Source organism: Calonectris borealis, chromosome 8 (assembly GCF_964195595.1).
Source record: "Calonectris borealis chromosome 8, bCalBor7.hap1.2, whole genome shotgun sequence".
NCBI classification, from domain to species: domain Eukaryota; kingdom Metazoa; phylum Chordata; class Aves; order Procellariiformes; family Procellariidae; genus Calonectris; species Calonectris borealis.
The window spans coordinates 29,213,022-29,779,846 of NC_134319.1; the positions used below are offsets into that span (position 1 = coordinate 29,213,022).

Consider the following 566,825-nt stretch of genomic DNA (forward strand, 5'->3'; position numbering starts at 1 on the left):
CACATGCTCAAGACATGTTCGTATCCTGAAGATGGGGATCACAGCAGATCCCATCACTGTTGGCTCTTGTAGGCTCTCCTAGAAAAGTATTGACTAAAAAGCACATTTACAGGAAAAAAAAAAACAACCAACCAGACGCTCGCCAGCTAGAGAGGACTGTCATGCCAGGGCTTGCCCTTCTGCAGTGATCCCTTTCTCCTTCTAACACTGTTGCCAATGTTTATTTTAAGTTAAAGGTGTCTTTAAGCCTCTTGATGGATCAAGAAAAACAGAAGAGATGCAGGGTCCCGTTTCTATAAGTGTATCAAAACCTTTCCTCCTCCTCCCAGCCAAAATCTGCTGGAAGATTTTATTCTTGGTCCTCCCAGAAATCCCCCAGGCTCGCACAGCTCCCATGCCACTACTCTGCACGCCAGCACAGCAGTGCCCCTGCCATCGTTTGAGCAGGTTCCCTGCCCCCTCCTCCTCCACGGCCCTACCTCCTGCCTCGGCGGTGGAAAGCAGCTCCACCGTGATGCAAACTGACCATCCGAAAGAGAGTCACAGGTTTCCCAAGGTCTGGCTTGTGTAACTATCGCACCGAGAGCCAGAGCCCGCAGCAGAGCTGGCACGGGCTCCGAATTTCCATTTCAAAGGAAATTTCAGCATGTATTTTGCTTTACAACTCTCCAGTAGTGTCCCGGTTACAGCCCACCTCCCACAGCAGGAATGCCAGGTTCGGAATTGTTAGTTTTGGTCATGCTTTGCTTTTTTTCACACTATTTCAACAGTGCTGTTACAGACAGCACGCTGCCTTCATGTTACAGCATCAAAAGCAGAGATCACAAGGAGCTGCTACTGACAAGATGGTAAAATGCAAAATGCAAAGTAAAAAGCCCCAAAATTCCAAAGTTAACAAAAAAAAAAAATCTGTAACAAAAACATTTTGTCATAAAGTATTGTAGGAATGTTTGGATTTGTGTTTTGTTTTTAAAAGACTTTCCTGACCAGCTCCCTGCTACTTTTAAGCCTGTAAAATCGTAAGCATCATAGCGAGTCTGGAGGCCAGCATGCTCCATCCACGCGAGCATGGAGCACAGCCTTCTCCACGGGATCAGAGCTGAGCCTGTGACATGTCTGCTCCCACGCCTGCAAGGCAGAAGAGCAAGCGAAGGATGGGGACGCCAGGGACACACGGCTAAGGGAAAATATCCAAATGCATGTGGCAAAACTTACTACGGACTAGAGACATGCGTGGTAGAAATGACCTGCTCCGGGCAGGCAAGCACTTCCAAACGCCAGGCTCCGCACCGTGGAGCTAACGCGCCCGAACGCCAGCCCCGCGTCTCTCACTGCGACTCACATCAGAATTTGTCCCCTACAATCTCAAGGGCTCTTTAGGAGGTGGAAGTAGGGGTTGCAGAGGACAATGAAAATTAGAACCTCTTTTTTTACAAGGCTCTGCAGCAGGAGGGGGAATAAACAAAGGCAATCCCTGCAGCAACAGCGCATCAGCACGTGAATGTGAATACAGTTTTCAGCAGAAGGAAGAGAGGTTGGTGTAGGAGAGGGTTAGTGACAGCAGCCAGCTTAAGAGAGTGACAGCTCAGGCTTAGAGAGGTGAGTGGTGGGACCTACCATTCACCCTGCGCTTCCTGAGAGCCAGTATTTTCCTTTGGTTGCTAAAGGTATCTTCCAAACCCCCCTTCCCAAGCTGGTACAAACATAAGCCAGTGAAACACAAGGGAGTGAAGTCTGCTACCGCACACCGAAAAACGGCATCCATATTAAAGGACACGCAAGGGATCCCTCAAAGTCAGGGCAGCACGGGACATTCTCTCTTCTTGCCTGGATTCGTTCCCAGAGCAATCTCTGGAGCTGCTCCAAGAAAGCTTTTAAGCTGCTGGAAACTGCAGGGCTGGCACCCCCAAGTGGTTACTCCGAGCTCTTCGGGCAGCCTCAACAGCTTCCCTCAAGTCCCGTCAATAGTTCATCCACCAAAGCGCACCGTCCCCAGCACGCAGGGATTTCAGAGTTCCCGCAACACCGTGCCAGAGTACGGCCCTCTGCCACAGCTGAGGCAGCGGCTCCGAATCCCTCTGCACAGGGGCTGAAGCCAATTCGGACACAGATTTTTCAAAGTGATCTCTTCAGATTTCGTTTTGCAACAGGAAGGAATCCCTGTGAGACCTTTCCCTCACAGAGAAAAATCAAGTGTTCCAAAACCTTTCTGCAGTCGGCAATATTTCTTATGTACATAGGGATAATCCTACAGATTGATGGAGGCAAAGTAAAACTGCCGATGGTCTTTGGTGCAGTCCTGCACTGTTGCACGCAGCCTGGAGGCTTTCTATCTAGTAAGCTTGGTGCCCTTCATCCGTAGCATATCCTTCGGGAACGGCTGTGCCCTCCTGCTTTTAAGTTATGGCTAGGAAAACGTGACCACCAGTATACAATAAACTTACAACATCTGCCAAGTTGCACAGCTACTCACAGTCACAGAGTAAATCTTACCACTGCCAAGCAGCAAATGAAACCAAACGTTGAGCCCGCTTTGCTTATCCCAGTAAGGAGCAAACGTAGAATGAAATAGTACTTAAATGTCAGCGGGTTGGGTTGCTGACCCCCGGGGATTTCACTCTGCCACATGCCAGAGTCACGCCACGGATCAGCAAGACGCATGAGCCACCACGGACAAAAGGCTCATTCAGAGCTCCAGCGTTGCATCTGCTGCTGCGTTTAAAAGGAGGAGGGAGGGAGTCACAGCCTGAAGTGTTAGAAATATTTAAACTGCATATGAGGGGAATCAAACTATGAATGACTCTTGCCCTGTCCAACGTAACGGCACTGGCAGCGCAGGGACGCGCTCAGTTATGCAAACACTCGAGAGCAGAACACAGCTCCGGGATGTGAAGGAAGGAGCGCAGAGGCGTGCGTGCCAGCCAGACGGCACCCTGAGCAAGGGTCTTGGCAGCTATTCCAGAAGAGACAAAAAGCAGATGTTTCACAAAAGCTCACTTTCCAGGTTTATTAAGTAAAGTTAACTGAATTGTTTTCATTTTGTGGGGATTCCTTTCCGTCTAACCCGGTGGGTTAGCAGAGTTGCACAGAATCACGGTTGGACTGTGATAACCCAAATACAACTTTGGCTCATCTCACCGCTGACACATATGGAATGACTTGGGGGTTATTACATGCTGTGTCTGCTTGAGGCAGGTACATGTACAGATCAGCACAAGTTGCAAATGATAGTTTACATCCTTTCAAAACAGAGCAGGGCATTCAGCAAATGCACTGCAATGAGAAGACATATGAAAAAGAAATTATACAGACTTGCAAATACATAAGAAGTTCAAGAGATGCAAGAAACCTCAAACACAAGAAATGTCAAGGGGGGAAAAAAACACTTAATTTCAGACACAATGTGTTCAAATAAAACCCAGCTGTAATTTAAATTCCCTTCAAAATGGGAAACATACAGTAACGCAATTAAAGAGAAACCAGGTCTTGTCCTGGGAAAGATGTGTCCAAAAACACTGATGCACAAACAGGTTCAGAGTTCTAAGCAAAATGTCCCTGGGCATTGGTGTACTTGACTCTTGGAGCCAGAGCAAAGCAATTCATTACACTTGCTGGACTGCTGGGCCTACTGCTGGGTCTTGGTGGTATAACAGCAGGTAGGGTTCCAGATGTCAGAGAAAGGCAGCACGCAAACTGCTGGTTACTGGGAGAAATGCCACAGGCCAGATCTCCCAGGGATTGACTATAGAGTAAGGACACCTAATTCTGGTAGCCTGGCCTCCACTGCACACAACGTTAGTGTAATGTTCTGCAAGGTTCTTCAGTTCTTAGCTCACTCCTTTCTCAGCCTGAGTTGTTTCTGTCTTGTGCATGAGCACAACTGGCTGTGCAAAATGATCCAAAAAACATAAGGGACAGGACCAAAGAAAACTGGCTGAACCTGGGGCTGGCTTTCAGCTCCTATTTCCAAATATCAGTTAAAGGTTGGAAATTTATCTACAAAAGAAATAATATAAATGAAATAAAAAATGGCACCGTCCACAAAATTAAAAAAAAAAAAAAAAGAAAGAAAAATCTTACAACACAGCCTCGTAAAAACGGCTTTGCAACGAGAGCTCAGTCACAAAATGAAGGGTTCTAGCTCTTCGTACATTGGAAGAGGAAACAAAGCTAAAAAGTACTAGTCCACATTCTCTTAATAAGTTAAACTTACTTTCCCTCCCCCTGTCTACAAAAGGGGTAGAAGCAAAGGGGAAAAGAGGCTACCAAAAATTAAAAAAAAAAAAAAAAAAAAAAAAAAGGAAAAAAAAAAGAAAGGAGAGAAGGAGAGAGCGCGCGCGAGAGAGAGAGCAGTCTGTGGTCAGAGGCTCAGAGCAGGGCTGAGTTCCTTTTAAGGGTTTAAAAGATGCAAAACAGTTCCTCAGAAGTTCCCTCTCTTCAACAGTTAGTTCAATGCTGTAGCCATAGAAACTCAAGTATATATTGGAGGAGAGATTCTTTCAGGCAGATCCACCGTCATCCGGAGAGCTGCTCAGCGTGTGTTAATCCTCAATGATTATGGGTTCGTCATTCATGGGCTGGCGTAGCTGCACTGCCTGGATGGGCCGGAGGATAATAGGCTTGTAAGGGCGTCTGGCGGCTCGCTTGGCTTCGGAGGAGGAAAGCAGCTTGCGGATTTTCCTGCAGACAGTAAGGAAGAAAGGAACCGATTACAGAGACCGGACACTAAGGCACTAAAGGTTTCTCAATTTCTCCAAGTGAAACCAGGCCTGCACACGTAGACGCTGCTCACTAACGGAATGGGCTGACACTATTTATTTCAGCAATGTCTTCCCCGGGGAACTTTTAAAAGTTCCCCACCAATATAAAAAAAAACCACCAATGAAGAGGAAATTGCATTCCCTGTTCCAGAATCCTTCCCCTGCAGAGCAGAAGGCATTCTGGTCCAGCCTCATAGGACCAGGGTCTACTGCTGTAAATAAAACAAGTGAAGTAGTTATGACAGCCAGTTTCCATACCACTAATTTATTTTGATGCATGCAGACACATCAGTTGGACGTGCTGCAGGCAGCTTTGTGGGAATTTACAAAGCCAAGTTACAATCAAACCTCTTCTGGCAATGTTGGTCACTTCCCCGCCTGTTAATCCATCTCTCGCAGAGCTCTCCGACATTCCCCAGCCCCAAGCAGGTGCACACAGCTGCCTCTTCAAAAGAAACCCGTCACAGCACAAGCCAGCAACATTTGGTCTCCCATGGAGCTACGCCTCGAGGCTGAGCTGCTGCAGGGGAGCTCCACGATGGCCACTAACCAGCGAACCAATACTGGAGCCTTCCCCCCCCTCCACTGGGAACACTAACAGGGTGTCTCCCCCGCTTGCTTCTCCTACATCGCATGTACCCAACCTAGAAATGGGCAATGTTCACGTCTTGCACTTGTCAAGAGTTTCGCTATATGTTACAAGACTAGCAACAAGTCTTACAGACACAGGAAGCTGTTTTCCATATGGAGAGAAAGTAAAAGAGAGAGAGAATGGAGAGAGGACACACTGAACTTCTAAAATTAGCAAAATAAGGTAGAAAGAGACAATACAGAATGATTACTCGTTTCTTTTTGTCAATACCAGGCTTAGAGCGAAAGGAAGTATCCCCCCTGCCGTGCCCCGCGCCCCCCCCCCCAAAAAAAAAAAAAAAGAAAAAACCAGCAACAACGAAAAATGTGCTATGCAATTAAAATGAGGAATTCATTTCCAGAGGACATTGTGGTGGTCAAATGCATATAGAGATTAGAAAGGAAAGTGATAAATATTCACAAGACTAGTCTACCAGTACCCATTATACACAGCCTTCAGTTCAGGAACCGGGGCAACAAGGAGGGTCTGATAAGGAAGCACTGCCTACCCTTATAGGCTCCTACCTTAACGATTTTTTAACTTACCGTGAGAGACACAATACTGCACTAGAGGAAGGGCAGCCATGTGGGGCTATACAGTCCACAACTCAACCATCTATCTCCCAAAGATAATTTTTACATTTTTGGTTACTCAACATTGTTGGGGAGAAATTTTTCATTTAAAAAAGAAAAGAAAAAAAAAACAAAACACGACAAGACACATTCATAGGAGAAACTGGTTAAAATACTCCCCCCCCCCCGCCAAAAAATTTACCCTTCCCACTACCAGCACTGACAAATCAACAACTTCAGCTGAAGATTTTCAATCAGCTCTGGTGAGATCTGGTCATCTCTTCACTTGTTTTTTTTGCCCACTGAGCAGAACAAGTCTGCTACATAGAGCTCACACACACAGAGACACATCTTTTGTTTGCTCAGTGTCCCCATTTCTCCAGCGCCTTCTCAAGTTGAAAGGCCACAGGGTGGGGAGAGGAGAGAACAGGGTGAAAAAGTGGTGGTGGGAAGGGAAAAATAAAATCTTGATGTGATGATTTTTCCAAGACTCACTTAGCTGAAGTTGATCTACTTTTAGCCAGCAGAGCTTCTTACAGTATCCGCATGTGCTCAATTAGACACGCTGCCGTCAGAAACACGTCCCGTAGCAGTTCTAGATTCTGATCAGGTCACTTGCTGCCTCTGCTTGCATAAATTATAAATGCCGAGTTCCTTACTGTGAGGCTTGAATTCAAAAATTTATTCCTTTCAATCGACCAACTTTTCAAACTGCTCCCTCAAAGCTGTCCAGTTTTCTAGCACCGTTCTCAACAGTGCCACACAAAAGGGGAAGGAGGAGGGGTGTAAAACTTTAGGAAAACCTGCTTTCTGTGACTGAAAACACAGCCTGACCCTCAGCTGGAGGATGATATGCAGATATTGCTGCTAGATTGATTGCTACGGAGCCACACAAAGCTCAAATTGTTTCAGAGCTCACAAACAAGTCTTACATTCTTGACACTGGAATGCAGCAGATGGTTCAGGGAAAAGTTAGAGGTGAAATGCCCGACAGAAAACCCGTGCCGCTTACAATGCTACATCGCTCAGGCTTCCCTGCTTTTCAGCAGGCTGCCAAACATCTCTTTTCAGCTCTCATCAGTCAGCTAAGCAGCAAGGCTGTCAGACAAAGAAGCCCGTTCTTTCTTTTTTTTTTTAAAATGGAAGAGATAAGGTCTTATTGAGCTGATGTCTATCACTGCACTACGATTTCTGCATTAGAGATGTGCCGGTTGCTGCAGGACTATCTTTCCTGCCTCAGTCAGTGGTTTTGTACGAGCAGATGATTCTGTGCCCTTACAGTAAATTGTTCTCACGACCAACATCGCACTTGATGAATATTCTCACTGTTATGTACAGATCAAAGGGCAGGACCTTGTAGTAGTACTGAGACATTACTACCACGGACCTGCAGTATTTCTTGTGGGTTGGATGATAAAGATGTCAAGTGTTTTGTAGATGCAGGATTATGAAATAAGCCTTGAGCATCTAAGGACTGAATTAGAGACTGTATACCCTGCATCCGCAATGGCACACGAATTTACCAGAGCTGAAGATCTGTAACAGGATCCCAGTACCTCTTTACCACTTCCCTCGAAAATAACATACTTCTCCCACTTTAGTTTCAATTATATAAGGGATCCCACTGCTTACTTTCACAGCATCTCGCAGGAACAGAAAAGGAGAAGGGAAAGACAAGGTAAAGATGTAAGCTGGTGTGAAATGCAGTTGCATTAAAGGTGTCCATAGGAACAAGTCTGACAAGGAAATTAATTTAATGTTTCTTTTGAGTTCTGTTCTTCTGAGGGGGTGTTTCCTGCACTGAAATCTGAAGATCCAACAGATCAGCGGTTAGCAACTTGAACGCTACCAGTGTCAGTTTGTCTATGAAGCCCATCTTTGATACTAGGCCGACAGAATAGTCACCTAACACGTGTAAGGCTTTGTAGGCTGAGGAGGAGGTTGGGGGTGTTACGACTGACTATGCACTTCTTGCTGCACAAATGAATACTCAGAGTAGCACCAAGTTTAGTAGCACCAGAAGGGATAAAGTACTCAAAACTCCTGACCTCCTTGGTCACTTTTAAGGGCTCAGACATCCAGCAGTTCACATGTCCGTCTCTGCTAGGTACTGGAAGGAAAAGCGAGTGCTTCTCTGCCTGTTGGGCACTGATACTGAAAGTGTGGATGACTCCAGGCTTCAGATACAGACAAAAGCCAGAGAGCACCTCTTGCAGAGAGGGCTGAAAAGCAGGGCTTTGCTCTGACCTTCTTCGAGGTTACCCAGGAGAGAGGCATCAGGTTCTTGGGAGGAAACCACACAAGCTTATGCCTCTACCTTTCTGACAACACCCAGGAGCAGTCCACCCTTCCTCGGAGTAACACAGTACTGGGAACACGCACGCAAAAGCTTTGCTTTAGGGATCAGGCCACACAGCTTCTATCACTCTGTCAGCAGCCTGTAAACAGAGTTTCAAGTGAAACTCACGCAAGGAAAGTTTCTTTTACTATTTTTATCCTGTGGGCAGACTAACAAGAAGGACTAGCATAAGCAGTACCACCAAAGGAGGAAGATGGACACTGCAGGGCTACATCTCACCACTACTGGTGGCAGGTATAAACCACCAAAGAAATGAGGCAACTCAGCCCCCGGAAACCCTCGGTGTCACTTGCAGGTTTCAGTACTCAGACACACGAGGAGACGTTCTGAGAGGTAATACAAGAGACTTCAGCACGCAAGAGGGCATGCAGAGCTCTATGTGTAGGAGGCTCTGTTCCTCAGCATCACCCGTGTGCCAGAAGGCCCCTATCCTATTACTGAGACACTGCGGTGGGACCTTCAAAGGCATTTATGGGTCTGAACCAGGTGAACTCGCCACCACAGTCTTCCTCCCCTTATCCTTATTGCCCATCTCTTACAGGAACTGCTCTGGAAGACAAAAAATCTGCTTTCTCTGGAATGCGAGTGCATGATTAGGCACATCAGAGACGATTAGATACGTCACAGCTTTTATCCACCTAAACACCAGCAGTGCTGTCTGCATTCCATTTGCAGCAACAGATCTGCTGAAGAGATCCTTGTCTAACCACAAAATCAGCTGCAGCACCCACAGGGAACACAAACCAAAAGACCTCCCCTTAAACCCTCTGAAAAGACCAAATTTCCTACCTGGTTTCTTCAGTGGCCATGTAAAAAACATCGTCTGGCGCATCAATCCAGTTCATCCTCCTCCTTTTCACTGGAGGCATGGATCCACCACGAATTAATCGGACTTTTGTTGGGTATGATTTCCCATTGAGCAGCAAGTTTCGGCTTGGTCCCTAACGTGATACATAAAAAAGTACAATTATGGACTGTAACAAACCTGCAGTAGCATGTGATAAGCACTCAAAGGAAAAGAGAATTAAAGTTTTCGTATCAGCTCTTCAGAGTTTCTGGTAAATACATCCCCTCCTGCCCGTGACTGAACACAGAATTCACATAAAAGCCATTGTCCACAAGCAGTAGAAGTTAGGCACCTTCAATATACAATAGGACAGCAATACTCCAGCGACACGACAGATAATAAATAGAAGGCATTATCAATAACCTGTTGCTTGTGTCTGAAAGATGACATCAAGTTTGAAAGATTGAGCATAAGACTTAGATTTCAGCTGCTACCATAGATCTAGAGCAACTCTATTGATTTCAGGGAAGGAAATCTAGCTACACAGCAAATCAAATATAAAAATCAGAATTTACAGTTATTCTGGGGTACCAAACTTACCCATATCCTTTTTGTTCTAGGAAGGTTAATATTTAATGACATATTAAATATGTTGTTGAAAACAAATCTAGGACTACAAAGCTTAGCAAATTCATCATAAAATCCTTTTAGCATTTAACACCACAGATTTCCCATATATAATACATTTGCTTTGCGAATCACACAGGTATAATTTTGCAGACCCACAGTAGCCCCCTTCCATTCAACTGGGAAAACATGAGCTGTTATTAAGAGAGGTGCAAATGCAAGGGAACAAAGGATTAAGCTTCTCAAATGCAGCTGTCCTTGATCATTTGAAGTCCAGTTCTGCTGACCCTCTTCCTGCTGATTAGCACAATGAGAAATCCCACTGAAGTCAGTAACACTGGACAAGTCAGGAGAGATGCAAAATAAGGGCCCAGAAAATTTCATATGAATAAATTAAAGCTGGTCAGAAAACAACCCAGTAGAAATTTAATTCTGGTATTTCACAGGCCATCCTCTGAGGTCAGACCATCTCCCCAGATGCGCCCAGGCTTCCCCTTCTGCCCACGAAATGGGAAACTGAGTGTGTACGTGAGGGAAGTCTGGCCTGGGAGATCCACCTCAAAAGGAAAGGTAGGGACATGAGGTACTCAAGTCCTTAAGTGTCAGGTTATGGCAAAAGCTCAACCAAATTTTAACACTTTGACTTAGAAAGGGAAGACTTCAGTCTGTCAACCAAGGGAAAAAACCAACAAAACCCTGCATTTATCTCATTTGTATCTGAGAAGAAAACAAAAAATGATCGATGACTTTTTTTTTTTTGACCAGCCTTAATCAACTGTGCTAGCAAGATCTGCTTCTTGTAGAAAATCAGGGCTTTAGAGCTAAACAAACAAAATCCCACCTTTTAAAATCCTAAGCTCTTTAAAGGTGTTATATGTAAGTGCAATAACGATTTAATTTCTTTGTTGCCCAGCTCCATGTTATACAAGACAACTTCGGCACCACAGCAGACCACTGAAATACTTCAAGAATTGCTTTTATATTTGAGGCTTATTAAGGAAAAGGTTTCAAATAAAAAGCTTTTCTGTTGTTTTTTTTTACCCTCTCCAGATTTCTCCAAGAAAATCCTTTCATTAATTTTGCGAAGGGTATTTTCCCTGCACGTGCTACATATGCAGGAGAACAACTCCAGAGCAAGTTCTTGGAAATACTTAGAAGGGGCACCCCTGTGCTTCCAGGTTGCCTTTTCTCTACCCGCACAGAGCAATCTGTTTCAAATGGTACATCCTGAAAGGTGGACCTTTAACTTTCAGTTCAGTAGCACACTTTATCAAGCAAACAGAAATCAAGGCAGTTCAGGGGTTTCACCCTAAAACACCTAAAAAGTGTTAGGTCATCACAGATTTCTCCCACTGTACTGAGTTGGTTTATTCAGCAGACACAAACAAGTAGCCAGTCTCCTCAGTGACAAGAAATGAAGCTGAATTCAAGGACGAATACAATTTACCACTTCGTATCAGATGCTGAAGTAACAAACCAAATGAATGCTTCGTTATTACAAGCAGACTAGCATGCTCAAGTTATGGCCTACCCTCATGATACTGCACACTATCCGAGAGCATTATTAGATTTAATAATGCTTGTGATCACCATTCAGTGACCATCAGTCATACCTGCTGCTGACTGACCCATGTCAGAGTGACTCTACCGACACTAATACATCGTGGCAGTTCACCTAATGAGGCAAGCTCCACTTTATCAACACCAGAAGATCATTTTTGGGGGGGGGGGGGGGGAAGCTTGAAGTTCTCTCCCATGAGTCTCCCATAAGCCATGCGTAAGGGGGGAAAGTGACGCACAGCCTTTGCGCTGGCCCCTTCACACCGAAGTGAATTTCATGAGAAAGCATTTTGCCAGAGACGCATCAATCAGACTGGCTATTTGCTTCTGTCCTTTGATAAAACTCAGCATAATGGATGAAAGGCTAGGAATCATTTTTACTCAAAAAAAAAAAAAAAAAAAGGAACATAAAAACCAAGCATTCTCAGCAGACAACTTGCACACCAACTTCCTAAAAAAAAAAAAACAAAACTGTTTTCCAAACAAACCCTTCCATCAGTTAAGCTTTCCTCCTTCAGTGAAACACATTCCACCTAGAAACACATCCCAGAACTTTGCTATAAACAGCCACTCAGTTTCTGTATGAGCAGAAACAAAATGTTCCATTCAAAACAGAATCTCATTTATATATAGATAGAGATAGATAGATTTGAGGTTTAAATTGTATTTAACCATTTCAATGTTTCATATACCCCAAAATAATAATTTTTTAAAAACTTTTCAATTAATTGGGAAGTATGACCAGCTGCAAACAGCAAAGACGGAAGTGAAACACTAGGGTTTAATGGGGTGTTCTATCTAGCACGGGTTAATAATTCTTCTTTTCCCTGTTTTGGTTAAATGAACATTCTCTTACCATTTGTCTGGTTTGTCCGTGGTTAGGCAGACCTAACAAACAGGAAAGAGAATAGAGCTGGTAAGACCATTGCTTTTCCAAGACAGAAAAAAGTACAAAATCAAAACACACGCAGCTATGATTGCAACTGTGTTGTTTTGCTAAAACAAGAGTTGTCTACCAAACTAACTTCTCCCCTCCTTGAAAGGTAACTGAGAAAAGAGCTTCCTTAACAACATGGTTTGAAGAGCAGAGCCCCCAAGTTAAAAACACGTTCCATTTGCTCAGTCTTTTCTCCATTTACGCACACCTTTCTTCAAACTACCGCTAAAAGTACACCGCCTCTTTCAGATCTGAGGTTTTCCTCGAGTCTTGGGAAAAATCTGGTGTTCTGTTTTAGTTTTGGAGGAATTTACTGACATCAAGAAGGAGAAAGTGGAAGGTATTATACACTGTCAAGACAGCAACAAATAAAATCTTTCCTATCATCCTTAGATCCCCAGGGAACTCTTCAGCTCAGACGTTAGCTACAAGCTGTTAGCAAACAGCTTGTATCTGCTGAACCTACCACAAGTAAACACTTCCATGGGCATAGCTCCATCAGTCACAGAGCACAGCGACTCCAGCTACCACACAAAGCCCTTCCCCAGTTACACAAACAGCACCGTAAAGCACCAAGCACAATGGCTTGATTTTACCAGTTTATTTGCTATACTGATACCCTATCATGTTGCCATAGCGTATGTACTGAACTGTACATATATGAGACCCTGCAGGACACACAAAGGTCTTGGGATATAAGAGAATGATGTGTTGCTATAAGGCAGTAGGGTATGGCACGGACTGGACCGGGAGACCTAATAAACCTCTTTGTTAGCACCGTTTAATTTTCTAAGATGCGTGCTCCCAGAAAACACCATTTCTTTAACATCAGTGCACCAAACCGTCTCTCTCAGCCCCTTTTGGCTGAGAACCAAAACGTCAAATCCAACAGGTACTACAGGACAGGCATCAGCAAATGCTGTCGCTGGCTGCAGAAGTAATCAGTATGAACTCTGCTTTCACATTTATAGCAAGCTTCCCAGCTTCACTTCTGAAACTTCCTATTGCTAGTGGGTTAAGCTGTGATGAAACAGCAAAGCTTTTTAAAGAATCCAGCAAAAATGAACTTTTACAGCTCATGGTCCGCACTCAGCAGATTCCTTGAGATTCTCCTTGGTAAAACCAAACACAATGTTCTCACAGCAAGTATGCCAGGAAACACATGGCACAGCAACATAGCGGGAGGGAGGAAGGCGGAACGGGGGACATTTTCTGAGCATTGAGTATCACGATACCACATTAAAATCAACAGTTTATATCAAGTGTATTTTCCATTTTGTGTAGACGTATGCTGTTCGCTACTTCAAACATGAAGACACATAGTTTCAATTTCTGCAGCACTTTTGTGCCTAAGTATCCACAGAGATGAAGAAATGGCTGCCAGAAAGATTTCCATCAAATCTGTAGAACAGATGTACCAGGCACCGAGCAAGAAGACCAGTAACAACCTTTGGATGTTGACAAAGGCAATGTAGGCGCCAGATAATCACTCCTTTTTACATGGGAGCAGCAATCGCATCCAAAACACAGCTGTGAGCAGCCGTTTGAGATGGATGGACAAAGAGCTCCACGGATGCTGGGAAACAGCACAGCCAGCAGGATGCAACCTGAATCTGTTGGCTTCAGAGCTAAGCTCTAGCACTTGTTTTTTCTTCCCCCTTCCCTAACAGAAAGATAACATTTTCTCCATTTACAGGAGCTCCGAGAGATGTAAATCAACTGATGCTAGTCCCTGGATTGAAGCCACACATTTCATTCTAACCACACTCCAGATCAGCTCTTTTCTTGTGCTAAGAAGATTCTTGATGCCAGAAAAGACTAGCCTACAGGAGCAGCCGATACATGGCTGCTGCAATGACTATGGCTGGATGTAAACCAGAGAGTGGTGCTATTCCTAAACTATTCCTAATTCTGGTATTATTCCTCAGCACCAGAATTAACCCAGAATATTCCACGGTGAGAAAAGATGTTGAGACTGACACAAACTGGGCAAAGGCTGAGCAGAACTGCTACTTACTCTGAGCCCCAAAGCTTCAAAACAGCAAAGCAGCAGTGGTTACAACAGGGACACATCTCACCCCCTAAGCTGTAACTTCTAGGATAAAGCTGACCATGACAACTTTTTGCTCCAGTAAAAACAAAATTACAGTTTCAATACAATTTATACTCCTGCTATCATAGTAATAAGGTATCAATTAGCATACTAATCTTAGCTATCTGTGAATTTTCCCTTTAGTCACATTTTGATAACTGGAGTTTGAAAGAATAAATATAAAAACAGACACTAAAAAGAGTAGCTTCAGTTTGCAATAAAAAAAAATCACACTAAAAGCATATGCAGCTGAAGCACTGCTATTAAATGAGCAACTTTTATCTGCAATGGTCACCAAAGAGATGCGGAGAGACAGCATAATATCTGTAAACCGTTGGAGAATAGCTGTCAAGTCAACAGGATGCACCTGTACTGGAAACAATGGATTCTCACCCAAAAGTTTTTGGTGGCTTCTATGCAAGGGATGAGGTCTGCGAATCAGGCACCTCTAAGAACTAAACAAATCCTCCGTCTCTGGGTAAGGAGCGGTACAGACATGTAACTCACCATATGAAACTTAGTCCCTTCCAAGGTGCTTGTCCATTTTCACAGATCAAGGTTTGAGAGAGACTTCTCATGCACATGCATCCACAAACAGGTTAAAAAAGTAGGACAGCATATGACTACAAACCAGGAGCAAAATCCAGCAAGGTTCTGGCAGCTCCTCTACCAGAAAAAAAAAAACCTGTCTTTAACTTTATTTTATGGAGGGGTGTCTAGAAAAGCCACAGGGTAGAAAGCGTTACTATTCCTTTCAACGATATCTAAGGTCCAAGTGCTTGAATTTACATAGCTCCACATCAGAAACAACACTAAACTCCTCCAAATAAGGAAAAAAACCCAACAAACAAAAAAAGGTGACCAAACCTTTAAAACCATAAAGTGTAAAGGTCTACAATGATGAATCTAAGCAGATCTTCCACTCTTCTGCAGCCAAAGAAATTGAAATATATTCTGAAAACTCAAGATTAAATGTTTTTTTCCATAGCACTGAAAAAACCCAAAGCCCTAGAAAACGTCCTCCCATTCAATTCCTCCTGCCAAAGTCTTCTCTATACACTGAAATAAAGAGGAAGTCCCAGATAAAACGTAGACAAGGTAAACTGAAGGTATGTCTGCAGATAAGCATAGATGTCCTTTGCCAGAGACGATTCTACATTGTTACTGAAATGGCAATAAAACAACTGATCACAGTACAGAGATTAATCGACACCCTCAGAGCATGCCTCCTCCACTCCCCACAACTTAGTGACAAAGACTTCAGAACTGTTCCTCAAGCATAAGCACAATTACTGAGATTTTGGCTCCAAACCAGACAGAGCAGGTTACCATGCCCCAATGGATCCTTTCATTCCTCAAGTATCAAAGCTGCAGATGAGTATACTTTCACCCAAGAAAAAGGCAGGTGGGGAAGGACTATCACAAACAGCAAACGTAAGTCTGCTACTGCTGTTACTTTGCAGCTTTATCTTTTGGGGATGGGGGGAACCACCTCTCAAGTCAACCAACCTGTTTCTTTTCCAACAATCTCGTATCATTTGAATCTAATGCTTTCAGATTTGTTAAATTTAAAATGAGAAAATACCCAAACTTCCTGCAGCAACTAGAGGCCCACCCCAAGAGCATGCTGTGGGAGTAGGGAATAGCTGGCACCCGACAACACAGAGTGGAGCGGGGGAATTTAATTTCCCGATGGGAAGTAAACCAGCACATCTGGTCCCACTGGAAGCCTAGAGTAGACGTGCATACTCTTTGCTGACCCAGTCCCATTCCCCGCGAGTCCAGTGAGAGGACCTCAGCATCTGAATGGCAGCATTCAAAAATTACTCCCACCGCACAATTTTTTTGCCAACTCCACATAATACACAACTGCCATTTCGAGAAGCAGGAGAGCCTAAACCCTCAGCAGTGTGCCCAGCTCAGACTGGAGTGCAGGGGTATTTCCACAAAGTTACTACAGCAAGCATCAAAAAGCTGCAGAATAATCACCAACCATGGACACTTTTCTACTTGGGTAGAAATCTTCCAGTGCTTTTCCATGCCTGAACATACACACTATTACCTGTGTATTTACAGACCATTTCATAGTTTGGCACAAGAAGTCTGTGCAGAGCTGACCCTAGTACCAAGGAGGAAGAGTAGCCCAGCTTCCAGCCACTGGATATAACTTGGAGTTGTTAAATTTGTATTTACTCAAACTTACTAACTCCAATCTTCAGCATATCCACACAAAAATATGGGTCCTTCATCTCATGTTAACATAATTCATCTTTTCTTTTCTTTCTTGTTTGTTTTTTTTTTTTTTTTTTTTTTTTAAACCAATCAGGACATCAAGCAATTAAGTCACAGATGGCATTTTGTTTTTAACTTCTGTTTACCGAAGAGAAGTATCATGCAGAACATGCAATATGCAGTAACATTCATAAGTACATCTTCAGTCACAATTTAACACACACTTTCACAACCAGCAAGTTTAGTTTACTATACTAAAATACATTGCTTTCAAAAATCCATACAGTCTTCATATGCATTTTCCTTTTCCAAAAGTAATCCTCCTCCTGGGATTCCATCCTTCCCAGCAGTAACAAAAACATCAACAGTACCACAAGCAAGCTAGAAAAAAAATATAAAAATTCATGCATGAATGAGGCTTGATGAACAAGGATTTCACTTCCAAGTTACTGGTTCACTTGAAGTAGTCTCTGTGTGTTGACATATACACACATACAGTTTTTGCAAGCTTAGAAGAATGCTTTAGTACCCCTCTCTCTCTTAAACTGCCAAGTGTGTGTTACTGCTGTGAGCAGATTGAGTGTCCACCTTCTAACAATCAAAGGTTATAAACTTTCAGGAATGCAAGTGCAAAAAGCAGAACAGAGCATAAATTTTACCAAACACCACCTAGACTACGTTTTCTTAAAATTCTGTTGGACATAAAAACAATGTTAAAATTGCAATTTACTTACCTAAGTAAGTTCCTACCAAGATTGGCAAAGGAAAAGGAAAAAAAAGATTTAAGGTTAAAAAAAGGAAAGATTCACATAGTTTAGAATACAGTAGCCCAGCCCCATGCAACAAATACAGAAACACAGACTGTTTTGGTTGTAATGAAACACAGAAGTGATCACAGTTCTCTGTTGGACAGATAAACCTAAGACAACATTAAACAAACAGTAACTCCAAATCAGAGATTCCACAAAGAAGAGCTTTAATTTTGGATGAGTAAGTAGCGGTTTGTTACCCATCTCCTTCCACTAACCCCTGCACATGAACCTCGTTGGATTTGGACAGTACTTCCCAAAATGCTTGGTCTAACAGTTCACATTAATTTGCTTCACAGTACCTCACAGACGATGTGTTTGTTAATGCAAAGCTGTACCTTCTGCCAAGGGTACTTCAAGGACCCTGCTAATACTTTCTGGGCAGTGACATCCAACTACAATGAGTCAGTAGCTACCCTTGAACAAGTATGTTGAGAATGGAGGGCCGCTATCCATCCTGGTGTTGGGTCAATCAATACTATCCACCACATTCCTAAAAGAGCATCACGGTATATTCTGTCTGGCTGCAACACACTAAGTGGTTAAAAAAAGAGGCAACAAAACCATGCACCTCACTGTTTTAGGATTTGCTGATGCAAGCTATGTAAACTAGAAACGACTGAATTATTCACTGTTCTTAGAATTGGGAGTATTACACATCATATATGTATATGTGTGTGTGTATATATATATGATATGTATCACAAATGTAGATGCCACTTAATTACAAGTTCAGGCTTTATACCATCAGAGGCATTTGCAATTCTGCCCTTGCATTGTTATGCATCCATTTCCTCTCATATTAATTACACCTGTTCCCTACCATGCCTTGGGATATGCACTCTCCTCTCACTCACATCAACATTTACATCTTACTCCATGCCATCCCTCATAAATGAAATGGTTTCCACTAGCTGATCCATAGAGCATGATGCCCATCTCCTGATTGCACTTCCAGATCTTTGTCCATAACACCAAAAGAAACTAATCACAGTATCACGGCTAAGCAGAAGGCAAGTGAAAAAAGTTTCACTTAACATCTGAATACAAAATCCTAAGTACAATTCTCAAAATAATCTGTACTTTTGGCATATAATCTAAAGCAAGGAAGTTGCACAGGCACACGGTTCTTGGGGTCTCCAAAAAGCATTTCAAGCAACTTGTCATTCTTACCAGCTGTGCTGCTGCTGGCAAGAAATAGTCATTCCTTTATGAAGCACTGAACATTTTCTCTCTTGACACTAGTCAGCATTACTCTGGTCCGGATATCAACAGCTAAAGCCAGGACTTTTACCCAGTACTCCATGTATCACATTATTCATTAAAGGGACAATACTTCCTGCTATTTACAGTCATTCCTGGATGGGCAGTTCCCTTTGGCTGGTTATCCTCGACTTTGGAAGGGCAGCCAGGGCCACTGTTGATAAAGGCAGAATTTTAATGCAACTTACGCATACAGGTTAAATCCAAATTTTCTGCAAGGTCTAAGTCAGCCAGAAAAAAACTTTGAGATAAGTCTGGTCACCTCCATAGCTGATGCTAGGGAACTTCCTTATACTCCCACCTCGATAGATGTTTTTGATCAAGAACAGTATTTCCACTTTCATGCTCATCTCTTGATAATTAAACTAATGCCATGCTAGGCTGATGAATGCTTCCAGTTCTAGGAGTTCATTCACATTTCCCCAAAAGGAGGTGAGAAACAATGAACCAGAACACATTAAAACATTCCATTTTGGTTTAGAAATCCCCAGCAGCAGAAGCAAGGTATTCCAACAGTTAATTAACCTCACTCAAAAATTTGCAGCTTGTTTCCAGCCAAAGTTTTTCTGCTGTACCTTCTGGCTACTGCAGCTCATTATTCCACTCCTGGCTAGACTAAAAAGCCCTCTATTATTACACTTCTGCTGCTCCTGTCAGCAGAGACAAACATCTACAACTTCCACTTTGATAAAAGCATTTTCCATTATACAGTGCGTTTTCCAGTCCCTTCACCGTTTTCATGGCTCTTCTATAAACCCTCTCCAATTTTCAGCATATGATCTGCTACCATTTTATCAATGCAAGTTTGTTGCTGGGAAAAGCCTTCCCTTTATTTCAGCTACCCATTCATGTTCTCTCTCTTTCTGCCAATTTTAGAGTGCATGTGATGACCCTGAAAAACAAATTTGATTAGATGAAAGCTAACATGGTGTAAAAGAGAGAGGGAAAGAAAAAAAAAAAATCTAACAATGCTCCCTCCCTTCCCCCAGTAGGAATTTGCATAGACAAGAATCACACAGACCCCATAGTGGATAACCGTAAGGAAAAAAGTAAACAGGGTCCAGAACATAAAACATCCTCTGTACGTCTCTAGAGGAAGTTTCATGGCAAATATTGTCAGCCAAGCTCCAGATCATTAATGAAAAAGCAATAAACTAATAAATTTTTAACATCTCACTGTATTCGACAGCTTATGAGACTCCATGTACTTTTCATGCTCCAAAAATAGGAATCTGCAGGAGTTTATCCATGCCAACTTAATGCTGAAGGAGAGCTGGGAAGGCCACTATGCCTAATGACGCCTCCAATGCGATTTAAAGGAGAAGAGGAAAACAAAACAGATGAAAGGACTACACCCTTCTTATGAAATAGAGTGGAGGGAGAGAAGAGAGATGAGATTAAAAATATTTTCCTGTTCTTGGAATTCAAGCACCAGTTGAAACTCTAGGTGCCTGGCCAGACAAATCATATTCAAAGCTTGAAAAAGTTCAGCTCTCCAGGGTTAAGCAGGGTTGATTCAGAAAAATAAAAGTTAAAGATACTTAGCTGGAGTTACAGTAGCAAGAGAAAAAACAAACAAGTAAACAACAAAATTCCAAAGGAAAAATCTGAAGTACTCTTACGAGGTTCAGCAATTTCTAACATTTCCATAATTAGTTTTAACTACTTCTGGCCACAGCCCGCTAACAACAGTCTCCTTTCTTTTTCCTCCTTGATATCTCACCGCCAAGGTTCCCCTTTTCCCAGCCTTTCCTTGCTTCCCATTACTACCTCTCTTCACACAGTTCAACCTGACCAACCCACATCCACACATAGACTAGGTGGTCTTCCATCTCCAACCGCCCCACCCTCACTCATCATTCGGGCACATTTAGGAGCGGTGTTTGCACTTACCAGGAACTTCATTGATTAACTTTCCTGAGGGCTGAATTCTAGCTACCAACCACCCATCGTCCCAAATACCAAGGGGTAGTAGAGCCCCAGACGAAAATCTTCCAGCAGTGCTGCCTTAAGGAACACCCAAAAACCTACACGAACCGTTCAATTTTCAGCAATGTTAAACAGCCCAATGCTAAATGAAGGCAAGTGCCATGGGAATTTAAATGCCTTAGAAACCTGGCCACCGACACATACATGTATAAACATGGATCTTAATGCTTTACACTAAGCAAAAATACTAGCTGCTAATTGGCTCATTCCCTGCAAAGCAATCTCTTGATTTTATATTGCTTTAAGATCTGGCCGTGAAGAAAGCCTTACAAACTCATCACATGCTATCAGCTCACCAACCAGCCATTATTTACGGCATACGTACTTCCCCCACAAGTTTGGAAGTAATAGCCCAGCACCAAAAAGACTTTCATCACCAGCAAAGAGACCTCAGATAAAGCCCACCATACTAGCCGTCCACTGTCATATATCAGAGACTTTGACACAGTCACCTGTCCAAACCATACGATATCTTCCAGGTGCCACCAACACAGCACATGAGCAGGAAACAAAAATCCCTGGATAATTCATATAACATTGCAGTAAGTTAACATCTTCTTGAAAACTATTTCAACATAGGTGGACAAAGTGTCTCCCTGCACTTAAATTTGTGCAGAAAGAGTATTTCCAGTCTCCTCGTTCAGTTGTCTTAACACCAGCTTTTCTTTGCAGTATACTCCTACAATGACCTAAACCAGCCAGTATGCCGCCACGTATCACTAAGGGGAGAGGAAAAACATAAAAATAACAACCCCCCCCCCACCACAATTTCCGATAATATCTATAGGAGCTATGTAAATGAAGCATCTGACTGGTTACAACAATTCAGTTTTACTCTCATTAATCTTTTTCTTCTATTTTAGGTCAGTTATACTAAAAAAAAAAAATCAGTCACTCTGGATAGATGGGTTTATTTCAGTCCTTTCATACTAACTCATTGGCTCCTAAATTCTGGTCACAAGGCTTCATCACTCTCGCTGCCATTCACCCCTTCTTCACAACGGTTCCAACTTGTGCTCTTCCTCTCCTCTGATGTCCTCCTCTCCCTTCCCACCAGCAGCCCCCCAAACTAGTAAGCCTGTATGACGCCATCCAGAGCCAAGAAGAAGACTCAAAACTATGTTCCCAGTTCTGGCACGGCACAGGAAACCAGCATTAGCCATACCCAGAGCCAGCAAAGCTTACCAGCTCACACGCAAGGCAACTGGGAACCTGTGCTAACTGGCACTGGCACACAAACTGGCTCCAGGCCAGAAATAGATCCACTGAACTTCCACCATCTGTTTCCCGGTGCCCAGCAGATCTTGATCCAAATTCTTTAAACCTTGTTTCCTTACAGGTGGTTCCCTTCCCTCTCTGTCTCAGCAAAGCTTCCAGCAACCCAGGGTCAGAAAATATTCCAAATGTCAAAACTGCAGCATGACAAACATCTTCCATTCACAAATAAATCTCAACCAACAAGTTTAAGCTGAACAGCTCACAAGAATATCCAGTTAACACTCACTACCCCAGCAGGTAAACAGATTCTGGGACTGATTTGTACTCTGCTACCCGGCAAATACTACAAATACTACCCCAAGTATTTCAGTGGCTGGCTGAGAACAGACCGAGCAGATAAAGCAGCAAGTGCTCGGTGAGAGCCGGCCCCTGCACAACTACACACATATGCTTCAGAGAAACACATATTCTGAGCAGCCGAACAGGTACTTCACCAAAATCTTCTTTTGGCAAACCGCTCCAGCAACAGTTATGACTGAAATGTATCTAATCAAATATGTATACCAGCAGACAGATGTTTTAAAACACTAAAACAAGAATCCTCCATTTCCAGTAAGTAAACCATCTGAAGTTATCAAATCCAGTGCTCTACGCAGAAAGAGCCTGAGGGAAGGGTCAGTTGTTCTTCCACTTCCCTCCTTTGGGCCACAACATCTCAGAGCTTCAGAATCGTGTCATCTGCTGAGTGACTCAGCAGTCCCCTTTGCTGATGAGGACATTTAGAAGGGAGCAGCAGACATGCCCATAATCAGGTCGTCACTAGGAGCTGTGGAAATTCAGTGAGCTACTCCGCATCTCCATCCCTCATTACTGGACAAAGCTTCCAAGGAAGCCAAACTGACCAAGGCAGCAGGATTTTGTTATTCTTCCCAAAACACAGAAGTTAAAAAGCACATTAAAAACTCAGCAACCCAACATCAAGGTATAAATTCCCAAAGAGAGCAAGACAGTAGAACGACCACTGTCCTCATTCTTATTGTATTCTCCACATGCACTTATATATGCATGCATATAAATATTTGTAACAGTCGTCCACTGTCTCAGCCATTAAACACAAAGCTTAACATCAGGGCATGCAGTGTGGGCCATTTCATGGTAATATGTAAGCTTAAGTTTTTGTGTTTGCCTGTCTCACGATGATATTTGTATATCCTAACTATTCAAAATTGGTCTGTTCTATTGAATTTGGTTAAGTGACATTGTATGTACGTTTCCTGCATTATCACAAACTAAAACTTCTGAGGTCTATTCAGTAGTCAGAACAGATTAATTTTTAACCTGTGGAAATTTTGAAAACCAGTTATACTGTAAATAGAGAAAACACAGTCTCTCACTGGGGAGACTGTCCACTCACAGTGGAAAATATAGAGGCTTGAATTTGGGACTCGATGTGAATACCGTCTTCCATTTCTTTTGGTCGATGTGAATTTAAAGTAGTTCAGGACGCATGAAACTTGGATTTCTTAAAAGTCAAACAGTGAAACAACACCTAGTTTCAAACCAACCATCACAGCTTTCAGCAGCTTCACAAAACTGCTAGAAAACTGTCCTGTCAACTTGAGGAATTGGTAATCAATTCTGAACATAGCACTTCATGTCTTCAGTACGGTTGTACGACTTGTCATCTGCATGTGAAAAGCCTGGAAGGTGAGCAGCACAACCATGGGTGGAAATGGTTACCCAAGGAACACTTAGACATCAACACAGAAGGTGCACACAGACTCATTAGCCACAAAGCAGACAAGCCAGCAGATGAAACTAAAAATCACTCTCCTAGCATAAGCTGAGCGCAGCTTCAAGGTCTTACCCCTGCTAGGCATCAACAGGCGCTTCTTCATGTTGCCTGATAGAGCACAAGTGAACAGAAAAGAGAAAAACATGACATCAGCAACCTGAACAGCAGCAGTTTAAAAAGTTCTTAATGTTAAAACACAAACAGTAAGATATCAAATTTTTGTGATTATATTTTAGTTAAGCCACATATAAAGTTAAAATAAAGGTAAAAGTGAGAAAGATTCTCTGTATCTCCCTCCCTGCTCAGAGTCACCATTAAAACAGCTGTTCCTTTCTCCTGTTAAGAAGAGCTACCCTCCATGTTCTTACTCCCGTTAAGACCATTTGAACAGACCTTTTTATCCTCATCTGAGAAAAAGACTGCACTTTCTCTTCCCCGACACTCTCAGGCAAGAGCAACTCTTCAGAACAAGAGCCCTGGAGTCCGTGCCAGGAACATCCTACATCTATCTCCCACTTCAAACACCTTCCCCTTGCCTTTCATTCTTGAGGAGATGAAGCCCAAACTCCACTGCACAGAGGTGCTCAGTGACAGGGCCAACAAAAGCGAATGCTCTGGTTCTGCGCAAGGCAGGAGCAGGTTTATGCCACGCCAGATCTGGCACATCTGCCTCCCTCAGCTAAGCAGCAGCCTGCCTCTCTCAGTGGCAGGCAGCCTCTGGTAGCTTTGCGGAAAGCCAGGTGATCCACACGTTACAAAGTCACCTGGGAACCGCACAGCTACTACCTACAGGTTAAAAAAGCTGTAAACCTCAAAAGAAAAAGGAAACATCACTGGAAAAAGCTATTAAGGTTTTTTTCATACTACTCATTTAAAAATTGAAAGGAAGTTTCTCCTTCACTACCCTATTTGCAAGGTTGGTCAAGCTAGGCTGAGTTCCACTAGCACAGTAGCTTTATGTGCGTGCACCACCCAGGCAGTACACATCGTGTGTCTCACCCAGAAGGAGAAATGGGACAAGCGACTTCTACAAAAGGAAAAAATTAACCTCCCTCAAGAATAAGAAACTTGGAATTTATATAAAGGACTACAGTTTTCATAATCTCCTTGTATACTGAAAGGACAGAAGAAAAAAACCTATATCGACAATATACATTTTGCAGAAAAATATTTACCATCCATTCCATTGTGTTGTTCATAACTTCTTTTTCCCAGGATAGTTGGGGACCCATTATTAATGACAGGCGTAAACTTAGCAGGAGTCAGATTGTTGAGAGAACTGGACAAGCTCTTTGCAGGATCTGGTTTCGGAGGACAGGGATGAGACTCTGTTGTAAAACAGCAAGGTGGGGTTTTCTTTTATTAGTGAAGATACTGGAATTATAAATCTGAAAACAGCCTGCAAACTTCCAAGGTGACCAAGTATACCTCCCCTTATACACAAACTATCTCAGTCAATAATTTTGACTGGAGATTGCTTTTTATATAAAGCATTTTAAGTACGTTTAGGAATTCACCTCTACTGAAGATGTTAAAACCAATGTCATAATATTATCCTAAAATAAGAATTGATAACAAAAGCTACACTCCAACAATCTGGGATCATTTTCGGGGTGGTCTATAGTAAAAGCCATCTTTGGGCAGTCATGCAACACCCCTAAACTCTGCGGAAATTACAACTTTGCCAGTTTTGCAAGGTTTGTAAAAAATACAATTTCTAAGCTGGCCAAACAAGTGAGGATTCAAAGCACCACCATAAAGAACACACAGAGCCTGAATTCAAACTTTTGGCCACAGCAGAGATCAAGCACACGCTGTTCAACTGAAAAGATTTTGAGAAAGTTACAAGCAACAGCAAATGGGAGCTTCAACCAAGTTTTTCTCTCACAGCCCCAACGGCCAAGTTACATACAACTTAAAGCATATTGAGCACGACACCTCCAAAAATACATTCTCGCCAGTCCATCAGCCTCTCTCCATTTCTTTCACTCCCTTCTCCCAGCTCAACAGTCAAATGGAGACCCTGACACAGCACTAATGAAATCTCAAAATCTACTGCTACATTCTGTACAACTATTAAAAGCAGGATTTTATCCAACAGCAAAACTTCTCCCTTTCTCTCCCTTCTCTCCAAAGGTTTCTCAATCTGTGTATCTCATCAATATACAGCAGAAGTGCAACACTCAACAGAGAAGCAGTAAATATTTAATAAACCCTGAGCCTTACAATATTTAATTAACAAAAACAAAGAAACACAAAATCAACTCCAGTGTTTCTTACCAGAGTAAAAAGGCAATCAATTTCCTTGTTAACGTGGAAGCCTTCAAAGTACCACTGTCCAAGCTAGCTTTCTGTGGTTAGACCCACATTAGACTGCTGTAACAACCTGAGACATGTCTTCAGGGTATCTCTAGCAACTGGCAGCACTAGGGAAAATGATTTTGCATTCATTTGGAGTCAGAGCTGGCATGTCACGTAGCTGGCCTCTTCCAGCACCTAAAACTTACACCAAGGTCTTGGACAGAGCTACTCAGTAGCCCCACAGATCAGCTGATGAGGCCCAAGTCCTTAAGAAAACCGTAAAAAAAAACCCCGAAAAAAAAAAGAAGAAAGTAAAGAATGGAAATACAGTCTCCTTGTCTAGCTCCAGCACACAACAGCCAGCAATGGATTCACAATCTGTGGGACACAGTGCTGTCCTAAACCCGAGAGGCTTCTTGGAGGACGCAACTGTAGGAACTGCCTCCAGACAGCTCAAAAATTGGAACAACGGGACTGACCAATTGTTCCAAAACATTATGTTTGTGCCTCCATCAGCAGATGATAACTTGTCCCCACATACATCAGAGGCCACAGCAAACACATCCCTCGCTTCACTTGAAAAAGTTTCTGATACAGCTCAGTGAGCCCACAGTGGACTGCTGAGCCACTAGATCTGCCAAATTAAATAGGAAAAGGAAAAAGAACAAGTTCATGGGAGGGTTTTCATGTTTTGTTTTTTAATCCAGAACCAGCATCTAAATGCAGAACTAAATGGAAAAAGAAATGGTTAGCAGAATTAGCTAGTAGGGTTTTTTTGTTTGGTTGAGGGTTTTTGTGTTTGGTGGTGTGTTTTTTTGGTGTGGTGTTTTGTTTTTTTTTTTTTTTTTTTTTTTTTTAATTAATACCTAAATACCGGAGTACTGCTTCTAAAGGCTTTCGAACCACTTGCTTTAATAGCAATGGGTTTTCTGATGCCTCAGGTAAACGTGCTGTGCCTGTAAAACAAAGAAGAATAATTAGAGGGTAAAGACATCTAGATATTATAGTAAAACTAAATGAATAACTCAAGTGTCCCAAAAGAGCTTTCCAATCAAAAGGAATTTTATAGGTTGCAAAAGCATGTCTTGGCAACAGGACACAAATGCAGAAGAATGCTAAATGTAATAGCAAACATGAACATTTTAAAACAAACAACAACTCATGAATTTAAGTTATTTGTCTAGCCTGCGATCAGTTAGAACACTCTGCAAGTATAGCCAGATTTTGTGAAACCACTAGCTACGAGCAAGAGAGCGTCTCAAGAAGTTGCAACTCAAACTTTACAAGAAAGGAATCTCAAAGGGCTCCTTTGCAAGTAGGTGCCCAGCTTCATCACTCACTCACATTCTGCTTTGATTGCTGCGCTGTTAATAGGCAGATAGGGATGTCTCGCAGCATGCCAAGGGCGCAAGATATCTCGACATAAACGTCTGGCAATTCTTGTCAGTTTTGTTGTATGGAGATAGAAAGCTTGTCGTGTCTTCATAGCAAACTTGGGACTCCCACTGTTTCGTACTGGCACACCATGAGGACTCTAGAAAGAAAGGAAAAGAAATATGGTTTCTCAAAAATAATTGTTAGAAAGTATGGTTTTAAACAAGAGAAAGAATATCATATAAAATCACTTTCAACTACTGATTCACAGACATAAGAACAGAAACAGTATTACAGATGAAAATATTTTCAGCCCAGCTATTCCCCTTTTCCCACACCTTACCCATCAACATTTGGAATTTTCTTCCAAAATAGCTTAAAGGATAAAACAAAGATAAACATTTTCTCTTCACAGGGAAGTACTTATTTCTGTGCTATCCCAAGTTTTAAAGCAGGGATCAAAAAGCCAGACCTAAAGAATTTACCTGATGCTATCACATGATTTAGTGCTTACAGAGCCAACAGAAAGACTCTCAAACTTTGGGTGCTTAAAGTTGCTCTGGATATACAATGCAAACACCTTATAAAAAAGCATTTGTAAGAGGGAGACGAAAATCAGAAAGTAACTGTATGGCTAAAATATACATCATAAACTCACTTCCCAAAGCAAACTTAGAGCATGCAACAATGTTTTTGTCTCAAAAGTTGCAAGAATTTGTTTTCATTCTTACTCGGAACTCAATGAATGCATTTTTTACAGAGTTGTCAAGTATTCACTGCATGTAATAAAGAATAATACTGAAAGACGTTTCTCTACTACAGAGAGCAAAAGCAGTATTTCTTCATGAAAAGCAATTACATCAACCAATAAAATAATGAAAGTAGTAGTATCTTGTTATCTCAAACCTGCCCACAGTTGGAAAATAGGAGGAAATTTCAGTTTGGGGAGAACAAGATTTTCCCCTCTCTGACTATTTACATACTTTTTAATTAACAAGAGGCATAAGGCTGATAAAACCTGGCAGTTTTCTCAGCAATTAGGTAGCTTCAGAGGGTAAACAGAAGCCTGAAAAGGACAGAGGTTAAACGAAAGAAATAGAATAGAAAGGGAACAATAGCAAAGACTAGGAGAGAGGAAAGGAATTAATCTAAGACGAACATTCAGTGTGCACTATCCTTCTGTCCATGTTATGCAGCTACTTTTTCCAATCGGCTCAACATACGATGCTTCCAGACTGAACTTCCACCAAATTCAGAAAAATTCTGAGAATTTTGGTTTTTAAGTAAAAGGGGAAAAATTCAACAGAAGCAGCTCATACAATGCTTACTCAAAACCTATCCAAAAGGAAGGAGGATTAAATAGGATGAAGTAGAAAACCAAGATAAGGGATCTCTAAAAAGCCACTAGCTATTTGGGGTATCTAATTTTGAATGTGCCTTGGGAAAGGGAACAGTTTCAGTAAATAATTCCTTTATGGAAAAAAAAGTCCTCTTTCCCCTACAGCAAAAATCATGGAAACCGAATACCAGAAACACTGGCTGGCATTTCAGTTTTTTCCATCTTCATTAAGTTATCCCATGCATCTGATGGCTAGTTTGCTAAACAAATCATGTTTTTTTTTCTCAGGGCAATACTTGGCAACAAATTACTTATAGCTGAAGTTAACATGCCAACTTTTGCAAGACATGAAATACCAAACCCAAGGACAACAATGGAGGCTAAAGGCATTCTTTTTGTTGTTAAATATTTAAGAACAGTGAACAATTAGTTAGATACCATGGCACCTAGCTTTCCAGGCAACAGCACCGAGCAGACTGCTTTGCAGATACCTACCAAATTATTGCGGTTTGGTCCTGGTCTCTCCCCATCTAACCGTGTTGGCATTTTCAAGCCACCGTATTTCTTCCAGTACGTCCAACAGGATGCACAGAGGCGACACTGCATGTTAGGGGGACCCCAAGAATACCACTGGTAAGACTGTGTGGCTAGAGATAACAAAGGTGGAAATTATATATACCCTTAAACAGGATCACTTTTCAGAGCTTATTCTTTTCAGAACCATTACAAAAGAAAACCCACACAAAGACAGTGCAAAGCTCAAACAGACCTTAAAAACCTGATGATGGCTTCACTGTCATCACCACTGTTAAATGTACTTGTGATTTCAGCAGAAATAATTATACATATAAATCCCTTTTAAAACATGAACAGAAAAAAACAACTAGCAGGATGGGAGAATTTCCTGCCAATGAAACTGAAAGCTCTCATTTAGCAAGATTGGTAGACAACAATTTCTGCAGAACATGGGAGAGAGAGAGAGGGAAGATTGTCTTCAGGAACTCCCCATACGTTAATTTTACTAAAAAACGTAAGAAATCTGTGACTTGACTTCTTGTATAGTCCTACATTCCAGCATCTCTAAAGGCTCCCCATAAAGGAGCACAATCATTAGAACTCAGTATATTAATATCAGGCAGCAGACCAAATACAATGATATCACATATTTTGAAATCTACTAAAAAATTACAAAAAAATTGTCAAGTTCACACCTTGGTGATTTAAGTCTTTGCTCTACAGCTACCTGCAATTATGTAGGACATTTACTACCTCCCCCTCTAGGACTTCATAATTTTATTTACAAATATAACACCAGTAACCCAAAAAACCCCTTTGCTTAAATGCTGCTATGTCAAATTCTGTCTCCCCACCCTTCCAAAGCCTTCTCTCCCACCCCCCACCACAACACAGCTTTTACTTTACTGTTTGCAACACAGCATTCACGCTCTCTAAGCACAACTGCCATACTAGCATGTCACTTACTATAACAGCTTTCACAGGCCCGTCCTGCTCCCGTGTTCTGTGCCTGTACTCCAGTACCATTTACCACTCCTGGTTTGACATTATTTACATTGATCTGGTTGGGGTTTGGCTTGTTACTTAAAACACAAAGCAAAAAGGAGGACAAACATTAATTAAGGCACGCAATTTCCGATGTGACTTAAAAAAATACGGCCCAAAATGTTTGAAGATTTAAATTTCGTTCATCATGTGGCTTCCAGAACAAGCTGTACTTACCAGCAATCTGACCTCCATGAACACACTGATTCCAATAATATTTAAATAGTGCGGATAATAAAAATAACTGTAATAATAGTCAGATGCCATAGTCAAGAGTCCAAAACATTTAAAAACAATAAACCAGTGAGGCCAGGTAGGTATCTTCTTCACTATCCCAGACATTCTAATCTAGGTGACAAAAAGATCTTATCTACAGATCTCTCTCAGTCCTCAACATGAGCGGTATTTTACTTAAATCTCCAAAAAGAAGCCTGGGGGAAGGAGCAGAAGAGGTACATGGAGAAAGGTCAACTCCTGCCTTATTCACGGAAAGATAACCCTAGACTGCAGGCACAAAGATTTCCACGCTGTCTCACTGCAAAGGTTTGCATCACGTAGCCACAATTCGCACAAGCACACCCAACTCATGGAACAAAATCTTTGGACATAGCGTCTGCACAGATATTCATGAATATGAGCCTTCTGGCAAGTCTTAAACTATGGTCTGCGCTTCTGCTAAAAAGCATTTAGGTTTCCACTTAATGGAAAAAGTCTGAAAGCTTAACATCCGCAGAGCAAGAAATGCATTGATGGCTGTCACTAATACATTCTAATATAACAACGTCTGAATCACCTCAGCTCATCCCTATACTCTCTTAAAAATGTTGACTCAGGGAAAAAAAAAAGCTACTGGCAGGAGCTGAGAATGGAAGGGCAAACAAAACCTTGGCGTAGAGAGCAGTATGGAATAGTACAAAATCTCTGCAGAGGAAGAGGTGTCAGAGTGGGAAAAGGACACATTCAAAAAAATCCTTGGCATGGGAGGGAACAAGAAGGACAGAGAATCGGTATTGCAGGGACAGGACTTCTGGAGAACGGTGGAAGATGGGAGAAGACACACAAGAAAGTTTCAGAGAAGAATACACAAGGAGCTTATAAAACACGCAAGGACTCCTAGGTGCTGTTAGGAACTCAGCTTATAGAAGCAACAAAAAGCAGGCAGCCTTTGGGGTCAACTTCTGAACATGAGCCCAAATTGTAGTGCCGATTACATTTCCCTCATGTTCTCTTACCTGAATACTGAAGGCAGTGGGCATATTCCTTTTATTTCCAACTAATAAACGCATGATTTGGAATCTACTTATTCAAGCAGAAATATCTTAAAATGGCTTTCTGAAAACACATTTTCTTACACATCAGTTGCACATTGACACAGGAGTCTCAGTGATTTCAGTGACTTTTCACCCTGGGTGGCGCTGCAAAAACAGCATTGTGGGAATATGGCCAAATTAATTTCTTTCTAGTGGGTCATCAATATTAGGTTTCACGTTCTCAGCAATGACCCCTGAAAGCAAAGGAGTTCCAAGTGACTCAATTCTGAAGACAACTGGCCCTTGCAGCTCCAGAACAAACCCAAATGCTACTGGAAAGCTCACACTGCCCTGGAAGCCAGAAGGTCATCCTTCTCCTCATTTGAAAATGTCTGATCAGGCATCGAGAGACAGAGCTCGGTAAAGCCCTATTTCTACAGCGACAAAATGGATTCTGCTGTGAATGGCCTACAAGGACCCCCCCCACGTCACATAAGGAGGTAAGAGAGTATTTGCCCAATCCAAGAAAAACTTCAGATAGCATTCTGATGGTGCTCCTCGCTGTAAAGTTCAGGGCCTTTCTGCAGAAGAGAAAGCTTAGGAGGCTAAGCAGCACAGAAATACTCTAAGTAGTTTGTTCCTTCAGTACACTGAGCAGCCCATATAGAGCCCAAAAGAAGCAGAGAAGAGAAAAAAAATAAAGACATTCAGATTAAGAAGCCTGATTAGGTTTTCTTCTCCTTTTGCTTATTAATTTGCCCGGCTCTTACAAGGATTAAAGTGTTTCGGGGTGCTTATTAGAATGGCACGAATTTCTGATACCACAGATGGCAGGAGATCTGCAGACCCATTTAACAAAGGAAAGTTGAAAGAGGGTACATTCACGCTACCCAGCATTTTGCTCTGGGATGTCACTACAGTAACCTGCTGCAAAAGAACTTTTGCCAATGATTTGCTAGCAGACTCCATGTGCAAACATTACCAAGATGCTGTAAAACACTCCTCACAGATGCACAGTTACAAGCAGTGTTGCTCAATAGACAGAGCAAAAGAACTGAAGTAAAGAAAACGAAGGTTCCACTCCAGGTCTTATGGCTCCACATAAGACATGTTATTTCCCTTCTATACATTTATTTATCCTCTGAAAAATGCAGTAAAGGAGTCTTAAATCTATCAGTAAAGCACACAAAAAGGTTTTGAGTTTTCTGAGCAGCATGCCGGGCAGCCCTGATGTGTCTGGTTGTAAACAATAAGTTGAGAACAAGACTGCATGCGTTGCATGTACATCCAAAATGCTAAGATCACGTGCAGAAAGGAGGGTGATGGCCTGACTCCGTCATCCTCTCTACAACCCTTCCCAAAACTGTATTTCAAATGCAAGTGAAAGGGATGCAGGGGTGAAAGCTGATCACCAAATCAAGCTGATCACAAAATTGTCACGCTGTAGTTGTGACAGTAACTTCACTTCAGGATTTTGGAACAGTACAATTAATGTGGCTGCAGCAAGCACCAGGAAGCGTCCTGCTCCAAAGCTGAGGTCAAGTTTCACAGTGGCAGTAACAAAATTTAGGCAGCTAATGTCTTCATCATATGAGAAGCAAAAAGCTCTTAACTGTTGATGATGTGTTAATTAAACTTGTTTGGTATCACCAAAGCCTGCTACAGCTTTTAACAAGAGAATTAGGTGAATAACTGGATGAATCATTAGGCAATTAATGAAGCTGAAGTGAAAGATGCAAATAAGGTACTGAGAATACTGATGGTGCAGTAAACTATCATTTCCAGTTCTTACATCAAGAATGGAAGTCTTTTAAATGGGTTTCAATTGCGCTGGAGCAGTCAGTTATGCTAGAACAGGGATCACAAGGTGCAGACTTCTGGGCTGTATTCTGTGGGAGATCAGTCTCAACTAAAGAGATTGAGGTGATAAAGCACATGCAGAAAGAAGGTACTGGAAGCCAGCCATCATGGACTGAAGCCCCTGCCCAAAAAACCCAACCTGAAGATAACCCTGAGCCACGCAGAACACTGAAATCCCTTCACTATATGACTGGCTAGCATTTCACCCACAGCACAGTGATAAAATTTGAGTTATTAAAAATAACTATAAACTTAACACAATCAATGAATGTTTCCTGTTATTCAGGAAACCATAGTGGTGCTAAATGCAACAGAACAATTAAGAAATTAAGCCTCAGAAATAAGAACAATTTTTAAATCTCTGTAAGGAACATTTATGCCATTTACCTCTAGGTGTATAACACAAGTGTCTGGATTCCTTATCCAGACAACAGAGAGGTGAGCTCTCATCACAGGCTACCGTAAATACCCACTTCTAAGAACAGGTCTAATGACTGCTAAACAATGCTTTTTGAAAATAAGAAGCTTTCTCCGATAAAATGTTGAAGATTGCCATTTCAACTAGCACAGCTACAAAAGAAAGGACAGCATTACACCTTTGCGTTTTCCATGCTACAGCGGACCTCTGCACAATTAAACAGGGAAGGAAAAAGGTCTTGCTCCTCAGGCAGAGGACAACCAACCAACAGACAAAGAAATTATCTTCAGCTTGTTAAGCAGTTGCCCCTTGTAGTCATCCAAAGCTTTGACCTATTCCTCCAGTTTCCCTATTCGCTTAAAAGAAGAGGCAGGGCAGGGAGAATAGTATTTCCCTACTTTACAAGTATTTGCAAGGCAGCCTTTGCAGCTTATCAAAGTGCTTTGAGATTCTCAGATAAAGTACTGTAATTAGAATGTATTAATTTACATTTACAGATGTAAATTTAAAATTTACATTTTACATCAATACATTTTAGAGACTGGGCATTGTATGGTGCACTTCATTCTTTCCTTTCTGTTCTTACCCCTTGTGATATCACTTCAATCAAAGCAAAAGAGACAAAAACCACACAAAATTGTATGTCTTGGCCTTCATGATTTGCAGATGTCCTAATCCCAAAAAGCACCAGCTACAGAACCAGACCGTCATCAAAAAGAAGCAAGTAATTAGTACATACTAAGCCCGTAAGATTAGTAAAACCAGAATACGACTTCCACCACAGCCTGAAGAATATGTTTGAGTACACACTAGAAGGAGAAAGAGACTGAGACTACATCTGCAAGAAGAAAGCTCTCCAAGCGCCGCATTCACGCTGGTGGATACAGGATGAAGCGTGTAAGAACATGGAATCTCTTTGTGCATTCAGGCTTCTGCTACTCCTTTATTTAACACCACTCCCACTGACAGAGAAATTGCTACAGAAAACAACTAAAAGATTTTTTTCAGTATTTCCTGAATGCAGAATTCAACTGCTTTTATACTTTTTCCTTTCACCAGGACAGCACATTAGTGCTTTTCAACCTAAGGGATGCATTACAAAGCCATGCACACAAACATTGGGTTCAGTCACATCAACTACAGATGTCGGTCCCAAAACCAGGGCTGTTCCTGGAAGGAGCACAGAAATGTTTGTCCAATATCTAGGACAGAAATGTTTTTCCAAAATGTAGGACGTTGGTTTAGGACTTGATAACCTCACATCAATTACCTGTATGACCCTCCATGCTTTAGTTACCCACATTATAAATCTGGGGCACAGTCTCATGTTAAAAATATCAACCCTAAAGCTTCACATAGAGCTGTTATTTCTCACTGTATAATATGTATGTGACATGAGAAATAACCTTTGAAGACAGCTTCTATTGTTTTTCTTATTATTTTCCTCCCCTCCCTAGATTTTCCTATTAACATCACAGGAACAAATGAGAGTCCTATCCGTGGAAGATAGCCAGAAACAAACAAACAAACAAACAAAAAAAATTGTTTGAATCTGATATCCTCTGGGGTCTCTCTTTGCAAACAATTTTACACCAGTTGTTGTTAGAATAGGTTTCACTCAATCAGCTGATATGCTTCTGCATAGGTCTTGTGACAGCCTACATCAAGTAATTTATTTTCGAGGTGACAAGTGGATCATTATGGTTCAAGCCTCAAAACAGGAATGGGCTCAGTAACACGATAAGGACAAATCAATAACATTGATATTTAGATCCCTACACCATGTATTGCTATTACAAGCCAAGAATGTAATTTTCTTCTAGGTCACAAGATAATGTAGATGCAATACATACCCTATGTGCCAGACCTTGTACTGAAACTTGAGAAGAAATAATCAAAAAATCTTAGAAATACTTGATTGTTGCCGCATTTGGAGGTATTAATAAAAAAAAAAAAAAACAGCAGACGCATTCATGTGGGATTAAATAAGTCATGCAGGCAATTGCTACTTTTCCTGATACACATGAAAGGATATTGAAGGAGGAGGAAAATTTGACACCCATTTTATCAATTAAACAACATGTAAGTTAAGGCATAACGCTCACAAAATCAACTGTGACTGGACATCAAAGCCAGAGACAAAAATAACAACCACACTGGTAGACAGAAGTCTTTTCCTGAAGTAGAGAGGTTAAGTTGCTGATTTGATTATATTCTCTAGATAGCAACAAGAATTATCTTGCTGAGATACAGTGTTCAGAGATAAGATACCACTCCCGACAGCCATTATCAAATGAGCACCATAACCTTTCAAATACAAAGCCCCACCTACATACATTATAATCCAAGAGCAACAGCAAGGCTCTCTCGTCTGCAATATCCTTTCCCATCCGCAGTCTAAATTACATTGGCTTTTGCTTTACAAGCTTATCACATTGTGAATTCATGTTTAGTTTGATGTCCAGTGTCCCCCTGCAGAGTAATACCATCCACAAAAAGCAACATTAGACCTCATTTGTATTAAATTCACCTGAGAGATACCGCCATATTTCAAAGCAAAAAAAAGAAATCAGGGATCCTCTATTTTCACAAGAAATAAGGGACTGTCTTGCAAGCTAAATATGTAAAACTTAGTTTTGCCGTAAGTAACAGAACACGATAGAAGTTCATAAATATTTGAAAGGAGATAGCATAAAAGAGTAAAGGAGTTATTTGAGATAATACACATGGGAACATACTTGGAAGTGAAAGTTGAAAAGAGAAAGGACGGGAGATTTAGAGTTTCAGACTATAACAACTGTTGACTGGGTTATGCAGAGGAAATGCAAGAGAAGGAACACGTTTTACTAAGAATTTATATTTATATATATACACACATATTATATATCATTATATGTTAATTTTAATATAGTTCTATATATAAATTTTTATATATATAAACTACATTAGGAAACAACCACACATTGGTGATCCACTGATGACAAAAATTAATAAAAACAGATATATTATTGAGTAGTTAATTAGCTACCCTTTTGTTCATGACCCTGCTGACCTCCTACCAAGTCCCCAACTCCCAGTCCATATAAAAATAAAAATTAGAAGATAAGTAACAGTTGCTTCTGGATGGGAACATTATACAGGATGAAGGAAATGAGCAACATGACAGCACAGCATCCTAACCAGGAAAGCCCCAAAGGGAAAGTCCTCAGCTGCCCATGGAGGAAATACCCTGTGTTCCAGAAGTAGAAGGTCAGCGTGTGGGAACAGCTTTGTCTTTTACACACTCATAACCAGCAGCATAAGCATACTGGGAGGACTGCTGCTTTGTTCTAGACAGCTTTGAAATACCAGAGCTATCGTATTTTCTTCCACAGGGCTCCTAGCTGTTCATTAGCAACAGGGTGGTTAGCATTAACTCAGCTAAAATACAAAGGAATTTAAGCCTATTCAAGCATCAGCAGAAGGTTCGTTATATTGGTAACGTAATTTAATAGTTCTCTGACATGTTTGTTCAACTATGTCTCTCATTATGTAATTAAAGCAAATACATAATACTGGCAGGCCATAGAAACTGCTACACCAGACCCTCTACAATGAAATAGAAAACAAAAGAATACAAAAAGATACTTACTAGTTGGGTATATACACTTGTTTTAGCTTGCTTTCTGCTTCTGCTGCTTTCAATCGTTTCTTTAAAAAGAAAAGAAAAAAGAAAAACGTTAGAATAGAAAGAAAATAAGGACTATTTTACCTGCGAGTCAAGTAACACACCTGTAAAAACTTTAGCGCTTATTAACAAATAATGGAGTTTTCCTTTCACTGAGCAGCTACCACAAAATCCTTTTCCAACAGGAAAATACCCACTGAAAACAATTGCGGGCATCAAATGACTACGTACACAGCTTTTCAAAAAAGTCAAAGAGATGACAATCTACTATTTGTAAGGACAAACATTTCATTCCCATTCACTTCAACAAAAATTCATGCATTGTTCCTCCCACAACCCTTTTTTTTTTCATGCAGAGGAAGATCTGACATACCAGTCTGTGTCCATTCTCCATGATAATATTCACCAATTGAATGATAACAGGTATAGTAATGCACCCTCTCCGTCATATTTCCTCAACAGCTGAACCAATTCAAAGAGTTTGAACGAAGATTTTTTTGTTGATAGTCCTCATTTTTGAAGACTGAGTGACATGGGAGACCTTTTTTAGAAGTTAAAAAGGCCAAGAGCTCAACTCAGAACCGATGCAGAATTACCCAATAGATTTTTTAATTATGGTATGTCATCACTTCTGACTAAACATCAGCCATGGGCAACCTGTACATTCACACCTTCTAAAGGTAAGCAGCTCTAGGTACACAAACACTATGCATTTTTCCACCTTTCAGACAAAAAGGAAATAAACCCCAGGCATATGTGCGAATCTCAGGGGACAGGTAGCAAAGAACAAGGGGGTAGAAAGGGGAGAAGCTAACTAGACCAAACCACCAGCCCCTAATGAAAAAGACCATTGCCAGGAGATATTAAGGAACATAACAGAGATGAGTTTAAGGGAAAACACATACAAGAAGCAGACTTCCAGAGCATGGGGACACATGTTTAGAAGTACACACCATTTGTCTCTTTACATAGCCCTACTTCAGTAAAACCATCCATTAACTTCTGTCCACATTTCTGGAGTAAATGGATTACAGGATCCTTTCAATGGGATGTACGGAGTAAATTCCCCCAGAATAGCACTGTTCCTTTTTTTTTTCAGCTACAGTTGTGAACTTGCTGATAGCCCACAAGAACATGGCAGAGGTAGGCAATTAGCATGAGCTTTACTAACTGGCCAAGAATTCCCTTTATAACTCAAACCTTCACACCATTTAAAAAGTAAAAGAGACATTCTGAGGTTCAAGTTTTCTCTTTATTACATAAGCTAAATTAATTTAGGGTGAACCTCTGGAGGCCTCTAGTCCAACCTCCTGCTCAAAGCCGGGCCCACGCCAACATCCATGCCGGTAAGAGCGGCCTGCATAAAGCCGCAACCATGTTTTCCAGGCAAACCAGCAGCATGGTGATAGAGACAAACAGATTAGCTTAACATTTTCTATGCAGCAGCCTCAAGGCACAGTCTATGAAAATAATTGTAAAGGTAAAGTCAGTATCTTCATAGACACAGGAAGCACCAGAAAAGGTGATAAAATTGAAGAGAGTGTAACTGAGGAACTGGACAAACATAAAAATCCTTTTCACAGGGACACGATGGACACACGTAGAAACAGTGAAGTAAAAGTTGCCCATAAGCATAAAGCTTGCTTTGATCAGAGGGACAGTCTTAAGCAACAGTTTTTCATTTGACAGCCTGACAGTTCCTCACCAAAGCTCTCTAGACTCCTAAAGAATTCCCCTCTTACCTTTTCCTGCAAATAAAAGTCAACCTATCTTAGAAATCAAAGAATGAAGTTGTCAGACAAGAGAACAAGGATTGAGAAAACAGAACTTCTAAAATTTATCCAGACTACGGATACACCTTCACAGAGCTGCATCCAAAAGCCGACTTCTTTCTGCTGATGTAGGCAAGTTTCCCAAATGGCTTCTGTTAAATCTCATCTAGGACAAGGACAGCTACCTGAAAATTGTCTTCAAGAAAACCCAAATGAAGATTTTGTGGAGACGATCCTTATCAATCCCACAGACTTGGGGGAATCAATAACACACATTGTACTGGCAATCGGTGACGGAACTAAAAAGGTTTTCCCTCTGAATACAAACCACAAATTCAAAGTTGAACATTTTCCAAACCCCCTGCTCAAGTCCTTTTATGTTAAGAAACCAAAGCATCCACGATAAGCCTCAAAAAGTGCTGTGACAATGGTTCTCCAACAGCATCAGAAACCCTCCTCTATCTTCCAGAGAGACGCTACCCAAAAAAAAAAAAAAATCATCCTTCAACAAAATCCACTCTCTCAGGTACATTTCTGCTCCTGAACTGAAAGTTGTTCCACCCACAGCCTGGACTGAAAAACAGATCTTCTCTCCCCAGGCACACACTACCACGGGCAGTTAGGCCAGCAGACGAACAGCCACAGAGTCATACTCTCCCCAGGAATTACAAGGAAGTCCAACATCAGATACTGATAAACAGCTTAAAATACTGCTTGATGAACTTTGTACAGGAATCGTATTTCCTTGGGATCCATGCAGGAAATTCAGGGAACTTCCACTGGTAGAGAACTGCTGTGTTTTTCGGGTTTGTTTTGGTTTTCTTTTTCAATTTCCAGTAGATTTCTAGGTTATGGGGGGGAAAAGCTGCAGTTTTCTTGACAAAAGCTCCCAAGGGGACTATCTAGAGTCATTACGTTATGACAGTTTTGGAAATCTATGAATGGAAAAAGCTTCACGCAAGCACAATGCATTACATTACCAGCAGCTGAAATATTCTACTATACACGATGTAAAGTCATTTGCCTTGGAGACATGGTTAATTTAGGGCATTAAGCAACATTTTAGTAAACTGGTGATGAATGTTAACCTCACACCACAGATTTTCCTTGTGATTGATGACCACGGTGTGAGCTCTGAGCTAACAACTGCTCTAATTCATCTGGACCTAGCAATATCCTCCTCTCCTACAGCTAGCTGCCTGGGGATCAGCACAGAGCATGACGTACAGCATACACCTTTATTACAAACTAGTATACCAGGAAAATTGAAGGTTTTTAGAAGGTACCACAATGTACTGACTAAGAGGAGGCTGGTTTTGCACTAAGTACTTGCGGCTGTGGACAATCAATAGACCAGATATGATGAGGTTCCTATGTTCTGACAGTGACTGATACCAGAAGGTACAAAAGAAAGGTGCCTGAAATGTAGTCATGCACAATTCTGGAATAATCCCTTCACAGAGAAAGTGCTTTGCTAGGTCCTTTGCCAGTTATTAATTGATTTGTGCCTGAAGCGTATTTACGCTATAAATTCTTAATGTTGTCTGATGTAGTTACGAATGTCCTCATCCACAAAAAAACCCTGAACATTTGTAACTTTTTCTAGTAGTTTGGCCTAAATGCAATCTTTTGACGTTGAGTTATTTATATATGCACATCTTAAGTATATCCTCTTATTTACCTCATCATATTTTCCCCATCTATAAAAGGGAGATATTACCAACTTGTCTATCCCAGAGGGACCAAAGGATTAAATTACTAAGCACTGTACATTTGAGTTGGTGCAAACATCTGTCCTTTATATATCCTCTCCCTAGATTTAACATCTTTCATTCTACCCACTGAGCTTGAAAGAGTTTTATAATATGTGACGTATGAGAGCAAATGTTTGTGGTCATTTTCTAAGGCGTGAACATTTATGAAGAGGAAATAACAGAAGAAATCCAGGAATGCAGAGGATATTTCAAGGTCCTCAACACAAGAGTCAGGTTGGTAGACTTGGTGTTTGGGCACGCCTCAAACATCCTCAAATATTAAGCCTTTATTAGTTGATGATGAGGAAGATAGTCTCTAAATCGCATTTTCTGGATTTAGAGAACTTTCACACTGCTTATTCTTTTTCAAAACTCTGAACAACACAAGTGCTGCTGGGAGGCATGAGAGATGGGACAGAAAAGGTAATTAGTCCATGGTGCATTTGGGAGAAGTGTTTCCAGCTGCTTGTGCTCCAGCAACACATCTCAGCACTGATGTGTGGCACCTACGGTCTCTGTCACTTGCTTGCCAGAACTGCCATAGTTCCATGTTATGTAGGCTTAAGAGGAGGTGTTTGGGGATAAAACGTCCTACGTATGCAGAAAAACATTTCTTTGATGTTATTTCTATTTTGCTAGCACACAGTACTTTATGAAGGCTAGTACATTAAGATGTCACTCTCAGCTCTTGGCTAGGTACAAAGAAGGTTTGCTTTCCTTAATAAAGATGTCTTCTATCTACATCAAGATTTACCCAGAGCTCCCTCTTTTAAGGTCCCTACCTCATGTAGTCAGATACAATGGCCCTTCCACTTTCTCTGGTATCTTCTCAACACTATGCATACCTTAAAACTGATTTTCTCTGTCTCTTCCTCCTACACTTTTCTAATGGCACTGCCACATAACAAACAGAACAGTACAAATTCATAATATTTGATCTTCCTCTTGAAGTTACATGCTCCTCAAGCACAAACAAAAATGCAAGAAATAAATTAAAGCCTTCAACTTTCAGAAAGCACATGACTAATTCAGTCATCTGCTACTGCCACGTCCTGAGCTCTTCTCAGCTGCATCTCAACAGCTGGAAAGTGTTATGTTTTAAAGTTTCCTGGACTTCCCCTCATGATATGCAAAACAGCAGAAGCATTTAAAGATCTTTAAAAAGATAATTACCCTGGAATTCACAACTACCTAAGAACTCAACCTTTACTTTGAATGAAAATGTAGGCATACCCAAACATCATATGAACTCTTGAAGACTGGGGGAAGCCACCAAACAGCAGTTACTCAGTGGATGCCATTTCAAACCCTTCTGAATCAGAAATATATGCTCTTAAAATTGACAGAGGAAATCTCTCTCAAGAAAAGGATGCATTCAAAGGAGACACGAGATAGTGAATTTGGAATGCATCTCCCTCTTTTTCTTCAGGACAGCTCTGAAAGGGTGTCTTTGACAGGAAAATTCTTGGGACCACTTTGGACAGACATTCAGGAGCCTACATCAGACCACAAATTTTGTGTTGAAATTGCAGTAGAATTACTCCTTCTAGCAGTTCTGTTCTTGGAGGGTCAACCCTTCCCTTGAAATGATTGAACTCCTAATTACGCTGGTAACCTTCAAAAGCATGGTATAGCTGAAGCCAAATAAAATTACTGGATAAGGGAACCAAGTGCATGCTCCAAAACAAGCCAATTTGTATGTATCTTAATCACAATATGCTACTCACAAGACAAGGAAGTGCCATATTAAGCCTTTCCATCTTAGGTATACCAAGCATAAGTATACCTTATTGTTCAGTTCTGAGAAAGGGTCTTCTCTTGAAGTCAACTCAAAATTTAGCTTCCTCAATGGCAAGAAAGAGATGAATTCTGCTTCAGGATTATGACAGTGCTTTCTCCCTCCAAGAAAATCTCCAAGGAAATACAGAAGGATGTAAACAGTTCCCAACTAACTGTTTTTCATCAAAGCAGGCAATTGGCTGATGACAAAGAACTTCATTACTATGTTGTGTAACTCACAGAAATAGACAGTTTAAATGGACGTTTTCATGTTCATTCAGCCAAAGATTCTACAAGAATGAGCAACTTATCAATATTTTTTAAAGATAATAACATACAGCCTTGGAATATAGTTTAATCATCCTCTCAGAAGGAGGGCCAGTGAAAGTGAAACAACTCGGGATACACACTTTTCATATCCTTACTTAGCACATTTTCAATATCTTATGTACAAAAATGCTGTTAGCCCCAGAACCATTTTGTGGTATTAGATTAAGGGAAGAATCTACACAGACAAAACACAATGAAGAAACAGATGGAAAAAAGTGTTGAGGGATGTACTTTGCCAAAGACTTTGCACACATCAAGTAAAATATAAATGTAATACACCATTATTTCAACTACTCGTGGTTATATATAGGTACCTCTCCCAGGCTTTTTATAAATGTTTAATAGTATTATTTGCTTGTACAAGCTGGAAACTTGAGATGAGGTCTTCAGCTCAGTTCAGACTTAATTGATGTGATATCTCTGTACTGCAATTTCTACCTGTTCGGCTTATACTCATACTGTCTCCTAAGTGCAGAGCCTCTAATTGGAAGTTTCCCCCAAATCCCACTCCCTGGTACACTGCTGGGCAGCACATGTAAGGTAAAGTATAATCATAATAGAAAACCCACTGCATAGGAACATAGCAAAACAGTATGAGAAACTGTAAGTTTGTTGGGTTTTTTAATTGCTGCAAGAACAAATAATCAGTGTCTTTCACACCACTATCCCCTCTGCCATTTTGTCTATGTAATAAGAAAGTTCAGGAAAGTGGAAAAAGCAAAAGAACTTAACCACTTCCTAATGAAGGCACAGTTTCTCCAGTTGTTTTGCCTTCCCAGCACGTAGGCCTGGAAGCAAACACCTGGGACACTATACTAATCTGTCTCCTACGGTATCCCAGAGTGAACACCAAAGAAACTGCTCCCTATCCCTTATTCTCACCACCACCATTGTTACATACCTCAAGATGGGCAGAAACAGAACTTTGCCGTTGCAAATGTATCGTGGACTTTCTGAGCAGTATAGAGATGCTTCTTCGTTTAATCTTTCCCAAGAATTCCTACTATTGTTTACTGTTCTGACTGAACAAGGGTGACATTTTCATGCAACAGCCTAAGATTCTAGTTTTCACTGACTGATAAAAATAACTTTCCTCACTTTTTCTGATACCTACCATATTGCTAGATGAATTTTTATCACTAAAAGAAGTGAGGTGAGATAAAAGATGCAGTGAGGAAGATAAATGGATTCCTCTCAGTGCAAATATTGAGCATAGTACAGGCTGAGTACACTCAGCTATCATCTCCTAAACAGCTGTAGTCAGACAGTATAGCAGCATTCACTATATCAACGATACACATAGTTCAATGGGGAAGGAAAGACGATGACCTCATTTCTCCAGCACCTTTTTTCCCCACCATGCCAGCTTCCACCACCATCCCACCTTCCTACCACCCATTTCCTTACCGGAAAGAAAAGTTTCAATCAAAGAATGAACTTGGGGAAATAATGGAATGAGGATGCAGTTAGTCTTTTTTTAAAAAGTAATACAGAATTGATGCAAAAAAGAGTTCTCATTTGTCCTGAGGATCCCTCTGTAATTTAAACAGCATTCAGATCAGAAAGAAAATGTGCCCAAATATAGCACATGCCAAATATTGGTCAATGCTTCAGGCATCTAGTCTTTATCCCAGGCTGAATTTCCAATGAAGCAAGTTAAAGCAGGACATTTTTATAACTCCACTTTTTCTAATACTTCAAATAGATGCCTAAACATAATACTGATAATTATAATGAAAAATCCATTATATATTTCTCCCTTCTTTTAATTAATTTTCCCATTAAATATTATAAGTAGTTTTCAGCAACTGACACTCTACAACATTTTGCATGCTGCTTGCATTGTGCTTTCTTTATTTAAGGGACCAAGCAGCCTTCCTATTTAAACAAGTAGAGATAAAAATGATTGTAAACACTAGTCAAAGTTGACTCTCAAGTATAACGAGTCTGGGAATTTGAGCCACCAACGCTTCCCAGACAAACATTTTACTCGCAGTGCTTACGTGGGGGAGCCTCCGTGCATCTGCAAAGTCGCGGGCAGGCAGAGGTGGAGAATTAGCATGGGTGTCTGTTGTACAGCAACTGCCCACCCCCCATAAAAAGTCAAAACTGAAGTTAATGCTGGCCTTGAACTCTACAGGCAGAAATTAACTGTATTCCCTTCCTCAAACTGCTGAATTCCAAAACAGACATTTGAAAGCTCCAAACAAATAAAGCAGCAGCAAACATGAAAAGAAAGCACAAATGCCAATGCTACATGTTTTTATCTACAGAACGGCTGATGAGTTTAGTGACAAACCATTGTTCGGTGCTTCAAATCATTACAGAACCCACCTATTGGAAAGGCTGGACCCCAAGAGAGAGAATAAAGCAACAATGCCTGGTTTCAAAAGCAAGAAAAACATCTTCTGTTAGAATGAAAGAGGCGATTCTGACTTTCTTACCTGCTGAACGTATCTGTCTGTAGTTTTCCACATATAGTAATATTCTATTATGCTTGTTAAGGACTTCCATGGGAGCTAGGGACATAAAGGAAAAGCAGCAGTCATTGCAGGGAGCTGGCACACAGCCTCACTGAAATTCACAGGATTCTTTGACAGTTTATAGCAGAGTCTTGCAACTACTAACGCTCCTAACAAAAAAAGACAGTCAGTGTCTGAATCTCCTAAGGGCATTAGATGCACACGGGAGCCATGTTAAATTAAATGCCCTTTCAAAAAATAGTGCTTTCCGTGTAGAAGTAGAGCAGGTTACAGGTAAATCTTCATGCTGCATTGGCTCCACAATAAACCATTCAAGAGAGGCACAATGTGGAAGGGAGCCCACTGGCTCAGACTCTCTCTGCTTCAGCAGCAAAGACTCGAGCAAGAGCCACAACTACAGTATCACAGTTCTGATTTGCTTGGCTTTTATGGAGCTGACCCATTTAAAAAAAAAAGTAATAACTACTAACAGAATTGTGCCCTGCCAGCTCTGTTCTCTGCATGAGAAGCACGAGGATTTCAGCAGGACCACAGAGAGTGTTGTGCTGTTTCCAAGACCCTCTGTCTAAAAAATTAGAGCACAGGACAAGCAACACTGAAACTACTTGTTTTGTTCCAGAGGACTCGAACAGCGATACAGTGAAACTTGGCTCACTTTACAGTGCTCCATTCAATCTGCAGGCTGAGCACCTAGGGTGGAGCTTTGGCCAAACTACAGGACGCTTCCCCTGGATGTCCAAGATTCCTTTTTAAAACTTTCAAAAAGCCCTTTCTGAAATCGCATTATAAAAGGGACTAAATTTTCATGTTTCAGAAGGCCCAGTACTTATTCTCCTTCAAACACCAATTAATCTACAGCAGCTAGGCTGTCACAACACTTTCCTAAATCCTCCCTCAGCTGAAGTGGAGCAGATGATTTTAAATTAACGTCTCTAAAGGAAAAGATATCATCTGTGATTTAAAATTCTGACTGTACAACAGGCTGTCATCAGTACGAGGTCTGCCCTTCCCCAGTTTACAGCAAGACACATGCTCCAGTTCAAAGCCCTCTTCTTCAACACAACAACACTACAGTTCAGACAAGCTGTAAACCAGCTCTGTCACTGATCGGAACTGGTCACCATGTGGGCCCTCATTTTATATACTTACAAAATCTTGCTGAATGTCAGTGAAATCTTTTCCATATTTTTCTAGTGCTTCCTCAAAGAGGTTTGCCTCTGAAGCAGACCACTCCTCCATCTCATCTCTGCACAGGACTGGCCCACCTTGTGGCACAAGCGCAGAGATTGCCTTGGAAATGTCATAGACATTTTTGTGCAAAGTGTCCATAGCATGGAACTAGATGGTTGTAAAAGAGAAAGATAGATGTAAGGAGAAGCATCTAGGGGGAAAAAATGCTGAACAGTGAAACAGCAATAACAAAAATTCTGCACCGAGATTTGAGGGTGCAGTATTCTATACCTAACACAAGGTCAGTAAAAACTTGTTCCAGCCTCAGACTCACTGTAATTGTCAGTGTACAAGTCTAACGTTCACAACAATAGTAGGGTTTGTGGAACAGGACCCCTTGCATGTCAATAATTCCTACTTAGCTACTCACCAGCACCACCACTGTAGCACTATTATTAAGAAAATGCACAGGATAGAGACCCACTCACCCCAGGACTGAGCAGCCCTGTTAGGTACCATCCACAGATGGGGCATGAAGGTAGAGGTCCGAGGGCATATTTTCTAATAAACTTAGCCATGCACTTTCTTTGTCAAATAATCCACAAAAATTGCATGTAAGAAAAATACTTAAGAAGAGCGACACACATACACTCCCTCCAAAGGCCACAAATCCCAAAAAGATTCAAGTCAAGTCACATATCATAGCTGAGTAGGAAAAAAGAATTACTCCCAAGAGCAATTACTCCTCAGAAAGCTGAGCTACGACTGTCTGCAACTTGTGATTTACAAGGGCTGAGAACACATTGTGAGGGAGGAATTGGTATTAGTAACTGAAAGCTTGGCTTTATTTCCTAGTTTCTGTAGTTTTATTCAGGATGTTATTTGCCTTTCATCATACCAGTTTTGTGCACGTGCATAATTAATTTACAGTATTTTATCCTAGAATTTGTTCTATGTATGACTTCACATTATTCCAGTTATGATGTGAGGCTTTGATAATAGTTCTCTGGAGACTTCATAAATTTTATTCAAATTTTCATTAAACTTCCTCTAGCACAGAAGTTCAAGTTTTCCCTTTCCTCTACCTACTCAGAATCATTTATGATTACAAAATATTAACAATGTCACCACTCCTCAGGTACTCTAAAATGGAGCTTGTCAAAGAGAAGAACTGGATCAACCGAAATTTCTTATCTGACCACAAGCTTTCTCCCCAGACAATCTTGCCCAAGGATGCCAGTGACAGTCCGGTGTTGGGGAAGTGATGAGAAGTGGCATTCTGGCATTATAACATTGCAGACAGGCAGATAATCACTTGCATTCTTTTCAAGACAGCACTAAGCCCGTGCAAGAGATGGGCTGTGAAGCATGTCATCAAAACATTTTAGTAAAACAAAACAAAAAAAATTATCTCATAGAATTATCCATGATGGATCATAGGAGGCACACGGCCAGAAAAAGTTACTTCATATGTAAATAAAGGGTTCCTTTACAAAGACAGGATCTGCTTCACAGCAGGCCACAATTACAATCCATCTGCCCCTCTCTCTTTGCCAACTGTTATTGCTGAGGTGAATATTTTGCATCTCAAAAACTTAAGGTCCTCTTAAAAATCTTACCAGTGTGATGTCCCTAGAGGCTGCTGCAGCACTCATGTGCAAACTGGGCTGTCTGACAGAACTACTGCAATCTAGTGCTCGGGCAAACGTACCAACAGACCTGAAAGAAATTAAACAGAGCATTAACTTTGCATGCAAAACAAGCATAAACATAAACACCCAAGCAACACTTTTTGAGATCAGCAGACTCCATTTCTCAGTAACAAGATTACATGGTTTGGCGCTAGTTCTGAGCCAGAGATTGGTCTCTTCAGATGTGGTTTGTTATTATAAATGCTTTACTCTACTTAGTTCATATGACCAAAGAGGCTCAGGCGTAGGACGGAAAACAGTGAAAGACTCAAGGATCACAAACGGGGAGTTTTGAACTACTCTCTTATCCCCTATCACTCAACAGAATTAAGCTTTAATAGAAACTGAGCACAAGCAAGCTTTATGAATGGCAAAAATCTCTTCCACAATGGCAAGAGCAGCACTGCATTGTCCAAAGGTAAAGAGACAGATGACAAGACCAGAGAGAAAAAAAATGCAGTAATGCAAGCATTTCTTCTAAAAATTCAGGAAAATTAAAATCAATCTTTATTTTACAACACAATATAGTGTAACACAATATATATATTATATAACCTGTATGAGAATATAGCAATTCTCAAATAATTCCCAATGACAGCCATGCCTGCTTGTGAGACACAATCCCCATGCTCCTCATTTTATCCCTAAAGAAATTGGTTGGAGAAACCTTTAAACAGGAACATCGGTTCTAGTTATTCCTACTCTCCTTGCTACTTGCTACACCGCATGGGTGAAACACTTGTGCTCCTGCACAGTGAACTGGAGCTGAATTCCTCTGAACAACTACAACAACAAAAAAAGGTGGGTTTTTTTTTCCCCCTCCACTCAGATCACTTTCCCAAACTAGTTGATCACACAGAAGAACAGCCTAGTGCCAAGCAGTGCAGGAGTAGGAAAGGTAAATGCTTAAGCAGTAGTTGTCATCAAATACCTAATTTTTGCCAAAATCCAAACCAGCCTTCCCCACTCAAGCGTCTGTGGCGATTCACACTTCGCCCTCTCCCCAGCCTCCCCAGTCACTATCCCCACCCCTGCTTCACAATTCCCCTGTCCCCAGCTTTAGCTGAACTGATACCTTTTTCCCCATGTGTGGCGTCTAATTATAAACTCACTTGGCTGATTCCAGGCTGAAGCGATTTTTATACCCATCTTTTCAGTGATTCTCGTTGCAGCACACACGCCCAAGCGGCTATATCAGCAAACGCAGTGGGCAGCATGAACAGCCAGAAAGCATTACTAAAACCAACTTCGCTACCAAAAGCCTACGCAAGGTGGAAACCCCCATTACAAAGCAGCTCTACGGTCACTCTAAACCAACCCATGTGCAAACCTCCACCCTCTGGGGCACTTCTACCCTCTCGCTTCCTGCTGGGTCTTCCTGACACCGACCCCAGAGCACTGTGTGGCAGAGTGGCAATTTGAATCAATCCTGCTGAAAATTAACCCAGAAAAAGTTCTTGGCTTTTCGGTGGTGTCCTGTACTTCACTTGATTAGAAGCAACTGTGAAACCGCAGCCTTGTCAAGAAGGGTCCCATGAGAACCAGGAATACCCTTTGCTTGAGAGATCCCAGCTCTCCCCATCGCTCTTCATCTGTTTGTTCTGCATCGCTGGTGGAGTCTATCCTCTACCCACTTTCATCCATCTCCCTATGTCCATTTGATCAAGTAGAATTAGTCTGTTGCACATAAATCACTTAGTTCAGCCAGTTTGACTTTACTGTTGGCACAGGTCAAGGGAAACAGCAATATATCGTGTAAGCAGCACAGTGAAACTTCCAAGAGCCTAAATTTTATAGTGATCCTTTAGTGTAGCCAGAACACTATGAACTTTATGAACTTTAAAAAAGTCTATACCACAAAAAGCACATGTTTAACCAAAGGCAAAAATGTATTAATGGATTCTGAACTGTGAGATTTTCTTTAATCTGGACTGCAGTTAACATTTTTGATCTTAACCAACCTAGTTTCACTCTTGGCTCCCTGTTACTGGACTTGCACATAAGGCCCAAGCAGCCATGCAAAGTTTTTCAAGTGCTGCAATTCGGATTAGCCATTTTTAAAAATTTTGGCCAAAGTTCATAACAATGGCAAGGGTCCACATCTATCGGACACCACAGCCAACGAGCAGAACTCTCAAGACTAGCAAAACAGATGCTACTAGCAGCTTGTAACTCTACACACCCCTTTCCTAACCATATCCAATGACGACTTGCGCCACTGATGAAAAACATCAAAAGGTCCAACTATCCATCTACTCACACCACTTTCCTCCCACACAGTCCTACAAACTTACCTAAGAGACACAGAATTTGGAGAGTGTTACCTTTTTTCTTCCCCCCCCCATTATTCAGTCACCAGTTGCTATGAGAGTCTAAAATTTACTATAGGCTTCTGTTCATATAAGTGCATACCAATGAAGAACATTTTAAAAAGGAGAAGTTCATCAACAAAGATTGCTTTGGGCGTAAATAAAAGCACACATTTCACCAGCTGTACAGATTGCAGGGTTTCCATCCATGCTCCATCAAAAACACTATCAGACTTCTTAGCAAACTATTAATGGATGTTAAAATGTCACTAGATTTGAAGAAGGGAGAAAATGGACAGAGTAATGAACTGTCAAGAATTTAGTTCAGTAAGCCTTCTGCATGCTGGCCACAGTATTTGAAAAACCTCACCAATTACAGGATAGTTTTTATATGCCATTTGCTTTTCTTTTATGAAAGTGATTAAGTAAGTTGTAAATCTGAGTAGCTGTTCCTGAAGTCATGCAATTCCCAGGAAGGCATGTAAAATGTCCATCATTTCAAAATGGAGCAAATGAATCAAGCAACCAAAACCAGCAGTCATACTAGCAAAGCAAAAAGAACATAAAAAGTGCTTGGAAGAGTTATTAACATTTACTTATTCAAGGAGAGGTAAAATGCTCTTACCGTGCTACCACCAGGAACTGGTCTATCTGCTTGTCTACTAGCGGGTTAAAGGCTTCCCAAACTTTTGTTTCAAGTTTTGACTGATCTCTTCCATCATCCTCGCCTGGTTGAAAAACAAATCAGAAATGCTTGGTACAGTTGTTTTAAAATAAAAGTACTTTCTGGATTTTTTTTATCTCACAATAATTTAACTGCTAACCCATCTCAGTTACTCTGCCTAACAGGCCACCGTGAAAATTTCATTCACCTATTTGTCTGTGACAATTTCAGCTTGACAGACACAGCAACACAGCTTGTCTGAATCAGGCAATCAGATTTTGGTTTCAAAGGACACGTGTAATGAGAAACAGAGTACATCCTTCTCCCAACTAGACCATCTCTCTTCAGCCCCTCTCCCCAGCTCCTCTCTTTTTCTCCTTTATCTTGCAGCAGTTCCAGGAAAACAGACACACTCCCAGCTGCTCTGAGCAGGCAAAGAGTAGCTGGTTCAACCTGCATCAGCTGCTTTCTAAGGGGGAAATCATGGCATCAGACTCTCTTGCTTTTATTTTCCTGACTCTACACATACCAGAACACCCTGGAAAAATACAGGAGCTACTGAGACTTTTGGGGTTTTTTTGCTCCCTTTAAAACATCTGGAGGTTATCCTTCTCTGAAGCCCTGTGTTGGCCCGCTGAGGGAAGAGAATGCCTTTCAAATTAGTTCATCCTCACTTAGGAGGCTTGCCCAGCTGCTGAATAAATACCGGTTTCATAGACAAATTAAACAAGAGTCCTGACCAATTTGTTTGCCTGTTCTAATATGAGGCTAACAGTATCAGCAAAGTTCCTAAGCGAAAACAGAGGCGTCTCATTGCTTTCACACCTCTGCCCATACAGTCTGGAGAAGGTCCTTCCAACACGGGTCACAAGCCCTGCTCCCTTAGGAGAAGCATACCGACAGACCTTTCCCCGTGCATTACATGGGTCTCAGAAAGGAGCAATTAGGTGCCAGTATTCCCCATTCCTCTCTGTTTTTCCACCCACTTTTGGATCTGTAGAGTAGCGCAAAGACAAATCTAAAGTCAATTACTATTTGGTCACTAGTATCGGTTACTGCTACTGCTCCCTTTTCCTTGGGCCAGGGTCCTCGTGGTCCCACCGCTCCATGACACAGTGGGAGCAGGCTGAGGTCTCACAACACATTCAGGCCAGCAAATTCTTCCTCCTGCCTGTTGCACAGGTGAGAAGTCTAGGCTGGCAGCCAACACTTGGGATGGGGAGAGGGCTCTGAGGAAAAGGCACCGAGCAATAATGGGCAAATTGACGAGGGAAGACAGCATTTAATTGGCAGTAATTTGGGAGGGGTTCTTATAGGGAAGTGAGGCTTGACTAAAAACACAAAAGGCTTTACAGCTGTGATGGAAATTTGTGTTTCCCATGGAAATTCTGAAATCTCTTAATAAAAAGAGTGCAGGCTCTGAGAAAGCCAATTAATTGAATTTGTTTCAACAACTTTTATGATTTGGACAAATGCCCACTTAAAAACCAGTTTGAGACATAACTAACTGTGCTCAGTGGGCAACAGCTTCAGTCACCAAACCAGGCCATTGCTGTACGCGTGACCTGGCAGGGGAAACCTCCACCTCCCACACATATACAGGCTGCACACATAAAAGTGGCCACATTCAACATGGCCTCTGGACAATTTAAATAAATTATGGAAATTACCTTCTTTTAGTAAGTCTGTTATATCTGCCTGGTATCTGTTTCCGACTCGAATCTCTCCTTTATCTGCGAGTAGGGTCTTTTGTTGAGGATCGTATACTAGTGAATAAAAGAAGAAATCCTAAAAATAAAACAAGAGCAAAAAAGTAAACAGTATTATTAGCTTTTACTTTCAGCTTTGCATACATACTAGCAAGCTTTTACGTTTTAAGTTTGGTTTTATCACCTATATATAGATTTTAAAATTGGGTGAACAAACAATAAATGAACCACCAGTTTTAAAACCCTACGTTAAATGCTGCCACTTTCTTCTATATTATAAGTGTAACAGCTCTCCTAAAAAGTAGCCGTTCCCTTAATATACAGTCTTTGAAGGTGAAGTGAACAAAGTTCCTCTTGAACAAACGAGGCTCAGAAGGGCCAGGAGATAATTTTTAGTAATATCAGCTGTTTCAGAACACAAAATTGCACTTTCCCATATACCAAAATAGCAGTACTAGATGCTAGTGACTTATCCGCACAGAAATATTGGTACAACTAAAGCGTAACTTCAGAGTGTTACAGCCATACCACGAAACACCCCATTGAGACATGAAGCCCCAGACAACCTCTGTGGCCTCTGCTGGACTTGCTCCAGTATGTCAATGTCTCTCTTGTGCTGGGAGGCCCAAAGTTGGACACAGCACTCCAGAAGTGGTCTCAGAAGTGATGAACTGAGAGGATGAATCCCTTCCCTCCACCTGCTCACTACGCTCCTGCTAATATAGACCAGGATGTGCTTGACTTTCCTTGTCACAGGGATGATGCACTGCTGACCAACTTCTTGTCCGCCACCATCTAAGCTTATATCGTCATGTTTCCTTCTGCTCGTTATTGGAAGATGGGTAGCAGATTTGGCAGCAGCAGTAATTAGTTGCAGGTGGCTATACATTAATTTGTTGCTTTTGTTCAAGCAGATGAGAAAAAGGCTAAAAAAGCTGCTTGGCTTCTGTTACCTGGGTATGTAAAATTAAGGCAAGAAGTCATACCAGAATAAGAATGTCGTGCCAGGGTGGAGAAAGAAAACAGCCAAAATTTTAACTACTTAAAACTGCACAGTATAAGTAATTAAACTTTTCTGCATGGATAAGTACTTAGCTGTAGCTAAGATTGAGTGACACATCAGAGACCAGATATGCTCCATCAAAGTGTAGTGTGGGATATGGGACAAGAAGAGAGCTCCGGTAGGACATGAAATAACAGACCTTTCGTAACCTCCGTCCACAGCAACGCAATCACCAGGAAAGAGAAGTGTTTCTGAACAGAAACACAGGATGCACAATGCAGCGTTTTTCACATCTCAGGTTTCTGGCTCATTTTCCCTTTCCCCATATTTCTGTGTCAATGGCAGGCATCCTGTTTAAATACATCTCATTTCATGCTCACCTCATTTTCCCTTTCCCTATATTTGTATGTGTCAACAGCAGGCAACAAAAATTAGGACAAAACCAGCATCAGTTTCAAGCCCTGTTCATCTTCCTGAAGAGGTGGCAAGGGAAAAAGAGTCTCCCAATCTGTCATACAAAGCCCGAAAAAGGAAGAATCACTGCGAGTTTCCCCAGTAACACAGCAAAAATTCTGTGGGCTGGGTATTCAAAGGTACATACTAGTTTTGTTCCCCAGCCCTGCACATTACACATATTAATCCAAGACTGATGCCATAGAGGTAAGGTCTCCTGTGTTTTCTTTACATATGTAATGCATCCAGCATCCAATTACAGAATTTAAGAGCGTTAAACATGGTAACTCTATATTTTCTGCTCCAATTTTAATAAAAACCAGCATTTTTCCAGGAAGAAATCAACATCTATGGAAGGGAGGAAAAAAGCCAGATAAGAGCCAAGCAAGCCAGCCAAAGCTGCTTTGCTACCTGAAAAAGCTACTGCACAAAAAGGTATCACCTACACAGCACAGCACACGAGGCAAGACAGGAATTCACACCAATCTCCTCCAGCAGAAAACACGCCATTTCCCCACCGTGAAAGCATGAACTCCAAGGGCAAGAACAATCTCATGTTATGTCATGATAATAGGATAAAAGTCATAGCTAACACTTGGCAAAATGCTGTTCCAACACCCAGCCAAGTCAACTGGAAGGGTTCTCTGTGGTTGGGTTTGGGGTGGGGGGATTCGGTTGCATCCTAAATGAATGACATTTTTGACAGAATTGATTCCTACTCCCACAGGCACCAAGGTCAAATTACATCAACATACCGACAGAAGGGAGCTTCAGAGTATATGAAAACTCATTTATATTATAGCTGTGTAAAGAAATCTGGGTCTCTTGCTCCCTGACATACACAAAGTTCAAGAAACTACAATATTTTGAGAACGTATTCTTGCATAAATAAAATGTAGGAAAAGCTTTTGTCTTGCAAGCTTCCATGTTATAAATACAGTGTTTTGTTTGTTCCAGCTCCAAAATACCTAACTGTGGGACAAAGTATATGCAGTGCAACATTAATGCTTTTCAGGCACATTGCCCAGCAAATACACAAACCAAACACTGTAGTATAATAACACAGTGGGCCCCAAGGAAGGCCAATTCTACAGGCGATTTCTTAACACAGTCTTTCTTGGCCAGGGAAAGCCATTCATTGTGGAGGGGTTTTCTCCCATGGTATTTGTCTGTTAGATGCCCTATTGCTTCTCTTTTATTGATTATCACTATGAATTTTCTCTACAAAATAAAACCCATCCTTCTGTACCAGTCTCAGGTCATCTTTTTATATCTTGTCCAGTTTTGTTTCGAATCTAGCAGGTTCAGCGAAAGAATTAAAAGCCTCTGGGCTCTTCTCCCCAACCAGAGCCTCCCCAACAGAGAAAAGATGGAAGTTTAGGGGCTCAAGGGTGAATACAAGACAGACTGTAATCCCCAGACGTAATGCAATACCACTACCACCTTCCCCCATAGAAGCATGAAATTCAGCTCATGCAAACTGAGTGGGATTTCTGAAAACATTAATAAATGTCAGTTTAGTGCCAATGCAAACTATAGTCTAAGGAACAAAGCAGATCCTTGTGTAGTCTAAAGCACGTGTGAACTCTTGATCACCACTACGTGATAAGAACAATTTTTCAGAAGGGTTTCACAAGTGATGTTCACAACAAAACAACATGGCTCTTTCAAAATTCTCCATGCTCATTTTAGCTGTCAAAACTGTGTATGCTGAGTTTGCAGCAGTGAAGAAAAAGAAGGGTTTTCTCTTTTAATTTCAGATCCCAGAAAACACCCAGCATGTTTGGAAAATTAAAATGACCTGCCAAGAGTTAAAATTAAACCATGACTTTCTACTTCTCCAAAGTGTTACACAGACACATATGCTCAGAGCTTCCCTACCCAAGCCCCTAAGCTACCCGTAGCTATAGCCAAGAACCAAAGCCACTAAAAAACTGCAGAACTGGAAAAAGAAAATGGGCTCAAAGTGAAAGTACAGTACAGAAATAGTGATTACTTCATTACACCTTGCAAACTTACTTTCATGAAGTCAGTTTGGGTGAAGGGCGGGAATATATTTTAACTGTACAGCATTTTATTTTTAGGGGGATACCAAAAGGTACCAAAATGCCAGACATCTACCCAGCAGGCAAATTTCACACAAGCCTCTGGATATATTCTAACAGAGCAGTAAAATAGATGGTACATATAAAATAGTTTCCTGCAGAATAGGTAAATCTAATACTTTTGCCATAACTGGCTATGTCCTTCTCTTGATCTCCCTGGGAGTTCAGTATCTACAGGAAATCCAGGTTTTCCAGTTGCCTTTTTCCTCCTATTCCTCATTCCTGCTACAAACCCAATTTTGCCAGGCACAGTAAAAAAGTCACTGCTACTCCCCCTTCAATCCATCTCCAAATGTAACAGAACGATCTTCCTGAGGAAGATGACAGAGAGGGTGGAAGGAGGAAAACAGAGATAACACAAATGTAATTTTGCTATGCTTACTATCTCCCTAAAAATTTCTGTCTGCATGTTTAACCTCCTTTTGAGACAGACAGCCTTGGGCTGAAAATCTACTTTTAGTGGTCATAACATACAAGAAATCAAATGACAGACTCCCTAGAACTGCTTAGGCTTTATTGACAGAAGCCATGAAAAAAAAAAAAAACCTAAAACATGTTGAAAGCAAAGAATTGATTAAGAACAGGAAGGAAAAAAAGAAGCAGCAGTTCAAAACAGTACCACTCAGTGCTATGAATTCACCAGGCAACAACTATCTCCTTTTCTTAATCTCTTTACCCTCCTCCCAAGCACATTTGTGTTCCTGAGCTTTTAATTTCTTTACCATCTGTCCAAGTTAGTTTGCACCACAGCAAAATACCGTGCTAAGTGACAGGACACATTCAGAGAACTCTCTCATTCTGTGAAATCTCTAAGTGCCTGCTCAGTTTTAAAAATAACCTGCATCACTCATCTTGCATTTTGAGTTCAAAAGGATGAAAAAGAGAAATCTCTTTCTGTTCCTACATCTGCAACTGAGCTGTTGCATGATCAGAGAAAGCCAGTTCCCTTCTCTGTCTCCATGTACCTACCTGTAACATTAGTGATAATAAAAAAACGTGGGGAGCAATCAAGAACGAATACTACTTAAAAGTTGGGTACTAGTAAATCTAAATTAATTTCAGTTTTGATTAATTTCTGCTTTCAAATTGGCATATCCTAGGCTGCTAGCTGGTAACAAGCATTTCTGAATACAACGGCCCTTGTTTGATGCGCTGCCATTTGGCAGCCCTGAGCAGACTCGACATGTTTTTGGTTTCACATTCCAAAGCGAAACTCAACTATTTAATCCCTGTGCTTTGTTTGAAATTCTCTTAAACTAGAGTATCAGATTAAAATTAATCTTACATTTAAATACATACTAAAGAAAGCTAAAAAAAGCATTTAAAAAGAAAGCCCAACTTTGAGACAGACTACAGTATGCTCCTTGCAATAAATGACCTGTTTTCTCCTTGTTTCTTAAAGGCCGGTAATGACCATTACCCTACTGTTTTTAATTACAAGATTTAGTCTCTTGTACAACATTTTAATTTTTTCAAATGCAAATGTAATGCTTGCAGATGTATTCAAATATAACAGAGTGAAATTGTTTGCTAATCTCCCAAAGTAAAGCTCCCAGATTGTCAAATTCCAAGACTGTCTAACCCAGCTGGCAGCCAGAGGTCGAGCCACAATTAAAGGTACATAAATATATTTTAAAGAATTACAATTGTCATTTTTCAAATCCCAAAATACCTGAAAAAGTAAAACCCAAGATTTATATTCTGAATAGTGATTAACAGTGCAACACAATTGCATTTCAAGTGTTTGGTTTGAGGTACCTTTAAATAGCCAGATTGTGAAAATTTCTGCAGGACTCAGAAGTTTACTGACAAGTAGTTTTTCAAGGACCTAAGTGTCTGTGGTGGCGTAGGAAGACTACAGGTAAACAATACTGAACTCAAAAAAATAGGGAACTAAGCTCCTCAGAAATCTGAGGTGAGATCAAGTTTAAACCATATTAACATAAATCTGTAAGATTTCAGGATAAAGCAAATATATAGAAATACAGCTTGCTGGCTTGCTCCCTCTTCACATTTACTCCGTCTCCCACCCCGTCTTGTCTGGGGCATGACCCTCCAAGTTTGAACTTTCAGACTGCCAGGCTGATGAGCAAGTAGGGCTCTCTGTATAGAAGGAGAGGCAGCTTACTGTCACACAAGGATGTAAACAGCTGCTCTGGCGTCTAGATCCACCAAGTTTTATATCAGAATGCAAATTGTGTGGAGCCTAAAGCTTCCCACTGTCAATGCCTATACAGTACATGCAGAAATGAAAGAACCACCTCCTTTTCAGAAAACTTGTGAAAAGCCACCAATCCTAAATTGTGCCAGAATAAACTGCTCAAGCTTGACAATTCACAAAATGGTTCATACCTCCCGTTCCAGATATGACTTAAGGGATTCTGTCTCATTTAACAGAGTAACGCTGCATTTGCCTCTAAAAAAAGAGAAACACATTTTATGAAAAGACATCTTAAACGCTCATGTGATTCACAAGATGGTATTACTGAAGTTGTACACATTTAATCTTACATTGAAGAATACTTGAATAATAATAATGCCATTTGGTTTTTGAATAAAAAGCACTGGAAGAAAACAGTCATTACCTAATGTGTGTGGCTGGCAGAGATTCCAGCTGTCGTGAGAGAAACAACTCACGATGTCGTAGCTGATGCTTCTGTTTCTCGGGTAAATCAACCATTTCGGGATTTTCCATCTCTTCTTCCATTTCTCCTAGATACAAAGAGACAAAACTGATCATCAAGAACAGTGCAAGTATTGATTCTGAGCCAATCAGGATAAGCTGCTCCAAACCCTTTGCTAAATAATACACATTATTTAGATTAAATCTAACTTCATCTGAATCCTCACATTTCAGCCAACTGAACAATTAGACAATTAGTATAGAACCTTTAAATGATGCCTGTGAAGAATTGTATTTATTCACCACTGGGATCAAAGCACTCCAGGTACACACAGGTCACACTGGCTCACCAAGCTGAAAGTCACACAAATCCGCTACCAACAGACAAGCTCTGAAGAGAGCTGCTCTTGGAGACCATCACTGCACCGTTAGATTCATCAGGAAGAAGCTGACGCAAGATCAGTGAGGCAGTAAAAGTGCCTCTTTGCCAGGCATCAGCTATCTTAGACCCAACTCCTCTTTCAGGATATCACAGTCTGTCCCATCCTGACTTCAACAGCTTTTGCAGGAAATGCCCACTGAAAAGGTTAGTTTGTTTATTTAGTGTATTTTATTGTCTTCACACCACTGCCAATAGATCACAGTCACAAGATTAACTGGAATCTAACCAAGTGCCTAAAGCCAGTCTTGCAAGCCGCCCTACCCTATGTCACCACACCCATTCGACAGCAATACTCCTGCATTTCAAAAGCCAGCATCTCTGGCTTTGAGCTATCCAGTCTCCATCCAACCAGTTTTTAAATGAATGCCAAAGTAAATATATGAAATCACATCCACACTGATACACAACTCATCCAAAACATCTCTAGGCACCTTTCTTGTAAGAAATAAATTATTAGTATGTTTTATGTTTATTAGCAAGCATCCTGTCAACTACGCAAGACAAAGCTGTAGAAGGCAAAATACTCCAAGAAAGCTGCAAAGTTTCTCCATGATGAAGGACTGTGAAAGGAAACATCAGACTTTTTCCTACGAAATTAAGGCAGTTACTGCTTTTTCCAAAATCACAGGAAAAGTTTCCCAGACTATAGTAGAATGAGCTCATACATGAGTAGTAAAACTAATTTTACGGCAGCAGTAGTCTTTTAAAGAGCAGACTTACGCCTGCAGCTTAATTCAACAATTGTTGCCAAGAAACATTTCTAGTCAGAAACACATACAGGCACAGTTATGATTGATATACCCTTAAGATTAGTTAACTATAATCCTCATAGTTATCTTGAAAGCAAACAGAAAGGAGACATCTCCATTGTATAAAATGCTAAAATTGCGTTTAGTTTTAAATAGGCCACCACTATGCCAAAGGGGGTGACAAAAAATTATGTACCCTTCAGGTTCCCCACAATTTATCACTGTTTTACTGTCCTGGAAAAAGACTTGTGGTTTATACGCCCCTCAGGTAAGCTGCTCCAGCAAAGAAGGAAAAAAATAGTAGCATAATTAAACAGAATGCAACATACAATAGCTCTTACACCACATGAGCTGTTAAGCATACAGCAGCATGCACTTACATTTCAATATTTTCCTAGGAACTACAACACCAAATTTACATCTGTGCCACAGGTTCATGGTTCTGCAATTTATTTACTGGAGTGGATTCTCTTTTAGTTGAAAATTAATATTGTGGCTGCTGACCTACACTATAAATATACCAGCAGTAATCCACAAACAAGTCAGCAAGTTCCAAGGTAGCTTGCCTAAAAACCGAAGGATGCACAAATGAAAAAGCATTCATGCCTGCACTTAAAACAGTTTTTGGAGAATGAGAGTAGTGCACTGTGTAATGCAGGAAAAATACTATAAGGAGCAACCTAAAATACTTAATATCTTCAGTGTATTTAATAGCCTAGAGCTTTTAAAAAGTACATTTTTAAAAAAAAAAAAATATTAACCACTATGTGCCAATCAAATCTACAATCAAAGCACCCAGCACAACCAAGCTAATCTCAGGAACCACATCCCTTCAGCTAGTTTCGTCTTCTAACTACTGTTTTATTTATGTGTCTAGCTTTTGTAATAAAATAAGGAAGGTGGGAAGCACATATTTTCTTCTTATGCCAGCTCTGCTATGCACAGCCTTTCAAAATAAAAAAGCTTTTTTTTTGTTTTTAAAAAAAGACAGACGTTTCTACAGGTAACAAACAACTCCCCCCTCACACAGACATAGAATTGTCATAGTTCCTGAAGACAGAGGTAGGAATATTCCAGGAAATAACAAACAAACAAATCTACACAAGCATCTTCCCTCCTTTTCTACAGCCATGATTTAGCACTGAAAAGAATAAACCTGGCAAATGCATTCGAAACCAAGGGAAGGAGGAGAGAATCCAGAGCTGGATCCAGCACAGGAACCTCTCTGTCTCCCTGAAGTCATGCAAAAGTAACAAAAACCGTAACTAATACCACCTCACCACCTTTGCGCAGACGGCAAAGGCTTAAGTCAGAGTGTAAACCACAACAGGGGCTGGCCCAGCCTCAGGTTCCAGGACAAGCCTGTCTGACACATCTGCGTTTAGCCCTCCTATAGCTCAAGCACTCAAGCTCTAACCGAAGCAGACTTCGTCCTGGAGAATGGTGGCCCCCGAGAAATAAGGACCATAGTCTTTAAAAAAAAAAAAAACCACAACCCAAAAAAACGTATGTTTTTAGATATATATAAAAATATAAAAATCTTTTCAGAAAGACTAGCCTGCACTTATGACAGTACTATAGAATAAGTGGTACGGGAATACAGTAGGCGCAGTACATTGGGACTTCAATGCTCTCATAAAGCCTTACTTCAAAATTAATCTCTCGGCTTGATAGATGTGCTTGTGCAGATTTAAAACTAAACATTTAGTCTTAATACAAACAGTAATATATCAGCTATGCAGAAGTAGCCAGTGGAATGCTGCAAGGAGTGTATTAGATTAAGTATTATTTGATATTTGATGACAGAATCATTAATAACAGATTAACAAAGCTTGAAGACGACTTATATTGGGAACAAGAGACAGGCAGATTGGACTCAAACAGCAAGACTCATGTGAAAGCTAACATATATGGGGAAAAATAATTAGAAAGAGTAAACTTTGAGTTGGCAGGAGAAACCCAAGAGGCAGTAATTGTAATTTAAAATGACTGGGTGTGTGAGATGCAAAATTAAACATCAATATTTGCTAAACACTAGAAAGAATAGCAATTTGCTACAGATCAGATTGGGCTCTGTACAACATCAGAGGTAGAAAGAACCCGCCCTTTCTCTGCATTCTGGGTGTCGTACAAGTAGCTACATGGCAGAATTTGGAAATGCACAAAGGCAAACAAGATACTGGAATTAGCTTAGAGAGCACACTAGGATGTCCAGCTTGGGAGACAGTCTGCAGTAACAGAAGAATTAGAATCATAGAAGAGTTGGGGTTGGAAGGCACCTTTAAAGGTCATCTAGCCCATGGGCAGAGACATCTTCAACTAGATCAGGTTGCTCAGAGCCCCATCCAACCTGACCTTGAATGTTCCCAGGGATGGGGCATCTACCACCTCTCTGGGCAACCTGTGCCAGTGTTTCACCACCCTCATCGTAAAAAATTTCTTCCTTGTATCTAGTCTAAATCTACCCTCTTTTAGTTTAAAACCATTACCCCTTCTCCTATCACTACAGACCCCACTAAAAAGTCTGTCCCCATCTTCCTTATAAGCCTCCTTTAAGTATTGAAAGGCTGCAACAAGATCTCCCCGGAGCCTTCTCTTCTCCAGGCTGAACAACCCCAACTCTCTCAGCCTTTCTTCATAGGAGAGGTGTTCCATCCCTCTGATAATTTTTGTGGCCCTCCTCTGGACTCACTCCAACAGTTCCATGCTGTTCCTGAACTGAGGACCCCAGAACTGGACCCCGTACTCCCCGTACCCAGTACTGAGGTCTCACCAGAGTGGAGTAGAGGGGCAGAATTACCTCCCTCGACCTGCTGGCCACACTTCTTTTGATGCAGTCCAGGACACGGTTGGCCTTCTGGGCTGCGAGCACACATTGCCGGCTTATGTCCACCAGTACCCCCAAGTCCTTCTCGGCAGGGCTGCTCTCAATCCTTCATCCCCACAGCCTGTATTGATACTGGGGGTTGCCCCGACCCACGTGCAGGACCTTGCACTTGGCCCTGTTGAACCTCATGAGGTTCACGTGGGCCCACTTCTCGAGCTTGTGCAGGTCCCTCTGGATGGCATCCCATCCCTCAGGCATGTCAACTACTATTACAATTAGTTAGCATGGTATCGCTAACAACAAAATGTAAAAAAAAAGGAAAAAAATGGGGTCAAAACATTGGAAAACACAGTAAAGCCAGTGCTATTGACAATTGTACAACAGTCAATTGATTATTGACTATTGCACAGCAGTTCCTTCAGTAGTGAAGGAAGCTTAAACTCTTGGTACTTTAACAGCTCAACTAAGCAGCTTGGAAGGACATTATAGAAGTGTTGCATCTGAAGAAATGAACAATACAACACCACATTCCTTCTCCCAGGTCCAGTTTCAAATGGTCTATATTAGCATCAGCCTCATTCATTTTCCCTGTACCAAAAACCAGATATTGATTCATAGCTATAGAAAATATGGTGAAAGTTTTAACAAAAAGAAATCCTTATACCTTGACACTTCAGGAGTTTGCCTTATCAAGACATCTCACTACGATCCCTTCCAAAACTTCTTGTGATTATCTTTTGCAGACATGGCCACTATTACAGGTAGCATACAGAGCAAACAGACACTATTTTGGACACTTAGCTTATCTTTCCTCACTGTACCTCCCCCAGAAGAGAAAAATCACAGCCTCCTCCACTCAGTAACAACAGAGCAAAAAGTGTCATTAGGGGATTAATGAATTCGACTCCTCTTAAATCTGCATGTGTGGTGTTGGGAGAAAATGGAGGAGAAGAGGAATAAAATGGAAGAAATAAATAAAAATAAAAAGAACTCATCTGTGAAGCTATTGTCAAACTGTATTTAGACTGGTGTTACCTATAATTAAAAAAAAAAAAACAAACTTAATAGACCCCCTACCTGTTTAGGCACACAGGTCTCATGCAACTCATGGACTGATTGAGTAATGACACCTCACCGCTGCAAGACATTTATTTTTAGAAGTTTTGGCACTTACAAAACCATGCTGCCATGAGTGCCTGGCACCCAAACATCAGCTGCTGAAGGCTAACCATAAACCTGCCAAACCGGCTGGCGCTAACTACTCTGTCCTCCAACCCCTACCAACTAGTCACCTCATTGTTTTACAGATCAGCATAGATGTTTTTAATGAAGCAAAAACTATGGTCATCAGACAGATCACAAGTAACTGGAGGTGGCTGGGGGTGGAGGGTTAGAAGCGGGGACAGGTTGTATTCCTGCTGTTGGAAATATTTACTTAATTATATAAGAAACTGTATAAGACATTATATAGAAACTACATAGGAAGAAAATATATAGTCACCGCATCCAACAATAGCTTGAAGAGTAAATTATCTTTCTCACTTCTCTTCCATCAAGTTCTGCCTGCAATCTTGTTTGCATACAATATTCTATCTTAAACCACTACAAAGTCTCTGGGCAAGAACATTAAATAGTCTCCTACTGGTGAAGCAGGTTCATTTCAGAAACAGGTGGAGAAATTCCCTAGAATAATTTGTGAGGTGATTAAAGAGGCTTATGAATAAAAAGTGCTAACAATGTATGGAAGCCATTATAAGGCTGAAAGATTTATAGGACAGCCCAGACAAGCTTTATATCATATGATAAAAATAGTAAGATCACAGATCAAATCCAAGAATCAGGTTGCGTACATCAGGTACTAATTTACAGTCACCAACTACAGAATAAGGTGCTTCCAACTCATTTCTCTTTACAAAGAGTTATGAGAAGAGACAACATATCTCAGACCTCAGGCTTGTCTGTTTCAGATATCTGATGGATTATACAAGCTAAAACGTAAGCACTTTTTTTTTTTTTAAACTTTGCAACATTCATTTCACGATCACATTTTTTCCTTCCTTTATTGGAAGAGAAAAAATATTACAAAATACACATATACTTTTTCCATTCATGTTCTGGCCATATCTTCCCATTATTCGGTTCTCTCACTGCATTGATCTCAACAGTAGGTCTAAAATACAGACATCTTAAACAGAAGACTCTGTGAATCCAGAAATGTCTGCAGTCAGAAAGCTCCATTAATCAGCTGAACAAAGGCAGTTAAAAGATCAGCGATGCAGATACGTACATCTACTGCAAATGCATCAAAATGAGGCAACAGGAGACTTTATGGAAATGAACTCAAAGTCAGTGACAGTGTTGAGTATCTGTACTAGGATCTTAACATCCACAAAATTTAATTTCATTATACCATGCAGGATGTAGATTTTATTTTTTCAGGGTAAAGACCGAACGGCTGTCCAAAAGCTTAATTTTACTCTCTTCTCCCTCCCTAAGAAGAATGGAAGCCCCACAACAGCACATCTATCTAAATCTAATTGATTTAGTAGCAATTTTATTCTGCACCAGAAAGAAACATACTGGAAAAATGCTAGTTACTAATGAAATTTACACTAAGAGACAGCCTCAGTTGTCTCTGGTGGCTCTGTTAATAGAAGTGTATAGAAGAATTTTCCTGTCTTTCAAACACATATTCATATGAACAATGAATTCTTTGTTTGCATTAAAAAAAAATCTTGAATTTCTTATCACAAAAAGAAATCAGCCTTTGCAGGTTCAAAGAGCATTTATATGGGTTCAAATATTTTTAATTTCCAGCCTCAGACATGCGTTTCTTTGAATCATTCCTACCTGCTTCCTTTACTAAATCTAGTGAAGTGAGACACACATGAAGGAATCAATAGTCACGTTGTTTATGGTGAAGCTCCTATTAAGCTTCAGTATTCTCGGATAAAACGAGTACTGCTGCACTGAAGAGAGATCAAAAAAGCTTTGCCTGCTACCACAATTCTGCAACACAGCCAAATCTCATCTCAATGCCATAAGACCTTTTTTCCAAGGTACGGTTGCAATGGAGGGACTGACTTGGACTTGAATCTACAACAGAAAATATTCAGACTTATCAATAAGGGGCTAGTTTTGCTGCATGTTTTCCCCAATGGCACTACAGCACTGAGAACACAGCAAGACATTATATTCATTGTTAAAACTGAATATCTGATTTAATCAATCACCATGCAGTACACAACTATGTACATCTGTCTTACATATACATCACAGTCTATTCACACATATACCAAGAAGCACATTAGAAGACAATGATGCTTGGCAGCTAAATCATAATTTTGACATGCCCAGATCTGATTGCTTCTTTTTCATTTATGTATGTGCCTACAGGAAAGCCTTGAATTACAAGGATTGATATGGCTGTCCATGCTGTTTGCTAAATTTTAAGCAATCTGAACAGCTACATCTCACATACTCCATTGTTTGTAAGCAAAAACAGTTTAGTAACTCCACCTGCTTACTCTTTTTCTCCCTTTTGACATGTCTTTTTTGGTAACTGTCTGTTTTGTTAGTACTGTGTCCATCACCTCGCAAGGATGGGATGAGAGGGATGCTGAACTGGCAGAGGAAGGTGTAATGAACCCAAATCTAATCCTCGCTGGCAACTAGAATGGAGTCAAACAGGCTAGAAGCACCCCAGATAAAGTACCCAACGACATGTGATACGTTGCACTATTTCTCCCCCAGAGATGGATACTCCCCTTGAGAGCCAGCTAGTGCACTGTGCTCACCTCCTTCTAAGTTTAGAATGCACAGATCTACAGCAGCTTCCCAGCTATTTTGTGTTGTTTTTTTTTTTTTTTAAATTATCTGAGGTTTTTTTGCAATACCTTGCCTTACAGACTTATAAAGGCAAACATCTAATCTATACTGACACATAACTATTTTTTGTATGCACTTTTTAGAATTTTAACACTGTTTCTATAATTGAAAGAGAATTGTAACACTAAATTTTTGTTTAGAAATAATCTTCCATCTCTACTCAGCTAGGTATCTCACATGCCTCTGACCTCCTTGGCAGAGGAGTACATGCCAAGATAAGTTAACATTCTGAAAATAATAAAAATCAATAAATTACTTACGCAATGCATACACGCAAAGGAGGACAAAGTAAGGTAGCATGAACAACCCCCTAAATTTTATGATAGTTTAGCTTCATGGTTTTTTTTTTAAATTAGAAAGTACAGTACTAAAAAAAAAAAGATTATACTTTTCAAGTCTCCTCTCAGCCTAGACATTTTTTTTTTCCTAACAAAAGGACTTAAGTATTCAAAATAGTGATAGAATGTTCTAAAATTCAGTGCTTTTAAAATGTATTTACTGAGCACGTTCAGACAAAAGCTATGTCACTACGAAAAATATCACTAATATTGAAACATAAAGAGAATTCCTGTTAGCCAAGTTTCAAGCTGGCCATATTTCAAGTCGGTTTCCTATGATCAGACTATTTGATTTACTCACAAAGAAAGTTTGAGGTTTGTTTTTTTTTAATCTGCTAACCAAACCAAATCATTCATGAGAAGTAATACATAAGATAGGGAGAATACTTTCCCTCATCCCCAAAATTAAGAAATTGAAATATGAAGCAAATAAGACGCCTTTACTCAGCCCTAACTGAAAACTTCTGTCCTGTCCCTACCATGATAACCAAACCATACACCAAATGAGGTTTTAAAAGGTTTAAGGGGTGAGCAAGAGAGAGAAAGAGAGAAAAGTCACCCAAACAAGTAATGCAATTTGCTGAAGATGAGTACAGGAAAAGGACATTTAAAAATAATAATATTAATACTTGTAACTGCAATATCAAAGTTCTATCCAAGTTTGGCAATTTTGTGTAGAAGCAATTTGAACACAAACAAGCTTACTTGCATGTTTGTCTGCCAATACAATAAGTGTACTTGATATGTCTCTTCTTCGGTAGAAACACACCACCTTTGCTTCCACATTTCCATTGGCAGTCTGAAACAGGAAAAAAGAAAAAAAGTGAGCACAGATCAAGAACTGAACTGTATGCGCCAAACTAGAGAACTTCATAAATAATTTGGAATTTTGCACAAGAGCTACATAGCATCACCTTTTAGCACCCTCCAGCTGCACGTTATCTAACACAAACTCCGGCGTGATCCATTCCAGGGTAGGGGAACAGAGTTTGGCCTGTTTCCCTAATTGTTTCTGCGGGATCACTGTTTTCAGCAGTTACAGATGTTGCAAGGGGTGAGAAAAAACACTTACCTGCAGTTACAACATATTAACAAGCCACTTTGCTACTTTTCAGGTGATGCCTACAGTTAGTAGAATTCAAAAGCATCTTTAAAATCCTAGTAAAAATAACTGTGAAATACAGCAACAGAATTCAGGTTTCAGCTGTTCTCCAAACTCTGTAGGACAGTAGGAAAGCAAGAAGAACCCAGCCATTATTACTTTCACAAAAGGAATCACATAAGGTTTTCTTTCTCTGACAGCACTGAGCTGAACAATGACTAACACAAAAAAATCATTCCAAAAGGAGAACCAAGGAAGCTGCACCAGGCAATAAACTCTACACCAGTGGCAACATACAAAAAAGTCTGAATTTCTGAGAAGTTTGGGATTTTTTTCTTAAAACTCTTAAAATGAGATAGGTGAGGAATCTCTTATAAGATGGTACCTGCCAAATTATGAAACCAGCTTTATACAAACTCTAGGGGAGATACACGAACTGGTTTGTAACAGCCTCAGCCAATCTACTGTCTCTAAAATAAATTCACAAATAATGAAAATGTAACGGAAAAGAGTTGTATCCTACTACTGCAGAGTCCTTAAAAGCATAATGATGGCACACAGTTTAAGAAACTATAAGACTAAGACAAAAATTCTCCTCCAGGAAGTCTGCAAAAAAAGCTAGTGGACCACCAATCTGTCCACAAGGAAACAAAATAAAAACTGCTATACATGCTTGTTGCCAATATATGAATGGAGGAAAAGTTTCATCTTTTATAATACCAGTTTTCCTAACACAAAGAAAAAAAAATCAGGCAATACATACACGCACAAATATTTCCCCTTGCAGCCTAGCAGTTTTTGGTAGGGAGCCTGCAGAATTTCTATCCTTTTCTGTTAAATAATTCAGAGGAACTATTTTTTGAGGAACTAAAATACAAAGGCAGGAGCCACTTTGTTAAAACACAGACAGCTACAATGTAGAATTACCTATTTCATTTAATTGCCCAGGCTTCATTTACACTCAGTGAAAAAAAGGCAGCACAAGATATATGATTCATTTCAACCTGAAAGACCCATTTCAAAGAGTAGGTCAGAGAAATAACAGCTCAAGCAAGAGTTCCAATAAGATGAGAGATCCAGGCTGAAAGTTCTTTTTTCAAAGCAGGGGTAGAATGAAGAGGGGAAAACAACACTTTCCTAGAAAGTGATCACAAATGTGCACCCTGTAACTGATGGAATACAGCTATTGATACCGCATGGCTATGGACCCACCGGGAATATTTTAGGAACTCACTCTCGCTTCCTTAATGGAAGAGAGACCAAGTATTTCTGCAAAAGACCTCCACTAAAAAGCAGGAGTTACAAGGATGATCTAGCCTTCACCGATTCTTTATTTGTCATTATATTGATAAATTTTCTCTTCCAAGTAATTGTTTTAGAAAGACATGTTTTTCCATTACTGAAGAAAAAGACCTAATTTTAGTCAGTTAATTTAAATTCAAATCCAAAACAGCAATGTTACATTCCTTCTGTATGGGCTGCAGTGGACACGCTGGTATTAAACCTGAGAAAGTGGCACGTTTAGGACACAGCTAACGGCTTCAGAACAGTCCTTCCTCTTTAACTAGGTAAAATTTCAGCATCGAGGACTTCAGCTGGCTTCCCACATGCAAGGTATCTCGCTTCCCTTTTAGATCCAATGAAGGGGAAATTTGGCAGATGAAATAACACACTGGCCCAAAAGACAACCAGCAAGGACAAAGTCTGACGAAGCAGATGAAAGCTCCAAACCTTCCTGTTGCGCAAGAGTCTCCCCCAAGAAAGACCAAATTACAAAGCTCTCCATCCTCTAGGCAAACTGTTATATTTTCTTCGTATCTCACGATCCCGGCATGGAATTGAAGAACTGCAGAAATCTCCTGCCCTACAGGTGGGCATAATCACCCTGAGAATGACCTACCCTTGACAGTCAGTCCTTTCATACCAAAGGAGAACAATCTAGCAGGTCTCAAAGCATTCCAAAAAAGTATCAGAACAAAAGTATTTTCAGCTTCTAATTACCAGAGAACTGCTAAAGAATTGTTTTGATTTTAATCAAATCAAACAGATCATAAATTCAATTAACTTCCAAGACTTGATGGAAAAACTGTTTACCTTATTGAGCTCTTCTATTCTTCGTATCAAATATGGGTTACTTGAAGAATTTTCGAAGTAGACATAATCTGACAAAAAGAAAAAAAGACTTTAAAAGACGAACTGCTAAAAATCAAATCAAAACCTCACATGTGTACCTGTTAAAGGTATACCAAATTCATTTCTTGGCACAAGCAGTATTTCGAAATACCAAAGTCATTTCTTGACACAAGCAGTATTTCAAATGTCCCTACTAAAACCAGGATTTTAAACAAGGAAATACAAAATCCATGCCAGTATAAGGAACATGTATTAGTGCAATCTGAAGGCCATAAACTTTCGGAAAAAAAATGGAGCTCTACTGTCAGCCTGGAAAGCAAAGCATATGATCTTCCTTCCCTCTCTGATCAGGTTATTTCCACTTTGATCACACTGTTTTCTTTACTTGCTTCCTCTTTTTTTTTAATCAAAATCCAGCCACTTCTCACCAGCAATATACGATCTTTCCTCTTCCCCTCCAGCTCAGCTTCAAGGTACTGCCCATTTACTTAGAATACAAATAGTTTCATTCTTTCTTTCTCTCTTATCTTTTTCTCTACTTCCTGGTCTTTTATGCCTATATTATCCTAGAATACCCTCAACAAAACTTTATATAGTAAGCCAAACAGGTCAGTAATACTTATATTTCCAAGCAGGATAAACATCTTAAGTGACAGGAAAAAAGGTTCTGTATCCAAGGTAGCGCCTTCAAAAAAAAAAAATCAGAGAGGCATCAAGGAGTGCCACATAAATAATTTGGTATTACTGAGCTCCATGCTTAAATACTCCTTTTTATAGGTAAGGAAACAGAAGCTCAAGAGTCTTGAATGGACTTGGTCTTTATCTCCCAATACTCCGGAAGCCAAATCCTAAACCTTAAGCGAGGCAAACAGAGGGCTGAATTCACCTCCCGGCCGCAGCCACCCGCTCTCGGGGCTGACCTTGCATGTTACAGATTTCTCTTACGCCCAGATCTAACAACGATTCCTTCCAAGACTATCTACTGAATTTAAGCCGATTTCCCTCCAGATTTCCCAGCTCGTTTGTGTTTGGAGCAAAACACCCATAGCCCCTGGGCACGACTCAGGTAATCTGCAGTGAACACATTAGCATGACGCTCCACCACTGAATGGGGCTGGCCTTTTGTAAATGGGGACCACTACAGAGGCTGTTAGCCTCAATCTCCCTGAAATGCTCGTCAAAAGGGCAGTCAGTATCAGAGACACCGTCACCTCCTCCCCAGCCCGGAGGAAGGAAGACACCCCCCAGGGCCTCTGCTCCTCAAAAGCTGCACCATGAGGGTTAACGACTCCCCTCTTATCTCCAGGGTGGCCAGGGAGACACCAGAGCGTTCACCCATCACGTCCTACAGCGTCCCTTCCAAATCCCCGTGTAACGCTACTCAAGCTCCAGACACAGATTTTTTCAGACTACTGCTTACAGCTCACGTTATCCGCAGGTCTCCCTGGCGTTAACAGCCCAGCGGGAGGCACAAGAGCACAGCAGCGAGCGCTGGGCAAATGGCCCAGCAGGACCTGCAGCCCTCGCTAACTGCAAACAGCCCGAGTGCCCTCACGTCCCTTCAACAGGGCTGAGCTGCCTTAGGAGAGCGGTCACAAATCGAGAATCCCAGGGATTACAATCCCAAGAGCGGAAATTTCCCCAAGGTCTTGTCTTTCCAAAAAAATGGATCATATGCCATGAGTTGCAAAGACACCTTGACAATGAGGTCTCAACACGGTCGTGGTTGAAGTAATGTGTGATGAGGTTGCAATGCCAATACTCAAACAGTGCACATCTTGGGTTATTCAACCATACATAGTGTAACCAGGGCTAATAAAGCATAGAAATACTACACCCATTTTTTTATATTTTTGTGCATTCTGCGCTCCAGACCTCTCAGACTTATCATCAGCTATCTTCACACACACTAACACGCATCTGAGCGACTTCAAAACTTTCTTCCTGAGTGCAAGAGTCGGTTCCTCTTAAATGTCACTCCCCTGCAGGCTTTAGACTGAAGAATGATCTCATCTAAGGAATTCAGACTGGAAATCTGGTTTGTAGGAAAACTAAGTTCCCAGAAATGGTTAAAACACCCAAGTAACCAGATCCTAAATTTCCACTCCCAAGCACCCGCTCTGTGCGGCACAGCAAACGGGAAACAACAGGCTCAACATTACTATGACCAACTCTACCAGAAGTCACAAAACCAAACAGATATTTGGCAGCTTCAGCAATAACAACAGCTGACTGAAAATACAATGACAGGCATTAAGCAATTTACAGATCAGCAGAGTAAAGAGAAATCTTTTCTCCCACAGCAGAACCACCCATGCCTTGCAAGGGTGCTGCAGTGGAGGATGTGGAAGCTTCGAGGTGCCTCCAAGCTCAATGGCCACCTCTCCCCTCAAGGCTCCATCACCTGAAGAAAGGATGAGTTCTTTCCCCCCACCCCTCTCATTACTCCCAACCCCTCACTTCAGGTACTTTGGCTGAGACCGTTGCAAAAATCTTACATTTGTGAACACTGTGACTGAAAATTAAAAATGAAAACTAAAGGAAATGTCAATCTCTGTCTTGAAAATATAACGTTGTCTTTAATTCCATGGATTTCAGGTGACCATTACAAATCCTCATAGTTCACATAATTTTTCTAACCGCTTTTTTGTGTGCACATACGTGCATATATTCTCACACACACATTTTCTACCTCAAGTGAGCATTAACTCAATTTTTCATGTAACTACAGTTTATTGATTGTAAAATCTGGCATGGATTTAAAGAAAGTTTATCACAGATGAATGGTTTACCAAAGAAGAGCTCATGGTGATAACCAACAGTTTTGAATAATAAAACCCCAGAAACATTGTTTTGCTCAGGAGCAGGAACATCCCCAAACCCACACTCCGTGATCAGTAACTGCAAACGACCCTCACACAAAATAGCCAACTGCACACTGCTGGCAGAAAGGCAGAACCGAAGCTGTCCCAGGGGATGCTTCAAGAGCTGACACATGACACAGTGTAGAGGTGCATATTTAGACCAGTGCTTGATGACTTCATCGCGTCACAAATGCACAGCTCAGTACATCTCAATCCATGTTTTAGACTAATCCCACAACTATGTTAAGCATTTCACCAGTAGCTATGCAACTAATGGAGACCTATTTCCCATTACTCAAATTACCTGGAAAAGGGTTTCTTCCTCTCTGCAAGTAATGCAGAGCGCACTGCAAATCACATAAAACAGAATGTGAGCAGATCAGAGGGGAATAATTTGCATTTTTCACAGAGATCTTAAATACTTTAACTAAAATTAAAATGCTATCCTGCACAGAGAAATGCTCGAGTTACTCACTGTTCCACACGTACAACAGAAATTTTAAGTTCAACAAACTACTCTCCAAACTGATGCTTTAGCAGATGAGAGCACTCCTCTTAAATTGTTCCATAAGCAACAAACCAGTGAAGGCTGTTTCCTACACACCAGTTTAAAGGAGGTACAGCACCACGCTCCGTTGACCCCTACACTCCAAAACACCTCCTTGCCCCTTGAGCAGCACTTCCCCTTCATCTCCTGCTTCCTCCCATGCCATGGAAGTGCATCCTTCACATACTGCCTACCCAACTAATACTATTCCCAGTTTGCTTTCAGGACGGTAGCTACAACCGCACACAAACACACACATCGGATAACAGAAACCCTCTACAGGCTCCCAACAATCCAGTTGTCAATGGGAGACATCCTGTATGTGCACAATTGCCAGAGTGTCTGTGCCCTGGGCTGAAAGAGAGGATGGGGAAAGAGACAAAATTAACAAACCTCTAAATAACAGGAAGATAGGCATCTCAGCTCCTGCTGCAGAACCGGAAGGAAAGAGCAGGCTACAACAAAAAATAAAGTCTAGGGACAGAAAAGTAGAGCCTGATAGCAAGCAAAACAAGTCAGACTCTTCAAACACAACAGACTGTCTATCCTTGCTAATTTATTGGCTTTCCTACCTACACGACTGAAGAAAAAGGACTAGCCTATCTGCTCTGCACCCCACAAGCACAGCTCGTCTCCTTATCAACAGTAACCATCATAAATACACAAAGGTTGGAGACTCAATCCCATACCTTCATAACAGCTTGCAGCTTAAATTCACAATCCCTGAATTAATCAGCCATGCATCCACATCGCGACCATAATTAACAGCATCACTTGTGCACATCACGGAATTCCCTATGATCAGGCTAAAGCAATGACTGAGGAGTGTGGCCATCATGCATATCACCACCTTCTGGCACAAACTCAAGATTTATTTCTTCCTCTTGCTTGTACTGTAACAGAGCAGAAGTACCCACATATGTGAATCTACCCAAAAAGCCTTTCTATCCTATAACATTTTTTTTCTGAAGCTGAGAATATACACAGCTTACTAGAAGGCAATGCTATATGACACAGGTACTGAACTGCTGTAACACACAGAGATAAGCATACTTGCAACAATACAGCAGCTAAAACTAGAATGACTACAGACCACAGAAGATGGAAATTTTCCACAAAGGTAGTAAAATAATTGTTCTCAATTATCAATAAACATAACAGACTTTCTTTTTTGCTTTCATATACTTCTAAGACATTATCGCAAAATAGCTTCTTCCTCTACCCTCTTTGTGTCAGCTGTTGATTAAGTCTACATCAGTCCATGGAAAAGAAAATCAGGAGGGAGTACCGCAAAAGAAAGCACACACACTGTCTAGAAGTCCTATATTTATAAGATTAAACATGTCTGAGCTACCTAATAACCTTATGGGTTTTTAGGTGATCAAGTTGCAAGAATGCCCAAAAGTATTTTTATCCTTCCCAACTTACATTTGCCTTTCAAGCTACAAGTGCTTTCTGAGGACTGACCTCGCTGAATACTCCCTACCTTACCTCCAGAAAGTCTTACGCACTGCGTACTGCCTTAGCCTACAGATGTACTCAGGACACAGGGAGGCTGAAGCCTTCCTCTTCCCACACTCACTACTGCTGTTGGGTACAATATGCATTTCCAGACATGTGATAAAGAAGTAACTTCACAGTTGCAAATATTTCCCCTGCCCAATCCACAAAGCTGCTGCCCTGAATTAAAGATGAGCACCAAGAGAGTGCATAAACTTACGATGACCTGCTTACTTTATGACATATCTTACAGGAGATATATGCCTCCTCATACTCTGGATTTCCAATTCAATTTTGGGCCAGTTTCTTTCGGTAAGCTCCAGTTTTCAAATTATTCAGCAGCTTGGTCCTGAAACTGTCAATCACTTTACATTTTGGATAATACAATCCCTCTTGGTCTACATTCTCGTGACAAAGGAAGCTGGAGAGGCTAACACTGCTTTCAGCCTAAAAGTCAAGCAATCTCACCTGGCAGAGTCCAGGTCCCATTGCCTTCTGGCTGTTCAAAAAACAGCATCACTCACAGCAGCTGTCACCTGATGAAACGTTTAGTTACAGAACAGATAGAGTTGCAACAGAGAAAGCCTTACCAGCACAATATTTTCATTACTAGAAATGCAAAACTGAAACAGTTGTTTCTGTTGCTAAAAGAATTATGATGTCCAATACACCTTGCAGTATACATGAACCAGGTATTTACAATTAATGGCTTTCACGGATTGACAAAGGTATTAAAGATATACTGTCAACACAAGTTTAATTCATATTTACTGGACAGCAGTATTTGTGGCTACTGCACACACAGGATACTTGCTGTTTTGTCCTCAGCTTGCTGCATTATTGGCAACACCACTACTACTACTCAATTCCTTAAAAAAGGAGTGGAAATGCAGCAACAACCCAAGCACACAAGCATCTGAAATACCTATAGTCATTTAGTGAAGGACATGGCAAAAGCAAGCACCATCTCCTGCAGAAATCTCCACTCCATACAGTTAATAGCAAAGCATCACTAAATTTAGTAAGGATGCGTTGAGGCACCCCAGTTAAATCAAGCTAACTTTGCTCTTCTGAGCAAGTGACCAAGTCAAAAGGCTCATGAAGATATCAAAATAAATAACCCTTGACTGAAATCTTTAACCAAGATACACATCTCAAAAGGGACCATGCTGGTGAGAAGAATCCACTGCTCACAACGCGTGCTCCTAAGACTAGCTGCCTGGTCTCAATGAAAAGGCTTAGCCACAACAAAACAGGGGAAAATTACCTAAGCGACAAGTTCTCACTGCTAAAGCAGAAAGCCTGGTTTTCACCAACGGATCAAGATTAACACACCACTGCACCACTTCCTTAAGCCCAAAGCCTGCAGTAAACTTCCTAGATATAAATTAGCAATGACAGCTCAACTCTGCGCGTGCACGTCCATCCAGAACAATGACTACCCTATCTCTAAACACACAGTGAAAACAGTCCAAAGTCGGGTAAAAACAGACAAGGCTTCCTTCAGAAAGGAAGGCTGCCATCCTCAAGAGCTACCGGTCACAGGACCCAGAAGGCTCTGGCAGTCGGTCAAATGTTTTAGGTCACCATCAGGTCTCAGACATCGCAAACTCCGTGCAAGGAAGGTGGGATGGCTCCACACATAAGCAAAGCGATCCACAGCCAAATTCTCCTGATGTATTTGCAGCTTCTCAGACTGGAGCCAGAAAACACTCTTAAAGGAACTGTTGCAGCCCTTCCCTTCCCTTTATGATTTCCTACTTCAGCCTGGCAGTTAATAGTCTTCACTTAGGAGTTTCTACAGCATGACTCCTCTGCTAGCTCCCATAGCTTTCCGGGTTCAGTAGATGTTGAGAGTTGACCTACGCAGGGAGTTATATGAGCACACTCCCTCCAAAACAGCAGTTATGACTAGTTAATTACACGCTGAAATTATATGTATAGAAAATCTTAATTTACAATGCTGTTTTGTAATTATGTAAAATATTTGTTTCTCCTACAAGACCAGCCCTTACAATGGAAAGTTGCTTTTACCCTCCTGGAGGGCGTGCAGACAGCATAACGAGGGTGCCTGTACAATCCTGAGCCTATAGGGATATACTGAGAAGACAACATCCTAGATATTAAAAAGGAAATGCATCACCATAACACCCATGTGCTAAGCATTTTAGTGGTGAGCAAGCATACAGCCTCTCCAGATTCTATCAGCTCGTATAATATACTGTAAAACCTCTAAAAAAAAAAAGAATGTATAGATGTACGTATACAAGGATATGCAGTATGTTCAGCTCAACTTCCCCTTTCCACCCCTTCTCCAAAAAAAACAACAGGACTTGAAAGAACCCTGGAGCTGTAAAGTGAAGCGTCCGGATATGCGCAAGGAAAGGACAACTCAGTTTCATTTAATAAACTAAAGCCTCTATAATGACAATCAAATTCCAAGCATGCATCTACACACATACGCATGCAGAAGCACCGCTCAAGATTGCTTTGTACTAAAGGAAGTTCAGCCTCACGTATTCAAAACGCATGGCAGAAGTCCATGTTCTCAGTTTCATACCAGCTTCTACTCTTATTTTCAAGAAGGAAACATAGAACAAGATGACATTCCGGCCCCCAGCAGCGAGAAGGGAAAAAAAGTGGCAAATTCATAAATATACAAGTGAGAAACCCATGTACTTTTTGCCAAGTCCCCATGAAACACGCACCTGTACGAAAATGCGTAGAAGCTGATAATCAGTGCAAATGTCAATACCTTGTTTTATCATACTTCAATATCATACTTTAACTCAGAGTCAGCATGCTTGTAAGAAACAGGTAGTCGATTTTCTTGAGTTTGTTAATTCACCACTTTTTCTAATGGCTAAACTCTTATTTCTAAAGGTGGGTTGCCCTGGAGAATGTGATCAAAGCCATGAACATAAAGAAGCAGGAATAGGCTTTTATCTCCTCACCTTAAAAATTCCCAAACTGTAAAATGCTCAAGAAACAAGGATTATCTACACATTCATGTGGTAAACAAAATGTTCACATTAAATTTTCTTCCAAATGTGCAGAACTTGTATCTAGAAAGGGACAGCCAAAATAACTTGGCTGTTTTGAGATGAAACCTATGCAGCAGGTTTTCTGACTTGCCTCCAAAAATCCAGGTTCAATATTCCCCAAACTGTAACCCTAAAGTAGAAGCAATTCATGGCAAGGTCCACGTAACAGGACTACGGATTATGAAGACCTATAAAAAAGCTGATACAAACTTTTATCAGTGCAAGCTCTTCTCATATAGTAAGAGAGTATAAAAAAAAAACAAAATAAACCCAAAATGAAACCTCTGAAGGACCTGTAATGGTAACAAACAAAACCTCAAATATCTACCACACAGAACTCTACTCAAGCTAAGAAATATCTTCTACCTTTTTGGAGCAAAAAAACCATCTAAGTTAATGACATGCAACTTGCTTGGACACAGTTGCTTGATCCAGTTTAAACTCTGAAACATTAAGGGATTCGGAACTTCCCAAAGGTCTTCTGTTCTTTGTTTTCTATCATGTCAAAGGGGGGAAAAAAAACTCCTGTCCAGCTACCTCATATCATTTTTTTGCCTGATTCTTAGTGAAACAAGGTTTATGCAACTCCATTATCTATGCATTAGTTCTTCCCTATTAACTCCTGAACCCTTTGTTTGATTTAAAACATTTCACAGAGGAACAGAAGTCTCAAAGATAATTAAGTTCTAATCACTGTTCCCTATCTTAAAAACATAGATACTAAAACTACAGGAGAAAGTGAGAAAGGTAAGACAGACAATTAGAGATATGAAATGCTTCCCATTTCAGAAACAATTAATAGACTAGGTTTTAAAGCAAATCACTGGAGATTCTGCAGGTTTGGGGGAATTATCAAAAGTGCTTGCTTTCTTATGCACCTCCCAACACCTCTATTGTCAGTGCTGTTCAAGGCAGGTCCTTGAGTCGATTAACTTCTGATCCGATTCATTATGACCAAGTGTGTTCCCAAACGTTTACCCTCTCTGCCAGGGAAGAAGGCAGATATTCTGCCTAGCAGCAACAATCTAGAGACTCAAGATCTCAGCTCTGGACGAGGCACAGAGTTCACACATAAGGTACCTTTCCCAGTAAAAGTGCAAAATTACAAAGGAGTCGGAGCAGAAGAAGGCGAAGAACCACCTCACAGAAGAAAGAACACAAATTTTAGAGTCAGCGTCTTTATTTCTGTTCCTTACAGCACTGTTGGCTGTTTTCAGTTGCAGATCATCTGTGCAAAAAACCGAAGGACAGCAATCTGCTGGTACTTGTGAAAAAGAGGTTATGGGTGTCAGCTGTGCTTCATGGGTCACTCTTCTTATCTAAGAAGTATGCCACGCTGAAATAACTGTTACTAGGGATGCCACCTTAAAGGTAAGGTAGGGAGACTGTGTACAAACAGGACTTGAAAAAAGAATTTGTGAGAATCCTGGAAATAAAATTAAGCTTCCAAAGTACTACCCTGAGGATAAAGAAGCAATTCTGCTGCTAGAAATCAATTATATGGCAGTACAAGGAAACCCATTTCAATTAATCCACTCCCAATATCCCAGCTATAACTGAGGCACATTTGCATGTGGCACTGACCCTTTAGGTTCACTAAGTCAACTCCCTCCAGCTTCCTGCATACACTAAATATTCATGGAGAACCACTTTTTATTCTCTGCTTTACATGAGATATCCAAGCATGAGTCGAAGTCCTCTGGACACAAAGCCTGTTCTGTATTACCTCTTCTACCACTTCAGTTCCCAAGGATGTAGCTATACAAACATTTTCTGCAGTAGCAAAGTTGTGAGCCTACATCATTTCAGCTGTACCAGTACAACTCTTTGTGGGGCAATACCATGAACCAGCTCATAGAAATAGTCCAGGATTAAAAAAAGAAAAACCCTTCCACAAAGGTGGGTTGTAAGGGAAGACCAGGATGGTCTAATTTACAGAAGAGAGAGAGAAACACTGGAGCAGATGGAGAAACTAGTAAGAAGAGAACTCCTTAAATCATGGGGGAGTATTTGGGGGGGGGGGCGGGCATGGGAGAGGAGTATCCTTAAACTGCATCCTAACCACCAGCTTCTCTAGCAGCCAAGGGAACAGCCTGTTCCATTGCAATTCTCATTGCTAAGGACAGATAAGAAAAACATTATTTTCCAAAAGATATTTAAGCAGCACAGAAGATGACAAGAAATCAGCTTCATATTCCCTGCAAGTATCTCAAGAGTTGCAAAACAAGAACCTCTGAAGTACTCAGACACCAAGCTTGGTATCACCCTCAAGAAACAAACAAAACAACAGAAGTTGTGGGTTTTTGTTTGGGTTTGTTTGTTTGTTTAAAGGCAATGTTGGACTTCAGTTAGTCAACCTGAATTAACTGCTTAGGCCATGGTATGACAGTATATTAAGTCCAGTAGTAGGGGTTTCAGTGCCAGATCAAAACCATCCTGGCTTCACAATGTAAAACACAGATGAAGTATAAACTCCTGCCATAGTTTTGCAGATGTTTCTTCAAACAAGAGTGCCAGTGAAGCTGATTCATCCCCCGCCCTCTCATACCACCCCCTCAAGTTGTGACAGCTTCTCCTTGGATGGGAGGAGGCAGGCACGCACGTGGTAAACCTGATTAGGAACTCACCAGGGTCAAAAAATTGTCTCCCAACCAAACCAATTCCCTGTCCTGCTTCGCTGCACAGGCACACTGAGCTGTGTAAATCCAGCTAAGGAAGCAACGCGAGAACAGTAACAAGTGTCTGCAAGCAGGGGCTGCTTAAATCGACACCAAAAGAAACATCCACAGAAACTGTCTCACTTGGCTCGTTCAAATTTCATCAGATGTTGACAACTTAACTCTGTAAGGACAAGCTCTGTGCTAAATCAGGAATCATCTGCTCACACCACACTAACTTTATGCTTGGTCAAGTATCGTCTGTCCTCCTACATCTTGCATAAGCGTAAAGTCCCTGAATTAACCAGAGCACATCATGTGCAATTTAACAGAAACATCACCATGGGCCACATCTGACACAGTTCATGACTGGTGATCTGGCAATGCACAGAACCAGAGCTGTGAAATCCCAGGCGCCACGAAGACTAAACAGCTTGCGAGTAACACACATGTAAAAGACTGGAGAAGCCTAAATTTTTTCTTTCGCTTGCAAACTCACTTTAAAGCTGCCAACTAACTTCTTTGCTTTACTTCATTCATCAATGTCAAGTAAAAATTATCTCAGGAACACTCCTCCTTCCTAAAGACGATCCAGCCAAAGAGCTGGAAAAGGAGACCATGTGCATGGTTCCTTCTGAGTTGGGCTACACAGCCCGAAAGCTTCACTGGTACTTCACAGGTCCTTCCCCTGAAAGCGATTCACCTGCCTCCTTACTTACTTCAGCAAGCAGAAACTGAGGTTTGGTTAGCAGTGATATACCAAAAACAAACAGATGTTTAATTCTGCACAAGACCATGAAGGAAACCTCATTCTTCAAGATTTAAGCCTTCCCTTACAGCTTAACAAATTGAGGAAGTCTTCACTTTTCTCACAAGACACGCTACTCACTCGCATCCCACAGGCAATGGAGATGTACATAAAGGACAAGTCCCCGCACTGGCAGTAAACTGATCAACCAAGATTCGGATTAAGGAGCTTTGCTTGAGGGGGCTCCTCTGTTCAGTCAGGCCTAGGTCTCGTCCAACCATCAGAGCTTATAAAAGTAAACACAAACATTTTTCATGGAGGTCAAGCTGAAATTTCAAGGTTTTTTTGTGAAGCAAACAAGTAAATCAAAAGTACACAGTTTTTATGGGCTGAATTCTTCGCTGAGGTAAGAATGGTTTCCATGCACCTTGAGGCATCAAATAGTGTTTAATCCACTAAGAATCTTCCAAATAAGACTGGTGTGCAAGAAGTGCAGGAGCAGCATGGGAGAGAAGACAAGGCATTTCCTAAACCTTCCAAAAAGAACACCTTCTTCCTTAAATTCATCTTAGGCTTTACTGTATATTTAAAGAAAATTTATGAAATATATGAACATAAAAGGGTTGCCAAATATATTTAAAGCTTGAATTTTTTATGTTTGAATATCCAGCACCAACTCTGAGGACCTCGCAATGTATTAACCTCCAGAAACAGCTGTATCCCATATCCTACTGGACATGAGAAACTTGCCATCTGCAATGGAGAATAAATTAAATTATTCATCTAAGCACCAGGGTTCAACCCCCTTTGAACTGTGGCATAACAAAGTTCTTTTTAAAAGAAGGTTGTGTCTTTTTTAATGTGAAAAATTCCTCGATGTCTTTCCCTACTGAAATGCTTTCTTATGCATTAAATAATTACAGCAGAAACTCATTAGTTCTTGTTAACAACAGACAGTCCAACAGACCAAATTTGGTTTTACAAGTAAAGAGGAGAGGAGAGGAGGAATCATACCAGACTTTTAAAAAAGACTTTGAAGCAGGGCCTCTTTGTATATTATATCCACGGCAGTGAGCTCCGAGATACTAAAGACCTAGAACCGTAATATCTTACAAGAGCACCTTTCCCAACAGTTCCATTTATCTAAACCTCACGGGAAACTCCGGCAAAGCAGCTGAAGGGCTTGGTCAGTTACCTGTTTGGGGATTTTAAAAAATAATGATCTTGCAAAGCAATAAGATACAGTGTAAAAACTCCTTACTTGGTGCAGAAGTAACACTGACTTAACAGATTACTTGTTGCCAGAAGATGTGCAGAACTACGAGGAGGTGACCTCCAGCAGTTCATACCCATGCTTTCAAGCGACCCCAAACTGCTCAGGAGTAGTTTATAAATCGAAATGAAAACAGCAACAGCAATCACCTTATTCTCTTCTCATCCTATTGGGGAGAGATTAAGTACTCTCTATTTATTTAAAGTTAGGATGTTTAAACATCAAAAGTTGCTTAAAAAACAACAACTAGATGCAAGTGAAAGGAAAATCTCTTGCATTCACCCAAAATCTCACTAGTTAAACAAAAGGAGATGAGTTTAAAAGTCTCTTTTCCTCAATTTCTTATCAAGTGTCTTTTATTCACCACCACTGAAAGGGAAAACACACAAACAATATCGAAGGGCTCTGACAGCCACCAAGGAGTAAAACGGCGTGCGGGCACTGCCGAGGTGCGGCTCGGCCGCCCACCGAACCACTGCCAGGCCGCGCCGCAGGCAGGCGGTGTCCCCCCGCCCCAGCCCTCCCGGCAGGCCCCAGCCGCCCACGCACCAGCCCGGCAACTCCTTAAACTCACTAACCCGGCAGAAAACCGTCTCCGTCGGTATGCTGACTTTCTAACGGGCCAGCGACACCAACCTGGCCAAAGAGGCAGCCAAGAAAACCGAGAAGAGGCAGTAGGTGAGCACCAGCCTGCTGGGGACAAGGAGGGGGGAAGCCAGATTCCCCCCTTTGGCAGAAGCAAGCTTAGTGCTTTCACTCCATTTTGCCAGCTGCAAACAGTTTTACAGCTATTACAAATCCGCGGAGCGTGTATTGACACAACTGTCATAGGTCTAGCTCCCAAACACACCTAAGCTGGCTGACAACACACTCCCCACCACGCAACGTTCCCCAATTAAAGGGTAATGAAGACTGAGGCAGTCTGATATAGGGGAGAGGGGGAAGGAAAGGAAGACTGCAGAACACAAGAAGATAAACTTGTAGAACTAGAAACAATGAAAGGAAAAGATGAAGGAACCCACTGCCTGGCTGTTGCTGAAAGGTGATAAGCTAGAAGCCGTCCTATATTTATTAGGGCCAATGACCGCAGAAACCTATTAGTAAGTTGCAAGAATAAACTCTCATTTTTATTATCTTTACTGGTTATTTAATACCTCTCTCCACTAAACCACCGTCAGCTCAGGTTACCTTCAAATACTCCATGTTAGCTAAAAGTTAATAAAGAAAAAACAAAAAAAACCACCAAAAAAACAACACACACAACCAAAACAAAAATATCCCACAGTAACCCCTCCTGCAATCCAAAATACGCACACACTGATAACAAAGCAAGGGGACAGGAGAGGTTTACACATGCCCCTGCAGTTAAATTATCTGAATTACACGCTCCAGATCCAGACTCAACAATATGCTTCTATGCAAGCTTTCCTTAATAGCTCTGTACCTCAGTTCTTTAGCAGGAAAAGCACAGAAAATTATTCTTGACATCATTGTGATGTCAAGAGGACCAACGCACCCATCTGCTTGCAGCTCTCTGGCAGCAGTATGGATGTCAGGAGTCACACACTGCCAGGCGAGTCTGGATGCCAAACGGGGGTATGTAACAGGGTGGGGGGCAGGTCAAACCGCGGTCCCCAGCCACGCATTAATAACACCCTATAATAACAGAGAGATGATGTCATGCTGCCATTCTTAAAAACTTTGGGGATGGCTACACTGAAATGGTAAGTATGACTGCAGCACAGACAGGCACACCAACACCAGGTCTAATATAGCGAGTGAAAATAACACCACCAATGAAGTTGTGGAGCTTCAGTCTCCAGCACACTGGAATAAAGCTGCTGGGAATTAGGTGACCATGCCAGGCACTGTGGGGTCATAATTTCACTCACTTTAATCGTGTTAGATACGGCTAGCACATATGCGCTTGACTGACCTGTGATTGTATCTTCCAATGCCATTTAAACACACCTTAAATGTACCACAGACTCAAAAGCAGTGATAATTTTGTAGCCTACTACACTCCCAAACAAGAGGGTCACTCTTAAAAGTCAAGAACACATAAAAAAGCTTCCCATCTAAAAGCATAAACTGACATTTATCTCAGCAAAAGTGTTAGCTTGCTTCAGCAGTTCTTCCTCCATCCTTCCTCTCCTTTCTTTCCTCTTCCCCTTGTTCCCAGCCCTCCCACTGAGCCCATTCAGCTGTTCACACAGTCCCACAGTGAACCAGATCGGGTAGCTGATTCAGATTAAAAATAATCCAGGAAAAAACAAAGAATGAGGAGGAGGGAAGGTGGAAAAATTTTACGTTCCTGAAATCAGTGCAAGATGGAAACGCAAAAATCATTGTTTCACTGCATCAAGGGAATGCCACAGGGGCATAAACCTGCAGTGGGGCTCAACCAATTACCGCCACTAAAGAAATGCTTGTCGTACTACAGTTAAACTCTCCCGGAGAAGGTGGAGACAGAATAGCTGTTGGAAAGTCTCTTGATACCGAGATGACCTGTTCTCTTCCAGGCAGCTGACACAGCACTCTCCTGGCACTAGCTAGAACAATGAACATCTCTCTCCCACATGCATTTTTTCATCAGAGGCCCCAAATTCCAGCTCAGAGGTCCCAAGCTTCTCAGATCTGGTGTTTATCCAACATTCCCATACGGTCTGTGATCGTGCAGACTGCCACTCCATGAAGCAGCAGGCCAGCCCACCACGACTCCTTCCAAGTAAAAGCAGCCCATTCTAATCATGCTGCCATTTATTTCATGGCTGTACGGCAGCTGTTAGGAAAATCTTCACCTCTGCTACACTGGAGGCAGGCAGTTCCAGGACTTCCTTCTGGACAACGAGTAAGATCCCATACTTCATTTTGCAATTTGATACCCGGCATCTTCCCTACACATATAAAAGTTTCACATCCCCCATGAACCGTGTTAGCTTGTGAAAGTCCCATTTGTATTGGCAACCGACCCCCACCTCCATCAGAAATGTACCAGTAGGAACTTGGCAAGAACCAGGAGAACCAGTTGCTTTCTCTACGCAACTTGACGCCACCAGTCAACTTACCCACAGAGTCTTAGAAGTGGCAGCTCCTAACCCCCCACATGCTCACTCTGCTACACAACACCGAGGAGAGGACTTGCATGTCACCATCAGTCCTCGTAGTGCAAGCTCCTCAGCTCCTCTGTACAGGAACTACCATTTGCCAACGTTAAAAGACAGCAAGATACTTCACGGCCTCTGGAAGAGCTGTCAACTATGCGTTTAAAATCAGTCTTCATCAGAGAAGTGCAATCCACCTATTGGTTTCTGAAAACAAAAATTCACGGCGTTTCATGATTAGGTCAAAAGCGATCACCATCCTCTCTGAGTCAACGTATACTTCTCGGAACACTATTGGTCTATAGCGAACAAGCTGCTTTTGGTAGCTGTTAGGTCTGGAGTTCGTACAACAATTCAGTAGCCACAAGAATAATAACAGATTATCTGCTGAACGTTTGTCTTCTAGTGGGAAGTATATGAAATGACTATGCACAAATCCCATTCAGGATTTAATCCTGCCCTGGAGTTCACACTCAACTTCAGTGCACAAAATCATTAATGGGAGATACCAGCACCAGAGGTCAGAAACAATTCAATCATACAAACTCCTCTGGCTCAGGCTGAACAGAGCGCTCATACAGAAACAGCTGCATCCATCCATATGTTGATCTTGGTAATATGTCAAATCAAGACTTCATCCATATGTACAATAACGGAGCACTGTAACCTTGGCCATCAGCCAGCTGCCTTGCCCTCCACCCAGAAAGGTTACGGAACAAATCCTGGACACCACTTCCAAGCACAGGAAGGACAAGAAGGTGACTGAGACCAGCCAAAATGGATATACCAAAAGGCAAAACACGCCTGACTAACCCGACTCCCCTCTGGGACGAAAAGACTGGCTCTGCGGCTGAGGGGAGAGCAGGGGGTGTTGGACACCTTGACTTTGTGTCAAAGGCCACGCTAAGTCTCCCACAGCATCCTTCAGACCAAAGTGCTGAGATGTGGCCTGGATAACGGGACAATAAAAGTGGGAGGAAAACTGTCTGGAACGCCAGTCTCAAAGGATTGTGATCAGCAGTACAACCTTCACCCGGCTGCTGGTTACTAATGGCATCCCTCAAGGATCCACACCGGGGCCAGCCCTGCTTAGTTTTTTAATGACCTGGGTAGGGACTAGAGTACGCTCCGTAAAAGTTGGGGGACTTGGGAAAAGCATACCACATGCTGGAGGGCAGGGCTGCTATTCAGAAGGACTTCAACAAGCTGGGAAATGGGTTGACAAGAACCTCAGAAAGTTCAACCACGGCTAGAGCAAAGCCCCACCTCTGGGGTGGGCTAACTCCCTGCAGTGGTACAGGCTGTCAGCATAGCACCTCTGCAGGAAGGCTCCTGGTAAAACAACGAATCGCCCAGGAGCCAGCAGTGCACCCTTGCAGCAAGGGCGGCCGTGTTAGCAGGACTGCAGCCGGCAGGGCGAGGGGATGGATCCTGCCCCTCTCCTAAGCACTCGTAAGACCATTTGGAGAGCTGGGTCCAACTTGGGCTCCCCAGCACAAGGGTGGTGACATACAGGAAGGAGTCCAGCGGAGGCCACCGAGGTGGTCAGTGCTGGAGCATGGGATGTACAAAGAAAGGCAGAGAGGGGCGGGTTAGGTCAGCCTGGGAAGGAGAAGGCTCAGGGGAGATGTTACTGCTGTCTGCAACTACCGAGTGGGAGGTGTTGTACAGACGGGGCCAGGCTCTTCCCAGAGACGCACAGGGACAGGACGAGGGATGAGGGACAAGGGATACCAGCTGGAACACGAGAAAATCCAGCCAGGCACACAGAAACAAATATTTGCCATAAGCATGTTCAAACACTGGACAGGGCCTAAAGTAAGGGCAGCATCACCATCTTTAGAGATACTCAGAACCGGGCTGGACACAGCCCCGAGCACCCTGGTCTAATGAGACAGCTTCTAGCAGGAGGTCGGCCTAGAGATCTCCAGAGGTCCCCTCCCACCACCCGTGGGGTGCACAGTACAGATTTTGCCATACAAAATACTAGAGATGACATTCCACACAAGACTGGCGCCTGTTACATTAAATGACAAACAATAATTTCCAGGAAATTTCCTTCGCAAGTCACAGCAGGAACTGAGTTGTAAATTTCCACAACTCATCCTGCCCTTCATCTTTCTACTCTCAGCATCTCCAAACCGACATAACGCTACACGCACACTATCAGCTTGTAGCAACCCAAGAAACAAAGCCAGGACAGCCAAGAGGCACACCTTATCCCTCTACGAAACCAAGTGCAAACAGAAAAAAAGTATGAACATGACAAAAGAAGTGACAATTTTCAGAGCACAAAGTAAGGGTAGGCCAGAAAAGCGGAAAGAACGGAAAGTAGTTGTTGATGGAGAGCAGCCAGACAGGATGGCTTGGCCACCTTCGCTATATTTTTTCCCTTGTTTACTTTACTCTGGTTTTACAGAACTCCACAAGAAACAGGGCATTTTGAAAAGGAGGGAACCCCACAAAAACATCTTCCCGCATGTTCTATAGTCCTGGGGAGAAGGAAGCTCCACAAAACAGCTTTTATGAAGGAAAATGGCTGAGCACAAATTCATGCCAGACTACCCTCGGTTTATATTCCATAAAATGCAGTCCCAAGCCCTGTTGCCTCTCCTTTCTCTTCACGTGAGTCAAAACAAAGGACAATCAGACAGGAGCGCAACCCTGAATAGAAGACTAATGGGAAAGCATACAACAAAACAGCAAGAGTGGAAGGGGAGGCCAAGACCAGCAGGACATGCCTCATGCGAGTCCCCCCCATCTACCAGCAGTCTCTACCCATCTTTGTGCTCCTTCTTATCTCAGTAACTCCTCCTCGGTCCCCATCCCTACAACCTCGCATGACCCCCATCTAAGCAGCCACCCGTTCACTCCACCCCAGGCCCCATCCCCGGGCCCATCCCGGCGCTGCTTCCCCACGGCCTCTCCGCTCTCGCTTTCCACGCTGCCCCAGCCCCGCTAGCCCATCTCACCCCGCCCGTGCCCCAGTCCCGGGTCTGCCCTCTGCTTCCCCCTGCCCAAGCCCCCCGAGCACCCACAGCCCCGCACCTCACACGTCCCATCTCCCTGCGCCCTCGAGCCCTCTATGGCCGTTCTTCACCCCTTGCCCCTCAAGCGAAGCCTTCCCCGCTGCGCCCCACCTCTGCCCCACATCCCCGGCTCACATCACCCCGTCTCGCCCCGCTCCTTGCCCTTACGGCCCGCCGAAGGGCTCCCCCGCCGCAGCCCTTCACCCCGTTTGACCCCACGCCGCCCCCTCACCCACCGCCGCCCCCTCCCCACAGCTCACCAGGCCCCTGTCCCGCTCCCGCCCCGGCCTCCGGCCGCCCCTCCGCAGCCCCCCAGGCCCCACGCCCGCCAGCCTCCCTCCCGGGCTGCTCCCTCGGCCCCCGGCCCGCCCCAGGCGCTGCCCGAGTCCCGGTCCCCCGCCCGCCCCAACGCTCCCCCCCAGCCTCCCGCCGCCCCGCTGGGCCGCCGCCCCGCCCCGGGCCTGCCCCGCCGCCGCGGCCCGCCGGGCCCCCGAGGCGCCGCTCGCACGCGGGAGGGAGCCAGGGGAGGGAGGCGCGGCGGGGCCGGGCCGGGCCGGGCCGGGCCGGGGCCCCGGGGTCGCTTACCTCCGACCCGGTACATGTTGGCGGCCATGCCCGGGACGGGGCCGGGTGCGGGGCGCGGGCCGCTCCCGCCGCCGCCGCCAGGTGCCGGATCCGCTGGAAAATGGAGGCTGAAGCGGCCGGGCGGGGGAGGGGAGCGGGGGAATTAAAGGGGCCGCGCCGGCTGCCGCCCGGCCGACGGGAGGGAGGGAGGGAGGGAGGGAGGGAGGCGGGGCGGCGGCGGGCCGGGGGCGGCGGGCCCGGGCTGAGAGGGGCCCGGCGGCGGCGGCGGCGGCGGCGGGAGGGAGGGAGGAGGAAGGAGCCGGCCCCGCCGCCCAGCCCGCAGCGTGTGAGGGCGGCGCTCCGCGGCCTGCGCCCGGCGGGAGGGGAGCGGGCCCGGCGGCGGGCAGCGCCTCGCCTCACACACACACCGAGGCGCGCAAACACACACACAGAGCCTCTCCTCACGCACACACGCACACAGACACAGCCTCTCCTCACACACACACACACAGTGCCTCTCCTCACGCACACACACAGACAGACACAGCCTCTCCTCACACACACACAGTGCCTCTCCTCACGCACACACACAGACACACACACACACACAGACACACAGTGCCTCTCCTCACAAACACACACCCCCCGCCTGTCCTCACACAGCCCTCCTCGCACAGCTCGCCCGTCGCCACACAGGCTCAGCCCTCCTCACGCACCCCCCGCCTGTCCTGGCGTGGACAGCCCTCCTCACACACAGACGCACGGCCTGTCCTCACCTACAGCCCGACAAACACAGACTCAAACACCACCTGTGCTGGCACACAGCCCTCCTCACACACACACACCCCCGCCTGTACTCACAGCCCTCCTCACGCACGCCAGGCCTTCTCACACACGCGCCACCTGTATTGACACACAGCCTCCATGTACAGACACCGCCTGTTCTTGCAGACAGCCCCCACGCTGCCCGTCCTCACAAACACAGCCCTCCTCACACCATGCGACACCCCCCCTCACGCCTGTACCTACATCCATACACTGCCTGCTCCCCGAATACACCCCTCCAGCCCTACACATGCCCGTGGAAGTCCCATGCCTTACCCACACCTCCTGCTCACACCCCTTAGCCTTCCTACACCGTGTCCCTCGGGTGCCCACGATGGTGAGGGGCTGCCCAGCCTGTCCCCTCTGCACTTGCGTCACCCCCTACCCCCAAGACACTGCCATGCAGGGGCTTTCCCCCCTCCTCGGGTGTCAGCCCAAAAGGTGAAACGTGGATGACCACCTTAGCTTTCCCTTGCCCACTGACCTGGGGGTGTCACCGTGCCTTCTTCACCCACGTACTGCTCCTCTCCAGGCGTCTCCTCAGCAGCCCTGCAGCAGGTACGCGGTTGTCAAACAGTCACCAGCTCCCGATCACTCTGCAAAACTTGCACGTTGCCGCTGCCATTCCCTCTCCTACAGGAACTGACAGGGTGACGCCAAAAAGTACCCCAAGAAACCATCAGTCATTGGCACCTAACACCTTTACAGTAGGTCCCCCAGCAAGGGCTGACAAAGTACAGCAGAGCGGGTGACCGGCCATCCCCCCTGAGGACTTCTCTGCACTTGGCCAAGGCTGGATGGTGAACCCCAATGCAAAGCTACCCCTCTGATGGTCAGCACAGGCAGACCCGGGGCACCGCTGGCCTCTCGGGCACAGCAGGACATCTACACTCGCTCCTCAGCTCCAGCGCAGGGCTGGAGAATCACCTCATGTTGCCTGAGGCCAAGGTGTCAGCCCAAGACCCCTCCTCACAGTCAGACAGGTCATGACAGCTAAAAAATATCTGTCATGAAATTCTTTGCTGGAGTAAGTGTTGACAGTTGTCATAAGGTCCTGAAACAGCTACACAAGACCACCCAAAACCTTGACATCTGCCAAAATACATCTGTTTGAAAAAGAACAGGGTTTTTGTTAAAACTCGCTTTGTGTGTTAAAAAAAAACCAAACCCAAATCTCTGACAGTCCTCAGATCCTGGTAGGGCACAGGGCTCTGCTTTCATGTTTCAATGCATGCAAGGAGCACGGCTGAGCGAGGAAAGCACTTCAGGGGGTGAAAATCGGTCAGCCAAAAAAGTTCAATGTGCCGGGGGGCACCACCGCGATATTTCCTCCTTTCCGAGCCGGCCGAGGGAGCGTGTGCCGGCACAGTCGTTGGGGACAGCGCGGGGTGCGAGGGCTGCCTCTCCCCAGGCTGCTTCTGCAACCGTTCTGCAGAGCAGAAAATAATTCAGTAGGACACAGAAAAATTATCCAGAGTAAATATTTACAAATCGCATCATGGGGCACTTGGTAGTTGCACACGAAGAAGCGGCCGGTCACGTGGCACTGACTGCTCTTTCCAGATGCTAAATTGCTTTTTAAACGATAGTAACAAAACCACGTCGGAACTTCCCTGCTGTTCCTCTTCCAGGTTAAGCAATAGCTGTGGTCACCGCCTGGGCGTTGTGCAATGGGAGGGAGGGGAGCCGGCACCGGCGGCTGCAGCCTAAGGAGGAGCGGGCTCTTGCAACACCCCATCTCCCACCACCAAACCCCACTCCCACGGGTGCCACAGACTCCCACCGTGGCAAACCCAGTCCTTCCAGAAGGCTTTTGGCGCATCCCCACAGGGCATCGCTTGCATTTGACGCTTCTCACGCGGCAGCAAGGGTGCAGCTCCGCTGAGAAAGGCCAAGACCTGCAGGAGGACACCGCCGGCGCTTTGGGAGCCCAGTCCGAGGTTGCCTGGCAGAAATCGGCTTGTCCCAGCACGCGTGGGCGAGGGAAGCTCTCTAGGCCATTGCACGCGACCTGGCACACCCCGGCCCTGAACCGTCCTTGTTCCACCCAGCTCTAATTTCCTTCTCCTCCCTTCCAGAAGGCAGGGGAGTGTGCCCATGGCCCCACCAGGGCTTTTGGCTTGGCACGGAGAGCTCACGCACGCTCCCCGGAGATGTGGGGAGCACTCTGCTCCCCCTGCCAGCTCCCGACCCCAGTCCCCTCCGCTTGCACCCTCCTTTCCGTGCCAAGACGAGCTCCTCCGTGGGGTCTAAAAGGTGAAGCTCAGGCTGTGCCTCTTCCACGCAGCTGGGCCCTCGGTGCAGGTTTACAGCCGAAACTGTGCAAAAAATACAGAGCTAAAACACAGCCCTGACCCACTTGTCTCCCCCAGCTGCCCTACAGTGCTCCCCCCGTCTTGCCAGCAGCCAGGCCCTCTCCACGGCTTTTGGTGCTGTCTCTGCACTCAAGAGTCCCGAATTTGCCCCCTCCTGAGCTACGTACCTTCCTCCTGCCTGGAGTTATCCAAGCCCCGCTCAGTGCCACCTGGGTGGGACTTGCGTCCCCTCCTCCAGTAAAGGGCTCAGGCCATAAACACGCCTGCAAGCCTGGCCAGGCCGTGCGGAGGAGCTGGGACATCCATCAAGACCTGCGTGCTTTGAGAGCAGCCTGGCTCGCTGCGGGGAGCTCCCTTCCCTCCCAGCTCCTTGCCCCATCAGCAGCCACCCCTCCTGCCCCACCCTTGGCCAGGGGAGCACAGGGACGCAGGCTGCTCCGGCTCTGCATTCCCACTGCCACCTTCAACATGCTGTATCCTGGGGATGGCAGCCATGGGCCCATTTCCCAAAATTTCTTTACCTTTCTGCCTTAAAACAGCTGCTTAGCTCTTCTCTTTCCTTCTTCTCTCCACCTTCCCGCTCCCCACCACCAAGCCCAGGTGCTTGCCACCCCACACATCCCAGTCCCTCTCCCACAGCTCTCCCAAGAGCACACAGAGCTTCAGACTGCTGCAGCCTCAGTCTTCCCACACTGAGACCCCCCCTCGGTACCCTAACACCAGCTGTGTCCATCCAACGCAGCCCCCAGACCAGAAATGGGAACCAGCCTGGTCCCCGCTTGTTGCGAGGGGGTGAGGACCGGGTGCTGGAGAGGGCTGTCGGACCCAGGAGAGCTGCAGGAGGCGAGCGCATCCCTCTGGGAGAGGAGACATCAGGGGCAGGGGAGAGGGCAGCAGGGCTGCAGGAGGGCTCAGTGCCTGGGAGGACGTGCCGATCCACCAGCTCTGCCCTGGAAGTGCTGCCGGGCAGCTGGATAAATAACGCAAGAGATCCCCCCCACGCCAGAAAGCCATGCTGCTGTCTCCTACTGGAGACAACTGCCCCAGTCATGCCAGAGCAGCCCTGGCCGAGACACGACTCAAGGGACGGGTGTGTGCTTTCATGTCCAGTTTTATTAGTGTTGCATTAGTACCATAAAATAGTTGACGAGGTCGAGCACGTTGCAGTTTGTTCCAAAAAAAGGCTATTTACAATTAATCTGTCTTCATAAAAAAAAAACCTAGAACCCAAACAATACAACAATGAAACAGATGGACAACTCGGGAATCTACAAAGTGGTAACGTCCCCTTGTACGCCGCGGTCCGGACAAGGCTGGCGGCACGCAGACCCGGTAGCCATGCTCACAAGGCGCTTCCCTGCGGCCACGGCACGTACACAACCAGGCAGGCAATGCTCTGGCAACCCTCTGGCCAAGGCGCAAAGCAGCAGCTGACTGGATGTGGCCCCATACCGGTGCTCTTCCTTAAGGAAACCAGTGACCTGCTGCTTTCCAAGTTGGCATGTCCCCTTCTCCCCCAGTCTGTGCCAAAGCAGCCAAGCGACCCTGCAGGAGCCGGCCCTGCCAGGAGCATCTCCCATGAGAACCCCGCTGAAGAGGCTCCAGGAAATCTCTGGGAGATGCTGCTGCTAATTTCTGCCCTTCTCCCTGCCAGATAAGCCCGGAGGGAGTGTCACACTAAACGCCACCACACAGCTATCTGCCGAGATTGAGACCCCCTGAACAAAAGGGACAGAGGCACTGCATCCAACCTAGCTTCAAGAAAGCTCCAGGGCCCCCAGCCCTTTACCACTGCACAGCAGGACTGCCCTAATCCCAGCCTGCCCATCAAGCAGCAGAAGGCCACCGGCTCTGCTGCCTCTTGCCAGGATTTTCTTCTTAAACTTGGAAGTGCCAGGTGCAATGCCCTCCGCCCCGGCGCTCCAGTGCTCTCTCCAGCACACGCGGCTGGTGAGAAGCAGGACGGGGCCTTTGCTGCAATCACAGGTTAAGCACGGGGCAGTGTGGTTCTCAGCCCAGTTTGAAGATGGAAAGCGAACAGGCACATCTCCAGCACCAGAACCCTCCCAGCCACCTACCCGTGCCCTCTCTGCAAAATAACGCCACAAGCGCGTGCTAATTAAAGCAGCAAAACACAGCCATGGAGACAGTGGCTCTCCCCAAACTCATGTGTAATTAAGGAGGACTTTGCAGTTACCGCTGAGATGTAATCGGTAACAATTGAACTGGATGGAAACTGCAGCGCTGAGCTAAAACAGCTGCCCAAGATGTCCCCAAAGTCACCAGGGCCGCAGGACAGCCAGTCCTCGAACGCTGGCAGGGCCAAGGTCCAGCCTTTGTCTCCAGGAAACAACCCGGAGGACCAGGAAGCACTCAAGGTGCAACACGACGCCACAAAATCCTTCCATCTTTCATCTGCTCACCAGCGCTGTTAAACTAGGTCAGCGTCGCACAGCCCAGCGCAGCAGTGAGCCCGTTCCTGAGACCTCACCTCTGAGCGAGGCGGGGGCCCTTCACCCAAGAGCAGCTGGAAAAGAAACTGGCTGCTTTGAGAAGCCACAGCAAGGGGAGCAGGAGACCTCTGGGACACAAAGGGACAGGGAGACCAGGGGACACCACCTTCAAAGCATGGCCCAGGCAGAGATCAGCTCAGATGCTGCCTGCTCCAGCCCCTGCCTTCACTGCCAGACCACGCAGCTCCAAAGCAAGCCCCGTCTAACACCGGCGGGCGAGATAACACCACTACGTTTCTTTGTTCGAGTTGCACCTTCCTCGCCAAAACTCTCAAGAGCTGAACGCAGAGCAGTGCTGTCTCTGCTCTAAGCCATCCTTCTGTACTCACAGACTTGAACGCAAGCACCTAACCCCACCAGCCTGGTGCAGCTCTGCAGGCACGGGCCCATCGCTGCCCCAGCAGCTCTCCCTGGCCCCGCAGCAGGGATCCCTTTGGCCAGCAGGGCTTGCTCGTGGCAGGGTCCCCCAGGAAACTGTTGGGGAAGCTGGGAGGATGGGAGACCCGAGATCAGTCACTCGTTCACGTCACCAGGTGCAAAGCCCCTTCCCAAAGTGGTCTGAGCCATGCGCATGCTTTGACACTCATTTTCCTTAGAGACAGAAACCTGTTTCTCCTCCAGTCAGGGACAGAAACAGCTGCACAAAGTGGCTCCACACGATACAAGAGAAACAACAGAGGCACAACACCCTGACCAGAGCAGCACGACCAAACTCGCATGCCAGCCCTTGCTTCCAAGGCTGGGAAACACCACAGCCACCCCCTGGGCACACAGCTGCCCGTGGGCAGGCCCAGCCCACCACTGCTGGACTCCGGGAGGACAAGGCTGAGAAGCCGGGATGGTTCCTTGCAAGGAAGAGGCATTTCAGAGCAACGGCAGCTTTCCACAGGGGAGAAACCCTGCGGAGACGCATGCCCTCAGGTCTCGGGCATAGAGTTTCCCGGTGAATTCGCTTGTATAAAGTTAGAACAAAACACAATCCAACATGAAATGCAACAAGCAGAAGTGTTTCTCTCACACGTACACACACACACACAGAGTAGAGCAGGGCAACACACATTTGATAGGCAGGACACTGGAAATCCTGTCCTAGCTACCGTTTGTTTCTTTACAGTAGGTTGAAATACAAAGAGGAGCACAGTGATGGTTCCCCCCTCACCCCCCCAGTAAACAAAGTTATTGCAGTCGTTCAGTCCACCCCACCTCTGCAGCACTAACACGCTCCGGCACCAAGAGCTGTCCCGGCTGCGTGCGGCTCCTGACGCTGGAACCCAGCCCAATCACCCTTGTCACACCAGTGTGAGACTCGAGGAAGAAATCACACACTGACTAATTTCCTTTCAAAAGCTTTTTTTTTTGATGCAACAGCCTCAATAAAGAAAAAGAAGTGATGTGCTTATACACCATCTCCCACACTACCGCTGCTAGGCAACGCTATAGTCCCAGAGCATCAGCTCAGGTCAACCGAAAATGCATGAACTGATGGACACGACAACATTCGAACTACAGCCGAGCTTCTGCCACAGCCAAGAGCTAGCAGACGGCAGGCAGACCTGCCTGCGGAACTGCGGGAAGAAACAGAGTATGGCAACTAGACAATACGTCCTGCCCAGCAGCGTGCCACCGGGCATAGGACCATGTCCTCCTCCCCTGCGTGGTTTGAAGGGAATACCCAGTCCCTGGCCAAGTAGGTTGCACTTGTGCTGGGAAAGGATTTCATGAAACCAGAGTCAGTGAAGCAGCCCGTGCCGTGAGCTGCGACAGGCACTAGATCCAGCAGGGACCACGCTCTCGCCTAGTAACGCTTCTCGCCTAATAACCCCTCGCTCCCCATCAGCAGGAGAAGGCCTAACAGAGCACACCACCGCTGCTCTGCCCAAAAGAACCTGGGCGGTCCCTGCACAAAAAAAGAAAGAAAGAAAAAAAAAAGGTTCAAAAGCATCACTGCCCTCAGAAAGCGCCTTCTGGAAATGCTCACAGAGCCTGGCCTGCCCACAACGAGTGGAACCCAAAAGGACCCCATCAAAAACTTCAGTCCCTTACCCTGAAACACCAGAGATGTCTGTTCTTCCACAATGCTCAGCTCCCCAAACCCCACCCGCCACCTGCTCCCAGTCCCTCCCAGGAACGCCTCGGGAAGCCTGGAGAGCAAAAGGCTACATCTGCAGCACCCAGAGCTGCCCAGACCTGTGGCTTGTCACGCTGCCTCCTTGCAAGAGCATCCCCCTGCGCAGGCGCCCCAAGCGTCCCTGGCAGCAGTAAGGTGTACAAAGTGAATGCAAGCACAGCTGGAACCGAGCCAACAGTGCGAGACACCCAAAAATCTCACTCCTCCATCTCCCAGGTCAACTTGCTGCCCTAGGTGGACAGAGAACCTGGCTGGCTTCCTCCTCTCTCATGTCCCAGCTACAGCTTCCACTGCACCTTGGGACTGAAGCCCCTGGCAAGGCCTCAAGTCGTAGGCAATGCTGTGCCAGGGCAAAAGCATATCCTGCTGGGGAAGGGATGCAATCCACAGAGAAATGCCCATGGGGAGGAATACTCAGAAAGCAGAAGGTAAGGACAACAGCCACCTACAGAGCAGCCCGCAGGAGGCTGCCTACCCCCAGCACCCTTCGTTTTTGTTACAGCCTCTCAGTCCCTGTGAGGAGAGGTCCTGGTTGAAGGGCATGGCAAAAATGCACCCCTGCAGTGGCCCTGAAGCCAGGCAGCCTGCACCCAGCCTGGGGAGGTGCACGAGGGAGACGGCAGCAGGCTCTGGGGAGCACAGCGCGGTCAGGGCAGGACAAAGGCAGAGCAGATAAAGCAGCCCACGCTACCTCACGTGTGTGGTTTAACAGATGGAAGGAAGGCAGCTGGACATGCAGAGCGCCTGGCTGGCTCCCAGTCCAGCCACTACAGTGATGTATCACTTCACAGACAACGGCTCATCTTCCTGGGTTTGTTTTTTTGGCAACTTAATTTTTTTTTCCTCTTAGTTTTTGTTTTTATTTTATTTTTTTTTTTTAGAAAGCATTAAAAAAAATCTGCAGCTGTTAAAAAAAATCCTTTCCCTTTAGAGGCTGGACGAGGTTTTATTGACAGGTAAATAATCGGTGTAAGTATGTAAATAGCAGCGACCCCACTGACGCGGCGTCCCTCAGCAGTGCAGCCAGCTGCGGGGACATTGTGACTGGCTCGGTTTGGTCATTGTCACAGACCTGGGACACTCCTTACACCTAGTGTTTCTCTAATTCCTGTTCCTGCCCAACCCTCCTAGGCATCGCTTCAGCACAAACACCTGCCCGTCCCCATGGCAGACTCCACGCTCCGAAGGGAATCTCCTCTCCAGACCTCCCTAGCTATGCAAGTGGTTTGTTTTTCAAACCAGACGGTTGAACTCCCTCCAGACTCGCTGATCTCTCGTCCTTTGGCAGCAGGAAGAAAGACTGGCCATCTTTTTTTCCTAGAAATACAGAGGGAGGGGGCCAAATGCACCGTAACACGCATGATCTTCCACAAAAACTGTTCGAGCTGATCCACGGCTCCCCCAGCCCACTCACACCAATGAGGTCTCAGGTTAATAAGCAGTGCAGTTATTCGGCTATCTGCTCGTAAGTGGTAGGTGTTCTTGGGCAGGTTGCCTGCTCCTGCCAACTCCCCCACGACTTCATGTTGTCAGCACATCTATATTTAAGACTGGGTTTTTTTGCCTTTGTTTAAAGGGGTTTCCTTCCCTTGTAGTAAACTTAAGAGTTAATAGAAAAAGTAATTCAAAAGTAATCCAAGCACATCTGTAATTAATTCTGCAGGAGAGGGCAGAGCGACGCGAGTCAGAGTTGGCACGCAATTCCTGGCTCCTGGTGTGCAGTCCCCGGGACGGACAGAAGGTCCCTTCGCCGAGCACGGCTAGAAGTTAGATTTGGAGTGTCCAAATATGCAGATGGGAAAGTGCTTGACATGAGAGGACCACTGTGCTGCCAGCTGAAAGAACTTGACGTCGTTCCACTCCACCCCGTCGATCAGAACTGCAGGGGAGGGTAAAAAGAGAGGAAAGTTAGAAAATACCAAGTGGAAGTGGCCAGCCTGAAACAGCTTTGCTAGAAACCTCCCTGCAGTTGGCAGAGGAAGGCCTGGCCATGTTCGGCGCTCGGGGTTTGCGCTGCTCTGCCTGGCCACCCCATAGCTGTAAATAGCTGCACGCATGGGGGAGAAAGGCTCGAGAGCAGACCAGGTTTAGGGAGAACAGCTCAGATTGTTCCAGCATCGCTCACTGACACTGGAGCTCCCCAGACTGCTGATTTCAGTGTCACCTGATCTGATTTCTCGAATTTCCTAAACCCACTTCATTTTCTTTTTTGGGCAAATGCAGTCTTACAGTGATGGACATCAGTCTCTCCTCACTGGCACTCTTAACCAGGAGATCCGCATCTCCTAAAGAGGTGACACACGTTCTGTGACCACCCCTCACACTCACCGGTCTCACAGGGTCGGGGCCAGGATTAAGGTGACCTAAGCAGATCCCTTAACAGTTAACAGTGGTGGGGATTATCAACTGAATAGGCTACAGGGATATTTTTGGTACTGGATGCACAGTGCCACTGACAGCCGCTTTAGGTCTGCCTGCAAGATGTACGTACAGCTCCTGCTGTGGCATGCTTTTGTGCCAGTCCTGCCTAGAGGAGCAGCCACACTCTCACCACGCCCCGCCATCACTTCCAGACATGCAAGGGAAACAGAGAGTGACAGGGAAGGGAATGGAGCCCAGCCCAGCCCTTGTCCTCATCCAGGGCACTGATTCGGAGGAGTTCCTAGGGAAGGGAGGATTTTCCCACATCCCAGACCTATTAAAGCATTCCCCCATGTTGGACACATCCAAGGCTGTTCCCCAGGAACATGCCCATTACATTGGCTCCAGGGCATGGGAGAGGACACCAGGTCAGCCCTTTGCCTGGAGGACAACGCTAGCAGCTGAGCCTTGCTCCAGAGCCCGATGGGATGCAAGTGCTGCACTTACCGCGCAGCATGTTCTGCTGATGTTTTGCTGTGCAAATCAACCTGCTGATTCCTTCAATACACTGGCTCTTTGATTCAATCTCCTTGTCTTTTGTTTTCTTGGGCAAAAACATCACTGGAAGAAAATCAAACCGGCACACGGTGAATCTCTGCCACTTACAGGAGCTGCACCAAGACTCGTTTGGGTTTTTGCATTTAAACATTCATGTCTGAAAATTCTAACTCTAATTTTAACTCCTAAAATCATCCCTGTTTGGCAGGAGTTTGACTGTGTCAGTGCTCAGCACCATCACCTATGCACATGGACATCCTAGCCCTCAGTGTCTCTACGCGAAGCATTCCCAGCTCATAACCCAGGCCCCAAAGGTTACCCCCAGGGTAACTCCTGCTGCTCCGCAGGGACACCAGGGAAAACAGCTGCACCTGCAGCGGTCCCCAGCCTGCACCCTGTGTCGGGCTGACGGCATCTGCCGGGCGGCCGCACCACCTAGGGGGAGTCCCACATACTGCACACGCTCCAGCCTCCGATGTGTCTGCAGGCAGGTTTGCTGCACTAACAGCGGCCCAACGTCAGCTCGGCTGCAAAGGCACCTAGAGAGCAAGAGGGACTACAAACTACGGGCAATTGGTGGAGAGGGAAGGCATTAGGAGAGCTAAAAACGGTCCAGTTCCCTGAGAACTGTCCAAATCCATGAGCAAAGATGTACCAATTAGTTCCACAAAAGCTGGTGGTGTTGAACACCACTGCTCCAGGCTGGGCCAGCCCCAGTGAGGAATATTCTGAGTGTCTCTGGATTGCTTCTCCCATAGGCACGCCACTTAAAAAGGGTGTGGTGAGGGGTGGGAGCGCTGGTACCAGCAGTGCCACAGCTATGTTGGCCCAGTAGTGACCTGGCTGCAGAGTTATGCACCCATGTCCTGCAGCCAAGGTCCGGAAGGCTCTGCTGGCCTTCTCTCAGAACCCTCAAAATCCCTGCTTCCACCAGGAATGACTCCCAGGTCCGTGGGCAGGAAGATGTCGTGAAGGACAGCTATTGGCAGTTGAATGCAAGTGCAGAATTGCCTTGCTGCTTCCTTGAAAACTCTTCTCTGCAGAGCTGTTCTCAATTTCTAATGAATTCCTAATTACCAAGGCCAAATACAGTATTACTGACAATATTTAAAATGCCTTTTTTGTTTCTTTGTTGGAAAAAATAAACTCAAAGCCATGATTTTAAGAGCAGAAGATTAAACAAGAAAAAAGTTAACATCAGGCTTTGCACTGAGAGTATTTCTCTTCTACTTGTCCCACAAAGCTTTCTGTGCAAGAACGTAAGAGCTCCTGTAGAAGAGCTTACATCGCTGCAACACTGCTCTGAGTGACACCACCTCTTGTACGTACATGCACACCTAGCAATGGCTTGGCAGGTCTGGCTGGCGCGTTTGTCCGGCTGTGGCAGTGGTATTTTAACATGAGGACACTGCATCAAATCCAGCAAAATGTCTGCTGGGGCTGCTGCCATATGCTGTAACACAATGGGATGCATATACCTCCCGCCTCTGTCTGCACCTCTGTCACGTGGCAGAAGAGAGACCAGAGCACAGAGCTGTACAGGCTGCGGGGTCTGCCCTGACTCTGGTGGTCAGGGCACAACCTGTCTCTTACCTAATCCAACACCCCAAACCAGCACCAGCAGGCTCACAAGAAACACAGGGAAGCTATCTAGAGCAGCATACCTCCTGGCTTTCTGCACAGCCACCCACAAACATCCTTGCTCTGTCCCCACCTTTTTCCTTTTGGGCTATACCATCTCAGCTGTTCAGCTGTAAGTGTGAACACATTCCCTTTTTACAGCACGAAGAGGAACCACCCTTTCAAACTCTATCACCTTATGCAGTCACTTCTCATCTACAGACAGACTAGGATTTTGGGGATAAAAATATGACTAAGGTGCTGTAACGCAGGACTGACAAGTCAGGCAGCCCTGGAGTGGCAGAACAGGGAAAGCAGCATTGCATTCTTGGCCTTTGGCAACAGTAAATGTGTCCACCTTACCTTTCTTATTCTTCTCTTTTGTCACGACGGTCATGGACATCGTTGGAGTGGTAGCAATCTCACCACTGGCAGGTAACCTGCTGACCTGGAGGGACCGGAAAGTGCATTTCAGTGTGTTTTTGGTAGTGGAGGGGTCCTTCTTCTCCGGGTCTCTCTTTCTGTCCATGGGTGGAGCTGCAATCCAGTAATCCACCTGCAGGCCCATCAGCTCAGCACCGAGGCTCTGGCTAGAAAAGAAGAGAAGAAGGTAATTTCTGCACAGCGCTCAGCAGAGATCCCCCATCTGTGTTTTGCCAGAGTGGCTGCCATTCCTGACCAGATGGTCAGAGGACAAGCACCTGGCTCTTTGGGAAATCAGGCAGCAACGTTTCGTAGTGAGACCCGATAATCACAAACGCACAAGTCATCATTCAGTGATGCAGTTTGGGTCACGTTACATGATGGCATCGGCTTGGCAGCACAGAACTGCAATGAGCTGAGACAAGCTGACCTGCTGCGCAGCCACAGGGACGAGCGGTGGGAAAGGGAGCAGACAAGCAGATTCCTGATGTGATGCCAAGTTCAGTGACCCAGCCAGCAAAGGCAACCCCTGAGGTGGCCCAGATCACTTCCAGTTCTTGAGTGGGGAAGAGGGGCTGTAAGCACCTTGCTGCTGCCTCCTGAACACTGATGAGTTAATGACTCTGGCCAGGCGCAGCACTGACAAAATCACTTCTGAACTGGGGTGAACAAAGAGCTGGTGGGTCCCTGAACATTAGGCATTCAGTTCCCAGGCTCCCTGACTACTTCCAACTTCTACTTCCATGAGCTCTTCCTACCACCAGCTTCTTCCTTTCCTGTCCAGATGCTCCACCAGGTCACACACGATCTCTGCTCTCCCCAGGTGGGGAGAGTAACGGAGTTGGTACTGGACGATCCACCCCAAGGCCCTGCTGCGGGCTGGGGAATTCCTGTGCTGGGAAAATGCTCTGCCAGTCCTCTGATGTTTGCTAAACAACAGCAGATTTCAGGACATGATCTGCTGTTGAAAACTCCTGCGCATCGTGTGGTAACAGATGTGCGTCACCAAAACACACCGCCAGCCTTTCTTGAGCCAGAAAAGGGAAGATGAGCAGCCTGGGAAATTCCACCCCTTGCCTGCCCCTGCCTCTTGCTAGCTAACCCCAAGTGGAGCAGGGGTTTATCATTTAGCAGACCTACTGCTGACAGCCTATACTTCTTCCTATACAATGACAAAGTGTTGAATAATATGCAAGTACTAGGAAAAAACCTAACTTAATTTATCTAGCAGTTGGTGTCTCCTGTTTGAGAAATGGCAATTGTTAAGGAAGATGAATCTGTGATCTTGAATGAAATATGCATCCCTCTACACCGCCTGTCTAATAAGAGACTCTCAAGGTAAAACAAGGACGGCCCATCGTTAAGGTTCTCTCAGCAGATCATTTCCTTTTCTTTGCCATTTATTCATCTGAAAGCCAGACCACAAAGCAGAGTTCATCTTTGATCATCAAAACCAGGTTTGGGGTTCTCAGGGCAACTTCAGAAGTGAGATTCTTTAAGGATGATATTTTGGAGATGCAGCTTTGGATTTAAGGCTCCTTTGCATCATATTTCTCATCTCACTTGTAAAAACAAAGCATCCTAATGTTCACTATGCCCAGGCAGGATTTTCTGTTCCATTCCCGGTTAAACATGTGGCTTAATCTTTCAGTCTGGGTCCTGTGCTGTCACATACAGATCAGTGGAGGTGAAACAAATGTTGAACCTAAACTCCCTCATTTCTTGATGATTTTGCCACACAGCATGAAACCAAAAAGTACCAGATTCCTAGAGCTGAGGTGTCGACTTCAGATATATCACATCCATGGCTCACAACTTTAATAGCCTACAGTCTTGTGGGTACAGGTTCCCAAACCACTTCCACCTTTGGAAAGCCCACACAGAGCTCACACGAGAAGTCAGCTCTGCTCTCCAGCTCTGCTAGCCCCAGCTCTCTGCATTGCCAGCCACCTGCTGCTGGGACCAGCCTGGGGCAGACAGGATTCTCCTGCCACCAAACCACAGGGGACGCAACAGGAGGGACTTGGGGAACTGGGCCTCCTGGCACAGGCTAATGGCCACTAACACCTTCCAGTTGCTGGGCACCTGCTAAACTGGGTCTTCACATTTCCATTTCTCTTGTTAAAAGGGAACTCTCAAGCCAGTTTAAGAAGTCAGAGGTTAAAGGTCCCCGCAGGGCTCTCTGGGGTGGGCAGGAAAGGTCCCCATTCTGTCTCCAACAGGGACAGTAGGAGATGTTGCTTAGGGAGAGCACGTAAGCCCAGTCTCTAACTGCAGAGCATTCCCTGGGACTTCCCCAGCCTGACAATCACAGGATTAGGGATGTTGGAGGGGACATCCCTGAATCATCCTTTAGTATCCATTAACGGATCTGCTGTCCATGAATTTGCCTAACTCTCTTTGATCTGCTAATCCTGCTGCCACAGAAGTAGCAGAGGCAGACATGGTCCCAATACGTCTTTCCTGCTGTGTGCAGAAGTCCCTTCCTTTCTCCCTTTTAATTGACCTCTTGCCAGTGTCATGCGTGCCCCCAGGTCTTGTACCACAGGTTTGGCGAATGACAGTTCAATACTCAAACGCACCACCACCACTGTGATTTTGCAAAACTTGAGTAGCTTACCTCTTTCCCCTCCTCCCCCAAACCGCAGAGTCCTAGCACTTCTAGTCTCCCCTCACAAGGCTGCTGCTCTGTCCCCTTGATCTTCTCAACTCCCTAAACCTTTAACTTCACCATGGGCTTCTGGGTACCAGAACTGCACACAAAGTGTTAGACAGCTACACTGTTTCGTGCAGCAACAAAATGACAGTCCTGGCCAGGGCAATTTTTTACTGGCAGTTTTTTATGGGCTTCCTCCCTTCACCCCTAAAACTTTCAGCTAAGCCAGAGCTTCACGTTGCCAACGGGTGCTGTCTCCTTGTTGTTCTGATATGCTTTCAGGCACATGCATGAAAGGGAACTGCAATTCCACTATACCACCTTACAACTGTCAGCTCTCCCATCACAAAGGAAAAGCCTGCTCCTTCCACAGAGTCATTCTGACCTTACACTCACTTGGTCCTTAAAAACATAAGAATTGTGAGGGATCAGGCTAGCACCTGTGTGTATTATGGTCAGTATTTTCTTTGGCTACATATCTCCCCAAAAGAATCCAGTCTCAAAGGGAAAATACCAGCAGTGGAAAACACAAACCTTTCCAAACAGGCTGCCACAATGGCTCATCAGAATCAGGGTTTCTGCCAGACTATCAGAAACAAGGCTGCCCCTTCTAGTTCAAATGTGCCTGCCCTTGAGAAGTGCAGCTCTCCACTGGGTGCAAGATGCCCTCTGCCCTCCCCAGCTCCTTGTCGGCCAGCAAGGACACAGTCACTCCAGAGGCAAAAGAGGTGAAAGAGAAAGGTGACAACTTCAAGTGTTTGCTAGGGAGGAAGAAAGCAGAGCTATGGGTTTTCCTTTAGAAGTTTTCCTCTCTCATGTATATGTCAGATAAGACAGCCAAGGGAGCTGTAAGGAGACAAAACATGCTTTACCTTGAGGACGAGAAGCTGCCTGTAACAGACGGTGAGGAAGGTGGTGTGGGGGAGGCTTCTTTCACAGCAGGAGACACAGAAGGTGGGGTAGAAGAAAGGACACTGGAGCTTGAGGGAGCTGCATCATCAGAGTCACCTTGCAGAAAAGAAGTCAAGCTGTTTGTCTGGGTCCATCTCACAGCCCAGCACATGCACGCTGGGATAGCTCAGTATCTTTGCCCACGCTCCTGCTGCACAGGTTTTTTCAGACCCAATCCAGAGATCAGCTAGCCCATCAGTTCTGACTGCCTCCACACTTAAACCACGGGACTTCCTATGTTTGGGTAAGAGGCAGGCACAGACATTCCCACTCCTCTGGGCTCCCCACCTGGCATCTGTACTCCTAGGGTTTGCTCCCAGCTGGTTTTGAGCCTCCTGCATAGTCACAGCCCAGCCCATTGATCCCTGCTGTGAAATCTCTGCCCACAACCACTGCAGGGCAGCACTCCGAGACTCTTGGAGAATCCAGTACCTCTGGGCTGATCACAGGGATCTCCCCATTCCCTCTGCTTCCACCCTCCACAACCAAGGCATCATTCCCTTCATGTTGGCCTTTTTGGATGGTGGGAGCACTGTGACAGCAAGGAATGACCCACAGAAGGGCTGCCTCCACACCCAAACCTATGTATACCCAGGCCACAGGAAGCTGGGTTTAATAATGAAGCAATATAAGACACAATCCCAACAGATGAGGAAAAAAATATTCCTGATTGGTAGAGCGTATGAAGGAGGAGAAAACAAGTTCACATTGATAAAACAGCACTGCCCTGTGTCCTTGTGTGTAAGCAGGCAGTATTGTCTAAATCAGCTTTGCACTTCCCCATTAAAAAAACTGGGTCTAAATTTGATGTCAGATTGGCAAACTGGTTGCCTATCCTGGAGTTCCCAGTGTTAGGCACATGTTTGAGATAGATTTTATTAGGCAATTGAGCCCAGTGTAGGGAGACAGGCATGAACTTCCAATGAACTGCCTCCCCAGTTTGGAGCAGGAACCTCAAATAACCACAGCGGTGAATCCACCCCACTGAGAACACACATAAGAAAAACGAGTGTTTGCACATATATGAGTGGAGCTTCCCTGGATGAGGGCGTGGGAATTTCAGCTGGTCTGAAGCTCCTTGGAAAGTAACAAGAAAAAGGGCCTCTTTCAAGAGAGAGGCCTCTCTTTCTGTGGACAGCCACTGGGAGTCAAGGCAGCGGAACTGGGAGCTAATAAAATCCAACTCCACCTTACAAAACACCAAGACATCAGCAATGGACAAGGTTGTTCAGCCTGTGAAGTCAGGCTCCCACCACCTGTACGACACAGAAAGCACACACAAGATGCTTGTTACCTGACGTTGCAGAAGATTGTTCCACTATTCCAACCTTCACCACCTAGGGGGGGGAAAAACAGAAGAGCTCTATGAAACAGGAGTCCCCTGAACTTCGGGAACCCCCAGCCCCCAAACTAAGCTCACCCCTACAGCCCCCTTGGCACTGTCCCTGCAGTCAGAGTAGCGTTAAAGTATGTTAAAAAGTGGGGTCTTCTAAGAGCCAGGCAGGTCCCAGCAGTGTCCAGCCAAGTAGTACCAGCTCACAACCCTTCCCTGACCTATACAAAAGACAGCACAGACCCTATAGAGCTGTTACAGACCTGCACAGCTCTGAATGGCCCATCGTCAGCCCCAAGCTATGGAACTACAGTGCCTGTCTGTGACAGCTGTGGGCATAGGACAGGGAGGAGAAAGGAACATAAATATCCCTTTAGCATTGCTTTGATACACCTGCTAATTACAGACATATTGCTTCCATCGCACAAGTGCAGCCACTTCGAGGGTGCAGCATAGTTGGGGTTTGTTAGGAAACCACAAAAGCACAAAGTACAGTTTCTGATCACAGTTTTCTAGCCTCCAAACAAGGGAAGTGTCTGGCAAAGAAGATAAAGCTTCTAGCAAAGCCTCTGGGCACAGACATGGATAAGCCACCACACAGACAGGTCAGAACGATTCCAATCACGCTGTAATAAAGATACAAATGTGCTCTGATATGGCCACCAGCTAGTACATTTAGGTTAACGATAAGTGCCACTGGCAATAATTTGTGGAACAGAGCACGCTACAAACACAAGCTCCCAAGAATACACTGTGCCTAGAAAGATAAAATGACCCTTGGTCATATAAAAGCAGGAACCTTCTGTAGTGATAATCTGCTACGGTGCACAGGGATCATTACTCTCGACACTGCAGAGGGGAGACCCTTCTTAAGGTTCTTAAGAAACTTGTATCCAGAGCTAATGTCTACCCTATATAAATGTTGACAAATGGGAAAGAGCTGCAAAGGGATCTCAAGTCAATAAAACCTGCTTCAGAAGAGAAATGATGTCACGCAGTCTATTTAGTTTGAAAACAGAAGATCATTAAGTTCAGACATGACCATGTCTAGACCATGTCTCTAGGGAGCACATTTCTGTGCTATGGGATCAAGAAAAAGGACCTAATCATTAGAAGCAAAAAACTTTGCACAGTTCAGAGTGTGGGGGAGTGTATGCTCAACACTAGAACTTGGAGAGCTGTCAGGCTCTTGGGTGGATTCTCTGTTAGCTCCAGTCTTGGAAAAGCCATCATGAACTCAGCAGTGTGTGCAGAGGCTCCCTGAGGGGGCACTGGCTTGGGAGAAGGAGGCTGCAGCTCAGTTTGGCCAGTCTCCATCCAGAGGGCAACAAATCAGGCTCTGGAGTCCAGCAGCCATTTGTGCTATATGCGTTAAACGCCAAGAGGATGTTTCACAGACTGTAACTAGCTGTGAGCAAGAGGAGGCGAGGCAGAAGAGTTAGGGGAAGAGAAGCAACACAGAAAACTGCCTACAGACACCTTGATCTGCAAGCTGGACAGGAAATCTCTTCTGGCCTTTTCCCCCTTGCTGGCTGACTGAAGATGCTCGAGTTCAGACGCATGGGAGGAAGACAAGGTTAAACACTTCCCCTTCCCTCCACTCAGGGAGGCGCTTGAGACTGCTGCAGTCCCAACAACGCCTCCATCCAGGAACGCTGCAGCAGCCAGTCTCCTTTCCCTTCAGGAAGGAGGCACATCCTGTTAACTCTCCTGGCAAGTGGCTGTCAGCACAACGCAGGCGCACGACCACACAGCCTCACCACCCAAACTAGGTTTTTGCGCCCGACTGGCCCCTCGTGAGGCCTCGCTCCCACCACTTCAGAGCCCGGCTGAGCAGCACGGCACTGCCCTGCTCGCTTCTGGGTCAAAGACTGCACAACCCGGCTGCAGGACATCAGCTTTTGCACCCTAAAAGCCAGCAGAGTCCAGGCAACGTCAGGAGTCACAAACCCAAGTGTCACTGGTTCCCTCTCTTCCTTGGCCAACAGCTCCAAGCAGGCTGCAGCTGAGGGAAAGAGCTTTGGTGTTCACATTCAGCCTCAGACTTTGTGAGACACCTGCAATTGGCCTTTCAGAGTCTCTTCAGATGTGTCTCATGGGGAATTACTGTGTCAGGAACACTTCAGAAGCAAGAATAAGCAGCACTGATTTGACCCTCACCACCAGCCGACAAAGGAAGTCAGTCTGTGCTTTCAAGGCAAGTTATTTTGGGGGTTATGCACACAACAGAGCTGTTCAGTCTTCCCACTTTCAGACAATCAAATCCAGACTGGAAACGCATTGCTAACATCAGGACAACGATCGTTTTAGAGCAACTGGACAAACACTCTGAGCCCCATTTGCTTGCACATAGCACTGAACTAAATCAGCCCCAAAGAAAAGCTTTGCAGAGCCTAGCAGCTATAGCGAGACGAGTCCAGGAGCTTCCAAGCCCTTCTGGGCTTTTCATGTTATTGGGAAAGGTGAAACAGCTGTTTCATAACAACAGTTCTTCACCAGCAATCGCAGTTCGTGGGAGGGACAAAATCATAGCAAAGCTCATCAGCAGGGAACAAATCGGGAAGATGTGCCTCTCCACTTTTGCAGAAGACATCTTTCCTTTAACAAACAAAAGTAGATTGTCATCTCAGGAACACTGCAGAGAGATTGACTCTCGCTCTGAAGAGATACCAGAGTGAAAGCAGGGTCAGCCTGAGGGCAAGAGAGACTAAGCTCTTTAAACGCCTTGGGATTTCAGATTAGCTCTGACACACTGACAGGGATACAAACGGGAACACACACAAATCAGCTTAACACAGAGAAGGCAGAACAAGACAGCAGCATGCAAGAAAGAGAAGCTACAGGAGAGCAGCAAAAACTGTGAAGAGAACATCCAGTAGCTGAAGGGCAGTCAGGGGATATCCTTTTGGCTGCAGGTCAATGACTTTATACCTAAAACTTAATGAATTGAAGAGCATGATCAAATAAGGGGAGGAAAGCTAGAAAAGGCGAAGTACACAGTGCACAAAATACACTGACAGAAGCACAAACACATCCCTGCCTAGATACTCTGCACTTGGCCACCTGAGCTGGGAACATTTAAAGATAAGGACAGGAGGAAAAGCCAGGGACTACTATCCCAAATACATATTCACATGATAAATTGCATTAAATAGCTACTGCTCCAGACTCAAACTTAACAGTGATATAAATGATCTCCCTGGTGGGATGTACTCTCCAATTCCCAGGAGTAGATGGGATATTAAGAGGACTGGAGACCGTTCATGACAAGCACACAGAGGACTGGCACTGGAATAGCAAGTTGGGCCAAATCAATCACCCAGGGCAATGCTGGGCACAGTAACCCTGAGATCAGGTTTCCAGCAACACATCACCTTCCTCTGCACGTGGCCTAGCAGCAATTCTCCACCAACTAGGTGCTTTGGTCTGCAGCAAAGACAGGCTGTGGATCAGAGCACTTCAGCATCACACTTTCCGCTCTATATTGAATGAACAGGGCAATAGCAAGACTATGGTGCCTGCTTCAGCGCTGGCAGGCATGCAGCACAGAGCTGCCCAGAGCCAGCTGCCTGGGAAGTAAAATACACCCTGTAGTTTGTCGAGGGATCTTGGAGGTTTGCTTACGTACCAGGCAGCTGCATCCAACCATCAGATGGCTCATGCTGACACTCTACCTTAGAGCACCCAGTGCTCCTGCCCTACCCCATAAACCAGGTAATTTTGGATTAACACTTGTGGACATATTCTAGCTGGCTTGAGACAGCACAACTAAGATAACACTCACCCCGACAAAGGGAATGAACTTCTGCGAAGATTCTTCATCAGGGCTAAAGGCAAAGAGAAAAAAGTTGTTAACAGCTTGCTTCCACACCAGGCACAATACTCACTGTATATGTTGCATTCAAGCATGCAGCAGGGACGGACAGTATGCAAGCGCCAGTCCAATGTCTCCTCTCAAGGCCCCCTGCCAGCACGCTAAGAATCTGCATGGGTGGGGAAGAGCACGCAGCTTACGGCACATCTCTCAGGGGAAAGGTCTCTTCCTCCCTCCCTCACGCTTGACAGAGAAACATGCTTTAATGGCATGGCAGTCATTACAGACACACGACCTCTTACTGCAAGGGAATGGATCTGTGCCACAACAACAAGGAGAACTGTGCGTTACTTACTAGTCCCTGAAGCGCTCTGCACACATGGCCTTCACGCGTCCCACCTTTGGAGTCATGTGCCATACCTTGCATATCCCAGCATCGCTAAAGCAGTTAGCCTGCCACGGGGTTACAAGCCGTGACACGTGGTTATTCGTATAGCACTAGCAAGTACGTACACATACACACTCACGCACACAGATACGTGTTCCCTGCCACTGGTAGCCTGCAGTCCCTTAGACAGGCACACTAGAGAGGTCGGGCACCAGAGCACGCCGGGTAGATCAGGACACCAACTCGAGAACAGCAAACAGCTAAACCAAACCGAACAAAATGCACACCATGTCCCAGAAACAGCTGAAGACAACACTACACACATTTTGAAAGCAGGAAGGCATCAGCCCCTCCTGCTCTGGGCCTGCCCAGGATTCAGAAGCCAGAGGGTAGAGAAGGGCCAGCAACGAAGGCCACAGTCAAACCTAGCAGGAATTAGGGAGAGACTCAAAGACAAGAAGGGGAAGACCTGAGTGAGGAGGAAGGCAGGCTGGGAGGGCCTGCAGAGCCACTGCTCCCTTCAAGGGTGACAGAGATGAAGATGGACCCACAGGGTGAGGAGAGGACTGCAGGAGCACGTCCACATGTTCGAAGGAATTACAGTTCAGCAGTGGAAGTGACTGCATGGGCAAGACATACAACGTTTCTCAGTGGCCAAGCACAGGAAACAGGTAGGAAACAGACAAACACCAAGATTTCTCATATTTTTCTTTTTGTGGATCCCTCAGTGCTCGGAGCGCTGCAACATTCAGAGAAAAACCATCCAGCATTGCCTTCGTCCAGAATATTGCTGGCTGCAGCACAAATACTTCAGGAAAGCAGGTATTTCTGTGCTGTTCCCAGCACAGATCAGAAATGTGCCAAATGCACAAAGGTTGCCAATCACTGTGTGATTAGCACAGGCTGGACAGTTTCCGCTAAGCTCTATAGAAAGAATGGCATAGAACTGCAGTGAACATGACTCCGCCAGAGCTCCCTCTTGGTCCAAAGCGCGTGCCTTTGCAAATAGCCTCTCGCTTTGGCTCAGCTCTGCTTACTCATCTCTAAGGTAAAGCCAGGGGCTTTGCTCCCTTCCTATCTCACAACCCCAGGCACTGCACCTTCATTCGTCCCCCAAAGCACGTGACAAAATGACCGAGTCCCTGATTCTGTGTTGGAAGCCAGAAAGGTCACATCTTTCCAAACACAGCTGCAGGCCCCCCAGCAAATACATCTCCTACAAACATGACATTTCCAGCTCCACTTTTGCAAAGGGAAACAAGAAACCCACAGAGCTGTTGGGAGAAGCACAGAACAGAGGCTCAGCTTTTTTCTCATTTCTTCAGCTCCATGGGCTGATAAGCAGGCAGAAGTGAGTCCCGCTGACCAAGTGAGGGAAGCACAATAGTCGCCTAGTCATCTCTCAGCTACTGGATGGCTTTGCTCCGAGCTCTCAAAAAACAAACCATGCCCAATTCCAGCAGAAAACTCATTCTTATTCCCCCTGGGAGCTCAGACTCCCACTGAGGAGAGCTCAGGGGCAATTCTGAAATAAATCATTTGCTTCAGTCAACATTTATCACAGCTCACAATGATGCACAGACTGTTCCTGAAGCAATCCAGCTGGATTTCAGCTCAGCTAGTCCCGTCATACGTCCTCTTGGGAACTCTGATCTTGCACATGTGCCTCTGAAAATGCAGCTTATCAAAACAGCTGCTCTTCATGTGGATGCAAGGAAAGATGAGATGATCGTGCTTGTTCTCCACTTCCTCTTTCACGCTCTTTCCTGATTCTTGTCCTTCGGGATCCCAAAATATTAATCCAGAATCCTTTCACCTTGGTAACGGTCTCTTCTATTCCTTCTACCACAGCCCTGCAACTAAAATATCCCCTGTCCCTGGAAAGGCAGCTCCCCCTTATTACCTAGGCTGCATAGATTCCTAGGCTGCAGAGGTTTTACCCCCATAGCGATGTCCAAGGTATTGGTTTTATCCATAGAGCTTCTGAAGGCCCTGGTATCTCAGCTATAATTTAAAGCCAGACCTGACTCTGGTTTGTGTTTTTTAACAGTGTTATTGATACTTCACCTCTCTAATTCTGGGGGGAAAAAAAAAAACCAAACCCAAAACAAATTCTTGGGGGGAAAGCAAAAAACAGACCTATGCAGAGAGGGTAGAAAGAAAATCTTTATCTGGAATGGGGAGTTGTCTAATTACTATTCTTGCTTGGGCAAAATCCATCCACCTGCGATCAGTCCTTCAAAGGTAAACTGTCCAGAAATGGACTTGCAGGCTCCCTCCCTACCCCAATAAATTAATTCAGATTGAACCAAGACATATAGCCAGATTTATATGTTTTAGGATTCTTAGAAAGGAGAAGAAGCCACATCACCAGTGTCACCCACCTGACAAAGGGAAGAAATAATCTCTCTCACTTCTGGGGCAAAGCACAAACTAAGCTGCAAAGCACTCATATTACAGTAAGAGGGACTGAATAATCACTTAGAGCAGTTATGCCAGTTATTAGCCTTTTAGTAAGACTTCATTTAAAATTTAAGCAACCCAAAACAGATTCAAATGAAGCCAAACACCTGTGTCTCCTAGCAGGAGGGTCTCAGGTACCACCTTTATTCCACACAAGTCCTGCAGGGGGGCAACAGGAAAGAGGGGACTTCTACCACCGAAGGACTACCAGGCCTCTAAGCCATTTCAGGCCAGGCACTACCAACAACTCTCCAAGGTTCACCTTTGGTATGAAGCATCTGTCCTTCCCACTGGGCAACTGTAGCTGTCTGCTGGCTAACACTGTCCCTGTTCCACCAAGTCTCAAGTGGTCAAACCAAACAAAGGGACAAAGCCACTCCAGGTCCCCACGACACATCAGATGAGTCGCCTCTCTGCTTCCCCAAGAAACTCCCATCCAGCACCCTTCATGTTCCTGCGGCACGCTGGACATACTCAACGGGACACCTAGCATTTCTTGAGCCTTGACTCTCCTCTGCAGCACTGCTCTGCCAGGCAAGGGGCACAAGTAAACTCCTGTTACATTTCCACCAGCTGCCCAAGGAGGTTCGTGCAGCAGCCAGCCAGACGACATGGGCACTGCTGAGCCAGAGGAGGGACCGGGCCCATCTTCACCAGCTGTGTTCACGTCCAGCAACCGCTACAGGGTGTGTTTTAGAAGCAGCACTCAGAGAAATGACCTGGACTCTGCCTAGCCACTGCCCTGCAGAGCCTCAGAGACAGACAGCAGGCAGAAAACAGTGTTACCCCTGCTTCCTATTGCCCAGGAACCCTCCAACCCAAGGCACTTGTGCTCCAGGGAGCAAGAGTTGGGGAAGTGCTCTACAACACAGGAGAGTGAACAGCTTTTGGTAAATGTGTAACTAAGTACGAAATGACCCAGCCCTCACCCTGACAAGCGAGCAATGCTTTTATTTCCAACAGCTCCCCAGATCCAGAAGCCACATGGCATGAGCTGTGCTGGACACTGAATTACAGTGGATGACACCAGCCCAGGTTCACAGAACTGATCAGCAATCCAGCTACACTGGGAATGAGTGTCTGTCGAGCCTCAGGTCTCAAATACCGCAGGGTTTCATTCAAGAACGCAATGCAGAGAGATATCAACGTCGATGATACACCCTTCCCAGTGAGAGGCCCACCTCTCCCACCATGGTCTCAGCTCCCCAGGTGTTGCCTGGACTGCAGTTTCCTGACAATTCAGTAACCAGTAATTCTCCCAGTGCTCACAGACAAAGTCAGCCACCCAGCGTAACGCAGAGGAGCTGAAATGGCAATTCATTTCCTTCCTGAACCCCTTCCTCATTGCCAGCCCCCTTGATTTCAGGTAAGGTCAGCAGATGCTCCAAAAGAATGGGACAAAGCTTTCGCACCATTGCAGTCCATCACAGGCAGTACATGCGCAAATCTTTCGCCATGACAAACAGAACAAGGGGACAGGACGGAGAGCAGAGGTAAGTCAAAATAGGGACAGCTGGCAATAAAGTTATAAAGCAGCTCATCACATACAGCTACGTCCTAAGGACTGGCTTGGCTTTCCTTGGACCACTAGGGCTTGTTTAACAGAGCAAATGCTAGGATACTGGGAGATTTGTCTTGCAATGAATTTGTAGGTAGCGCTGCTGTTTTTACATGGACCACTGCCTTGAAAGCTGGCCTTGGAGAAGCCATTCACCTCTGGCCTCGAGGGAGAGGGAGTTGCAGTAACTTTGTGAACTGAGGACAAAATAAACAATGCCCAATAATCATATGATTTGAAGCAGGGGACCCTGCAGAGCAAGGGGGTCTTGGAGGCAGCTCATAGAGCATAACTCCACTGCTAGCATACATCTGTCTCCTCTTTCTTAAGCTCAGAGAAGTCCCATACGTTTGGGATAGCCTGCCAGTAAGAGACTAGTCCTCAATGTTTTGATTACAGGGAGAAGATTTGCTGGTCTGCACTCAAGACACTACAAAGCTGAACCCCACCCTGAGCCACCTACAGCACTCCAGTTCCAACAGATGGGAACTGAAAAGCCTTTGCTCAGTCCTGATCCTTTTGGAGCTACACTATAGCCTCTGATGGCTAGGAAGAAGGGAAAAAAAACCCTACCCTGTCCATGTTCTACTACTTAAAGTTACTCCCTCAATAACCCCTTCATTCCCATTCAATCTACATCCTGGGAACCTGTATGTGTGGTCCAAAGGCAGAGCAGTCATTTTCAACAATGCGTTCTGCCAGCAGATGCCATAGTTTCAAAGCAGCAAGCAGAATTTAACCTAAAGCACGAACTGTGCATCCCAGACCTGCAGGAACTGTTAAACAAAGCACAAAAGACCAGTTCATGGGGGAAAAGAGATAGGAGATGGGAGAGGGAACCTAAAAGGAACTGATACCTTATGGTAAAATCAAAATGAAAGCTCTTTTTCCTTTTCAGAAAGCAACCAAAGAAAAAGATAAATATGTTATTATACTTACAACAAAGTGATGCATTCATTTAGATAGTGCTAATGGAAACACAATCTCTGTGTTGTTTTTCACAATACCCTCCCTAAGTTGCTGCATTTCTAAAGAAAGCCAGACAGGGAGATAACTGCCCATCACTCCATGCGAGAGCTTGTTCCTCTAACTCACTCTCCAGTTTGCTCATGGGGCACTTAGCTGAAAGCAGAAGTTATTTTAAAGCAGACACAACAATGATACTATGAGACTGCAGGCTATGCCATGAGTCTCTAAAAGTCTCAGCAATCTCTCTTCCAAGTAACCTTCTGCAGGGTTTGAGCCTGATTTAAACCTATCAACAGCTTCGGGCATGGCACCATCAAGTCCAAAGGGTCTAAAATCCAAATGGATCAGACCAGCTTGGTAAAGCGGTCATGCACATTGCTGGGAGGGCTAAGTGCGTGTGTTGCCGAAGTACATTTCAGATGTTTTCAGCAAAGTACCAAATTGACTTTTCTGGGCACGTTAGAAACTCAAAATGATTAAATGTGTGTTAATGACAAAAATGAACCTGTAACAGAGTGAAGAGGGCAGTGGAGACCAGTGCAGAACCCAGCAACCGAAGGGTGCAGAGAAAGGCAGCTATCAGAAGGGGTTCACATTGCACTAGGGGTGTCTGAACTCTACGGTAAGTGTTCACCCCAAAAACAAAATAAAAGACTGAAGCTAAGAGCTTTGAGTACCCTGTGGCTCTCCAAACTTCACCTTTATCAGGTTAACATTACAGAAGTTCAGAAATACATGAAGAGAGTGCACTCTTTTTAATGGACTAGTCAGTCTGGAAATATTTTCCCTAGGAGAGCATGAAGAATGGGCTAAATTTTACTGAATCATTTCTGCAGAGTAATGTAGAGCAGACACATGAATGGAAAAGCAATATACAATAGGCATTTCCAAAAAGAGGGAAGAAAAGCAACTCTACCCACACCTTTAATCGCTCCCAGTTCTTATGCAAAGGAGGCACCAATGAGGGATGTTAATGGACCAAAAATGAAAGATCAGATATAACATGGGAAGGGTAGCAATTAATATCATCCATGCCTCATATGAGATTGCTAGTTCCTAATCAAGAAAAATCACGAGCTGAGTGTTTGTCCTGCTCTCAGAAATTATTGGTATGTGAGTCAGAGTCTATTAATCTCCTCTGTGCCTCAGACACAATGCATCTCTACCCTTCAGTGACAGTTACTCTTCTTCTTGGACCACAGCCACATGAGGCTCTACATGCTTCTGAATCTTGTTTTCAGACTCCAATCCTCCTTCCTACAGGCTACTTATCCCTTAAGAAAAGTTGAAATAAAACTTGGTGAATGTCAGCCCTCTCCAGTAGGAGTCCTGGTAGCCTGCAACTGCCAATCAACAAGGATTTTGTCTCTCCTGCGAGAAGCTCTGCTATTTACACTCCAAAAAGAAAGGGTTTCAGTTCCCTCAACACCGATGTAAAAAGGCCAGGTCCATGGAAGATACTTTGGGGGGGAATGCCACAGTCCAGTCTTACACACCTAAGATCTCTGTGGTAAGGGAGAGGTCTCTGTGGTAAGAGATCTCCGGAACCTAAGCAGATATAATCTGTCCATCCCCCATCCTGCCTAGTCCCCACTTCCCCAAACCTCTCAGATCTTCAAAGAAATCACTGCATTTAAAAGTAATCACGCTGTTGTAGATTCACTGTTATCTAACTGGGACACATCACTGGATGCAGGCTACCATAAGGCTCCCAAGGTGTTTGCAATCTGGAGTGATTTTAAGACTGCTGGCACACGAGATGAGAAAAACACTTTGCTTTCAACCTGATGCTCACTCTGGAGAGTCAGTATTACATTAGTGACATACCTTTTCTGCTTGTATGTCAGCATCGCTTCAGCAATGGGCAACTGGTGTGCGCAGTTTGCCCCTGCTATATACTGTGTTATCCGGGACACAACATCAGGCGTCTCTGGAACTGCAATAGAACAAAGAGAGAAAATAATTTAAGTGACTTCTCAGACCATCACCAATCCTCCATTTGCTCAGCCAAGCAGCTGATGGTACCCACCAGTTGCATTTGAACTGCATCTTCCAAATGAAGCTCTGCAGCCTACCCCAGAGCACTGTAAAGCTGTCTGACCAAAAGCAAACATCCCACAAGAGCACTAAGGTAAAAACATTAGGAAAGCATACTAGATACACAGACATATGTACACAGCATTATTGACTGAAGTATTATGGTTATTTCATATATATTAAAATGCTTTTCTTCGAAAATGTGTACTTGCCCAAAGTCAGCTTTAGACTTTTTTGCACCTTGACTGTAGGTATCTGCTGACGAAAGTGCCCATCTCTCCCAGGGCCTCGGCGAGCTGCTCTGCTCACACCAGCATTTGAGTTACCTGATTTCCTAATGAACTCATGGCCTTGCTGAGTTAACTGAAAAGACTGAGAGCCACGCCAGGGTAGGAAAAGCACAAAGATCACATGTGTAGCAGCAAGTATGCTTCAGATTTGTGAGGCTGTGTTTGCTTCAAGTTGACAGGAAGACATTTCATAAATGTCTTCCATATTTCTTTGGTTTCAAGCAAAGAGCCTCAACTGTGAGATCAAGGGAACGCAAGTAACCTTTACCAGGCACTTCCATACTTTAATGGGCATTTTAACCCAGACTTCTTGTATTTGAACAGTGAACTGTGAAGAACTATGATTCTTTTCCAGATCTTCTTATGCCATCACGGGGTTTCTGTGCAGTTCTCACTGCACAGATGAAAACGGAGAATCTACAAGGTCTGGACTGCACAAAAATGAGGCTGCATTTTCCTCATAGGATCCAGGCAAATAAATAAGGGCTGCAGCATACAAGCAACTAAAGAACAGATATAGCTCTCGAGCTGGATTTCTATAGCTAATGAAGTATTCCTAACGCAGACACAAAAATCAAGTCTTGACATTTGTCTGCATTTTCAAGTGCAGCGAGGAATTAAAAGAAACCAGTTCCAGACGTCTGTTCCTCCATGAGCTTAGAATCAAGGAAAAGCGTAGGCTGGGTGGCACACGAGATCTCTAGTCCTGCCTCCTGCTCCAAGCAGGGCTAACTTCACCTTCAGAACAGGCTGCCCAGGGCCTTGTCCAGCCAAGTTCCCGTCTGCTGGAAAAGGCTCCGAACAATCACCTGTGAAGAGGTTGGTCTCTCCTCCTCTCACAGCTGGAGGACTTCCAGGAGCATCCTGGGAGCCTCAGGCACTCTGCAATTCCACCAGGAGAACCACACTGCAACCTCCCCACCCTCATGGCGCTCCAAAAACTCCAAAGCTTTTTCCTCTAGTGAAATTTCTGTACGGGATATGCTGCCATGACAGCATCACTCCTCAATCAAGTCTCAAGCCTTCATGTAGCCCTAAATGTCAGATACAAATCCTCCTTTCTCCTGTTTCTTTCTGTTCTTGAAGGAACGGATGGAAAAAACTGTCAGCATTAACATTTTAAGCAAAGTAATACTTTAACACACAGTAAGGCTTTATCCTGGCCTAGAACAGACTCAGATCAGAACAGGAACTTGTTGATCTGACCTAGGGCAGCTCCCACATGTTACAACACTGGTGAAGAATAAAAATCTTTTTTAAATGAGAAAGATCCTGCCAGCAGACTTCAGAAATGTCAAGGTAATTCTCACGCACAACTAATAGAAGTTAATCTTCCCAGAGTTTCCAGTTTTCCAAATCTTTTGGGCTGGACAGTTTCTGAAGGGCCAAAGAAAGCAATGTACTAAACTTGGTAGTGAGACCTCCACATCAAAGAAGAAAGCTGAGAGCTAGGTAAAAACAGCGTGACTCAGAGGCAGCTAGTGCCTCTGGGAGCCAACAACTGTTTGCAAACCACCACGTGGAGGACACACAAAGGTCAGCATCTGAAAAGGGAACGTGGTGGTGTGAGGAGAAAAGAGGAACAAAAACATTTGTCTGCTTCCTCTTGTATTTACTTGACCTTTGCTAAAATTACTCATTCAAGCCTTTTATCCCACACAGGCCAGACACAGACACATGGTCTTACCAGTGGTCTGTGCTTCAAGTTTGTTGAACAGATCTCTCCAGGCTAGATCTTGGAAGAAGTTGTTGTATCTATAATCTACAGACCCCAGATACTTGGCCACTGGATGAGAGCCTAAGAAAGAAAGGAAAACATGACAGTTGTTCTTCCCAGCACTGAACACAAGTGTGTTTTTTATCTGTAAGGAATTAAATTCCAAAATCAAAACTACACTAGACACTCCAGAAATAAATTTCTTCAATTATAACCAAGTAATTTAGGCCAGTTTATCTCTACAAAAGCATGCAAATAGACTTCCCAGCAGAGACACTGCTTCAACACCACTTGTATCTTTCAGTGACACCTCCCCTTTCCCCCCCACCAAATTAAATTTTAAAAGACCAAAGAAAACAGGACTGGGAAACTGCTGAGGAAATAAGTGATTTGGAAGACACAGAGGTCCTACAGCTCTCCATCTCAGTCTCTCAGTTTTGCAAGCAGCTTTCCCAGCAGCCCTTCCTGTCCACAGGCTGCACCGCACGCGCCGTGGCCAGGTCACTCTGCCAAGAGGACTCAGACCCCTTCCTCCAAACACCATTCACACACCACAGCTGTTTTGCAATACTGAGAAGAGGCAATTGTCCCCAACCATGAAAAACAACCCAGGGAAGCTTGTTTAATCGGTGGAGAAGGGCTATAAGTTCAATAAATAGGCTGTACTTAAAGACAGGAGGCAGAGCCCAAGGATTACAGTCCCCAGTGGATGTTGGCATATGCATCAGGTCCCTGCTTGCTCTAGGTAAGCCTTATGACTCCTCTATGAGCATGGAAAGACCTCCTTGCAGAAAGTTTGTGTGTCCAGCCTCCAGCTTGCAGCCCTGGGTGGACATCTGACTTCATACTTATACTGAGCAGGAGAGGGAAGGCATTTAAGTGACAAACTCTGTCCTGGAAAGTGGTAAAAATCTGCCACCTTCATTTTAGGCCACATGTGTCCCTAAACCAGACAACCCGCTCTTGCACCTACCTCTCCACTCTTTCAACACAGGAGAAAAGGTGTGCCAGGATTGCACTTTCCAGTCACCACATTTCAGTCATGCTCAGCATAAGTCCTGTACACTTACAATCAGCCACAAAGTGGCCTCAGAATTCCTCCTAATCAGCTTATTTTTATCCTTCCTGCATACTGAATTCTCAGATCAAGCCACACTTGCAGAGACTGCAACAGCTGAGTCATCAGCTGGTAACTGGTAACCTGACAACTCCTTCCAAGAAGACCCCAGTTGCTTAACTATACACACCATCCTCAAGTAAAGCTCATGGTGGAAAAAACCCACTGTCTTTTCTCAGTCCTCCAAACCAGTGCTGATTTCCAGACTTCCAGGAAAGGTTCCAGCAGAAGGTCTCTCTGAGCTCCCCTCAGTGTCTTTAGAGACTGGGGCCTAAATTCTTTCCTGGACCTTCCTGATCATGGCTACTTTCAGACCCATCATTTCTTTTGCAGTGGAGTTTTAAGCAGCGCACATGGAACGGTTCTGCACCATGCGCTGGAGAAGCTTTCCCATGCTGGGAAAACACATCGCACATGGCAGATGCAGTTGGAAACAAGTACTAAACACGAGGTCTCCCAAGAAGTTCCATCCATGGGAGCTAAATGCTAAAAAACCCCAAACAGCCAAAATAACCCCCAACCTTTTTTTCCTATTTTATTTGCCCCCTTTCAGTTGTTTATACACTGGTTTGGACATGAAAGGAGTCTTTCAGCCACAGAATCAGAAGCATGAAGCAGGACTGAATCTCCCAGTACGGATGCTTACAGACACTAAGCATTTCTCGTTGTTAACAAACCACTGTAGGTTGACTCTTCTGTCATTGCAGCGTGTAGTTGTGGACTAAGAAGGTAAAATCATTCGAAGGTGCTGCTAACAGCAGAAAGTCTTTTCCTTTAAGACGTTTATGGCATGGTCACCATTCTGTCTTTGGTGCTTTTTCAATTGTCAGAAAAGAGGGATTGCTCCTCAGTCACTTTAATGAACGGCCAGAAATAAGCACTCGATCCGATCAGGAAATACTGCAGACTTCTATGGGAAAGGCCCTGTTAGAGAAGTTTCTATATTTAAAGAACATTTAAAAAGCGTTCACAGTTCTGAAGCAGTTCCATTATCAAACTGCTTTTTTCTTTTTTTTTTTAATTACCAAAGAAAATTTTAAGATTAAAAAGAAAACCCAAAAACACACTAGCTAAATCTTGTGTTTCACTGTCAAAGAGAGAATATTTTCAGATCATTAAAGACTGCAGGACAGAAAACTCTTCTTCTGAGGCCAGGAGACAGTCAGCATGCGAGGACCAAAGTCCTCAGTCACGCAGATTCTCATTCAAAGCACATTTAATCTTGCAGAAATAATTTTTTTGTTTTTACCCCCTAAAGGGCTCTCTCTCCTCTTCCTGCCAACCACTTTGGAAACTAAATGCCTTCCTTACAGAAGGATCGAGCTCTCTTCCTCTGCCTTTTTCAGTTGACTTCTGCAAATCCCACCACTGGATCGACAGCCTAACCCCACTGTTCATGGTGCCGGGCAGCAGCTTCTGACTCCTACAGCAACTGCCATCAGCTGGTCACAAACCTAGAAGATGGGAAAACACCGAAAAAAGTGCTTTTCAAGTTTTCTGTTGCCTATATCACTTAAGTGCCCTGTTCACACAAGCCAAGCCTCGGACTAGACCAGCTTCTGGCATCACACCCTTACAACACCAACATTGCCCAGATGCCCGTGCCCACAAGCATCAGCAACCGCCCGGCTTCCCAGGCCTCGCTGCTACCACATTCCTCATGTTTCTGATTACAACAAGACCCCTAACGTTATTATTAGGCCACTCTACTTCCCCCAATACAAGCGATCCAAGCTGGGTAACCTTCCAGCCAGGCAGACTTGTTGAGCAGCTGGAAGGGCAGAGATAAGGTGCTGGAAAACTGAGGGAAAAACCCGAGAAGAACAGCACATAAAGGAAAGGTCAAAAGATACATGTAAATTGAATAATTTAAACTCTCAGCAGTTTCAGAGCCTTTAAAAAATTTTCAACCCTCCCCTCCTCCATAAACATTTTCTGTGTCAGCCTCAGGGAGACCAGAACAGTTATCATTTTGGGAAACATGGTGCCCAATGAATTTAAGATTTCAGCCAGGGAAAGGGCTTCTAGAACATTATTCTATGCATTCATTGTACAATGATAAAAAGATATATAAGAGCCTCCCTGCATGGGGAGGAAGTACTCAACCCCTTGCTTCAAACAAAAGGCTTACAAGCAGACTTTGGCATCAAGAACGTAGAGATGAAATTCACTCACACAAGAGCAGCAAACACAAGCATTGCACAATACTATGACAACACGACATTTGCCTCGTTTCACAGCCATATACCTAACCAAAGCTTCCAGGAGGGCTTCTCCTGAGGGAACACATCGCATTTAACCCATTCATCTTTCTGTGAAGAAATATTGTTCCTTGCTTACCTAGAGGGATGATCAAAAATCTCATGTAGCTGAGCCAGTCTGGGGTTTTGTGAGACAGCTGCTCTACGAAGAGCCTCAATACAGCACTGAGGTAATTCTGGGCTCCAGCCACTGCAATTTTAATTGGGTTTGGAGGCTGCGAATTGCAGTTACAGCTAGACAGAAAAAGAGGAAACATATTCATAATCGTGCTTCCAACCAGCTATTTCAGAACAAGTAAAAAAAAATTGGTTAATAACAACCACGGCAGAAGAGAGCTCATTCAATACACAAGGCAATATCACAATGATTATCAGCAGCTTAAAACATTATTAATAAAATGCAATATTGTTCAGTACTTTCTTAATTGGTCTCCTTGCTCCTTCTTTCACACATTTTGATAATTTAAACGGTTGTACTCAAATATCTAGGTTAGGATGTACCTATTGCAACTAACCACTGTGTCAGAGAACATACTCGGGTACCCAAGCCCTCAGTAGGTATCTAGGGAATGCCTTAAGGAATTGAGGAATTAAAAGCTGGGAATTACTTGGGGGGAGGGGAGGGGCAAGAACTATTTAAAAACCTACCTATTAGCTTTGCATGCTTTACTGGTTATTAGATCTGACCTATGAGCGCAATCTAAAGCACAACCTTTTAAAATGACCAGTGTCGATGAAAGGAGACTTGTATCCCCACACACACAGCAGAACAGCAACAGCTTTGCAGGGCTGGCGAGTGCTGAAGAGCCACACAACTCTGACTTCAGGAGAGCAGATTGGGGAGAAATATTGGAAGGGAGAAGTATTTCTCAGCTACTGGATGGAAAACTCCCTGGGCACTGGGGCACAGGAGCTGAGAGGCTTTTAGAGCTGAGACTCAACAAACAACACAAGCAAAGTGAGAACTTACTATCTCTGTATCCTGGAGACAATAGTGCTGAAAGCTGCCTGAATATCAGCTGAGGAGCATGTGCAGACCACTGGCAAGGTATGCTTTTGCAAGACGTCCGATAGGTACTGAGGAGAGAACAGAACATTATATAGTCCTTTTTTTTGATACAGTTTGTCACAAGAAGAAAATCTGCCTCCCCCAGCCTCCTAGGTATTCTCACACCCAAGCGTGGGCACTCTCCCCATGTCCAATTCGTAAGTGATACGGCTATTTCCCAAATACCTCGTCCTTGTGCATCAGTCAAAGGAAACTCTTCCTCTAGAAAAATTGAAACATTGCACCTTCTTGACAAACACCAACACTATATCCAAAACATGGATGACAACTCTAGAACAGCAGGGGTTTTATGGCCGCAGAGAGCAGGGCAGCCGCAGAAGGCCATTTGCCTACCAGACAGCATGGGGTAAGAGCAGATGCTGTCTACTCGCCTGCTTCCGGAACTGCAGTTGCATCTCTCTCTGATTTCAAAAGGACTTAAACAAATGCACTGTTCTGGCCACCCTCAAGCACTAAAAAAAGGGAAGGGTGCTATCAACACACACATCCCTCATGAGGGACTGTTTCCCCTCCCTGCAGCTAACGGGAAACAAGTTAAAACACACACTTTGGGTATACATGGACATAATATTGATGAGACTCTGCAATTATCTCACGCTTTCAAATTCTGCACCACTAATCTATACACACCAGCCAATGTTATCTTCATATCCTCCGATACTGCAGGCACAAGCTGCTAAAACTACTGGAAGATGACCTACAATGCTTTCTGTCCTTCTCTAGAAGGCATTTCTCCATCTTTCAAGTATAGAGAAACCAGAACCAGTAGCTCAGCTGGTATTTTTGCTCTCTCAGACATTGAGACCCTAGTTCTTCCAGAACCAGAAAGCCAAACCAGACAATGTAACTCCACAAGCCTGGCACAAGTTCTACAGGCGACAGTTAGCCAGCACATGTTTATTGGTCCTCTTCCATATATATTTTATTGTTCTCAGACTCACGTTTCGAAAGGAGAAAAATTTGTTCCAAACCCATAACAAACCACCTCACGTTGCCAGCATAAGAAAGCACTGCTCAGGGTTCTGCTTAACACAACTATCTCTCACTCAGAAAAGATGGAGTGACATACCTGCAGTCAGGAATCACAAGCGTGCGTGCAACGCAACAGAGCTGACCTGAAATATTTTCTCCTTTGTTCACCGCCTGTGCCTAGAAATCTCAGCCTAAACCACAGGTCAGTCCTCCCTGCTTCTTTTGTCCCAGTCTACCACAGTTGAGAAGCAGGCTCTTGAGTGCAAGGGTCTAGCCATTCCCAGAGTGCTGCTAACCAGAAGGAATGGCATTTCATAGAAGAGAAAAAAAACTCTGTGGAAAGACTCAGGCGGCAAAGCTTTACAAGATCCACAGCATCTCTTGGTCAAACGAAATCCAGTCTGTAGGCACTGAACACTCAATACGCTGCCAGCCCCCACGCACCACCACTGCTCTTCCAACCAAGCAGCAGAACCTACTTGGTTAGTGGTAGAGCTCAAGGCCTGTCCATTCCTGAGGAGGAACAGTGAAGGAAAAACTGTGCTTCAGGTAACGTCTCCTGCCTTTACCTGGCCTTGCCAGTCAGAAGTATTGACAAGAATAATGTTTTCTGGCAGCTGGTCATCGGAAACCAGGATGTGATTTAGTTGGTCATACACTGTTTTCCTGGGGATCTGGAAATAAAGACACGGAGAAGAGAACAGTAGATGTCAGCTCTAATCGTCAAGCCACCAGCTCCAGCTCTTGCAATTCATGAGAGGCAGCTGTGCATGGCTGGCCAGTGCTCGGTCACCCCATCAGTGAAGGCACGCCAACAGCCGCGCTGGCTGCTGGGACTGACACTTATCAGCTTCTTCAATACTGCAGTATTCTGCAGGCTCCTCTATTAGCCACCTTGGTTTTGTTGGCCATTACTCCTTCTGCCATGCACTTTTACTTACATCACTTTATACCAACTAACAGTAGCCCAAGGAATTTTGGATTCATAAAAGAGAGGAACTAATCTCCTTCGAGGAGGGAATTAACAAAAGCATGGCACATAGGCTCTGCACAAGTCAGTCCCCTTTTGCAATCCCTAGCAATTTGCCTTATTTCAAAGGAGTAATTCCTCAACACATGCCTACTCATTTCTCATCATAACAATCTGTTCCAGTGTTTTCAGTTTATGGCGGGCTGACAAAGCAACAAGCTGGCAAAACTCAGCAGACTGGATGGAAGGTACAGTATCAGCCAAGACATAAATTCCATCCTTCCTGAAGCTGCAGGGTCCAGTTCCTTTCCAGCAGGGGTGGCACTTGGACCAGAATGAAAGGGACCACAGAATACAGTTGGAGAAGAGGCAAAACTATGAGTGGCTGGAGAGACAGCAATCTTTTTCACACCTGTAAGTGGTGCCGGGTGTCTGGAGAGCGTTCATTGTCCAGACTGTTTGCTCTCTCATTCTGCGGCCTCACTGGCTGCCTCTCCTTCAGAGACGTGCTCCTTCCCCGACGTCCCGTCTGCTTCCCTTCAGACCTGCTAGAGAGATGTGCTTGCATTCCAGAGCTGGCTCATATCTGAGTGAGATACATCCCCCAAATCCCACATCACCCAGTCTGGCAACCTCAACAATGTGAGTGGAGGCATTGGGGAATCGTGCACGTAGATCTGAGCTAGCTTGAGATCTGCTAATTCTGCTTCTGATAGTGCAGAGCACACGGTTCAGCTACAGAGCACGTTCCCAGGAGTCCCAGGCAGACTTCCACAGTCCGTGCTAAGACCCACACCACCACCCTGCTATTGCTACAGCAGCATAACAGGATCCAGCCATGCAAACTGCAGTCACATAACCAAAAGCAGCACAGAAATACCTCTCCAAAAGAACATCTATTTGCTTGCAAACGACCGGAGAAACTATATGGTGGGGTTGATGAAGCCCACATTCACTACCCTATTTGGGAAGGTTTAACAGGACGCAAGTTAGACTTGACAACCACCTTTAAGGCCAAAATCTTCATCGGACCTATTTGGGAAGGTTTAACAGGACATAAGTTACAACTGACAATGACCTTTAAGGCCAAAATCTGCATCAGACATTGACTTAGCATCTTTGAGAAAGCAGCTCCAGAGTTTTATAAAAACTTCCTTGGACGTGGAGCAGGTACAACACAGGAGACAGGCACAACCTCAGAGCAATGCTGCCCTTCAGGGTTCTGCATTCATTTACCAAGTGCCTGAACACAAGGAGGATCTGCTTGCAGCCTAGGGCTTAAGGCCATCCTGAACAAATGCTAGCACGCTGTCCATGACTTCCGAGCAGCCCTGCAGCAGGCACAATGCTGTGTCACCACTACCTGGTGGATGGGATAATGAGGGACTCGGTCTTTGTGATCTTGCCGCTGGGTGGGAGCTTCTCGACAAACACATCTGGTGTGGGAAGTTCAGGTTCCTGGACCTCGGCTTGCTGGTTAGACTCCTGCAAAAACACAGGGAAGCAAGTCATCAGGAACAAACCCTCCCCTCTGTCTCACTACCACAAGGGCTGTCAGGAGGCAACCCAGCTTAGCTCTGGCTGGGGCACATTCAGCCTGCCTCTTCCAGACATACTACTCAGTGCCAGAAGGGAGAAGCCAATACTGGCTATCTGGGGCTACCAGTTCCCAGCTCTGCCTCACAAGGAAGCTAGAGGTAGGAAAGGTGCTCAGATATGCTATTTGGAATAGGGATTCTCCCAGCTCAAAGCCAGGAACATACTTCCTCATGCAATGCAGATTAATTCAGCTTACCCAAATGAACTAGCAGAGAGAGAAAGACATGGGAAAAATGTTACAAACTGCATGTCCCCAGTAGAGCAACTTGAGCTTTGGGATTTTTACCCCAGGACCAGCTTGATTTCTGCCAATTCAGCTTGAAGTTATACTTCTGTCTGATAAAATGGAACAGCCCTGAGAATACTTTTCAGGACAATACACATGCCCAGCAGCATCCTTTGGGCAAGCCTTCCTCAAACCAAGAGAAAGGCTGTTTAAACAGAAGGCCACATAAAGCGTTTCAGTTTCAAAAGGCTGAAAGACAAGAACCTCCAACTAAGGTCAGGAGGAGAGCTCAGCATTATCTTCACTGCAGCTAATGTTACCTATGTAAGTTGTGTTGCATGTGCAACTATATGGACAGACAGACACATGCCACAGAATGCAGTTCACAGTTGACACAACTGCCAGGGGAACCTTAACAAGTGCATTTTCAACTTACATAAGAAACAGTGTCAGAAATGCTGTCGCCTGTGTGTTTGGTTCCAAGACTCTTTGTCTTTTCAGGCACTTCTACCTGCTTGAGAGGAGAAAAATCATTAGGAGGTATGGCACCAGCACAGTTTTCAGCTACACTCTCTGGATCGGGGCTGTTCAAAAGACACACTTCTCCGTGTAAACATTGCATAGCTCTGCAGGATGACCAGGAGCACTTCCTGGTCACACCAGGACCGAACACATTAGTGTGGGATGTGGCAAAGCAGGAGCTGATGCACTGGAGCTGCCTCCAGTAGAGGCAAGGAAGTGCGCTGGAATAGGACTGATATTCTATGTGCCTAATATGCCCACCCATGAGGGGGTGGAAAAGGGGGTGAGCTGTCCCTCAGCGTTCACTCCCAGCCACCATGAAAAGTATCCCAACAACAGTAAGGTAAAGCTTCCTCCAAACAGTGCCAACGAGTCCCTAAAACTTCCAGGCAACATCTCCCATCCTAGCAGTCATTTCAAGTACACGGGAATCTGGAGCTATTCATACCATTAGCAAGTGTTCAATAGATAACCTGAAGATGTCCCCTTGAGTTAATACCATATTTGCTTTAAATAAAACCAAACACCACCAACAAAAAAAAAACAAAAAAAAAAACAAACAAAAAAAACCCCAAACCCCCCAAAGCAACAAACATGTTTTCTTAGCAGAAAACTCATCTCTCTGCATCCAAGTCTTTGGAGGAGGTCAGAGAGGGTGCTTTAATTTACACATGCGAATAGAGACAGTGCAGGTCTGCTATATTACCTGCAGATAGATAACCTTCTTGAGACATGACTTACAGGACTTGATGGCTCTCTCTGGCTCCTGATGCTGTGGATGCTACCAATTTCTGTCTGAGAGCTGGAGTGTGACAATCCTTCAAAATAAGGTCTAAGTAAGGAAAGCAAAAACAGTTTCTTATTATCAAAAACACTAACAGAGAAAGTCCACCACATTCACAGCAAAGCAACATGACCATTCCCAGGGTGTCTTACTGCTCCCCAATGGTTCCAGTAAAATTTATAGGCTACTTTTGAAAGGAGGGGGAGGTCTCCAGGACAGCAAGAGGAGCCAGAAAGTCCAGGGACACCTGTCTAGCCCTGACACTGACTAATCGACCTCGGTCGAATGGATCCAACATGTCACCTGACACACAGCAGACCATAGTTACAAAGCTCTTACTAGGAATGCTTGCACGCTTTCACACTACACACCAAACAGCAGCTTTTTTTTCCATAAAATCCAGGGTGTGCACATGGGTCCAGCACTTTCCCACAGCAGAACAGAATGCATATTAACCCCACACACGCCATTGTGTACTCACTACCCCAAGCACCAGGTGCAAAGTTTCACACTGCAATTCTTGTTTCAGTTTTGCAAATGCTGATTGAACTACATGCCATTCCAGACAGGGTCTAGCTCTTGACTGAAATACAGCAAGTAGAGTTACGCCGATATCCTGCTTCCTGTGGGTAAGCGACTCTTGGTGCTAATACGCATTTTATTTCCAGCTTGCGTCTGGATTTGGCTGCCAGCCCTAGGATCCAATTACACATTTGCTCAGTAAGATAAGGTAACGCATACGATCAGATTGCGCTTCCACATAAAAAGGCAGCTCATCACACCAGGCTACAAAACTCAATTACAGTTTAAGGAACTGATTTTTTTTGTTGCAGAAAAAACCTGCCTATAAGCATCAGCATTTATCACATCCCTTTCAAGATACGAACACAAGAACTGGACACAGGAAACCACAAAGTGTCTCCCCAGGACAAGACACAGTAAGTTCTTATTCCAGCAATATTCCAATCACATATCCCAGAACAATTAGCTCCTCGGCTCCAGGGAACAGGACACGAGCTCTCAGTGTGTACAGTACAACATTTTGGCTTGTTTCAAAGCAGCTGCATACCACAACACATCCACTTTCAAATCCCTTCAAGATAGGGCCTACCAACTGGCAATATATTGCGTCAAACGCCTTTATAAGCCACCAGCCCCATCACTTACCACCTGCTGCCCCAGTCCACCCTTGACATCTTCTGGCTCACTGATAGGGAACAAGTCACTCCAGACTCAGAATCTATTCTTAGCCCAAGTAGGTTATTCTACATTAATTAGGATATTATGACACCTGGTAATTAGCTGGCATTTAGCAGATACCGTACTGACCAACCGCAGTGGTAGGCTTTGCTTGTTTCAGAGCCGTCACAACATTGAAGGCCTGAGCATGCAACCACATGCCCATCAGAAGCATGAGGGCAGCTCAAACAGTCTCATGTTTTCAGTCTTTATTCAGGCAGGGACATGACACAGCTCTGCTAGCTCAGGGTTCTGCATCTGCTCGAGACCCTGAAGCCAGCAATCCCCGGCTCAGCTCCACAGTGCTGTGATTGCCCATACGTCAGTGCCCATAAAAGCCAGGTCAGAACAGGCTTGCGTGTATCTACGTGTGCTGCAGTCAGTCCCCTTGGGCCCTGAGGAAGCCCCTTGTTTCCTGCAGTTCTGCTTCCTTAATCCCTGCAAAGACTCCCTTTTCTACACAGGGTCTTATCAGCTTTTCCAGAAAGACACAGTCCACCTTTTCCATCCCTGCCTCTACTTCTGCAGCTTCCAACCACATCTCCTTCTGCCTTAGCACAGATTTCCTGGCTACTTCTACCACCTCTTCAAAACACCTGTGTACAGTTTAATTCTACTGCCTGCCTGTCAGCAACTCCTACCCCTGTGCTCAGGTGGCAGGGCAGGCAGAACATCTGCAAAGGGAACAAGGAAGAAACGAGACTGAAGGGAAGTTAGACACACACACACAAACCCCAGCTCACAAGCAGTCATTCACGTCATAACAACACACACTAGGGCTCCGACACCAGGTCAAGAGGGGAAAAAGCCAGGATCAAGGGGTGGGAATAGAAACAACATCTAATCTGTGCTGACACTGCACATGATCTCTCCCTGGCCCAGCATCAGCTGCGCCAACTTACTTTAACTTTGGCTTCGGAGTGCTCAAGACACTATCATCATCCTCCATTTCTGGCCCGCTGTCACTGGGGTTCTCTATATCCAGCGTGTCATACAGAAGGTCCAAGTCCTCCTCCACCTCTGGAACGTGCTCCGCCGGGTCCTGCTCTGAATCCAGAACCTACACGCAGGACAAAAGCAGGCGCCGCTGACTCTGCTAGGAGCCAGACCGATCCCACATCTCCTGAGCTCCCCTGAGGACTGCAACACACCAGCCTTGGGAATAAGATTCTGTTCCTAGGGCAAGGATACTATATCCAACAGAAACATTAAGTGTATGAGAAGTGCTTGTTTTGGTCAAGCTTGTCAGTGTCTGGTTAAGCAGGAGTTACCTATTGGACTAAGCATCCGCGAACAAGCTATTAATCATAGATTATGTCCATTATTCAACCACATTCTATAAACAAAGCTTTAAAAAGGCCCCTAACGGAGTCACAGTTTTCTTAGAACAAGTACAGAAATGCAGTACTTCCAACAGTGTAACCTGTCTCGGGTTTTACTGAAGAAGTTGCCATGACACCTCCCGATTTGATACCCAAGCAGGTAGAAATGACAAAAATGTCCACAGGAGGCGCCTGAAACCTGGACAAGGATCAGCTGCCACCCACACGCAAAGCCAAAGAGAACAGATCTCACACAAAACTTCCACAAGTTGCTTCACATATACACCAGAGTAAGCAGGCAGCTGTGCACAGTTCAGAGCTTGGTTTTTGAAGGGCAGCTCCAGAAAAGCAGCAGCTCAGCTGGCTGAGACCTCAGCTATGGGTGCTGGCTCTGCTGAGCCAGCTTGGGAAGAATAGCAAAGCTAACAGGACTGTTTAGAAGTGTAAGGAAGCACAAGGAGTTACTCTTTCCCACAAGCCACAAAATCAGCACACAGCCATACAGCCAATTGAGATGTTAACTGTTTTTATATTAGATACTTAATGTTACACAGGTTTCTTGGGTTCTGGATCTCTTTCATTTTCAGCTCTGACCAGACAGCTGACTCTCCTGTGGATCTGCGTTCCCTATCCAAGTTTTTCATGTTTTGCCTGGCTGTTCTAGTAAGATGATCAAACAGGCTGGGATTTAACTTCACAAGCAATATACACGGTAGACTACTTGCCTTTGAAAGGGTCAAAGATAATTTCAAAGCAGTTTGCAAAACTAATGGGTACACACGTGGTTGCCAAAATCTGCTTTTGATAAAACTCAATCTAGAAAATGTTTGATGACATTATAAAGTTGGCCCTCAAGCCTCCACGCAAGGCCAGGGCATAAGAAAAGGTCACATCCACTGCAGACTTGAAAACAAAATGAAGGGAACTAGGGGGAAACAGGAGAGTGTTCCTGAAGTCTAAGGCAAGATGCACCAAGCAGAGGACAACACACAAGACAGGAAGGCTTACAGAATGAATTACTTACCTCGTCAGACACTTTAAACCTCTTCAGCAATGCCACAACCTTCTGTTTGAAGTTTTGTTGCTGCAAGTCAAAGACACTTTTACGTAAGTAAAGCGTTAAGTGAACTGTTTTCTCCCAGTCTGCAAGAAGCCCAGACACATCTGACACTGGTGCTCTAGCTGCTACTTCAAACCAAACAACTCCTGGCCCCACAAATGAAGTCTCTGCTGTTCTTATGTTGAAATCAGCTTTTCCACATCTATGATACTCTCTTTCCTGCATTACAACAAACTAGGTCCCACTCCACCAAGCATTATAAATCTTCTGGCCCTGATGGATGGCATACCACTCTTGGTTGGACACAGAGTGGATAACAAATTATTTTATCTGCCAGATCGCCTCCTGTACCTGTTTGATATGTTTCTGGCAAACATTTGACAGGCAACTTTTGTAATTCTTAACAAGGGTGAGCCAACACAGGCATCTACCCACTGACCCAAAGTACAAATGTGTTTTCTACCAACAAAGCACTGTTTTTCCCAAGGGCTTGCAGTTCATCCTGGCAGGCTCATTTATTTGACTAGTACACTGTAGAAAAGTTGTGGGGCTTGTCCTTAGCACTTGCCTATCAGAAAAATGCTTTCTGAGTCCGATACCCCAGATCCTGGACACAGCAGGCACCAAGTCCAAAACAACACAAGCCAAACTGCTGCACTTTTTTTGTGTTTACTTGGCCCCAAGAGCTATCTCTCTCTTACAGAACCAAACAGCCGAGATTTGCCTGCCCAGCCCTTCTGTCTGTCACTGACCAATCTAAGATACACACTCTGAAGAAAAGAAAGATGAGAGGGGCCCAGGCATGAGTGCTGGTACAGAGCATTTGAGGTAGCATCCCTGTGTCAGGAGGAAAGGGAGGAGAAAACGGCTGGCACCAGGCTACTCTTAGGCAAAGAAAGTTGCTCATTTGCTGGCTCTCCTGTATCTCACGTGAGCTCTTCTTGCCAGTCCAACTGCCTGCTGCTCCCACTCTGGCCTCAGACACTTCATACTGCCCCACACCTCCAAACCTAGCCTGTTACCTCTGAACTCAAATCCTGCAAGCTGCAACCACCTTCTAGACAGCTGAAGTTTAGGTGCAATAAATCCACCAGGCCTCAAACAAGACTCTCCAAAGACTGCCCTGTTTCTGTCCCCAATGCATTTATGAGGCCATGATGCTCTCACGACAGTGAGAGTTGCCCTCTGGCTCAGGATGCCAAGCAAAACTGTCCATCACGCAAACCACCTTGGATCAGCACGGCAATCTGTGTAGGGAGGACACACAGCACGCAGTAGCTAAGGTGACATGGCAAGAGCTGTTCACTCTGGTGGTGGTTTGACAGTTGGCAGACAGGAAACCTGTCGGGTTTGGAGCTGGACTGATGTTAACTTAACTGGCAGCACCAAACCCAGTTTTGCACCAGCCCCACACACTGGAGATTCAGTATCAGTTTAGTGGTCAGGGCTAGAAAGACATTATTCTTACTAAGAGGAAGCTGCTCGTTTAATAACCAAGTGGTGTATTTTGTCCTGGCTTGTCACTGACACCTAGAAACAATACTAAGGACACCAATGATATGAACTAGCATGCTCCTGGTCTCATACAGAGGGTCTTTTTAGCTGCAGACTCAGGTCAAAACAGGGTTTATTTCAGACCTTATCAAAATATGGATTTCAGAAATAGCGTCACAGGAGGTAAAATGATCTCCAAACTTCCTCCTACGTCCAAAAAAGAAAACCTAGCCCATCCTGGTGGTTTGGGTTATTGTCATCACAGACGTGCATAAACACTTGTGTGAGCAGAAAGCTGCATTATGGCGTGGTCAAGCACAAGTCACTGCTCCACGCAGAAGGGCAGCTTTGCAGGCATAGACATGGCTGCTGTGAGAGGGTGGATAGCTGCATGCGACTTGCCAAAGCCTTCAACATCCAGCTACTTTTGCCTCAGTACCACATGCACCACCTCAGGTTTATCTGTCAAGCTCCAGCCCCTGACTGAGCTACTTAACTTCATTTTGGTACCTTCCCACTGGCCTCTCCCAGGCAGAGCACAAACAGAAGAGCTTCCCTTCACTTAAAACTACTTTCAGGACTTAAATGAGCATGGATCCTGCACTGGCTGCTTCATGGGGGTGAATTTCACACACTTAGATGATTTTTGGGGCTCCTTAACCTTGCAGCCAAAGGACACTCAAGACAGCACATACACACACCTTGGACGGCCCCACCCCCTGAACTGGCTGCTCTTTGTAGCTCTTCATATGCTGTGACCATGCCCCCAAGCTCCCTGCTGGGCCAGCATGTCTAGTACTGCTGCTCCCATAAGCCACATGCACTGTGCATCCTGGCCAAACCCCGTCAGTGTTAGTAAAACTAATTTCCACCGACCCTGGTTATGGACGTCGTTCTTACTATCGATCTCCGCTGCTTCTTGGGCTTCCCCAGCTCGTACTCATCATCATCCAAATCCTGAACAGAAAGAGGATTCCTGTGTTACCGTTGTCATTTGGGGACACATAAGCATTTATGTGCTAAAACTGTTCCCTCTGTGAAGATGAACCTGCTGCTCTGTCCTCCAGGCTTTCAGCATTTGCCTTAATTGCACTTATGATGGCAGAGGGGAAAAGGAAGTGAACCAGAACTGCAGAGAGCCAGGAATAACAGCCTGGAGAAGCAAAACAGCCCTATTTCTATATTCAAGGAACAAGGATAGTCACAGCCCCACATTTCGGCGGGTTCCTCTCTCAGTACCCTCCAAGAGGTGGAAGGCAGGTGATGCCAGAGTCTGAAGGCAAGTAAGACCCAAACTCGAAAGCATCTCACATCTAGCCGGGGGGTTCTCCATAAGAACCTATTTTGCAGAAGGTATTAAAGACTAAAGACTGACTTAGACCCCACTGGCCCTTTAATTACAGCTGGGGATCTAGTTGAGCTCTCTGAATCCGATCAGCATTACAGAAGCAATCAGCTGATGCCTTGACCATTAAGCAGAGAAACACACAAGGATGCTAATGTTTTAATGTTTAAAGGGAGCTCAAGTCCAAACACGTGAACAGATAAATGACAGCATGGTGGAAGAAATGGGTTATTGTGCAGGCCTTCTGCCACTGCAGCTAAACACTTGGTGACAGTCTCGCACTGTCATGGTTTAGCTAAAGAAATAGGCTTTTAGTTTCAAGCACAAGCTGAGAGTGTACACGCTCTACTGAAGCTCTCACAGGGAGAAGATGTGCCCTAAACAGTACCTGGCCCTGTACGGCATCATCACTGGCCTCCTGCTCAGAAGAGAAGCTCTCGTACTCTTCCTCGGAATAGTTGTCTGAAAGGGAAGGAAAGAGGGGAGAGATCCTGTGAAACTCCTTTAAGGTGAGGGGACAGTCTCATCTCAGGAGCAGAGAAGGCCAACTAACAGTCACAAATCAAGAAAGGAGGCACACAAGGAGATGCCTGCTAGTTTATCTTCTATCTGTGCTAGAACCAGTGAGATGGGAACCGCCCGGAGGTAAGGAACAAGGAGAAACACATGTAATAGGAAGGAAGGACCAGCACACAGATAAGGTTCCTTGAAACACCACCCCTTTTTACCCTGGAAAGAACCACCTGGTAGACAGCAGCAAGTAAAGAGATTTCTCCACAAGGGAAATTACTTTTCCCCCTAACGTGGGTGTTAACTGGCTTAAAGGAGCAAGTAAGACATGCCAGGAGAGTCTAAATCCTTTATCGAAATGACACTTCAGGTGAGCTGCCTGGCCTGAGGCAGCAACACACAAGCACCTGCGTGTGCTACCTTCAACAGGTCACTCTTCTAGCAGTGAGCAGAAGGCTAGTACCAAATAAAAAGATTGTCATGAGTAGAAACCCAATGACTTCCCTATACGGTGCACAACACCATGGATTTACACTCATTAAATCAAGCCATAGTCCACAGCAAATCATGTTGCAGGTTCGCAGGTCTCATCTAAGTTAATGAGATTTATTGTAGAATACTCAAAGGAAAAAGAAGTTGGAAGAATAGCTTCAATGTGAATCTCCTGAATACAACACTGTTAGCCAGGTGAGAAGCTACAGGTTCTCGACACACCCACCAGTAATGTTGGAAGAGCATTGGCGAGAACACAGCTAACCCTTGCTGGATAGCTCAGGCCTGGTGTGATATGCAGGAGAAGCTTTGACAACTCAATCCCCCACTCCTGTCACACTCCCTGCTTACTCAGCAACAGGTTTGCAAAGTGGGTTTTCTTTGCATTAATCAGTTATAGACACAGCAACTTGTGCAAACCAGTCCTCGTTTGTCCCAGGAAGCACCTAAGCCCAGGTGGGGTTTAACTCCTGCTAGTTCAGGAAGACACTGGTCCTCAGAGCATGTGATTGTGCTCTTACCTGTAGACTTGATTTTCTGGCTGGCCTGCATAGTGCTGTCTTCATGGTCAATTGGCTGACTTGACAAGGAGAAGATCCAGATTTCTGCTACCTTCACTGCAGCCTCTTTGATGTTGCTGAAAAGGCTCAGAACCTGGCCACCTTCTGTTGGGTGCTGCATGACCTGGGACAGAAATCAAGCAGTACAAATCTGCATATTAAATGTATTTAAACTTGCATCATTTGCATACTACAAGAGTTATTTATGTTAATAGAGTTACTCCACATTTCCAAGTACAGAAGCAAGCCAACACCCTGCAACCGCAGGAGCCACCTGCAGGCAATACACAGTGCTAGTTGAGATTTTATTTGACTACTAATGGAAGTGATGGAAGGAAAGAAAAAGCCTTCTGAGCTTGACAGCTGATTAGCTCATCCTTGAAGCACAATACTTGACTACCTCATTACTATGTATTTGCTTCCATGGCACAGTACTGATTTGAATTATCAAGTTACCAACCTTCTGAACACGTAATTAAGGAACTTAATTTTGTGTTAAAGCCCAGCAGAAGAGCCAGTAAAGGCAAAAATTCTTGGTGAGATACAGATGCAAAGTGCTTCCTAAAGCAAAAATCCCTGCTCCAGAGAGCTGGCACCTGAATCTCAGAGGAGCTGGCCACCCCAGGATAATGAAGCAGTGGGTCACGAAAAACAAGACAATGGTGGAGGCAGAGGAACATCTCGATGTGGGTTTCTCCTTCCTTTGCCACTCACAGCTCACAGGGCTCTCCCCAGAACCTAAGACATTCTTCTCTTGCCCCACCAGAGTCAGAAGGCGCTTCCCCATCCCTGCACCTCAGCTTTCTAACACACGTCAGGCTGCCTTGTCAGCTCCTCATGTGGCTTTAAAAAGACCTGAGCTGATGAGGAACATATGCCCCCTGCTCTTAAACTCTGCTCGACTCACAACTCCAATTCATTGCTTTTTTTCCAACAGCTAAGAGAACTTTTTTTTTAAAAAAAAATTTAGAAATGTGTCAGTGCTGTTTAGGGGTCATTATACTACAAACTGCAAAGGGGAGGCGGGGAGGCCACTTGTAAAATTTGTTTTCCTGAAGTCTTCAATTTCAGAAACACTCCAGATGAGCTGGAAGGCAACTATTTCCTAACACAGTGAGCCTTTGAAAATTTTTGACCTTCTAACCTCAGTCAGCTGACATTACAAGAGACATAAGAAAAACCACACGCAGCAGCAGCAAATGCCCAACACTTAGAAGTTCACTGATGGGTCTAATTAATGGGCCCACATGTTTTCTGCCTTACAGCAGTATTTAATTTCTAGTTCTTAAACAAATCAAATACAGTACAGGGAAAATGTTAGCTACAACACCACAAATCAGAATTTGGCCAATTCAAATGGGGAGTTCACCATTTACTGCAAGTCTAAGGGAAGCTGAACTCACACACAAGGAGTGGTGTTTATAATGAATTATTTAATATAGTAATAACTCACCACAGCATAACACCAGCTTATTTTGGATGGAAATGATTTGTTGACAGAAAGCAGTCTGACGAAAAATATTGTGTTAAGCTGAACTTGCTACTGCTAAGCCCATCTCTAAATACTCAGAAACAGAAACAGCAGAGATTAAACAGGGCGTGAAATAATGAAGCATGGAGCTAAGCCATTCAGAAAGCCTTAGTAAATAATTTATCCATACTTGATTCCAGCGTTAATTTTCAGATGTAAATCTGAAAATTTTATCATTTACCTCTCATGAATAGAACTCCACCTGAATTACCAACAGCCATGAAGTAAGAATTGCAAAGGGTGTTTCAAGCAAAATGAGAGAAACTGCTTGATCCTGAACTCTCAGACAGTGGCACAGAGAAGCACAGCAAACCTTGCTTTAACTTTAACATTTCTTAGGGTTGGAAGGCTTGCCTGAGTGACCCTATCTGTCTTGTTCTGCACTTACGAAACAACAAAACATTTTACATTTATGACCAACCTGAGACAAATGCACGCATAAGTTCAACTGAACCAAATACACTGCAACTTCTGCTGTTCGTTTCAGGAAACATGATACAAAAGAATATATTTACTAGTTTTAAACTTATGCTGAAGTGTCCTGAATGCAAAGGGGACAGCACTATATTTGGGTGAAATGATCTGGACCTTCTAATTCTGAGAAAAAAACCAAACACACACCAACAAAACCCTTACAAGGTAATAAGCTAGCCTCGTGAAAGCTTTAGCTCTCAAGACGCTATCCAGAAAATGTCCAATATTATTACTCAGTAGTAAAATCTGTTTAAAATATTGCCCTGGAATAATGATTACAGTTATTAAGACAGCTATATGAAATCCTGCCAGGTACTTCTCAATGAGGAAAGTGACAACACTGGGTTGAGAAGGGAAAATGTCCACCTTTGTAAACAGAGATCATGTCAAATGCTGCTCACCTCAGCCATGTTGATAGACCCCACAGCCAGAGTCTTGTAGCCTAAAATGGTTCGGTTCTTGTACCGCTTCCGCCGCTGCAGCATGATCTGAAGCTTGTTGCCTTCTCTCTTCAAGAAGTGAGGGTACTGTGGTCGGAAACACAATGGAAAAGTTTCTTATGTCTCTCGACGTTATCTCCCAAGCTGCCAGCTTCACGAGTAAACTCCACTCCTAAGAATTAACCCAGGGCTTTTAGAAGTGTCTACAGCTAACTTGCACTCAGTGGACAATCCTTCATTATCCCAAGGAAGCCTTCATCTCTGACCAAACAGCTCAGCTCTGGGCTCTCGTTTCCCCAATCAAGCACACTGAAAACAATCTGGGGGTGCAGAGAAGCTGTTCAGTTTGGGAAGGGCTGAGCCCAAGCCCGGTTCCAGAGAGATGAGCAGCCTCCAGGAGACGCTTCCCCTAACAGCTAAACGGAGGCTGCCCAGACCCGGAGCCCCAGAGGTGCTGCCTGGGGCACAGGCTGCCCCTGGGCAAACAGCGGGCAGCACACAGTGGCGGGGACAGCTGCGGACCCCTGCACTCTTGGCAGGACACTGCCGTCCCTCCAACACACGAACACTTCTCAGTGTTTGACCCTCTACTGCACATGTTCAAGAGCCTGTTGTGCTCTGAATGGCAAGGAAAGAGAGGCCCAGCTATGAAAAGGCCAAGGATTTGCTGATGCCTATTTTGCTAAAGCACAGAGCCCTACACGGTCACACAGTGATTCTCTCCAGGATGATGCTGTCTCCTTCAGGCACGCAGCTCTTGCAACGGTCAATGTTTTCCAGCATTAACACACTCAAACTTCTATAGCCCAAAGTGGTTGTATTTTATGTAGCTAAGTCAAGAAAAACTCTGTCCTACTGCCAGGCTATGTTGCAAAGACATAAATCCTTCCAAGACATGTTGCATACAAGAAAATACATTTGTTTATATATCACCCAAAAAACTCCCCAAGAACAGAGAGGCTCTGAAGTCAAGCAGAGACTATTGGGAAAGAGCAGGGCTAACCATGCTATCTCAGCTCGGCCTGCTCATCTGCACAGAGTATTAGTGCAGCCAGGCCCTGCTTTCTGCCAGGATGCCCGCCAGAGCGCTGACGGTCCCCAGGGCCCAGCTCACCGGCTCTGGGAGAAAGAAGCCATGCAATGGAAAAGCAATCTTCAAGAAAAGATACAGCAGCCACCTGACCAGGTAGCTGAGCCTCATCTTGAGAAGAGAGGTGAATGGGACACACGCTCCAAATATACAAAATACATAGCACTAAGTAACCTGCAGACAGGAGAACCTAATTGCAGGGATCTCAAACAGGACATTCCCAAGTGAAGGATAATTCTCTCACAGGCAAGACCTACATCTTTGTTTTTTTTTTCCTTGGGACACTATGAAGATAACTTCCTGCCTATCAAAATGCTTGATAAATACAAATGCTGAATGCCACCAGAAGCCCTGAGATATTAATTTGCAGTCCAGAGCAAGCCTGACTGCTACACAGAGAGCTGGGAGCAGTGGCCACACAAACAAGCAGAATACTAATTAACTGATTGCTCTGCAAGGGCGAGATCTACTGAGCGTTGCACAAGGAAGCAGCCCTGCAGAAGAGAGGAACAGCAGTCCACGTAATTAAAAGACAACCTCAAAACACACCTGCATCCAGACACAAACGGAGCCTGTGACTTTACAGACATGCAACGTCCCCAAACAAGGATGGAAGAAAGTTATTGGGGGTAAGGGGCAAGAGGGGCTCAAAAAGCCAGAGGCACCTTTTGCATTCAAACCTACCACCTCCCTGCCTCTGGGGCCCTTCCACGTGTTGGAAGGGCAGAGCGGAGAGGGACTCCTTGCTCTCAGCTCAAGGCACTTGGGCCACACCAAGGCTGCTTAAGTATGAGCCTGCAACTGAAGTCCAAAGTCACGCTCGGCCCCAGGCCAGCTTGATTTCAATGTGTACAAGTTTTCAGGGATTAAACTGGACAGCTCCAGTCCATACACGTGCAAGTTTCTGTTTTTCAAAGGTGTGCTGCCTGGCCACCTCTGATGAGCATTCACAGAGATGATAAAAGAAAGGTACAGAGAGACTCAGGCCACTCAGTTCCTCAGCTAAAAGCAAAGACCTCTAGAAGAAAATCCGAGCCATTTTCATAGCACAGACAAGCTATTTTTAACACCAGCCATGGCTTATCAACTCTACAGAACTGTTTCAACCAAAACTTTTCAGTAATTGTCAGTCCATGACAGAGATTGGGGAGGAAAATGGTTTGGCTCAAAACATTTTAAAGCAAGACTTTTAGAGGAAGCACCAAGCACTCCAAGGCACCTCTCTGAGGGGTGAGAAGAGGGGGCAATCACACACACCACAACAGCAAGAGTCAGGGCAAGACATTCTTTCTGAAGCCCCAGTGATGTAATTCCTTCCATCTGGAAAGGTTTATTAGATTAAACACAGGAATTAAGTGCTCCAGAGAGCTGCGATGTTGTGCTTGGAATATCTGGGGAATTTCACTTGATCCTGTGAAACCCACGGAGGGTCAGGAGAAGCAGCCATTCCAGCAGTAAGGGTGATGGTAACTCACCCACCAGAAAGGCTACCGCTGGTCTAGCCCTGGCTAGCGAGGCGGAACAGGATAGACACACCAATAACTCCTGTCTTACCCCAGCTGTGTAACAGAGCAACAGGAAACTCCTCCCTTCTGTTTGAGCAGAGGACTGCCAGACACAATGGGCTGCTCGCTATTACACCAGCCTGCACCATCACCTTTCTAGCTTAGCTCTGACAAGGAAACGCTCTGTGCAAAGGACAAGAATTTCACCCAGGAGAAGCAGCTGGGAAGGCGGTGACTGTGAAGATACGAAGCGCTGCAAATCCAGACAGCTAGCACAAAGCAAGGCATACAGTTTGAAGAGATGACAGTGCGATATGGAGATACTGGCTGCTGCACAACACTGAGACCTTCTTATGCTGTGACATCCACATGCTTTTACTTTGTGGCCCGTCACCACTTTCAAATATATCCTAGGCACTAAATTCAGACTGTATCTGGCTTAAGCTGCAGTTGTTAGCTTCCAGCCATTGTCCAATTAAGAAACAATAAAAGCTGTCCTAAAAATCCTGCTGTGCCATTTCAGGAAGGCTTCCCAGGCCTTACTGCACCCAAGACCACCAATCCTTCCTGCAGTCAGAGACCAGCAGCACATCTCTGCATTAAGCTTGCTCACCTCTTCTGAAGGCTCAATGTCATGGACATCGCTCTCCCCTATTTTGGCTCAATTCCCAGCCCCTTCAAGGGAAATCGAGTTAAAGGCAATGCTCTGTGTCCTGCTGCAGCATTGCTCTGAGTCCAGGAAAAAACCATATTCCCAGTTAATTCCAAAAAGATCTGCAGAAGCACTTGCTCCTTGCTGACACAGGACTGGCAAAGGGAGACCTGGCTCATCTTCCAGCTCTGCTCCCCACCATGGGAAAGCTGCAGCCCCAGGACCCATGAATTCCTGGCACGTGGCGCTGTTATTCCTGTTCACAAAGGAGGGGATGCAATGCTGCAGTTAACCCAGTCTGTGAGCTGCATCAGGACAGAACCAGAAGCATCAGCCATCTGTGTATCTGCCTGGGCAGTCGCAGGATTATCATCCGTCTGCAATGAAATCTTATCTGCTTCAAGTGTGCACAAGACTGCGTAACAACCAGTCTGTCTCACATTATCACTTGAGCCTTTCTCCTTACCAGATCAGACTTTTGACTTCAAGATCTAACCAATAGTCCCAAAACACAGATAATCCAGATGTGAATGCTTCTGCGTGTCTGTCTGGTTCTGCTCTATGCATGCAGGATCCTCCCTCCTGCTTGCAGCAATTCAGCCTCTATTTACCTTTTTTCCCTGCTCAGGAGGTAGTGTCTAACTTGCCTGTTCCCCCCAGACAAGTCAGGATTAGAGATCTGCCTTCCATGATGCAGGGTTGGCCCCAAGAACAATTCTAAGGGTCTATATGGCAGCTTTCCCAGTGGGCTTCCCCTTCCCCAGATCCTGGAAGCATCTGGGCCACTTTTGCTCAAATTCCCCACAGGTGACTGCCCAAAGACAAGCCAAAAGAGCTCAGAGAGCTCTTCAGAAACGGCTGGGACTGCCTTAAGAACAAGATCCCTGGCAGCACTAGAAGAATCTTCACTTCAGACCCACAATGTACCTCTGCTCACTGCAAAGCAGCAAGTCCAGCAAGCACAAATGCCCCAAGGCCACATCCCACCTTACCTGCAGCGAGAAGGTCAGCGCAAGCTCTGTTTCCACATGTCCACTCGGGGGCAATACAATCTCGTGAGACCGCAGGATGCGCTTGGAGCCCTGAACAGAAACAAAGTCCATCGGGTGAATTCCCCAGAAGCCAGCCCTTACATCCCACCCCAATCCTATTTACTGAAAACCAGGAAACATTGTCAGGGACTACCACAGAGAAAGTGAACGGATGGGTCTGACCTTGCATTTCTGTGAAATATTAATGAGATGGAAGGGAGATATTTGACTAATAAAGATTTGGGCATATTTACTTTCCCTAACTGCAACAAAGCAGCTTTTGTTCTGCCAAGCCCCAGCATTCAAAAGCTATGAGTCAACCCCCACCCCTCAAGTTCAAGTCTCATATTTTACTTCAGCCAATAGGTACAAGGCTCATCATCTCCTGGGTTCGGAAGCTGCAGTGTCATGCTTAAATCTCCAGCGTTAGGCATGACAGACTGGTCTTTTCTTTTTGTGCACACGCCCCTCCCTGGGGAAAGTGGATGTTTTAACCTGTTTAAACAACTGCGAGTAGTTGCGACTATAAAAGAAAAAATCCACTAAGCATCACAGTGGAGTCTGGAGACCTGATAGTATTACAGGGCAACTCCAAATCAACGCTGTGTTTGGGTTGCTATATGCTAACCGAGTTGCTGGGCTATTTACTGTGTGAGCACTTCATTTCAGGGAATGTTTCAGGGAAAACTAGCAGGAAAGTGTGACAGACTGCTGCCTAGCAAATCCTTCTGCACTGTTCAAACACAGTGGCAAGTTTCAGAGGTCCCTGGCTCAATGTTCTGCTGAGGCTGCAGATCTGGCTTTGTCCAGACGGGCTGATCTCCCAGAAGCACAGAACTGTAGCTCTCAAAAAAGCAGCATCTGGAAAATCAGAGACAGACTGGGTGGGGTAAACTCCTCCCCGCTACATCCAAAGGAAAATCTGGTCTGCCCGTATCAGCCTCAAATAGCATCCCGAGATGAGACAGAAGCAGAGACTCATTTACATTCCTTCCTCCCCAAACGCATCGCTCCGCAGCAAGAGTGAATGCTGTGATTTGCAGCGGTGCCTCAGCTCCTGCACACACAGCGCAGGCTCCTCTGTGGAAAAGCCGAGGTGCCTAAGCTCCAGCAGATCAGAAGACAGCAGAGCAGGGTGAGAAACCGAAGGGCTCCCCCAGGAAAAGCAGCACGCATGCAAGTAAAGCACAGCTAGCCCCGCTGCTGGCAACAGCGGCATCTGTTCCGTTGGTGCAAAGCTCCTAATAGCAGCAATCTTGCTTTACTTGTTATGCAACTCGAAATCTAATGAAAGACCAAATATAGCTGCTTTTAAAAGACCGCAGCAGATAAATAGAGCAATGGCTCGGGAAATACAGTTGACAACTCTTTGAACATCACTGCTCAGGAGGCTGCAAGGAGACATGGGAAATGCAGGTAAGATGCTCTCATTAGGTCTGAATTCAGTCATCCCCTCTGGAAGGACTCCAGTGCCTGACACCTCTCTCTTGCAATTCCCCATACAAAGGCAGTGAGTCATTTGACAGAGATAATATATTTGATGATCCAGTATCACCAGCCTCAAACAATGGCCATGTCAGAAACCTGAGTGCTGGCAAATTAAGTGTCCCTGAAAGAGCTTGTTAGCATCATCATCATAACCTGCAAGCTATAAAGGGACTTTTAACAACAGGGCTTCAAATCTGCCTGTGTCTGAGACAGCTGCAGTGCTACTGACCCACCGTTAAATAGCACATCACAAAGAAATACGGGTGCTGATCCAGCACAAGGGACACCCAAGGTGAGGCACCCGTTAGGACAGCAGTCATTCCAGCCACTGTCACCTCTAGGTCAACTGGAAGGACAGATCAAAGGCAAAAGAAGGATGGCCTGGGGATGTGAGCTGCACCCTGGGACTTGGCAGATGAGCACCCCAAATAGGGCAGGGCTTCTGTCTTCCAGTTCTTCAGGGATCTGCCCTGCTGTAGAAAGGACCACAGTAGCGCTCAGGTCCAGTGTCTGACTTACTGTAGCAAGGCAGATCACAACATGTACCCAAAATAGACAAGAAAGTCCCATATGTTAAAACTCCCTCTAGACTTGCAGGTCTGGGGCAGTATTTCCAACCTTTTCACCCCTAAAAAGTGTAAGCAGCCAGCAGTAACCTGGACAGGAAAAGACTAGTAAAAGCTACTGAATTCTCCAACCCAAGTCTGACATGCTTTACTCAGAGATCATTCACTGACAAGTCTCAGGCCCTTACAGTGATGCATCCACCATTGAAGACTACAAACATATGGAAAGCTTTCAGCCCCGATAAGCAATATCTGACAACCTGGGAACCCACAGCCGTGTTTCTTCCGAGGTTCCCATGAATCCAGGTTTGTGAAACCATTCCCTGCGTTTCTGCTCCTTGCTGTGGGTGTGTGAACCCCCTCCAACATAGAGGGACACATTTTTACCCCAACTGGACTGCTCATGGAGATAAGAGATGGCGCTTAAATCCTCAGCTGCATGTTCTTGCACCATAGAGCCTTCATGTTTTCTAGCTTCCAAGCTAGATTTTGTGTGTTTTGACACAACCAGCTCTGTGCAGTGGTTTGCCTGGCTCTTTATTTGAAAAGCAGCTGCTTTTCAGCATAGTTAATGATATTTTTCTAGTTACAGGTCTGCTAGGCTTTTACTCATTAAGTACTTCAGCATTTGCAGTGGTGGGAGCACGTGAGCCGAACTGATGCTGTGACGCACTGTGGAACTGAGTCCGCTTCCTGCCTAGCCTGCCTCCAGGCAATGTGACCTACATGTAGGCACCTAATTAAATGGCACAAATGTATGCTGTAAAGTGAGTTATTTACCTAGGATGACAGCTGTATTTTATGGAAACAAATTAAAATGTACAGGCACCCTACAAATCCACTGACAAGCATCTGGCTACGAAGTGAGTTGGACTCCTGATAGCAGAGCTGCCCATCAGCAGAGGAAGGCCCAGTCTCCAGATCCCCCAACCAGGACCAAGTTACCAAGATGTTAAGCACTGAAGTGAGCTGAAGCATGTTAAATAAAGAACCAGGCTTGGATTTAGTGACAGCTCAGGAAGAAGAGGTGACAGCATATGATCTGTAAAGAGCATTTTTACATGCAGATAAGCTCATGCTGAGCCCTCAGCAAACAATATTCTTCACTTACAACAGGGAAATTCAGTAGGAACATGGGAGAAGGATCACAAGAGACTCTCCACACATCCAGAATGCCCTGATGTACTTGAGAAGAAGCCTGTGACTGCAATGGACCCTCACGTGGAGGTGAAGCTCAGTTTAGGCATCTGCCAGTATTTTCACCCAAGCAATACATTTAATTCTTAGAACTGAGCAGCAATTACCTGCATTTTGACAGCAATGACCCCAGAAATAAGCTCCTTATCCAATTCCTTTAAGACTACCAGTTTCTTTAATGTCAAGCTGCACAACCTGCAAACAGGAACAGAAGAGAAACAGTTACAATCATGCCTGAAAAAGGAAAAGCTCTGAATAGCTTTTACACACAGCAGTATCCCAGTTTGAGGGAGAACAGGCTCCAAACACAAGCCACACACTGATAAAGACATAAAGATAGCAGAAATATGTGAGGCTTCCCTGGCTTTTCAGACTGAATTTCTTCAACCTTTCACAAATAGAAGAAGGTAGAGAGCAGGTACGTCTCACTGTTTGATACAGACCCATGGCCACATGAGAGCACCTCACAGCACTTCCACTGACCACAGCCTGGGAACTCTTGCTCTGAGTCAGACCAAAACTTTAGGGTCAGAGGAATTAAATTCCAGCAATATAAAAGCACTGGGTCAGGCTAATTTTAAACTCGTCTACAGAGCTTTCCTAGATTGTTGGCTTTTTCAGTTTGAGACTCCCACCTCCTCTTGTCAACCCACGCATTCTCCTCCTCACCCCCAAACAAAAGTGCTAGCAAGTGGCTCAGGCATCTCTAATGGGAAAGGAAAAAAAAAAAAAGAAAGAGGACTCAAGCAGTGCCCTCTGGCCCTGGTATTCACATGCCACACATATGCAAGTAAATCACATTCTTTACCCAGGCAATGCTACATTGTTCTGGTTAAAGCTGTTTGCACTTCTGCCTTCCAGCACAGGGAGCTTGTGAGGGGATAAAGTTTGGACTAGGTGCAGCCGAGTTAAGGCTCTGAGGTAATGGACCATGGTATTGGCACTGTCACAATTTCACATAAGTTACCACCAGCTGGTGTAATTAAGAAGGCATGCCTAGAAACAAACTTCAGAGAAAGCTAAACCTGAAGCAAAGACAGCTCAGCTTGAGGAAAGCAGAGGCCAGGGAAAGCTGCCGGGTGGGCTCTAGTGACGAGACTAGATCCATCCATCATGCTGGCCAGGAGCTGGCACTGCCTTTGTGTCAGGTCCCTACCCCATGGCATGGGCATCTTTGGCCTCTGCCATGGTATGTTAGTAAGCCTCAGCATGGCTCCTCTGAAACCCACTGCAGAGCTCTTTCTCCCAGATAAAGTGTTACATCAGGGCTGTTCATGAAGGGGCCAAGTCCAGCAGTAGATGGGAAGGGAAGAGGAGCTGACGCTGGATTTTGGTGCATGCCCAGGCAGCAGTAGCACAAGTGCCATTGACTGAAGCCTGCACTTGAACTACACAACTCCACACTGGTGCCAGGAACCTGACAAGTCACCACTGCAAGGGTGACTTGCACCTCCACCACCTTCTTCTCCACCACGGTAGGAAGCTGAAACATCGCTTTGCTGCAACGCCTGAAGGTAGACACGATCAGCCTGCATACAAAACTGCAGGAGAGATGCAGCTAAAGGCTCTTCTCGACAGGAGCAGTGGCAGATGTTGAAGCAACTGCTGCCTGCCTCATCCAGAAACATCTGTGGCTCTGCCTGAACTCTGCCCTCTCGCATGGGACTAGGAACAGGGAAGAACAGGTCTTAGCTCTTACGGTCTTCACTCAAGCACCTCTTCAAACCTGCCCTTGCCAGCCTCTTCTCCACCTCAGCCCATGCTATCTGCTCTCCCTGCTCATTTGCAAAGCACTGTTCCTGCTATCAGCCCCCCAAAAACCAAGAGAAAGAGAGAACTAAAAGCTCTCTCCTTTGCAGAGCTTTGCACCGGAAGACAGCACAGCCAGAGATGCTACAGAAATTACAAGGAAGATGGAAGAACTGGATCTGACTGGGCTTCCGTTCCCTTCTGTCACACCACCAGCAGCTGTGCGCAGTGCCATCGAGACAAACGTGCTAGAGAGTGCGAGCCTGGAGGCGCTGGGAGCCGGAGGAGGGACGGCAGAAGCGTGCAGGACAGCCGCAGCTGCTGCTGGGCTGGCGGAGGGGAAACCAAGTGTGCTTTCACCCACGGGGAAAGCCTCCCCCTGAGCGAAGCAGGCACCTGCGGAAGCAGGACAGCACAGACCAGCGCGTTCAACTGCAAACGTAAGTGTCCCTGTGCACTGGAAGTCAGGTGAAGCTGCATCCCTCAACCCGGAGCACAGGAGATGCCGCCAGCTTTCCCTCCACGCCCCGAACAAAACGGCAGGCACAGACACACGCGGCCGCTGCTGTGAAGCAGCCGGGCCAGGATCTGCAGAAAGAAGGCTGTGATGCCATTTGTTTTCTTTGTAATGCTGTAGCTGGAGGACAATCGCGCTCGGCTTGCCAAAACCCACAGAGCTCAGGCCGGTCAGGTGCTGAGAGCAGAGGACAACACACTGGCATTGTCTCGGCTGACAGGCAAGGAACAAAGGCCTTTTCTCTTCGGCTCCGAGCTTGAGGATGAAAAAGGTACAGGAAGAAACAATGGTGTTCTCAGCACACACAGCAGAGCACAAGGAGGGCGTTCTGTTCTCCGCCGGGCATTCCTTCAATTCATCATTTATGAGCTTTGATCAAGCCCTGTGGAGCACTTGCTGCTTGGAAAAAAAAGTTTTAAAAAAATTAAAAAGCTGCCTTTACAGCGATCAGAAAAACAAAAGCAGTTAAAAAAGACATGGGACGCATCTGCTTTCTTTATCCCCCACTGCTGGGCTGCTGGCTCTAAAAGGCACTTCACACAAACATCAATGAAATGTTTATATTCTCCATCGGGGCGGGGGAAATAATATCAGAGTTTAAATCCCACCAAATCACTCTTACCCTCAACATGCTTACTGTTCTGGGTCTTCTGTCTAAGTTTGCAGCTTACAAATCAAAGCAACCTTCAGAATACATGGCAGAAAGGGGCCATACCTTACTCAAATAATCATGAAAAAGCATATTCCAGGATGTCACTGCATCCAGAGCCAGCAAGGTACGCCCGCCACCAGCACAGGGATTCTGAACCGCTCACACCCACAGGTATGGCAAGGATTTGTCTGCCTGTAACTGCCTCTGATAATGGCAGCACCTCCTTCCATACTCTTATCTTTTGCCTAGATTTTCCTGTACTTCTGCTAAATCTCAGGGATCAGGAAGGGGACCGGTCTCACAAAACATTTCTATCAATGAGCCTGTTAATTTGGAAGTTTCACGTACAGACATATTTGATCTCCGCGAACACAGGGAAAATAACCTAGAGCGCAGACACACGAGGGGAACCGAGGAAGCCTCAAGTCTGGAGCTGAAAGAATCTGAAGTATATTGAGCAGTCTATAAAAAGCCTGGGACTGCAGTACAGGAGATGCAGGCAAATGCTTTCTTTGCACGTTTGTTTCAGCATTGACCTATGGTTGCACGTGGGGAGTTAAGCTAGCAAAAGCACCAAGTTAGCCGAAGCAGTGTTAAATAAGGGCAATGGAAATCTGAGAGCCAAGATTTCCACCCTTTTTTGAAGGTTCATAGTAGATCTTCCTGCTAGGAGCACAGCTGGGTCCCACGCAGCAGCAGGCAGTGCCTGCTGAGGAGCTTGCGTCCCCTCTGGTCACAAATGTCCCCCCCAGGGCGAGGAGGCACGAGGTACTTGCCTGACCCCATTCTCAGGTTAACAAATCACGAGCCAGCTTAATGCGTTCCACGAGAATAAAACTCTTCATCTTTTTACATCACTGCTGCTAGAACGCAGTTTTAAAGAGGAAACCTGGACCTGACCCAACAGTTTCGACTCGCCCTGCTAATGCAAGTTGTGCCGAATAGCTTCATGATGAGCTCTTTGCTCAGGGAGGCAGTTATATGCAAAGAACATAACATTTTGGTAACGGAGATCCAGCAAACATGCCCAGAACAACCAAATAAAGTGTCGCATTCTTTACTGATTGGATGTTTTGCTTTTGCATCCCTCTGAGTAGAAAGATCAGGAAAATAAACCCCTTCCAAGAAAGAGTCTGCCTCACTGAATTAAATGTCTGTGTCTCCACAGGGAGCACAGTAATTGCACCGAGACCTCGCTCACGCAGAGACAGTCAAATCAACAGGAAGGAAAAATTAAAAATTAAAGACTTGTATTTTAATTAAGCCCCATACAAGTCGAGAATAACAACAGATGCATCCATAGCTATAGGGGACTCCAAGTGCAAGATGGGAGCTGGGGCAGGAAGACTCTAGCTCACTACATGGATACCCTTTGTCCAGGTTAAAAGCTGTGAAGACATCGATCCTAGAGAAAATATTTCATGCCAGGAGCACTCTCCTCCGAGGTCTGTAAACCTCAATCAGCCGATAGCTGTAAGGAAGGAATTGGTCTCTGTTTGGTCACTGGACAGTTTCACCTCACCCAAGTTATTTCAGCATTTCAGGACAGCAAGCAGCCTCCTATCCCGATGCTTTCAACCTTAACTTTTGAGTGTTTTGCTCTGAGCTGACACTTTACACCCAAGTCAGTCCCAAAATAAATCGTGAGCCACTTGAAGGAGAAGTGGAGGGAGACACCCGCCTACACACACGCTTGCCCAGACAGAGTCATTCTGCACATAGCTACAGGGGCATCTGTGCAGGAGAGGCCAGAGTGAGAAGCCCTACGCAGCATTTTTCCGAGACAGCTGCTTAAGCAAGGTATGAACGCTTGCAGCGCACGAACAACCAACTGCACAAGCAGTTTCCAGTTTCTTACGCCTGCTTCGCCCATGCCCAGGAAGAAACGAATACCACATGGATGTACTCGTTGCTGCATTTACATGCTAAAGGCAGAGCTCTGTACTGGCCTAGGAGAGTTAGCTCAAGGAGAAAGCAGGGGAGCTGTCCCCTGCTTGAGGGGACAGCTGAGCTGTCCTCTAATGTCACTGAAGGATCAGAGCGGGACCTCTGGGCAAGGGTATCAATGGTAGAAGCCACAGGAAGAATGCTTCTTCACTTTCCAGAGCTTATGAGCTAATTCTCTCAAAATTATCTAATCTCAGTCCCATTCTCAGGTAAGCTCCAAAGCAGGAACAAATTAAATGGGGAGAAAGAGGTCAAGCATCCCAATTTCTGTCATGCCAGAAACATAAACTGAGTAAGTTGCAAAGAAACATCATAGTCCTGTATTGGTCTCTGCTTACTTCTCCTTCATTCACACTTACCACCAAGCTAAACGGCAACCTTCAGCCAGCTGTTCTGGCTACAGATCCATTCACGTAAGCTTTAAGAAGCCAGAAAACAATTGCAGAGCAAGTATTTTCATTGTTCTTGTTCTCAAGGATCTTGAAATCCTCTTCCCAGCATTAATACAGAGAATTAAGCTCTTAAGATTCTAGAGACTAAGATCCACAGAAATGCTGTAGCAAGCAGGTCTTGTTCAGACAGGTAAGAGGATGGCAGCTTATTTTACACAACAGGCTCTACCCAGGACCTCACAAGGACACACATACACAGCCAGACACTATCCTTTTACAGCTGAAATACCGTCCTGCTCACTTCAAATATATTACAAACATACCGGCTCCAAACCGAGCATGCAAAAGGGGTGGGGGTATAAAAATTTTGCAGACCTGCATAATTTTTAAGAGATCCTCGAATTCTGTATGGGCATATTTGCTATTTGAGGAGCAGCATGCAGTTAATATGACCAACGATGAAAGCACATCCGAGTTTAGATACTCCAATCCAACATATCAGTTGGAAAATGCTGAGAGATGTCTTCCTTCAGTGGGACAAGACATTGCTGGCTGGCTCTAGGGGATTCACCCAAGGCAGAAAGGAATCAGGATCCCTGCAAGCCAAATAACACTGGCTCACAAAACACAGAGTTTACATATTCCATTGGCACTTCTCATTTCTTAGTGCTTCCGTAGTCTGAAAAGGAAAGGGCACTACTGAGGTGCAGTGATGCTGGTGAAACCCACAAGCTAAATCTCCACAGCTCCACATACTTTTCAGGTAGCCAAGCAAAACTTCTTGTGCAAGCTGGCAGTTGTGTCACACCATGTTCTGACTACCTGGTCGAGACCTGATGTATTCACACCAGCAGGAAATCAGCCTGTCAGTCACCAACTGCTCACCTCCGGGTACGTGCTCTGAACTGTGCTACCGAGAAACAGCAGCTTTCCCTCCCTTTAAGAAGTAGTTTCAGCGAGAGCTGAAGCAGCTCTCTTCACACATCTGTTGACCTCAGTCAGGATCTCAGTTCCTGCACACACTGCTATACATTTGGCTTCTCACTCTTCATTTTGATGGTTTCAAATCCCTTTACAGGGTGACTTAGAGGAGGGGGTGGAAAAAAAACCAAGACACGAAGCAGGAATTAGGTCTGTTTCTCAGACAGGCAATGGAGTGCAAAGGAGTTCAACAAACTCACCCATGTTTTCACACCATGCTGCCTGCAAAGCCAAGCACAGGCAGAAGACTAGTTAAATACACCTCTCCTGGCTTGCCTCTTTCAAACCCAGCATCCAGAACACCAGGACTGCACGGCATCCTGACACCAAAGGAAGCATCAATGAAAGAGCCTATGGTACTGGTGGATTAGGTTTGATCAAGTTCTGAGGCAATAGGAAAGTGTTTTATTAGCTTTAAAGACTAAAATCAGCAAACAATGAAAAGCTGATTCATAGTTTAAGGCTCCTTTGCCACACCATCAGGATTACATTTTCTAATTTACAGATGACACAAACACATTTGATATTTGTTGTATTAATTTAGTAGTAACTAGAGGCACCACCACCAAGGAATGAGCAGCAAGATGGAGACAGACCAGGCATAGCCACATCCATCCGACCACAGGCCAGTGGTAGCTGTGGGTCTAACAAGCTTGCACGAGATACCCATGCACTGCAGTACAGCCTCTCACCCAGAAAGCCTCGCAGCACTGAAATGACAGTCTCCCATTTGAGCACCTAATGAGAGCAGTTAAAGTAGCACATGTCAGGGAGGGGGAGCCTTTAGGATGTGGGCTGGTCAAGCCATTTCTGAAGCTAGGGCTTCATTTCTCAGCTAGCCAGCAACAAAACAAAGGCGCAACCCACTAAGCTTATGTGAGCCAGCCAGGGTGGAGGGCAGCTCCCACCACATGCCTTACAGATTGGCGTAAAAGCGTATATACAAATGAGCAAACGAATCACGCCCCGAACCAAAAGGAGACTCTGGGAGGAGGAATGCAACAACAAATCAGAGGATAGGGGGTGAAGAGGAGAGACTTTCACAGCTGGAACAAACCCAGCAGCCCTCCACTCCCTGGCTTCTTGCATGCCTTCCTTATGCAACCTGCTTTCTCCTCGCTGGCCCCCTGCCCCAGACAGCAGTGCTTGTCACACAGCAGGCTGATCGCAGGGACCAGCTATTCCAGGCATGCTATGGGAACGTTCTCCCTGCCTGCCAGGAGCGGTTCCCATCTGCCCCTGAACCCTCTGGGACTTGCGGGAGCTGCACAAAGTAGCCAGCAGATGAGAAGGACCATCACAGCTAAAAGCTTCCTGATCTGTCCACAGTTTGCTGCAAAGCACGGAGCAGCACCTCTCTGCCTTCATTTGTACTAGCATCCCCCTCCCAAGCTGACAGTGCTGCAGCCGGCTGCAAGAACAAAGACAGCACCCAGCCTTCCAGCACACACCAGAGGAAATCTTCGCAGTGGTAGCTAGTTCTGTTACAGGCTCCAGTCAGTGAGATGAAAGGGTTAAAGAAAATGCCTCAAGGCACATGTTTTCTCCAGCATGTGCCTTGCCTGGATGATAACCCTCACTCTCTCCCCTATCTTCTACTCTACCACATCCATGCCTCAACCCTGAGCACAGCATCCCCAAACGCAGCGGCAGCAGCATCAGGTTGGGAACTGCAATGTCTCCACAGCAACTAGGGATGTCATAGCCCGCACGTGACCAGCTACCCGCAACCATGCAACAAATGAGACCAGCTCCTCCGACAGCCTGCTTGTTCCTCCTCACTCCCCTCCAGAGTAGTCTGATGGCAAATCCTCCTCACTACTGTGTCAAGAACCCTGTTCTCCAAACAGCCACTTCCCCAGCAGCTCCCCTGCCCTGTCTCAAGCCTGTATGCACTCAGCAGCGAGGAGCTGGCTTGCATCTGAGCGTAGGCAGATTCAGAGGGAGGTCCTGCACCAGCCAAGGCTGTTTTAGTATTTAGTGTTTTCTTTTTGATAGTAGGAAGCACAGGACTCCAAGCACTCCTGCACTCAACTACTTTCAAAATGCTAGGTGCTATTCTGCTTTTCATTCCCACTGCTGAACGGCCGACAGCGACAGCTTGCTGCCGTGCCACCTGGTGCTGTGCTCTCTGCGCACTCCTGTTAGCCGCTTGGTACCCCGGGGAGACACCGCAATCCCAGCCACAGCACATACTGTCCCTAAGGCCTGCAAATCATCAGAAGCCAGGACTCAGCCTGAAATATCCTGATCTTCCTCTTTGTAAATCAGCCATCAAAGGCCCCCATCAAGAGGAAAAAACTACACCAACAGAAGCCTTGACTTCGGGCCCATGTCAGAAGAGTTTGTAACGAAGAGCTCAGTTCTGCTCGGGTTACCCGTCACTGTGATCTCTTCATCATGAGAAATCAGGACTAGGAAGCCTCCAGCTAAGAAAGCAGGCAAGGAAAAACAGATGGCTTCTCGCTGTCCCCAAATCAGAGCTTGCTCTCAGGCATGAACAGTTTGCCATCTCTCTGCCTTATTTCTCTCCACTTCGAATAGCTTCCATGACACCCTCTGATGCAGAGGCGAGCTGAACAGCCTGTCACTCCAGAGACCAGACAGGCTTATACCATGGGTTGCATCAAATTACTTCTCACTCAGCCATCCCCAAATGCTGCCCCGTTCACGAGCCACAGTCAGACATGTGGCCCTCCCAGTCAAAGTCAAGATCCTGATGGCATGTAATTCTTAAGACTCAGTGCTTCTCTGAAAGACAACCACCTTACACCACCCTGAATGAACAGACTTTCTGAAAACTGTTGTAGGAGTTTTTTTAAGGAGTTTTGGGGGTTAGTTTTTCTGTTTGTTTTTAAGCTTGCTTTTCCCTTGCTGACCCATCTGGACCCAAGACAGCAAAGCCAGGGCAGGTGGCCCATTCCTAACAGACCATCATTCTTTAACCTTGATTTAAACCAGTTGCACGAGTGACAGATGAACAGGGTTTTGTTTGTGAAGTTTGCAATATGGCCTGAAATAAAAAAAACAGGAGAACCACACAGGCATAATTTAGACCCCAAATAGCTGTTTGCTTTTTTACTGAGAACTCAAAACGTCCTGTAAGGGCAAAGGCAGAGCAGCCAGCAGCAGTGAAAAACATTTGTGAACTTTGATGGTACGTTTGGTATCAGCCAGCACAGCAATCAAATATGCAAAGCATCCCGCTGGCAGGCTTGCTTTCAGACTAGAAGAACACTTCACAGATCCCAATACTTTTCTCATTGCAGCAAGGTTGTCAAAGCCTGCCATTCTGGCCTTCTTCCAGATCAGCATGTGCAGCCAGCCACTCCAATACCTTGCAGAGCCAATGGTCTACGCTGTTCCTTTACTTGCCCCATGTTTAATGCCAGCTCCCTCCTCTCCGAAGATGAATAGGATGACGGTCAAAGAGATATCAGAATTTGTTACCTAAGTTAGAAACATAGCTTTTTGCACAATTCTCACCATGCCCCAAACACAGGAGGACTATACAGCACCCCAAAGTATGATTTCTTTCCAGCATGCAGATGTTCCAAAATACAGCACTCGCAACCTGAACTATGGGGAAGGAGCAACAAAGGGAAAGTTGCAACTCCAAACCCCAATGTATTCAACAGCAGGTCGGAAGGAAGGTTAGGAGAACCACCAGCTCCACGAAGAGCAATTTCTACAGCCGTTCCAAACACCCTGCATAACGCTCGCAGCATGTCAGCTGTTTGCTCTGACAGCACTGTGGCACACAAGCACCAGCTCATCTGTGCACAGGTGCTTCGAACAGGGGGCTGCAACGCTGACAACTGATTTGCTCTCTGGCCACAGCTCAAAGGATGTTTCCAAATCAAACACAGTAAAATAATTATAAAAGGAAGGTTCTTCTTTCCCAGAAGCATTTATTTAGATCTGAATGGTGCCAGTTTTTACAAGGCAACAACATACAGCTGACAAAGCAGCCTCCATAAGCGCTAAATATAATTCACAAAGAACTCTGGATCCTGCCACTAAAGCTGGGGAACTCTATTCAGCATTAAACACATTGGAAACACTGGTTAACATCCCTCAAACTGGAACAAAACATTGAGGGCAAAGCAGCTGAAATGTACTATCCCTTGCAGATATATCTCCCCAGAAAGGAAGGGGCAAACTGAGAGGAGCTTTGCCATAAAAGTCTGAAAATGCAAAAGTGTTCAGCACTCCTTGCTAGGAAAGAAACACCTCCTTATGCCTTTGGTTGAAGCTGCATTGTACTCCGGCACCTATCCCCTGCTTTTCTTCCATCAAATATTCTGGGCAGCGCCTGGTCATTTGCACACTGCCTGCTGGAGTGTTCAGAAGAGCACAGATAAGCTGGGAAGGAAATCACCAAAGAATAGGAATAAGGGATCTGGTGAGACTTTAAAAGCCAAATAATTAGCCACATTACCTAGGTTGATGGAAGAACAAGATGGCTAAAGTGAAACTACCACCAGTACTGCCAGGGAAGGAACTTCAGCAGTAACCAGAAGTGATATTTTAACTTCCAAAACCAGCCAAACTGGACTGAAAAGGCTTACAGAGAATGCAGTGCCTTGCCTGCTGTCAAGCACAACACAAGCTCGCCACCAAAGGCCTTGAAAACTACAGAACCCACCAAAAGTGCACTAATGAACAGAAACTAGGATCTCTTGTAGTCTTTAAAGCTGACCCGTGGAAGTTACTTTACAGTGCAGCAGCAGCAGATTTTGCATTGACAAAGACTGCATCAAACATCTTCCCCCCACTCTGAGGAGATAGCTGAACGGGAAGGAACCCACGTCACCAGGCTGTCCTTACGGCCTGGAGGACGGCCAGGAGGAGATGCATTTCCAGACCCCGCAGTGGGGTTGCAAATAGCTCAAGTTTTCAGAGCACTTCTGATCCCCTCTCAATGACAGCAGCTTCCTTTAGGGAAACTCCCAGTCTCCAGGTGATCTCAAAATGTCTCTCAACAACACTTTAAAAATGTCTCCCGCACCCCCTTCTCCCTTCTCTTCACATCTAAATATACTCTGTATGCTCTATTTTAAAGAGCCGCTACTGAAAAAGAAAGCACTTGTTTGGAAATAACTCACCACAAGGTTTTCTATTTGTTTTCTTTTCTGTAAAAAACCCTCGTGATTGAGATTTCACTGCATTTCTCATGGAAAAGGGAGAAAACCTGGCAACTCAGACTTTGCTCACCCTCTTTCCTAAAAGCTTACATCACCTTTAAGTTTATCAGGGAAAAAAGGAACCACAATTTTTACTAAAGGAGTTCAGAAGAACCATCAGTGCCAAACGCTTGCAGCAGCAGGCAGAATGCAGGGATTTGCTCTGGAGAAACATTTGCATTTGCTTAATATTCTAAACCTCTTCAGCAGCTGTTGGAAGTTGAGCTGGCAAGCAGAGATTCAATATTATTTAGATATTACATTTCTTCAGCATCATTGCTGGTGATATTTCATTCCTGAAAGCAATAAGGGAGCAGCAAAGCAAACCAAATGCCTGAACTTGTTAGTTCAATTTATCAAGAATATTTACTAAAATGTAAGAGTGACCTGTGTAAACAAGCAAAACAGTAAGCTGTGATAGACACAAGGTGCTCTGAGATGCTGGTCTTCACTGCTCAGAACTTGTTCCAGACCCCTGTAAGATTTTTAATGCTTAATATAAGCAATAAAATAGTAAGTGATTTATAATAATCATAACCCATTCAGTCCCCACAACCTTTCGTCATGCCTACAAGTTCCCACTAAACCCAGATTTATCAAGATAAACCGTAGACACTCTACAGAATAAGCAGACGGAGGTAAATGAGGCATGAACAAGCGGAGGCTGGATGCGAGGCAGCTCTTCCCCAGCAGGATGTTAAGGTTCGCTGCTGGGGGAGATTACCGAGGAGCCTATCCAGCATTAAGATAGAGTTACTCCATTTGTGAACAGGACCACACTGTGAGATCACTCATGGAGACCAAACTCTACAGCCAGACCAGTCTCAGCTCCCTCAAAATGTTCTCTTCTAATACGTTTGCCTGATGCAATCAGCTAGCACTAACATGACAGTGATGCTAAGAGCAAGGAATAGGTATCAGCATCATTTTGTGGTCAGTGCTATTGTGTATGGATGAGGCAAAGAGCATCCTGAAGGCAGGTGCACGTACTCAGGCTGTCAAAGGGCATTTCTGTCACAGAAACAGTTGAGGATCATCAGTGGGGATGAGACAGGGACAAGTACCACAACATTTTTTCAACCATCAGGATGGGATGCATCCTTAATTTTATGCCCTCACTCAGAGGACCACATTCAAACTCTGATTTTCACCACATGACTACGGCCAATACCAAGCACATCAAACTTTACATCGGGCCTATGGCTAGTCATACATGAAATGTATTTATGTACATTATATGTTTCTGACTGCTGAGATTTTTCACCAATAGCCTCAAATACACCAACAGGCAAATGATCTACTAAAAACCACATTTTCTAAAGCTGTTAAATGTTCCACATCTGGCAGATTGAGCTGAGATTTAAAAGGATGATGCAAGAAATTCTCTGTTGGGGTACCTGTAAAACATTAAACCCACTTCTCTGTGCCCATCTGTTACAGGACAATACAAATCCACCATCCCTCGTGCTATTTTCCTTTGGAGCCTGGGTACTTGCACTGAAGCCGTGATGAAAGGGGCCATCCCTACCTTCTCACATCTTACAAGTAGTAGAATAATGCCTCCCATTTTAAGATTTTGCATGCAATTTGCAAGAAGTCTCCCAGGCCACGGTTTGGCATGATAGTCAGCACCGAGGCAGTCAAACCCACATCTCTGAAGAAATCGTATTTCCCTACAGACAGTGAGAACAAGAAAAGCATTTTTGGGGCTCCCACAATCCCGGTGAGCCCGAGCTCTCCAGCGAGCCAGCGTAGATTTGCTACCACTTCCCAGGTGTTTATTTTGAGTCTTCATTTCCACCACTGTGAAGCAAAGGTCAGCTCACAGCAAGCACCTTGAAACTGGTTGAAGGGAAACGCTGGAGCCAAGGAGAGTGCATGCTCACTAAGAGATTTTCGTGTGTTACATATATGAGAATTCTGACCACACATAAATGTTCATATAATTACAAATTACTAACTCATTTCTCTGTTTTCACAGACAGAATCAGCAAGAACACTGCAGAGACAGATGGCCCCCCGTGACTGATACTCAGCAGGGTCCTCTGTTTGCAGATGTACCATCTCAAACACAGATTAGCTTCTACTCAGAGCAGGTCCTCTTTGAGGGCTGGTGGAGAGTGTGAATTCACTCACAGGAGAAAAGTCCAAAATTATTCATGCAATAGCTTGGAAAATCTGGTGATAATTTTGGAACCAAGGTAGCCCAGGAGACTGTCAGCAGGAGCAGCAGCAGTCTGCTGGCAGAGGACAGAAAACAGAGAAACAAAAGCTGGAGAAGGAGCCTGAATTCACTGTTCAAGAGACAGCAACTGTGGGAGACAAAATGAACGGTTGAATTTCCAGAGATTAGATAGTTGTTCACACTAAGCCACACCAAATTCTGCCTTTAAACTGGTACAATGTGATGTCCTGAATGTCAATAAATCTGTTTCAGCTTACCTATAAACAGACTTTGGCTCTTGGTATGGCTGTGATTCAGTCAGCCCCATACTAAACCCTGGCAGCCCTGGGCCATAGTGACTGCGACAGAATACGGTATGCCTGCAGCTTCCAGTTGCTGGGGTTTGTTACGCACCATGAAAAGCAAGAAATCACAAAAGCATCAAGTCTGATGGATCCAAAGAGGAAAGAGAGTTGCAATATTTCTCCATTCAGTGGGAAGGTAGAGGAGAGCTGCAGCATGCAAGACTGGATATTCCTGATATTTCAAACATCAATAAAACTTTTGTCTAATGTGTCCTTTATTGTACTCCAGCTGTCATATGATTTCTGCAATACAATGCAGGGAGAGCAAAGGAAAACTCAACTATGTACCCTTTTCTCAGGGACACAGCTAAAGTATTTCCCCACCGTGGATCTACCCTGCTCCAGATACTTCCTATCTGCACACAAAAGTAGTGAGTGGTCAAAACATTCTCAGAGCTTGATAAAAATCAAAGTCAAGTGTTTTCAACAAAATCCTCTTTGTTACCGCATTCTGATCACTTGGCTACTGGAACTGCAAACCTGTTCAGAGAGATGCTTTAACAATGAAGTATCATTTAAAAATGCACTTGCAGCTGTGCATATTTCACTTCAGTCACACGATTGTGAATTATACCTCAGCATGTCCTTGTAAAAAAGAGGTGGGCTGTCAGGGGGGTGGGAAGGGGGAGAGAAAAGAAAGGAATTTCTACTGAACAAAAGAGCTCCAAGAAACTGATACAACTTTGCTGGAAGCTATTCCCAGCCCACTCAACATTTTTGATTGTATACAGACATACCAGAATCCCAACAAGGGGCATTTTTCCCAGCTAAAATATGAACCATCAGCAAATCTGACCACCACCAGAGAGAAAAACGACAACCTAGTGGAAGCAAAGAAAAGCAGCGTGAAATCATCTCATGGTTGTCCTAAACCAAGAGCTACCTCTGAGAGCTCACCGTGGTGGCAGCCTCACACAAACACATGCCCAGTATCCAGCACGCTGCTAGTCAGAGCAAAGCAAAGCAAGATTCCTGCGCAGTTGCTTGCTTTACTGCCAGAGTCATTTACACAGCACTTAAAAGTACGCAAGATACAAAGCACCTTTTCCCCGCCTCCCTAGAAGCCCTGTGAAGAACTGTATGACTTTACCAATATTCACCAGATAGTTTTACAATGACCCATTCTGCAGGAAAGCACGCACTGACTTCAAGTCCGCTGGGAAGCCAAGCACTACGCATTGCTTTCACAGCTCGAAACCACAGCAGTGGCCTGCGGCAATGCTGAGAAAAGCTGGAGAAGTAAATACCGCAAGAACGCAGGAGGCAGCACGTGGCTGGGACATTGGTGAGGTTGGGCTAAAACTACTCACAGCCCAGCTCTGGACCAGAGCGTGTACTCGAGCACCTGGGTGCAACAGGTTTTTTCATCCAGAGACTCTCTTGAACGCTAACGCTGTTCAAAGGCAGAAACACAAGGAACCAGGCTACGCAGACCTTCGGGAGAGCAATGCTGCAAAACAAACCTAAGCATCCAAACCCAGACAAGGCAGATGCATCTTCAAAATGCAGTACCATCAGCATCTGTGCAGGCACCAAGAAGAGCTGAGCACTTTACACTCAACATGTGCATGGCAAGCGACCAGCATCAGAAAGCTGGCCTTGAACGCAGGTGCAGCAGGAACATAAACAGAGCCACTCAGCGCTGCCAGGCTGCACGTATGTTTAGGTTAAGATCCTGGAACAAGGAAACAATTGAACAAACAGCAAAAGTTTATTATGAATGTTTTTTTAAGGACACCCAGCAGGACCTGCCATTTACATGTCAGAAAAACAGGAGCATGCTGACTGAACTGAGAAAATCCACCACTGAAATCCCTTCTCCCTGGAACAAGCTCTACCCGCTTGCTTGAACTAAGCGCTGGCCAGGCTTCTGGTCCTCAAGCACATCCCCATGGGCCAAGGGTAAAGAACCACCAGTTTTGTCTCAGTGAGCAGCTTTAGACTTGAGCTGCTGAATGCTACATGTTGGGAGGAAAAAATCCTCTGATCTGCTTTCGTATCTGCAACCAGCTGTCTCAGATCCTCACTGTGACTGAACAAGAGCAGGCAAAGCTTATCCAAGTACCTGGAGATGCTCAAAAGTCTGTGAAGCAGCAGTTTGTGAAGCAAGGACAAAGCCTATACTAACGGTCTTCAACTCTATTAAGCAAAATAAAGCAGAATCCTGGCAGAAAGAAGATACAGATCCCACCAACCTGACAGAGAAATCGGAGCACCTTAAATTCTGGCACACTCTCAGGTGCAGCACAGGGAAGAGGTAGGAAAGCAAATAAAAGGGAGTTCAGCCCCTAGCAAGCCACTAGCAACATGAAATATATATGATCCAGTTCTTGCAGTTCTCAGCTTTCCTTGCAAATCCTTCATTTTAAGGCAGTGGGTGCAACTTGATCAGGAAAGCAGCATATCATCTTTCTACCAGTTAGAAAGCATGCAGGTATATTTTCATACAGTTGCAGACCCTGCAAACTGTAAATCAGCAGGCGGATGGAAGGGTGGAAGGGGCCGTGGGAGGAGAGCAGGATTAGAAGTACTAGAGATTTATGATAAGTGATGCTCTAACAATAGCTTTCTTTTAAGAAGGAAGCTCTTCCTGCTGTAGTTAATCTATTTAGCCTGAATATAAATTTATACACTGGGGAAGGACTGCATACAGGACAGGCAACTCCTCGGTCAACTAAAACCAACCATTTTAAAATGCCTACAATACCTACCCTGTAAGATGGACTATGGCAGAGGGGGAATAGTTGCTTTCCCAGGCAGCTGTCAGGGGTTGTTCGGTGGAGCTGCTCCAGCCTTCACATGGGCGAGAAGATGACCTAGGAAGGTCTTTTTCAGCCACGTTTTCTATTTTCATCATCCCTCCCCACCCCGAGAGGTCATGCAGATGAAAACACCAATTTAACTAATGCCAGATGGGAGACAAGTTAAGCCATATGAATCTTTGCTTATTATATAATTACCTTCATTTCTTGTAGAAACATGGAAATGCTTACAGTCACTCGCTGGATATTTTGTACATAAACAAACATTTCTAGGCTGTTTATATTTTAAAGAAATTAAGCCCACATGGTTTTGACCAACTACTCCGTTACCACGTGGCACATTTATGAAAAAAACAAGCCTAATTTTGAAGCTATGCCAGGAGGTTGCAGACACCAATCTCCCCCCCAGGAGCCCAAAGTAATACTTATCAAATGTGCTCATCAACTCATGGTCATAAATTTACTGGGTAGAAACTTGAGATTATTTGCACTCAGTGTTAAATACACCAAATTATTTTCTGCAGAACTCAAGGTCATTTAATTTACCTTCAACGAGCCCCAACACATCAGCAAAGAAAACAGCATTGAAATGTTCAAGCTCATTTTGATACCGAACCAGAGCAGTATGGCAATGGACAGTTTCAGCACCAAACACACCAAACCACGTGCCAGAATTTCCACAGGTCACTTACATAAAAATCTACGGGGAAACTTCAGGTGTACAGGTAAGAGCAGCACTGAGAAACTGTTACAGATGCAACTCTGCAAGTCACACTCCTACTATGAAGTCATTAGCAATTAAAGATCCAGTGCACAGATGCTGAGTTCTGAATGGAGCCAGTTGTATTTGTAGGTGCCCTATTAGAAACCAGGAGCACATGTTTGAATTTGCATAAGAATCGGTGTGAAAGATTCAGTTACACCCCCAACAATCTCCAGTAGCTTTGGTTACACTGTCAATTATTCAAGTTAGAAAGTGCCTGTCTAACAATATCCTTGCAAAGAGCCTAGCTCCCAAAACCTTCTTCCCACCAGAGACCTCCCCTTAGAGCCCAAAAGAAGGAAAGACCACCTCCATCCCAACCATCTCTTCCCCTTGACCCACTCTGCTGCTCTGACAACAGCAGCCCCAAGCTGGAGAACACACACAAGACTTTGGACCACCCAGGGTTTGTAGCACACAGCTAAAACAGAAGCCTCTAAACAAGGGGCTAGACTTCTCCTCCCACAGTCATTAAAAATCATTTCCCCGGCCTAAAGAGAAGCTCTGCTAAATTAGAAATGTGGTGCATAGATTGGGAGCATGCAGAACCACTTACTGCTTCCACTTGATGTCTTTCTAGCAGCAGCACTAGATTAAATAGGTTACCTGCTCCATCCTCATCCCCACACTCTGCCTGCACCACCACTTGGACCATCATGCACCAAAGCACAGCAGAGAACTGATCCAACTGAAACACAATCCACTTCCTCACCTCTATCCCCCAAATCCTGCCCTGGTCTGCTTTACCATGTGAAGTCTCAAATGCTTGCATTGCCACAAGGCAGAAGGTGCTGGCAAGCAGCAGCCTAAGGGGGTAGATTACAAAGAGCCACGATACACGTCGGCCTCAGAGGAGCTGGTAAAAGCTAGCTATAACCTTACCTGGCGAGTGTCAGGACAGTATGCACAGCTCCATGCACATCTGAGGAGGAGCTCTTAGTGAGAGAGCTATTGCAGCTTTGCTGTAACAGGCAGAGGACTGGTAAATGCTTAATGTCTTACAACTACCCACTGCACAGACGGAACAGTGAACAGGTAGGGACCCTGACGCTGGCTCCCCACAGCCGGGAAATGGATACTACAATTGCTCTGCTGAGAATGGTAACGTCCCTGTCCCCGTTACAAACCACTGAGTTCACACGGTTGAGGCAGCAGTGAAATCGGGACACACACGTGACAAGGTGAAATAAAGACTCTGCACGTGTATGTGATGAGCTGGAAAGTTTGCAGGATTGTCTTGAGATTAGACCCCATCTTACAGACACCCATTTTCAGAACAACCCCTCCAGAGGCAGTCAAATCTAGCTCTGGCACAGCCTCCAGCTGAAGTGTGCTCTCCCTGAAGAAACTCAAGACTGAGTGACCTCAAACGATCCTGCTATATTTGTAAAAACCTGTGCAAGGAGATGTCCTCCAACAGCCCTATGACTTTCGTGGGCTTAGAAAAGGCAGAGCATGTCTTGTCAAGCTTCCAGCCTGAGCAGGGTCAAGAGTTACACTGACAGACCAGTTCCTTAAAAGACATGAGAAAGGAATCAGCCTCTCCAGTGTAGAAAACAGGCTGCTCTTTTAAAAAGAAAGACCTAGATCCACAATCCCAGAGCCAAATGCATCCAAAGAGAAGCCAGGCCTCCAGTAGGTCCAACAGAACCTCACGAGCTATTCACAGATTGGCACTTCAAGCTGGTACAAAGCTCCCCAGACTCTCACTTCTTCAGTTTCAGGATGCACTGCAAAAATGCTAGGTGGGCAGCAAACTGCCTGCAGTAGAAACAAGGCAGTAGAAACAAGGCTGTGCTCCTCCGTGGCAGCCCTCAGCAGCTGCCAGGACAGCTACAAAACCTGGTGGTGCACCAGCTGGAAAAAGTCACGTACTACATGGAAAGGAAGGCTGACTGGGAATGGCCTCAGACATTCTAATTGTGAAACTGCACCCCCACATAAATTAATAGGAGACCACACTGCGAAAGCGCAGCCTTGTCCACCTCCCTGTGCATCCTGTCTTCTGATCTAAGCCACCTGCTAGACTTTTTTTTTTTCCTTCCCTGCTGCATTAGGATGAAGCAGGTGGACTGAGCACTGCAAATTGTTTCTCATTCCAGAATAAGCAGTATGTCTGTGCAGGTTCCTCTCATGGTACACCCTGGTAGCAGCAAGAAAGGGAATTGCACTGGCATAAAATCCTACAAGAGCCGTTTCATGACAAGTCATTGCCAAGCTACGATCTCACCACTTTAATGAGAGCACCCAACAGACGCAGGCACAGGCACCATCAGCTCCACATGAACGACGTGCCCCGGCCTTCGCAGCTGTTCCCTCTGGCCAGTGGCTGCTGCATGCTCCCGCAGAGGATAAGCCTAGCTGGCCACAGGAGCACGTCACCAGCTCGCCACAACAGCACGGTCACAGCACAGGGTAGTGCAGCTGGGGCCCTCGGCAGAGAATTCCCCACCGCAATAGACCGCAGCAGCAGCCAGGACACGTTAGGGATCACTCACACAGGACGCAGCAGCCGTGATACTTGTGGACCTTTGCCTGGTTCTCAGAAGCTGGGGTGTATCTGCTTTAACCATGTTTCCCAGGCAGAGATTGTTCTCTCAGCAGAAAGGGGATACAGACTTATATAGACTATATATAGATAAGGCTTCCTAAGAATCTCTCGATGGGGGTTATTCTCTGCTCTATATCTAGATCTGGTCTAGTGCCTGTTGGGAAACACATATCAGACAAGTGTATGTGCAAACTGCAGCTCATTTTGGCCATTAACGAGCCCTGCACTAGAAACCCTTGAAACACAGACCGGAACCACATTATGAGCTCCGTGGTTTTCCCATGTCTCCATTTGCAGCTCTCCATGTGTTTCCCTGCAGAGGTGAAAATCCCTTTAGAAATCTCTCTCCAGCACATGACATTTACTTAACAGCAGTGAGGAGCACCTCCAAGCCCTCACACTGCAGTGGCTTTGTAGAAAAATAAAAAGAGCAGGGAAGGATTTTTGAACAGTCAAGCTTAACAGAACAAAGGGATCTGATGGAAGGAGACAGTGTCTTTCTGCAGAAGATTTTTAACAGCAAAATAAAATACTTTGCTGAGCAGTGAAAACATGTTTCCCTTCACCCTGCACACAGGCACACACTTGATCCTTCCCTCCTTTACAGCCTCACACCTTCAAACCTCCACCACTCCCCAGCGACATACACTTAAAAAATCCATCCTGGATCACCCGTTTTGTTCTTTTTTTTTTCTTTTTAGAACAGAAGAAACTACCTCCCCAAGGCCCAGGAGGACCTGCAGACTGTGCAGGTTTTGGTTAAACAGCAGTGTTCCCTCTTCTCTACTCTCTTCCACCTACCTCCCACAATCTCCAGAGCACCTGACTGCCCAAAAACCAGCAGGCGAGGGGAGTTGGTTTATCTTCAGACCAAACTACAGCTTGAGGGGTGTCCTACGCATCTCAGAGCACAGGGGAGAAGGTGGCTACACTACCACCTCCCAGCAACTGCAAGCGATCACATTTATCTATTTCACTCTAACACAGTTCAGACGAACTGCTGCAGGAAACAGGGTGAATTGATCAAAACCTCCCAGTGTCCCAGTGCTGTTCCCTGCCCAAATGGCACACGCCATCCTTGAGGACATTTCCCAGCATGTTCAAAAGTCGCAGAGAGAAACAGTTAACTCTCCAAACCAGCACAGAGTCTATGGATGAGGAGCACACTGCGCACAACATCAAAGTTGATATTTTATGCTAATCTGCCTGCTTGCAGGAGAACAAATGCTATTTTCCTTGACAACTCTTCTGAAATAAGATCTGAGCGACTACGCAAATTTCAAACTCTTTTGAAATATCAGTAAACCAAATACTCTTGCTTTCAGTGTAAAAACTCCCAAGAAGAGCCACTCTGCAGTTCAGGCAGACAGCGACTTCCATGAAGCACACAACCTCCAGAAGCTGTACCCAAAACACAGGGGCTGCAAGGATGCAGCAGCCACGACGCACCACCCCATGCCAGGCAAGTAACAGCACACTTTCTGGCTTGCAGACCCCAGCTCTAGTTTATATGCATGAGAGCCTCCACCAAGCAAATTTCACTGCATACAAGCTGCTCTGAGTTTTATTTTTGCTGCATTTTAAAAATTAGATTGCTTTCCCACTGGGGCAGGGAAGATCCAACACTGGCATTTGAACTCCTGATCAAAAATAGTTACTGCCCCGTAAGAAACTGCACTGGAAGCCAGACTGGCCTGCAGACTTGCAGCCACTCGATGAGGAGGAACAAGCAAGCCACCTCAGAAGTAAGGCACAGCTCATGACAAGTGACACTGCCACGCAAAGCACTGCAGGAAAGGCTGAAGTGGTTCTAGAGGAGGAAATGGGTTCCAGACTCTGGCTTGCAACAAGACAGCCCACGCATCTACTTTTCCAAACAGAAGGAGCACATCTCTTCCTCCTTTTCCCAGACTTGGGCTCACCAGGCAGATCTGGAGACCTTCCGCTACAGTTGCACTGACCCAAGGACAGGGTCTGCATGTGCAGTCGTCATCGAGGACCCTCGTTTTTGAGGAATCCCTCCTCCAGGCTACTGGTTGCAGCATGCCCATCAGAGCTCTCTAGGCAATTCATTGTTTTAAACAAATGAGTGATTAGCAAGGATCCACTCTCTCCTTGTGAAGCTGGCTGCATGCCCTGCAAGCCTCCACATCACTGTACAGAACTATAATCCAATTAAACCTCACCATGAGAGGAGCTTCACGCTATCACATTCAATTAGGCAGTTAAGCCTCTTATCATCTGCATGTTAGGATCCATTCGGACTAAAACGCCCCCAGCACTATTTAGGAGATGGCATTTTTTGACCAAGCAAGGACACAGATGTCATGTCTGGAGTCACAGGAGGCCCATACAGGTTAGGAAATTTGTATAGCTGGCTTACAGGGAGGTAGAAACACAGGAAAAATAAAAGACAGTGACCGGTTCCTGCCCACTCACAGTTACACACCCTCTGAGGCCCCCCGCTCCCCCCTGTCCTCCTGCTCCACAACTTCCTGGGGAAATGGGGCAGTTCTGAAGGAGCACGAGGGGCCCAGAGGAATTTCGCTCTCTTTAGTAAGTCAATGGAAAGGCGAAGGCTAATGGAGGACCTGGCAATACAGAGTCGTTTGGCAGCCAGCCACCAATTCCATAGGAAATACCCTCCCTAGAAGGTCACCATAACAGTGGCAAAATTTGGCCCAAAAGAATTAGAAAAAGCTGCCAAGATGTGACGCAAATAAAGCCAGTGAGCAGGCCAGCTTCCTGCGCGAGGCCAAAACACGAAGTGCTCTTGGAAAAAGAAAGATTAAGGGTTGCAAGGAACATAATGGCCTCTTGTAACAGCTGAGTTGTTGCTTTTCTTTTCTTGGCAGAAAAGAGGGATGTTTTATTGCTGGTTGATTAATCTATTATGCAAATCATTCCATAGCTAATTTGATACAGCCACAAGCTTGCCACAGAAATCATCCGCAGGCTCAGAGCTGATGAAAGGTGGAGTATCAATGGCTCTATTCAACAGAGCTTTTATTTCCTGGTCAAGCAGCTGCAGGGTCGCCTCCTGCCACGCAGGGCTGCAGGAGCACAGGCCAGACGAGGGAACACGAGGGGAAGGTCCCTTGGACACCTTCACTTGGTGGAAGGCAAGGAAAGAGGCCCTTCGAAAGAGCAGCCCTTTCCTTCCACTCCCAACGCTCTTCTGCACTGGACATGTGCAAAGTGTCTGGATGAAAACCATGTACAGCCCCATCCAGAGACCTTTCGCTAGCCACTTTGAGATTTTAAGACTTTTTCAGAACTGTTCTTGCCATGCATAAGCTTCTCCTTACGTCAGCTAAAAGACAACTCAAAATAGGTCTAACTGGAAGTTTGACTCCAACAAACCACTCAGCCTCTAGACAGAAAATTTTTTCCACTGAACACAAGAGTCCAAATTACATTCACTAGTATCGTACGAAGTGACAAACTTAGTAACTGCTGTGATAGGATTTACATGGGGAGCACTAAGGGATCACTTGATCTTGCCTGAAGTAATGTTATTTTGGTCTTGATCTCTTCCATGAAGACTAGGAGAAATAGGATCTCCTGGCTCTAAGAATAAAGGGGTTGGTTTTGGCCACTCCGCCTTACCCTGAGCATTTCATCTCCATTGCTCAGTTATGGATGCTTTTCCTCATGCATCTCAAATATTCAACATCGCCTTAGCGATTTTTTTTTAAAGCCTATCCTCTGTGCTCATTTGTATTCAATTTCCTTCGGTGTAAAATGTTAGGCATTCCATGCTATTCAAACAAAGTCAAAACAAAGCCTCCAAATAAGCACTTCTGAAACGTACCTAGTCATCTGAGTAATTAGACATTTTCCTAGTTCCAAATGTACCAAAAATCTACAGTCAGCTCCAAATGAACGTGCCAGCAGTTATCCTAACAAACAAGAGTTCTCTCCTAAATGTTAGCATATCAATAGATCAGGAGGTTAAGATACATTTAAATTAACATCTTTCCCTTCCTGAATTAATCAGCGTTTTTAATTATGTAGCATCACCTGATCATAATCATTACTCTAGCAAGTTGTCCACCCTTCTTTGCTGATGTGGCACATAGTTGCCATTGCTCGAGCCAGGCCAGAACACGCTCTCACTGGCCAAGCAAAGTTCCCATTCCCAGTGTAGGCATGTATCCTTCGTATCAAGAGGCAAAACCTCTCGCTTCCGAGTGCATTTGCAGCAAACCCCCGGAGAGAACAGCCAGCCGTGGACTTCACGCAGGTCACAACCCCCTCAGCACTCGGCTGGGAGAGGGAATTAACACTATGTAGGGGTGCAAACATGCAGCTTGCTGGAGTGGCTCCATGCCCCAGCAGCCCTCACCATGTCCCTCCTGGTCACACGTCCGTGCTGTTACCTTTACATGCTCGCAGACCCCTCTGCAAACCACTGCAACTCATTAACCTACAGGAAATCAACAGAGAGACAGATCAGAAGATGGGAGCTGGCACAGGGAGAGGAGCACACAGCCTGGGGCATGAGCAAACCATTAGGATCCTCTCAGCTGCTGTGAATCCACAGCTTCACCCCAATCAGTTTCCATTGCCCCTGGGGATGTCCGCACCAGGGCTGGTGTGAAAGTCTGTGTGCTGCGAGGCCACCCCACAGCATGCTGAGCAGTAACATCCCTGCACCAGCAACCTCCTGTTCAAGTCCAGGGGATGTGCATGGATTCCCTTCATGTTTCCTCACCCAGCAGGCAAGCTGGCACATGAAATGCTGAGGCAGTGCCCAGTAAACAGCCTCGGATCTCCAGCATCATCTTTTCCCAGCTCTGCTCCACAGCTTCCTTTGTATCTCCAAGAGACACCAGCTCATACCTGCTCCACGTGCAGTTTGGTCTCAATACACTCCACTCGACTTCACAGTTCAAAGCTTAGCAGGAACTTTTTCAAGTATGTGACAATTAAGACAGCAGCCTAAAACAAAACCCATTCTGAATGGGAGCACCAACCCTCACCTTCTCTTGCTCCAGCAGACCCCCTTCCAACAAAGCTTTACCCCCAAGACCACTCTTCCTCTAGACAGCCTCCCCACGCTGCTGTCTCCTCATGAGACTCCTTCAAGACAGGATGGTACTGCATCCTGCCATTCATACCCACTGCTTCATCAAGAGATGGGAAAGAAAAAAAGAAAAAGAAAAAAAAACAACACCCCTCCCCCTTCCAAATAATTCTTACTTTTCGGTGTGGGGAAACAGAGGGAGAAGTTTTGATTGTCTCAGTCATGCAGCAAGAAGACCACTCTCAGTTTTTACAGGTGGTAGGGAGAACTTTACGTAATGTAAGCTTCCGTAAAGGAAAATATTTCAATGCACAGAAGAAAGAAACAGCAGAAAAAAGGTAGGCATCTCTCCCTTATGGTATGTAACAGTTACACCCAGATAGTGAGACAGTTTGAGTCACATTTCTGGGATGGCTAAAAGAAAGTACTTGCATTTCAGAAGCACTATGGTCAGTCAAAACCCCCAGGAGCTACATGTGCTGAAGAAAGAAGTCAGAAAATCATTTCTGCGAATGGCAGAAGAGAAAGGGAGACCAGCACAAGTGCAAAACACCACCTAACCTTGTGTTTCACTCAAAACACACAACTGCAGAACAGCTATGGTTCTTCACTATTATTCTTTCTTAAGTTTTGACACAGCCTTTTCGCATAAGGAAACTCTACAGAGGCACCAAGGCAGCCTTCCAGATTTTACTGACACCATCCCCTAAGCTGAATGGACTTTCAGTAAATCACCCGCCAAAGAAGAGTGCGTTGAAGAGCAGTGCTTTAGAGATCTTCCTCCCACAGTCTAGTTCTCAGCCATCATCTGGGAAGCATACACCACATCCGCACGAAGCCCTCCACCTCAACACCCACCCACACAATTTAGGGCAATGCAGGCACAGCCCGCTCCAAGCGCTGCTCCCACCCAGCCCCTCCTGTTCCAGCTTACTGTAGGGGAAATGTTTTAGAAATGGGGTAAGATTTATTGTGCCAAAAAGAAAAGGGAAGGAAGCAACACTCCCTCCCAAACACATGCCCCTCTTCCATGCATCCTCTGACTTTCCACCAAGTTCAAGACTCTTCTCAACTAGGAAGGCCTGTCCTGTCGACAGAAACCCAGAGGGGAACTTGTAACTGGTGGAAATCTCAGAAGAGACCAAGGCAGTTCCACAGTACTTGACCACACACCAAGGCCCACTCTCCTCCACATCCTCCTTTCGTGTTCTCACAGATGTCTGCTTGAACAAGCTCATTTTGAATATCGTTTCCCCTGCAGAACAGTTTTCATCCCAGTCTCTCTCACTTTAACGCAAAGAATCTTACGTGCCATTGTGTCACGGGAAAAATCATTACAATATGAACTTAAAATACAGAGGCAATAGTATAACTTAAAGGTTTTCAAACTCCTGCCTTCTCTGACAGAGAGGTTTGCTGCAAAGCCTGTAATGAAATGCAAAGCATGGACCCAATGTAGCATCACAAGACACAATGTTAAATGATTAGAAACAGCAGAACTGAGCGTCCAGGCTCTGCACCCCAGCTGCTGCTACAGAATTCACTGTTTGCCCCGCACAAGCAGCGTAGCGCACACCTTACCGTGCAATCAGACTAACATCACTGCAGGAGCTGCAATCTCAGCTGCTCCTGGCTTCATTTGATTAACAAAAACACTTGGCACCCACAGCTACAACTGCAGACCTGCCATACATTGCACCCCGTACACAGCCCTCGCACGCTTGCCCAGCCCATGTGGGGCAGTCCCCGTCCAGCGGGGCTGTGGAAAGACCGGCTCATTCGGTCAGCAGCAGTGGATGCGGCAGCTGGATGTCCGCTTACCCCCCCGGGCTCTAGGAGAAAAGGGCACCCAGGAACAGCAAGCAAAGGTGATGGCAACAACAGGGCTGAAACCAGAGGGACCCACCTCTGCACACAAACTCCCTCATACAAAAGCTATGTTCCTAGAAGGTCCCAATTGCCCCAGTCCTCCCATCCTTGCCTCAGGCCCCAGGGCATGCCATCTGAGCACTTCCACCAGCCCCTGCTTCACAGCTTGCTTCCATGACTTCAAAATTTCTTCCTAAAGCCCCAGTTCTGCCCCACCTGCCCAGATACTCGCGTCCTTTGCATCACCCAGATTCCTCCAGGCACCTCGACCAGCTGCCTGCAATCTGCTGCCCACCCACCCAATGCAATTCAAGCACCCAGGACCCACCCTAAATGCCAAGTCCTGTGCAGATGCACCCCCATACCCTACGACATCAAGGCAGGGCCAGTGTCCTTTCGCTGCATTTTCTGGTCATCTACAGATTTGCAAACAGGCAAGCTATTTTGTGAGCTCGTTTTCAGATCTGCAAGTATCAGCATAAATGATAATGCAGAACTAAAAGTCCTTGACAGCGACAGACATTTGTTTTTTTTATTTCAGTTTAACAAGCATTGTTATGAGGTTGGATGAGATGGAAACCCAACCGCCTTCCTGTAGTCGAGGGTGCAATAGAGAGAACAGTTTTCAAAACAGTGTTACAAGAGGGTCTCTGTGCCCTCTGTACACCACCAGGGTCAATGCAAACCGCACTAGAATCCAGTGCAAAAATCAAAAGTGCACCAACTAACTGCTCCTCCAGCTCCTCCAACACAGGCAACTCCTTCCACAGCAGACGGACTCCTTGAAGAGGGGCACGTTCCCCTTGGTGCTATTCCCCTTCCGAGACCTCCCGCTGCAGGGAAGAACGACTAAACAAGACACAAGCAGAGAAACTTGCTGCCCAACAGATACTCCAAGGCACTGTCAGCACAGATAAGCTGTTATAAATCAAGATCATCTGCAATTGCAGGACTCGGGTTTTCTTCTACCCCATGCTATCCTCCTGTCCGCGATGTCAAAGCACAACTCTGGGTAGTGTTTAAGCTAAGATAGTTACTAGTCCCATGAGCAAGCCACTAGCCCTGCCAGACAGGGGCACTGCCATCAAGTCCAACCTGCTATCTGGATGGCGCGGACAACAGAGGGATTTGGGGGGGTTGTAGAGCTTGCAAAGCTTTACATTCCTGCGAGGTCAGCCCGATGACTGTGTTCCCTTTTTGCCCACTTGCTGCGTCCCCATTAAAAAAATAAAAAGAGAAAGAGGAGTGCTTCAAAGATTTATCTTTGGCGTGTTTAAATCCTCAAAGCTGTTCTGTTGAAGCCAGACTTGAAAAGTGCAAATTTTATCAAAACTAAAAGGGATCCTTCCCATGCGGGCTAAATAAAGCACAGGCAGGGATGCATCCGCGTGTTTATACACACACACCAGAGGCGGGGAAAGATTCGAGACTGGGAGCGGGTGAAAAACCAGCAGAAGAGAAATTGATGCCCACCCCGAGGGAACTGCCGTGGGGAGTTTACCAGGCAAAGGCCCCGTTAACAGGACACCCCACGCGGAATGGTGGGGCACAGGGAGCACAACCCGGAGGGAGAAGGAGCTGGACACCCCCAAACCCTGCCACCGACACACACCCCAAGCCAGGTTCTTTGGGGGGGGGGGTGCCCACTTAAATGCACGGGGGGGCCATAGGGTGACCCCCTCACAGACCTAGTGCAGAGGGCAGCATCCCCTCCCTTTTTAGGGTCGGGGGGTGCCTTCACACAGTCCCTGCACCCCCCACCCAGCCCAAAACCCATTGAAGGGGTAGGGGAAACCCTGCCCGTCACTGTGGCAACGGTGAGAGGGGGGAAACCCCAAAATGGAGGAAAGGGACCCTAAAATTGAGGGAAGGACCGCAAAGCTGAGGGGAAAGGGGGCTTGAGAAAGCAGTCCCCGGGGCCTCGCGGCTGGGCGCGGGCCTCCGACCCACGGAGGCCCGCGGGTCGGAGGCCCGCGCCCAGCCGCGAGGCCCCGGGGGCTGCCCGCTTGAGGAGAAAGGGGCCGCCCACCGTTACCTGGGGACGCAGCTAGGGCTGGAACCGTCGATCTCCCAGGTAGCGAAGAGGTTCATAGGCACGGGCCGCCCCAGGGCCCCGGCACCGCCCGGGAAGCTGAGGCGGCTCCGTTCCGCCGCCGCCGCCATGGCTGCCGGCCTGGCGCGCGCCCACCGGGCCGCCGCCGCCGCCGCCGCCTGCGCCGCCGCCCCGCCCCGGCGGGGGGGCGTCACATGTGAAGGGGCGGGGTTCGATGGGGCGGGGCTAAATCACTCTGGCGGGGCGGAGCCATAGGATAGAGCGGGTAGGGGGCGTGCCTAAAGTTGAGTGGCGTGGGTTGTGTATGGGAGGTGCTCCCGCGCAGGGGGCGTGTCTGTGCTGGGGGCGTGGCCAGGAAGGGGATGTACCCGGGTTTGCTGTGCTTTCTCCCCTTCCGCTGCGGCCCCTTAGTGGGGGGGTCGTGTTGCTGCCCGGGTGGTTTCCTGGCGCGCGGCCGGAAGTGCCCGTGCTGCTGGCGGCTGTGGGACCGGATGTTGCAGTGCAGGTTCCGGCCAGCTCCGTGGCAGGGGCAGGGGCAGGCGGCGGGTGCGGGGCCGGGCGGCGGGCGGGCCGCAGCGAGGCGCGGAGATGGTGCTGCTCACGATGATCGCCCGCGTGGCGGACGGGCTCCCGCTGGCCGCCTCCATGCAGGAGGACGAGCAGGTGGGGCCGCGCTTGGGCGGGGGGCGCGGGCGGGGGGTCTGGCCCGGTGTGTCGGTAAGGCGCGGGCGGGGAGCGGCGGCCCAGCCGGACCCTCGCAGTCCCTTCTCACAAGTCGGGCGGCTCTTGCAGAAGCATTTACCGCCCGGTGGTCGCCGGTGGGAGGCGGAGAGCTGCCTCTGTGCTGCTGGGGCAGCTCCTCCTCCTCGGCCTGAGCCCGAGGCCTCCCCGGAGTCCCCCTGCCTGCGGGCCGGGGGTGTTTCTCCGGTTCCAGCCGCCCCCAACAGCCTGTCCTCCCTTCTCAGTCAGGCCGTGATCTGCAGCAGTACCAGAGTCAAGCGAAGCAGCTCTTCCGCAAGCTGAACGAGCAGTCCCCCACGAGATGTACTCTCGAAGCAGGAGCCATGGCTTTCCAGTAAGTATCTGTAGGCGTGATGGGGGAACAGGCTTCTGCCGCCGTGGAAATAAGTGAAGGCACTTCTGGGTCAGGGTGAGGATTTGTTAGAAATTGGGCTGCCTGAGAGAGGGTGAGTTATTCAACTATCTGCCCTGCTAGCTGGAGTGTAATAGCTGCTCTAAGGGGAGAGCGTATGAATTGTTACTTCTTGGCACTGCTGTCTGGCACTTCTTTTTCAGTCAGGTTCATAGTTCTGCCTTTGCTGAAGACAATGTAGGTTCTGCTCCCTTTAAGCTTTTTCTGTTTGTTTGCACCCTCCGAGATATCTTCAGTGCATCTTCTGAACCTCCTGTGTCTTGTCTTTTTTAAAAAGAGATGTCCTTGGTAAAAACAGGCTGGCAGTACCACTGTGAGCTCCTCTTGCACAAGATTTTCCTCTCTGCGTATCCCGTGAAAGTGCACCTTTTCATGCCTTAGCTTCATGTGTAGAAACACATGGAGCATCTCTGATTTTTTTTGTTTTAATTATTTCCTTAATATCTGACAGACTTTTTTCTCTCATCTTGTAGATTCAGTCTTATTGTTGCCAAATGTGTTGGGTGTGTTTAATTCATTTCCTGAACTGTTTGGAAACTCTCAACTTAACAGCACTTTTGGCATTCTCCGGTAGCACACTAGCAAGGGAACTTGAATGTAAAATAATGAAAACTTGCAGAGAGTGCTGTCAGACATCCTTACTCCCTAATCAATACCAAGGGAACTGGAAAGGCAAGGAAACTGAGGAAGAATTGACAGTGAAAAGCAGGAGAGAAAGCTTATGTTTGAGAAAGGAAATGTTTCTTTACATGGCATGCAATTACCTAGAAGATTAACGCTTGTGAACTTAATCAAGCCCAAGATCTTGTCAAGAATCAGAATTATGCTATTAGCAGAAATAATTATGTTAGAAGTCTCTGAGATCAGGTGCCACGTGAGATCACAGAGTTGCAGAGTTGCAACTCAGTTTTGCCAGTGATGCGCCGAGGTTTCCCGCGCTTGGCACCACTTCTGCCACGCTGCCAGCTCCCAATTTCCCACCACTGGGTGCGTGTTTACAGCTGGGTGATGGGAGGATGGCCTTTGAATGGCGGGCAAGGTTGGCTTTACGTCTCTGCTTCTATAATAAGGGTCCTTTAGCAAATCTCCTGCCCTGTCCCTTTCTTCAGAGATTCAGCGACATGAAAAGACAGGAACAGGGCTTTTTTGGAAGAACAATCTTTCCATGAGGTTTTGAGGGCAGCTTTTCTTGTGGTTGGCTTACATATGATAACTGTGACAAGATTTTTTTAATCTTTTTTCTCTTAGCTTCTGGTTGCCTTTGATAGGGAGTTATAGTGGTCAGAGGATGGCCCTGATTAAAATAGTCTGGCCGTCCCTATCTCCTGTTGGGTTTGGGTGTTGCCAGAGTTAACTGCAAAGTGCTGCTCTGCATCGTCTTCTTTCTAGAAGTTAAAACTTTCTAGAATTTAAAAACTCTCTCATTTTAAATGTTTCCATGGCACTGCACGGGTGTAGCTCTGACTGGCAGCGAAGCCTTGGGAAAGAGTCTGTGTAGATCCTAGTAAATCCCTTCTTGCATTGCTTCCATGACGCAAGCACAGCGATGTCTGGGGGGGCTGCGGCACTTGCAGTGCCCAGGAAATCGAAGCCTCTTAACGGTGGCTGCAATGTCACCAGTTCTGACAAGGTGGGAGGACTTGGGCAAGGTCATGTTTTGACAGTCATCTCAAAGAAACAGCCAGGTTACCTGGCTGGCAGATAGGTGGGGAAAGGAGCGTTTCTCCTCCTGTGTTGGATTAGTCCTAGGCAGGTTCCGCAGGCAATTAACAGCTGCTGCAAAGCACTCAACTTTCATATAGGCAGGACCTATATGAAAAGAATACTTTCAGATCAGAAAACCTTCTGTGATAACAGTACAGGAAGGGGAGGAAATGGGGGAGTTTGAGATTTAGTCTAAAATAATGCTGGCTGCTGACCATGCTGTTCGTTAACGCAGCACACCATTTTTTCTGCCAAAGCGGAGCTCTGACTGCTGAGGGCAGCACAAACCAGGGTAGAGCATTTTGTGGTGCGAGAGTTAGAAGCGTGGCTAAGGATATTGCTGAGGTGGTATTAGCTTGATCAATTCAGAGAAGAGTCTAGTCTTGCTGAAACGTGAAGCTTAAACTATGACTGCTAAAGTGATTTTTGTCAAATGTAATGTTTAGACTTCAGCTCCAAAAGCTGTGTCACCCTTTCAGCTACAGCACTCGGTGTACACGGCTGTGCAGGTACAGAAACACCGATGGAGTCTGCTGTGCTGTCAGTCAGTAGTTGACCTTTGGCTGATGAGTGGCTGAACTGGCTCTTACCTGTCATGTTGAAAACAACCCTTGGCCTTTGCCACTGTTACCAGGATAACGCTTTTCTCTCTCAAAATGATCCAAGATAATTATAAGAAACCTGCTGGCTATACTCAGCGTGCAGAAATCCAGAGCACAGAAGTTAGCTGCGGCAAACACGTCTGCCCCTCGTGTGCGTACGCTGCCGAGCAGTCGGCATGATCGGGTGCTGTGCTAAAGCTCGGAGGCACGCACAAAGTGTGAAAACGAGAAGCCCGGCTGTGCAGGAACTCTGCTCTGATGTTGAACTGAGGTTGACAAAATTGTCTGAGTCCAGGACAGAATGAGGTGTGCTCGCTCTCTGTGGTGCTGACAGATCAACTTTAAATCCAACACATCTAATGTCACATCGTGGGAAAAGCCAGAGGGAAATACAGCTGAAGAGCTCCAGGCAGGACCAGCTGTCCCGAGCAGAGATAACAGAGGTGTGCCAATGGGGAATGTTCCTCAGACTGCTCTCATCTGGAGTTTGCTGCTCTGGCTCTCGGGGAATACTGTCAGAATTCCTATCTGATACCAGTATTGCTTGTTTCAAAAGACTTTTTCAAATACTGCTGTTCATGACAGTGGCTAAATCAAGCTCCAGGTGATGATTTGTAGGAACTCCAAGCTGTCAGGCAGGTCTCCAAGAGTAAGGGAGGAACAGAGGCATGATGTACGGTAGGATTAGTCTTGCGCACTGATGCAGTCCAAGGTGAGGGACATGAAAAAGAATAAAAGCATGGGCTCGTGGGGACACACTGGTGGAATGGATTATAGTAACCGCAGTTTCTTGCTTCTGGTTGGGGTGGATCGGTTGTTACTTGAAGGCTGATGGGATTCACACACAGGCAGGAGAAATGGATACTCCAGAGCCCAGAAACAAGTTGAGGATGGTTAATTCAAAGGGCTTGGACCTGCTGGGGTGTCTGGAAAAACAGTGCGAAGGGGAAGTTGTTTTGTAAGCCTGATGCGGCTACTATCAAAATTTTAAGCTGCTTATTTAACTACAGTGCCCTCGTGACTGGGTCAATTCTTTAATAGACTGTTAATCTTTATGCTAACTAGGCTGCCACATAATGGCATTATGCAGAAAGTCAGAGGAAGGTAACATAAAAGTAGCATTTAAATTCCACCCTGAATAATGTAGATAAACATTCTAAAGTGTATGTAGGGTTACCTACCGTCTCCGCTCCCTTGGTTTTGGTGGAAATATTGTTGCCTTTATTTTTCTGTTGGCTAAATGAGGAGGAAAATGTAATTGGGAATAATCTCAAGGTTGGTTCTATCTTACCCCTTATTTCAGTAGGCTTTTTAGCTGGATTATAATGAAAGGCCCCTGTTCTCAGTGCTGACAGAGGCACTGGAGCTCACACTGAAACAAGGTCAGCACTAAACCTCTGCGAACAAGTACAAATTAGATGCAATGGGTATGGGGTGGTGGGAGGAGTAGAGGACCTCTCTGCTCGTTCAGCTGCAGAACAAACCAAACAGCATTGCACAGCAAGAGCAGCTCCTGTTCCAATGTACGTTTTGGAGCTCCTAACATCGCAGCCGCAGAGCTGGTAGCACAGTCATACTTGCCCATGGCAAACCTGTAGGGGAAATCACCAGAACCCATCTGGCCTCAATGTTTTTTCCCAGCTGCCTTTGAGGTCATGCATGTGGATAGCAACACCCCGCCAACAGGCTGGCGTTGGGGGGGAAGGGGATACCCAGCCCTCTAAAACAGAAAGTGGGAGCTGGCGGTCACTGGGTGGCTTTTTAGCACACTGAGACCAAATTCTTGTGCGTGTCCTAATCTCAGGGCAGAGCTTCCCGTTTGTGGGCCTCAGGTACTTGGCTGTGCTGCGTTGTCCTAGAGCTGTGTTGGCCACCTTCCCCTCTACTCTGCTGGCAGACTTTCTTGTGCTCCCCTCCTTCTGACTGCTGGAGGGAGGGAGGGAGGGAGGGTGTCCTCCCTTTTTTACTTCAAAATTATAACTCTCTTGTTGCTGGTGGTTTGTTAAGCTAATGATACTCACAGGCCAACTTTTGTTCCAGTGAAGTCAAAGTTCAGGGCTGTTGGCATGGGTATAAGGTCCAAGGCTACAAGAAAATTTATTTTAGGTAAAGAAAAAGTAAGCCATTACTTTGTAGAAAGGTTTACACCTGATCCAGACATGACAAACTGGAAGTCCCTGTACCCTGTTCTCATTGCCTCATAGGAATAAAGGTATGCAGGGTGGTGTTTGATAGGATGGGTTCAAAATTGATTCGTTAATGCTCTGTCTGCTGTTCTTCTAGCTACATCATTGAGAAAGGAGTGTGTTACCTGGTCCTGTGTGAAGCTGCATTCCCCAAGAAACTGGCCTTTGCGTATCTGGAAGACTTGCATTCAGAGTTTGATGAGCAGCATGGCAAGAAGGTGCCAACGGTCTCCAGGCCCTATTCCTTCATTGAATTTGGTGAGGTCCCTCTCCCTGTGGCTAGTTGGGAAACTTCCTGCTGGGGGGGAGCAGCAGCCACAGGATCCTCTCCAGCTTGGCCTATGGAATTGACAGTTCAGCCTCTTCTTGGCAGTAGAGAAATGGGTGTTTTGAGCAAGAGAATAGAGAAGGGGTAGGGAAATGGTAAACGTCCTTTGATTCAGATTTCCTGCTTAAGTCTCTTGGCCTTGCTCCAGTGAATACTTGCATGCAGTCTGCTGGCTGTCTCAGCAATGCTCCCGCTCCTTCGGCAGCCGGGCTGCTCTGTGTTAGGTGAGATTCCCTCTGATAGTCCCTTCTTGTTCCAGATACTTACATCCAGAAAACCAAGAAGCTCTACATTGATAGCCGGGCGAGGAGGAACCTGGGCTCCATCAACACAGAGCTGCAAGATGTGCAGAGGATTATGGTGGCCAACATTGAGGAAGTCTTACAGCGAGGAGAAGCACTTTCAGGTACAGGCATATGGTTCCTTGTCCTCTCGGTCAGCTGGGTGGATAGAGCATACCAGAGGGAAAGGCTTGCTAATCCCTGAGCCTCCTGAGAAAAGCAATGGACTCAGTGGGTGTTTCAGTTGGATTGATTGCATCCTGAAGCACCTGGCGGGTACTGGTGCTTCTTTTGGGCGAGACCAGCGTCTCACCAGCTTGGGTGGCTCTCATCCCAGCAGGACAAGCACTAGAGCACTGCAGATAGGCACCGGACGTGCTGCCATGTGCAACTGCTGCGCTTCCGGCTGCTCCAGAGAAACTTGTACAGTTAATGTATCATTTGGGGAACACCTGGTTGGGTTAATCTTGATTAACTTCTTTCCCCTTTCCCTTTAACAGCTCTTGATTCCAAGGCCAACAACTTGTCCAGTTTGTCCAAGAAGTACCGTCAGGATGCGAAGTATCTGAACATGCGTTCCACTTACGCCAAGCTTGCGGCCGTAGCTGTGTTTTTTATCATGTTGATCGTCTATGTGAGATTCTGGTGGCTGTGAGCCTGTTGCAGTCACGGAAGAGGGAAAGCCGGTAGCCTGGCAGGTGTATGTGTGCAGGACACTGTTCACGGGGGATGTGCATTAGAATCCACACAGGACCATCACCTTTACGGGAGTGTCCTGAAATTGTTAGGTGACACCTGACTACTACATCTCTTAGTGAAGCCTGACAATAGGTGTAAAGGCTTGTTGACTACAGGCTTTTCCTCTGAGGCAGTTTGCACTAGGGTACCGCAGCGTTTGGCCTCCCATGGTTCTTCCCCCGTCCCGGGGGCACGCTCTGGGAACAGTCAATCAATGCGGTTTAGCATAGTCACGTTGTACGTCGTCCTGTTGAGTAGCTCTAGTGGGAACTGGACTCTAATGAACATTCCTTGTGTTGGCAATGTTTGCTTTTTTAGAATCTGAGTCTGCAGTTACTTTACTTTTCTTTTTTTTTTAAAAAACAAGACTCCCCCGTTTGAAGGCAAATACCGCACTGTTCATATAATAGCTTTCACCTCTGTCAGAATAGCTATTGTTGAGTTTTCTGTGTCTGACATCTTGGCTTGTTACACTTTAAATTGCTTTAGGAAGAAATGGATGTTAAATTATGCCTTAAAATACATTCTGTCTAGTACTAGGAGGGGCAATGAAAGGCTTCTATGTTACTGATTCCTGCAAAATTAAACTACAGGTTTGTAAGTGTCCACTTTCCCTCTCCTGATGGCTGTGTATGACAGTATGTTTTCATGTGAACAGGGTGTGTAATTCAAGTGCTGTTGGAGCGGGCACAGTGCAAATTGTCAGCACTCTGCGTTTTTCCCTTCTATCTGCAGATTCACTACATTATTTCCTTCCTTTTTATAACTGTGCTTGCCTTCCAAAATGTGTCAAAACTGCCAGCATTTCATCTCTGGGATGCTTGTTTTCTTTCTCCCTCTTTCCCTCACCCAAAACAACCAAAAAAACAAAACTCTGAATGTTGTTGTGAAGAAAAGGCAGTGTTTCCTTAAAGAACACTTTAACTTTACATGAAGGATTCAGAAGGATAACTTTAAAACAGTGGAATCCTTTGGAAACACTATCTTTTTTTCCTGTGGTCACCCTCTCCCTACCTCACTTGGGAAGTTGAAACTGTAGGTGAAGAAAAACTCATGGGGCAATAGTATATAGCTTCTTTCTCATGGGCCAATCTATATATTTCCAGTGTAATGTGATTTTTTTTTATTATTTTTTTTTTGGTCCACCTGTGCTAAGAATAACATTTTACCAGTTGGCTGTTGTTTTTATTTGAAAAAAAGAGGAAAAAAGAAACCCCACAGCTCAGGCACTCTTCTGCACTCAAGTGTCTGCCATTTGGTAGGAAGCAGGCAGTGTCAGAGAAGGAAGTTTCAGGACTCCTCAGCACCTTTTACAAGTACATAATCTTGTGTAGTTCTGGAAGTATAAACTGTGACCTGGAAGTGTTTCCTGCCACTGGCTAGGAGACAGGGAGCTGTTGTCCTGTCTGGGAATGCTCCCCAGCTTGGCACCATCTTGGGCTGGCAGGGAAGCAGTTAGCACTCGTCCGCCTATAAACCTAGCAAATCTGATCTGCCATGTAGTCTAAAATCATCTGGTTTCTGCATGATGCCTCCAAGCATTACTTATCATCATTATTTTTAATCCTTTTAAGTGGTGTCCCTAACAGGTGAATGTCCCAGTGATGTAGGTCTGTGTAATGTAGGTGCTGACAGGGGAGCGGACACCGACCGCTGAGGGGAGTGGTTGAGGGGAGTGACGCTTCTGCAGCAAAGGGCAGCCCGGTGAGCAGTTGCCTCCTGCAGCCCCAATGTCAGCAGTACAATAAACGCTTCTGAAAAATCCCCTCTGCAGCGTGGAGTTTCCCGTGTCTTGTTTCTGTGATCTCAGAGGATGCTTTCTTCCCTTCCAGGGACACAAGAGGGTAAAGGCCCCATAGCTGAAGTCACCTGGAATGAGGGCTCCTTTTTGGAGGCAGAACTAGTTGAAAAACATGATCTTGGCCATTTTCTGGCAGAGAGACTATACTTTGGTTATAGCAGGGATGTTTTTCCCTGCTGGCCTATGTCTCTGCCTGTTGGATGCGGGCAAGCAGCCTCCTCGGCATGGGCAGAGCCTCGTGGGGGCGTGGGCAGATTTTTATGGGGACAGTTTTGTGGCGATGCTGTTCGTGGGAGGCACACGTGATGCAGAACAAACTGGGAGTGGGGTATGTGTCCCCTGTGGTGTGCGTCAGTACTAACAGGGCGCAGAGTTGCAAATGCCTAAAGAGGAAGGCAAGGAAGACTCATCTCCCACGGGCCACCATGGGGCTCCAGGGAGCCCTTGATAAGCAACTCCCTCGCTCCGTTCAAAACACAGAGCCCCTTTTCCTCCCTCGCACAGGGCAGGGGTGCCGCTGATGCTCTGTACGAGGGAGGTGAAGTCTGGGGGTTGTTTTGCTGGGGCTGTCTGCAGCTCCTGAGCAGCCTGGCCTGAGGTTGGTTGCTCTGGTCCCGCTGCTCGGGGCGGAGGCTTCTCTGTGCGTTAACCGACAGCTTGCTGGAGGCTGGGCTGGGTGAGCACCCGTGAGCTCGGGGACGTGGCTCCCTGCCCTGGTGGGCAGCAGCGAGCAGTGGGTGCAGGGTGCAGCCCTGCTGGGTGTGGGTGACCGTAGCGGTTGGGCTGCTGCTCCCTCGGGAGTCGCGGTGCTGTGTGCTCGGTGCTGGCAGAGGCCCAGAGCTGGCCCCGGAGCCGCTGCCTGCAGATGGCAGTGCCTGCACGGAGCTGGTGCGCGGTGCGGAGCCGTGCCCAGAGCTGGGGAGGCAAAGGGGGCTCGTCCTGAGGGCACCTCCATCTCGTTGCAATGCCTTGGCCTCTCCAAAGACCCTTGCTGGGCCTGGGCTGCCTCCCCATGACCCCGGGGATCTGCCTGCAAGGGCTCCCGGACTGTGCCGCGCAAGGCTGCGCTGCCTGGCCTCGTCCCGTCACGCAGCTGGGATGCTGCGACCGAGCCGGATGGCAATGCTTCCCAGCAGGGCGTTTGCCCGAGTCGCTTCCTACCCAACGCCCATCTCATTTCTGTTCCTGAGCTGCCCCTCTGCCTCCAGAGGTTCTGGAGCAGCCTTCGCCTGCTGGGTTCCCCTGCCGGGTGTCCTCCCTGGTTCCCGTGCCCGGTCCCCTCAACCTGGCAGAGGCCGAGAGTTTCTGTCCCACGCCAGGCGCATGCAGAGCAGAGGGGGAAGCAGGACCTGGGAGCAGCGCAGTCCTGGCACCTCTGCAGCACCCGAGCCCCCTCTCCTAGAGGGTGCAAGGGGCAAAGCCAGGCTCTCCCTGGCCCCACCGCATGCCCATTGCTGCTGGGAAACCCCTGGCGTGGGGTACGGGCAGAGAGCAGCAGGGTGCAAAAGAAAAGGGGATGGTGCGGGGCGCCCCAGGAGCTGCTCTGTTCATTGCTTGAGCGCAGAGGTGACAAGCCTCGTCACAGGAGTCATCTTTCAGAAAAGACATCTTTGGCTGTGCTTGCTGCTGCCACTGCTCAGCCCAGGTCTGGGCACGCGAGTGTCCCTGTGTCCCCGGGGCTGGGGTTGCTGTTGGGAACGGTGCCTGCGGGAGGGACCGTGAGTGGCCATGCCCGCCCTGGCCCATCACAGGGCTGCGCTGGGTGGCTTACACTGCCGGGCGTGCCGGTGCTGGGTGGCGGATTTTTTTTTCCCTATGAGTTTTGAAAAGCGAATCAGTGAGAGCAGACAGGCAGAGCTGGTTCCCGGACGCTGCCAAACCTGCCATGGGTGGGGCACGGCACTGCGGAGAGGAAGAGCGTGGCAGGACGGCAAAGGCTGGCAGGGTGCTCCGGCCACGGTGTCAAATATAAACCAGGTCCCACTTGGCCGAGGCCATGGCGATGCTCTGCACTGTCACCACTCCCAGGGAGCAGCCGCTCAGGCGCTGCAAGGTTTTGGTTTCTGTGTTTACTTGGGCACCAGCTGCTTCCCCCACTTTGAACCAGCTCCTCGCACTCGCAAACCCCTCTTCTGGGCAGGTTTTCAGAAAAACCCATTTTCAGCATCTTTCCCTCTGGGGCCCCAGGGGAGTTTGACCCCGGGTGGTTTCTAGCAGCTGCTTTGCCATGAGTGAACGTCCCAGCGGCGTGGAGGGCTGTGCCAGCATCCCTGCGGCAGGGTGAGCGCCTGCCCGGGGCACCTGATGCCAGGTAACTGCCTGGGCAGCAATGGCCAGGGCGGCAGGGCTTGGGTTCGGCCTTCGAGCCCCCTAGTCCTTGTCCTCCCTCCCTTGGGGGCTGCTGTGGGGCTGGTTGGCACCCGGGGGCTCTTTCCCAGCCGAACGCTCCGTCTCTTTGGGGGCTCTCGATCCCACCGGGGGCAGGGAGGGATGCCCCGCAGAGCCAGGCTGGGGGGCTCAGGGGGTCACCTTCCCCACCCTCTCCTCGTGCTTTGCTCTGCTGCGTTGCTGCCGAGGTGACCTTTCAGAAAGGAGGATGTCGATTTTCTGCTCCCCGAAAATGAAGGCTTTTCAGATGGCAGGGTGCTGGGCTTGGCGGCCGGCCACGGGCAGCTGACTGCCAGGACCAGCCTTCCCGCACGGGCCTGAGTCAGCACCGCGTCCCGTCCCAGCACACCCCCAAACTGTCCCGTCCCCCCCCATCTGGGGTGACGTAGCTGGGCTGGTCCCCAGCCCCAAGCACTCATCAAGCCCCAGGGCAGGACATGGGGCACCCGCCCGGCCCTGGCAGCCTCCTCGCTCCGTCCCTGTTGGCTCCCCCAAACTTGAGCCTATTGGGGGTCCCTGGGGGCCATCTGCTCCCGAGCCCCCGCAGCCAGCACCGGGGAGAGGTGGGGTACAACCCACGCTTCCTGCACAGCCTCCGACCCAGCTGCCCACGTGTGTCCCCGGCTCTGCTTCCCCCGGGGCAGCCGTGCCACCTCCCCACCAGTCCGTCCCCCTCCTCCCCTGGCTTGGGCACCGTTTGGGTCCCCTGTGGATGCAGGGGTGCCCCGGGGCTTGCCAGGGGCCGTGCCCACAGCACTGAGCCCCGCAGCGTCCCATATGGCTGCTCCTGGCTGGCTGCGGTCGCGCCTGAGCTTGCAAACCCGTCGGAGGGGATAAAGCAGAAGTTGGGGAGTCCCCACTCCACGTGCCCACCCTGACGGGGCTGCCAGACCCCCGCCACGGGTCTTTCTTTGCGCTGATGGCTGCAGGGAGGAGCCCAGCGTGATTTTGAATCATGGCTCAGAAAACCCCCTGCGGCTGAGCCCCGGCGCTCTGCAGGGAGATAAACCTATTTCCTCTGTCATTGCTTTTTTTTTTTGCCTTTTCCTTCCCCCAGCCTCCCGCCAGCAGCACCCCAGCCCTGCGGGTGCTCCCCGGCCGCCCCGACATGCTCTGCTGCCCTGGCACACTGCCCGCGCTAGCTGGAAACGGGACTCCCCGGCCCCGTTGCGGCACAGCGCCTGGAGCGGAAAGTGCACCCTCCCCATCAGCCGCCGCTTGGGCCCCCGAAAATGGCAGCAGACAGAGGATTTGCATAGAGGAGCAGAAGTAAATGTGCTTGCTGGAGTCGCGGTGACCTCGAGTCCTCTGCGCCGGGACATGCGTGGGTCCCCATAGTGCCGGACCCTGCAGAGCCTGGGGTGTGTGTGGCTCCCCGGGACCTTTCCTGGAGCTGCATGTCCCCCATGCACGGCCACGAGCCCCTCACAGCTACGATGGCATCTTGCCCTCAGCACCTGCCTTGGAAGAGGAGGGGACCATCGAGGAGAGAAGGGACCCAGGCGGTCTCCGGCTCTGGGCCGACTTGAAGCAGGCTCTGCAGAGGCTCCTGCCCGGTGCCAGGGGGGATGTAACGGCACGGCCGGGGACTGAGGCCGGGCTCCGAGTCCCACAGGAGTAGGAAGAAGCCTCTGTTCTTTTTTCCTGTGCCCCTACCTGCATGGGGACCATAGGTGATGGGGGCCGTGCCCAGGTGGCCAGCCCACAGCGAGAGGTGCCCGGAGGGGTGGCTCACATGGGCCATGCGCTGGGAGAGGATTGGGGTGCTTGTCTGCTACTTTAGCTCCCCGGCGGCTGCCGACCACGAGGGAGAGCTGCCGGCTCCCATCCACGCAGCTGGTCCCAGGTACTGACCCAAAAAAGGCAACCGAAGGACGGACCTGAGTGGTACTGCTGTGCCAGCCGGGGGGGGCTGCTGTGCTGCTCATCGAAGTGACGAGCACTCATTGGCATTCCTGTTCCCATCACCTTTTGCATCTGTTGTCTCACATTGGGGTCTCTGTGGGAAGGGGCCACCCATGCTGGCATAAGGCGCTGGGTGCTCCATCACCATCATTACAGCCCCAGCTGCTACCTGGAGGGTGACCACAAATCAGTGAATCCTCGCTCCATCGCATGCCCAGAGCATTTCGGGAGCTTCACGGCCACACCGAACGTCAGACCAACTTTGGTAAAAGCAGCGTGCGTGGAGCTGCGCGGCTCCGTCTGCAACAGAAGTCCTGCAGGGGCTGCTGAGAGCGAGGGCGGCGGCGGGGAAGGCAGAGGGTACGAATTCCCCGGGCGATTAAGCGGGTCGGCAGAGGCGGCTTGGGGCACCCGGCACATTCCTGCGGGGCCTGATGCAGGAATGCCTTTGCACTTCTCTGGGTTTTTTTTAAGACGAGCCTAGCTGGCAGGTAAGGTAATCACAGCGAAAGCCAAGTCATGTGAACGTTAAGAGTTAGCAGATGAGCCACAGGACAAGCCATTCGCAGCGCGAGCTCAAGGCTGCCAGCCCCGAGGATTTTGTTGGCAGCCTCTCTCCCTCCTGTTTTTCTTAAACTTCTTGGCTGCTGATGTCTTGTAACTATGAAATACCCCCAGCTTCCATTTTAAGGGGATTCCAGCTCTTCTGTTCGCAAAAGAGAAAGCTGGGATATATGACTCAAGCATGTCCTAAGGACCCCCAGACCAGGGGGAGGTAAAAATGAGGCAACGTTTATCCGGGTATGTAAAATGCTGGGATGTAGGGCAGGCGTTTGGGTGTGGGCTGAGCTGAGGTCTGAATGCCTGAACCGCCAGCAATGTCACTGAAAGGTTATTGCAAGAAAACACCATTTATTCTGAGCGCGCCAAGGCAAAGCTGGTGAAACCAGCGGTTTCTCCAAGGTGAGGGACAGAGGACGAGTGATGTGACGCTCGCTGAGCAGGTACAGACACCCAAAAAGCCCCTCAGACTGTTGCCTTCTGCGGGGAGAGCTGGGGAGAGCACAGCAGAGCCCTTGGGCAGCATCCCCTGGGTTGTGGAGTGATGAGCTGCGTGGGGAGATGCCCCCCCCGTGGGCTCCCTCCCCGACCGGAGCAAGCAAGCACAGGCGGGGGGCAGGACGCCTTCACCCCCTTTCACCACCAGCCACGCCGTCTGCAGAGATCAGCCGCGCGGCATCACCCGGGGGGTACCGGCTGAACGGGGGGACCCGGACCCCAACACCGCCGGTGACAGCCCACCGGTGACGGCTCGAGGGGCGGCACACGGGGCTGGCTTTGAAGCAAGGGGCAGGAGGCCTGAAGAGCGCTGGGGCTGGAGAGATCAAAACCAGTGTGCCGCTGCTCTGTGGAGCAGGCAACCAAATCGTTTTGGAGTGAGACTCCTCACATGGAGCTGCAAAGAGGGCTTGATCCCCCTGCCTTTGTCAGCCAAAGTGCCAGGATTTCCCTAATTGCCGGGGCCGTTTAACTAGCGATGCCATGGATATGCAGTCTGTTCAGCTCTCCTAATCCCCCAGCTGGCATCGCTTCCAGCGCTGGAGCACACCCAACCCTCTGCCAGGCACCAGCACCCTGCCCATCACCCTGCCTGCCTCCCCGCCTGCCCCCCTGCCCACCACACTGCCCATCACCCTGCCTGTCACCCTGCCCACCATCCTGCCCATCACCATGCCTGTCACCCTGCCCATCACCCTGCCTGCCCCCCTGCCTGCCCCCCTGCTCATCACCCTGCCCATCACCCTGCCTGCCCCCCTGCCTGCCCCCCTGCCTGCCCCCTGCCTGCCCCCCTGCCCGCCACCTGCTTACCACGCTGCCCATCACCCTGCCCATCACCCTGCCTGCCACCCCGGGCAGCCAGGGCTCGGCTCCGGGTGAGATGCTCCGTGGGCAAAACCGGGCAAGGCACGGGGGAAACCAGATGGAAACTACGGAAAATCTTGCCACAGCCCTCCCGTTCCAGTGCTGGCCACTGGTCATCTCTGGGTTGGAAACTGGGTGGGAAATGGCGCATGGTAGGGCTGGAGGGTCACTTCTGCTGGCGGGTGCCCTGCGTGACGAACCTTTCTTGTTAGCATATGGTGTTGTTAATGGGACTGTAACGTGGCACGTAAGATGAAGCAACGCTGAAACATATTTTTAACTCCTCTGCAAACAGCTTATAGCTTAATGGCAGACCCACGGGGATGATGGGGAACTAACTGAGGAGCTTTGGCGTGGGGGTGCAGTGGGGCGTTCGCCCCTGCCCCCTTCTCACTCTGCCCTTCACGTTCCCTCCCAGCATGGGCAACCCGCCTGGCCAGGGCGGCTGTGGGCAGCTCGGCCCTCACCTCCCCAGCTGCAAAACCCATGCTGCCCACCCACATCCATCTTCTCCAAACCTTTACCATGCCAGTGGCTGCTCTCACCCCTTTTCTCCGGCTGACAGAGCCGCCGTGGGATGCTCTCCCCCACGGGTGGCTAAGCCCGCAGAAACCCAGGAGAGCGGGATCAGAGCGGAGAGATGGGAGCAATCCGCAGGTTCCCCAGACCTGTGGGAGCAAAGCAATGCCTTCCCTCACCCAGGCTGGATTCCCCCGCCGAGCCCCATTTGGCAGGTGGAGCTGGTTGCCCTCATGGCAGCTTCCAAAAGCTGCGCCGGGGTGGCCGCGGATGCTGTCCCTGCACTGGGCGTCAGTAGCTTGCGCTCAGGCCAAGCGAAACGCAGACGATGGAGGACTGACTGCTTCAAGGTCAGGGATAATAAGTAATGCTCAGCACCGGGGGGAGCTGGAAATGGCAGGTTTTGGTGAAACACCAGAATTCCTCCTGAATTAGCTGCATTAGGGAAAGCAACCCTAAGCCCTCCTTGTTCCGGTCACGTTCCTGCCTGTCCCTTCTCAACTCCCAGCTTGGCTTCATGATCATTTTTTTTTAAGCATTGGTTGCTGCCACCCATAATTTTATATGTGGAAAGTTTTGGGCACACTGCGGATCTGACCTCCACGCCGACAGGCAAGGAGCCACAGGGAGGGAGGTGTGCCAGGAGCAGTGCTGTGGGACGGCCATCGCAGCTGGAAGGCACCATCGTCTGCCCGTGAGCGGCCAACAGAGCAGCGATGGGAAGCTCTGGCAGCTGCATGGGACAGTGGCGGATTCGTCACCCAGGCTGCATCGGCATACCTGGAAAAAATAATCGTGGTGGTAGGGCGCTGACCATCCAGCTCCGTGCTCGGGAGGAGCTCCGGGATCTGGTGAATTACAGGGGGAAAACAGTGAACTTTATTCATTGACCCCTCTCTCTCCCCCGAACCCGGCACAATCCTGCCTTCGCGGGCCAGGCTGCCGTGTCAGCACCGCACACAAAGGGCTCTCAGTCTGCGGGCAGCTGGAGCCAGGGCAGAAGGATTTTTAACGCTTTAAATGACGGCCGAGCGCTGGGAGGGATCTCGAGGTTGAACTCAGGCGCTACAGCGAACGGTGGGCGCTTTACAGCCCCGCCGCCCTCCCGAGGCCCTCTCTGCAGGAATCCAGCTCTCCTCCCGGGTTTTTGCAGCACGAGTGGCCGTGGGGCTGAGCCGTGGGGGCGGGGAGCTCGTGGGCCTGCTACAGAGGCTCCCCTTCCCACCAGGGTGAACCTCCGGCGGCCGAGGGGGTTTTTGGGTTTCCCTTCCCACCGGTGCCTCCCCTTGGGCAACGCTCCATCACCCCTGCCCCGCAGCTGCCTGCACCCCAGGCCTGAGCAAAGGGCCGGGGCCAGCACCTCGCGTGGAGTACTCTGTTCTCGTCCCCCGTGGGCACCCGCCACCGCTGCCGCCATCCCTCGGGGGCATGACAGCGTGTCCTGCTGCCCTTGCCCTCCATCCCCTCATCCCCACCGCCATCCGCCCCCCACCGCTGCCGCCCTGTTCCCCGGCCCAGGCAGCCCCCTGCCCCTCGGCCTGGCCCCGCTGCCCAGCCCCACGCAGCCACAGCCCCCCCCGGCCCCTCCGCAGTCCGGCCCCTCCGCAGTCCGGCCCCTCCGCAGTCCGGCCCCTCCGCAGTCCGGCCCCGCCCCGGCCCCGCCCCGGCCCCGCCGTCCCCGGGCGGGCGCCCCCTGGCGGCTGTCGGGCGGGGCGGGGCAGGGCGGGGCGTGGCGTGGCGGGCGGCGCGGCGGAGGAAGCGGGGGCGGCACGTCTCGACGGTCTCCCTCCGCGCGGGGCGGCCGCAGGCGCCATCGGCGGCCGGGTAGATCCCTCCGCATCGCGCCGCGCCGCGCCGTGCCAGTGGCGGCGGGAGCGGCCGTGGCCATGGCCCGCGGAGCGGGGCCAGCGCTCGCCGCCCTCCTCGGCCTGGTGCTGGCGGTGCTCAGCCGCGCCGAGCCCGCGGCCGGTGAGTGACGGGGGGGCGGCGAGGGGCTGTGGGGCTGCGGCGGTGCGCGGGCGGCTCCTCGCCGGGAGGCTGCGGCGCTGAGGGGCTGCCCGGGGCCGCCCCTTGCCCGGCCCGGCGTCGCGGGGGAGGACCGGCCCCTCTCCCGGCGCCGCTTCCACGGCGGCCGGGCCGGCGTCGGTGTCACCTTCCTCTCTCGGGCCGGCCGGGGAAGGGGTCCCGGGGCGGGGGTGGGGGGGCGGCGGGGCCGCAGCGGCCGCGCGTGGGGTGTCATCGCGTGGGGGTGGCCCCACCGCCTCTTTGTGTGGAGCGGCCCCCCCCCCCCCCCCCCCCGAGCCGGGCTCACCTGCGAGCCGAGCCGCCCCGCGGGGCGGTGGTGCGGGTCCCGCCCGCGAAGCGGGGGCTCCCCGGGGTGCGGACCGCGGGGGGGCTGCGGGCTGCGTACCGAGCAGCGTGGGGGCTGCCCTCCCGTGGGGGCTTACACGTAACGGAAAACTGAAATGGAAGTTATCCTTTACTGGCAGTGCGCGGCAGTGGTACATGTACTATTGCAAAAATGGTCCGAGTGCTTGAGGTTTTTTGATTTCAAAACACGGGAGAAAATGGTTCACTGCTTTCCGTCGCTTGAAATATCTATGCATCGTGTTCGTTCTAGCCTCTTTGTTGAGGAAATACCTACACATCCAGAAAGAATTTCTATGCATCCTTCTCCTTTAATTGTTAATCAGTTCAGGCGTGGTGAAGCCATGTGTGCACATCTGAAGAAACTGCTGCTTTTCGTCACTGTTCCCTGTTACATGTTGGCATTTGCAATATGTTTTGCAGCCGGGCTGGAGAACGCAGTCCATAGCCTTCACCGTTGGGTTCTGACGGATTTCATGCCTCTCCCAGCAGCAGTCCTGCTCCTAGAGTAAAGCATGTGCAGCCCTGCAGCGCGTTAAAGCTATCAGGGACCAGCAGTCATTGATTGCTTACGTGAAGCCTCATTCTTTCTTCCTTTTTGCTCCTGAGAGGCTGGATCGCTGTTCAGACTTGTGAAGAGTGTAGCGATGGGAGAAAGTGGTAGTGGAAGTTGTTTAGTGCGTGACCGAGTGAGACACCGATAATTTCAGCAATTTTATTCTTTGGTATGGTTAGGAGTGGAAGCTGGCGTCTGCAGAGTTTTGACCGCTACTGCTTTCTTGGATACAAAGCAGTCGAGTTAATCAGTCTATTTTGACTTTGAAATGGTCATTATTTGTCTCCTGGGAGAAATGCTTTTTTTTCCAGTAGCCCCCTCTGAAATCTGACTTGCTTAGTTTTACAAATATGTTGCAAGAAGATGGTTGGAGTAAAAAAAAAAACTATTTCCTGAATGTGTTTTGGACAGCTTTGCCCAAAAGAGGCTGGAAAAATAAAGGGTCTTTCAAGGCTAGGTGTCTTATAAATTCAGAAGTACCTTTTCTTGGTAGGGTAGAGGTGTGGTGTGTAGTAGGCCTGTTATTTCTGTAAATGGCTTACATAGTCTAGTAAGATGGCTAAATACTATTTTTGCAAAGGCTGAATGTCATGTCCACTTGGTTAAACTGTACCTTCACACCAGCGACTTACCAGCTTATTGCTAGCCCTACAAGTTCCTTCTCTGACAGGGGTGAGAGGAGAAGTAGCTGTGGTATCACTTGTTATCACTTGACTGGGTATGGATACCTACCAGGCTGGTCGAGGTCCTCCCATGCTGCAGAAGTTTTTGGCATTGTGGGTGAAATCTCTTCCCAGTGCTAAACAAAGCACTGGGTTCTCGGAGATGACAAATCTAGACTGAAAATGACTCCTGTTGTTCATGAGAGATTGACCTGCATCTGGTTCTTGGGAGCGGGAGCTGTGGCTTGACTTAATGGGAAAGATGAAGTCACCGAAAGGGTATTTTCAGGTGCATATTCAACTCTCTTGATGCTCTTGTGCAAGAGAGGGCAGGTATCTGATGTCAGCCCTCTTGGTCAATAAATAGGAGGCTCCTGGATGCACGAAGCGCCATGGTTTGGACTACTCAACTCTGCCTCATCATGCAAGCCCAATGGTGTAGCAACTCGCTTTTCCAGTTGAACCGTTGTTTAGTTTTGCAAAAGGCTGCAGTTGAAGTTGCAGTAAGCTGGGGCGGGGCAGCAACACCTGCGCTTTTGGTGAGGATACTCTCCTGATAATTGCTGTGAACGATTTGCTCCTCTTCTGATCAGGCAGCAATGGGTGAAACAGGAATCCTCACTAGTAGAGCCCACCCTAATTACCCACTGTTGTTATTTTGCTGAGCCCAGTTTCACCAGGTTGCTGTTGACTCTCAGCCTGTATTTCTAACAGGTTGCAATACATTTTAACCTAGAGCAGCGCAAAGGTAGGGCGTTGATGGGGAGTGCAGTTTGAGATCTTTAGTACCCAAACAGTGAAACTTTTGAGGACTTTAGATAACGCTACAATGCCATCTGTATCTGCTTGATATGGGTTTGCTTACGGAAGAGCAAGTTTTACTTGATCTTTTGAAGGTGTTACTGTCTATCAAATTTGTTCTTATCAAAGATGCTGATTTAGACTTTCAAAAGGGAGCATGATGAGAATCTGGCTAACTCGCATCACTTCCTTCAGGGCATCGCTTAGATTAGAAATACGTGAAGATCCTCTCGCTGACATTCTCAGGACTTGAATCCTTGGGAAAAGAGGACTTACGCCTCTGGTGGCATTTGGCATTCGAATCTCTTGCAATGGGTGGGTTGGTTTTTTGTTGGCTTCCACAGCTATTTCCCCCCCTCCCTTATTCTGGGTGTCTTGCTGCCGTTGCGATGGTCCTGTTCAGCTTCTCCCATTTTCAAAACCGGTATCTCTGCTGTGAGAGGGGATGGGTGGCTGGCGTTTGAACCCAGGACAGGGAGTAGGTGAAGGAGCAGCAGCAGGAGGCTGGCAGCCTGCTGCTTCTGGCATTGGGAATCTTACTTAACAGCAAAACCAAACAGCCACGATTCGTAACTTTGGATGTAAGGTAGTTTCCTTTGAGTTTGTACTCTTGGCTAATGAATGCAAAGCCGGGGAATGATACAGTGATTATTAATTCTCACCCCTCCTTTGGGACACGTTAGGGAAATGTCATCCGTGTTGGGGAAAAAAGAGCTTCCCTAAGCATCTGTGTTAAAAAGTCCTTTTGTAGTTATATTCTTAGTTTCTATGAATTCACTCTGAAATCATCTTGCCAACAGAAGTCAAGGGCTGTCAGTGCCCATCTAGAAGAAACAGTGCTTATAATGTTCTAAACACGGTCATCTGAGAGCTGCAGAAATAATCGTTCGTTCTGTTTAGAAAATAGTCTGTTCCTAGGGCACATGTCCTTTTTTTAGACTGCTATGAGGATGAAAAAAGAGCTTTGTATCTCAAAATGGCACGGGCGTCTGCTGTTTGTTCCATGCAGCAAGTCTTCATCTCGTTTCTCTGACATCACCCTGGACGGCTGCGGGAGCACCGCTCAGCACAAGTAGCGGGCTAGCGTTTCTGCACAGGCAAACATGATTAACGTTCAAATTAATAAAGATTTAGTGCTGGAGAATTACGGAAGACTTTGGAGAAGACGCGAGCATGGCTCCCGTCTGCCAGATTGCCATGGAAACACCAATACCTCTTCAGCTCTTTAATTGCCTTCCCTACATTTTTTTTGATGAAAACTTTTTTTTTAACAATGCTTTATGTTGCTGTTCTGGATTGTAGGCATTTTGGCTTTGTTTGGAAAACTGAAAATAGGGGAAGGCAGGGAACAGTAGCTGTGCAAGGAAATGGAGAATATGGTGACTGACAGACTTCTGAACTGTATTACGAGTTCATCCTGAATTCAGTATGTATTATAACTTGTAGTTCCTCAGCAGGAACAGTGTCACATGAACTGTAGCTGCACCTGACAGAAGTAACAGTCCTCCTGCAGGTTCCTAGGCCTAAGACCCTGAGGACAGAAAAAATTCAACTCTGTGAATTTGCACAACGGTTCCCAGCTCTGTTCTTAGGAGGGCCGATTAGTAGTTTTTGCCAGTTCCTAGATGTTCGGAGGAGAGATTTGAAACAAATGATGGCAGGGCATGCAGTTTTGTGTGTCCGAGAGTGTAATGTGGTCAGATTTGCTGTTTGCATTCTCGAGTTCAAAAAAAAACTGGTGAACTTTTAATGCAAAATTTCTTCTTACTGGCTTGTTCTTCTAAAATCAACTTAAATTTTTTTATTCAATTTTTTTTACACTTGTCTTACAAAGCCTAGAGAAGCTAGTGAAGAAAACCAGTTTAGGCATTGGGGTTTTCTCTCCCAAAAGGTACAGGACATTGGCTGAGTGCCTTCACACTCCTCTGTGCAGCTTCTCAGTTGATAAGTCTTGCATTACCCAATTGATTTCAGGCCTTTGTGTGTAAAAACAGCGGAGATCTCTTAGTAATCTCATTAAAGCATTTTTACTTTACAGGCGATTTCTATGCCTTATAGACAAGCTTTGTCCTTAACTACTACTTTCTGTCTGTGATGTGCAAACTGCTCAGCTTGTTTAAATCCCCCAAATGTTAACATTTTCTAAATCTGAGCTGAATATAAGGCTTTATCACTTTTTCACAGTAAGAATTTTTCCTAGTTTGTTGTTCCCTGTCCCCCCTCAGTGTGGCTGCCATTGGGTGATCTGTTCTTAAGAAAAAAAGAAAAAGCTATTTTCATATTTTCAGCTAGTGCTTATTTACTCGTTGGTTCTTCCCAGGTACATAATCTCACTGGAACTGTAACCTGTTGAGGTTAGTGAGTAGCGCAGTTAGTTATCACTCCTTTCTGATTTTCCTCCAAAATTTGGTTATCTTTGGGTATTCTCTCCATTTCTGCAGTGCTGGTTATTTCTTGCCAGCTTTTTCAGCAGCTGTTTGTGAGGTGTTTTGTCCCTTTCTGCACAGCGAGGACCTACCGCCCTTCCTCCAGAATTATACCTCGTGCTTCAGCATTTTCTCTTAGCTTCTTTCTTCACACTCTGTTTTTCCTGAAGGGAATCAGAAGCTGGTTTTCACTCTTGTGGAATTTGAGACCCCTTGATTTGTAGCGTAGCTGGTGTTTCTGACCATGCTGATGGTCTTCTCTTCAGAGCTGATCCACCTCTGGCAAGCAGCCTGAGCTTGCGTGAGGATTCCCCATGCATCCTGTGCTGCTGCTGTTTGAGGGCTTTGAATCCTTTTTCCTCCTTTTTTTCCACATATAATGGGTAAGCCAGTTGAAATGACATGGTATTTCTCATGAATGTCAATCGAGACAAAAAATCCACTGACTACATAAAGGTTATTGAAACCTGTTTTGTCCTTTAGTTTTCTTTCTAGTCTTTAATGTATTTCTAGCCTGATTTTTCTTCTATGTTCAAGTAGGTTGCTTTCCACCTCTCCCACAGGAGAGCTTTTGAACCTATGGACAAGTTTCAACCAAGTATGACAGAGGTCTAGGTTCTTAAAAGATACTGAGTTTCTATGAACTTAATGGAAAATTTATGGACAGGAAGAGGAGAGAGAGACCCGTATAGTGTCCTTCCAAGGAGAAAGCTGTACCACCAGCTCAGCTGTATTCTCTGCCAGAGTATCACTCGCCCTTATTTAAAATAAAACCTTTGGTCAGAGCCCGCACCTTCTTAGATGCGGGATGATCAACCACAAAGCTACAGGAAACCAGTTTTATAACGTCTCTTCCTCACAGCATTAATTGTTTTGGTATTTTGCATTTTTATTTTTGCTTGACTTTTTCTGAACTTGTGGGTGAGGAGTTTATTGGCATTACTTTCCTTTTAGTATTTACAACAAAGCCCTTTCAGATTTTCTCTGGTTATGGTTCTGTTTCCCTATAGCAGCCTTCTCTCTTAAAAGCTGAACTCTGACACTTACAGCTTCTGATCTTAATCCTTCACTATTTCTTTTAATTTTCTAGCCTAGAAAGTATCTGAATTTATAGTGGGCGGATGAAGTATGGAAACCAAATTGCAACTTCCAGATCATCTTGGCATCCTAAAGAACAATGAGGCAGAAACACAACTTTTCTTTTCCTCCTAGATTTGCTTTAACTATCTCTCTAGCCAAAAAGATTAAACCTGGGTGAAATTGTACTCCAGTTAACTGTGAGCTTTGGTAGATTCGGATGTTGAGAATCACAGCACTTCCTATAGTGTTTCTGCAAGTAACGCTTTCTGCTTGTGCTCATTTTGTAGCAGCGGCTACCTGTTTTTTCCCTCTGGCCTTGGAAAATAGTCCTGGTAGGCTAGTTAAACGTCAGGTTAGAATTTGTGTCTAAATGCAGGCATGTGCAAGGGTTTGTATGGACTCCAGGCTGGGTAGGATAGCTAATAACATTCGTCTCACATGCACTTAGAGCCCTCGTCTGAGAAGTCCTTCAAACTGGGCTATGATACCTGCTAGAAGTTGGGTACTTTTTTCACAAAGTGGTGGCCTGCCCACTTCGTAAGGAGCCAGTTTTTCGATAATCGTGGGGTCTCTTCCCCATCTTCCCATAATATGCCCAGAAGGACTCATAAAAATCATGAGGCGGTTCAATACATTCAAAAGCCATGGGATTTCCCCTTGGAGACCTGCTGGCATACCGGAGCGAGCTCTCCGCCGCATAAGAGTGCGAGGACTTGAAACATCGCTGCTTGTGCTTGGTCTGGGCTTCTGATAGTCTTGGTGGTTTTGGCAAGTGAGAACAAGTCCAGAAAACCAACATATAATTCACCAGTGCTGTTTTTTTAAACACAGCAGAAAACTCTCAAAAGCAGCCTGTTAGACTCAAAGCCTTGACAGCACGCTGATGCTATCTATATATGGCAGCTAGAAAAGTGTCTTTGTCTTTTCAAGACAAGGCTGTCTTCTCTCATGCTGTACACAACAAAGTATTTCCAGTTAACATAATGGATGTAGCGAAACATACTTTTTTTTGCTGGCTGAGGTAGAAGGTAAAGTTTCTGATGCTGTTAACTCTTGAGCACAACATGGTAGAGTAGCAGAAGAGTAGCTTTTGAAGTAAGTCATGTTGAAATACCTTGGTTTTGCATGCATTGTGAAATTGTTAAAGATATCGTGAAATACAGGAAGACAGTGCTTTTGTGCACAGAAATGCTAATTTTACTGTGAGAACTGTAGTCTTCAATTTCCCTTGTGATTTCTATTTTAAAGAGAAGTGGTTATGTTACTTTTTAATACTCATTTTCATATAGAATATGGTTACATTTACGTTCACTTCAGCTTTAGCTGCATTTCAATGTATTTCTATTCAGCCTATTTTAGTCTCAAGCTGAAAAAGTACAAAAGAGTCTTTTTGCTTTTATTTTCTTAGCTTCTTTCACTTCTAACTTAGCATATACAAGATACATATTCAGCTGCCTGCATTGCCCCATTCACTATGTGTCTCTGTTAAAGAATTCTAAGGACTAGTAGTAGTTTAATGACCTGCTAAACAGCAGTTCAAGGCAGGAATAATTTGTCAAAAACCAAGAGAAAATTAATCATTACTTCACTAAAGCCTTTCTGCTGTGCCTGTATTTGGCCTAGCAAGCTAAACGGGAATCACTGATTTGGATCCTTACCGTGACCCCGAAAGCCGTCACCCTCTTGTTCCCCTCCGTGCAGTTGTGCCGGGAGGTGTTTTTGGCCAAGTGCTAGTTAAGCTTTTACTCTGCGGGTTACAAAATCAGCTGGCTGCTCAGTTCTCACTGGGGACGCGGGTACTCGAAGAGATTACAAAATTGTGTTTGAAAGCATAGGCACAAAAGAAATAATCCTCTGAGTATTTGCTTCACTGGCTTGATTGGTGTGAAAAGAATGAAAATTCAGGGTAGCGAGGTGAGAATACCAAGTCTGCTTCCCCTCCCGGTTCTCTGAAACGTGGTAAGGCTCATTTTAACCTTCCTCCATTTCCCTGGAGTAGCATAGGTGGCAAGAGAAGTCCGAATCATTGCATGTCCTTTCGCAGTTTCTCTTGAACACAGCGTAGCTGAACTGTGCTAACTGGAGCTCGTCTGTGCTGTGAAAACAAGCTGCTGTAGTATTAGACAGAAGCAGATGAAGTTTGGAGTCGAAGCCTCGTGGGTGTTGCCGTTAAATGGGATAAAAATTGTCAGACAGGTGCAAATCAGTGTAAGTGTTTTTAACCGCTGTGGGGGGGAATGCCATGCAAAATCCGTGTTAATATTTCTGTCGCTTAGTAACCCTGACCTCAGGGGTTATCTGAAAGGGGCTCAGAGGGGAATTTTGTTCATTTCCTGAGAGCTCTGCAGAAGCAGCGCCATCCAAGTGCCCCTTTTTCAGAAACCAAGTTAACAGAAAAAGGCATACTCGTGTTGTGGGAAGTAGTGATAACTTTCCTGGGCAACTGCATTTAATTTAACTGTATTCTCTATAGGGGTTGCAAGTGTGAAACGCTCCTATGGTACCTCGTGGTGCATGTGACCTGTTTACGTGCTCCAGGGTTATTGAGAAATAACACTTCAAGCCCTGGATAGCAGTAACTGGAGTCTTTTCCAAGCTGTCTAATCGCTGGACTGAATTTGGGCTGGTTGCAGGGAGAGCTTAGTGGGACTGATGGCATTAACTCTTCTGTTTCTGAGCCTCATTCCTTAGTCACCAACATATAAACTTTAGTGGTGGTTTGGACCAGTTTTCTCTGCCCCTTGCTGAATTTGTATTGAAAATTTAATACCTCTCGAGGAAAGAAAAACCATGCTTAAAAAAAAAATAAGACAATGTGCCGTACAGGAGGGGGTACACAAGCAGGCAGTTTAGGTGTTGGATGTTATTGATGCTTCTAGGTGCCTTAACTAAGATTGGCTAAATGCTTTCCCAAATGCAGTAAGGTGGTTGAAATACGGTCCGTAAAGGCATGGAAGTGTGTGTGTTTGGGGGCTGGCAGACAGAACTGGAGGCTGGGAGGAGCATGTAACTTCTGGGTATGTGGGTAAGATTAGGATAGGACCCAAATCTTCTGGTTCCGAGAGCTTTATCCACTAGTCTGGTGCCATTCAAATGGCAGGCTCTGGTCTAGGTGGACTGGCTAGATTTTTGTGGTTCTAGAGTGCCCTCTGCTTCTGCAGGGTCTCCATAGTTCTCACCCTTCTGGTCACTTCAGAAATCGCCATGGTGTGCTGCTTCAGGTCCCCGTGAAGAGACGAGCACTTGCCAGAGCTAGAGCTGATGCGTTGCTTCCATCAGGACGGGCCTCACTAGAGCTTCCAGTAGAACTTGGATAAAAATTGACCAGCCCTGAACTGTGTCATACCTAATGCCTTTTTTAAAACATAATGCTGAAAATGTTGTTCGAGCTATCTCCTCCTTAGAAATACCAAATTATTTGCTGAAAGTCTTTAACATCTCTGATGTTTTCACTTACTCCCAAAACAATCCTGACCGAAATCAGAGTGCAACAGCAGTAATGATGTTGCAGCAAATTCTGGATTGCTAAAACGTACAGCACGTGAGCTTATGAGGGACAGATGCCCCTATTTCAGTGCCAAATGTCTCTAGAGATAGTAGAAAAGAAGGAAAGAATTTGAGACAAAATATTGTGAAAGAAGTCTTGGGAGTAACTGCCTCATTTCAGAGAGTTTCAGTCCAGAATTTTGATCAGAAAGTAGTAATTGGTGACACTTAACCCAAAATACGCAAGTGCTGACACAAATGTCTTTGTAGCTTGCTGAAATTACTGCATGCTTTGCTTTGAAAAGAAACCTGAAAGAAATTCTGGAAACATTTAGTTGCCTGATGAACAAATCTGTATTTGATTCTTTTTTGAGTCCAGCTCTTTTGATGCTGCCAGAGATTAAACTAAACTATGTGATAGTGTCTTTGTTTTTGTTCCAGTCATATAAAATTTTCTACTATAAGATTTTAATTCCCTAAAATATGCTAATGAAGCTTTGACTTGACATGTATGGCTACTGATTTGACTGTTGTTTTCTTTTCTTTCAGCTTTACAGTGTATGGATGATTCCAAGCCATGTGTTAATGAGGGAAAGTGCATTCCGTATCAAAATGGTACAGGATATTGCAAGTAAGTTGGTTTCATTTCTGATCAATTTAATTACCAATCTTCTTTCATTCAGGGTCCTAGCCAGAAAGGAAATGTGAATTGTTAAGATTTTCTTATCGGGTGCATTCAGTGTAACGGTTTTAGCACGGTTGGTGTTTCTTGATAATGTGTTAGTTTTTCTGTGCTAGCTTTTTGTAACATAAGAAATCCGGAGTTCTTGTTCAGTTTTTTGGGTTTGGATCTTGTCAGTTTGATTTCTTTGCATTGGGTTAGGAAGCGAGGCCAAAGCAATCATAAAGGTAAACTCTACCTTGCTTCCAGACCTACAAGTTAAGTTGGAACTTGCTCTCCATCCTACAGCTTGCCTTACTTCATAGAGCTTCAGCCCCAACTTGAATATTTTTATGAGGTTTTTCAGAACTACTCTGCACTCTGAAGTGTGCCCGTTCCTTCCACATGCTGGAGAACAAGTAATATGTGGGAGCTGCAAAAACAAACTAACAAAAAACTCCAAACCAACACCCACATTTGTCTTTATTGCATAATTGATTTTGGTAAATGTTGACACCCATCTTCAATGGTGCCTTCACTTTGCTGCTGCATGGAAAGCTGATCAGCAGGAGCTTTGGTGGAATGTGTGGTGTCTGGAGAATGATATCACATCTATTGAAATGCAGTTCACCTTTCAAACTGCAGTATTTAGATTTTTTTTAAATTAAGCGATTTTTTCAAAAAGATAAATCCTCCTAGTTTGGCAGGGTTAATTTACCATGTCTGCAGGAAACGGATTATTTTCTAAACCTCGTTTATTTCGTCAGTGAAAGTTCTGCCATTCTATAGCATGCTAAATCCCTCTTTTCTTAATGCTAACGTTCTTTAAATATTAGTGAATTTTGTCTTGTTGATTTAGCTTGGCTAACACACAGCTCTGCTCTTCACCCTGTTCTACACATCCATCTTCCCTCGCCGCAACCTTTAGTTCTTTCTGTTAATGTGGTACCTACAACTCGATATACTTAAATTGCACCTGTGGCACACAAAGGGGAAATCATAATCTAATTTGAGGTTCTTCTCAGTTTCAAATCAATACCTGGTGTGCAGAAAAGCCATAGAAAGGCAAATATGTAACTTGTTATTCCCTGTTGTTTTTTCAAATTTTTAACTATTACTGCTTCCTAGTCTTTTCCTTTCCATGGCTTTATATTGCTGTCAACAGAAATGAGCTGCCCTTCTGGAAAGAAAGGTGGAAATTTTCCTGCTTTTCACCCGTGTTTTAGGACTGAAACAAGAAATTGTGTGATGTTAGTAGGTCTTTCTGACGCATACTTAAGCATGTTAGTCTAGAGCCAAAGTATGTGGGTCATGATAAAGGTAATAAACAAGACTGGTATTGATGTTGGTGCTGCTTGTACCTCCCTAAGGAAGTTTTCTCCAACTTGCATGTTCCTCTTAACCATGTCTTAGACTGTATAAAAAAAAAAAAATGGTTTAATTGGTTCATCTGATTAACTTCCGTTCAGTATTTGTAGTGCAGTCCAGATCTTGACACGTTTCCCTTATCACAGTGGCAGCTCTGACCACTCTTATATTTTTTTTTTTTAGTGCACAGTTATTTATAATTCTACTGTTGCCTTCTTTCTTTTGTGCAAAGTCTTCCTGCAGGTCTTAAGCCAACCCCTCCCTCAAGTAACAGCTCGGTCCCTTTGCAGGCGCCAGAGTAACTGGAAAGGTTAATAGAGGCCTGTGTACAGAGATTAGTATGTGTCTGTCTTCTAGTTCTGGCTCAAGAACTCTTTTTTGCAGAAAGGAAGGAAAAAATAGCAAAAGACTCTCAATTGTGGAGACTCTACCTTTAGCAGGCTGATTCTTAGCATCCTGTTTTGGTTTTAACTTTTTTTTTCTTTCCTGCACTATGAGGAACTCTGAATAGGGGAACTTTCTATCTGGCGTAGTAACCTAAATGACTTTCTGAATTTTTGATGGCTGTAAGAGTAGAAATGTTTTGTTCAGGAAACTGAACTTATTACTGAAGCAAGTGGCTTGGCTTCTAGCTCTGCAGGATCACTCACTGATTATCTAAATCTCCACCCCTTCCACTTTTTTCAAGCTTTCTGCAGTACTTCCTCTGCTGGGCAATAAGTTATTATAAAAGGCTCTCTTCCTCTTTCTGTACCTCCTCTGGGCCAAGTTGCTTGTTCTAGCGTGTGGTCAGTCCATCTCGTTAATTGTGCTGTCTGTAAGAAAAAAGTGAACAGCTGAGGGAGAACCTGTATCAGAGATAATCAGATGTGATGAATAAGACGTGAGTAATGTAAGCCCTGATAAGCGAAACATCTAGTTTAGATGTTTGGCAAAGCAGCAAGTGACAGCTTAGTGCTGAAACAGCTTTCTTTGTCAGAAAATCCTGTAGCGTCTACTCCATTAAAAGAGAAAGCTAGTTTTCTGCTAAAATCTTTATTCTGGTGCATCTGGCTTCTGTTATGGGAACAGCGATTGTGACCCTTGTAAGGAAATCAGAGTTGGATCTTTATCAGATTGCTCTTGCGAGCGCCCTTTAAGTAGCTCTGTTCCCCTGTGACGCTGCTGGCCCATGGCTGTCATTTTGTGGCACTGTTTGATAGAATTACTGACCACCTTTGACCTTGATTTTATATTTAGAAAATTACACATTCCTGTGTTTGCATCTTCCAAGGTCAGAATTTTTGTTTGAGAGATCTTTCTACACCCGTTCAGTGACTAGCATGGTGAGGACGCAGACCTTATTCCAGGGAATATGGCCATATCTGCAGTAGCAGGACAAAGGGGACCTGTCATTCCAAGCTTTCTGGGTCCTGCTTTGACAAAAGGCAGTTTCAGTTTGGGGTTTGGCTTTGTGTTGCACTGTGGTGGGGTGGTGGTTGTTGTTGTTGTTGTGGGTTCCCCCCCCCAAGCATCTCCAGGCAGCCTTTTGCACATTAAGGTGTTAAGCGTGAAGGAGCCTCGTTGCATTCTCTCCTATCCAGCAGAGAAGCAGGGTAACAGTTGCTTGTTGCTTAATGCTAATCGTGAACATCACCGAAAAACCCTTTCTCATCTCCCTGCGGCTAGATGACTGGGAAAGCAGTAGTAGGAAGAGTCTGTGGGATGGTACTGCTAACTTGCAGTATTTCTGCAGTTGCAGGCAGGCTGAGAAGGTGTGGGTACAGGGAGCTGTTTCAAGGACAAGCAGAGCAGAGATTTTTGGCAATGCTGCCCACTCTTTTCCGAGCCGAGAGTCTGCTCTGCTGCGGGTGGATGCAGGATTGGGCCATTCCTCTTGGAGTGGGGCAGGGCCCCGAAACAGAGAGTATCTTAACTGGTTTCCCAACGTTTGGCAGCTGTGGCCTCCCCCAACTTCCCTCCCCTGTGCCCCAGTGACAGGGAGCAGAAGCAAGACTGTGCCAGGGAGAGAAGCAGAAGTGAGAAGGAAGGGAGTTGGGGTAGGGGTGCTCCAAGGTTTAGGGAGGAAACTGGGCCTTGCTACTTCTCGTGCTTTGTAGGTTTTTAAGATTGGATTTTTTGACCTTAGGGCTGCGGCACATTGTGTGCCCAAAAGGGATATCGGTACCTCTGTATGAACCAAAGTACTGCTTTAACTCTAGTGTCTTTTGATGGGTCCTGATGGTTAAAAAAAAAAAAAAAAAAGGAAAAAAAAAAAAGTACAGTGGCAACCATGGCTTGCTTGCTGTGCTTCGTCAAAGGTGGAGTCTGCTGAAGTTGGCCGATCCCAAAAGGACAGTCTCCTTCAGCACATCCATTCATGCCCAAAGCTGTCAGGCTCAGCGCAGCTTTGCGTGCCTCTGTGCCTCTTCAGCGAGCAGTGTTTTTCTCACCGAGTGCAGAAGTTTGTGCACACTTTTACATTGCATGGTACAGTTTTTACCTCGTATCTGCAGGGTGGCAGCAGGAGGACCTCAAAGCGTGCTAAACTCAAAGCAGCAACAGCATGGCAGTAAGGGACTTCTACCCCAATTCCAGCCCCCAGTAACTCCAACCCCCTTGCCAGGTTTTTGACCTACCGTTCTTTCCAGCTGGATCTTCATAAATGAATTCTAACTCAGATTTAAGAGGACTTCTGGGGCTGAAGGCAAGATCCTAGACTGCAGAACTGCTTCCGAGACTGGAGCAGATATCTTCTCAGGATCTATCTCGAGAGACTAATTACTCCGAGACCCGTGAATGGGGAATACCCATAGGAGACCTTGTAGCAGGATGAGGTCTGAGAGTTTTCCAGAAGAGGCTAAATGCAAAAGTTGAAAAGTTGTCCCTTTCTGAGAATGGGCTGCCCTTTCCCGTTTCCTTCTGTCTCCTTTCAGAAGTTAAAGGAGACCCTTGAGACCAGGGCAGAGGAAAAAGGGGAGAGTGCACACACTTTTAGCTTCAAATCTGGGAACAGAGTGGTGATTTGAGTCACTCGGTCAAAATTTTCTGTTGTGATTTACCTGTGCAGACTGAAAGCTGTTCAGCTCTGATAGTCTGAAAAAGCTGAACTAAACTTTGCCCATTCAGACTTGGGTTGCTGTTACTCCTCGGTATGCTGTGGAGGGGTGCACTGTAGAAGTGCGTTGCGTGGACTGGAAACAATAGCTTTGTACTGCTTTAAACGCAGAACGGAGAGGCTGTCCCATCCCACAGTTTGCATTCAAAGTATGACGCATAAATGGGAGCCTTGAGACATGGGAAGGAGCGTTTGTAAAGCTAACCAGAGAATCCTGTTCTCCCTCCTGAGAGGAGGTGTAGGTGTGGGAGTGAGAACCCAGGAGCCAGAGGGAAGTCTGGTTAAAGTCTGTAGCAAAATAGCTGAGACCCTTCTCACGTTAGGCATCAGACTGCGTTTCCCCCCCCCTCCTCGGTTGAAGCATCTTCCAATCAAAGTGAAGGGAGTGTTGGGTTGAGGGGGGGGAGAAGCAAGACTACTAGGAAATTCTTCCCTTCACGTTTTAAATGAAAACCATCTGTTTCCTTCTGTGCATCTCCAGATGATATCACTGGGCCTGAATAGGAAACTCCCATGAAAATCAAACATCTGGAAGACTGGTTAAAACAGTCTATAAGGTGCATTTGAAGAGAGTGTCCTATGAATGTGCCCAAGCAAATATAGTACGGCAGATGAGGAGGTTTTTCCAACAGACCAGACATTTTCCATAAGTCTTTTGAAAGCAAGAGGGAACTAAGTATTAGGAGGTAACTTCGATGTAGTTTTGCGGCAGAAGAGCCAAAAATGCAGCTTTTGTGAGTCTCCTACTTTCACTTCGTAGCGTTAGGTTGTTAGTGAATGCAGCTCTGTGGATTTGTGGATACTTCAGATTTGGATAAATACCTTCATTTTGTTTTTACGTCTCTTGTTTAGCTCCATGAGAGCCTGAGCTAAGGCAAATGCAGGCTGGAGCTGAAAAGGAGGAGGAAAAAAAAAAGTGGGCTGAGCTCTGACTAAAGTATTTGTGCTGGAAAGTAGCCCAGAGAGAGTAAAGGAGAAGCTTTAATTAGAAGCAGCTGCATAGCTGATGCAGCCCACAGGACATTTTCCCATTTCAAACTCTCTAGCTTTCAGAAATCATGATTTGAATTAAGTTGTATGTGAAATTTGTTCTTAAAAGATTAAATTCCTGTTGAAGTAGGTTAAGAGACCTCATGTGCTTCCAGAAAGTGCCAGAACAAACTTCATCTTTCTGTTTCGGAGTGTTAGATGGAAAACTGAGGAGAAACAGTGGTTTTTATTTGGGAAAGATTTGGTTTCCTGTTCTGAGCATGTCATTTGGAGCTGACACAAGCTGCTACAATTTTAAGCTGCTCTGTAGACAAGTGGCTTTTTTTTTTTGTTATCCTAAAAAGAACTTGAAAGAGTAGGTTGGGATGAGAGCAGAGCAGGGGTGGTGGGAAGCTGGAGCTGCTGTTGAGGGTAATCACATCCTTTAAAGAAGTCTGGACTTAGACCCCGCTTTTTCCGTGTTTGCCTCTATTTTTAGAGAAACAATGCGGTGCCCAACATGAATCGGGCAAATATTTGCAGTTTTGTCTACACTAACATTTAGAACTAAATTACTAGTATTTGTGCCTAGAAATGTTGATGACAGGAGACATGGTTGAAAATCTGGACTGTAGGTTTTTTGTTCTTTAACATTCAAAAACGATTGCACTGAATTGCCAGAGGGGAAAATTGCATAACTGTGTGACCGAGCACTTCTCCAGGAGGAGAACAAAATGGTGGCTACAAGGGCCCTGTTTACCTGACCTACCATCTTTCCACAGGCAGGCACGTTCCCTCTGGCGTGTTCTGTAAGGCTTTGTCCTACCAAACATAAAGAGCTAAAGTTAAAAGAGCTTTTGCTCTTCCCTGCCGGAGTGCTCCCTCATGTTTTTCTGATTAGCCTCAGAAGATACCGGAACAAGCCCGGTCTTGGAGCTCTCTTCAACTTTGTACCAGAACGTTTGTGTACAAAACGCTGGGCCGTTTGTGGGTGATGGTTGCGAGTGTCGTCTTAGAGCGCAGGTCTCGGCTTTCCTTTTAAATCAGACCAGCAATACCCTTAATCAGTGTTTAGGCTCCCTGCTCCCCATTACCTAGGGGCAACAGTTAAATGCACCTTCCAGTATCCCTGAGTGGGGGGGGTGGGAGAGAAGGCGTATTTTGGTGATTTATTTGCTTGTGGACAAAACATGAGATGTTCCTCTAGACTTTCTAGTTTGTTTTACAGCCTGTCAATGAAAAAGCACTTTAGGACTTCTCTTTTAGGTGTGTTTTGGTTTATTTTGTATTTGTTGGAGTGGTGGGTGGTGGTGGAGGGCCTGTTGTTTGGCTGATGAGATGCCCTAGGTGGAGTTCTGTGAAGTTCTGGTTTGTTGCTCTTTCTTTCACGATAAGGAGAACTACAAGTGCCTGTCCCTGCGGCTGGTAGTCTGAGGAGCTTGGTTACTGCTGACACTGAAGACTGCTGAGCTGTCGACCCCCCCCCATCACTGGTGGTGGTGAAACCAGAAGAAATCCCTATAACGAAATCTTGTAAGCCTTCTGGGGCTGAAGTTCAGTTTGACTTTACACATTCATCAGCTGCATATAGATGTCCAGAAACATGATTTAATAGTAGTTATCCAGACGGTCTCCGAGCAGAGCTAGCCAGTGCACCGTGTGTAGGCTTGAATGCCGTGGGAGTCGAGCAGTCCTCCAGCCTCTGGCACAGCCGTCTTTGCTGGGTGCCAGATTTCTCTGTGATCGAGCTCCTACAAAGCCGTGCTGTAGCCCGCTGGCGTTTGGACTGATTTCTAACCCGTATCGAGGAAGGATTTGGGATGTTAAAGGAAGCCTATAGAACTGTCGTGGTTTAGGCCCAGAATACCTCTCGTGTGATGTGGCAGCAGCTCATGCTGACCCACAGCCTTCAGCTGTTACACCGAGGATGGCATAAAAGGCAGAGGGTATTCTGCAAATGGTATTGTCTCAGGATTTGCTTTCTGTAACTTTATTAATCCTGCCTTGCCCTGCAAATATTCTTCTTTCATGTCTGTTCTTGGGTATGAAGTTGAAAGTATTAAGGTATGGTGAAAGGAGCCTAATTTGGGTGTGGGGAATGGTAAATTAACATTATGCACATCTATTATACGACTTTCCTGCTTTAGACTTATGGCTAAAGCTAGTTAATAAATTTTAACATGAGAAAAAACAGTTGTGGTCATCTAGTAATGACCCCTTGCGTAACTCGGATAATAACCTCTCTGAATAGCTGTGTTTGAACTAGCATGCATACTCTTTCTGAAACAGCCAATCCTGGTGTTCTTTTAAACAAGCGTCAGCGATGGAGAAATTCCACTGCAACCTTAAATGCGTTGTTCCAGTTGTTTCTCTTCACTGCTGAGAGACTGTGTGTAAGTCTGTGTCTGAAAATAAAGATATTACCCTATCTCGAATTTATCTAGCTTGAACTTTTAACTGCTCAGTCCTGTGGTACCTGTACCTTCTAGATTGGGAATTATTGTTAAATCTGAGTTTCTTTGTGGGTACTTGGAGCTTTTGATTAACTGTCTCCCTTTTCTTTCCCCTTTGATAAATAGATTGAGCCACCTGAGCTTTCCATTGTGTCAAGTTTTCTATTAATCATTACTGTTGGCTTCTTTGAATTAATCTCAGTTCTTCCTTCTTAAAGAGCAGACACCAGAACTGATGTAATGGTCCGGTAATGGTTGTGCCACGCAAGTATCAGGTGTAGCATAATCTCATTTAGTCCTACTTGCTATTTGCTGTTTGTACAACTAAAGTATTCCTGGCCAAACTGTCACACTAGGAATTCACGTTCAGCTGACTGTTAGGAACCCCCGGAGCAAGTCTGCCTTTCCCACATCAGTCTCCTGTTTTGGGGAGGATGCTTTATATGTTTTGTGTCTAGATGTATGACTTCTCAGTGCTTAAAGTGCGCTTTGTGTGCTGACTGCCTTGTTAAGCAGTTTGTGTTACTCTATCAAGAACTTGTCTTCTCTTTTACCTGCATGTTTGACCAGCATTGATGTTTTCCGTTGTTATTCATTGATAGAAGTGTTGAATAGCATAGGAACAAAGACCATTCTTTGTTTTTTAAACTAAATTTTAAGGCCTATCCAGTTAGGTGGTGGGGTTTTTTTCAATCCACCATACACTTCTAAATGCATAAGGAAAAGGCAGTCTCTTTACTGTTACATTCTTGTCTTGGGGCTCGCTAGAGACTTTGTGTATTTCTTGCAGTTGGTATCTCCTCCCTTTGGATTTGAGTAACTCATTGATTTAATAATTGCACCTATCCTGTTCTGGAACAAAGTGCATCTAATATTCACCTCTGAATTTTTTGCAGTGAAATACATGTCCTCCCAGGCTGTGTGTACCTTGGGTTGCTTACCAGTTACAGCATGCAGCTGTGTGCTGTAGAAAAAACTGCAAGGGGACAGTTCTGTTTTGTATGTTAGGTTTATTTTTATCCAGCATATAATCTTGCAGCTTTCTGCTACCTGAAAGAAGCAAATGGAACTGAGTGACACAAAGGTGGGGTTTGCAGGGCTGCTTGCCTGGGTCCTGTGTTGCTGGAAGTTAAATGGAAAATCCGTAGTACAAAGGCCAGTTAAAAGATGGATTACAGCTGACAAGTGTAGTCAGACTGTATTGACATAAGTTTAGGTTAGAGAGAAATAACGGCAATTATTCTGCAATCGCAGATCTTTGTATAAAATATTACCCTAGTTGTAGATAGTGTGTGTGTACTCGTTTTTCTGTGGGAGACAGAGGAACAATGACCCTGTCGTTAGGGTGCTAGCCAGGGGCGTGGGAGACCTGACTTCAGGGCTTGCACTGCTAGCTGAGTGCAGACTTCTGCATGTCACAGTCCCAGATGCACTTATCAACATGAGGATAACAGTATATTCCTGTCTCACGAGAGCATTGTGGAGAAGGATCTGCTACAGATCTTCAGGCCCTCAGGCACTGCATTTGTACAAGGTTTATAAATATTTTGGAAGACGGATAATACCTGGTGTTAATACCTATTACTGAAACTGCTTGATTTTCTTCTAAAAAAGGATGCTTATTAGAATGGGAATAGGTGCAAGGAATTAATTATTAGTCAGCAGTTCTTTAACACTTAGGCTTTTACTGAAGTTTTGAAGGGAAGTGCAAGAATAAGTTCCTGCATTTGATGTAACTCTGATTGCATGCAGTATTTATTTCTTTATTTTGTAATGAGCGATTTCACAATTTGAACTTAAGTTTTCAGTGGTCTTGTTTCGGACAATCCCAGAGGAAGGCCCTGTTACATCTATGACGTTAGCATTTAGGTCTGTTAGTGTTACCATTAGTTACAGCAAATTCCAAGACTTTCAGTGGTCATGGGACTTCATTCCTAGGATCTTCCCAGGGCAGCAAGGCTTCAGGTGAACGTGCCGCAAGTAATTTCTTCTCTGTTGCAGGTGTCGAGAAGGCTTTCTTGGAGACTACTGTCAGTACAGAAACCCCTGTGAAAGCAATACCTGTAAGAACGGGGGAACTTGTGAAACTACGTCTCTGATAGGAAAGGCTACCTGCAAATGTGCTCCAGGGTTCACGGGAGAGGATTGTCAATACTCTGAATCGCACCTCTGCTACGTGTCCCAGCCCTGCCTGAATGGAGGAACTTGTCATCCCCACAGCCAGGAAACGTACGAGTGTGTCTGTCCTCCAGGTTACACAGGTGGGTTTCTGCATTTGAACCTCCAGACTCCCTTCATTGTGAATTACTTCATCCTGGAATGTTCTGGGGCAGTCGTAATAAGCTCTCAAATTTACTAGCTCCACCACAGGAAATGAGAAGAAGTCTAAATGACTCCATGACTAAAAAAAGCAAAGAGGGGTAGGGAATCAAACTCCCTACCCTTTACACGTAAGCAGAAAGACATTTAGATCTTGTGGGGTTATCCACGTGGGAAAACTGAGTGGAGAAGCTACTCTGGAGTGGCTGTCACACTTTGAATTCAGAGTCTACCTTGTAGAAAAAAATGAAGTAAATTTGGCCAGCAAAAGCTTTTTATGGGAAAACCATGATTGGGTGCCTGAGGGGAAGCATGGAAACTCACTCCTTTCATTCTTGAAGGGGATGTAGAAGAAGAGTGACTGTCAGTGTGTAGTATGATTTCAGGTCATGGGTCATTTTTATAAATCACAACATTCCATATCTTGCTGCTACCCTGTAAATAAAATGACTTTGTACTGTAACCACAAATTGATTTTCATTTCAAATATAATACTGTAAAGTGCAGACATAAATTTTCCTGTAATAATTTTAAGTTTTAGTACACCAATCATTTTGAGGTAGCCGGAAGGAAATACTATTTTCCATAGAAATAACTTTTTATTAATGGAGTGCTCTGTCTTGATCCTACAGGAAAGGATTGCCAGTGGATTGATGCCTGTACATCTCAACCTTGTGCCAATGGAAGTACATGTACTGTATCTGGAAATAAGTTCTCCTGCATCTGTCTGTCTGGCTACACTGGCCAGAAGTGTGAGATAGATGTGAATGAATGTGCCACACCAGGCCTTTGTCAACACGGTGGGACCTGTGTCAATTTGCCCGGTTCATACCGATGCCAGTGCAAGCCGGGCTATACAGGGCATCGCTGTGAGAGCGTGTATGTGCCGTGTTCCCCATCACCCTGTATGAATGGAGGAACTTGTCATCAAACAAGTGACTTCACCTTTGAATGCAACTGTCTGCCAGGTAAATGATGCTGCTTCAAAGTGCTTGGTTTTGTAGTCTTGTCACTGCATTCCTGTCTGTGTTCTTCTGAAAACTTCTCTTGGAGTTTCTGTGTGATATTCGTGTAATGTAAGGTTGAAGGGAGAAATCTCAGCAAGGCAGGAAGCTCTGCTAGGATGTTAATTTCTGAGCGTCAGGATTTCATCATATGGAAGGGAAGAAAAGGGAAGGGGGCTGGAAATTACAGATTTCTTTGGAACCCAGTTAGAGGCAGAGAATCGAATAGGTAAGAACTATGAGGTAGATTCAAGGAGATTAGGGTGGTAACTCCTAATGCCTGTTTGGAGTGTGAAATTCCACGAACATAAACCTCTACAAATACATAGTTTTGGGTCAGTAAAGGCCACAATTAACTTCAGTGTTTGAATGAACATGTGTCTTCCTCCTTCTCACTCTTTACCTCTAAAACATAGTACATCCTATTCTCTTCCTTTTTCTCCTTCAGTTTCTCCAAATCTTACGAGATACCATTTCCAACTCACCACACCTTTTTGTCCTGCAGTACCTCCAGATAAATTATGCTTGCCTGTTTTGTGATGCTATTAGCTGCCCTGAGTTCATCCACAGCAGGGGTGACATGCTTATTCAGGATCTGAGTAAGCTGTATTGGGCTGTATTGGTTTTGTCAAGCTGGGCTCCAATCACCAAGGCACCCGTCTCTGCAAATGGCGATATGTCACCTGGTTGGGACCCTGGTGGTCTCATCCTGTCCTGCTCCTCCCCATCCACTTGTCGTACTGACCACAGGGCAGTACTAGTCGTCTTTGCATATCAGGGTTGTTTTTTTTTTTTAGGCTGATACTTTTTTAGTGAATAACTCAGTCCATGGGAAACTGATTGTTTGGAAATGCTTTTGACTAGACTTCCTACTTAAGTGTATTGCAGTTTGGCACATGAACACTTGGTGTGTGGTAATCTAGAAAAGTAAACTCTCTTCCCTTAAGCATTTCTCTGTTATTTATGTGAAAGATGTAGCTGCCATATGCTTTTTAGGATGAATGTAGAGTGAGTGCGTTCTCAGGAGGATCATCTGGAGTCACAGATATATGCAGAAAGAGCATTTAGAACTTAACGTGTGAAAAATAGTCTCTTTTTGGAGACCTTTGTCTTGAAGTGTCGGCTCAAATGACCTTAAGTGTACATTGCCAACCTTAGCTAGTGCCTGCTCAACAACTTTTTGGGTTGTCTGAGCAAGCATGTGACTTTGAAGAATTTAGGAAAGTTGATCTTAAAATAGAAGGATGTATCATCTTTATTTTTGTGTGAAAGCAACCATTTCTAACTATGCTTGAAGAAACAGTGCTTGAACATACAGGGTCTTCGAAAATGCCATATCTTAACTAACAGTTGCTCTCAGGGAATTCATTGCTTTTCTGCTTTGCATCCCTTTAAAATGAAATTGTAAACTAAGTATCGCTGGATTAACAGGCTTGATCAGAAATTCAGAATTTTCTTAGTCAGAACTGTTTAACCAGTTCAAGGAGTTTAAGATCTCATGCAGAAGCAGTGTGGTGGAAGGAAGAGGAGAGGAAGATGAAGTTTGAAGGACTTGATCATGTAAAGCTGATAAGACAGTTTGCTTTTGTGATTCTCTTACAGGGGCACGAGACTGGGTAGGAGCACATTTTCCCTTAGACAAGTGTGTGGGCTGGCTAAACTATGGTCAGGAAATGAAAATGAGATTACTATAGTAACAGTTACACACCCACACTGCTCACACACGTTTTGGATTATTAGCTGCTTTTTTGGACTTGTTACACAATGTGTGTAGTGGGGGTGAGTTAATGCGGCTTTGAGAGCCTTCACTTCTGTATTTCCTGTATTTGTTTAAGTTGGCCATGTTGTTTTGCTAGCTTGATTTTTAAAACTAGTCATTTGAAAAACAGCAAAAAAAAGGGAGAGGTTGGAGAGGCCAAAATGCTTACATTAAATTCTTTGATAAAGGCAAGGCACCCAGCCATTTCTTCCCCCTTAGTGAAGCATGCAGAGCGAAATTTCTGAAGTGTTGGAAAAGGTTCTGTCTGGGAAGGAAAGGTCAACAGAAAGAGAAGAGAAATGGTGGCCTGTCACGCCCAGGGAAGATGTGAACAAGGCCTGTTCATCTGGAAGAGTGTGCCAAGATTATGGACTAGAAATTCCTCTTTAGACTCCCTCTCTGAATTGGAGCAATGCCGATGATATTGTGACTATAAATGGAGTTGTTCTAGCCCTTCCTTCTGGACTGCCTTAAGACGTAAGATGTTACCATCGCTCAGCGTTGTGGCTGTAGAGGCAGGAGGCAGTTACATCTCGAACTGCTGGTGTCGTGGTTTAACCCTGGCAACTCAGCCCCACGCAGCCGCTGGCTCGCTCCCCCCTGGTGGGATGGGGGAGAGAATCGGAAGGGTAAAAGTGAGAAAACTGGTGAGTTGAGATAAAGACAGTTTAATAGGGAAAGCAAAAGCTGTGCACAAGCAAAGCAAAACAAGGAATTCCTTCACTGCTTCCCATCGGCAGGCAGGTGTTCAGCCATCTCCGGGAAAGCAGGGCTCCATCACGCCCTTGGGAAGACAAACCCATCGCTCCGAATGTCCCCCCCTTCCTCCTTCTTCCCCCAGCTTTATATGCTGAGCATGACGTCATATGGTATGGAATATCCCTTTGGTCAGTTGGGGTCAGCTGTCCCAGCTGTGTCCCCTCCCAACTCCTTATGCACCCCCAGCCTCCTCGCTGGTGGGGTGGGCTGAGGAGCAGAAGAGGCCTTGACTCTGTGTAAGCACTGCTCAGCAATAACGAAAACATCCCTGTGTTATCAACACTGTTTCCAGCACAAATCCAAAACACAGCCCCATACCAGCTACTGTGAAGAAAATTAACTCTATCCCAGCCACAACCAGCACAGCTGGAATGGTTTTTGATATGATTTTGCATCTTGTGATCTGTGAAACTGCTTCGAGGAAACTGATTGTGCCCAAGCAGCAATTTAGGCATAATTAGGTTACTCCTGGACTGGCCCTGAAATGGGTTCTTGTTTCCTGTAGATGTTTTCTTGTTGGCTTTTGAGTGAATTTCATTTTTTGTGAATACAGATACATGAGAATGAGAGCTTGAAAATGTGGAAAAAACCTACAACCTGGAGTTACATGTCACAGCAGCTTTTTCTACAGTAGCACAAGTACTGTTTATGTACAGTGTAGTCAAGCTGCTATTTTAAATTCTCAGGTTCCCATTTCACTTGTGGATTTATACGAACAAATCTTGCATTAGGTAATTTATGAAGTCGTGTGTGTTAGAAGAAGTCAGCATTTGGTGGCAAGTGTAAGTGAAGAGTTATATATACTGTCAGTATTACATCTGTATGAAAGGTAACTTCTTATTTTCTATCTGTCTAGCGTAATCCTTTTTCCTCTGGGCTTTGTTGATTTAGGTAAAAACAAGATTGTAGACAAGTGAGCATGTTAGGTCAATCATAACAGAGTCTCATAGTAAAAACAAAATACTTCTGTGAAAGAGACTTAACCTGAAGCATTAGCAACTCCTTTAAATATAAGAATGAGCTCGTAGTTATAAATATTTGACAAAAAAGGAGTTCATTTGGCAACTAACCTTTAATGGAATGTTAAACAAGTCAATAGAGGAAGTTCTTAGCTGGGAAAGTGACTATTCATTGTTATCCATCAAAATAATTACCCTTTAACTAAGATAAGGACCCTAGGGAATTCCAAGGGCTTGTTCAGGAAACGATCTGTCAGGCTGGCGCAGGCTGTTTATGAGAGCTGGAGCACTTCCTGGGAAGGGGAAGTAACGGAAGTAACCTCACACCGGTTTGTAGCGGAGCGTCAGCTGCCCCGCGCAGCGAGCATCATGAGTGGGTCTAGCAGACGTACTGAATTTCCCGCGGTGGGGAAGACCCTCCTTGCTGGGGTGTGGAGATGAGCCGCTTCCTGCGGGGTGTGAGGTTCTGCACGGCGGCAGTCCTGGGGTACCGGACGGCGTGCACGTGCCTCTGCTCCGGTGAGCTGGCTCTCTTACGTGGAGTAGCCCATCTCGCATTTATTTCCAGAAGCTGAACCTTTGGAGTTGCATGCAGGCAACGGCTGTTGGGCACTGGTACGCAGAAACTTACTTCTCTGCTAAAATGATGCAGGTCAGTTTTAGCACTCTGTCGAGATCCCTACGTTCTTGTCAGCAGGCCCTAAATCTGGCAATGACTCGACATTTTCATTCAAGTATAATTTCTTGCCTCCATACATAATTGGTCCTGCAGAATGTCTGAGACATCATTTATAGGTTGAAATAAGGCTAAGGATTAAGATTTGGAGGGAATTGGATATAGCGTTCTGGAATGGGCTGGAGAGTTCAGATGACATAGGAGTAAAGTTATCTCCTTGTATACCTCTGTGTACTAGAGGAGGAACAGCATGCTGTGAGCAGTGGGAACACTTTTCCCCTTGAGGTTCTCATTCCTTAGTTTGCTGTGCTTGGAGATACGGAGCAAAAGTCAGGATATGTATTGCAAGCTGTTCTCTTGGAGGGAGAAAGCAAAGGACAACATGTGAGTCCCAGCACAGGGGGGAACAGGAAACAGTGTCAGGTGTCCAAATACATCAAAACAGTGAACTCTGCCTTTCTGGAAGAGAGTCAGGTTGTGTAACTGCGAAATCAGATCCTGGGACCCAGCTTAAGAAAAGCTCGTGTGTCTCAGGGCAACTTCACGCTTGTCGTGCTCAAATGTAGGTGCGTTGGCCCAAACAACCGTGACTCTAAAGGACCGGTTGTACGAATGAAAGCTAAACTTCACTAGGACAGTTTTATTTACAAATTAAGGAGATCGCAATATTGCAGTGTAAGTTCAACTTGAAGAGGACACAAAAATCATGCCTTTACAACTTTTAGATGTTCTGAAACTAAGCCAAAGTTGTTCTTGAGAGTAAGACAAATTTAAAGGGAATTTGGGAGTTGGGAAGTTACCAAAAAGGAAACTTGTGTTTTCTTCAGCTGTGCACTCAAAATAGTGTCGTCTTCACCATTTCAACCCTTCCCGATTCCCTTTCCCTTGGAAATGTCTTTTGACTGAGCACACTTGGCTGTGTGTCATTTCTCTTGAACCTTTATTACATCGGTTTTTTTGTAAGCTTTTTTTTGTTTCTATTCTACTGTCACTAATGGTATCCTCCAGCTTTTCGTGTGGGATTAATGGTTTTCTACATTTGCATGAGACACTTGAGGACCAGCTCTTAGATGGTAATATAGCTGGTTAAAATGTGAAAATGTACAATGGCTTGGTGAGGTTTTAGTATTGGGCTGAGTTCCATGCTTTATTATTACTCAAAATCATTGGGCCACTTAAAATTTGTGTGCAGTACAGTGAGATGCCTGCTGTCAGGAATTTGTTTACTAGAAAGTAGAGTAAGTCTTCATATTGTCCGAGCTGAAAGGATAGGAACTTAAACCTTTCGAGTTTGTGGTTCTGGGTGCATTTCCATGCTGATCACGTTGCTGGCATGAGCGCAATCTGTGGTCAGTGGGATGACTCTCCTCAAGCTGAAAAGCAAGCTGATAGGACACCCCTGTGTTTTACAGCTGAGCCTTTGGTCATGCGTGGTAGCTTTATACAGTTCTAAATATAGTGATCTGATACTAATTGTATTCCTTGGTAGTTGTTCCTCAGCACCTTTTGCCAGGAAGGTGCTGCTGTGATGGTTAGAGTTCAGACTGACCACGCTGTATTTCCTCTTCATTTTAACCTTCCCTGCTGCCATGGAATTTGCAGGATCTTGGGTGAAGGTGGGAAGAGCTTTGCAGGAAGAAGGTAATAATGCAGGTCTCTCTTTTTTTTGTTTGTTTTTTTAATGTTGGGTGTGTTCTCCCTTGCCGATAGATGCTTATGCACTTGATACAGCTTAGCAACAGCACTCCGCTTCTGACTCTTACCTGTGCTATTGGAGAAGTTCAAGAGGCGGGAATGCATACGAATCATCTCAAGTCTCTTGGGAGTAGTGGTAGTCTGGAGAAGCTGTTTCAGAGCTTTACAGTCTGTCTCGTCTGCCACACAGCACGATCTGCGTTGGACCAGATGTTGCTTACAGGGTCTATGTGACTTGACACAGATGTTATGGAAGCGTCTGGAACAGGGCATCAAAAGTAGAGGGGTTAAAGCATAATTTTGGATGAGAGGACTGTGTCATGTTAATATTACATTCCAAAGCAGTGAAGAGGCAGAGCTGATGTTTTAAATTAACGCGTGTGTTCTGGAATCATTTACTTCATCCACATTATCATGCATCCACTTGTGCTTTGATAAGTAGCTCTCTCATCCAGCAGAAATGGCAGGTTTATTTAATGAAGCATGAAGTAAGTCAGCAGGGGAAATTAAGGGGGAGATGGATTATTGATGACTCTCTTCCGTAATGTCCCCACTTCTCCTTATTTGAAAGGAGAGGGAGATCTAGCATGGGTATTTTGCCAGTGTGGCTACGTTCATTAGGAGCCTTGATTTTCATTGGAGAAGGGCGTCTGGTTTCTTCTGCTTTTCAGTCAGGGCTTAGTGTGTAAGCATCATTTGGGTGGTGGCGGATTTGTTGATTGACTGACTTTTCTAACACTGAAGAGGGCCAAATCAGGAATTTGGAAGCTCATTTTCAAAGCATGGAAGATCTTTCTTTGACGTAGCCAAGCATATGAACTGTGCTGAGGTATTCATGAAGTGAACGCCGGGCATTTTTTTGCCATGGGAAAAACTTGCCCTGGGTGGTGCTCTAACTGCTGCTTGGTGGGCAGTGACGGGTTTACCTCATAGGAAATTAAATCTCTTGGTTTTTATTTGTTTGCTTTGAATGACAGTGCTCATTAGTCACTTAAAGAAAAAATACTCTTGTCTTTTTGGTGGTGAAAACGTATTTGGCCATCTACCCGCGGTAGTAGTGTTCTAACTGTGTAATCTGACCTGCATGCTATCAGCAAAGGCATTCAACGAAGTCTCTGGTCAGCGTGCTAGATTGAGGTTCATCAGGCTTAGGTTAACAGGGCAAGAGTTTAAGAAAAAAAGAAGTGGGGAAGCTGCATAAAGGGTGAATTCTCTTCAAAAGAGGCTGGAAGCCCATTTCAGTGTGCTGTGTTTCTGCTTTGTCCAGGTTTCGAGGGAAGCGTCTGTGGGCACAACGTTGACGACTGCCCAAATCACAACTGCCAAAATGGAGGTATATGTGTGGACGGTGTGAACACGTACAATTGCCGCTGCCCGCCGCAATGGACTGGTACGTACTATGGAAAACATTCCTGTATGGGCTGGGCACACTTCATGGGAATGAAATGCAGGACTTCTGGCCTTCACCCGATGTACAACTGGAGTTGTATATGACTGAATGCAGATCACATCTGTGACTTGTTCTGCAGTCTGGGGGGCAGATGTCGGTGGAACCCTTAAAAGAAAATTGTTTGCATCAAAGCCACCACAATGGAGGGCAATTTCCCATTGCACCAGGCAGTATTGCAGGCTTATGTGCGCATGGGTTTGACAGACAGGTATCGTGATTCTTGAGCCTCAATGCAGTGCGACTATCAGAGTTGCACTTCTGCTTGTATGGATTATTTTGTAAGAAGATACGTGTTTTATAAAAGTGCAAAGCATGGCTTTGCTATTACAGGTGTGTGCATTAACAGTGCTTTGCTGATACATCTTGGGGGTATTTTTAACCTGCGATAACAATCTCCGTGTAGATAATAGTAATGCTGCTGAAGAACAGGGCAAATCTGAAACAGGGCGTAGGTGGGAGAAGGGGAGGGAAGAGAAGAAGCGTTATGTATGGAAAGCTTATGTTTTTGCTACTATTATTTTTCCTGCTGTGACTGATTTTTATCTGGAGTTCTCTGACTAGCAAAGCTACTTTTGCTTCATAAATGAGTCTGCTTTACTCTGAGTCTGTAGGGGGAAAAAGTGTGAATTTCAAGAAAGTGATATGCATGATGTAAGGAAGCAGCTTACAGGAAATTCAGTGTAATCTTTAGTCACAAAATGTCTCTATACCTCAAAAATAAACAAATACCTCCGGTTTTGGGGTTGTTTTTTTGAGTCATACTAGTCGTTCTTAGCTGGCACACTTTTTCAGCTGAGTATAGTTTTGCCCTTATTTCAAAATCATAGGTAAAAAAACAGCCCTAGAACTGGAAAACTGAGGTACGGACTTAATTTGCATTTTTCCTTTCACAAAGTAGATTGGGATACTTGTTTTGGAACTAAGCTTGAACTAGCTCCTCAGTTCTGAAGAACCTTTAGCATGTTTTTCTCTGTATTTAGAAAATACTGTGTTTGAAACCAGAACATCTGTAGTGATCGGTAGTTCAGACAAATGCACTGTGAGGAGTTTGACTACTAGAGACCAGAGGTTTCATGTTGTTCTAGCTTTTTTCTCAGAGAGCATCATTCTCATTATAAACCAGTTGTCATTAACTGCAAAGGAGGCTGCCAGTTAAGAACTCTCATTAACTTTAAAAAAATTATATATTCTTAAATGAAGTTAAAACCACATAAAAGTGAAATGCACCACTGCTTGCGTAGCTCTTTGAAACTAGGTGTAAATAGGAGAAAATGAGTCTTTCCCTTAATGAGCAAGTACCCTTGCTTCTATACTGCTTCTCTGTCTGTATGTCCTTAAAGCCTGCAGAAAGTGAAACCTGCAAAGGAAAACATGAAGAGAGCTTGGGTGTGGAGCAAACAACCCTTCAGTGACCCCTAAAATCTTGCTTCATGCTGCAGAAATTACAAACCTTGTTATGGCTTCTAGCATCTGTCAGTAGTAAGTTAATCTCAGGCTTATTACTGGAGCATAGAGGATATGATGGATCATGAGTGTGTACAGTGTGAGTATATAATCTACAAGGGATTATTTTGCTTTGTAGAGGCATTGAAAACTTAGCTTGGCTTACAGGATTTGGGTGGATGGCTGCTGTCAACTAGGGATGAGTTCTGCAACTCACCTGGAGGAGACCTTGGTGGTAATAGGCTGTGATTCTGTTTGGGTTTGTGGTAGATTGTCTTTCTGATTAACCACTGAAGTTCTTGGCAATGCAGTTGTGGTGGTTCCCTCTCTGAACCTCTTATGCTCTCTGACTGACTAGCATTGGGAAAAATGGTTAGACCCATGTTGTGGCCTGGTCTTGTGCCATCTTTCTTCTGTGTGGACAGTCTCTCCAGAAAGCCTTGTGTGCATGAAGGATGCCTCCCTTCAGTGAAACCCTGGAAAGAGAGAGGAACTCCCCAAGCCTTATGTTCCCATGGCTTTCTAAAACAATTTAATGGAGTGGGCTTTCTGAGAATTTTCTTTGTTTATGGTGACATTAAGGTTATCAGCGCAGCAGTGGTTTCAGATGATGACTTCTCAAGGCCGCTGACTTTTTAGACTTCAAGAATCGGGTCAGTTTGGAACTAAAACTGGTCTCACCGTTTAGGAAACAGCAGCTTGGCTGTTTGAACAATGAACGTTACAGCCTTTGGGGAACTGAACTGTCTTGTCTGAAACACACAGTGCCAGTTTCGGTGTTCACAGTAAAACATGAGTAACTTCAGAAGTAGCTATGCATGTTCATACTGGCATATGTTTGACACGTGTAGGGCCGTAGCTCTGTGCATCCACAGGATGCCTTAGTGATAGCCATTTCTCTGCAGTCTCACTGCTGATCTGCGTCTCTCTGGAGGCTGAAGGCTTACGATGGCAATGGAGGGCTGTGTTTGGGGCCTCCTCTATCTTGCTTTGTTTGAAAGCCTGTGCAGTGAAAAGCTCTTGGCCAGCTGGCCTTTAAGAATTCATGTATTGTGTCTGTAATATTCCTTTTGCCCAATAAATGTGTGTGCAGGTGATGTCCCATGATGTCCCAAAATCCTGTCCAGCTCCACAGTGAATGCAGCCATGTGGTGTGAGTGGACAAACATCTTGCAAGTCACCCGAATGCCTCTTGTTCTAATGTGGTCCTGCAGCTCAGCCCAGCAGTGATCCTGTTCTGTCATCTCAGTAGTGTTTTGTTAAAAGAAGCTTGTTTCTCTGGATGGACTTCAATCCCTTTCCTGCATCTTCAATTAAAGACCAAGAAGGTGCAGGATAACAGTACACGTCCAGCTTGGAGACATGAAGTGTGACGCTGAGGCCAGGGCACAAAATATGGAGGGTAGATGGAGGACTGCTAGAACAGTTTGGAGAGAGAGATGATTTTTTTCAAGATTAAACTGCAGCTGATGCTGACAGGAGTAAACTACAATAAAAAATGAGTTATTCAGCAATAAGGAAATGTAGTATAAGTATGGTTTATAACATTGTAAATCATCTCTAAGGTAAGTGAAGAGGGGAGGGCTGAGCAAATAACTCTTTTGGAGTCTGTCCTGATAAATGCTTATAGCCCAACAGTGTGGAACAGTGAGGGTGAACACTTCAGGAAATCAAAAGCTTCCAACGAGACCTTGAGGTTAGAGGACATTGTGTGCAGCTAAAAAAAAAAAAGGCCCAAACACACATGTTTGTAAGTAAACGTCAGCCAAAAATGAAACGATATTAAATTTTCTAAAAATACTTAAGTGTAGATATGCTATCTTCATAAGAGTTCTTCTGCAGTCTCTTCTTTCAAATACTTACTTGTCAAGTAATCTTGGGAGAAGTTTAAATTGGTCTGTTTGCAGTTTTAGTCTTTATTTAATCTTCGTGCTGTGGATGATGATCTAGCATGTTTGTTAATATAGTTTGTGCTTCATGGCATAGAGAAACCAGTCGTCTTCCTTGCTAGAAAAATCAAGAAGCTGTACTGCATCCGATGAAGAATAGTTTTGTGTGAACTAATATGGAAGAATCCTTTACTGAAACAGATTCTGTCCCAATTCCTTTTGGTAACCATCTGCCTCTTGTAATTCCCTGACAGGTGGTAGGCTGGACTACATAACTATGCATTTTTTTAAAAAAGTATTTTTTTCTGCTTGCTACTAGAATCTGACTTTTGAGAGACTGTTTGCTTTTGGTCTAATTTCCTACTCCTCAAACAGAGCTCACTGCTCCTTTTTTGTTGAAGTGCGTGCCTTCTCTTTCTCATTTTGCTGCTTTTTCCGGAAAGATAAAATCTTGCCTTTCAGAAACAATGATGAGAAATTCCTGCTGTCACTAATGTTTTTGTCACCTTCAAAGTTCTCGTATTTCATATGGTTATAATGACTGTCAACCTCATAAATTTGTAACTGGCAAGACAATCTTGCATGTGTTTTGGTGAAACTGCTGCAGATCTTTCCTGTTCCTGAATGTTAACTGATTTTTTTTGTTTGTTTGTTTAAGGATGACTTTATCTTGTCCCAGGCTAAATCCTTTGTCAGAACCAGTGTTTGTTGGCTTCTTTAAAGGCACGATGTTGCAGATGTGTAATGAAGCTCACCTTTTCTTGGAAATAGATAAGGATGCTTTTGTGAAAGACTGAAGTCTGTTCCTCTGTGCATGGCAGGCCAGAGAATTTGGTGTGTTTTAAGTGTGATTTGAGTCAAGATTAGCCCAAAATCCTGGCTAATGTCTGTGCCCTGTGGAGACTGCTTTATGCTGCTGTTCTGCAGCAGTTAGATCAGCCTGCTGGGCTCACTGTGGTTGAGGAGGAAGGTGTCTTTGCCTTCTCTGTCTGCTCCCAGCCACCCTTCCCCTGAGCTGGCTCTGGTATTTGTTGGAGTATGCCACTTTAACTCACTAATCTAGTGAAAAATCCTGTCCAGCTGCTTTTTTTTTTTTTCCTCTTTTCCTTGTCTGGGATCAGGAATTAAAATTCACAGAGCGGTCTCATGGGTGAGCGGATGCAGAGGAGGCGATGGCAGTCCAGGGCTGTAAAGTGGTGTGGAAGGTTAGGGTGTCCTTCCACAGGACACAGTGAAACCATCTGAGGATTTAAAGGCTGCTCAGTCGTTCCAGACTACAATTCATATAAAGAAACAAGACTTTGGTTAAAATGTACCTGTTTATTCTGTTGATCTAACCTACACCACTTTGCGTCAAGAAAGATGACTTGAGAATTTGTGTACTAAAGTGATTAACAATATAAAATGCTGTAAATGCTTTTGTTTTTCTTGGCTGAGAAGGACTCCACTGTGGAAAGTTTGCGGTGTTTCAGAGGATCATCATGAACCTGTTTGGCCCAAATCACCTTTCAGCAATGGTGCACAGCAGAGATTAAGATTTGTATCCTCCATTGAGTTAAGTCCTTTGCATGGTTTGCTCTTGAAGTGCTGCATCAGGAGTTGTGGGATGAGTCTCTGGGTTTGGGGGACACACTATGTCCATGCTCAAGTGGGTTTTGGAAGACCTACATTACAGTGCTTCAGTTGCAGGCTTGGCCTGCTTCCCTCCTTTCATTATTTCTACCCCTGTGGCTGGGAAGGCCTGACTCCCATGGCAGTTGTATTTATTTAGGCTTTGTTTTCCCCTGAAAAGAGGGCTCCAGTGAACTGTATACTTTAAAATCTAGGAGACCTTTGTCTCAAGAGAAGCACAGTGTGCTAACAGCTGACTCCACCAAATAACTCCAGCATTGGGAGGTAGCTTAAGAAGCAAATGTTTGTCTTGAGCAGAAAAGCTCTTCAGGCAGAGGGCTGTGCTTTTTAATTAAAATAGCTGTTAGCTTGATCATATGCTCTTAAACACTAGCACAAGGGTTACTTTTTCTGCAGAGCTTTAGGCAGGAATTTTCCAAGGGGGGAGTTAAGGGTTCAATTCCTATTTAATTAGAGTAATATTTGCTCCCTACCTTGGTTTTCTTTGAAAATCCCAGCCTTAAACTCTGGGCAGACGAGATGTTTCTTTGCTAAGAAGGGAGGATAAACATCAAAAGGCTAATGTTTAACATTTTTATGTAAGATCGTATGCTCTGGTATTTTGTTTTTTAAAACTTTCTTTGCCAAATACCACTTTCCTCAGCTTCTGTATCACAAAGTATACAGTAACAAGTCATGCTAACTTAGTGTTCCAAAAATACTGTCCTGCTGGAATACTTAGAGGCTTGAAATGTAGAGGGACTAACTCTTGACACTCGATGACATGGATCATAAATGTTGAACATGCCACTCTCCTAAATGACGGAATATACATCCTTGCTACTTTCTATAGAGTATTGATGATTACCTGCCAGAGCGCGCTGTCGGGGTTGCACTCTTTTCTGATCCTGGTTGGCATGTGCATACATAACACGCAAAGAGCAGTCTTTACTTTTGTATTAGCACAGGGAGACTGGGGCAGACTCCGGTGAGAAGTGCAGTCATCCTTCCCAGCGGTGTAGCAATGGTGGACTTTCTGGTGTCTTTCCAGACTTCATTAAAAAGCATAGTAACCTCTTTGGTACTGGCCGAGATCCATCTACGCCAGACTTGGCAAGTTGGCTGGTGATTTGCTGTCACTATAGCAGTATCTCCAAGAGACAGCTCTCTGAAAGAGGCCAAGAGGGATTATGATTCTCTTTCTTCCTTCATGTTTGAACTGGCAGATACAAAGGGAGCAGGGAGCACGTGGCAGGCTCCAGACCTGGCAGCTCCGAGTTTGAGTGTACAAATGATTTGAAGCATCGGACATAAACAAACTTTATCCTGGATGTTTTTTGTTTCTCTTGTGGTACTTGATTCCAGTGATGTGCAGAGCAGATTGATTTCACAGGCATTGAAAGTTACACCATTAGTTAGTACTTTATCCCGTATAGATTCTGGAACACCTACCAGAACCTCCCGTTTGTTTCATGCTGCCTTCCATTTCCCAACAGCAAGCCGTGGTTAGGAGGTGGCTGTAATAAAACACCTGAGGTGTTAACAGCTGAACTGATCCGATGACAGAATGACAGCATCCAATTTAGACTGTGCTGCTGCCTCTTCCCTTGTGCCTTTGGTGACTTTCCAGGCCGGGAAATACTCTCTGCGATCAAATGTGCCAAATAATCTCTTGTGGAGCTGTCTTTAAGTTTTCAGTACATCTTGCATGTGTTTGGCACTAAAACAAAATAGGCTAGACCGCTGGTGAGGGTGGGTTCGTGGATGTGCGCTGTGAGACCAGGCTAATAGGTAACAGTTGTTTTATCTGCAGCTGACTTGTTTCTGGCAATTTCTGTCCCTTCCCTTGTACTTAGAATGAGGTGATTTGTCTTTGGATAATTACTAAAGATGCGTTGCTGAGATAGCTTGAGAATATGAAGCTTTTATTGTAGGATTTGGCTCCAACTGTTACATTTTTGCCTTGCAGATCTTTTCACTTGTTAGGTATTTCCCTGATTCACTGGATTTTCCAGAGGAGGTAAAGAGAAGGGCAAAATGGAGAGTAGCTTGGTGATGTGTATTTCCTTTTGGTTACTTCTCTATCCTGCTGCTGTCCCCAGTCATTTCGCCTACCACTGCCATATTAGTCTGTCGTTAGCGAATCACTAATAATTTTTAATGAATTTTATTCTGTTCATTTGTATTAGTGCTTCTGAAGAGCTCTGTCAGGACTGTCCTCTCTACCCAGTAGTCTGTGGGGAGTGATTTAGGGCAGTATTTAATGGATCAGGGTGTGCGTAAGTCTCTTAAAGCCCAGAGTTTTGTATTTGGGGGTTGTAAAATCCCTTGTAAAAGCCCATTAGTTCCACTACATGCTTCCCAGTGTGGTTATGAAATTAAACTCTTTTCTCCACCGTATTAGCCTAAAATAAACACAGATGTTTACTCTGCTCACTACAATTGTAGATTCATTTTCAGTTGTTCAAATTCTATATTAAGCTCTTAAATTTTATGATATCTTGGATGGCATTTGACATTGCCCAAGCTACAGTAGGTCTATTAAACAAAAACAAAAACCCAACACCTGAGGTTTGGGAATGGCTGCTACTGCTTTGCTGCTCTGTAGTTCTGTATTTCAAATGGGAGAAGGATGCTGTGAGATCCTGGGGAAGGAGTGGCTGTGATGCCACTCACTTCTTTAGAAAACTCTTGCAAGGGAAAAAATATTTGGCTTCAGTCCTTTTATCGGGGGAAACAACTGTAATACTTAAGCATGGAAGACTTTTACTAAACATACATGCAACTGGGGGCACTCTTTGCAGATGTAGACAGTGTAGTCCTTTGAATTCTGTGTGTGCCTGAAGCCATCCTTGGAGCTGAAAGCGGCAGTCGTATTCATAGGATTGCCTGCAGGGAGCTGTGGAGATGGCTTTGTCGGAGGGTCTGGAATTTGGATGTGATCCGGCCATCACACTTGAGATCCCTTTCAGTATTACCTGTTTATTGCTCTGGAGGTCCTTATCTGTATAAAGGTGTTGCCTCTTTCAGAGAAGTTTGAAGTTCTTTGCTTTGAGATACCTTGTGTCGATAAAGCAAATTATATAAATGATCAAATATTTTCTTTTGTATACTTTGCCATGTGCTGTAACTTCCTGCAATAACTGTTGTATTATACTTTTTATAATCTGTCTTTCTCCCTTTGTGGGTAACAATTGCTTTGTAAGTCTCTTAGGCAATTCTTCTCTCCATCGGTCTGTCGGACTCTGAACTCTACCCCTTTTCAGTGTCTTTATTCAGAGGTGGTGGCTTCAATACTGCAAAATGGATTCCAGACTGAGGCTTTGCCATTGCTATTACACAACAACAACAACTGTTTGAATTAGTTATTCTTCCTTGTAGTCAAATGTCTTGTCAGCGATGTTTATTTTGTTGATTAAGGCTGTGATTGAGCAGAGGTCCCCACTGAACTCTTCCAGGAAAGCTGGAGTCTTTCCTCAAGGAGTGCCTAACCGAAACCTTCTGCAAGAAGTCTTTTTGCCTTTGTATTTTAGTTGGCGTTTGTGCACCAAGCCTTGTCTGCTGTTGCACTGCCCAGTAACCTCGCTTGGTTGAATCTGTCTGAAATTCCCTGGCTTCCTCTTGGATAATATAAATATTATTTTGTTAAGGATATCACTGCCTACTGTTCATCTCCTTCCAGGCCATTAATTAAATGCTCCAGTGCCTGTATGTATTCATTAATTGCAACTTAGTTTTTTCAAGGAGTATAGATAATTCTGTGGGTTAAAGATTAATTGAATGTTTTTACAAATACACAATTCGAAAACATGGGAGCTAAAGTATTTTTCATAAACACCATTCTACTAGAAGGCTTGATGGTTCCATGCAATTTTTCCTTTACTTTTCCATTTGCTGAGGAGACTCACACAGCAGCTTGAGGAAACTGAGCTTTGACCTGACTGACCAACGTGCTTTGGGTTACGTACGCTGGCAATGCAGACGTTTTCCTTGTGTTACAAGAAAGAACTGGACAGAGAAATGTCCTTCCCCAGCCAGATGTGGTCTGCCAGCTGGCATCCTGAATATACACGCAGGTGGTTAGAGAGGGGAAGAAACTGCATGGTCCCTTGCGGTGGGGCATTGCTAACTTTCTGCCACAATTAGATTCAGTCATTTATACAAATACTGTTTCTTATCTCTTATCCCATTCTGGAGTCTTGATAAGATGCCGTTCACCTTCTCACTTAGTCCTTTGAAAGTTGGAGAAAAAATGTAAACAATTCTAATGAGCCGTGCTTTCTTTAGCTACACTGATCGTATTCAAAAACCATACAATAATCTTTGGAATACTTTGTGAATTAAATTACTCTTTCAGAGAGTTTAGGTCTAGATCTGGTTTATAATTTCCCAGATAGACTTTTCAAGAGAGCTAGTGAGCTCTTCCCTGTGTACTGGGTTGCTAGTCTGAAATAAGTGACAAACTTCTGGTGAGGTACTGAGAGGATGGGGCCATAAGAGCTGCTTGAAACCTGATGCTCCTCTTCCAGTGACTGTCTTAGGACCTTGAGGACCAGTTTGTGACCCTCACTGGATTATCTTTCCCTTCCAGTATCACTAAACTTTTAAGATATTTTGACTTCCAGTTCAGTCTGAGTCCAGTGCTGTCATGGTTGTGATTTTGAGAGAAATGGATATTGCTGTCTCTTCCCAGCTCAGTTTTCAAGGAACTGATTTTTTTCAAGGCGCAGGAAGGTATTTGCATCCTTTGTCCTAGTAAATGTTTTTAGTGCTTAAACTGCATGTGAGATCCCCTCTCAGGAGCTTTAGCCTCTGGTACTCCAGCTGTGCATCGGCAGTCTTTCCTGCTGGAGAGCTGTTAAGAGGCCAAGAAAACTTTCTCCTTTACGGAAAGCCTGCTCTGCCAAAGACTAAGACCTCTGATTGAACTGACTGAAGGTCGTGCATTCAGCTGCAGGATCAGTGCAGTTGGAGTTGGGGTTTATGCAAAGCCTGTATGGTTCGGTAGGATCAGCTTTTGGAGGTGACACTTGCTCCTTCCCAGGATGACTGTTTTGTTTCTTATTTGCTCAAGCTAATGCTCTACTTTTTCAGCGTAGGATTGTACTCATTTTGTGCGCTGTCTGCCTTACCTTTATAAATCAGGCTTTACTTTCTTTTTAACGTAAAGACCTCTCGGAGAAGGGGCTGGCTGTTTCTGGTACAACTACTTGAGGGGCCTTGAATCACTGCGTCCTGTGTCTACCTAAAGAGAAGCTCCTGGAGTTCCTGTCCAGTTCCTGCTGGTCTGAAAATGGGAGCAATCAAAGCAGCAAACACGTCTGTGTTACTCCATACGGCTTTTCTGAGGGGAAATATGCAGGAAGTAACTTAGTTTCATAGTGGGCAAAGAGTGCTAAGAGTTGAAGGCTGTTCCCTTTTTCTACTTCTAGTTTTCAATTTTGAAATACCACATGGACTAGCTGTTTACTTTGTACAAGGTCACTTAGAACCTGAGTCGGCATTTTGCTGATTTCCCAGGCTCTGCAAATATCAAGGTCAGGTTAGGCTTTTATTAGCTTCTTGGAGTAATTTGTGTTTCCTTTCTTGTTGTCTGCTATATGTATGTTTCTACATTTCCATTAAAATATTGTACAGTTAGTGTATTTGCGCTTGCCTTCTCTACTTCACCCTATATTTACTATGTTTCTTTTAGAAATGTAATTGAAACTAGCAAGAGCACAAGAGAAGAAATACCTACAGAAACTTGCAGCTAAATGAATTAACATTTAGCTGGAGTGGTTGTGGCATTCAGAAGCACAAGGGTTATGAAGATGTGTATTACACTGTGCAATTCATAATGGAGTTTGCACTTGGAAGTTGAATTTTGGTTCTGTGAATGAAAGACTTGATTCTTCCTAAAACTCTTAACAAGCAGAAAACAAGCTTACCAAGTACATGGCTACATGTACATTGATTCAGTTAGAGTTAAGTCAAAGCAGCACCCCTTAAGTAAACTGTTTCAGAGATCTTCAACAAGGAGTTGAAGTCTTTACTGAGGGCAAATCAGCCCTTTCGGGAGAATGAGAGATTGTGGCCATCCTGCAGTCCCACTAAGAATTAAGTGATGCTGCTGCTTTGAGGGAGGGCAGTCTTGAAAGCCATTTACAAATGTGTGTGATGGTTTCTGGGGGGAAAAACCTAACAAAACAAGCAACAAAAAAACCCAACCAACCAAACAGCAGCAACAAAAAAAAAAACCCAAACAAAAAAACTTGTCCAAAAACCTGTGTTGAAGAATTACGATATTGACCATTAATGCCATGTTGTTAACACATAAAGATTCAAAAACACCATATAAGCAACCATAGGGTATCTAAAAACCCAAACCCCACCAAACTACCCCACCTAAAAAGCCTTTATTTCTCTCTTTTGAAGACTTTGGGCTACAGAATGCATTTCCAAGCCACTCAAGCCCCACTTCAGCAATAAGGGCTCAAGCATTTTCAGTGAACTTGAAATTGCTTTGCATTCTTGCCAATTCACCAGCTCCAGTTAAGAAATGTGAGCGCCTTGGAGTTTAGTCTGGGATTTGTAGTATTTTAAAACATAGTTCCAAAATCTTTCAAAAACTGTTACACTCATATAGCCTGATGGTGGTGAGACTGAGTACTTATTAATGTAGTTAAATTGATATGATCTGCTTGCCTTATGTTGCTTTTGATTTGTGTATTTTTTGCCCAGAAGTTGAGTCTGGATTTCAATTATAACTTCAATAAAGAACAAGTTTTTTTCATTAAAAAACTCAATAGTAAAATGCAATAGTTAATTGCTCATTTATGACCCTCATATATTGAGTTGGATTTCCTTTGTTTTTAAAACAAACTGCATTAAGATGGAGCTCTGTTTGATTCATATTCATAATTAAAGATTCATATTCATAATTAAACACAAATATGATTGTGATCTGGTAGCTGCAAAAGGAGCATTAGAAATCTGAGAAGCTAAGTGAAGATCAAATTTAAGACGCTCAAACGTGGTATGTTCTTGAAATACAGTTTAATTGCTTGAAGAAGTTTAAGCTCTGCTTTTTTCTCCTCTTGTGGAGACATTGATATACTTTTTAAAAGTTTGTTTTAGTTTAGGGCTGCGGAAATATGGAATAGCCTAGGACACAGCGTTATTGCAAGGACATCAGTGATGTCACTTGGTACTGTCCTTTCTAGATGTGGAGAATAAGTGCTAGGGAAAAAAAAATTAAAAAATCCTAAGAGTTGATATTACTAGTGATGCTTGAATGGGAAGTTAAAAACAAACCCAGAGAGTTTATATGAGGGAGTAGTTTGGTCATCTGTGCTTAAAAAAAACCAAAACAAAACAACAACAACAAAACAAACCACGGACACGTGCGCACACACATCCCCAATCCACCAAAAAACCCCCACAAAATGTCGTATTTCAGGACTTCTATTCAGCCAACCGCAAGGCAAAGCGATTTTGAGAGAGGCACAACAATCCCGAGTGGTGTGGCAACTTCAGCGCTGAAACCTGTTCACGCTTTAGTGATACCGAGTTTAAATTGGCTGCAGTCAAAAGGAGGATGTAAGTGCTGCAAGGACTCTTCTGCAAAACGATTACGCTACGGACGAGTGTTTGTCAGAGAGTATGTTCTTTGATCTGGGTTGGGCCCCCTCCAAGAAAAGAAGGAAAATCACTTTTATAATAAGTAAATAATGTCTTGATTATTTTTTTTAAAAAGGAAGTCAGTTGCGTTGAGTTGCGAGATACGCACGACTGCTAGGAACCAGTGTGAGAAACCTGACTCTTTTCAGTTTGGTTACTGATAAGCTAATATCGAAAACTAATGAACAAACTACTTCTGTTACGACAAATGCGTGGTTTTGTTTTTTCATAACGTAGAGAGCTATGTTTTGCAGATACCAATATGAAGTGTTAGATTTCCCCCCAACTGTTCTACTAAGTAAACTGGGAAGTGAGGATTAATTCTGAAAACTCTATTGTGGTTGTTATTACTGCTAAAATTTTATTATGTTTTTTCAAATGATAAAATCCTTGTTTTGAAGTAGTCCTGCTGGGGGAAGGAACGCATGCACAGAACAAAGTCAGTTGTGCGACTTTTTTTTTTTTTTAATAGTTTTATTTCTTTGCCACTAAGGGAAAAAAATCCAGAGCTCACAGGACCAAAAGCTAAGATTTATTTAAGTACTTTGAAAACAAAAGGAATAATGGTTTGGGTATAGTAGATGGAGATGGGTAAGACTGAACATTTTTACATTCCTGCCAACAATAAATGTTTCAGTTCTGTGTATTGGAGGAGGGTGTGTGTGCACTTGCATCATAATTTCTGGGCCATTAATAAACAAGGTGACTGTTAAACAACACCTAATAAGTATTTTTAAATTGGCAAACCTATATAATAAATAAATAAATAATAAACTGGAGCCAGGCAAATTGGCAGGGAAGATCTGTGGCCTGCTCTTGAATTTCTTATTCTTGGAATACGGGGGGAATTCCAGGCAAATGTAAGCGTGCAGCTAGCTGATACAGTAGCTGGAGGTGACACATGGGAGGATCTCCGTGGTAGCAATGCAGTTACTTAAGAGTCTTGACCCAAATAATGGAAAGCTGCTGCAGGCTAGTGAGGGAGGTGATGTTGTGAGCTGGAAGGGGGGCAAAAAAAAGGTCACATCAAGCAAATCTAATCTTATTCTCTGATAAAGGGCGGTCTTTTTGTGCTACGTACATTGTATTAAAAAAAAAAAAAAAAAAAAAGGGCAAGCTTTCAGTGCTAGAGAGTTCTTAACGTAACAGAAAGGGGAGAAATAGTTTATGAAAAAGGAGATTGTGGACTGTGACCAGTACTGCATGGTTGCACATGTGCACCCATATGCCAGCCTGGGAAGAAATTAGCTGGTGCTTAGTCATTAGGTTTTATCTGTTCAAGAAACTCAAAATAAGAGTGAATGACTTGAAACTTAAGCTAAACAATTTCAGCTTAGAAGTATACCATGCAACTTTAATCGGGAAGATGAATAAGAGTTGAAACAAAATATTGATGTAAGTGGTAGGTTCTCCGGATCTTGATGTCAAAGCAAGATGGATTTGGATAAATAAATACTTCAGTAAATGTGAGTTGCAGAGCTTCCTATAGATGTGAATGTGAAATTCAGTATCTGTTGAAACTGATTTCATACTTAGTGGTCCAATGGTCCTTTTCCATAAAACTCCCTGAAACAGTGCACATTTGTTTTCTTCCCTCCCATATCTCCAGTCATTAAAGCGTTTTATTAGAGTATTTATTTTGTCTCTAAAAATAAAACAAAGAAACCCCAACTATTTGTGGTTGTCTGTGGAAATACCTGGGGGAAGGAAAATGAGTATTTTAGGTAGAAGAGTCTCAAGAATTCTGTTCTTCCTCATCAAGTAATATGCATTGCATAATCATTTAGGAAAGAATTATGTTCTCCTGACAAGAGTTACTTTGCTGCTGGCCTGTTGACACTGCTTTGGCCAAGATTTTCTTATGAGGCCATCTTCCCTCTTCTTAGTCCCTCTGGCTGCTCTGCAGGCAGACCTTCATTCTTTCTGCTTCTCACATCCTCGCAGATGTATCTTCGTATACTGCAGGCTGCCTGCTGGCTCTCACACGGTGCCTTTTTAAAGTTATTTGCAGTTCAGCTCCTACTTTGGGGTCATTTAGGGATGCTAGTTGTCTTTGCCTAGTTTGACAACAGTGTTATTGGAAGTTCTCAGGTCGAATGTCCTAGAAATAAGAAGTGGCAATCAAGTTGGACTACAGTGTTTCCTTTGGTTATGTTGTCTGTGCAAGAATCTTCTTGTGTCTGAACTTTTATTAAACGTTTTTCTTTCTGTGCATCAGGCCAGTTTTGCACTGAAGACGTTGATGAATGTCAGCTCCAGCCCAACGCTTGTCAAAATGGGGGTACCTGCACCAACCACAATGGAGGCTATGCCTGTGTCTGCGTCAATGGTTGGAGTGGGGACGACTGCAGTAAGAACATTGATGATTGCTTCACTGCCTCCTGTGCTAATGGATCTACTTGCATTGATCGAGTGGCTTCTTTTTCGTGCATTTGTCCAGAAGGAAAGGCAGGTAAGGGCAGAAAACTTGCATAGGTCTGAAGTTTATGCATTTGCTTGAAGTGGTGTGTTTATTTTACGCACTTTGTGACCAAACCAGGAAGAACAAAAGGAAAAGTGTGCTGTCCATGAGCAAAGAGCTTTTAAGCCTCTGTAGCTTGGGACAAAGAGGTATTTGTATTAGACTGGAAGACAAACTTACTACAGTTTAGATTGCAAGGAAAGCAGATCTTTTTCTAGCGCTTAGCAGGACCTGTTATTTGCCTGAGAAGTTATGCGTGAGGGTGACTTGCTTTGTGCCACTTACGATAATTGTACTTAAAAGTCTAAAATGCAGATTTAGATATTTTTGCATGAGTGAGGATGCCCTTACTGGTATAGTAGAAAATTTGCTGTTGTATGGTAGGTAGAAATATGAAGGTCTCCTAACTACTACCTGGAAAGACAAGGGGTCAGCATATCTGAATTAAGAAAGTGAGCTTCATGTGCACCTGTGTTTTCAGCTGTCAGAAATATCGTCACGCTGGCTAGAGAGAAGAGTTAGTTAACTGCTCCAAGGAGGAGATTTTGGTAATGGTAAGCCATTGTACTACTCCAGAAGTGCTGGAGACACCTCTGACATCACAGAATCTGTATTTAAATATAATGTTTTAAAAGTGTGTGGTGAAATTCCTGTGGTAGTCTATAGATTGAAGCCTATAAGATGCTGCTCAAGCTTCTGGCTGTGGGAGTCTCTATTTGAAATATCAGGACAGAGGATTTGATTGTGTAACATACAGTCTGACTGCTATATCTCACTTTTTTGAATAAACTCTCGGATGCTTCTCTAGGTCTTCTGTGCCACTTGGATGATGCATGCGTTAGCAATCCATGCCAGAAGGGTGCCCTGTGTGATACCAATCCTGTGAATGGACACTATATCTGCACCTGTCCTCAAGGCCATAAGGGAGCAGACTGCACTGAGGATGTGGACGAATGTGCAATGGGTGAGTTTCTATTTGCTATTTGAGAGTACAGGAACAGGGAGTTGGGTTGTTTGCTTTATGAACTAACAGAGGGGCAAGAATACACATTTTGTCATAGCTTCTCAACATAAGTGCGACTCCTTTCCTGCTCTCCGCCTTCCATTTCAGTGTCTTTAGATGAGTTTTAAATCTTGTGTGAGACTTGGGGCAAAGGGCTGAGTCAGATAGCTGTCCATGTTGAACTGTTAGCCTCTGGAATATGAAAAGCAGCGAGATGCTTAACCATTCTTCATTGTGCAAGAGGGCTTTAGCATTGTGCGAGGAGTGCACGCAAACAGATGCGATAATTAAGCTGACCCTTAGAACTGCAGTGTACAACGAAGGTACCACAGTTTGTTGGGGAGCTGTTGCAGCTCTTGCCTTGGTAGAAATACACCAAGGGTGTTTGACAGCCAGAATATGGCTGGATCTTTTGAGTGCTTTCCGAGACTGGTGGGCTTTTAAAGCTGTAGTTCTCTGATATCATCCTTGTGTTCTTTTGGGGATTAGCTGGACTCTCACAGACTTGCTTATAATTTTGAGAGTGCTAGTTTATGTTTCTAGAGTGTGATGCATGAAGGTAATACCTAACCAGCACTCATGGAAGTATGGGAAAGAAGCTCTTCTTTGAATTTCATTCCTCAGTCTGCCTTGGACAAGAGTGCTGTTCCTTTTTGAAAACACATGAAGGACTAGTTTGGTTGTTTTGTGGCTGTGGCGGCATCTTGTCAGCCTCAGGAGTGAAGTAAATGTAAAAGATGATCTGAAGATAAGGCCTTGAAAGCATCGTTAATTCTCTAATCCCTGCTAGCTGATACTCTCCCCTTAAGAACTGTCATTAGTAATACGGACCAGAGCTGCTCCTTTGGTCCATTGGTAATGACGGCGATCTTTCTTTTTGCCTCTGACAGGCAAGTAACTGCCACATGTTTTCTTCAATCACAGTAGCCTTTCCCCAGAAGGATGACCAGTCTTTCCCCAGTATTACTTGCCAGAAGGGAATGACCACTGGAAAAGACCATGACTAATAAAGAATGCTGTGGCTTTCCTGCTCTGAGGAGAAGTTTTGACACACACATGTATATATATTTCTTGCAGCAAACAGCAATCCGTGTGAACATGCTGGGAAATGCGTAAACACAGAAGGCTCTTTCCACTGTGAGTGTTTGAAGGGCTACACAGGACCTCGCTGTGAAATGGACATCAATGAATGCCATTCGAATCCATGCCAAAATGATGCCACCTGCCTGGATAAAATTGGAGGATTCACGTGTCTCTGTATGCCAGGTGAGGGGAGTTTCTGACAGCAAAGGGGGCTTCCAGCAAAGGAAGAATTCAAGGCAGAACACAGGGAAGGTTGCCAGCTCTGCTGAGGTGGAACACAAAATTGCAAAGGGGTGAGGCTAAATGAAACGGTGAGAGAGAGCTTGCTGTGGCGGCCCCAGCCAGGAGGACTTGGCATTTGTGTGGGGGAGGGAGAAAGCAATTAGAGGACTGAGAAAGAAACCAATCTCTACATCATCAAAGGAAGTTAGTGTTCTGAGCTGAAGTATATGTGAAATTTGTTACTATACCCGGTAAAGTGCATGTGCAGAAACTTTGTGAAAGCAAAGCAGATGCAAATTTTAAGAGTGTGTTTTGAGATATGTATATGACGATTCTGGATAATAGCATTTGGGTTTTTTCTCTGTTTAAAATATCCCAAATGGTGCAAGCTCCTGTTAATTTGAGGAAATAACTGTAAAAAAGGTAATTGATTGAAATCGTGCGTGTAAAATTTACATGTCCAGCATACCAGTGACCTATATAGTCTGCTATTTTGCTTTCTGATAGAAAGTGGTAAAAAAAGAAAAGGGTGTAAGTTGCCAGTTGCAGTGTCTTATAAAGTATAATGAAAGAATTGTGACCCCTGCAGGTGATCAGCTGATACCATGAAAATTAGAATGAGTTTTTATTAATATCTAATCTGTTTTGAAAGGTGGAACTCTAGTCCCAAGTATTTCACGCTTTTTAATGTTTTTCTTTTACTCGCTCATTAATTTTAGCTCAAGACTTTTTAGCTATCTGCTGCGTTTGTTTCTTTACCTTTTACCTTCTGTTGGTGCATACCAAATATATTGATATCCTCCCGAGTGTTAAAACATAACCCCTTCTCATCAAGTGAAAGAAAACATTAGATGTGAATTCAGCACAAACTTGTCCTGTTACCACTGATTAAGGGAGCATGTTCAGCACCTGTGAAAAATACACATTCAACATCCGTTTTCAACCTCTGGTCTATATTCTTACCTCGTACGTTCTGTCCAAACTGCAAACTTGCGATGAAACCAGGCTTAGACTTTCAGTGCTGGTATAAGAGGCAGTTATACTCTTAAGGGCACTTTCTAAGGCCTTCAGTCACCTCTTCTTTTTTTTTTGTAAACAGGTTTTAAAGGTGTTCACTGTGAAGAAGATATTGATGAGTGTCTGAGTAACCCCTGTGTGAACAACGGAGAGTGTCTTGATAAAGTCAACCGCTTCCTCTGCGTCTGTCCTCCTGGTAAGCTTTTTCTGCTTCACCTGACCAAGAACTGCGTAGATAACCGGTGAGAGACTGCGGGCAGTGTGTTTCTTGTGAGTTTCTGTTGTCTGAGTGCAGCATCTGTTGGAATGAGTGAGTTGCAATCTCAAACTGGTAAATAAGAATAGGCATGTATTGGTTGCAGTAGGATTGTGCCTGTAACGGGATATAAGTGCTGAGAAACATACAGTTGGACATCTCACCTTAAAGGGTAGGTGACAGCAAGAACTTGCGTTATTGTGGATATCATAGTGGGATGTAGATGAGTAATTCTAAGTACACAGCCTCTGCATGCTTTTTGTCTTTTTCTGAGGTTTTTAGGCAGAAGCCATTTTTGCATCAGTATAGCTTATGTTGCTTGCATGAAGAGGGAGGTGGATTGGGTCTCCTCTTTAGAAAAGAAGGACAAATGCTGAGCTGAGAGATCAATGTTAGCTCTAGGGTAAACATCGCTTGTCTTCCTGATGGCTGACAAAAAGTTTTGAGATCAGAATATACTTGACAAAAGCCTGCTCTGCATCTCTTCTTGAGCAACGATGTTCTGGCTCCTCCTTTGGTTCCTTCCTCCAAGAAACATTGCTGGAGGGGTTTTTTTTTTCCTTGAAGTGCCTAAGGATCTGCATCATGTGACATAACCTATTGATAGTTCATTAACTATTTCAACAAGTGTATTGAAAGATACAGTGCTGTATTGTACCACATTCCACACTGCTGTAGTAATTCTAGTCTGAAGTCTCTAGTGATGTATGCGTTGTTGTTTCATTTTAAGTTACTTGCTTTGATTACTTGAAAGTTTTTATTGGTGGCCTCTCTGTTTTATAGACAGGCATACTGTCCAGTGGTGGATGCCACTTGTGCTCCATCTGCTTTACTTCTGTTTGACTTGGCCATCTCAGTTTTCAAGCTGAGGCTCCTTTGACCTGGAAGATAGAAACTATGTTTTCACTGGTGGTTTGGACAAGGAACCAATCCACCCAGGGTGTGGTGTGTGTGCTTAATGATGCAATTGAGTTTAGATTTACTGAGCTTATATTTGGGTGGTTTTAAGGATTTGCTAATAAATAATTCCTGACAGTGCAGCTGTTTAGATTAACTACTTCAAATTACTTCTGGATTTTCATCTTTTTTTCTGCCTTTCAGGATTCAGTGGTGCCGTGTGTCAGATTGATATAGATGACTGCTCCAGCACGCCATGTCTCAACGGAGCCAAATGTATCGACCATCCCAATGGCTATGAGTGCCAGTGCGCCACAGGTTAGTCTGGTGTTCAGAGCTCCTGGATTGGAGATTGTGTGTAACCTAAATACATAATGGAGTGGTCAAAGAAGTGTCAGCGTCCTTTCTTTCTCTGAAATACTGCTTGTTTGTTGCGAAGCTTTGTCTGCTCCTTTGCGGCATAGAATAGCATTTAAGTACAGAAAGCCTTTCACTTGTGACAGCAGTAAGTTCACAATTGATGGGAGTTCTGGCCTCCCTCTTTCAGCCCCATCTCTTACTTCCCAGAAGGTGACAGCTTCTTCTGTATTGACTATGGAATCCGCAAGTGGAAAAACAGCACTGTGAAGCCTTTTATCTGTGGCTTACCTTTCTTCCTTCCAAGTCGGATTATATAGTATACAGTTGAAGAACGAGAGATGGACAAAGCAGTACTACTCTGTATTCTAATTTCTGTTGTGTCAGGCTATTTTATGTCAAAAGTGGAAGATTGAAATGCAGTAAAAATTGTGTCCATTGGAAAAAAATAGCACACAGTAGCTGCTTGCCAGAATGTAGTTAAAATGATTTGTACAGAAATACAGAATTTCATACAGAAATTTTGACAGAGCTGTGGATGGAACTCAGGTCGTTTTTTTGAATGCACTGAATTCCCTTAATGCTTGGTTAATTACTTATTTAGAAGTGTCAGGTTTAATTACGGGATTTTCTTATCTTCAGACCTCTGGGAGTGATGTAGATCTATTTTATCTTAATTTTTACATCTGGTCAAATAAGATGGTATGGGCAGTTCAGAGCTGTTACACTCTAATTCTCAGTAAGGAATGACTTTTGGTTGCTTTCAGTTAATGGTGTCTGATGTGTTGCTTGTGATGCAGATTCAGGTGTGGAATGTATTGGCTTTAGCTCTTCCATTAGGGAAGAGGCTGAACGATTCCTGGAGCTACCTTTGTCCCAGAAATGTGCTGTTAGGTTGGCTAGACTTATGTGCAATTTGTCTCATTTTGAACCTTTCCAATAATCAAATTGTTAAGGCAGATTTGACTTTGCTAATTTACTCTGCACTGTACAGAATATAGCAGAGATTAGCCTAAAAACTCCTCCCCAGTCTTTTCACACACACCCTCTCCCCCTTCCCCAAAGTGCCTGAAGAAAGAATGAATTTGTTTTAAGTAGGGGAATGCAGTAGTTCTAATCAGGAGAGGAATAATTATTGGTGTCAGAATTCTCCTTTTGATTACTGCCTGTGACAGAATAAGCTAACACTTGCAAAAAGAAGAAAAAGCTCAAATCTTCTCCAGATTTGGAAACTATCTTAGAAAGTCTCTGTCAAGCTGGTGTGTGGTCTGGTTGCTTTCATTCACCAAGAATGCAGAGCTTATTTGGCCTAGGAGGGGTTTGGGTCGTGTAGTGGAGGACAATGTGGAGAGCTGCGCCTTGAAAAGCATGTTCTGAATTCGGGCACTAAACTCCTGGAACCACCTCAGTACAGAAATCCTAAGTTTCCCAGGTGAGGAGGGAAGACTACTGCTTCCGTGAAGGCACATGAGGTATGGAGCGTTTTCAAGGAACAGGCTGAAAGCAACCAAATGTATCTTACTGAAGCAGCAGCTCTTAGTAAAATCCTTGGTTAGTACTTTCGCTGAAAATGGAAGGAGGACTCTGTACTAGAGCTTTTTTCCATGCTGTCTGAGGGATTCTTGTGTTCTATATTCAAGTGGGTTTTTTTTGTCTAACTCTTCTCTGCAAACAGGGAAATCGTATCTTAGTAAGGTATGTTCAGTTAAGAGGTCGAGAAATATATCTGATATTTAACTGGTCTAGTTGAGCTACAAATAGGAGGCAAGGTAATAATTTTTTGAACAAAAGTATGCTAAGTATTATATTTAATATTGACAGCCTTCTGTAAGACTGAAATGTGGAGTTCATCATTGGGGCAGGTCAGTTACTGGAAAATAATGTTTGAGTATGTTCTTGCTCTGTTAATCTCGTATTATGAGTGATATGTGTTCCCTGAATGGTAATCGCCAGCTGCCAAGTGATTGAAAACTGCAAAATGTTTGGCCAAATGCTGTACAGATAGCTCTATTTACTGCTTGCTTTTTGTCTTTTCTTTCCCTTCTGGCATTATTCCACTTCTCCTTCCCAGTGGTAGATCATGGCTTTTCTTTTCTTGAGTTGTCTTAGGTCTTTCCTCTTTTCTTTGCCTCCGTCCTCTTTTTTTTTTGCCACTGTTCGTCCTCTTACCGGTTTGTTTTTCTTCCTTCCCTAACATCTTTTTATATCCATCTCTCTAACTAGCTTCCCTTCCCTCTCCCCACCTACTTCCACACCCATTCATCCATGCATACGTTCGCAGAACTTGGAAATGTTAGCCGTCACCTGGTATGTTTGACCAGAGAAATAACCACAAACCTGTATGAAAAATGGGGAGCCTGTTATCCACTTATAATACTCAGGTGAGAATCACTCTTCAGCTGTTGAAATTCCCTGCAGCTTGGTTTGTATCTGTCTCCAGTTCGTGTTTGAAATTTGAAGTTCTACCTTCCTAATCTCCAGCTGGTGGAAGGCAGTGTGAGCTGTTGCTCCAAAATCTCATCTCTGAAGACCATTTATTTTAAATTGTCCCTGTTCCATATAGCTCTGCTCCATCACGGAAAAAGGGCTCTTGAGGGAGTTGATTCCTGCTCTGAGCTTCCTGAACCATTGTTTTAGCCCTTCTGGTGAATTCTGTCCTTCTCTGTTGCTCAGGATGTTTCCCAGCTGAAGCAGAATGAAACAGGCCCAGTTGCTGCTTGTTTCATTGCTCCTGACTGAAGAGGTTGCATGCAGTCTTTCATAAATTGGCTGTTGGTGCTTGACTGGAGTTACTGAAAGGTTTCCCAATGAGAGGGGCAAGAAACTTTTTAATAAGCAGAGCTGCAGAAGCTTTGACGTGAGCCAAGGGAGTTCCCTTGGGAAGGTTTCTGCAGTATCTTTGTAATTTCTCATACTAAAAAAGTCAAACCCTCCTGGTATTGTGTAGAGGAAATCATGACAGGAGAGTGCCATCAGATAGTTTATGCTGATGCGAGTAAATATTTCTTATGGAGATTTACATGTTTCCTCTCATTGCTACTGTTCTGAATAAACTGAAGGTAACCACTTCCAATGCCAGGATTCTCCATGCAAGACGTTGTTCTGTAATGCTGTGAGCAGTGGAAGAGTGTTGTTTTCCAGGGCTGGAAAATGTGCAGCCATTGAGATGCCCCGTTACCTTTTGTGCTGTCTGCAACTTTGCTGATTCTTAATATGATTCTTTCTATATTTGCATTATGTTCACTGCAGCATCATACCACTTAACTTCTTAATTACTCCTCTTCATCATTTTTCCTTAGGTTTTACTGGCCTTCTGTGTGAGGAGAATATCAACAACTGTGATCCTGATCCTTGCCACCATGGGGAATGTCAAGATGGAATTGATTCATACACATGTATATGCAATCCTGGCTACATGGGTGCCATATGCAGTGAGCAGATAGATGAATGCCACAGCAATCCTTGCCTCCATCAAGGGCGCTGCATTGATTTGGTGAACGGCTACCAATGCAACTGTTTGCTGGGCACTTCAGGTACAAGTGGAAGGATTGAATTCTAACAGAATTCAAGCATTTAGTTATTTCTTACGTGTGCTCTGGTGTGTGCTAAATTTGCATACAGAGATAAGGTTATGGTATGAGAGTATCATTTTCACATTACTTTTCCTTGCTGAATTTTGGTGTGTTTGTGTGGATTGCCTAACCCGTTCTGGTACCACAACTCGTCTTGGAAGAATTCACCTCCTCTTTACTCCCAAAATTCAGGCATGCAGTAAAAAATTAGGTATGGTGTTCAAAACAGTTTATTCTTTAAACATTTAGTACAAATTTAAGGTCATATTCAGTCAGCACCCAGTGACTTAGGTGATGTTCCCTGGTGTCGCAGTGCTTCAGCATCATCATCTGTTTGAGTTGCACCAGTGCACATGTAACTTTGAAGCAGGTGGGGTTCTTAGTTTGGCTATTTCTGGGAAATAGTTTTGTTGTCTTCCTTGTAAGATTTGGCCTCCTTATTCATCTAACTTTTTTTCCAGGAGTGAACTGTGAAAATAACTTTGATGACTGTGCAAGTAACCCATGCATTCACGGGGACTGTATTGATGGCATTAATCGCTACAATTGTGCTTGCAAACCTGGATTTACAGGTAAAGTCAGCTACCCGATAGCTTTGAGTTGTTTTGAAGATAGTTATCCAGGTAGCTGTTCTTTGCATACTGACTGCAAGGGATTCGGTTAGTATCTCGGTAAATCCTTCTAATCTTTGAATCTCAGCATCTTGCATTACAGCGAGTTCTACCAAGCAGAAAAATGGCCAAATCTGTGCTGTGAAATGCCATTCTTGTTAGGTAATTACATCCGATTCATGGTTCTTGGTTTTATAACAAATAAACCCATGTGACTTCGGCTTATTATTTACAGCTTCTTTCCAGGGACAGAGAGATTATGGACAATATAGAGAGGTGTTTGATTAAACAGTACCTTGGGCTTTGACCATGAACAGTATTTCTCTTTCTGTGAAAGCAAAGCACTAACTCAGTGTTCTAATGAGCTGCTCTCCACTCTGAAGTCTCCAACTGAATAACCTGCTTTTTTCAGTACTTCTCTTTCACAGTGTGGTCCGTTCTGTTTCCTTTTTAAATTACAAAGGCTTACCTAATACAGTAAAAGTAGGGCTGAAAAAAGAAGCTTTTAGGCACTTTTGGTTCCATGCTTAGAACTGTAGATCTACATCAGGACTATTTCTGATGACTAAAACACATCTCAACACTGTTTATAATGCACTTAATATACTTTGAGCCATGTAGGGTAATATGCTTGTAAAATAATTGTTGTAAGGCAGTTGGTACTGTTTATAACAGTTTTCTCATCACGTTTGTTACTGAATGATTCTAATTAGAATTGATCTGAAATGCATTCGAAAGCGCACTAAGAGGTTTCATGTGTTTGGTGCTTTTCTCTTGGCGTCTTTCTAAGCTTCTGACGCTCCTTCCTTCCTTTGGCTCTGGCATGGTGGTACTCTCTAGTCCCCAGAACAGGAAGAGGCATGATCCTGGTCACTCTTGCCTTTCAGTCGTCTTTGTTGCTGGCATACCGTATTTGTTATCCTACTGGACTTCTTACTGTTAGGCTGTTGAAGTAATTCAGTAATATGATGAATTGCCCTATTCCAGTATTTAAAGAGCTGGCTTGCCTGGGGTCTCTTTATTTTGTCCTTTCCTTATGTTAAAAATGCTTTCAACTTACTGCAACATTCACTTTGTTTAGCTTTCCAGCCTCACAAGATCTTATGGTCACTACTTCAAGGATCTTGCAGTCATAATCAGAGGCAGGCAAAACAGGAAACGGTGTTTTTTAGAGTCCCTTTTGCGCAATAAACCACAAGAACTGTATTTACTGCAGACACTATGGCAGTATTGGTTGTTCAAAGGGTAGGTACTTTCAAAGCAGAAGAGCAGGGCTATGACAAGTGGAGCTCAAGAGGTTTGTTCCAAGCATGATACAGTTGAGTGATTTTTGTCTTCCTAATGAATATTAACCGGTGATTTTTAGTGGAATTCTGTTGAGATTCTTGAATGGTTTGTAAACACTTGTTGAGTGTAAGTGCTGTTTTCCAGGCACAGAAAAGTGCTGCATCTTCCAAAAATGCTTCTCTTGACTTCAGTTAAAGCACGGAGGCATGCAAGATCTGTCCCGCTGCATTGGCTTTACTGAGTTGTCTTTCAATGTATGTTCTCGCAGGCATGCAAAGGAAATGTTCTTATAAGAAATACTACTTAATAAGTATTGTTATTTTTCTAGGCCCGCGTTGTAATGTGGACATTGATGAATGCACATCCAGCCCCTGTCATAATGGTGGGACATGTATAAATGAAGTCAATGGCTTTCGGTGTGTATGTCCTGAAGGTTACCATCATCCTCACTGTCAGTCACAGGCAGATGGCTGTCTTAGTAATCCCTGTGTACATGGCAACTGCACACATATTACTAGCGGGTAAGTACTTATTGTCACATCAAACTTATCTGCTGCTTTCTATACCTTTTTTTTTTGCTTTGCCCGCAGTTCCATCTTGACTTGAGGTTTCTGATTTTTCTCTAATTTCTCAGATTAGAATCCAGACTTATCTGCTGCCTATGACATAATCACAGTAAGATGTAGACCTTTAGTCACCAGCTGCAGTCTGTGCTGTTTCAACATAGGTTTTTCTGTCCTGCATTGTATTTTTTGCTGTCTTTGCAAGGGCATGTAGCGCAGGGTGGACTGCCACCGTCTAAAGGGTGGGTTTGGCAATTCAAGTGAGCAGAGTGAATGCAATTAAAATAAAGAAATGATTCCAAATTGAATCTTTGGGGAGCAACAGCTACCTATTCCATCAAACTCTAAAACGTTGAGCATGGAGACTGTCTTTGTTGGCTAGTGCTGTTCTTGCTACCCAAATACTCTGTATTAAGGAACAGGCAGACAACTTTTGACGCTAGGAGATAGAGCACTATTTGGCTTAGACAGTTTATCCAAGGCTGAGATTTTGTCACCTTTAGTCACACTGTTGCATGCCTGAGATAAAAAAAAGGAAAGCTCTTTCTGGCTATTTTGATGGCAGTAGTTGCTTCTGAATCTTGCCATCCAGAAAGACCAAATGCTGATTTGAGGAGCCCTGAATCAGATCTCTTTTTGGTAATGGTAAGTCTGGGAGCGCAGGGTCTGTGGAGTCAACAGGTTTGGGGAGGTAGGGCTTGCGTTTGTGAAACTTCCCAACTGTATGTGGAATAGCAGTGACTCCCAAATGTGTGCTGCGTCCTGGAAAGTGTTGTCAGCACTTGGGCAAGGAAGTGATTTACCACTGCGGGTGGCTCTGTAGGGCAGGATTCAGCACTTTCCCTGGAGCTGGCAGGAAGGCTGCCTTTATTGCTAACTCAGGCTCCGTGTAAGCTTGGAAAACAAATGTTTTGGTTCATCTTGTCTATCATCTGTCACCTGCATTCATATTTATGCCTATGTACACCTTACACTCAGTGCCAGATAAAATAACTCTTATTTGCATGGCAGGAGGTGTGTGTGTTGTGTGGCCTCAGTCCAGGGTGATTCACCAAGTCCTTGGTTCTACGTCATATGGGTGGAGTGCTGCTCTACTTCAGATTTTGAAACGTGATGGAGAAGATTGCTACTGCTCCCAGCCAGCTGTTTTCATTTGTAACCACTACTTTGTATTAAATCAGTCTAGTTATCTTTGGAACCTATTGTTCCCCTCCACTTTTTTAATCTTTTTTTTCTGTCTTTGTTTAAATGTGTTGAGATGGTCTTATCAAAGCAGAAACATATTGCTGGTTGACTGAGCGCTTTGTGAAAACTGTAACGGAGGGAAGTGTGGTTTTAAGGGAGGGTTTATTTTCAGTATTTTCAAACCTATACAGCTGGGGTAAGCAATCTAAACGTAACTTAGGGCTCTCCTAAAGAGAGGTCTTCTGGTTTTGTCTCCAAAACTAATCTGCAGGAGAAGCTGGTAGGGGAGTTATTTCGGAATGCTCTAAAATTACTGCTGTTTTTCCCTTTAAAGGTACAAGTGTGTCTGCGACCCAGGCTGGATAGGAGATTACTGTTCAACAGAAGGGAACGAATGTAAATCAAACCCATGCCAGAACGGAGGAACTTGTGAGGATCTGTTGAATGGATATAGATGTACCTGTAGGAAAGGATTCAAAGGTGAAAATTCGGGGAGAAGTTTCTGTTCTCTTTTTCCTTTCCACGTCATTGCACCCTTAGTGCCATTTTAATCTTTTCATTAAACTTCATGGAAACAGGAATCAAGAGGGGAAATGCCATGGTTGTATGAAGTTAAATTACAGTCAGTTCATGTAGACATGATACAGTAGTAGAATACTTAGCAAGACCGTATCTAAGCCTTGTTTGGACTCATTAAGAAATGTCCTGGTGGCAGCTCAGCTTAATTTTCTGTGTGAGAAAGTTAGACTCGGATATGTAAGTGCACTGGGAATTGAAGCGGCATTAAACTAGAATTACCGTAGCTGCTGTCTGCTTGTACTGAGCCCATGAGGAGTGCTCTGATCTCCCTTTCCTTCTGCTGAGATTTTTCAAATATAGAAATGCTGTCCACTGCTGTGTAGGATAATCATGCAAGTTGCAATCTCTTTATTCGTTCTTCCAAGAAGCACCAAGCTCTTAGCAGCATACTCTCCTGGTTTTTCCCCTTCTGCACTCCAGGTGTGAACTGCCAGGTAGTGGTTGCTCCTTGTTCCCCTGATCCTTGTGAGAACTCGGGAATTTGCCAAGAATCTCCTGACGCTGAAGGCTACACCTGCCAGTGTGCCCCTGGCTGGGAAGGTAATGTGGATGGGGAACGTACTGTACTTTCAATGCTGAGCAGTATTGGCATTGAGCCTTTTGACCATTGCCTTGTGAGGGGTCTTACTTCTGGACTCTCCATGTTTCAGGGGAGAGATGTACAGTGGATATTGATGAATGTCTCTCAAAGCCCTGCAAAAATCATGCTCTGTGCCACAATATTCAAGGCAGTTACCTGTGTGAATGTCGGCCAGGCTTCACTGGAGGAGACTGTGACAGTAACATTGACGACTGCCTTTCAAGTGAGTATCAGCAGATTGTTCTGTGTATTCCATTTTTTCCTAGAAATAATTTTGCTGTACTATTGGTGACTGCTATTTGACAGATACTGAAAGTTCTTTTATAATCTCTTACCAAAAAAAAAAACCCAACCCCAAACCTTGGCTTTGAAAGACTTGCATGTTTGAGGCAGTCAAAATCCATCACGTTCAGCTGCTAGAAATGGACTACAGTGTTCTAACTGACAGCAGGAGTTGTTCACAGATTCTTAACTTGAAAAGGTCCTTAGAGTTTACATACTTTAATAAGGAGCACTGTTAAATGAAGAATTATATTTGCCTGAAATTTTAATACACCAAGTTAAAGTAACACTGCAGGGCTTACCTGTATTTCAACGTTAAGCTTGATTGAGGTGTGGTGGGAATCTGGGGTATAGCAGTCTTTCCTGAAATGTCTCTGTCTGACATTAATATTCTGGAAAGAGTGGGAAATAGCTGTTCCAGTTCATCCATATTTGAAAGCAAACTGAGCAGCAGGAAGGCACTCTGTTCCGGAATAGGTATCAGCTGCAGGAGGATAGCCCATGTACTGATGAGTACTGAAATTGTTTCAATTGCAAGAAAGTAAATGTTAATTTCATGCCCTTGACACTGCTGTTTACAAGGGAAACCAAATACATAGTAACTTCTTTTTCTTGCTGGGCATATTCTGTGTCATCACCAGATAAAATCAGAGTCTTCTGAGAAGCGTCATGTGTTTAAAAGTTCATCTGTTACTATTTGAAAAGTGTGTTATCAAACCTTGGAGAAGTTCACAATGTTATAATTTTTTAATTGGCTGGTTCTTTAAAAAAAAAAAAAAAAAAACAACAACAACAAAAAAAAACCCCCAAAACCCCTCTATTTTTTATTAGCATAGCTTAAAAACAAACCAAAGTCTTAAAGCCTTTAGATATGAATTTAGAGAGTTGTGTTTTGCATTAAAAAAATTTAAATTTGTGACTGCTGTAGAGAAGGATCCAAACAAGTCTTTTAGCAAAAGTTTACCGTGGGACACCCCAAAGCAGCACTGCTGAAACAACTTCTAAGACATCCGGCAAGCCTGAGCTTTTGATTGCCTCTTTCTGAGCAAACAGGTATAGTACAAAAAATGTCACGTTGGTGCATTGGCTCAGAGCTTTGCCAACAAAATTATTGCTTGTCCTCTTAGTTTTTATGTGGGTGTCTGAAGATAAAAACGTTTTTAAAGTGTTCATCTTTCTCTCTTGAACAGCTGGGAAATCTCTCTCTATTCCTAAGTGTTCTGAGAGCTATGAGATTCGTCCCGTGTTTTCTGTTAGGCAGCACACCCATGAGGTTGAAGAATTTCAAATTACTGCTGCAGCTGATTTCATTTAGCATAACAAAAACCTTCCATGGCTTGAGCCAAATGTCTTTAATCTATGAAGCAAACAAACCCTCCAATAACAAGAACTTACTGAAAAGTTGATACTTGAGTCTCCTTTTTCTGTCAGTAAATGTGCGGCACAGAAAATTAATGCGCAGCATTTGGCTTCAGTCATAAATGGCTGGCTGCCATAGACACAACATTTTATAGCTGCCAGGGGTCTCACTTTGAATGTGCTTTTTCTCTGCAGTAGTCAGATGACCTTTAAATGGATGCAGGTGTGTCTCTTATAACACAATTTTTTATCATGTGAGCCTATTTCTCAGTCAATAAGTGAGCTTTAATTACCTTTTGAGTCCGTTTTCTTTGTTTACCAGTGAACAGAATGATCCTGTACTTATGTTGAACTGAAAATTTTTGGTGGAGTCTATTTGCATTTAAAGTTTGTATTTTAGTATTACTTAAAGATAGTCATAGATCAAAAAAAACCTGCTCCGTAACCTTTTTTTCATCCTCCTTCCTGTCCCCCCTTTTCCTTCCCCCCTCCCAGTTTCCCTCCCTGCCTTCATATACACAGGCTTTTGGTCTAGGGAATGCAGAGTAGAAAAGGAAACTGGCTTCAGAGGCAGTATCCAACAGAGGAATGTGAGCCTTAAATCCAAAGGTGGAAGGAGCAAAGCAGGAAGAAACTACTGAACGGCGGAGCTCTTTCAGGCAGATTGGTACTTGTGGAAGTAGAGGGAATACAGTAGTAGGGGGTGGTTTAGACCAAAAAATGGTGATACGCAAGTAGCAAGATCATGGTAGGGATAAAGCAAATGTCAAGAAATGCAGAGGTGAGGAGAATCCAAAGTTGTGTACGAATTTGTGAGCTTTTCTGCCAGCCTGTCCCAGTCAGCCTTTAATACTGGGAAAAATGCTAAGTGCTCAGTAGCGCATAAATGCTCATATATATACTAATTTACACATGCACATTTGATTTGACTGGACTACTTTCATGCTTAAAATGAAGCACACAAGTTCTTTCATGTGTTGAGCAGTGTCTGGAAAAGAGAGAACGGTCTGCATTCTTATGAATAAGACTTGATAAGAAGAAACAGTTGCTGTGCTGTTTGTATTGTCTTTGTCAGTAGGCATTTATCAAAAAAGCAGAGTGTGAATTTTAAATCAAGAGACTTTGGGTCTGGTTTTGCTGGTTTTGGCTGAACAAATCCGAGTAGAGAAACCTTTAGGCCCTGAAACTTGGTCTTGATCCACACCTTCTTGTGAATTTCTTATTGATAATGCTTTGCAATTATTTGTTCCGAAAAGTGGCTCAGAAAAACTTGTCAGTAGTCTGTCACACTCTGGGCTGTGTGATACTACTCTAGGCCTGGCCTTTGACTGTTACCCATTTTAACGCTTACTGTAATGCTTCTATCTTAGATCCCTGCCAAAATGGAGCTTCATGTGTGGATGGGATAAACTCTTTCTCATGCATCTGCCTACCTGGATTTCATGGAGATAAATGTCAGACAGATACCAATGAATGTCTGAGTGAACCATGCAGGAATGGAGGCACGTGCACCCACTACGTCAACAGCTACACGTGCAAGTGTCAACCTGGGTTTGAGGGAACCAACTGTGAGAACAACATCGACGAATGCACTGAGAGGTGAGACAACTTCACTGTGCTGCTGCACTAAGGAGCCACACAGTGTGTGCTCATGGCTTGACGTCAGTCCTACTCGGAAGCAGTTTTTAACTCTCTTTTCCTGCCTTTTGTCACTGAGACATACTTGTGATTCATGCAAGGAAAACTTGCTTACCTTGTGCAGGGTACCAGCTGAAAGACAGTTTCCTATCAAAGTTGGTCTTCAGTTTGCATGACTAGTTAGAAGCTTAGTTCCGTTATAGGAAGAATTATGACAGTGTTTAACAAACGTTAAACAGTAACAGATGCTAGCTTATTAAAACATAAATAATTTATATTTTTATAAGACCATTATCATATAGGGGAGGGGAAATAATTGATTGGTTATGAACAGTTACTGTGTTCAGAAATACAAAAGCTGCAAAAATGGAAGTGATGACCAACTCTCAGAAAGGCAGGAAAATGAAATTAGCCCCAAGTTGAGTTATTGATTGCAAAGAATATGAAGAAGCAACCAGGAGGAACACTGAATCCACAAATTCTGTACCGGAAGGGTTTAATCATCAGAGATCTTTTAATGCTCACAAGTTGGATGTGGTTTAGCAGTGTTGAGATAAAACCTGACGTTCTAAGGGGGAGGTGTGGAACTGAGTTAAAATGCTCAACAGCTGGTCCTTACATAAATGGTTCACTTGGTAGTTTTAAAAGCTCTTTGAGAGTTAACCCTGTGTATCCATCATCTACCTGCATATTTATTTTAAGCTTTGTTAGGATTGATGTAAGTAACTTCAGATTCTCAAATGGAAACAATTTCTAATAAAGCTTGAAATGGTTAAAAAAAAAATCAAAAACCAGTCTGTTCTAGTCTAGTTACCAGAAACAAATAAGGTGCCTAAATGCAAAGTTCTTGGTATTCTCATGTGTTTTCTGCACAGAAAGAAAAGATCTTTCTTATCTTTTATAAAATTGCGTTTGTGGGGGAGGAGGTATTTTAACATCTTTTACTTAAGAACAGGATTGTGTCACTGATGAGGGTGTGTTTAATTTGCACAACAGTTGTTTAATCAAGTGAAGTATGTTGGGTGTTTTAGCAGAACGCCTGGTTCTTCCTTGAGGTTTATCCTGTTTTTGTTTTTGTTATCAGTCAGGACAGAAACCAGTCTTGCAGGTATGAATGAAGGATGTAGCAATTTTCAACGCTCTGCCAAGCTAAACCAGTCACACCTTCTCAATCAAAATTTACTGAGCTATACTTGAGAGCGCCATGGTGGTTGGCTAATTTGAATTCGGTTCAAATAATTCTTCCATGTCTTATGTGAGAAGCCGCCTATGAGAGAGTGCCATCTTCTTTTGGAGATGGGTACCTGATTTCAGTGAAACACGCCAAGTGATTGACAGTTCCTCTGTCTTCTCTTCCTTGTTTTGCCATGAATGTAAACAGCAGTTTCTGCTCCCTGTAAAACAGAATTCAACCCACAAGGCAGAGGAACATCTCTGATAAATAGATTAATGTTGACATCTCTACCGAAATCACAGTCAGAATTTAGATACTTAAAACTTGCACTGGAAGTTCAAGGAGGTGAGTCAGTAGCTTCTCCCGTGGAAGTACCCTTTCACAGTGCACAAAACAGATAACAAGCATGAATTCGTTTTGTGTACTTTATCAAACTGATTATCTTGAGTCTGATCTAGAGTTATTTTCAGAAGAATAGGAGTTTCCTGGCAGGCGTTTCTTCAGAAGGAAAAAAGAGACAATTTTGCGTGAGGCATCGCTTCTCCTAACTTTCCCAGTCACTTCTCCATAGGACACCTAATCTGGCAGAATTTCTTATGATTGGAAGATTGGGGGGAGGGGGAGAATTCCTTTGATCTGAATTCTGCCAGGGCATGTATGAGTAGTTTTACAAATCAAGGACTTAAGGTTCTCATGAGAAGAGGAGGAAGGGATTTAGCAATACCAATACTTTCACATAATTTCAATGAAGAACATGCTTGTGTTTTGCATGTTAAATGAACTTTTTCCTTGAGAAAACATACCTGTGACTCCTTTGAAGCTTTAAAAAAAAAGGCAAATTGTTTTGTTTCTCACAATTTGTAATACAATTGTAATTTGTAATAAAACTTGTATAAAATCTATCAGTTTGAGCAAGCCACATGCCTACCTGGTACAGTACTGTTTGTGGTCACATTGAAGCTGGGAAGATTTCATTAAATAAGTTACCTCCATCACTAATGACTCATTGAAACCCTGCTTTACTTTCTTTGCGTGCCAAGGTGAAAGACAGTGAGCTGGAGTGTGAGCTGGAGTCCCCTTGAATTGCTGTTATCTGGTTTATGCTTCTTTAGCAGGAACTTCCCAGTGGCCAGAAGATCCTGTAATCTGGTTTCCTCTCTCATCTCAGTAATGTTTACATGCTGTTTTGGCTGTGAACTAATTGCATTTTGTCTCAGCTTACCTTTGTTCTCACTCTCTTGCAGCTCCTGTTTCAATGGAGGTACTTGTGTGGATGGGATCAATTCCTTTACTTGCCAGTGTCCGGTGGGGTTTACAGGACCCTTCTGCCTCACGGAAATTAATGAGTGCGATTCACACCCTTGCTTGAACAAAGGCTCTTGCGTGGACAGCCTAGGCACATACCGATGTATATGTCCTTTGGGTTATACTGGGAAGAACTGTCAGGTGGGTGACACTTTCCTGCCCGTTTTGCACGGGGCACTGCTGGCTGAACTGTCCAACAGCAGAAGTGACCGGGTTAGATGTGAGGTACCAAACGTGGCAGAGCTCTTGTTCCTTCAGTGCCGGTTCCCTGGTGCTACACAAGGGAAAAATAGGTTCAGCACCTCCGTCTTAGCAGAGCAGGTGCCCCTGTTCAAAACTCTGGAAATCAAGTGTGTTTAGTTATAAGGAGGAAAAAATGCTCAGTTATTGATGAGGACAGGTGTCATTGGAACTTTCTAGATTATTTTTCTTCTTAAATGAAAACCAGCTGTTAGCTTTGAAAATGGCTGCATTTCGTTTGAAGCATAAAATTGTCCTGGTTGAAGGTAGAGTCCTGTATTAAAAAAACCACCAAACACACACAAACCAAGACAAAAAACCACCAGTTTAAATGGCAGAATATCAGTCTGATTAGCAGGACCTTGATTTAACTGTTCTATTTTATACAGGGAAGTGTAGTTATTCCGGATTGATTGTAGATTTTTTTTTTTTTCCCATAAGAAGCCAGAAAATGTTTTGGGGCAGTAACTGATGTGATTGTCCTGTTAAAAACCTCAATAAAAATCTCTAGCCTTACTTTCAGACTTAAGTTCAGGCAATTTACAGTTTTCCACAGTTGAGCGTAGGAGCTGCAAACCTATACTTTAAATGGCTGATGAGTACCTATTAAAGACTTTAAACTTGGCATGTCACAGCGGAAACAGAATGCTGATTTAATTTTTCAAATCAGAGCTTTTTCTTTTTATTCTGTGCTTATCAAAACAGCAAGTATGATTTGACACTCTTTCTAGCTTTGGAACAGTAAACACTATATTGGCTTCCTTCATAAGCAGCCTGAGTGCTGCCATTTAAAAAAAAAAAAACTGAATTTCTTAAACTACTGGAAAACACTACAATTTTCTAAGGATTCTGCAAGTGTCTTTCGTGCCAGTGTGTCTTTGTAAAGCAGTGGGTGTTAGAAGAAGCATTTTAGTGGCAGTGGGGGAGGTGCTTTTCCAGAAGTATGTTGCTAGACATTAAACTGTCAGGTCTGCTTCTAGGTATTGCTAATGGAGGAAGTGAATGCGAAGTAATGAAGTGATATAAAAAAGCAACCCCTCTGCTACCCTAATTATGCATTCTGGGCACACCGCTTAAACCTCATTGGGAGAATTAGCATTGAGAGTGATCGTAAAGTACAGTGAAGTTCAGTAGTTCCTCTTCTGTTATGTTTGCTTTGTTTTCACTTGAGAAAAGGATTAATGTTCTTGTCCCCAAATTAAATGTTGTGGTTTCTCAGAAAGTCTGATTTATGTTCGGAGAAGCTTGATCATAAAGTATTACTCATTTTATACAAGGAATCAGAACTTTCTAAATTTATAAGTACTATTCAAAGCTGTATTGGAGAGATTTATAGATTACAGCTACACTGTAGTTCTTGTCTTAGTGGTAAACTGACTTGACCTAATTAGCAAAGCTAAATAAGCAGCACAAAATCAGACAATGATTCATAAGTTATAGAATTTGCATGTAAAACAGTCAGCTACTCATTACAAATGCAGAAGCAAGAGGCTCGGTGTTTTTCTTCTTCACGCTCAACTACATGTGATAAAACTTAATTCCAAGTTTCTTTTTGGTTGCCTGTGAAAGCGCAGATTTTTCTACTTTAATCTTTGTAAGCAGACAGTTTGCATCTGAAAAGCAGAACTTTCTGCAATTGAAATTGCATTTTACAGCCAAAATTCAGTACTACTCGCTTTAAAAACCTCGTCCTTCCCTCAAGTCAGCTTGAAATCAATCAAATAGCTGTATTACTTTGAAGACTAAGTGCTCAAAAAGGAAATGATGGTTAGTGGCTGGTTTGTATTAGGTCATACAGTTATTTTGGGTCCTCGCTCCACTTTCATATGATGATTTACTGCGTTTTAGTCTCTTTGCCTGGAAACTGGTTTTTTTGTATAAGGAATCAAGATAGCTGGAAGCCTCCTACTAATGTGGAATTAGAAGCCTGGTCTGAGATAAAACTGAATTTTCTCAAACCCAGCCAGGCAAAGGTCCCTCTGCATAGCAAGGTGTGATGATCAGCTTGCTCTTGAAATGATGCTGCCATCTGGGGTTTACTTCTGTGTACATTTGCGCTTTCCTAGGCATATGAGCTCTTGAGACTGTCAGTGAAGCACCTGGCTTAGACTTGGGAAGCACTGTCCCTTTCTTTCCAGTGCCACATGGAACCAGCTTTGCAGAGCTTCCTTTCTTTGCTTCTTGAACTTGTACTGAGTAGTGTTTCCTACTGCGCTTGCCATGTATCATGTTGTGGGTTTTTTTTTGTCCAGGCACTTATGGATCTGTGCAGCAAGTCTCCCTGTAAGAATAAAGGCACATGTGTCCAGAGTGGAGCCCAGACTCGATGCGTCTGTCCATCTGGCTGGACTGGTGCTTACTGCGATGTGCCCAATGTCTCATGTCAAGTGGCAGCTTCACAAAGGGGTAAATAAGCATCATCCATGCTTTGACTTGAAAACATTTCCCCATGCATCATTAATGTGCGCCTCCTTTCCCCATACGCCTGTGAACACAGCATGTTTTGGAGATCCCAGAGAGCTTTGCCTCTAGGTGGTCGATCATGATCGCTTCTAAGGTAAAAAATTCTCTGCAAGGTTGTATTTGGGAGTCAAGGCTTTCTTGATTCTCCTGACATAAGAAGCTTCTTGTTTCTACCATAAAAAATATTAGAAAAAAAGAACTAAATATTTTAGGAAGTCTCAGAGTTTCAGTAATAGTGTTTTACGTGGACTGCCTTTTTGGGAAATATATCAGCTATTTATGCCTTTCTGCTAAATCCAAGGCACACCAGGTTTAAAACATGTCCTTGAACGAGAAGTGAATCTTGTAACTCATGATCTTTGTAAGTATTTTCCCAGAGAAAATAGCACTGGCTATTAAGTGCGCTATTTAACTATATAGGTAATACCATGGCCCCCCAAAGTAGTAATTTCCTGCTTCAGATGATGTACATGTAAAAGATTTGGTTTTTAAGTGAATTTCTTCCTGGAAGGTGGTTTGTAGCCCAGGCTGATGGACAGCGTCATGCCATTTTTAGTCCAGGAAATCCAAACAAGCAGATTCAGTGTCAAAGGAGAAGGGTGTCAAGCTCCCATACCTTTTACAGACCTTCTAGGTACAAACGTTGAACCTTTGTACTGCAACAGTAGTACTTCAGATGTGTATTCACCACCCAGTGGTAAAATAATACAGCAATACAAATACTTCATGCCGGTGTTGATGCTGATGATCCAAAGGGGACAGAGCAGTGACTTCATTTGGAAGCCATTTGTGGTTCTGACCCACTGTAATTTAAAGAGTAACTTCAATTTTTGAGTTTCAACTTTCCAGTTTGTTGGGTCTAGCCATATTCGTTCCTGGCTGAGCTACCAGCGCTGGCGGCAAATGTGTTTTACGTATTTGCTCACTTTATTTAACTTTGTTTCAGGAGTCACAGTGGACCAGTTGTGCCAGCACTCTGGTCACTGCCTCAATGTTGGAAACACGCACCACTGCCAGTGCCAGGTGGGTTACACTGGCAGTTACTGCGAGGCGCAGCTGGATGAGTGTGACTCCAGCCCCTGCCAGAACGGTGCTACCTGCCGGGATCACCTGGGTGGATACCAGTGCGAGGTAAGGCATGGTGGTTTCATAGGAAGAGATCTAAATATTTAGAGCATTGTAATGCAAAGGAATCAAAAGAAATCAGAAACACGTGCAAGTGGTAGAATAGCTTCAAAGAAGGGGATAAAAGCAACCTGCACCTGGAAAGAATTTTTAATTTAGCTGTGGCAGAAGCAGTGCTCCTGAGAGGCTTTTAAGACTGAATTAGAGGTGTGATCATAAGGAGGTGTGGTTGATGGGCATTTGAACTCTTTGCCTCTTTGGAGATGGAGTTCTTATCTTGAAAGATTTTTTGCCTGAGGTGTGGTTTATGTTAAAATATATGTAGAATACATTAAAGGAATGTTGTATTTTCCCCATTGGATGGGCAAAGTATCCCTTGCCTCTCAAAGTGGGAGATGTCTTCCACTGCTTTTTGTTTCCTACAGCTGATGCAGAGAGCCATGAGATTATGGTATATCAACCTTCCTAAACTTTTCAGAATGATAGAATGCCTTGGAAGCTCATGCCCAGAAGGAAAGGATGAGTTTTATGTAAACTTTAAGTCAAAAGTTCTAAGCCACTCTCAGTGCTAAAGGGTGTAAGGATTTGATCGTTATATTTTGCGGGAATAAAGTCACTCAAATTCAAACATGCAGTGTGCTGTTGAGTAGTCACATGGTCAAGTTGTGTGCTTAAGCTGGCTGGCTGCGCAGCCCTTGAAATCACTTGCAGTTGTATAGCCACAAAGGCCGTCATAATCTGTCCCGTTGAGGGTTCGTTTTGTCTGTGTTAGCCTTTCTCAGATGTCTACTAATGTATCTCTTAGGAGAAGATTATTCACACTTATTTTTATACCGGCAGTGTGTGCCTGGATACCAGGGTGTCAACTGCGAATATGAAGTGGATGAGTGCCAGTTCCAGCCCTGCCAGAATGGAGGAACATGTATAGACCTCGTCAATCATTTCAAGTGCTCCTGTCCACCAGGAACTCGGGGTATGAAGCTCAGCAATTAAGTGAATGTTACAAGAGTGAATTTTCCTTTCTGACTACTGGTTTCATGACGCAGAGTCTAAAGGGAATGCATTATTTTCTTTGAAGAATGTTCCCAAAGTGCACTGAACCCCTTGAGATACATATTTTCTCTTTAAAAATAAATGCTGCTTTTTTTTCTTTTTTCTTTTTTTCTTTTAAAGGAATAGGTCATGACAGTGTCCTTTGGGAATGTTATGATCTGTCTTTGGCAATGGGGATGGACTAGGTTATCGTTAAGGTCTCTCCCAACCATATCTGTTTTAATACAGTAAATCCAAGGTTTCGTTTTGGCTAAGATGCTATGAAATATACAGAAAACTTGCTTCGTTCTTGCATAATTTCCAGTGTCCTTTACTTGTTTAAATTTTGGCCTTGCATTGTCCTCTGTCCTGGAGTCTTTTGTGGAAAGTAAGTTCAGTGCCTCTGGGCTAGCTTAAACTATTCCAGCAAATTTGAGCTCTTTTATTAAAAGCTCTTTTTTTAAAAAAAAGTCCACAGTACATAATGGTGGTTTTCAGTAAGTATGATTCCACAGCCTGTTTAATGTCATGTTTCTTGAAACCTAACCTTCCATTTCCCTGTTATATCTGACCTGATGGCCCTGACTTCTACCTTTGAAAATATTCAGGACTGCACATTTTAACCCATCAGTGAATGCTTTCTCACTTGACTTCTCTTCTTAAATTTATTTCTCAAGTCAGTTAAAGATTTTACATTCCTCTGAACTTACTTTTTCTTTCTGAAGTGTGTCGTCTCAATGTAGGCAAAATCTCCAGATGTGTGTCAGATAGAACTAAATTCTTGCTTCATAAAGTAAATTTAAGTAAAATTATAAAATAATCTAATATATTTTCCTCCTGCCCATGCATATTACCAGCTCATTCACTTTAGTGCGGCTGTCAGCACATCTCCCCAGCCTGGATAAGTGTTTATTTCATTGTAAATCATTGCGTTAGCAGTTCTTCATGTATTGCTCTTAATTTGGTCCTCCAATTAAAAAAAAAAAAAGTTGCTTCTTATGTCTCTACATCCAAGTGTGTATTTTATGTACTAATTTCTGCATTGCCAGAATTTCTGTGTTGTACTAAAGCACCCATCCTCCTTTGAGAGGTTCTGAATGTATAGCTTTCAATTCTTCAGTCTTTATTTGTTGAGATGAATTATTTTTTGGATGTGACAATGTTGTTGTTTTTTTTTTTTTAAATGAAAGAAATTAGAAAAGGTTGATGTAATTATTTATGATATCAAAACTTAGCTTTTGTCCCTGGCCCAGTTTGAAATAAATACTTTACTGATGGCAATGTAAGCATCCTCCATGTTTAGATGAATGGCTTTACTTGCTCCAGACGAGTCAACTGTGTTAAGGGACAAAACTCCTTGCTCAGCTTGCCCTCTCTGTACCCTTTTATCCGTCATACTGTGCGGTGAAGGCAGAACCAGTACCAGAGATTGTCTCTTGAAAGGGAACCCCGTAGGGAGAGGGAGAAACTGCCATCCCTAGCCCGTGTTGAGAGTTTACTGTAAGTCCCCAGAAGTCAAACTGCAGGAATGGCATGCTGGCCAGGAATCTGTGTTTTATCACAGTTGTTTTTCTGTTGGTTTGTTGTTGCTTGTTTCAGTGATATCGCTACAAATGCTTTTTGCCAAGTTTCAGGGTTACCGCCAAGTTAAATGAATGGTGGGAAGCTCGCAGCCTCGCAAGGGCAGCACAGGGCTCTCGGTTCAGTTGCAGGGCTAAATTGAGTGCATCTTTTTTGGTTTTGTTTTGTTTTTGTGTTTTTAATTATGCCCTTAAATTAAGTCAAGCATGAAAGCTGCTAAATACCAGTATGACCTACCGTTGAGAACAGCCTGGATCTAAAACACATGCTCCCTAGGTCTGATCTGAGGCTGGATGTCTGCTCGGGGTATGGATTGCGTTAAGCTGGGATCTTTACCTGTTTATATCCGGGACTGTGTGTGAGATGGTCTTAAAACTTAATGAGCAGTGTAGGAAATGAGGCCATGACACTGTATCCTCAAATTGTTACTTTTTACCGTCCTGACAGGCCGTTTCTGTGAGGAGAACGTCGATGACTGTGTTTCAGCCTCGGGAGCACCCCGCTGCTTTAATGGAGGGCAGTGCATTGACCAGATCGGGAGCTACAGCTGCATTTGTCTCCCAGGCTTTGCAGGCGAGCGATGTGAGGGAGATATCAACGAATGCCTCTCTAATCCTTGTAACCCTCGTGGAAGTCTGGACTGTGTTCAGCTGATAAATGATTATACATGTATCTGTCGTAGTGCTTTTACTGGTGAGTAGTTGTAAACATATTTCCAATTTCAGAGCAATATCTTGAAAAATGGTCATTCTTTCCCTTTCTGGCAGTCGTGTTATCTAGTCACTTCCCTTTACAATATCTGATTGTTTCCCTACACCATGTCTCCGTTTTTAAACCTTCTAAGAAATTTGGCTTCCAGAGCTGTCTCAGACAAAGGAATCTCCTGAGAAACTTGGCTGCCAGGATTTTTTTTCTGTGGTACTTTTCTCTCCTTCATAATTTCACATTTCTAATATCGGAAGTGTAACTGTTCACGCGTCAGCTGCTCCATGGCTTTTCCTTTTGCAAAGCAGCATATGAATTTTCTCTATAAATCAGTGTCATGGTACCCGTAATTAGCTTTTGGCCTTCTTTTCCACTCCTTGCTCCCTTTCTTCCTTACATTGGTGATTTGGTCAGGATGGAATACTCTATGCATAGACAGACTGTACATTCCTAGCTTAGTGATGTGATCCTTCCACAATCCAACTTTGAATCACAGCTTTGCAAGAATTTCACACTGCGCAAACTTATGTCTCACTCTCTCCAGATCTCTTCTTTGTTAGTATTGCTGCTATTCTGCTTTCTGCCTCCCACTGGGCATAAGTTTGGGCTAATAGTCTCCAGATGTCTCTTAACTTTCAGCTTTCCAGTTTCCATGTCAGTTTAACTTCGTATGTATTCAGTTTTCCTCCGTTAAAACTTTTCACTTTCCCTGCTTACCAGTGACCTTCTCTGCTTGCTTTGCCAGTAGTTTTTACTCTTTTTTTTTTTCTTAAAATTTAAAGATGCTGTGATTTTCCACTAAATTTGTGTTTGTCAGATGCAAAGAAATCACGAAGACATACATCTGAAGAATTCTTGTAGTAGTTTTTGAATGCATTACCTAGACTGACAAAAGAATTTCCTAAAAGAGCGACATATGAGGGAAATGGAGCCAGGCTAGCCAGTGGGACACTGGTGCGGGTCATCAGATATGTTTATATTTAAGCCCGTCTGTTAAGCTTGCTTTTATGAATTATGCCTCATGTTGCTTCTGGCTCTCATGGAAGGGTTGCTGGAACTTGCAGCGTGGGGAATGCAGACCTGCTGCACCCTAGGAGGAGCAGGGGGAGCTGCTGTGTCTCAGACATGAAATCTGTCTGGAAATATTAGGCACAGAGGGGGAGCATGCTTCTTCCTCTAGCTGTTCGTCTTCTGCGCATTCCACGTTGACCCTTCTGCCTGGGAGGGGACGGGGGTGGCTTTGGTGTGGTTTGTGACTGATAGGATGCCAGGACTCTGTGGGCCATCCTGCCCTGTCTGCTCCTGTCTGCGAGCAGTAGTCTTGGCTGCACATGTGTGGAGACTTCTATTAACTTTTTCCTAGGGGGTCCAAGTCATTCTTGGGTCATCCTCATCTTTTTAAAGCCTGATGTCAGAGTTTGACTCTGGGCGATGCTGCAAATGCTAGTCAGTGCAGTAAGACCTCTCTGTGTAGCTGATCAGTCTGAGGAGGCTCTGCTTGCTTGTCCTATTCACTCATGTTGCAGCTGGTCCTGAGAGTTGTTCATTTATGGTTAGAGAGTGATTTGCCTTTGGACTCATTGAGCATCTCCCGAAAAGTAAAGAAGACTTAGGAATCCCCAAATTGATGTGGTGCAGCACCTGCAGCCTCTGTGCCTGGCTGACTTGGGGTTGACAGCAGCAAATTCTGTCTTCGTGCTGGGTTGCACGCATTCCTGAGGAGGCAGACAAGGTGGACTGTCTCCAAATACCCTTTTTGGATTCTGGGGCTGTGCCTTCCTCTACCGCTACTTTGGCAGCTACTTGGAGACCGTGTGTTATCTATGAGATGTTCCCTGCCTGTTCTGAGGGGAAGGTCTCACTGGCGTGCTTGGCTCGTTGGCTATTCCTTGGAGTGTTCTGCTTTGTGATGCTTTTTGATACGCGCACACACACATTGCTCTGCTCTCTTCTCCCCATGTGTGTACATCTCAGGCCGTCACTGTGAAAGTGTGATTGATGTGTGTCCCCGGAAGCCTTGTCAGAACGGAGGTACCTGTGCTGTTGCCAGCAATATGCCGGATGGGTTCATCTGCCAGTGTCCTCCGGTAAGCACCGTATCCTGAAACTGGATTGCCTGCCTCAGCTATAGAGTTCTCTGGCTACGGTCTCATTAGTTTTACTGGTCCACTGTAGGTGAAAGTTATCTTTTCTGTACTACTTGCAAAGCTGTGTCCCTGGACACTCTTTACTGACATCCTTTAGTTTACCTACTTAGCTGTGAAACCCGGGGCTTCCAGGTGCCCTGGGAGAGTGATGCTGCCTGTTCCCACCTCAAACAATTCTGCTATTAAGGAAGGATAGCTGGCTTTTCTGTCTTAAACCTAGCATTAAATTTTGACAATTTTTTTGCTATCCTGTGTTCTCAGTGCTTACTGCAAGATTCCCCTTGTTCATGGCTCTTCTAAGCCCATTTCAAAATGTAATGGGGCCTTGTAAATTCCTAGTTTATCCCTGAGGCTAGATCCAGAAAATCATGGCTCCTGCAATGAGGCTAGAGGAATTACGGGGGAGAAGGGGTTTGCACGTGATACCTTGCCTCCAGCCCTCAGAGCGTTGAAGAGTAAGTTTGTGAGCCTGGTTGTTTTGCCTTTTTTTTCCCCTTTAGGGTTATTCTGGAGCAAAATGTGAGTTCAGCAGCCACAGTACTTGTGGACAAGTGAAATGCAAGAAGGGGGAGCAGTGCATCCAGACATCTTCTGGTCCACGGTGCTATTGTCCCAAGCTGTCTGTGGGAGAGGAATGCCAGACAAACACGGGTTGTGCCAGTGCGCCCTGCCAGAATGGTGGAAGCTGCCACCCTCATTCTCAGCCTCCTTACTATTATTGTCAGTGCCCTGTTCACACCCAAGGCAGCCAGTGTGAACAGCCCGTAACATTCAGCCCAGAGCCCCGAGGATGTTTGGATTCCCAGTGTGCAGAAAAGGCAAAAGATGGCTATTGTGATGAAGACTGTAACACTCATGCCTGCCAGTGGGATGGAGGCGACTGCTCCCTGACAATGGAAGATCCTTGGGCTAACTGCTCCTCTTCATTGCGCTGCTGGATGCTTTTCAATGGACAGTGTGACGAGTTCTGCAACACGCCCGAGTGCCTGTTTGACAATTTTGAATGTCAGCAAAATAGCAAAACATGCAAGTAAGGCTTGATCCTGAGAACGGTTTACTCTGTGTCTAATATATCTAATGTAACTAATATATCTCCTGCTAGCGCTTTCAGTGGTCGGTACGCTTCATGCCTGCTGCTCTCATCTCTTCTGTTGTTTCTGTTGCTCATCCTTGCTTTTGCTGAAAGTTTGGCATCAAGGAGTTTCTGCTGCTTTGTGTACTTACCGTCTATTTTTGGAAAGAAGTTCTGGAATTTGTATGCTATGAACTAAGCTGATAGCCTGAGCAATGGTAACGTGTTAACCTGCTTGATGGATGTGCCCTGCTTTCTGTGGAGGCGTTTCACCTTGTACTAGATTTTAATAGTACTGCCTCCTATGCTGAATTTCACTCCATACCAGCTATACCTGTATTTTTATCCTAGCTGTATTTGCTGCCTCTGAATGTGTTTTCCAGCTTGTTTGTCGTGGCACTTCTTTCTCTTCAGTTATTTGTGATAAATGCTACAGCTTTGCTGTGATGATTCTCCCTTGGTGAGGCAGGAGGTGTTATAGCTTTTCTGTAAACAGAATAAGCAGTTCTCTTCCACCGGTACCAGAATTGAACCACGTGTTCTTGGGCTGTTCTGTGCTTCCTACTTCCACCCTGCCAGATTGCAAGCTTATCCTGGGGTTATATTTCTTCTCCTTATATCCTGAATATGAGTGTTATTTTACCTCAGATGATTATGAGGAGTGTAAGGCCTTGGCCCTTAGACTGCAGGTATACTGTACAGAATGTGTACATCCTATATGCTGCCTGTAACCCTTTCACTGTTCTAGGTATGACAAGTATTGTGCAGATCACTATGCAGATGGCCGCTGTGACCAGGGCTGTAATAGTGAGGAGTGTGGCTGGGACGGTCTGGACTGTGCTGGTGACAAAGCTGAGAAGCTGGCAGAAGGGACGCTAATAATTGTGGTCTTGATGCCCCCGGACGAGCTGCTGGGTGATGTTCGCAGCTTCTTGCGCACTTTGGGAACTCTCCTGCACACCAATCTGAGAATCAAGCTGGACTCCCAGGGAAACCCCATGGTATTCCCATACTATGGGGAGAAATCAGCAGCACGGAGTCGGCGATCGCTTGTGGTCATTCGCAAGCACAGAGAACTAGAGCAAGAGGTCATCGGGTGAGTGGATGCCTTTGTGTTCCTCTGGTCTTGTTATGCTGGTAGCTCTCTGGGGCATTCTGGACCTTCTGGGGCTGTAGCCCGTCTGTATTTTTATGAGGAAATGTAAAGCTATTGCAACTGCCAAATTCAGTGCTGGGTGGAAAGATTAACTTAAAAGGCCGCAGTTTAACCCAGTGCTTTGGCAAAAGTTTCTGTTGCTGACTTCTGTGCCCTTTTACTGTGTTTCTGCAGCACCAGGGTGTTCCTGGAGATTGACAACCGTCAGTGTGCAGAGGATTCGGAGCAATGCTTTCAGAACACAGAAGCTGCTGCAGCTCTCTTAGCTGCTCAGGCCATCAAGGGCATGTTGCCCTATCCTTTTGTGTCTGTCCAAAGTAAGTAATTGCAGAGGGAAAATGGCTTGTGGAGGAAGGCAGTCAGTAAATGAGCTTGCAAAATTCATGCTTAGATTATTGATCATATGTCTCACTGTTCAGTATGGTTTCTGAGAGCTAATTTATTCATCCCCAATTATGGAAGTATGCATGTGCAATATACTTATTCTGCTCTGAGAGGATATCTGGTTAGTAAGGCAGGGCACTTAAGTTTGCAGTTGCTTTAATACCTGTAGAAACGGTAATCTCTCATGTACTGCAGCAATGTGTCATGCACCGCAGTGATCTTGGCTGCACTAAAAACCATTCATGTGCTCTAATGAATTCAGTGAAAAAGATGCCATTGGGGGGCAGGGGAGGGCATTCCTCAGTCTACAAGACGTTTTCTCCTCTGGCAATATGTAATCCCTTTGATTTCTGTTCCCCTCTCCCTCAGTCTGAGGCTCGGCTGCAACCTCGTACTGGATTGGTAATATCACTGTTTCTAGTTGGGTCATGCTCATATCTTTATGTAGATCAGCTCTCGCTACACTGATTCAGGGTGGCTGTCTTCAGCCAGCAGGACTCTTGAGGAAGAAGCGAGATCTTCCTTTCAGCAGTCATATACTCTAAAAAATACTTTGAGAAACAAAATCAAGGGAAGCCAGAAAGACAGGATGTATTCTTACAACAGTTGCAGCAGAGCCTAAACTTCCTCAAGCCTTTGCTCTAAATGCATCACAGTATAGAGACAATACACTCTCTGTGGGGAAGACTCCGAGTGAGAAAAGAAAGTATGTAGATTGAAGATCGTTGTCTCCACTTTGTTAATCTCATTGTATTTTAACTGGAATTTGTAGGTGAACCCTTGTTACCACCGAAGACCCAGTTGCTTTACCTACTTGCTGTGGCAGCTTTGATCATCCTCTTAATCCTTCTCTTGGGTGTGATGATGGCAAAGCGTAAGCGCAAACATGGTTCGCTCTGGCTCCCAGAGGGTTTTATTCTGCGCAGGGATCCTAGTAATCATAAGCGCAGGGAGCCAGTTGGGGAAGATGCTGTTGGACTCAAGTAAGTTTGCACTTAGGCCACTGACAGTGTGTTTATTAGTGTGTTAGAGGATTTTGAGAACGTGGTGTATAAATCTTTCATTAAAGGCACTTAACTCCATAGAGAAAGCTGCCTTTTAAGCTAAAACTTCTTAGGCTATTTCTCTAAATTTTAATACATCTGTTTTAGACAGAAGAACTTTAATTAACTGTAATCTATAAAATGCTAGTAAGGAATCTAATCTCCTGGTTATGTTTGGTTTTCTGACACTCTGTTTAGTTCAGTGGTTGGGGAGTGTTTGCATAATTTCCTCCTGGATTAGGTGTGACATTTTTAGGTTGATAGGTGACAACGAACTTTTAATACATCTAGCTCAACATGTTAAAGACATGACTCAGAAATAATGGAAAGTTTCAAAAGAAGAATCCCATTTATGCAGTTTTGGCTTTCCACTGAATTAACCAAGTTTGCAGTTCTAAATGCATTTAATGCCACTGTTGGCTGGCTGAGATTTCTAATTTCTTGGTCCCTCTGTTTGCAAGCCACCACACTTGCAAGCATCCCATCCTTGGTCTGTGCAGGCTAGTATAAGAAGCAGTAGTAGGACCTGGTCAGCCTGCAAAGTGATGTGTTCTCCTTGTTTGTTAGAAATCTGTCAGTCCAGATACCAGAGGGTAACCTGGCAGATTCTGGACCAACTGAACACTGGGCAGGTGATGGTGGACCTCAGCCAAAGAAAGCAAAGGTAAGGAGCTCCAAGACTTGAATATCACATGCTTACCACTGAAACTGCTCGTGAGGAAAACAACTTCCAGAGTATGCCCCTTGCTCAAAACCTCCCTTTGCTTAGGGTTTGTAATATATAACTAACGATATCTGAGGAGCAAATCCTCAGGTTAACACTGCCACCACAAGTCAGTAGAGAAACCAGGCAACTTCTGTTCCAGTGTCCCCTCCCTACCCAGGCCCCGCTGCATCAAAGGGAAGAGAAGGTTAACAGTAGTATAATGTCCTGCAGTTCAGGCCTGATAACATATGGTGGGAGTGTGAAAGTTGAGAATGCCAAGCAGAGGTAAATGGAGACCATCATTAGCTTAAAAAAAAAAAAAACCAAAAACCCCCAAACAAACTCAAAACTAAAAAAACCCAACAAGGCAAAGAAAACCCCAAGAACTTTCAGTTTCTTTGGCCACTTGATGAGCATTTTGAAGCAACTGCTTGTTTTCCAACTGCTCAGGCTGAGGATCAAGCCTTGCTCCCGGAAGGTGATGAGCAGATAGATCAGCGCCAGTGGACACAGCAGCACTTGGAGGCAGCAGACGTCTGTGGGAGCACATCACTAGCCCTTACACCACCTCAAGCAGATCAAGAAGTGGATGTTCTGGATGTCAATGTCAGAGGGCCAGGTCAGTACTCTGAGCGTCCGTGTGTTCTGCCAGCCAGCCACCGACCTCCCCTGTCTCCAATGGCTGGGACTGCTAACATTTAAAAATTATATGGAGTATACAGGGAGACCAGCAGAAATTTTATTGTACTTAAGGAAAGCTCATGTGCGCTCCAGAAAAGAAAGCCGGAGAGATTGGTTCATGGTCTGTAGCGCATGGAATATCATGTAACCAGGAGAAAAAGAGTTCACTTAGCAAGCACCTGTAGGAACTACAGCTATAGGATCTCCTTTATAACAATGCATGCCCAAAAGATATTGTCAGAATGCCATTGCGGCAGAAATTTGGAATGCCTCGTTGTGCTTGGAATAATCCCCAGCTTCTCCAGCTGGATCACTGCAGAGATTTATGCCAGACTTCGCTAAGGACCAACTTAGCAGGGTTTATACCTGAGGTGTCTGTTATCTGGGGTGGAAGCAAGGGTGGCCTTTTCCTGAATAAGATGACTTCTGGCAGACAGTATACCCTGATTAGCAGTGTGAGACATCTGTGTGGGAACAGAGCAGCAATGCAGCAGCTTGTTAACGATTTTTTTAATCACTGATTTATATCCTCAGCTTATAGTGATCAATTCATTGAATTCGTAACACAACGGTGAACTTTGACGGAGACTTCTTCAACACGCACACATGCACACAGGCTTGCTTTCTTTCAGTCTCAAATGACTAGATGCAGTAAGAATGCTCTGCTGCTTTCTGTAAGTGTAGCACTAAGGCTGTGTAACCTGGTAGGAGACTGGGTGGGCCATCTGGTAATAACTGATTCCTGTGTTCTGAGAGGAGAGAGTTGACCAAGAACTTTATCCTAGTCAGAAGAGCTGCAAGCATGGCTCTTGTTCATATGCAGAGAGGTGATTCTGATGATATTGCTGCAATTGCTTTTTATTGGATTTAGTGGGAATATTTCCATGTAATTTAATGATGACTGGACCCATTCTCTCCGTTCCCTTCTATTGTCTTTTCTGCTCATTGACCCGTTAGCTCTCCTAAATGCAAAGCACAGGGAAGGAGGGATTTCTGTGTAATGAGTGTGAGAACATAAACCATCAGTTTCTGCCAAATTTAAGCTTTTCTTTATTTCCCCTATTGAAGCTTCTAGTTGTGTGGCGGGGTAAAAGCTTTCCAAGTGCAGGCAATAACGTTCTTAAGACTTCAGACTGCTTATTTTCACATTCACTCAAAGCTTTGTCCAACAACAGCAATGGAATAATACCTGCGAGTTGCTTTCCTGCCATTCAGATGCAACCGTGAAGCTTGCAGCAAGCTGCTGTAAGCTATCCCCCTCTGCGGCATCAGAAGCAAGCAGCTGAGTTACTGCCAGGGGAAGAAATAGTTTTAAAAGTCTGAGAAGTGTTGGAGTAACGGGTTAGTAAGGAGGGGTAGGATTCCTCACAGTTAAAGTAGCTATTCATCTGCCCTGGCCACCTTCCTCTTCTTTTGCAAGTAGAGGGAAGAGATAGGCACTTCTGAGAGGCAGTTCACCTCTGTTTCAAGCAGAAGTCTTCCGAAGACTAGATGGCTCACACTCCAGTAATGCTTCGCTGCCCTTAATTACAAAGGGTGTTGAGGCTGACTGACTTGGGTGCAGGTGTCTGGGCTGGAGCCATCTGAAGCTGGGTGAGTTAGATCCTGGCCGCAGGTCAGGTGGCAGGTAGAACAGTAGAGATTTTTTCTAGAGAGAGAGGCAAGTCGAAACGCCTCAGTGTACCAAGGGGTTGTTCCCTCTCTTAATCCAGCACCTTCTGCAGTTTCTCAAGTTTAGGGGGATCCAAGGGAGTCTCCTACAGAAGTATTGCCTGGAGACTTTGCCAGTGGGTTCTTAACATCCCAGCTTTCAGTATATTGTACGAGTCCTTCAGTTGTACCTATCTGGTGAACTTCTGACTTTACCATCTCACTATGAGTTTTACATTTACTCAGGGGCTGTCTTCTTGAAAGACAGCAAACAGAAGAGTTTTTATAAAAAGCTGCTGTCACCTTTGTCTCCCCATGCTGTTCTTTCTCTGTGTCCCCCAGAGTGGTGAGGACATTCTTTTCACTGGAGTTATTGTGAGTGTGTAACCAGGGTAATGCAATTATAGGCATAACTGGTAACACCACCTATAATTAAAACTGATTAACTGTCCCTATTATATGCCCCTTTTTTTCAGTTACTAAAACTTCAGTGGTTTGGACTGGAATTTTCCATGCTGTGTGTCTGCCTCCAACTGGATCCTTTTGGGTTCTTTTCCAGCTATTTCAGAGAACAAGCTTGAAAGAGGAGAAAAGACATTGTGTCCTCAGCTTTTTTTCTAGTAGTCCATCAAGAACTTAATTGTGACGGTCTAGCTGGATGTGCTTTTTGCTAGCCTCATAAAATTACCCATGTGTGGCCAGCTTACAAAGCTCTGAAAAGAGCTGCACATACCTGAGACACTTTTTGGAAGGTGGCAGGTAATTTTTCCAAGGATTTAATGCATACTATAGCTGTGTCCCTACAGAGCAGCTAGGCATGGACTACTGCAGTGACTGAGCAAGCAAGACCTTTCCTGCAAGGAAAAAACCTTTTTTTCCCAAGGTTGTGGTGCTGGAGAAAAGGAAAGCTCCTTTCTGTGCTCCGTCTCTCTGTTCTTTGTGTCGGGGCAGTACGGAGGAGACCACAGCCTGACTTGAATACTGAGAAGTATTCATTTGGGACAAGGAAGCAGAGCCAGCAGTGGGAGGGAGAAGCACAAAAGGAGGTATAGCCTTGGCCAACGGGCCAGAGGGTCTATAGACAGGACTGGATCTTGGAACTGAAGCCAGGCCCATACGTCAGCACTTCGCTGCCGTCCAACAAATCCTGAGAAAGCAGCTCTGCGAAAGCCTGCGTGCCCTGTGACTGTGAGCCACTAGGAGGAGCGTGCATGCTGCTGCCGCCAGCCTGGCTGGGGAGCAGCTCTGGAGGCCACAGCCCCGATCTCTGCGGGTGCTCGATGCTGTTCCCTGTGATAGAACGATAGATTTCTAGAAAGTTTTGGAACTGCTGTAAAATAGAGAGGAATCAGGAAAGCCTGGTGATCAGAAGTCGAGAAGTGGGTCAGGGCATTAGAACTCTGCTTGTTACTTTCAATAGGAGATCATCGCCTTGTTTATCTGCACAGAATCCTAATTCTGCCATTTCTGCCTTTCTGCAGGGCTCACGCGCTTCATTCAATGCAGATAGTGCACTGTGGATTGAGAGTTGTGCAGGCAGGGAAGCTGTTGTCTGTAGGGTCCAGGAAGGTCCCCCGCTTGTACAGGGAATAAATCAGGCAGTTGCTGAAAAATTGTCTAGAATTTCTGCTAGCAAGCCACACTGGAGAAGGAAAATTTGTGTTCACTTTTGCAGAGCTCCAGTGGGGTGCTTAGCACTGAGTGTTTCACTCCTGCTGCCATCTTAGTCCCTCTTATTTTCCAGGTGCCTACGATGTGTGTGGAGTAAAGCAGTAAAATCAGTAAGCAAGCATTAGCGTCTACAGTTGGAGTCTTTGGTTTTAGGTAATGAATATGCTGTGAAGTTCAGAGTGTGCTGAAACTGAAGCACTTGGCATTTGATAGGTTGCTGAAAATATGTGGAGATGTTTCATTAACAAGGGTGAAAAATCAGCAGTGTGAGCTAGTCTTCCTGGACCACTCTCTCTGATCAGCAGACAGGGAGGGGAGGTTCTTCCAAGGGAGCTAAGTTAAATTAGAAGTTTGGAGGAGCCTTTCTCCTTCCAGTGGCAATGGAAGGATGCTGGTTGGGTGAACGTGAACTTAACCTTTGTGGATGTCCCATCAGTGTGAGCCCATCACTGGAGACTTATGGAGAGACACAAGTATCTTCCAAAGCACTCAAACTGTGGTGAGACTTCCAGCAATTTGTAGCTGCGGACAGTCCATGCTGCGATGGAGGGGTGCGTAGGGAACAAGGCATTGCATATGTGTAGGATGCTACTGGTACACCAGTGAATAATACTGGATTAGATCCTGTTCCATGGTCCCTTCCTACATGGTGTACTTCTGTGGAACTACAGCGTGTGCTTGATCAGTTTGTTTAGGGCTCTGGTCATGGGTGTTATTAAAACCAAAATGAGGCTGGTTCAGGCAGTCTTACTGTGGTGCTTTTCAGCTTTGAGTGCTTGACTTGCTTTTTCTAATGAAAACTTCGGTGTGTAATAGATGTAAAGGCTTTTGTCTGCATTTCTCTTCAGGTTACTATCTGCAAAATGCCGCCCATAATCGGTGGCTAGTTGTCCAGTAATTTTTCTCTGTAAATGGTTTCTTTTCTCCAGGTATGTGATTAGAACATCCACGTGAATAGTTATACTTAGTCATCTGAAGTCTTTGATTTTTATAGCCCTTGCTTCTCTTTAGGAGCTTAGCTAGCCTTTACATTTTGAGGAACTTTTTCAGTTTAGCAGCAAACATTTTTTGTTTTATAATGATCTTACTTATTTGAGAAGTATCTAAGTTCTGTTGGGATTGCAGTAAGTATTGAAGTCCTGCTTGGAAGGAAAACAACTCACTAACTCTGGGCTTTAAGATAAGAGACGACGTCTGAGTTAAAGTGACTGGAGGGATTGTCTCTAGCTGTAGGTGCTCAAGGGGAGAGGATTGTGTGAGGGTTTCCTTTCCTTTGCTGTCACCGTCAGGTTACTATGATAACATCTCTTCTGTTGCAGATGGATGTACTCCGCTTATGTTGGCATCTCTGCGTGTGGGCAGCTCTGATATTAGTGAGGATGATGAGGATGCAGAAGATTCCTCAGCAAATATAATAACAGATTTGATCTATCAAGGCGCCAATCTGCAGGCCCAAACAGACCGTACTGGGGAGATGGCACTGCACTTAGCAGCCCGTTATTCAAGAGCAGATGCTGCGAAACGTTTGCTGGATGCTGGTGCAGATGCTAATGCACGGGACAACATGGGACGGACTCCCCTGCACGCAGCTGTGGCTGCTGATGCCCAGGGTGTCTTCCAGGTACAGCAGTCGAAGAACCCCTTTTAGAGTAGCTGTGCTCTGTAATTATATGAGCCCGCCCAAGCTGTGCTCTGTTCACTCACAGCTTTACTCTCATGCCTTCCACAGTGTGATGGCCAGGTGAAACTGTATTTTACATCCAGTTTCCTCAGGTATTCTAGCTGGAAGAACTCAGCACGCATAAATCATCTGGCATGTATTTATTTGATCTGTTTGCCTCTGTCACCTGTTATCTGGATCCTTGCATTTCAGTGCTCACGTTGCTTTTTCATTATAAAGTTTCTCTTGAGTTTCTGCCAAATCCTTAGTTTTGCTCTGTAGTGGTATTGAAAAAAATCTGTCTTCCCCTGTTGTCCAGATCCTGATCCGTAACAGAGTGACGGACTTGGATGCTCGGATGAATGATGGAACGACGCCATTAATTCTGGCTGCACGGCTGGCTGTGGAAGGAATGGTGGCCGAGCTAATTAATTGCCAGGCAGATGTGAACGCCGTAGATGACCACGGTAATGTGAACACGACGTACTGGGCTGGGCAAACATTTGTCATGGTGCGAGCAAGGAGGGGTGGGCTTCTGCTCTGCTGGAGTGTGGCCTGCTCATAAATTCTGTAGCTAAATCAGACGCTAGGCTCTCCTGCAGAAGTCCTCCCAGCAGTAATAAACTGCAAGCTGCTGCACAGTGGCTTGGTTAGACAGTCCTGGAAGAGAAGCAGAAGTACGGGGTTGGATATGCTGGGATTTTCTGTACTGCAGATACGACTCTGTGGACAGGTTATTTAAAAAAATAAATACCAGAGCAAGTGCTGAGAGTCCCATTGCAGTTTGGTAACATAGGTGTATGTCACAGCGTGGTGATTTCCAAAGTGTAAACGTGACTTCAGGACATGGTCACATGCTGTGAGCTGCACTGCATTTGTTTTCTTTCCTCGGTGTACTCTGTCTATCCTTGGTTTGTTACTGAAGTTGTTGGGTTTCCCTGCAGGTAAATCTGCTCTTCACTGGGCTGCTGCTGTCAACAACGTGGAAGCAACACTAGTGCTGCTGAAAAATGGAGCCAACAGAGACATGCAGGATAACAAGGTACAGTTTGGGTGTGCTTACCATGGCTGTCCTTCCTAACACAAAGCATCTCTTTGCTGGTTGAAGTGAGCTAAGTTCAGATTTTCTAAACTGGGTGCTCAGTGCAGGTCTTCCAAACCCAGACTGTGACTGGAACTCTCCCCAAGCGCTGAATGTCCTGTGGGCTTTCTGACGTGGGAGAACCGTTCTCTTCCTTGTCTGGCCAAGTCCCGGGCATCAATGCTGTCCTGCTTTTCTTGCAGAAACGGAATGCAATATGCAGGCAGCGGTGTGTGAGAGCACCAGAGTGAAGTGCTGCTGGAGTCAAGCAGCTGGATTCTGCTTAGCAGAGAGCCAGATCTGGCAGGACAGCAGCAGTCACGTTTCCAGGGATCTCAATGCAGGGTGGATATGGGGGAGAAGCCCCTCTGTTTGAGAGACAGTCTGAAGCTACTCCTGTAGCTTCACTGTTAGTTTTTGCTCTGTCTTTAGTCCTTGATTTCTTTCCTCTGCCTGGGGTTTCTTTTTTTTGGTTTATTATGTGTTACTCAGTGGATTTTAGAGCTACCAACAAGCTGCAGTTCTTCACTGGGCTGTTTTAGTCCTTTGTACCTTTCCCTCATGGGGGACAATAGGAGAAAGGCACCAGATGCTGTCACAGTTCCTCCAAGGACCCATGGCAGAGTAGTGCACTTCCTGGTGGGATAGTTTAGCCTGTGTGCTCCATTGCCGTGTATGAAATAATCTCCTGTTATCTGCCTTTGTCAATGGGCACCTCTCAGGGCGGGTTGTTCTTAGAGACGATTAATGCGACACTGCATTAAACAGTGCTTCCAGATGTTGCCGCACCATTAAGGGAGTGTTAGCTGTGAGTCCGTCCCCCCACAGTGAAGCCGCTAAAATACTTATTCTCTGTGTTTTCAGGAAGAAACACCGCTCTTCCTTGCTGCTCGGGAAGGCAGTTTCGAAGCGGCAAAAATCTTGCTGGACCATTTTGCCAATCGAGATATCACGGACCACATGGACCGCCTGCCCCGAGATGTGGCCCAGGATCGGATGCACCACGACATAGTGCAGCTTCTCAACGAGTACAATGTGGCGCACAGCCCCGCTGGGCACCCCGGCGCCATGCTGAACTCTGCCCTCTCCCCGGTCATCTGTGGCCCGAATAGGTCCTTCCTCAATCTGAAGCACGCTTCGTTAAGCAAGAAGTCACGAAAACCGAGTGCCAAAGGCATCATGCCCACGAACCTCACCAAAGATGCAAAGAGGAGAAGGAAGAAGTCCCTCAGTGAGAGCAAAGGGCAGTTTTCGGAAAGCTCAGTGACCCTGTCACCAGTTGATTCCCTAGAATCGCCCCATGCTTTTGCATCTGAACCAACGTCATCTCCTGTGATGCCGTCGCCGGGGGTGTTACACTCGTCGCCCAGCTCACTGCTGACTGCTCCGTCAGTGCAGGCTGCGCACACGATGTCCTTCTCCAACCTCCACGAGATGCAGCCCTTAGGACGTGGATCCAGCACCGTGCTCCCGTCCGTCAGCCAGCTGCTTTCGCAGCACAGAACCACTCCTCCTAACAGCGGGCTTGGCAGGCTCCGGCCAGCCAACGTTTCCACCGAGTGGATGAACCGTATGGAGGTGAACGAGTCCCAGTACAACGAGATGTTTGGCATGGTGCCGCAGGTGATGCATTCACACCCCAGCGTTTCTCAGCAGAGCGGTTTGGTTCAAGCAGATACAAAGCACATGGGAGTGTCCAGGGAGTCTCTGCCCCCTATCATGACTTTCCAGCTGGTTCCCAAGGGTGGCATAAACCAGCAAGCACTGCCACAGCAGACCCAGTCAAACTGCGCTCAGAACATGGCTGGTCCTCTTAGCTCCATGTACCAGATACCGGATTTAGCTCAGCTGCCCAGCGCCTCATTCTCCATGGCTGCCATCCCTCAGCAGGACGGGCAGGTGGCTCAGACGGTCCTCCCGGCCTACCACCAGTTCCAGAGCTCGATGGGGAAGTACCCCACACCTCCGTCACAGCACAGCTGCTACTCCTCGGCCACAGAACGGACTCCTAGCCACAACCGGCACTTACAAGGGGAGCACCCATACCTGACTCCATCACCCGAGTCTCCAGACCAGTGGTCAAGCTCCTCCCCACACTCTGCCTCTGACTGGTCTGATGTGGCAACCAGTCCCAGTAACAACCAGCGCGGGCCGGCGGCCGCTCACATGACAGAGCAGCAGCGGAACAACATGCAGGTGTATGCCTGAAGGCTGGCCAAGGTGAAGCCCGATTAAAGCGGACTCCAGAACTCATGAAGGTCTTCCAGGATGGAAATGAAGAACCATTTTAGTATCCAAGAGTCTTAATGAGCCCAGGCTGTTCATTCCTTGGAGGGACTGTGGCCGCTGTAGGCTTGTATGCTTTTATGCTAAACAGAAAACTGTAGAAGCTGGTGACGGAGAAGACCAGCTGGGTCACTTCTAACCAACTCCCATGCACCTTGGGTGATTGCTGTCTGCACTGGATTCTCCAGTCTGCTTTTAAATATGTTCCACCATTTCTTTGGGGAGACAGCTCTTCAGCTTAATGCATCTCATGGTCGTTTCTCCAGAAATTTAGCCAAAACCAGCTTTGTATCCTTATTTTGTTACTCCTTTCGTTACCCGCATAACCTCTCTCTGAAGCACCTTCTACTAGTTCTCCTCGAGTTCAAGTTGTCTTGTCTTGACACAGCTCAGAGCTCCACCCACATTCCTAGACCTCTCCTTTCTGCGGCCGCTCTTGCTCAGCCAGAGCCGGACTTCCCAAAACACCTGCAGGTCAAGTGACACCTTCTGTCACACAGCTTCACCCTTTCCTCTTCAAGAGCCTTTGTCTTCTACAAACCCACTAACACCCCTTAGCGTTCTCACTGCCTGCCCCCCAGGTATTATGAGATTATATATACATATAGTCTTCTCTTAGGTCTTCCCCCCTGCCCCTTCTGAAAATGCTGGTCTGACCTGGTCTTCCCCCGCGGCGGCCTGTAGGCACATCTCTCCCGTGTTGTTTGTCTTCCCCAAGACACGCCTGACCATTTTGACACACTACCCTCCCTGTGCCCCCGTCCTGCCAGGTGTGTCTGTGACCGCCTTCACGGGCTCCCGTGCCGGAGAGATGCCCTACAACCGATACAGGCCTTTTGGGAAAATCTTGGGATGAGCCTGAGTGTTTCAAAACCTGATAACACAAGCTCCCAGCATTCTTGCACAGTACTCCCCTCCCCTCCATCCAAGGGCGGCTGTGTGTCCTGTCCTCCAGGTACCATATGCTGCCTCTTTATGGTATTATCAAGTGTCGAGGATGTCGTTACATGTTTGCAGTGTGTGTCCTTCTGCATCAGGAACGGTGTCCAGCCCTTTGAAAGTGCCCCTTTCGCTCCAGCCCTGGGGCAGGGCTGCCTTGGTCTTCCCCTCCCAACAAGGAGGCTGCAGCACTCCCGAGCAGCAGCGTCCTTCAAGCCAGGAGCTGGGCTTAAGCGGCAGACCAAATAGCTCAGAAACCGTTGTCTAATGCAGTTTGGTTAACAGGTTTGGGGCTGTCCTCTGCTCTCAGCTTCAGCCTGTATTGAGATTTCCCAACTGAGATGCCCCACGTGCTCTGTGGGACGGTAGTGCCATTTGTACTGCAGCTCCCCCGATATTTTTGGAGTTATGGAAGCCAGCTGTAGCTGACCTTAGACAAACAGCTGCTCTTTCTGCTTTGTCCGCAAGAGTAACGCTTCCCTGAAGGGCTCTGAACCGATCAGCAGCCGAAAGTGAACATTTCTAGGGATGGTTTGCTCCTACCTCTTCGGGGGAACCCTGCAGACACGCGGTCCAAAGAGATTGGGGCTGTCGGCTGCCGCCAAAGGACAGAGAAGGCCTCTCCCCTCCGAGCAGCGGCCATTCAGCATCCTACCATGTACAGTATTTTCGCCGATGTTTCTTTCCATTCTAATCAAGAGTAAAAGCTTTTTCTTTCCATTCGACTCAATGGTACATGAAGGCAGGGCCTCAGGAGGAGCTGGTTCCCGGGGCTGTCCTTTTGGGCTGAAGTTTTTAATTCTGAAGTTACTGCTTTTTACGACGCACACAGCGTTCCCCGGCACGCTCGCCGTAGTGTGTCCTGTGAAGTTTAGCTGCAACAGACTCAGATCTCCGGGCAGGAGCCCGCAAGCTCCTGGAGGTCTGTCCAGGTACATGTTTCACTGCAAATAATGAAGTGTTGCTACATCAATGCTAAAGAAACAAAGGGCTTTTTCTCATTAGCCCCAAATAACCAAGTGCCTTTTTATATATGTGGCTACCTTTTACAAGAGGAGTGCTTTCTGTGGAATGAAGCCGGTTTCGTGCCTGGTGTGTTAATACGATGGCCCTCTGCCTTTCTTTTTTTTTTAACTACTTGTAAAGATATCTCCTTAAGGTGGTATTTTATCTCGTAAGTTGTAGAGTAACCATTCACACAGCAGCATTTTCCTATATTAATAATGGAAAATATTTGCTTATTTTTACATTTTTTATAAAAGTCTTTTATGAAAATAGTTGCTGCAAAATGTATAAGCAATTTTTATCCCCAGAATAAAGAGTATGTGCCCGGCGTCTGTGTGCTGCTTCGTTTGTCTTCCTGGCTATTGCAGCACAGCCACTGGATTGTAAAGACAGGATTATAAATGAATCATCGGTGTTCGATAGCTGTTCAGACCCCTGGCAAGGGAGGGCTCGTTGGGACCTCCGCAGTCCACGTCAGGAGAGAGATTTTGGGGATCAGGGGTGCTCTGTGCTGTGGCTCAGCAGCGCACGAACCCCACCGCTTAGCTCCATGCAAGGGAGTTGTGCCTGGGAGCTGAAAGCAGCCTAGCTCGGGTGTGTAGGAGGAGGATTCTGGGTGTCTTGGTTAGCTGAGAGGGGGGCAGTAACCAGCAGCCAAGCAGCTGGGCATACTGGGAAGGACAAGGAGGGAGTGGGATGGAGCCTTTTTGAGGTGCTTTGAATAAGAGCTCTCACTTGCCTGGGAGCTGGAGAAGGGCTGGGGCTTTTCTGTGGCTTTTAGAAAGGTTGTGGGCAAGCATGGGTCGGGCAGTTGGTTAGTGGAGCCATGGATTCACTCGCCCTTCGAGGTCCTGCTTGCTTCCCTGGGCTGTATCTGTTCCTGCAGCTGGGAGGAGACCCTTGTCCCTGGAGCTGAGGCTGCCTCCCTGGCTTTGGCTTGGCAGCTGATGCATGAAGATGTGTGATTCTCCAGTCTCTGCAACAGGGAATCATGGCTCCTCCGTGCTGTTTTCAGACTTGAAAAGTTTGACTTGAACAATTAGAGAACAATTTGACAATGGCTCTGTTCCTGTATTTTGAGCAGGGAGGTGCCACCGAAGCCTTGGGCTCAGCCAGTGCTCACCTGGCCGGTTTCCAGCTCTCACCACGGACTTGGATGGAGCCAGTAGCTGAATTACGACGCCTCGCAGGGATAAAGCTGCTGGGGGCATTTTAAGGGTTTAATATTCAAACAGCGCTGCTTCTTTATCTTCTAGTAGAGCCAGCTTGGCAAGTACAAACCTCCGGGAGGCTTTCATCCGTGTTCTCCCATAGGTTGCACATCTGTGCCAAAGTTTAGTGAGCTCTGCTGTGTCTCTGGCACAGCTGCCTTGAGTTTGCTGGTGCTCAGGCTGAGACTTGAAACTGCGTCTCCTCGGGGACGGTGCATGCCTCTTCCCCTGCCCTGGATGACGAGGGGCTTGTGAAAACTTGTGTTGCATCCGAATAAGCCTAATTGAACCAGCCAGGGAGGGAGCTGGGGTATCCCTTATCTAATGGAGGAGTAATGGAGTAGCCTCAGGCTCCTTTGGGGGACGTTTTCATGGTTTTTCATAAAACAAGGGTGGAGTCTGGTCTTCTGGGCGGGGGTTGCTGTGTTTGAAGAGTTTCCCCATTAGTCAGAGCGGCTGATATCCTCTGTAAGGTTGTTTCTTTACGCCTTTGATCCCGGAGGGTGCCTAGCAAGCTGGCCGAGCCTGGAGAGGTGTCGGGGAGCAGCAGCAGCTGTATCGTGGCTGTGTGGGCGAAGGGGACGGGTCTGATCCTCCTGCCCCCCCGGGGCGAAAGCCGGACCTGCCTCTGCACGCGGGGAGCTGCTCCCTGTGGGCGTAGCAGCACTCGCTGTGCGTTTCGGCAACTGCTGCCACAAAGGAGCCGTGGGAGATCCCTGGGGGCTGGGGGACGTGGCTCGAGCCTGACAGCCAGAAGTAACAGCTTCAGCCAGCTACAGGCCCTCTGTGGTGGGAGATGAGGGGCTTGGCTCTGGGGCTGGATCTTCTGCAGGTACCTGCCTCCCGGGCAGCTCCCAGAGGCCTCCTCCGAGGGTCTTCAAGAGGACTGGGGGGAGGAGAGCTGGGCATTGCTTAGCTGGCAGCAGCAGGGTGCTGGGCAGGAGCTGGCAGGTTTGCAGGAGGCCGTGGGACAGGCAGCAGGAAGAGCTTTCAAAGCTGCTTTCTTATGTTAGGAGCCAGCAAAGCGATGCTCCAGAGCAGCGTGGTCGAAGCAGTAGGGTAGATAGCTTCAGCTGCCTCCCACTGGTGTCCTCTTGCACTGGGGGTGAGGAACGAGGACCATGATGGAGAAGGCTGTGCCTGACTATGCCAAAGGGCTCTGGCTGGGGGCCAGGGGCAGCCCCCCTCTGCGGCTCCATGCCAGCAGCAGCCTCCCCGGGGCCAGGGCTGCGGGTTCCCCACATGGGGCAGGGGCAGTGGGGAGCTGCTGCTGCAGGACCTGCCCCTTCCTCCTGGAGGGACGTGAACTGACGAAGACTTGCATCACCACCAGGCGTGGAGGCCGGGCACCCCCACCGCTCTCTGATGGCGCCCGCAGCCCCCGGCCGCAGGCTGTTCCCACATCCCCACGTCCTGCATCCTGCTGACAAACATCCCCAGGCAGTTCAAACAAGGGTGGTGTATGGGTGACGCATGGCGGAGCCAAGGAGGGCGTGGGGCCCGGCCGGGTGCCAACCCTCAGCCAGGGATGCGGGCGATACCGGCGGGTGGTACCCACAGCCCAGCTGGTCGCCGCAGGGATGCTCCAGCTGGGATCAGGGCAGCCTCCCCTGGGGCTTGTCCCCGCCAGCCCCTGGTCCAGCTGGGGCTGGGCCAACGGGCATCCCTGCCTGGTGCCAGGCTGCTCCCTGCCGCAAGGTTAACTCTGTGTTTGCGTTAGTAATTCACACTAATTGCAGGGGGTTTATTGACCAACTAGGAGAGGTTCTTCCTGTCTTTTCTGGAGAAATGTAGAATGTAAACAGAGTGGAGATCTGGGCGGCTTTCCAGGAAAGCGGGGGGGGATGGAGGGGAGTCAGCAGTAAGATTTTTATAGTGGGAATCACCTGAGCTGGGCAAACAGTGATGCTGGTGAGCACCAGGCTATAAAGGGCAGCTCCTCTCCTCTCCTGGCGACCCACAAGAAGCCATTATTCCTCCCGATCTCTGGACAGCAGGTGAGGAAGGGGACCCTCACGGGGTGGCTGCGGCCTTGGGATGCTCCGAGGTGGCTTGTGGGCGAGCAGGAGCCAGTCCCAGCCCCAGCAGCTCCCAGGGGAGCTGAGCGCTGCCCTTGCTGGATGGGGCAGGCTGCAACGATGCAATTTTCAGCCCCGTGTGGACTTTTGTCACTGCTTTTTTGAGGGGAAGACAAGCTGAGTCTGCAAATCGGCCCCGGTGCCCGGGGATTAGCCCAGATAAAGGGGAACTATGCTGATGTGGCCAATTTGCCTCCCTGGCCTGGGTCTGGCAGCGCTTCCGGCTCAGGGGGTGAAAACGATGCTGCGCACATAATCCCTGCGGCCCTACCAGCCCTGGCTCTGCCTGTGCCATTGCTGCTTCTGCCCGATGCCAGGGCAGGGCTGGGATCCCCCCACCCATGGCGCCACTCTCCCCATGTCCCCACAGAGCAGCTTGGCTCACCCAGATGCTCCTGCCGAGGTGGGGACCGATGGGGACACCCCACTGCCAGTGTGGGCTGGGGACCCTGAGCCGTGCCTGGGGCATGGGGTGCAGGCACGGGGCAGTGACCTGTGCCAGGGAGGGGAGAGAGAGGCACAGACCCCAGGGCTGCCATCTCCTCCAGGTGAAAGGGCCAGATTCAGTCCATAGCAGGGTGGGTTTGCACCCTCTGGGTGCAGGCGGCATCCCCTGTCCCTGAGGGACCTGGTGTGACCCCCCGAGCTCTTGCAGGAGACGTGTCCAGGAGTGAGGAGGATGGTGGCAGCGGCCAGACTTGCCCTCCTGCTGCTGGGCTGCCTGGGGCTCCTGCAGCCGGCCGGTGAGTCCCACGACTCGGGGGGCAGCCGCTTTCGCAGCGGGGCCGGGAGGGAGCCACGCTCCTCTCCAGCCAGCGACGCCGGCTGCCCCCCATCCCTCCCCGCGCTCTCCCTCCGCAGGCGCCCGGTACATAAACTACTGCCCCGAGGGCTGGTCCTACTACAAGCTCAGCTGCTTCAGGTACTTCAGTCAGCTCCAGAGCTGGGATGAGGCCGAGGTAAGCCCGCCGGGGTACGCACACGGTCGGGGACCCCCAGTCTCCCGGGGGTGCCCCGGCACTGACGGCTCTCCCCGCAGAGGCAGTGCCAGGCCAACCACGCCGGTGCCCACCTGGCCTGGGTAGAGGAGCCCCGGGAGGCGGCCACCCTGCAGAAGATCATCTCCTACTACCAGCGCGTGCGGCCCGTCTGGCTCGGCCTCCGCTACAGGCACGAGGTGAGGCGGGGGGCGGCAGGGGGGGCGGCAGGGGGGGCGGGGGGCCGCGGGGCCATGCCTCTGACCCCTTCTCCCTGCACAGAGCCAGGCCTGGCAGTGGGTGACTGGGGACAAGCACGGCGTCACCAGTGGGCTGGCCAGGAACGGTGCCCACGAGGGGACCTGCGGCATGCTGACCCACCTCAGTGGTGAGTGCCTGGACCCCGTGTCCACCTCCAGCACTCGGTCTTGGCTGGCAGGCCCCCCCATCCTCCTCATCCTCCTCCGGGGCCGGTCCCCCGTGGGGGACTGTGGCGAGCAGAGCTGGTGGCTCTGTCCTCGCTGTGGCCCCCGCTGACCCCGGCCCATCTCTCCGGCAGGCTTCACCGTGTGGTCCGGCGCCAAATGCACCCAGCAGCATCCCTACATCTGCAAGTTCACCCCCTCACACTGAGCACAGCCCCTGGGTCCGCAGGGGACCCCATGGAGGACCCCAGGCCGGCGATGCTCCTTCCTTGCCACCTCTGCCCCTCTCTCCCCAACTCCTTAAAACACATCTGTAAAAAAACAAGCATGCAAGTGCTGTGTGAGTTTGGTGCTGGTGCAAAGCCCTGGTACGGTCCACCCATGGGTGTCTGGGCAAGGGAGCGGCAGGCGCTGCCGCAGCTCCCCGGGCTTCCCAGCTGCTGGGAGCTTAGGTGCTGCCGGTGCCGGCAGAGCCGTTTGGGGTGAGTCCCCGGGAGCTGCGGGGCCAGCAGCTCTCCCAGCTGGGTGCTTGTGTTCACTCATCCCCAGCCCTTTGGTGCTAAATGGAAGGGGTGGGGGGACAGGATGTCCCTGGGGTGCAGGTGGGGGGGACAGGAGTGTCCGCAGGGTGCAGGCATGGAGGAGAACTGGGGCACAGATGTGGGTGGGGATGGGAGCTGTCATGGGTGTGCAGGTGTGGGGATGGGTGCCCATCCCAGATGCAAATGGCTCCACAGGGGTCCGGGGGCTGCGATGCTGCCCCGTGGCCATGTTGACAGCAGCAGCGGGACCAAAGGTCCCTTCTTGTGTCACCGCAGTGTTGCCACAGGCATCACGTGGCTGTTTGCTCTGCTGTTTTGAAGATGGCTCTGCCCCCACCCAGCTCATGGGTTTTCCCCCCCTCCCTCGGAGCTGCAGCATGTGATGGAGGTGGACCGCGTCCTGGGTGGCACGGATGGTGCCGGCACCAAACGCCCAGCCACCCTCTGCTCCCTCCCCGGGACCGCAGGGGCAGTCAGGGAGGCGACACAGCACCTCGCACACTGCGCAGTGACGGCAGCCGTGCCGGCAAGCCGCGGGCACCAGCGCTGCCACCACCCCGCGGCACAGGGAGTGGGGGCTGCGGGAGAGCCCATCCTGCGGCTCGGCCCCGGCTCCGGCTGAGCGCGTCCCCAGGCTTTGGGGCACAAGACAAACTTCTTGCAAGTCGCCCCCTCCAAAGCCAGTGCTTGCTCCGCTGTCCCTGTTGCGTTGGCTGGTGCTCGGTGACCTTTGAGCGCTGGGGTCCGGTGTGCTGATAAGGGCCAGGAGGGCTGTGTCGTGCCGCCCGCGCAGTTTATAAAAGCACCACGCAAGGCCCATTCCGCTGTCCATCTGTCCGTCCCACCATCCGTCCCTCTGTTCGTGCAGCAGCCGGAGCGAAGATGCTGCGCTTGGTCGGCCGTGCTGCGTGCTGCTGGGGGGCCAGGCGGGCACCGCCGGGGCCGGAGCGGGCACCCCGGGGGGCCCAGCACTCCATGGCTGTGCAGAGGGCATGGTGAGCACCCATGGGGATTGGGTGGGGATGGAGGCATAACCAGGGGGGTGTCGGGGAGCTGGCAGTGCTCTTAAACCTTGCTGGGGAAGGGGATGGTCTCCCTCCTCCCTGCAGTGCAACCAGGCACAGGGAACCAGCAGGGATTTGGGGTGCTCACAGCCTGGGGTGCTTGTTGGTGGCATCTCCCCAGGGGCCACCACCTGTCCCCAAGGCTCAGGGCTGCCACGGGACCGTTGCCGCTCCCTTTGCCCTGCAGCCTCTCCAGCGCTGCTGGGACGGGTGCCTGGCCCAAGGACGTGGGCATCCTGGCGCTGGAGGTGTACTTCCCCGCCCAGTACGTGGAGCAGGAGGAGCTGGAGCGGTACGACGGCGTGGAGGCCGGCAAGTATACGCGGGGCTTGGGTCAGCAGCAGATGGGCTTCTGCGCCGCTCATGAGGACATCAACTCCCTGTGCCTGACGGTGGTGCAGCGGCTGGTAGAGCGCGGGCGCCTCTCCTGGGACGCCATCGGCCGCCTGGAGGTGGGCACCGAGACCGTCATTGACAAGTCCAAGGCAGTCAAGACTGTCCTCATGCAGCTTTTCCATGACTCGGGCAACACTGATGTGGAGGGCATCGACACCACCAACGCCTGCTACGGGGGCACGGCCTCGCTCTTCAACGCGGCCGCCTGGGTGGAGTCCAGCGCCTGGGACGGTGGGTGAGGGCAGCGACTGTGCCGTGGGCATGGGGGGCCTGGACGTGGGGTGGGTGCTGTGGGATGGGGGAAGGAGGCAGGAGGTGGCCTGAAACCCAAAGATGCTCTGGCAAGCCTTAAAGGGAGCTGCTGCCCCTCCAGGCTCTCCATCACCCCCGTTTCTCACTTGCCTTGGCCGTCACATCCAGCACGGTGGGGATGGGGATGTGCGAGGGATGCAGGATGGAGGCTGCCACCCTCTGATGGCCCCGCCGGCCCCCCTGTTCTCCCCCAGGTCGCTACGCCGTGGTGGTGTGTGGGGACATTGCCGTCTATGCCACGGGGAACGCGAGGCCCACAGGAGGTGCCGGTGCCATTGCCATGCTGGTGGGACCCAATGCCCCACTGGTGCTGGAGAGAGGTCAGTGCCATGAGACCCCGGGGGTGACAAGCAGATGGGTGCCATTCCTGGGGGCCGTACATCCACGTCCCAGCTCTGGACGGAGCTGCTCAGCTCTGACAGCACTGGCTCTGCCGGCCCCAGTGGCTGCCCGGTGCTGGGTACCCCAGGATCCTGGCCAGCCACATCCCTGTGGGCACCTCAGAGTGACCCAGGGAGACTGGTGGATGCTGGGGCTGGCATGGCAGGCAGCACCTGCCTGGGACCCCTCCGGCATTCCCCGACAGCCGGCTCTCCCTGTGCCCCCAGGCCTGCGGGGAACCCACATGGAGCACGCCTATGACTTCTACAAGCCGGACCTGGCCTCTGAGTACCCGGTGGTGGACGGGCAGCTCTCCATCCAGTGCTACCTGCGGGCGCTGGACCGCTGCTACGCCGTGTACCGCCGGAAGGCGGAGAGCCAGTGGCAGCAGGGTAAGTGGCGGCACCCCTGGGATGCCCGCGCCATCCTGCCGGGTGCTGACAGCCCCCATATTGCCTTCCAGCTGGCATCCAGCGGCCCTTCACCCTCGACGACTTCAAGTTCATCATCTTCCACACGCCCTTCTGCAAGCTGGTGCAGAAGTCGGTGGGACGGCTGCTGCTGAACGACTTCCTGGCCGCCCCCAACCCCGACACAGCCGCCGGCCTCTACAAGGGGCTGCAGCCCTTCAGGTGGGTCCGCACACCACGTCCCCCGTCCCCCAGCCCAGCCGGGGACGTGCCTGTGCGGGGTTCGAGCCGGCCTCTCTGTGGACAGTGGCGTGAAGCTGGAGGACACCTACACCAGCAAGGAGGTGGAGAAGGCGTTCCAGGCGGCCAGCCAGGAGATCTTCAACCAGAAGACCAAGCCCTCCCTGCTCCTCTCCTCCCGCAATGGCAACATGTACACGCCGTCCATGTACGGCTGCCTGGCCTCCCTCCTGGCACAGTGAGTCCCCCAAAAGCTGGCTCAGGGTGGGGGGCAGTTCATTTTGGGGAGAGCAGTCCCTGGCCCAGCTGGCTCGGGGGGGGCAGGCACCAGCACTCACCCCCCTCCACCACAGCAGAGACCCGATGCTTTCATTGCACATAACCCCCGGCGTGTTCACCTCCCACCCTGCGCTGTCTCCCAGCCAACCTTTTCATCCCAGTTTGCTGGATTTGGGCCGGCGCATAAAGCCCTTCTGTCAGCGCCGGGAGGATGAAAACCCCCTTGTCGTGCCCGGGAGAATGGCTGTGCCCTGCTGCTGCCAGCGGCAAAGGAGCCGTGGGAACAGCCAGGCACCGGGGGGGACAAAAGCCTCATCCCACTGCCCCTCCTTGGGCAGCCCTGGTGCTCCCCAGCCCCGAGCCCCCGCCGCAGGCACCCCCTTGCTCCTGGGGCCACCCAGGCCTTGGCAATGTGGCCACTAGTTGCCATTTAATCCGGCCCCAAGTCCCAGGACCCCCCTGCCTGTGATGGGGGCAGGAGGCAGCCCCTTACGCCGCCCCCCAGCCCCCAATCCCGGTAACCCCTCGCTGCAGATCCTCGGCGCGGGACCTGGCCGGCTCCCGGATCGGCGCCTTCTCCTACGGCTCGGGGCTGGCCGCCAGCATGTTCTCCCTCCGCGTCTCGCAGGATGCGGCCCCGGGTGAGCCTCACGGGAGAGGGGGGCTGGGAGGGGAGGGTGGCGAGGGGCTACGGGGCCAGGGCTGCTGGCAATGCCGTCTCACCCGGAGGGTGCCCGCCGCCAGGTTCACCCCTGGATAAGCTGGTTTCCAGCCTGGCCGACCTGCCGGCTCGCCTGGACGCCCGCAAGCGTGTGGCCCCACAGGACTTCGCCGAGATCATGAAGCAGCGGGAGGAGACCCATCACTTGGGTGAGTGGGGCCGGGGGGCCATGACACCTCCCCGCTGGTGTCCCATGGTCCCGCTGAGCATCACCGCCCTCTCCCCGCAGCCAACCACGCTCCCCGCGGCTCCCAGGCGGATCTCTTCCCCGGCACCTGGTACCTGACGCGGGTGGATGCCAAGTACCGCCGGGAATACGCCAGGAAGCCCATCTAGGGGGGACTGGAGCGGTGAGCCCCGGGGAGGGGGATGCTCTCCTCCCCACCGGCACCCCTGCTCACCCCCAAATCCGGGGTTGGCCTCTGCGGGAAACCTCACCTTGGGTGGCCGGGAAGTGGCCCATGGCGCGTCGGGCCCCGGAGCTGGTGGAGACAGCGGCGTTTTCTGCAAACGCCCGGGCGGCACGGGGGAATAAACACGCGGATGAGAGGGGGCAGCAGCCCGGCTCTGGCTCCTGGTCACGAGGGGTCCCCTCCCGCCCCGGGGCCCTTCCCTCAACCACCGTGGGGCTGGATCGCGGTCCCTTGCAGGATTTATCCCATGGGCACCCAACGAAGCCCCCTGCCCCGTTGGACACGTGCCTCAGTACCCTCCATTTCCTCAGGATGGGAGCATGGCCCGACATTTTGGGGGAGCCAAGTAAACAGTTTGGGGGTGGTAGGATGCTGTTTTCCCCGCGACGACGGCAAATTGAAACATCCCCATGGGAAAATGTCGGGGGGGAGGAGGGGGCATGCGACGCGGGGGCTCATGGGAGGGCTCAGCCCCCCTTGGAGCGCTGCCTGCTCTCTGGGCCATGCCCTGGCACGGGACCGTGGCCCGACGGGACCTCGGTGAGGCCACAGCAGCCATGGAGACCTTTGCACCCTTGAGCAAACAGCAGCGGGGCCGGGGGGGGGGGGGGCAGGAGGGACAAAGCCTGCAGGAGCTTTGGGGTCAGGGACAAGGGACCGCACAGAAAAGGCATCACACGCTCGCTTCTCCTGGACCCTTTATTGAGCACGGGGCCACCCCAAGCCCAGCGTGGGGGCCGGGGGAGGCCAGGTGGGATGCTCCCCTAGCTAGGGGAGGGGTCCAGGTGCTGCGGCCATGGGGAGAGCCCTTGCCGGCGGTCGGGGACTACAGGTGGAGCTGGAAGACCTCGGTGACGCGTGGCTTCAGCTCGCCAAGGTCGGACAGGGGGGCTGAGAGCCCCACGACGCTCCACTGCTCCCCTGCCACCATGCCGGAGCTGTGGTAGAACTGGAGCTGGACCCCCACCTTCCCCAGCAGCCCTGGAAAGGAGGAGAGGGGTTAGGGGCTGCAGGCTGCCCTACCGCCCCAGCACCCGGCAGGTAGCAGGGCTCTGCCCACCCCAACACCCCTCAAAACGTCCATGATGCCGTTTCTTTCCCCCACCCCAAGTCCTTTGCTCCAAGCCCCCAACCCTCTGCCCAAGCCCCCCCATCCCCGTCTCTCCATGCAGTATCTGCCCCCTCCCTGCTGCAGCTGGGGCTCAGCTCCAGGGCGGATGTGGGGTCCCCCCCCAGGCTGCCCCCCCTGCTCGGGAGCGACACAGGGAGCTCACCGGTGAGCACAGGTAGCATGCTGGGCTCGGAGGCTTTGACTCTGTAGATGAGGACGGGGCCGGCCAGGGGGGCCGGCTGCTTGAAGGTGGCCCCATTGATCTCCCGCAGCACTGGGGTGCTGCCCTGCACCGTCCCCGTTGCCCGGTGTGGGGTGCCCTGCAGGGCCACCTGCAGCAAGCTGGTGCTGCCATCGGGCTCAGGGGCCATATCGCCATGGGTGGTCGTGACCTGCCGGAGAGATGTGGCTGCTCAGCACCCAGGTCCGCACACAGCAGGGCGCGGGGATGGGATGCCCCCCCAGCCTGAGAGGTGCATTAGCAGCCCCACGGGGCCACCCCGGGCTCATGCTGCTTGGCAGGGAAGGACAGGGTCTGGGTGCACCAGGCTGACTTGTGGAGCCCTGGGTGTCCACGCACCTTCAGCCCAGCCTCCTGGGCCAGCAGCAGGGCGTTCACCAGCGTCACCTCCTTCTGTGCCCCTCCAGCCAGCATGCCCGCGGCCACGGCGGGCGTCAGGTAGGTCCCGGCCTCCCGCAGGGGTGTCCCTGGGGTGCAGGGAGGAGGCAGGCGGTGGATGGGCCGGCAGCAGAGAGGTCAACCCCACACTGGAGCAGCCAGCCTGGGGCTGGTCCTTCCACCCACCCATCCATACACCCATCCCTACTCCCATCCTCTCTCCTGTCCATGTACCCATCCATATACCCATCCGTACCACCACACCTCCGTCCTCCCACCATCCTCCCAACCCGCCATCCAACCACCCTCCCATCCATGCCTCCACCTGGCTGCGCACCCACCCCTCCTCCCACCCACCCCGCCCAGTGGGTCCCCACGCGCCCCTGTGTGCTGGCCACCCATCGGGGTCCCTGTGCACGGGGTGCAGCCTGCCTGGCTCACCTAGGGTGCAGACCTGCACGCTGCCCTGCGTTTGCTTGCCCGTCGAGCGCAGCACCGTGCCCAGGGCCCTGGCCAGGACGATCCAGGGCTTGGTCTGGGGTGCGAAAGCCTTGCTGAGAGCCTGCCCGTTGACCTGCGAGGAAGAGCAGGACGTGCGATGGGAACCCGCCAGCGAGCACACGGGGTCACTCCCAATGCACCCACGCTTTACAGACAGGGAAACTGAGGCAGAGGGCTCAGGTGCCCGGCGGGGGGACTCACTACGCCAGCCAGCCCCTTCCCTGTGGCCATGTCCACAATCTGCATGGCGATCTCCTTGCCGCAGCGGCTCTGCGCCTCCCGCGTGCTGGCACCCAGGTGCGGGCAGCAGATGACATTGGGGTGGTTCACCAGGTCACGGTCCTTCGGCGGCTCCTGCCAACACAGCCCCATCCTGCCGTCAGCCCCCGGCACCCCCCTGGGAGCCCAGGGCAGGCATTTACACCCTCTTTCCTTGCAAGGAGGGGAGCTGGGGAGGGCTGTCCCCGGCTCCGTGGGGTTTGCCAGGCTGCCCTGGCCCGGCTTGGGCAGAGTTAAGGTGATGCTGAGCCGAAGCCAAACTCAGGGGGTCCCTGCAGCCCCACTCACCTGTGTGAAGACATCGAGGGCGGCCCCGCCACACTGCCCTGACCGCAGCGCCCGCAGCAGCGCACCCTCATCCACGATGCCGCCACGGGCGCAGTTCACCACCTGCACGCCGCGGCGGCACTTGGCGAAGGTGCTGTCGTTCAGGAGCCCTGCGGAGGGAGGGAGTGCTGTGAGCAGAGGGGGGCTGCACTGGCTCCCTCTAAACCCCCCCGTGCTGGTGCTTGCCCCGTACCCGTGGTGGAGGGCAGCAGCGGCGTGTGCACCGTGATGAAATCGCAGCGGGGCCAGATCTGCTCCAGCGGCAGCTGCTCCACGCCGAAGGCGGCCGAGGCTTCGGGGGTGATGATGGGGTCATAGCCTATAGTCTGAGGCAGAGTGGACGCTCGCTCCTGCAGCCTGGCATGGTGCTCGCAGCCAGGCCAGGGGGGTGCATGCTCCCCATCGCTCCTCCCTGCCTCGGCTCCTTACCTTCATGCCAAAAGCCTGCATGCGGGTGGCCACCTCCCTGCCGATGCGCCCCAGCCCCAGCACGGCCAGCGTCTTCCCGTTCAGCTCCATGCCCATGTACTAGGGTGCAAAGCAGAGAGTGAATGAGCGCACCCCACACAGGCACCCACCGCCCTGTCCTGCCCGGGGCGCTGCGCCCACCTCCTACCTTCTTACGGTCCCACTTGCCCTCCTTCATGGAGGCAGCTGCCTGGGGGATCTGCCTGAAAGGGGAGGCTGTGGTCAGCGTGGGGGCAGGGGGACACGGGGCGCATGTCCGTCCCCCCATCCTGCCCCGCGCTCACCTGGCCAAGCACAGGATCATCCCGCAGGTGAGTTCGGCGGCGCTGAGGCTGTTCCCAGTGGGCGTGCTGGGGATGGAGAGTGGTGTCACTGGTGTGTCACCCCCCGGGTTGATGCCAGTCTGCACCCCGTGAGGATGGAGACCCGCAGGGTGGTGCCATGGGGTGTCACGGGTGGGGAGGGCACCCTGCTGAAGCCTCCCGTGTCTCCCCAGGAGCGCAGGCAGGGATGTCCCCATGCTCCTGCTCTTACTTCATGACCAGGACACCCTTCCTGGTGGCCGCCTCCACGTCAACATTGTCCACGCCGGTGCCCGCTCTGCCCACCACCTGCAGCCTCTCCGCCGCCGCCAGCACGTCGGCTGTGACTTTGGTGGCCGAGCGGACGATGAGCCCATCACAGTCCTGGGGGTTGGGGACAGACACCACAGCTGGGACCGGGGCCGGGGCTGCGGTCCCAGGGGCTGGCGGGTTGGGGACAGCCGCTGCCGGGGGCCGGGATCCGCCGTGCGAAACCGGCGGGGCTCTTGCATCAGACGGGAGGCGGGGACCGGCCCCGCTGGGCGAGGGGGGTCCGCTGCCACCCGGGACAACCGGATCCCAGCTGAGCCCACCCACGCCCCGAACCACCCGTGGGTGCAGCCCGGCCGCGCTCACCCGGATCTCCCGCAGCAGCTCCTCCTTGCTCAGACCGGGCTTCTCCTGCACCCGGAGGCCGCCGGCCTGCAGGATCTCCCGGCAGCAGGGGTCCAGGCTGTCGCTGATCAGCACCTTCTGCAGCTTCCCCAGCGCCATGGCGGGGCCGGGCCGGGCCGGGCCGGGGGTGCCGGCTCTCTCCGCACGCCGCCGGGAGGCTGCTGCCGCCCGCCCGCCGCGCTAAAAGGGCTGCGAGCGGGGCACGTTTTTCGGGCTCATTGGGTCCCGTCTCCATAATCCCACCTCCTACCCTTCCCCTCCCCGCCCCAGCCCGCCCGGGCCCCTCCACCCCCGCCCCCCGAAGGGAGGGAGGAGGCGGAGGGGAGCGGGACCAGGGCTGTGGCGGGCCCCCCAGCAGCCCCAGAGCAAGGGGGTGTCCCGGCAGGACCCCGCTGCCCCCGGGCCGAGGGGAGCGGGGGGCACCGTGTCCCCAGCCCCGCGCAACGTGGCCGTGCCTCAGTTTCCCTGCCCCGCACATCACAGCACAGCAGAGCGGGAAGGGGACAGTGGTGGCAGCCACGGTGGTGCAGGTGGCTCCCCACAAAGCTGGGGGTGCTGCCAGTAGGGGAGCAGCCCAGCCCCCAGCCCATGGCAAGCCCAACCATATCCCCCCAGCTCACCAGGAATGGGGATTCCCCAGACCCCACAGCCCAGAGGTGAGGCAGTGCCGTGGCCCCTGCTCACCCCCGGCATCGCGCCCACCATTGAGCAATACCCCCGATAAGGGGCCGGGGGCACATGGCCAGCCATGGCCACCAGCTCCCAATGATGTGGGGTGCACAGGAGCCGCCCAGCAAACGCCCTCCATGGGGCAAGAGCCACATGGCTGTGTCCAGTGACCTCGTGGGGGAAGGTGCTGGCCCTTGAGAGGGGACGTCATGGGGACTCCATGGGGCCGGGCACAGCCCGGCATGAGGAATGGCGAGGGATCGTCCAAGGAGGACGTCCCCCTGCTTATGGGGACAAAACCTCACTGTGCAGCTGGACCAGACAGACCATGGGTCCTGCCCAGGGGGGAGCCAGGATCTGGCCCTTCCTTGCCCACCACTTTCCATGCACTTCGGGTGGGCAGCAGGGACACGGTGCTCCCAAGCCAGGTCCTGATGGGACTGAGCCCTTCCCCAGGCTGCGCGTGCCCCAAGCAGCAGGGCTGGACCAAACTGCTCCGTGTGAGACCTGGGGTGGCCCCTGAGGCTGTTAAACCCAGCAGAGCCCAAGTGACGGACCAGCACTGCCAAGGTGTGAGAGCCCAGCGCTATGCACACCCCAGTGCTATCTACCCCCTGGCACTACCTATACCCCGGTGCTACGTACACCGCAGCCCCAGCCAGGGAACAACGGTGACGCCAGAGGGGGGAAAGTCCAGGGCAGCCGACACAGGGCAAGAGATATGGGGTCATGGGCAGCAGCTGGAGAAATCTGCAGCGGGGTCCCGAAATGGCCCCTCGGTGGGACTGTGTGACCGGGGGACAGGGACAGGGCTTCCTCTCCACAGCCTCGCGTGTGGCACGGGTTGGGGGCACCCATGCTGTGGGACGTGCCATGGCTGGGACATGGCCCCACAGCCCCGCTGGCCCTTGGCACAGCCCCGCTGCTGTTAACCATTAAGACCGTGCTCCCTGTGCCGGCACAGCCTGTGTTTACCCAACCCCTCCGTATGTCTTCATGGCCCCTCTCCCACGCGGCGCCTGTGGCCCACTTGTGCGGAGGCCACGCGTGGCCAAGCCACCGCTGCCGCATCATATTTGCCGGCTTTTCCCGGCCGGCTGGTGCCCTCTCCTGGGGAGCAGTGCTGGAAGCACAGCCCCGCTGCACCCCGGCACCTTGTCCCTTGCAGGGGGCCTGCTGGGACGCAGGGGGTGCTGGCAGGGTGGCAGTGCCAGCAGGCATGTCCCACTGCTCCTGGCCCTCCAAGGGAGCCAGCCGGAGAGACTTGAATCTGGTCACTGCCAGTGTCCTGAGGAAGGGCCTCTCGGGATGGCAGGGCCAGGGGGATGGGTGCCAGGGGGACATGGGCTGTGGTGGCCGATGAACCACTGGGATAGAGTCCGGGGGTTAGGGGACACGGCAACCCACCACTGACCCCTGAGGTCCTAGATGGGCTCTGCTTGGTGGCAGGTGTGGGGGCCCCCAGGGGACGGCTGGCCAAGGGGCTGTGGGTGCAGGATGGAGGAGAGTGCTGGGAGGGTGGTCCCTGCAGAGGGGATGGGACTGGGGGAGAGGGCAGGGGCAGCACTGGGACTGGAGTATCAGGCAAGGAAAGGAATTAGGGAGGTCAAAGGGGACTGGGGTTATTGGGGTAGGGGGTGGCAAAGGAGAGGCAAGTGTGCGGGAGATTGGGGGTATTAGGTTGGGATGGTGGGTGTTAAAGAGGGATTGGGGTGATGGTGAGGTCAAGGGGGATCAAGGGTGACAGGGGTGTCCCAGTGAAAGACTGGGAGGTCATGGAAGATTAGAGGGCAAGTGAGGGTGTTGTAGGGCTGGAAGGGTACCCGCGGGCCTCTTGGGGCTCTGGGGGTGACAAGGGGGATTGGGGGTGCCAAGCTGAGATGGAGGCATCCAAGGAAGACCAGGGTGGTAGGGGATGATAAGGAGGACTGGGGGTAACTGAGGTGTCAGGAGGGATGCTTGGGAGTGCCATGGGGGATCTTGGCTAAATGGGGGTCTTTTGGGGTGACTGGGAAATTGGGGGAAGGATTGGGGGGTCAGGGAGGGATCAGGGATGGTGCCTGGGGGACTGAAGGGTGGGGAAGGATTGGGGTTCAGCCCAGAGGGATTGGGGGGAGTGGAGAGTTGGGGGGGGGGGTGGCTGTGTCAGTCGGGGCAGGCTGGCTGCTGGGCGGGGGGACTGGGGAGATGAAGGGAGGGATGAAGAGAGGGGGGCAGAGGGAGGGAGCAGGGAGGGGATGGAGGGAGGGATGGAGCGGGAAAGGAAGGATGGAGGGTCAGAGGGAGGGATGGAGGGAGGGATGGAGCAGGAAAGGAAGGATGGAGGGTCAGAGGGAGGGATGGAGGGAGGGAAGGAAGGATGGAGGGAAGCAGGGATGGATGAAGGATGGAGGCAGGGAGGAGGAGGAGGAGAAGGAGGAGGAGGGGATGCAGCGGCGGGCGGAGCCGGTCGGTGCCGCAGAGCCGCCTCCCCGGCGCACGCTGGGGCGGCCGGCAGCGCCTGCGGAGACCCGCCGGCTCGGCCCGGTGCCGCCCGGTACGGCCGGTGCCCGGCCCGGTGCCGCCTGGTGCCGCCGGTGCCTGGCCCGGGGCAGGATGCGAGCCCCGCGGCGGAGGTGAGGAGCGTGTCCGTGCGTGCCTGTGTCATCCGTGGGTGCGTGTGTCTGTGGGTGATGCGGGTCGGGATGTCCGTATGCCATGGGCACACGTGGGGGCTGCGTGTGCCCGGGACGCCCGTGGGGGCTGTGTGTGCCCACGCCGGGCTGTGGGGATGCCGCAGCAGGTTGAGGCCCAGGTACCAACTGGCATCGGCGTGGCCGGGATGCGGCTGGGATGCGGGTGTGCTCCCTCGAGGCTTGTGGGGCCAGACACTGCCTGTCCCCAACCCCATCCCCCTTGGGCCATGGGTGTCTCCTGCCTGCTGCTGGGGTCCTGCGGGTTGGTGCTGCCGGCGGGGCTACGGGACACCCCGCTTCCAGCTGGGCTGTGGCTTGCCGGGCCCAGCACGGGGTAAACCTGGGAGCGCTGCCGGGCATCCAGGCAAGGGGTTTGGGGGAGCTGCTGGTGTGCGGGAAGGGAATAGGGGCCCATCGTCCAGCACTGGGGGCACACGGGAGTTCGCTGCCCTCTGCCGTGAGGACCCAGGGGTGCCAGGGCAGCATGTGCTGTGCCAAGCAAGAGGCCAGGGGCCGTAGGGTCCTGCAGGGCTGGGCTGGCACCAGCACCTGCACTGGGCCCTCCTTGGAGCACTGGGCAGGTGGGGTTTGCTGGGAGATGCTGGGCCAAGGGAAGGGTGGCCCTGTGGTTCGGGGTGCCGGCGCGGGGACCTTGTCTTGCCCCATCTCCCCAGCCCCGATTGCATCCTCCCTGCTCTTCCCCTGGCTCTGCCCATCCCCAATTCCAGCCTGAGCCGCCGGCCAGACCGTTTGTCCCGGCACCCAGCCAGGGCTGCTGGGCCCCGGGAGCTGTGCCGGCTGCCACGCGTGCGGTGCAGTGCCGGGAGCTGTCCTCGCCAGGAGTGTGGGTAACACCAGCCCCCAGCTCCCCCCGTCCTGCTGTGCTCAATGGAGACCTTGTTGCCGTGCCCTGTGTGCAGGAGGGTGGCTGTGCCGTGTGCCGTGTGCCGTGCACACAGGCCCAGGCGCGCAGGCGGCCGCCGCGGTCGTGGCCGGCTGTCCCCGGCTCCACCTCCCCCGTGGCAGCACTCAGCCCCTGCGGAAACACTTGTGCCGACGAGTCAGCAGGGAGCCGGGCTGTGCCACGCTCAGCATCCCGACCCCGGCACTGAGCCGCCACGCTCGCCTGGCCTTGCCTGGCCCTCGTCACGGCCCCTCTGCCAGCCCGGAGACAGCCGCTGGCACCCGGAGTGGCTGTAGCTGAGCACAGGGGCTGGGGGCTGCCGCCCATCACTCCCTCCATCCCTCTGTCCATCTGTCCGTGGGAGGTGACCCAGCAGCAGGAGGCGGTGAGTTGCCATCGGTGCGCTGAGCGGTGCCGGGTGCTTTGGGGATGTTCTCCCGTGGGGCAGTGGCCACCCTCACGCAGCCCATGTGCCGTGGCCCTGGCAGCCGCCCCTGCGCTCACCCCTCTCCTCGGCGGCACCCAGGAGTGCCGGTGCCGGCAAGCAGCCGCTGTGGCCCTGGTGTGATGCCATGGAGATGCTGTGAGTCAGCGGGTGCTCTGAGTCAGGGCCGCGTGGCACCCCTCGTGCCAGGGCTTGAAGGTACATCAGGGGTGGGAAGTGCTGCCTGCTGGGTGGGGGGGCCTGGGGCTGTGCCCCCCTCCGGCTCTGCACTGCTCCGGCAGCTCTGCTCTGCGCTGCGGGGTAGCATGGCCAGCATGAAAGGGCTCTTGTCCTCCTGCAGCCCCGGCAGCACCGCGCGGCCTCCCCTTTGCAGCAAACAAATTCCCAGTGTTGAGCACACGGACGGGGAGGGGGGGGCCCCCGTCCAGCCCAGCTGGCCATGGCCGTGGCAGAGCCTGGGACTCCTGCTGGCCCAGCGTCCCTGTGGCCCGGCACGGGGCTCCCAGTCCTAATATTGGAGGTGCTGGCTGGGCAGCCAGGCTGCAGGAAAGTGGGTGCTCTGCTTGCTCACCCCAGAGCCTACAGCCAGCCACAGCGCCGGGCTGGTCTTACCTCCGGGTGGCCCCGAGGAGCCCCCATGGCACTGGAGCCACAGGGGTTGGCCACCCTCCTGTCTGGGTTTCACCCCTCTGGGTGTTACGTCTCCTTGGGTGTTGTGCTTCCTCTGGTATTGCACCTCCTCGGGTGTCGCACCCCCAGGTGTCGCACCCCCAGGTGTCGCACCTCCTTGGGTATCGTACTGTGTTTCCATGGGTAGTGTACCTCCGGATATCGCGTCTCCTGGGGTATCAGGCGTTTGGCTGTCATGCCCCCTTGGTTGTTGTGTCTCCGGCTATTATGCTTCTGGGTTTCATGCCTCCTTGGATGTCATGTCACTGGGTATTGTGCCTCTTCGGGTATTTTGCCTCCCGGGCTATCATGCCTTGGGCTATCGTGCCGCTGGGTACTGTGTTTCCTTGACTATTGGGCATCCTTGTGCATCTTGAGTCTGGGTATCGTGGCTCCTCGGATGTTTTGCCTCTGGGTATCGCATCTCTGGGTATCATGCCTCCTGCGTATCGGTCCCCCTGGGGTGTCATGCCTCCAGAGATCGTGCCTCTTGGATATTGTGCCTCTGGGTACCACGTCTCCTCGGGTGTCATGCCTTTGGGTATTGTACTTCTGGGTCTTGTGCTTCCTTGGATGTCATGCCTCTGGGTACAGCGCCTCTGGGTACTGCACTTCTGGATACTGTGCCTCCATGTACTGTGCCCCTGGGTAATGTGCCTCTGGGTACTGTGCCCCTGGGTATCATGCCTCTGGGTATCGTGCCGGTTATGGTGCCTGGCAGGGCACAGGGCCACGCCTGGCCAGTGCTGGTGTGTTTAAAGCCATCATGCCTCAGTTTCCCCTCATGGCGGGTTGTTGGTACAGGGGCGTGACACCCCGCAGCTGCCTGCCCCTGCTCCCTCCCAGGCTGGCAGTGCTGTGTCCCCTGCCTGTGAGGTGCCGGTGTGCTGTCCCCAGCTCAGGGCGCAAGGTCCCAGGGCCCCCGCCATGGTCTGTGCTGTAGGGACCTGCTGGCCCTGCCCTGCCGTCGGGGCACATCATCATGCACATGGGCAGGGCACTGGGGTAAGTGCCACCACCCCACTCGCAGGACCCCACCAAAAAGCTGTCATACTGGGATTAGAAAATAAATACTCCGGTTTTTTTTTAAGGAAAAGAATCTGGGGTTTTTATTTGTGGGTTGTTTTTGTTTTCTTTCTTTTAAATCATGAAGTGACTCACGCTTCTGTGCTGAAAATAAACCTGATTGCGGCTGCGGTGGGGAGCTGGTGAGCTGCGATAGCACGGAGCCGGGGGCCCCTTGGAGAGCGGCCGGGGCCAGCCCTGCCTTAGGCAGCCCCTGCTCGCTGCCAGCACCCAGACCCCCTCCCCGGGGCCGCGGGGGGCTGCTGCGGGGGCTCAGGTGGCCCTGCCAGGGCTGCTAATGGGGCTAAAGTGCTCCTCAGGGGGCACCGCCATCTGCACGGCCCCCGGGGTGTCGTGTCTTTGCACTTAGAGCAGATGCCTCCCGGCTGCGGGAACACACACGGGCACTCCCACGTGTGCACAGACGCCCGTGTGCCCCTCTGCACGCACGCACAGGGGTGCATACCCCCCACTCCATGCACGCCCACGGATGTACAGGGGTTTTTCCTTGCCTGGAGTTCACCCCCCGCCCCGGGCAGGCTTTTGCGTGACCGTTTGATGTCGGGAGCTCGCCCCGCCGTGCCCCCCCGGTGCCGCACCAGCCACACACGACCCCCCGGGGTGGGGGAGAGGCAGCAGCCGATGGGCAGAGGCTTTGGTAAAATCCCCCACCACCCTCCCTGGCCCCTCTGGCACAGCAGCTGGGTGGTGCGTGGGGGCCCTGGGGGCTGGACCCCCTATGCCTTGCGTGACGTGGCCATGTGCTCCTCTCCGCAGGGACCCCCGCAGTGGTGACGGGCCGCCCGTGCTCCCCGAAGCCAGCCGCATGGCGGGTAAGACACCCCGAGAGCCCCCCCGTACCCTGCGTGCCCCGGCCCCGTGCCCCGCTGAGGGTGATGTGCCGGGGCTCAGCGCCCCGGCAGTGTGCATCACCCCAGGGGATGGCCAGGGGCTTGCCGAGCCCGAGGCATCCTGGTGTCCCTCCCAGCGACATCTTGGGGGCAGGTGGTGTGCGGAGCAGCCGCTTTGCTCGTCTGACTGCCGCTCGCCCTCGCTCCCTCCCAGCTTCCCAAGATGGGCCGTGGCCTGAGGGCGACGAGGACGCCTCGCCGGCCGAGCTGGGGGGGTCCCATGTCTCCCCGGCTACTCAGCCCCAGCCTGGCCCCTTGGTGCAGCCGTGTCTCCTCCAGGACCTAGAGATGGGTCCCCTCACCCAGACGCAGACCCTGCGGGACTTCGAGCAGGTGAGACCGCGGGGTGCCGGGACCCCCCATGGCACCGCCAGGACCCCACCAGCACCGCCGGATGCTTGCAAGATCCCCTGGGTGCAGCAGTGGGGTGCGGAGGGCAGGAGGGGGATGTGCGACAGGCGGTGGTGGGACGGGGAGAGGGGGCTCAGCCCCCCCGGGCGCCACGCTCCCCCTCGCCGCCCTCCTGGCTGAGGCGCGCGGGGGCCGCCGGGGCTCGGGTTTCACCACCCGCCCGTCCCCACCGTCCCGCTCCGGCGATTCCTCAAATAGCTCCGGGAGGCGAAAAAAAAAAAGGAAAGAGGCCGCGGCGGGGACAGCGGTGGGAGCTGCAGGCGGGCAGGGACCCCGGGCCGTGTCCCCGGCGGCGCCATGTGAGGGGTGCCGGGATGCCCCCCCCATGGAGCGCCGGCCATGGCTAACGGGTACCGCACGCTCTCCCAGCACCTCAACGACCTTAAGAAGGAGAATTTCAGCCTCAAGCTGCGCATCTACTTTCTGGAGGAGCGCGTCCAGCAGAAGGGCGAGGGCAGCCGGGATGATGTCTACCGGCGGGTGAGCGCCCTGGGCGATGGGTGCCCGATGGGGGTTTCCCTCCCGATGCCCCCCCTTTCCGGGAGGAGATGGGGCCAGGGGAGTGCAGCTGGTAGGGACGTCAGGGAGGGGATCAGGCACGGCACTGGGGCTGGGGGAGCTGCTGTGCGGGAGTTTGCCCCTTGCTGCCTTTGACCAGAGTGGGGAGAGGGTCGGGGAGGATGTCCCCAGCCCGGTGGGGTGCCCAGGGTGGGTGGCGGTGCCAGTTTGGGTGCAGAGAGATGGAGCGGGTACACCCCGTCCCAGCACCGGTGGGCTAAAATACCACCCGTGCCGTTCAGTACCAGGAGCACCCGAAGCCCTGCCGTGGGGTGGGGGACCCCCATGCCACCTCTGATGCATTCCCGTGGGCAGCGGCACTGGGGGGTCTGGGCAAACGTGGGGGCATCCTACCCGCCTGCCTCCTGCCCTGCAGAACATTGAGCTGAAGGTGGAGGTGGAGAGCCTGAAGCGGGAGCTGCAGGAGAAGCAACAAGCCCTGGACAACACATGGTGAGTGGGGCCCCCCAAGCCCCTCGCCCTGGGGCGGACGTGGCACCCATGCACCGTCTGCGGCGCTTGCGTGGGCATGGGGGACGGGGGTTGTCTGCCTGCACCCTGCCCACAGCAGGTAGCGCAGGGTTTTGCAATGGGGCTGGAGGGGTTTGCAATGGGGCCGGGCACCCATGGGGCTCCTCTTACAGCCCCGGCGCCAGCCAAAAATAAAGGGCAGCACCTGTTTGGTGGGGGAGGGCAGCGCTGTGCCCGGGGGCCATGGCGCGGGTGCAGGGGGAGCCCCTGGTTTCGGGAGCGTGCGGGGACTGCTTTGGTGGTTCAGAGCCTGAGCATGACCTGGTGCTGCCGGAGGAGCCGTGTCCCCAGGGCAGCGGGGCTGGGAGGTGACAGTACGCTTTGCCCGGGTGTCCTGCAGGAACAGCACCCACGGCATGGGGGGAGCTGGGCTGGGGGCACCCAGGGTGGCATGGCTTGCCCAGCCCAGATGGTTTGGGGTGGGGGCCTTTGCAAAGGGAGGCCATGCTGTGCCATGGCATGCCATGCTATGCCACGCCATGCCATGCCATGTCATGCCGCACCCTGCCAAGCCATGCCATCCTGTGCCATGCCATCCTGTGCCATGCCATGTCATGCCATGCCATGCAGTGCCATGCCATGCCATGTTGTGAGATGCCATGCCATGCCATACCATGCTGTGCCACATTGTGCTGTGCCATACCATGCTGTGCCATGCTATGCCATGCCATGCCATGCTGTGCCATGCTATGCCGTGCCATGCCATGCCATGCTGTGCCTGGCAGGGTGGCCGCGGAGAACCAGACGACCCGCAGCCAGGCAGCGCTCCGGCAGCAGTATGAGGAGCGGCAGCGGGAGTCGGAGCACGTCTACGAGCTCCTGGACAACAAGATCCAGCTCCTGCAGGAGGTGAGCCCAGGGGTGGTGGGGGCTGAGGCAGACTGGGGGACGGTGCCTGGGGACTCACCCCGCTGCCGCACAGGAGGCCAGGCTGGCACGGAGTGAGGCCGAGCAGGCCACGGCACTTGCCAGAGCCGAGGCGGAGCGGTGCCAGGAGCTGGCAGGGAAGCTGAAGGAAGCTGCGAGGACGAAGGAGGAGGACAGAAGCGATGATGGCTGCGGCGCCAAGGCTCAGAGGTGGGTGCCCAGGACCTGTCCTCTCTGTGCTGCCAGCCTGTGCCCTGTGCTGGTCCTTGGGGACTACCAAGGGGCTGCTGCTGTGTAGGGCTGGGCAGCTGCGGGCATCAAGGGGGGTGGAGGGGTCACTCCAAGGGGAGAGAGCCGGGCTGTGGGGGAGAGGACCATGCTGAGCATCCCCCACCCTCCCCTCCCTCGCAGGAGGATCGAAGAGCTGACCCAAGAGCTGGCCGCCAGCAAACAGCTTGTGGAGACGCTGTCAGCTGAGAACCGCAACCTGCAGCAGCGCCTGGAGGAGCCCCCAGACGCGGGGGGGCAGGTGGGTGTGCAGGCGTGGGGGACCCCAGCCCGGCACCCCGGGAAGGAGCGTACTCGCCCAGGGCTCATCTGGCAGTTGTCATCCCTGTCCCCTTCTGGGGCTGTGGCCAGGGCTGTGCCACGTCCAGCCTGGCAGCATCAGGCGTTTTGCACGTCTGTACCGTGGTGCTGGGGGAGCGGGGGGGCCGGGAGGACCTGGTGCGTGGTGTCGGGGGAGAGGCCACCAGCCTGCGCAGTCCTTCTGCGGGTGTCAGTGCCGCCTGCGCCTGCCTGCCGTTTAAATCCCAGGTCTTAAAATACCCTCGGCAGCCCGGCATGGTGCCAGGTGGGATTTCGGGGCTGCAAGGGATCAGAGCACCATGTTCCTGGCAGCCACACAGCTCTGGCCATGCTACGTCTTGGTGGCACAGCACTGTCCCCAGCAGCCATGGCCATCAGTGCATGAGCTGCCCATGTGGTGGTCCTGCTGGGGGACCCGGTGTGTGCCCACAGGGTGGCACGGGGGGCCGTGCAGGTACTGGTGCACGGGTGCTGGTGGCCTAGTGCTGTGGGGATGTGCCCCCCGGGGTGCTGCCTGCTGGGCCTGGGCACTGGGGCTGGGCATTGGCACTGGCATTGGCACTGGCATTGGCACTGGGCACTGGCACTGGGGTGGGGACCTGGTGCTGGGCTAGACACTGGCACTGGGGACAGGCAGTAGTGGGGGGCGCGGACACTGGGGCTGGGCACTGCCATTGGGGCTGGGCGCCTGGCACAGGCCCTGAACTGTCGCTGTCGCTGTCGCTGTCGCTGTCCCCGGCACTGCGCTGTGCCAGCCCCACGTGTGCCCGGGGCGGGCCGCGAGCAACCACCGCGCATGCGCAACTTCCGGGCGTGGCGACTACAAATCCCGGCAGGCGCTGCGGCCGCCGCGCACGCGTGGCGCTGTCGTCCGCCGCCATCTTGAAATCTGAGCCACAAGCCGGGCGCCGCCGTGGCAGGAGCATCCTCGGCGGCGGGGGGAGGCGGAGCGGCGGGGCCTGTGGGGCAGGGGGGCAGCCCGGGGTGAGGGGCAGCCCCGGGGAAGGGGGGCAGTGAGGAGAGAGGGGACAGCCTCGAAGGGGGGGAGCTGTGAGGAGAGGGGCGGGGGGCAGCGAAGCGGGGGGGGCGGGGGGGCAGCGGAGGGGCAGCCCGGAGAGGGGGTCCAGCCCTGGTGTGGTTGGGCTGAGATGTGAAGAAGATGTTGTAGGGTGGGATGTTTCTATAGCATCAGGAGTCCCAGCATGTCACCCTTCTAAAAAGGGGGGATTGGTGGGATGAGAAGTGCGGGTGGGCTCAGGGCTTGAGGGAGCTGTGCCCCAGGAGATGTGCTGAGTGAGCGGTAGAGGCCTCAGGAAGGTCTCCTGAGAACCCGCAGAAGTAGGTTTGGGTGCTGGTCAGGTGGGAGGATGAAGGAAACCTGCCGGATCTGCGCCCGGGAGCTGTGCGGCAACCAGCGGCGATGGATCTTCCACACGGCGGCCAAGCTGAACCTCCAGGTGCTGCTCTCCCACGTCCTGGGCAGGGAGCTGTGCCGGGATGGCAAATCCGAGTTCGCTTGCAGCAAGTGTGCCTTCATGCTGGACCGCATCTACAGGTTCGACACCGTCATCGCGCGCATCGAAGCCCTGTCCATCGAGCGCCTGCAGAAACTGCTGCTGGAGAAAGACCGCCTCAAGTTCTGCATAGCAAGCATGTACCGCAGGAACAACGAAGACTCTAGCACAGATGACAGACCTGGGGATGGGACTGTGGACCTTTCTAATCTGCCTGATGTACGGTATGCTGCCCTCCTTCAGGAGGACTTTGCTTATTCTGGGTATGAATATTGGACGGATCAAGAAGAGCACAGCTTGGAGCCACACAGTTGCCATGCTTCAGAGGGAGCGAGTAACCGCCCACGGCGCTGCCGTGGCTGTGCTGCGCTGCGGGTGGCCGATGCCGACTACGAAGCGATTTGCAAAGTGCCACGAAAGGTGGCCAGAAGCATCTCCTGCGGGCTGTCCAGCCGGTGGTCAGCCAGCATGGGCAACGAGGAGTCATCTGTGTGCGACGCAGCAGAGTCCGCCAGCGCCAGAGGGCCTGTGGATGGGGAAAACATGGAGGAAGGCACGCCTGTGTCCTCTGTTGAGTCCCTGGACACGACCGTGGAGGCAAGCCCTCCACAGCAGAAGGATGAAGATGCAGATAAGGGGGTGAAAGGGAATGGGAAATGTGATGATTTTTCAGATGACCGCATGACCCCAAACTCTTCGCTGAGCGGGAACAGGCTGGAGCTGGCCCTCAGCTTAATCAAGGCTTTGGACTACAAACCCCTTCAGAGCCCCCGAGGCAGCAGGCTACCTATTCCTGTCAAGTCCAGCTTGCCCCCTCCCAAGCTCAGCCGTGACTTGGCAGATGGCAGCGCTTCTGCTGGCTTAGTGTGTGCTGGTTCTGCCTTCCTGAACGCAGACAGAAAATCCTTTTCCAGAGCTCCTTTGGGTCTTCCCCTGGAGATTTCTGAACTGCAGGAGCTGTGGGACGACCTCTGTGAGGATTATATGCCGCTGCGGGTACAGGTAGAGGTCATTGTGCCGCTGTTCGATTGAGCAGCGTCCCTGCGGCCCGACACTGAGCCCACTAGGGATTCTTCTGTGCTGAGATAATACAGATAGCCATGTGTCGCTGAACCCAGGGCTAAGAATAGGCAGCTCGGTCCTTTTTAGGTGTGCTGCCTCTCTCCTCTGTCATTCTCCTGTCGTCTGTTTCCTCCTTGTGTTCTGGGAAATTAACCTTCCCCGCCGCCATCAGCTCTCCCTGCGAGTGCAGCCTGCTAGATGGGTCTAAGCTCTTCGCATGCTTTGTCATTTTTCTGCTGAGAAAACACCAGTTTCACTTTAGCTTTCTCTTTAAGAAGTCAGTGTGACTTTTACCCACGACCAAAGGCAGTGTTTTAAGCTTCTGGGCATGTGTTTTCCAGCAAATGTGTTTTCTTTGTGCCTGGGTAATGGTTCAGTGTCAGGAACGCCTGCCTCTGCAGATCAGGCCTCCAACCTGCCTAACATGCAGATCCGTGCAGGGATCTGTGGCGCGTGCCCTGAGGAAAAGGTGTTTCCCTTGCAGGTGGATTTGTACAAGACAATAACTTTAGGGTTGGTATTCTAGATAATTGGTTTATTTTCTGATCCTTTGAAAACATTCATCAATTAACGGCAGGTGTTGCTGGGAGGCGATGAAAGCTCCTGCTTTCACAGGACTTCCTGGTGCTGTTCTCTGCCTCGATGGTAGTCCTCGTGTAGCTCTGGATTGCCTCTGTTTTGCTGGCTTTAATGAAATCTTCATTAGTATGCAGTCAAAAAGCTGAACTTGTAACGCCTTTACCGCTTTCCTTAATGAATAGAAGGCCTCAGTCAGCTTCAATTCAGGAATATCCATGTCAGCCTAATTGCATTCCCATTAGCAGCCTTAGTGCTGTTTAATGCTCTAGATAGCCCGGGGGATTAGAAAAATGCTTGTTTATTACTATGGCAACTGTAGCTGTGCTGAATTACGCTTCCTATTCAGCCAGCACTGCTTGCTGTCCCATCTGCTCGGGCGTTTCCCAGAGCTGCGTGATTTTCGCATAAAAACCTGCTCAAGAGATGATGCTAGGGAGGAAGTGGAAAAAACTCATTTTCATCTGGTGCACAAAGGCAGCCTCCGACTGAAGATGTGAAGCAGAGCATTGCTGCTTCTATAGTCTGTGTTGCTTGCTACTAATTTTCACTGGGATATATTTACAGCATAAAAATAGGCTTTCTCTTAACAGAACGTGGTGCAATCAATGTGGCGCGTTTACGGCTTGGCTTTGTGTTATGCGTCGCCATCCTGCTCTTGGAACTGCTTTAGAGGAGTTTCTCCAGCCTCTGCCACCTGACCGTCCCTGCCAGGAATTCATCCTGCAGGATTTTTTACTGCCTGTTTCTTGCCGTGGCAGCAGCAATTGTGGTCTTTGGTGCAAGGTCTGGCAGAAGGGGGAAAGTGCTTAATCCTGTGGATGGCGTTAACAGCAAAAATGAGAAGTTTTGTGCAGCTAGTAAACTAAATGGTTCTTGTATAAATGATTTTTCTTTCTCTTTGTACGAGCAACACTCTTTCTAAAAGTCAGGTACTGCTGTCCAGCGATTCATATGCATAAATGCCTTTCTGGTAACGTGAAAGGAATATAAAGGATATATAGGACCACAATTCCCTTATTGCTTTTGGGAAACTGCAGTTCTCCTTTAAATTTACTGCTGTAAGCTATAATGACCGAGAGATCTGGTGTCAGGGCATGTGATCTCGTAAGTACTGTCTTCCTGGGCATTTTCTGGAACCAACAATTCTTCTTCTTCATCACCACAGCCCCGGAAAATGCCTCCAAACCCAGCCTTCGTCAGACATGCACTTGCAGCTGCCTGCAGTGCTGTGCTGGCAGCGAGGGAAGCGCTGCCCTACGGAGAGCCACTGTGCTGGGCAGATGCAAGCTTGGCAGGCTTAGATAATGCTGTGATTATTATTATTTTTAAAGAAGTGTTCTGTCTAGGTTAGTGTGTGCTGACATTGCTGGAGCTGTACTGAGGAGAGATTGTCAGTAAAATGCTGATGTAGGAAAAACTGCTGGGGAGCCGTGCTCCTCCTTGTATGAGGGAGGCAGCTTGGGCTTTGTGACTTTGGACTCTGGAGCTGGCTCTACCTTTCCCTTCCCTGCTCTTAACTCTTTGCAGGCTTTTTGCTTGCTTATTTTTCTTCGGAATGTGCAAATTGTGAGGAAAGGTGTGTTTTCCTTTTTTTTCTTTTTTTCTTCTTCTCTGTTTTCTTTTCATCAACCGTTTTCAAAATATCTGCTGTGTGAGAGATTCCAGCAGCTCTTCCTGTCTGATCTGAAGCCTTCTTGGCTGGGCAAGTTTGAAATTACTTGCTGTGACTGTTTAAGGTTTCACTAAAATCTTAAGAAAACATCAGGGTAAAGGGAAGCATGGCTTCTGTATGGAAGCTTCTGTATGTGAGAGGCAATGCACAGGCCCGGGGGAGCTCCCCTGCGCTGCCTGCCTTTCCCAGAGATGGTGTTTCTGTGGCTGCTGAAGATGAGGATTCAATCTGACAGGGCTAATCAGAGTCGACTGTTGTTCTCTCTGCGCTGGGCTGCCTTGAGCTGGTGCTCCTGTGTGCGCTCTGAAAAACTCTGCTGTGTTCTCATAGCCTCTGTGCTGCAACCCTGCACTTGCCAGGACTCCCACTTGAAACTTACACCAGTACAATTCATCCCGTATCGCTGGTAATATTCAGGAATACTTAACGAGTCCTGGAGTGGGGTGGGTGGGTGGTTTGAATGCTGCTCTCAGGAGTTGACAGCTCACTAGGTGGAAGGTAGCATAAAAGTAAGAAAGGGTGACAAGGGATTAGTGTGTGCTCAGCCAGCAGCGTCTGGCAGGCCACGTGTCAGAAAGCAGGCTGTTTCCATTCTCAATAAATGGGTATGTGTCATGAAAAAAAATCTCAGCTGTGGCATTGAATTTGCTACGGCTTGTGGAGGTGCAGGGAGCTGTGAAGGGTGCTGGAGCACGAGGAGCTGTGAAGGAGAGCCCAGAGAATCACAAGTGGAGGGGTTCAGAGCGGGGGGTGACTGCCAGGCCACGACAGGAGGGTAGCTGGTGGGAAGGACTGAAGATTGTGGGCTTGGTTAGGAAGTGGAAGCTTGGCAGAACGTGGGAAAGAGTTTGATTTCGTGCTGGCTTTGTTTTGAAGCCGCCAGCAGGGTACGAAGGAAGGAGAGAGGTTTCAGAGACATGGCTTGGGTGAGAGGAGCAGATCCATCAATCAGCCTGCAGACAGTGATTAGAGCCAGACAGGCTGCTGGGCTCACGGTATGGGAGTGAGGAGAGACAGGGAGCCCAACCAGAGCCTCGGGGCAGCAGGGAACTTCTGGCAGGTCAGGCAGAGAGCTGCCAGGTGCCAGCCTGCCACCCAGGTGAAGGGAGACATGGGCAGCATGATGTTTTGGAGGCAATTAGAAAAGCACAATGGGGCATGTTTAAGCCCATGCTGCAAGGTCTCTGAGGGCTGACAGCTGAATAGAAGAAGCCAGTGCAAGACTTGAACCATTTCTCTCTTCTCCTCCCCCCCCCCCCCCCCCCCCCCCGAATTTGCAGGATGAATGTCAGCAGCCGGCTCCAGGTAACCCTGCAGCAGGGGAGCACGTGTCCGATCTGTGTGTTGCAGAGCTGCAGGGCAAAATCCAGCAATTTGAAGCTGCCAACAAGGTATTTCTTCATGAACAGCAAATTCAGTGCCCAGTGAGTCTGATGTAGTTAGTATTGGAGGGTGCCTCCTAGCCTGGCCAGCGGCAGGCATCTCCGTCTCTGTTCCAGCAGGGGTGTGTGTGCTGACATATGATTCTCAGTGCTGTTGTCTGCCAGCTTGAGTTAAAAGCATTTACTTTTTCCTGCAGCTGTGCTGTGTAAATTTTCCATATTTATTTTTGCAAACCATTATTTTGGAAGAACTTCCCACTTGCCTGGTGAGCCCTCTGGGAGCTAGTGAAGGAGAGATGCACAGGGCTATTTCCCTGTCTCTTGGATTTGCATGGGCTGAGCCTGGTGCAGGAGGGGAGGGCACCTGCCTTTTGAGACAGCTGCCTTCCTTTTTGCAAGCAGTAAGGGAGATCAGCGCAGAGGGGATCCTGTTTTCATTTCGATTTAAAGGCTTTCTTAGGAAAGAAACATGCAGCTGAGTTGTCTTGTGGCAGATTAAATTCAACACGTGTTGTGAGAGGTTGATGTTCTTAGTTATGCTCTTGAACTCTAAGGTAAATTATACGCACTGGAAAAACAGAGGGATTAAATGAGAAAAAACATCGGGATGGGATCTTTATTTAAATCTGGGGACAGCTGTAAGCTGTTGGAGCTGCCTGGACCACAAAGGTTGACAGAGAAGTAAAGAGGCCCAAGGCCCAGTAAATGCAGTTGGAAGTGTTTAAATAGTTTAGGGGGAGTGTCTCGTAGAGAAGAGATAACATGACAGGTGTGTAAACTAGTAAGCATTGAGGGGAAATCATGTGGCAGCACCAGCTTCTTAAGAAATTGAGGCTTGAGTAAGTTCCGAGGAAGATGCATATAATCCAGGACTAAGAATGCCATCAGGCAGCATATTTAGAAATGCTAACAAGCAGTTGCTTAAATGCACAACGTGCGCTGCGTCATGAACATTATGGTGAAAGCAGAGAACTGTCCTAAAACTGTTTGAGATGATAGTCTCTTCAGGGTGAAAAAGTCTAAGGCAAAAGTTCCTCAGGTTGTAAACCAGCCACTGGCTAGACTTTGTTGTGCTGAAGCCAGAAGTTGAGGCTAAATAAGCCACTGATCTGATCAAATGTAGAATTACCTAGACAAGCAACTGCTGCAAGAGTGCCTGGGTGGACAAAGGAGACGGTAAGAGAAGGGGCTGGAAGATTGTAAAGGGGCAGTTGCAGTGCTCTGGAGAACCTCAGAAGTAAAGGAGATAGTTTTTAGAATGTGTAGCTTCTCCATGTTGTTTTTTTTTTTTTCTTCAGACCTCTTGGGGGGAGGGCGGGTTGGGGCTGAAGCCCTTTCCTCTTAAGGGAACAGAAACAAGTGATAGAAACCGGGAGGGCTGCTGGGCAGTCCAAGCAAGTATGTGGGAGGCAGTATGATGTGTGACCCCAAGCCTGGAACCTCCACCCTGCACATGGGGGCTGCATTGGAGGGACCAGAAGCACTGGAACAGTCCCGTGGAGGGACTGAAGGCTTTGTGTTTACTCACCAGTCTCCACCCAGCTCAAACAGTATTTACAGACTCTAGAGGGAGCCACATTGATCTTGATCTGGTGAACAGCTGGGCCGTATGGACTTGAGTAAGGAGTGGAGGGAGTCCTAAGGGTGTTTATGTAGAGCATTAGGCAGGATTGAAAAAAAAACATATTTCTATCTTCAGTTGTTACAGGAAAAGCTGAATGAATTGAATTTTGAATTAAAATCTGTCCAAGAAACATCACAGAGGCAAGATCGTACAATCCAGAGTCTGAATGAGGCCCTGAAGAGCAAAGAGAGTAAGGTAATAGTGGTAATAGTTTTGGGTGGACAGGGTGGTGCTCACCGAAAGAGGAAAGTGTGCTAGCCCTGTAGGCAGTGACTGAAAAGGAATGCTTAAACCATTGCTAGGCATCCTGGATCTCATTAAATTTTTCTTGCGAAGCTCTTACTTTTGTGCGATGCTGATACGTGTCATAATCCACGCTGGAGGCTTGGGTTGGGAGGGTTTGTGCTTGGTTTGCCAATGACTGGGCTTCCTATCCTTTGACTCATAGACAGAAGAGCTGTACCATATCATCGAAGGGCAGAATGAGACAATGGCCAAGCTGCGGGACATGTTACACAGAAGCCATCTGGGACAGTGGCAGGTATGTCTCTGACAAATGTCAAATACATCAGGTTTCGTTCTGCAGGGATCCTGATTTTTAAATCCCTCTCATGAAGTGAATCTTTGAGTTTCTCTGCTTCCCACTCTTGTTAGATGTCAGAGAGTCCACTCTCATCTCAGGAGCAGCAAATGTCACTGCTGGATCTTCAGAACACGCTTTTCTGCACCAAGCTGGAGGTGCAGAAACTGAAAAGAGCTCAGCGCCAGAAAGAGCATCAACTGGCTGAAGCCAGGAAAGCAACCCAGCTCCTAGAGACCATGGTGCATGAGGAAGAGCAGCAGAAAGAGGCAACCTGGAAACACAACCAGGTACGACAAGCACTTAGCCTGGAAGTCTCTGGGTTTACATGACTTAAGAAGCACTGAGTAGTCAGTACTCTGCTCTCATTATCATTTCTGCCTGCATCAGTCTGGGCACACTTGGCTAACCCCTTGTCACATGTGGCAGGGAGAATTCTCCAGCCTCCTTAGCTTCATATCTGAGGACTTAGAATCAGCAAAGACACTTGATAGTCGGTCTGTTGTCACTTGTGTGTCTTTGGCTGGTGCAAATGTCCCATCTCTTTTTGTGATGTTACAAAGTTAATGTCCACTGCTGCACAGGTTAGCTGTGATTGACTGTAAAGCTCTGCTTGTGGCCAGAGCAAGGGGTTTAGATGGATGGATACCCTGGGAAATGAAATAAATTCAAACTTCATCACCATGAAAGTGTGCTTTGAGATGCGAAAGCTGTAGTATTGCAGAGCATTTTTGGCTCTTCCCACAGCCCTTGTTGCTCTTGGCTTCCTCAGGTTGGCCTGCTGTTTACAGGTCTGTTGAGGATTGACTGCCAGGGTATGTACTTTTCCCTCGCAGGAGCTGCGTGCTGTGGTACAGCAGCTGCAGGCAGAGCTGCAGGACAAGGCGCAGCAGCTCCAGACTATGGAATGGGAGAAATGCCGTGAGCTGCAGGCCCAGGAGCAGAGAGTTCAGTGTTTGAGTCAGCGTCTGGCTCGCAAGGAACAGCTTCTGCAGGTGAGATGCAAAAAGATTCAAGTTGAGCATAACTAGCCCTGGCCCCTGCTCCTCCTTTGGTATTTGGCAATGCAAAACTCAGTCTGTAGCTTTCGCGCATGCCCTTCAAAGAAGGGAAGGAGAGAGATGCTTCTGGGGTCCCAAGATGAGGAAGAAGGCCCCGGTATCTGAGTACCTCAGCAATTGCCTGGCACTAGTCAACCAGCCCCAGGTGCTGGGACTCTACCACCCTTTAATGTCGGGGGTAGAGCAAGTGTAGGGTGGAGGTAGTTAGCCCTGATTCTCCTGTGCTGCTCTCTGGGGGGGTTCTGGACTGACAGTTGTACTAGGGGTGTGTGTGTGTGTGTGACCTCTAGGAATCGAGGGAGCTTCTGCAATGCCAGCAAGGCTTGGACAAGAGCCCTGCAGCCATGAATGTCATGTTGGAGAAACTGCAACAGCGAGTCAGCGATAGGGATGCTGCTCTGGAGGTGAGCACTCTCTGTTGGTGATGTCTCAGTTTTCCCTGGGGCTCAGCCTTTGGGCTACCATTAGCGGTGCAGCCCAAGGCTGACCCCAGGGGTGACCATGTCTTCCACATGCTCTTTGTGGCTCAGCCTTCCAGTGTCCTCTGGAAGGGAGAGCTGAGGTGCCCCACAAAGCGAGTGGTGGGCTACCTCTACCCCATTTTGAGTGATCACCCCCTCTCACCCTAGCGAGCAGTAGATGAGAAGTTCTGTGCTCTGGAGAAGAAGGAGCAAGAGCTGCAACAGCTCCATCTCTCAATAAGGGAGCGTGGAAGTGACCTTGAGAGGCTGCGCAACGTCCTATCCAGCAATGAAGCCACCATTCACGTGAGTGCTTGTTACCTGGGCATGCGGAGTCCAGCCTGGCTGTGGTGTGGTGCTAGACAAACCTTCCTGGGAATGCTCTGGTTCCTGCTGGGGAGAGCGGCTGCAGGGTGTTGGCCTTCCTCTGGCCCTGTGTGTGGGGCAAGTTCCTGGGTCACTCGTGTTTCTGGGCTTGGTATAGAGGTGAGTGTGGTGTCTGGAGAGGACTGGGGTGAATCTATGTGACTCTACTAGCAGGAGAGACTGGTGTTTCCAGTTCTGGTTAATTCAGGATAAAGTCTCTGTCCCTGGTTGAGGTGCTTTTGTTGTGGTCCCAGAGCCTGGAGAGCCTTCTGAAAGCCAAAACCCTGGAACTAGAGCAGGTGTCAGCAACGTGCCAAAACCTCTGCTGGCTCAAGGAGGAGATCGAGGCCAAATCCTGCAGCAGGCAGAAGGAGCAGGAGGGGATCATCCAGCAGCTGCAGACCTGCCTGCATGACAGGAACAAGGAAGTGGAGGTAAGGCCTTAGCTTGGCTTCCTCAGCCAGTTTTCAGGGAGAGTGGTCCCAAGCCAGAGCCTCCTGGCTGCCTGCCTCTGAGGAGGGCACTTGAGCCTGTGCCCAGTGCTGTGGAAGCTGGCTGCTTTTGGCACCTGTAAATACCTGTGCTTGCTGAGACACTGCGCTCTCAGCTACACCCAGGCTGAAGAGCTTTTCCTCCCTGAACAACTTGCAGTTTGATGGTAGCGATGTCTCTCCATCTCTCCCTTCCTCCTCCTTGTTCAGGAGCTTACAGCAACTCTGCTGTGCAAGCTGGGCCCAGGGCAGAGTGAGGTAGCAGAGGAGCTGTGCCTGCGTCTCCAGCACAAGGAGAAAATGCTGCAGGATCTCCTCAGTGACAGGAACCATCAGACCATGGAGCATGATGCTGAAATCCGGGAGCTGCTGCAGGCCGTGAGCACCAAGGAGCAGCAGAGCAGAGTGAGTTGTGTGCGGTGCTGCAGTGGGGAGGCTGGGGTGGATGGCTCTGCCTTGCATTAAGCAAATGGAAGCTGCTCTCTGGCTGCTGTTGGTGTAGCCTGGTGGAGCTGCTGAATGTTGAAGAACCACATGAGATGCCATGAGCCGTTTCTAGGTTGGTCTCAACGCATCAGGTGGGAGCAGTTATGAAGCAGCAGCTCTTGTAGCAGTGTTCAGGTGTCAGGTCCCTGTCATTAAGTGGACTGGGCCAGGTTTGTGTGTGTGGTGGGGAACATGTAGATCCTCCTAGATATCCGTCATGCTCCTGGGCTTGGGGCAGCAGAGGGGCCATGGGAGGGACGCTGCTTCATGTGGGTGTTACCAGACCAGAAACGAAGACTCTGAGCTGTTTCTTGTGTAGCGCAGAAGTCTGAGGAAGCTCTGCTCATTGCCTCTTAACTTACATGTTAGGCAAACTAGTGCATTTGTTTGCACTTTTAAGTGCCACTTAAAGAGCCACAGTTCCTACTGTGCCTACTCTTGGACACTGGATGTGGTTCAGTGTTAGCCAAGATGCGTTGCACTGAGTTTCCTTTCATAAAAGGGGGCCAAAAGGCCAACCACTGTCTCCCCCTCTTTGTCTGTCCTCTGTCTTTCTCCCCTCCTGAATGGGGTGTGAGAAACTGAGGAGCATGTTCCTCTGTAGGCGGAGAGGCTGAGCCTTGCTGCAGCTGTCTGGCAAGCAGAGATGGGAGGGCTGCAGTGGAGTTGCTGTGAGTGGCCAGGAGCAGTAGCTCCCAGACTGGTTTGCAGACCACTTCTAGTCTCAAGTGACAGATAAATGTTGAGATGGTTTCCCTTAGTTCGTAGGGAAGGTGAGGGACAGGGGTCCTACCCCTGATCACAGCCCTGCCTTTCCCTATTTTTCCTGCTCAATCAGACAGCTGCTGAGAAGATGGCGCACGCTTTGGCTGAAAGGAGCTGCGAGTTACAACTCCTACGCCAGCATGTGTTGGGGAAGGAGCCTGTCGCGACCCAGTCGGCTGGTGCCAGGCTGTTGAAGCAGGACAAACAGCCCATACGAGTAAGAACTGTGCACTGTGTTTCTCTGCCTGTGGCCTTGGGGCTCCAGAGAGAACTGATCGCAACAGGAGGAAATGGCACAGAGGAGAGCACCACAGAGAATGATAGAAATGAAAGTGAGATTAGGAAAGAGATTTCCTATAGGAGGAAGAGAAGAAACTGAGGAGCAGAAATGCTGCCTGGATGTTCTGATCTTGATTCCACCAGCCTTTGTAACTCAGTGTCTCCTTGCGTTTTGATCAGACAGTATTTGAGTCCTTAGGCCATGTGAGAGTATGAAAGAAATCCACCCTCTGACCTTCCAGCATTGACCCAGTCCTTCCTTGGACTGGGTTGCCTCGCTGTATTGTAATCCCCTCCCTGACATTGTCACATTCTGGAGGGGACAAGAGAGCTAATTTTAGGTCCCACTAATTCTTGGCAGAGCCTGCTGGCTGTTTGCTGTCTCTTCCACAATTGGAGTTGGTATTTTTAAAGCAGCTTTGCTAAAAACCCCTTTGAGGCTGAACAGAACTCCAAGGCTACATATGCCATGCTCCTACTTGAGCAGCTGTTAATGGTTTATTGGTGAGCTGACATGTTGAATGCTTTTAAGCAGCTGTAAACAGGTTGCTCATTTCTATTCCCAGGATCAAAGTGCGCTCTAGAGACTTCCACTAGGATGTGTATAAGGGCCAAGCTCTGTTTTTTTCCTTCCTGCATGGTCCCTCTGGGCCACATCCTTGGATGAAGATATAGGTCTTTGTAGAGTCTCAGTTGAAAGATGGATTTGCTGCAGTTGAGTGAAACCTGTTTAATCCCTACTATGAAGATGCTCACTGCCAGCAACCTCCCAGTGCCAAATAAAACAAGGCCAGAGCCCTGTTGCCACATGCATACAGCTTCTATGTTGGGTGCAATTCACTTGTGCCCGCTGCCTGGATAAATCCCCTTTATTGGTTTCTCACATTTCAGAGCATTTCAAAGCAGCCAGCAGCTCTGCTGCAATCCTGGAGCTCTGGGGAAGCTGAGTGCTAGGTTCCCCATAAAGGTGCAAACCTGCAGGCTTTTGTGCTTTCAGGAAATATTGCAAAGTGCTTGTGGAGGTACAGCCATTGCCGGACACCCACAGGGGGACAGTAGCTGCAGGACAGAGGGAGGTGAGTGTGGTGACAGCTTCTTTCAAGGTCCCCAAACATGACCATGTTTTTTTGCTGTGGGGGAAGCATGGTTACATGAAACTGTGAGAGAGTAAAGAGCTTTGAGCAAGAGTGAGTATTTTGAAATAAAGCTGTACCTCCCTTTTGGGTGATGGTTCAGGGATGTCTGGGGATGGGAGTATGGGAAAGAGGAGGACTGGTGTTGGGTTTGAGGTGAGGTGCTTCTACTGAAGAGCTGATGCTGTCCGGTGAAGGGTTTTTGACTTTATGGTTCAGGCTGGACTGAGACAAGTGCAACTGGCTTAGGTTTTGCCTTGGGGCCAGGACACCTGAACTCTGCAGGGGTGGGACGGCAGGCCTGGGATGTTGCTGTTGCCTTGGGCTGCTGCTTAGGGATCAAGCAGGGAAGAAGAGTGTTTACTAAGAGGCAATGTGGTGGGAGTGCAAGCACCATAGACCTGTCTTGCCAAAGAGGGATTCTGTCTGATCCTGGGGTTGGAGCTGACACACGGTAACCCTGCAGTAACCAAGCTGTCTTTGCAGTTACGATGTCAGCAGCAGAACTGGAGAAGGATCTTGTTAATGCGAAAGAGGAGCTGGAGCTAATGGCAAGGAAGGAAAGGGAAAGCAGGGTAAGTTTGTGATGGAGCCTGTGCTGATCTCCCTTGCTTACAGAGACCATTGGGCTGCCCCTCACTGGAGGTTTTGGACCCCCCTATTGTGAGGGTACCCCCAGTGAGAGAAATGGGGCAGCAGCTTGCAGTGGTGTTTTTAGCTTTCTGAAGTCTTGGGATTCTCTTTGGCTTTCTGAAGTCACAGACTTCTCTTCCCTCCCTAGCGGGAGCTCACTGCTCTCCAGTCTGTCGTGGCCACACAGGAGGAAGAGCTGCAGGTGCAGGCCTCGGATATAGAGTCCTTGACCAGGACCATCCAGATCAAAGAGGACCTCATCAAGGTGAGATAACGCGCTGTGCTGGGTTGGTTCCGCCTGGAGGGCTGCAGATGAGTGTCGTCTTTCCCCCCATCCTGTACCTCGTGCTCACTCACTCACACTGAACGGCAAGACATAGAAACCAAGCTGCAGGCTTTCTGTGAAAGCCATGAGTGGGTACCCTCTGCTAAGGGCCTCTTCATAGTCATGTGGCTGGCTATCCATGGATGGTATTGCTACTGGTTTGCCTACAGCCCTCTGTGTTACTTGGGCCAGAAAACAAAGGCCCCAAAACCCCAGAGTGGCATTATTTGGCTTTTTGCTCCTTGTGTACCAAACACTCTCTTTGAGAGTCCTTAAACAGAGTGCATTGTGTCCCTTCTCAGATCCTGCTCCAGGCTGTTGTCTGTGCCTAATACACCCTGGGTGCTTTGGCATTTCTTTCTTAGGAGACCTAGGTCTTTCCAAACACTGGAAACTTTTGGCAGTTGTGTTCCAGGGAGGATTATGAAGGTCCAGCTGTCCTTGTTACTGATCCCTTCTTCACTGAGCCCTCCTGCTCTTGGTTTTCAGGATCTGCAGATGCAGCTGGTGGATCCCGAAGAAATTCCAGCCGTAGAAAGGCTGACACAAGAAGTGCTGGTGCTTCGGGAGAAAGTGGCCATAGCAGAGTCACAAGGACAAGAGGCTACTGGAAACAGAAGGCAGCAGGTAGTGTGCCATGCGGGGCAAGCTTGGACACGTTTATATTTCTGCCGGTGCTGAGTTATGAGGCTTTCTTTTCAGCCTTTGGATACGTTGAGATGTGCTTGTTCTTGGAAGCTGGCTGTGTACAAGAGGGGGAATACAAAGGAGGAGAGGATTGGTTCCCTTTAGCACTTGTCTCAAGGGCAGAGTCTTTTGGGAGTCAAGGGTGACACTGATCAATTTGATCACTTGGACACAAGCAAGGGAGGAAGGGAAGCCCCTGTTTCTCTGGGGCAGCCAGATGCCTCCTTCGATTTCTGTCTCTAAGTGTTGCATCTTGTCTGTTCTCTCCAACCAGTTGTTACTGATGCTGGAAGGGCTGGTGGCTGAAAGGAATCGGTTAAATGAGGCTCTCCAGGCAGAGAGGCAGCTCTATGGCAGCCTGGTAAAGTTTCACACGCACCCAGACAGGTAAGCGAGGCTGCCTTGGCTCCATGCTGCCCTGCTCCGCTGCTGGGGCAAGTGTGTGTGGTCCAGAGAGGCAATCCCTGAAGCAGTGATCGTTCTGCAAGTCTGAGAGCCCTCAGTGGGAAAGAGGGAGTCTGGGCAAAGAATCAGGCAAATGTGGCTTTGGGAGTCCAGGTTTTAAGCTGCTGCTTCCCTTGAAGAGGCTGCAGTGGCCAGCTTTAAATGCTACGTAAACTGCCCCCATTGCCACCTCTTGTTCAGGCCCTGGGATTTCCATCTCTGTTCCCTAGCTTATCGCTTCCCAGCTCAGCTTCCCACCCACACTTGGCCACCTTTCAGAGGCTGCTGTCAAATTCCCAACCAACTGGTGTGTTGATAAAGATCTATCTAGGTGCTTATCCAGGCGGTTGTCCCGCAGCGCAGTATGGCCTGCGTTCGCTGTCCTCCACACTAATGCCCTGCCTTTCATGGGGGCTGCAGCCTCTGGGATATTTGAGCTACCTGATAGCAAGAGAGCACATAAGTGGAGTGCTTGGGTAAGTACTGAAGAACAGCTGTGACTAAGAGTCCCCTACCATGGGCTGGAGCCTTTTTTGGGGATGGCTGTGCTCTGGGGAGGTTTAGAGGTGAGACAAGAGGTGGCTGAGCTGCCTGGGGAGCACACAGAGTCTGTGCCTGGAGTAAGTGGCAGTCCCGGATGGAGGGGCCAATTTGGTGTGTGCTTGCTGCAGCCTGTCTAACCCTCTTCCTTTTTGTGCGGCATGTCCGCTTAGCGCTGCGAGAGACCACACTCTGCAGGTGGAGCTGGAGGGGGTCCAGGAGCTCCGGGGACAGCTGGAAGAAGCTCTTGGAAGAAGCTTGGAGCGTTTGAGCAGGCTGGAGACGCAGGGCACCATAGGAGGTGGGGAACAGGAGCGTGTGAGAGTCCTACCCCAGCATGCCTTCTGAGCACTGGCGCTCGCCCGCCTGCCATGGAAACGGTTCACTAACTGAGCGAGCCTGTCTCACTGACTCTGGGAGGGTTGCTTTGGTACTTGGTAATGGTACAATAGAAGTGGCGCAGGGCTTTTTTGTTTTATTTTTTAGCTGCTTTGGAAACGGCGATCAGTGCAATCCAGCTGTGTCTCATGTATGTTCCTGTCTGACCCACCCTGGTGGTCACTGATGTATTTGCACATTCAAATCATTCCATTTTAGTTGATTTCCCTCCATTTCCCTTCTCCTCCCACCCCCACGGGCCAAATAAAGATTCCCTTTCTCTGAAGGAAACACCAAATGTTCTCTATCATCTCCCAAGTGCATGAGTGTGAGTTTTTGTATTCCCTCACCATTTTTCTTACCCAGTGACATCCCCCTCTTGGGTTGATGGTGGCTGGCCCAAAAGGAGAAGGTGTATATGGAAAAGTGGGCTTCAGAGCCAGAGAATTTGAGAAGGGCTGTGAGACCTGGTGGTGCTTGCCTGGGGCTCTTACACAAGTTTGAGCGTAGAACCAACGATTCATTTTATGCTTAAACCAAATCCTACTCCAGTATTGATGACTTTACTGACTTTTCTTTTTTTTTTCCCCCTAACTGTAAGTTGTCTCAGTCTGGCTTGTGAGAGCCTTCAAGCGAGAGCTTCCTCCTCTTTTTGACAGATGGTTTGGGGTGACTGAGACCTGTCCCTGCTCCCAGGGTTTGGGCTGGGTCTGCTCCCTCACTTGCATGCACACATCTCACAGGCTCCACGCACCTTCTGCTTTGCTGGGGACAGTCCCACTTGGCACCACTGCATACCTTTTCTAGGGCATTTTTCACCTCCTCTGGGAGTGTTTGGTCTGGCGTGAGAGCTGAAAAACAGTAGCAACAGCTTTCTGATGACCGGCGCTTCCCATGTCTATGGATCAACCGTCTCGTACTTGATTACTTCCCAAGGTGGCAGGAGCAAATTTTGTCCCTCTGAGCATCTGTTTCTGCTTGCTGGGGAAGCTGAACTAGGACCGGGTGGAGCAGAAGAGTTCCGACTCGCTGGGCTGTGCCACCTGGACCTGTGACTGCTCTGCTGCACATCTCCTTGTGACTGTTTCACATGGCACCACCTATCCCATGCCTTGCACCCATGCTGAGGTCTTGTTTTCCCTGCCTCGGACAGGGATAGGAGGTAGCACAGCTCTCCCTTCACACGCAGCAGGTCAGCACTACTCCTCTGGGTCCGTACCTAGCTGTGTGGCGAGTTCAGCAGTTCTCATGAAGGGACACAGCTGGAGGCTGCTGGACAGCTCTGGCACTTGGTTAGCTTTTCCTTTCTTGTGTTTCATCTCATTCCCTTCCTCTCACTTCTCTGTGTAGCACCATCTTCTCTTTCTCCTCCTGCCTCTCACTTTGTAAGAGCCTTTGTGTCCCTGTCCTTATCTTTCCACCTTCCCTCCTCCATCCTGGCTCTGATGCCTGGCTGGCTCCCTGGTCCCTCAGGTACCATGGAGCCCAGGACCCAGCACAGACTCATTGGCATGGCATGAGGGAAGTCTTGGCTGGTGTTCCCGCAGCTCCCATCTCTTCTTGTGTGTTTTGCTGCAGATCTGTCCCTGGCCTCTGCCAGCATCACTGCTGTAAGGTGCCCCATAGGGGAGCATTATCCTAGGCTGAGGTGTCCCAACTTTTCTGCTCTGTTCTTTAGGGCCTCCTTTCATCCCTGATATCCCTGGCTGTGCATTCCTCTGCCCCGCAGGAGGACCAGCCTGAGCATCCCATGCCTGAGAGCACCCTCTGTCAAACCGTGCAGTGCTTTGTGCTGTCTCATAGCTCTTTGTGGAGGTCTCTCCTTCTTCCCTCAATTTCCCAGGGACCTTACTTCCCTTCCCTTGTTCCCAGCAGTGTGAAGACTTCCAGCGCAGCCAATGTACCTGGGTGTCCTGTGCCTGTGGGCCATGTGCAATTTTCAAGCCATGCAACTAATTCTCTTTGCCTTCAGGCTAGGTGTGAAAGGCAGAGGAGTCTGTGAAAAATAGTGCTGGGGTTGCATCTCTTGTCTCCTTTGCTGGTAATACAGAGAGAGCTGAGCAGCCTCTGTCCCTTTGAATTTGCACCTGCTGCAATGGAGGGTTCAAGCACTTGGTGAACAGCAGCCTGGGCACAGTCTGCCCTATGGGCACGCTTCTCTGCTCCCCCAGCACCACCTTCCTTTTCTTCCCCCCCCTTTTTTTTTTTCTTTTTTTCCTTGAGATTTGCGCTCCCTTTTTCTGCCCCAGTCCTGGAGTGCTGGGAGCTGTGCGGGGCTGTGGGCGAGGGTGAGAAATGGGGTGCTGTGTCCTGGCACAAGAAGTGGTTCTCCCATGTTCCCAGAGCAGCTGTGTTGGCTGTGAGCCACCCTGCCCACCCAGCTCAAGACCCCTGTGCACGTGGCCTTCAGCCCCCCAGCAAAGCCTGCAGCTGAGGGTCTACATCCCCTCACATTTTGGGGCCTTGCAGCCATCAAGATGTAGCCCTAGATAGTTTGTCGCTTGGCAGGCTGTGTCCCTGGGGGCTCACAGGGCTGTGCTCTGGCTATGCTGAATGCCACCCATGGGAGCTGCTTCTTCACTGGGGTGCTGCTGCCACTTCCAGCTGCCTCTAAGTGTTTTGCTCCCGGAACAGCGCTTCTCTGTGATGGCTGGGGGCCATCCAGCTGCTTCGGTGAACAGGCTCCACCACGCAGGGTCATGTCTGCCCAGGCTGGGCAGTGAGGTGCCCCTGATTTTTGCAACCTCCTGGCAGTTGCTTGTCACGAGTGGGTCTCCTGAGCGTGCCACCATCTATGTGCACATGGTGCTATGCAACCGCCTGCCCTGCTGCAAGGCATGCTCCTGGCTGAGCCTCAGCTCTCCCTCCCAGGAGCTGTATGCTTCCCTGCTGGCTTCTCCTTCACCAGTGATGTTTGGCCTCTCCTCCTGCCAGGATCTCTCTGCACTTCCCCACTCCATGCTGAGCCTTTCCTGGGAGCTCCAGACCTGATGGTGCTGGGTTTGGCCATGGGCAAAGCAGCTGCATCTCCTGCGGGGCACAGGCAGCTGTGAAACCTGGCCCTGCACAGCTCCAGGGGCTGGTCTTGGGCCCTGTCTGAGCTCCCTTCTGCCTGGGGAGAAGAGGGACTGGGGGTACACCCATGTCCCAGCCCAGGCAGTCTGAGCCTAAGCAGAGCAGGCAGGGCCCTGCAGCTGGGTGGGAGGAAGGCTGCCTAGACAAGGGGTGCAAGCCCTCGCCCCGGGCTGTGCACCAAGGGGCCAGGAGCAGAGCTCTGTGCAAGCAGAAAAGCATGCCTCCAACTCAGCTCTGTGGGGCGGGGTGGACCCTGTGGTATGGGACACAAGTGTCCCTTTAGCTCTGCTGCAGCTCTGCAAGGCCAGCACAGGGCTTGCAAAGAGCCCAGTGCCACGCACGGCAGCAGGGCTTGGGCAGCATGGGCAGGGTGGCTGTTGGTGCCTTCCCTGAGCTGGCGATCGTGTGGGGTGCACCCACGCACTCCTGCCAGGTTGGGACAGCACCAGCGAGGCTCCCTGCCTGAGCACGTGCTGCTGCTGGCTGTGGCTTCCGAAGTGGCTGCAGGGTGGGTGGCATGCATGCATGTGTGTTGGGGCAGCAAGCACAAGGTGGTGTGAAGACAGAGATGTGGATGGGGCAGGTGCAGTTGCTGGGGTGCCATCCCCTGGGCTGCAGGCAGCTGGGACTGTCCCCTCCCTCGGTGCCGGGCCAGCACAGGGTGATGGGTTGGAGCTCCAGCATGCAGAGAGGGGGTGGCAGGGTACAGGGACAGCAGGGAGACCTCAGTCCTGCTGGGAATGCGCCAGCACCAGGTATGTATGGGCACCTGCCCCGGGGCTGCCCACAGTGGCCACAGGCATCACCAGGGGGGAGGGGACAGAGGCAGGGCTGCCATTGCCACCGCTTTGAGTGCCTTGTTGTGCTGTACTGTCCCCTAGGTCAGGCCACAGGCATAGATGCTGATGATGCCAGCACCAACTTCACTGACGGCATCAAGGAGGAGGCAGCCCACGGCGTGGCAATTCAGCACGTGAGTCAGGGCAGTGTGGCAGCAGGAACAGGGGAGGCAGAGTTGGGCACTGCGCCACTGCTGGACTGTGTCCTAGCCTTTGGAAATGTCCCTGTCACCCTCTCTCTTTGCCCCTCTAGAGCAGTCCCCGGGCCCCTAAGGAAAGCAGGGGCACTGAGAGAGCCCTGACGGGGAGCATGGCACCCGCCATGCCGGAGCGGGAGCTGCGGGCAGAAGAGGAGCTGCGGGAGCTGAAGGCACAGCTGGAGGAAGCCGGCTTCTCCTCTGTCTCCCACATCAGGCAAGAGCCCTGGGACGTGGGAGCCGGTGGGTGGCAGCAGCTCGAGGGGGCTCCTCATGTCTCGGCCCTGCCTGCCCTTCATAGTGCTGTGCGCCCCTAGGAAGGCGATGCTGAGCCTGTGCCTGGAGAACGCGGAGCTGAAGGAGCGGATGGGCGAAGCCACGTTGCTGCTGGAGAGTGGGGAGCAGGAGGAGGCTGGGCTGGGCACCCCCCTGGCCCCCGAGCCCCGCAGGCTGCAGCGGAAGAGCCGCAGCACCCTCGGGGACTGCCCGGCTGGTGGCAGCAGCGATGGCCAGGGGGTCCCGGCAGAGAGGGGAGCTGTGCCCGCCAAACGCCCAGCGCTGGAGGCACAATCCCAGGATGACGTACCCAAGAGACCCTGCCCTGGCACCCTGGGTGGAGGAGACGGGAGCCATGTAAGTGCCGTGGGCACAGGGGACCGGGATGGGGATGGTGACGGAGGTGGGGAGCTCACCACCCGTCTGCCCGCTGGCAGGCAGAGGGCTGGCCAGGGCTGGGTGCGGAGCTGCGCTCCCAGGTGGCGCAGGGCCAAAGGCAGTGCCAGGAGCTGCAGGACAAGCTCGCCGCCTCAGAGGCCAGGGTGCGGGCACAAGCTGAGCAGCTGGAGAAGTATCACGTCCTGCTCCGTGAGTTAAACCCTGGGCGGGATGGGGGTTTGTGCCAAGCCTGGTGTGCCCTGTGGGGCAGGGATGGTGAATCCCGCCTGGAGAGGGACCCTGAGCTGACGGGCTGCCCAGCAGGTGAACCCCATGCCCAGCAGCTCAGCAAGCAAGTGCAGGTGGACTTCCAGGACCTGGGCTATGAGACGTGCGGGCGAAGCGAAACCGAGGCTGACCGAGACGAGACCACCAGCCCCGGTAAGGAGAGCCAGCGGCTCCAGGGATCCCTGTGCCTTGCCCACCTGGCATGGAAAAGTGACACTGTGCCCTGTCCCCTCTGCAGAGTGCGAGGAGCCAGATGTATTCAGTGAGCCCAGCCTGGGCGAGGAGCTGGGGTCCCCGTGCTGGCGAAGGATGCCCGGTGTGGGCAAGGCTGCCCGGAAAGCCGTGGCACCAGCAGACGTCGGGGCCCTGCGCCAGCACATCCAGGACCTCAAGGCGCAGCTGCTCAATGCCAACAAGGTGATCCAGAGCCTGCAGCGCCGTGCCCGCTCCGTCTCCGTCACCAGTGGCTATGCCTCGGGTGCTGAGCGGCCCCCACCGGGTCCCATGGCCCTGGCCTCCCCGGCCCACAGCCTCACCGATGAGGACGAGGGCTGGCAGTCGGACAGCCACGGCACCCTCTGCCCACCTGCCCTGCGGGCACACCGTGACCTGCAGCACCTGGTGCACCGCGTTGCCCTCCTTGAAGCGCAGCTGCCCGCAACCAAACCTGGAGGGGTTTTGCCCAAGAAACTGCAATCTGCCACCTGGCCAGGGTATGACCGTGGGGATTGGGGCCAGACGGGTGGCTACGGGGGTCCCCAGGGGTTGCCCAAGGTGGTGGCTTCTTGTTGCGTGCTTTCCCTGCAGCTGGGGTCCTGGGGCATTTGCACAGTGGGGCAGAGCCCCAGGGGTGGACGGTGCACAGACTCCCCCGTGGAACCCCATCCCTGCTGTGCTCTCTGGGGGGGTCTGGCAGCCCTGTGGACCCCTTGCTTGCCAATCCTCCCTAGAAAATATGACTCGCTGATCCAAGCGCAGGCTCGGGAGCTCTCCCACCTGCGGCAGATGCTGCGGGAGGGCCGCGGGGTGAGCCACAGCCTGGCCCAGCACCTGCGCGATGCCCTGCGGTCCTTCGAGGAGCTCCTCCGCGGCACCGACATCGACTACTACCTGGGCCAGGGCTTTCGAGAGCAACTGGCCCAAGGCAGGCAGCTGGCTGAGAGGCTCAGCGACAAGCTGGGCACCAGTAAGTACCTTTTGGGGGGGAGCACTGGGGCTGGGCATCGTGGGGTGTGGCGGGCTGGGAAGGGATGCTTTGATGGGTGCCGTGAAGGGCTGAGGCCATTCGTACACCTTGTGCTGGGTGGGCTACGCGCTTCGAGATGGTATGGCTCTGTTTGGGGACGGGCAGCCTGGGGCACGGGGACACTGACTGGCTCCTCTCTGGCTTGTTTTTTCAGGAGATCGACAGGATGGGGAGGATAAAACCAGCCATGAACTCCTGGCACTGAGGTACCTGTACTCAGGGAGAGCTTGGGGGACCTGCTCTGCATGGGCACCCCAGGGGCTATCACTGCTCTTGGGGTGAGGGTCTGGGGTGCCCTCAGGGTCTTTGCTCCAGGTGGACATCCTGTGGCTGCCTCTTCTCTGGGGATGGGGAGCCGCAGGCTTCGGCTGGGCACCCCATGCCTCCGGGCAGCCTTGCAGCACAGGTGGGATGCGGCGTGTGGGGTGTCATGCTGGAGCGTGTGCAGCACAGCAGGGAAGGGCCGTGGGTTGGGGGTCACCCTGCCCTGCCAGCCCTGGTGATGGGCCACCTCCGCAGGCTCAGCCGGGAGCTCCAGGAGAGGGAGAAGGTGATCGAGAGCCTGGAGGCAAAGCTGCAGGAGCGCTGCGAGTCCCCAGGCAGCAGCCGCCCACCCTCTGAGTCATCCCGTTCTGCCACCAGTGCCTCCTTCGTGTCTGAGGGGCTGGAGCCCTGCTCCGACGGGGACGTGGCCAGCGAGTGCAGCCAGTGCCGCGAGGAGCCCGCCCGACTCGCAGGTACCATGGAGTGCCCGGGGGCCACAATCATGGGCTGGGGACATGTAGCCCCTTTGTAGTTTGTGGGTCCCTGGAGGAGTGGGTGCCTATCAGTGGTTGCCCATGGAGCACCATGCCCCAACGCCAGCCTAGGGGGGGTGAGCACACAGCACCTGGGGCTGCAGGGGAGCATCTTGGGAATTGGGAAGCCCTGCTATGGTATCACAGCCCTGCAAGGCTGGAACCTGACTGGCCTCGCATCGGCTGTCCCAGCCCACAGTGCCTCCGGACATTGGGACTTGGCTGCTCGGGGCGTGCCAGGGTCCCCAGTGCCCCTGGCGAGGAGCGGGTCCCTGCCAGGCTGAGCCAGAGCTATGTTAACATCTCTCTCCATCTCTCTCCTGTCTCTAGGCCTTCACTTTGACTCCTTGTCCAAACCCGTTAGTGCCCCCCTGCCTGCCCTGGCCCCTGGGCTGCCCCCCTTCCTGCCTGCTGGGCCCCCCCCTCCTGCAGCCACCCCACTCCTGGGCTGCTGCGGGACCCCCGTCTGCTCCCTGGCCGAGGCACAGCAGGAACTGCAGGTGCTCCGGAGGCAGCTGGGAGAAAGTGAGCACATGCCTGCAGCATGGGGTCGGTCCTGCCTGCCCTGCGTGCTGTGCTGTGCTGTGCTGTGCTGTGCCGTGCCACATGGTCCCCCGCTCTCTCTGACCTGCCTGTCCTACCCTGGCCCTTCTCCTGCTCCTTGGGGCTACTGCTTCGAGGCTGGGTCCCATCACTCTGGCTGGGGGATGATGGGGACATGTGGCTCTCATGTAGAGAGGACCTGGTGGGTGGGATGGACACAGCCTGAGGCAGCATTAGCCCTTGGTGTGGGCACTTGCACATCCTAGGACACCTGGGAAAGGGCTGGTTTGGTTAATTGTTGTGTAGGAGTGGGGCTGAGACCCTCCAACTCGTGTCATGTAATCAGCAAGCCATGGGAGAGCCTCTGGTCTTCAGGGAGAACGAGTTTGACCAGGACAGGAGGGCAATGATGGGGAATCACCATGGGGGGACATGGGCTGCACTGTTGGGCAGAGCGAGAAGGGGGCAAAAAGCACGGGGTGGGAGTGTGTTTTACCCCCATTCTTTCTTCCTGCTCATTGCCCTCCTCCTCCTCACTGCTTTGCCCTGTGCGTGCAGGTGTGACGCTGCCTGTGGCACCAGCAAAGCCCACAGCCCCACTGGGCCCCTTTGGAGAGGGCAGCAAAGCCCCGGCATCGCTCTGCCGACACGGCGCACTGCAGAGCCTGGCTGAGATCCCCGGGGCCACCGAGGCCCACCCCATCTGGGATGTACCCCCTCCCGGCCGGCCGCTTTATGGGGCTCTGCCATCGGGGTATCCCTCCAGCCAGAAGCTAACAGGTAAGGTCCATGCTGGAGAGCACAGGGGCATCCCGGCTGGGTGTGGGGGAACAGGGAGGAGACCCAGCACCAGAATGGTTGCGGGACATGGCTCTGGTATGGGGCAGGGTAGTGGGAACGGCATGGGCAGGCGCCACAGCCATCCCTGCCCTGAGCCATCTCCTTGGCTGTGGCAGGGGCAGACCTGCTGGAGGAGCACTTGGTGGAGATCCGCAGCCTGCGCCAGCGCCTCGAGGAGTCCATCTGCACCAACGACCGGCTCCGGGAGCAGCTGGAACGCCGCCTGGCCTCCACTGGCAAGGCCAGCGGTACGGTGCTGCACTGGGGCCGAGGCTCCTGGGGAGCCCTGCGCTCTGGGGGGGGGCCCAGCCTTTGCACACCCCATTGCACGCGGAGGGCACTCACCCCGTGCATGGCAGGGTGTCGGGAGAGAGATTCAGCACCAGTTCCCCCCTTTGCAGGATTGCCCAGCGATGTCTATGCCCAGGGGCCGGAGCCAGGGCTGCAACTGAGCGGGGAGAACCAGGCTCTGCGCGAGGACAACCGGACACTGCGGCTCCAGCGTGACCACCTCTCCCAAGGTAGGGCCAGGCCACCAGCGTCCTGGGTCTGAGTCCCAGAGGGCACTGGCTGGGTGGGGTGGCGGTGACACCTCCGCGCTCTCCATCCCCAGAGCTGGCGCGGGTGCAGGAGGCACTCCTGGCTGCCTGCTCCCGAGCGCGGGAGGCTGAAGCAGAGCTGGGCCAGAGGCGTGGGGAGCAGCGGAGGCTGGCGGAGGAGCTCGCCGAGTGCCAAGAGAGCGGCCGGCAGCTCCGAGATGAGCGGCGCTCTCTGCAGGAGGACAACAACAGGTAAGGTTTGGGGCATTGGGGCTAGCAGGCTGGGTGGCATGGCTGGCCCTGGATGCACGTGTCACCACTCTGCAGGCTGCAGCACATGGTGACACTCCTGCAGCAGCAGTGTGAGGAGCAACGCCTGCTCCTGCAGACCCTGCGCACAGAGCTGCATGTCTATGAGAGCCTCCCTGGCACCGCTGCCGAGATGCGTGCAGGTATGAGACCTCCACCCAGCCCCCCCAGACCCCGCCACCAGCCCCAGCTCTTTTGCCCAGCTCCTGGTCTTGGGGTGCCTGGCCCCTCTGCAACCCTTGGGCAGTCCCAAACACCTCTGCTGTTGTGGCAGCAGGAGGGACACGGTGGCCCTGCAAGCAGGCAGCGAGGGAGGGAAGGCCCCTCAGCTGCCCCAGGCATGGAGCCACGGCCGCCCACAGGGGCTCAGACGCTTCTTGTTCCAGGCTGCTTCCCATCTCCTCCAGTGCGGGATGTTGGCACGAGCTCAGTAGCTCCCTTCTTCTCCCCGCTGCCCTCTGACACGTTGGTGGCCCAGCGGATGGACGGTGGGTACCGGAGCCTGCCCACACGTGTGCCTTAGGGCTGCTGAGACCTGACAAACTCATGGCACCACCCTTGCTGAGCAGGGACGGAGAGCCCAGGGCAGAGCCAAGCCCCTGGGATGGGACAGGGGGGGCTGCAGGGGGAGCAGGCAGTGGTCCTCACTCTGCCCTGCTTGTCCCACAGAGCCACGTGGGGCAGACCCACCAGTGAGGAAGAGCGAGGGACCGACGGGGACTCACGTCGTCGGCTGCCTGGACACCTACCAGGCCCTGGAGCAGCACGTCCTGGAGGGGAAGGCACTGGCCTGCGAGCTGATGTGTCTCACGCGCCCGGCGCTCGGGCTGCCCAACTGCCCGCTCCCAGGAAAGGAGGTAAAGCGTGGGCAGGACGGGCCTGGCGGCAGCTGGGGAACACACCCTGCTTTGTGGGCTGTGCATAAAGCGGCTCCTGAGCCCAAGATCAGCCCAGAGCCTCACAGGGCTGGCAAACGGCAGATAGCGTCCAGCCTGGGGGCTGTTGCCGGCACTGCCCTGCAGTGTTGGGCTGGGCACGGCGAGTCCCCAGGTGCAGCAGGATGCAGGTGCCCCAGCAGCACCTGCTCCCGCACCCTTCTCCCACAGGCCCTGGGGTGGGCGGGCACGGGGCACCTCTGGGGCAGTGCCAGCACCCTGCACCACATCCTGGAGGAGTGTGCGTCTCTCCTCGCTGCCTTCTGGAGCACTGTGATGCCCGTCAGCCCTGCCCAGCACCAGGGCAAGGTAAGCACCGGGCCGGGGGCTGGCAGGGCGGTGGGGCTGGGTGCTCGCTGGCTGCTCATCACGCTCATCTCGTCCCAGGAGCAGGCGCTACAGGGTGAGATCGCGGCGCTGCGGGCCCAACTCTCCGAGAGGGAGGATGCTCTGCAGAGCACGGCCAAGCGGCTGCGCAGCACAGCCCAGCTCAAGGACAGCATGGAGCAGTTCATTGTGAACCAGCGTATGTGGCCCGGGTGGCATCCTGCTGCAGGGTGGCATGGCCAAGCTGGCCTGGTCCCTGTGTGCCTGGGGTGGCTCCACAGCACAGGGACCTCACTGACCCCATCTCTCTCTCCCCCTCGCAGTGACCAGGACCCACAATGTGCTGCGCAAGGCCAGGACGAACCTGGAGGTGAGTTTGCCCTGGCAGCCAGTGCAGCATAGGGGCAGGTCCCCCTGCCCTGGTGAGCCCTGATGCCCTGGGGATGGGCACAGATGGCAGACACCCTGTGCTCTGCTGGCAGAGTGGTAGCTGACGGGAGGTGCTGAGGGGCCAGCTGGGTGCAGCGTGTGTGTGTGGGCACACAGGGACCCATTTTCCTTGGCTGTCCCCAGCCTCCATGCCCGTGTCCTGTCCTCTGGTGCAGGCCTTGCCCTGGCAGTGCTCCCCCTTATTGCCACATGTGCTCTCTCGCCAGGTGAAGGCCCAGCAGGCCCTGCCTGTCGCATGAGCTCCAGGCAGGGCAGGGAGTGATGCCCCTGGCTGCGGAACAGCCTGCTGGCTGCCGAGCCATGCCACGCTGGAGGGCTGGAGCGGACCCTGTCCCTGCTACTTCTAGGACTACTGGGGTGGACAGGGGTCTGGGGTGCCCGGTGCTACACAGTGGGTTTGGGCTGCTGTGGTGGTTGCGTGCCCTCCACCTGCCTTTGCTTGGCGGCAGCAGGCTTTGCCTGCCCCATGCTTTAGCGCTTGCCCCCATCCACCCATGGTGCTTAGAGTGGGGCGTCACAGCCCTCATGCCCTGGGACTTGGTCTCATTTGTAACCCTGCTGCACACCCATCCCCGCTCGTGGATGTATGTAAATGTATATAGATACAGGTATCGGAGCTGCGTTTTGGGGGCTCCCCGGGCATGTCGGGGCCCCAACGCGGGAGGAAGATGTAAGAAATGCCATGTTCTGTTCAGTGGCTGGAGAGTCCCCAATAAAGGTTTCCTTTGGGTTGCGGTGTTTCTGGCATGCCCGTCTCTGCAGCCCTGCTCTCCCCTCCCCAAGCTACCCGCAGCGCAGGGTGCCATAGGCACCGGCTGGCCCCATCGGGGTGGCTCTGAGCCCCACCCTAGCACCCCAAGGGAAGCTCTGCGCCCCACTGGGTGCTCCCTTCCCTTCCCTCACTGCTCCAGAGCCCCCCGCAAATACCAGGCCAGCAGCACCGAGAACAATAAATACTGTAATAAATAGAGAAAACCCTGTCACATGGCACTGCTCCGGCGGCAGGCGGTGTAGTCAGGGTCCTGGGGTACCTGCCCTGCTCCGCTCTCCCCAGGCCCCCTCCAGCATGGGCGTGCGCAGGTGCCCCTCTGGCTGCGATGGTCAGCCGTGCCCCACAGAAGCACTCCATGTTGGGGATGGGGCAGGCGTTCAGTCCTTGACGGTGCTGTCCCGGCAGCAGGTAAGCGCGGCTGCGTCCAGCTGTACTCTCCCTCCTGCTGGCTCGATGCTGAACCTGGCAGAGGGCTGGGGCTGCAGCCAGAGCCGAGAGCCCTCCTCGAAGCTGGAGAGCACGAGGGGGGCAGCCCCACGCTCAGGGCTGCGGGACAGGGGGCAGGTGGCAGGCTGGGGTGTCCCAGATCCCCTAGGGATCAAGATGGCCTTGGAGGCTCATCACCAGGATAGCACAGCAATCTTCAGCAGGTAGGACACGTTTCCTGGAGGCCTGGACTGGGGGCAGTGCCAGGACTGCCTCGGGGCCCTTGCAGGCTGGAGAAGACGGGTAGGGTGAAGCCCTTTCCGTGTCGGGCGCAAGGAAAGGCTATTCTGATGAGCAGCAAACAAAGTGGCCCCAGAGACTCACAGAAGCCAAGGGGAGCTGTAGGTGGGCGGAAACCAAGGGTTAAATCAAACCACACCAGTAGGATGGGACAGTGTCACAGGCCCCAGCGGCCTTGGGCTCATTGCCGAGGCCTGTGTCCCTGCCAGGTTCGAGGCTGGAGCCAGTGGCCAGTTATCACACAGTCCTGTGGCCCAGTGTGTGCAGACAAAGCGGCGTTTCGTGTCCTGCGTGGGGGGTGGGCGAGGCCCCGGCTCAGATGGGCTTGTACAGCAGCGTGGTGACGTACTTCTTCTTGTAGCGATGCGTGGCACTGAGCACCATCACGCCGTCCTACCAGAGGCACAGCATCAGTGGGAGCAGGTGGGAGAGCTCAGCGCAGCCTGGCTGCACCGACCCAGGAGCGGAGCACGCCCAAGGCAGCCGTCGGGAAGAGGGCTCTGTGGGCTCGGGGAGCAGCCCCAGCCCCATCCCTGCTGTCCTGAGCCTCACAGCCAGCGAGACATGTCCAACATCCACGACAGGGAGCCAGGGCAGAGTGAGGGAAGGGTCTGGTATGCAACAAGAGAGCCCAGGGCCGCCCAGCTCCACCATGCTGTGGGGAGGCAGCTACAGGGAACTGGGGGCTGTGAGGAGACCATAACCTACACTCCTGCGCATGCCACCGGGCAGCCAAGCTGTCCTCACGTGTGTCCTCCCATCCCTGCACCACCGTCTCCACCCCCCGGCTATCCCAGGTCTGCTCCCTGCAGGCGCTGCAGGCTCCTGGGAGCCACAGCAGCTCGCCTTCCCCCACCCAGCAACCTCGTGGGACCTGCCCTTACCTTGATGGAGAGCGCGTAGAGGTGATTGAGCATGACGTGGTTGGGTTCGGGCAGCAGCGCTGGGTCACACTAAGAGAAGAGGAGGAGTGTCACAGGGGAACAGCAGAGCCCTGACCCCCCAGCCCCAGCCATCACAGGGAGCTGCCATCTCAGGCAATCTGAGCTGCTGGTGTCTCTGGCTGTTCTGAACAGGAAGAGATCTCAGCTAAGCACCAGGCAGAGCAAGGGGCCAAACCAGGGTGGTTAATGTGAAAAGTGATGCTTTTCCCAGTAAATGGCAAGGTCCAGGCACCAGCCAAGGGGAGACCAGGCTCCCTGCAGACAGGACTCCCCTTCCAACCCCAGTGTGGCTCTCTGTGTGCAGGCAGTATGCTGGTACCCACCGAGATATTGGTGTCCTTGTTGAGGATAACCTGGAGGAGGTGAGGCGGGAGGATGGGTGGGGATTTGAAGCGCTCCTCAGGCCGGTATACGTACATCTCTTGGCTGTAAGGACCAGGTGGTGAGCTTGATAAGTCTAAAGAGAAGAGACGGAAGGAGACATGAAATGCTAAGCATGACTGGCAAGGACAGAGCAGCTCCCAAGACGCTGAGAAGGACCCAGCAGGGTCTTTCAGGCACAAACATCTTCATGAGCCATGGCCATGTATCCTACAGCAACAGCTCAGCCTTTTCGCAGCAGAATAAGCAGCCAGGCGAGCCCTGGGCATTTCCAAGCAGGGCTGTAAGCTGGTATGTGCACTGACCCAACACAAGCACCATGTGGTATCCACCCCAAGACCCCTGCCCACAGCTCTCAGCCCAGCCGTCTTGCCCCAGAGCTGTACCCTTTGCAGGGGCACAGCAAGCAGCACGCCTGCGCGCCCTTGGTGCCGCAGGTCAGCCTGATGAGGAGGTCCCGGAAAGGGCAAATGGGAAGTCCAGACTGAGCAGCTGCTCAGCCCGTGTGAGGGACCGTGGAAGCTTGTGGTCACTGGAAGCTGGACTGGCCGTATCTCCCAGCCACATCTGACCCAAATGTTTTGGAACAGCCAGCACCTGGAAGGGCTCCACCTCCCTGGAGCTTCTGCTGCTTGCCAGCTTCTTTCCAACAAAGCATCTCCTGCCCAGGCTGGGCAAGGATGTGGAGCTGAGGCTGTATCTGAAACGGGGTTTGTACTAGGGACAGCAGGCCGCACTCAGAGCGCCCTGGACCGAAACATGACTGAGCTACCTGCCAGCATTATACACCGAGCCAGCCCTGCTGGTGTCCACATGGTAACCTAACCTGCGGCTGTAACACAAGTGGAGAGGGAGGTTTCTGATGTGCTAGCACTAGTACAAATTACCTTGGCATGAAAACGAAGAGGGGCTGCTGAAAATAACCTGGATCCTGCTCTCGCCTAGCTTGCACCCCAGATCAGATGACTTACTCACAGTTGAGCAGACAGAAAGGGTGATGTTCCTGGCGTTCACCAGTCTGAAATGGCTGCCTCGGCTGCGCGCAGGCACTGACCCTGCTCTGGGACGGTGCTAGCACAGAACAAGTTACACCAGCACAGCCCCTCCATGGCGATGAGGCCTCAGCTGTGGGCTGCTGAGGACACGCTACACACTACTCTTCCCGGGTGCAGGCCCACACCTCTGCTCAGGGGGTCTGTTCACCCCCAGAGCAGCAAGCCTCAGAGCAGCGGAGGTGGAAAATTGCACATGCAAAGCTGTAATGCCACAAAAACTCACCCCGACCTGAGGTTTCTGAGCTCTCCAGGGAATCCACCTTCAAAGCATCGAACACCTCAAAGTCAGACTTTTTGACGTGAATCAGGTTGTTAATCGTCCCCATCTGGCTGGTGACCACAGGCTGGAGAGAACGGAGGTAAGAGTCTTCCTATGTTCACCTCCCATCGAAGCACACATGATGCTTCCCAGATCCTCCCAGCCCAAGCTGTCTTTGCTGCGCCATTAACACACAGGTGGCCAGTGGCCAGCTCTGCTCTATGCTTGCAGATCTCTGCTGTTTACCCTGGGAGGATTTCCCAGGCTGCCATCTTCATCCTCCATCCTGCTACATGCCGATGGGTGAGTGTCCTCTCCTTCCCACGCTGCTACCGCGTGATTCAGTTTGGAGGAGAACCTGCAAGTGCGTGCTGACCCCATGGCCCATCTTCCCATGTAGCCAATTCTGAGTGGGGCTTAAAGGCTTTCTGGTGCTTCCCTGCCCCTCAGTACCTCCCTGACACTGCCCCATACAGCATGTCTAAGCCCAGAGGAACCAGCCTCTGAAAGGACTCATGGGATGGAGGTGCCCCTTTCATTTTGGCAGATACCCTCTGCTCTTCCTGTTCCCTCTCTGCTGCAGTTACATCATGTCTAGTCCCCTGAAGAAGACAAGATCTGCAGGGGTAAAGGTTTGAGCGTTACCTCAGATGGGTCATGGACCCACTGGCCGTCCACAAAAAATTTGTACTGGTGCTCTCCTTCTGGGAGGTCCAGGATAGCAACAAAGTCGTTGTGGCTGTGCAGAGAGAACAGACGTGCAACAGCATTACCCCGTTGATGCTCCAGATGCTGCTCTTCCATGGGGTCCCAGAAAACAGCACTTTTTCACGTGCTGTCCAGCCCCTCCACCCTAACACCTTCATGCAGGGTTAGGCTTGCTCATCATCAGTGATCTGAGACACAGACACAAGAGACGCAAGTGTTCAGAGCACTAGCGTGGCTCAAACCCCTAGAGTCCAGCCGCAACAAGCACAGGAGGCAGGCCAGCGTGCAGACCTGCCCTGTGTGCCCAGGGAAAATCGGTGTGGCAGACACCCTGTGCAAGACACACTGGAGAGGATGTATGGACAACACATCTAACCCCGCACCGGCATTGTAGGATGGGGGCAGCAAGTGTAGCAGCTCTGTTAAGCCTGCAATTGAGATAAACCCATTCCAGATTTTCTGGGATTATGCCCTGAGTCCTACACACTGTTCCCATAGAAATCACAGATGTGTTGTGGAATAGCGAGAACATCATTAGGGCAGGAAGACACGTGAGGACAAATAACCCCTGCTGGCAACAACACAAGTAGGCATGGGGGAAGGCCACAGCCAAGGGAAGAGCTGACAGCTTCCAGGGGACTGCTGCATACCTGGGCAGGGCAGGACTAGATGCTGCGTGACATCCAGCTGGGCAAGCAAAGTGGCCCATCCTGTCCTGTCCCTCTGTTCCACAACTTCCCACCACCACGCAGCACCACCCAGGGAAGAAGCTGACTACGTATTTGTGCTCTGACTCTCCAACTTGAGTGAATTGAGAAAAGCCAGGTGAGCAAAGGGAACAGCAACCAGCACAGAGAAGGGAAAACACTCCCTGCAATGGAGCGTAGGAGAACATAGAGTGACCTGAGGGACTGGCTACCTCTTGATGAGCGGGATCTTGGTGCTCCAGTTGTTGAAAGATCCGGAGATGAAGACCTCTTTGCCTCCATCGGCCCAGCGTATGACAGTGGGACGAGCTTGTTGGGATGGTTTCACTGACTCCTCCAGATCTGGCTGCCATGACACAAACTCCTTGTCCCCAGGAATCTGAGCAAAGAAAACCAGAGCCTGACTGAGACACAGAGACAACCAGGACCACATTTACTTCCCCCTGGCCTCTACCAGCCCACCTGCACATCCCAGACAAGAGCATTGCAGAGCTCCTCCAGCCTCCCAGCTCTCCACAGACCCCTCACGTGGCTGGGAGCACAGCCCCGCACAGCCAGTGAGCTGAAGCCCCAGCCAGGGCCCCAGAGGGCAGGACAGGGAAAGCAGTGGCCAGCCCCTACCTTGGAGTCGTGGGAGCTGAAAACACTGGGGTCGTCGGTGCTGCCCACCATGATCTTGTGTGGGTGCTCCTTGGCAGGGTGCGGGGCACCGGAACCATCCGAGCGGTGGGACTTGGAGCCATGGCGCTCCCCAGACACTCGCTCACTGGTGGTGTTCCCCATGACAGCTCAGCAGCCCCTGTGAGAGAGAGAGGACTGCAGTGTGCCTGTGCCCACGGGCTCCGGCCGTGAGGAGAGGAGCGAAGGCTCTGTTTCCCAATGCTCTTTGCCAGGGGAGACTGACAGCAATCCTAAAAAAGGCCCAAAGTTCATTCCCATTGCCAAGTTTGGGAGCTGAAGGAGAATTTAACAAACAAGACAGCTTGACCTAATTATAGCCGTATCCTTATGAACCATCACTCCAGTTAAGCTGGTAATTATTACACTCCAAAACTGATACTAGTTACACTGCATCCCACACAAGCCCTCAGCAGCCGGCATAGTAGAGGGGCTGACGGGAAAAATAAAGCCAACCTTTATTGGCAAATCAATTGCTTGGCATTAACAGAGCCTCTTTCACAGTCCCGCAGTCAGGCTCTACAGACAAATCCCCTACATCCAGCAAGAAAACAGCCGGAGACTGAAAATAGCAGCTGTTAAACAGCTCCCAACAAGCCTCCAAGAGCTCACAGGCAGAAGAGCAGAGCCTTGTGCCTGGCAAAGGCGACAGGAGTGTTTAAAATGTCCGAGTGGAATCGCCCAAGCTGGAGCTTGGCCAAGGCATGGGGCTAATGCCGTGATGTCTGCAAAAAGCTCAGCTCTTGACGGCATTCACTTACGATTCACCAGGCAAGCCACCATGCCAGCTGCGGCACAGCGCAGCGAGGAGGTTCGCTTGTTGTGACCCTAACCAGCAGCACTACCCCGAGCGCTCCGGCGTCTGCTCGGCCATCCAGAGGCACACGACGAGGGAAGGGCAACCCCAGCCACCCCAGTGCCACTCTGCAGCTGGAGATGGGCTGTCACGGCCATACAGCGCCAGGCCACGAACAACTACACACCTCTTGGGACAAACAACAAAGCCACCGCAAGCTACATGGGACTTTTCAGGCCTTACCCAGTTTCCAGCAGCTGAGATGGATTGGGGTTCTTGCCCCCTTCCCAGGCTTATTTTGCAGCTTTCAGCTTACCACGCTGATCATAGGCTCTGCAGGGCAAGGCAGGAGGACAGCCAGCCTTGCTCCATGCGCTTAGTTGCGACATTTGGGGATTTGTTTAGAAGATCAAGTTATATGAAGGGTGCCAGGCAAGGCTGCCAGCCAAAGCCAGGCTTTAGAACATTACAGAGCAATTACTAAAGTATTTCTTAAATCCTGAGGGCTAAAAGGCAGCTCAAGAGGACAGCTAACCTGTACTCACACCCCTTCTCAGTGAGGATCCAGGTCAGATGAGCTGCGCCACTTGCTCTGACATAGAATCATAGAATCATTAAGGTTGGAAAAGACCTCTAAGATCATCGTGTCCAACCGTCAACCCAACACACCATGTCCACTAAACCATGGCCCTAAGGGCCTCATCTACACGTCTTTTAAATGCTTCCAGGGATGGTGACTCCACCACTTCCCTGGGCAGCCTGTTCCAAGGCCTGACCACTCTTTCAGTAAAGAAATTTCTCCTAATGTCCAATCTAAACCTCCCTTGGTGCAACTTGAGGCCATTTCCTCTTGTCCTATCGCTAGTTACTTGGGAGAAGAGACCAACACCCACCTCGCTACAACCTCCTGTCAGGTAGTTGTAGAGCGCGATGAGGTCTCCTCTCAGCCTCCTCTTCTCCAGGCTAAACAACCCCAGTTCCCTCAGCCGCTCCTCATAAGACTTGTGCTCCAGGCCCTTCACCAGCTTCGTTGCCCTCCTCTGAACACGCTCCAGCACCTCCATGTCCTTCTTGTAGTGAGGGGCCCAAAACTGAACACAGTATTCGAGGTGCGGCCTCACCAGTGCCGAGTACAGGGGCACGATCACATCTTCCCCTTCTGCCCCGGAGGAGGCTCAGCCAGCTCCCCACAAAACCTGCCCCTGTGCCACTACACCTGCTGTTGAGGAGCTTCTTCCCCAGTATCTCCGCTAAGGCTCCCTTACTTCTCATCTACAGGGAGGAAAGTAGGAAAGGCCAAACATCCTCTTGTACCAAGACAGACCTGAGAGATACGTTCAGGTGTTAACAGATGTGAAAGCTTCCCTTTCTCTTCTCTAAAAGGAATCCAGTCCCTCTGGCTGTCCCTTACAGGTCACGCTCTCCAAACGCCTCCTGAGGTTTCTCCCAAGCGGTGGCTCCTTTCCAGCGCGTAGCATCCGAAACCCCATGCAGACAAGACCACCCTACCTCCTGCATCGTGCATGCAAGCACCCTGCTGCGCTGGGACAGCGAGCTCTTTGAGCATAGCCTGCGGTACTTGGTTTTACTGAATTAACTTCTGCAGCTCAAACCCTCCTGCATTCAGACAAGCCCTCGTAGCACAGGCATGCTCTGATGGTGTGACACAAATACATCCAAGTCACTAATGGAAACGCTGCCCATACCAAAGCCCAAGCAAACCTCCGCAGCGTCTCAGCGCATCCGCTCCCAGTTTGACAGCAAGCCGCTGCCAGCGGCAGTCCGCAGTAAGGTGGGTGCCTGCCAGCCAGATCACAAGGCCCCTTCAGTTTCACCCAGCCCCACCTCCCCACTTTGCTTCTGAAAATGACATGCAAAATACACCAGTTCCCCCTGAAATGTGCCACGCTTGCTGCCTCTCCCACCCAGCCAGTGACCTGCACTGGGAAACGCTGGCAGCCAGCCTGAGACCGTTTATTTTGGGGGGATGGGGTCTCTGTTCAGCACCCTCAGTTGCCCACAGCCTGCTCAGCTGACACCTCCTGGTGCTGGGGTTACCCAGGGAAGCCTGATTCACCTGGACTCTCCCGCCTCCCTCTTTCAGAGAAGGGAACCAGAGCTCAGCCGTGAGGTTGCCGTAACGTTAAGGCGATGAGCTGGGAAACCGAGGAAAGCCTCCCTCCCCCTGACTCGCGCCAAGCAGGCACGGCTGGGACGAGGGCTTTGCAAAGCCCACGGGGCGGTGGCGGTGGCAGGGCTGCCACGGCACACTTGGCCCACGGCCGCCCGCTCCCCTTCCCTGCCAGGTCACAGTGAAGCGGCGTCTGCCATGGCCCTGAGGAGAAGCGGGCCGCAGCGGCAAGGGACAGGGCCCTCCTGAGGGGCTCCTAGCCGGCTACAGGGCACGGCTGGGGTCAGCCACGCTAGCGGGGTCCGGGCCACCGTTGCCCGACGCAGTGTCACCCGTGGAGACGCTGTCACCCGTGGGGACGCCCAGCCAAGCCTCACCCACCGTCTCCCGCGGCAGCGCCCGGCCAAGCAACGCCCGGCCAGCTGCCACCCACCCACCCGCGGCCTGGCCAGCCGTGACACCCCGCTGCCACCCCCCCCGCCCCGGCCCCGACCGCGGCCCCACCTGGCCGCCGCCGCCACCGCCCCGCTCTCCGCCTCCGTCCAAAATGGCGACACCCCCCGCCGCCACCGCCAGCCTCTGCGGGGCGCTCTGGCCCGCCCCCGCGCGCCGCTCTATGGCCGCGCCCCCCCCCCGCACTCCCCGCGGACCCTCTTCCCCACTGCCGGGAGCCGCCATGTTTTTTGAGGGCGGCCTCGCCCATTGTTGTTAAGGGCGGCCGGCCTGGCGCGCGGACATGCCGGCTGAGGGCCGCGCGGCTTCACTCGCGCCGCAGCCGGCGGGCGGCCATGTCGGTTGAGGGCAGAGCTGGGGCTGGGGCCCGGGGGTGGCGGGGAGGGGGTCGGGGATGGCGGTGGGGCTGGGCTGCCAGGCCGCGGGGTGGGCCGGCTGGCTATGGGGTGGGCCGTGAGGTGAGCTGGCTGGCTAGGCGGTGAACAGGCCGGCTGTGGGGTGCAAGTGGCCAGGGTGTTGCCCGTGGGCTGGCCAGGCCCTGGGTGGGCAGGACAGACACCTCAGGACGGACACTGGAGACTGAGACAGCCAACGCAGCATGGTCCCTGGTCCCCTTGGCATGGGGACAAGCTTTATTGCCCTTTTCCCGAGGTGCCCTGGCCAGGCGAGTTCCCAGTTTCCCCACTGCCTCTGCGCCGACCTAACCCACGGGTAGAGCTTGTGGAGCTGCCAGGCCAGGATTTAGGGAAGAGGAGTGATCTCTGTCCTCAGAGCAGCCCCCGACAAGACCTGGTGTGGCCCTGGCACAGCAGGAAGGCGAGACAGACCAAGCTGCGTCTTCAAGGAACTGACTCCCTCCGTGCCTCCTGACGTGGCGGCCAACCTAGCAAGATACTACAGAAACACCCAAGCCCAAAGGAAAGGAAGAAGATTGCCAGGAGGACCCTCTGTCTTCTTCATTTTAGGTTAAGGAGAGAGCAAGACATAGACAAGAGTGGCCACAATCAAACCAATGCTGAAGAAGACCTTGAAGATGTGGGGCACGGTGCTGGAGCGGGGAGGATGGTCCCCAGCTCTGGTTTGCAGGGGCCTGACCACACGCTGCCGTTGGGTGAGGATGGCCTCCCTGGCGCCCGCCCACTTGCCCGGGCCCCGCAGGCGGTACTGGTACGGCGTGCAGGGCCCGAAGACCACCTCCAACGCCAGCTTGGGGTCGGTGAGGAAGAGGGCGAGCAGGTTGGGCTTGACCCCCACCTGGCAGGCGAGCTGGTCCATGTAGGGGATGAAATCCACCTGGATGGTGTGGCGCTGGCTCTTCACGAACCTGCGGGCAAGGAGGGCAGGTGGGCTTGGCACGTGGGCATGGGGGTAATGGTGGCAGGGGCAATCCCTGCGCGGGGCCCTTACCGCTTGGCCATTTCCTCCTTGGTTTGCGTGATGTCTGCCAGCATGTTGGCAGATGGCGGCAGGTCCTGGAGCCCTGGGGAAGAAGAGGCCGGGGCTGGAGGGAGAGCTGTGCTCCCACCATGGTATGGCTGGCTCTGCAGCCCAGCCTGGCCTTTGCTTGCACACAAAAGCCTTTGGGGCTTCGGGAACGTGCCATCACAGCAAGAACAAAGCAGGAGGCACGGGCAAAGAAAGTAACTGCAGGAAAGGAGAGGGAGAAGGTGGTTTGCAGGCAACGGGACCTGTTAGTGGCCCCCGCAAGAGAAGATGAGCACGAGGCTCATTGCAAAATGCAACCCTGGTTTTTGTCCCTATGAATAAGCAAAAGGAGGACAACAAAGGTGTGTGGAGCGAGGCAGTGTGCGAGGGGATGCCGCCAGTTGAACGACTCAGCCTTGCCGTTGCCAAGGGAACCTGGCTGTGTCCCACCACCCTGCCTCACTTACCCTTGAAGACGCGGGTGGCCCAGCGACACTGGAGCTCGGAGACGGGCATGAAGGCGCCCAGGGGCTGGGTGAGGCCAATGAAAGCCAGCGTCGGCTTCTCCAGGTTGGGGGGAAACACGAATTTGTAGAGGGGGATCTGGTTCTTCACCACCTTCACACAGCCCTCAAGGAAGGGGAAGGAGAAGCTGTATCCCGTGGCAAAGACCACGGCATCGATGTCTTCCCTGGTGCCATCCTCGAAGATAGCAGATGTCTCTGTGAACTCCTGGATGTTTGGCTTCACCAGCACTCTGCCCGAAATGATGCGGTTGGGCAGGTCATCGCTGATGGTCGGGTGCTGGTCAAGGATCCTGGAAGGCACAGACAGACCTCGCGCGGGGCCCGGGCAGTGGGACACGCAGTGGGATGGGCAGTGCTGGGGCAGGTCCCCAGGGTGCTGCCGGGGCGCTCACCGGTGCCGGGGCTGGAGACCATAGAGTGCATGGTCGAAGCGGGCATTCAGCTTCTTCTCCAGAAGAAAACTGTTGGTGCCTTGAGGCAGCACGTTGTTTAAGAACTGCATGAAGCGACTGAGGTAGATGAAGTCGAAAGGGTATCCGCCATCCCCCACCCGGTGCATCACCCAGGTCCCACGCTTGGTGCTGAGGAAGACCTGGGAGGAAGGAGAGAGGAGGTGGTGGTGTGGCAGCATCCTTGGGACCGGGCTGGGCCCCTGCCGAGCTCCTTAGACAGGGATGCCAGCACAGCTGCTGGGACCACAACAGCCACCCCCATAGGGAGGGGACGGGGTGCTCGTGGCTGGCTGCAGTGCTGGAGGGAGGGGAGCCCACAGGGGATGGCAGGGGGTTGCTCGCTGCCCTCTGGGGTCCAAATAATAAGCACCCCAGCCCCGGCAGCTTTCCCAGCGCACCTGCTTGGCTGAGTTGCTCAGCTCCACTGCGATGTCGACGCCTGAATTCCCGGTGCCAACCACGATCACCCGCTTCCCTGAAAAGGGCTGTGAGCTCTTGTAGTCCCGGCTGTGCAGGTACCAGCCCTCAAACTTTTCCAGCCCTGGAAGAGAGAGGGAAGCCATGCCAGGCAGGGATGTGCAGCAGGGGGTGGCTGTCCCCATGCTCAGACTGGTGTGTTTTGGGAAGAGGCTGGGACCAGTGTGACCAACGGGAGCGATGCAGCCCTGGGATGGTGCCCAGAGAAGCAGTGGCATCTCCAGCCTGGGAGGTGCTCAGTGTGGCCCTGAGCATCCTGCTCTGGCTTTGGGGCTGGCCTGGCCTGGAGCAGGGCTTAGACTGGAGACTTCTATGCTGCCATCCCAAAATCCTCCTGCAGTTTCTGCCCGGTGCCAGGCATTGGGGACAGAGGAGCAGCCGGGGTCTGTGCCATCCCGCCAGACCCTGGTGATGGTATGCTCTAGCCTGTTCCCCAGCCAAAGAGGGCCTCCACAGCTGAAAGCCCTCCAGGCTTTTTTGCCTCACACCCAGAGGAGAAGGCCACCACCAACACCAAGATCTCAGGCCTTGCCAGGGAGCCGGAGAGCCTGGCGGGTGCATGACCAGCAGCTTGGGGAGCCTGGTGGGAGAGGTGAGCTGGCAGCGGTGGCACCTGCCAGCAAGATGCTTTGGTCAGGCGCTGACGGCACAGTAAGAGCCACCAAGGACAGACCACCAAGATGGGAGGGATAGCAGCATGCTCATGCACGGTGCATTAACCTGTGGAGGCATTTTTGGCAGTAGCCAGAGCGGGGTAGGTGCTAAGCTGGAGAGGAGGGTGCTCCCAGGGGTGTCAGGGAGCAGGCGAGCAGCCCACGGGGCGGTACCTGGGAAGGCGCTCAGCGGGAGGTGTGCCTCGGTGTGGTGCCCGGTGCACACCAGCACGGCGTCGAAGATGGCCTCCTCCTGCTTGCCCTGGCTCTCCGTCACCACCTCCCACTGGCCCGTGGTGGCAAAGTCGGGGCGCTTGGCCACGCGGCACACGGTGGTCTGGGTGTGGGGGAGCACGCGTCAGGCACCCTGAGCCCTCCGGCCCTGCCACTGCCGCCTCCCCGGGTCACCCCCGCTCTCACCCTGAAACGGACGTGGCGGAGCAGGTCGAAGTGCTGGGCGTACATGCGGAAGTACGCCATGATCTTGGAATGGTGCATGTAGTTGGGGAAGTCCTCGGGGATGGGGAAGTCGCTGAAGCACATCAACTCCTTGGAGGTGTTGACAATGACAGAGCGGTAGATGCTGGCGCGGCCCTCCTCGGGGTGCTCCTGTGGGAGCAGGGCACGGCTCGGTGCTGGTGTGGGGACCCGGGGCTGCGGGTTTGCAGCGGACACCTGCTTCCCCTGCCTAGCGCCTCACCATGCCCATGGGTGCAGGATTAAGCCACAGGTAGTTGTAGCATCTGTCCCTGCACCCAGCACCCTCCTGCAGGTGCAACTGCCCACCCTGCAAAATGGGGGAGAGGAAGCTCTGGGTTGGCGGGGGCCATGCAGCAGCGACAGTGGGTCGTGGGGTCTTGTGCCTCAGTTTTCCTGCTCCCACCCCCAGCCCCGATGACGCGGTGCGTTCCCAAAGCTGCCATGGTGCCATTGCCCCGGTTGCCACATCGGGTCTCACCGGTTGCTGAGCCAGCTCCAACGCTTCCAGCTGAGTGGCCACCCCTGCTCGCCGGGTCTCTGCCCCGGCAGCTGGGCGCTGCTGCCCCGGCTCTGCTCCACCAGCCCCGTTTCTGACCCACCACACCTAGAACCAGCGGACCGTAACCGAACCACCCCAAACCATGTGCTGGCGTGGTGCAGCGTGTCCCCTGCCTGGACTCTCCCACCCACATGTCAGGGCATGGTGGCGAGGCTTGTCTTCTTGTCAGTGGGTCCCTAGGGGAAAAGTCAGCAGCCTCATTAGGTGGGGGCAGAAATGAGCTCTGGGGCTTTCCCCAAGGAAGAGAGAGCCAAGGCACAGAGGAGGCAGCGCTCGGTGCCTCTGCGTGGGCAAGTGGCGCAGAAGCAGGGAGAAGAGCAACCAGGACTTCCAGGGAAGGGCTGGACAGGACAGGGACTGGGACTGGGACAGCCAGCGGGGTCAGGTGCAACCAAGATGGGTGGGAAAGGGCTAGAGGGGACCAGGAGCAAAGCAGCAGGGGAAGGTATGGATGAGATTGGGAAGGGAGAGGTGGGAAGGGGGAAGGCTGAGGCGGGGGAGTGGGCCTTGGGGTAAGGTCCTTGGGAAGGGTCCGTCCTGATGCTGGTGGGAAGGAGACTGGTCCAGTGTGGCCGGCACACCAGCTGGCACCTCAGGGACCTTCCACTGCTGCAGCAGTTATTTTTTCCTGCGGTTTTCCCGGCAACTCGCTTGCCACATGTATGCAAAGCAGGGGAGCGGTGCTTCATTAGCTGCCAATGACTCATCCCAATCCCATCCGTGCTGCTGCTATGGAGCAGGCTGGCACGGTGCAGGACTTACCTCGAAGCGCCAGAGCCCCCCGATGTCTCCGCTCCTCTCAAAGCAAGTGGGTACCAGCCCCTCCTCCAGGCAGCATTTCAGGGCACACAGGCCAGAGACACCGGCCCCTATGATGGCTACTCGCTGGGCAGCCATGTCCTGCAGTGCGGTGGTGGCAAGGATGGTGGGGAAGCCTCGGCTGGGGGCAGCACGCTCTTGGGGGCTGCGGCACCTGGCGGGTCACACAGCGGGGACGCAACGGTGCTGCTCGGTCAGCGGTGGCCGTCCCTGTGCTTCCCGTGGGCAACTGAGGTCAGCTGGGGTGTCACAAGATGTGTTTCTTCCAGACATGATGTACAGGTTCCCCCTCCCACACCCGCTGCAGTGCCACACCTCCTGCCCACGCCCGCCCTCTGCAAGGGGCTCATTAGGTTCTGTAAGCTCTTAACGATGCCACCACTGCCCCGGGGGCATCCTGGGCGCAGGAGGGCTGAGATGTGGCCACGCTCCAGATTTCGGCAGGTCGTGGCATGGAAAACAAAACTGGGGGGATGCTCAGGGCATTTCTGGCCGGCAGCCACTCTGGCCTCAGCATGTGGTGACCAGGACCCCCTGTCACCGCTCTGGGTCCCCAAACCACCCAGCCATCCTCCGGAGGGGCTGTGTGCAGGTGATGAGGGTGGCACTGAGCCATGCTACTGTGACCACTGTGACCCGCTCCGGCGGCACACACCCTGGGTGAGGCTGTTTTGCTGTGGAGTCACGCATGTGCATGCGTGTGTGTGCATGCAGCCCACGCTGCCGTGGAGCTGGAGCTGTGCCGCCGGCACGAGGCCAACCTCAAACTCGTGCACATCCCCCTGGCACGCAGGGGGATGGGGTGGTGTCAGTAACGGGACAGATGCCTGGTGCTGTTTAACACGCTTTTATCCAGTTAGGAAGTCTGTTGTACCTTTACTGCTTAGCTCTTGTGTAAGCGTAGCCAGCGGTGGCTCAGCTGGGTTATAGGCGACAGGAAAGCTGGTGCATCCCTGCTGGGTCGAAAGCGCTGGCCGAGAGGGACTGGATATTACCCTGCATGTGAGCAGGTTTCCTTGTCCGTGCCTGGCGGCAGCTCCCCAGGACGAGGTGCAGAGCAGGCGCCAAGGTGTTTTTTTAGCAGCCGGGGAGGCTCCATGCACCCTGAGCTTGCGCTATGGCCGCAGTGGGGCTGTGCCGGGCAGGATGAGGACTTCTGCCAGCACTGGGGTGCACAGGCTGCCGTGGGGCAGGGGCTGGCCAGCCAGCCCTGCTGGTACATGGCAAAGCCTCCCTTCCCTCTGGACAGCCCAGCAAGAGCAAGCACCTACAAGTAAGCAAAAATGACGGCGAGGACGGCCACGGCCCCGACCAGCTTGAAGATGAGGGGCACGGCAGGGGCCGAGGGGCGCTCCTCCACATGCCGCGTCTGCAGGGGCTTGATGATGCGCTGCCGCTGTGTGAGGATGGCCTCCCTGGCGCCCGCCCACTCACCGGGGCCCCGCAGGCGGTACTGGTACGGCGTGCAGGGCCCAAAGGCCACCTCCAACGCCAGCTTGGGGTCGGTGAGGAAGAGGGTGAGCAGGTTGGGCTTGACCCCCACCTGGCAGGCGAGCTCATCCATGTAGGGGATGTAATCCACCTGGATGGTGTGGCGCTGGCTCTTCACATACCTGCGGGCAGGGAGGGCAGGTGGGTGCTGGCGGCAGAGCCAGCAGACGCCCCGTGCGCCGGCAAAGTGGTATTGGAAGGACTGCCATGGGGAGGGGTCAGCGGGGTGGGGGTAGCGTAGCCGAGCGCATCCCTGCCGTCTGTTGGCACGGCCAAATGTGCTGTGACGCAGCCACGGGACAGGACAGGTGCCCAAGAACAGCCATGCCCAAACCGGCCCCGGGGGGATCTTACCGCTTTGCCATCGCTTCTCTCTTCTGCTTGATGTCAGCCTCCATGTTGTGCCGTGGGGGCAGCTTGTTCAGCCCTAGGGAGGATGAGCCACAGCATGAGGGTGCTGCACCCCGCTGGCAACAGTGGCCGCTGTGGTGGTGCCCTTGCCTGGGTGCTGTGCCCCTGCCAGCACTACCGTGGAGGGCAGTCTGGCACCTGAGGCGTGTCCAAGCTCCTCAGGATGGGAAGGAGCAGCCCGTGGGGCTGGATGTCCCTGTGCTGCTCAGGCAAAAGCCCAGCTCACCACGATGGCTGCAAGGCAGCCATGCCATTGCTCGCGACCAGGATGGCACAGCTGGCTGCTGCCTCCCAAACACTGAGGCACCATCTGCCCTGGTTCCAGAGGTGCAGGTTTGGGCTGCAGCCACAGGGGAGGTTTGCCTCACTTACCCTTGAAGACGCGGGTGGCCCAGCGACACTGGAGCTCGGAGATGGGCATGATGGCGCCCAGGGGCTGGATGAGGCCAATGAAAGCCAGCGTCGGCTTCTCCAGGTTGGGGGGAAACATGAATTTGTAGAGGGGGATCTGGTTCTTCACCACCTTCACACAGCCCTCGAGGAAGGGGAAGGAGAAGCTGTATCCCGTGGCAAAGACCACGGCGTCGATGTCTTCCCTGGTGCCATCCTCAAAGATGGCAGACGTCTCCGTGAACTCCTGGACATTCGGCTTCACCAGCACCCTACCCGAAATGATGCGGTTGGGCAGGTCATCGTTGACGGTCGGGTGCTGGTCAAGGATCCTGGAAGACACAAGGAGCCATCAGGGTGCTGGGGTGGGGTGTCTCTGCTCCGTGTCCTGCTCTGGCCACTGCTCCCTGCTCCGAGGATGCTCAGCCCCAGAGATGCTCGGCCCCGGGGGTGCTCATCACCAATGGGGCTGGTCCCCCAGGGATGCTCGGCAGCAGCTACTGCACTGGTGCCACCAAGGGTCCCCAGAAGGGGCAGTGGTGGCTCCCTCGAGCAATGCCTGCGCACACCACAGCTATTAACTGGGTTTCCAGGGCTGGTGCCTCAGCCCCAGCCTGGGCACAGGGAGCATGGAAATGGCAAAGCGGGACTGGACACGGAGGCAGCCGGGGGCTCCCTCCTGGGCAGGGGCAGCTTTTGCTGGCACCTGTGCTTTGGCTTCAGGCCGTAGTGTGAGTGGTCGAACCTCGCGTTCAGCTGCTTCTCTACGAAGTCGCTCACCATGGAATGGCTCAGCAGGTTCTGCAGGAACATCTTCATGCGGGTAGCGAAGATGGTGTCGATGGGGTAGCCCTGATCTCCAACTCGGTTGAGGATCCATGCGCCCCGGCGGGTGCTAAGGAAGACCTGGGTGAGGAAGGAAGCATCGCCTCCTGAAGGCTGTGACGATCCTGGGAGGTTGCCCCAGGGGGGCACGTCCTCGCCCTGGGATCACTTCTCTTCATGCTGCCCAGGTGCTGGGCAAAGACCCGGAGGGCAGAGGGAGACAGGGGTGGGCACCTGGTAGGGAAGAGCTGCAGGGGCAGCCCCAGCCTTGGGCTTGAGGATAGAAATCGGGGTATCCATATGGGATCAAGTCTCGGCTGCCACTGCTGCCTGGCAAATGGGATTGCCGGGTGCTGACACTGCCGAATGCAGCGAGTGCCGTGCCAGAGCAGCAGCCGTGCCAGCGTCTTGGTCCTGGTGTCCTCATGGAGCCGGCAGTGTCCCACGGGGGGCTGCCCTGCCCACTGGGATCCCGCTCCTGCTGCTTACCTGCTTGGCCGTTTGGCTGATCTCCACAGACAGGTCCGACCCGGAGTTCCCAATCCCGATGACAACGACCCTCTTGTCCTTGAAATCCCGGGCATCCTTGTAGTCTCGGCTGTGGAGGTAGTGGCCCTTGAACTTCTGGATGCCTGCGGGCGGGGAAAAGGGATGCTTGGCTTCCTGGTGCCAGGCTGGAGGGTCACCTCCCCAAAAACTGAAGTGGGGACCCTCCCTGGCCCTGCCAGACCCCTCATGGGGAGCGTGGGAGCACTCCGTGAGTCAAAGCAAGGCAGGGAAACTGAGGCTTGGAGGAAGAGCAGCAGGGAGAACAGGGGTTCCCGTGGCCAAGCTTTCTGGGGTCTCTCCTTGCACCGGGGTGCCGGGCGGTACCTGGGAAGGCGCTCAGCGGGAGGTGTGCCTCGGTGTGGTGCCCGGTGCACACCAGCACGGCGTCGAAGATGGCCTCCTCCTGCTTCCCCTGGCTCTCCGTCACCACCTCCCACTGGCCCGTGGTGGCAAAGTCGGGGCGCTTGGCCACACGGCACACGCTGGTCTGGGTACGGGGGGAGCACGCGTCAGGCACCCTGCACCCCCCGGCCCTGCCACCGCCGTCGCCGTGGGCCCCCCCGGCTCTCACCCTGAAACGGACGTGGCGGAGCAGGTCGAAGTGCTGGGCGTACATGCGGAAGTACTCCATGATCTTGGAGTTGTGCATGTAGTTGGGGAAGTCCTCGGGGATGGGGAAGTCGCTGAAGCACATCATCTCCTTGGAGGTGTTGATGATGACGGAGCGGTAGATGCTGGCGCGGCCCTCCTCGGGGCGCTCCTGTGGGAGCAGGGCACGGCTCGGTGCTGGCACAGGGGCAGCATTGGGGAGGGATGGCTGGGGCTGACGTGGTGGCCCTTTGTGTGGAGTCCCGGTCCTCAGCCTCCCCACCAGGACCCTGCTGTGGCCAGCTGTGTGCCACCCGCTGGCCACTGCCGCTGATCCCTGGCTGCTGTGGTGCTGACTCCCAGCAGGACACGTGGCTCACAGGGGTTACCTCAAACCTCCAGAGTCCTCCGATGTCCCCGGTCCTCTCGAAGCAGACGGGCTCCAGCCCCTCTTGCAGGCAGGCTTTGATGGCGCACAGCCCGCTGCTGCCCGCTCCGATGATGGCCACCCTCTTCGCCATGCTGCCCTCCACCGCCGGGTCTCTGCCTGGGGACAGTGCCAGAGAGCGGGGCTGATGGGCAAGGGGGGCAGCCGTGCAAAATTTTGGCCCTGTGCACCAAAGACATCCCAAGCTGAGAGGCAGCCCCCCAAAAGTTTGTCTGGGGCTGAGGCAACTGCTATTTCCCCCCGGCAGGGACCTGGCCAGTGCTGGAGTTTTGCACCACCGCGGTGTTGCCTCTGGACGCCTCAGGGAGAAATGCCACCAAGTGCCAGGACGCCTCGAAAAATCCCTGCCCACGCCGAGTCCCGGCAATGGAAGCACGCCAGAGTGCCGTGCCCTGCCTCGGGTACCGATGGCTCCCTCCCGGGTGGGCGACGGCGCCTCCGCCTGCCCTTTGCCCTCTCCCTTCCCCGGGAACACGTCCGTCGCGCCGCCCCGGCACCCACACTGTGTGCTGGCAGCCCGTGGGGAGGCCCTCAACCGACCTGCGGCCACGGGAGTGGCAGCCGGGGGAAGGCCAGCGGCAGGCGGGGAGCCGCGCGAGGGTCTCTGCCGGGTTGCCCTGACCTGTGACGCCGGACGGCAGCCTGGCTTTATGGTGTGCGTCGCTGGCGAGCGGGGCCTCCCCCTCCGTCACTCCTCCCACGGGGCTGGGGAGAGGAAGCCAGCGCCTGGCTGGCTCCCGGCCACCTGCTCGGCTTTTCTGGCAGCGGCTCTCACCATAGCCTTGAACAGCGGGGTAAGGAGCTATCCCACGCTCCTCACCAGGAATCCTCACGTGGGGACATGGTCGGGGACACGGGGTTGCAGGAGAGACAGAGACGCAGTCCCTGTGGCATGCACACCACGTAAACAAACACCGCCCTGAACTTTTACCTCTGGGATTATCAGGATCAGCCCGCCCCTGTTTATGCTGGTACCTGGGGCAGATGCGGCTCCAGCTGCTCTGGTGGCACCCAGCACCTCATCGCCCATATCCCCTGTGCCCCTGGGCTGGGCATGTTGGCAGTGTCCCCGTAGCTGCAGCTCGCTCCTGGCCCATCGGAGTCACGGAGCCAGCGGGACCTAGGTGCAAGGAGCGCTGCGCTGCCGGGGTGTCACTGGTGCCAGGGCGGTGGAGCTGGTTAGGAAAAGGCTCTCCCCGGCGGTGCGAGGCACAGACTGGCCGGCTCGGGGTCCCGGTGCGCTTGCAGCCAGACAGCCCCTGGGGACTGCAGGGGAAATTCACTCTCCTGTGTCCAGGGAGCTGAGCAAAGCACCTGGCTATGGAGGGGCCAAGCTCTGCAGCTGAAATGGTTTTAACCTTCTAAAACTCATAGTATGTTCACAGTAAATGTAATAAAGCTCTTTCTGTCCCTTGCTGTTGGCAAGGGCTGATCTCTGCCCCGGGGCAGAGGTGCCGAGCTGCCGACCCACATTCCGTGCCTGCTTGTCAAAAAGCATCAAAAGCATCTCTTACGAGGCAGGGGGATCAGCATGGATTCGGCGAGGAGGCAGCACTGGCAGCGCTACCCTCCCTGCTCCGTTCTCAGCTGGCTTCTGGCTCTTTTGCAAGCTCTGCAGGGACTGCCCAAGGGTGACAGGTACAGGGGATTTCTCCTAGTGCTCAACCCCACCGCCGTGCTATGAAACCTCTGTGCAGGTTGCCTTCGAATTTGCCTTTTTCCCTTGGCGCCTACAAGAGGCTGCACAGCCCTGGACTTTGCCCCCACTGTGCTTGGGCTCGTGGCCCGGCCAAACCGTGCCGTCAGGCGCAGGAGACCACGGGAGTGCACCAGGGTCAAGCCATGGCATTTCGGTCAAGACCGGCTTGTTGATGTCCGCAGTAAAGCCATGGTCCCCCATGCCTGGCAAGCACCCAGGATGGACAATGTGGTGGACAGTGCATGCAGACACGTCTGCTCAGGGCTTCCGCAGCGGGCAGAGGTGCCATCGGACAAGCCGAGCAGAAAGTACCAGTCTCCTCCTTCCCATCAGTGGGCTGGCACCTGTGCTCGGAGGAGTGGTGACAAATGACAAGCACAAGAGGAGACCAAAGGTCTCGCTGGCAGAGAGAAGCAGAGCAGAGGTGAAAGGGCAGCAGGGCAGCCTGTGACTCAGCGGGGCTGTGCACTGGTGATGGCGGGTGCCACCAACCAGCTCGTGGAGGGTCCTGCAAGTGAGCTGGGAGCAAATTTTGGCACGCACATGCATGTGGGAACAGGCCACAGATGCGCAGAGTTGCTGCCGTACTCCTCCGTGGTCCAGGAGGACCCCAATGGCTGTAAGAACCGCTTGGACGAAACCCACCCCGTGTTTGGGAAAAAGTAGAGCTAAGATGTTTTGGCACAGCTCAGCAAGCCCTGATCACCCCAAACCCTGACCACACTGGAGCGTGCTGCCTGCCTGTGATTCCACAGCCACCGCAGAGCTCGTCTCTGCCTTGGGGCGGGGTGGCTGGGTGCTGCCATGAACATGCTGGACCAGCCCAGCCGGCTGCCAGGCATGCAGCGCAACCCAGGGGATTTTTTTTTTGATCGCTGTACAAGTCCCAGACTGCAGTGCAGACCCACAGCGGGTAGCTTCACCGGCTCATGGTGCCGGGTAAGTCATGGCTCAGCTTTGGGGGAACCTTGTCATGTCACGTGCTTTCACTTCAGCCCCTGCATAACTGACAGACAGAGACAGGGTGCTCGTACCAGCAGCCCTCAGGCTGCTCCTGCATACTTCACCCAGAGCAACAGCACACTTAAACACTGCCTCGTTTTAATAAGACTTAATCTGTGCTTTCCGGGGCCTGGGTGCACTAATAGACCTCAATGGCCATGATGAACCTCACCTGTGCCCAATCACCCCCACCCACATGCTGGGAGCACTATTTAAGCTCAGTCCAGAGCCCTTGCTCCTTGCTTGGCTGTGGTCCCTGTTGTATGTGGATCTTTTCTGGCTCAGTCTCACTCCTGGCTCATTACAGAGGCTCCTCTTGGTCCCCTGCCTCCAAGGACAAGCATTCCTCTATGAAAAACAGGCTGCCAGGACCAACGGTGCCAGCACAGGAGAGCCAGCCTGTCTGGAGCACAGGGAGCTGTGGCAGTGGCTGGCGGAGCCAGGGCCCCTGGCTGCAGGAGGTGCAGGTAAGGCTCAGCTCCCAGGGTAAAGCTCAGCTCCCAGGGCTGCCCAGCAGCCTAGGCAGGGGTGTATTGCCAGCCAGGGCTATGGGGAAGGGGCTCACTCGGCAGCACGCTGTCAGCAGCACTGGTAATGTGCTGACAAACAGGAATTGCTGTGAATGCGCTGTACCCCCTGGAGACTGAAAATCCTGTGGAGGGGGGAAGGAGCTGTAAAGCTCTGCACAAGGGCTTCAGGAGCAGGCTGCTGCTGGGAGCTGCTTCCCCAAGTTACCCATTCCCTTAGAGATGGCGTGGATGGACCAAACCTCAGTTGCACCATCCTTTCCCCATGGCACTGGTGTCCTTGTTGGTTGAGATCTGGCCTCAGTGCAGTGCTTAAATCAAGAGCAACAGGGAAGAGACGCATTGCTTAGGAAGGCAGAGCTCTTTATAAACCTGAGGATAGACCCCAGTGAGTCCCCTCCAGGCAGACATTATGGAGCAGGCTGTGCAGGGCATGCTCATGACAGCAACATGATCAGTGTATTTACAGCATACAGATACACGGGCAATTGCAGAGAAATCTCTGCAAAGCCACAGCTACCACATACACCATGGGGTAACGCAACAGGTGCCCAGCACGGGCATGCTGATTCACAGTATCAGCCGTGAGCTGCCGGATGAATGTGCTGAGCCCTCCCCGGGCTCTGCAGGGACTGGTTTTTCACAGGAGAACAGCCAGTGCGTGCCCTGCCTGACAGCCCACCAGGAGGGCAGGACAGCACCAAACGTCTAAGTGCGGGCCCAGGAGCCTGCAGCACCGCTAGTGTTAAAGTTTTGGCTGGATAGATGGGGTCTAGGATGTGAGTTCAAGTCCCAGTATCCGCTCCCTGCGCACGCTTAGAAAACCAGGTGCGTGCTGCCTCCTTTGGGAGGGACCCAGCCATCAATGGCTCCAGAGCGCAAAGAGGGCAGGCGCGCTGAGCGGGGACAGCCAGCAGTACTCCACCACGCTGTACAGCGCATAGCCCAGCAGCAAACCGAAGAGCACGTCTGTCACGTTGTGCCTGCCTAGCATGACCCTTGAAACGCCGACGATGACAGCCCAGAGCACCACGAGGACCCGCAGTGGGACGGCAAGCACCAGGTGGTGCAGAACGAAGCGGCAGACCAAGGCGGCTCTGGTGGCGTGGCCCGACGGAAAGGAATACTTGTCCACTGAGATGGTGACAAACATGTCCATCTTGTTGTGGGTGGGCCGCCGCCGCTTGACGAGCCCTTTCACCACTGCCACCAGCACGAGATCCAGCAGCAATGCTAGGAGACAGTAACAGTGAGTGAGCAAGAGAGGAAGGGCTCCCCCCCCACCCCATGCAAAACAAGGCAAGAACCAAACCAAAGCCATTAGCTAAGAAAACAAGCACTTGGCTACCAAAACCTGCTAAGAGAAGGCAGTATCCCATGGCTACAATGCCCGAGTAGGAATAGCATGGTGCTTATCCAGCACAAGCACATCTTCAATCTCCACTCCTACTGCATGCAGCCCTTGCGCAATGCCACACCCTCTGACTGCCACAGCCAGCAACAGGACTTGGCCACCAAATCTTTCAGTCACTTCAGTTCATTCCCTTTGGTTAATCATTTAAAAACAAATATTTTTTTCTACGTGTAAATCTAGTTCAACTGCTTTTTTTTTTATATGGTTTGGAGGATTCAACTTGGAAATTAGGGAAAGCTCCTTCCCCACATGGGTGCTGCAACCCTGGGGCAGGGCCCCAGAGAGATGGGTGGCTCTGGCCTGGAGCATTGAGGGCCAGACGACGCCTTGGTGCTGGGACACCTCCTCAGAGCAGAGGTTAGGTCAGAGGCCTCCAGGTCCCTTCCCACACCTCTGCTGTGAGACTAATTTAACTTGTGCTGCTAGATGAAACAGATGCACAAACCCGTATTTTTCCCAACATGCAAATTTCAATTCAAATGATAAGAGTGAGATACCAATTATTTGCAACTTAATAAAAGAGTAAGAACTAGGAACCTGAAAAGGTCTGTGGCTCAGGAGCTACTACAGTTTCTAAATGAGCAAAAATGAAGAATCTAAGTATACCTAACAGGACAGGATGCTAGTGGGGGGAATATTACACCACACGAAATTAAAATGCATGCTTTAAACCAAGTTTCCTCACTGGCTGATACAGATCAATCTGTGCAGGTGCTGCCTGCAGGGAGCCCAAGGGTGCAGACATCTGTGTGCCGGAGCAGCTTTTCAGGGAATGGGCTGGTGTCTCAACGCTAGGCAGCTGCACCTGGAATGTGCTGTTCTGATAAGCTGAAGAACTAAAAGAGAGTTCAGCTCCCTGAAAGTTTTGTGCAACTGCAGGACCAGTTTAGCTGTTGGGAGTTTCCCGATGAGTGGTTGGAGCTGTGACAGATGAGCCATTCTCGTGCCACCACATTCTCCAGCTGCAGAGTTACTCCCTCTGGTACCAGGCACCCCAGACGAGCCTGCACCAATTACTCAAAATCAGCAGGCTCCCTCAGGGCTGTAAGAGGCTGAGGTTTACTCAGCTCTGCCCCATCCTCCCTCCTTGGCTCCAGCCAGCCCCCGCCTGCAGAGCCCCTTGGTGAGCCCCCAGCCTCACCGAAGAGCAGGTTGAGCAGCACCTCCCTGGCCGCTGAGCTGTCGCTCTGGCAGAGCCCGTAGAAGGTGCCCAGCAGCCAGGGGATGCCGTGCCCCGAAACCTCGATGACCTTCATGAGGGGGCGTGCGCTGCCCCAGGCCGAGCCCTCCCCGGCGCAGACGCCCAGGCGCTTGGAGGCCCAGAGGTCGATGGCAAGCAGGGAGCTGAGGGCGATGCCCAGGAAGGAGGGGTTCAGCCTCATGCAGTCCTCCTCGGGCAGCGGGGCCGCCGCGGAGCTGCCCGACTCCTTGCGGCGTGACGGGCTGTCCGGGGCGCCGGGGCTGCGCTGGCTCACGAGGGACAAGAACTCCAGGCGGCTGCTGCTGCCGGCGCGTCGCTCGCGGCTGCTCCGGGGGCTCGGCATGGCGAGGGGAGGCGGCCTGGGAGAGGCGGCGGCCGGTCACCTGCTGCCAGGCGTGCTCTGGCACCGGGACCCGGGCAAGCCGCCCAGGAGCCCGCATGCCACCCCCTGCCCGGGCCTGCTTCTTCCCCCCCGCCTCACCTGCTACGGCCCCCGCTGCCTGCAAGCCCCGGGCCTGCCCGCGCACCCTGCCCGGCACCCCCGCCTCCCGCTACCGCACCGCCGGGGCCCAGTTCCCCGCTCCCGGTGTGTCCCCGGTGCCCGAGACCCCCCCAAGGGCACCCCGGGAATTGGGCGCCCGCGCTCCCCCCGCACCCCGGCTCCCCCGGTACCAGGCGGCCCCGGCGCGGCCCCGCTTCCTCTTCCGCCGCCCCCCGTGACGCACCGGTTGCCATGGAACGGGGACGCCCCGGGGCAGGGCTGCGGCGCCCCCTGGCGGCGGGGAGGTCCTCCCCACCCTCCCTCCCGCCGCGCCCCGGGGCGGGGATCCGTGGGGCGCGCCCCGCCTACCCCTCCCGCCCCGCCCCGCGCACGTGCCCTCCCCGGCCGGCGTACGGCAGCCGGCGAGGGCCGCAAGAGGCGCGGCGGCGGCGCCTTCGCCCTGCCGGCGCCGGTGCGGGCGCCGGTGCGCGGGCGGCGATGCGCGGCGGGCGGGCGGCGGCGGCGGCGGGGGGACGGGCCGCCCCCCCGGCCCCGCGGCTCGGCGGCGGCGGGTGACGACGGCTCGGCGGCGGCGATGGGGTGCCTGCAGAGCGTGGCCTGCAAGGCGCGGGTGCGTCGGGAGCAGATCGTGGTGTCGGACGTGTCGGCCACCATCGAGCCGGCGGCCACCGCCATCGAGGAGAGCTCGCCGGTGGTGCTGCGGTACCGCACGCCCTACTTCCGCGCCTCGGCCCGCGTCCTCATGCCGCCCATCGCCCGGCGGCACACCTGGGTGGTGGGCTGGATCCAGGCCTGCAACCACATGGAGTTCTACAACACCTACAGCGACCTCGGCGTGTGAGCACCGGCACCGGCACCGCCACCCACCGGCACCGCCACCGGGGCGGGGTGGGGGGACGGGGCCTGGCAGCGGGCACGGCACCCCGGCTGCGCTGCGGCGGGAGCGGGGCCGGGGAGGCACCGCGGCAGGCAGCGGGCTGGGCACGGCACCGGCATCCTGGCAGCCGCCTCCGGGTGTTGCACCCACACCCCGTGTCTGCACCCACGGGCGTCACCTTCACCCCAGTGCCTGCTCCGGCACCGTCCCTGCCGCCTTCAGACCCGACCCCCCGCCCGGGCAGCGCCCGCGCTCCTCCTGCAGCCGGCTCCCGCACCGGCCGGGTGGCCCGAACCTCCCTCGTTCGAGGGCTTTGCGGCCGCCGTCCCCCATCAGCAGCGTTTCTCCTGGGGCCGGGTCGTGAGCGCGGGCGGTGCTGGGGCAGTTGCCCCCTCGGCTTGTGCCAAAAGGGGGAAGCGTTGCCGCGCGTGGCAGAAATGGCTGCTGGAAACCAACTTTTCCCAAGGCCGAGGGTGCGGGTGACTCAGGGGCGACGCCGAGGGGCAAAGCTGTCGGCTCTGCGGCTGCGTCTTCTGCCGTTTGAAAGGGGTGATGCGAGCGGGGGCTGGAGATGGCCGGAGGGGTCCGTTCTGCAGCCCACCGGCGGGATCCCGCTGCCGGTGCCCGGGGGTGCGGGCGCAGGGCGGCAGGCAGGGCGGCGTGCGCGGGCACCGGGGCAGCAGCGGGTCCTCGTGCTGCCTGCCCGCGTCCTTGCGTCATGGCAGATTTGTTTGCACGTGGCGCTGGAGCGCTTGGGGTCGTTGGAGCGAGCGGAGATCATCTCTTGTCGGGGGGATGGCGGCCGCGTGTCCCCTGCCACTCGCAGGCAGCTCCAGCGCCCAGATGCGTTTGAAGCCAGAGCTTGGACTCAGCGGGAGGTTTCACCAAAGCTCCCCGCTTGTAATTGCCACGTGGCGATCATCTCCCTTGCCGTAGCCACGCGGTCTTGCTAACATGGTCGGCAGCCAAGATTTGGGCTGGAATTTCCCCCCCACCCATATTGCAGGGATTTCATCGCACCAGCGGCAGGCGTAATTGTGGTGTTTAATTATTATACGTGTCTCTGTGCAGGCGTGTGTATTTAGAGGCATACAAATTGCTGAGTTTTATCGCAGGAGGGGGCTGCTGACAGGCTTGGCCGGTGCCGTGGTCGCGGTGCTGCAGCTGGTGGATGGGGAAGGTTGTTCTCTGCCGGCGCAGGAGCTGGTTAAGGAGAGAGTGGCCCCAGAGAGACTCAGCAATGAGTTTTGGCCCAGTTGGTTTGATTGCAGGTTAATTAAAATAGCGTTTTGCTGGCAGAACAAAGGCTTCAGCTAGCCGTGACTGGCTCGGCAAAGGAACCAAAGCCGAATTCGTTCTTGAAGGAGGTCCTTGAGAGCTTGCTGCAGGCGGGGAAGAGGGTCCTCAAGCTGCTTTCCTCCCTGTCCCTCCCTCCCCGTCCCTCGCCGGGCGCTGTCGCTGCCGTTTCCCTGCTAACCTGGCCTTTCTCTTCCCATTTGCTAGGTCAAGCTGGGAGCTGCCCGACCTGCGAGAAGGAAGAGTTAAAGCCATCAGCGATTCGGATGGCGTGAGCTACCCCTGGTATGGAAACACCACAGAAACTGTGACCCTGGTCGGGCCCACTAACAAGATCTCCAGGTTCTCGGTGAGCATGAATGACAATTTCTACCCCAGCGTGACGTGGGCTGTCCCTGTGAGCAACAGTAATGTGCCGCTGCTGACCAGGATTAAAAGGGACCAGAGCTTTACCACGTGGCTGGTGGCCATGAACACCACCACCAAGGAAAAGATCATCTTGCAGACTATAAAGTGGAGGATGCGAGTGGACATTGAGGTCGATCCCATGCAGCTGCTGGGGCAGCGGGCACGGCTGGTGGGAAGGACTCAGCAGGAGCAGCCCCGGATCCTCAGCAGGATGGAGCCCATCCCACCAAACGCACTAGTGAAACCCAATGCCAACGATGCCCAAGTCCTCATGTGGAGACCCAAGCGAGGCCAGCCTATAGTTGTGATACCTCCCAAGTAGAGCAGTGCCGGGGCGCGTGTGTGAGGACCTGGGTGCTGCCAGCCTGCTGCAAACGAACGGGGTTTCTGAGCCAAAGCAAATCTCTTTGGTTCTCCTGCCTGTGTAGCTGTGGTTGAAAACACGGCTCCTCCTTAGTCAGAAAGAGAGCCTGGCCGGCGCGGGGGCACGGAAAAGGGATCGCTGAGCTGGAGGATTTCGCAGGAAGCTGAATCGAGTACTTCTAGGGGCTTGCGGCTGGCAAAGAGGCTGTCTGACCTAAAAGACTCGTCTTTCCTTGCAGGGCAATGCAAGGAGCATGAATGCGATCGAACCGTGCCTGTGGCAAATGCTGCTTTCCACCCAACTGGAGGTAGAAGCGGAGACCGTGCCTGCCGGACGCGGAGGGCTCCTGCGGTGACCCTTCCCGCCGGGGCGCGGCTGTCCCCGCGGTGTCTATACCTATGCATTTCGGATCGATAATTGACCCCTCACCCTGCCCACTGGGACTGGGCGGGAGGACCTGGGAGCAGAGCGGGAGCCCGGTGCTGGCCATTGTCGCTGCCCGGGAGGGGTTTTCCGCAGCCGAGGGGAAGCGGGATGTTTTGCATGCATCTGGGTGTGTTTGGAGTAGTTGTGAGTGTAGGAGATGCCGTAGCTCTTTTCCGTCTTGGAGTGAGATCTAAGGGCAGGTTAGATGTCCTTTCGTTTTAAGGTGCACTAAATCTTTGCAGTTCCTCAACCTTCCCCCCCCCCCCCCCCAAAAATCCCACCAGCCCTTCTCTCATGGAAGCAAAACCGATTCTCAGCTGAGCGAGAAACTGGGAGCAGGCGCTCGCTGACTGTGGGGTATCCGAACCAGCTTGGAGGTACCCGGGACTCGCATGCTTCCACTGCAGACCCAAGTCCTTGCAAGAAGTTGGGTGCTTGCTCATTTTCCATGCAAATGCCGGCTTACATGGAGACCCTCCTCCTCCTCAGCCACCCAGGGAGCAGGGTAGATACCGGCGGGGACCCTGGCGCTGGCGGGGAGGGGACTGCATGCCTTGCGGTCACTCCCCAGGCTCTGCAGGGCTGGGGGTCTCCTTTCCATGGGTCGGAGGCGGGGATGTGAGCAGAGGCTGCGCTGGGCAGGCCTGGGTTTGCCTGGGAAGGAGGAGGCAAGCGCGCTGCCTGGGCGCTGCCTCCTGCTTCTGCAGGTGCTTGGAGGGTAACAGGGGGTTTTATTTGCCTTTCTCCTTGCCCCTCGCTGCCTGGATGGCTGGCATCGTCTGGTCCGCGGGGCGGTGCTGGTGCCATGGGCTGCGACCTGCAATGCCCGACATTTTGCCCTCGGGATGTAGCAGAGGCGAAAGCCATGGCTGCCCTGCCGATGCCCCAGGTGCCCCATCGCTCCTGGGCAGATGGTTACAGCTTTTACTGCTCCATTCACTGCCCCGGCGTGAGCCCTGTGGCTCCTCCGGCTTGCGCTCCTGCCTTTGCACCATGGGAGGTTGGCGCTGCCCTGGGGATGTGGGTAATTCCCGCTGGGAGGGTGTCATCTCCTGTCCCGCTGCCAGGAGAGCCCGGGAAGGGTCGCCGTGTTCGGCACTTCTGTGCAAAGCCTTTCCTGCGGTGTGAGCAGCGCTGCCCTCAGCCTGGCTGTCGGGACGCCCAGCCCAGCGCTGCTTTGCTCCCTGCGGTGCGCCGGCACATCCCCGCGGCATCGCTCCTCAGCGCGGCCGAGCTCCCGCAAAGCTTCTGCCACGGCTTGTGCTCTTCCAGGGCGGGATGTGCACCCCGGTCCCTGCCGGCAAAGGGGCTCCACAGGCATCTTAGACCAAAAATCCCTGTGAAATCCCTGTGCTACTTATTATTCTCAGTAGTGTTTGCTGCTGAGTTGATTCTTTATTTATTTTTTCCTTTGGGAGCGTTGCATTTTGATGCCTCAATGCACACTTCCCCGTGCCGGGGCCGGCAGTCACGCTCGGCCTCAGGGGCGGGCTGGGAGCCTGCTGCTTTCGGTGCCTACGTCTGGGTTTTGCCAGGGGCTACAGCCTTGCGGTGGGAGAGGTTTGGAGGGAGAGGGGGCTCTGAGCTTTGGTTTGCTGTGTTTTCTGGAGCAAAGCTGCTACTGGGAGCTTGCTGGCGCGGGAAGATGTCCCGCTCTTGTAAGACTCTGCCCGTGGTTCTGTCCTGGTACGGGATCGACGGCAGCTTTTGCCATGACTGATGTTTCGTTTTTCAAAAAGCGTGTGGAAGGGGGTTAGAAACTTTAAATACAGTTTTCCTTAAGATTTGGGGAAGGAGGAGGAGGGATAAGTACCTTTTGGTTTGAAATAAGGCAGGTGTATGTTTTTGACCCACTGGGTCAGAAACGTCTCTGGCAGCACTGGAGCTAAAAAAACAGAGGAAGAGGTTCCCTGACAAACGGGTAACCCCGAGGTGGGCTCCTGGCCGGGAGAGGGTGCTGCGTCCAGAGAGGCTCCCTGAGCCAGCTCCCCAAAACCCACGGGGAAGGGCCGGGGCTGCGCTCGGGGGCAGCCATCAACCTGGGGAGCTGCTGCGGCACCGCTGGGGTCCAGCCGGCTGCGGGGGAGAGCTGGTGCAGGGATGCTGCTGAATTCGTTGCCGTCTTTTGGGATGTGCTGGCCGGGTGGAGCCTCGGCACATCGTCTGCTGCGTCGGCATGACATCAAGGCAGCAGCGGCCGCTGTTTCTGTCCGTGTGTGTCTGCAGCATCCCCAGGGAGGTGCTTGGTGCCGCCTGGTGCTGGTGTTGGGCTCGGTGCCTGGCCACAGTCGTGTGCCTGCACTCCCAGGGCTGCCCCAGCCTGCAGGCAGGCTCTGGCTGAGCCCCGGGGCCATGCCTGTGTTCCCCTCTCCGGGCTCCTGTGCCCGCTCCTTCTCCAACGGCTGTATTTGATGCACTTAACTCGGTTTGATGCATGGGTTGTCTTCATGGGCATTTCCCCCTTTAAAAAAAAAAAAAAATTGTTTGCAAAATTGTTTGCAAAAACAAAAAATTGCAAACAATGTTTGCAAAAATTCGCAGGCATTTCGCATGTTTGCAAAAGATGCGTGTTCACGCTCGGGTGGAGGTGCTGGGTGAGCATCTCCCTGAGCTCGGTGGCGCTGACCGGCGGAGCCCGGGCGCAGGGCTCACGAAGGAGGGAGCGGCGGGTTCAGCTCACGTCCCCATGGCCCGCAGGCGTACTGATGGGTGCCCTGAGCGGGAGCCCTTCCCCGCTCCCCTTTTTTGTACCAGCACCCCGTTATCTCAGGGAGGGGCAGGTCACAAAAACACCCACCCGCACGCCCCCCTCTTGCCCTGAGCCTCGGGGTGCCCCTTCCCCTCCGTCCCTGTCCTCGGGTTACTTATTTATTTATTATTTATTATTATTTATTTATTTATTTATTTAAGATTTATTTAAGTTATTTATTGGTATTTATTGACGGCTGGAAGTCGGGGGTTCATTTCTGCTGCATGGCAGGGGCAGCTGGGTCCACCCCCGCCCAGCCCCCTGCATTTTGGGGTGCTGCCGCATGTTCGGGAGCACCGCTGGGGAGGGATGCTTGCAGGCCCCCACGAGCCCGTCCCTTTTTGGAGCCGGGGGGAAGAAAGGAAGGGGAATCACGTCGGTGCCTGCAGGGAGGACACCCGGTGCCTGTCCCCTTCCCGCAGAAGCTCGAAGCCCCCGTGCCCCCTCCCCAGGCGCTGTGCTCCCTCCCGTACCCGTCCGTATTTCTTGACCCGGCCTCCTGGCGTTTCTCTGTTCGGCTCCGGCTGGATTTGCTGTTGCAAATTTCCGGAGACGGTGAGAAGAGCCAGGACGTGTGGGTGTCGCTGTGGAGAAAAGACCAAACCAGGTATTCTGCTGCCGCGCGGGGAAAATCGGAAGGAGGAGAAGAGGAAAGCTGGTTTTGCAGAGTGCCTTAAACACAAATGACTTTACCGAGTAGGGGGCTTGGACTTCTGTCTCTGGATGTTATTACCAACTCGAACAAATGTTGCATTTCACTTCTCTGGGATTAAAAGAAAACCACTCGAGCTGTACTGGAACCAAACCCTGTGTTTGCTTGTGTCTGGCTGGCTTGCATCTCCGGGGCCATGGCGGCGCGGGGGAGCAAGCAGGATTCCGTGGGCTCTTGGCCGTCAGCCCCTGCCTGGCTTGGCGGTGGGACCAGCGGCTGCCCGCGACGGCTTTAAGCCCCTGGTGATGGGACTCGCTCCCCCTCGTCCCGACTCGCAGGTGACTTCTCTGGTGTCCCAGAGAGGTTATGCTCACCCTGCAGTGCCCCTTCCCTGGGGATGCTCGGAGCAGCCTGTTGGCACAAAGCTTGCTGTGGGGCCGTGTCCTCGGGCTGCTCGCGCCTTCCAGAAGTTGGGCAGTCAGTTGGAAAGCTCGGGGTGGGAGCAGACAGCCCTTTTTCCCTTAGGAAAGCAGATCAAGGTGAGGGCTGTGTGCCGAGGGACCAGCAAGAAACCCAGGAGCTCTTGCAGCCTGGCTGTAGGGAACGAGGGAAGATGCCAGCTTGATAAGGCTGAAAAACTACACAGAAAAGGAATGTTTCCCTTTTCAAATTGCAGATCCCCCTCCCACTTCTTGCAGAGTGAAACAGGGGGAACAACAGTCAACCCAAAGACCAGGTGCTTTTGTTTTCTAGTAAAAATAATACATGGGGATAATGCAGAATTTCATAATGAAGGTTCATTTGAAAGTCATTTGGGGAAAAATACAACTATTCACTGGAGGCAATTAAATATTAATATAAACCCCCCCTTTTTTTTTTTTGGTAATGAAAGAGGGAGTTTTCTGAAATGCAGCCATGTTTGGGGACATCCTCAGTGGGGCATCCTGGCCTGCACGCCGGTGTGAAGGAGGACAGCGACTCTGGACGCTGTCCGAGGACTGACGGGCAGCGTCCCAGCTGGGTGCGGGTGCTGCCCCAGGATGAGGCCCTGCGGGATGCTGGGGGGCAGCTCATCGCATCCAGTGCATTCCTTAACATAAGCATCAACCCTGTTGGTCCCCACTTGCTGTGGGGTACATCTGTGCTCTGAACCAGCCAATTTCTTTAACAGCTGCTCATTTTGAGTGTTGCCGATTGCGCTGGGCACTGAGAGATGCTGGCAGACAGCCTACGAGCTATTCGGTGAGCGGGTTTCCTTCCTAGTGTTATATTAAAACATCGCTTATCTCTTGACAGATCCCTGAGGTGTAGGTGCGGGAGAGCAGGGAGGTGTTCGCATGGCTTCTATCATGCCCGCTCGTGCCCTGGGAAGCAGGGTGGGACCCCCACCCAGCAGCTAACAGCAGGCCAGGTGGAGGTATGTTCCCCGTGCAGCCATCTCCTCCTTCCCCCCACCAAGGCTCTGCCGCAAAGCAGGGGGGGCACAACTGCCCTGGGCCCCGCTGCCTCGTCTGAGACTATGTGCCCTGGGCTAGCCTGCGTTTCCAAAGTGCCGTATTTACAGAGCGAGAACAGGGGTGATCTGTGCCACCGCCACCACCCACGAGCACGGGCACGCATCCCAGCTGCACGGCCTAGGGAACAAAGTAAACGGTGCAGGGTGCCGTGGACGCCAGCAGAGGCAGACGAGGGACACTGTAGGTAGTACTGAAGATCAGTTTATTTGCTCTATTCCCTCTTCCATAAAACCTGAAAACAATCAATCAACTTCCAGCAAGAGATGAGAAAGCAGTAAGAAGTGAGAGATTTGGCTCTGCAGCTCCTCCCCTACGCACAGGACCAGACAAAGGTGTTAATGCGTTAGTGACGGCTGCTCCGAAAGGCACGCAGCAGTTTGGAGCCCCCGAAGCTCCTTGATGGGAGGCGTGTGAGCCCAGGACACCGCTCCGGGGCCTGGCTGCTGACACCACGCTTCTCACCGTGCCGCCTGGAAAAGCTCAGCCGGTGCCGAACAGGAGAGACTCCACAGCGTGAGCCCTGGAGCCCCCGCTGGTCTGCTAACCTCTTCCTTGCGGGGCTGATTCAAAGCAAGAAAACATCCAGGTTTTAGTTTTGAGGGGATGTGGGGGATGAAAGGGATGGGGAGGATTGGTTTAGTATTGCGATGCGCCATCAGTGACTGTGATGGTATGAGGCTGCCGGTCGCGCGGTGTCAGGGAGGCAGGAGCTGGGCACGGGGAAGGCTCCCAACGCCGAACAACCTGCAGCCCAGCGGGGTGGTCGGGCAGGCCCGCTCACTCCGGCTGCGGGGTGTAACGCAGGTACTTCTTGCCTGACGGGAGGTCCTTCGTGAAGACTCCTTTGGGAAAGAGCTTCTTGGCTTCCTCATCAGGTAAGGTGGGCACGACCATGACACTGTCACCAGGCTGGGGACAAAATGGGAACGGTGAAAGCAGCAGAGAAGCTGACAGGCTTGGAGGCAGGTGGCACGTCCCCGCTGGCAGGTGACACTGCCTCCCCACGAACACTCAGCCCCAGCGCTCCAGGCACGTCCCCTGCAGCTCTGCCTGGAGCCGGCAGTGAGGAGTGAGTGGGAGCTACACCAGGAGGTGCGGGTGATGTCAAAAGGGAGAGCTGTGCCATCTGCCAGCCCTGCCCACAGGATCCTAGAGCCCAGCTCTTCCCCACAGCACTCCCACGGGAACAGGGAGTAACGAGAGGGGAATTTGGGCATTTCTATGACGCAGGAGGGAGCACAGCTTGCCCGAGTCTGCTCATCCTTTCCTATTGCTCAGGTGCCCCTGGACAGGCGGTGCTGGCTCCCCCTTGGCGTGCCAAGCCCCGGGGAAAGGTGTGCTTCCCTGGGAGGTGGGCTGGTGGGTGAGCTGGCCCCACACCACTGGGAGCTTAAGCTGCAGGAGACAGGAGTCCTCAGAGGCAAGGCTGCCTCCACGCTCTGCTTTGCCCCAGGAAGGGAAGGTACAGTTTGTTGTACGCTCAGCACCTGGACACTGGTGCTGAGGGGTGGAGAGGCACAGTGAAGTGCACCGATACCCTGAGTTACTCAACCTCCGATGCTTGTGCCTACGGGGGCCTTCCTGCCCAGACGGAGAGGGTATTTGGGACAATGCTCTGGGAGCCTGGTCCTGCCTCGTATCACAGGAGGACTTCTCCAGGACACCCTGTAACAGCAGGAGTGTGTCCTCTGGCTCCAGACAGGCAGGCTGCCCCAGTAACAGCTATCAAAGCCAGCGGCAGGACAGGTCCAAGAGCTGAGCAGCTCTGCTGGGCTGAGGAAACATTGGCTATCTAAACCAGCCAGACTGTGCTGTTTGTTCTTGCTTTATCTTGGCTGCCCAAACTGTTTTTTTGGGAGTTTTAAATAATGCTACTGAACAAGGATGGCCACAACTAAGCAACTTCAACTAGTAATTTTCCATGAGGATAGGACTTGGCTGTGTATGTGCTGGGCAAAGTGGGGCCATGCCCATCCTGGCCCTTCCTGGCTCAAAGGCAGGAGAGCAGCGAGCCAGCCCAGGGAAGGGTGCCCCATGCTTGCTGCTTCACGGGCTTTGAGTGGACTTTGGCACACTGACACCTGGTAATGTCCTTCCTTATCACAGACAACAAGGGCAGGACCTTCCTTGGCCCAAAGCTCAAGTACTGATAGCCAGAAGGGCCAAGCTCAGTATTTGCTGGCACCAGGGACCAACGGCAGGGAAGGGAGGTTCCTATGGCTGACTCCAGACTGCAACAGTCCTGGAGCCTGGGCTGGGATCTAACTCATATCCCTGGACCTCAGCAGCTTTCCCCACCCCGTGGGTCCCCCTCCAAGGGAGTCTGGTTGACGTTTCAGTGCGTATTTTCAGTGCCTGGTTGTGAGCATTGCTCCCCTCCTCACCTTCCAGTCCACAGGGGTAGCGACCTTCTTGTACGCTGTCAGCTGCAGAGAATCCACCACTCTCAGGATCTCATCAAAGTTTCTCCCGGTGGTGGCTGGGTACAGGATGGAGAGTTTCAGCTTCTTATCTGGGCCAAAAACGAACACCTGAGCACAGGGAGACAGGGTCACGGGCTGGGCAGGTGTTTGTCCAACTGCCCTGCTGGATCTGCTCAGCCCTGCTGCTCCTCCCTTTCCTGGGAGGTGGCCTGCTTCATTGCAGGTGTTGGGACACAGGAGATGCCATGGTGGGGATCTCCTAGAGCAACAAGTGATGCCCAGGCACAGGGAACACTGTGTTTGCTCTGGGAGCTCCTGTTTCCAGTGCCAGCTTGTTTTGCTACTGGAAATGTTTCCTCCCCTTGACCTGTGCCCTTCTAATGCAAGCATGGGAGGAGAGAGGGAAAGTCCAGCAGATCAAGCACTTTTGTCCCCTCTGTGTTAGGACAGGTACAACCAGGATGAGCTGGCGGCAGCAGCAAGATGGAGCTGTTGCCAGCAGGCTAGCGCTGCGCCAGCCTCTTCCTGCAGCACAACCCATGGATCTAGCCCAAGGAAGTCAACCTAGCTCCTGAAGATGGTCATGTCCATCCAGGTAGGCTGCGCCCACCTTCAAGGCCAGCCCCACGGACACAGGGCAGGATGGCAGGCGATGCCCACTGCTGAGAAGACTGCTGTGCAGTGGTGCTCCAGGGCCAGGTACTCACCACACGAGCAGTCAGGGGCATGCCGTCCTTGTCCCGCTCATCTGGGTCCAGCATGCCCAGCTTGACAGCGAGCTCCCGGTTCGCATCAGCAATGATGGGGAAGGGGAGTTTCTCCTCAGGTTGTTCTCCGTTGTATGCATTGATGTCCTGCAAAGACAAATCCATCGGCATGCTCATGCTCCCTATTGTGGGTACCACCACAGGAGACAGAGGCCAGGCAGGGAGACCTCCAGGCAGGCTTTACGTGTGTGGGGCAAGTTCCTGCAGAGGGGCCATGCAGAAACATGTTCAGCAGCTGCTCTACAGGAGCTCGTGACTTGCTTGGCACCAAGGTCTCAGGCTGGGACAGCGCAGTCAGGTGCTTGTGGCCTTCCATGAAGTTTCTTTGCCTCCAGAAACCAGGTGACAAACCAGAAACCTGCGTGCCAGGCCTTGTTCTTAGAGGTTAGTTGTCAGGCTGTCTCTGCTCACACCCTGTCGCTCACCTGTGGGACTGCCCGTGGACCAGCTGCTTTGCCCAGGCAGTGGATAGGGAGAAATAGGGAAGTCCTGCCCGTGCTGGTGACACAGGGAGATTTACCCACCTTTCCCTGACAACAGAGGTGTCCCTCTTCCAACCCTCTCCCAGTAAGTGATCTAGCACTACTGACAGATGTGTTGGTGTCACACCTGAACTGGACTGTGCTCTTAAGGAACAGTTTCTCTAGGGGCAGAGCAAACCAGCCACTCTACAGCTAACAAAGATCAAGTGTCGAACGCTTCACAGGTCTTGTGCGAGGGACCAGCTCTGTTCAGCAAGTCACTCCCAGCTTATTTAACTAAAGGCTCTTGAAAAGAGAGTGAAAGTCTGAATGCAGGTGCTGGGACACTGCACACTCCTTTCTGAACCACAGCTGGGACACAAGAGAAAACCATCCCCTTCCACAGCTGTGCAGGGTCTTCCTTGTGACCATGGTTTATGAGGTTGCTCCCTGTGCTAGTCCAAACTTGACCTGCTTCACAGGGAAACTGTATTTTGAGTGTCTCTGAATCTGGTCTGGACTTGGCCAAAGCATTCAAGTTACCCTTGTAGTCTGTGGCACAACCCGTACAGGGCACGCTGAGCCACAGCAGGGCTGGGAGGAGCCTGCTCAAGGCAGCAAAAACAGAGCAGCTGCCAGCATTAAAGTAAGTTTAATCCAAGGTTTCTGCCCCAGAACAGAGCTCCCTGTTCCTTCCATCCTCTTTATGCTACAAGGGCACAAAATTGACTCCAGTGCTAACACAAGCCTCCCGCGCACCACTGTGGTGCGTTATCAGCTGAGCCGATACTTTGAATGTACAAGTCTCTTCACCTTCCCTGGGCTTTGACCATGGCTGGGTCCTGCTCAGAGGGAACTTGGGGAGGACAGGGTTGGAAATGCTGCCCCTTGGCACTGCCCACTGCTGCTCAGAGCAGGCCAGAGGCAGCAACAGCAGGCAGGCCCTGCACCACTCCTCAGCCCTCCTAGGCTGACGGTGGGGACATAAGGGGCTGTAACCCTGCCCCGGCTGCTCAGGATGCTGCCAGCAGATCAAGTGGTACACATGTGGCAAGATGTTTCCTTTCCAACTTTTCTCTTTGCTTGTTTTCTCCCCAGGGAGGAAGCACTGAATCAGCACTGCGCTGCAAAAAGGGGCTGTTTATCTCCTCTGGGTTGTGGTCAGGCCTGCCTTGGAAGGACGGAATCGGTTCTGTTCTCCTGCAGACCTGCCTTGTCAAAGCAGAGCAGGGAAGAAAAGCAGACCCGGAGAGGCCAGCCCAGGTGAAATGCTTCTGAATGCTCCACAGAGTCACCGGAGGCTGTAGATGAAGGTCAGAGAGCGACAAACCCCCCCAGTCTCTTCAGAGTGGGGGCTGGAAGATGAAGAGAGCTTCTGAGAAGCAATATCTGAATCCTGTGGACTGTAACTCGTTCCAAAATGCACGTAATTTCATGACCTGGGGATCTCTATACAAAACAGCCTCACAAACCCCACCCTATTTTGCAATAAGACACCCAAGACTCACTCACTTCCCTATGAACTATTTTTCTTTCCGAGTCTCAGCTGAAACCAGACATCACTGGAGTGATTTATTCACCCCTGACTCACCAAGGTGAAGGCATCAGTGGCCAAAGAGAGCACGGAAACCTCCTCTGACATGCACAGCACATGCCAGTCAACCCTGCTTAAGGAGCTCACGCATTCAGCCAACCCTTGGAAAAGCAGTGCACAGACTGGGGAGGCAGGAGAGTGGGATCAATCCCTGGCTGAGCTACACGCTTGTTCTGAGTCCTGGAGCAAGCCTCTGGGTCTTGGCTAGGGATGGCTAAGAACAGCAGCGACATCTTTGGCTGGGAAAGCAGAGCTGAGCAAAGTGACATGAGAATTGTTGGCTATACTCTGGTCCCACCTGGTCCCACCTTTCCAGGCCCCATCTGCCCACTGAAATTTGGCAGCAAAGCAAGCAGAAGTTTCTTTGTTGTTTCATGCAGGATTTCAGCCATCCCTCCTGCCCACTTGCTTCCTCACAGGCTATGCTCCAGATAAAAATAGCTTCATCCTCTCATTACTGCTAAAAGCTTCATCCAAAGAGAAAGCACAGGTATGTAAAGGAATGTTGCACAGAGAGGTCTGCCCGCCCAAAGTTTTGCTCACTCCTAGGACTTCTCTCTGAGTTAAGATTGCAGTCTTTAGATCCCAATCTAGCATTCAATGCAGACTGCTTTTTTCCAGACAGGCAGCTTCTGCCAAGGCTCAGTATCTCTGTTAAGCTCTTTTTTTCCCCATGGCTGGGCAGGAGAACCTTTGCTGAGCTGTCATTTCCAAACTACTGTCTCTGAGGCCTCTCCCAGCCTGACAGAAAGCTCACTGCAGCTTGGACCGCTGCCCTCTGCCTTTCTCCGCGCTCATTCTGGAAGGTTTTCCAAACGTGCTACTCTGCCTCCCATCAGTCAGCGTCGAGAGGCTGTTCTGCAACTTCTCCTGGTTTTACCTGAGGTTGCGCTGAATAATTCCATAGCATTAGCAAAGTCAGCTCATGGTTCATCTCTTTTCCAGATCATCCAAGTCTGCTGAACCCTACACATCCCTGCAGACCCACAAGGGAGCTCGCTGCTTCCCTCCCTTGACACAACCTATTGCTTACTCCTGTCTCCCTGCAGAAAAGAGTCTGCCCTTCACAAAGCTGATGTCTTTGAAAAGCTTCTTGGAAATCTGAGGACTTTGTAAAAGTCAGCAATATCCTACAGTTCTTCAAAGGGCTCTAGTCAACCAGATGATGAGACGCCCTTACAAAAGCAAACCCCAAACTTTCCATTATATTTTACGGGATATTATCTGCTAACTTGACTGGTGGTTTCAGCCAGTTTGACCAGCGCAGAAACCTCATTAACTGATGTGGGATTTGTACGCTGTTTTTCCCAGGCCCTTCTGAGGCTCGGTGGGACATCGGCCATGCACCACTCAGGTAGGAAGCAATAAGGCAATTAGGTAATTTCTAAAGCCAGTCAGACATGAAACAATGTTTGAGTGTAGAAATTTCTCACCTTTACTACCTCTTACTGTATGCATGTCTCACCCCTGGAAAATGTGAGAGAACATTCCCAATTTTAAGAGCAAAGAGGCAGGTAATTCACCCAGGGATTTTTACACTCTGGCATATCTGTCTGAAATGCTTATTTTACACCCCTACCACCTATGAGCCCTGGAGCATACTCCCTGGCAGCACACCATTGCTGAGGCTGCATTTGAAGTTTTTTTCATTAGTTCCTTTTATGTTCCTTCAGCAAGCTATTTCATTCCCATCTTTTTCTATACTCCCTTATGATGGTTTTATATTTAACATGCTCCTATTTGTGGTTTTATGTTTAACATGACCCTGTTTGTTCTCTGTTTTCTTTTCCCTGCCTGGGCATGAATTGCACCCTTTGAAGACTGCCTGTTCACTTCTGATGCCTCCTTTCCTTTCCTGTTTTATTACAGAACTTTTTGAAGGTCTGTGGATAGATTGCTTTCCTCTGAGCTTTTGGCACCACCTTCACATACGTTTTACCCTTTCAGGTATTGGTGGGAGAGCAGTAATACTGTTTTCCTCTGGTTTCAAAGTGTCAGTGCATAGAGTGCCCTGGACTTTGTGGAGTGCTCCATGAAGTTGGAGCAGACCTTCCTGTTCCTGCTCTGCATTTTAGTACCTCCTCTCCTACATGCTTTGGAATTCAAGTGTCTTACAACGTTATCCTCAGCAGGTATGTAGTTCCAAGCCTGTGCTCTGTTCTGTGTGGGCTTTTCCTCTGGCCTTCAGAACAAGGCAGCAGCGCAAGCTCCCCCTGTGCCTCCCCACACCCCCTACCTTGCTCCAGGAGAGGTGGTCTTGGACGCTGTCAATGGAGAGGGCGATCATCTTCACATTGCGCTTGCTGAATTCGGGCGCCAGCTTCGCTGCCCGGCCAAGCTCTGTGGTGCAGACAGGCGTGAAGTCCCTCGGGTGGGAGAAGAGGATGCCCCATCTGAAAGATGAGAGCAGGAGATGGCATTATGGCGAGATGTCATTCTGGTTTGTACCGCAGACGAAAAGCTGTACAGATCGCACTGCACGGAGACTAGTGCAGGAACAGCTCATCTCTCTGCTAAGTGGAAATCCTGTCCTGGGAACTCTTCCTTCCCCATCGCTAGAAGCCTTCACGAGACGAGCCCCGTTCATCATACTCTGAGAAACTCCCGGTGCCTCGCTCCCCCTCTCCCTCCAGGGGATGGGGGGATGCTGGAATAGCCCACCGTTCCTGACGTGGAGGTGGACACCATGCCACGTGAGGCAGTTTGGGTGAGCCATGTGTACACTCTGTAACCCATGTGCGAGGGCACGTAGATGCCAACCTGCCGGCCACGTTATTGCAGAGGTCATTACTGATTTACAAGGCTATTCACCATCCTGTACACCCCATCGACCACCGTGAGGGGAAACACCCACGTATATCATGCAACTTGAAAGAATGGGACAGAACCAAACCTCAACCCAACCGCTGCCGTGAGCTGCTGAATGTACTTCATGAAAAAACAAGAATTAATCAACTAACGGGGGAGGCCAGAAGTTAACATCACATTATGGCTACAGTTACAACAATACTGCCGCGTTGCTTTTGCCCACCGCTTCCCATCAGTGGATTCTGCGGTCTTTAGAGCAGGCAAATACAAGTCACCCCACTTTACAGGTAAAGCAACCGGCGCACAGAGGAAGGCAGCAACACAGCCCAGCAGTGAGATGGGCTTATGGCAAAACGGCTCCCAGCTCTCAGGAGTTCCCAGCGGCTAACACGAAGCCACCCCCAGCACTTAAAATTCCCTGCCAGGGACCTTTCACCATTTCTCGGCTCAACACTCACAGGGCTTACTGCGCTGCTCTTCACCTGGCCCCCAGCACTCAGTAAACACAGCCGCATGCCACAGCAGCTGAGGAAAGTCCTGTCTTAGAGATTTGGGAAAGCAGCTGGAGGGATCAAGCGAGGCACCTGCAGCTCTGCCAGAGCTGTGCAATTGCCACGGCTCACCATGAAGTTATGGCGCAGCTACCCGGCCACTAGTGCCACAAGTCTCTTTATACAATAAGTATACTACTTGAATAAAAAGGCAGCAAACAACCAAGTAGAAGCTGGCCAAGAAAGCTGCCATGTGGGTGATCAGGCTGGAACAGACAGTTTTAAGACAGTTTTAAGAAGTCCTGCAGCTTATTTTCTCGCTAAGAGGGTTCCTTTTTCACAACGCTGACAGAAGCGGACTCAAATGCTGATTCAAGCCTGCCAAGCGCTGCCAGGAGCGAGTCCCAGTCGTGCTGTGCCAGCACCCTCCCGCTCCTGCCAGAAAGAGAGCAACAGGCTTTGTGGGAAAGTGCCCGAAGGCACGTGGCTTTCCACACTGGACTCAAACAATGCCACCGCTCCATTGCACACCTTCGCACGCCCGGGCTCAATCACAAGGGACGTACGTGACACACGAGCTGATCTCTGGGACTGGCCTGGACCAAGCGCTGCTCTGGCAAGCCTGGCTTTGCCCTTCCCCGGGCTCTGCCGTTTCCAGAGCACCTCTTCCCTCCCCCGGAGGGCTTGGCTCACCTGGGGCGAGCTCGGCTCATCGTCTTGCCGTGCAGCCCGCGGGAGGGGATGCGGGAGATGGGGAGAGGTGGCTCTGTATGCTCCTGGCCCCCAGAAAACCGCAGCGTCCAGCTGCCCGGCCCCGGCCCCCCTCGCCCCAGCGCACACGCGGGGGCTGCCGCTGCGCCTCGACGTGAAGAAAACCCGTTTTTGGAACAAGCCCGTGGCAGGGACTGGCCCAGCGCTGCCTCCCCACGCCGGCCACACGCCCGTGAGAGTGACACGGCCTGCAAGGCTCCCACCCGGGGTCGAGCCGGGCTCGCACACGTAATTCACCGTCGTGCTCCTCTGGAAGGAAACCCTTCGCCCTCGGAGACCGGGAGCCAGGCCCGGCTCGGCCCGCCGCGGGGGCGGACAACCGGCCCCCGGGGCCCGTGCCCGGTGAGCGGCCCTTTCCCCCGGGGCCGGCGCCAGGGTCCCCCCCTGTCCTGACCGCCCCCTCGCCGAGCTCCCCCTGCTCCCCGGGCGCCGGCGCCCAGCCTGGGGTGCGGAGCTCCCCACCCTCCCGGTCCCGCTGCCCCCCCGCCGGGGCTCACGAGTCTCCCAGGAAGTCGTGGAAGCGGATGCGGCCCTGCGTGGTCTCCGCCTCGAAGTTGGGCGCCTCGTCGCCCAGCAGCAGGCCCGGCATGGCTGCGGCTCCGCTCCCGCTCCGCTCGCTACCGTGGCTGCCGGCGCCTCTGCGCATGCGCGGGGCCGCGCCCCCCCCCCCCCCCCCCCCCGGGCGGCGGGGCTCGACAGGCTGTCACGTGACGGGCGGCCGCCGCGCTTTACGGCTGCCGCGGCGCTTTGCGGCGCGCGCGGGAAGAGGCGGGAGGGCTTGTTGCTTCTTCCTGTGGTGATGGCGACGTACGTGAGCGAGCTGGAGGCGGCCAAGAAGAGCCTGAGCGAGGCGCTGGGCGAGAACGTGAAGCAGTGAGTGCGGGGGAGCGAAGCCGAGCCGCGGTGAGGGTGTCCCGCTGGGCTTGGGCCGGGCCGGGCCTGAGAGGGCAGCGCCGGCCGGGCCTGGGTGCTGCGCGGCCCGTTCGTCTTCTCCCGACTCTCAAAGGGCCGCGCGTTTGTACCGTGTCTGTGCGGGAGCCTCAGCGCTGGCCTGGCCTCGGGCCCCTTTGCGCTGGTGGGGGAAAGCAGTGGGTTTGGGAGCAACGCTTTTCGTTTGGTGTCTGCACCGTCCCCGCTCTTCCCTAGGTACTGGGCCAACTTGAAGCTCTGGTTCAAGCAAAAGATCAGTAAGGAGGAGTTTGACCTGGAAGCACGCAGGCTTCTCACGCAAGACAATGGTAAAAAACCATCTTGTGTTTGTTTTCCTGCCGGCTCTAATGGTGCCTTGCCCCTGCCAGGCCTGGGGGGAGCTCAGCCCAGCTGCATGTTGCTTCCCGAACAGGGAGATTGCTGCCAGGGAAATAAGAATGGCCGGGGCTTCGGTAGCAATGGAGTTAAAAATGTGGGAGGTGCCTTGGCCTGCAGGGGGGAAGTCCCTTTCTGGCCCCGGCACTGACAGGCAATTTGGCCTTGTGTAAATACGGTAAAAAGGTAAAATATGCTGTCCCAGCAACCAGAAAGCCATTTTTTTTATGTCACCGTAGAGATTCAGTCCTTCCCATACTCCACTCTTCCTTTGTCTGGGACTGAACTGGTGGTGTGGCTGAAGTGGGGGAGGGAACCCCCGAATTCACCTGGGCAATTTTGCAGCAGGCAGATCCCCTTCGTGGCCTTTGGGGCTGGCAGGTTGGAGCACTGAAGGGCGAGATTCCTTTGTCCTCGCCTCTGTGCGGGTCTGCAAACATTGGTGGGCATTGCTGAGAGAGCTGGGGGGGCTCCTGACTGCCACGTTCATAATCCCTGTGGGGAAGGGCAGGGAGTGTGTTGGTGCTTGGGTTAAAAGGCCAAAGAGGATCCTGTAACCCTCTGACCCTGGCTTGTGAAGTTCTTCTTTGCTCTTTCTAATGCATAATTACTCAGTCTGTGTTCCAATGACCTTTCTGCAAGGAGTTTGCATTTTATCTAGAACCTATTTGACTTAACTTCACCTTCCCAGGGCTGGCTCTTACTGGTTCTTTTCTAGCAAAACCAAAAGCCCTGCTACCAGAAGTCTGTGTGGCAGGAGGGCCAGCTGATCCTCCTCGGACTAGCTGAATACACCGGATGTTTCATGTTGCGTGCTGTAGGGCTGGATTTGTGTGTGTGGCACACTGAGAAGTGACCTGACTTGTTTCCATGCCATGTGTAGTATCCTCTTTGTTAGTGTGGTAGTAGCAGATTCTGGGTCCAGTAGAAGCTCAAAAAAAACTTAAATTGGAAGTTGTGCCTACGTAGCTAAGCACGTGGGAAAAACATGACCGTGGAAAGGCTTAGCGAGCTACTTTAAAACTGCTTCAGGGGGGTGCCTCTGGGCACTGACGTGTTGCTAATGAACTGTCTGTCTTTACGCAGTCCACTCTCACAACGATTTCCTCCTGGCTATTCTTACCCGATGCCAGATCTTGGTTTCTGCACCAGGTAAGTCCCAAGAAGCCTCATTAAAAACAGTCGGGTAGTAACGCTTTGCCACATGTGTGTTTGGTGGGTTTTGTACAAGGCACTCCAATTTTCTGAGCCTTCATATTCATGTTCTTTTTGCCACGCAGGCAAAAGGGTAGCAAAGTAGTGATCCAGCTGATTTCAGCAGGGACGCTTTTATAAATAAGCTGTGTGCGCTTGCTTAGAGGCGAACGCTGGATTGCTGTATGTGATAAGATGGTTTGATTTCTGGATCGGGTGTGTGCTTCGAGCTAAAGTGTAAAGGGAGATGCTGGTTTGTCTTTGATCTGCTTTGCTTACCGCTTCCTCTCTCTTCTGAACTGGGTGATGCTCTTTGTTCTCTCTGCTGAGGATATCATTTTGGGGAGCAGGATTTTCCTGACTGATCTTGAAATCAAGTATGTATCTGATGGAAAAATGCTTACTGGGAATGCTTACAGTGAGTCTTGATTGAGCTGTGGCCAATTAACTCAACCTTCTGCACATAGTTAACCTTTTAACTTTGTAAGCATTTGGAATGGCTGTTTTCAGGGTTGCAAGGTATGTTTTGTTTGGTCTCCAAAAGAACTCTCAATCCAGAGATCTGGTGGGAAGGACAATGGAGCTGCAATTCAAGATATGAAACTGCTGTGTAGTAACATTGTTGTAGCGCTGATGGGCTGAGACCTGAGTTTTTTGAAAGGAGAGAATACCTGTTATTAGAGTACCTGATGCAGCTAGAGGAAGGAAGAAATGCAAAATTTATGGATACCCACAGCTTTTTGTGTCGTAGCTGGTCCTTAACTATACCAGCTGTGCTAATTAAATGCTAACTTCTCCCACCTGCAAACTTGCTTTGTTTGCTCTTGAACTTTGGGACTCAAAAGGTGTTTGTAGACTTGTCCTCTTTAGTGGTCTGTAATTCAGAAGATTTATGTCTAAATCTTGCTTTTGACTTAGAGTACGTACAGCTGAATTATAAAAAGAAAGCACAAGAACAGTGATTCCCCTGTGAGTATTACCTGAAGGAGCTGAGTCTAAATTTGGAGGGGGAGGGAGAGAGTGCCTGCGTTCTCTGAGCTCGGCACCGAGCTGATGTGAGTGTTGGAGTAGAGATCATAGCTCGGAGGTCTTGCTTCTGAGTGGCAGTGGTCAGGTGAGAGCCCATTGCTGTGTGACTGAAGTTGAGGTTGTTTGTTCCTGTGTGCACCGCTCTGTGCTTAACTGTACTGAATGTCAGTTGTCTCTTTATCCAGTCATTTAGGCCTGTGTGGCTCTTGGGCAGCCATCCGGTCAGGCTTCATCTTCCCCGGCTGGAATAGCTCAGATTTGTCAGCAAACTCTACCAGCTCCCCAGGGCCCCCTTTTTGAAGGCTGCCCAGGAATGTGTTAAAAGCACAAGCCTCAGAATGAGGCAGTGTGGTGCTCCACAGGTGTCTTCCATATGCTCATTATTTCCTGCCTGACCTTTTTAATTTTAAGTCCTTGCAAGGACTTTTTCTCCCCTTGAAGCTTACTCTTTAAGAGCCCTTGAAGAACCCGTCTTTGTAGTGCTTCAGCAGATCGGTGACAGCATGTATCGGAGTGCTAGCTGACCAGCTGCCTTACCAAGTGCTGACCAGCTGGTCACCTCCAGTGCTTTCAGGCAGGCTTTTGTTGGCTCTGTGTCCACAGATCTGCTTAAGCCAGCTTGAAAAAAACCGAAGTTTAATCATGTGTGTGTTCTTAAAGACACGGTTTAGTGCTCTGCAGTTAACAGTACGTACCGCTAGTCCGTTCTAGAGTTTCCATGTTTCTCTCCTCAAATCAATGCAGAGTCTCCCAACGATTTTGGAGCTAATCTGTACTGAGATACCTCTTCCTGGGCCACTGACTGGTAGATCTATTACACACAGAGTTTACTTGCCAGTCTGCTGTGTGTGGCGTAGCGGATTGTACGTGCAAGCACAGGAAAGTGTAGTACGAGTGGAAGACTAGATGTTATGTCTAGGTTTCTTTTTCTCCCCCTAGATGCCAATCTGACACCTGCTAGTTTTTTGTTGGTGGTTTTTCCCCCTCTCACCCCCCCCCCCGCCCCCGCCCTGCATGTAAGAATGGAAAGCTAACAGGCTTTTGTCTCCACCACTGCCTTTTGGGTAGAAGGTGTTTACTTCATAATTCATGGAAAAAAGTAACTTTAAAGAAATGTGCTTGATGCACTTGGCACGCCATAACAAGGGTTACTGATGCATGTGCTTTCCACCTTTGTGGGAGAGAGACAAGGGAGAAAGAACCATTTTTAAAAAGCCAGTTTGTATTTTAAAAAGGTGGTGTGGTCAGTGTTACAAGTGTACTTGATATTGTGGGATTTGGAATAGGAAACCTTGGAGAAGGTATTTTTAAAAAGCGATTGTAACACATGTTGAACCATGCAAACAAACACATCTGATCCAAATTTTGCTGCCCCTGGTAGCAGTGGTTCCACATGGGCTTATAAGGGAACACTGGGTGAATGTGACCCTTTGAGAACACTTTCCATTCCCGCCTCTCATCTGCCTGGGCTGTTGATCCTGCAAACTTCAAATCCCAGTTCACCAGCCTGTGTGGCACGGGATATTTAGGACTTGGTGGAGAGGGAGGAAGGTTCATGTCTATTTGGATGTGAAGAATGGCCAGGTTCTCTAATTCCTGCTGAGCTCCCACGGAGGGCATAGCAGGATCCTGAGGAATCCTAAATCTGACTTCTCTGCCCTTTTTAGAAATGGGTGATGCTGTTCCCTGTGATAGCCATGTTTGTGAAGACACCCATAAATACTTGAGTGGCACCCAGCTGTAACATAGCTGGGAGGCTGTGAAAGTGCCTGAAGAGAGAGGAACTTCCCAGAAACACACCATCCGAAATACTAGAGAGTGACTTAATGTTAGTTTTAGGCTGGCTGTACCAGCCGGAGCAGTGTGGCACACTTCCCATTATAAGAATATTGTTTTCTTTGGTATTCTCTTTTTACCAATATTTTCACAAGTGCTTTTCTGAATTTTTATCTGTGGGGTTTTTCTTCCCCAAAAAATTCCATCAAGAGGAACTCCAGTTTAAAGCCTTTCTTAACCTTGCATAGACTTGCTCATGAAGCTTATCTTGTTTGTTAGACGACCGCAAGCAAGCAAGTTAGCAAGGTTGCTTGAGTTAATACATATCTCACTTGAATGGTTACTTCCCTCCTTAGCTAAATGTTAACAATAAAACTGAGACAATTGCAAGCACTTGAGTTAATGATGTAAGGATTTAATTTATTTACTAGTAATCTGAGATTTATTTATTTATTGGTAATTTATTTACTAGTAAACTAAGAGATGGTTCAGTGAATTACAACTCTTGCCGGGATAGCAGGAGCATTTTATTGTATCAGGATTGCCCACAGGCTTTGCTTGAAGGGCTGCCAGCTGTGAGACGGGCTCAGGTTGCTCGTGTTCCACTTCTCTCCAGAGAGCTGGGAAGGGAGGAAGAGAATGGGAGTGTGACCTGTTCACAGAGGAGGGTCGTCAGAATATATTTGACTAAATGCTTGTCCCTGCAAAAAGATAAAAAAACAACCAACTGAAGATCAAATAAACGAGGGTGGGGAAAATGCAAGTTTCCTGTGCCTGGCTGCTTTTCTCTGTCGTGACTTTCTCTGTTTGTATCTTTGTCCTTTCCTCCTGTGCGGTGCTGGTGCAGCACGTCAGGAAAACCTGACACACTGTGTCTGGAGAGGCTGGTGCCATCACTGAGAGATGTGGCAGCTCTTAGAAAAACATGCTTATCTGTTGCTCATCTTTGAAGGCATATCAGCAGCCATTGCTGTGGCTTGTTAACATCTAATTCGCCTGCTAGCAAGATTAAATAAAAACGCTAACTTCTCTGAAGTTTCCCACCTGAGCCAACCCACCCTTGTCACTTGTGGCCAGGAAGGCAAGTACTGGTTTTCTTAGAATACTAGAGGGAAATTTTGCTTTCTTCATCTAGTGCCAGTCAGGCGTGGTAATATGAAAACCTGGAAAAGCAGCCAAAAAAATTCTGCTCTGAGCTCTTTATTATGGGGACTAGGAGATAGTATCTCACCTTTTCCTGGCTAAATTTTTGTTAAATGTGCAGGCTGAGATTCAATTAAGTTGCATCTTTCGGTGTCTACTGTCAAAGCCTAAAAATTTAGTTCCATTTAGTTTAAAAGTTACTATGTTATTTTTAAAAATAAGGCATTTTTAAAATTCGGACTCTGCTATAACCTATTCATCTGTAATACGTTGTCAGCTAAAATGGTGGTGTTTGCTTTTTCTGTCTCTGTCTGTTCCACTTTCTCCATCTCCGCCACCCGGTCACAGTTAGCTAAGGATACTTTCGTAAGTCAGGCTGCGAAGGAGCTGTGTGAGACTTCTGACAAGGAGGAAAGGCCTGAGGTGGGGTGACGTTACGAGGTAGAGAGAGGTGCTTTTATTGAAAGCTTTGAAATGGGCCAGGTAACTTCTGTGTCTGTCCTTAACGCACCTAATCCCGCCTGCCTAGAAGGGGTCTGACCTGCTTTGGAGGAGAGGAGGAGGAGGAAGAAAGGACTCATCTGTAAAGAGCAAAACATCCTGTGAGGGAAGTAGCGTTATATTGGTAGATCCTAAGATGTAAGTACTGAGGTCTTGATGAAGGGCAGGAGTGGTCCTTCAGATGATTGTCCACGGTGCTTCCCCACACCCCCTTGTTACGCCTCTACTGTGATGTTGTAGTGATGAGTAGTGACACCAGCTCTATGATTTTTGAAGAGGCTTTATTTATTATCTTTTAATTTCCTATAATTGGCTGGTGGATTTTGACAACAGGGTTTGTTGTAGACTGTTGGTTTTCACCTCACTAATAAGATGCGGCTGAACTTTTTAATAAACTACTTTTTTATAGGGAGAATATGCCATCTGTGTATGTGTGTGCGTGTAGGTTGTTTCTAACCCCTTCTTAGCAGCTGACCATTCACAAACTTCACCTGAATCCGCTGGTTTAGCCTGGTTCTTAAAGTCATGTTTTAGAAGTTTTTTTTCGTGGCAGAGGACACTGTCCTCATGCCCCAACCATGAGTGTGGGAAGCTCCACGTAGCCAAGGACTTCCAGCCAGCCTCGTTCCCTATAAACAGGGCTGTAGTATAACTGTATTTATGAATTCCTGATTACAGCAAATTAAACATAGTTGCAAGAACCGGAGGTGAACATGCTGCTTGGCATGAAGCTGGTGTTGAGCCGTGGCAGCCTGCGGTAACAGGAAAGAACCAGAACTGGTGGTTTGTCAGTACTCGGTGAACGTGCCTGAGGCTGGCCAAGTTGTGGGTGGGATGGCTGCTGTCACTTCTCGTCCATGTCTGGAGGAAAGAGCAAATGCCAGCTCAGGTGTGGCCAGGGAACATCTGAGACATCGCCATGCTGTCAGCTCCACCTGGCAGCAGAGCTCCAGCCTCCACTTCGGAGGCGACTGAAGGACCTTCAGAGATCCCTAGAGGTGGGCAGGGACCCTGGCACAGGCTCCGGAAGGAAGAAGGGTGCTCGCTCGCTGTGCAAAACCGAGGGAGGAGGGGTACTGGTGACACAAAGCAGAGGCTGCCTCTGTAGCCACAAGAGGGCTGTCTGGTCTTTGGGTTGCACTTCTTCTTGGCTGTCAGCAAGCGCACATGCATCCAATGCGACGTTGTCTTAAGCCCCGATGTACCTGAAGGAATTGTGCACGGATCCTGTAAACCTGTCAGCAGGAAATCTGCAAGGCTGTCCTTGCCACGAGCTGTGTGATTATCAGGAGGTGGTTTGGCCTTCTGTAGGTGCAGCTGTCAAACAGCATATAGTGGACTTCTGAGCAGCCTCCTCAAGGTGATGTGGGCAAATGTATGTATTTATTGGTACTACACAGTAATCTCTTTTTCAGCTGCTTGCCAGTTCTGGTCAGTCACAAGCTCACTGCTGACGTAGGTGTCGTCCCGTTCCTGGGCTCAGCGGCCTTTGCAGTTCTTCCCCCCTCTCCTTTCCCCTGAGTGTAACAAGAACGATCAGCCGTGATGTTTAACAAGGGTCCGAGACAAAGCTTGCCAAAGCTGATGCTGAACTGTAAAGGCAGATGTAATGACTCAGACTGCTCAATCCTGCTGGTTAGCATCTGACCTGATCCAGGAGTTGGTGGGAGGAGAATCCCTCTCTGGGCAAGCTCCTGTCATCTTCCTGATGGAACAAATGGCTTGTTCCTTCCTTGTGGCTCTGGGGGCTGTGCTCATCTTTCTTCTTCCGCCATGGGTTTTTGTGTGTGGACAGAAATTTCTACTTAAGTAATGGGTCATGAGTGAGCCAAGCTGGCAGGGGGCTGACAAAGGAAGGGAAGGGCTGCCAAAAGCACTCTCCCCTGAGAAATCCTTTCTCTGGGCCATGGCTGCTGATTTTGGGTTAAGGCTTAGCTGGGGGCCAAATGTTAAGGGTTTTCCTGTGTGGACAGTTTCATCCTGTCCCTAAATCAGCAATGCCTACTGAGTGCTTTGTTTTGTTCTTGTTTTTTTTTTCTTTTCAATTTGTAGAAGGTGCTGGATCTCTGCCATGGCCAGGTGGCTCTGCAACTAAACCTGGAAAACTCAAAGGAAAGAAAAAGATTTCTTCGGTTCGACAAAAGTTTGATGTAAGTGTCCGTGGTCAAATGGTCATGACTCTCTGACATTCTGTTGGGGGTGAAGAGCCCTGCACAGCATGCAGTTTTTGTTACTACCAGGAACGATGAAAGTCCATCACATGCAATGATGTATGTTGTATTTGTTTTGAGTTCTGGATTGGGGCAGGAGCTGAGGGTAGCTGCTGCCTCTCTCGTGGAAGCCTCTTGGGAGAAAGGCTACAGTGTGACCTGGCTTTGTTAGACACCAGAGGATCCATGGAAGTACACCTAAATGTCAAAGTGGCAAGAGCTTGTAGTCCAGGAACAAACTTCACTTCACACACCTGCTGAATTCTTGAAGCAAAAGCGACTTCCTATTTATTCAGGCAGTCAGGCAGAATTCCGTGATTGTATGATCCACTCTGCAGAACTCTGCAATCCAAAGTGTTAGAAGTAAGATGTTCCTTGGGTGGAATGTTTTCAGCAGGTCAAGTTGTTTCAGAATTGAAAATGCTTTGCAAAGATGCTGTTGTCTAGTACATGGCAGAGAAACGCATAAGATCCAGTTAACTTTGCAGCGAAGGCTCTCTACATCCATCTGGTACTGTCGCACATCCATCCTACAGTTGTTTTTGTGCTGCCAGACCAGTGGCGGGGGGGCCTGGTGTGGAAGAGGGTGGGGATGGGGCACTGTCTTCCACGGGCGGGGTTTGATAAGACGGTTGAAACCGAATTAACAGTTTGTTGAAAGGGAGAGTGTCTGTCTCTTACTGAGCTGGATTTATCAGGTGTCTGAGCACATCGTGATCCGGCTCAGTTCTGTGACAAGGCAGAAAACTAACCGAGCAAGAAAGACCCCTGGTTTATTCAGCTGGATCAGCATTCCTTGCGGTTGGGTGAATGCCAAAACCAGTGCAAAGGAAGAAGGGGCAGCCATATACCTGGGGATAGGGGAGAAAGGTGGGCACGTGAAACCTCCCGCTCTTACACTGTGAGAAGTCAACTTGGCTCAGCCAAAGTGCATGCCACTCTTCTAGGGACTGTCATTATATGTGTGTGCTTCAGCGACTAGCCTTTCAAAGGGATGGGAGTCCAGCTGAAGGCTCGTGTTTAGAAACTGCTGAAATGTTTTGTAGTGTTCACAGCTGCGACCTGAATTCTGATGGCAGTCTGTGTTATCTTTTTGTTTTAAAACTTCACTGTAGCTTTTCAGTAGCAAGTAGAGGAGAGTTTAAGAAGCAAGTCGTGATGTAGTGGAAGTCTTGGAATTTGGTTTACTCGGATACCCCTACGTTACACCACATTTCTAGAGTGTGTTTGTACACGTGTTCCTGAAATGTTTGGTAGTAAGTACTGTATGAAGTGTATGTTATGATTAACGGGCTTGTCTATTACTAGTGGCATTCCTGAGTAGTGTGAACTTGAAGCGCCTTGATATTTCCTGATGTTTCCCTCACTGGTCAGAATAACAGCTGTGAATGACCACAGGTTCATTCCAGTTGGCTTCTGCTCTCCCAAACCACATTCCTCTTAAGAGTTGCTTACATTTTTTTCCAGGCATACAGGCATGTAGCTTTCCTGTAATGAAAGCGTAAGTCTTCAGAATTACGGGGAGGGAAACCTGCTTTCACATCATTAGTGGGTGGATTGGTTTTTCACTCTGAGTTAAATGCCACACTGTCCTTTGAATAAAGCAGCCCCCCTTCCTCTCTTGAAACAAAGATGTGAGAAATCCACTTTGCTGTATATGCATTGTTTATATTTAAAGTATGCTTTTGTCTTGGTGCCCTGTAAGAGCCTTGTGGCCGTCTTCATTGCAGAGCCACTGGATTTGTGGCTTGGAGAGCTGAGGGACAGGAGTTGGGGGAGTACTTGATGGGCTAGGGCCATGTTGTTCCCTTGTGGACTGAGGCTGGGCCAAGTGCACGTCTGGGCCCAAGGATCAATCATTCCCATCTGCTTTTTTCCCCTCCCCTTTACCTGGGGACCGAGACTTCCCAGCAGCCACCACAAACACTCAGAGCTTGAGATGCCACACATCAAGGGAACTGTGCTGGAATGCATGTGGCCTGGGAAATGGGGGTTGCCACCTTCTGGTATGAGTTCCTGTTCTTTTTTCTAAATAACTGAGTCAGTTCTGAAAAATAGCCATATTCCATCTCAGCATCAGTGGCTGCTCAGTAACACAGCTCTGCTTAGAGTATTGAAAGCGCATGGGGAGACTAGAGTATGAAATTCAGAACTGCAGTTTGGCTAAGTTGTTGCATTTAAAGCTTTAAAGAATTGTAAGAATCACATAAGCTTAAGATCATGGTTTTTAATCTTAATGGAAACCATACAGTTAGTAAGTAAAAATACACCCTTCTGCACAAGAAATTACTAAATACACGAGAACTCTTCAACATAGAAGGAGGTGACTGAGAGATGTGAAAGTCCGTAAAATCATCACTGGCCTGGATAGCGTGAACAGAGATAAAAGGGACCATGGCTGACCACGTTTGAGACTTACAGGAGAATCAAATTAATCTAGCAGGTGGGAAGTCCAGAGCAAACCAGAGGAGGCGACTCCTCATGTGGTGCGTGGTTACACTGTAGAATTTCTTGCTGCAGGATGTTGTGGATACCTAAAGTTTAGGTGGTACAGGGTGCTGCTGGACAAGTTCATGGGCTGTTTAATAAAAGGACACCAACACTGGCTCAGAAATTTCTTCAGTCACAAATTGTTGGGGGTTGGGAGAGTATCCTGGGGAGGAATATCACTCTGCTTGTCCTACTGTGATATGTTTTTATAGGTGTTTGTTTTCTGACCGGAGAAGGGATGTTTGGCTAGACAAACCAAAGGGTCTGACTGGACTGAGCATTTATCTTCTTATGCTCTAATGTTGTGTTCATAACAGCACCGGTTCCAGCCTCAGAATCCGTTGTCTGGAGCCCAGCAATTTGTGGCAAAGGATCCTCAGGAGGATGACGATTTGAAGCTGTGTTCTCATACCATGATGCTTCCTACACGTGGCCAGTTAGAAGGAAGGATGATCGTAACAGCGTACGAGCATGGGCTAGACAATGTCACAGAGGAGGCAGTGACCGCAGTTGTTTATGCTGTGGAGGTGAGACTGGGCTGCGCAGCAATGGTGTTCTCATTATACTAGCGACAAAAGGCTCTGTGTGCAGTACGGGGTAGCGTCTCTCAGTGGGGAGAGGAATCCCGCTTCTCTAATTGCCCGTTTGCCTCGGGAGGAGTAGGATGAGAATCAAAGGGCTTCCAGATTTGTGGCATCATAAATGTAAAGTCTTGGATTTCTGCCTGCAAGTGTTAATTTTGAAGTACTTGCATATGAAGAACTCCAGGCATGCTTAAGTAGCTGTTTTGGAAAATGCTGTTCCTGTCACTTAAAAGCAGGGACAGAACGGGAGCTCCAGTTTAAACAGTTCTATAAAAAATAATCTGTTATAGGCGCAAGTATCTGGCATGGAAGTGAAGTGACAGAATCGGGTAATACCTGCAGGTGAAGTGCCTGCTGTTGCTGGTTTTGGCCATCAGTGGTGCATTGCCTGATGTATCCCAGGAATGATACAGCCAAAACTTGGAGCGTTGATGTGTGGATGGTTTTCTGGAGTCAGGATGTGGAGGTCAACCCGAATTCCCCATCTGGGAGTGAGGCCAAATTAAGAAGCAGTTGTCTGCCTGTTTTTTTCAGACAGTTGCTTCTCCAGCACTTTCCAGGTAACTGAACAGTCTGAAAAAGAGGAGTGAGTGGCTTTTCACTGTAGTTTTAGGGCCAGTATTTCAGTACAAGTTTTAACGTCTAGTGCCAATTATGAAATCTCTTAACTCTTTATCAAAGGGATCAGGGGTTGGGAATTTCCTAGCATTTAAGAAACCTCTTTGACATTTGAAGCAGCACATCACGTATTGAAGTACAGTTTACAGGCTAGTGCATACAGTACACTGGCACAGTGCCATGTTCTCTGTGTCAGATAGTGAAAACATACTGTAACTTGTCCAGATCTGGGTTCCCTTATGTCTTTAGGTCCTTGTGGTCATAGCAGCACTACTTCTGTCTTGCCAATTAGTGAGGCACTTCTCATAGCTGTGGCTTGGTAGGGCAAATAAATTGGCATGTGTAATAAGATTGTTTTTCATTTCAGAACCATCTTAAGGATATTCTGACATCTGTGATATCCAGGCGGAAAGCCTATCGTCTGAGAGATGGCCATTTCAAGTATGCCTTTGGAAGCAATGTTAACCCTCAGCCGTATCTGAAGAACAGTGTTGTTGCTTATAACAATTTAATCGAGTGGTAAGGAGCTCTCAGCACACTGCTAATTTCAAATGCAATTTGCTAGTTACTCCATGGTTCAGTTTCTCTTTTTACTTAGTAGAAACTGTTAATAACGGTGTTTAGCTTTCACACACCAAGAAGGTATCAGTTCGGAGGACTGTACAGCTAAACAGGGAGGGAGAATATGGGGATTTCTCAGCAGTGGAGTTTAGGGCAGTGGTAAGTCTCTCTTCCTTGCCTGTGCTTGTCCATCGATTTATGAAGATGACCCCTGGCCCTCGGAATGTTCTTAGTAATTACTGCTTTTTGGAAGCTGTAGTGAGTGACACAGGAATTTTGCTGCTCTCAGGGAAACTGCTCCTGGGCAGAAGAGCCCTGCCTTTGTGAGGGCACCTGTTGTGCCACAGGAATGAAATGTCAATGGAAGACCTGTGGGACACTGCTGTCCTGTCACTTCCTGCATCCAAATGTATTTACGGTTCCTTGGCAGGCCTTTTCAGTTAGCAGAGCTTCAAGGTCATCTTGTTTTCCAGAGTCTCGATGTCAAACAGCTTGTGCTGCGCATCTGGCAGCGTGTGAGTATGAGAACGCAGTTGTGTTTGTCTACAACAGCTTCTAGCAGTTGACAGGAGGTCGTGGGTGTTTTGAGATTCGATTATAGCACTACAAACACTACAAATGCAATCCACTCCAAACAACTCTGCCTAACAGCTAACGTCTTTCAATTTAATGTTGTGAGTGCCTTAGTTTTTGTGCTGGGTAGAAACTATTGGCTGTAAACAAGTTGCCCAAATCGAGATCAGTTACAAAGCAGGTTTGAAGCATATTGAGGATTGGTTTGCACTGTTTTTATTAAACTGGAATTTTAAAGAGATTTTAATTACAGCTGAAATATCTTATGTACATAAGGGCTAAGCCAACTGATACAGAAAAGGAAACGCTGGGGCCAAGCCCCTCCTGTGTGACTTCCAAAGGTGGTGCTATTTTCTCGACTGGAAGGTTTTACTGCCTGCTCTGTCTACAGCCCTCCAACCTGTGCGACACCTTCTGCCGGTCAGAATCTAGCTCCCCAGCCCCCGCCTGATGATGCTGAGCAGCAGGCAGCTCTGCTCCTAGCGTGCTCTGGAGACACCTTACCAGCATCCCTCCCGCCAGTGAACATGTATGACCTTTTTGAGGCATTACAGGTAAGCTGTTCGTGTTACACTGTCGTGTGAGTACCAGCTACCAGTCTCGGATTTGGTTTACATGCACGGAGGGGGATTTGATTTCTCCTCCTGCAGTCTGTTTCCTTCTTACCCTCTCAAATTTACAATTCTTTGGCTTTGACTTGCTCCCACTATTAAGTAACAGTTAACATACAGTCAGCTCATGGTTTAGTGCCTGTTTTGCTCCCCTTGGTCAGAGAGTTGATGAGGAAATCCCTGTCTTTTCTTACAGCTACGTAAGAAGGGTGAACTCTTCCTCTGTAGCAAGACTGCAGTGATTAGATCAGAACTGAGCTAGACTGAGATTTTGACAGCGATGCAGCAAAATGACTTGCCTGGCATGTCCCTTCTTACTCCTCATGTTCCACCCTGGGTACTTAGAGGAATACCTGGTCCTGGCATGCAGGCTGCTGCAGTGGGTTAGCTATCATCACCCAACCCTGGGGAGGTGTCTAAGGTAGGCTGGATGAATCTTCCTGTGGAGGTGCATGCCTGTGGTTCCCTCCCTCTCTGGCAGCTCTGGGGACATTCAGACTACTCTGAATGTCTAAAATTAGCTGTGAGAAATTCCCCCACAATCTCCGCTATTGCGCACAGGCCTTGGGTTTTCGTCTCAAGGCTGTGGAGGCAGACCATTCTTTAAGAGCTGTAATCAAGCATTTGCCTCATGTGTTTAGTCAGATAGAATTGTTGTTTGTAAGATTTTGATGACAAATTGTTGTTTGTCATCGCAAGAGCAAAATGATGAGTTCCTTATCATGCCACTCCCCTACAGAATGGTGTAACAGGCAGTTTTCTGTGCTGACTGGTGTGGCAGTGCTGGCAAGTTGCAGCTCTCCTCGTGTGTGACAGCCTGCGTTCCTGTTGTGCAGGGCTGGCTCTCTGATCATCCTGTAGTAGAGGGAGGTTCTTATATGGGCAATACGGGGAAATGTGTATGAAAGCATGGAACTTGTTTTCTGACATGTATCTGCAGGTGCACAAAGAAGTTATTCCTGCGCACACTGTCTACGCTCTAAACATTGAGAGAATTGTCATGAAACTCTGGCATCCGAACCACGAGGAGCTACAGCAGGATAAAATCCATCGCCAGCGCCTCGCGGCAAAGGAGGGCCTTCTGCTCTGCTAGAGCTAGGCAGTCATGTCAGGCCTCAGTGCTACAGTGCTGTCCTTGAACTTGACATTCAGATGCTTCTTACAAACCTGTGTCAGCATTTCAAGGATGATGTAAGTTATGAGTCAACTTTTCCTATGGAAATATGACTGAGTTGCGGTACACTTTCTCTGCTTCCCCAGAGTCATGTGCCATGGAGTGCTTGCAGCAATCCCACTGAATTGGAAAGGAGAAACGAGATTTGTTTGCAAAGACTGTTTTTTAGGAACAATAAATGTGAGGGTGGAAAGAGTTGGTTTTAATAAGGTGTATTTTTGTTTTCTTTTGTGAGCATGGGGAATCTGCCTCCTTGCTTTGCTCTCCCCTCTCAGGTAGTTTCCCTTGTGAGCTCAGTCTCCAGGGGCCTTGTCCAACTTCTGTTGCAGTTGGTGGGATCCTCTTCCATTCATTTGACTGGAAACAGGGTGGGCTCTTGTGAAGTGAAGGTGAGCAATTCTGTAAGCTGATGTTGTTCCTTTTCTGCCAGAGGAACTTCTGATGAGAAACTCTGAGAAAACAAAGCAAAAAGGCAAAGGTCCTTTCTAGGCTGTGTTTTGAACTGTTTTGCATCACAAAACACAAAGGTGTGCACTGTCATAGGAATCTCTCGCCACTTACCAAAATACACAATAAAATCAGGGTTGTGAGTAATGTTTTTCTATCAGCCTAGTCCTGACTCACCCTTATCTTGTAGTATTGTGACCAGATGTTCTAGGAATTGTTGGACCTGTGACAAGAGGCAACCTCTGTGCCTGTCAGTACAGCTAACGATTTAGCCATCCCAGCAGGCAGCTTGACCATCCCTGAGGTGGGACAGCAACCCCCGAATACATATACCAATTCACTGTCTCGGTGTTGCAGACTCCTTGGATTTGCAGCATGAACAAGATGTCTCATATTACTTCATCGTAAAAATATGCAGCCACACGTCTCCGCGTGGGGAGCTGTGCAGATAGCTGTGTGTAAAAGGGAAAATTCCACCTCTGTGTTTCAGGTACTCTACCGTCTTCCTGAGTCACCTGTGTGCTCCTCAGATGCTGAAGGGAACAGGCTTATTATAGCATGAGAATTCTATTTAAATGTCTTGATGACTATATTATCTGTTTTTAACCACACCTATGGAGGTACCTGCTGAAGGATGACTTGACTTATTGTGCCTCCAGATAGCAGAATTGAAACAGCTTCCTCTGGGGGAATATGAAAGGGGGAGCTCATGGTTCCCCTCCATTCTAGTTTTCCTGTTTGGGAAGTATTTGGATAGGAGAACTGGCATCCTTCCCCTTTCCCGTGCAGCTTCGTTCTCTACTGTGCCCCCAGGACTGAAGAGGGTGCAGGTCCCTGATGTTTCCTCCCCGTTACCTTTTTTTATAACCTCCTTTCTTGACGCTCATGACTCTTCATATTGGACCAGAGTTGTAGCAAGGGGCTGTGCAGCTGTCACTGTGTTCCCGGCTTTCCTGCATCCCCTTGTGGGATGTGCTGTTGAATTACGTATAGCAAGAGGCAGTGCCCGTGCAGATATCAGTGGCCCTCATCATGAGAAGACCATTCTAGGATTATGAAGAAGCTGGGAAGGGCAACAGCAGAGAACTACAGCAGGGCCTGGCAGGATGAGAGCAGTTGTACTTGGTAGGCCATGTCTCTTAAGGTATGGCAGTGTGTGGTTAAGAGGGTAGTGGGAGAGAGGAGAGAGAGAGAAGATTTCTTTTGGTCCCTTTCCCTCAACTGCCATTTTTTCCTGTATTAAGCATACATAGCTGCTCAGAGTGAGCCTTAGCTTAGAAGTTGACCCCAGTGGCTTTTACATGACAAGTTTTTAAAAGCAACATTAACCTGAGTAACTGTATGTGGTGAGATGATGAAGTCACCCAAAGTACGGACTCTGGAGTGTGGGAGGGGGATTTCCCAGATAACTGTTATGCTTCTGGTGTAAAATGAAAGCATTAAGTTTGTTTGCTAGAAACTTTGGGGCAGCTCTGAGGATTTCAGATCTGAAGAAAGCACGCAGCATCTGACAGCATCACAAGCGAGTTCTGAAACAAAATACTAAGTATGGCACAAGAAGTGCTTCTCTCTTCTGTTTGCATGTGCTCTGCAGACAGAGCCTCATGTTCTGAAGAGCTGAGTCATCTATTCCACACTGAAAAAAGTGGGTTATTTGGGACACCTGCTAGACAACAAAGGCTTGAATAAGGAAATCCTGTCAGCCCCATTTCACAGATCGGAAAACTGAAAGGCACACGTTCTCAATGCACTTTCCCACAAAGGTCTCGTGAGAAGTGATGCTTCATAGACTTCTGGGGTAATTTAGCTGGAAGGGACGTCTGGAGGCTGCTTTGTCCACCCCCGGCTGAAAGAAGGGCTAAGTTCAAAGTTAGAGCAGGTTGTCTGTCTCCAGAGATGGGACCAGAGAAGTGGTGGTGTTTCCTATTCTAGTGTGTGACCATGCTGACGGTGAAGGTTTTCCTTGCATCTCATCAGAATTTCTTATGTTGTGCCTGTTGCCTTTCAGCTTTTCCTGTGTGTCTCTTTGTGGCTCCCCATCAGAGCAGCAGATAATAGTAAGATCTCCCTTTTGCCTTCTCTCCAGGCTGAACAAACCCGACTCTCTCAGCTTCTCCTTATACATTGTGTGCTCCGGCCCAAACCATCTTGATAGCCTGCACTGAACTTGCTCTGGTATGTCACTGTCCTTGTGCTGGGGAACCCAAACTGGACCCAGCTCTCCAGATGGTCTCACAAGTGCTGAGCAGGGATGCAGGATCCCTCCCTGCTCCCTGCTGGCTCTGCGCCTGCTAGAAGTTGGCCTTTGCACGGGTGCACTGCTGGCTGCCAGGTTGCTTGTCCACCTACACTTCCAGGTCCTGTCCTGCAAAGCTGCTTTCTTGCCTGTTGTCTCCAGCCTGTTCTGCTGCAGGGGGCTACTCCATCCCCGTCAGGGCTGTGCATTTGCCGTTGAACTTCTTGAGGTTCCTCTCAGCCTATTTCTCCAACCTGACTAGGTCCCTCTGAATAGCAGCTCTGCCCTTCAGTGTATGAACCACTCCTCCCAATTTGCTGTCATCTGCAGACTTGCTGCCCATATGCTCCATCCTATCATCCAGGTCAGTAGCAAAGATATTAAAGCATAAGCTCCAGTATTGACTCCTAAGTGTTGGTCCCAGTATTGAGTGCCACTAGTAACCAGCAGCCAGCTGGACTCTGAATTGCTGACCACTGCTCTTGGAGACCTGTCCTGAGAGCAGAGAGATGGTACTGATAGGTATCGCTGTTAGGCTGGTGGCATGTGGCATGACGTATGTCTGTCTTCACTACAACAATCAGCCCTCTAAAATGAATAAGATGATTGCTGAATTTCAAAGCAGCAGCTCAAAGTACCAGTGAAATTAGTTTGGAAGGGTCTATCTTCTGCCCGAAGATCCACCAAGAACCTGCCAGGTCTATGGCAAGCTGAGCTTGACCAAAACCATTCCTGACAGATGTTAGCCGAAAAACTTACAATGGAAGCTTTTGGAGTTATCTTAGGCAACCTGTTGTGTTGTTTAGCAGCCTTCACCACTGAAGGCTTTCTCCACAGTCCTGTGCCTCTTGCTGCAGCTTAGGCCTAGAACTTGTTATATTCACCCCAGAGTATTGTATGGAAGGACAGAAGGGAAGGAATGAGACATCATTTGTCACATCCCCAATAGCGAGAATTGCATCCTAACGTTCTTAATCCAGTAGGAATTGTGCAATGTACTGAAAGTTGCCACTTGGAAGCTTCTAGTGCTTCTAGCTTTCATTCCTAGATTTGCAGTAGAAAACCATTAGCCACCACATGAAGAGGGGGTGGAAAAAAGTGCTTGAGAACTTCACCAGGCTCACTTCATGGCCTGAGTTTGGGTGAAGATGGCATCTGACCTCAGGATGTGGTCAATGCTCCTGGGAATGTAGGATGCAGAAAGAAAATCTCTTATTTTTATTTTTCAGACAGTTCCAGCTGCCAGACCTGGCTTAAGTCTGACCAAGCCTTCCAGCTCAGTGCCAAGGAGGATCCTAGAGATGTGACTGTAGCCCTCCTCAACATCCCTAGATAGCCAACCTTTTGCTCCCAAGACTGGTGACCGGGAAAGATGTTTCTCGTTGCTGGTTCACAGCAGAAACCTGGTGCATAGCACTTGCTATCAAACATGCACTGCACTGCCTTTCTCTTAGCTTAACTGCTCATCTGTCCCTTCCCAGCCTTCCCACTCTTTCTTCTGCAGCTGAGGTGGGCTTTTTTGGTTGTTGCCCCAGTTCTTCCTTCCTAGCAGAAAATCCCCCTGTTGTAGAAAGCTGGGATTAGGCTTGATGCAAAGAGTGGCTCCTCTGTTTGAGGGCCGGAAACTGTGTGCCAGCAGTGCCTAAAAATGCAGATTCTGGTTTCTCAATAGAGAAAAATTTAAACTAGTGACTTTGTACCACCTTCCTCCTACTTGACCTCTAGGAAACTTCACTTCTGGCAAAGAGAGGAAAATGAGGAAGTGAGACTGCTTGCATTTGTGTCTTTAACTATGAATGCCCGAGAGCCCCAAGCTGGGGTTGCAGAAATGCTCTGCTGTCCAGCCAAGCGAAAACAATACCAAGGAAGGAGACCTCCTTTTGTGCTCCTGGGGTGGAAGGAAGCGTGTGACCTATTGCTGCAGTCCGCCGTCATCAAAGAAGAAAGTCTCCACAGAAGAGGGGAGCGGTAGCTGTTCCCTGTCACGGACTTGTAGGTGATGATGGATGTGTCTTGCTGACCTGAAATGACGTGCAGAAGGGTTTGCCGCTATGCTGTTGCAGTAGCATGATGCCCGCAAGCTCTCCCCCCAGCGAGAGGCACAGCTCGTGCTGCTAGAGGAGGGCTTCAGCAGTGTAACTTCAACAGGCCTCCTAGAAGGAAATAATTTCTCAGAGCCGAAAGGTTTGCTTGTGGCATTGCCTGTCTTCACCAGTGTGGTTTCTGATGTGGTCTGGTTAGCAGGAGGAGAGGAAGAATCCACCAGCCTGCCTTGCAGTTACTGCAGAAAAAAGACCTCGTGTGTAGCTGTGGCTGTAGCCTGGGGCAGTCCGGGAAGCCGGGCAGTGTCAGGCAAGTGCACCCTTTGTGTCTCTGAGGTCAGTATTCGCCAAACCTGGAGGCAAGCACAGACCTCTGAAGGGACTGTCATGTGCTTGGCACCCCTTGGGCTTGTTTGCGCAGCAGCAAACGGAGTCAATGAAGCGTGCAAAGTCAGGGCACAAACACTACTGTCTGCCTTTCAGGTGTACAGAGACCTCAGCTCGCACCGAGATCAGGGCACTTCAGCTGCCTCCGAGACTTTGCATCTTCAGAGGAGTCCTGTTACGTGTCCTGGGCATCCCCAGGCAGACACAGCTCCGGGTGGGGTTGTGTAGCAACGACAGGAAGACAGTGCAGATTTCTTCTGGGTCAAGCGCAAGCTGTTGGCCACCACTGAGGTGCTGCTGTAACCTGCCTCTAGTCCTGAGTTTGATTATGGTCCAAGGTCCTGATTAGATGATTAATTTCTTTTTTTTTTCCTAGATCACAAAAGACGGAGGCAGCATTGAGTTATAATTGGACAGAAAGCTTATGTAAGAATAATTTTTCACCAAGCAGTGCATCCAAGTGAAGTTTTTTGTAGCATTTTTGATTCATTTCTTGCCAGAAAATGAATTTGTGTCTCCAGATAACATCTGGCCGATGGGGATTTTATGACTGCAGACTATCCTCAGTCTGAGGATGCTCGGGTGGAGTATTGGAGGCTCTTGTTCTGCCTGAGGGCCATTTAAGTGAGGACAAAAAGTTCCTGCATTTAAGCAGTACAAGCTGCTCCTGGGGCTCCGCTCAGAGCCTTGACCTCCTTGCAATGGGTGCAGTGTGTGGAAGACAACTTGAAACTGCCACTGCAGCGAGTGTTCGTGGGCCCCTTGCCAGCTCAGGTGTGCCCAGCGGAGCCATTCCCATCGCACAGCCTGCGAGCAGACCCTTTGCCACACGTCTAGCCCTTACCCTCGCCCTGTGGGGCCAGCTGCTGGGGGGCTGTGCCCAGGAGCAGGGCTGGAGCCCTGGCTGAGAGGGTGCTTGGCAGCTTGCTCTGCTCCATCTGGATCTGGTGCCCGGGTAAGCCCTGGAGGAATCGTCTCTGAAGAGAGCTCCCTCAGAAAGGTGGCAGGCATCAGCTTCGTGACTGCCTTGTTGGGAGTGTGTTGTTGGTTATCACTAAAAAGTATTGTTTCCATTTGAATTTCTGAAACCAGTTTCCCGTTGGTGGGTTTTGTTATGTCTTTGTTAAATTTAAAAGCTCCCACAATCAGATATCTGCTGCTGTGCAATGACGGCCGCTTCTGAAACTCCACTTTGATAAGAAGAGAGAGAAGGAGCTGGGGGCTGCTTTCGTCTCACAGGAAGGGCTGCTGGCCTTGCCATGGAGCAGACCATAACCTCTTTAAACCCTCAGAAGGTTTTTAGACCTCATTTTGGAGTGCAGAGGCAGTGCAGAGTCAGTGCTACTGTCCAAGTCTCAGCAGCAGTGCATATGGGCAAAGGCCCATTCCCCTTTTCCTTCCTTACTCCTCCCTCCACATGCGCAGCTGGCGAGCTTGCTCTCGCATCCCAGGAGGTGGTTTGGCCCTGGCTGAGCAGTGTTCCCCGGCAGTTCTTGAAGTTGTCACCCTGCCACAGGTAATTACAGAAAAGCCTCCTTTAGGTCTTTCCATTTCAGCATGGGCGGGACTGCAGCAGTAAAGACACTGGAGGGAACAGTCTCCCAGATGGTTTTATTTATATCTCGGAAGCAGATGCTCCAGACAGAGTTTGGCAGAGCCATCAGCGGGTTCTTGTCTGTGTACTGTGGGAGGTTGGTGCAAAGCCCTTCTGTGAACTGTAGGCTTGATTTTCAGATATTAATATCTTGTTATTAGACTACATGAAGTGCTGATGGTAGCGGATACTCTGTGTTGCTCTAGGGAAAGGCAAAGATTTCAGACGTTTTTCCACTGAAACTTTCATTTCTCACTAAAATGCTATTTTCCCACCAGAAAGAAATCAGAAGGCAGCTCAGCCTGCTTTATTTTTGCCTCTGCCCCCAACCTCTCCAAAATATTCACCAGAAGATTGTTCCAAGTTGACAAATCTGGTTTTTAACTCTATAATAAATAGAGTTCATGAATAACTCCATAATAAATGGCTTCAGAATAATGCTTATCTGTCAGCTTCCCCTCTGTCCTCATCCGCTCTCTACTGTGCTCCTTAAAGATAGGAGAAGGGGGAGCAGGATCATGACTGTCAGCTTTGCTCTCATGCCCTGGGAGCACGTGGTGGAGGTGCAGCCCTGCTGTTTTGCAGGTGGCTGAGGGCTTGCATCAGAGGGTTGGTGCTGCAGGGGTGTTAGCAGGTTTTTCTCCTTTCTCACCTGTTGGAGAGTCATCTCTATGAATTCCTTCTGCCTGGCAAAATGTCTCAGCTGAACTCCCTGGTTTTCCCTGGAGCCTGTGAGCAAGGGATGCCTGAGAGCAGGGGCTGGACCTCCATCATAGGCAGCAGACACCACACAGCGTGGTGGCCCTTGTTCTGCCAGGACTGTCCATCAGGAGAGGAGGGAGGCAGGGTGTGTGTCTGTCCCTGAGCCAGGGATGCAGAGCAGAGCTTGGCTTGGTGTCCCTTCCAGAGCTGCCACAGGCACCGCACAGAGCCCTGGGGGTCAGCAGCTGCAGTTCAGAAAACTCCTGATACTGGCGGTGCTGAAAAAAAGGGGAAAAATAAGCCCTTGGGCCAAAGAAATCAAGGATTTACCCTCCTGCCTAAAACCAGCTTGTACATACTAACGCAGCAAGTCATAAATCATGTTAGCAGCGAGTCAAACAGCCATGTCCTTGCCCCTAGGGCAGCAGGGCCCTGTGCGGCACACCGCAGCGTGGGCAGGCTATGCGTGGCGTGTGCTCCTGCTGCTGTGCCAGTGCCGGCTGGCTGCCACTCACCGGCTGCCACTTGCCAGCTGCCCCTGCCTCCCACCTGCCTGCAGCCATGGCCTCTCGCTAGCATGGCTGCGGTGTGAGGCCCTGTGTGGGGCAGCCTGTGCCCCCCCCCGCCCCCCGTTTGCTTTGCCAAGGCACAGTTCTCTTCGCTGACGCACATTTGAATAGCGAGGGGGTGCCGCTGCTTGTCCCCACGCCCCCATGCGCGGCTGAGCCATTTGTCCTGGGGCTGGTCGTACGCTGGCTGCGTTATCCCTCTACTTCAGATTTCTCAGTTTCACTCCTGCTGGCTGCGAAAGCCAGCGACGCTGACGCAGTCAAGCAGAGCTCGTGCCGTACCCGAGCACAGGCATCCTGTTTCCAAAACAGCCGGTGCAGCCCTATAGTCTTCAGCATCCATGTTCCCAAGGGAAAAAACATGGGGAGCTCGAGAGCTGGGGCAGAAGGGGAGAGAGCAGGAGGGTGGGAATATTCCCCCTCCTCCCCTCTTTTTTTTTAAATAAGAATGTTGAAAAAGCCAATTTGGGAAGCAGACAGGAAGGAATGGTAGAACCTGGTCTCCAACCCCCAAGAGCCTTTGCTCAGCCAGCTGGGTGCAGAGAGCAGTGTGTGTGGTTGTGCAGCAGCTCCTGTGGTTTCCTGGCACCGTGAGCCCCTCTGAAGGGTGTGGGGATGGCCGGGAAGCCCATCACCACTACCAAGGCTTCACCACCCCCCTGCCCCCCCCGGACAGCTCTCCTGCCTTTTCCTGGAGCTTGCCAGTAAAACACAATATGCAGAGGTTGATTTAGGGTTTTTTTTTCAGATGAGATCCCTTGGTCCAGCCTCATGTAGCTGGCGCAGGCTCTGCCGGCCAGTGCCAGAGGGATGCGTCGGTGCCTGGGGGGCAGCTGCACCCTCTGGCCTCACATGCTCCCTGCGGTTTTGTGGGCTCCAGCTTGCCTTGCCCCACTCGGACAGTGAGGGGGGTGATTTGCATTATTTGAGTCTTTGGGACGCCCACGGGTGGAAAAAAACAAAAGAGGCAAAGACAAACACCCAGTAGCGTATGCACACACACACAAACCACCTGAGCACAGCCCAGTTGCTGGCTGCCGGTGACAAACGGCCACTGCGCTCATGCTGGGAGCTGCCGCTCTAAAGGCGCTGCGTTTTGCAGGCTGTTGCTCAGCCTGGCTGTTCCCTGCTGCATGGTGGGTGTTATGGCCCAGTCACCTATTTCCAGCTCCCGAGGACTTGACATGCGAGTATTTGCAGCTTTGACATTGTAGAGAACAAGTCCATGTCCTGGGTCATCTAAACTAGCCTCCTCCACCTCGATGCTCAAGGGAGGTGGTGCACACAGCTGATCCCATTAAAACTAAACCTCTGCATCTGCAGCCGAAAAAGAAAGAAATAAAGCAAACAAAGCTTGAAGAGTATCATTGATACAGAGCAGACCCAGCCATCTAGAGATCACACCTTTAAATACCAGTAAGCAGTTGGTGGGGCTGGCTTGCACCTAATGACATCAGCAGCGACCCTGAGGGACAAACACCCAGTCCAGGGGCTGTTTGGGGCCCATCGAGGTCAGGCCTGTCCCTCTCACCCCAGGAGGGTATCGGCACCACTGGCATCACCCTGCCCTTGGGCCTGCCTTGCCCTCATGTGCTGCGGTCACCCGAGGAGCCCCTCAGCTGGCGGCTGCTGCTTCACCCCATGTCCTGCCAGGTCTGAGCAGCCCAAGCCCAACTCACCATGACAATGAACGAGCTCCGAGAGGTGCCTTTTGCAAGCTTGCTGCCTTTGATGGTACAGGAGCTGCTGGGGGGGGGGGTGGCACCCACCATGTACCACACAGGAACATGTCCCATCTTGCAGAAATGACACGAAGGCATAAGCCGAGGAAGGAGCAGCCTCCCCAGTGCCTAAAGAGGTGCAGGCGCCCTCCCGGCCTGTGGCCCCCCCAAGCCCTCCCTGGCTCCTGGGAAGGCAGTGCAAGGGTGAGTGCAGCCAGGTCCCCTGGGTGCTACACTGCTGCTGGCTCAGTTGGCCACAGTGGGGACAGGGAGGGAGCAGGGACGAGCCTGCAGCCAACCAGGCTGCCTGGATGGCGGTGGTCGTATCCATCAGAGAGTAGCACGGGCATACCTGTCCTCCTGGGGTAAACGGGAGCTCCAGGCACCCCGGGCACCATAACCTCACGTGTGACATCAAAGTGGCTGAGGTAAGCGCACGATGCAAATGAGCAATACCTCAGAGCTAGTGCTTAACCACAGCTGTGCTTCTGCGTGTGCTGTGGGAATAAGCTGACGGTTCCCCTTTCTGAAGCTTCTCGCATGAGCTCTGAAGTGCTCGTGGTCTACCCCAGGGCTTTGGCCCCACCATCAGGGCAGGGGGTGCCAGGCCAAGCACGGACCCCGCACTGTGGAAGCATGTCCTCCATGGTCCCGAAGCATCGCTGGAGACCAGGAGAGGAGCAGGCAGAGCACCGCTCCCATGGGTGCCTTTGCTGGCATTGCAGCAAGGGCACACTGTGCCCTCCTGATGCCCCTAACACTTCTTCTCCCCCGGGCACTTAATGGCTATTGCTTTTGCTACTATAAAAGGGAATATGGAAAAAATAAAAGCATGGGCCTGACTGGCTAAATACTCGATTATCCAGGCAATGGAGGAGCAGCTTAGCGCTTCCAGCAACTGCTCATTTGCTGCCTGGTCTCATTTCTATTCTTGTAATTGCTTATTACTCTGGTATTAAACTTGGAGAAAGCTCAAAGACCATTAGTCATGGCTTCTGCTTTCTGGGCTTTTGACGGTTTATTCATTAATGTTTTCTCAAAATGGCAACCACAGGGAAAAAAGTGGTCCCTAGCCAGAGGCTGAGCTGAAGTGGCTGGGATGACCCAGCCATCACAGTTTTTTATAAGAACAAAATTTCCAGTCCCTGCGGAAACGTGTCCTCAGTCTCACGCTCCCCTCTCTGCTGGCCCAATGTCGGTGCCATAGGGCCAGGCTCACCCCATGGCCAGGCAGCGAGGGCAGTGCATGCCCTGTGCCTGTGAGCCTGGCTCCCTGGGGCATGAGCATGCCCTGGCCATGGGTCTGTGTTTCCTGTTGGTGTCACAGGCAAGAGGAGCTGTAGGTGCTTTTCAAACTGAAACTGCGGAGGGAGAGAAGCACCAAGGATTTCTTTTAAAGAGCAGAGCGTGGAGGCGTATCTGGGGCATGTCTGAGGCACATTAGCTCCCTCAGACCAGGGTAACGGTGCTGCCTGCCTGCCTTGTGCTGCCTGCTGCAGCGGGGCAGGAGCACACTGCTGCCTGGCTTGTTTGAAGTCTGGAAAAATCCAGTGTTACAGTGTGGCTGGGAAGGGGCCAGGAGAGCAGGAAGAACGCACGCACTGGCAGCCACGCAGGAAAAGGCTGTGGCCAGTCTCCAAGCCTGGAGGCAGCTCACGGGGAGCTGGGGAGCAGTGGCCATCCTCCTGTGGCACAGATGGGGGGTTCCGAAAGCCCCCTTTTGCTGCAGGGAGCCCAGCCCGAGCCAAGCACACACCACAGCTGGCCGCAAAGCGAGATGGAGGGAACGCCCGTCGCCTTCACTTAACAGCTAGGGAAATACTGGGCCATACATGCTGCATATGACTGCCAAGAAGCAGCCATCTAGATGCTGACGCCATGTTACATCTCCTCCCAGTCCCTGTGGATGCCAGTGTATGGCTGGGAGCCGGGGCCAATGTCCCGTCTTCATTGCGCATGGCTTGGCAGGTGGGTGCTGTGGGACCCATTGCTGACTTTGTGCAAACAAATGGCCATGGTGCCCTGGGCCAGGCACAGGACCAGCCCGTGGTGCGCTGCTGCAGGAGGCTCCGTGTCTCCATGCACTGCTTTGGGTCTTTCAGAAATCCCCTGGTGCCTCAGCTAACCCGTGGTGGCTGCGTGGGACCGGCAGAGGCTGAGAGCCAGTGGGGAGACCGGGGAGGGTTGGGACTGCCACCATGGCTCGCTCCATCAGGGGAATTCCTCAGCAGCTTAGCCACATCTTTGTGCCATCCTTATCTGTGGTTTTCTGCTCACTTCAGAACTGAGTTTTCTATTTAAAGCACATAGTACTTTAATAAGTAATCTGAAGTCTAATTATTTCCCAGGATCACCAGGCAGAAGCCCATCGCTCTTCAAGCACAAAGGCTGATGTGTGTCCTTGGCGTGTCCTGGTCCCCACTAGCCCCTGGCTAAGAGCTCACCTGGGGAGGGGGTCCGGGGTGCCACTTGGCACGAAGATGCTGCTTTTCCCCTTGTTGTGGGCTGGACCCAGTGAATTACGTGTCCGTGAAAAAACACAGGACTTCGTAGTGTCTGGGTAAATGAGATCTCGATCTTTGTGTGCTTCTTCCTGCAGTGTTTTTGCGAGCGTGAGTCAGAGAACTGCGGAGCAGAGAAGATCCATCACTGCAGCCCCCAGCCAGCCCGGCTGAGGCCACGGCCAGCCCCTGACGGGTGCCCATGCAGCCGCAGGGCAGCCACGCGCGGTGGGAAATGCTCCTCCAAAGCCCGATGTTTGGTGGGAAATGCTCCTCCAAAGCCCAAACAAAACCCACCACATATAAAGGCTCTTAATGGATCATTTTCTTGACTCCCATAGACAGCTCCAAAGACAAGATGTACTTTATGGTGGGGAGGATCTTGTCAAATAGGAAAAGAAACCCATGTAAAAGCCTGATGAGAGGCACAATTTCAGCACAACAGTACAGCACAGTCCCCAGCCCCTTGCTGCTGGTTAGGGCTTTGCACGACGTGCAAATAGTCACTGCTGATAGGGGAACATGACGCTGCTTCCAGGAACGTGTGGAGTGTGTGGGAAGGGTATTTACCCCAGGCTGCACTCGGAGCGCCTTCACTGACCTGATGTCCATGAATATGGTCCATAGCAGACCTCACCAGGTAGATGTGTGACAGAGCAGTTGCCATCCCACCACCACCTCTCCGTGTGCTCATTTCTTGTGGTTTATCCTCTCTTGGACAACTTGCATGCTGTAAATGACAGTGTGAGTCTCGGAGAAACTTCAGATCCAGTAAATCAAAGGAATTAATGTTGCAGAAACCCACAGGAAACCTGAGAAATGCGAACTCATTTCTCTTGGAGTTGGCACCAACTGGACCATGTGGCCTAACACCAATTGATGGCATACATAAGCACCAGTGTGTGGTGAAAAGCTGCTCTCTTAGGGGCTTAAATCATTACTCACTGCAGATACCTGCTAGAAGTGAGCTGGCTTCCCAAACAGTAGCTCCCATCCATTAGCTTCCCTGCTCCCAGTAGTCTGAAATCCAATTTAATAACTTTATTCCTTCCTTTCCTCCCACATGGCCTCTTGGAGCAAATCACACGTCGTCGACAAGGCAGTCACCAGAAGGCGAGTTAAGCTGAGAATGGGATCCCAATATTTAGCAGCTTGCGCTGGGGCTCATTTTGAGCCAGAGGAAAGACGCAGGCAGGCACGCAGCCCTGCAAGCCATCCAGCCCTCCCTTGGCCAAGGTTTTCCAGCAACAGGTGACGCGTTGCGGCATTTAGCAGCGATTAAGTTTGCTTAAACTGATCATCTGCTGGATTAACTGATGGCCAGCGGATTGCCAAGAGATTTTTTGAGCCCAGAAGGCATTAGGTTGAAAAGAGGTCTAAAAGAAGCATGAAAATCTGTACCAGTGGGGAGGGGAGGGGGAGCTGGGCGGTGATTGTAGTGGACTCGGCACTGCCACACTACCAGCTCGTGTCGAGATGGACGGGATGTAGGTCGCAGGGCTCACTCCAGTGGTTTCTCCTGCCACAGCTATCTCTGTTTTGCTTTTGGGGCATCGCCGGGTCATGGCTCCAGGGAAATTTCTCCCTGCTTCCTATCAGCACAGCAAAACTGCCTGGTGAGGAAACCAGTTTGTTTTCCTCCCTACGGCTCTCAAATGGAGACAGAGGCACCAGTATTCCCTGTAAAGGCAAAGACTGCTCAAAAATGAGATCCGCCCAAGCAATTTGCAGTTTGGGGCATACCAGCTGCCCGTGGTTGGAGAGAGCTGTGGCTTGGGTGCTCTTGGCTCTCCCAACCTCTGAGGCAGCTCCAGCTGGGCATGGGCATGCAGCTCTTGGCTGCTTGGCTCCTTTCTAGGGCCTCAGGGCTGTACTGGTGTTTCTAGCCAGGCTTTAGAGCTGCCCTCGAGCGGCTCCTACAGCAAAGGCAGGATGAAGGATGGCCCCCCAGGGATAAGGCTGTGTCCCTGCTCTGCAGGCAGTGCTCTTCTCAAGGACCTGGTGTCCAGCACTGAGAGAAACTTTCCGCCCAGGAGCCTGTCAGCCTCTGATAGCTGGGGTTTTGGGTTTTCATCTTTAAAGATGTCTAGTGGAGTTACAAAAGCCTTGGGATGCAAGCATTAGGTTGCTTTGACCTTGGGACAATCACAGCCTTAAGTAGTGCATTTTCACCCCGTGTTTGACTACACATATACCATATTATTAAAAGCCTACACAGGGCTCCGCATGGGGTGGAGAAGTGCCACCAGCCCACAATGCCCAGCATCAAACACCCCTGCTCAGCTTGAGGGACCCCGTGCCAAAATGACAGGGACCACCTGGCACCCACTAGCTCTGGGGTGTTTGCCTTAGGGGAGCAATGCTGCTCCAGGCTTGGGACGTCAGGCATAGGGGCTACCAGGCTCCTACTATGTGTCTAAATCGCCTAGGTCAATAATTGCTATAAGAAGGTACTGGGAGCTCTGCACACGAGTGTTCATTTAGTTACTTGCAACCGAGTTAGCCGGAGATTGCCAAAGCCCCTGCCCTGCATCTGCCTCTCGAGCAGCCCCACAAACCCCCTGGCCACCGTTTCAGTAGGACACATGGCTGAAGGAGAACCAGCCATCTCCATTTCGGAGGGTGGAGCAGTCCCTCCACCTCCGCCTTCTCCATCTGAGGGTCACCCTGCCAAGGCTGGGGCTCCCTCTGGCTGCCAGGGGAGTTTTCGCACCCACATGGCTCTCAGACAAGGGCCGTTGTGCAGCTGGGGCTGCCGGTCATAGTGGGGTCCCGGGAGGCAGCGGCGCTGCCTGCAGACACACACTCCACCTGAAAATTTCCAGCTGACTTGAGCACTTTTGTTTTTTCCATCCTCTATTCTGCACAAGTCATAGCAGTATTGATGATATCACTGGGTACAGAGACATGACTGCGCCCGCTCCCAGCACTACGCAGATGACTCCACCACGTTATCGGCTGCACTTCTCTGGGATTTTTTTTTCTTTTTTTTTTTCTTCAGCCACCAAATACCAGAAGTCTTTTTCCAGCAAAAATGCTGATTTCTTTGCAGTTAAACTGCAACACACCCATATCAAGCAAATGCTGGAAAGCAAAGTGGATCAAAAGGCAGCTCTTCAAATGCTCCTGCTGGCCTGATAAAATGCCATGGGGACAGTGGCTTTAAAAAGTTCCCCCTTCACTCCAGTGTCACCGCGGGAGAGAGGGGTCCGCCAGGCAGGGCTAGTGTGTCACAACCTCGAGACAAGTGGGTGCCACGTAAAGCCACAGGGGCTTTATTTTCCAGCACTAACCAGCATCTCTACCCAGATCTACGCTGATTTTGTAGACCGTAATGGTGCAACTGATGAGTCATAACCACAAACATTATTTGTCCATTAGCACAACTCCTGCCAGGAGTAACACAACCACAGAGAAATTAGCAGAGGAAGTAGAAAAATGACTGAGAAAAACTTTGCCTGAAAGATAGGAAAGCGGGCATGAAACCTGGCAAAGCACTGCACAGACCATTTGAGATTTGACGGTACCTCATAGCTAGGTCTCTTATGGGTACCTCCATACTCCACCATCAAAGCAGGATGGGGCACCAGCTTGGAGGCAGTAGCCCGCTTTCCCTTCTGTCCCAGCCTGCCCGGCCAAGCGCCCCAGCCTGGCAAGCCGGTGGGCTCACTCCCATCACTGCTCATGGAGGTTTCAGTGCCCATGGGGAGCTGCCAAGCATAGGTGCAAGAGCGGATCTAAGTATGGACAAATTTCCCATCGCTCCCGTCTTCAAATCCGGGCTAGAAAATGTCCCAAATTGATGAGCGCCTGTGGCATTAGGAGAAGATAAACCCCCACTTGCACCACGGCTGCCTCCTTGCTCGCTCGCTGTCTGCCTTCAGTTGACCTAGTTGAGTCACGGGGAGACGGCAAGCGAGAGACATCCTGCGCTGTGGTTGGCACTGACGCTGCCCCGGGGAGAAAAAGGTGCTTCTCCCGAGGGTCGCTCCCTGCCCCACGTAGGTGGGGGGAGCAGGGGCAAGAGGTGAGCGCCGCGACCGAGGCAGGGCCGGTGGAAAAGGCCGGCTCTCGCTTACACCCATGTCACACCAGCCTGGCCCTGTTCCCGGTACTGCAGTCCAAAGGGAAAAGCTGATTTCTCTTCCTCTGGTCAGAGCGAGGGACATCGCTGCTGGCTCTCTCCCAGTCGACGCGTGGGAGAGACGGCGCAAGCTGAAGGCACAGGCTGGGTGGTGGGGAAAGCAGCTGGGCTCTGGGTAAGCCCCTGTGGAGACCCGGCTGGGTGTTAAACCACCGTTCAGACATGTTAAGCATGTTCAGACACATTAAGCGTGTTCAGACATGTGTTCATTGCTTGCAAGCACTTTTCTTGCTCGAGTTTCAAAGGAAATACATCTACGTATCATTGCTTGGTGTGTCTTATCTGATCATTGCCCCTCCATGGGACCCATCCCAGGCGGCCCAGGGAGCCTCGCAGCAGTGGGACGCGCATTTGACCCTCCTCCCGGGGCCGCTGAACCCAGGGCAGCGGGAGGCGGGCAGTGCTACCCCTGGCTGTGGCCCTCTCTGCATCCCCAGGCTAGCTGTGGCGCAGAAAGCCTTTCCTGGGAAAAAAATACAGAATTATTATTATTATTGGCACTAAAGGTTGCTCAGAATTGGGACAGAAAGGCAGAGGCAGGTTTTTTTTTCTTTTTTCTTTTTTTTTTTTTTCCTGAAAAGTCTTTTTTTTGTGTGCAAGCTTTTTTTTGCAAGGAAGGGGATCAAAAAGAAAAAACCTCCCTACACGGGAGAGCTGGACTTGTTGTGGGCTGGGAAAGAGCGTTAGGAGCCAGACCTGCAGGGAAGCTGGATCTGCAGGGAAGGGCTGCAGCGGCAGGAGGCAGGCTCAGCTCGTTACACGTCAGGGAAGCATCCCCGGGGCCAGCTGAGGCCGTCTCCAGCTATAAAGGGAGCGGGGCTGGGGCTGGGGCTTCCTTTCCCTCTGCCTAGGGGTTTGCCCAAAGCCGAGCTGGGACAGGGAGGCTTTACTTCACCTCTCGAGGTGCTGCGGATGGGACGCAGGTGAACCCCAGCAGCCATGCCTCGATGCTGCCGTGCGTTTCCACGTGAGCTGGTGGATCCGGCCACCGCAGCTCCCTCCCTGCCCAGGGCAGATGCTATGAAAGAAGAAGAAATGCTGTAAAGAAACCCAAGGTAATCGGGCTCTTCCCCCATCCCCAGCCTTAAAGGGAGCTGAGTATGTTGGCAGGGAAAAGTAGTTTCAGGAGAATAAACTTTCTTCCTTGCTCAGATCTGAGTTATCGGTTGCATCTGTACTGAAGGTGCAACTGAAAAAAACCAGTCTTTTAAGGTTCTAAAAAAACTGCATACGCTAAAAAAGCAAAGAATCCCTAAACACTGGATGAGGAAGAGATGGTTTAAGAAGAGAAAGATGTCACTGAGTCCCTGAGCCATAACTTACTGTTTTTGCAGTCTTGCAGTGAAAATATTTAACAGCTGTTAATGTCAGCACGGGAGCCTGTCCAGAGGGTTGTAGCTATCCGAAAGAAAATGAAAAGCAACAAATGCTCCAAGTATCTGTTTAACATGTGAGCTCTGGTGACACTGAGGGGGAGAGGACACTGCTGGGGGTGCAGGTGGTCACACACCCCCTGAGTTACTGCATCCGCCTTGATGAACTGGGAAACTTTCCCCAGTCTGCCCAGCAAAGAGGCACATGAGGCTCATTATGGGATGCTGGGAAGAGTCTTCTGAGACTGTACAGGACTTATGTGGGATGTCTGGGGGAAAGGAGCAAACAGGGGAAAGGGAGGGATCAAGATGGTTTGGGGAGGAACCAGTGTGGGAAAACACAGGGAAAAGGGGACAAAAGGGACTGCTTGGATGCCTGTCTGGCCATGCCCTGTGCCTGATCTCTGCGGCGTGTCCTGTCTGCTTATTAAACTCTCTTTAGCTATTTTCCTGGTGAGGGTCTCTGCTCGGTATGCACGGGTGTGTAGAGAGCTGGGAGTGCCAGTGACGGGAGGGGCACCGTGGGGCCCAGCAGCCAGTGTGCTGGGACGGCAGCAGCCGGAGAGACTGGGGTGCAGATGGGTATGTTGGTGTGTGTGATCGCTAGCAAACCAGGCCAGCTGGAAACCAGGATAAAAGGCTCAGGAGTCAGGATGACAGACTGCAGAGATTGTATGTCTAAGACCAGCAGCTGAAAGAATCTATATTGTGAGTATATATGTATATGTTTTCTGCGAATGGGCTTTCATCCTGATTAGCCAGAGAGGGGAACGGGATGAGGCCACTGGTGCTGTTTGTGTGAGGACTGTGCATTTTCTGCCTGTGCTGATCTGCACGGCTGACTGTGTATCTGTGTGTGTATATATATATATATATACTGCGTGCATGCATGCACACTCAGCCTCACTGCTGGCTGGACCCAGGCAGTCAGAGCTGCGGCAGCCTTACCTCTATCAGGCTGCCAGATTTGGCAAACCCTAACACAAACCAACCTCAGCGCAAGCTTCCCCAGCGGGACACTGGTATGAACACTTGCCTGCCTGCAGAGAAGTGTCCCCTCTCAAGCCCCCCCAGGGTAGCTGGGGGGTTGGGGGTGCTGGCTGCAGGCAAGGGACCCCGAACATGCCCCTGAAGCCCAGTGGTGTTCATGTCTCTACGGGAGAAACTAGGCAGGGCTGTTTATACTTCACTTAAGGACTAGTGAAAGTGGCAGGTGAAGAACAAAACAAACACAGGTCAACTGCAAGTATCGGCGGTGAGGGGCTGACTGCTCAGCCCCCCTGGGTTTTGTACTGCTGCACCCCTTGTACTTCTGCCTGCGTCCCTCGGGGCTGGCAGCGTGATGGCTGCGTGGGAAGGGCACGGAGCCGGAGTCTCTGGCTGCGACCACAGCCTTTGTGCTGTGCCCCGCTTTAAAGCCCGCTGGAGCACGAGTGCTGCTGTGTGTAATACAGAGAAAACCTCTGGCCGGGGTTAGTCATTTGAGGCTCTCGATACTGCCTCACAGCCCTCTGAACTGGCACTGTGGAGGGGCTGGACGCACTCATCTGTAGAGCCCCTGCGCATACCGAAATACATGGCCACGCGATGGCTGCGGGCGCCCCCATCCACAGCACCCATGGGCTGCTCCTGCAAGTGCACATGGTCTCCTGCCCGCTACGACACGCGGCCCCAGGCAAAGCGGGCCTGGCTACTTCTTTTATAGTTGTAGGAGAATTACACAGCAGCCGGGAAATATTTCCTGCCCTGCTGTGTTACTGGTTTATGCCATGAAGACGGTGCAATCGGCATTAGATGAGCAGCACCCTGGGAGAAGGGGCCCAGGACCACTTGCTTTTTGGAGTTATGGACCTTTTCTCCTCTCATCCAAAAGTAAAAGTTTAAACGTGTGGAAAGCCTGTTGTAATAAGAACTTTTCAATCATTCATTCAAGCCGCATCTAGACAATCAGACTTTTGCAAATAAAAGGAATAAAGAATAAAAAGAGAAAACTTGAGAGCAGGTTGTTTCTGTCTGCTGTGTTAAAGCAGAGATTGGCACCAGGTCCCAGCAACCTCCCACCCGTGGGGTCCGGAGAAGGAAACGGTGATGCTGTGGGGAAAATCTCTATCAGGACTTGTGCGTTTCAGGAGAGTTTCCAAAGGTTTCAGATGGACATTTCCTAATATAGAAACTGTTAAGCTGGATGCAAGTGCTATATTTGGTGCTTTTTACAGTGAGTAAAGATGATTTAATTGCTGAAGAAGTGGTCAGGTCAGGGTTTAAGGAGTAGTGACCATGATCTGATTATAGTCAGTCCGAGCAAACAGAGGGCAGCCCCAGCCAGTAATACAGCTACTAGATGTTTCAAAAGGGCTAATATAAATTAGGGGAAATTATGAGCAAAACTGACCAGGTGGAAAAAACAATAACTAAATGACTGCGAATGGAAAGTTAAAGAGCTCTTTAAGAAGTGTTTAAGAAACAGTGAAGGAAACAATTTAGGCAGAAGTTTAACCTGACAGCTGTTAAAAATAAGAAAACAATATTCAGAAAACAAGAAAAGGGAAGAGTTCATATTGTCCATGAGGGAGATGCTATGAAGCAGCATGCTGGTCAACATGCTTTTGTTGACACCAGATCTTGATTCAGTCTCCGGAGTTCCATAACTAATGGATAAATCTTTGCTGATGAAGCTGATGGTTAGAGGCAGGTGAAGCGATATTGCATGCATCCTAATTAGAAAAGGATGAGCATGTCATCCCAATAAAACACCTGCAAAGGGATAAAGTGACTTATTTCATCAAGTAGGAACTGGTACTGCACGTGGGTCTTTCTCGCTGGGCTTGGTTGGGGCAGGAATGATGTCTAACACTTCTCCACCTCTTTAACGCAACAGTAAATGTAAGGCCACTGATTAAAAAGCACAAGTCATCCCAAGATAGAGGTGGGGTTTGCAGACAGAGCTGTTGCAATCTCCAGCCTGTCTCTGTCCTAGAAAGGTCACCAGCTCTTAACCCCCCCACCTCCTTACTGCACTCTCTGCTTGCCCACCACCCATCTGCTCATGCTTCACTCCAGCTATTTAATGGAGCTAAGAGGTAGTACCTCTGCCTGCAAATCTTTCCCAAAACCCTGCTCACAATTCCTATCATCATATTTAAAAGAAGTGAACAGGTTAGAGACCCACAGGAAGAATCAAGAGCTGCAATAAAACCTCATTTTCAGGAGGGATGACTTTGGGAGCATCTTTGCTGGCCAAAAAACTCCCATGGGGGTTTTGAGGGGAAGCAGACAGGTCAATGATGCCAGTGCCAGATAGGCAAGAGAAACCACTTCCTTAACCCAGAGCAGAGCTGTATCTGGAGCATCACCTGCTTCATGTCCCTCCCGGGGGCTTCTAATACTGCAGCAATGACTGGGAATGGAGCTGGCTGAGCCAGATTGCTCTGCAAGACCAACTGCATTTCCAAATGTCAGCTGTAGAATTATTTCTTTTTTTTTCATAAATTGTTATCTCTCTTTACCAGAAAAATGGCAAAAGATGTATTTGATTTTTTTCTCCTGATATCTTACAGTATGATGGTATGGTACAGTGGGATTTCTGACTGAAGCAGCTACTGAGGAAAAGGAAGGGAGATTGGTATGACTAAGTTCACCTTGACCTTTTAAAGGTGCCATAGTGAATGCTTAGCCCCTACCCACTCAGCTGATACCATGGTAAATGAAGTCCACTCCGAGGAACAGAAGAGCACAGTCCACAGGGGCTCACTGGAAAGAGATAATGCTCAGGGCAAAGATCAGCACCAGCAATGGAAAATCTCCCGTCACGTCAAAAAGGGGGCTGCAGCTGACCTTTAGAAACCTAACAACTCTGGTGTGAAATGCGGTGGCTGCCAGCTGCCCATCAGGGGCTGTGCTGAACACCACAGATGCTGCCATTAAACACACAGCTCTTCCCCAGCACCGTACTTGCTTACGGATGCCACCTAGCCTGTCCCTGGGCGCTGGGCAACCCACAGTCCCTAAGCACCAGGAAAAGCTGCCAGCGCTGTCAGAGGGGCAGGTCCTAATCCTGACTGGCTTTTCTGTGCCCAGCGCAGCCGGAGCTCAGCGTCGGGTCCTCTTGGAAAAAAGCCTTCTCTTGGCCAAGGACTGTGACAGCCAGGGAAAATGGCTCCGTGCACGGCAGTGAGGAACCAGCAGCTGCTGGGGGTGTGCCCCGGGGAACCCATCTGCCGCTCACCCCACTGCTCCCATAAAGCAGCTTGCTCAGAAAAATTCCAGAGGGATGAGGCACAGTATGATTTACCTCGGTGTCAACGCTCCTTTTTTGGGACCTCCCCACAAAATCCTGGCTCCACATAAATGTCAATATTTTTATTTGTGATTTCACAGCATTTTCACAATTTCCTTCTCTATTTTACACTGCCAAAAGTAGCCTGCCGAACATAAGCTCCTTCCTACTGGCTCAGTGACTCCACTGGCAGAAATCCTTCACACACATCAGCCAAAGAGCGGCTATAAGCAAGGAGCAAGAAAAAGCCACATGGAAGCGAAATCAAGGGTAAGAGAGAGTTCACGTGGTTCAGAGACACTGCAGCGGGAGTCCACAATTTTTTTAGGCAAAATTCCTTGACTTTGATAAATGAATCTAGCTTACAAAATACTTTATTTCTGGAGTAAAGAGAAACATTAAACGGCAATAGCTGGGGCACACGCTGAGCAGCAGGACCTGGATGAAAATCTTGCCTTTGTAACACTTTGTTTTTTTTCCCCCCCCCCCATATAACTGCAAGGCTTCCTTTGCTATTTCCTACTGTTTTACTAAATCAAACCAGGCAACCAGTTATTCTCGAGGCAAAGACAGCCTTAGTGGAAAATAAGCAACCACACACAAGAAGACAGCCCAACACCAGGCATAAGTTGTATTACTTGACTGCAGCAATGAGAGCAACAGCACTGCTCTCCTAGTAATTTATTCCCAGTGGAGGCCAAACCTTTAAATTATAGGCAAAGACTACCAGCAAGAGCCGAGAGGCCAGATCTCACCCATGAGCATGTCCCCATTCCTGCTTGGCTTGCCAGAGGGCCCAGAGGATCCCCAAGGTGAAGGGCACATTGCAGAAGGGCAGGTCCCAGGGGGACAAGGTATGTCCTTCCATTTTAACAACAAACCATCAATAATCACTCAACCAGCTCCGCTTCTGCTGAGCAGCAGTTTTGTACAGACCATGCTTCATAAATATTATGAAAAACAGAGTCAAAACTATTAGTGAAGGCACAATGAATACCCACAGCTACTCCTCTGCCCAAGAGGCTTCCTTGCCCCACCAGACGACGTTAGGTTTTGTTCTTGGAAACCCACACTGGTTGCTACTCATTTCCTTTTTCCTTCTAGATGTTTACAAACAGTTCAATTGGTTGTTCCACTGTTTTTCTGAGAAGTAAAGTCAAACTCTCCTATATAATTCCCCAATTCCTTCTTTTGGGGTTATGAGAGCACTTTCCCAGGAAACGGGAACTAAATCAAGGAGGGTGCCAGCAAAGGCACACACGGGATGCTCTGCACGGGCCAGGGTCTGTGGTCTGCGGCGAGGATGCTCTTTGCCCGGTTGGAGCTGTGCTGGTTGGAGCACAGCAGCCTCGTGGCACAGGGGCACTGGCAGGCTGGGGCTCCGAGCTGCATTTGAGCCCTGGTACAGCGGTGACACTGCAGGATTTAGCCTTGACTATGACCAACACGCTTTAGCCAAGGTTTTAAAACACTCAGCTCCCCAGTCTGACAGCCTAATGTAAGAGATACTGGATTGTTGTCAAAAAAAAAAAAAAAAAACAGCAAGCCATACTGCCAACTAACTCCGGTTTCCTTCAGTCCTTGCTGGAATAACGTTGCTGCACGTGCCACTGAGAGGCATTGCTTTGGAAAACTACAGAGACGACCAAGTAACCAGGGTCTGCTGCAGAGTGCCAACAGGCTCACGGAGCCCCAAAGCCACCTCAGCCTGCCTGCTTCCCCATCACTAGAATGGCATGATGACTGAAAAGGGTTGAGAAAAACCCCAAGAGACTCTAGCTTTAGGGTCCCTGTGGAAGAGGGACCAAAATAATTTTGATCAACGCAGCAAATTTTGGCAACTGCTGGGTGCATGCAGCAAGCCTGCAATGTGTCGGGGTGCTGAAGGCCAGCAAGGTTTCCTCTAGGAGAGAGAGCAGGGACTCTGACAGCATATGTCTAAAGCCACCGAATTTGCATGAACTTGGGTTTTCATATGCAAGGCAGGAGGACAAGCTGAAGGCGATTAAAACCGCGAAAGACAGTCTGTACATAGGTGTTTATGATGCCTCTGAATGAGCTGTCCTCTTTCCTGTTTCGGACACAATGCCAGATACATTACTTGAAATGTAGCTTTTGATCCTCAGTGCTACCAGTATTGTTAACCCAGGCTGAGCGACACTTGCACTGGGGGAGTACAGAAATGACGAGGCAATTTCAGAAATACATGTGCACAACCTCCACCCACAATTTTTTTAGGGTTTTAGAAACAAAACCAGCGCAAGATCCAGAGTCGGGGAGGGAGGAAATGGAGATGGGTGAGAGCTCGTGTCTGGTTCAAAGGCACGTACCCAAAATGTGAGAATTATGGGATCACATGAGTTTGGAACATCTTAGCTCAGCATCCTGGCATTTTTGCAGAAACTAAGCAGCAAATGGCAAAACCAAGTTTTCTTTCCTGGAGGGAGTCGGGAGGGAACACGCAGAGCATAAGAGCCCAGGCTGTCTACGCTCGACAGAGCTGCTCTGATATACAGCAATGCCTGCTCTTCCAGGAAGGCAGCCATGGCGTGATGATTGCACGCTCTCGTTCTGTGATTCCCCACTGAAATACTGACAAGTTCGTTGGCAGGCTGTGCAAGACCTGCAGCTGGCTGCCTCTGCAGTCACTCGCTGGCGGCTCTCGCTACAGGTAGGAATGCAGGTACGGGGCAGCCCTGGCCCCACAGCCCTCCTCCGTGCCTGCCTGCTTCAGCTGCAGCTTCAGCCATGGGGACTGGAAGCTATGGGGGTCTGGGGACACTGCCCCTGAGACATCCCCACGGCAGGGACCTCTGGGCATGAGGAGGCACTTGCTCAGCTGTTGTGCAGCCTAGAAAGCCCCCCCCAGCCTGTTTTGCCTTTCCTGTGGGACCAGGACAGCTGGGTCTTAGCTTCCCAGCAATCACTGCCATCCATCTGCACTTGCAGGTGGCCAAGACCTCTGCTCATGGGAGAAGGACCCAGAGCTGCATTTGTTCCCAACCAGGAAGCTGCTCTGAAGCCACGTTTGAGATTTCATCATCTCCAGGGTCTCCCTGGGTTCCCCAAGCCCCTTATGGATGGACACCAGGGCTGCAAGTAGGGTGAATGTTTTTCTGGGGACCTTTTAAGTGAGCACCTAGACCTGGTAGGATGTTGCAGATCCATGGGAGCAAACAATCTCCTTCTCCACATCCCTCCAGCCTCAGTAGGCCCCCACAGCACCCCAGGGTATTGCTTCACTCCTCTACAGGGCTTGGCCAAGCCCAAGCCCAGTCATGGCCGATGGCTGAGCTTCGTGCGGGGCCGCCCAGGCTCCCAGGCGCTGTGTGACTGCTAGGTGTCAAAATCCTACCTCCAAACTCATGCTCTAAATCAGAGGGAACTGCTCAAAGGCAGCACAGACGCTGGAGCCGCGGCTCCAGTCATATTTCTGGATGAGGAAGGAGGGTTAGGGTTGTTCCTGGGGCCTCTCATCGGGCTGGGGCTCAGCCGGAGGCTCCAGCACGCCCTGGTGAGTGGCCACTGGTGAAAACGGGACGAGAATTTCCATGCACTCAAGGGCCAATGGAAAATGCGAAAGCTGAACCTTCTTAAGTTTCCGTGACTTTTGGTTTGCTCAAGACAAACACCAGAGTGTATTCCTGACTCAATCCACCAGCTACCATCAACTCGAGGTTATTTTTCAAGAACAAGGGTTGCGAGTGTGGGGTGTCCTCTTGGGAGGTTGCTTACCCAGCTGCTGTACTCCCCCCCTTCATTTGGTTTATGTTTATAGGAAATATCCTTGCCTAGATGGAAAAACACATGAAAGAACATTACTCTTGCTTCCTCTGCATGCAGAGTACACGTTTGTCAGGACATGTGCTTTGTGACAAGTTGAGAGAGCACACTTTGGGGAAGAGAAACTTTCTGACAACTCATCCCTGAAAGACAGACAGACGATAACACTCCCAACGGGCTCGATCCTCACCGGGAGGAGGCAGCACCTGACTTCAGTCATGACATGCTAATTTACAACAGAAAAAATTCTGGCTAAAAGAGTGGTGGAAAGAGCAGTGCTAGACTGCCCCAAAAAAGGATGCAAAGCCTGTTACCCAAAATAAGCGCAGGAGATGGTCCCTGCTGCAGACAACTGACATTTAGCAGCTCTGTATATCACAAGCAAATATCACAAGGAGACCAAGCAAAAGGGAGGTGCTGGTGTCCCAAGGGACAGGCCAGCCTTCCAGGCGGGAAGCCTGGATGGGCCAGGGGTGCCCCTCTGAGTGCATTCCCTGGACTGCCAGTTTCAGTGTGTGCAAAAAGGGATGTTCCCTGAGCAGCTCTCCATCCTCTCCCTCTTAGGCTTCATGCAGCATCCCATGGCTTTAAAGCAGAAGAAAAAGGTGAAGAGAAATGGAAAGTGCGTATTTTCTTTATGCTGTCCACCTGTCCCACATCCCTTCCTATTCATTACTTCTTTACAGAAAAGACATTTCAGCAGCATTATATTCTGCTAACAAGGGAGGGAGCCAGCCCCCTGTAAACCGCCCACCTGAGGCCAAACAGTGAGATGAGAGCTTTTACTGACAAAAGACTGAGTGAAGACAAGCACTGTCCACCCAACTCTTAGCTATTGTTGGAAACATCACTTATCAAGACATCCACAGCTGAAGCTATGAAAGACATAAACACATCTACTTTCAAAGGCCCTTACTCAAAACTGAACTGGGATGCAATAAATCGGCCCCCACATTCACACACACACAAAAAAAAAAAAAAAAAAAGAAAAAAGAAAAGAAAGAAAGGAAGGAAGGGGAAATTCAGATTAGTCACAAAGAAGTTCCCCCGCCTGCTTCTCCGTGTGCATAAAGCAGGTTCCTGAAGGCACTGTCTTCACTTCATCTCTGCTCCTGGGACAGGAGCACCTAGCTCATCTGCCCCCTGCTCCTCCAGGCTCCTGCTGTGCTCCTGGCCCCTTCCCCAGCAGTTGCTGGCAGCATGGCTGAGATGGAAGGACAGCCAGAGGTAGAGCCGAGAAATCAAGACAAGATGGCTCGCGAAAGGGAACATGCAGAGGATGAGTGGAAGAGCTGGCAAAGAGGACAGGTTAGGAACACGCTGCATCTCGTGTCCGCGGCTGCCCAGTGGATATTACTGCTTGCCTGCTTGATTTACCTTGGTATAGATTCTCTGCAACCCTCAACGGTAAGAGCTCATGTTCAACCCACTGTCTGCTGGCCTGTAAAGCTTTGTATGGTGTTTTTTTTTTTTTTTTTTTTAAGAAAAGAAAAAAGCATTTAGGTTTATCCCTATTCAAACCACAAGTTTTTAATCCTTTCCTTAATAATTGTCATTCTTTGTTTTACATTGCCTGTCCTCAAAACAACACCCAGTATTGCCCAGTACAGGGTTTGGGGACAGGTTGTCTGGAAGGGGGATCGTTCCAAGAATGATCTTTGCACTAGCTCCTGGGGGAGGGAGGTCTGCCTCCCTCCTGCTCCCTCCCCTACTTGCAGTGACTCGTGTGTGTTTCCATTTAATTAAATGGGATCATCGGGGCGGACGCTTGCTTTCAGCAAGTGCACGTGGAAGAATCAGAACTCAGGTTGCTCATAAACACCTCCTGAACTTTTAAAATGTACTATATGTGCAGGCAGATACATGAGAAAAGCAAGCTAGCTTGTGACAGCTCTAGCAAAACCCCTGAAACATTTCGGCGCGCTCAGCCTGCACACATACTGGGCTTTAGGAATAGTCATCTATACCTGCAGAGGACAGCCTCTCTGTCTGTCTCTGCGTGTGTGTGTGTGTGTGTGTGACTCAGAATACTTTAGCAAAAATTGCAGCAAATACATTTGCCTCTTTCACATGTTTGCAGGCTGGTGGATTATCAACAACCTTTCACTGCTATTTCAGTGCCGCTTATGCACTAGCTACTTCTCCCACATCTTCCCCAGGAGCTATGTACCACTTTAAAGCTTGTTATGCTTTGTCTTACCAGAGTTCATTCTTTCCTCCCACTTAAATTGGCAAAGAAGCAAGCCAGGCATGTAACCATGCAAGGAAGGGATGTCCTCGTGCTCTGGGTCCTCTGCTGTTTAATGAAAGCCCTCATGCTCTGCACAAGTTTCACTGACCCAAGTCTTACAGTGGTTATTAAACTGCAGAATGATGACCTTGATAACACTGAAAGATAACACTTTTCATTCAGTTCAGTCCTCTTCTTCCACTACTTTGGGAGAGAGAAGTTGCACTGGAAGCCAACGGAGAAGGGCAAGCTATCACACTGCTCAAGATGAAGAAACCTCTCCTGGGTCACATTCTGGTTGTGACTCCTCATCTCTCTGTATCTCTCTCTTCTGTAAAAATGTTAACTCAAATCCTCCTCTTGCAGAGGAAGATGGCAGGGGCTAGCATTGCTGCCTGTGAGCCTTACAAACCCAAGAGAGCAGCAGCTGAGGAGGGGACACAGTACATGCCTCGAGTTTCCCTTCCTCAACAGAAACAGCTGAAACAGGGTGCTCAAGGAGCAGTGACTGCAGCAGATGAAAAGTCCAGGCCCTGCGAGTCACCAGAGAACCTTTTCAGTTTTAAACACTTGCTAACTGCAGGCTCAGAAACAGTTTCTATTATTTTAAGCAGATAACCATGGTGTCCTGTCTGGACTGCACCATGCTGTGCAGGAGCGGTCTCGTGGGCTGTACGTGGGGGGATTTCATCACACTGGAATTACAGGGCTCAGTAGGATAACCATGAACTGACCAGATAAATGTCCACAGAAGAGGCAGCAGTACTAATCTGACTTGACTCTCAGGGCAGTTTAGGGAGATGGACTTCATGGAAGTAGGGGCACAGCAGCATAAGAGCAGCAGGCTGGGAGCGCTGATCTGTGGGAGCAACCGAGAGGCTGTCCCTGTTCTTGGGAAGAGTCTCCTTCTACTCTCCAGGGCTGGAGAGTGCCACACTAACTTTAATAGCAAAACAGTAGCTGTGTTTTTTTCATAGCAAGACCATATTTGATTACTTTCCGTTGTCCTCACGGCTCCTAAAAAAACCCTGGACCGCTCTGTGAAAACACAGTGCAAATAATGTCATGGCACATGCTCAGGAGAGTCAGCATCTGCAGCCCAGACTGTGCTTAACAAAAAGGGACAGTGATCTGGTTTCTGTTGAGATACTACCTGGAGAGCAAGCCTCAGCTTTGATTTCCAAATGAGCAAGTTAAAAAAAAAAGGTAGTGATAGTCTGTTTTTCCATCTGCAAGGCCTGCGAGTTCCCATCTCTGCTGGAATTACCTCCTCTTGCCACACCAGCTGGGATAAGGCCATGGGCAAGCCACTCACAGGTGTGATCAGGGGGTATGAAAGCCCCCAATGGCAAATGCGTGGGAGGTAAAAGCCTTAAGCAGCCGTTGGGAATTCAAAAACTTCTAATGATCTGTTGCAGAACAGTTTTGCCTGAACAGGGCAGGAAAAGGTGCAGGAGGAGTAATCGTGCATAGGTTTAATGTAAATAAGGAAGATATGGCCATAATCCTAATATCTCCTGGATAGGAGAAGGTACAACCCGCTTCCTGTGCACAGTCATCTGCAATCTGAATGACACAGGGAGTCCGGCACATGATCACAACGGTCCTCTCAGCACATATTGCTACAGTCCCCTGAGATTTGCGCTTTGTGCAGTCCAAACCTATTCCTGAAACTTCTGCCATGTAGCACGACTTTAGACACAGTCTTTACTATTCCTTCCCAGATAGGAGGAAGTCTCACGTTTGGGGATCCAGAACAGGCAAAAATGATGTGGCAACTTTGTGTTTAAATGATACGGGAAAATCTGAAGCAGTCCATAAGGAGCACCTCTGTGCCCTCAGCCCTCCTAGCATCCTTTCCTGCACACCATAAGAAGGCAGAACAGAAAAAGAGGGGTGACTAACTTTGTTACTAGCTCACGGACATCCTTCCAGTCCTACAGATACGTTCTCTCCTCAGCAGAATTTACTAGTAGATAATTGCAAAGTGCTTCGAGATCGCGCAATAACTAGCAGAGATATGTAAAACAGGTAATGTGCATTAGTGACAACGGGGCTGATATTCTTACAATTGCTACAAGTTTGTCACCCAATCTGTCTGTGTTTAATACACCCTGTCCACCAGTAGCCAGATTGGACAGATTGCAGTGGATGTTGTTTGACCTCAGAAACTCAGTGGTCCTGTGCTTAGCTATTGTCTTGTTGGGAAACTACCTGGAATTCCCAGCTGCCTGAGCCGAAGAGTGAAATGCTCATGCCCTTAGGTGCCTAGAAAAAGAGTAAGCGTAAGACTCAAGCTGCTGAGGCAATAGATAGGATCAGTAATGCCAGGAGAGATAGTTCCACCAGAGCCGGTGTGCCATAAAAGCTTGTATTTGGTAGTTGAATCCAGCCTTGCCAGTGGAGCAAGCGACAGAGCATCATTGTGGCAGCACTAGAGGGTACCAGAGCAGACCTTTCCCACCACCAGCACCCACCTCACCCTCTGGCACAGACCGCACAGGGCAGCCCAGCTCCATCCTCCTTCCCCTGCTGCTTGCTTTTATCAGGGCGCAGCACTGAACCTGCAGATTTGCCTGTCTGTGCTCACTCTCTACTCTTTCCCTGTGCTCAGAGTGAAAGGGCTGTAACACACGAGGCCAAATACATGAAAGTCAGCCCAACACACGTCTCACCAGCGCACCTTCTCCCTTAGGAAACCTATGACAGGAGGAGACCTATAAGGAGAACACCACGGAGCAGCGAGCCTGACCTTTCATTCTTTAATCAGGCAAAACGCTGAAGACTTGTGGTTGTGAAGAGACTGCAGACTTGGGCCTCCTGTGGTTAAGATGAGAGATGGGTTTGAGATGCAAAGTTCAGATTTAAAAATCTAATACAGAAGCTTGGTGTTTTGCATATCTGATCAGTAAGATACACACGTCTGTATTTGTATTCGCTTTTTCTGTTATACTTATAAAATGCAAATCAATTTTAAACATGTCTTAATGCACTTCTAAGGGAGCCACTGAGAGACACGCATCCAGTAACAGCCTGACCCAAAGCGCAGGGAACCATAAAGCCAAACCCACCTCTTAGTGCCCTGCAGGAGGAGGGTGAGACAACGGGGGCACATCTGGGTCCCAGCTCTGCAAACAGGCACCCCTGGCTGTAAGTCAGACTCGAGGGGGTCAGGCAGAAGAGGCTTTGCACCCCAAGGTCCTTCCTTACTGTTTGGTCTGACTCGATTACATTCACCAGGATGTTTTTCTAAACAGGACCAACACTACCTGGTGTGCTCTGGAGGGCTCAGCACCATGCTGGAAGTCGAACTGGCTAGGAACCTCTCTAAAATCGTATTTTATAATAATGATATAAAAGCAAGTAAGGAGCACAGCTGGCTAGCAGCAACCGTGCCACCTGAGGCTGCCTGCGGTGCTTTCAGAGGCGCAGTCCCGGTGGGGAAACGAAAGCGATTAGTGGCAGCAGCGAGGGGCCCGCCCGGTGCGTGATCAAGGATTTCTCTTCTTCTTTTTTCAGTCTCGGAGCGACGAAGTGCCGTGGACCCACATCCGGTACACAGGTGGGTGGGCGTCGGGGCAGGGGGCACTCCGGGAGGGCCCCCGGCCCCTCGACGACCTCCGGTACCCCCGGCGCGCTGCCCCCGTACAGCCGACGTTACCGCGCAGCGTTCCCTTGGCACCTAGAGAGGGCTCCCGGCTCCGCCGGAGCGCTGCCCCGGTTACCGGACGGCTCCCGGCTCCCCGGAGCGTTTCTTGCGGGGGGCTCCCTGGACACCGGTTCACCCGGAAAGCTTTCCCGGTACCCGGCTTCTCTAGGTTGCAACCCTTCAGTACTCCGGTGACCCCGGAGGGCTCCCGGCGCCCCGCTCTGCCCCGCACCGACTCACGGTCCCCGGGGACCGCCGTGGCAGCCGGTGAGCCCCTAAAATGCCGGCGGCTATTAAGCACTTCGTGTCACAGCAATGGCTATTTCTTGTGATAGAGGAAGGTGCCAGGAGAGCTGTCTGGGGGGAGCGGGGCCAATCTGAACCAGTGCTGCAAGGTGCCGAAATTAAACAAAAGGGTTTTCCCAAAGCGGAAGGAAAAAAACTGAAAATCTGCGTGGATTTCTGCAATTCTTACCTGTCTACTAAAACAAGCTTTCACTCTGTGAAAGAACGAGAAAAGTATTTTTGAGAATTTACTGAGTACACGCGGCATGCTCTTGGGGTATTTCTGAAACAAGTCAATGATTTCCTGATTTATGAAAAATGTAAATGATTTCCTGGGAAAGAGCGAGCGAGCGTACACACGGTAGCAGAAATAGCAGTGCTCTGCGTGCCGACTACATTGGATGTTTTGTCCGATGACATACCTCAACGATAGAAGCAAATACTAAATTTTTTAAATCTTACTAAAAATATTGTTGACAGTTTTACTTTCAGTTAGTATTGTAAGGTAGCAATGAGTCTAACCTAACAGAAACCCATGTTCCTAGAGAAAAAACTTGAGAAATCTGGCCTCAACCCAGAGGGGCTCAGAGGTGTTGTTTGGCAGGAGACCTTCTGGTGATGTCCCAGGGGTTTCAGCTAGTGTGCCGAAAATCCAGGAGCACAGCAGGGAAACATTTCCAGCATAGCTGTGGGAACAGTTACTGCTTGTTCCAAGAGAAAACCTTTCATGCTAAGTTCTGGTTTAATTTCTCCTGACTCTGCTCTGTATTCATTTGTTTCTTCTGTTTCTGTTTCTATGCTGCTCTTTTACCGTGTGTTCTGGTTTTTTTTTAAAAAAAACAAACCCAAAGGCAAGGACTTAACCTTACCAGCATCTCCAGAGAAACCATTTTTTCTCTTCCTTCCAGCTCTGAACACTTCTTCTATTTTACTATCTTTATTTTCTGTTCTTTTTAGGAACTTGTGCTTCCTAAACTCACAGAGATGCTTTACTTACATGCCTGTATTTTAAGACAGACATACAGTAAATAAATAGTGCATAAATAGAAACTTGGAGGAATAATTAATATAAACCGGAGTGGTAGTCCAAAAGGCACAGCTTGCTCAGGAGTGGGAACCTGGAAATTTCCACTGTAGATGTCTAGAGTAGATGATATTCTAGCTCTGTTCTGCCCTATTCTCTAGTTCACTCTCTTCCTTTCCTATATTTTTCTACCTTTCCTGCAGTCAGTCCATATAAAACAACCCATTTCCAAGAAGACATTGGTCATCGTGGGATCATCTTTGCTTTCTTCCATTCTAGGTAAAAGCATTAAAGGAGTAGCCATGAATCTCACTGCTGAAGTAGGCTCTATTCAGATCAGAAATGGTTCCATCATGATCACCTGTGATGGCCTCTACCTAGTGTCCTTGAAGGGTGTTAACCTTTTCCCTGACCTGGAGGAGGAGGACTCGCTGAAGCTGACACTGTGGAAGACAGACAAGACGACCAGCAGGGCCCTCTGCAAGCAAACGGTCCAGGACAGCGGCAATGCAGTAGATCTCACCACAGTGCTCTACTTGTTTGAACAAGATAATATCACCCTGTGGATCAGCGCCAATGCCACCATCGAGGATTTATCATTTAGCCTTGTGTTACTAAGTCCATTTACTCACTGTAGAGGATGACATACAAAATGTAACACGTAAAGTACAGCCTTTCCTACCAATTGCACGTGGGAGGCTTGTTCTCACAGGCTGTACTTGTACAGGCAGACTGCTCTAGCCTCCCTCCTTGGGGCTGCAGAAAGCCTCAGCTGAAGTGCAGATCAATCACAGAGCAAACAGGCTTTATATAGTGCATGCCATGTTCATCTCTTTGGAGCTCTGCACAGCTGTTTTGTTACCTAGGATGGATCTTTCTAACACTGGAGAAAGGGATGTGAGGAGTCCTTGAGGAGAGCAGAAATGAAAGCCAAAGAAAGTCACCTAAGCTTAGCTCATATCAGAGAAACCCTGGGCTTCTCTATTTACTTGACAGTATCTGTATATAGTACAAATGCACTGTACATTTGCTAAAATAAAAGTCTGGTAAATCAGAAAGATACCTCAAGTGTCTTGAAGCCATTTGGAGAAGGAGGAGAACAGATCTGCTCAACAGCCCTTTGCCTGGCAAGGCAGGAGACAGGGAAGAGGCGGCAAGGACTGCCTTTGCAGTGATCCAAAGCAATGCTCTCTGACAGGTAAAGGCCACGAAAGCAAGATGGTATTTTGAAATGAGCTAACAGGACTGCACTGGACAGCAGAAACGCAGGTCCTGCAGCCACTATGAGGCTTTTAGGAGCAGCTTTTAAGAGCTGGTCTGTTCCAGCTATCTGCAGACTACTGAAGCCTGAGCCAAGGGAATATCTGGTGGGACATTTACATCTCGACACCAGCCCTCGGAGGTGTTAAGTTGAAGGAGAATCTCCTTCAAGCACACACAGAGAGACTGGCTTTACACAAAAATGATCCAGGCACATAAAAATTTGGAAAAATATGAAGACTCTGGATTTGGTGGGTTCTCTCTAATGGACCAAGTGAAACCTGCAGGTCTGTGCATCCTTTCCTCTGGGAGGACTCGGATGGTTCCCGTGAGCCTCGCAGTAGACCTTGTCATACAGGTATGCACCACAGAGAGATTCACAGGCACGACCTCCGTGATGTGCCTGTGCACCCATGCACACCCTGCCTGGCTCCTGCTGAAGTCAGACTGCTCTCAGTGATCCTGGGCTGCGCATCCCTCTTCTCGTTACAGCTTGTGGCTGCTGAGGACAAGTCCTGGCCTGCCTGCGCTGCAGGCAGCACATGACCTGAGCACAGCCAGCAACTGTTATATTTTTGGTTGAAGTGGGGCAGATTTTAAGGGCAAGTTGACTACCTGGCTCCCATTGAACTCCAGCAACTGGCTGTACACTCCAAAGTCTTTTGTTAAAAGTATTTATGTATTTATACTGTAGGCATAAGAATGTTACTTAAGATTTCTTAGAAACACTGGGAAGAGTTCAGACTTCGGGTTGTGAGCACTAAGCTCCTCTTTGCAGATGCTCCCAATGCCCTGGCACATTCCTGGTACACAGGCACCGTGCTGCCGCTCACCTCGGCTCCCAGGCTGACCCGCTCCTGGCTGAGCACTCCTGCGGGCTCAGGTGCCAAAGGCAGCTAAGGAAATCTTCCAGGCCTCGGTGAGCTTTTCCATATGCTTTACGCTGTTGTTGGCAGGTTTTATGAACTTCCCTACACGGGGCCAGGCCACAGCCCCACGGGAAACCTCTGTGGCTGAAGCAGTTACTCATGCAGTGCTGAGAAGCAGCTTTCTGTCATCTCAGGACTGAGAAGCTGTGGACTGACTTGCACCCGCAGGATGCTCCACCCCAGCTGCAAGAGGCATTTTGGGCTTTTACCTCTGGCCACTCTGCCCGCCACTGGAACCGAAGGCAGATGCACCCTGCCCCCAAGCTGGGGATTGTCACGCTCCCCAGCTGAAGTAAGAATGTATTTTCCTTCCTAAAAGCTAATAAAACTTTCCTTTGTAACCTTTGGGCTTCCAGTGTCCCTTGGGAGTGGGGGGGGCTGGTGAATTATACATTCACTAGTATGAAAACTGTATGAAATTTTCACATACGTACTTTTTTTTTTTACAGTTTCGCTTCAGTTTCAGCTCTCTGCAAGGGCATGCAGGGCTGGTGCTTCCTAACGTGGGCTAACACAGAGCGGGCAGGCCGTGTCAGTGGTGTGGACAGGGATGCACAGGAGAGCCAGAAAGATTAAGCCTAAACAACACAAATGGATTTGTACCCTCAGAAGGGTGCACCCTTTCTTCTTGTTTAGAGCAGGAGAGGGCTTTTCATACACTGATTCCTCCGCATTTTCAGGCTGAACTAGGCTGACCTACATATATACGTGTACATGCACTTGTCTTGAAATAAAGGTTGAAACAATTCAATTCCTGAGATTAATTACTTGAGGGACTGCCCGCCCTCGCCAGTAAGTTTCCATACCATCAGGTTCTGTTTGTATCTGGCGACTCCTTCCTCCACAAGGTTAAAAGTCTCTTTGATATGAGAAAAATTAATTTTTGTAATTGGGGTTGTTAAGGCCTTGTAGGAGCTCGTAGATGGTACTAAAGTCACATCTTACAGCTTTGTTCAACCAGGTCAGTGCACTGAGATTTTAGGTCACCCTTCAAAGCTCATTACAGCTGGAGGTGTTGAAGTGCAAGGGCTTGACTAGACAGTTTCTGGAGACAATCCCTAACTCTGGAGGGACAGCGCATTCCCCTTCCCATGCTTACCGCCACTGAAACAGGACCTTGTGGTCTGTCCCTCACAGGGCTTTTCATGAGACCCGTTTCACAGAATACAGTCATCAGCCAGGGATTACCAACTCCTCCACAATTTTAAAGCAATCTCCACTGCTGCTGTGTCTTGGATTTAACACACGCTACTGCATAAACTACAGAAGTGGCCATGGTGTATGCCTTCCCTTCTCTCTCCTCTTTCCTATCTCCCCACTCATGTAAAGTGAGGAACAGGGTGACAAAGCTGATGTAAGAGCCACGGTCACCCCTAGGGAAGGAGCTGGCCTCACTGCACCCATCAGAGCCACGGGGCTCTTGCTCTCCAGCTAAGAAGAAACTACTGCGGTGCAGAGCAGACGGGATGGGGGCTCCTTCTCTTTACATGGGTACAAGAACCAACGATGGGAAGCATTTAATTTAAACTCTATTCACAACCCTTCAATAGTCATCTCCTTTTCTACCACAAATGGTTACCAATAATGGTGGATAATGAGCCTGTGGTTTTTAGACAGCACTTATATTTCATCAACCAGCATGAGTCACAGCTATTGCCTGTCCGCTTCATTAGCAAGAGAGAACAAGAAAGCTGGAGTGTGCTTGGCGAGGTGCAATCAATCCCACTGCTGTAAAGCTAGGACTGTCCAGCTCAGACAGCAGAAAGCACAGGAATTTAGTTTCCATATTCAAGTACCAAAATGGGAAAGTATGATACAAAATCCAACAGTCTCCTGCAGTAACTGGTTGGGAAGGTTTGACTTACTAGACTTTTCTCAGCAACATCCATAACTTCAGCCAGTAGAGCTGTTCTCTGAGCTGACAGTTGGTTATTGTTTTCTGAGGGATCCGGGCCAGCCTCAGGGATGCTTGCTTCCAGCTCTGTGGTTGTAGTGGTGCATTTCCCCCCCTCCCCTGGACCACTCTAGGATCTCAGGAACTCCCATTAGGCCTTAGGCTTTGTGAAATGAGTTGGGCGGTTAAGCGTCCCTTGACCGTACCAGGCACCCTTGCACGGCTCAGGTGGGGAGCGACACCGACCATACCAGGAACTCCTGTTGCCTGACCAAGGTAGGGAACGAGAGCGGGAATAATTCACCATCCCTGACAGCCTTGAAACATTCCCTACCTGGATCGTAGCTCAAGCGGAATAATACCATTGTTACTATCCCAGATTGTTCCGGATCGTGGCCAGGATGGAAATTTACTGATGACTAAAGCCAATCATCTTGCGAACCTATAAACAGCGGTCCCAGGTGAGGCCCTCTGAGCTCTCCTGGACTGCTGCGGGCTGCGCCCAGTATCTCCCTCTGAGTGGGATGCCTCTCAGAGCTCACAAATTCTTGAGTTTGCGATATTTGGAGGACCATCGCTGAAAGCTGATGATGGGACCTGGGCTGAAACACTCCTCCAGGCTCAACCTCTCGCCCGTTGAGAAATGCAGAGACATTTGACGTGAGTATTTGACATGACTCGAGAGGAATTTTTAACAGGTATACCTTTGTATATTTATCTATCTTTGTGTCTGTGTGAATTAATGGAGGTACCCTCTAGCAAGTATAGTATAAATATTACCATCTTGAATCTGTAATTAAGTCACTGTCATGACTCTAGTAGACTTTACTAACTTACTTTGTAAATGTTAAATTAGTCAATAATTACGTGTTGCTAAAATCTTGTGATCCACCTTAAAACTGTGAATGAACCTTAGACTGCTGCTAAATACATATAATCCCTTAGACATAAACTGTTGACCAAGTCTGAGACTAGGAGCATATTCAGCTGCACCTAGACTTCTCTCCAAGAAGGAGTTTAGAAAGCAAGGGGGTCTACTCTGAATCTCATGACTCAATGGGAGGGTCTCCGTACCCTTTTTGTATTAGACATAAACCGTTGTCCAAGTCCGAGACCAAGATTGGATCCAGCTGCACCTAAGATCCTTCAGGAGTTTAGAAAGCAAGGAGGTCTTCTCTGAATCTTGTGACTCAACAGGAGGGTCCCCCTTACCCTTTTCGTCCTCGGTCTCTGTATAAATCATTCCAGTTCAATTCTAACATGATTTTCCTTTGTATACTTAATCCACATAGTAAGCGATACAGTGAACCTTGCCATCAAATTCTGTTAAGTCACACTTTTATAAATTTCGATTAAAATAATTTCCTGCTAATACCTTTGATGGTGATTCTTTAAGTGGCCTCTAAACCACTCATTTGCAACAGTGGTAGTCCACCAAATAAAGCAAATTGAGTAACGCTCACTGAGGACTGGGAGAAGGGGAGTTGGTACCAGGCCAGAAAGGGACAGTGGCAAGACAGCTGCAGACGGATTTATCATTTGCCATTTGCAGCCTTGTATGACCTAAGGCCAGGGAGGATCAGAGAACTTATTTACTCAGTTCTCTGAGCTGTTGAGGAAGGCTGTAAAGGGCTAGCAACCCGGGCAAGCAGAGCAGAGGCTGAAGGCATGTCTCCCCATTAAGGTACCAAGCAGCGAGCTCACTTGCTGGCAGCCACTCAGCATCCCAGGGCAAAACATACCCTGGCAGCACCGCACCGGCTGTGCCGGCAGGGGCTCACTGCGTCACCACACCAGGAAGTGGGAGCCCGAGGACTAGAAAACCCGCAGGCCAGGGCAGTCGGGCTGGGGAGCTGGGCACGGGAAGGACACTAGGCAGGAAGTCCAGGCAAGCACAGGGAAGGAATGCTAAGGAGAGTCACGATGGTGGTAGCAGGTCCATGGATTGTGCTGAGGACTTTGGGACCATGGGGTGGGACAGACGGAAGATTGGACTAAAAGGAGTGTTTCTCCTGTGAGCCCACGCTTAGTGAACCAGACCTCTGCAAACACCTAAACACCACCACTGCCTCTTCAAACACCCATTTCATCCTCTTAATGTAAAGCCTTGCACAATTTTCAATCTGACAGCTGGCACCAACAATTCTGTAATATTTCTCGCCTCTTAACAAGACAAGGTTGTCCCAAGGGGATCACAAGCTAATGCTGCTCACAAGCACAAACGTGCTCCCATTCCTGGGCTTGCAGTTTCTCCTGCCTCTGCAGTTTGCTGGGGTTGGTAGCCCATGCTGCTCTTTGGTGGCCAGCCAAGGCACCAGGGTGTGGAGCTGGGCCTCTGGCCAAGGTTGGGTGGTCCATCAGTGTTCAGAGAGTAAATAGGACAAGATTTGGCGCAAGACAAAACTTGATGTGAGCACAAATGTACTTTCCTAATAATTGCTTTCATTATTTGCTTTAGGGCAAAATTCACATCTATTTACTGGCAATCCAGAGACCTGTTTGGTTATTTATAAAGAAAAAATTGGTATTGAACACACCTCCAAGGATAAACAAACATTTAACCCAGCATAAGATCTGGTTCCTAAAGTATACAGCAACCGTATAATTTCATCACCAAGTAGACCCCCGAGACGAGATATCACCAGTGTTATCCTATGGAGTTCAAAGGACTCTTTCCTTTGTCTTGTTTTGTTAATTTAAGGTTTCTACTACTGCCAATGTCTGCTTATTTGGCTTACTGTCACAAGCACAGAAAGTTAGCAGGACGCATACATTCAATGGGGACAAACAAATGAGATTTGGTTTCAGACTTTTGTGGGGGGTTATGTGCAGCACTTTGAAACATCGGTTGATCTGCTTCTCCCTTCATCTCTTCCCATAAGACCCAGAGTACATTAACACCTGCCAACAAGAAAATTCTTCAATGTTTCATATGTTCCACTCCTGATGACATGAAGGACTAATTCTGGTGGCTGCTCACCAGCTCTGAAAAGCCTCCAGACCAGATTTTACATTGTGTCCAGCAGTATCCACCCTTTACAAGAAAAGATTTGCTCCAGCTTGCATGAGAAAAATCTCACTGCATCCCAGTTGGCTGCAATACCTCAAGTCATCTCCCACGTATGCCTCAAGTTATGTTCAGTTCTTTTTGTAAGAAATGTCCTTTCTAGAAGTGGGGGCTGGGCGCTGCCTTCCCGTGCCAGTGGTTCATGGCCCATGCGCCGAATCCTGACGGTTGTGCTGACTGCATTGTCACAGATGCAGCCAGAGACCTCAGCTGCCCTACACCAGGAAGCAGCCACGACTCTCTTCCTTGCTGTTGTGGGTACAGTCACATACACCCATGCCTCTTGCCTGGGTTTGCAAGAATAACAGCAAAAAAAGTAATAGCAGATGGAAAGAGATAACCCTCCACTGACCCTTCAGACTTTCTCAGGTATCTGCATGCAGTCTGGACCAGACAAGCTGTGGCCATCAGCAAGGACTGCGCTGCAGGAGGGGATGGGTCTGAGCTGAACACCAGCTGGTGAGACCAGTCACTGGTCTCGAGAAGCACACCATAAATACTCCGAGATTTCAGGTCAGTGCAACACTGCTGCATAAAGAAAGCAGCGAAGAGGCTGAATCGGTAACTAAAACCTGAGCTTAGTGGAAACAACCTCTTCCGCATAATTAACATCTGCCATGCTTCACATTGTAAACACAGCTGATCAAAACAGCAGAGATAGACAAAATCACCAAAAAACAGCTCTGTGGCCACAGTCAGGTGCAGAGGTAGGCAAATCACGAGTACAGAGACAGAAGGCAGGACAGCTGCCTGCGGCTAAAGCCATTCACAAATAGCTCAAAGGAGGTACCTCACCAGCAATAACACAGGCAAAGGGCGCCTAGCAGGGAAAGGTCTGAAGGGTTTTCCAAGCAGATTGTGAAGACGGCTTTGCTAAGAGACAAGCGGCTCCTCCGCGCGTGTCAGGGTGCAAGCTCTTGACCTGCGGATGAGCGTTCGCCCCTGTGGCTGGGAGCAGCCTGCTCGCTGCTGGCTGGCACTGCTCCTGCACGCAAACTCCCTAGGACAGCGTGTTTCAGAACCCAGGAAAGCCACGAACGCAGACTATATAAAATAAGACCAGTGAGCACTGTAATTAGCAGGTTGGTGCTACGACAGGGCGTACAGACAAATCTGCAACCTTCATTAGAAATGGATTCAGAAGGTCATACCTTCCTAGCCTTGGAAACAATGCTGTTACAGATGCTGGTTGCTTACAATGTGAACACGCGGCAAGAAGCAGCAGACAGCCTCTCCAGCTTGTGAGGTCTACGAATGAAGCTGGAAAGAGAGTGGAGAGAAGAGCCTGGCAGTGCCAGGGGCCACAGGCATCTCAGGGACTCTGCCCTGGAAGGCTTCAGGGATGGACATCCTGTCAGCGCCGAGTCCTGCAGGCCGGGACAGTATCTTGGCCTATCAGCACCCCGAGGCCAAGTGCTAATTCATACTCATTCATTGTCAGGAATGACTGTATTACAAATTACTACGCATCATACCAAAAGGCTGTAAGATCATGTAGTTTTAAAAAATAATTATTTTGATTAAAAACCAAGTTAGATTAGCCAGAGGATATAGTCGTCATAAGGAAAGAACACAGTTCTCTCTTAAGTAATGAAAGATATCCAGATAATAATCTGTTGAGGGTCACGTGCATAAGCACATTGATTAATGTGCTTTGCTTAGCAGTGATGCATATCAGATGTCTCACTTCTCGTGTACCTTTTCCTTGGGCCTAAGGCTATACTATAATCCCACTCTGAGGGAACATTTTCTGGCTTTATAATCCTGTAGTGTAACTCTGAATGACTGGCTTTGCCTACGCCAGCTCTCCTCAAGAGACCAGGACTCTGGTCCCTGGGGCTCCAATGGCATGTGAGAACAACATGGTTTCCTTCTTTGCCCTGTTTTGCACCCTCTGTCCCAGACTAAGCACAGTGAGTCAGACCTCAGGTCTGAAACTTTGTTTTTCTCCTTCTCCTGCTGACCGTGATCATCAACAGCATGAGTATGTTAAAATACTTCCGATATATGTTGACGAGTATGTTAAAATACTTCAAATGCACGTACATTCAGGATCAATCTTGCAATACTTTTACGCTTGCATTTTCTCGAAACCCAGGAAATTGCAACACCTAATTAAGACAGATAAAGTGGGGACCGCGGTTACGGATATTGTGTCACGAATATTTGAGCACTTCTGGTACTTAGGATCATCCATCTCAGCTTAGCTATTTCTAAGTATGTTTTGCAATGCTTGCACACCCTGCTCCATCCTCTAACACGTGCAAGATATTGCCAGGCATATCTACCTGTTCCTCACAGCTCCTGTAATACCAACTTCAGCAAATAGCAAGGCATATGAATTCAGGAATGTGGTGGGAAAATGAACCTCTGGCCCAGTCCCCCAGTTTTGTTTGAAATGGACCTGAATTGCAGCAGTGGTTTTCCACAGCTTGAAATACCAGGCCGCTCACTGGGGGGTTGCAGGAAACACTCTGATGATGGAGAGTTTCGCTTGCTTCTGCTCTGGTTGCAGCCAGCCAACTGATGAATGCAGCAAGAGGTAACACAAAAAGCCAGTGTGCAGAAATCGCCCTCGGGCAGGCAGTTAAGGCAGGTCTCCATCAACCGTACAGCTCAGAGAGCAGCCGGCGCAACCATGGCCACTTCATAAATACACTGCCTCTAGCCCTCGGCTGTGCTCGCGCGTGGATTCAGGTCTCCAGCACTGGTTAATCTATTAACGGCAGAGCAGTACTCGAGACAGGCAGTTAGAGCTTTAAAAACCCGTATTAGCACCACTGCTCCTGAGCAGCACGTTGGGAGAGCCACGGTGGTCCATGGGGCACTTGTCATGTTTAGGGACAGCTTTTGTCCGCTCCCTGCCAGGACCACTTTGGGTCAGCCCCACATGGCCTCAGCTGGAAACATCCTCTCCCGCTGAGGTTTGTGACAGCACAGATGTCCCTACAAAGCATGATTCTGCCTGACAAAGTGACTTCCTACGCAACCCACTGCCTTGCTGCATATACAGAATTGGATACGCCTCCGCTAAGTGATCAGTCGTCTGTTGTTAACGTAATGACCCACCATGGCAGCATGTGTTGGACTGCTGCCTAACTTGGGCTCTCCCAACAGAGCTGGTGACCATGGAGCCCAGGCTCTTCTCTGTGCTCACCTTGGGCAATCCCTACGCCAGCCCCTGGCCCCAAGAGGACAACCTTGCTCCCCCTCTGCAAGTGATGGAGAGGTATGTGCCTATGAAGCCCTGCAGAGGGCAATCCAGGCTGCCTTGCTCCCACACCTGCTTCTCCTCTAGAAGGCTGGAGAGGGCCAGGAGGAAGCCATCATCTTTTCTTCCCCTCCCCAGACAGCCCCCAAGATCCCCACTGGCCACATGGGCTCCAGGGTGCCTGTCTTTTGCATGCCAACACCATTGGAGACCAGTGTTCAGGTCCTAACTAATTTGGAGGTCAGTCATCTCCAACCAACAGCCCATGGGTTATTGCAGGCAAAGCCATGTTGAAGCGTTCCTGTTGCTACCTGGTACGCTGTTGTGGCCCTAAGGCAAGAGGTATGAGTAAGGAGAGGTTAGGATTGGGGATCTAGTCTGTTCCTGGACCCGGTTTTGGTGTTTACCCAAAAAAGGGCCTAAGCAAAATTAATGAAGGATGTTCCACCCATCATAACCTTCCAGCTGGAGTTGGTGTCCCTCTGGGTTATTCTTCTTCCTGTCCCATCACCTTTGCATGGTGACACAAGCTCAACAGAAAGGTTGCAGCTGGCTGTCATACAGCAATGAGAGAGGCCTCATTCTGGGTACAAGTTTCATCTCAGGCTGAATGATGCCTGCTGCTTGTCTTCCACATCGGTGTAAATCACCACGCAAAAAAAGGTCAACATCACTAGCTGAATTCTGGCATGATTTTTCAAGCTTCCCTGGGGATGGAGGTTTAGGTGATTTCCTGCCTCCATCTGCATTGCAACAGAACTTGAGCAGGGTGAGAAGAAATAGGCATTTTCTGAGAACAGGCTCACTGAGTCATGTCAGGATGAGAAAATTAGCTGCCCAGGGAGCTTCAGGCTGAATAGAGAGGCTCCTAACTCCTAAACATAGGTCCCAATGAGCTTGGGCAGTCATGGGGGAAAAAAGATGCATGGGATGCCCCTACATTTATGAGGACTGGATATCGCCTGATGTGCTGGCAGGTGGTGTAAACACGGTGAGTGGCAGCTTGTATGTGTGTGGGAAGCATCTGGATTTTTGTAAACAAAATAAGCCCTATGTGGATGCGGAGGCGGGAGCTCCCGAGGGATTGCATCACAACAGGAATGAGGGGGCATGTTGCAGCCACACAAGGCTGCCCTGTCATCACATTTCTCGCATCATTTGCCTGGGATGCCCTGAAGTCAGAACGTTTGCAAACAAAAATACGCCCCCTTTCCGGCTGCACCTTCCCTGCCTGCCTGCTCCTTGCCCTCACCTCAGAAGAACACTGCGCCACATGAGATCATCCTGCCAGGTGTTGGGTGGGCAGCTGGGATCTGTCAGCAACCTGCCCACTTCTGCGAGCTCATAAATGACATCTCCCTTAGCCAAGAGGAGCAGGAAAAGATGTTTCTGTCCTTTTGCCAGGGGAGATTGATGGGAGAGGCTTCTGAAGGAGGTTAATAATTAAACAGGGATGCAACAGGTGCCAACTGGTAATGCCAGATCATCAGTTTCTGGGCTGGGCAGAAAACCTCACTACGGCTACAAAACTGAAGTCTTAATTTTTCTTCTGGCTGAGTCACAATCAACTTTTCTGTTGTGAAAGTAAATAGAGAAGGCAGGTAAGTAAACAGAGAGAGTCAGCTTTCACTTTCAACTCTCCATGCACCAGCGGGATGTGAAACATCAGGTAAGCTGCACTTCAACCGCTGGCTGTATTCCCTCGTATGCTGCGCTTGGGGGAATTGCCTTGTTTTCCCAGCTCTCTACCGAAATGAACTCACTCATGCCTGTATCGCGGTAAGGGCATGCAGAAGCCAAGCACGGGCTGCTGTGACTGCTGTCACAGGGGGAAGGGACGATTAACTTAAATGTTTGACTGATCATCCATTTGACACTCCCAACACGTAATTTCTATACCCTTCTCTCCCACCAACAAAACACTGCAAGCTAAAACCTATCAAACAGAAGCTTGCAGGAAAGCACGGCGTGCCTTTCCTGGGGGTGAACTTCAGGAGAAAGCTGCTACTGCTGCTGCCCACCCACCCATGCTGCAGCTCAGCAATGCTAACACCGCCAAAATGCCAGTCTTCAGATGGCCGTGTCCTGAACAGCAGCTCCCAGCACACCCAGGCAACACACAATTAAAACGTTTAAATCCCTGCTGGAGTCCTGACAGACTGAGCTGCAGAGCTGAGGAGCAGCTCAGATAGGACGGTAAGGACGAATACAGCGACAGACCAAGAAAGGCAACGGAGGAGGTGATGGGGAGAGGGGCCTGGGACCGGGCAAGCGAAGGGAGATGAGCCCAGTGGCAGGGAGAGGGTGGGGGTGCTGGGCTGTGAGCAGGGGTTTGAGCATACAGAAAAGGGCAGCTCTTGAGGCAGTCTCTCAAGCATCATGCCTTTGAAAGGTCCGTTCACAGGTTAGATTTTAGGAAAAGGACTGTTCTTAATCTGAGCAAACATACTTGATTTGGATGAAAATCCCTTAATTTCGGCCAAAACCACCAACCTCTTTCCTCCGAATGCAATTCAGTAGTTCAATAAAATCAGTTGAGGGGTTGGACTGAGTCACGTTAACAAAATTTGGATTCAATTTAGAGCAGGCACATTCCCACAGGCAGTAACTTTCTGTTAATGCCTTTCAAGATTAAATGTTTCTATGTTTCATGTCAAAATAAGGCTTCATTTCAAAACTAACAGTGGCTGTTTCAAAGCCAAACAAATAAAGACCGTAAGAGCAAAACAAAACATTTCATACGGGGATGACTGAACTTCTGATATTTTTGTCTGCAAAGAAGAGCAGGGGAAGATGTTTTTCCTTCTTGATCTTTACAAATTTCCAGTTAATTAGTAAATGAGACATTCACACAGTTCCAGGGAACCTTCCACTGCTTTTTCAAACAAGCTATGGGGCCTGTCCAGAACATCTCCCAGGCGTTGGGAAGTCTCCGCAAGGAAGCACAAACCTGGGGAGCTTCGCAGTGATAATGCATGAAGAGGTTGGAGGGCTGGATTTTTTACATGCTTCTGGTCCAGGCTGAGGATGGCTCATGTTTTCCTAAACCTTGCTGGAGACAGCAGTAACAGAAGCTCAGCTCTGGGAAAGCAAAAAGCAAACGAGCGGAGATGATAAGCAGCAACCCAGCTTGGTGAGGAGGCTGTGGGGTGTTGGATGGCAAAACTGGCCCCTGAGTGAGCCCCAGGACAGTGCTCGGCCATTGCCCCCCCAGCTTCTCGGCAAGCCCAGCATGAAAGGAGAAGGGGCTGCCTCGGGTGCACGACAGGGATCCTCAGCCTGCTTTTCTTCATGGCATTTCCACCCTGCTCGCCTTCTGTTGGATGGAGCTCAGAAATCATCTGGTAAGTAAACATGGGAAGGAAACGCCTACAGAGGAGCTTTTGACACAGAGCCACGGGGTGTTTAGCAGCACAGTGGGTTCACAAACTGCCAAGTAAAAACAGTTCCTAGCAGGAGAAGCTGCTGCCCACCAGTCGAGCCAGCCAGGGAGAGGTCACAGTGTTGCAGGCGCCAGCCACGCGCGTGGGTATCCTGTCCCCAGGGAGCAGAGGCAGGTCCAGGGACCGGTGCCCGACACGTGCCCGCTCAAGCCTGCGGTCCTCTTGCAGCCTGCTTGTGAGTGCGTGGGCCACAGCATAGTGTGGCTGCTGTTGCAGCAGGCATTTACGATTTGGCTTGCTCACCACAAACTACACAGGAGAGGCTTTTTGCTTTTCTGAGTGGTGCAATGCTATGAACTCCAAAAAAACCCTGCGCTGGAATATCCTTAGAAGTGGCGTAGGGGTTTAGTAACTCTTTTTTCCAAAGATTTTTCTTCACCACATCCCTGCCTCCGTCCCAGGATCACAGATGGTCAGAGGAGAAAGGGGACACCCTGAGCTGCAACCACTCCAGGAAGACCAAAGAGAGCCCTGCAGCTGCAGGACCCCACATGGACCCTCAGAGCCACGAGTGTCAGGAGGGTGAGCTGGGACTGATGCTCGCTGCTCCTCACAAAGCAAGCTCAGGTAGAGGTGAGTATCTCATTAAATGGACAGATAGCAGGTTTAAATGGAAAACAAGGACTTCTAGGTTTTTTTCACGCAATAGGTAAATAACCTGTGGAAATCATTGCCATGGGAGGAAGCTAAAAGGTTGGATAAGCTCAGAAAGCAGGAGATTCACACAAGAGAAATCCCTCACAAACTACTGAACACAGAACACGCTGCAGTCCTGACATGTAACGCATACCACGCTGGATGGGCCTCTGAGCCCACTCAGCTTGCCCACTTGTCATACAAGGTTGAATGGAAAGATAAATACTTTGAAAAATAGGTCCCCCCAGAACTGAGTACCCAAACCACAGCACTGCGAGGCTGCCTCCCCTTCTGTGCCGGTGTGCCCTGCGCGGGCAGGCTCACTGCAGTGTGCCAGGGCTGGCTGCCCCTGCGGCAGCACCAGCCACCCGCTGCCCTGCCAGAGGAGGAGATCCCCTCTTGCAAAGCACATGATCAAGGGCAGGGAGTAGTGCCAGGCAGGGCATGAGAGGCTGCTCGCACAGCCCTGTTTCTGGTGTTTCCCAATGTTGGCTTTGCTGGTAAGGCAGTGGTTCTTCAAATGCACGGAGGAAATAAAATCAGCACTCAATGATGTAATGTGAAGGAAGTCAGGAGGGGGAAACTTTAAAAAACATCCATGCATGAGGCTATGAGAATACAATTAGCACAGCCACCCTTGAGCAACGCCGCGGGGAGCAGAGACAGACCAGGGCATGGATGGGGAAACTTTAAAAAACATCCATGCATGAGGCTATGAGAATACAATTAGCACAGCCACCCTTGAGCAACGCCGCAGGGAGCAGAGACAGACCAGGGCATGGATGGGGAGCGCAGGGGCTGGGGTCTTTACCCCACAGCTAGGCTCTGCCCGGCGGGGAGCGCCAGAGAAGGCAGGAGCAGCCTCTCACACAGGGCCATTCGCCCTGCATGGCTCACGCTGCATAGCACATTGCCGTTGCTGAGCTAATGGGCAGACCAGCACTGCCAAGGTTTTCGGAGCCGGGTGTCTTGGCAGGCCCAGAACGGACACATGGCTCCAAGCTGGGTGACATGCCACAGCAGGGCCACAGTTTCATTTTACCAGTGAGGGCAGAAGCAGAGAGAGGCAGGCTGCCAGATGCTGATGCAATATGAGATGCTGATTTGTAAAGCTTTCTGAAGAATGAAAAGGAAAAGAATTTCAGTGTCCAGGGGCTGGTGATGCAAGCCTCCCAGCCCTAGGCTGGGGAAGAATCACGCCAATGTTTCACAGCTTTCAGGATAATTTCTCCTTTCACATCTCAGTGGGCTGGGATCTCTGCCAGACAAAGAGTGGGATGGATGAGTAAACAAACAGCACTTCTCTTTCTTAAAGCAACAGGAAGGAAAGTGAAAGAGCTGAATGAGATAACTGCTCTTTTTCCTCCACTCCTCTCTCTCTGCTCTTTGCTAGAACATGCTCTGGGTACACTGGTGTGCCCAGGGACTACTCCACACACTCCATGGCATGCCCAAGGGCTCGGTGATTTCACATGAAAACCAGATCCCATCCTTCTCTACACAACCTCCCACATCACTAGAAGGGACATTGCTCCATAATTGTCCCATTTTGCACAGAGAAACCAAGTTCTCCTGTAACACTGACCGCATGTGAAAGAGAAGGAAAGAAAAAAAAAGAAAAAAAAAAGATGGTACAAGTCTGTAACTGAAGTAAATCCATCTAAACCAATAAACTGTCCACTCTGCTAACAGAAATCCCTGCAGCTCCAGTAATGAATATGGGCCAAGCTGATATCATAGAATCATAAAATGGTTTGGGTTGGAAGGCACCTTTAAAGGTCATCTAGCCCATGGGCAGGGACATCTTCCACTAGATCAGGTTGCTCAGAGCCCCATCCAACCTGACCTTGAATGTTTCCAGGGATGGGGCATCTACCACTTCTCTGGGCAACCTGTGCTGGTGTTTCACCACTCCCATCGTAAAAAATTTCTTCCTTATATCTAGTCTGAATCTACCCTCTTTTAGTTTAAAACCATTATCCCTTGCCCTATCACTACAGGCCCTACTAAAAAGTTTGCCACCATCTTTCTTATAAGCCCCCTTTAAGTACTGAAAGGCTGCAATAAGATCTCCCCAAAGTCTTCTCCAGGCTGAACAACCCCAACTCTCTCAGCCTTCCTTCATAGGAGAGGCGTTCCATCCCTCTGATCATTTTTGTGGCCCTCCTCTGGACTCGCTCCAACAGCTCCATGTCTTTTCTGAACTGAGGACTCCAGAGCTGGACACAGTACTCCAGGTGGGGTCTCACCAGAGGGGCAGAATCACCTCCCTCGACCTGCTGGCCACCCTTCTTTTGATGCGGTTGGCTTTCTGGGCTGCAAGCACACATTGCTGGCTCATGTCCAGCTTTTCGTCCATCAGTACCCCCAAGTCCTTCTTGGCAGGGCTGCTCTCAATCCCTTCATCCCCCAGCCTGTATTGATACCAGGGGTTGCCCCGACCCAGGTTCACATGGGCCTAGCTTATGTCCTGCTGGAGCCAAGGTGAACACTTTCCTACAGTGAGACCCCACGATTGATTCAGATTACTGTGCTATGTGAGGGGCTGGGTATAGAAGAACAAGCGTAGGCTTTCAAGCCCGGACACAAAACTAGGAGTGTTATGGAAGGGCAGGGTGAAGTTCAAGTGATCCGGACATCTGGAGAGAGGATCTGAAAAAAGGAGACACAATTCAGAAAGAAGAACAAGCAGGAATGATCTGCAATGATCTTATGAGCAACAAACAGTTTGGGAAAAAGCATCTGGGGGCTCCAGAGTGCTGGGACCAGGCTGAAGATGACACTCACTGGAAAAGGCAGACATCATGGTGTACCTGAAAGCTTGAAGATACGTGTGGGAGGGCTATGTCTAGTCCCAAATATCCCCCTTCCAGAAAGGGCATGAATCAGTCACACATAATCCAAAGGAAAACTGGGATATTTGGAGGTGTAGAAAACATCTCCCAAGAGTTCTGTTGTCCTCTGGACAGATTTCAGGTCTGTAAATGACTGATGCAAAGAGAAAGGAATAATCTGTTCTCTGCACTTATGGTGGTTATGAAAGAGGCCACAGGCTTAATCTGGGAACCTATGGGAAACTGAGGAGAAACTCCATATTTTTAAGGACAGTGGAGCCCTAGAACAGAGGGCCTTTTTGGGGTCTTTAAGAGCAGATTAGACAAATTCCTTTTAGGTATCATGCAAGTACCAGTGCTACTGCCATGGGATGACGTGAGGGGGCAGAGGACCTCCCGGCGGCCTGCAATGCTTACAGCTGAAGGAGAGAACAAGCACCAGCTTTCTGGGACAGCTTTACTGAGATTTTGAAAAGAAACTCACCCATATGTCTGCAAAACAATTGAGTCACACAGAGTTTCTGAGGCTGGTGCAGAACCACTGTGATTTTCTAGCTAAACTCTAGTACTCACTGGGTAAGGAGAATGCAAACATGAGACCAACCACTTCTCTATTTGGCCTTTTTAGAAGACTTTGTGCCATAATTAGAACTTTTTCACCTTGTCTCACTCACGCTGTTTCTGCTGACGCTCAGTCTCAGGCTACAGCTCTCCAGCTTCCGCAGCAAGAGGAAGCAGAGCAAAGTGTGAGGTTGCACTACCTTTTCCAACCCAAGTGACAACAGCTGAGGAATCGGGAAGGACTCTGGAGCCTTTTGGTCTAGACAAATCATCATTTTACTGCAGGGTTTCAGACAGAGAAGTATCTCCCTATCTGGAGTCCCCCGCTTGTGTTTCGGTTTGAATGCAGGACTTGGGCAAAGGGAATGAGTGGGCTCTGTGATGAAGACTCCCAATCCCTTCACAAAGTAGCATTTGCAACATGCGTCCCACACTGTTACCCCTGCAGCCCTCCTCAAAGAGCACCAACAGTTTAGATGGCCCCGACACCCTTAGCTCTGAGCAAGCACTTCTGAGGAGGTCTTCCTACGAGGTGTATCACGAAGTTTGGACCCGCATCCCTGGCCCAAAGGGCAACCCCTTACCCTTTCTCTAACCACTGGCACACACTGAGAACACATTCAAACATAATTAATATTGCTCTATGGTTTCTCCATCTTTTACTCTCTTTCATTAGGCTGATGAAGACACTCAAGCCTTGTTGCAATATAGTAGTATCCAAACCACATGGTGTTGCTACTGCCTTTGTGCTGCTTCCTTTGGTGAGATTTCTTCCTATTATGGTTTCTGATAGCTTGCAAATCAGCTACTTTAACAGTTAGTGTTTATAGGCATTATCACTGAAGGAAACAGAAGAGTTAATTAGAGAACAAGGAAAAGAAAGTGGCGAAATATAACTCCACCATCAGATTGTGTCTGACACATCCCTGCAGGAAAGACCTAGGAGAACAGAGTAGGTATAAAACAAGGCAATTGCTTTTCGTTCTTCCTACTGAATGGAAACTGGTCCGAGTTACAGGTTCATCCTCTTCCTCAAACACATCTTTTATCTTGCTGTTGGGGGATATTTGTGGATACTGCCCAGTTCCAAGTTAGCACACCCCTCACGTCAAGGGCTGCTGAGAGGATAAGTATGGGGGAAAGGAGACAGCTCCCAGGGAAAGCTGGCATCATTTCATGGGCTCAGTCTACGACAGACTCTCCCAAGCCCCCTCATACTCAGATCTATAGCAAAGTCCCTTCAAAAGCTCCCATTTCGGCTCCTGCACAGCTGCCGTCCCTGCTGCACTCAGCAGTTTATGATTGCTGTGAGGAGAGCAAATTGAAGGAGCAAGTAGGAAGCCCAGAGACCTGCTAGGACACTTTCTTGGTTTAAGCCTAGAGGGAAACTGGTGAAGATGCTTGAGATGAGATGGGAACCTTTCAAGCATCTCTCGCTTTTACCTTTGGACTTGCAGGGAAGAAAAAGAAACCCTGGTGTCTGTGGTCACAGAGGAGCCTCAGCGATGAATGGAGATGATTCTGCAGAGACCCTGGCCCAGTGGCTCTGAGAAGGGTGACCCGGGAGGGACAGACCCCAGTCTTCACACCAGTCTCACATTGCTACTTTAGTGGTGGCGATCCGGTCTCCTATGGAGAGGAGATGCAGGGCTGCTGTTCTTGCGGTTTGTTTTGGGTGACACCACTGTATCTCAGGGACCCTACATGCTCAGTGCCGACTTAGAAGCAGGTACAAAGCAAGGCTTGCTTCTCCCTGCTATTTAGAGGAATAAAGCCTACAGCAGCGTGGAGGAGGCAGAGCCTGCACCCCTGCTGCTTGTCCTGAACATAATTACTGCAGAAAACCTTTCTTCTTGGTTTTGTTGCATGTTCACTTCTACCTAGAAGAGTAATCACAGCAGACTGGACACACTGCCCAAGGTGAGTGAGTGACTTGGCAAAATACATGCTGTGTAACGGTTTGGGAGAAGCAGGAGGAACCGACCCTGTACAAACACCCCTCAAAGAAACAAAACACTAGTGTGTGTCAGAGAAAGCCTAACCACACCAACGCAAGTGCTGACAACCAGCAAACGCTGCCACTCTGATCTGCCTGCACATATAATAGAGAACATGGGATTTCCCACCACTTGGCTGGGAAACACTCTGGTATGGGACCACTTATGCCTCACACAAATTCATCATGGTAGCCCTATCAGCTGCATCAGAGGAGCGTGGTTACCTTCGGTGGAGCACCAGTGGCAGATCTGGCTTTTACAATGCTAAAATGCTCCTAACTGGAAAATACAAAATGGAAAAATGTTTGGGAGGGAAAGCAGAGGAAAATTGGCACAGGAAATGGAAGAGAAGGGTAGATGACACATCATCTGTGGCATTTACATATGACAACACCATCCTACATGGCTGCTGGTTAAGGGAGACCAAGCAGAAGCGAACAACTCTGAGATGACAATGCAGAGATGGAAAGTGAAGGAGGCTACTGAGAGAGATGATGAGTGCAGGAGCAGAGGGGTGAGCTCAGAAGTGCAGCCCTGTTTTGTGAGCTGGCCCGCCTGATGCTCATACCTGGCACCAGTGAAAAAAAATGACATGGTGGGAGAAAACACAGGGGACAGGTGAACTGCATGAAGCTGGGAGACTTGCAACAGCTTGTTCCTAGTTACAAATAAATGCAGTTTGTCAAAGGCCAGCATAATGCTCTCCCCTCTCCTTTTTCACCATCCACATATGCTGCACCTTGCAAATTTTGTGAGATATCCATCTGCCAGCAGGTGGAAGGCAGGCCAGGAAGTGCATGCCCACCTTGCTCATGCAGCAGGGAGACACGTGGCTTGATGCAAAAAGGCAGCACACACCACTGTCCCCTTCCCCTGCGTTCTCGGGAGCTTGCCACGAACACAGGATGACTTTGCCATCTTGCAGTCAACACACAGCCTGAACCGACAGCCAGCCTCTGCCTTAGCCCCTTTCACACCTAGCAATACGGCAAGGAGGTGAGGTCAGCGTGGCCAGGGAGCCACAGAAAACCCTGGGGCAGCCCTGCTGCTGGTGGGGAGGTGCCTGCAGCGCTGAACCTGCCCTGGCTCCATGGGATGATGTAGGAGCAGTACTGATACTGTGCATCAGAAGAAATGCTCTTTGATCTCAGACCAAAAGCTCTGAAGATGAATAAAGAATCACAGCTTTTAGAAAACCAAAACCAGAAGCATATGTTGTACAACGGAACATTTCAAAACCAAAACATCTGTCCGTGTCGGTAGGTCTCCTGGAGTTATGAGAGCCTGTTGGGGATGTCAGGTGGGAATTGGACTCAGCCCTCTTCCCACTCCTCCCATTCCCACAGCTCTCCTCAGAGGAAGGCACGCTGCCCATCACCTCATGGCCTGGAGCTTCCTCCAGCCTTCTTCCAGGAGCTGCTGGCTTTGCTGGATTAAGGCTCAAATCACTGGTCACAACATCAACTACACAGAGGAAAACTTTCCATCTAAGGTCCCATTTATTATGCTTCACCCACCACTGAAATCAGTCACTATTCAGATCACACTGCTCACCAACCTGGCAGCCAGAGGCCAAATGAAATATATGGATAGAAACTGAAGGCAGACAACACACAAGACACAAGTCTTTAACACTGAGTATGCTTTGCCAAGGGAAAAACATAGATAGGAACAACACAAATTTGGTACAGCCCGTAGTCCCCAGCTCAAGCACAGGCATCTCTCCAATAGCTGTGCTCTGGGGGAAGCTTTCAGCCTGCTTCAGCGGGAGCAGCACCAACAGCTGCCAGGACAGGGTGCCAGTGCGGTCCGATCGCTTCCTTCATGCCTAGTGCCAGGGATTCCCGCTGGGGGACTCACTGCTGTGGTCCCTGCTGTGGCTCCATGCCAACTGCAGAGCCCACGGCCCTGAGGCATAGGACTGACCAGTGCCCATGGGCTGCCCCGACAAGGCATCTTGCCACGGTTGCCTACTGCCATTTCCCCAATGGCAGCTAATTTTTTCCAGTTTTGCCCATGGATTTTGTTGCCCCCCCAAACACTCTGAGGGAAACAAGGACAGCAGCAACGCCTGGACACACGGTGCAACAGATAGATCTGAAATTCAAATGAATCAATCCTTCTTATTCTCTACTCTTGCAGACTGCGGTTGAAAATCTGCTAGGGCTTTTCTGGGCTTCTTAAGCCTCTCTTGGAAGCTGTGGCAACTGGAAACACGCCAGTCTTCCCACAAACACACATACAGAAAGGTCACAAAGTAAAGACGGGGCAACCTTTGTTGTTACTGAAAACAAGCTGGTCAGGACTTGGAAAACTTACTCCAGGGTTAAAGCAAACTTCATACTTATATTGGGTGGTGCTGTATTTGATGATGAAAAATGCACAGGCTTCTGTGACTGTTGAGGCTTTGAAAAGCAGCTCCCCAGAGACAGGCTGTGAAGCACAGTCCGGTGTCTGAGCGAGAGGGGGTGGGACAAACACGCTAACGAAGGTCGTCACATAGCGTCAAGCAGGCTAACGGAAAGCTCCCGCCTGAATATGCGGGTGGTCAGTCTGCGAGTCCCAATCTGTGCCTGAGCTGCGAAATTACCGCAAGTCCCCAGGGCCAGGCTTAGGCAGAGGAAATGAGGTTAGGACTGCACAGCAGTTGATCACATGAATTTCCCATTCCGCTTTAATCATCTTAACATATATTTCTTATTTTAAAATTGGCAAAGAGTCAAATGCCTGTACCCATGCACTCCAACACAATGGAAATTCAAAGGCTAGAGGTAAACTGTGTGTATTTTGAGCCGCGACACTGCTAGTGCAAAGCCTGTCAAACACTTGTCTTTTAAATAAACCAGGGAAGGGAAGTGAGGCAGGCAAGAATCCTGCTCCTTCGTACAGAGCGCGGCTGCTTCTACACTGGATTTGGATTTGTTTCCATCCCTTCCTAACAGGCTGTTAAGAGAAAGAAAGGACAGAAAAGGAAGGACAAGACCAGCATATGGTGGGCACCCTGTCAATAAGTACATCTGTTGCAAAATCATATTCCGAGAGCTGAGGCTACTTTTGAGCAGTGCCGAGAAATGAGGAAGAAAATGAGCCCAAATATGGCGGTGATCGCATCCTCTGGTCTGCTGGGCTTAGTCTGAGTCTGTTTTTTAACAGGGGATAACATGATTAAACGCTGACTGAGCAAAAACTGCTGGGGTCTGTAGGGAAAATACAGTTGAGATGCAGCCATAAATATTCTTGCAAATAAAATAAAAAGAAAGCCTTAATTTAAACAGTGTTTTGCTGCTCCCAAGCCTGGCTGAGGCTGATGGGAACTGCAGAATGAAATGCTGCTGCTTGCCGACTCCTGCCAGGGCTCCTCCAGCCCTGCACAGGGCTTGCAGCGTCACTGGGATCCCGGCACGGTGCTGCAGCACTGGGGCTCTTCTCCCCGCCACGCACCACTGGGGCTCTCTCCCCACCAGATGACATGATGGAAAGGCAAATTTACAGTCTCTGGCTACAGTCCTTCAGTGCTGTCACTTAACAGTGAGTCACACAAGCTACTGAATCCATGCTTAACATGATATGATATGATTAATATAAAATAAAGATAATACTAGCTGGACTCCACCTCCACCAAGTGAAATGCCTGTTTGAGGTCTGGAAGTATTCAACTCCAGTCCCTTATTGATCCTGTACAATTCCTCCCCCATATGATCCTTCCCATTTTAACCCTGTATTCATCTAAGTAACTGGCAAATTTTGGGTACCAGGACTGACATTTTCTGCCCCTGAGCTCTATTTGTGGTAGCAATGATAATTTTTTGTTTGAACAAAAAGAAGTGGTTGTTTTGCAGGCTAAAAAAAAAAAGTTGCTGAAATTGCTGTTGGTAGGTCTTCTTTTCTTCTTGTGATATTTTCTTGTTTTGGGTTTTTTTTTTTTCCTAATATACTTCTTTTCAGACCCTTTGCTGCCTCTGCACTATATAGGATGTCACAGGAAGTCTCATTTGCATGCTTTACAATGAAGATTGCTTAGGTCTTTTTTTGTGGTCAAAACCAGGAGTTTAACAAGTGGCGAGCTTAGCGTCAGGGACTGTGGGGTTGGAGCCGCAGGCCGATGCTGTTTTGGGGTCAAAATGGAGCTTCTAAACCAGCCTGCAAGAGTGCCCAGGGAGAAGCAGGCTTTCTGTCCATAAACAATCCCTGTTTGCAGCTGGCAGTATGTATTTGTCATACTGGCATTGCTACATTTCAGGTGACTTCAGGGTTTGGTCCAGCTCAGAGGAACAGCTGGATCATCAGGGGCTCTTGCACGCACAGCTTAAATGGACCAATTATTTAAGGGGCAGAGGAAAGGGGCTGGTGCAGGGACAGTCATTTGCTATTCCCTGGTGTCGCTCCAGGACAGGGTGTAGAGGAAGGCATATGTCATAGAGGTTAATAGATCTCCCCACACAGCCCAAGTGCCTAATTGCTTTTTTTAGGAACGAGTTTGTGGAAAGTACCCTGTCTCCTTGACATTAGTCATGTGGAGTCACTATTACTAAGGCAGGCAGAAAACCTACATGACAGTCGCATTGAGGCTGTCTGGGGCTTTCCTTTCCCACAGCTTGCCCTGAACCTGCCCCAAAGTGTGCCCCGAGGGGCAAACAACCCTGCCAGGGGCCAGCCTCGAGCAGGCAGCTCACTGCTGCTGCCTCCACCACTGCCCTCCCATGTTTGGCTTCGCTCTGAGTAACCCACCTTTCCTCTGAGAAGCTCCAGGTTTGACTGCAAAAAGCCAGGAGAGTAGTGGCCAGAGTGGCGAGTGGCTTTGGGCTGGCGATGGCGTGTCCCCCCGCACCAGCACGGCTGGGAGCTCGCCAGCAGCTCAGCAGTTTTCTGAAGGCAGCACAAGCAGGTTTCCCTCTGTCTCACCCTGAATTAAATGCATGCTAAGGATCTGCTACACCGCCAAGTGAGAATTTGAAAGACGAAGTGGAGTATTAACACAACGGTTCAGGTTTTTTAGTTTTGTTCTTGTGCCCCTTCCAAATTTCTGTTTCCATTCCACCCCCCTGCAACACACAGATATTTAACTTTGGTTCTGAGCAGCTGGAAGAGTTGAGGCTTCTCTCGCGGGTTGGGAAGAGGAGGGGGAAGAACAGAAGCAAGACTAAAGTGTATAAAGGACATTTTCCATGCATGCCATCCCCAGCAAGGGAGCGCAGCAGAGCTGGCAGAGACCTCTAAGTGACAATTTTGTGTGTCAGAATTTCTTTTTCAAATAAACACCAACAAAGAACACTTTTTCATATTGAAAGAAAATTCAAAAGAGTGTGCAGAACGTAAAAATAGAAACTACTTTCAAGGTTGACAGTTAAAGTTATATTTCTTTTAGGTGGTCTTTATTTTTTTCCTGGTTTTTACTTCTCATGCCTATCTGCTTTTTCTTTCCTTTTTCTTTTTCTTTCTTTTGCCTCCCCCACACAAGTCCTAACTCACAATTTTGTTCCTACAATAAGGAATTCAAAAAGTATGTAAGAAAAAATTAAAAGGACAAACCTAAAAACTATGTTAGGAAAAATTTGAAAATCAGCCAGCTCATTTCAAACTGCAAATTGAAAGCCATTTACAAAATCCCAACTCTTTTCCTACTCTCCCTCCTTCTCCTCGAATGGCGTCAGTGTGGAAGTCAAGGCTGGTGGTTGCACGCAACTGTTTCCATTTGCCGCTACGGCTATACTTGTGGCTCCACAGCAGTGCTCACTTGCAGTCATATTTTCAAGTGTGTGTAGTTTCACTTTTACTGCATGAATTATGTCCTCAGGGAACTGCAAAAATGCCCTTCCATTATCAGTGCTCAGATCTGTGCTGTCCAAATGAGAAACAGATTTAATCTGGTGCCAACATCTCAGCCATAAAAAACACCGGTACCTCCGGAGACAGAAGCAGATCGCACGCAGCCATCGGGAGGTTCCTGTGCTTGCACCTCAGCCCTTCACTTTGCTTTTGCTGGAGAGTTTGTAAACTTGACTCCTTGCATGAAAGTCTGAGGTGCTTTTCGGAGCCCTTGCAGCCTGTTGGCAGAGTTTCATTTTGGTCATTCTGGGCCTTCTGGGCCAGGAGCCAAATGAAAGTTCTCTGCCTCAGTTTCATGAGGAAATGCTAACTCATTGCCTCTTAGACTGGGGTAGTGATGAAACACACTGTGGCTCCTCCTCTTGGCTTTATTAGCATGGGGAAATCTCCAGCATATAATCGTGTCCATGCTCCTCTGTGGCAATAAGGACCTCGGGAATTCTGGCAGTACCTTTCTCAACCGTGGTGCTGTTTGCATCCTCACCTCTAGCTGTCTCGAGGATAAGCATCATGGAAGCACCAAACTTGCTGGAGAATGGAAATATTCCACAGAAAAGGAAATTCGCGTGTTGTCAAGTGGCTTTTTATACTTTAATATTTGTTTTGATTATGATTTCAACCCTGGTCTCTGTAGTCTTCTGTTTGCTCCATCATAAGCAGGTAAGGACAAAGCAAAATTTCTAACTCTGAAGTATACAACCCACGTAGTATTCTTAAAGATTAACATTGCTGTGCTGATGCTATCAACTAACTGCAACCTAGTCATTCTTCCTCTTTTGGAGATAGCTAACGTTTTTGCTTTCCAAGATTTCAGGTGGTAACATTTCCATCAATTCCTTGGGTAAATATCTTCAGCATTTCATTTCCATACGTTTTTAAAAAAATCAGTTATTTCCCTTTTGTTTCCTCTCCTGCACCAATGTTGTACGCTGTCCTAATGTGATTTCAACTGCTGATGCTCTGCAAGGACAGGAGAGGCTGAGGAGTCCTGGTATTTCAGCAGGCATGAAGACTTTTCACTCTTGATTTTACCAAGCAGCAATACAATCTAGCCCAAATAGCGGTTACTGAGTCAAGTCGTCTTCTGCGTTTCATTAGCTGATTTCAGTGGGCTTTTTCTGTCTATATCTGTATGTATAGTAATGAACCAAAATAGAGGGGTGAGCCAAGTGACTCACTTGCTGAAGGGCAGGGTTTTATTTTCTGGTTTCCAAACTGTGAATCAGTCTCCTGGAGGATCCAAGTGCTAGTCTGGAATGCTGGTTTACATATGCTGCTCTGATGTAGGTTCCTCCAGTTCCAGTTCTGGGGAGGAAGGGGTCAGGGAAAAAGTCCCCTTCTGTTAAGAGGCAGGATGGCTTGTTCTCATGGTCTGCAAGCTTTTTGTGGCATAATGACACCAGGAACACCTCTGAGGACTGATCCTACAAGGCACTGATTGTTTTTGTAAAATATGAAAACTGCTAAATTCCCACAAGAGAGGAGCCTGCTCTGCACCTTACAGCAGTATCATTTAGCAGACAATATAAAAAAATTTTTTTTAAATTGCTTTGGTACTTTTAGTCCCACTCCCACAACCTTTCTCCTCTATTTGGGAGCTGTGAAGCAGCAGCTCTGTGACCTGCAGTCACAAACTGCATCCCTCTGATGGCAATGAGCACATGGATACAGCCAGCATTTCACACAATATTCCACTCTTCCCCCTTTTTTTCATGCTGCAGAAAGTTGCTTTAGTAAGTGAAAAAATTGCCTTTAGTCCTGTTGATTCATATTAATTGGGGAAAGCAGGACCGGGTAATGAAAGCGTTTCCCTGCAAAGGAGCTGACAACCTCCCCAGCACTCAGGACAGCAACTTCCTAAGGAACAGATGAGGTTGTGCTTCAATAGAGATTTTAAGCATTTCAAAGCTTGCATCCATTAAGATGCAAGACAGAATTGGGTCCCTGTGCCTGTAAGTTGACCCCAGGTATGCTTTTTATGGCAGAGACTGAGACAACATAGCTGCTGTGTAGGAAGAGCATGACCTCCATACGCAAACACCGAACCGTGAGTCACAGGAATAGACTGAAATCTCTTGCCACTGACAGTTTACCACCCGGACACCCACGGAGCTGCCTCCTCCTCTTGGCTGGAAGGGCACTGGAAAGATGCGCTGACTAGAGGATCAGAAAGCACCGCGCCTGTTGCCCCGAGCTAAGCACGGTGTAGCAGTTAAAGAGAAGGAGGCTTAAAAGTCAGAAGCTGTTCTCCCTGTTCTGCTTCTCAGGTGTGACCTTGAGGGCATCCCTTCAGCCCTCCATGCTTCCTTCTTCCTCCCTGCACAGGGGCTACAAAGCCCAAGAGAGAGACTCCAAAGGAGAGGTGACAGCTATCAGCACGCCTTTGCCACTCTCAGAGCAGAAAGTGCCACAGAAAAGCGGCATGTGTGAGCGTTGCGGTGCACAGCTACTACACAGCTCTACCATGCACCGAACCAGTGCTAAATTATTTCAAACTATGATGCACAGAATGAAAGGTTCATGGTTTTAATGAGGGTGAATTAGCACAACACTGTGCAGCTCCCCATGTGTATGCACTGGCTTTAAGTCAAGTCCTTGTCCACAGAGACGTCACTTGTGACAGTCCATGAGAGCTGAGTCCAGGGATGCAATGAAAGTCCTGTCACCCGAGAGGAGCATGGACCTCCTCTAGGCACTGCTGATGGTTGTCTTTTTTATTTTGTGAAAATACCACCAAAATGGATACGAAAAATGCTGATCTATTTTAAACATTTCAAACTTTATTGGAAAACAACTGTTTTCTCATAACAAATCATTGCTTGTGTTTGTTTGTAGTGATGAATAAAAAGGTTATTTCCCTTCCTGGGAGAATGCTTTTGTGCTCTTGTAATGATAATGCTCCTCTGTTGAGCTCACTGATAGATGGAAAAATTGCAGCAGAAAACACTGACCAAGCACTGCTTCTTTCCACAGGCACCGGGGTTGTGCTGGGCACACGGATCTTGTAAGTATGGACATGCTAGACCCGCTTTCTAGTTTTGTCAGACCTGTGCTGTGCCAAACATGACTGTCTCACAGCCCTCATGCCTGGTTACAACTGCTCCAAGGACAGGTGTGAGTTCTGACTGCAGAAATACAGAGCCCATAGGGCACTGTGGCCGCGACAAATAGAGCTCTCCAGCTCTGCACCCAGCAACCATCTCGCTCTGCCAGAATCAGCCACATGCACCTCTCTGAAAATGGCCAGTAAAATCAGTGTCACAAGGGTCTGATTTATTGCTGCCAAGTGTTAGGCATCAGTTCCCTAAGCTCAACCTAGGGCATTCCTAAAGTAATGCCCCATATACCAGCTTAGACCCTCAAAGAGATTTAATTAAATCAATGAAAAACTGCTGTATGCATAAAACTTCAGCTAATCACTGTTGTCTGTGTAAAACCCTAACCAGCCAGGAGCCCCCCCAGGCAGACACAGCGGCTAAAGGTACTGACCAGCACTGCCTAAGCTGGGTATTCCCGTTATATGGTATTTGATCCATTCTGAACCGAGACCCCACCGCATTACGTACCACAGATACACATGCCCTCACGGCATGCACAGTCTAACATTGCCGTGCGTTGTTGTCTCCTTGCCCAGTTTATCAGTGCGCGCAGCGAGGGGTACGACAGCTGCCACCCATCGTTAGCTTTAATGCTGACAGCACAGAGAGAAGGGGGAAATCTGGGAAGATCATGCAGGCTCAGCTCTCGTGAAGGACTATAGCCACAGTAGGCAGCAAGCAGGAGATTACTGTAACCACCCTCATCACCCTCAGATCTGGATGAAGTTCTGCCCATGAATTTTTCCTTATTAGAGACCAGCTCTGACCCAACCCTCAGCTGTGAAGGTTCCCCGTCTCCAGGGTGCTTTTGGCAGCTAACCTGTCCTGGCAGGGAGCCCCTCCAAGCCACCCATGCCATGGGGGTCCTTCACAGCCTCTCCTGGCAGACTGAGACCCCTTCCTAGCACTTCTGAGGAGTTAGTAAACTCAAAAAGATAAATAATAATAATAAAAACAACAATTAAAAAAAAAAAAGAGAAAAAAAAAGTCAGAAAGGGAGTGGGAAGTGAGATGTACCAATGGGAAACTGTAACAAAACATGCTCATGTACAGAACAAGGTTGTCCTTAAACATAATTAATCACCATACCCATTTTGTCTGTGTTTTCCCTCAGTAAAAGAGTCTTCTACACCAAACTCCGAAGGTGCCATGAGCTGGGAATGGAACTTAAAGCACTGTGACGGATTTGTGCAGAAGGACCATGACCAGTACCTCATAATCGAGCAGAGTGGCAACTACTTCATCTATGCTCAGGTCTACCGCAAACAAGATATGGAACAGCCTTTTACACTGGTGCTGTGCAAAAAGCCAAACATCCTCCTCAACAAGGTTGTGGGACCAAAGATGGGAGATGAAAGGGGCACGGTAAATTTTGGGAGACCCTTTTTCCTGCAGAAGGGAGACAAGCTGTACTGTCAGGGAAATTTTCGTCTTGACTATATTCTGGCAGGGAATCAGACTTATTGGGGCCTGTATAAAATATAGCAGGATTCTGCTCTGAGTCAGCTCCTCCCTTATTCCCTCCAGGAAACCTTAGGACATGGGTGAAGAGTCTGCAATTTCTCTTTGTATGAAATTCAACTTGGTGGAGTCATGCCATAGTAGGCTGGTATCCTGCACTGACAGATTAAGGTGTAAAACAAAGTGAATAGCAAACTTTGGTAATAATGGATGGCACCTGATCGTCACAAAGTATGAGAGAAAGATGCTTCTGGGAGGAAAAGTTCTTGATGCATTACGGGGTTGACTCTGAGATCCTGGAAAAACAAGTCACTATATTCAGTCTGTTCTGACCTGGGGAGGAGCTCTGCTCTGCAGCGGGTTGCATTTCAGAGCTGGGTACGTGTCAGTACCTTGGGTCCCTTTTAACAAAAGGTGCTATGTAAAGCTAAGGTATTCTATATCCTTCCTGCACAACCTGCCGATGAAGCGATGTGTTTAGAGCAGAGGGATGAAATAATTCAAAAACAGTCCGTGACAGAAGGAAAGCTTCTCGGCTCCATCCACAGTCTTGCCACTAGCAAGAGAAACACCACGTAGGAGCTGCCCCAGGAAAGCTGCATCTTCATGGGTAGTTCAGAGCACAAGGACCTTTCCAGTCAAGCACAAGCAGTGCTTCACCTCCCTGCTGCGGTCCAGACACGCACACCACAGCGAGCTTGCGGATCCAGCCAATGCAGCTGCTTTGCATCCAGCTGCCATAAAGGATGCATCACTGCTGGCTGAGTAGCACAGAAACGCAATGAAAGTTGCTGTATGTAAGCAGAGATTGCGGAGAAGAGAGGACGATAGAAAGATGCATATGAGGAGAGTGGGCACGGAGTGGAAAGCAGAGGATGGAGGGTTGCAGAACTGTTCCCAGCGTTTTTTACTATGCTTGTAGCGGGTGTTGCAAGCAGGGCAGGGCAGGGCAGAGCAGAGACAGTCCTGACATGAAATGGGGAAGGGCTGAGCATCCCTCCCTACCACCTCCCCCACACAGGCACAGTTTCGATACCTAGCACGAAGCACAAGCCGTGCCAGTACTGCAGCAGGGAGGTGGGAAACATGAGCTAGCAGGGGAGCAGCAAACTCTTCACCTGCTTGGGGAATCAGCAGGTACTGGGATGCTGCTCACTTCAAGGCCTTGGCTATCTGCTCGGCTTCCTGGGATGAGCATCAAACCACCTGCAGATCACAGGAAGGTCTCAAGACCTCAGCAAAGGCAAAGTGCTCTTGGAAAAGCAGGCTGCTGTGGCTGCGTGACAGCTCAGCTGTCCCATGGCGTGGTTCCTCTCCCTTGCCTGGGGCTCTGTGCTTTGCTTTCCTGCCACCCGGACCTTCATGAGTGAAAACTCCTCTACCATTCCTCAGACCATGTCACAGCCTTGTAGATGGATTTTCATGGGAAAGCAAAGCAACTGAGAAGCTGGCTGGAAATAAATAGCAATTTGGGGTGGGTTGGGGCAGTTAGGGGTGCTATTTGCTCTTACAATTTTATATTCTATGTGTTGTAACTCTAAAGAACCGAGAATCAACCTTTTGCAGAGATATCTGCCGTCTTGTGTTTTGTTTCATACAAGCTGTTACCGATTAAAATTCTACTCTTGTTCTTACATCGCTTTGTTGATTTCCCTTAGTTTAAAAAAAAAAAAAAAAGAAAAAAAAAATCTTACAAACCGCAAGTGTATCTCACTTCTTTGATATGGACCGAGAAGACTGACTGACACATTTCTCTACCCTTCATCTACTTTCACTAAACTGCCTCTTCTGCTCCGAGAGGTTGCCAGTATCAGCACAGAGTAAGATTAGTTTGAGCTGCACAGTCCCCGGACAGTGCCGAACTCGGTCCTCTTCCCAGCACACAGGGGAGCTGCATGCGGTCCGGCCCCATGGGGATGGGGAGGAGGGGGGATGTCTGTACCCAGAGCAGCCCACACACCAAAGTACATTAAGCCTTGATGCAGGCAGGAAAAGCAACAGGCAGGAGAGGCAAGCGATAAGGCTTCAGCATTTGGCAGAAGCTGTTATGTCAAGACACCCACACCGCCACCCTCCCCATTTACTTTCCCAAAGACATAAAACAAGCCCAAAAGGGTCCACTGGGGATGAAGGACTACTTGTTCTACATGTCAGACCAGCAAAATCCCGGACCCTGCAACACCCTGGCATGAAGAACTGGCTCCAAGACCCAGGCACCCAAAGCAGGGATGAAAGCAAAAGACAGATGTGGAAACGCCACTGAAGTGAAACTGTCTGGAGGCCTCCTTGCTCCATGGGATGTTTTCAACACGCCCACCAAAAGGTGACTCGGAGCAGAGATGATGGATGGTCACAACAGTGCTTCCCATGGCTTCTTATGCAAGCTGTTGGGTCTCCCATCCCTGCCCCGCACTTCAGAAATAAATAGGAAAATCTGTCCGTTTCTCTCTCTGAGCCAGGCTTTGCCCATGACATGCTTATAAAGCTCTTCACACAATGGTACTCGCATTCAGTGGGTCCAGCATCATGAATGTCAAGAAATAACAAGAGCACTTCAGCCCTTCCTCCCCAACCTGCCAGTGACCAAACTGTTCAGGTTCCTTAAAAATTCAAATGTGTCTCCTTGCCTTGCCCCTGGCATCTGGGAATGCGTATGCAAACCCAAATGCCTCAGGTTGGAAATCCTGCCTCTCTGAAAATTGTTACGCAGAATTATCAAATCAAATCAAAAAGTAATTTACATAAAAACCTTCCTTTTTCTGACATTTTGAAATTATCACTTGCCACTTGGAAAGTGTTTTCACTGAGATATGGGGTTATGAAAAAGTAGTATATTTCTCTGTGCCATGATGCTTTTTAATTATATGTGCTTTCTAATCTACGGGAAGTATGATTTAAAGGAGAGTAAATGCATCATGAGATTCACTGTATAAATAGCTAGTCATGTGCCTTCAACCAGGAAAAAATGCCTTTTTTTTTTTTTTTACGGGACTCAGAGAGTTTCTGCTTTCCCAGAAGCTTAGTACACTGCACAGCCCCCCACAGGATCAGAGATGCAAATGGCCCTTGAAGTAGAGAGTTCTGTGTCTTCAGAAATTAACAAAAATGTGGTCCTATAAAAGTAATAACTAGATTTTTTTAAAAAATAAATACTTGAATACAAGTAACCACAATATATTCAGCAATTTTTCTGTTCAACAAACAGCCACAAGCCACCTGTCATCACCACACGTCAGAACACTATGCTCTCCATAGTCAATAGAGGTTGCCTATTCTTTGTTCTAGCATGATTTGAAAATTTAATTCAGACTTTCAGGAAAAAAGTGCCACAAAGCACATCAAAACCAGCGTGGCCTTTCCTCTAAGTAGGCATAGAGACACTTCTGATGATGTTGCACAGACACACATTGTTTAGAACACCACCATTACAGGGGCTTCTCAGGCTGCTCTGAAAATCATTACTGAGCCTGGCCAGTCAGATGGAGTAGCCAGCAGGCCTTGGGGCAAAGCAGTCCCAGTTTTGAACTGCCCAAAGACACAGTGGTTTCTGCCTAAGCTGCCGATGTGTTGAGAGCATCCTATGTGAAGAGCCATCATCGTCTCTCTGAGGACAGGTGAGTGATACAACATGCAGTAGTAGTGCCTGCCCCAGCACAGCTCCCACGCACTCTCTGCTCGTGCTGGTTAATAAACGTGCGTTGAGAGTTTTTCTGTTCCCATTTCAGTCATGCAGAACCCTGTTCTGAAGATGAAGTACACATTGCATAGTACATATGCATGTGCCTCAAAACCAAGGTAAACTTTCTGATCGGTGAAATGAGTGGATAATGCTGTCGTCTCTTCGCAAACAGGGAGCCCAATCATGGAGGAAAGGTAAATGACAACCTTTAATTTGGGTTGCTTGAAGCAAACTACCTAAAGACCTGATTTTTCAGAGTAGCTTCTATCGTATAAGCAGAACTATCATTAATTTTGATTGTAACTTCCAGTGCTCAAGACTTCTGCAAATCAGTCCAATGAGGTAATGCAGCTTAGGACATTGGAGCTAAGCAAGCTGGCTTTGGTCCTGGTGGGAGAATGGCTACCTAAGCAGGGTGCTCTGAAATGCCTGGATAACATAACCTGTGCTTCCTGGGCAAGAATGAACTGTCCCGATTGAAATTTTCCAGGGAAAAAATTCACCCTGGCACAAAAACCCTGCACTGGCAATTTCAGCTCTAAAGATGGGTGCATGGGAAGTTCAAAACTGCTAAAAACAGTCTCCTAAGAGAACCAGTAGAGACATATTTTTGTTATTCCTATCCCTGCGGAGTGACAACTGATTTTACAGTTATATTTCCCATAAATCCTCTTAGTGAGGCAGGGTCTTGTGGTGGTCTTATGCCTCTTGTTTCTGAACTGGGTGGAGATTTAATTTAATTTGGGTGCAACCCAAAAGGCTGTAGGCATCAGGCTTCTGGTGACAAGTCACACACCCTCGCTGAGGTGCAGCACTCACGTTTCCTGCTCTCTTCTCTCAAGTTAGGGAAGAGTTTGCATCATGCCCAGCCTCTTCACCTCCCAGCACACCAAAGGCTGCCCCACCATGTGAGGTGGCACTAGCAGATGCTAGGAATCACCCCCCATCCACATCCAGGTTTCTGTGTGCTCTGGTACCTCCTGATTTCAGGGGTCTACTGCGCTGGGCACTTCACTTCCACATAGAGCAAAAGACAGCCCGTGTCATCAGAGATTTTAGCCTATTAAGGAAACATATCTTAGAGGGGAAGAAAGGCATAGCAAGATGATGTGATTTCCCTAGGGTCACCAGAAGTCCAGACAAGCAGAGATGAGAACTGATCATGAGACTCAAGGGAAGGTATTAACCAAACATCCTCAGCGCGGACAGTAAAAGCAGTGGTAAGAGCACTCAGGAAGTAAACCCAGAAAGTGCCACATGTGGATTCAACTCTCAATTACTTTTTTCATCTTTTGAAGAAAACAATATAATACATTCATAATATCCCAGAAGTGGACAAAAAAAGCTTCCAAATGCCAGAAATGTGACGTGCAGAGTACGGTGGCATTAGCAGGCTGGCCAGCACAGTGCTCACCCACCGCTTCCTTTGGTCTCGTTGGACATCTGCCTGTGCTATGGATCCCTGGGCTTTCGCAAGCTGGGAAGCAGAAGCCCATTTCTGCTTCAGGTCTTTTGAAATAGGATTTTGTATTAAATGGCCCTCCCAGCATAAATTTGGTAAATCCCACCTTTCAGCTCATTTGAGGTGAAAGAACACAACAGCTTTTTTTTCCTTTGCCATACAACATTAACCTGTGGAAATTCTGATTTCATGCCATCCCTACACAGAAAGATCCCATAGCACCTCAGCTCCCAGTGCCCACAGAGCAGTCACTGGGTACTGCTTGCATAGGTCTTACGCACAACAAGGAAAACACATTTGCTTTTGGCCCTTTTGATAAACAGCACAAGGGCTCAGCCACCGAATGGTGTTGGAGAAACTGCCTCATGGTATGGCCATGCTGCTGCAGAAGACAGTTGCTGATATGGGCCAGCACCCTGCCTACCTTTCTGGCAAACCTCTGAAGAAGTAGGAAGGATTTGGAAGCAACACGTCCTGTCTTTGCAAAGTAAACAATTCACAGAAGAGCCACTGAAGGGAAGTCACAGGGGTATGACTCACTCCTAGTATAAAATCACAAAGTATTTTGTTACATGCTAGCATAGGAGGTGAGAGCTGGGTGCTGTTTCATCCTGCAATCCCAAACTCACTTCTCGCTATCACAGGCGACACCTTCCCCCAGCTCCATCCTTGTAGGTTCCCTGGCACTCATCTTTTGTACTGGAAGGCTTTGGGTCATCTCAAGCCCTTCAAACATTTCCAACCTGAAATAAGGTCTGGCTGGTTAATGCCCTCTCCTGCATGTACAAGGCTTTTGCTCCCAGTGCTTCTTTCCCTCCCCTCATCTTAACTCTCCTACTGACAGCTCACTGCCATCTCTCCTCAAACAGTGCCACAAAACTTTCATCACGAGCCTTGCCAGTGGCTTTCCCACAGCACCAGATACCAGAAATGCAGGTTTCGGTTAAAGGGTTTGCTCTTTTCCTGAGAGGTTTTGGAGGAAAAGTGAAAAAATAAAAAGAAACCAAAGGTATAAAAAAGTTCCAAGAAGACAGAAACCAAGCATTTTGCTTCTGTTAATCTTCAGATTTTATAGATGGTTTCACAATATTTGACGTCTCAGTCAAAATTTTTGAATATTTGAGACTAGCAATGATGCAAGATCTAGTAAACCATAAAAAAACCCCCACAACTAACAATGAGAGCTGTATGGAAACCATTATGGCATTGTCAACAAGCCTATAGTTTACTTAAGTGTTACATGTTGTAGACCGTTTTATGAGATTTAACTTAGGAAAACCTATACAAACTTTTGAGACGCATGGAAGAAGTGTTGCATGACATGGTGGGGAGGAGTATGACAGCAACTTCCAATTTTAGACATTTTTGTGCTCATCTCAGCAGCCAATTTATAAAGAAGGTCTTGTTTCTTTTTCATGACTGGTATTTGTCTCAAATTCCTTCAAATGTGAGTCAAAACTGTACAGCTGGAGCTGAATCCTGGGAAGAGCTTTCAAATTCCAAATCTAAAGTTGATCCCTGAACTTGCAGCTCGAGGATGATTAATACCACTGGCTTTTGATGACTATCAGGTTCAAATTTCAAAAATGTTTTCAGATCAAGCTAACTGTATTTGAAGCCCTTCTCCTGAAGGGTCATTATAAACTTTAAAGGCAAAATTTCTCTCCAATTTCAAGAATATCCAATATATTTTCCCATAGGAAAGGGAGGGACCCTCCTAGGCATTCCCTTCACATACAGCAAGTCTACACCCATGGTAGGTGAAGTGAAGCAGGGACAGGTACTCTCTGATACGAGGAAGACCAAACACCTAAGCAGCCTCTGAGCTGTAAGTCAAGAAAAGGCCTTTGAATGGACGAGGAGGCAAATCATACAGCAGTGAACCCTGGCAGGCCTCTGCAGCCCCTTTTTATAAAATTAGGCAGCTTTGTTTGAGTACTGAAGTCTTTAATCTGAGAATGGGTCATAATGGGTGCAGGGCAGCTCTTCAAACTCCGCCTTTCTGCAGGTCTCTAATGCAGCTCATCTTGCAGCTTTTCTTTCCTCCTTCATTAGCCAGATCAGGGCCGTAAGTGGAAACACAGCTCACAGCACCTGACGAACTAGCCATTCATTTAAGCATCTGCCTAAACAGCAGAGCTGAAATTTAAGTATGTGTTTCAGTACTTTTCTGAAAAAAGACTATGGGAAAACTAGTGGGGATGGAAACCAGGGGTGAATCTGTAACAGTAAGTTTTGTTTGGCACAACTCTTTTCAAGAAAAAGCTGCAAAATCTTACAGTGCATAGTGAGGAACTAGAGGTGGCTGAGTCTTTCCCTTTTGGACATGGGGGAAGCTCTGGACTATGGCAACTGCAGCTTGAATCTCCTCTTTCTTTCAATATTTGCTTTTCAGGAGAAGGGATAGTACTTCCCATGTATTGCCAGTATTTCCAGCCCTCACTGGATGGGTATAGCCATACAGCTTAATAAGCAGTGAGATGAACAAAGCTTACTGCTTCCATGCCCTGAATTTTGTGCTTGGATTATCTAGTGTTGAAAATAGACATAGCTCTGAGAGAAGCCCTTCCAGGACCTGGAGCACACACTGTCCCATGTGGTGGGGTTCAACTGTTCCCTGATCTCTCTCTTGTACTAGTCAGCCCACCCATGTCAAAACTGTAGTCATTTGAGATGATTCCCATTTCCTATTCAGCCGATACTAGCTGTGCAAAATAGGTGGAGGACTAAGCGTGGGTACAGAGGATACACAGATGCATGCAGAGAAACAGCCTGATCTCAGACTCTTCCTAACCATAAGGAATTAAACTTAAGCAGCTTTTTCACGTAACTGCTGCTGAAATCTTTCCTGGAAGTTTGACGCTTCTATAATCTTTTTATTCTCAGCGTATGCCTTTTGATCTGATGTTCCCCTTTACATGGGAAAGATGACAATTTATAGTAGCTTAGTTGTCACTTAGGCGATGAAGAAACACATCACAAGATCAAAAATTTGGTGTTCTAGAACAACACTTACCAAAATCTATTATTCAGCCACATGCTTTATGATATACTCTTCTGTTCTGTTTTTTGGTATGGGATTTTATTTTGCGGTTCAGGCAAAACTGTATGGTACACTGAAGTGAAAATAACCATCTTCATACTCTGTATGTCAGAATAATCTCTCAAGACAACAGTGGACAAAAGATATGAAATCTTTTCAATGTTTAGGAACTATGCAGAGGTCACCTATCAGTGGGAGCAGGAAATTATCTGTCTATTGTTAAACATAATGCTCCAGGAAGCCTGCATTGCGGTCTGAAGATTGATGAACATTAATAGCAAAGTTCACATCAATTTCAGAATTAATTCCTTTTGTTGCTCCTTTTGTCTGCAACAAAAACCCCGCAAGGAATTGTCATCTCGCTGTCCGGAGAAGCTCTGTATGACTGGGAAGACTTCAAATGACCTGCAGTCACTCTGCTCCAGCCCTGCCACTCACAACCATATTTATATTCTCCCATACTTATATTCCCTTTGTATTCGTACACTAACGTATGTCCTATCTACCTTAACAATGTCTCAAGCCTGTGCCATGGAGCTGCTCTGTGCTATCCCGCTTTGTACCAGAGCCACTGGAAGAACTGCTCAGTTTACCGATGAACACACCAGAGACAGATCCAGAGAAGCCAGCTAACAGCCAGCTTCACTTTCCTCTCACTGCAGATAATTGTCTAGACAAGAATCTAAGTTGGAAATCAGACTGGGCAAAGAACTGAAGCCCCTCTGCAATGAGCTTTTCCTGCCACTGGATAAAGAACAGATCTTGTTTCTCTCTCACCTGATGGACCTCAGTGCTGTACATGGGATGCTGTGATATTGCCTGGCAGTAGTAGCAGGTACCCAGGACACCCCAGTAAAAAGCTTGCGTCCTCTCTGGAAGGACCCGACCAACATTCAGGAATAAGAAACCTTGCTTTGATTCTCATCCCTCAGTTGGGATGTTCCACAAGGCATGTGCTTAGATGAAGCTGCTACATCAGACAACAGAGGTACAAGCCATTAGATGAGCCTTGAAAGAATCTCAGTCCTGCTTATCCCCTCTCTTGGATGGAGCCTCTACCTCCAAGATGGGCCAATACCTGCATAAGATCAGCAGAGACGACAAAACCATTTTGACAAAGCACTGAAAAAAAGACCACCCTAGAGAGCATACCTACAGCAGAATTTGATCCAAATCATTATGGATTTTGTTTATTATGGACACAAAAATGTTACCAGGTACTACAGGCTTTCAAGACTTTCATGCTCCAACCATAGGTAGGACATCCAAACCCTACTGGGCTGGAGCTAGCCAGGTACAGACCTCAACCCTGACTCAGCTGGGCTACTGAGAAGGAAAGAGAGGATATCAAGAAATCAGAACATATATATACATACCATAGAATCATAAAGATTAGAAAAGACTTCTAAGATCATCGAGTCCAACCATCAACCCAACACCACCATGCCCACTAAACCATGTCCCTAAGCACCTCATCTACACGTCTTTTAAATACCTCCAGGGATGGTGACTCCACCACTTCCCTGGGCAGCCTGTTCCAAGGCTTGACCACTCTTTCAGTAAAGAAATTTTTCCTAATGTCCAATCTAAACCTCCCCTGGCGCAACTTGAGGCCATTTCCTCTCGTCCTATCGCTAGTTACTTGGGAGAAGAGACCAACCCCCACCTCGCTACAACCTCCTTTCAGGTAGTTGTAGAGCGCGATGAGGTCTCCCCTCAGCCTCCTCTTCTCCAGACTAAACAGTCCCAGTTCCCTCAGCTGCTCCTCATAAGGCTTGTGCTCCAGGCCCTTCACCAGCTTCGTTGCCCTCCTCTGGACACGCTCCAGCACCTCCATGTCCTTCTTGTAGTGAGGGGCCCAAAACTGAACACAGGATTCGAGGTGCGGCCTCACCAGTGCCGAGCACAGGGGCACGATCACCTCCCTACTCCTGCTGGCCACGCTATTTCTGATACAGGCCAGGATGCCATTGGCCTTCTTGGCCACCTGGGTACACTGCCGGCTCATGTTCAGCCGGCTGTCAATCAGCACCCCCAGGTCCTTTTTCTCTGGGCAGCTTCCCAGCCACTCTTCCCCAAACCTGTAGCGTTGCCTGGGGTTGTTGTGGCCGAAGTGCAGGACCCAGCACTTGACCTTGTTGAACCTCATACATTGGCCTCAGCCCATCGATCCAGCCTGTCCAGGTCCCTCTACAGAGCCTTCCTACCCTCCAGCAGATCAACTCTCCCGCCCAACTTGGTGTTGTCTGCAAACTTACTGAGGGAGCACTCGATCCCCTGATGCAGATCATTGATAAAGATATTGAACAGGACCAGCCCCAGTACCGAGCCCTGGGGAACACTGCTCGTGACCGGCCGCCAACTGGATTTAACTCCGTTCACCACAACTCTCTGGGCTCGTCCATCCAGCCAGTTTTTTACCCAGCGAAGAGTGTACCTGTCTAAGTCATGAGCTGCCAGCTTCTCTAGGAGAATGCTGTGGGAGACAGTGTCAAAGGCTGTCCACAGCCTTTCCCTCATCCACGAGGTGGGTCACCTGGTCATAGAAGGAGATCAGGTTGGTCAAACAGGACCTGCCTTCCATGAACCCTTGTTGGCTGGGCCTGATGCCCTGATTGTCCCGGACATGACTTGTGAGCACCCTCAAGACGAACTGCTACATAACCTTCCCTGGCACCGAGGTCAGGCTGACCAGCCTGTGGTTCCCCGGATCCTCCTTCCGGCCCTTCTTGTAGATGCGAGTCACATTGGCAAGCCTCCAGTCGTCCAGGACCTCCCCTGTTAACCAGGACTGCTGGTAAATGATGGAGAGTGTCTTGGCAAGCTCCTCCGCCAGCTGCCTCAGTATCCTTGGGTGGATCCCATCTGGCCCCATAGGCTTGTGAGCATCCAGGTCATTAACTGCTTCCTCTTGGATTATGGGGGGTTTATCCTGCTCACCATCCCTGTCTTCCATCTCAGGGGGCTGAGTACCCTGAGGATAACTGCTCTGACTATTAAAGACTGAGGCAAAGAAGGCGTTAAGTACCTCAGCCTTATCCTTGTCCTCGGTGGCAACATTCCCCCCCACATGCAATAAAGGATGGAGATTCTCCTTGGCTCTCTTTTTGTCATTAATATACTTGTAAAAACAGTTTTTGTTGTCTCTTATGACAGTGGCCAAGTTGAGTTCTAGCTGGGCTTTTGCCCAGGCTGGCTTCGAAAATCACTTATCATCAGTATAAGTGAAACAATTCGTTTTCACTGTTGATGAAAAGATATAAGGAAATATTTTCCCGGCTGTCAATGTGCTTGTATGCATGCTTTTTAAATATTATTTTTGTTTATGTGCTGAAATTCAGATGGTTACACAACAGCCTTGGCTTTGAAAACACAAGCCCAGTTATATACTAATATTATTTGGTGAGGAAATCCATATAAACAGTTTATCTTTAACTGTTTATAGTAACCCTTCTGTAAGTGGGCGAGACCAAGGACATAAATCCAATACAGTAACACATCCTGCTTAATCATCTGTCCTTTTAATATGTGGGGGCTGAGGACACCATCCTGCCCTTAGCAATGATCATCTTAAGCTTTGTGTTGACAGTTGATTTGGATAACTTTAATATGAGCAGGGATTTAAGTATGCCTCTGAGGACAAAGGCTTGACTAACTGTTTACTATTAACTATTAAATAATGGTTTAATTGTTACTGTTAATTAGATGAGCAAAGAAATACAATAAAAATATGGTTTGGATTACTTTGATATTATTTCCTGGAATCCTATTAGAGTCCTGCAGCCCTCCATGCATCCCAAAGCACAGGACAACGGAGCTGTCCTGGCTCTGCCCCGATGAACTCGGACAGATACTATTAACATAAGATCAGAACTGAGACATTTCTTCAGAGTGCTCAGAAAACTACTATTCCATTACTGGAATTCACCTGCATACTTCATCTTAGCTCTGCCCGTTGGGTAAGCAGGTAGTTGAGGTCTCACTCGGTTAGGTCTACCTGCTCACTTGGCTACTTATGGCATTGGTGGGACAGTTCCTGATGTGCCTGGAGGGAGCCTGCTTTGTGGGCAGTCTTTCCCTTGCATAGCACACATGAAGCCACCTGGTTACTCTACCACTAGCTGTTCATTAATGCAGTTTGAGTGAAAGGGCCTGTGGTACCTGGGACTGCATAAACATGTACTCTCTGCCCCAAATTCCTTGCGAGCTGAACTGCTGTAAGTACAGAAAATGAGAATTCACATTCCAGCTTGTAGGGAAACAAGTGCAAAGTGGTTAAGTGATTAGCATGAAGTCAGATGAGCCTAGGAGAGATCTGGGATTACAGTACCTCTGCCTGATTCCTGAACCAGGACTTTAATGATATGATGATGGCTTTTCACGCTCTGTCCCCCTTCCCCTCAAAAATCCAGATAATGTGACTCTTTATCTCGCTTGTTTGGAGATGGAGAAAAATATGGGGACACGCAAAGAATGTGGATGTCCAATTTTCAGGTGTAGCCAGGAACATGCAGAAGCTGTGATCCCTGCAGCACCCTGTATCTGGATAAGCCATAAATCCCTTTTGGATAATACTAAGCAACAAAGGCCACATCTTCCACAGAGCATGACTTTCCTGCCACCCGCTGTGACATTCAAAACTGGCAGAATGGGAATTTCAAGCTACTTTGAGAAGACCCAAATCCCTTGTGATAAAGACGTTCAGATGATTTGTCCCTTCAGAGCAACGCTTGGGTCTCCTTTTCATCTCTGTGTTGCCATTATGCCCCTTTGTGCACTGTCTGTTGGGGCTGCGTGTTTGGAATAAGAAGTCAGAGTTTCCCAGTTTTTCTTCCTACTTAGGTATATCTGGGTCTGTTTCCACCTGGCTGAACTATATGAGCAAAGCAGATAAACAGGGGATTCTGTAAGTCTACCTCATACTTTATCCTAGGAAAATAATTTAAAGCAGACAAATCATTTCTTCTGAATGCCTGTGGCTGTTCCACGCTGGCAACAAAAACGCCCACAGATGAGGAAAATGCACTAAACTGGAGATGTGCATTCTTGGGGCTTTCCTGTTCACCTTTTGCTATGGGTTATGGTGGTAACTGTGTGCCCTTTCCAAAGCGGAGGTGATAGCAAAAGAGAGCCGCTGCTGTCTTTTACTGCAGGCAGAGGTAGCTGCTGTCTCTTCATTTGGCTAAAACTTTTTTCTATTAAGATGCTAAAAATATTTACCAGGTGAAGCCCACTGGAGAAACTGGCACTCAGAAAGCAGGTGCTCCTCTGCCCCAGGACTGCCAGGGAGCAACGCAGTGTTGTGCTGAGTGCTGTCCAGACTGGGCTGCCCTGGGCACAAACCCAAGCAGAGCTTGGGGCACCTCCAGTTTGGAGGCAGACTCTCCCTCCCTGCACTGCAGGAGACTGCACAAAAAAGAGTTTCAGGGTCCACTTTGGGATTTTGACACCTTATTTCTATTTAATTAATGCTTCAGGACCCAAGTCCTGTTTTGCCTCTCTTCCTTCACCATTAACAGAGAGGCACAAAGAAAACATTTTAAAAGACAGTATTTTCATGTCATCAGCTCAAGTATTCAAAGTTTAAGGAAATATCAGAATGTAAACCGCTTTGCAAATATCAATTATAATTCTAGCTATTTGTGCGTGTGCACCAAGATATGCCATGGCACATTCTCACAGCACCAGGTCTCATTTTCTGCACAGCAAATACATCCGTTAGGGGTGGATCTGATCCTGTAAGAAAGGAAGATCTAGTCTGTCTAAATTCTGTTTTATTTGCTATAGAAATTGGGATATACATGGGGCACAGAACAGAGGACTGCAAGCTGACAGACAGTAGCCTCACGGATAGATGGCTTAAAGATGATGTGATCATTTTACTTTTGTCCCTCCTTCTGCCAACAGCATATTTGTGTGATGTTAAGCAACTAACAAAAACCAAACCTTTATAAAAGTAGCTGCTAATTGTCCATTCCTCATTCTCTGACTTGAGATGCTGGACTCTGATTTTTAGAGCTACAAGGATCCATAGCTGCACGTTAGATGAAAAGGTCATTTTGCACTCTTAACAAAAAAAAAAAAAACCACCACAACCAAAAAAAACCCCACACATTAAGGATCATCATCATCCTTGCCCTGAAGAAGGCAAGGTCCTGGAGCATGCAAACACAGAGCAAGAATATGATCAGTGAATAAAAGCTTGCCCTGATTTCTGTACACATGGAACCAAGCCAAAGGCAGCGATAAGGCTGCGTTTCCTGCTTCGTGAATGCTTGACCAATCAATCTGTACAGTAATTTAAAAACACAGGTGCAATCTGAGGTATTTAACAGAGATTTCTGCTTTGCTTTTGATGTATGGACAGTGGCCATTGCTAATCTTAATTTTCAGTTCTTTTGCAGCATAGCTAGTATTAATATTAATTTGACATATTTTACAAAGACTCTTATGGTGCACAAAGACCTGCTTACTCAGCATTTATAAACAAGAGAAGAAGCAAGTCTCAGATTTATCTCCCATACTGAGCAGGAAGGATGTTTTCTTTTCCAGAGGAAATGGATAGGTTACAATTTAATTATCATGTCCAAGAATTTATCTCTAATCATACTTCTCTTTGACTACACATCTGTTATCTGCTGTGAGCTACCGTAAGTCCGCTAAGGAATGCTGTTCCACCAGCATCCTAGTTCTTGTGTAGCCCCACATGCTGTCCAGTGCTTCCAGCTATTGGGTTTTGGACTATTTGCAGGTCTGCACTAATACCTGTGTTTAAGGAGGTCTCTCTAAAACAACCATACTTGTGCTCTTTCTCTTTACCTCTAAATGCACACATTAATTCATATACAAAGTAAAGACCCAGTCTTAGAGCCTACCTTCCGCTAAACTCCTGGTATTCAGGCATCTAAAATCAGACTAAATTTTAAGTCAAAATGCTTAACACACACACACCCAGTGCCACACCAAACAACCCCCTGCCCCTGCCCTGGCTTCTCTTCAATTTTCAGAAGACCTGGTCTCCCACCATCAGGTGGATGTCTGTGATCACAGCCCCTGAGAAATCAGGCTCAAAGCATCTCAGCTATTCAGAAAAATAAGCTACTCAAAGAAACAGACCCACAAGCCCTCAATATCATATTTAGATACTGGCTCACAGAGGTTCCTCATTCAGCATTGCTCCGTTTGCAAGCAGGTGATGGTGTGGAGGTACGGGCAGGGAGTTACCCACACAAGTAACCAGACCTGTCTATACAGTGCATTGCACAAGCACGACTGCTCCAGTATTGGAGTCCCACACAACTGATGGAGGATTTTTAAGAGAAAGCTGTTATCCCAAATTTATAGGAAGCAAGGAAGGTCCAGCAGGGCATAAATAATTTGTCTAAGGTTACAAAGTGGTTTTGCTACATGTTTTTCTGACTCTCAGACCAGTACTGGGACAGAGAAAAGCTCCATATAGCAACCAGTGACCAACAGCAGCTACTTAAGCTTCGTCCCATCACCTTTCCTACACCTTCCTGCTAAGGAGATGCTGTGACGCACTAGCAGAGGAAATGTGCCTGTTCCTCCCACATCAAACATAAAGCCACATGATTTGTTTAGCTTTTCTGCTGTGACCTTACCTCCTGTGGGTGCTTCTCTGGTACTGAGCAGCCCCTACCCACCTGGCAGGCTCTAGAAGTGCTTAAAAAAGGACATGATTGTTCCTCAGATTTTTTTTTACCAGCCTTCTTGTATTTTACATGTAACCTGCCAGAATTCAAGAACCTACTTTCCTCATTTGACCTTGGTTTTTGAAGAATGCCCTGTGGCTGCCAATACCAACCTTGCCTGGCCATTCAAGCCAGCTGCTTCCTTCACCTCCTCCTTGGCTGTGGATGGGTGATACATGCTGGCTCAGAGTCTCCAATATAGGGCATAAAACCATTCTTCCTAGCAAGGTTAACTCTCTTACTGCATCTTTTATCACTGTTTTTCTGACAAGTTTCCTCATTCTTATGTAGTTTCCCTTTTTGAAGCTGACTACGTTTGTGAGTGTGGAGGGTTTTTTTCTTTCATCTTTCATGCCTCCGGCAGGGATGCTGAGAGTGCAATCCAACGGCGATTACAGTCTTGGGGACCATGTCTGATACACAGGAAGCAAGGAAGGGACTCCACTGCCTCTTGCAGGCTTCCTTGCTAGCTCTTCCAGGAAGCCACCACTAATTGCATTTCAAAATTTCTTATGTACATCATGTCTTGATGTGACACTTGCCCATCTGTGGGTGTGGGAAAAAGGGAGAGGTGGTGGAAGTCTCCCATTACGATTGCATTTCCTGCCCTTGCAGCCTCTGTGACCTCCCTTGGTATATCACAGGCGATATTGTTATCCTGTTGGGCACTCGTTAACATAGACCCTAAACTACACTTTTACTGTCTGGGCCTGGAATTTTAATCCATGGGATTCTGTGGTACTGCTGAAATCACTAGCTCATTCACCTGATTTGAGTCTAAATTGACTTCTCTATGTATTTTAAAGAAATATAAAATACATATTCTTTATTATATGATATATATGTATCTACCTCACTTCTTCCTCAGCAGAAGATCGCGCTCTGTCTCTCCTCTCTACTTTTTGTCATGGTGTTAACAGAAATACCACTGACTATCTTTTATCCATCAAGTTTCTGATACACGTAGCATGACCACATCTAGCCTAGAAATGGTTGCACCGCTGTTTTGATTTTCTTTTCAGTGCCTCATTTAAACAGAACTTGGTTGGTCCTGTCTGTTTTTCTTTTCCTGTTAGATTGTTGCTGTCCTCCACCCTTTCCTCACAGACACAGAACTTCTGTGGCTTCATCAGTCATGGCTGTGTCATCCTGAAACTTGTGTGCTTTGCTCCCTGAGAATTTTCCCCTGCTCTTTGGTTTGAAAGGCTCACTTTCAAAGGTGATGACACCTTTCTGGATCTGAAGCGGCAGCTACCTGTTTCACTTGTAGTTTAAATGGAGTCCGTCCTTTTGACATAGGCTTCCTCTAGTCCAAAAATAGCCGCAGTCCCTGGTCAAGCAGAATCCTTCCTCCTCAAACCATTTGCTCTGCCAGATGTCAAAATTTCACCTCCCTTCTTCCCTGGACCAGCCCTACATGGATCATTTCAAAGAATGCTGCCACAGATCAAGAAACTTGAAAAAAAAAATAAAAATCCACTGATAATCCTTTACACTAGCAAGATCAGGTTGGACAGGGCTCTGAGCAACCTGATCTAGTTGAAGATGTCCCTGCCCACAGCAGGGAGGTTGGACTAGATGATCCTTAAAGGTCCCTTCCAACCCAAACTGTTCTATGATTCTATGATAAACTGGGGTTTAATGTTCTTTTTCCTCAATAAACAAAGATCACAGCAATCTGAAACAACTAAGTGTGGATGTACTACTCAAACACACCATGGCTATGAATCACAAACATGGTACTGCAGCACCAAAAGGGATAACTTTTGGAGCATGACTGCCAATGACAATAGGGACTGAATTTTTGATCCCTGCAGGTTCTTATCTAGAGTGGACAGGGTGTGAAAGCCAGGAAGAGTTACTCCTGCGGGGAAGCTTTCTGCTTGCTGCCCACCATTTGTGTGAACGTTAGCACAGGTATCCTTTCAGTTGGCTGCATTTCATTTACGTCTGAGTTCTTGTTCTGAGAAGAGATTTACTGCTTAGGGCACACAGAAAAATTAGCAACTTCAGCAAGATACCCTGTGTGGATCCTCTTTCAGATCCTGTTGAGAGAGGATTCATTACGTTCCTCCTTTCACTATCATGTGGCTTCTCTGAAACTATGTATGAGAATCGGTGACCATGAAAACTTCACAGATGATCAACTCCTTTGGCATATGAAAGTCTATGACCAAAATAGATAACAGCATCAAAGCAGCATAACAAGTGACAGAGAGACACACAAACAGGACTGAAAGAGAAAAACATACTGCACTTCAAACATAGAATGCTTTCTATGTTTAAAACTCAGGCTTTAGGTTTATTCACCATGAAAACGTCTCAAATACTTCACACCCTGTAATGTAATGACTAAGACTATGATTGCAGGAGAACACATAAAAGGGATGAAATAAAAAAAAAAAAACACAAACAAAAAAACAACCTATGTACAAAACTGAAGCTTATAGGAGATCACCTTGTACTTTTAAGCCTTTTCAGAGCATTTGTTTGGTTTCATTTTACTTTAAAAAGGCTGGTAGCCCTGAAACAAACATCAAGCGGACATGACCAAATTCACTGTTCCACTTTGCCTTTTATGGCTCAAATCCACCAAATACAAATTACCAATGTTAAAGTTTAAATGTCCTTAAATAAGATTTTAGTTAGTTTTAGGCATGGGGTATTTGAAATAGTAGCAATGCATTATCCTAAAATGTCATTTTGGCTAGTAACAAAGGTATCCTCAAGGAGATGTGGCAGATCCTGATGAAACAATAATGGTTTTATCCATCCCTACAATTGCTATTCCCACAGGCCAAGAGCTGGTTTCTGAATCAGCAAGAAACTTGCCCCAGGAGAATTTTATTGCATCTGTGTCCTGTGTGTGGCTCAAAGCTTTCTTCTCAGTACTGCTGGCCACAGACAGAGAGAGAATACTTGACTAGGGACCATCACCCAGATGGTGTGAAAAATCCTCTTTCTAGCTGGTGAGACAAGTCTTTTCAAGACAGAAGATTTAGATTTAAATAAACCCCATGCGTTTAATGTGTAGGACCAGGTCCTCACCCAACAGTCTCAGCAGAGCTGTAATAACTTATACAGGCTGACATCTGCTTAATTTATAAAGCTTTCAGGTGAATGTAGGGAAACATCCTTCCCTGCTGTTGAAGACTGCTGAGGGATATACTGGTTGTGTCTCTGCACCTGGTTGCAGACATTTATATTTCCACCCCATTTCCAGCCCAGCACCATCCCTGGCCTTCTTTGCAAGGCAGGGTACAGTGTTGGTCAGCTGGAGACCTGTACGGAGCAAATGTGTGACACTCACATAGGCATGCCCTCAGTGACCTGTCCAGCAGAGCTAATGCGTCTGGGAGCCAGACTCATTTCTCTTTCCTTGCCATCATACCTTCATTAAGCTCTCTCACACCTGCATATTGCTGGAACCCTCCCAAGTTTCCAGCTTGCTTTGCTCATTGGGACCATCTGATTCTGGAGCAGGAACCAGTACGCATTTCTGCATGTGATTCAGGGTACCCTAGGACAGGAGGAAGAGATGCAGGGAAAGAGAGCAGCAGGAATAACTTGTAGGAGAGAACAGGTAGCAGACTTGGGCACATCCTCAGAATGAGAATAGGGAAGAGACTTTTTTCCCCATTAGAGAAGGGAAAGCTTAGGCAGTTGCAGCAGGCTTTGTAAGGACCTTCCTAAGTACACTCAGCTCATTAGTATGCCAGACTTTAGAAAAAAGGGTTAAAAAAGTGCATATCTTTCAGGGTGGTTAGTAGTCTTCCACAGCTGCAGCATATTATATAACAAAGATCCCAGAAACATTTGTGTAGTTCAAAACTGTAACAGCAGGCCACATTTGGACTTTTTCATTGCCTAAGGGAGTCTAAACTTAATGTCTTCTTGGTGGAGGGACTATGGTACGCCTTAGAGGGTCCTCATGGTAGCAGGGTGGGCTTCAGGGGTGGCTTCTGTGAGAAGAGATCAGGAGCTGAGCCCATGTTGGACAGAGCCAGTTCCAGCCATCTCCAAAACAGACCCACCACTGGCCAAAGCTGAGTTCATCAGCAATGCTGGTGGTACCTCTATGATAACATATTTAAGAAAGGGTAAAAAATGCCGTGCAGCAGATGCGAGGGAGAGGAGTGAGAAAAATGTGAAAGAGCCCTGAAAACACCAAGGTCAGTGAAGAAGGAGGGGAGGAGGTGTTCCAGGCGCCAGAGGAGAGAGTCCCCTGCAGCCCATGGTGAAGACCATGGTGGAGTGGGTTGTCCGCCTGCAGCCCATGGAGGACCCCACACCAGCGCAGGTAGATGTGCCATGAAGGAAGCTGCAAGCCCATGGAGAGGGACCCACGCAGCAGAAGGTTTTCTGGCAGGAACTCTGGCCTGTGAGGGACCCACGCCAGAGCAGTCTGTTCCCGAAGGACTATACCCTGTGGAAAGGAGGCAGTTCTTCAAGAGCTGCAGCCCGTGGGAGGGACCCCATGCTGGAGGAGAAGGGGAGCAGTGTGAGGAGGAAGGAGTGGCAGAGACGAAGTGTTATGAACTGACCACAACTCCCATTCCCTGTCCCCCTGCACGCTTTGGGGAGGACATAGAACAGTCAGGAGTGAAGCTGAGCCTGGGAAAAAGAGGAGCGGGAGGAAAGTTTTTTAAATTTTGTTTTTATTTCTCACTATCCTACTCTGTTTTGCATGTGACAGTAATTGGCGAGTGATCTCCCTGTCCTTACCTTGACCCATGAGCTCTTTTATCTTATTTTCTCCCCATGTCCTGCTGAGGATGGAGACTGAGAGCACGGCAGGGTGGGCACCTGGCAGACAGCCAAGGTTAACCCACCAGAGTCAGCAAAATGCACACAAATCCTTAATCAGAACTACACTATTTTCCCTTATCTGAACAATGAGATAATTCAAGTCACAGGGAAATCATGCTCTCTCCTTTTTGGTTTCCTTTTTGTATCTATGAGAGACTTGTCTTACACTTCAGAGTATGGAAAGATCACATCCAATGGGGATAAGACAATGAAGAAATATATATTTAAAAATTTTAGCAACATCTCGATAGAAGCCTATAGAAGGGCTGGAATTTTCTGTGTCTGTTCATGCTCGTCTGCGTTATTGCACAACAGTCCTGCACAATTTGTTACGATTATTTTTAATCTGTGCCAACTATTTCAGATACTGCAATAAGGCCATTAGTCATAGAAAGGCACATGGAAATAGACTTCGTAAGTATATACAATAAAACATGAGGACAATAATTCAATCCTACTCTTAATCATCTGCTTAAATAAATGAAATGCTGTTTTTTCTCTTGAAGTCTGTATTCGACAGGTTAGCAAGTTGTTGCATTTGGGGAAGCACTCTGAGTACGAACTAAAAATCTCCAGGACAGTGAGTTCTTCCAAAGTTCCTCAGGGTATAATTTAATTTCATCTTTTTTTTTTTAACCCATGTAAAATAAGTCATTTGCACAGGGGTTCATAAAACAATGACAAAGTAGGAATACACAGTACATTTCAGCATTGCTTCTGATGTTCTCTCTTTCTCAGGAAATAGACAGCAAGAAAGGGAAAATAAGAAATCTTTCAAATGCAAAGACTGCACATGATGAAACCAGGAGCTGAATGTGTTTCCTATGCAGTTGCATTACATCTTTAACAGACTGAAGTCCTCCCTTTTTCCACCATTTCCAGATGATGAGTTTCCAAGAAACAGCAGCCATTCCTACTATTAGTCAAGAGCGGGCTCTGCTTTGTGTTACTGAAGTTTGTTGTAAGTTACCAGCTAAGAGATGTTTAGAAACAAAAAATGTTTTCTATTTGCTAGGCAATAGAAGGAAATTTATCAGGTGAAACTCCCTGCTGGTGGTTGGAAGAAGGCTATGCTCCACACTGCAGTCACTGCCAGTCTTAGAGAAAAAATCCCTTTCTCTTCTGAAATGTGGCCATCTGCTAACCCAGAAGTGCATGAGTAAGGCAGACCACTGAGCACCAGAGCATCTGATACCCGAAAAAGAGCCAGCAAACCTCATGCAGTCTCTTGACTCCAGTTGTCACCCATATCTGATACTTTATAGAAAGGCAAAAACCCCAGATGTGGAATTCAGCTTGCACCAGGGAGAAAACAAATACTTCCGGATCTCAGTAGATAACACACAGAATCCCAGAGCAGTATCAGAATGTCAATATTACCAAAAATTAACAACTGTTAAATACTCTCCATCCCTTTCTTACTATGCCTAACACTACTGGTAATCCAAGGATTTGTAGCATGAAAACTTCCACCCCTTATTCTAAGATTACCCTCAGATAATCTCCCTCTTTAACTCCATATAATGGCAATCCCACAAGTCACGCAGAAAGCTGTTCAGAATGGTTACAGAGCTTTCAGCAATTTTCAACTTAATCTATTCATAATTAATTAGTTTTGGACTCAGAATTAACCTTAAACTGAAGCAGTCTCTGTCTTTACATGTTTATAGAGAAACTTGGCATATTCTCCAAATCTACTATCTGCTAGGCTAAACAACAAACTCTCCACTCTTTTTTTCATAGGAATGAATCTCTGAAGGCTGACCTGGTCATTCTAGGAATCCTTTTGCTCCTCTCCAGTTTATTTATTTATTTTCTTTTAAACATTAGGGATCAAAACTGTACCCAATACTCCAAATGGGGTCTTAAAAACAGCTTCTACAATTACACTAATTTTCCTTTGTCTCTACTAGGAATTTAAAGTCTGATGCATCCCACAGCCTTATAAGGCTTTCTTACAGTTGAGTCACACTGGCAATACAATCCTTCTCTCTCCTACTCCACTCTGCCTCAGGAACAACTTCCCAGGGCATTGCAAAAGTTCTTGCTCCTTTTCTCTTAAAAAGCAACCATGTGCTTCATGTACTGCTTTCAATCCTCAGTTCAAAAGGTCATCTAATTATTTTCCTGTAAGAAAAAACAGTCCTCCACAGTAATGATATTAATGCCAGCTGTGTCATCTGCAAACTTCATGGCCAAATATCTATATAACCAAGGAATGTACTAAATAGGGTCCGTCCTAGCTTCAATACTCCTGGTGCCTCTCTTTAGCTTAGTCCATTTTTATCTTGTAATTTCCATTATCATTTCCATCATGAGAGAGAAGGTCCTTATGGGATTATAGATCAGTGTTTTACTTGACTCTTGATTATGTCCATGGCATTACCCTTTTTAAGAAGCTGGTTATCTTCTAACAAAATATATTAAATTACTTCCAAAATGACTGACCTTGGGGGGGGTGTGCGTGTGAAGATTTTATCTTTATCCCCTTCCACTGCCTTCCCACCCTCAGCCATCCTTCCTCTTGCCTGTCAAGACTTGATACTTTTGGCAGCAAATTAGGAAACATAAATTTCTGGGCTTTTTTTTTTCCCACCCCATTTTTGAAGATAAGACCTGTATCTGCCACTTCTCTGTTCCCAAATTTACAGATTAATAAAAAAATCTCTTCAAACCCTTCTGCAATTTCATGTGCCAATTCTTTTAATAGCCAAGGAAAAAGCTTACTCGGGGACCATTTTGTTTCCACTCCAGATACTGAATTTCCCTTACCACATTCAAATTTTTACTACAGACTCCAACATTAACCATATATATCATCCTTACTGAAAACTGAGGTAAGGCATTAATTCAGTTTTTGGGCCATACCTCAATCTATGCAACTTCCTTTAAGTATAGCATCTCCACTTCCTCCACAGCTGTTCTGCTTCTGTTTATGAGGCTGAAAATTTTCCCTCCACTATTTGTTTTCTTTCCATGTTTCATTTCAACTTTTTATCCATGACTAGGCTACAGGACAGGGGCTCCTTAGATAGCCATGCTATCCTTGCATTCCATGTAGTTTCTAGATTTACCCTTGCTTGAGGTGTTTGCTTAGCTAGAGAGATCCATTACTGTTCTTTACGGTAATTTCTTGCTTCATGAAAATGAAGGTCAAGCTTCATTTCCTATGCCACATCTCCACATTCAGATACTGTCACTTCAGTTTCAAGGTCAGCCAGCTGTTTCTGTATGCCATCTTAACCAACCTTCTTTTGTACTGACAATACCTCCTATTTGTGCCAGACTTTTCCTCTCCACCTGCCATCTACATGTAATGGCCAGCATCCAGAGTCTTTCTAGAATTTGCACGGGCAGTAGATCTAAGTTTTGGCCTACCTGGACTTTAGTAAAGCCTTTGAAACTGTCTCCCACAGCATTCTCCTAGAGAAGCTGGCAGCTCATGACTTAGACAGGTACACTCTTCACTGGGTAAAAAACTGGCTGGACGGCCGAGCCCAGAGAGTTGTGGTGAACGGAGTTAAATCCAGTTGGCGGCCGGTCACAAGCAGTGTTCCCCAGGGCTCAGTACTGGGGCTGGTCCTGTTCAATATCTTTATCAATGATCTGCATGAGGGGATCGAGTGCTCCCTCAGTAAGTTTGCAGACAACACCAAGTTGGGCGGGAGAGTTGATCTGCTGGAGGGTAGGAAGGCTCTGCAGAGGGACCTGGACAGGCTGGATCGATGGGCCGAGGCCAACTGTATGAGGTTCAACAAGGCCAAGTGCCGGGTCCTGCACTTCGGCCACAACAACCCCAGGCAACGCTACAGGCTTGGGGAAGAGTGGCTGGAAAGCTGCCCAGAGGAAAAGGACCTGGGGGTGCTGATTGACAGCCGGCTGAACATGAGCCAGCAGTGTGCTCAGGTGGCCAAGAAGGCCAATGGCATCCTGGCCTGTATCAGAAATAGTGTGGCCAGCAGGAGTAGGGAGGTGATCGTGCCCCTGTACTCGGCACTGGTGAGGCCGCACCTCGAATCCTGTGTTCAGTTCTGGGCCCCTCACTACAAGAAGGACATGGAGGTGCTGGAGCGTGTCCAGAGGAGGGCAACGAAGCTGGTGAAGGGCCTGGAGCACAAGTCTGATGGGGAGTGGCTGAGGGAACGGGGACTGTTTAGTCTGGAGAAGAGGAGGCTGAGGGGAGACCTCATCGCGCTCTACAACTACCTGAAAGGAGGTTGTAGTGAGGTGGGTGTTGGTCTCTTCTCCCAAGTAACTAGCGATAGGACGAGAGGAAATGGCCTCAAGTTGCGCCAGGGGAGGTTTAGATTGGACATTAGGAAAAATTTCTTTATTGAAAGAGTGGTCAGGCCTTGGAACAGGCTGCCCAGGGAAGTGGTGGAGTCACCATCCCTGGAGGTATTTAAAAGACGTGTAGATGAGGCGCTTAGGGACATGGTTTAGTGGGCACGGTGGTGTTGAGTTGACGGTTGGACTCGATGATCTTAGAGGTCTTTTCCAACCTTAATGATTCTATTCTAAGTTAGACTAAATTTGTTATGATAGACTAAAGCAATATTAACCTCACCATAGCTATTCTCAGCAAGCCACCTCTCTCACTAAGATAAAGAGCTCTTTCTCACATGTGTACAACAGTATCAATCAGTTCTGAATGAGCAGGTCTGATTTCAATCTCAACACATCCAAGAGAAACAATGAGGTTCACATTCCACAGTCCAAAGGCATATCTGGATGCAAAAATAGTTTGGGGTTAGGACTTCATAGATCCTTGCTGAAACTAATCTCTCTCTTAAATCAGGACTCATCTTTACCCTCTTGTTTGTGTTTTTGCTGAATTTGTGATTCCTCCCTATCATTATTCTAAAATAATTGATTAAAAGGTAGCATATAATACAACAAAGAAACTAGATAATTTTGTAGCCCTAGTATTTTTAGCGAACATGATGATAAACCACAAAGCAGTCACTTCTACCAGTGAAACACTTTTCTCTATTTTACATTGCTCAGGTTGGTACAGCACTAGGACCAAACTAGTGTCACAGCTTCCTGCTTCCAGAACAGTCTGAACAAAATTAGCCTGTACTATGTCAAAAACTACATCCCATACACAGGCTGCATACACAGCTGCTCTGCACCTTGCCAAACAAATTCCTTTTCCAAGACAAGCAGCTTCTTATCTTTAATGCTTTACACGTTATCTCGGCCTCCAGGCACAACACTGCTACTACAAGTTGGAAATATACTGGCAGGTTATGGGGAAAGACAGAACAAGACAGGAGCATCCACATGAGCAAACAGAAGCGGTGGGCCTAATGGAAGAGTTATGAGTCTGGCAGCTCAATGGGCAACAGGGCAGCACTGCATGAGGCAGCGATGGGAAGCAGTGCCCCAGCTCCTAGCTGTGAGTGTCCCCACAGCCCCACATAGCTCACATCAAGCTCTCTGTGCTCGGTGGTCCTGCGAAACGGCCTCAACCTGCTTCTACTGCAGTCGGTGCACAGGTTACCCAGCTCTCACTGCCTCACCTGAAAGACCAAACTGATGGAACACTCGCTTTTTATTTATAAATTCAGGAAGTTTAGCTGCATTTTTTTTCACTTGCATCATAAATCTCAGCAGAGAACATCGAAGATCTTAGGCTGATCAGCCCAAGCTCTGTGTGGCTGCAATATACAGAGTCTTCCACACACCCCTCTGTGGGCATTGCAGTCCAGGGCTCGTAGCAGCACCCTTACAGAGATAAGGAAATGAGCACTTTAATGGCAGGCCAATGCAGATACTGTCTGCTGGCACACGCTGACATAGTTTCAGAAGTCATGGGACTCTCTGGAGTTCAAATGTTAGAAATGTACAAAAATGCTGCACAGCAACAGTTTGGAGGTCATGAAAACCACATGAGCAAAGTATTAGAAGTACCTCTGTCCTGGGAAAGAAAATCCTGGATGTTTTCTCCTGTCTTGAAGGCTAATGCAAAAAGGCAATGTGAAAAACAGTGACTCTGTTTTGGGAAGGAAGATCTTGGGTGGGAAGATTTAGGTCACATTCATGGTATTCCAATTATGCCCACACAAAGTGAAGAACTTTGGCAGCAGTTTCAGAGGAAAATAAAATGCAGGAAGTCAATAGTTTTGAGACTATCTCATTCTGACTTTGGGAATTAGGAAGGTTGAAGAAAGAAACTTCATGAACTACCCCTCTCAAGTTAGCTCTCCAACGAAGGTCAGACAGAGACCACAAGGCCCCGAGATCTTTCCACCCCATGAAGAGCAAGATTCCTGCCCTGTTTCCTTCAGTCATCTTGCTGATTTTGCACACCCACCTTTCACACCTCACAACAGATCTGCAGTCCACCACAGCCCTTTGGAAGGACATATGTCGTCTCTGATGCCACCCTCAACCTGTCCATATTTCAGTTGCTCATCTTTGGCATTCCCCTGCTCTATGCCAGTTGTGTACCCATCAGGACTTGGATCTGTACAGGACTTTTGTTTACTTCACACCTGTACTGCATTTCACACAGGGTCCCAACCTCAGCTAGGACATCCTGGCATCACTGTAGCTTGAATGCTACTAGTAAATTCCTCCTTAATAAGCCCTGGTTTTCAGTCTTGGCCAGACAGTGAGGCCCAGCAATGAGGTTGAAGTCTAGAGTGCTTTCAGAGAAGAATTAATAGAGTGTCAGGGTACACCAGACTCCATCAGCTCAGACCTAGAATGATTTTTTCATCTGCTGTATTGCCCATGACTTTCACTGCACCTCTTCCTTGGACTGCAGCTGCTGCCTTACTTCCCTGGCTTCTCTTACCCCCTTCTAGATATTAAGACTTGCCATTTCACTTATCTCCTCCTTTTCATCCCCTTCTGATCCCCACCTAATGTCTTCCAAAGCACTATGGAAACACCAACTCATTTTTGTACTCCTGCCTCCCTTTTTTCAAAGGGCAACTGTGACATCTCCAGATTCACTGATCTAACCGCAGATAAATGCTGCCATTCAAGCCAGGACAGTGAAAGAAAAACTGAGCGCATGGATGAAGGTAGCTCAGAGGAGCTAGAAATGGCTGTATCCCTTTGGACAGTAAGAGTCCTTCACTAGCAAGCTATGTCCCTAATGCCACTGCAGCTGCGCTTTGTCACCCCAGGCTGCACTCACTGCAGCATTGATGAGAGCGCAAAAGACCCTCGTTCCCTGGTAATTCTGTGCATCAACCTGATACTACAGGTTTCTGCTATTATTCAGTTCTAGGAAACCTCTCAGGGCAAAGGGAGACTGAGTCAGCAAGTTTGCCTATAGAAATGATTCCGGACGACATCACCCGCTACATCCCCAAGGCTTTATGTTCTTCTCAACACACTAGGGAAATCCCTTGGCAGAGGGCCAGGAAAACATGAAGACAGCTTCTCCAATCTTCTGATTCCCTTCTATTCACTTGACTGACTGCCCCCACCTTCTGCATTTCTAACGCTCACAGCCAGAGACAGCTACAATCCCAAAGGCAGGAGGAGTGTACTTCTAGATGGGAGGTTCAATATGGCTTCCTCAGCTTAAGCAACGTGAGGACTTGCAGTCTTTTTGAATCAATGAAAGATAGATAATGAAAAGAAATAAAGCATCCCAGCACAAGGAATGTAGAACATAAATACTCTACTAGCTGTAGATTGTGGCAGGTATCAGACACCTGATGCTTGGCACAGTCAGCTTGGCTCAGTCTTTGTGACTGAAGTTCTGAATACCAATCCTCTTCACTCATGGATTTGAATGAAGATGGTATGACTGCTAACTACCAGCCATCTTTGGCAGCAGACTCTTTTTGAACCTAGAGGAGATAGATGGATGGACAGACAGAAAGAAGAGTTAGGGAGAGCAGCCCCATCTCCTCATTTCCCACACCCGGTATTTGCAACTCAAAAGTCCCAGGACAAATCTTAGCTTTGCTGTTTAGACAGCACAAGCAGGTGCTTGGCTGCTTGCAAGTTTGGGGCAAGACGGGTGTCCCCAGGGACATTGCCCCCATTCCCCTGGATTTCTGCCCAGGGTTGTACCCAGAGAGCATGACCTGGCCTCTGAACGTGGCAGCACAGAGCTGCTGCCAGGCTCAGCTTAACAGCCAAGGCACAAATATGAAGAAGTAGTGGCAGAAAGCAGAAGCGTGTCTCCCACTTCCCACTGCAGACCTCCTTCCTTATCGCACAAGAACAGGAATGCCTGCCCTGGAAAGTGGATATTTGGAGAACTGCAGATGTGAGATGAACCACCCACACACACTCTGACAGTTTTACCACCAACAGAAAAACCACCTCCACCCTGACTTCAATAGTTTTCTATCATCACTTCTCTCGCAATGAGACAAAAGCCAGCTGGACACATTTATTCTTCAAGGACTGTTATTTAATAGAGGACCATTTGTTGCAATTCAGACCTGCACTGTAACCTGGTTCCAGCAGCGATCCCAGAGCGAGGCTGCTGGTACTCGCTCCACCCGCAAGCACCAAAGAAAAGAACGTATCAGTGTATTAAACCACACGCCACCTTCACGTGTATCTGTCAATAGCGGCCTTCACAAGGGAAAGGAGATGGCATTCAAGTGATGATTTCTGTGATTCACAGGTAATAACACAAAAACACTTAAGGTAGGATTAGTGTCCCCTACCATTTGATACCTGATAGCTGCTCAGCCTAACTGGTCATCTATGTTCTCACTAAACAATGGGGAGAGGTAAGCATCCAGAGAAAGCTGTCTATCTCTGAAACCCATTCATTTAGTTTAGGGTGAGAGAAATAATCCTCTGGAGATGACTTACTTTCTTCACGGACTACAGAGGAAGCCTAGAAGCAGCCAGTGCCTGGAAGTCTGAAAGAAGGCGTGATGACTTGCACTCCTGGGAGTCTCTGGCAGCATAGCTGTCCCCGGTCAAGCGATGCTGCAGCTAAGGGGTAACTTCCATTTTGATAAAGATGGCGGCAAAGCTGTAGAAAGCTCTATCAAAGGAGCTCTGCAGATGGCCTTCGGTGCAGTATTAAAACTTGACATCTACAAAAATGTCAGCTCCATATGAAAGTGCAATGTTGTTCCACAGGAAAGCTCGTGGGATGAGTGTCAAAAAGCTTGAAAACCACTGGCCTAGTCAGGGGGTCACTGCATGGAACTGGGAAGATTTGCAATCAGTTTCTTACCAATTACTGGGCACTTTGGTGGTGATCGTGACATTGATGTGTTTTGGAGTAAATTATTAACTCCTGGAACAACTTATTGGGGAAGGTGATGAATGGTCCATCTGGTGCTTTTTCATCCCAGACTTGCTTACTCAATAAATACTTGATTAATATAAGCAAAAGCTGTGGGTTTGTAGCAAGTCCCTTTTAATACCAAAAGACTCTGCTTTTCATAATTAGCCACCGCTCTGGCTGGGCAACATTTTGCCATACAGGGTGTTTCAAAATCCCCACTCAAGCTGTTGTGGAATGAACAGCTGTTTATACTAAAAGTCCCAAGACTCATTCAAATCCATTTTTTTAAATACAAAAAATGCTGAAAGCCAAAGCCCAAGACCAAGGTACGTTGGTCTTAATGTTAACTGTAAAGAACAAAACAAGAAATTTTCTAAGACTTATGAATCTATTCCAGCACAGACGCTACATATTTACCACTGTCAATGCAAAAAGTTACGAGATACATCAAACCCAGAAACAAATTGAAAATAGAAACTGAGACATGAAGTATGTAGAAACTGTAGAGGACCTATTATGTAATTATTGTTATTGGCACAGGAGAAACTGAAACAGATTATTTCTACTATGTCAGTGTCAAATAGGAGAAGCTGCAAAGTGCTCCTTCATACACAGACAACTGTAAGTGGTACCAGAAGGAAATTTAAGCAAGATAAGTAAGCAGCAGAAGTACCACACAATAGTATAGGTAGGCGTCATGACATGAAAGAGGATGCCCAATTGTAACATGAGCATGTCGCAACTTGTTCTGAAATCAATGCAATTACACTGAGGAAAATGAACAGCTTTGCCCAGTGCTAGAAATCAGATTTGTGCTCTGCAGCCCATCCCTAACACTTAATTTAACAATTCTCAAGACACGTCCTGCTGCTAAAAATACCAATATTGAACTGAGAGCAGGGTAAAAAGAATTAGGAGATTCTTAAAGAAGTGGCAAGCCATATCCAATCTACAGAGCAGCACACTGCTTTCCTTTCTGACTAGGGAGAGGGTTACCCGGAGGGTGATCTGCACCTCTGTTGGAGGGCATCACACTGCACAACTCTGCCTTTACTTCTTTCAGTGCTGTACGTGGGGAAACCAGCTGCTCTGCACCAAGTCCCATTCATCTTTCCCCATGGTAGAGGTTCTGCCTGTCTGAATGCTGCTGCAATGAGGACAAGGCAAACAGCCTTCCTCTCCCAAGGAGCTCAGATCTGCCTGCAGCTATAGACCATCCCCAAGCCCCCTCAAAAAGTCAGAAGGAGGAAGGATGCATAATGAATTGGATGTTGTAGACTAGAAGATGATGACATTATTATAAACATCAAAGACATGAGCATACTGTCAGCAGCAGGATTGTTATTAAAACAGGCAGAAATCAAAAAAGGCAACCAGAACAACCAATTAATAGAAGGACTTAGAGCCTCAATAAAGTAGGACTGTTTATACAGGAAAAGAGGTGGCCAAGAGACATAACAATAAATAGATGAGAGAAAGCAGACTAGGAACCTCTGTTCTCCCTCTTGCAAACGGCGGGGAGATGTATAGGAAAAAAATGACATCATATGCAAAACTGGTAAAAGGAAATGCTCCATCGCACAGTGCAGAACTGAGCACGGAGCCCCTGATCTCCGAAGTGCCATGTAAAGGGCCAGGTGTGGAGAAGGAGTGGTGCATTTGGTCTCAGGAGTGTGCTGAGAAGGCTCTATGCCATGCTCACTCCCTCTGTCCTCCCCCCAGAACTAATGTCCCTTTTCTCCTGCCTGTTCTGGTCCTATCTGGATAATAGTTCTCTCTCCCTTCAGGACAGCTTCTCTCCCCAGCACCCACTCCTCCACCCAAGGCTTCTCTCCTGTCCTCATACTAAAGAGCATTTGGGATTAAGAGTCCTCAAGAGAGGGTTTAAAGGATTGGGAGCCAGGTCATAAGGCTGTGTTAATAACTTTCTGCCTCCTCTCATACTGCAGAGTTTCTTCCCATCCTATATGCACATGTCATCTAAGAGAAGGAAGACTGAAAAGTCAAAAAACGCCAAAGCACCCATGGACATTCAGTGGTGACCCCCCAAGCACTGCTCAGCTGCCTGTCTGGAAAGCATCACGGCCAGTGAGAGCAGCGGTACGCAGGAAACCTCTCCCATTCATTTCATTGCCAAATTGCAAGTTTGAAGCTGAAAAAGAATTCTTTTGTCACAGATGTCAGAAGACCCTTTGAAAGTAGCAGAGCAGTACATTATCTGGCTAATTAAAAGCCTCCTATAAACAAAAACAGGAAAAAAATATCACACACACTTAGCTTCTTTAGCTGAGCACACTGATAACTAGTTTTCACTAATACTTTTGATGCCTGAACCACTTTGGCCATATCTCTGTAAAGAATAGGCCTTCCTCAGAGGTATTCCCAAATAGTTTAGTGCTTACTGCGTTAGTGACTGTGTCTATACATCATGTCTGTGACCTCCAAAACATGTCTCAACCACATGCCATTCACACACAAGGGCTTGCTTAAAACGCCAGGGCAGAATTTGAACACTGATCTCCTGGGAAAACTGGATCCACATTCAAAACTATAGTCCTTAGTATTCTGTGGCCAATACAACCTCACCTATACTATTAAAACCCTGGTGGTCAGCAGGTGCGTTATCCTTGGAGTTCAGGTGCATTGGCTGTATTGAGGTTATGCATGATAATCAGGTCAAAGATCATCAGTCACCAAGCTCAGCTTGCAATCAGATAATTCAGTGATGGGCAAGCCTCCAAATTTATTCCATGTTTAACAACTAGAGCATTACCCAACTCTCATGACACGGAAATGTTAAGCAATTGATGAGCAGAAGTCTGGAATAATTTATTACATGGTAGAAGTGTTAAGAAGGGCAACACTGAGAGCAAGAAATCTGCTTAGGAGTCATGGTGATTCATGGCCATATTTGTAGTTTGTGTTACAGTTTTAGTTGCAGGTGATAGTGGATGATCAGACATAAAGATGGAAGTGGGCCTTTCCCGCTGTCTTTCAGACATTTCTTTCAGCACTGCTGGCAAAGCCCTGAAGGAATTCTGAACTCACAGAACACAGGGGCTTTTCTGCTCATTTCATCACGTGGCCTATGTATACAAGCAGCACCACAAACAGCCTCACATGTATCACAAAGAAATTACTTTCGTTTAAAAGAGGCTGGCCACCTATCTCTGGTATCTCAGAACACCTTGTCTCCAGGTCACCGCTAGCTTGCATTGTGGCGGTTCCACTTCCCATGCACAAGACGTTCTCATTACCTCTTTCCCTTTCACACATGATGAAAATATTTGACTTCAATATAAAGAGACAAGAAAAGCAGGATAAACTACCAAAGGTCACACTAGCTGTTCTGACTCTCATTCATATCAGGATCTTTCACTGATGCCTCCTGCAGTGCTTCAGTGCTCAATTTCTTTGGAAATTGTCCAACACAAGAAAGTCTGTGAGTGTATATGCACACATATGTATTGGCATAGCCCAGCAGTCAGAGGGGATGGGTTTTGTCGGTATAGTGTCTGTTTTCTGTGCTGAAACAGCAAGAAAACAGCACCATGCTGTTTCACATAGGCATGCACTTAGATACAAGGACATGAAGAATACAGTGGGGTTTGTGACAAAGGAGAAATTCTTGCATAAGAGAAGCCAAGCAACTCAGAACTTCCTCACGAAGTGAAATCAGTGCAGAAACAGCACTCTGACAGAATGAAAGGGATGAGACTGCAACCGCATTTTTATGAATGATATTTGTTAATGAGAACATCTGTCCTGCGTAAGAGCCACAGGTGTTTCAATAGCCTGGCTCTCCTGTGTGCTCACCTGGGCAAGCCCTGGAACCTGCCACTGTGCCTAACTCACTTCTGACACCTGCTGCACTTGCCTCGTCCAAGAAAGCTCTGACAATGGAGATTCAGCAGCTGCCATGGATGATTGATGACAGTGCCTTGCCATCCTTACCATTAAAAGGTATCTCTTTGGTCCAATTTGAATGTTCCTCCATTACAACAGCTCATGACTTTTTGCCTTATCCACCATGGATCTGGAGAACAATTTATCCTCCTTCCTGCATGTGCTTATTTGCTTGTGCTTGTTTGAATACTGCTATGACCCTACTCATCCTTCCCTTACGTGGAGTAGACCCAGTTAATTGATCTACGAAAGCATATATTTAAGACCCCCTGGAAGAGCAAGCAAGCTCCTATTCCACTTCAGAAACAAAAACTGTCAAGCTCCTAGTGCACAGTCTTTATTTCTAGTGATAACATGAGCTGTGACAGGAGCTCAGGCTCCAGATCTTAGAATGAAGCTAGTAGCCAAGAAGCTCTTACCTTAAAATTAAACATCTTTGATCTGAAGTTAAAGACAGACTAAACGTGGAAATCCAGACTCATTCCTGTCTGCAGGGTCTACATTAGGCAGGTGGTAAAGGAAGCGTGTTGTTGACAAATACAAAATGAGCCACTCAAAGGAATTAATTTATGCTTCTTGCAACTATTTCTGGGTCCTGAATTGGTAACACCACTCAGGAAAAATGCGGGTGGGTTGTCTTGGACAGTTCAAATAGAACAGCTGCTCAGGAGGCAGCTGTAGGCAGAGAAAGGTCACAGAGAGATCACAAAATGCCGTTACATTACCTGTGTATCCCAAAGGTTGCACAGCACTTTACCGCTGCACCTCCCAACCAGCTTTCTCCTGCCTCCTGGCTTGCTCCTGCCCAGCTCCCACACAGCCCTGACCTCCCCATCTCCCCATAGCGTGACCCATTGCTCCCCCACAACCTCACTGTCAACGCCAGCTCCCTCTCCCAGACCCACAGACACACCAGCTCTTCCACATCAATACCCTGTCCCCCTGCTGCGTGTTTTATCCTACTTGCCTCTATATGATTTTCCTTTATATACTTAGAAACTAGCAGCACTGAGAGTCCAAGGCAACTTCTTGCCCCTTGGCTCTGTAAACAGTAAAATTTCTTGGATACAAAGGAGAAATGACATGGCAAACCCACAGCCCAGACATGGAGACAGACTCCAGACACAGACACATTCACAGCACTTGGCTGCCAAACAGGAACGTGTTCCTGCTAAGGAGACGCAGACAGATCCTCATTAATCTGGTTGGCTTTGGATTAATTTTTGCTTTAATTGCAAAAGTGTGCATTCCTGAAAACTACATGGTTTCTCTGCCAAATTCAAACAGGCACTCCAGGGGCAGAGAGAAAACCCTGATCAGCGCAGGAGCTGCAGAGGGAACAACCTGATCGGCAAGGAACACTCCCTTGCAGCTCCAAACAGGAGGTGAACTGAGAAGTTGCAGCAAGTGTGAGTAAGTTTGGCAAACTGGCAACTAACTGAAGACAACATTTAAATGGAAAGTATTCTCATTTCACATCATTTCCCAGCAAAAGATGAAAGACCAGGAAAAAGTCTAGTAATTGCTAATCACCTACTAATATTGGGAATTTGTGTGTGTTTCAGAAATAAGAAAAACTCTCCAGAGTCTGTACAACTGACAAATAAGCAGAGGTATTTGTGAATGCTTGAGGTACACCTATCCATACTGAAAACTTAGTTTGGGATTTCATTGTGTATAGTTCTGAAAAGACAACAGCAACAAAATAAGACATCAGGGGCTGAAATTTAAAAATGTCTGTCTTTCCCCACATATTTTCAAATAGTTTCAAGATATATTGTTCTGACTTCAACAGGTGAAATGTGTGCTCCTCACATTACAGATAAATAAAATTCAGGGTGAAGGGTGAGATCATAAAGTTTGCTCAAATATATTTCACAATAGTGAAATCTGAAGGTGAATGTGAAAAGTCACAGAGGGCTCTTATGGTCCAGGACAAATGAACAGAAAAACCAGCAGATGAAATTCAAAATCAGTAAGTGCCATGTAATACAACTGGGGAAGAAAACCTGCCAATATACACATGTGCTAATAGTTACTAAATTAATCGGGAAGGAGAACCCAATGTCCTTGAGCAGGCTCTGAAGACACAAACTCAGCACTCATGAGATCAGAAAGCATTAGGAATTATCTTAGGGAAGATACATTAGAATTAGAAAGGCAAAGAGAGGGACAAGGTGAAAAAGCAAAGCCTTAGAAGCTGAGTAGACATCAGGCAAAAAAGGATTTTTTGAGTCTGGAAAACTTTACTAGAGGAGGAGCAGGCAGTAGGCAGACGTACAATTACAAGTGATAAGTAGAAAAGGATTATTTATTTCTCATTGCACAAAATCTAGGGGCAGCCAATGACATTTTCAGGCAGCAGATTTATAAGAAACAAAAATAAATATTTTGCCTTACTGCATACTACTACACTAACTGTGGAAGCACCCATGGAAAACCGCAAAGGCCAAAAATAAAAGCAGGTTTGAAAAAGCATTGGACAACATAATGCAGTCTCCTAAAACCTGTAAACATTACGCCCATAAACATGATGCAACGACTGTAAATCAGAGATTGCTGAAAGTAAAACAGTGCAAATGCTGCTCTTTTCTGAAAGCGTTCCCCATCAGCTGCTTCCAGGGGAAGAATCAGGGGCCCGGTGAGATTTGCTTTGACCCTGTGTGGCTAGGGGGCTCACAGAAGAGCCATCTTCCTCAACACTGTACATTTTCCTATTTTTCTGCATTTGCTAAGTACATTTGCTCTTTCCCTTATCAAGCACAGTTCTTCACCCAGCTTGAATTTTCACTTCCTCATGAGTCCATTACGGCAAGAAAAAGCATCTACCTCCCAGAGAAGGGAGGTGTCTCTTAGACACATGCAGATACAAACCTATTTTCCTGAAAACAGCTACTTTCACAACAAAATGCCTTTGGGGTTTTTGAAAGCTCCAGCTGATATCTGAACACCAATTTTCATTGCTCCTACTGGAGAGTTGACATCATCTTACCTGGGAGGAAAGCATGGACTGTCGGGTGCTCAGTAGTTTGTATTTCAGAAAGGCCATCAGGTCTGAAAGAGAGAAAGCAAGGAGAGATGGAAGAGTAAGCACAAGAGACCACAGAAAAATACAGCAAGAGCTCTTGGGAAGCTCACTATACTGCATGTGGTGTGAACGCAGCTGTCTGAAGGGAAGTTAATATGGACACCAGGAGCTGAACAGTCATGAGAACATGGAGCACTAAAAGGCTAATTTTCTGTGAATGAAGCCAAAATGTTTTCAGAGTATGAGTTTTGCAAAATTATTCAATCTCAAGCAGCAGTTCAGCCTGAGAATATCTGTCCAAGCAATAGAAACGTGGAGGAAACTTCAACAGTTAAGAAGTGGGGCTAACAACACGTGTGCCTTGCTGCCCACTCTGCAGGGGGCTGGGCTGTTCCTCAGGCTACCCCAACTTCAACAGTAACCTGGGGAGCTTCTGAAGGCAAGACTTTGCGTCTTGGTTAAGGTCTAAAGAGCCCAAAACATTTGACAAGCCTTTGTGTTGTGTTATTTGTGTTCTCTTCACAATATAGAGATGTTCTTTCTGATTTGGAGACAGAGGGATTAATATAAGTCACTCAATGGCAGAAGGAAGTCTTCAAAGTAAGGTAGAGCACCTCACTCCATTTCCTGCAGTCCAGGTGCCAGGGGCTGCTGTGAGACTGATGCACAAGCAAACCGGGTTTTGCAGCTTGCAGGGGTTTGGGCAAAATCTCAAACCACAAAACAAATTTTCTTACATGTGGGAGGAAGATGCCAGAAAACTGTAGGTGTGTAAAGCACGAGTGAAATACTAGAAATCTCACCTAGGTCTTCCCTTCAGAGGGGATATCACATTCCCACCGCCAGGTCTACGAGCAGGTTAAGCTTTGTTTACGCAAAGGATCTGTCTGACTTTAGGACAGGTTGTATAAGGTTAAAATAGCAGTGGCATGCTCAGGAGCTGTAAGTGAGAGGGGTGAGAATTCAAATGGCTAGTTTTGTGTACGCTGCCTCCTGTTGCCCCAGGAGAACAGGGCCAGTCTCCTCATTTCCAATTCACTATGCCCACCGCAGTAATTTATCTGATGACGTTCACCCGCTCGTGATAAATGGACAAGGAGGGAAAGCAGAGGTGTCCTTTCACAGACACCCTGAAATCAAATTGACATAAACACATGCCAGTTCCTAAACACCAAATCTCCAGAACACCTACCAGCAATGCTAAAACACAACAGAAATTTTTCTATTATTAGGGCAGCCCTCCATGAGATATGCGGTTCCTTAACACAGTTTCAATAGAAGTATTCAGAATTTACAGTATAAAATACAGAGTGAGTCTCAGATTTATTTTTAGGACTCCCTAGGCAGCAAGACTTTCTCTCTCAGAACCAGTGAAACATAAGAGGATTGAAACTAGAGTTACACAGAAACTTAAAAGCACTGCATAGTAGTTTTATGACAGCTAAGATGTATTTCATTATACCTGCCACTACCAAAACAGAGAATGGGTAAAATCCCTTCCCTGAAAGGAAATCAGTGGAAGTTTTGGCATTGACTTGAGTAGGGTCAGGATTTCAGCCCATACAATTAGAGGAACAGAGAAAGATGCAGAAAAGTAGGCAAGTGGCGGATGACATTCAGCAGGTAAAGCATTAGTTGTAGTGACTCGGCACTGTACTGAGCATTTAAAATTTTTGTTTTGTTTTGCTTTCTTTAACAGAGAAAAGATGTGTTCCTTGTTATGTTTGGATAAGACATAACGGCAATACAATTTTCACACAGGAACAGAAGTTTCCACAAAATCAACTGCCCCTCTTTTTTTTAATTTTAAATTTCAACTTCATGTGCAGAAAATTACGAAGCAAAGTTTTGGTCAGGTCACTCATTCCTAACTGAATATTTCACTTTGTTGAACTGTGCTGCAACTGTTTCATTTCCAGGCAATATCAGATAATGCAGAACTACACTTCCCTTACAGTCTGGAAAAAGTTACTCTTACTAGGCTCTTTGGAGGACTGTATTTCTTGTAACATTAAATAAATTTCTAATTGAACCAAGCTGTGTATAATACTGCAGGAGCCAAAATGACTCTGTAGTCATTATACACAGCTTGGCGATACAATCCCCCAAGACAGACTGTATCAAAGGTTAAAATAGCAGTGGCATGCTCAGGAGCTGTAAGACTCACGAGCTAATACACTCTTGGAAAAATTGTACTTAATAGTGAACTAGAAGAAAATGCACAAGTCTGTAACTCAGTTTTTTAAACCAAACTGTTTTGATCTGGGGAAATGTCAAAAATATCTCAACTCTTTTAAATGCACTCTTTTTCCTGACACATTTCAGTCTAACAAGAACATTTCAGAGTTTTGTCTCGATTTGGGAATTCAGAATTTTGTTCAGCTTATTCTGTGATTTTGCAAGTCATTGCGATGGGCAACCGGACATAAAACAAACAAGCATGGCCTCTTTGAACCCATCTGAACCTCTCTGACCTTTCTCTTGGGAAACAAATGAGAAATCTATCCTGGGGTTAACATATCTACTAATTCAAGGCAATCAACAGATTTTGCTTTTTCATAGAAGCAGTTCCGGGATGTATTTATTCCAGTCACAGCAAGAAATGAAATGATTGCCTGTCTATACAGGAATGCTGTGCTTAAGAGTAGCCACTTGTGATAGCTCAGAAGCAGACAAAACCTTCTACACTGCCAATTCGCCTGACTGCACAACTTTCTCCTCCTCTTCCGATGAATCACAGGCAGCTTTTTCCAAATACGACACAGTCCTACAGTCTTATTTGGACTAAAATCTACAGGACTGCTGGGTTGCATCATTAAAGACTGTCAATACTTTTTACTTTTACTCTTTCAGTTTTCCTTCAAGAAGTTAATGGAGTCTTTAAAGCCAACACGCACCTGCAGGTGGCTTTGCTCTGGGCAAAGGCATAATCTAAGACTAAAGGGAGAGCAGAACACCAGTGGTGCCCATCTTCTGTGTGCAACTTGGAGACTAGACCACTTGCTGACAGATCTGATCTCTAAATGTGCCTGAGCCTGAAAATCAGTGGAGGTACTTTTACATGATTACAGGCATTGAGATTCTAACCTTACAACTGTGAATTCAAACTGCACTAATTAGCACAAGCTGAGAACATGGCTTATCCATCTTAGGACATACAACGGGCTAAAGCAATGCCTGCATTTGCAGGCAAATCAAATGTCAAAACCAACAGGCCTGCCAGATTGCTCCATTCAAGTGAATGAGGATGCTGCAAACATGGAGCTAAAACAGGAGGAAACAAGCACCTGTGATTTGGTTTGTTGGCAAGAAGGTAGGTTGGAGGCACACTGGGAAGCAAACACAGGCAATCCATCTCCTGCTGGGGAAATTGCAAAGCTCTCGGTTCTAAGCCCAGAGAAGCCCCCTCAGTCCTAATGCTCAAGAGATAAGAGAGGAATGCGTGATAGGAGAAGAGCCAACAAGTGAAATTAGTCATGAGTTATTTTCCTTAGTCCCTCAATTCTTCCAGCTAAGTGGAAATACCACTGGAAATGGTCTCCTTTCAAAAGTAAAACCTTGAGTCAGAAGAATTAAATAATTTCAATCTAGTTAAAAACTTTTAGGTGCAATGGATAACAATTGAATCAAAGGATATCCTGTACATACAGTCGTTAGGAAAGTTCACCACAATCACAGAAATTGAGACCTTCCAGGCTATTTCCAGAATTTCTTGTTGTGCAAACTGGAAGATAAAGCCTCTTTTCCCTGCACCACTCATGTCATTTTCCATGGTGGTGGTGTTCAAGGAGATGGGGTTGAACGCAGGAGCTAAGTAACAAGCTGTGATGTGAGAAGATATGTCCCAACACTGCCACTCTCCCAGAACCAGGAGGCTGTGGGTGGCAAAGTCCTAGGTCACCTTGGCAAGGACAACAACTCAGCAAGGGTACAAGAGGGCTAGAGAAAAATCAAACACCTTCTGATGTCCAAAAAATGACTTCCAACCAAAGGCAGAATTATCCAGCTAGGACATGGACCCTGCAGCCGCACTAGTCACCACGGGGAGCTTCTGCAGCGCAAGGCGATATGGCTCACTGCACCTACTTGCTCCAGAAAACCAGACTGGTAGGAGACAATGCCAGCCTGAGAAGGAAGTTTGAGGCTACCCTCGATGTTTTGGGATGCTGGGATTCAGGGAGTTCTCAAAATATGTCAATACAGTCCTGTGATCTTCCACACAAACCAATGAGAAGGTGAGACAGGTTTCAGCCCTCATTATGCCTTACCCCTGCTGAAAAAACTCAGTTGAGTCAGAATGAGTCACTGTGCCTCTGCCCACTCATATTTTTAAAAAGAGAAAAAAAAAACCCAAACAGATATTATTCTGTTCTGTGTAAAAATTAAGTATAGTTCGACATTTTCAGGTTCTGAGGAAACAGAATAAAAAGCATCAACTAGCAATAGAGTCTAAATGTTGGAATAAGAACAAGGCTGGAATAAGACCATAGAAGCAAAGAGCAGGTTGTACAACCCAACAGTGCTCGTTCTGCCAATGCTGGCCTGACTGGTGGGCTCCAGCTCTATTTTGGAGACAGCCTGTAGCCCATATGCAGGACACACTAAGGATACTCCTAAAGAAACCATCCTGCCCAATAAAATAATCTCAAATCCTTACCACACAGTAGTAGCCCTAAAGAATCAAAGGGATGTGGTCCTAACTGTCCCCAGTCCCTGACAAAATGAGCAGCAGTAATTTCAGGTAGCAAGAGCATGAGCTGGATTTAACTGACCAGACCATGGCAGAAATGGACAGCATCAGCACGTGCTCTATAGACAAAAATTAACTAAAAAGACTAACCACTGTCTTTTAAGAATAGTTGTTAGCAGAAACAGGTAGAGTTAGGACCCAGAAAGCAAGTAATCAAGATAGATTATCGTTTCAAACCACTGTTGACCAGAGCAACCAGAAAACATTACCTAAACATCTGCAACATTTGAGGAGAAAACTGCAGAGGGAGAACACAAGATCCTAAACACCCAACACCTGCCATGAATAACACAAAGGTTAAGGAGAGGATGAGCAAAACCTGGGAAGACATCTAGTGATGACAGGCAGGGAATTTGAGCAGAACATGAACAAAATACTACATTAAGTGGGACAGGAACTGGTGCAAGACTGTGAAACTTATTTCTAACATCTGGTTTTGCTGAATAGGTAGGGAAGAATCTGTGTTACCAACTCTAGTGAGCTGATCACAAATTTTACTATGTCTGAAATAAATACATATTTTAAGTCCCAGCTGCTAGAATCAGAGATACTCTCATGATACAGAAAACTGTAGAAAATAAGGTGAAGCAAGTACAACCTAAAAGAACAGACATTGAAACAAAGTAAAAATTTCCAAATGCATTATTAAATATGAGGAATTTTTTTTTTTTTAAAGGAAATCCTATTGCTTTGGGGTCCACAAAATGGTATTTAAATATGATTTTGCCCATACATTTCTATTCACACCCCACAGAAAACTTGAACCACAGACTTTGCTCCTAATTGTTGAAGAAGGCAGAAAGCTGCTAATATACTTGTTTTAGGCCTGGGTCAGAGCAGCTTTACCACTTCAGAGAATGAAAGGACTGTGGATAGAGACTTGCACAGAGAAAACTTCCTGAACAAAAAGAGAGCAAAGAAGAACAAGGATCCTAACAGCAATAGAGTTTCTCATGGGAAACTTGAGAAAGAGGAGAGGCAGATGAGAGGAGGTGGACAGAGGGTGGACAAGTTAACAGGAACCAGCCTACAGTTTGTCTGGAAACACTTAGAAAATGAGACAAACAGAAAAACAAACAAGCAGCACGAGATCCCAAAACAATGTGTTAAGCCCATCGTAGAAGCCTAGTCGACCATGCAAGATCAAAGCCACAAGGGTGGAAAGGATGAAGACAGAGCTGTGTTCCCTTATGGAGACAGGGGTCTTTCTGCACAAGAGGGGACCAGCTTCTTTGGACATCTCCCTTGAACAGGAGAAGGAGACCCATCAAGGAGGTGGCTTAGACACACTCTGACTTCCAGAGGGAGTCTACTGGGGAACCCACTTTCCACAAGACGGGGGAAAGGGCAGCAAAGACTTAGAAACCCGTCACTATCACACTGGTTGAATCAGAGTTCGGCTTTGCTGAAAAGGCTTGCAAGAGGAAGCTGTAGAAACTCCTAACCCCAGAGAAAAGGAGACATGAGGCATACCTTCAGCCATTCTTCCCAGACACTGTGCCTGGCTCAGGGACAAATGACCTGGGCCAGTATAATTAGACAAAAAACAAGCAAGAAATGCTTAGCTTGTCTGCTAAGCTTCCCAGTAAGGTCACCATCTGTCATTTCTCGCAACATTAGCTCAGATCTCAGGAAGGCAAAACCCTGGGTGTTTCCAGGCACCTAGAGGGAGCAGAAGAGCACGTTCCCTCCATGCTGTGCATGGATAGCTGGGGGGTAGCAGAAGCAAACAAGCCAAACTTCAGTGTTTGGGAAAAATGTCACATTAGAACATGACCAAATTTGACTTACTGAGTTACAGAACAAGGTCATGACTGATCTCATGTTTTTCGCTAGCTGAGAAACTCAACGTACACCCTTTCACATATCATCATCAGAACCCAGTGTGATATTCCCAACACAACCATGCCTCACAGTGCAGAAAGCTCCCCAGGCTGCCTCTGAGGTCTAGATTATTAAGTGAGCCTGAAATCATGGTTCTTACTCACTTGGCTTTCTGAAATATTAATACCTATTAGTATATCATTATTTATCTGAGAAACAAAACCTCCAGGACTGCTAATGTCCTAGTAAGGAGCACTTGTCTTTTCCATTGAGAATTAGGGTGTTTGGGGATTGTTTTGTGTTTTCTTTGTAAAGCTTCAGAATATTTTAAAAAAAATAAAAATCTGACTACTATGTTCAACTTCCGTGATACAAATCTGCTACATCTCTGCTGTTACCAGCAGAAGCATCCAGGAGCTGTGTGCCTGCTCTCAGTGCAGAACACATGCCCCAGTCACACTCACTCATTTCCACGCAACTGTGACCTATCTGCTGCATGCTTGTTCCCAAAGATACGTGGCACACTTAAAAAATTGTTCCTCAATACCTGCTTTATATTGAGTAGTCTGTTTCCAAATAAATGGCTTTATCATTCATACAGGCACTTGGTAGCTGCTGAAATAATTAAATATTGACCACAGCTTTCATCTGAATTTCTGATGGTCTTAAAGAAAGACTCTGTTGAATGAGATTAGCAACCTATGAAAATACATGTATGATAAAACTGCCCTCTAGTGGGAAAGTACCAATCACATCTACAGCCAACGTACAGAGGAGGACTTTGGGGCCCACAGTGCATCGCTGAGCTTCAGGGGATCAGACAGCAGTCCCATCCTTTTAGACTGTCCCTGCGTCTGGCTTGGCTGAGGCTGCAGCTGGGCAGCCTCTGAGGGGCTGCCTGCTGCATTCCTAGCACGGCCACACCAATGAGACCAGAGGTAACATTGCTTTGGCTTTTTCAGGCAGTTCCTTCCTATACTGCCATGCACTGGGGCTTGCAGAGGACATTCTCTGTCAGCTGGCACCACCTATTAGTTGGGGAAAAAGACTTACTGGAAGCAAACTGAAAAAAGATGGGTAAATATCAACTGGCAGACAACTTAGCATTATTCAAAAGCCTTGCGTTCACATGATGCTAGCCCTTGGCCAGCACCAGGGCTGAATGCACATCAACAGCGAAAGCTGAAGCCCTAGAGACTGAGAAGTCTCCCCAGGGCCCCATCTATAGAGATGCCATCACGCTGTACCAAAGAGCCAAGTACACCCACAAGCCCCACTCTTCTGCCGCACGCACTAGACAGTCCAGCACCTTAAAGACGTTCATGGTGTTATCCCTTTTTGCACCACAGTGGGGTAGGGCTTGATTTAAGGATGGAGATGTGTATCCAGCAATGGCCCAACAGTGGCTTTACAGAGCAGCATCTCCTCTACTAGAGGAATGATGTGACAGCTAGGCTTCAGGAGGTCTATATGAAGGAGGAAACAAGGCTTCTTATCAAAAGAAAAAGAAGTCCAGATAACTGTATGTCTCGACAGTGAAAACTTATTTCAGAGAGGCTGGAAATGGGAATAGAGAAATTACAGCACAGGAACTGATTGTGCAATGGTTATTATTCAGCCCCCTGCTTCCAAAGGCACTTTATCTATCTTTAATTTTCAAAGCAGAAATGTTGTGGTTTGGGGCAATCATGCACTGTGTTTCCAAGGATACAATCTCTCTGCCCAGAAGTGCTATCCGGCTGGCCAGATTCGTGACACATGTTCAAACCAACCTCCCCCCACACTTCCCAGCTGTATCCAACTCACACCTCCCACTTCTGCCTCAAACATGTGGGCCTGACACAGAGAAACATGGTGGTCCTCTTCAGTCCATGGAGGACAGGTGGTCAGTTTATACCTGGCTTTTCATTAACAAAACCTCACACTCAAGGCATTTGCTATGGTTTTCTCCTCTGGGAAACTAGGTCATTAACTCCAGTGCCCTCACTGCTGTGACCTTCTCAGGCTCCCCAGCTGTGCTCTCAGGCAAATGACTCCAGAGATTAACCAGTTGGTCCCCCCTCCAACAGTCCCACCCAGCCTTTCCTACAGCCACAGACAAAGCTGTTAGAGCTGCCATAGAATTGCAGCCCTTGTTTTCACCAGGCATACCATTTCCTCCTTGCAGGGCTCATTACCTGTCTCCTTCAAAAAAAGTTAGTTATTTTTAGCACTAATTACTCACTGTAGTCAGGACCTTTGTGTCTTTCCACCTTACTGAAATAAGGAAAGCGGTAATACCGCACTCTGCCCTTTCCATTCTCATTTGCTCTCTCTATTACAAGAGACAGTGCTCCTCTTGCACTTTCTCACCACAGATTTAGAGATGCAACAGATGGCTTCCTTGAAGTGCTGCCTACCCCCAAGGAGAAAGGCTCTATCACTGCACCCTTACAGATGGTGAGAAGCAAGCTGTACTCTGCTCTCTTGGCCATATTTCACAGCTGCACCTTGCAAACACTAATACACCCGTATCCATTCTCTGTGCTTGCAGCACAACCACACCGTGATGTGCAAGCCTGTGGCAGGGGCCTAAGGTAGGAAGATGGGGGACTTTCAGCCCTTGCAGTAGGGTCTGTCGAACATGCTTTACACAAGATCATTCCCATCCCTTCAGAAACCTCTGTTGTCCAATAGCATTCAATAAACCCTATTCCAACAAGACCACATCCAGCCAACAGAGAGATAAAAGGGATGAAATAGGTGCAGGGTCTAAAACTGGGTTTCACTGGAATAATGCGAGATTGGAGCATCATTTCCTCCCCCTTGTGTGGGGATGCATGCGGAAATGAGAGTGTATCCTTGGCAACAAGAGTCAGTCCACAGGATCATAGAATCATTAAGGTTGGAAAAGACCTCTAACCATCAACTCATCACCACCGTGCCCACTAAACCATGTCCCTAAGCACCTCATCTACACGTCTTTTAAATACCTCCAGGGATGGTGACTCAACCACTTCCCTGGGCAGCCTGTTCCAAGGCCTGACCACTCTTTCAGTAAAGAAATTTTTCCTAATGTCCAATCTAAACCTCCCCTGGCGCAACTTGAGGCCATTTCCTCTCGTCCTATCGCTTGTTACTTGGGAGAAGAGACCAACACCCACCTCGCTACAACCTCCTTTCAGGTAGTTGCAGAGGGCAATAAGGTCTCCCCTCAGCCTCCTCTTCTCCAGACTCTTCCTCAGCCACTCCCCATCAGACTTGTGCTCCAGGCCCTTCACCAGCTTCGTTGCCCTCCTCTGGACACGCTCCAGCACCTCCATGTCCTTCTTGTAGTGAGGGGCCCAAAACTGAACACAGGATTCGAGGTGCGGCCTCACCAGTGCCGAGTACAGGGGCACGACCACCTCCCTGCTCCTGCTGGCCACACTATTTCTGATACAGGCCAGGATGCCATTGGCCTTCTTGGCCACCTGGGTACACTGCTGGCTCATGTTCAGCCGGCTGTCAATCAGCACCCCCAGGTCCTTTTCCTCTGGGCAGCTTCCCAGCCACTCTTCCCCAAGCCTGTAGCGTTGCCTAGGGTTGTTGTGGCCGAAGTGCAGGACCCGGCACTTGGCCTTGTTGAACCTCATACAGTTGGCCTCGGCCCATCGATCCAGCCTGTCCAGGTCCCTCTGCAGAGCCTTCCTACCCTCCAGCAGATCAACTCTCCCGCCCAACTTGGTGTTGTCTGCAAACTTACTGAGGGAGCACTCGATCCCCTCATCCAGATCCATATTAACAAACATTTACAAAGCGGAATTAGTTTAACACACATTTTTAGGCTGTTAGGTTTACTTTTCCAAGATGGGATCATTCTGTACCACACATCCTGTGGTTTCCTTTGATCCTGATGACATGAGAGCCCTTTGGGAGCAACCTAGAACTGGCCTCCAAGTTAATTCAAAACCTGATATGGCCAAACTACACATGACAATTCAAGCATTCAGATCCAAAAGCTTTTTGCCTCAGGCCATTGGCTACAGCTGTAGAAATGGCCAGTTTCATAGGGTGATATTGCAAGGTCAACAGTCCTTTCTCATTTGAGCCATTTATTTTTCCGATGGGTGTAAAATAACTGTTCTTCAGGGACACCAGAGGAGTGCTGTAAGGTCTATGCAAGTACTTCCCTGCTTATCTTGTGCTCTTAAGAGTAGCTTCTGCTCTCCAATATTTAAGGCTAAAGCTTGCGCCCAAATCTAGCATGCAGAAGTTCTGCAAAGGAAAAGGGCTTGCATAAAGGAACATGTGCAAACTAAAGCCTCCACTTTTTCCTCAGCTCAGACTTTAGCCCTCTTCTACCAACTTCAAAATTACATTGACAACCAAGAAGGAAGAGCTGAAGTTAAAACTTTGCCCCAGACTTTGTCTCTGCATTTGTGATTTTAGAATAAGTTTTGGATTAAGATATTTCAGTTTTTACTCTTACATACATTTACAATTTAATTGCAGAAAATATTTGCCTGATCCACAGGGGAGCAGTATACTTTGAAATATGAGGATTTCAGAATAAAGAGAGTGTCCTTTGTCCAACAGTGAAGACAGACTGATCTGATATATTATTTCTTATTAGAGCTTTGCTTTGCCAAGGTGATAGCTGTTTGTCTCAAACCATGACCTAGAAGCATTCAATCCAATTAACAAATCTCAATTGAAATGCATCCTTAGTTACTAAATAAACCGGACTAAACCTATTTACTGCATTGACTTGATGAAAGGAGGTGTTACCACCAGTTCTTCATTCAGCAGATACCCTGGGTGAGCTCCCATCCACCCTGACAGCCCCACCATCCCCCTCCAACAGGTCTGCACAGGAGATGGAGGGGAGAGCAAGCACCAAGTGCCCATGAGGATTCACCAAAACCCTTCCAGATCCAACAGAAGGCCATTTTTCCCCCTTCCCCAAAGGCAGCATTTGCCAAGGGACCTAGGACAACATAGACACCCAGGGGATGTAACCAAATGAGTGGTGGACTAGAATAAAATAGAAAACAGACTTCATTGCAACTCCAGTGCCAGCTCAGCTCTAAGTCATTTTGAAACTGCCCTGTACCACAGTGGGAAACTCCTCAGGGTTGGCAGAGCAGCCTGGTCTACCCTATTTGAGCAAGGCTCTATATTCTTTACATATTTAGCATTCACTGGTTTGGGGATCACCATTGCATGTCAAGCTTGCCTTTATCGCTTAGCTTTCTCCCCGTAACATCTACGTGTGGCAGAGCATAAATGCCATGATGGGGAAGATTGTGTGTGGGGAACAGCCAGTAACAGTGAGACTCAGATACACAAAGGCAAACGTTGTCATCTCTCTGGAAGCTGTACCTGAAAGAAGGGCAAAGAAGACTGGAGGAGGGGCTGCCAAGGGGACTGAAAGCCCCATCAGGTGCTTGGTCCAGGAAGGAGACAGCACATACTGAAAACACACTGATAGGAAGAGGCCCGCTTTAAAAGGGAGAGTCCTTTGTCTTCCTTGGGATTTTAATCACACTGTGGTGGCTGGGCAGAAAGGAGGGCTTTAAACAACAACAAAATGTAGTTATAAACCCACTTTTATTCAGAACCTGATGAGCTGCAAGTCAACCTCCCGTTGCTGCTTTGCCTGTTGGCACCCTTGAACATCCACACCAAAGCAAGGAGGCTCCCCTCCCCAACTGTCTGCCCCCCTCGCCCCTGTAGCAGAGAAAGGTGACAGATGAGGGCATCTCATCTTTCCTTTTAGCAAAAGGGCAGAAGCAATGAGAAGTGCTGCCACCAGCAGTAAGGCACAGATTAGTCACCAATTCCATGTCACCAATGTCAATCGATAGGAAGAGACAGCAGCAGGTCAAATGCAGCGAGGTATCGGCCCAAAACCAGCAAGCAACAAAGACACCAGTTCTTGACCCAAAGATATTGCCACACAAATGACAACAAACACATACACTGACCAAGCAAAGAGTGAAATAAGGAGGAGGATGCAATAATTTGGAGTAAAAAAAGCAGAAGTCGAGCTAAGCATGTAGCTCAGAGAACTGCTACATAGGAATAATTTGTGTCAAGCAAAAGCGAGGTTTCAGAGAGGGCATGTAAACTCTGAAACTGCAGGAATAAGGGAAGTGAAGAGACGATATCATTTTGTTCTCCACATTAAGAGAGTGTCTCCTCTGCAAGAAGTCTGACAAAGCAACAAAATGGAGGTTTTTTTTCATGGTCTTGGGGTTGAATTCAAGAATAAGTGTTTGCTCATTTAGAGTAATTCTGCAAACCTCAGGTGGTATTGCAGTCTGACTAAGGGATGTGCAACTCTCAGGTGGATAGTTTCGTTAGTTCGCAGAATTGGGACAGCTCCTGGGAGGGAGAAAAGACGTTCAGTAATGGGAGTTTCCAAGGTTAGGGGGATTTTTTTTTTTTTTTCTTCTTTCTGAGAATCCACATGAGGAGGAGAAGCTGTGGCAAGGATGGGAGGACACCCTCTCCTAAACCATACTAACCACACATGACACCATGCAATTAAAAGCTCATCAGCAGAGAGGTGGGGTTGTCCCTTAAAGTAACCTGCTCAAAGCATTCCCTCACTTTCAAGGAAGAGGAAGAGTGATGCATCCCTATCTGCTCCTGCCACATAACCAAACAGCTGTCTCCTCCCTCATCCTCCCAGGCACCTACCAAAAGCAAGAACACCCCAAATGGGAAAGCTTGGTAGCACCAGTAGCCATGAAGCCTTGCCTGAAACCTGAAGCCACAATGGTATTCTGCTTTGGAGTCATGTGGCCTTCTGAGAGCTGTCACGTTCATCAGAGATAAAACAATGACCTCTCTGCAAGTCATAAAATAAAAGCAAATGTTGTTATTCAGGGGAGGGAGGGATTAGTTATAAAACAGTTTGTACCAATCTGGATTACATGTCACCAACTAATAGTCCATGCAGCTTTAAGAGGCAGCAGTTGGATATCCACCTTCAAAATGAACCATCTAACAGGGTGCAAGCACCACTGCCTCTCAACCCATCTGGAAGGGACTTATCATTTTTTCTTGGATTTCCCTTGGAATTACCCTTGGCAACTACAAATGCTTTCAGCAGCATTTTCAAAAGTCATGAGTGCATATGAATATTTCAATTTCCACTTGTCTCTGCTGGAGACACCACAGTGAAGCTGATTTTCTAGAGGTCCACCACTCAGCACTGTTTGGAAGCGAGCTCCATTTCAAGTGTTCTCATTTGGGCACCCACCATCAGATATGTCTAAAAAGCCCTTCCTCTATCACTGCCATAAAGATTAGGTAATAGCACAGACCCAGGGAAAACCAACCACAAGTAGGACAGCCCTAAACACTCACTAAATTCAAAGGGAACTTTTGCACATTTGCAGTTAAGCACAGACTTAGCTGTTTTGCTAAACTGGTGTGTTATGGCCCAATGCAATAAGGAATATGCCCAAAAATGATCATTATAATGTCTTAGTCTTGTATTCTGCTTAACAAAACCAGAGAATTTTACGAAGTGTTCCCTGCATTACACCTTCCCCATAGGAATTCCTCCTCCTGTTTGCTACTGATTCATCCCATCTGAATTTTAGTGTCACTAAATGACACCAGCATTACGAAGAGAAGATTCTTATGTTCTTTTCTTCCCTCTGCAGGATAAAAAGTACAGACAAGAAATGAAATTCTGTACCTTAGCAGTGAAAATACTTCAATGAAGATTGACGCCAAAGCTCCTGCTAAATGTCAGCAGGACTGCATCGAGGCAGTAACCAGAACATCAGGCACGTGCAGCATCGCAGGAAGGAATTAGGAACATGCTCTTCCCTTTCCACAGTTCATGAATTAGACACATGCACATCACACGCACCTGCAGCATCCTCAACATGCTGGGGCTGCCCCCTTTCCTAACTCGATGGCAGGAAAAGGAATGGCTCAGCATCCCCTGCATGGGCAGGCAGTCATGGAAAAGCCAGAAAATAACCATTACATCTCTTTCAGAGATGTGCACGCATGCCCTGTGCCTCAGCAAACTCCACGCATCCCCTGAAGAGGAAGATGCTACATCTTCCAAAGCAAAGGCGCAGCGTAACCTGTTTGCCAGGCAAACTTGCAAATATCAGAAGAAAAGAAGAAACCACAGCCCCTCCCTGTGGCCCCCCAATCCAAGTCCAGAGTGACCTCCTCTTGCCCCAGGTTCATCACCACCAAAGAGTCCTCTGCTTCTGGGAAGGGGCACAGCGCCATCAATGACTACACTGTAAAAGTTAAGCATATGGCAAAACATTCATACTCGCCTTGCTAGGCCGCTCCTATGTTCCCAGCTGTTTGCTACCTGTTGATAATTACCAGCAATGGAGAACCTAGCAGAAAGATGTACTGCCTAGAGACCAAACTGGCTTTCTAGAAATGCAGTGGAATTGAACTACTCTCTCCCTACCTTTTCTCCTACTACATTTTCTTTCTAGTCATTACCATCCTCTTTCCTGCTCCTTTTTTTTCCCAAACCATAGCCAAATTCTGACATTTGGACAGCACAGATTTGGCAGCTCCCTTAATGAGGTCAGGTAGCCTGAAAGTAGTAAAGCAGTTTTAAGCAACACTTTTCATCTGCACTGGGCTCCATGTTTTCCCCTCTGCAGCAGTGTTGGTCCTCCTTTGTGCTCCCTTGTCTCCCCTCAACAAGCGTGCTGGTTTTGGCTGGGACAGAGTTAATTTTCTTCATAGAAGCTAGTATGAGACTATGTTTTGGATTTGTGTTGAAAACAGTTTGATAAACACAGGGATGTTTTCACTGTTGCTGAGCAGTACTTACACAGAGTCAAGGCCTTTTCTGCTCCTCACCCCACCCCACCAGCGAGGAGGCTGGGGGTGCACAAGAAGCTGGGAGGGGACACAGCTGGGACAGCTGACCCCAACTGGCTAAAGGGATATTCCATACCCTATGATGTCATGCTCAGCACATAAAGCTGGGGGAAGAAGGAGGAAGGGGGGGACATTTGGAGTGATGGTGTTTTTCTTCCCAAGGGCATGATGGAGCCCTGCTTTCCCGGAGATGGCTGAACACCTGCCTGCCGATGGGAAGTAGTGAAGGAATTCCTTGTTTTGCTTTGCTTGTGCACGTGGCTTTTGCTTTCCCTATTAAACTGTCTTTATCTCAACCCACAAGTTTTCTCACTCTTACCTTTCTGATTCTCTCCCCATCCCACTATGAGGGGAGTGAGCGAGCGGCTGTGTGGTGCTTAGTTGCTGGCTGGGGTTAAACCATGACAACAAGTAACAGGCGTTTCTATCTCTATAGTCCTTTCTCTGACCCATCTCAACACCCATCCCCTAATCTCCTGGCTCCCAGAGGTAGGTATAAGCATCTTCCCTGCCTCTTCCCTTCACCCTCAGGAAAAAAAAGAAAAGCAAATGAAAAAATTCTTCTATATCACATGCCAGCTAAGCCACTCCTGCCTCTCTCTATTCTAGCCCCAGCATTTAGTTGGCTCTCCCCATTTTTTCCCTTGCTATCTCTCTGCTTAGCAGACTCCCTACAACTGTGGTGATACTTTCGTCCACTACTTTCCTCCAAGGCAAGCCTGGCCTTCCCCAGTTTAGGAAACGCCAAGCTACTTACAGAGATTGGGGATAACGTGCAACACTTCTACACAAAATCAAACCAACCCAACCCAAACACATGGGAGTGACAAGCTGGATCCCCAGCTACTTTATATCAAACAGACACTGCTAAATGGCATGAAGTTTTGTTCATCTGTACCAGTGAAGTCTGGCTCACAGCAAGTCCAGCTGGCAAGAAGACCATAATAAATGTTAAACATAAGTGTGCCACAGTCCTATCTGGGTCACAGGAAGCCGAGATGACAGAGAAGTATATACCATGAGAAATGTTGCAGAGGGGGAAGGTCAAATTTCCTGATTCATGCTTTGCAAAAACGTCAACAGAAGGTTGTCCCCAAGTGTCAGTGCTGCAGCAGCTATCACTTTCTTTTTGGGTGTTTTCCTTACTCACTTCGAGATGCTTGAAGGAGAACTGCTTAAAAGCTACTGCTGCTGCATCATCAGTGCAATCTGGGGAAGTTTCTATTACTGCAGATGGACATCTGACAGTCCAGACAGATGGACAGCAGACCGGTCTGTACCAGCACATGTGTGGCAAGTCCCAGGGAACTTCCCTGTGACTGCACAGGCTATTTCAGTAGGAAGTCCACAGTGAGTTGTTGAGCATGTTAGTTACAAGGTTACCTTGCAAATGCAAAACCTTATATATCCTCCTTTTCAGACATCAACTCCCCAGGTTACCCTTCTCAACCTGCCTCACAGATGTCAAACAACAGCTCCCTGATCCAAAGTTGTTTCTTCTGCATGCCCAGGGTGGAAAGTGAGGCCTGGGGACGTAGAGCAGCTCACAGCAGAGTTGGTATCAGAAAGGAGGCAGCCTTCTTAGCCTAGACCTGCACTGACTTCATAGCACTCCTAAGTGATTCCCGTGTTCCTGAAAATTTTATTCTAACTGGAAAGACCCTGGCAAAGTGGGCTGATAACTGTTTTGGACTTTTACCCATGAGAAGACTATAGGAAAAGCCATGCAAGAGTACTGCCACCAAACAGCCAGGGAATTCTGATCCAGCCCCTGTTACAGGGACCTAACCCGAACAGCGTACCAACAGGTCCAGAACAATCCATTTTGCATGGGTGTGAGTGGCAATACCAGACATGAGGTGCCAGAGAAGCAGGGTCTTGAGCTGTACAAAAAAAGGTGAGTGGAAATCCAAGTAGTCAAGATATCTGTCTGGCAGTGAGAGTCTGCACGTCTGTGGTTAATTCAGCACAGGGCTGAATCTTACTAGTTCTTGGAGCTCTTTCATCCCATGTCAGCCTCTTCACAAAATCAAGATTACATAGAATGAAGCTGTCATTTCAGCTTGAATGTCTAGTAAGGACAAAAAGCCCTCTGCTTTTGAGACTTAAGGCTCAACTTTCAGTTCATTTATTTCCACTTAGATCACTTAAATACTGTGCAGCTGCTCAAGAAAGTCCTCATTGTGGAGCAGCAAGGCAGCCACAGCCTTCAAAAGACAACAAAAGACAATACAGAACTTCCCAGAGTCCTTAATGTTGACCACTGATTTATTTTAGATACTCAGGGAGAAGGGGGGGTGGGGGTGTTGTTTCGTTTTGGGGTTGTTTTTGCTTTACTAACTGCAGTCTAAAGAAATTCAGGTAAGACATGAGCAACACCTATAAAAAAAGCAGTGTCCTTTGCAAGGGAAGATTTCTGGCTAAATAATAGCACTTAGACACAGATTTACAAGGCAGGCCAAAGTTCCCACAATACTCCTCATAAGCCCACAGCTCCTGTCTACCTACTGCTGGGTTCCCCATGGACATACTGTCACCAGCACCACAGAGGACAAGGTTTTGGAAAGGTGAAAAGAATGATGTAAGATTTACTGCAGAATGAGGATCTATATTAAGGATTTAAAACTGAAACTCTGCAAGAGAACTAGGTCCCCCTTCTCCAAGACACATATTAACTTCAGGCTAAGAAGAACAAAGAGCCATCTCCCTGCAGAAGAACTCAACAGTTTCCCTAAGGTTTCTTTCACTTTTCTCTTAGGCAATTTGTGGTGGCCAGTGATGAAGGTGATAACCTGGGGTAGATGGAGCATGTGCTTGATTCAGTCCAGAGAGACATATACCCAGATACACATACTTCACTGCTTATTCTGCTTTCATAGCGAAACAATTGCCAAAATATTTTCTATTGTCCTTGCATCTTCCAGCCAATAATCTAAAAATGCATTACAAGCTTTTAATAACCCCCCACAACCTCTATCCAGTAGAATGAACAGATTTTAGCACCCCAGAAACTGAAAGAGAGAGGAAAAAAAAAAATTTGGACCAGACCCACTAGCAAAACAACAAGGAAACAAGCAATAAGCAGAGTTTCATTTGTTTTAAGCCCAGCAGCCTAAGGCATCAGAACAACAGGCAGCACACACGGCCTCATCCACAGCTGGTGGATTTGACTCGATGCTCTCCTGTAACGCGCAGGCCACGCAGGTCCCTGCAGATCAGAAGTGGGAATGTTCCCTGGTGCTGGATGTCTACACTGCACACACACTGCTTGATCCCTACAAGGTGCAAAGCCCAATTCCCAAAGATGTATAGTGTCTGTTCCCCAAGGGAAATGCCTATTTGCATCAAAACGAAGTGGACAGGAATTCAGTGACCAGGCTGCCACACACATGCCCACATGTAGTATGGGCATGCTTGCCTGTAAATAAATGGGTACGTGATGGTGAGCCTTACACCTCTCCTTATACTGCAATAAAATGTGAAGGGGGAAAAGTAAAATATCTCCCTGACTCCAGCACTTTGAAAACCTTGTTGCTGGTTTCATCACTACTGACACTGCCAGGTGATGCTGCTCCCCCAAAAGGCTGCTAAAACTAAGGTATTCTTTACATTGCCAGACTTGCCATGCTGCAGAGTTGATGCAGCTGCACTGATTCCCCTATTGAATCACGGCATCCCACATCACAGTGGGAAGAATCCCTGCTGTTGGAGCAGCATATGTGCCTCTCGATATCACAGATGCGGCTGAAGGGTGAGCGTTACCACTGGGGGCACAGAATGGGGATTTTACACAGCCACAAAGAAGAAAGGAAGTTCGGTAAATGAACTGTTCATTTAAAAGGAAAATTACCACGACAAAGGTCAAACATTATTTCTTCATGTATTTTTCCACACTCCTTCCACACTCCCCCGCCCCATCTCCCTCCCTCCCCCCTTCCTTCCTCTCCTCCCCCATGTAGCACCCCAGCTAACACGAGTCTAGGTAACAGGCAGATTAAAAACTGTATTTGTTGCCATCTGCATTAGTAGATGGCAGCGACAGATTCTGTGTCAAATTTGTGACTGCTAAAATTGAAAGAAGCACTAGTCCAAGATATAAGTAGGGATCCACATAAATGTGCCTGGGATGTTACAGTAATATGCAAAAATAAAAGGAGGTAGTGGTTCAAGTTGAGGATTTTGCAGTTTAGACAAGAGATCACTACAGAAAAGATTTCTAACTACATCAGTCTCAATGTGTTAGGATTGGCCAATTTGGACATGAGAAGAAGATCTCCCCTTGCTTGGAGTGAAGACAGGACCAAAGCAACTAAGTTAGCCTAGTGGCACAGGGCAACAGAGACTCCCTGCCGTTTGTAGCTGCCACATAACTGCTGGCCAGCTTAGCCACAACCACCATCTCTTACAATTTACCACACATGTGCGCTCTTGACTATGTATGCAATTCCCCACCTGTTATAAGCCAATAAGCTAAGAGAAGGACAAAGATAAAAACTGACCATGAACAAGAGGGAAGTGCCTGATGGAATGCTATAATATATATAAAACTTTAGAATTCTCACTCTCCTATGGCCACGTTAAAAACAAGTGCTGTGACCACTACTGAAAACTGTAGAACTGCTTCTGTTAATAGTTCTGTTAATGTTTCACCAGTTTTGGTAGTATTTCCTGGGAAATCCCCGTACTGATCAGAGGAACAACAAATACTGTGGCAAAGGCAGGGAATTCTGAAACGTAAACACTGAGCACTCAGCCAGATCAACCCCCCACCAGATGTATCTGTCCATGTTGGGCTTGGCAGGTTACCCACACGCCACAGTAGGTGATCCATGAAAAAACTGCTTAGCCTTCAAATTGCTACAACTGTCCTGTCTCCTAAATCAGAAGGAAACCTGCCAATTTACGAGTGCCCTGCTTTCTGTGGCTTCATCTTGAAAGTCACCCATAAATCAGTTCACCAAAACACAAGACAATATATAGTCTACTCATGGCAAATGACAGAAGAGTTACTCCATACTGAGCTTCAAACGAGAACATGAAGAATTGTCTTCTTGCTTAAGAGAGGAGACAGTACACAATTTTCAGAATGACTATAGATCATGTTCACAACACGGCCTGCCAGCATGGCCCTTGCCAAATGCAAACCACAGTGCTTAAAGGCATTATGGTGAGGAATTCAAACGAGTAATAACAGCTCTGATACCATGCTAAATGAGTAGCATCTGAAATGTACACAAAAGGACAAGAGACCAAAAGAGTCCGTCAGTGGGAATTCACAAGTTACTGTATATGATGCTACCAAACCATTAAGGCTGGGAAATATGGTTGCATATATGTGTTATTAGAAGAATTTTTTTAAATTTACAGTCAGATGACTGAATTCAAAGACCTTAAATGACATTATCCCAATTTATGTTATATAACCACAGGCTGGCTAATTCCTTCATTAAGCTCTAGTTTTATGGTTTAATCAAAGCTTTTCCTCTAGAAAATTATATGCTTAGGTTTAAAGTCTTAAAATGACAATGAAGTCAGCTCATTTCTATGTTATTTGCCTCGATGACTAGCTGCTCTCTGATGAAACATAATGTCTCTTAATTCCAGACAAAAACTTGTCCAATTTCTTCTTCAAACAAAATACCTTTTTGTTATATCTTTTGATCTTTAAGCTACTAAATCCTTTTTTGAAAGAATGATAAATGTTAAAAATCTGCAGTTGGGAAAGGCTGGGAGAATTACAAAAAGCTCATCCCACTGAGACCACATCCTTTGGAGCTTTGCTAAATAAATGCATTCTGGATATTTTCAATTTTTATTTTTTTCCCCCACCTGCTGTAATTCTCTCTGTCCAAACCAGGTGTCAAAACAGCATAAACCCATGAAGGAGAGTAATATCTGAAGCCTCCTAATATTTGTTGCACATCACCACTTCTCATCTGTCTTTCCCTCCACCAGGGTGAATTTGGAGGCTCGCTGAGCTCATTACAGAATGAATTCTCCTCCTTAGAGCTAGTACTCTAAGTATGTGCTGAGAGTCAGTGCCCTAAATAAAATGTGAGAGAAACCTATTTCCACTAACAAATCATAGAAGAAACTACATCAAAAGCAGGTGAGTAAAAGAAAGTTTACCAGAATATAAAAGAATTTTAAAAGTGTCAGAATACTGCACTGCACTATTTAGCAATGAGCTAGAAGATGAAAAATGGTTAAAAGCAATATGGGAGGCCATATCCCTAAAACAGGCATGACACATCCTAACCCAACATGTGATGGGGCTAGCTCATTCTCAACTATCTGCAAAGTTTTTGATGGGCAGGCCAGAAAGGAGTAAAGAATGGTTTTCTGTTTGTTTGCTGACCAAAGCAAACAAACACAAATTTGACACAAATCCAAAAAATAAAACTTTTTTAGATGTAGAAAAATGCTCGGTTCCATGGGCAACGTTTCTTATTTCATCCAAAGTATTTAATCCATCTCCGCTTTCTTAAAACTTCCTCACCCCTGTAACCTTATCATAAGAAAGCCATTACCGTATGATTGGTTTTATGTTTAGAATACAACATATTTAGAAGATGACGTTGCCAAAATTGCCCAGTATCAAAAACAATTGCAACATAGGTCTGCAACAATTTCCACATACATAACAGCCAAAATACTTTGGCTGGGTTGTTATGACAAGCAGCATTATTCACAGTTGATCATAACAAACATTATTTCTGAAGAAAAAAATGGTCATCAGTCCTGGACCAGAGGAAATTGCATGGCTCTTGTGGGTGTCAGGGTTTCTGAACTTCACCCTTAGAGGTTGTGAGTGGGGCTGATCTCAGTCATAAAGCATAGTAGAGAACAGTTCCTCTGCTTCTTGCAATTATCTAGGCTAACTTGTAAAGCAATTTTGAAATTCTTCACTTAAAGCATGCAGAACAAGAGAAGCTTCATTCTTGGAGCGGCAGGACAATCCTACACACTTCCCATGAACGTACAGCTTCTGGACAGGGGTTGCTGCTCTTCCAGTAGAAGGATTGTGACTTAGGGAGAAAAAAGTGTAAAATGTGTGTAAGTGCCAGAGTAGATTCTTCTCACTGAGTTTATTTTGTATGTTGCCCTTGTGCATGGAGGATTTGCCTCTGGTGTGACAAGGCAGTCAAACAAAAAAATCTTTTCGCAGCAGCAGTTGATGTTTTGATGTCTATTCGAACGTGACTGAATTTGCAGTTGAATACATTAGCAAATGGAGATGAAGACAAAAGCAGACTGCCAGGAGACAGCAATTAGTACAGCAAGAGGTGACTTGGCTGTAGCAGCTGTGAACTGTGCTCCAGAACCAGCAACAGGCAGAATTACATTAGGAAGGCTGACCTCACCTCCTTAAATCTGCTCACAGCGACTGCCTTTGAGGGAAACAACTGGTCGTGCACAGAAGTGATCCGCAGTATTTAGAAGTCTAGGGACTAGTGCTTTGGACAGAGCTTACTCATGGGAGTATGAAACAGGTGGCTTGTCAGGGCTCAGGTGCCAGGTAGCACAACTGCAAAGTGACAGCTCATCCAACAGAGCCAGACATCCAAGACTGCTAACAAGTCAATGCATCTTCTGTCTGCCAAAGCATCCCCTGTTGTGAGGGGAACAAGACAGACTGTGGAGGCATCTGAACCCTTCCCTCTCTTGCAAGTGTTTGCTGAAGGTTTCAATGCCAACCTTTCTTCAGCAATTGTGATTTTTTGTACATTGTACCAAAGATCTGAGCTAACCAACTGTAGGCATCATGGGAAAACTGGAGAAAGTGGCAAGCCCAGAATTATCCATCCTCAGTAGGGAAATGAGATTGCTTGACATTGCTAAATTGGGAAGAGGGAACTTCCATAAAGGACACTCCTGTTGTCACCATTGCTTATTAAAGTGGCAGTGCTTTCCAGAGATTCAGGCAGCATGGGCTAAGCACTGGTCCAAGATGAAAAGCTCCCCATCTCTCACTTGGAGGAATCCTGTGCTGCTGGGCAGAGGGAAGCACAGAGGTGATGTGAAAATCTGAAAGTAGGAGTGGGAAGACTGTTGGACATTGTGTCCAACTAAGCCAGCTCCTAAAAACCTTTTTTACTTTTGGGTTCAGGAAGAGCCTCATTCCTGAACCATGTTGCTTATTTAGAATATCCGCTGCTTTTCTACTGAACTGGATAAAATAGCACAAAGCAGAGGAACTGTTCTTGCAACTAGAACAAGTTTCTCACCTTACAAGCTTATCTTTTTATAAAGATAAGAAAGACTATGGAAAAAGTTGATAGTTCCCTTTATGAAGTGTACAACAAAAATAAAACCACATGGAAAATTGTTATTAATGATGCAAGCTTCAGGAAACATCTGAAATAAGTTTGCCTCTGCCACTTCAGTTTGGCTTCCTTTTGTGCACTCATGATATGACTTTCAATTACCCCTAAAAATAGCGTTTTCCCCTAAGCATCATCATGTCATCATACATGGGACAGCCAAATGATCATCTACTGAGTGTTAGTTGGCATTTGTTTCCTCCCCATTGTTTAACATACAACCCTGGTCTTATTAATGTATACTATTTAAAACTTCTACCAAAAAGGGGTAATTACTCTTCTCTTCAGAGAATTTTCTATAATTGTCCCTATACAACAGCAGAGAACTTTACAAGCATTACAACCCTGCGAGATGCAGACAGACATAATAGCAGGGAAGGAACAGGACAGTCTGGAGGTGGACAGACCAGATGGCACACCACTGATGCAGGCGGTTTGTCCAAAAAAAGCCAGAACATACTTTTCTGGGAACAGTGCTGATGACCAGCACTGACAGATACAAGAACTAGGCTGCAGGCAGCTCTCTCCCAAGAATGCACAACAAAATGGGTGGGCCACACCAAACAGACTGAGCTCGTCTCAAGGCAATCCCAAATAATCTTGTTGTTATGCAGGAGTTCAGGACCCCTCTGGTTGTGATCCCTTGCCACAGCTCTCCTTTTAGCCTTTGGACAGCTCTGCTTTGGCACTTGCTATCTACAAAATTCAGCTAGGCCTGGACACCACCTGGTTGTTGGTCCCAGTTTCCTGGGAAAGTTCTGCTGCAGGACAACTCACAGGATTAAATTTCAGGTCAGATAGTTAAGGTGGTCCAAATTTTAAACTTTTAAACTGAAAACAGGGTTTTCCAGCTGAGGCCTCAGCTATTATTAATAGTAAGAAAAGGAACCAGCTGCACCTCTACCACTTTCCAAGAAGTCAAACCATTGGTGAAAAAATGTTGTTCCTATTTTTATGAATAGACTCCCAACAAGTGATGGTGGACACCCCTCAAACTTGAAGCAATTCTCCTGTGTAGTACATCACATCCTCCTTCATACTGCCTTCACAGAACCCGGCAAAGATGCACAGTTTAATCCTACCTTGATATTTGATTCAGAGAATTGGCTGAGAATTTGTAAAATGCACTAATCAGCTGCCACAGAGAAAAGGCAATTTCTTCTTGTCCTCTAACTTGTAGCAACACTATCTTCTCAGAAGCTATGGGATACTCAACTACCCAAGATCAAGCCAGTATGGAAAGCAGGAGACATTAGAGATATTCATATTATTTATTTCTCCATTGCTACTAACTTCAAAATACATTCCAAAGTCCTGATTAAGTCTTACAGTCTCCTTTGCCTTCAGACAGATACACAAAAAAGAAATCAAGTAGTTCTGCTCACTCTGATTAAGAAAATAGGAATGACAGCACTTTGACCCAGTAGTTTGTATCTGAGTAAGCAGAGGACTTCATTTCTCAGACAAGAGAATAGCTACAAAGCTACTACTGCTGACTTCCCACCTTTTAGGGTCCAAGAACACCAGCTTCCCTGGTGACCTAGGGATTGACCACTGATACCCTTTAGGGTCTACTTAGTCTACTTAGCTACCCTTTCACTGAAGGTAAGCATCACCCAGGGTAGTTTTCATAGCTTAAAGACTGTTCTGTGATTTTAATTATCCCAAAAGCAGAAAACGGATATCATTGATGACAAAGAAGTTAAACCACATTTATGCTGATTAAAAGCTACTGAAGCAAATAGTACTTTATCAAAAATAAGTCTGACCCAAAACTGTAATAGTTCATGTGCAACAAAACCGTCTTCTCATAGCAAACCAAGACTCACTTCTGCAGAGAAGTCCTTTAATGATTTTGGCATGCTGAATTCAGCCAGTATGTTCAGAGACAGAAACAGATTTTGATCAAAAAGCTTGTTGAGAAATCAATGAGCAGCAGCAAAAGTTACAAAACACTAGTTGCAACTGTATTGGACTATCATACCCATAAAAAAAATAAAGTTCTTTGTTTTCCTGACTTGATTCCATTTATTAGAGTGGAAAACTTTCTTCTTATTGGCACTCTTACAGCTATGAGCCTTCAAAGGACTCCTCTGCTGTCCCTGTGCCCCAAACTCCTGCCCACTCTCATTACTGCCTGGGGAGCTGTAAGAGTAAGCTCTGGGAGGCAGGATGACTTGGGAAGCACCCAGCACCAAGTTGAGAGAACATTGTGCAACTTTTCCACTTCCTTTCAGGATGTGTTGTGTCTCTTTACTTTGATGCCGAGGTAAGGCGAGGAGAAAGGGGAAACTTAGTTTTCAAGTGCCTATCCTAACAGCCCATAGTGTCATGATCCAACAATATCATCACACATTTTCAATGTCCACATGTGGGTCTTTTACAATGAAGACATTGATGGGAAGGGCACCCTGTGCAGCTGAGTAAATCTACAGTTATGCTGCAGAGGGCTCATGCAAATACCTCCAGTGGAATTTTTGATCTCAAAGTCACCCGCTTCATAGCCCAGATGCATTCTGCAGACCCGCAGCACCAGGGCTGGCTTTGCAGGAAGGGCCTGTGCTAGAATGAGGTGGGGTAACTGTCTTTCTTCAACCCTGCCAGGGCTCCCTCACCCTCTGAGCAAAGTGCACAAGGGGAAATTCCAGTCTCCAAGTCCCGTGCTGAGCTCAGACAAATACATGTAGTGCAGCCCCAGCCATGGCCCTCGACTACCGGCTCTAGAAACCCATGTGGCACTCTGCATATTATTCAGCAGCATGTTACTCTGACGTTGTTCTCAGGCACAGTTCACACAACCATAGAAATAATGCTGAGTCACACCACAGGGAGAGGAGGTTTCTCCCCAACCCCATCTCTTCCTCTTCCATACAACAATCTGACAAATGGTCACGTTGGGTGTTGGAGTGGTGGGACAAGGTCTCTGACATGGCCTGAGGATGTCAGTGCTCCTCTGAAGAGGACACACAGTTATTTCCTAAAGGGTCATTCCTTTCTTGTTACCAGCATGATGTTGCTCAGTCCACAGTTTCCTGGAAGACACATACTTGCTGTTCAGGATGAGGTTAAGCAAGGCATAAATTCTAAATGCTTCAACAATCTCTCTCACACTGACTATCATCCAATGTAACACAAAACTGAGCTTGTCTTGAACGACCCTAGCCGATAGACACCAGTGTTTTGAAGAGAAGAGAGCTAGCACTATAAAAAAATTGCTGCCTTTTCAACTGCTCAGACCAGTTATATCCTGTATAGTTATGAGAAGACTAGTAAAATCTAAGACAATTTCCTGCAAGCTTGGAATTAATGATGGAGGTCCTGAGCCCATTGAGATGAAAGGCCTTGATGAAACACCAGAGCTGTCATCCAAGTGCTTTACTTGTTCATCTTTATGAGCAGACCAATGCTCCCAACAGTGCATCACAGCTCCTCTCCAGTAGCACCAGCGTGAGAATTTTTTACAGGAATTGCTCCCACATGCAAATTCCCATACACCGTGTCCCTTAGAGTGCTGAAGCAAATTAACAGTGAAGGCTCCAGCTGGCAGGTCACAACATGCTGACATTTTCCTTAATGATAAGGCAAGTAACAAGGCAGTTTTCAAGTAACTGTTGATATCCCTCTTCCACAAATAGCTCTGAGATTGTTTATTCCCAAATAGGGAAGAACAAAAATAGTATCTTTAAACATTCACATTTCAAGGGGAGAAGAGTAGATTTTTTTTTTTTAATGCAGCCTCTCCAGTACCTTCTGTTTCTACAGCATGAATCATACCCCTGTTCAGTGAAAGACTGCATTCTCGGACAAGCAGAAGACACTAACAGGACCATCCTCTGGGAATGCACAGTTTAGCAATCCAAGGCCTGTCCTCATAGATATGTTTATCAAAAGAAAGCATTGATTTACCTTGGATGAGGAAAACAACGGAAGTGATGTGTGCCTAAGAGATTGCAGTGTGTTTCCCTACGTGAGCTGTGCCATCTCATCTGCCTTGCAAAAGGACTGCACCTTTCTGTAACAAAACTTGTTTGAAATTCAAAAATGCCAAAGAGAGAAAATGAAATCATTCCTACTGTTCAAAAACTCTGCTTACACAGACTGTTCTGAAATACTTCACCAGAAATTCAGGTAGCAGAGGAACACACTGCAAGTGCCGATAAGCATCACACCTCAGCAGTAGAAGGATGACACATCGGAAGAGCGGGGGAAAAAATGTTTCTTTTCAACCCCTACGTTTAATAAAAGGGTAGAAACATATAAGGTAGGTTTTATGTTCCACCACAGGACATATTAGATGCTGTCACAACTGTTGCACAGTTAACCTTAATTTCCCTGGAATACAAACAGCTCTAAGGAAGGACCAGAGCAAGCACAACAATGACAAGGCAGTGTTACATAGCAGTCAGATCACACACCTGGAAGCAAAGAATACTTGGCTCGGTGCAACACAGCCGATCAAAGCTTCAAACCTCAAGGCCAAGAGAGGTCTCAATGGAAAGCCAAGAGGTTAAATCTGTTGCAGAATCAACATGTGATTGCCTGTTAGCATCAGCAGAAAAGAGGAGGAATGAAAGATTGGAATGACTCTCAAAGAACAAAAACTGCATGTGCATGAATAGATCTTCATATATATTTATGCTGGCAACACTGATGAAAAGGACAAACAAGTGAGAGAAATAACTGTTCGCTCCTTCCTCCGGTAAGTAAGAAGCAATGCTCCTGAAATAGAAAATAAAACTGCAAAGATGTAAAGCTAAAGGAGGAGTAGAATCATGCCACAAGGCGACAACAGGCAGAAAGGCACAAGTTTTGGCTGGCAGCGGTAGAATGACAATCTTGTGAGTTAACTTGCTCTCAGCCATACTACTCCTCTCCTTGAGATAAAAAAGATTAGAGGAGCCAATTTCAGAGGTAGCTTTAATACGCTGTGTACTAGTAAGTTGATCCTGAGGTGGGTGGAGCATATGATCACACATCAATGAGGATTTAGCATTCTGACTGCAGAAATGCTTCAAGGCCAATCTGATCTAATCATACTAGAGATACTTCTCTCATAATAATATTGTTTCATTGACGCCAGTGGACACGTCCCTGATTCACATCAGAGAAAAAAGGATGAAGAATCAGACTCACTCAGCTTCTCTCATGCTTTCTTACTTTTTTCCCCTCTGGTCTAATGCCATCCGTTTGTTCCCCGATATAGACTGTGCCAACTTGCACTTCCTGTTTTAGACCAGAGATGTTTACACGTCATACTTCTAAAAGACATTTTGAACATGAATTTACAGAATGGTCGGAAGAGAGGAGTGATAATGCTCTTATTTCTCTAAAGCCAAACTTAACAGGATGAGGGACGCTCCAGTCATTAAACAACTGCACAGAAAATGATCTGCTTATATGTGAGAGGAATGTCAAAAGACAATCACTGATCCTACAAAAAGCTGAGCTGGTGGCAGTATCCAACTCACATAAATAAGCACTCACATGCATGTGAAGTGGACGAATGTGATGCTTGCAGAAACATGTAGCTAAGTGGCGTAACCCAAGTCCTTTAGTTCCGTGGTGGATAGAACAAAGGTTTCCCAAGTCTTGATTCCTTAATTCACCCCTACAAACTCAAGAAGGTAACGTTTTTTACAGTGGAGGTGGGAAGCAGGAGTCATCACAGAAGAATCTGAGTCAGATTCTTTCTACACCGCAAGGGTGGGGGCAGACTAACACTCAAGTACAGGGTCAAGTCATCGGAAACCCACTAATAAAAGGTCAGACTCTATATAGAGTGAATCAGCACAGTTCTATGTACTTCGAGAGCAACTTTATCATCACCAACTTTTTTACTTGTAACTTGACAACTGTAACCAGACAGTCTTGGTTAGGTGGAAACGCTAGGCAACAAATTGAAGAGCAAAGATGTTTGTGTTTCATATTGCATATGCAAATTCATAATGCAAATATCCCATGCAATGGCAATGTGTGGGGAAACTGGAAAGGACAGAAACAACATGTCGGCTACCCGATTTCAGAAGACAGGTGAGATGAACGAGCGAGGACCTGATCCTTCACTCTTCAATATCACTGCAAAAATTATTTGTACGGCAGAAGTAGATATGTGCAAGCCACACCATCAGCCACATTCAAAGCTCTTATACACATCTAGGAGGCAACAGATCCTCCGCTAGCAAAGTCGCACGATACTCTAGAGAGCTTGTAATGCTACACACCACCCTCCACCCACTTTGGAGGTAGCAAATACTGATTATTTGGCTAAAATCTAACCAGCTTTCCTTTACAAGTGTACTTTCTAGCCCTTGCAATTTAGAGACTTCAGCTTGGCATGTAACGTTTCATCTCACATGTAGCTTCCTTGACTCCCTATGCTGCTCCATCTGGCTCTGAGAGCCAGAGACCCTATAACTTGTGTGTAGCTAACTGGCTGGCAGAACGCACCAGCATCCCACTTTCACTTTGGTCTGAGTGGTCCAAGTGACAGAACTCCACTCTGAGGGTGAAGAACTCCCAGAAGCTACCTTCAAACAGAGCAGTGGAGTCAAACATCAAATATATCGCTTTGAAGTGCAGGACTGACTGAAGCACCCCACCCTGGCATGCAAAACCACAGTTGGGAGTGGTTAAGTATATCTCCCTGCACACCTGCTTTACTGCAGTGAGGACCTACACTGTTGTCTTGGCTATCACACTAGGTAGAGCACTCATGTTTCTGCATGACAGTCTCCTAGTAGGAAAAGGAGGTAACAAAGCGTATTTGCAAACAGGTATACACTGTTGACCACTGTATATGTATGTGCATAAGAATGGCTGCACAAGATCAGACAGTAAAGGGTAGTTGAGAAGTCTGCCTCTAGCAGTAGGTAGCACCAAGTGCTTTAGAAGGAATATTAGGATTAGGATACATGTATGAGTTATCCTTCTGTGTATCTTCTGAGCTCAAGTAGCAAACCATTGCTTAGGGTTTTCCTAACAGGAAATTACATCAGGATTCATTGGGTTACGAACCTCTCAACCTCCATGTGTCAGATCCATTTCTTAATGTATTAATGCTCTACAACATACCGAAACAATGAAATCCCCAGTTTAATCACACATTCCTGACAGAACCTCCCACAACAAAAGGACCACACTCTCCATAAGCCATAAATATATGAAAAGTTAACAGCACACTAGGCCTACCTTCCAAGAACAGATGTAAATTCACAGCAGAGGCTTGAGGGGAAAGCTCACAGGACCAGGGAATAATCACCATCTCTTTCTAAAAAGGGCAGCTATTATCCCAAAGAGGACAGTATGCAAATAGAGGAAATCTGGCTTCTCTTGTGGGTGAAACCACAAAAACTTTGTGAGGCTTCCTTTTCCTTCCTTCCCCTTCCTCTCATTCTGCCCACATACACCCTGTGCAATCCAAGCATGAAGACAAAGAATGGAAAAAACCTGAGCATTACAAGGGATCCTCTCAGAGAGAAATCTCTGCAAAACCTGAGACATTAAGAAAGTTACAGGCTGATTAGCAGATAATTCCTACTAACAGGCAACAGCTGTTAAAAAAGGTCCTGTGGTTTATTCTGAACAGCTGCTCAGCTCTGCTCAGTTAGTCTCTTCTGAGATCCTCTGCTTCTGGAGCTCAGTGTTCAGGCTCCATGATTGATGCCATGAAGGAGAACGGGGAGCGGGTTGGGAGACCTTTATCTATTAATGCATGGCCAAGACTGTTGTCTTGATTTTTCATCAACCTTTATAGGTAAAGCTTATGTAACCTTTGCTAATATTGACCGGGTCACAAATCAAAGCACCTGCAGAGGAAGAAGGTAGCCACATGTTCGATCACATGGTGGTCAAACATCTTCTCCCAAGGCTTCCCTTCAAAGCTGTCCACACAACATCACTGTCCAACACAGTGCTCTCAATTTTTACATAAAGACACTCACAGTGGTCTTCATCCAGGACAGCTATTCTATCTAGCCCAATACCCTCTTTCTGATAGCGGTACAAAGTAGATTCTTCAGGAAGAATATAAGAAGGTGTGTGCATAGTACGGGACTCCACTTTATACCTCTCAGCAAGCAAAATTTGCTGACTTCCTGAGCTAGGTCTTTAACAGTCAGTCATGGACCTACTTTCCACAAGTGTATCTAACCCCTATGACTAGGTATATTTCTGGTCTCTAAAATATCCTGTAGCAATTCATTACACTTGGATTGTGTGTTGTGAAAACACTACTTCTTTTGGCTTACCTGCTGCTGAATAGTTTCACCATATGCCCCTGCACTTGTACTACGAGCAATCATGAGTGAAACATATTTCACTTCTCTGTTGATAAATGCACCAGTCTCCAGCACATCTCCTCACAATTGCCTCTTTCTAAACAAAAAAGCGTTGCGTTGTCACCTTGCATATGGAAGTTTATCATCCTAGTTGCCCACCTCTGCATTTCCTATAGCTCTACTGTAAAGTTTCTCACATAAACTGGCCAGAACTGCCATCAGCATTGCAGATGTGGGTGCAATATAGATTTATGTTTCACTTTCCGCTGAACTCTGTTTGCCTTTTCTATTCCCGCTAAGAGCTGGGGTGAGGTTTTCAGCCAGCCATCTACAACGATTCCAACAGCCTTCCAGGGAGGCAAGAGCTATTTGCAATGTCAACATACATTCCTTGAACAGGCTTATATTTCCCACACACGTTACTTTGCACTGATCGGTAACAAATTTTGTTTGCCATATTCTCGTTCAGTCACACAGATTCGTGAGACCCTCTGGCACCTTGTCTGTTAATGGGCAGGCTGATACAATTGCCTTTGCTTTGCAAATATTTGGGGATTTTTGTTACTCATTTCCAAGGCAAGTGCTTTGCTAGGAAAAAACCCACATTATGCTAACAGTAGTGGTAGAACATCAAATATTAAAAATCCTCATGAAATTATTTCATAATTGCATTATTACCAAATTCCTTTCCATTCATGCTTTCAGAAAGCCTAAAAAGAAGTAATTAGCATCACAACTAATGAATAAACACAGTTACAATCCTAACCACAGTGCAGACCTAACTGAAAACGATTTCCACTTCTCCCTGAACTGCAAGGATATGCCTGGGAAATGCTTTCTTTTGTTCACTGGGGCATGGTACCTGCACTCCTTCTAGCCAGACTCCCAGGATTTTAAGCACCACCTTCTGGAGGTTACTCCACCTGAAAATATTAGCCACACAAGGACTGCAAAGTTTAATAACCAGGCTCAGGAATCAGAGGTCTTCACCAGCATCCAAAAACCGTGACAGGAAACAGCTGGCTCAAGATATATACCATCATCTTCCAACTATTTCTAATTACAAAATTCAGTCTTCCATTGCCAGTGGTCTGACAGCATGTACACTGCTTCTTGAGCCACACCTGGAAGGAAAGACTCCCACCCCCAGGAATGGAAATAGTAGAGATACCCTACGCATCGCAATGTCTCTAGGAGAAACAAGGTCTAACCTTGTCCCAGCTACATCCTCTTAGCACTCCAATATCCTGTATTTTTCCAGTCACTCCCCCTGTTGGTGTTTGTGAACCTCTGCTATTAAGGAAGACCTGCAGGAAGACATGGAGCAGCATGCTAGGCAGTGAGTACATCCTCCTGCTTGTACTGTGGTGCCAATTGCGAGCATCCATTATTGGCTCCTGTGCAGCTGGGGATCCCTATTCCTGGAAAACCAGCTATTGTGTCTGGCTCACTTGTGATGCTTCCCGCTCACAGGTAAGTCACACTAATAAGTACTGACCATGTAGCCATCATCACAAGACTGACAGGCTCACTTGCATGCTCCAAGCGAATTTGCAGCTGATTTGTAGTGGTCAAAGACTGCCAGCTTGGTGGCATCAGGTGGGGAACGACACCAGCAGCATGCATCCCTCATTACACGTGCTAGTGGCTAGGGATCAGATAAAGCTCACAACCCTGTTGTGGTCTGGTTTTTTGCATGGAAATTCTGGACGTGCTGGTCATCCTCCCAAGGTCTCTGCATTGTTTGGACTGCAAATGAAAAGTGGCAACCATAGAGACCCAGGGGTTTCCTCAACCACATAGGATAGCAGGTGAAAAAGATTTCTGCACAGAGATGCCATGGGAGGAAAATGAGTTCTCTTACGAGGCGCTAGGAAGAAATCCCAGCAGATAAAACCAGCAAGGTGCAGAGCTTTGCAATGTGCCAAAGTGCGGGCATATCACCAGCATTAGCAACACAGGGTAGCAGGTTTAACAAGTAGCAGAGTTCGTGTATGTTTAGGCTGGAGAACAGCCAGCCAGTCCAGAGCCCGAATAAGCAGCACAGAACTGTTGCAGCAGAACATATCTGAGGGGTACCGACAAATTAAAAATACAACAAGAAAACAAACTTGGCTTACCTAGGGAACTGCGTATTGGAAGTGAATACAAGATCTGATTCCTAAAAAAAGAAGCATTCCCTTTCCTGCTGCTATAGAAAGAAGCAGGAGGAAATGCTTTAGATTTCACTCATTCATGTTTTCTCTTCCACATACACAGTCCAAGATGACATCACATTCCAATCAGTATTGTTTCAGGAATTAGTCAGGAAATCATAGAGGAACAGCAATATAATTATCACAGCTATTTTTGGTGTCAACAAGAAATCAAGAGGATTGCAATTGTACAGAGGAAGCTGGATGTGTTGTAGAAGGAAGCTAAGTCATAAATATTTTAACAAAGGCAATAAACCAGAAGGGAACTGTCCACTTTGGAAGTCATTTGGCTTATCTTGCCGTAGATCAAAATCAGCAGCTGATTTTGTTTTAAAGGTGACTTGTATGCTGATTTTGGCAAAGCCATCAGTGTTCCACTTGTGATTACTATGACTTTTCAAGGCATTGCTTTTGGCTCAGTTCTGCCTGACTTGCATGCAGCCCCAAATCACCTTGGGGAACGGCAGTGTAATCAAGCACAATCACAACAGGAGCCCCAATATCTCTACTGGCTGGAACAGAACAGATCACTGCAGGAAATATTTGCTCTGGCTACATAGGACGTTGAGCTCCGACTGCTTCAAGAGTCAAAGGCCGATAGATCCTGAACCACAATGCCATGGACACCGTGTGACTACCCTAACCACATACTGAGAGGGGAAGAGCCTGTCTACACAAAGCAGACACTTGGGATGTGAAGATCATCTCTGAGCACTCTGCAATAACCAAGAGTCATACACACACAAAAATCAAGCAACTGGAAAACTCTGAGCTGTGCTGGAAACCCTATGAGCAGTGCCAGAACGGTAACCACAGCCTTAGCACCCATTCTCTGCTCAGCAGTTTGCAGGAAGAGCCAGAAGCAGGGCAGCAGTGGGAGCAGCCTCAGCTCTGCTGTAGGGAAGATCTGCCCCAGAGCTCCCCCAGCAGGTGGCTGGGACATGCCCAGGCTGTGCCTGAGCCCAGCTTGAGAGGATGAGGAGGGAAGAATCAGAGGCTCAGCTCTCACTAGAGCTGCACCAGCACCAGTTACTAGTCTGCTCTTCTGCCAGAGGCACAGAGAGGGCCATAGGTCTGTGTCTACAAAGGACATGAGCAGCCTCTTGACATTTACAGATAAATTAATACATATAGGTAAATAAAGATACATCTGTGTAGTTAGAAGATAAATTTAAATTACAAAAATATAGTAAAAAAAATACAGATAAATAGCAGCTGGACTTGCTGCCCAGCTGGAGGCAGAGCTGTGTGATCCCTCAGAGTGTGCACAGGTAGATAATGCATGCCAGGAGCAACTTTCAGAAAGCAAGTCTTCCCCGCAAACTCTCCCACAGCCTGGGAAACCTGAGTCAAGCTTTCCCTACCATGTGATATGTCCTTCATGGCCTCACTAACCAGTAATTGATAAACTGCAGGAATTAACTGGCAGGGATTGAAAACCCTGTATTTCTTGGGCAAGAAGTCAAAGAAAGGCCTTCACAAGAATGAGGAAAGAGACTAGATCCTCTTTCCCTTGCACAACCGCCACAGGCTATTTTCTGTTTGCTGCTTTGCCACCATTAGTTTGAATGTCAGTGTGCACATCCTACCCATTGCAAACCCAGGTCGACTGCAGCCCAGACACATCTCCAGAGTCGTTTCTTCCCAGCACCAGGAGACACCTTCTTCCAGTGCTCTGTTCTCAGTGCCACAAAGGGAGCAGGGGATCCCATTGCCAGTGCTCCAGTGTCACCACTCAGGGAGCTGTGAATCACACTGGAAGAAGAGGGGCCAGCGACGCTGTGAATGGGACCACAAAGAGCTGGGCAAGCTGGCTCTGTTAGCAGTTATTCCTGCAGCCTAAGCCCAAGAGACCGATTAAATCTGTTAAAACTGCCCAGGGTTCTTGTGGGAGGAAAACAAATACCAGTGCACGCTCTGGAATGACTAACTCAAAATAAGCGTATGCAATCTCCGCATTGGGTTTGGGCGTGATTTCAGGCTGTGTGCTAAGGCTTATAATTGGTTTTGGATTTTCAAAGTATGTTTTTTGGTCTAGTGGGAGTTGTCCTGTAAGAACAGGGGCATCTCGACTGCAAGACTGGCGAGTGTAGAGGAAGCCAGCAAGAGCTTTCTCATGTCAGCACTGCCCAGGGCAGGCCTGGGCAATACGGATGTCTTTCCTCAGGCACAAGTCCCCGTCTCAGATGCTGGCAGCTCCATGACCGTTTCCGTATCTTTGCATAGAGACCATATCTGACTCCCATGTGCCATGAGCAGCTTTGCTCCAGCCTGTTCCAGACAACAGACATGTGGGAAGATGCCACCCGTCCATCACCCACATGACCCATCCACTGCGGTGCCTTTTGCTGCTGGCCATCGTCGGGAAACCAAGAGCCTGCACAGTATACAGGGACCAAAATGCCCTTGCACCTTCTCTGCAGACTGAGCAATGATGGAAAAACCTGCCAGATGTGAAGACCAAATGAGTTCTTTGTGCCCAGGAACAGTCACAGACTCCTTGTCTGTGTCACCCTTCCCTGTCATATCCAAGCACCAGCTCCCAGCCCTGCCAGACAGCACGGCACAGCCAGCCTTGGGCTGGTACAGAGGAAGAAGCAAGGAGCATGACAAGCAACCAGGCTGTCCTGCCTTCCCCGCCTTCTTGCACAGCCTTTCTCCTGGTGCAGTAACAGCCATGCCCCTGCGGTCCTCACACCAAGACGCTTGGGGACAGTGCTGTTTGAGAGCGCAACTTTTCTACCAGACTGGTCTGTCACCCAAGTATGTCCTTACTTAGCCTGTGCTGAGTGCCAGCCTTGCTAAATGCCATGGCAAACTCCCCCTCAGGCAGGCTTGCATGCTGGCGAGGAAGGGGGTTGACAGAGCTTCATCCTGTAGTTTCCTTAGGGAGAAACAGACAGCTCTATCTCCCAAGGCTGTCAATTTAGGCAAAAGGTTTCCAACCGGAGGGTGACACAAAACCCATTGCAAAGCAGCAATGCATTGATTTGCATGAAGTGTCACATGTAGAGCCTACAGACATTTCTCATTCATTATTTTTCCCCACATTCACCCTCATGTAACTGTTAATAGCAAGGTAAGCTTTACTGTCCCTGTCTCTTAGGAAATTGAGGCACGGAGAGGGAATTAGATTTGTGTTGGATTTGCTGAGCTCCCAAGCCAGCTTTCTCTCCTGCGAGCATTGCAGCCTCTTTGTACGATGCTGAAGAGGAACAGCCCTGCAGAGCTCACCTGAGCACAGGTAGCAAGGGCCAGCTCTCGTGCACAGAGCGAGACATTGGGGCAGGTGAAGGAGTTTTCTTCTCCCAGGAGCAGACACAAAGAGGCACCTGAGCTCAGGGCTATGCTTCCCAGCACAGGGTATAGGTTAAAATGACTTCCAGTGCCAGTTCAAGCTAAGAGAGCTGTGAGAAGTTGTGGTGGCAACCCCAGAAAGTGCTGCAGTTAGTCACAGGCTCATCTGTCAAAACCCTCGGTATTGCTGGCCCAAATTACCTCCTTAATCAGAATTACCGAGCTGAAGTTGGCAGTTATCATTTCCAGATAAATGCCTATCTATCCTCCACTTACATAAGCAAGTTCTGGTAGTCCAAGTAGTCTTTCTCTTTGGAAGAATAGAAAATATAGAAGGCTTACCGTAAATAAAGATGACTGTTTAATTATCTTCTGATAAAGTCTAAGTTTCAGTATGTTTCTTGGTTTAATATTAAAATCATACCCACTTCAATTTCTTTATCTCTAATAAGCTAGACCACATCATTAATATCAAGCCACAAGGCATTTGTTAGTGGTGCTGTTTGAGCAGAGCCTTGGTTTCATACCATGATGAGTTTATCACGTTGCATTGCCAATTTATCTGTAATTTGTTGCTGTTTGACTTGTAGCGAGAAAAATATCCTCTGCTTTACTAATTAAGTGAAACCCTGAACAATGCATACTCTTTTGCTAAAGGAAGTCTGACCTGTTTAGACTTTACTGTAGAAAAATCAATCTTTTCTGACCCAAAGACTTTCCTGCACTCAAATTTCAGACAAACTTAAACACACGAGTTCTTACTGGAAAGTCAGTCTTTATAATATAGTCAGGTGTCTGGATCATTTCAGTATCTGGATGGGGAAGACACAAGATCTAACGTTTACTTTGGCTTATAAACATTCTCCTGAAACAAAAACAAACACACACACATGCTATTGAGTTAACTATCTCACCTCTGTTTTAAGTTCCTATGAAATTCAAACACACTGCTCCATCAAAGGGGCTATCCCAGCTCCTGTTGGCTCAAAACTGTATCAAGAAAGGAGAGTCTTAGTGATGTTCCCATAAAAAGAAAAGTAGTGTGAGTCAAAGTGAAATCCTAAACTTTCCGGTGGTTCTTTTAAAACCAGTGGCTTTAGAAGTAAGCTTGATATTTGACAGTTGCTACACACAGAGCTGCATTTAAAAATACAAGAGCTCCTCCTGATTTTACTCACATTGAGGTGGGTTAGAATAACTCCAACGAACTAAGCAAAGTTACATCTCAGAAAGGAGGATGCAAGTGGGAAAAGAATAAAGGCCACAAAGTTTAACTTCTCCAAATAGGGGTTTCTGTTTAAAAGATATTTCAGCATGACCTATCCACCACTGAACCCCTAACACATGCCTGTATGGCTCCAGGCAAGAAATATCCCCTGTTGCTAAAACACAAAACCAGCTCATTTCCTTCCAACAGTGTTCAGAACAGTAGTTTCCAGCCTCTTCAAACAACAGTACCACTTTAACACAAAGAGAAGCCAGGTCTAGATACCCACTGCTTTGCACTTCAATTAAAAGCTAGGAGCAGTTTATCTGTGTCCTTGCCTGTTCCAGCAGCTTTCCCCTTGTTTTGCCTGGTGGTACCTGAGTGCGGGAGGAAGCAAACCAAGGAAATCAGCCCTGGGGAGCTGCTGGGACCTCCCAGCTTTTCCAGCTGCCCTTTGCAGCCCAAACCACTCCCAGCAAACAGAAAGATGGGGACATCAGTCCTGCTTCATCAGGACCCCCTGGCTTTCTGACCTGAGCTCTGTACTGTTTCTAGAGAGTGGCCACAGTGGAGCCATGTGGGGCTGGAAAAGGCATCTATGGAAAATAAACTCAGCAGAAAGCAGCAATATGAGAATGAGCTGCTACCAGGGAGTTCCGAGCAATTCTCAAAACAAGCGTGAAACACGGGGAAAGCTGACAATCAAAAGAAATGCTGGGTTTGCTGAGGGACAGCCTGGTAGACATCAGCTAATGCTTTAAAACAAGTACTTTGGGTTGCAATCTTAATATCCACAAGCAGGAGTGAACAGTGCCTCTCTAACTCCACATTACTAGAGATGTTTTTAATAGAAAATTCCCACTATTTCTAATTCCATCTGAGCTACAACAGGTTCAGCAACATCAGGAGCCTTAGTGGAGATGACTTTAAGCCTTTAGTATCCATTTGTGGGACCAGGTGCAGTAGATGGGCTCTTGGCAGAAGTTAGGTGACACAGTGCTGATGCTCCTCTCTGTGAGGGCTCCCAACATTGCTGCAGGAAGCAGCAATGATCTGGCGCTGCACTGATTGTACCGGGTGTGCTGGAAAAGCACTCAGGTCTCTCATTCTGAACGCCCCCAACCATCAGGAGAAGTTTTAGGTGCTGCACAAACAGAGTAAGCTCCTGGCCCATCTCCTGAGCTCTAAAAAGCCATTAACTAGAGACCCCCTCAGATCAGTACTATAGCAGGTAGTAAATGGGTAAGAAGAGTTACTCCCTTAATAGGAACATGCTTAGCTTGGTTGAGGCTGGGCCAGCGTGGAACGTAACAAAGGATCAAAGCCTAAGGTAAAAGCTGCAAAGTGGTACAGAAAGTGGATCACAGAGGGAGCTGCAGAGATCTACCACATGCTCACTCTCTGTTCTTATGCTCTGCCACAGTCATCTGCTTCAGGCCACCCTCTGACTCAATACAGCCCCTCTTACACTCACAATTTAGGGAAACAGACCATGGAGGCACCCAGGGCTTCAGGTGAGAGCAAGCAAACCTCTGGATTTGATGTATAGATGAGTAGAACAGGTGCAGCCTGAGGGTGCTGTGCTTCGGCTACAGGTGAGTGAGCTGCACTGTCTCTGTCTGCCACAGTGCCTTGCTCAGCTCAGCCTGCTGGAGCACAGCAGCAGGAGGAAGCGACATCCCTGGGCCCTGCATGGTACCACAGAAGAACACGCATCACATGGCAGTGTTGTTAAATTTAATTTTTCTAGGGCTGCCTACTGACTTTTTGATCCTGCCAAGCTGACCCAAACAAAACCACCCAAGCCCCTTTTGACTCTAAGGAAGAAGTTTTTTCCTCCACCAGATATGACTCTTCCTATTTAAATTACACCGCTGTTAAAGTACAGAAGCGAAACCACTGTTGAATGGGAGTTAGCAATACAAGCAAAAAGTATTTTAAGTCTGTACTGACAAATCAACAGATGTCTACTTCATATAAGAGCAATTATGATTACAAGGGCACAGGGTTTGTCTTAGAGCATGGCTGCAGGACCATCAGTTCAGAGAAAGGTTGCAGCAGCTACAGACCACTCCAAGCATAGATGGATGATCAAGCACCACCCTTTGCCTTCCAAATCTCTCTCTAGTTTTTAATTACCCCCACCTGTGCAAGAATTCTTTGAGCATCCCTCACTTCCTTCATCATAGCCCTTACCAACGGAGGTAAATCACAGCTCTATCATCTAGTAACAAGCTTTCAAATCGTGTACTTAAATCAGTGTGAATGCATGCAGGGCCATATTCCTGAAATCAGTGTTCCCTTGATCCATCTTGGCTCATCTTGCCACAGCAAACTTGGGGCTTGTGAACACACAGCTTGTAAAAGCTTAGTTTAAACCCCTGCAAAATTCTGTAGTTAAACTGGTTACAAATGCCTGCTTCCATACATTTTCAGCAAACCGGCTTCCACTGGTTAACTTTATGCTCATAAACTATTTACAAAACTTGCAGCAGTTTAACCAACAGCTTGTGTGGGAGCACTGAACTGGATGAAGGCTTATGGACCATCAAAGCCAATCCTGTGCTATTATGGGCCTGTCATTTAGTCCCCTGCAGCAAGTCATTTTTAGGGAAAGGCTAGATTTCTTGACACTTCTATTTCTAGGAGGAGGATATTCTACACCCTGATGATTAGAAAACCTCCTAATTTGCAGCCCAGATATGTTCGTCACCAATTCTCATGGTTTTCTTCTTCTGACAGCACTATCCTTCACTTTAGGCTCTTGTCCCTTCCAAATATTCAATCCTTTCATTTTGCTTAGCCTTCTTGTAGGCTTCCTTTCAACATGTTTTGTGTAATAAACGCCCAGCATCCTCGGACATCTACGTTGTCATTCTTCACAACTGCACCACCCAGGGGACTAAGGCCCATCACAACTCACCTGGTGGATCCTCACACTGAATTTGCCTTTTTCAGAAGAACATCATATTGATGGTTCATAGTCATCCTGTGATCAGCCAGTACACTGACATCTTTCTCCTTCTCAGTATTTTCTAACTGATGAGGCCCCTGCTTAAGAATAGGTTTTTGTTATTAGTCACTGAGCGCCCTTGCACATCACGCTGCTGAGTTTCAGCCCATTTCTACAACTGTGGTCTCAGCATTCCTCGGATGATATTCTGGCCCTTCCCTGTGCTGAAGTTGGTTCCTAACTTCTATCCAAAGCACATTTTGTTAACCAGCACTGGGTTTTCGATCCAGACGAAGTAATGAAAATAGTAGATAAGGAGTACTGCTCACCTCCAGCCATCTCAGTATCTCCGATTTTGGTATTGCTGGTTGTCTCCCAACAGAGCAACTCCTAATGCACCTTTTGGCAATCCCCATTTTTTCTAACAAGGAGTCATTTTCTGTGAACTTATATATTGAATGATGTCCAGCTGGGTGAAGGGGCAGAGCAAGTTATGCTGGTGAGATTTAAGTTGTGAACTTGAACTACTTAAGCTGGATAGGCACAGATGCTCTAAATGCTCATTCTCATTTAAGGAATTGCTTATTTCCAGTCAGCTCTAACTGACTTCTAATGGGCTGAAACCAACTCATAGCAGACTTAAAGAGTTACTGCCTGACAAACAAACCTCTATAAGTATTTGTGAATCATCAGAGGCACAAGCGTGTTTATGCATCAGTGGGGAGAGCGCGTGACCAGCTTGCACGCAGATGCAGTTGACCCATGACCAAGGAGGCCAACAGACACACATACATTTCCTGCTGCTCAGCAAATACAGCCACTTCACCTAAGTCAACTGCATACATGTGGTGGTGCATTCCCCCTCCCCCCCCTTTTCGCTGGGCCACTCGTTGATCTCAGAGATTCCCATGAAACTTTGGCCTTGGTGTATTGAGTCTGATGGTTGAACGCTCCTTGACCATATCAGAAACTCTGCATGGCTGAGGCTGGGAACGTGCTCCCACTGCCCGGCCCAGGCGCCATCTTGTCCGAGTTGTAGCTCAGTTGTAACAACACTGAAACCTTCAGAATTTTAGTCACTACCGCCTTGGACTGTGGGCAGGATGGAAATTTACAGATGACTAAAGTCAATCATCTTGCGCACCTATAAATGGTGGTCTTAAGTAAGACCCTTTGAGCTCTCCTGGACCACAGTGGGTTGCGCCCAGCATCTCCCTCCGAGTAGAACGCTCCTCAGAGTTTGCAAACTCTTGAGTTTGCGATATTTGGAGGACCGTCGCCGGCTGCACGGGACCTGGGCTGCAATATTCTTCGAGGCTCAACTCTTCGCCCATTGAGAAATGCCAAGACATTTTACATGAGTATTTCACTGAACTCGAGGGGGATTTTTAACAAGTATATCTTTGTATATTTACCCATCTTTGCATCCATGTGCATGTGAGAATTGATGGAAGTACCTGCTAACAAACATAGTCTGCTAAAAATTTATGATCTATCTTAAGATCATGAATGAACCTTAGACTGCTGCTAAACACATATAATCCCTTAGACATATACTGTTGACCAGGTCTGGGACTAGGGGTAGATCTAGTCAGGTCTCAACAGGGTCTAGCCAGGTCTCTAGCCTCATGACTCAACGGGGGGATCTCCCTTAACCTTTTCGTTCTCGGCCTCTGTTTAAATCATCCTAACTCAGTTCTAACATGATACCCTGGTTTCGGCTGGGATAGAGTTAATTTTCTTGCTAATAACTGGTATAGTGCTGTGTTTTGGATTTATTGTGAGAATAATGTTGATAACACACTGATGTTTTAGTTGTGGCTAAGTAGTGTTTACATTAGCCAACGACTTCTCAGCTTCCCATGCTCTTTTCCTTTGTATGCTTCATCCGCATAGTAAGCGATAGTGAACCTTGCCATCGAACTCTTAAGTCACACTTCTATAAATTTCTTTTAAAATCACTTTCTGCTAATAACTTTGACAGTGGTTCTTTGAGCAACCTCTAAACCACTCTTTCTCAACAATACCCAAGTCCTGAGGGTTCCTTTCCAGGTTCTACCCCAGTTTGATGGACAAAGCTTTTAATCACAGCTTTAATTAAATCCAGGCAACTTTCTTCTTTGTTTGCATACACATGGTCCCTGTTTCAACTCACAGAAATTTCACAACCTTATCCGATCAGCTAATCAACTGACTGAAAGGGCTAGTGTTGTATTCTTACAATAAGAACATGCCCTGAGAATGACTTCTCTGCCTTGACAGATGGGAAAGACATGACATAGACAATATGGAGTTAGGGAAACCTCTGAATAAGCATTCCTGATACCCAGGACTCAGGCCCCATCGACCTTCAAAATGATGCAGGAGCCCAGCTTCTGTTCCTATAACTGCAAATGAGACAGAAGGCATATGTTTAAAGATACTTCTTTGGATTTATTTGGGAATTTAGGGTGTACTTTCCCTACAGGCTCCTGAAAATATTACCAGAGGCTCCCAAACTCACATTTTCATCAAGATAAGCCTTCTCCTCCCAGCTTCCCATCTGGTTTCAAAGCTACAGAAAACAGAGATGGATGTTCACATGCATGTAGACATGATCCACCCAATCACACCATGCAGATTGATTAGGCTATGCTCAGGCTGGCGATGCTGGGACCATCCCTGACGGATTTTGCATCTCTGTTGACGATGAAGTGACCCACATGCCTTAGACAAGCTCCCTTCCTTTTACATGGCTATGGGGAGGCACAGTGACTCCCACCCACTTCTCATCAGAGGGGCACAAAGGTAGAGTCTCCCTAGAGAGATGGGAATGGTTATAGCACACAAAGACCACTTGAGCTTGGAGCCATAATAGTGTTTCAGAGCTCTAGACTGCCACTGCAGTCAAAGGGCAAGCAAGCCCCACAGGCACAAGCCTTCTGGGGTAGGATAGCTGCAGCTGGGGAACTCGCTCATCTCCAGTCATCACCAGCCCTCAAAACACTAAAACGAGAGGCCCCTTAATCACTTTGCGGCAAGAAATCAGACCATGGACAGCCTGCTCTGCAACCAGCACTTAAATTCCGTTTTCTTTAAAAATCGCCCCGTCTGGATAGAACCAAGGCCTCCTACCATTGCCCACCCTGCAGCACTGGGACATCTTTTCGCTGATGGCCAGGGCACTCCACCCTGAGAAAGCTTCTTTCTTTGTTACAAACTTAGTCATTTACGACTCGCATATACATGGGATTTCTCAGGGAAAGCAGATGCATTAGGAAAACAATCCAGCTAAACAGATCATTCCCTCTTATCTGCAGTACAGTGTCACTAGGGCTCCACCGTGCTCCCCAACCTCTCTCTCGAGATGGCAGTGGCAAGACAAGAGCACTGGTTTCAGTGGTGTCTGCGGGAACCACCAACCCACGTAGAGGCCATCAGCTACCACAGCCAAGAGCTGCTGGTTTCAAAGCAAGGTGTTATAGTTGACAGGCTATTAACAGCATCCTAAGTCACCTGAGACTGTGACCTCTTACCTCAAATATCACACGCACAACCCCCCCCCCAAAAAAAAAAAATATCTAGGGCATCACAACCTCATACTGCTCTCTATTCCACACCAGTACCTTCTTAACACCTCATCAGATATAGAGCATCTGTTTTACCTGGTTGATTACACACAGAAAAGATAAACGGTGCTACCAGAAAAGGATGCAGGAGCCACACTAACAGCATGTCTGCCTGGCACTGTAGCTGAATACTAGAGATACCAGGAAAATCCTCTAAATTCAGGCCAGGCTGATGAACGGCCTCGGACACCGCCACTCACATAGAGGCCACAGCTCTTTTTTATCTTCTAGGATCTTTATTGGTCTGTGGTGGGCAAGAAAAACTTTGGCCTGACAGCATCAAATCACAGAAGAGGTGCCTCCCCCGCCACTCTGCATGGATGAAGGGAAGGATTCTGGATACAACCCTCAGCACACACATGGTTTAGCACAGCCCAAGGCAACCCAGGCACACAGGAATATTGCCAGACTGCCAGAGCCAGATGCTGGATTAAAGCATCACCCATCACTGCCAGCTGTAAGCCTCCCACTCAGTGGCACCAGCAACAGCAGAGGCTGGCAAGGAGAGCATTGGTGACAGGACTGCTGCAGAAAATCTCAATCCATCCTGCAGCATCAAGCACAGGATGTGAACTTTGTCTGTATTAAAGTCCTTCCCCACGTGCATGCAAAAACAAAGTCTCTTGCGACTGAGTAAAAGATAAAGATCACAGCAAAACCAGCGAGTTTCACAAAAAACAGATAATTCTAAAAGAAAAAGAGAAGTTTTGTTCATTTCAGTGAATCTGAGTCAACTTTTCATCTATGTTTTTTGTGAAACTCCTCTGGCTTTCGGTGACCTTTCTCAGACAGCTACACAGCACTGCCAGTCTTTGATATTGGAAGTTGAATGCATCATTGCACAACACAATGAAAGGAAACGGGCCAGGCCCTGTCTGAGAGGTGGATCTAAACATCGCTCAGGCCTGTGTCCCAGAAGACTCAGACCCAAAATGTGATCTATAGGCATGCAAAGTCTCTGCACTTCCAAATCAAATCTGCCAGTAGGAGTGTAGGGCACTCACCTATATATGCCAAGAATGTAAACACAATCTTGAAATTTTTATTTCTAAGGGCCTCACAAGTACTTGACTTACCCAAAATGAGTGACATAAGAAAACACTGCAGAAAAACCTCAGCAAGCTGAGTAGCACTTATCTGGAGTCCATCCTGGCTGTGCTACAAAGACTTGGCTAATTTGCTTAGCATGGCTTTTTTTCCTTTTCTTTTCTTCTTCTTTAAAGGAGACAACAGAGGATGATGAACTCAATGGCAGGAAGAAAACACCATAGGAAAATGTCACTTCCTTTGCAGAAGAGCTGTTGAACTAGAGGCTCTTGTAATGATGCTTGCAGTATCCTCTGGTTTGTTTCACATCTGTCAGGGTAGGGTCAGAAGCTGGGTTTTATTGCTAGCATTACCTCCTCTCCAAGGGACAGTATTGTCTCACATCGCTTGGGACAGAACTAGCATCAAGGAATTAAAAGAGACAAAACCCCAAGGCAAGAGGTTTTATGGGAAATCTCTCAGGATCTTTACTTAGTAAAACAGTCACCTTTCTAACAAGAGCTTTAATTGCATTCCTGTTTTCATAAGAAAGCTCTTAGATAAGTCTCAATTCCGGGTGACTTCAGCCACCAGTTTCTATTTCTTACCTCCAGCTGCATGATTCCTTCTGCTTGTGCCTCTCACCAAGCAGTTTTTGTTTCCTCAGGTGCCATTTTGGAGCAGAGCTGCAGTCACCTCATCTAGGGCACTCTCTTTCCTATCACCCTCCCACTACCGCTCAAACACCCTGCACATCTACTACCATTACCAATACCGTGTGCCATTACCAACACAATGTGCTGTATCTCTGGCTATGAAATGGTTCAGCAGGGGGGATGGAACTTTGCTTTGCTGATTAATGGGATCAGGCCTTGTTGAAGACTCTTCTTTGTCTTTCTCTTTAGCTGGCTTGCTAACTTACTGCCGTAAGCTCAGCAGCATTCAAGCAGAGAGGTGAAGATGCAGTTAAGGTGGCATGCATACACCAGAGAGATTCAGACAACCTGCAAGTTACTGTAAGTGTGCTAGGAGCACCCTGTTGTGCACCTGTTCCTGTTCTTAGGTATTGTCTTCTTTAAATAGCATCTTGATTCATCAGCTGTGCTATTTTTTTCATAAACATCCTGCTAAGTCAAGAGACATGCCACTCCTAGGCCTGTGTGATTCATGATACTTCTCTGCAGATGCACTGAACTCAGCTCCTCGTGGTGTCTAACTCTAGTACAGCCCAATCAAACAGGACATCCTGCATCTGTCTGAGATACCACAGGGTTTGGGCCAGTAACAGTGTGGTAGCTCCAAACTACACCAGCACCCACTGGACCCAGGCTCTGACACAGATCTGTGCCTGACTTGCAATTTAGAGAAACCAGTGCTCCTGCAAAGTTTACTTTCTGTCATTTGCTTTGCCATCTTTTAGCAGAAAATGCACTGACTCAACACCATGTTCCAATGGCAGCATCATGCCCAGCCTCTTTGCCATCAACACGTCATGGTTGGTTTGGCAGCTTGGGGAGCACCAGTGTCTGCTCTTTACTTGCTTCAGACACACAGCATGGGGACCAGTAAAGCAAATGTCTTCAAAATCCCCACACTGTGGCAGGTCAACACCAGACTCTTTGAATCTTTCAAGATTCAAGCATTGCATCAAATTGTCAATGGAGAGATGATAATTTGGCAAGTGAGGAATGAGACTGGAGCCCCCTGATAACTTCTGACTACCCTGTGGATACCCTCTAACTGTGGGGAACTTCATCCCATACTGGTGGGTGGCTGGAGTCCGCAGCGGCTCAGTGCAAGGCCTGTGCCTGGTCGGGTGTCTCCTGGGGCTGCATAGTAGTACTGGGCTCCACAGTGCCTGCTGCTGCAGTACCTGGAGACTGCACACCCACACCTCCAGTAGGCACAGGGACCCTTGCAGGTCAGGTTGGAAGAAGCTGACCCTCTCAGTGCTTCTCCATGGTATTTACACACATCTGAGCAAGGCTCACACTTGCTTGTGAAAGTGCCCTCACTGGTGATTCAGAAAATCAGAAGTACAGGAGGGCCACGTGAGCAATGTTACATGTAACCACAAACCACATCAGAGCTAGTCAACCAGCTCATATGGTGGGAGAAGCTACAGCTCTGAGTTTGCTTGAAAAGAGGATGCTCAGAGGAATCCTGCAATCAGAGGAATCAAAGCATTTTTAGGCACCAAAAGAACTGTCTGAACAGCAGAAGAGTGAATCCATCAGACTGGCAAAGAAATGGCTACAATGTTTGGCTTACAGGGAATTTCAGCTAGTTCTCCCTTAGAGCAAGACTTTTCTGGGATGAGGAATAAGTTTCCAAGCTTGTCAATAGAAAGCTGTCAGCCAAATGAGCAGCTGCCTTCAGATAGGAGCACATCCAGAACTTGCTCAGTATCATGTTTCAGATATATCAGAGCCACTCAGTGCAGGACACTGAGTGTTGGAGGTTTTGATTCATCTTTACTCAAGTAGTGTCATTAAGGTTTTCACACCTGTGGCTGCTTCTGACCCTATAATTTCACAGTGGTGTAAAACAAGCCTCAGGCTGGGTGTTACCCCAAGCTTAGGGGCTAGTCATACAACTTCTGTTAACATAGTTGGAAAGGCCTCACAAGGTCAGCTGGTGGGTGCAAATTCTTCCACCTCCAGCTCTTGATCTCACCTTAACCCTCTGAGAAGTATTTTTCCTTGTCATCATCTTCTCCACATGGAGGTCACCTCACTCGCATTATGGCAGAACAAGACTGGGCTTACAGCAAGTCATTGTGAATCTGGGTGATCTCCTTGAGTTCTCTCCCAACATCTCCAGTAAGACTGTCTCTGTGGCAGTGATGAGGCCAGGCCATAAGAACAACTCCTACCTGGCTGCGACATGCATGCTGCCAAGAATTTGCGTGTTGGGGAGAAGCAGGCCAGAGGCAACTGCACAGCACTCTGCTTCAGAGGCAGCAGCCAAAAGATTAGAGCACATGTCACAAAATAGGGTGTGTGTTGAGTTGGGACCCTCAATCCAAAGACAGGAAATCAGTCATGAATCAGAAACCAAGTAGGAGCCACAGCTGCGATCAGTAACTGCAAACACTGACCAATGATTGTAACCACAGACACTGCTGCTGTCAAATGTGTCCCTGATTACCATGGCACCAGCTTGCTCATTCAGTAGTCACTGAAAAAATCTTCTCTTTCTCAAGAATAAGAAAATACATCTCTGGCAGGGCACTGCATACTTACTTCCCCTCCTTGGCTCTTTGCTCTGCTCTTAACTGCCCCCTATTTCCTCTCCATGTTCTGTCTTCTCCTACTGGCATTGTCTCCTACACAACTGGAAGTGCATCCAGCTGAGTCACGGGGAACAAAACTGAGGCTAATGTTGTGTTGGACGCAGATGTTTCTACAAAGAAACAAGCTCAAAAGGGAGAACAGATGCAAATCTGAAAAAGAAGGGGGCACTTGGCAAAAGGGTCGGATGTTTCTGAGCTTCTCTGGCTGACCACATGCACAAGTCGGGGAGCAACATTACATCACAGTTCTGCTCAGCAAGAAACAAATCCTGGCCTGCCCGTCGCACAGCCTACTGGGGCACCCACCAATTTCAGGACTGGAAGAGGGCATCCTGTCCCAGAGCATCTACAAACCTGAAGCAGTTTTCTGTCTCTGCTGCTCTGAGGAGGCCTCGGACTGGCAGCTCCCAGAGAAGGCAGCTGTATTGCAGACTTTCAGTGCTTTTGTGATATTCTGCCAGCAGTATCCTGCATGGAGGTTCAGAGCTGAGCAAGCCTCAGTTCATGACTTTCCAAAGGCTGCATCAAGCACTGGAGGCTTCCATTCCTCTGAGAGGCAGCTTCTCCCATCTCTTGCTCTTATCTCACACACTTACTCTACATCCATCTGCAACCTATTCCTGCCTTTAGCCAGTTAGGAGGCTGTAGCAGAAGATGCCATTTTTCTTGCTCTTAGTTTTGGATACAGAAGGGGGTCTTGTACTTCCAGACAGCTCAAACAGTGTTAACAGTATATCTGCTTGGCTTAGGAATAAATCCAGGGCTTAGAGATTTAAAAGCCTGAGTGACTATTACTCAGCCCCAAATACATCGATCCATAGAGCTTTGAAGTAAAGTTATAAAAAAACCTTTATGTGACCAGGTTGCAGAGGATACAGGTACCACACGGTCAGCGCAGCATGCAAACTCTCAGTTTGACACAGCGCAGCTGCAAGGTAACCAGCTGAGCTTTAGCCCTGCCTTCACAGGGCTCCATGCTCTGTTCCCAGCTGTGTCAGAATTCAAGTGTTCATATTTTCTTTCCTAGGAAAGAAATACAGTCCCCTTCCCATTCCCCACACAAGCTGGCAAATGTGTCTGCTGGATTCAAAAATAGGTGCAACAGTAAGAGCATGCAGGAGCAAGCAGTGGTGTCTTCCCTGAAGTGTGAATTCTTAGGTTTCCTCAAATGGTACATGAGAGCTTGTCCGATACCATGATTTAAACAATCAATTTGGAGACTCTCTATCCAAAGTAATTTCAATAGATTGGTTTGTTAACTGGAATTAAATAAAAAAAAAAAGAAAGAGAGGATCCCCAAGAGACACATTGTTTGCTCCATATTTTACAAATGCTGGCCCTGGAATAAATACCATTGAGCAATACCCTAATTGGGCACAGATATCTGTAGGCAGAATCTTCCGGAAAGCCCAGACTTCCCTCAAGAAAAGCCAGAGACAAATGTTCTTTTAAAGGTAAGAGCAGGAGACAGGGACAGCTTTGCCTCATTACCCCCTTTCCTCATTTACACCCTGTGCTATGGCTTTGATGCCCCCATGCAGTACCCCAGCTTATCTCCCAGCTGCAGCCCACTCTGCCTGTGGCTGCTTTACCCTGGGCTCTGCTAGCTGGTGCAGCGAGGAGCAGAGCATGGATCCAACAGGCATCTTCAGAGAGTGCATCCACATTCCTGCGAATTGCAGAAACACCCACAGCTCTGACCAGGTCACACTCCCAGACAGAGAGAGCCTCTAACCACATCCTGAAGTCCCTCAACTCAGGGACTTCATGCACATATCTGGTATGGCAGTACAAGGAGCACAACGTGCAGTAACTGTTTTCCCGTAGCTGCACCTTCCCCTTAGCCCTGTTGTGCTCCCAGAGCTCCAATGTCACACAGGCAGGCTCAGGCGCAGCTGCGGGTGGTTCACAGGCCAGTTCCCCCCTCAGCCACATGTGCCCCTTGCATTGGGCTAACCCATGATCTGCTGTAAGGGGACAGAGTCCCTTTGCATGTTGCCACTTCCTATCACTTCTCCACACAGCCAGCACAAGGGGGACATGTTACTCCTCCATTACCACACTAAAGTAATTTCTGCCTTGCACAATCCTCACACATTTTGTGATTCAGGGGCTTTCACTCAAGCTCAGCCACTGAGCCCTCCGATTCCCTGTGTCAGAGGCATTAAACGCCAGATGCACCACGCAGGGAGACTGTTTGTCCCTCGGAGTAGTCTCCCGAATCTCTACGGCAGGGCTGAGCATCCCAGGCAGGCTAAATCGGTGCTCCAGCCTGGGCTGGTGGAGCTGGAACAAAGGATGAAGCAGGGTTGAGCAGAGTAGGAAGGGTCTATGCAGATGTGGGGAGGTGGCAGGGGAACAGAGCAGGAGGGAATGGGATTTGCTCCTGCGCCAGGCTAGTCTGCAGCGAGCCCAGCCTGCCCCAAGACCCCTTCAGGGAGCAGAGAGCAAGATCCTTCCTCAGGTGCAGGATCTCACCCCAGGGACAGCTAAGCGCCTTCCAGCAGGCTTTGGGGCCACCCTGCTCTTTCACAGACCTCCTCTGCCCTCTAGTGGTTTTAGGGGAATTGTGCGAGAGGACAGGCACTGGGAGAGTCTCTTCCTCCTCCTCCTCCTCTACCTCCCCAGCAGGCACGTGGGCAGCTGCTCTCTGGTACTGGCAGCACTTTATCTTGCAGAGGTAAAGCAAAGCAAGCTGCTTTGGCAGGGAAATGCAGCTCTCTGGGGTGGGACACAGGTTCAACCAACACCTGAGGATTTGGGGAGCAGAGACGCACGTTGCTCTGCCAGCATTGAAGGAAGAGGGAGTAGGGCTCCTTCTCGCCACTTTGACCTCTCTTTCCAAACAGATCTGTGAGCCCTTTCTCAAAGCAGTCACTGTGCTCAGAGACACATGGCCACCAGGATGGTGTGGAGACAGCCACCTGGAGCTTTAGTTTGTATTTCCCTCTGTGACCCAGCATACTTGAAAGGTCCTTGATACACAGCTTAATGTCCATCTTATATGGAAACTGCAAGCTGAGAAAGCACCTTCTTCCTAGCGGAAGTGCAACTGTACCGACCTCTCACACAGCAGAGACCAAACCGTGCCACGGAGGCTGTGTCAAGCCTGCAACTGGAAGGATTCGCTGCAGGCAAAAAGCAAAAGCCTCTCTTTTGCCATTAAACAAAATAAGCTTTCTTGGCAAGGGACAGATTTCACTGGAGTTGTGAGTGCTCCTTACTGGGAGCTCTGACCACAATGGCAGAGCATGTCCCACCAGAGTGCTGCGTGTTGGTAGCATTAACCTGGCCTCAGGCTCCTGCAAGCCACCTCCTGGTCATACACCATCCCTCTCTGTGCTGCAGGATCCACCTCTGACCCTCTCCTTCGCTGCCACCCTTTTGTGCTCTCTGCATGAGACTGCAATTTATGAATCTGCGCTCCATCTCTGCTGTTTATAAGCCAATAAACTCATAAACCACAGCTGAGACCGCTGCTTGTCAAAACCCTGGTTTATACAGACATCTAGCGGTCTGTGCTCAAACTCCACCAGGGCCACGATTTATTTGCATTGTCAAAGTAAAATCAAGGCATCCCTGTATCGGACACTGCGCACACACATAACGAATACAGCATGCCCCAAAAAGCTGCCAATTAAATAAGGTCATTTAGGGACCCCACGCCACAAACCAAATACTTCCTAATCAATCCAGTGCTCTGGCCATTTTTGAGTCAGTCCTCGTGGCAAGAGAAGAGAGCATACAATCTGTATGATGCAAGTCTGGTAAAATGTCTGTGCATCCCTCCACACCAGAAAAGACAACAGAGGCAGATGTCACAAAGCAGTGTCTTGCCAACAAAAATCCTCCCAAATCCAAAATAAAAAGCACTGGTGTTGCACCTGCAAAGGGAGATTTCAGCAAGCACAGCCCTCCAGGGTGGCACAACCAAAGGCATCACTTACCGATCCAGCACAGGGCCCTCACCTCTGCTCTCCCATGGGCAGCCATGTCCTGCAGGGACTTTCTCAGAGGACCAGAGCACAAGCCTGGAGCTTGGCAGCTTTAAAGAGTTTGTATTTCCCTCTGTGGCCCAGCATACTTGAAAGGTCCCCAATACACACCTTAATACTCATCTCATAGGGAAACTGCAAGCTGAGAAAGCTGAGTCCTGCAGGGCACGCCCCAGGCATCAGTGTGCTTAACCTTGTCCCCCTTACCCTCACCACCACCGCTGTGACTTTTGGCAGTCATCCCCTGGTGGGATGAAGAGGCAGTGCCGAATTTGCATGGAGCTAGATGTCGTCGAACAGACTGACTGCTGAATACTGACAGATCTTGCTTAAAGTAATATACACATCACCCTGTCAGATGCTTTGGAGTACCCAAAACAGGCAGTTTAAGCCTTAATTTATTTGTGTTTCTACCCCTCCACTTCGAGATGAGGATAACCTGTCTCCACCCCCAGCGTACCCTGAAGATAGTAAACTCAGTCTTATTTCAGAGTCACTTACACAGGATGGTGGGGGGAGCAGATTGGAGTGACTGAAGGTTCACACCAATAAGGGTTCAGACAGTTTACAGTTACAGACAGTCAGACAGCTGTGGGTCACCTTCTAGGTATCCAGGAGGGACAAGAGAAATCCTGAATGCCCACTGTTTTGCCAAACAAAGCAGAAATCTCACAGGGAAAAAGCAAGAGAGTCACAAGAGAGAGTATCAGGACTGCCCTGGCAGCAGTGTGTACACTAGACTCTGCACCCACAAACTGCCTTGGTTTTCTGAAGTTCTAATGTAAAGCAAACATAATCCCAAAATGGAGAGAGACAGCCTTCCCATTGCTCCTGCAGGCCCTGCTTCTCGCACCCTGGTCTGGACTTCCCTTGTCAGGCTCTCCCTAGGGCATCCTTGCCTTGTTCTGCACAGAAACACTGTGACTCCGTGCCACTTGTGACAGTGTGCTACACACGGCAGAAAGGGTTGGAGTACAGGCCAGAGTAGGACAGAAAAGCAAGCAGCCTCAAAGGGCAGCGTAGCACAGAGCAGGAAAGAGAAAAGCCACCCCCAGGAGGAGTCCCTTTGCCTGCTCTGTGCAAAGGTGACCCAGTCCCAGGCTGCAGCTCGGCTCTTTGATCTCCAGAGCATATTTGAATTTGAGGAGGTGGGGATGCCCTTTGAGCTGCTGCAAGCAGCAGTTGAGAGGTGTCCCACCACCTGTGAAGCTAAAGAGGAGCTGCTGTTATCAACTGTAGTGACATTATCTCTTGGTTTCCTGGAGGGGTGACAGTCTGAGTCACTCGGCAGTGGGAGGGTGGTTTCTTCATGTGCCTATTGAAGCAGACGAAATGCGTGGGCAGGGTAAAAACAATGCAGATGCAAGTGATTATGGGAGCAGGCAGAATCACCAGGAGAATAGTATTTTTCCTACTTATTTGGGTATGTATAACATTCATCACATCAGCATGCAGAGCTGCTTGCACCTCCCCCCTCCCCTGTGCCAGGGTTGATAAACACAGTGCCTATGTCCCAGAGTTTGGGGCCCTTTGGTCTGCTCCATGCCATCAGTATTTCTGCTCTGCCTCCACACATACTTACTGCCCTTTCTCTCTGCCTACCACCCAGCAGCCCCCTCCATATGTTCCTCAAGGGACTTCACCTTATACCAGACTTTCCCTCGTTGCAGCCTTCATCTCAGGGCAGGATGAATTGGGAAAGTTTCTTTCGCCAGGTACCACTTCGGGCAGCAAAGGCACAGCAAGCTCTGGGCAGGCAGGCAATGCCATCAAGATGAGCTGCCTGCTTGCTGGGAGGGCAACATTCATTCCCTCGCACTCTTGACGCCAACCCTCACTCAGCCAGCGGGACCAGCCCCACCTGACACATGCCCCTTCAGAGGGCAGGGCGAGACGCAGCTGCAGGAACTGACTCTGGCCCTTCTCAGAGTCCTTGCCCTCCCAGGGCACAGCTTTGCTCACGGCTGGGCTGCACCCAGGCCTAAGATACAGTTCCCACATGGGGAGAGAAAAGGGCTGTATCTCCTTTCAGTCACAGCTCTTCCACTTGCTCCTCCACACACCCACAGACAAGGCCCTCCTCATCAGCCCCTCCTCACTCTGCAGCTGCCGGAGACCAACCATTTGGGAAGAGCAAAAAACCCTTCCCAGGACAGCTCAGTAAGCACAAACCTCTACACTATGGTATGATGCACCTCTCGCCCCACCCAGAACAAACCCATATGCATGGTAATAAAGACTAAGGCATGCGAGAGCTAACAAGGGCTATGCTCCATTGCACCGTCCAGCCTTGCCACTCCTCTGCATACCCGCTGCCCAGGCTGAGTGGCAGCCTTTTCACCAGGAGCAATGCTCACAGAATTACCACTACAAATACTACAAATAATCTACAAATAATCACACTAAGATTAGAAACATGGTATAAAACCTCAGAGGAAAAGGCATCACAAGAATATTCTTGTCCTAACAGAGCTCCAGCTAGCAAAAAGATCTTGTATCTTTGGGGATGATTTTGCAAAGGATTTGAAAACCAACTCCCTTTACCAGCCAGCATAGGAAAGTAAGCCACCAAAGCGGTTTTCGAACAAATATTTAAATGAACGGTCTTCTGTTACCTGGGAAATAAGGAACATCAAGTTGTCCCAGACCTGGTGACAAACATGCATCCCTTGGCAAAAGGCCAAATGAGTAAGCCTGGGCAGTTGCAATGCTTTTGCCTAAGCAGGGATTTTAAAGCAGGACAAAAGGGCTTTGAAAAGAGAAATGGTATTTCTCCCACTTGTTTAAACGAAGCTCATTTCATACATGAAAAATAACAACTCTGAGGCAAAACTCTCTGGTTGCCACATCTCAGAAGTGGCGTAAATCTCTTCAGCATGGGTGAGAACTTGAGGCATTACAGGATGGAGAGAGCACTGCAAGAAGTGATCCTTCCTCACCTAAAACCTTTCAAAATCCTTCCCAGGGACTTAGGGAAGGAGGACTCCCACCTTCCAGCTCACTCAACAACCCTGGACAAGCACATTTTGCATAAGCACCACAGCAGGAGAGGGCCTCACTCCAGGCACAGCTTAGAAGTCCCTAACAGGAAGATGCTCAGCCTTTGACATTCAAACAAACCAGGGGGAGCACACAATAGTTACAAACAAAATGAAAACAAGTGATGGAGAGGGTTTTGCATTTCAGTCCACCAACACAGCTCATCAATACACACACAGTTTCTTTGCCATTTTCCAGCCCCACTGCAGAGAGGAGAAGGCTAGAAGCACACTCAGTTGAGGCACAACAGGGTAAAAAGACAAGGCGGAGACTGAATTAAAAGACCCCTTTATACAGGGCCTACTGCCAGCTAACTCTGGAGCACCAGTATACACCCATTTCTTCTGAAGCCTGCTGCTGCTCCATTTTCTGTGCAGGCTACCACAGTACAGAGAAGTCCTAGGTTAGAGTAAATGAGCCCTTTGCTGCTAGACCCTGGGTCAACACTGGTCTTCAGAGGAGGGCCGAGTGGGTAGAGCTGCTCTCCCTCCACCAGGGCATGGAACCAGTGTGGCGGTGGTGGAAAAGGGGTTATTTTCTTTTACGTCTAATGGAAATACCTACTGATAGTACCTTATCTCACCAGATCAGCTTTCAGAGGGGAAGCATTTGTACTGTGTTGCTTCTGATCAAACAGTGCCTGAGAGAGTTTGAGATGAACTGCCTAGAGGTGTCCTCCAACACTGCTCCTAGACTCAAACCCACACCAGGCAAGGCACCCAACCCAGCCTTAGAGCAGGACCCCCTCCACACCCTAAGGCTGCAGAGTCCCTCTCCCCTCTTACCTCGCACAGCAGTGTCTGCAGCCAGCTCCATCCAGTGCCTGCGGTTGCTCTGCTCCAGTCCAGTGTATCCCAGCCTGCACTAGTGGGTTTACAGCAGGAGAGCTGGGAACATTCGGGCTGAGGTGCCTATGTTGGAGGGCAGCCTCGCACATGCCTATTTAGTCACTTTAGTCCTTACTTCTCAGGCAGCAACCTGAGGGAGAGCCAGTGCCCAGAGGTGCAGGAAGGGAGCGCAGATCCGGTCAGGTAAAATCATCAAGACTGATTTCACAGGTGGTTTCCTTTCTTGTAAACACTTTTTGATCCCTGTGTGACTGCTGGTTAGCAGAGTCTTGCTCTCTTTCCTTTTACTGCATTTTCCTGTGTGAAAAACACATGCAGGATTTAAGGTTCACATTTTGGTTTATGACCACAGAAGAATATATTCATGACTGCAGTCCCAAAGGCTTCAGAAGCACCCATTCCTGAGGGGAAATGCAAGAAGGCCTGCAAATAGGGTGATACAGAGCGGCATGTTAACCCAGGTCACAGAGGCACAGCTTTCACCACTTTTGCAGCTAGGCAGTGTAGACAAGACTTGAGATTTTAAGAGCCAAGATGCACAAATCCCTCTGCAGTCCAGGTATCAGTGACATGGGAGGGAACCAGAACAATCCTTGTTGGATAAGATTTTGCTGCCTTCAGAGTTTGTCCAGCTGTCCCAACGAACCACCAGAGACATGGTTCTGAGCATTTACACTGAGGATGCGATAACCACACAGCACTGCACCAGCTCCTGGGTCAGACCGAAGGCCCCCCAGCTTCTGTCCACTCTCTAGCACTACCCAGTAACGGATACTTGGTGGATTATTAAGAACACAAGCTCCTCCTTTTGAAGCACTTTCTCAGCTACCAGAAATTAATTAGCACAAAGCCAGGCCACTTTCAAACACACACAGCAAAAACCAAGTCAGTGGTAACACCCTAGGCCTAGACAGGAACATTAAGCTGCAGAGTTTAAAGCACAAAGGTAGAAGAAAATCACACAGCCTTACCTCCCAGCCAGCACAGCACAACTAAACTAGCCCCCACTCACCTTTTCCCTGCTTTAAGTAATTTGCCCAATTAGGGCAATTAACCTTTGGCTGAACGTTGTTCTCCACACAGGTGTGAGGATGCCTCAAATCAGAATTCCTCAGGTTAATCACCCCTCCCTGTGCAAAGCAGGTGTTCTATTTCTCACCCAGATTAGGCTGTTTTCCACCAGTGGATCTCAGGCCTTTCTCCAGTAAGGGAAAAAGCCAGAATTGAATTTCTTCTCAGCAATTCCTTAAACTCTATGGTTTAAGTTGCAGTCTCACTACAAGGTAGATGCTGCAGAAGTTGGCTAAGAGGTAGGAGGAATGAAAGTCACCCACCGCTGCCTTTGGTCTCTGCTCCTCTGTCTGTCTGTTCCAGCTCAAAGACTTTTCTGCTACCTGCCATGGGTGAGCCACAAAGAATTGCTTGCCCAGGACAATCCTAGAGGCTCTCCAGGGTCACTCCATCCCAGAAAGTGGTTTTGTATTGCACCAGAGAGTTGCAACCCTTGAGCTGGGGTCTGCAGTGACAAATGACTCAGTGGCAGTTGCGCACCCAGGCACAGGTCACCTCCCAGGGCCCCCCTGTTCTCTGTTCTGCTGTTACTTGCCTGTTCCCATATTTTCACAAGGGCAATTTGATCAGTCACATCAATGATCTGGAGACCCTCTAAGGAATTTAAACTGCTTTTAGATATCTTTTTGCTGTCCCTTCAGAAATAGTCCAGAACCCTTAAGGACTGCAAACCCAGGTTGAAATTAAAAGCACCTGCAAGCCAAACCTGCAGATCATAAAGCAGTTCCAAATGACACCTGTGAGCCATTCAAAATATGGAGACAGCTTCAGCTCTTCCCTGTTGACTGGGTTGGGATTGGACCCTGCTAAGATTTCCAGTATTCTCTCAGGTGTGATGTTAGCTCTTTGGCCACTGTTACATACATTCCAGTCTCTGGAATTTCCCTCTCTTCCAAGAATTCAAAGTTAGTGCATATTTTCTCACACAACTCTTTCAGACTCTTAGATACGAGTCCCTAAGCCAGGTCAGAAATCACTGAACAACATCTTATTACTGAGAGTTGATTTCTCCTCTCACTTCTTTCCACTTCTCACAGCAAGTCCTGCTTACCCAAATAATACAGTCTTTTCCAAGCCTATGGCAGTTTTGTTACAAATGCTTGACTTTTTCAGCCATTTTTTTGCATGTTTAGCAATGAAGACAACAGTGGCCCATCTCTTGGTAAGGACATTTCAGTTAAACAGGTTACCAAAGGCAGAGGAAGAGCAATGGAAGGCTGCAAACTATATCCAGTGAAGATTTATCATAGGATGTCTCTTCTGTGCACTCAGGCCCTTTGCTTTCACATCAATACTGAGTACTTTGCTGATGAGCCAACCTAAAACTTTCAATTTGATATGCTACGTATCACAGTCAGCCCACACTGGTCCCAAGAGACCTGTGTGGCAAATCTTAAATAGAACTGGGAAAGCTCCAGTGACAAAGAAGTTTAATGCCACCTTGCTTGTCTAAAGCTCTGCAGGGCTACAGCTGGAAGTAACGTTATTGTGTCTAGCTGGTGAATAGTCTCAATAATGCAATACTGGCAATAGCCATTTCTAACTTCTTTGGGCTCAGTCAGATGCTTATTTGGATCTTAATCTACTTTTGAGTCTCCTGAGGATTTTACTTTTAAGATTACTCTGAACTCAGCTTCCCATTTAACATTCTCAGAGCAATCCAGGTATGGTTTTGCCAAAACCCACTTTGACATGGTCATATTTGGTATCTGCATCCAAAAGTCACATATTAACAAGTCTGCAATTTTGCATGTGTAAAGCAGGGTGTCCATTTAAATTGTGCTCTTTAAGCCTCCCTGCTCCAGTCTTCAAGACCTCCACATATTTCATCACAGCAGTTCATAAGCTGTCCTGACCAGCTCCTTCCCTGTGGAGCGTTTCCTGAGAGCGCTCATCCAGCCATGTCTGGGAGGTGCAGGATGCACAGCAAAGCAGACTATCTCTCAGGCTACTGGCCTGACATCCCTGCTCCCCCTCGCCAAAGCCCTTTGAGGCTCCTGAGACCCCACCAGAAAATTAAAACGGTGACAACTCTTTGGAGCAGCAGTGGATCAAGACTGCCACCAGAAGCATGCAAAACCCTGCTGGCTGTCCCGTCCCTGTCCTCAGTAACCTCTGCTTCCTGCCCAAGGTAACTCGATTTCCTGTAGCTGTGTTTATACAAAATAAAGAGGAAACATTTTCTGTTTGTATCTGCTGTTCTAATAAGCCCTGAGCTGTTTATCACGATTGATACTGTTACGTTCCCTTCCAGGTGGCAGAGGCGCGTCACGGGGGACAGCCTGCCGCGAGCACCTACGGGTGGAACAAGCCTGTCACCCCAAAGGTGTCTGGAATGGGGAGGAACTGTTCAGCCTCTCCTGCACATCCTCTCCTCCTCCCTGGCAGCTGGAGGAGAGTTTCCCTGCATGAGAGTATCACCCCGAGTGCAGAGACACTGCACAGAGGAAGGACAATTCTAGCTTGGGGCTGAACCAGGACCTGGCATTAAGCCATAGCATAAGAAGGTGGGAAGGGCTCTCTGGAGAGCCCCTGTCCAGCCTCCTGCACCAGGCAGGGCTAACAAGTAGGGCAGGGTGCTGGCATGTGTCAGCCCACTCTGTAGTTCCCAGTCCCAGAGTCCCTGGCCTGGTGGAGCCAGAATCTCTTCCTAGGGGATGTCCTCCTGAGCTCAGGGTTCTCCAAGGGAGGCTGCAAGTTTTGCAGAGAACGCAAACTCATGTAAAGGCCTCATCCTGTAGCCACAAGTCATCAGCTCTGTCTCCCAGATGCAGGACAAGCTGGGGTTAAGATAAACCCATGGCAAGCCAGCCCGCCAGCCAGCCACTAGTGCTATCCCTGCTCAGGCCCCCAGGGACCCACAACCCACCCAAAGCTAAAACCAGCAATCTCGGGGAAGAAGGTCTCCTCACAGGTTAGATCATCAGCGCTTCCTGCCCCCGCAACCACCGAGCACCATGGAAACATTTGAGCATCACATCCCACCCACCAGGAAGGGCAGCGCGGGCGGTCACCGTGGCCCTGCAGGATACACAGGACCTCTCCAGAACGGGCAATACACCGGCCTGCAGCAGCATGGGGGGAGCCCAGGCCGTGGGTGCCAGATGGCACCCTCAGCACCATCCCAAGCATTCTCCCGGTCACAGGGAATGGGCACTGCTGCAGGATCGGGCAGGCACCTTGCTCAACAGTGGGGAGGAAGGAGTTTCCAAAAGGTCCTCAGCTCAGCACAGGCCATGCTGACAGAGCACTCCACCACCCTTCGTGGAAAGAAGGACCTTATCTCCCCCCAAGCCCTCACCACCACCAGATGTGATTCACCCATCCCAGCAGAAGAGTCATTTGCAGAATGCAAATATTTATGAATCACCTGTGGGCCTTGCTGTCTCCAGGCTGTTTTGGAAGTATCACACCACGTTCTCACAATGCCACACTGTCCTGGCAGGCGAGGGTGCTAACATTGCAGACTACAAGACCTCCTGGCAGCACTGTGTGGCAGAGCCAAGGAACACAGGCAGGACACAGGGACACTGGCTTAGTTGAGTGTTAGTGGTGTATGTGCCACGGGGTTCGAGCCTGGAGCTGCCCTACCTACAGCCAGGACCTGTTGTTCAGCTCTCTTTGTGCCACCAAAGAACTTTTTCATGTGGTTGGAAGACCTGTGGCTTCATTCAGCATGGAGACCCCTGCCAATGTCCATACAAATCCTGAACCTCCCCACAAGCCTCTGGCCCCTGTCCCTTTTTTCAGCTTCCTTCTTTACTGCAGGGTTAGTGTAGCCACACCTTTTCTCTTCTCTGCTCCCCTTCAGCTAAAAATGTCCCTGTAACCATGCCTTCACTCACAAACTGCACACCGAGAGTCAATTCAGACCAGTGTCCCCAAGATACTAGGCTCTGAGACAAAGGAGATTATATCTGTGAATCTAATTTCCTTATGAAGTGAAAGGATGCAGTCTCTGCTCATCCAAGCGGAGCTTGAGGAGCCCCAATGTAGTTCCTCCCTTCTGTGTTGTCAGTCCCCATACCCGCCTTTACCCAGTTCCCGCCTCCAGGCAAGGAGTTCAGGGCATTTCCCACTCCCCAGCACTTGCCACAGGACCCATGTGTCCTTACCTCCCTCCCAAACACAGCTGCTGGCTGCTCACCCAAGTCACTTCTCTGCCAGGTCCCAAAATCTTGCAAACACAGCCACTGCAGTGTTCATGTTCCTCAGCTTCCAGGTCCCAGGCCAGCAAAGCAAAGCTCTGTGGCAAAAGAGAAAGATGTTATAACCTTGCTTACAAGGTATTGGAAGTATTTCTACAGAACAGCTCTCCCCTCCCTCCAACAATGGAACGTAGCCACCTCCGGGTGGGATAAACAGCCCGTACAATATTAGCTTCTCTGCCTCCTATTTTCTTCATCAGCAGTGCTTCTTTTGGGGCACTTGTAACTCTTCGCACGTGCTTCCTGTCCCAGCGCAAAGGGGCCTGGAGTGAACTAGCAGGGGACTCTCCCAAGCACAAGAAGCTCTTCCATGCTGCTGCTCGCAGCCTTTCCTGCACCCTTCAGCTTCACCAGCCATTGCCCCAGCCTTTCACAGAAAACAACGGCTCCTCATCCCATCATTTTCTCCCTCTCCGCCACCAGTCACGTACCCTCCTCTGCCTGGGCACAGAGCCATATGCCATACAAGCTGCGTGGAGAGAAGCTGCCTTTAGAGATGTATCAGCTTTAGACACTGTGGTACATGGAAAATAGTTCCATTTCGGACATCACCCACATGCATACATGCACAATTGGCTGCCACCTGCCAGGGTTCACAATTTAAGCTATTTTTTGCCTACCACAGACACTGCCATCTCCAGTCAAGTTCACATTCCCTACATCCTTAGCATTGCCAACTACTTATTCCGATGTCTTAATATAAAGCAAGTATCTCCCTTGGAGGGAACTTTAAAATAGAGCACATTCTAGACTTGAGTTCATGCAAACATTAACAATGGTGAAGGAAAAACAAAAAAAAAGGATAACATGAAAAATGTGAGTCATCACAGATTGCTGAGAGGTCCTTGGTAACATTTGTAGATGTGCACGCACACACCCCATGATGCCACCATACATCAAAGTGCACTAAATGCTGACAAGAAACATATAAATCACCAAAACAAATAACAAAAATAACAATTTGTCACCTGGAAAGGCATCAAAAACATACAACCAGAAATAAAGAACAAAGAACAATACAACGCAGAGTGCAAACCACAGCTACAGATTTCAGCCACCAGCAAAGACTGCGTGGGAAAATACTGCCTGGGGACCAAACATATGTTACTCTGGGTGAAAAAGGAGTAACTACTCCCAGCTCCAAAATTTTCTAATTTCAAAGGGGAAACTGTCTGTGATGAAGACGACCCAGCAGTAAATAAAGCACAAGTGAACTGTCCCTGCAGTCTCAAACTCTTGCATGTCCCTGATGTGAAAAAGCTTGGTCTCAGGATGTGTGACAGGGCAACAAGACTCTATGCAATAGCTGGGAAATGCACTTTCTAGCAGGGCTCCATGAGGCTGCATCCTACTTGGCTACGGCCGTCTTCCCGCTCCGCATCTCAGACAGCTGCTGCAGCCATTTAGAGTGTCACACAGAGCAAGTGCCTCTGGCACGTGGAGTATGCAGCAGGCAGGCATCACAGCTCTCTGCCGCAGGTGCTTGACACCAGTCTGGGGCATGAGAGTAAGACACCCCAGAGTTATTCGTTCTCTGCCCCATGCTTGATGGCTTTGCCCCACACTTGTCAGGAAGGCAGCAGGTCTGAAGCCCCTCTGTCCTTGGGAAGGATGGACCTCACCTACTGCTCACTGGCTGCTCTCCGCTGTTAGACTAGACTTCTATAGACCCACTTCTTAAATTCTTCATAAAGTTTCATGTAAGGGACATCGTGTGTTCACCGTTTCTTACGTGCTTTTACGAGGAGGTCAGGTGGGAACCTGTCCCACCCTCAGGGAGGTACTGAGCCTGCCTGGGGAAAGGGCCCCAAGGCTTTGTGGGGAGGGCAGGGAAAGGAGTCCCAGGGGGAGCTGGGTGTCAGCCTGTGGCACAAGGACAAGCCTTGGGAGTGACAGAGACCTCGCTAGGGCAGCAGGGGTGCGTTGGTGGCTGGAGACAAGGTCCCGGCTGCGAGGACCAAAGTGGCCCTGCAGAGCACTGCGGGGAAACATTTTTATTTCTGTTATTGTTCTCCTTCCTTGCTCTGAGTTGTCTCTTACTAAAAAGAGGCATTTCTTTGTTTCTGTTCAGGCTTTCTTTTCCACCCACTGGCTCTGCATTCACACCGGCAATTTCATTTTTAACAAACATCAGACCTGTCCTCAACACGCACGCAAAGACTTGGTTCAGCCTAACGCCAGCAGCGCAGGTAGCTCCAGTCAGAAACACAAAACTAACAGAAGTTCTCTGCCCAAGTCCTCCAGGCCTTCTGGTTTTAGGCTTGATATTAGTGAATTAGCTACCATTGGAAATAAAAGTATTACGTCATGGTTATGATATGATTATATTCCATTTCCTTCCAAATGTAAACCTCAAACACTTCAAATGTCCTGCCTAAATTGCTGACAGTTTTATCTGCTCCGTGGCTGGCTGCAATTTGTATTATGTTTGGGTTTGCTCCATCTAAGGGGGGGGAAAAGTATCTGTCTATAGACATAGATAGTACTTATTAATTAATAATTACTCTCTATCTTCCCACACAGACTGCAGCTGGTCATTTCTAATGTCCCAGCCACAGCCATCTTCTCACAAGTCTTTTGCCGTACTTGCGCAACCGTGCCTCTTCCCCTCCACAGCCGTTTCCAGATCCTTCCGTGTGCTGCCCGCCCTCCCACGACCGATACAGGGCGTTGCTCCGTCGTGCTCAAAGGCACAGCCCCAGAGAAGGTTCCAGAGCTCGAGTATGTTACGTGGCTGCACGTCAACACCTTTCTTCTTATTAACACCCTTCCAGAGCTGTGCCACTGCTTCCCAAGCGTTTCAAGTATTACTTGAAGCAGGGCGTCAGGTAACTGCGCCCAGGCACTGGCAGCAGGTGTCTGTGAGGAGAGCTCGAGGCTGCCCCGCACCGGACACAGCCGGTTCCAGCCGGTTCTGGCCGCCTCAGTAACAGACCCACAGCTGGCAAAGCTGGTGGCGCCTCTGTGACAACATGTTCAAGGAAGGGGAACAGCAGTTCCCCGGCAGTGAGGGGAAAAAGTGTGAGAAACAGCCCTGTGACACCGAGGCAGAGGAGGAGGAAGGGGGAAGACGCTCTGGGCGCTGGAGCAGGGAGCCCCTGCAGCCCTAGGGAGCCCACGCAGGAGCGGGGTTATCCTGAAGGACCGCAGCCGGTGGAAGGACCCAGGCTGTGGCAGGGGAGAAGTGTGAGGAGGGAGGAGCTGCAGAGAGGAGCTGTAACGGACTGACTGCAGCCCCCATTCCCCATCCTCCTGTACCACTTTGGGGGGGGGGGCAGGTAGAGGAGTTGGGAATGAAGGCGTGAAGTTGAGCCCGCGAAAAAAGGGGGGAGGGGGGAAAATGTTGTTTCGTCTGTTTCTCACTATCCAAATCTCTTTCAATTGGCAATAAACTAATTTCCTTAAATCGAGGCTGTTTTGCCCGTGACAGTACTTGCTAAGTGATCTCCCTGTCTTTATCTCAACCATGAGCCTTTCCATCTTATTTTCTCCCCCATTCTGCTGAGGAGGGGGAACAAGAGGGCAGCCGGGTGGCCATTCAGCAGCTGGCCAGAGTCAACCCACCACAAGTACCAAGTATTATTTAAATTTGAAGCATGCAGAGGTGTGTGGAGTATTCATCTAGCAAGTTTAAAACGTGTCACTTCTATTGCATATTCCAGGTGAGAGTCTGAGTACTTTGACCGTGGCTCAGCCCTGCTCCCCCCAGGGAGGTAATCCGCTGGCCCTGTTCAGCACACAGAGACGCTGAGAGGGAAAAAACCAGCATTTCCATCTGCATCTCCAGGGGAGACACATTTGCAGTGCTGACAGGGCCTTTGGAGACCACGACCCCATGCAGTGGCACGGGGAAGGAGGAATTCCCGACAGACATGGTGCCCTGCTGACTCAGCAGCTTCGCACAAGGCTAGGGGGTTACTGGAAGTCAGCACGGGGCTTCACCTCCTCCCTGCTCCCTTTTACACTCAGCAAGAGAGCACAAAGGTACTTCAGGTTCACATTTCTGTGTTCAGTGTGCTCTTCAAGACCACAGGAAATAACACTTTTAAAAAGCAGGGCTACAAGGGGCAGCATATTTTTTTTCTCTCTTTTCTTTTTTTCACAGAGGAAATTAGAAATAAAGAATGAGAGGAGTAAAAGTGGTTAAAGAAAGACTGAATTTCCAAACCAGTTATGTGAAGCATACTGCTAAGAGGCAATTCAATGGTTCTACAAGAGGTTTTCACACCCTAAGAGCAAAAGCAAAGGGTTCAGCAGTGGTACCAATCTTGCAAAGGGTAAAAATCACTAGAAAACAGTCGCAAGAAAACAAAGGAGAGCAATTTGGTCAAAAGTAAGAGCTCAAACTTCCCAAGAAGGCTGTACAAAGAAGCAACACTTGCTGTCTAAGTAAGGTTCCTGGACAGTCAACGATTTAAGACAATAAACATTGGTTTCTTTTCTCTAAGCCGTGTCCCTCATTCATATAACCTTATTCTCTCTCTCCAGAGGGCTCAGTGTACTGATTCCACCTGGCTGTGGGCTGGTGGAGGGGGGAGACTCACCACTGTCACCATTTACTTATGCACTTTTGACACTGGTCGTAACCCCAACATGAGCACTGCGGAGAAATTAGCAAGCTTTTCTTCACAGTGTCCTATAAAGTTAGGTGCTAAGCATGGTTTACAGGCACTGAGCTGAAACACAGAGAAACGAAAGCGCTGCTACCAAGTGCCAATTTTAGGATTTTTTTCAAAGAATTCAGTGGTTGTACGGCTTTTGGTGTGCTCTGCGTTCAGCCCCAACAGTCCCAAACACCAGTCTTGAGTGTGGCAGCCTTGAAGTCTGCCGCCATGTCCCCATACTGTCCTGCTTCATCCCCTCAGTGTACCTTCCAGTTCCCTCCAAGCAACAGGGCTGGATTTTTGTTTGCTTGTTTAATTTGTCTGCATGAAGACGAAGGATGGTGGTGAGGGGAACAATTCTGGCTGAAATGGTGGTTAGAGCTTTTCTCCTTCTAACCTGAAAAGAGAGAGGAGAGAGGAATCAGCACATGGAGGCAGAAGCTCCCAGCGCCCAGTGCCACCTGCGGCCACCACCAGCCCTCAGCGAAGAGCCTGGTGCCACCAGGAATGGGTGCTGTTGGTGCTCTGTTCCCTGCCAGGACAGGCTTGCCCCTCAGGACCCTGCCCCTCAGTGCAAGGTCCCAAGCCCATTTTCAGGTTCTCTCATGCTTTCTGTTTCTCTCCTCAGCCTGTCTGATGAACTAACAAAGTAGAAATTACAAAACCCACAGAAGTTACAAGACCCACAGGATGCCTTCTGCACCTAGAAGTCTTTCTAATGACATTTCCTCACACAAGAAGAAGTGAGGGGGAGTTCTGTGGCATGTTTTTCCTTGGCATCCTAAGCAGACACGATGCCACTAGCCATCATTGCGCTGATACACATTGGGGGAGGCACTGAGGATAGGCTCTCCCAGGCTTTTATCCCAGGCTGGCGAACCATCTCTGTGTGTCCTGGGAGCAAGGACGACTCAGAGCAGCAAGTTATGTTAGCATCAAAATGAAAGTCACACATCTCAAGGCCCAGTGCACAGCACTGGTACTTCTCTTGTAGCACTGCATAGACAATCCTGCCAGGTCTGAGACATCTTTATTCTGTGACTGGAAGGGCACTAGATACAGTGACTACATGGATGCATAGACTGACAGATGGATCACACCACGTCTTGCCACTGAACTCCCCCCCTGTGCAGAATAAAATGCATATGATGACAAAATAAACACTTCAAGAGCAGGGAGACAATACCTAAGGGCGGTTCGAGCTGGGTCAAGAAATTATCATCCTCTTCTCTCCTTCAACAGCCTTGCCTGAGTCACATCCTCCAGCCCAGCAAGCAGGGTCTCCACAGCATGCGAGTGGGGAGTTTCGAGCAAACCTTCAAAACGGTCATTCCCTACCCTCGCTGCAAAGGCACACACCAGGGCGGCAGAGGAGCCCTCACAAAGCTCCTGACTTGAGTCCTTGGCAGCTCAGATAAACAAGCAAGCGCAGCTGCAAGCAGGAGGCAGAAACGCCCCTCCACCCCCAAAACTTCAAAGACTCTGACAACCATATCATGTTTGCTATGGCCACAGCTCTGCTAACAGACAATAGCTGGCTAAGCCACAATAACTCCCTGCCACCTCCAAGCCTGAAATTAGGTCTCAGCAGCAAAGCAGTGCACACACACAGCTGCACAGAGCCTGGCAGGACCGCTCGATGGCTAGGACACGCAGTACCAATTTCAGAGCACAACAGCAAGGAACATCGCAAAGGCTGCAACAGCACACTTCTGCTGCTTATTTAAAAACTAGCCAGCCAAACCCGCCCTTGCTCAAACCAAGTGCAGCAATGGGATTTGTCTACTGAATATGCTGAATTTTTCCTGGTTCTTCCCTATTGAAACCGAGCAGGGGATTAGAGCAAATTACATCCTCTTTTGTTGCTAGAGCATTTCTGATCTTCCGTGGTTTGGATTTTTCTTTCAGGACTTTAATGAAAGCCAGATCTTGGATACCTGTTCTCCATGCAGAAACCTTAGCAGGGAGTACGGATAAAGGGAATGGTAGTGAGCCACTCTGACAGCATGTCCTTTGGAGCCTGTGCTGAGATTGTGCAGCTTGTACCAGTTTTTTGGTTGACCCCGTGATAGCTGAGAATTGCACCAGCCATAAACACATTGATCCCTGCTTAGGGAATTTCATGTTCATCACAGCTCCAGCATGAACAGCTAGCTTGTAGACTGTTCCAGTTAGGAGAGACAAATCTCCCTCTCCGATGCTTTTTTCTGAAATATTTTGCCTCTGTGTTGACATAAACCTCACTAGCAACACCAGGAAAAATGCATGTCCCCAGCACAGGGCTCAGCAGAGCCCTCAATCTAGTTTTGATAGTCCTTCAAATGGCTCAAAAGGCCAGCTACTCCCCTGGCCAGTGCAGGTTTCCAAGCTGAACATCCCAGGGAATTAGCTGACCAGCAGGCTTTCATTCCCCAAGACTGACCTGACAAAGGGGAACCGGAGGAATCCCCAATGACAAAAGGAAGCTGGACAAGGAGACTTTTTCAACTGCTGTTGAAGGAAACAGGTTGTGGGGTATGGGAAAGAGAGAGATGTAAAATCTCTATGATGGCATGTAAGTGGGGAAGAGAAGTTGATTCTCCGTAGAGAGGACTGAGTCATACAGAGGGTGCTGAGGAACGGCGAGACTACTGAGGCACAGGAGAGCACGTTGGGGTTTGTTATTCTACCTAGAGTTTTTGGGGTTTTTTGCTACCCAGAGAAAAGAGCAGCTTATTTTCAAAAATCATGAGTCTTCACAACAGAAAGCCTATGTGCCTGTTCGCATGACTGCCGATGTCCTGGCAGGGGTAACTGGCCAGACCAGTGCCTACTGGTAGGATCCTAAAGCAGCATTGCTGGTCACACCACAGGTGGGGGCCAGGGAACTCAGCATCTCTTCACACCTCTGTCTGGCAGAAGACACCGTTGCAGACACTGCCAGCAGTCTCCTGCACCACAGCCTGCAGTCCCACGTCTCCTCTGTCAGGGCTTTGGTCATGTGCAGGGAACAAAATATTTGACTCTCTGTGTTACCCCAAGAGATGAATCAGCAACAAGTTGTCAAGCTTTTCTTCATCTCTCTCTCTTTTTTTTTTAAAATTAAAATCAACAAGAAATTCACATGCAACTTGCCTCACCTTGCATCAAAACTCCTCCTTTCTCTCTACTCACCTCATCCTCTCTTTTGCATTAAACCTCAGTCACTTAGTCATGCCTAAAATTACATTTTTGCAACCATGACGTAATATGCCCACACGTCGGAGTACTAGAAAAATAATAGCAATATTTAAGTTTACCTCCCTTCCCTTTTTCTCTCCTCTCTAGCCACTAGACAATGCTCCTTCCCAAGCTGGTAAAAATTTGGAAGAGTCTTTACAGCTCCATGGGCTGGAAGAAGTAACCCCTCAAGACATTGTAACAGAAACTTAGAAAGCCCAAGGCTGGCTTCAGGTAAATGAATAAGCAAAAAAAACCAACCAAAGTAACAATGAAACTTCTCAGATCAAATAGAAGGTTGCTGTCTGAACTCACAGGATTTGAGTGGCTTCAGACATATCAATTCTTCCATTCTTACTCATGCTCTCTCTTCTCCCTGGGAGGGCTACAGAAACAGTCATATGTAACACATCTCAACAGTGACAGTTCCAGCTAACTGCAACTAAGCTGTGAGGTTTCTGAGCCAAGATGTGGATCCGAGCAAGCCTGCAGAGAGCCAGTCCACCTTGTGGCTCCATTTCTTGTGTCTGACACCCTGATGCCTCAGCACATGCCAGGGATCAGCTGGAGATCAGCAACTGCTCCTTCTGCTTTTGCATCACAGGTGCTCTTCAGGCCTTTGCTGTGCACCGGTCACCTTCCTCCCCATCACGAGTGACCACGGACTGGTAAAGGGTCAGGACACATGGATGCAATATGAGGGATGCTGGCCATAGCTGTCCAGGGGATATTTCTTCCTCTCTGACCAGGGTTTCTCCGCTGGAGAAAGCAGAGCTGCAGCAGGCACTGGCAGGGCTGTTTGCCAGCACACCACCTCCCGTCTCCACAGATCTGTGAGAAACAGCACCCACCGCGCAGCAGCACCCATCGCACACCAGCCCTGCTCATTGCTCATCCTGCCTCACTCCCCGCTTATACTCTGTCTCTCAGAGCTCACTGGGTGTACTTCTGCTTCCACGGTGCTTTTGCTGTAGAAGCAGCAATGACCCTATCCATACAGTCCTTTCTATAATACAGTCTCTTCTACCACCTTGGTTACTGTACATACTGAGCCTACCCAAGGTTTTTAAGACACTAGCATGCTGCCCTCCCCTTTCCTCCACCCGGGTAGGTGAATAGGATGCAGCATCTGATACACATCAACCACAAAAGCAGCAGTATCTCTATCAAGCAGCTCGCTGTGCTCGGCCACATAGCAACACAAATGTTTCTATGTCATGCAGAGCCCTGATTTGGCCAGCTGCACACCCAAACACCAAGCGCACAGGCATCTCCTGGAAAAGGTTCAGCTGACCACGAGAGCTGTCTGTGTGCCTGCAACTTGCCCGCTGGCTCGGTGCTGACCAGGTCTCTCAGGCTGGATCACATAGGAAAGCACGCCTGTGCCTAGGAAGAAAGGACGTGAGCCCCAGAAGACCCCCAGGCAGTGGGAGCAGACCAGAAACCTCTTATCAGAAGGTGATCTGAGCTTGTCAGTTCTTGTCAGCCATGTTCTCCGCAGAGGAAAGTCTCTCTGGAGCCCTGTTAAATGGTGCCCAAACCCTGGGTTACCTCCACACGTGGCCCAGGCTGCTCCATCAGGAGAGAGGAGGTCAGCTCAGACCACTGCAATCCAGAAATATGACCTGCAGGGAAGAGTCACTTCTTTTCCTCAAGACAGAAAAAACCCAATCATCACAATGGCCAGCCCTGCTGATGGAACTGAGATATCCTTTCTAGTGCGGACACCCTTCCCTTGCTGGGGAGGGAACAAAATACTTAATAAATTCAAAATAAATTTCAATAATTTGAATATTTGTATTAAATAATTTTAAATATAGTCCAAGAGCTATTAATAATGTCAGAATTAAATATTCATTAAGTATTTAGTGGTAACAATAAGCAAGTATTTCACTAAATGAACAGCCCATTAGCTAGATAAACAGATGACTTTAATAAAGCCGTTGTGGCACAAGCAGTCTATGAATTGACTCTGTGCGGTTTGAAATTGTATAATACTGTCATGACCTTACTTTGAATTTTTAGTCAGAGCCCACAAGCTAGTGGATTTGCTCTCGGCAGTTTAGAGTGATATTTGAGGAAAGGATCACAAAGCAGAAACACGTGTCTTACCGGCAGCCGTGCCGCTGACTCAACACAGTCACAGCCGCTCTCTGACTCAGGAGCAAGCCTAGCAGCACCTAGCTTTATCCTGCAAGGATAAGCCAGCTCTGTCCACCTCAGGACATCCCAGCACTATTTATAACATGACTGTCCACCCCACTGTGCCACTGTGTCTGAGATGTGCAGGTCTGCGTGGCCTTTAGCATTTGCATTTCAGATAAAAAGGCTAACTGATCCTTGCCCTCTCCTCGTGTGCAGCGATAGCAACTGCCGCATCCTGCCCCAGAGCTGACTACATTCACGGTCTAGATGAGTTACTGTGTGCTGAGTTATAGAAACCTTTGGGAGCTTTCCAGCCCTTCACCAATACAGTACTACCAGAGAGCGTAACCCCAGCGTGAGTTTCCTCTGGGCACCGAATGCCCTGTCTCTCTCCGAGCTGCTTGCCAGTAAAGAAAGGAAGCATGCGATGTGCTCAGCTAGTTTTGCTACAGAAATAGCTGCAAGCTTGCAGGCTTGTGTACATACAGATGCCCACTCCCCATTTGGGTGTCTGGTCACTAGGAAAGCAACACAGCACAAACAGCAATCAGAAGAGGATAGAAACTTCCAGCCTTTCCTGGCAGGGTCTGGATCCAGCACCCCCATCCCTGCGCTATGTAGCTTACCCCTCTGATACTAGGAGGCGGTGGGGACAGTGAGAAAGCATCAATCAAGCAAAAAGATCCTTAAACTTTAACCTTTTGAGGCATTTTCTATCCTGAGAAATGCAGCGGAAATATCTGAGTGCAGCAACAGCTGTGTGAGCAGAGAGGTGTCCACTTCTAAGTTTCAAAGAAATAGGTTTCCCTGAAGCAAGTAACAGCAAACCACAGGTCACACTCCACCGAGACGAGAGTAGCACCATGGAAAAGGAAATAAATGCTGCAGGCGGCTGAAAAGCCACTGTTCACTG

The 566,825-nt window shown here is 48.3% G+C and overlaps 17 protein-coding genes across 50 annotated transcripts; 9 read left to right on the top strand and 8 right to left on the bottom strand.

Moving 5' to 3' along the window:
* Positions 1-2,981: 2,981 nt before the first annotated feature.
* Positions 2,982-90,187, bottom strand: MTA1 (metastasis associated 1). Of its 5 annotated transcripts, XM_075156619.1 has the most exons (20): positions 90,076-90,187; positions 70,686-70,753; positions 68,195-68,288; positions 59,208-59,334; positions 58,975-59,038; positions 53,023-53,140; positions 51,314-51,416; positions 48,308-48,407; positions 46,668-46,856; positions 45,480-45,554; positions 37,365-37,423; positions 30,128-30,243; positions 29,141-29,292; positions 27,277-27,466; positions 26,799-26,888; positions 24,807-24,959; positions 23,704-23,739; positions 12,153-12,184; positions 9,112-9,263; positions 2,982-4,680 (listed from the first exon to the last, which is right to left on the bottom strand). In XM_075156619.1, the coding sequence occupies exons 1-20, from the start codon at positions 90,101-90,103 to the stop codon at positions 4,542-4,544; spliced, it is 2,085 nt and encodes a 694-aa protein (XP_075012720.1). In that variant the 5' UTR covers positions 90,104-90,187; the 3' UTR covers positions 2,982-4,541. The 5 variants fall into 5 exon arrangements, 3 of the variants coding, with proteins under 3 accessions (XP_075012720.1, XP_075012721.1, XP_075012723.1); XM_075156620.1 differs by lacking the exon at positions 46,668-46,856; XM_075156622.1 differs by lacking the exon at positions 12,153-12,184.
* Positions 90,188-94,289: 4,102 nt separating this feature from the next.
* Positions 94,290-177,619, bottom strand: PACS2 (phosphofurin acidic cluster sorting protein 2). 19 transcript variants are annotated; one of them, XM_075156642.1, is made up of 24 exons: positions 177,452-177,619; positions 148,597-148,684; positions 145,200-145,289; positions 140,922-141,047; positions 138,477-138,639; positions 137,342-137,415; positions 136,509-136,565; positions 134,079-134,138; positions 132,635-132,792; positions 130,451-130,541; positions 129,624-129,698; positions 128,726-128,847; positions 127,775-127,907; positions 126,962-127,066; positions 125,322-125,428; positions 124,431-124,585; positions 120,944-121,054; positions 118,757-118,865; positions 111,522-111,564; positions 107,699-107,741; positions 106,326-106,461; positions 102,738-102,964; positions 100,704-100,817; positions 94,290-99,714 (listed from the first exon to the last, which is right to left on the bottom strand). In XM_075156642.1, the coding sequence occupies exons 1-24, from the start codon at positions 177,577-177,579 to the stop codon at positions 99,596-99,598; spliced, it is 2,634 nt and encodes an 877-aa protein (XP_075012743.1). In that variant the 5' UTR covers positions 177,580-177,619; the 3' UTR covers positions 94,290-99,595. The 19 variants fall into 19 exon arrangements, with proteins under 19 accessions (XP_075012743.1, XP_075012730.1, XP_075012729.1 ...); XM_075156629.1 differs by having other exon boundaries at positions 127,775-127,910; XM_075156628.1 differs by having other exon boundaries at positions 129,624-129,701.
* A 354-nt stretch (positions 177,620-177,973) lies between these two features.
* SEC22B (SEC22 homolog B, vesicle trafficking protein) lies at positions 177,974-186,234 on the top strand. Its single transcript, XM_075156643.1, has 5 exons — positions 177,974-178,132; positions 178,435-178,544; positions 183,212-183,372; positions 183,702-183,848; positions 184,224-186,234. Exons 1-5 carry the CDS (start codon positions 178,058-178,060, stop codon positions 184,376-184,378), a joined length of 648 nt encoding a protein of 215 aa, XP_075012744.1. The 5' UTR covers positions 177,974-178,057; the 3' UTR covers positions 184,379-186,234.
* Positions 186,235-194,827: 8,593 nt separating this feature from the next.
* NOTCH2 (notch receptor 2) lies at positions 194,828-282,535 on the top strand. The gene is made up of 33 exons (XM_075156644.1): positions 194,828-194,965; positions 204,925-205,006; positions 214,925-215,184; positions 215,875-216,210; positions 223,362-223,484; positions 238,368-238,601; positions 239,419-239,574; positions 240,691-240,879; positions 242,018-242,131; positions 243,293-243,406; positions 246,745-246,978; positions 247,479-247,589; positions 249,244-249,436; positions 250,998-251,143; positions 251,663-251,782; positions 251,893-252,045; positions 254,834-255,062; positions 257,520-257,721; positions 260,073-260,226; positions 261,230-261,414; positions 262,249-262,381; positions 264,469-264,714; positions 266,701-266,813; positions 267,374-267,903; positions 268,694-269,041; positions 269,276-269,418; positions 270,258-270,468; positions 271,096-271,192; positions 271,685-271,853; positions 276,556-276,857; positions 277,216-277,363; positions 277,841-277,938; positions 278,842-282,535. The coding sequence occupies exons 1-33, from the start codon at positions 194,884-194,886 to the stop codon at positions 280,183-280,185; spliced, it is 7,299 nt and encodes a 2,432-aa protein (XP_075012745.1). The 5' UTR covers positions 194,828-194,883; the 3' UTR covers positions 280,186-282,535.
* Positions 282,536-284,783: 2,248 nt separating this feature from the next.
* REG4 (regenerating family member 4) lies at positions 284,784-287,106 on the top strand. The gene is made up of 7 exons (XM_075157067.1): positions 284,784-284,878; positions 285,322-285,415; positions 286,155-286,239; positions 286,358-286,455; positions 286,536-286,673; positions 286,756-286,861; positions 287,033-287,106. Exons 1-7 carry the CDS (start codon positions 284,784-284,786, stop codon positions 287,104-287,106), a joined length of 690 nt encoding a protein of 229 aa, XP_075013168.1.
* A 1,097-nt stretch (positions 287,107-288,203) lies between these two features.
* On the top strand, positions 288,204-291,802 carry HMGCS2 (3-hydroxy-3-methylglutaryl-CoA synthase 2). The gene is made up of 9 exons (XM_075157068.1): positions 288,204-288,435; positions 288,692-289,131; positions 289,407-289,532; positions 289,821-289,985; positions 290,057-290,225; positions 290,311-290,481; positions 291,057-291,163; positions 291,267-291,392; positions 291,473-291,802. The coding sequence occupies exons 1-9, from the start codon at positions 288,323-288,325 to the stop codon at positions 291,577-291,579; spliced, it is 1,524 nt and encodes a 507-aa protein (XP_075013169.1). The 5' UTR covers positions 288,204-288,322; the 3' UTR covers positions 291,580-291,802.
* Positions 291,803-292,341: 539 nt separating this feature from the next.
* PHGDH (phosphoglycerate dehydrogenase) lies at positions 292,342-296,182 on the bottom strand. The gene is made up of 12 exons (XM_075156646.1): positions 295,900-296,182; positions 295,496-295,647; positions 295,246-295,311; positions 295,110-295,164; positions 294,923-295,021; positions 294,687-294,819; positions 294,455-294,603; positions 294,089-294,241; positions 293,828-293,960; positions 293,348-293,475; positions 292,931-293,159; positions 292,342-292,637 (listed from the first exon to the last, which is right to left on the bottom strand). Exons 1-12 carry the CDS (start codon positions 296,035-296,037, stop codon positions 292,483-292,485), a joined length of 1,590 nt encoding a protein of 529 aa, XP_075012747.1. The 5' UTR covers positions 296,038-296,182; the 3' UTR covers positions 292,342-292,482.
* Positions 296,183-302,632: 6,450 nt separating this feature from the next.
* Positions 302,633-306,714, top strand: LOC142085217 (myomegalin-like). The gene is made up of 9 exons (XM_075157006.1): positions 302,633-303,198; positions 303,431-303,609; positions 304,057-304,167; positions 304,622-304,698; positions 305,502-305,625; positions 305,699-305,853; positions 306,055-306,172; positions 306,283-306,496; positions 306,686-306,714. Exons 1-9 carry the CDS (start codon positions 303,105-303,107, stop codon positions 306,712-306,714), a joined length of 1,101 nt encoding a protein of 366 aa, XP_075013107.1. The 5' UTR covers positions 302,633-303,104.
* Positions 306,715-307,424: 710 nt separating this feature from the next.
* Positions 307,425-334,692, top strand: PDE4DIP (phosphodiesterase 4D interacting protein). Of its 5 annotated transcripts, XM_075156649.1 has the most exons (38): positions 307,425-308,747; positions 312,339-312,449; positions 314,140-314,259; positions 314,513-314,605; positions 314,719-314,934; positions 315,481-315,639; positions 315,996-316,109; positions 316,335-316,472; positions 316,787-316,966; positions 317,234-317,428; positions 318,348-318,491; positions 319,551-319,629; positions 320,173-320,261; positions 320,468-320,584; positions 321,134-321,271; positions 321,606-321,718; positions 322,489-322,616; positions 326,650-326,741; positions 326,861-327,021; positions 327,122-327,437; positions 327,518-327,668; positions 327,783-327,899; positions 327,985-328,459; positions 328,697-328,932; positions 329,147-329,198; positions 329,512-329,729; positions 330,120-330,314; positions 330,891-331,112; positions 331,289-331,420; positions 331,574-331,693; positions 331,786-331,963; positions 332,039-332,163; positions 332,407-332,508; positions 332,690-332,877; positions 333,127-333,264; positions 333,343-333,481; positions 333,606-333,652; positions 333,939-334,692. In XM_075156649.1, the coding sequence occupies exons 1-38, from the start codon at positions 307,599-307,601 to the stop codon at positions 333,969-333,971; spliced, it is 6,720 nt and encodes a 2,239-aa protein (XP_075012750.1). In that variant the 5' UTR covers positions 307,425-307,598; the 3' UTR covers positions 333,972-334,692. The 5 variants fall into 5 exon arrangements, 4 of the variants coding, with proteins under 4 accessions (XP_075012750.1, XP_075012751.1, XP_075012748.1 ...); XM_075156650.1 differs by lacking the exon at positions 330,120-330,314; XM_075156647.1 differs by having other exon boundaries at positions 332,690-333,264; positions 333,939-334,478.
* PRKAB2 (protein kinase AMP-activated non-catalytic subunit beta 2) lies at positions 334,678-343,467 on the bottom strand. Of its 3 annotated transcripts, none has more exons than XM_075156653.1 (8): positions 343,394-343,467; positions 339,906-340,083; positions 339,497-339,663; positions 338,515-338,608; positions 337,840-337,954; positions 336,498-336,631; positions 336,115-336,183; positions 334,678-335,623 (listed from the first exon to the last, which is right to left on the bottom strand). In XM_075156653.1, the coding sequence occupies exons 2-8, from the start codon at positions 340,065-340,067 to the stop codon at positions 335,546-335,548; spliced, it is 819 nt and encodes a 272-aa protein (XP_075012754.1). In that variant the 5' UTR covers positions 340,068-340,083; positions 343,394-343,467; the 3' UTR covers positions 334,678-335,545. The 3 variants fall into 3 exon arrangements, with proteins under 3 accessions (XP_075012754.1, XP_075012752.1, XP_075012753.1); XM_075156651.1 differs by having other exon boundaries at positions 337,834-337,954; XM_075156652.1 differs by lacking the exon at positions 343,394-343,467 and adding an exon at positions 341,002-341,192 and having other exon boundaries at positions 337,834-337,954.
* Positions 343,468-343,951: 484 nt separating this feature from the next.
* LOC142085092 (flavin-containing monooxygenase 5-like) lies at positions 343,952-349,002 on the bottom strand. The gene is made up of 8 exons (XM_075156657.1): positions 348,678-349,002; positions 347,297-347,485; positions 347,051-347,213; positions 346,145-346,287; positions 345,687-345,886; positions 345,235-345,584; positions 344,750-344,843; positions 343,952-344,666 (listed from the first exon to the last, which is right to left on the bottom strand). Exons 1-8 carry the CDS (start codon positions 348,810-348,812, stop codon positions 344,309-344,311), a joined length of 1,632 nt encoding a protein of 543 aa, XP_075012758.1. The 5' UTR covers positions 348,813-349,002; the 3' UTR covers positions 343,952-344,308.
* Positions 349,003-349,565: 563 nt separating this feature from the next.
* LOC142085091 (flavin-containing monooxygenase 5-like) lies at positions 349,566-354,473 on the bottom strand. Of its 2 annotated transcripts, XM_075156655.1 has the most exons (10): positions 354,212-354,473; positions 353,977-354,058; positions 353,378-353,535; positions 352,972-353,160; positions 352,725-352,887; positions 352,341-352,483; positions 351,733-351,932; positions 351,009-351,358; positions 350,580-350,652; positions 349,566-350,347 (listed from the first exon to the last, which is right to left on the bottom strand). In XM_075156655.1, exons 1-10 carry the CDS (start codon positions 354,212-354,214, stop codon positions 350,002-350,004), a joined length of 1,707 nt encoding a protein of 568 aa, XP_075012756.1. In that variant the 5' UTR covers positions 354,215-354,473; the 3' UTR covers positions 349,566-350,001. The 2 variants fall into 2 exon arrangements, with proteins under 2 accessions (XP_075012756.1, XP_075012757.1); XM_075156656.1 differs by lacking the exon at positions 354,212-354,473 and having other exon boundaries at positions 353,378-353,598; positions 353,977-354,120.
* A 1,538-nt stretch (positions 354,474-356,011) lies between these two features.
* PLPP6 (phospholipid phosphatase 6) lies at positions 356,012-360,017 on the bottom strand. The gene is made up of 3 exons (XM_075156663.1): positions 359,952-360,017; positions 359,220-359,638; positions 356,012-357,897 (listed from the first exon to the last, which is right to left on the bottom strand). Exons 2-3 carry the CDS (start codon positions 359,620-359,622, stop codon positions 357,527-357,529), a joined length of 774 nt encoding a protein of 257 aa, XP_075012764.1. The 5' UTR covers positions 359,623-359,638; positions 359,952-360,017; the 3' UTR covers positions 356,012-357,526.
* Positions 360,018-360,311: 294 nt separating this feature from the next.
* On the top strand, positions 360,312-363,055 carry FAM78B (family with sequence similarity 78 member B). 2 transcript variants are annotated; one of them, XM_075156660.1, is made up of 2 exons: positions 360,312-360,618; positions 362,162-363,055. In XM_075156660.1, the coding sequence occupies exons 1-2, from the start codon at positions 360,356-360,358 to the stop codon at positions 362,682-362,684; spliced, it is 786 nt and encodes a 261-aa protein (XP_075012761.1). In that variant the 5' UTR covers positions 360,312-360,355; the 3' UTR covers positions 362,685-363,055. The 2 variants fall into 2 exon arrangements, with proteins under 2 accessions (XP_075012761.1, XP_075012762.1); XM_075156661.1 differs by lacking the exon at positions 360,312-360,618 and adding an exon at positions 360,670-361,536.
* Positions 363,056-368,255: 5,200 nt separating this feature from the next.
* On the bottom strand, positions 368,256-378,050 carry PRDX6 (peroxiredoxin 6). Its single transcript, XM_075156664.1, has 5 exons — positions 377,883-378,050; positions 375,552-375,708; positions 371,201-371,347; positions 370,455-370,601; positions 368,256-368,979 (listed from the first exon to the last, which is right to left on the bottom strand). Exons 1-5 carry the CDS (start codon positions 378,029-378,031, stop codon positions 368,848-368,850), a joined length of 732 nt encoding a protein of 243 aa, XP_075012765.1. The 5' UTR covers positions 378,032-378,050; the 3' UTR covers positions 368,256-368,847.
* A 76-nt stretch (positions 378,051-378,126) lies between these two features.
* TADA1 (transcriptional adaptor 1) lies at positions 378,127-399,354 on the top strand. Of its 4 annotated transcripts, none has more exons than XR_012674557.1 (9): positions 378,134-378,258; positions 378,532-378,623; positions 379,777-379,842; positions 386,386-386,483; positions 389,351-389,560; positions 390,603-390,754; positions 391,227-391,311; positions 391,761-391,923; positions 392,921-399,354. XR_012674557.1 is itself a non-coding variant. In XM_075156659.1 (8 exons), the coding sequence occupies exons 1-8, from the start codon at positions 378,185-378,187 to the stop codon at positions 393,071-393,073; spliced, it is 1,008 nt and encodes a 335-aa protein (XP_075012760.1). In that variant the 5' UTR covers positions 378,127-378,184; the 3' UTR covers positions 393,074-399,354. The 4 variants fall into 4 exon arrangements, 2 of the variants coding, with proteins under 2 accessions (XP_075012760.1, XP_075012759.1); XR_012674556.1 differs by lacking the exon at positions 391,227-391,311 and adding an exon at positions 392,177-392,401; XM_075156659.1 differs by lacking the exon at positions 391,227-391,311 and having other exon boundaries at positions 378,127-378,258.
* An 18,927-nt stretch (positions 399,355-418,281) lies between these two features.
* TNFSF4 (TNF superfamily member 4) lies at positions 418,282-428,641 on the top strand. The gene is made up of 3 exons (XM_075156665.1): positions 418,282-420,336; positions 424,679-424,721; positions 426,397-428,641. The coding sequence occupies exons 1-3, from the start codon at positions 420,130-420,132 to the stop codon at positions 426,759-426,761; spliced, it is 615 nt and encodes a 204-aa protein (XP_075012766.1). The 5' UTR covers positions 418,282-420,129; the 3' UTR covers positions 426,762-428,641.
* Positions 428,642-566,825: the final 138,184 nt, after the last annotated feature.

Coding starts and splice junctions, on each gene's coding strand:
- TADA1 (XM_075156659.1), top strand. CDS start 378,185: ATGGCGACGTACGTGAGCGAGCTGGAGGCGGCCAAGAAGAGCCTGAGC. Junction 378,259..378,531: donor CTGGGCGAGAACGTGAAGCA/GTGAGTGCGGGG, acceptor GCTCTTCCCTAG/GTACTGGGCCAACTTGAAGC. Junction 379,843..386,385: donor GATCTTGGTTTCTGCACCAG/GTAAGTCCCAAG, acceptor TTCAATTTGTAG/AAGGTGCTGGATCTCTGCCA.
- NOTCH2 (XM_075156644.1), top strand. CDS start 194,884: ATGGCCCGCGGAGCGGGGCCAGCGCTCGCCGCCCTCCTCGGCCTGGTG. Junction 194,966..204,924: donor CCGCGCCGAGCCCGCGGCCG/GTGAGTGACGGG, acceptor CTTTTCTTTCAG/CTTTACAGTGTATGGATGAT. Junction 262,382..264,468: donor CTGTCCACCAGGAACTCGGG/GTATGAAGCTCA, acceptor CCGTCCTGACAG/GCCGTTTCTGTGAGGAGAAC.
- PHGDH (XM_075156646.1), bottom strand. CDS start 296,037: ATGGCGCTGGGGAAGCTGCAGAAGGTGCTGATCAGCGACAGCCTGGAC. Junction 295,648..295,899: donor AGCTGCTGCGGGAGATCCGG/GTGAGCGCGGCC, acceptor CCCAACCCCCAG/GACTGTGATGGGCTCATCGT. Junction 295,022..295,109: donor GCAAGTGGGACCGTAAGAAG/GTAGGAGGTGGG, acceptor TTTGCACCCTAG/TACATGGGCATGGAGCTGAA.
- PLPP6 (XM_075156663.1), bottom strand. CDS start 359,622: ATGCCGAGCCCCCGGAGCAGCCGCGAGCGACGCGCCGGCAGCAGCAGC. Junction 357,898..359,219: donor GCTGCTCAACCTGCTCTTCG/GTGAGGCTGGGG, acceptor ACTGTCTCCTAG/CATTGCTGCTGGATCTCGTG.
- SEC22B (XM_075156643.1), top strand. CDS start 178,058: ATGGTGCTGCTCACGATGATCGCCCGCGTGGCGGACGGGCTCCCGCTG. Junction 178,133..178,434: donor CCATGCAGGAGGACGAGCAG/GTGGGGCCGCGC, acceptor CTCCCTTCTCAG/TCAGGCCGTGATCTGCAGCA. Junction 183,373..183,701: donor CTATTCCTTCATTGAATTTG/GTGAGGTCCCTC, acceptor TTCTTGTTCCAG/ATACTTACATCCAGAAAACC.
- PRKAB2 (XM_075156651.1), bottom strand. CDS start 340,067: ATGGGGAACACCACCAGTGAGCGAGTGTCTGGGGAGCGCCATGGCTCC. Junction 336,184..336,497: donor ACAAGGACACCAATATCTCG/GTGGGTACCAGC, acceptor CTCTTCTCTTAG/TGTGACCCAGCGCTGCTGCC. Junction 335,624..336,114: donor TCTACGCGCTCTCCATCAAG/GTAAGGGCAGGT, acceptor TGCCTCTGGTAG/GACGGCGTGATGGTGCTCAG.
- LOC142085092 (XM_075156657.1), bottom strand. CDS start 348,812: ATGGCTGCCCAGCGAGTAGCCATCATAGGGGCCGGTGTCTCTGGCCTG. Junction 347,214..347,296: donor TCCGCCACGTCCGTTTCAGG/GTGAGAGCGGGG, acceptor CCCCACACCCAG/ACCACCGTGTGCCGCGTGGC. Junction 344,844..345,234: donor GGCCACCCGCGTCTTCAAGG/GTAAGTGAGGCA, acceptor CTCTCCCTCCAG/CCCCGGCCTCTTCTTCCCCA.
- HMGCS2 (XM_075157068.1), top strand. CDS start 288,323: ATGCTGCGCTTGGTCGGCCGTGCTGCGTGCTGCTGGGGGGCCAGGCGG. Junction 289,533..289,820: donor CCCACTGGTGCTGGAGAGAG/GTCAGTGCCATG, acceptor CTGTGCCCCCAG/GCCTGCGGGGAACCCACATG. Junction 291,393..291,472: donor GGAGGAGACCCATCACTTGG/GTGAGTGGGGCC, acceptor CTCTCCCCGCAG/CCAACCACGCTCCCCGCGGC.
- PACS2 (XM_075156623.1), bottom strand. CDS start 177,579: ATGGCGGCGGCGGCGGAACGGAGCCGCCTCAGCTTCCCGGGCGGTGCC. Junction 138,640..140,921: donor GGTCTATCAACATGGCTGAG/GTGAGCAGCATT, acceptor TTTCTGTCCCAG/GTCATGCAGCACCCAACAGA. Junction 99,715..100,703: donor TCAGCAGAACATGCTGCGCG/GTAAGTGCAGCA, acceptor CCTCCCCTGCAG/TTCTGATCGACGGGGTGGAG.
- LOC142085091 (XM_075156655.1), bottom strand. Junction 351,933..352,340: donor TCAGCCAAACGGCCAAGCAG/GTAAGCAGCAGG, acceptor TTCCTCACCCAG/GTCTTCCTTAGCACCCGCCG. Junction 350,653..351,008: donor GGCCACCCGCGTCTTCAAGG/GTAAGTGAGGCA, acceptor CATCCTCCCTAG/GGCTGAACAAGCTGCCCCCA.
- REG4 (XM_075157067.1), top strand. CDS start 284,784: ATGGCGCCCGCAGCCCCCGGCCGCAGGCTGTTCCCACATCCCCACGTC. Junction 284,879..285,321: donor GCAGTTCAAACAAGGGTGGT/GTATGGGTGACG, acceptor CTGGGCAAACAG/TGATGCTGGTGAGCACCAGG. Junction 286,674..286,755: donor GCCTCCGCTACAGGCACGAG/GTGAGGCGGGGG, acceptor CTCCCTGCACAG/AGCCAGGCCTGGCAGTGGGT.
- MTA1 (XM_075156619.1), bottom strand. CDS start 90,103: ATGGCCGCCAACATGTACCGGGTCGGAG. Junction 70,754..90,075: donor CAACATGTACCGGGTCGGAG/GTAAGCGACCCC, acceptor TCTTTTTGTCAG/ATTATGTCTACTTCGAAAAT. Junction 59,039..59,207: donor CTGCCAGCCACACACATTAG/GTAATGACTGTT, acceptor CTCTTTTTTTAG/AGGCAAATGCAGCGTTACTC.
- FAM78B (XM_075156661.1), top strand. CDS start 361,211: ATGCGAGCGGGGGCTGGAGATGGCCGGAGGGGTCCGTTCTGCAGCCCA. Junction 361,537..362,161: donor GAGCTTGGACTCAGCGGGAG/GTTTCACCAAAG, acceptor CCCATTTGCTAG/GTCAAGCTGGGAGCTGCCCG.
- LOC142085217 (XM_075157006.1), top strand. CDS start 303,105: ATGCCTTGCGTGACGTGGCCATGTGCTCCTCTCCGCAGGGACCCCCGC. Junction 303,199..303,430: donor CGAAGCCAGCCGCATGGCGG/GTAAGACACCCC, acceptor GCTCCCTCCCAG/CTTCCCAAGATGGGCCGTGG. Junction 306,173..306,282: donor CCCCAGACGCGGGGGGGCAG/GTGGGTGTGCAG, acceptor GGCTGTGGCCAG/GGCTGTGCCACGTCCAGCCT.
- TNFSF4 (XM_075156665.1), top strand. CDS start 420,130: ATGGCTGAGATGGAAGGACAGCCAGAGGTAGAGCCGAGAAATCAAGAC. Junction 420,337..424,678: donor ATTCTCTGCAACCCTCAACG/GTAAGAGCTCAT, acceptor TTCTTTTTTCAG/TCTCGGAGCGACGAAGTGCC. Junction 424,722..426,396: donor GACCCACATCCGGTACACAG/GTGGGTGGGCGT, acceptor CTTCCATTCTAG/GTAAAAGCATTAAAGGAGTA.
- PRDX6 (XM_075156664.1), bottom strand. CDS start 378,031: ATGCGCAGAGGCGCCGGCAGCCACGGTAGCGAGCGGAGCGGGAGCGGA. Junction 371,348..375,551: donor ACCACCTCTCCTGGAGCAAG/GTAGGGGGTGTG, acceptor TTGTCTTTGCAG/GACATCAATGCATACAACGG. Junction 368,980..370,454: donor CTACCCCTGTGGACTGGAAG/GTGAGGAGGGGA, acceptor TTTTGTCCCCAG/CCTGGTGACAGTGTCATGGT.
- PDE4DIP (XM_075156647.1), top strand. CDS start 307,599: ATGAAGGAAACCTGCCGGATCTGCGCCCGGGAGCTGTGCGGCAACCAG. Junction 320,585..321,133: donor TCAAAGAGGACCTCATCAAG/GTGAGATAACGC, acceptor CTTGGTTTTCAG/GATCTGCAGATGCAGCTGGT. Junction 328,933..329,146: donor CAGCGACAAGCTGGGCACCA/GTAAGTACCTTT, acceptor TTGTTTTTTCAG/GAGATCGACAGGATGGGGAG.